General features: G+C 39.3%; 2 protein-coding genes and 2 long non-coding RNA genes across 19 annotated transcripts; 2 read left to right on the top strand and 2 right to left on the bottom strand.

Moving 5' to 3' along the window:
• Positions 1–93,832: 93,832 nt before the first annotated feature.
• Positions 93,833–184,324, bottom strand: GAD2 (glutamate decarboxylase 2). 2 transcript variants are annotated; one of them, XM_063727256.1, is made up of 17 exons: positions 183,756–184,324; positions 182,969–183,028; positions 182,647–182,796; positions 181,353–181,586; positions 176,669–176,759; positions 175,997–176,109; positions 170,882–170,997; positions 154,668–154,747; positions 129,115–129,169; positions 127,531–127,647; positions 124,571–124,635; positions 117,188–117,266; positions 111,938–112,087; positions 105,843–105,950; positions 105,424–105,513; positions 97,403–97,610; positions 93,833–94,357 (listed from the first exon to the last, which is right to left on the bottom strand). In XM_063727256.1, exons 1-16 carry the CDS (start codon positions 183,829–183,831, stop codon positions 97,437–97,439), a joined length of 1,758 nt encoding a protein of 585 aa, XP_063583326.1. In that variant the 5' UTR covers positions 183,832–184,324; the 3' UTR covers positions 93,833–94,357; positions 97,403–97,436. The 2 variants fall into 2 exon arrangements, with proteins under 2 accessions (XP_063583326.1, XP_024109480.1); XM_024253712.3 differs by lacking the exon at positions 93,833–94,357 and having other exon boundaries at positions 96,540–97,610; positions 183,756–183,881.
• On the top strand, positions 106,661–120,011 carry LOC129048195 (uncharacterized). Its single transcript, XR_008510351.1, has 3 exons — positions 106,661–107,002; positions 109,132–109,253; positions 117,020–120,011. It is a non-coding gene; the product is annotated as an uncharacterized LOC129048195 (long non-coding RNA).
• A 4,272-nt stretch (positions 184,325–188,596) lies between the features above and the next one.
• On the bottom strand, positions 188,597–459,971 carry MYO3A (myosin IIIA). Of its 15 annotated transcripts, none has more exons than XM_024253781.3 (34): positions 457,918–458,004; positions 441,480–441,664; positions 438,777–438,911; positions 396,338–396,442; positions 395,674–395,773; positions 379,287–379,363; positions 374,610–374,755; positions 372,169–372,234; positions 369,729–369,884; positions 324,796–324,895; positions 322,991–323,107; positions 321,665–321,769; positions 321,477–321,560; positions 315,367–315,569; positions 307,259–307,357; positions 307,056–307,170; positions 282,882–283,008; positions 278,076–278,286; positions 275,143–275,290; positions 260,007–260,160; positions 258,074–258,162; positions 255,764–255,893; positions 249,399–249,478; positions 248,508–248,585; positions 245,813–246,018; positions 237,069–237,180; positions 234,365–234,527; positions 232,701–232,824; positions 228,670–229,564; positions 226,375–226,519; positions 207,280–207,386; positions 199,311–199,351; positions 197,506–197,649; positions 188,597–188,815 (listed from the first exon to the last, which is right to left on the bottom strand). In XM_024253781.3, exons 2-34 carry the CDS (start codon positions 441,645–441,647, stop codon positions 188,683–188,685), a joined length of 4,863 nt encoding a protein of 1,620 aa, XP_024109549.2. In that variant the 5' UTR covers positions 441,648–441,664; positions 457,918–458,004; the 3' UTR covers positions 188,597–188,682. The 15 variants fall into 15 exon arrangements, 12 of the variants coding, with proteins under 12 accessions (XP_024109549.2, XP_054378078.1, XP_054378074.1 ...); XM_054522098.2 differs by lacking the exon at positions 188,597–188,815 and adding an exon at positions 195,126–196,530; XR_008510349.1 differs by lacking the exon at positions 207,280–207,386.
• Positions 391,793–512,474, top strand: LOC134762033 (uncharacterized). The gene is made up of 4 exons (XR_010141485.1): positions 391,793–391,997; positions 463,965–464,081; positions 503,337–503,451; positions 509,342–512,474. It is a non-coding gene; the product is annotated as an uncharacterized LOC134762033 (long non-coding RNA).
• The last annotated feature ends 64,242 nt before the right edge of the window (positions 512,475–576,716 follow it).

Genomic DNA, 576,716 nt, shown 5'->3' with positions numbered 1-576,716 from the left:
AAGGACTCTTGCCTTTTGCTGCTTACCTTTATCGTTTTCTTTGCATTTTTTCCTCCCTGCAAGTCAGTCTTCAGAAGCTAGTGTTTAGTATACAGGTGGTTATAATAATTGCCATGCTTTTTTCTTTCTATTGAATCTGCCCTATAGAATTCCATTGTTTCTTTAAAATTCATCAAACTTGCAAATTTGTCATAAGACTGGCTCTATGGAGAAAATGTAATAGCCAGCTTAGCTGTACATAGATCAGATTATTTGAAAGATGATGGTTACTTATTACTGATGTTTTCGCAGTAATGTGTGAGCATTCCTGTTTGCGTCTACAAACTCTGACTTTTTATTGTTATACTGATACTTAGGGAATCAGCAAAGCACCTTTTTCCCCCTAGCCTTTAAGTTAGATAATGAGCAAAAAAGGCAGACTTCATATCCACAGAATAATCAAAGGAGCTTTATATGCCAAACTGAAATGTTTGGTACCAAAGCCTAGTTAAAAAATTATTCCTGGTTTCACCCATGAATGTGGGGAAAAGAAAGAGAGATCAGACTGTTACTGTGTCTATGTAGAAAGAAGTAGACATAAGAGACTCCATTTTGTTCTGTACTAAGAAAAATTCTTCTGCCTTGAGATGCTGTTAATCTGTAACCCTACCTCCAACCCTGTGCCCGCAGAAACATGTGCTGTGTTGACTCAAGGTTTAATGGATTTAGGGCTACTCAGGATGTGCTTTGTTAAACAAGTGCTTGAAGGCAGTATGCTTGTTAAAAGTCATCACCACTCTCTAATCTCAAGTACCCAATACACTGTGGAAGGCCGCAGGGACCTCTGCCTAGGAAAACCAGGTATTGTCCAAAGTTTCTCCCCATGTGATAGCCTGAGATATGGCCTCATGGGAAGGGAAAGACCTGACCATCCCCCAGCCAGACACCCGTAAAGGGTCTGTGCTGAGGAGGATTAGGAAAAGAAGAAGGCCTCTTTTTTTTTATTATTATTATTTTACTTTAAGTTTTAGGGTATATGTGCACAATGTGCAGGTTAGTTACATATGTATACATGTGCCATGCTGGTGCCTTTTTGCAGTTGAGATAAGAGGAAGGCATCTGTCTCCTGCTCGTCACTGGGCAATGGAATGTCTCGGTGTAAAACCCAGTTGTATGTTTCATCTACTGAGATAGGAGAAAACTGCCTTATGGCTGGAGGTGAGACATGCTGGCGGCAATACTGCTCTTTAATGCACCGAGATGTTTATGTATGTGCACATCAAAGCACAGCACCTTTTTCTTAACCTTGTTTATGACACAGAGACATTTGTTCACATGTTTTCCTGCTGACCCTCTCCCCACTATTACCCTATTGTTCTGCCACATCCCCCTCTCTGAGATGGTAGAGATAATGATCAATAAATACTGAGGGAACTCAGAGACTGGTGCCAGCACAGGTCCTCCGTATGCGGAGCGCTGGTCCCCTGGGCCCACTTTTCTTTCTCTGTACTTTGTCTCTGTGTCTCTTTCTTTTCTCAGTCTCTCGTCCCACCCAATGAGAAACACTCACAAGTGTGGAGGGGCAGGCCACCCCTGCAATGAATAAGCGAAATATCAACACTGTGCTGTAACTCTGGACTGAACACTACAGACATATAAGAGAGGGCTTGTGTCCTGGATGTGGCTGTGAAATAAAGGCTTGAGTTGGAGCTGGAGGGTTGATAAGAAGTCAGTCTCTGATCTGTGATGCTGTGATTCTTAAGCCCGCTGCAGATGATGCTGTTGCCTCTGCGTGTGGCTTATTTTCAGCCACATTCAGTGGCAATGTGCCTGCCAGTCATGTTTGACATCAACTAGCACACTCAATCCATGAATACTAAAGTCACTAAAAAACTACACGTTTTGAAACATCAAAGATAGGAATATAGGATGTGCCTGAAGTAGTCTAGGGCATTTTCATTCAAAAGACATAATTATTGTCTTGAAACTGGCTATTTAAATTCTTACATTTAAATATTTCTTAGTGGTTTTAATGCAATGCCTCGTATTCATGTATTTAATCTTATAAAAGCCAGTTTGCCATCAAGCAGTTTCTGATTAAATATATTTCAATATTTCTAGCCTTTTAGTAATGAGAGGCATTTATTAGCGTTATAAACAGTAAATTATCTGTTGAAACATCAGGAATGCTAAGTTGTACATGTTATGCATTTAAGTGAGCTCAACCCCTATACATAAGAATTAAAGATATTCGAGGAATACATAATTTTTTTCTGAGACTTGTCATTCTTTCAAGCACACTTTAGGAATTGACTGGTATCTCAGTCAGCTTGGGCTGAATTTCTTGCAGTTCTGGAGGCTAGAAAGTTCAAGATCAAGGTTTCGGCTGATTTGGTTTATGGTGAGGGCTCTCTTCCTGGCTTGCTGGTGGCTGCCTTCTTACTGTGTCCCCACAGGGACTTTTCTCAGATGCATGAATCCTTGGAAAGGGAGGAAAGAGAGGAAGCTTTCAGGTGTCTCTTCTTCTAAGGACACTCATTCTATCAGATCAGAGCCCCACCCTTTTGACCTCATTTTACTTTAATTACCTCCTTAAAGTCCCTGTCTCCAAATATAGTCATACTAGGGGTTAGGGATTCAACATATACATTTTGGTGGACAAGAGGTGATAGATATTTAGTTAATAACACTTGGTAATCCACAGTTTTGCCTACAGAAGGCAAATTACCCTATATGACTGCTGTATGGAACTTTCATGTATGGTTGGGAACATTGACTTATGAGATAGTGTCATACTTGATGGTTGAATGATGGCAGAGACATACCACAAATTTATATGAAGTTGCTTTTATTTTTTAGCTATTTACACCAAATGCGATAATATCAATGCCATTCTTTCACTGCGCATGAGCTAATCAACTTTAAAAACAGTGCTATATCATTTCCTCTCATCACACTCCTAACAACCATTTATTCAACAGTTAGCATGTGCCAGGAATTGCCTGCAATTTTTATCTTCCTTATTTTAATCTGTATGATAACTGTGTTAGGTAGGTAGTATTTTGCCCTCTTTATGGTGGCCTAGAGAAGTCAATGATTTGGCAGACTCATGGTGCTTTTTCTGATAGAGGCCTGATTTGAACCCTGTTTGGCCATCTCAAAGTCTGTGCCCTTTTCTTAGTCTCATAGGGAAGTATTATATGTCTGGGAATGTAATGGAACAAAAGGAGGTACTACATTGAGATTCTCCTACTTTGGGATTCTGGGCTGTATAGCCTTGTTCCTATTAACTGGTCAGGAGAGCCATAAGACTGCTCTATTTAACAGATGCCCAACACTGTTACTCTAGAGAAATTTTAAAAATAAATTTTGCAAGGAGTCATCTTGAGAATTGTAGCCTGTGTACAACTTCAATGATAGCATCATGGTAATGAAGGTCAGGCTGTATTTCTGCAGAGCAATCTGGAGCTTAGTTTGAATGCCTTCATAACCACATTCACATTGACCTGAGAGTAAAATTTTGGTGCTTTATTTTTCACTTGAGTAGCCCAGGTTAATGGCTTCTTAATAATTATAGTCAGGTTTTTTGGTGTCTGGTGGTGCCTCAGGGCTACAGTGCTGTAGCATGGACATTCACATCAGGATTTACCAACAATTACATGTTGAGTAGAAAGTGTCAAATGAACAACATAAAAGCAAAAGGTCAGCAGGTGCCAGAACAAATGCTGGGTATTGAGCATGGATGTGGACTTCTGACATGATTTAAGGCAGCTTTAAGGAAGTAGCAAGATAAAAATAAATTAGAGAAGGATGAATAGAGTTCCATCCAGTTTGGGGCCGTGCCTATGCCAGACTGGTTCGCTATAAACTTGGCAGTTCTAACTGATGACAATGCAGAACTACTTCCTTAGTTTCCATTATAATTTGATCTTAATGGCCAGAGAAAGCTCTCCTTAGTCATTTTCTTCTGTATCATAGGCAAGTGCTCTCATTTCACCTGTAATTTGAAGACAGATTGTAACCTTTAGACTGAACGTGATAGAAAGTAGCTGCTAAAGGGACACATCTATTGCAAATACATGAAGCAGCTGATTCCAACTTTTGTTTTTTTTTTTTTCTTTTATTATTATGATTATTATTATTATTATACTTTAGGTTTTATGGTACATGTGCGCAATGTGCAGGTAAGTTACATATGTATACATGTGCCATGCTGGTGCGCTGCACCCACCAACTCGTCATCTAGCATTAGGTATATCTCCCAATGCTATCCCTCCCCCCCTCCCCCACCCCACAACAGTCCCCGAAGTGTGATGTTCCCCTTCCTGTGTCCATGTGTTCTCATTGTTCAATTCCCACCTATGAGTGAGAATATGCGGTGTTTGGTTTTTTGTTCTTGCGATAGTTTACTGAGAATGATGATTTCCAATTTCATCCATGTCCCTACAAAGGACATGAACTCATCATTTTTTATGGCTGCATAGTATTCCATGGTGTATATGCGCCACATTTTCTTAATCCACTCTATCATTGTTGGACATTTGGGTTGGTTCCAAGTCTTTGCTATTGTGAATAATGCTGCAATAAACATACATGTGCATGTGTCTTTATAGCAGCAGGATTTATAGTCCTTTGGGTATATACCCAGTAATGGGATGGCTGGGTCGAATGGAATTTCTAGTTCTAGATCCCTGAGGAATCGCCACACTGACTTCCACAAGGGTTGAACTAGTTTACAGTCCCACCAACAGTGTAAAAGTGTTCCTATTTCTCCACATCCTCTCCTGCACCTGTTGTTTCCTGACTTTTGAATGATTGCCATTCTAACTGGTGTGAGATGGTATCTCATTGTGGTTTTGATTTGCATTTCTCTGATGGCCAGTGATGGTGAGCATTTTTTCATGTGTTTTTTGGCTGCATAAATGTCTTCTTTTGAGAAGTGTCTGTTCATGTCCTTCGCCCACTTTTTGATGGGGTTGTTTGTTTTTTTCTTGTAAATTTGTTGGAGTTCATTGTAGATTCTGGATATTAGCCCTTTGTCAGATGAGTAGGTTGCGAAAATTTTCTCCCATTTTGTAGGTTGCCTGTTCACTCTGATGGTAGTTTCTTTTGCTGTGCAGAAGCTCTTGAGTTTAATTAGATCCCATTTGTCAATTTTGGCTTTTGTTGCCATTGCTTTTGGTGTTTTAGACATGAAGTCCTTGCCCATGCCTATGTCCTGAATGGTAATGCCTAGGTTTTCTTCTAGGGTTTTTATGGTTTTAGGTCTAACATTTAAGTCTTTAATCCATCTTGAATTGATTTTTGTATAAGGTGTAAGGAAGGGATCCAGTTTCAGCTTTCTACATATGGCTAGCCAGTTTTCCCAGCACCATTTATTAAATAGGGAATCCTTTCCCCATTTCTTGTTTTTGTCAGGTTTGTCAAAGATCAGATACTTGTAGATATGTGGCATTATTTCTGATGGCTCTGTTCTGTTCCATTGATCTATATCTCTGTTTTGGTACCAGTACCATGCTGTTTTGGTTACTGTAGCCTTGTAGTATAGTTTGAAGTCAGGTAGTGTGATGCCTCCACCTTTGTTCTTTTGGCTTAGGATTGACTTGGCGATGCGGGCTCTTTTTTGGTTCCATATGAACTTTAAAGTAGTTTTTTCCAATTCTGTGAAGAAAGTCCTTGGTAGCTTGATGGGGATGGCATTGAATCTGTAAATTACCTTGGGAAGGATGGCCATTTTCATGATATTGATTCTTCCTACCCATGAGCATGGAATGTTCTTCCATTTGTTTGTATCCTCTTTTATTTCCTTGAGCAGTGGTTTGTAGTTCTCCTTGAAGAGGTCTTTCACATCCCTTGTAAGTTGGATTCCTAGGTATTTTATTCTCTTTGAAGCAATTGTGAATGGGAGTTCACTCATGATTTGGCTCTCTGTTTGTCTGTTATTGATGTATAACAATGCTTGTGATTTTTGCACATTGATTTTGTATCCTGAGACTTTGCTGAAGTTGCTTATCAGCTTAAGGAGATTTTGGGCTGAGACAATGGGGTTTTCTAGATATACTATCATGTCATCTGCAAACAGGGACAATTTGACTTCCTCTTTTCCTAATTGAATACCCTTGATTTCCTTCTCCTGCCTAATTGCCCTGGCCAGAACTTCCAACACTATGTTGAATAGAAGTGGTGAGAGAGGGCATCCCTGTCTTGTGCCAGTTTTCAAAGGGAATGCTTCCAGTTTTTGCCCATTCAGTATGATATTGGCTGTGGGTTTGTCATAAATAGCTCTTATTATTTTGAGATACATCCCATCAATTCCTAATTTATTGAGAGTTTTTAGCATGAAGCGTTGTTGAATTTTGTCAAAGGCCTTTTCTGCATCTATTGAGATAATCATGTGGTTTTTGTCTTTGGTTCTGTTTATATGCTGGATTACATTTATTGATTTGCGTATATTCAACCAGCCTTGCATCCCAGGGATGAAGCCCACTTGATCATGGTGGATAAGCTTTTTGATGTGCTGCTGGATTCTGTTTGCCAGTATTTTCTTGAGGATTTTTGCATCAATGTTCATCAAGGACATTGGTCTAAAATTCTCTTTTTTTGTTGTGTCTCTGCCAGGCTTTGGTATCAGGATGATGCTGGCCTCATAAAATGAGTTAGGGAGGATTCCCTCTTTTTCTATTGATTGGAATAGTTTCAGAAGGAATGGTACCAGCTCCTCCTTGTACCTCTGGTAGAATTCGGCTGTGAACCCATCTGGTCCTGGACTTTTTTTGGTTGGTAAGCTATTGATTATTGCCACAATTTCAGCTCCTGTTATTGGTCTATTCAGAGATTCAACTTCTTCCTGGTTTAGTCTTGGGAGGGTGTATGTGTTGAGGAATTTATCCATTTCTTCTAGATTTTCTAGTTTATTTGCGTAGAGGTGTTTGTAATATTCTCTGATGGTAGTTTGTATTTCTGTGGGATCGGTGGTGATATCCCCTTTATCATTTTTTATTGCATCTATTTGATTCTTCTCTCTTTTTTTCTTTATTAATCTTGCTAGCGGTCTATCAATTTTGTTGATCCTTTCAAAAAACCAGCTCCTGGATTCATTTATTTTTTGAAGGGTTTTTTGTGTCTCTATTTCCTTCAGTTCTGCTCTGATTTTAGTTATTTCTTGCCTTCTGCTAGCTTTTGAATGTGTTTGCTCTTGCTTTTCTAGTTCTTTTAATTGTGATGTTAGGGTGTCAATTTTGGATCTTTCCTGCTTTCTCTTGTGGGCATTTAGTGCTATAAATTTCCCTCTACACACTGCTTTGAATGCATCCCAGAGATTCTGGTATGTTGTGTCTTGGTTCTCATTGGTTTCAAAGAACATCTTTATTTCTGCCTTCATTTCATTATGTACCCAGTAGTCATTCAGGAGCAGGTTGTTCAGTTTCCACGTAGTTGAGCGGTTTTGAGTGAGATTCTTAATCCTGAGTTCTAGCTTGATTGCACTGTGATCTGAGAGACAGTTTGTTACAATTTCTGTTCTTTTACATTTATTGAGGAGAGCTTTACTTCCAAGTATATGGTCAATTTTGGAATAGGTGTGGTGTGGTGCTGATAAAAATGTATATTCTGTTGATTTGGGGTGGAGAGTTCTGTAGATGTCTATTAGGTCCGCTTGGTGCAGAGCTGAGTTCAATTCCTGGGTATCCTTGTTGACTTTCTGTCTCGTTGATCTGTCTAATGCTGACAGTGGGGTGTTAAAGTCTCCCATTATTAATGTGTGGGAGTCTAAGTCTCTTTGTAGGTCACTCAGGACTTGCTTTATGAATCTGGGTGCTCCTGTATTGGGTGCATATATATTTAGGATAGTTAGCTCTTCTTGTTGAATTAATCCCTTTACCATTATGTAATGGCCTTCTTTGTCTCTTTTGATCTTTGTTGGTTTAAAGTCTGTTTTATCAGAGACTAGGATTGCAACCCCTGCCTTTTTTTGTTTTCCATTTGCTTGGTAGATCTTCCTCCATCCTTTTATTTTGAGCCTATGTGTGTTTCTGCACGTGAGATGGGTTTCCTGAATACAGCACACTGATGGGTCTTGAGTCTTTATCCAATTTGCCAGTCTGTGTCTTTTAATTGGAGCATTTAGTCCATTTACATTTAAAGTTAATATTGTTATGTGTGCATTTGATCCTGTCATTATGATGTTAGCTGGATATTTTGCTCGTTAGTTGATGCAGTCTCTTCCTAGTCTCGATGGTCTTTACATTTCGGTATGATTTTGCAGTGGCTGATACCGGTTGTGCCTTTCCATGTTTCGTGCTTCCTTCAGGAGCTCTTTTAGGGCAGGCCTGGTGGTGACAAAATCTCTCAGCATTTGCTTGTCTGTAAAGTATTTTATTTCTCCTTCACTTATGAAGCTTAGTTTGGCAGGATATGAAATTCTGGGTTGAAAATTCTTTTCTTTAAGAATGTTGAATATTGGCCCCCACTCTCTTCTGGCTTGTAGGGTTTCTGCCGAGAGAGCCGCTGTTAGTCTGATGGGCTTCCCTTTGATGGTAACCCGACCTTTCTCTCTGGCTGCCCTTAACATTTTTTCCTTCATTTCAACTTTGGTGAATCTGACAATTATGTGTCTTGGAGTTGCTCTTCTCGAGGAGTATCTTTGTGGCGTTCTCTGTATTTCCTGAATCTGAATGTTGGCCTGCCTTGCTAGATTGGGGAAGTTCTCCTGGATAATATCCTGCAGAGTGTTTTCCAACTTGTTTCCATTCTCCCCGTCACTTTCAGGTACACCAATCAGACGTAGATTTGGTCTTTTCACATAGTCCCATATTTCTTGGAGGCTTTGCTCGTTTCTTTTTATTCTTTTTTCTCTAAACTTCCCTTCTCGCTTCATTTCATTCATTTCATCTTCTAGGGCTGATACCCTTTCTTCCATTTGATCGCATCGGCTCCTGAGGCTTCTGCATTCTTCACGTAGTTCTCGAGCCTTGGTTTTCAGCTCCATCAGCTCCTTTAAGCACTTCTCTGTATTGGTTATTCTAGTTATACATTCTTCTAAATTTTTTTCAAAGTTTTCAACTTCTTTGCCTTTGGTTTGAATATCCTCCCGTAGCTCGGAGTAATTTGATCGTCTGAAGCCTTCTTTTCTCAGCTCGTCAAAGTCATTCTCCGTCCAGCTTTGTTCCGTTGCTGGTGAGGAACTGCGTTCCTTTGGAGGAGGAGAGGTACTCTGCTTTTTAGAGTTTCGAGTTTTTCTGCTCTGTTTTTTTCCCCATCTTTGTGGTTTTATCTACTTTTGGTCTTTGATGATGGTGATGTACAGATGGGTTTTTGGTGTGGCTGTCCTTTCTGTTAGTTTTCCTTCTAACAGACAGAACCCTCAGCTGCAGGTCTGTTGGAGTACCTGGCTGGCCGTGTGAGGTGTCCGTCTGCCCCTGCTGGGGGGTGTCTCCCAGTTAGGCTGCTTGGGGGTCAGGGGTCAGGGACCCACTTGAGGAGGCAGTCAGCCCGTTCTCAGATCTCCAGCTGTGTGCTGGGAGACCCACTGCTCTCCTCACAGCTGTCAGACAGGGACATTTAAGTCTGCAGAAGTTACTGCTGTCTTTTTGTTTGTCTGTGCCCTGCCCCCAGAGGTGGAGCCTACAGAGGCAGGCAGGCCTCCTTGAGCTGTGGTGGGCTCCACCCAGTTCAAGCTTCCAGGCTGCTTTGTTTACCTAAGCGAGCCTGGGCAATGGCGGGCGCCCCTCACCCAGCCTCGCTGCCGACTTGCTGTTTGATCTCAGACTGCTGTGCTGGCAATCAGCGAGACTCCGTGGGCGTAGGACCCTCTGAGCCAGGTGCGGGCTATACTCTCCTGGGGCACCGTTTCCTAAGCCCGTCGGAAAAGCACAGTATTCGGGTGGGAGTGGCCCGATTTTCCAGGTGCCGTCTGTCACCCCTGGAAGGGGAACTCCTTGACCCCTTGCGCTTCCCGAGTGAGGCAATGCCTCGCCCCTGCTTCGGCTGGCGCACGGTGCACTCACCCACTGACCTGCGCCCACTGTCTGGCACTCCCTAGTGAGATGAACATGGTACCCCAGATGGAAATGCAGAAATCACCCGTCTTCTGCGTCGCTCGCGCTGGGAGCTGTAGACCGGAGCTGTTCCTATTCGGCCATCTTGGCTCCTCCCTCCCCCATTTTTCCCAACTTTTGTTTTTGTGTTGGACACGTGTTTGCATTTGTTTCAAATGATAGCTGATTAAAATTTGAAAGTAAAGTATCATATAAAACTACAGTTTGCTCATTGAAATGATAACAATTCAGCAGTTTTAGAATTTCCCTTTATAATTTTCTTTTTACAATTGCTCACTAGATATTTTTATATTGTAATCCTATGGAAAATTTGTAAAAGTCGTTTAGACCACATTACAATGGTAGTTTAATGCACCTAAGTTTCTAAAAAATAATTGAACTCTGTTTTAGAGTAGTGCTGATATGATTAATTTAAAAAAATGTTGCATTAAAAGATGGTGAATCTTATATCTGTCAGGGTCCAGACAGGTAATGGAGATCACATCAGTAATAGAGATCACATCAGTAATATATACAAAGGACTATTTAAGAGAAAGATGATTAACTAGGGCTGAACGAGGTAGCTTGTGCCTGTAGTCTCATCTACTCGGGAGGCTTAAATGGGAGGATTGCTTGAACCCAGGAGTTTGAGGTTGTAGTGTGCTATGATTGTGCCACTGCATTTTAGCCTGGGCAATAGAGTGAGACCCCATCTCTTGAAAACAAATATTATTAACTAGGAATTACAAGTAGTAAAAGGGAAAAAGGAAAAATTCCAAACAACACAGCAATAGCAAAGATAGGGGACAGTTACTCCCTTTAGGGCTAAGGGAAAGAGAATCCAACGAAGGACAAACTTGGAAGCGGGATCCCCACCAGCTGCGGACCAGCTGTGGCCTAAGGCACTGGTAGCCTATGCCAATGAAGTTCCTGAGCTGTCTCTGACCAGAGCTGGTCTGCAGTAGGTGGGGAACCCTCTTCCAAGTTTGTAGAGTTTGGGGCTGGTGAGAAGGAAGTTGCCTGCCTAGGAGCCAGCCAAACTTGGAGGAAGGTGAACATCAGTAGGTCTCTCACATGCCACTAGCAGCCTTGCTTTAGGAAAGAGAAGAAAAACATACCAAAATCAGGAAGAATCTCCTCCATCTTGTGGCATCCCTTCCAGAGCCTATACAGAAAAGTTTCACTTTGTGGCAGCAAAGAAAAAAAAATGCTCTATCTCACAGAGCACTGCAAAGAAGGGTGGATGCTACAATAAGATACTACTTCACATGTACTAAGATGGTTGTTACTGTCCAAAAGATGTCAAAAAGACAGGTAACAAGTGTAGGTGAGAGTGTGGAGCAGTTGGTGCCCATACACTGCTTACAGGAAGGGAAAGTGGTGCAGCTGCTTTGGAAAATAATCTGGGAGGTCCTCAAATGGTTAAACATATAGTTAGCATATGATGCAACAGTTTCACTCCCAGGAATAAAAATAAAAACAAAAAGAGAAATGAAAACACACATCCACCTAAACACCTGTACAGAAATGTTCCCAGCAGCATTATTCGTAATAGCTACAAAGTAGAAACAACACAAATGTCCATCAACTGGTAGAATAAATATAATGGGGCATATCCATACAATGGAATGCTATTTGGCAATAAAAGAAATGAAGTACTGATATATGCTACAACATGGGTGAAAGTTGAAACCATGATGCCAAGTGCAAGAAGCCAGTCGCAAAAGACTAAATATTTTATGGTTCCATTTAGATGAAAGGTCCAGGATGAGCAAAACTATAGAGACAGAAAGTAGATTAGCAGTTGCTGAGGGCTGATGGGGAGGGGATGAAGAATTGAGAGGTGATTACTGAAAGGTATGGGGTTTCTTTTTGGGTTGACAGAAATGTTCTAAAGTTGATTGTGGTGATAATTGCCAACTCTGTATTAAAAACTATTAAATTGAAGATTTTAAGAGAGTGAATTGTACAGTACATGAATTACATCTCAATGCAGTGTTACAAAAATTTTTTAAATTAAAAAACGGTGGATTTGGAACTGAGAGGCAATAAATTGATAACTGGCAAAAATCTCAAAAAATGGACAATAATGTAGCAATTTTACTTTGTTAAATTTAAATACATTTTTTTTCTATGAAAGCTGATAAAATTATCTGAAGCCTAGAGATGTTAGGTGAGTTGCTCAGCATGTGGTTTTCCTGACTCCTAGTCTATTATTTGTTGTACAGGACAATACAATTTCAAGGGAGTCTCTAAGGAAAGCATTCTAACAACCTCTGTTCTTCCCAGAGAGACATTCTCTGAGAATGGTGTGGCAGAACTTACTTATTTCTGATTTAGAAGTGTTAAAAGGGCAAAGTATCGAGCAAGGTGAAAAATACAGGTCTGGATGTGAACATGACCTCAGGCCCAGTTAAGAAAAACAGTTGGTTGGAAAATATCTTACCAGTCTGAAGATGAAGGGGCAGCTGATGGGTTGTAGGAAGCATTTTGAATTAAATTACCAAGAAGTTTTTGAGTTTCGATAAATATAGACTTCTTTCTTAATACAAAAGAAACTCCATTGCTTACATGTACAACTCTTGCAATGCCTTACATTTTAAACTCCCAAGACATAAACCAGTACAGAAGTGATTCTGGATTAGACCTTGAATAGCTTTTCTGTCTTTGATAATTCACACCCCAAATTGTTTAGTTATAAATTTTATGTTTATCTGTAGATGATTTGTAATGGTCTTTCTCATTTTCATTTCTCTTCCAGCATTGTTTCTTCTGCTTCTATTTTGACAAAGCAGGACATGCAAACCATATGTCGCAATCCTTAGTAATATTACTCTAAACAGGTTGCTTCTAGTTGTATTTAAGAGAGGATTTTCTTCCTTGAACAATAGAAATACCTTAACTAACAAAGATTTTTGGTTATATTTTGAAGATTAACCTTTCTGAAAAGATCAGGAATATGGAAAATATTATTTTTCATTTTAAAGGAAGAAAATATAAATTTTGTACTAACTGAAGTAGAGATATACTTTAAAATAATTTTTATCTTTTTCAATATGGTGTCAAATAAACCGAAATTTTCAGTGTATCATCTAATGTTATTTTTAAAACCAATTATAATTTTTAGAGTTTGATCACCCTCCTGCAAGAAAACAACTTCATACCATATTAGTTAGGGATTCAAAAATATTAATAATCCCTAAATGCCTTCATCAAAAAGTTAAAAAATATCAAATTAACAATCTAACTTTTCACTTAATAGAACAATAAGAAAGAACAAACCAATCCCAAAGCTATCAGAAGAAAATAAATTACTAAAATTAGAGAACTAAATAAAATTCAGATGCAAAAATCCATAAAGAGCAATGAAACCAAGAGTTGGCTCTTTAAAACAACAAACAAGATTGATAGGCTGCTAGCTAAATTAACACAGAAAAAAGAAAATATCCAAATCAATACAATCAGAAATGACAAAGATGACATTACAACTGATACCACAGAGATACAAAAGATCCTCAGAGAATACTATGAACCACTCTATTTATACAAACTAGAAAGTCTAGAGGAAATAAATAAATTACTGGAAGCACACAATCTCCCAAGATTGAATCAGGAAGAGATTGAAACCCTGAATAGACCAATATCAAGCAATAAAATTGAATCACTAAAAAAAAAATAACTACCAACCAAATAAAACTCTGGACCAGATGGATTCACTGCTGAATTCTACCAGATGTATAAAGAACTGCCACCAATCCTATTGCGACTATTCCAAAAAAAATGAGGAGGAGGGACTACTTCCCAATTCATTCTATGAAGCCAGTATCAGCCTACTACAAAAATCTGGCATTGATTCAATGAAAGAAAACTTTAGGCCAATATCCCTGATTAACACAGACCCAAAAGTCTTCAACAAAATACTAGTAAACTGAATCCAACAGCACATCAAAACATTAATTCACATAACCAAGTGGGCTTTATTCCTGGAGTGCAAGGTTGGTTCACCATATGCAAGTCTGTAAATGTAATTAACCACATAAACAATTAAAAGTGAAAACCATTTCACTTTTACTTAAAATTTTTTCACTTTTTACATTAAATGTAATTAACCCATAAAAAATCAAAAATGAAAACCATATGATTATCTCAATAGATGCAGAAAAAGCTTTTGATTAAATCCAACATCACTTCATGATAAAACCTTCAACAGACTTGGCATCAAAGGAACATACCTCAAAATAATAAGAGCCATCTATGACAAACCCACAGCTAGCATCTTACAGAACAGGCAAAAGCCAGAACCATTCCCCTTGAGAACTGGAACAAGACAAGGATGTCCACTCTCATCACTCCTATACTATATCATTCAATATAGTATTGAAAGTCCTGGCCAGAGCAATCAGGCAAGAGAAAGAAATAAAAGGCATCCAACTAGGAAAAGAAGTCAAACTCTCTTCACTGACAACATGTTTCTATAATGGAAAGCCCGAAAGACTCTGCCAAAGGGCTAACAGAACTGATAAACGATTTTAGCAAGGTTTCAGGAGAAAAAAGTTAATATAGACAAATCAATAGTATTTCTATACACTAATAGTGCCCAGGCTGAGAGTCAAATCAAGAACACAATTCCATTTACAATGACCACAAATAAAATGAAATACTAAAAATACACCTAACAAAGGAGGTGAAAGATCTCTACAAAAACTACAAAACTCAGCTGAAATAAATCAGAAATAATACAAATAAATGGAAAGCCATTCCAGGCCTATGGATTGGAAGAATCAATATCATTAAAATGGCCATACTGCCCAAAGCAATTTACAAATTCAATGCTATTTCTGTCAAACTACCAATGTTATTCTTTGTAGAATTAGAGAAAAAATATTCTAAAATTTATATGAGACCAAAAAAGACACAAAACAGTCAAAGCAATCCTAAGCAAAAAGAACAAAGATGGAGGTATCATACTACCTGGCTTCAAACTGTACTATAAGGCCACAGTAACCCAAACAGCATGGTACTGGTACAAAAACAGGCACATAGACCAATGGAACAGAGTAGGAAACTGAGAAATAAGGCTTCACACCTATAATCATCAGATCTTTGACAAAGCTGACAGAAACAAGCAATGGGGAAAGGACTTCCTATTCAATAAATGGTGCTGGAATATCCGGCTAGTCATATGCAGAAGAATGAAATTAGACCCTTACTTTTCAGCATATATAAAAATTAACCAAGATATATTAAAGATTTAAAAGTAAGACCTTAAACTATACAAATCCTAGAAGACAACCTAGGAAACAGCCTTTTTGACATCAGCCTTGGCAAATGATTTTTGGCTAAGTCCCAAAAGCAATTGCAATGAAAACAAAAATTGACAAGTGGAACCTAATTAAACTAAAGAGCTTCTGCACAGCAAGAGAAACTATTAACAAAGTAAACAGACAACCCACAGAATGAAAGAAAATACTCACAAACTATGAATCTGACAAAGGTCTAATATCCAGAATCTGTAAGAAACTTAATCAAAGAATAACTTTACCTGTACTATTACATCATGAGTGGGAGATCAGCAGGTAGCAGAATAAAGATGCAGCTCCTGCTGATTTTCATTTTACCCACCTGAAAAGATTGGGTCCTGTTGCTCATATGAACCAGGGCAGCTGGAGCTTTCTTTCCCTTCCACATGCTTAATTCCTCCTCTAGGGATATGGCAGAACTTATAACTAACTGTAGAAGAAATATTTCATGCCCTTGGAAATCACCTGTGCAAGCTGTCCCCCTACTTCTATACACATGTCAAGTCCACACTATCAGAATTCTCTTACTTTCTGTGTTTCTGGTATTTCTGGGGAAGCACCTTTGAGTTTGCTTTTTCTTTTTTCTCTTTTTTTTTTTTTTTTTTGAGTCAGGGTTTTTGCTTTGTTGCCCAGGCTGGAGTGCAGTGATTTGATCATAGCTCACTGTAGCTCTCAACTCCTGGGCTCAAGCAATCCTCCTGCCTCCGCTTCCCTTACCATTATGCCCGGTTAAGTTTTAAAATATTCTGTAGAGACAGGGTCTTTCTATGTCCCCCACGTTGGAGTTTGCATTTTCAATAATCTCTTCAGATCATTCTGATGCAAAGCCATGGTGAGAATTGATGTCTGAAGGAGTAATAACAAATATATTATTTTTGCTTCCTTGCATAATTGTTCTATTTGTGTCTCTTTGGATTTTAGTCTTTTTTCTGAAATATATTTGTTAATTTATTGAGTGATTGATTCATTTATTAATTAATCTAAAATTTATTTAGCCTACTATGCCCCAGGAATTGTACTAAGTGAGGGTAAGGAGGAGGAACGATAAGGGAGATAAATAAGAAACAAATTTCAGCATAAAGTGAAAACGATAATACAGTTAGTCTCAGCAATGAGGAAGGGCACTTAATCTAAGACATAATCACACAGCATGACTAAAATATACATGAGGTGGAGAAGGCAGGAAAGTAAGCTGGCGCATGTGCCCCTGTCCTTGGTGCTGAACCATCCCTTCACCTTCTGTGGTAAGGAACTCTTCCTCAATACCTGGCTGCTGGTAATTTCTATATTACCACCACTAATTCTGAACCAGATGAGGAAAGGGCCAGAGGAAATGGAGGAACATAGATGTAAGCAGAATAAACAGACTGTTGGAGAAAAATCTGTTTAATTATTGACTCCGTGATGCTAGGAATTTGGGAGAGTAGTGAATGGGGATTTTGACTAAATAATGTGGAAGAAAGTTTTCTCGTTTGGAAAAGTAAGCTCTCCAGTACTTTCTATAATGCTATATTTACGACATTAGAGACTTTCAGGAAGTGCTAAAAATCTGAATTGACCCCTGAAATATACCTATTATTGGGGGAACAAGCCCCCAATATTTCAACATAGGTTATTTCTATTTTCCATAAGTGTCGGCCAGCAGAGAAATAAAGAGAAACAGTACAAAGAGAGGAATTTTACAGCTGGGCCACCAGGGGTGACATCACATATCAGTAAGACTGTGATGCCCACCTGAGTCTCAGACCAGCAAGTTTTTATTAAGGGTTTCAAAAGGGGAGGGGGTGTAAGAACAGGGAGTAGGTACAAAGATCACATGCTTCAAAGGGCAAAAAGCAGAACAAAGATCACATGCTTCTGAGGGAACAGGACACAGGGCAAAAGCAGAACAACTGATAAGGGTACAATAAAAATCACAAGGCAAAGGGCAAAAGCAGGACTACTGATAAGGGTCTATGTTCAGCGGTGCACTTATTGTCTTGATAAACATCTTAAACAACAGAAAACAGAGTTCAAAAGCAAAGAACTGGTCTGAGCACAAATTTTCCAGGGTGGAGTTTTCCCCACCTTAGTAAGCCTGAGGGTACTGCAGGAGACCAGGGCGTATCTCAGTCCTTATCTCAACCACGTAAGACAGGCATTCCCAGAGCGGCCATTTATAGACCTCCTGCCAGGAATGCATTCCTTTCCTAGGGTATTAATATTAATATTCCTTGCTAGGAAAAGAATTTAGTGATATCTCTCCTATTTGCACGTCCATTTATAGGCTCTCTGCAAGAAGAAAAATATGGCGCTTTTTGCGCGACCCTGCAGGCAGTCGGACCTTATGGTTGTCTTCCCTTGTTCCCTAAAAATTGCTGTTATTCTGTTCTTTTTCAAGGTGCACTGACTTCATAGTGTTCAAACACACATGTTTTACAATCAATTTGTACAGTTAACACCTCAGTGGTCCTGAGGTGACGTACATCCTCAGCTTACGAAGATAACAGGATTAAGAGATTAAAGTAAAGACAGGCATAAGAAATTATAAAAGTATTATTTGGGAACTGATAAATGTCCATGAACTGTTCACAATTTATGTTCCTCTGCCGCAGCTCCAGCCAGTCCCTCCATTTGGGGTCCCTGACTTCCCGCAACAACCTATAAATGAAGGGGGCCTGAGAGACGTTCCAAGGAGAGAAAATCTTATTCATAATAAAGTACTTGTTCAAGGATCTATACAGAGTTCAACATGGCAAGAACATAGAGTGTCATAGCAAGATAAAATGGTGAAAATGTAGCTAAGGAGTTAGATCACCATGAAGTATCTTGTATGTAGAATTTATAAGAAGATGCTGGCTGGCAAGGTCATTCTGATAAAAGTCTCAAACTAAATAGAGTCTAAAATTTTGGCTGTTCAGCAGTAAATGCGGGTAGAGGAGGAGAATAAGTTTCTGTTACGCATGTTGATTTCTGCCTAAAAGTATCTACACATATAGTCACATATATATGAGATACATAGGAATACACAGATATAGACAGATTTAAGAGCCAAATGGTTGCTAGCCACAGCTACTCCCAGTCACACATAGAAGGTGAGCTAGCATTGTGAGTGAGAAACAAGGTTGCTTAGTCCTCACTTTAATAATATTGGGTTTGATTATGTTATGAGTGTTTCTTCTCACAGAGTTAATGTTTAGCAAACCCAAACATCTTCTAGGGATCCTCTAGGTGTTGAAATATCAAACTAATTCTGTACTGATTCATTAAGAGCTGTTACACAGAGCTTCCAAGTGACTCCTGCTGGCATTTTGGCACTTCCTTGTCCAACCCAGGGCTTCTTCCTGGTCAGTGAATAAATGGGTCCTGCCCAGCCAATGAGGAACCTCCAGAACCGGGTCTGGCACATGTCCTTCTAGTTGGTTGATTATTGAGCCATTACTCTGGCACATGTCCTTCTAGTTGGTTGATTATTGAGCCATTACCGATGCGTTTGAACATCACCCCTGCCTACTCATGCTGTGACTTGTTGATTCCAGAGGGCACTGTGACATGTTCTCTTGGTAGGTCATCCACACTATTCTTATCTGAAAAAAAATGGTTTTCTGATTTTTGGTATGTCAATGGGTAAGTACATTACTAATGAAGTATCAATTAAATTTCTTCATGGTAACTTTGCATTTCTGCATTTTACCTCTTTTATAAATTGTCCTTAATCATTTAAATATTTTTATTTTTGTGTGTTTATAAGTTTTACCAATTGTACTTAAAATACAAGCAAGCTATCAGGGCTCGTGTCTATAATGCCAGGGCTTCAGGAGGCAGAGGTTGGAGGATTGATGGAGGCCAGGAGTTCTAGACTAGCCTGGGCAACATCGTGAGACCCCATCTCTACAATATAAAATAAAATAATTAACCAGGTGTGGTGGTGCATGACTGTAGTCTCAGCTACTCTGGAAGCTGAGGTGCAAGAATTGCTTGAACCCAGGAGTTTGAGGTTACAGTGAGCTATAATTATTGCAGCACCACACTCCAGCCTGGGTGACAGAGGGAGGCCAGGTCTCAAAACAAACAAACAAACAAACAATTAAGCTGTTTACAATCAGTATTTCTGTCCAGAACACATTGTTTTCATTTTAAATCTTATCTGATGGTGGTACTTTTTAGATTAATGTGTATTTTTAATAGCCACACTGTTTTTCTAGATAGAGTTTCCTGAATTTTGGCCTTGTTTGGAAAATGATTTAGATAACATCATATTATTTTATCCATAAGTATTTCAGTGAGTATTTCTACAAAGCAGTATGACTAAAATAGTCTTGTCACATCTGAAAGAAATAACAGTAATTTCTCTCTCTTTTTTTTTGAGACAGAATCTTGCTCTGTCACCCATGCTGGAGTGCAGTGGTGTGATTTCGGCTCACTGCAACCTCTGCCTCCTGAGTTCAAGAGTTTCTCCTGCCTCAGCCTCCTGAGTAGCTGGGATTACAGGCACACACCACCACGCACAGCTGATTTTTGTATTTTTAGTAGAGAGGGGGTTTCAACATGTTGGCCAGGCTGGTCTCGAACTCCTGTCCTCAGGTGATCCACCTGCCTCGGCCTCCCAAAGTGCTGGGATTACAGGGGTAAGCCACCACGCCCAGCCAATAATTTCTTAATACCATCAACTATTCAGTCAACATTTGGCTTTCCCTAATTGTCTCTTGGATGTTTTGCTAAATTCACATGTTGGTTTAGATCAGTTATTTTAGTATCATTATGAATAAATGGGTTTTTAAATATTGTTTATGTATTATTATCATTGAGATGGAGTCTCACTCTGTCGCCCAGGCTGGAGTGCAGTGGTGCAATCTCAGCTTATTGCAACCTCTGCCTCCAGGGTTCAAGTAATTCTCCTGCCTCAGCCTCCCAAGTAGCTGGGACTACAGGCATGTGCCACCACGTCTGGCTAATTTTTTGTATTTTTAGTAGAGACGGAGTTTCACTGTGTTAGCCAGAATGGTCTCTATCTCCTGACCTCGTGATCCATCTGCCTCAGCCTCTCAAAGTGCTGGGATTACAGGCGTGAGCCACCACGCCCAGCCTATGTATTATTATTTTTATTGCTGGTCAAATTGCTCCATCTTTGGCCAATGGGAGCCTCTTCAAGTTGTCTCATGAGTGATTTGATATATGGCCAAATCACTATATTCTAAAATCTCTCAAATAATTTCACTCCATGTGGTTAAGCCACCAATTTTATACACAAATGACCTCATTTTGCTTTTGAAATTTTAGGGCTGCTTTATTTTCCTTTTAATTTGTTTTAAAGTTATGTAAAATATTCACTTATTCCAAAGTAAAGTCCACAACACAGGATATGTTCAAGAAAGTGTAGTTCCTATTTCTGGTTTTTCCCTCCCACTGCAGAGAATCCTTTAATTTATTTTATGGTTTATCTTTTAAAAGTATAAGTGTGTATGTGAGTGAGAGTGTATGTACATATTTATTGATTTTTAGATTCTCCCTGATTAGACAAATACTCTACAGCTTGAATATCCCTTATCCAAAATGCTTGGGACCAGAAGTGTTTCAAATTTTGGATTTTTTCAGATTTTGGAATGTTTGCAGAATGCATACCAGTTGGGCATCCCTAATCCAAAAATTCAAAATCCTAAATGTTCCAATGAGCACTTCCTTTGAGTGTCATGCCAGCACTCCAAAAGTTAGATTTTGGAGCATTTTGAATTTTTAGATTAGGGATGCTCATCCTGTATATATTTTTCCTCATCTTACTTTTTTTCACTTAACATTATATTTTGATGATCACTTCACAGTAGTGTATAGAGGTAATCCCTATTTTTTTAAATAGCTGTGTCAGTTGTAATGGGAAATTTAACATATAATGTTTCTTACTTGGTAATAAACACATTTGCATTTAAATTCTATGGAATCAATTCTGTTTTCTGCAACTCTACCCGAATCAATAAAATACTCTAGAGGAAATCCCTCAAATGTACACCAATAAATATCAAAAGAATATTTGATAAAAGCATTGTTTGTAATGCAAAACCTAGAAACAACCTGAATATCTATCCATAGTAGAAAGGATAAATACATGCTGATATAATCATACAATAGAATACTGCGCGACAATGAAAACCAAGGGCTACAGTCATGTGCATTCAACATAAATGAATTTCATAAACATAATGTTAAGCCCAAAAAGGAAGCTTTGGGATATGCATGATATCATTTTTAAAGAGATAAAGCATGTGCAAAATGAAACTATATATTGTACAGGGATACAATGATAATGCTTTAAAAATAACTATAAGCGGCTGGTCATGGTGGCTCATGCCTGTAATCTCAGCACTTTGGGAGGCTGAGGCGGGCGGATCACGAGATCAGGAGATGGAGACCATCCTGGCTAACACAGTGAAACCCCGTCTCTACTAAAAATACAAAAAATTAGCCGGGCGCGGTGGCGGGCGCCTGTAGTCCCACCTACTTGGGAGGCTGAGGCAGGAGAATGGCGTGAACCCAGGAGGCGGAGTTTGCAGTGAGCTGAGATCGCGCCACTGCACTCCAGCCTGGGCGACAGAGCGAGACTCTATCTCAAAAAAAAAAAAAAAAAAAAAGGAAGGAAGAAAAAAAAAACTATAAGCAAAGAAATAATAAACACAAATTTTAAAATGATAAATTACCAGTGGTAGTGAAATGGATGAGCAGGAAGGGCAATGAGATTAGGAAGGAACCCACAGAGAGCTTCAAAAGAGGTAATGTTCATGTCTTAAGCTAAGCATGGGATGCATAAGTTATTTTTATTTTGACTTATGAGTCCTTTTGACTTATAAGTTCTTTTGACTTATAACTCATTCACATATGATAAACATTTTGCATTTATTCAATATTTACTATATTCTCTGAAGAATCATGCATCAAGTGGTAATGTTTAGACATCAAGAATATGCATCAATGGGCTAGGTGTGTTGTCTTATGCCTGGAATCCCAGCATTTTGGGAGGCCGACGTGGGTGGATCGCTGAGCGCAGGAGTTTGACAGCAGCCTGGGAAACATGGCAAGACCCCAACTCTACAAAAAATACAAAAATTACCTGGGCTTGGTGATGTGTATCTGTGGTCTCAACTACTCAAAGGCTGAGGTGGGAGAATTGCTTGAGCCTGGGAAGTTGAGGCTGCAGTGAGCTGTGATCATGCCACTGCACTCCAGCCTGGATGACAGAGTGAGATCCTGTCTCAAAAAAAAAAAAAAAAAGCATCCGTAAGATGAATGAAGTAACTAACTGACAATATTCTGTGAATGCTTATTTGTGGCTTAGAATAAAGATTGCAGAGCCAGAATCGTACATATAAAATGTGGACACTGTGCTCAGTGATTCCAAAGTGATGGTGACAACAATGATGTCAAAGGTACATGTTGATAATTTAAATACAAATTTAAATACAATTTTTTTTTGAGATGGAGTCTCCCTCTGTCACCCAGGCTAGAGTGCAGTGGTGCAATCTCAGCTCACTGCAGTCTCTGCCTCCTGGGTTCAGGCAATTCTCCTGCCTCAGCCTCCTGAGAAGCTGGGATTACAGGTGCCTGCCACCAAGCCCAGCTAATTTTTTTTTTGGTATTTTTAGTTGAGATGGGGTTTCACCGTGTCAGCCAGGCAGGTCTCAAACTCCTGACTTCAGTTGATCCGCCTGTCTCAGCCTCCCAAAGTGCTGGGATTACAGGCATGAGCCACCACCCCCGGCCTGAATACAATTTTTTAATGGAACATGAGAGTGGAAAAAAATCAACATTGTTAAATTAAAAGATGTTTTAATCGTATGTGACTTACGTATATATGTAACTAGGTTAAAAAATGAAATATGATTGGCAGGTAGACATTTGACTACTGCATACACATCCTTCAACATTTATGTATCCAAGTTGACCGAACATCTTTGTTAGAAAACCTCCTCTGCTGTAAGTATAGCATGGCACTGTGGTTACAAGAGGCTCATTCCTCCTCTCTTCCCTTTCTCCCTCCTCTTCCCACAGGGCAAAACTTTCTTTCTTGGTAGCTGCAGTTATTTCTAAATGCTGTCTCTTGTCACTTTATTATTCATCATCTAATGCTAACAAAGGACCACAGACTCCCAGTACTAACTAAATCCCAGGGCTAGAGTGTGGGTGTGAGTGATGGAGAAAGGGCTTCAAGATCCGTACATTTGTTGAGCCTACCTAAGTCTCCTGGAGGCCTTGCTCATTTGGCTTTTTAAAAGACTCCTTTCGGCCAGGCGCAGTGGCTCATGCCTGTAATCTCAGCACTTTAGGAGGCCGAGGTGGGCTGATCATGAGGTCAGGAGTTCTAGACCAACCTGGCCAACATGGTGAAACCCCGTCTCTACTAAAAATACAAAAATTAGCTGGGTGTGTTGGTGCGCACCTGTAATCTCAGCTACTGGGGAGGCTGAGGCAGGAGAATGGCTTGAACTCAGGAGGTGGAGGTTGCAGTGAGCCGAGATCATGCCACTGCACCCCTGCCTGGGTGACAGAGCAAGACTCTGTCTCAAAAAATTAAAAAATAAATAAAAATAAAAAACAAAAAAGACTCCTTTTGTCCTGAGTGACAAGAGAAGACAAGGAAAGGTTTTCTGAGCATAGCTTTCTATCATGTAAGTCACTGTAGTTCTTAGCTTCATGTGCCCAAAATTGGCTACTTCCCATCCTAGTGCTATTCATTTTCACAAGGCCTATTTTTAGAATACCTCGTTTTCCCAGCTCCCTTTTTACTTCCTCTTCTATTTTGGCATTTCATTTCTATGTTGACTTTCTTTTCTTTGTCTCCTATCCGCTGCTATGGTCCCTTTATACAGTCATCAATTTCCTTTTCCTTATTATCATTTTCTGTAAGCACTCAACTGATTTTTTTTGTATAGTCAAATATTGCTGTGAAGCCTCTAAATTACCCAGACAGGTCCTCAGGGTGGTCACAGATTTTCAATAAATTCTAGATAAGCATTTGTTGACAAGAAAAGATACAATACAAACAGCACTATTTTAACTACCTATTATGCCTGTGCTATTCAGGCACTGTATCCAGCACCTTCAACTTAGGAGGAAACTACATGATGATATAATGTACAACTCAGTTTTACCTTAAGAAATGAAGCTTTCCAAATTTCCACTTAGCCAAACCATCTCTTTCTTTCAAACGAGCAGAAAGACATACTGAAAATGCGTGCAATACAAAATATTGATACCCTTAGTCTCTTGGATTCATTGTTCCGTAGATTTCCAAAACCAGAGCTGATACTGACAGGTATATACTATGGCATCTGGTCTGATTGATTAGGCTACCATTCTGAGCAGCCTGTATCCCCACCCTACCAGACACTAAATATTTTGATTATCACTTCTGCCTATGATGCTATAAATTCTTTCCACACTGGATTTTATCTAGAAATGGAAATAATGTGGAACAGTCTAAGCATATTTTCAGTGGTAGGTAGTTATGAGGCTGAAACATTCCTCCCTCTGAAAAGCTGGTACCACCTTAGCGGAAGGGAGGGTCACAGCTACTCTCTGCTTCTTGAATTTCTTTATAAGGTCATTTCTCTTGACTGGCAAAATTTGGTGCAAAAACTACAGAATCATTTCCCGGTACATCTAAGAATGCTCATGCATATATTAGATACCTTAGAATAGCCTTGCCACAATGCCACTATAAATTTCACACTAAAACAAATTGCCATGAATCTTTTTCTCAAGGATTTTCAGAACTGAATTGTATACCTTAAAATGTTTCCATTTTAGAATGCTATATTTCAGCATGGAATTTCCATTTAAAAAGTTCTGCAAGCTTTGGAAAAATAGATGTAGCATTAGATGTATCAAGAGTAGCTCAGTTCCAAAAAGTAAATGTATAAAAGGAAAATAGTTTTCATAGCTGAGGAAGTAGATGTTACTAACGTGAATTTGGCGGTATGAAGTCAGGCTCCCTGCCTCCCTGCATGGATGTTTCCAGTATCGAGGGTCAGTGAGGTTTCCACGGACAATCAGAACAGAGATGTGTAAAGGCCCAGAGAACAACCTAGGTTGCTGGTGCAAGGTCATTTCATAGGAGGTTGCAGCAAACCTCATTTAATTCGAAACCAATGTGAATGTCTGGTATGTTCTCAATCGGTTTCCCAGAGAGAAGGCTCAAATATGGGGTCTATCTGACTCAAAGCCACAAACTTGGCAACGCTCATTGCCTGGCGAGTATTTAGGTTAAAGCTTTGGTTGTAACAGAAAAGCTGGTGAAGGGAAAAGAGGAAAAAAGCTGGGAAAAAAATAGAAAAGCATAAAATGCAAAGAAGAAACAGAAAAAACAAAATACAAACAAACAAACAAGCTAAAAAGCAGAACAAAAGAAGGAAGACCAGAAGACCGGAGGCCTCTTATATACTCCTCTGGAGTCAGGAACTAAACCAAGGGCTGAGCCTGCATGTGAAAGTAGCTTACAGGGTGGAAAATATGGGATCCAAAATCAGAGCATATTTAGACAGTCTTCCATGGAGTATTACTTCTCCTGAAAGTTGGGTATTGATCCTCATTGAAATGAATCCATTGGAAACTTTTTGTCACTAAGATGAGATTTAAAAATAGTTGTCTCTGACCATGTAAGTGTAGCAGTCATTAAGAGTAAATGCTTTATTGACTTAATTGTATACTTAAAAATTCATATTTTAAGAGATTTAGGACTGAGGCAGTAAATGTAGTATGAATATTTACAGTTGTGTGAAATTCTATGTAGAATTCACACTCCACTGGGTCCATGTCTTAAAGAAAAGTGGATTATATTTAGAATTCAGGCTGCAATGAAGTGGGTTATATTTATAATTCAGGCTGCGATGAGACTGAAGGTACAAGCTGAAACGAGCAAATTTTAAATCAGACCAATAGCCATATGTCAGGAAAGGCTATGCTTGTGTAATTAGAAGTTTTAAAGGAAGCAGAAGCTGATGACTATCTTCAAAGACCTTGAATTCAAATTGAACCAGCGGTTTAAGTCTCCTGAAAACCCCATATAAATGTTTACAAGTGTTTCAAATAGCAAGATAAAGAGAAACCATAGAGGATTTTTTATGACCTTTCATCTCATAAATTCTCTGAGGAATATTTCTCCTGGATAGATCTGTCTCACAGAGAGCTCATAAAAATGCAGAATGGTAAGAAATGTTTATTATTTCTCCAATTTTCAACATTGGTTATGGTGAGATTGGCCATTTTTTTTTTTGTCCATGTGTAGAGGCGTTTTCTGCTTCATCATACCAAATAGTTTTATCTTCTATATATTAGAGACTTGTTATTAGCTAAGGTCTTCCAGAAAGAGAAGATTGATGCTCATTGCTTTCAAGCTCATGCACTCCCACCTAAAGACAGGTGGCTGTCTGGGAGAGGGATTCTGTGAATCAGAAAAGTAGGGATAGAAAGACAGGAGAAATTCCTCATCACAAGACCTTCCCCTAAAACCACCTTGCTGAAGGACACAAGACACTTACTTTCTCAAAGCTCTCAACTCAGATGTGTTCACCAACTACTTGAAAATCTCTCTCATGTTTCCATTTTCTATCATCCTAAAGATAGATCTTATATCCCCAGAAGATCTTCCAGCCCCCATCCTTTTGAAAGAAACTTTTACACATAACAGAGCTCTTGGTTTAGGACACCTATTTTCCCTCCAAAAACCAGAACAATACATCCAAGAGCAAAGAACAACAATGTGCTTTTTTTTTTCATCTGAGAGAAAGGGCCCTTTTCTTTACCAATTAGACAATTGTTTCATCTCTGGGACTTCTTGGACTCATCTGTAGGATTCTAACACTCATTTCTCACCCCAGAAATATTCCCTTAGGCACACTCTGCTTCTTCTCAAATGTAAGTTCTTGTTAAAGCTTACAGAAGTCATAACTATAGGATCACTCTATATAAGAATACTCCAAACAGATTTTTCTCTGAGGATCATCAGATCATAAATCAACCAAATATTCTTTCATCAGATGAGAAGAATACAAAGTTGTATCCATATAAAGTATATATCCTTAAGCTAGATTTACCTATCCACTTCAGCCATTGATCTGTTGTAATCTGTTGCCTTGATGGAAGCACACGAAAAAAATCTGTCCACACATAGATACACAGTTGGCAATGGAAGAAGTATTTTTGTAGCATTTTCAGATGGTGAATCTTATGTCACTGAAGTTTTACCTCTGCTACATTAAATTCCATTGGTCTATTTTATACTTTGAATCATTTGGCTGTGTCTAATTTTGTAACAACCTGTATTGGTCATCTAGAAAATATTGATTTAATGAATTATGCAGATATTCTAAATAGGGACATATGATTATGTATTATAAAAACTTAATTTGTTAAAATCACCAGTGATATCATTTTAAAGGTCTTGAAAAGTTGTCAGGTTCAGGATGGTGGATACAAATTTTCTAAAATTATAATTTTTGCTTGAAAGCCTGAATTTTACATTTGGCAAAAAAAATACTGCCAGTTGTTTTCCTTGAATTGACAGATTCCTTTTATTCATGAGGAAGAAAAACTGCTTCATATCTGAGTGTGAATAACCATAGTTTTTTTTAGTTTTGTAAGACCCATCTGAGCACATCTAGACTCCTGACCCAAGGAAATGGTGAGGTAATAAATGTATGTTGTTTCAAATCACTAAGTGTGGGGCAATTCATTTCTCAGCAACAGATAATTGATACATAGATGTTACCTAATTTTTCTCCTTAGTGGTTCTACTGATTTATACTTCCAAAAGCAGTAAATTAGAGTTGATATTTTCAGACCTTTTAGATTTTGCCAATGTAATGGCTGTAAAATGGCATTATACTGTGCTTCTAATTTGCATTTTTTGGATTGCTAATGTATTTGACCATCTTTTTATGTCTTGGCCATTTTAGTTTCCACTTCTGTGAATTGTTTGCTTATATCCTTTGTCCAATTTTTATTGATCTTTAGGGGCTCTTTATTCTTCTATTTTGTCAGATATATGCATACATGTGTGTTGAAAATACTTTCTGTGGTGTGTGGCTTGTATACTCACATTTAAACATATTGATACATTTTATTTTTTAGAGCAGTTTTAGGTTGGCAGAAAATTGAGCAGAAAGTACAAAGAGTTCCCACATATCCCCTTTCACTCTTCATCTCCCTTAAAGTTCCCCCTGTTATTAGTATCTTGCATTACTGTAGTACATCTGTTACAATTAATGAACCAATATTGATACATTGGTATTATCTAAAGTCTATAGTTTACATCAGGATTCACTCTTTGCATTGTGCATTGCTATGGGTTCTAACAAATGTGTAATGTTAATATTCACCATTACAGTGTCATAAAAAGTAGTTTCACTGCCCTAAAAATCCCCTATGGTTCATCTATTCATTCCTCTCTTCTTCACCCTGAGCCCCCGGCAACCACTGATTTTTTTACTGTCTTTACAGTTTTACCTGTTCCAGAATGTCATATGCTTGAATCATACAGAATGTAGCCTTTTCAGACTAGCTTCTTTCACTTAGCAATACGCATGTAAGGTTTCTCATGTCTTTTCATGGCTTGGTGACTCATTTCTTTTTACTGCTGAATAATATTCTGTTGTTCTGTTGTGCCACAGTTTGTTTATTCATTCACCTACTGAAGGACAACTTGATTGCTTTTAAGTTTTGGCAATTATGAATAAAGCTGCTATAAACATCCATATGCAGGTTTTTGTGTAGATATAAGTTCCCATTTATTTGGGTAAATACCTAGGGGTGTGACTGCTGGATCCTATGCTAAGACTACGTTTAGCTTTGCAAGAAACTGCCAGTCTCCCAAAGTGGCTGTACCATTTTGCAATCCCACCAGCAAGGAGAGTAATATAGCTTTTCATATCGCTTTTGGTCAGTGTGTAATCAGTCTTGAAATCCAAACCAAATTTTGAGTGGGAGTCCATAGTACGTATTTACATATAATTAATCCTTGGGAACTGTTATACCAGAAGACATAATGGAATAGTCACATGCTTGTACTTAGATATAGAATCGCCGTCAATGGCAGCTATAGACTGATGGAGATAGACTACATATGAGCAAAGTTGCCATTGGTTATGTGGTTTCCTGAAATAGTGAACATTTTGGATAAATTTTCAAACACAAGAGCATAATTTATACTGTTCCAAGTATTCCTGGAAAATTCAATGCATATTAAAAGCCTGCAAAAATTATGTATGTCTCTATGTACAATAGAGTTAGCCTTTAATTTCAGGTAATTATATCCAGGTATTTTGCCTACATAAATGTCCAGAAGAACATTTAAAAATTGTGCTGTATTCTGTCATGCAGAAGGGTGCCATGCATTCTGGAATGTCTAGAATGTGACTGCTCGCTTTCAAAACCATGGCTAAACCTTAACTTCATGTAGTATGAGACTAGGGAATCCATCTTTCCCTGTAAAACTGCTAAGGAGGGCTTCTCTCTAGCACCAGGGCGAGGGCTGCAGAAGTTGGCCATTTGCCACCACTATCTTCTGGACTGTCCACAGGACAGCTGGGATGCACACAGCACCTCTCCTTGAAGTTTATGTTGGCTTCCTTGAGACCCCACCACAGCCACCATTCCCAGTGCGCACTGTGATATGTGAGTGGTGCCATGTGCCCAGGAGCTGAAAACTCTGCATTCAAGACAATCTGGCATTTTCTTTTCTTTTTTTCCTTTTTTCACTATGTACTAGACTTGTAATAACGTCGCATTTTCTATCACACTATCCCCAAATTCTCCCAGCCTCTGCCCATTGCCCAATTTCAAAGCCACTTCTACATTTTTAGGTATTTGTTACATCAGTCTTGGTACCAAAATCTTTATTAGTTTTTGCTATGGTTTGAAAGTCCCTTCCAAAATTCAGGTGTTGCCAATGTAATAGTATTAAGACATGGGATCTTTAAGAGGTGATTAGGTCATGAGGAGTCCTTTCTGATGAAGGGAATTAGGTGCCCTAATAAAAGGGTTTGATGGAGAGAGTTGATGCTTTTTGTCCCTCTAACTTCTGCCATGACAAGACACAAGCTCCTCCCCTCCACAGAATGCAGCATTCAGGGCACCATCCTGGAAGCTGAGACCAGACTCTCCCCAGACAATAAACCTGCTGGTGCTATGATCTTGGCCTCCCCAGCCTCCAACACTGTAAGGAATAAATTTCTCTCTTCATGAACTACCCAGGCTCCAGTATTCTATTATCATAGCACAAACTGTTGTACAAATTGCTGTTGCAACAAGTTACCACAAACTTAGTGGCTTAAAACAACACAAATTAGTTCTGGAGATCAGAAGTTCAAAATTGGTCCCACTGAGCTAGAGTCAAGGTGTGGGAAGAGCTGGCTCCTTCTGGAGTTTCTACGGGAGAATGTTTCCTTGCTTTTTCCAGCTCCTAGTGGCTGTTGCGTTCCTTGACTCATGACTCCTTCTTTTATCTTCAAATCTCCGTCTGATTCTGACCTTTCTTCTGCCTTATTTCAGAACCCTTGTGACGACATTGGGCCCATTCAGATAATCCAGGATAATCTTCCAAATTTACAGTCAGCTGATTAGAAACCTTAATTCTTCTTTGCCATGAAACCTAACATATTCACAGGTCCCCAGTAGCAGGATGTAGTCATCCTTGGGGACCATTATTATGCTTGCCACATTCTACCTCTTCATATTTATGAGATGATAGGAAATGTATAAGTTTTAACCCTAAATTTTCATGACCATTTTCATGGAGTGACTTCCCTGGGCACACCCTCAAGAGAGGTGTGGGGAGAAGGGAAGCTCAAAGATAAGCTGTCGTCAAGGAGACTACTGCCCCAGCACTGCCATCATCATGAAGGCTTGGGGCCAACCAGATTCCCAGTTCACATATGACTCCTGCAGACCAGCCTCGCATACACTGCCAAGGCATCTCTGCTGCAGTTAATCCACTGAGTTAAGACTGAGTCTGAGTCAGCCTCAGCTCCCTGTGCTCCTTCCCTAAGTTTCTTACGAATCAAAAGGGGACTCCTGGTCCTTTAATGAGGAGGGGTCAGCATCCCTGGAGGAAAACCAGAATGGATTTCTAGATCTCTGTCATTAATGGCAGTTGGGGGTGATGGTGGTATAATTTACATTTTTCTAAATTCCCAGGGCCAATCCGTTCCCAAATCTGATGGACACAGTTTCTCTCCAGATGTTATTGCATTCAATACATTCAGTCATGTTATAATCAAATTGTTGGCATAGGAACCAGGCCAATTTTTATAAATGATGCTTTGGTGTGTATTTATTCTGATCCACTGTGTATTGATTTTATGTTTTATGTCTTCAGAGGACAATCCCATTTGACTGCTTCTTATGCTGTTGATATACTGATGATAGGAGTGGCCAGCTGCTCGATCTTCTCAGTGGTATGCAGGGCATTCTTCTGAAATGCATCTTGACCTTTAATTAAAACAAGGTAGCCTCTGTTGGAAGCCGTCTTGGAAATCCTCTCCGACGTGGTACAGTTACAGATTAGGGTGTGTCTGCAGAACCATCCCAAGAACCGTATTAATTGCAACTCTGTCAAGGCACAGAATTCCATTTAGGTTGACTGAAAGCAAAAGTAAACAGGTAGCAGAAGTGAATTTACTGTGTGGGCACAAGGGGTCTCTTGTACCCCAGGATTAGAAGTGAAGTCAGACTTAGTAAGGAACTGGAGCTAGGAACTGTCAAGCTGTCTAGACTCTCTCTGTATAACCACTGCGTCCTCCTTTCTCTTTCAATAGTCTGACTTTTTCTCTTACTTCTTGAGTTCAAAAGGCAGAACAGGCCACCCTATCTTCTCCAATTATATCTCCCAATCCCAGCCATGTGGGATCTCTATCTCCTTCTCTTTCTGGCTCACTAATCACAAATTCTGGGGAGAAAAAAAATCTGATAAAGCCAGTTTCATTCTGATGCCAAGTTCTCATTCAAATAGCACTGCCAGGTACTGCACTAAGTGTCTATACATTTTACAAATTAGCTCTATGTCAGTTCAGAAAATGAAAACAGGATTGTGATTGAGTTGCAAATTATAGGCTATCTGTGTTCTTCATGTAGTTGTGTAGCGAAGGTCATGGAAATGACTTCATTTAATGTGGCAGACGAGCCTTTAGATACAACATAATTCAAATCACAGAGGCTATCTGATTGGGGTAGTTTTGTGATTTAAATAAGTCTAACAAAGCAGGAGCCAAGCTTGCAACAGTTTTGTTAGTTGTTAGAGGTATTTCACTGAGGGAAACATCAGCATAATCACTGAATTCATGCTGGGCTGACGAATAGCATTTTCTCTCTCTCTCTCTCTCTCTCTCTCTCTCTCTCTCTCTCTTTCATTTTCGGCCTCTTCTTCTCCCTCTTGTTACTCCACACTCTACGCAGCTATTTGATAAATCCTTACAGGTGCAGATGCCAGTGATGTTCTATATGACCTCTCTCAGAAAAAATGACACTTTCAAAGAGGTCCCCTGCGAAGCACAATGCTTAATCCGAAAGGGCAGCCCTCTAATGGTAAATTTACCTGCACCTTGGAAGGACACAGCAGAGGATGAAATATTTTGGAGTGTGATGGGCAGAAAATTCCATCCTAAAGCAGACTATGTAGGTGGGTGTCCAGTGGACAAGACAGAAGAGAATTTGAATATGTAACTGGAGATTTCAAAGCTGTTCTTTCAAAGATGATGCTTAAGTTTGGCAAGCGTCGAGTTCAAAACTCGGGAGTTCCTCCTTGTAAAACATACAGCTATATACTGTTAGCATTCAGTCTGATGAACCGTTAAATGTCCATGCACACCTCCATCTTACTCTCCTTTATTTATTTAAATTTCTAGCTCTGTGTAGTGAGAATGATCCAGCTGCCACAGGTAGAAAGAGATGCTTTATCTTTCCAACGATTAATAAAATCCCTATCTGCACTAAAGGAACCCCTGAACAAGGGATGTGTTCTGAATCTTCTGGAATGGTGAGAAGTGCAGAACTTCGTCATCACTGTGACTTGCAATGAAAGTTTGATAGTCAAATTGTCATATGCGTCCATGTGAAGAGACCACCAAACAGGCTTTGTGTAAGCAATAAAGCTTTTTAATCACCTGGGTGCAGGCAGGCTGAGTCCAAAAAGAGAGTCAGCAAGGAAGATAGGGGTGGGGCAATTTTATAGGATTTGGGTGGGTAGTGGAAAATTACAGTCAAAGGGGGTTTTTCTCTTGTGGGCAGGGGCGGGGGTCACAAGGTGCTCAGTTGGGGAGCTTCTGAGCCAGAAGAAGGAATTTCACAAGGTTAATCAATCAGTTAAGGTGGCGCAGGAACAAATCACAATGGTGGAATGTCATCAGTTAAGGCAGGAATCAGCCATTTTCACTTCTTTTGTGATTCTTCAGTTGCTTCAGGCCATCTGGATGTATACGTGCAGGTCACAGGGAATATGATGGCTTAGCTTGGGCTCAGAGGCCTGACACAAATCTCTGAATATTACTGGAAGCAGAATGCTGATTTTATCAAAATGAACAGGAATAGCACCTCATTCAAATGCAAATATACAACTTAATTTCAAATGAGTTTTTCTAAGTTGGGATATTTTCTGATCCTTTCTAAAAATGCTTCTCCTTAAAAAAGGCCACATCATTTCCCCCCAAAAAAGACAACACATTTTATTTCTTATTTCTGAATTGTTTTAAGGGAGTCATAAAATTTTCAAAGCTAAAAATCTATGCACATTTACTTTCATATTTTACCCCTGAGAAATTAAAACAATATGTCACTCCTGAATAACAATTAGTACTACCATCTGTTACTAAAGACAGATGTAGTCAATAACCTTGTGCTTTTTGGCTTCCTGATTTATAAAAACGTTTTTATTCTAAATCTAATTTTTTTTTGGAAGAGCGCTGAGCCTTCTGTGACTACTGTAGAAAGCCACATTTCTGTTTAAATTATAGTATTTCTACAAGTAATCTGATAAAAGAAAAGAACATGCCTATCAGATGATACTGAATTAGCTGAAATTTTAAAACTACCTTAGTTATAACAATCAGCCCTCCAAATCCACAGATTTCATGAAATACACATAGAAAATATTTGGGAAAGAAACCTAATAAGAATAACAATACAATAATTAAAAAAATAAAACAATACAATATAACAACTATTTATGCATCATTTACATTGTATTAAGTATTCTAAGGAATCTAGAGATTATTTAAAATATAAGAGAGGACCAGGCTTTGGTGGCTCATGCCTGTAATCACAGTGCTTTGGGAGGCCAAGATGGGAGGATTGCCGGGAGTTTGAGACCAGCCTAAGACACATAGCAAGAATGCTGTCTCTACAAAAAAAAATAATAATATATGGACGTGTGTAGGGGCTATATGCAAATACTACGCCATTTTACATAGGGACTTCAACATCTTTGGATTTTGGTATCTGAGAGGTCCTGGAACCAATTCCCTGCAGATATAGAGGGTGGATGGCACTGATTCTTTGTGATATTAGAACAAAATTTAAATACGAATTGAAAAATTAGAAATACGGTCACATAACAAAAAGGAGAGAATTTGGGATAGAAGAGCTAATCACTGATTTGATGCCTACACCTCCATCTCTGAGAGCCTGCTTGTCCCCCTCCCCCTGAGGAGGCTCTCCTCCTTTCTATGTGACATTGACCCTTGTCCAAGCTGATCGGAATGAAGGTGGTCACCTGACCCTCAAAGTGAGTCAACCAGAGTCTCTCTCATAGGAATCTGGAACTGCAGCATAAAGACTAAGGGAGGTTTGCTTTATGCTGTTAAAAAATATTACTGAGGCTGGGTGCAGTGGCTCACCCCTGTAATCCCAGCACTTTGGGAGGCAAAGGCAGGTGGATCACGAGGTCAGGAGTTCAAGAGCAGCATGGCCAACACAGTGAAACTGCATCTCTACTAAAAATACAAAAATTAGCCAGGTGTGGTGGCACACACCTATAATCCCAGCTACTTGGGAGGCTGAGGCAGGAGAATCGCTTGAACCCAGAAGGTGGAGGTTGCAGTGAGCCAAGGTCGCACCACTGCGCTCCAGCCTGGGTGACAGAGCGAGACTCCATCTCAAAAAATAAACAAACTGGCTGGGTGCAGTGGCTCATGCCTGTAATCCCAGCACTTTGGGAGGCCAAGGTGGGTGGATCACAAGGTAAGGAGATCAAGACCATCTGGCTAACATGGTGAAACCCCATCTCTACTAAAAATACAAAAAATTATCCAGGCATGGTGGCAGGTGCCCATAGTCCCAGCTACTTGGGAGGCTGAGGCGGGAGAATGGCATGAACCTGGGAGGCGGAGCTTGCAATGAGTCGAGATCAGGCCACTGCACTCCAGCCTGGGTAACAGAGTGAGACTCCATCTCAAAAACAAAACAAAAAAAAACTATATATATGTATGTGTATGTGTGTGTGTATATATAACTGAGACATGATGTCAGGAATAAAGGTGAGTTCCATGATAAGACAGAGCCACATGCAAGAAAGTTAAAGAAGAGCAGGAATTTAGAGGCTCACAGAAGTGAGTCTGATACACAGAAAGTAAAAGATGAGAGATCATCTCTCGAGCCATTTCATTCCTTCTCTCTGCCTTCAATCTTCCACCATTCATCAGTTACAAGGGACAGGGTTATGAGAGATGAGGCAGAGAGATACACTAGACTTGACTATAAAAGTGGACAAAAGCTAAATTTAGGATTTTGAATTTTATCGTCAGGGTCCTGGAAGATATAAATCCGAAGTGGCCTGAATAGATTTGTTCTTGAAAGTTCTCTCTGGGTGCAGAGTGGCAAATCTGTTGCAGTGAGTAGAGAGTGGATGCCTGTGGCTCTCAAAGCCCATGAGGGTTGAGAGGTGGGTAAAAGAGAGAGTAAATTCCCGCTAGCTTTTACTTCTGGTGTGCCTCAGCTTCCAGTGTCCTTTAAAAGAACCTCCCCTTTCCTTGAGATTTTTCTGTTCCTTTTTGTTCAGCAACGAAATAATCCAAATTTCTAAGCAGAACTCCTAGGTAAACATTTCCACATGGTGTCCACAGTCACCTTAAAGTCACCACAATGGAACTCCAAGCCACCTAGTTCCTCATCCTGTTCTTACTTCAATGAGTCTCATAAAACTGGGATGTACTCTTGGCTCCCTTGTCTCTTCAGCCCCCTACATCTAACTGGTCTCTATGTTCTACTGATTTTTCCTCCTAGTACATTTTAAGTCCGGGCTTCCTCTCCTTCCTCTATCCCTACTGCCCGCTGTTCTCACCCCAGCCTTTTCCATCCCTCTCCTGAACTGTTTGTTATTTCTGGTCTCCCCACCTCTCATCTCTTCCATCCCTCATATACATTTCCTATAGATGCCGGTATTGGGGGAACCCACCCCCAATATTTCGACGTAGGTTCTTTCTACTTTCCATAAGTGTCTGCCAGCTGAGAAATAAAGAGAAAGAGTATGAAGAGAGGAATTTTACAGCTGGGCCACCAGGGGTGACATCACATATAGGTAGGACCATGATGCCCACCTGAGCCTCAAACCAGCAAGTTTTTTATTAAGGGTTTCAAAAGGGGAAGGGGTATAAGAACAGAGAGTAGGTACAAAGATCACTTGCTTCAAAGGGCGAAAAACAGAACAAAGATCACATGCTTCTGAGGGAACAGGACAAAAGGCAAAAGCAGAACTACTGATAAGGGTACAACAAAGATCACAAGGCAAAGGGCAAAAGCAGAACTACTGATAAGGGTACAACAAAGATCACAAGGCAAAGGGCAAAAGCAGAACTGATAAGGGTCTATGTTCAGTGGTGCACTTATTGTCTTGATAAACATCTTAAACAACAGAAAACAGAGTTCAAGAGCAGAGAACCAGTCTGACCACAAATTTTCCAGGGCGGAGTTTTCCCCACCTTAGTAAGCCTGAGGGTACTGCAGGAGACCAGGGCGTATCTCAGTCCTTATCTCAACCACATGAGACAGACATTCCCAGAGCGGCAGTTTATAGACCTCCTGCCAGGAATGCATTCCTTTCCCAGGGTATTAATATTAATATTCCTTGCTAGGAAAATAATTTAGTGATATCTCTCCTACTTGCACATCCATTTATAGGCTCTCTGCAAGAAGAAAAATATGGCGCTTTTTGCCCGACCCTGCAGGCAGTCAGACCTTATGGTTGTCTTCCCTTGTTTCCTAAAAATCGCTGTTATTCTGTTCTTTTTCAAGGTGCACTGATTTCATAGTGTTCAAACACACATGTTTTACCATCAATTTGTACAGTTAACACAATTATCACAGTGGTCCTGAGGTGACGTACATCCTCAGCTTATGAAGATAACAGGATTAAGAGATTAAAGTAAAGACAGGCTTAAGAAATTATAAAAGTATTATTTGGGAACTGATATATGCCCATATTAAAATGAAATCTTCACAATTTATGTTCCTCTGCCGTGGCTCCAGCCGGTCCCTCCATTCAGAGTCCCTGACTTCCCACAACATGCCAGAAGGGACTTTTCAAAATGTAAATCCATCCATGTCACTCCCTGATGAAAAGAAAGCATGAAATAAAGCAAGCCTGGTTTCAAAGCTCTGCACCTTCTGGCCCTAATTTATTACTCAGACTTACATCCTGTCATTCTCCAAACCAAAACTTGCAAATCCATTAACTTTTCATTGGACTTGTATTCTGTTTTCTTGTCTCCCTTCCTTAATTCATTCTATATCCTTTACCATGAAGTATATTTCCTACCACACATCAACTTCTAGTCTCCTTCAAGTTCAGGAAGAAGAAAACTTTATTAGATCGTAGAGCATAGGGCAAGTGTGGGTATAGATGTCATCTGAGAATGTTGTTATTATTGCTAAAGTGCATCATTGTTGAGGATTTTATGTGAGATTTGGAAAAGTGGACAAAAGTCTAAAGGATATTAGAAAATTATTTTTAGGTTATCAGGTCCGCTATGGAGCTCTTGCAATTATATGAGACCTGGAGCCAGCTTCAAGAAGATCATGATCTGGCCAGTATGCAATGATTACTTTGTTCACTATAGTGTATTTTCCAATATAGTGTATTTTCTTGGAAACGACTCTGTTTATCTTTGATAGGTAGATGTACACACACCCCACACTGTTCTACAGGTTGCTGGCTTGAGACCCAGAGGCTTCTAGAAAACTAATCTTTATTCTGGTTCTCAGCACAGAGTCAGAAGTGAACTTGAAGCACTCTGGGAGAGCCTGGGGAGGAGGAAGATAGTGCATTGGTCTTTGAGGTTGTATTGTTGCCTGTATAACTATGATGAATGAGGTGCCCCAGCACAGGTGAGGTGATCTCTAACACACTCCAGATGAGGACTGCCTGGGAGGAGGGAGTTAGTCTTCTAGGGCCATCTGCAGTTGTACATCCGCTGGTCAGGATTTTTGGAGTCCAGAAGAGAGGCTTGCACCTCCAGCTGTCCTGGATAATATTGCCGATCTCTGCCATGTGTCATGACTTTACTCTGTGTCCTTTGTATGAATAACCTTTTTCACTTACCTAGGTCAATCTCTTCCCAAACTGTGGAGATCTGAGCCAATACGGACATGTGTCAACATGGTATCAGCTTTCTTTATTTATGTATTTGATCCCTTCAGGTTTTCTGAAAGCTATGCCTTTAAGAAGTGCTGAGCTCTGATGTTTTCCTAAGTGAATTCTTTCAAATGTTCAAGAAATTAAGATAATTATGATGCTTTTATAACTGTACCAGAGCACAGAGCATGAAAAGACTTTTATAAAACCAGCATATACATTTTGACAAAAATAGCGCAAAAAGAAAATTATAGACTTCTCTCGCATGAATATCTATGCAAAAATCCTAAATGACAAGGCAAATAGAATCCAACAATAAACTAAAAGAGTACACAAAGCCAAATGGGGTTATTCTGAGACTTTAAGAAAGGTTTAATATTAGGATATTTATTAATGTAACTCACCGTATATATAGGTCAAAAGATAAAAATATATAATCACATTGACAGGTATAGAAGAGGCATTTGATAAAAGTCAATGTTTATTCCTAACTTTAAAGAAGTCATAGTAAAATACGAATAGGTGAATACTCCTTTAATATGATAAAAGTACATCTTTCCAACCGAAGTGTAGGATTATACTTACGGCAAAATACTGGAAGCAGTCATATTAAAATCACAAATAAGGCTAAGATGCCACTATCACTACTACTATTTGACATTAATTTACAAAAGTTAATCTTTTCTTATATCAGCAGTAATTAGTGAGGAAATAAAATGAACAGATCAAGTCCTCTCACCACAAAGATGTTTGCAAATATCCCTACAGAGGGATTTAAAAGAAGACAAATAGTGAGGTATTCTCTACTCAGGGATAGGAAGGCTTATTGGACATATCAATTCTTCCTAAATCAATATGTGCATTCATTCATTCTTCTTTTTTTTTAGATGGAGTCTCGTTCTGTCACTCAGATTGCAGTGGCACAATCTCAGCTCACTGCAACCTCTGCTTCCTGGGTTCAAGCGATTCTCCTGCCTCAGCCTCCTGAGTAGCTGGGATTACAGGTGCCCACCATTACTCTTGGCTAATTTTTGTATTTTTAGTAGAGACGAGGTTTCACAATGTTGGCCAGGCTGGTCTCAAACTCCTGACCCCAAGTCATCCACCCGCCTCAGCCTCCCAAAGTACTGGGTTATAGCCACCACGCCCAGCCCAATGTGTACATTCTTTAGGATCCCCATGTAAAATTAGATTTGGGTTGGAATTTATCAAAAATAATTCCAAAGTTCATCTATAAAAATAAGTATGAAATAATATTAAGGAAAATTCATGGGGGAGGAGCGAAGATGGCCGAATAGGAACAGCTCCGGTCTACAGCTCCCAGCGTGAGTGACGCAGAAGACAGGTGATTTCTGCATTTCCATCTGAGGTACCGTGTTCATCTCACTAGGGAGTACCAGACAGTGGGCGCAGGTCAGTGGGTGAGGGCACCATGCGCCAGCCGAAGCAGGGGCGAGGCATTGCCTCACTCGGGAAGCGCAAGGGGTCAGGGAGTTCCCTTTCCAGGGGTGACAGACGGCACCTGGAAAATCGGGCCACTCCCACCCGAATACTGTGCTTTTCCGATGGGCTTAGGAAACAGTGCCCCAGGAGATTATAGCCCGCACCTGGCTCAGAGGGTCCTACGCCCACGGAGTCTCGCTGATTGCTAGCACAGCAGTCTGAGATCAAACAGCAAGTCGGCAGCGAGGCTGGGGGAGGGGCGCCCGCCATCGCCCAGGCTCCTTAGGTAAAAAAAGCAGCCGGGAAGCTTGAACTGGGTGGAGCCCACCACAGCTCAAGGAGGCCTGCCTGCCTCTGTAGGCTCCACCTCTGGGGGCAGGGCACAGACAAACAAAAAGACAGCAGTAACTTCTGCAGACTTAAATGTCCCTGTCTGACAGCTTTGAGGAGAGCAGTGGTTCTCCCAGCACGCAGCTGGAGATCTGAGAACGGGCTGACTGCCTCCTCAAGTGGGTCCCTGACCCCTGACCCCCGAGCAGCCTAACTGGGAGGCACCCCCCAGCAGGGGCAGACTGACACCTCACACGGCCGGCCAGGTACTCCAACAGACCTGCAGCTGAGGGTCCTGTCTGTTAGAAGGAAAACTAACAGAAAGGACATCCACACTAAAAACCCATCTGTACATCACCATCATCAAAGACCAAAAGTAGATAAAACCACAAAGATGGGGAAAAAACAGAGCAGAAAAACTCGAAACTCTAAAAACCAGAGTACCTCTCCTCCTCCAAAGGAACGCAGTTCCTCACCAGCAATGGAACAAAGCTGGACGGAGAATGACTTTGACGAGCTGAGAGAAGAAGGCTTCAGATGATCAAATTACTCCGAGCTATGGGAGGATATTCAAACCAAAGGCAAAGAAGTTGAAAACTTTGAAAAAAATTTAGAAGAATGTATAACTAGAATAACCAATACAGAGAAGTGCTTAAAGGAGCTGATGGAGCTGAAAACCAAGGCTCGAGAACTACGTGAAGAATGCAGAAGCCTCAGGAGCCGATGCGATCAAATGGAAGAAAGGGTATCAGCCCTGGAAGATGAAATGAATGAAATGAAGCGAGAAGGGAAGTTTAGAGAAAAAAGAATAAAAAGAAACGAGCAAAGCCTCCAAGAAATGTGGGACTATGTGAAGAGACCAAATCTACGTCTGATTGGTGTACCTGAAAGTGACGGGGAGAATGGAACCAAGTTGGAAAACACTCTGCAGGATATTATCCAGGAGAACTTCCCCAATCTAGCAAGGCAGGTCAACATTCAGATTCAGGAAATACAGAGAACGCCACAAAGATACTCCTCGAGAAGAGCAACTCCAAGACACATAATTGTCAGATTCACCAAAGTTGAAATGAAGGAAAAAATGTTAAGGGCAGCCAGAGAGAAAGGTCGGGTTACCATCAAAGGGAAGCCCATCAGACTAACAGCGGATCTCTCGGCAGAAACCCTACGAGCCAGAAGAGAGTGGGGGCCAATATTCAACATTCTTAAAGAAAAGAATTTTCAACCCAGAATTTCATATCCAGCCAAACTAAGCTTCATAAGTGAAGGAGAAATAAAATACTTTACAGACAAGCAAATGCTGAGAGATTTTGTCACCACCAGGCCTGCCCTAAAAGAACTCCTGAAGGAAGCGCTAAACATGGAAAGGCACAACCGGTACCAGCCAATGCAAAATCATGCCAAAATGTAAAGACCATCGAGACTGGGAAGAGACTGCATCAACTAATGAGCAAAATAACCAGCTAACATCATAATGACAGGATCAAATTCACACATAACAATATTAACTTTAAATGTAAATGGACTAAATGCTCCAATTAAAAGACACAGACTGGCAAATTGGATAAAGACTCAAGACCCATCAGTGTGCTGTATTCAGGAAACCCATCTCACATGCAGAGACACACATAGGCTCAAAATAAAAGGATGGAGGAAGATCTACCCAGCAAATGGAAAAGAAAAAAAGGCAGGGGTTGCAATCCTAGTCTCTGATAAAACAGACTTTAAACCAACAAAGATCAAAAGAGACAAAGAAGGCCATTACATAATGGTAAAGGGATTAATTCAACAAGAAGAGCTAACTATCCTAAATATATATGCACCCAATACAGGAGCACCCAGATTCATAAAGCAAGTCCTGAGTGACCTACAAAGAGACTTAGACTCCCACACATTAATAATGGGAGACTTTAACACCCCACTGTCAACATTAGACAGATCAACGAGACAGAAAGTCAACAAGGATACCCAGGAATTGAACTCAGCTCTGCACCAAGCGGACGTAATAGACATGTACAGAAGTCTCCACTCCAAATCAACAGAGTATACATTTTTTTCAGCACCACACCACACCTATTCCAAAATTGACCACATACTTGGAAGTAAAATTCTCCTCAATAAATGTAAAAGAACAGAAATTATAACAAACTATCTCTCAGATCACAGTGCAATGAAGCTAAAACTCAGGATAAAGAATCTCACTGAAAACCGCTCAACTACGTGGAAACTGAACAACCTGCTCCTGAATGACTACTGGGTACATAACGAAATGAAGGCAGAAAAAAAGATGTTCTTTGAAACCAACGAGAACCAAGACACAACATACCAGAATCTCTGGGATGCATTCAAAGCAGTGTGTAGAGGGAAATTTACAGTACTAAATGCCCACAAGAGAAAGCAGGAGAGATCCAAAATTGACACCCTAACATCACAATTAAAAGAACTAGAAAAGCAAGAGCAAACACATTCAAAAGCTAGCAGAAGGCAAGAAATAACTAAAATCAGAGCAGAACTGAAGGAAATAGAGACACAAAAAACCCTTCAAAAAATTAATGAATCCAGGAGCTGGTTTTTTGAAAGGATCAACAAAACTGATAGACCGCTAGCAAGATTAATAAAGAAAAAAAAGAAGAATCAAATAGATGCAATAAAAAATGATAAAGGGGATATCACCACCGATCCCACAGAAATACAAACTACCATCAGAGAATACTATAAACACCTCTATGCAAATAGACTAGAAAATCTAGAAGAAATGGATAAATTCCTCAACACATACACCCTCCCAAGACTAAACCAGGAAGAAGTTGAATCTCTGAATAGACCAATAACAGGAGCTGAAATTGTGGCAACAATCAATAGCTTACCAACCAAAAAAATTCCAGGATCAGTTGGGTTCACAGCCGAATTCTACCAGAGGTACAAGGAGGAACTGGTACCATTCCTTCTGAAACTATTCCAATCAACAGAAAAAGGGGGAATCCTCCCCTAACTCATTTTATGAGGCCAGCATCATCCTGATACCAAAGCCTGGCAGAGACACAACAAAAAAAGAGAATTTTAGACCAATATCCTTGATGAACATTGATGCAAAAATCCTCAATAAAATACTGGCAAACAGAATCCAGCAGCACATCAAAAAGCTTATCCACCATGATCAAGTGGGCTTCATCCCTGGGATGCAAGGCTGGTTCAATATACGCAAATCAATAAATGTAATCCAGCATATAAACAGAAGCAAAGACAAAAACCACATGATTATCTCAATAGATGCAGAAAAGGCCTTTGACAAAATTCAACAACCCTTCATGCTAAAAACTCTCAAGAAATTAGGTATTGATGGGACGTATCTCAAAATAATAAGAGCTATCTATGACAAACCCACAGCCAATATCATACTGAATGGGCAAAAACTGGAAGCATTCCCTTTGAAAACTGGCACAAGACAGGGATGCCCTCTCTCACTACTGCTATTCAACATAGTGTTGGAAGTTCCGGCCAGGGCAATTAGGCAGGAGAAGGAAATCAAGGGTATTCAATTAGGAAAAGAGGAATTCAAATTGTCCCTGTTTGCAGATTACATGATTGTATATCTAGAAAACCCCATCGTCTCAGCTCAAAATCTCCTTAAGCTGATAAGCAACTTCAGCAAAGTCTCAGGATACAAAATCAATGTACAAAAATCACAAGCATTCTTATACATCAATAACAGACAAACAGAGAGCCAAATCATGAGTGGACTCCCATTCACAATTGCTTCAAAGAGAATAAAATACCTAGGAATCCAACTTACAAGGGATGTGAAGGACCTCTTCAAGGAGAACTACAAACCACTGCTCAAAGAAATAAAAGAGGATACAAACAAATGGAAGAACATTCCATGCTCATGGGTAGGAAGAATCAATATCGTGAAAATGGCCATCCTTCCCAAGGTAATTTACAGATTCAATGCCATCCCCATCAAGCTACCAATGAGTTTCTTCACAGAATTGGAAAAAACTACTTTAAAGCTCATATGGAACCAAAAAAGAGCCCGCATCACCAAGTCAGTCCTGAGCCAAAAGAACAAAGCTGGAGGCATCACACTACCTGACTTCAAACTATACTACAAGGCTACAGTAACCAAAACAGCATGGTACTGGTACCAAAACAGAGACATAGATCAATGAAACAGAACAGAGCCATCAGAAATAATGCCACATATCTACAACTATCTGATCTTTGACAAACCTGAGAAAAACAAGCAATGGGGAAAGGATTCCCTATTTAATAAATGGTGCTGGGAAAACTGGCTAGCCATATGTAGAAAGCTGAAACTGGATCCCTTCCTTACACCTTATACAAAAATCAATTCAAGATGGATTAAAGATTTAAATGTTAGACCTAAAACCATAAAAACCCTAGAAGAAAACCTAGGCATTACCATTCAGGACATAGGCATGGGCAAGGACTTCATGTCTAAAACACCAAAAGCAATGGCAACAAAAGACAAAATTGACAAATGGAATCTAATTCAACTCAAGAGCTTCTGCACAGCAAAAGAAACTACCATCAGAGTGAACAGGCAACCTACAAAATGGGAGAAAATTTTCGCAACCTACTCATCTGACAAAGGGCTAATATCCAGAATCTACAATGAACTTCAACAAATTTACAAGAAAAAAACAAACAACCCCATCAAAAAGTGGGCAAAGGACATGAACAGACACTTATCAAAAGAAGACATTTATGCAGCCAAAAAACACATGAAAAAATGCTCACCATCACTGGCCATCAGAGAAATGCAAATCAAAACCACAATGAGATACCATCTCACACCAGTTAGAATGGCAATCATTAAAAACTCAGGAAACAACAGGTGCAGGAGAGGATGTGGAGAAATAGGAACACTTTTACACTGTTGGTGGGACTGTAAACTAGTTCAACCCTTGTGGAAGTCAGTGTGGCGATTCCTCAGGGATCTAGAACTAGAAATACCATTCGACCCAGCCATCCCATTACTGGGTATATACCCAAAGGACTATAAATCATGCTGCTATAAAGACATATGCACACGTATGTTTATTGCAGCATTATTCACAATAGCAAAGACTTGGAACCAACCCAAATGTCCAACAATGATAGACTGGATGAAGAAAATGTGGCACATATCCACCATGGAATACTATGCAGCCATAAAAAATGATGAGTTCATGTCCTTTGTAGGGACATGGACGAAATTGGAAATCATCATTCTCAGTAAACTATCGCAAGAACAAAAAACCAAACACCGCATATTCTCACTCATAGGTGGGAATTGAACAGTGAGAACACATGGACACAGGAAGGGGAACATCACACTTCGGGGACTGTTGTGGGGTGGGGGAAGGGGGGAGGGATAGCATTGGGAGATATACCTAATGCTAGATGACGAGTTAGTGGGTGCAGCGCACCAGCATGGCACATGTATACATATGTAACTTACCTGCACATTGCGCACATGTACCATAAAACCTAAAGTATAATAATAATAAAAAAAAAAGAAAGAAAGAAAAAAAGGAAAAAAAAAAAGAAAATTCAGAAAGAGAAGAGTCACAAGAGTAGAACAGTCTTATAATATTAGGCTGTGTTATGAGGCAGTTTTTTTTTGTTTTTTGTTTTTGAGATGGAGTCTTGCTCTGTCGCCCAGGCTGGAGTACAGTGGCGCGATCTTGGCTCACTGCAAGCTCCACCTCCCAGGTTCACGCCATTCTCCTGATGAGGCAGTTTAATGTAATGGCTAAGGGATAGTCACTAGGGCCAGACAATCTAGGTTCAGATCTTTACTATTCCACTTAATATGTGTGTACACTTAGGTAAATTGCTGAAATTCTCCATGCCTATGTTCTACTTGTAAAACATGTAAAATAGTGCCTGTATATAATAAGCATTCAACAAACCTTAACCATTGCCATTATAGAGTGACCTTAATTAATAACATAGGATATTTGCATTGTAATAGATGGTGTAATCAATGGAAAGGAATAGAGAATTCAGAAAAAAATGCAAGAACTAATAGGATTACAGTATATAAATAAAAGTAGCATTTCAAATCAGTAGGAAAGGTGAATTACTAATAATGTTGGATCAAGTGGTTAGCCATTAAACATGGATTCTTATATTACTTACATTGCATTTTATTAACACACATTATATTATAGCTCAGAACAATTTTTGGTTACAGCGAAGACTTAAATGTAAGAAATACAATCACAGAAGTACTAATAGAAAACATGAGTAAAAATCATTTTTATAATCTTGGGATATGCAAGATCTTTACAAGTAGGCATAAAACCAGAATCTATAAAGAAAATGCTAATAAATATGCTTGTGTGAAATGTTAAGCTTTTTGATGGTGAAAAGAAAACCAACAATCAAAATAAAAATAAAAGCAGCTGGGCGTGGCGGCTCACGCCTGTAATCCTAGGACTTTGGGAGGCTGAGGCAGGCAGATCACGAGGTCGAGAGATTGAGACCATCCTGGCCAACATGGTGAACCCCGTCTCTACTAAAATACAAAAATTAGCTGGGTGTGGTGGCACGCACCTGCAGTCCCAGCTGCTCGGGAGGCTGAGGCAGGAGAATCGCTTGAACCTGGGAGGCAGAGGTTGCTGTGAGCCGAGATTGTGCCACTGCACTCCAGTCTGGGCAACAGAGCGAGACTCCGTCTCAAAATACATACATACATACATACATACATACATACATACATGCATACATAAGTAATAAAAGCAAAAACAAAAAGTCCTCTGTAGCCACAAAAAAAGAGGACATTGACAAAACTTAAGATTGACTAAGTTTCTGGGCCTGAAAAAAGAAAAAAATAATTGTTTTTGTGCTAGGGAGGAAGGTGAAGAAAAGACAAATGTGGACAAAGAGGGAGGACAGGGCTGACCCTGGGCCGTGTCACTGTCTCCACTCCTCACGTAGCCCTAGCCAGGTGGCCCCGCTTTCCCCCAACCCTTTTCTGTTCTCCTCTCTCTTCTCTTCCCATCCTCCTTGTGGCAGAAGCAAGTTTTCCTCTTTTATTCCTGGGCATCAGTTTGGTCATCTTAGAATAGGACCTGACATAGAGAAGGTACTCAATAAACATTAGCCATAACAGCAATAATAATAATTTTAAAATTATCTGGTGTATTACTTCATCTCCTGCAAATACCCATGTGCTCAATGTCTCATCTCCCATCCCAAAAGGCCCTGCAAAAGGATTTTCTTTTTTAGTGTTCATTTTTTATCGATGTATCATAGTTGTACATATTTTTGGGGTACAAGTGATATTTTGGTACATGTATACAATGTGTAATGATAAAATCAGGGAAACTGAGATATTCATCGTCTCAATCTTTCTTCTTTATATTGAGAACATTACAATTCTCTTCAAGCTAGTTTGCAATATACAAAAAGAGTTTTCTTAAACAAATGCAGTTACCATCCTGAGAGGAATTATGGTGCCAGAGTTAACAGACAAATGCGTGTATGTCTATGTGACTCTCACATTCACACAAACACAATACTTAGAAATATAGCCTCACGCATTTGTATATTTCTCAGATTTTGCCCTGTGTTTGCCTCCATGTTCAATCACATATGCAAATGCAGAAACATACACATATACCTCAAATATGTTTACATATGTAAAATTTTTTGATGCCTCTATAAACCTGTATCTTTCTACATCTATATGTTTGTGAATGTATAGAAAGACTCCAGTGTGATAGAACCAAACCTCTTCACGGAGGTTATCTCTATGGAGTGGGGTTGTAAAAGGGCTTCCAGCTTGATTTTCATCTTTCTGCATTGGCTGGATTCTCCACATTTTATTATTTTGGCAAAAAAATAGACTTAAAAATAAAACAGAGTGTTGAAAGAAAGGACTATAAATGGTAAAATGAGGACTGAACATATTCACAGGTTTTAAATTTTCAGTAAAATACATGAAATGATTTTATTGCTACCATATGAATGCGGGATGGTTTCTGGAATCTTGGACTCTTTACTTAAAAACAAACCAACAAATAAAAGTTGCTGGTGACTCTCTCTCCTTAGCACAAGGGCACGTAATGGGTGGGCGTCACGTGGAGAAACACGCAGCCAGTGCCTCCATCTCTCAGGAGCCCATGATGGAACTGTGGATTATCCAGTCTCCTGACTTTCTTCTCCTTGCTCTTTTTAACATGTTTACTGTTTCTTCTTATTTTTAGGGGAAGGGGAATGAAAAGAGAATAAATGTAGAACTTAAAATTCTAAATGTCTCTCTCCCTCGTCCCTCCCTCCATCCTCCCTGTGTGTGTGTGTGTATGCGAGCGCGCGTGTATGTGTGTGTATTTTTCCTAATTTATATTGTTAGGTGTTTTTAGTGGAATCTCACAGAACCTATGAATACTGGCGAGCAATATAACACCCTGCATGTAGCATGTAGAGAGAGACTGTAGAGCATTTTATGTTTTGAAAGATATGTTAATTACGCCTTGCCCGCCTCGGTGATAGCATTCATCAGCATGCTGGCAGTGTGGCTCAGAATCCCGTCTCTTGATTTAAACATGCTCAGGTCCAAGCTCTGCTTGTGAAAGCAAGTTGAAGCGTCTAATTATACATGAAGAATCAATAAATTGCAAAAGAAAAGATTTGTCCCCCAAGAGCCACAATGGAGAATTAGAAATGGAAGATGAGAAAATGGCAAGAATATCAAATAATAATTTTCGGCATGTCCTGAGAAATTGAGGTGAAAGTCTATATGAGCCAGAAATTTACCACTGATGAGAGCACTCACAGAAGCCACTTGTTACTGAGGGAAGATGACCAGCTCTTCAAATAAAAATGTCATTGTGCTCCATGTTTCTGGCAGTGTAAAAGAAGCAGAAGAAAATAAAAATGAAAACTCAGAAAACATAGTTTTCCTTAGACCGGATGATTCCTGAAACAGCTAAGAGAATCCATTCTTTTTAAGTGAACATTGGAGGGAAATAATGAAAATGTAAATGCTGTCTGAATTAAAAGACACATGCAAAATTGGGGGAAAATCATGATTTCCTTGAAGAAAATACTGCTACTGCCTAGCACTGCCATGTTGACAGGTTGAAACTATACTGGTGACAGTAGGCATGTAGATGCCAGAACAGGTTCCCTGAGATAATAGTATTGGTACTGGCTTTCAGGCATTAACTAGGTACCAGATGTGAGCCCTAAAGATGCTGAGGAAAAGGAAAACTTCAGGTGGCTTCATCTTTCATTGAAGGGTGAATCTATATGGCACTACTGGGACTACTGCATGTGGTTGTTGAAGTTTTAGAAATTGATTATGGGGTGAAAGAATTGGGAAAGAAACCCAAATATTCAGGTGTCCAGTTCAATGTTGAGTTCATATGTCTCCCTCAAATTCCTTTCTTCCTTCCTTCCTTCCCTCCTTCCTTCCTCCCTCTCTCCCTCACTTCCTCCCTTCCTTTCTCCTTTCCCTCATCCCTTCCCTCCTTCCTTCCTTCCTCTCTTCCTTCCTCCCTCCCTCTACTCCTTCTCTTCTTCCTTTCCTTTCCTTTCTTCCTTCCTTCCTCTCTCTCTCTCTTGCTTCCTCCCTCCACTCCTCCCCTCCCTTCCTTCCTTCCCTTCCTTCCCTGTCTTCCTTCCTTCCCTTGTTCCTTCCTTCCATTCTCCTGTCCTCTCTACTTTCCCCTTTCCTTTCCTCCTTCCTTCCTCTCTCTCTTTCTCTCTTTCTTCCTCCCTCCACTCCTCCCCTCCCTTCCTTCCTTCCCTTCTTTCCCTGTCTTCCTTCCTTCTCTCCTTCCTTCCTTCTATTCTCCTGACCTCTCTACTTTCTCCTTTTCTTTCCTTTCCTGTCCTGTCCTTTCCTCTCTTTCTCTTTCTCTTTCTCTTTCTCTCTTTCTCTTTCTTTCTCAGTCTTGCTCTGTCACCCAGGCTGGAGTGCAGTAGTGAGTTCATAGTTCACTACAGCCTTGAACTCCTGGACTCAAGAGATCCTCCCACCTCAGCTTCCTAAAGTGAATGAATTATAAGTATGAGCCATTGTACCAGACCTCTCCCTCAAATTTCTGTTTGCTTTACGTGCCATCAGGTATTTGATGTTTCTCACTTTTTGTTATACTATTTACTAAGGTAGAGTAGTTCACAGCACTAATATATGAAGTATTGGTAGCCATGCTGGAAGACTCGAGGGAATAAATTGTAGTTGAAATTTTAAAAGCTCTGGTGAGAAGCTTTCTATGAGAAAAAAGATAGTGTTTTTCTCAAGTATCATGAGAAAAAGCTAATGAGGCTGTCTGAAATTTTCTTGTAGGATTTTTAAAACATGTCATAGAACATTCTGCATGGGAGGAAAGATGGAAATACAATTTTAGATGATGCAAGTCTCAAGTTATTAATAACAATTCTTAGAATGTTTCGGGAACATCTGGAATACTTGAGTTTTGCTTCACATGGAGTCATCCTGTCTTCCCAATGTGAGTCTCTCCATGTCACTCTTGGATACACAATCTTGGGCAAGGTCAGGAGGCAGTTCTTGTTTCAGTCAATATGTGCCATAGTTTCTCCATGGTTCTGAATCCAGCTAGTGTCTAAAAGGCCAGATTTGTCAAAAATGGGAGTCACAACAGGGTGGAGGTGGGGAGGGATGAAAGAGGTGACAGAAGAGAGTTGGAAGAGACATGTGTCACCATTACTGACTGTGAGTTGCCTTGCACATTGGTGGAGGTATGAGGCCTGTTCACTGTTGTAAACTGAGAGACATTTGTGGGGATGTAGATTCCTGACTGAGATTTCCCTTGAAATCCCGGAAAGAATTCTCTGTAAGTGGCACTGGAGAATTTGTGAGGGAATCCCACTGAGCAAGCAAAAGCTTGGAGCAGGGATCCTGGGTTTTCTTTTCTTTTACTTGAAAGATTTTTCTTATTTTTTTTTTTTTTTTTTTTTTTTTTAATTTTTTTTTTTTTTTTCTTTAACTGTATTAGATTGTTCTCATGTTGCTATAAAGAAATACCTGGCTGGGTGCAGTGGCTCACACCTGTAATCCCAGCATTTTGGGAGGCCAAGGAGGGTGGCTCACCTGAGTCAGGAGTTTGAGACTAGCCTGGGCAACATAGCAAAACCTCATCTCTACGAAAGTACAAAAATTAGCCAGGCGTGGTGGCACACACCTGTAATCCCAGCTCCTTCAGAGGCTGAGGTGGACAGATGGCTTCAGCACAGGAGACAGAGGTTGCAGTGAACTGAGATTGCACCACTGCACTCCAGCCTGGGTGACAGAGCCAGACCCTGTCTCAAAAAAAAAAAAAAAAAAAAAAAAAAATCCCAAAAAGAAATACCTGAGGCTAGGTAATTTACAAAGAAAAGAGGTTTAATCAGCCCACTGTTCTGTAGGCTGTATAGGAAGCAAGGTGCTGGACGTCTGCTCAGCTTCTGGTGAGACCTCAGGAAGCTTCCAATCATGGTGGAAGCCAAAGGGGGAGCTGAAGTATCATCATGCAAGAGTGAGAGCAGGAGAGAGAGTTGGGGGAGGAGATGTCACACACTTTTAAACAACCAGCCCTCATGAGAATTCACTCCGTATCATGAGGACAGCACCAAGCCATGAGAGATCTGCCCCCACGACCCAAACACCTCCCATCAGGCCCCACCTCCAACACTGGGGATTATAATTCAACATGAGATTTAGAGGGGACGACATCCAAACTCTATCACCAACCCTTGAGCTGTACATCTTGTATTCCTTTTTTTCTTTGTGCCTGTTTGGAATTTGATGAAATATGATGCAGCAGTAAAGCAGCTGGTAACTGTTGGCCACCGTTGGGAATATGCATTAATCAGGTAAGACAGCAATTAAGAGAAAAAAGTCATGTGAATATTATTTCGGAACCCATTAAAATTCAGAATGGCTCAAACTTGCTTAAGTAAACAATAGGAACTATTTGGGGCCAAATAATATGTTTTAAGAATTTTAAAAAATACTTTCAAAGAAGGAGATTGTAAACTTGAGAGAAAGCTTGCTGAGCTATGTCAAACACACTGTTCCAGGAAACCTGGGCCACCAGGCCTCTGAGGCAGTAAGTGTGTGAGGAGAGAAAATTTAGGGAGATAGCTAAGATGTTAAGTATTCTCCACATTTCTCAGGTGGAGAGTAGCAGACACAGGGCTATGTCCTCCATTAAGGGAGTTTCTGTCTGACATTTCTCCTGCAGGAATACTTTTGCCCAAGTTTCTTCTCTAAGTGTTTATTTTTCAAACTTTTATTTTAGGTTCAGGGGTACATGTGCAAGTTTATTATATAGGTAAATTTGTGTTATGGGGGTTTGTTGTACAGATTATTTCATCAGCCAGATACTTAGCCTAGTACCCAATAGTTATTTTTTCTGATTCTCTCCATCCTCCCGCCCTCCACCCTCAAGTAGGCAACAGTGTTTGTTGTTCCTCTCTTTGTGTCCCTGTGTTTGCATGATTTAGCTCCCACTTGTATGTGAGAACATGCAGTATTTGTTTTTCTTTTCCTACATTAGTTTGCTGAGGATAATCCTCTCTAGCTCCACTCATGTTCCTGCAAATGACATGATCTCATTCGTTTTTATGGCTGCACAGTATTCCATGGTGTTTGTGTACCACATTTTCTTTATCCAGTCTGCCGTTGATGGGCATTTAGGTTGATTCCATGTCTTTGCTGTTGTGAATCGTGTTGCAATCGACTTACATGTGCATGTGTCTTTTGGTACAATGATTTATATTCCTTTGGGTATATACCCAGTAATGGGATAGCAGGGTCAAATGGTAGTTCCATGTTTAGCTCTGGGAGGGTTCGTCATACTACTTTCCACAATAGTTTAACTGATTTACACTCCCACCAACAGTGTATAAGCATTCCCTTTTCTCTGCAACCTCACTAGCATCTGTTATTTTTTGACTCTTTAGTAATAGTCATTCTGACTGCTGTGATATGATGTCTCATTGTCATTTTGATTTGCATTTCTCTAATAATCAGTGATCTTGAGCTTTTTCTCACAGGCTTGTTGGCCACATGTATGTATTCTTTGGGAAAGTGTCTGTTTATATACTTTGCCCACTTTTTAATGGGGTTGTTTGCTTTTTCTTGTATATTTGTTTAAGTTTCTAATAGACGCTGAATATTAGACTTTTGTCAGATGTTTTCCACGTGTTTGATCCTAAGCTAGGAGTAAGTGCTGTGTTTACTTTCATCCTCTGTTGTAACAAGTTATAAAATATATTTTGTAGAGGTAATAGTTACCTATATGTGAGAAAAAATGTACGTATTTTAATACAGGTTTTCAGTTTGTGATTAAGCCTCCTTTAATCTAGAATGATTTTGAAATGGCATAATCGGTATAATATTAATATAGAAATTAAAAATAAATTATTTAGGCAGATAGTGAGGGTAAGGAAGTCCTCGGTAAGGTTTTCCTTTTAATGAAAAGCAGCCCCCAAATCATTTCTTTTCTAACAAAGAGCAGCCTTAAAAATCGAGCTGCAGACATAGGCAAGCAAACTGGAAGCTTGCAAGGGTGAATGACAGCAGCTTGGCCAACAGGAAAAGGCTACCTGGGGCCAAGTATGTTCAACATGGAGGCTCCATCTTCCCTTTTCTTTGTCAACCATGTGTGCAGTAAAGAAGCCGACATGGTGCTGGCCAGGTAAAGAGTCCATTTGCATAATAAAATATTAGGGTGGGGCAGCCAGCTTCTTCACATGCTATGTAAACGGCACACCTGGCCCAACCAATCTCTTGAGACCTATGTAAATGAGACACCACCTCCTCAAGCTTGGCTATAAAACCCCATGCATTTCACCACAGAACCAGAAGACCCACTCTGGCACCCCTCTGTCTGCAGGATAGAGAGCTATTCTATTTTTTCTTTCTTTTGCCTATTAAATCTCCACTCTTATACTCACTTCTTATGTATTTGTGTCCTCAATTCCCTTGGTGTGAGATGATGACCTTGGGTATTTACCCCAGATAATGACTCTGCTTCAAGAGTTTCCATAAAGGCAATACTTTTATAAGTATTGACACATTTTATTAAATGCAATATAATGCATCTACCAGTAATGTTTTATTTTGCTCAATATGTGGCTTAAAGACAGTTTTCCATTTTTCAGATCATTCATCAACATTTGAGGATCCAACTGTGCTAATGGTCACCTTTACTAACAGTAATGTACAGCATCAAATAAAATTCTTGTCCCTTATGAGTTTCTGAGTATTGTCTTCTGTGTAAACATTGGTTGGTTATTCTTATTTATTTCAATTATTTCAACTATTTTGTATTCATAAAATATTTATCAGCACCTACCATGTGTCAGGCACAATGTGGGTACATGAATATAAGAAAGCATAATCCCAGGCCTCAAAAAACTCACAGTCTGAGGAGGGAAACAGCCAAATACACAAATAAATTGCTCACATGCTTAGGTGTTTGCAACCATTCAGGCCTAGGCACAGAACAGGCCACATCCTGTACTAGTATACTCTGTGTAGTGCACTGGGGAGTCCAACATAGTTGGAGAGGCTGGAAGAGGAAGTGGTGGGTGACTTGGGGCTTGGAAAGGAGAAATTGTCAAGAGCTTAAGTTGGAGAGATAAGAAAGAACTGGATCATAAAGGGTTTGTATGTCATGCTCGGGAATTTGGACTTAGTATTGCAGATGTAAAAAGTTTTAAGGAGGGTAGTTATAGGACACTTTGGTGAGAGAGTGGGAGATGGCGTGAAAGGTGGAATGTTGGACCAGGAGATTAGCTCTTTGAAAGTATCATTATTCAGCCAGGTGCGGTGGCTCACACCTGTAATCCCAGCACTTTGGGAGGCCGAGGCGGGTTCATCACCTGAGGTCAGGAGTTCGAGACTGGCCTGGTCAACATGGTGAAACTCCATCTCTACTAAAAATACAAATAAAGAAATAAAAAAAACTAGCAGGGTGTGGTGGCGTGCACCTATAATCCCAGCTACTCGGTGGAATCGCTGGAACCAGGGAGGTGGAGATTGCAGTGAGCCGAGTTGGCACCACTACACTCCAGCCTAGGCCCTGTCTTAAAAAAAATAAAAATAAAATAAAGAATCATTATTCTTTTTTTTTCACATCTCACTTTATTGCACAGGCTGGTCTTGAACTCCTGGCCTCAAGTGATTCTCCCGCCTCAGCCTCCCAAAGTGCTGGGCTTACAGGCCGCTGTGAGCTAGACCAGTATCACTATTCTTGATGGTTAGAGAAGTGGGAACCAGTAAGAAACCTATTTTGATATGCATAAAAATACATACTCCATTGATATATTTATGAAAATTATATACAGTTTTGGAAAAGGGTATTTTAAAGGCTGCAGTGAAACTCTTAGGAGAAACTAGAAGTGAAACCTTTTAAAAGTACATTTTGAGTTCTTTCGTAGTAAAATGTATTACTCAGATTAATTATGTGTAAATTTGAATTTTTAATATTCATGGATTTCAATTTTCCTAAAGCAGGGTTTGGATGAGTAAAAGCAAAGTTGGAGCAATTCAGGCCTAGAAACTCCAAAGCAACTACCATTATATTCAATCACCATTCAAACAAGGCATGTGCTTAGAGGGTTTAAATGTGCTTGTTAAGAAACAAAAACAAAACTCTGGATTTAATATAATTTTTAAAAGATATGACTTTACAACTCCTTTTTTGGGAGAGGCATTTAAAAAATCTATTTCAAAAATATATAGGACAAAAAATGGGAGAATTTAAGCTTTCCACACTGATATGAAGAAGTATAAGGGTTAAGGTGATGTCACCAAAATGGCAGAGTAGAAGTAATCTGACTTCACTCTCCCATACAGAAAATGAAACAGAACTAGCCAGTGTAAAGATCATCACCACCAATATCCAAGAACTCAAAACCGAGGCTGTGACAATTCCTGGAGACACAAAGACGTGAAAAACTGCACGCAGAACATACGAGAAATTGATTTTTCTATCCATAATGGCCTTCCTTCAAACTGCGAGGCACTTCCTGGAAATGTCCCCCAGCACTCATGCTTTCAGCACCGGAAAAAGTGAGGTCAAGGTGGACAGCCATCTTCCCCAATATCTTGAATTCCTATGCAGGAAAGCTGTTCCTGTCTCAGCCCATGGGAAGCATCATGAATGTCTGCAGCCAGAAGGACCCTGAGGGCATCTGGGAGCTAGACAGAAGAGGTGGGGCAAGCAGCCCCAGTGCATACAACTTGGGAGCTGCTCTCCATCCCAGGCAAAGAGATGCCAAATCAGAGAGGCAGTTTGGCAGCACCATGCTGTAGGAGGTGCACTGCCTGGACCCTTGAGGGCACAAACCCCTAGCCAGCTTTCCTACCCAGCCAGGGAATCCCCTCTGGGACACCTCCCTTCCAAGATGGGCAGTGCTTTGAAAGGCTGCAAAAGCTGCAGCAAATCTGGTCTTAGGGCACCATCTAGTGCCAAAAAGGAGGTAGTGATCTAGTGCTAAGGGAATCAACAGGCAAACTTCACGGGTAACCTCTAAACACACATATGCTAGTAGGAGCAAAGTAACACAGACAGCAAAGACTGGAATAAATAACGAATCCTTCAATGCGAAGACATAGTTGTATGTTTATAAGAAACAACAGCAAATAGGGAACCATGACCTCCTTAAATGGACAGAGCAAGATTCCAGTACTGACCCTAATGAAATAGTGATATGTAAGTTCTCAGATCAAGAATCCAAAATAGCAGTTTTGAGGAAACTGCAAACTCCAAGATAACATATAAAAGCAATTCAGAAATTTATCAGAGAAATTTAACAAACAGATTGAAATAATTTTTTTAAAAATTAAACAAATTTTAGAACTGGGAAACACATTGGCTGAACTGAAAAATGCATCAGAAGGTCTCAACAGTAGAACTAATAAGGCAGAAGAAAGAAGTAGTGAGCTCAAAGACAGACTATGTGAAAATACATAGCCAGTGGAGAAAAAAAGAAAAAAAGAATAAAAGGAATAAAGAATGCCCATGAAATCTAGAAAATAACCCCAGAAGAGCAAATCTAAGTCATTTGCCTTGAAGAGGGAGTTGAGAAACAGCAAGCAGCAGAAAGCTTATTCAAGGAAATTAGAACTAAAAAAGAATGTTTTCCTACAATATATTTTATTGGAGAATACCCAAATAATGAAACATCCGTTGCTTAATTTAATATAACTTTAGATTCGAAAGTACGGCAAGTTTGTTTATGAGTATCCCATTACATTTATCTACTTATTTTAATCATTTACCTAGATTATTTATGAAAACTGCAATAGTCATCATTTAACGTTATGAAACCACAATTGCAAAATTGTAACTGAGACAGTGAAAACGACCTGACCTAACTGAGTTGCTTCTAGCCTCCAGGCTATTCTTGTTCATTAACTTAGTTTATAGTTTAGCTTTGAAACAAAGATAACAGTCCTTTCCCAGAACAAACTTCCTCATGTCTGTGGACTAGACTGCCTAAGGCCACAAGATTATAAGTTAGGATATTTTTACTAAAGAATTCAAGATTTAGCTATCTCCATTAAACCAATATTAATGTTTCATTTATTAAAAATTACACAAGCAAAGATCATTCTGTTTTGGGATAAATTATAGTTTTGTAGCTTCTATGCCAAATTTTGACACCTTATAGTATTTGGTAAAGATAAGTATGAAATTGTGTGATCAATAAATGCAAACAAAATGTATGTCGGCAACTCTTAAGACATCTCTAATATTACTTTGCCAATAATTTTTAAAGCTAGCTTGTTTATTAAAGATTTTATTTTAGTCACATAACTTGAAAAAGCATTTGACTAGTCTTTTTTTCTGTTAAAATATTTAAGCACTTTTCTTTTTCTTTGAGCCAATTAATTAGAACTCTTTTATATATTTTCAATAGTGAAACATGGTGTACACAAGACATAAATACATAGACATATTAGGCATGCCAATAGAAGTACATTTTATAGATTTGTAAGACCTCCTTTCTCCTATCTTTTAACTGAATCTTTGAGTTCCGGGCAGAGCCCACACTGAATCCTGGGTTTTCAAAAAGGTAGAAGTATTATGAGGTTAGACCATGTGATGCTTTTACAGTGCACTTAAAAAATTATTTTTCCAAACAAAGACATTTCTGAGTGTCTAAATTACACTTTCTCTTAAAAGCCCCAGAGTAGCTTCTGTTGAAATAGCTATTAATGAAGAAAACAGAATTCAGTTAACTGAGAAGAAAAAACTTTTGCTCAAAAAGACAAGGTCCTAGGAGAGAAATAAACAAAAACATGAAGGCCTTTTAAATACAAACATGCTCACATACATATACACATCTTGGATGTTAGCTTTCAATTAAGCTGACTCTCAACCATTGAGCTTCTAAAAAATATTTTTCCTTCCCAGAGGCCTCCCAGCAGGAATGGACCCAATACCTTCCATTTTCAAGTTTACATGATATCAAAGGAAATAAGACCAATACACAAATAAGTGGAGGCAAAGTTTGGACAACATAAGGGGGAGTGCACTGGGCAAAACAGACTCAAAACCAACTCAAAGCCTGATCTTAACCAAAATGCAAAGTGGGTGTATGAGCGAGCCCTATTTCTTCCCACGGTCGTACCGGACAAATGGCGTATCAACCCCAGATAGGAAAACAATAGGCTCCTGGCATACAATCTGGTTAACTCACCCTTTGAGCATGTCTGCTCTTGATCTCCGTTCTTCCCCAGTAGTGGAAGAGATGTGCACTTTTACCCACAGGACCCTTCAAAAGGGTTCCTGGGAAAATCTCACTGGCAGCTGCTGGGATCCTCCTGAACACTGTCTGGTCACAAGCCTCTGGCTGCTGAACACAGCACCGTCCCAGTCTCTCCTGGCTGGCATGCCAAATTCTGTTTCCAGGCCAGACTGAGGGTTAGGCTGCTATTTCTTGCGGCCCAATAACAAGATGCAGATGAACTGGGAAGGAAGAGAGTTTTTATTTCTGTAACCAGTTACAGGAAGAAGGCCTGGAAATTATCACCAGACAAACTCAAAATTAGAAAGTTTTCTAGAGCTTATATGTCTACGTGTAAGTGTGCATTCATCTAAAGACATAAGTGATTAACTTCTTTTAATCTACAATTAAGGTCTAGTCCTGAAGACCTTCGTCTGGAGCCTCAGTAAATTTACTTAAGCTAAATGGTTCCAGGTGCTCGGGTGATTACTCTTGTCTCCTGCTAAATCACGGAGGTCTGGGGATTTCCTTCAGACCCCCAGTAAACTTGTTTGTGGAAGCCTGGAGAGTTTCTTCAGACCCACAATGAAACTTGTTTAATCATGCTTTAAGGCCCAGAAAAAAGCCTAGGCAAAGCTCTTGGTGGGCTTTTGTTACATTCCAGCCTTTATATAAAGGCACTGGCTTTTTTAGCTTTCAGTATTTAACTTAACCACTCAGTCAGTAATGAAACTGTTGTTACAGAGGCTTGCATTAGTGAGACCTGGCCTGCCACACTACTGCTGCCTTCAGAGAGCTTACAGCCTAACACATTTGGTTTGCAGTGGGAGAGAACCCCTGCCCTAGTTTTCAGGCACTTGGTATTCAGTAGAGGTCTAAGTGCAGTGGTGGAAATTTTCTCAGTGCATGAAGCAGTTTTTATATTCCCAAAATTTCACTGCTATTTTTCTTGAAGCACATATTTTCCTCATACCTTTAAGATCCCAGGGCATACAGCAGTGATGGAAGCAGGTGAGGAATAAAAGATTGCTAGATAGAGATGGGCATTAGTAGCATTGTTGAAGGGAGGTATCAGGGAACCTGACTGCTTGGAATAAGAAAGAGAGATGATCACAATTTTGACAACCAGATTCTATATTCAGCTAGGAATAGAAAAACGTCCTAGGAAAGAATAAAATGGTCAAAACATCAAAATGCTTACAGAATTTCTGGCAAAACTTTGGTAACATTTTTTTCTCTTCTACATTCTTCCAGAAAATTCCATTGTAACTCACTGAGGTCACAGCATTCTGATAGCTGCCAAGCAGAGTCATGATTCTTTTGTAGTTGCTAATAAATCATTCACTTTGAAAATTTCCTTAGAGAAATGATTTAATTCTGTGGAACCAGTTTTTGAGCAGGGGCAATGAGCAATGATTGGGGTCAATTTTCCAGTTATTGAATTGCTCATTGGAGGCTCTGTCAAGGTCTGGTTTACCCAGAGCTATAATAGTTTAACTATCGTTGACCAGGAACATATTCAGTGGTTGAACTCTCCTGACTTGTGGTAGACAGCCCTAAATCAGATTTCAGACAGATGTTTTTTCATTGCACAAATGTTTTCATCACACAGATGTTTTTCATTGTAGGTGTGTGTGTTTTGGACTATTACAAAAGTCCAGAGTTAAATAGTCCCTGAAAAGAAGAGCATCTGCTGCTATAATGAATTTGCCAACACATTACATGTTGGCCAGGGTGAGAGAGAGAGAGAGAGAGGTGTGTTTTGAGGTGTTAAGGTTGTGGCAGGGCAGAGAACAGGGGAATCCGTGCCTTGAATATAGTGATGTATAGAATTTGTTACATAGTGTTATTGGACCTCAAAATACAAACCTCTGAGCCTCCCAGTAGGTATTTTAAGCACAATTGAGAACAAGCATAGGGCCCTACAAATAGCTGTGTAGGAGTGCACGGCACAACTTCAGAGGTCACGTTCACATAAACTGGGATGTGGATGGTGCCCCCTGGAATTATGCAAAACAGGAGCTCTGGTGTTTTTAAATTCTCGGTGCCTGAAGACCTGAGGTACACAGTAGGTCTTTGTTGAATCAGTTTTGTGTGGGCCTTTAAATTTCTCAACAATGTTGTCAACTCCTTTTTCTCCCAAACATTTGGCCCCTGGGAGGAGTTTCTGATACAGCTCATTGAGGCATTTTAATATATCTCTCTCAAGAATTGACATGCAAAGCAGAAAATATGTGGATATTTAGCATTCATTCCATAAACATCTATTAGATGCCTATCATGTTCCAGAAACTGTTTTCATGCTGAGGATTATAGCAGGGAAAAAATAAACAAAAACCTCTGCCATCGTGGAGTTCTATTTCAGTTAACAGACAGGATTCAAATAGCAAATTTTACAATTAGATTATTTCTACATGTGTACATATAAATCATACATATATAAAGCTTAGAAATTTTGGAGATATATAAAAAATGAGAATTTTATACATACATATATGTGTACGTATACATATATATGTGTGTATACATACCTACATATGCACACACATAGAAATTTATATCCAAATATGTGATATTGAATATTTACAAAAATTAATCATATATTGGCCAGACAGTAGATGTTGCTAAGTTGCATTATACAGGCCATATATATATATATATATATATATATATATATATATATATATGTGATGTAACTTGTTTTATTTTGTTTTTCAACTTTTATTTTAAGTTCTGGGGTACATGTGCAGGATGTGCAGGTTTGTTACATAGGTAAACGTGTGCCATGGTGGTTTGCTGCACAGATTAACCCATCACCTAGGTATTAAGCCCAGCCAACATCCATTAACTATTCTTCCTGATGCTCTCCCTCCCCTGGCCCCCCCCCACAACAGGCCCCAGTGTGTGTTGCTCCCCTCCCTGTGTCCACGTGTTCTCATAGTTCAGCTCCCACTTGTAAGTGACGACATGTGGTGTTTGGTTTTCTGTTCCTGTGTTAGTTTGCTGAGGATAACGGCTTCCATTTCCATTCATGTCCCTGCAAAAGATGTAATCTTGTTCCTTTTTATGGCTGCATGGTATTCCATGGTGTATGTACCACATTTTCTTTATCTAGTCTGTCACTGATGGGCATTCAGATTGATTCCATGTCTTTACTATTGTGAATAGTGCTGCAATGAATATACACATGCATGTATCTTTATAATAGGATGATTTATATTCCTTTATATTCCTCATATATCCAATACTGGGATTGCTGGGTCAAATGGTATTTCTGCTTCTAGATTTTTGAAAATTGCCACACTGTCTTCCACAATGGTTGAACTAATTGGCATTCCCTCCAACAGTGTAAAAGCATTCCTTTTTCCCCACAACCTTACCAGCATCTGTTGTTTCTTGACTCTTTAATGATTGTAATTCTGACTGTCATAAGATGGTATCTCATTGTGGTTTTGATTTACATTTCTCTACCGGTGATGACGAGCTTTTTTTCATATGTTTGTTGGCTGCATGAATGTCATCTTTTGAGAAGCGTCTGCTCGTGTCCTTTGCCTACTTTTTATTAGGATTGTTTGTGTTTTTTTTTTCTTGTAAATTTGTTTAAGTTCCTTGTAGACTCTGAATATTATACCTTTGCAAGATGGATAGATTGCAAAAATTTTCTCCCATTCTGCAGGTTGTCTGTTCACTCTGATAATAGTTTCTTTTGCTATGCAGAAGCTCTTTAGTTTAATTAGATCACATTTCTCAATTTTTGCTTTTGTTGTAATGGCTTTTGGCATTTTTGTCATGAAATCTTTGCCCATGCCTATGTCTCGAATGGTATTGTACAGGCTATATTTTTAACTATGTTTCACTACAACTAGAAAATAAAAACAAGAAAATTAAAAAAAAACTCATCTCATGAAAATTAAAAATACTGTTCTATATGTTTCATGTGTTATTGAGAAAATCAAAACCTAAATTATAGACAAGAAGTAAATAATGACAATTAAGAAATAAATGACAATGAATGTACTTAAATTAATACCTATGGCAAGAGGGAGAAGCAGTACTCAGAGGAATCTCTATCGACTTAAATGCATGTTCTAGGAAAAGAGAAAGATTCAGATCTGGAGCAGAGAGACCCATGAGAAGGTGATTGTTACCTGAGCTTTTCAGGTGAGTGTGTTAAGTGTTTGGATACGGGCTGTTTCGTAGGTAAAGCTGTTAAAATTGCTGACATACTGGGTGAGTTGGTGAGGAAGAGAGAGCAAATTAGCCATTGCTTGATAACATTTCAGTGAAATGTATTCCAGCTAATATGGCAACTAAATCAAACATTTATATTTTAAGCTCTTGCCTATCCTCATTGGAAAAGAAAGTTTCTATTTCCAATGGAAGGAATTTCAGGAATCAGCAAGAAAATGAGTAAAACTTTGGGGCTGGGTTGGGGAGGAGCAGAAACTCCCTGAGATAATTCCACACACTTTTAAGACCTATTGGGGAATCAACTGGACTGACTTCTTTTGGGATGGTCTTGGTGGCTGTGGAGGGAGGGAACAGGGGTAGGTGACGTGTGGGTATGGGTAGAGGAGGAAGGAGGCAAGTAGCAGAAGGGGTGGTGCACAGGCAGCCCTTCTGTATCCTCTACCACTGAATTAGGCACGTATCCAGCCCATGGCTATGTGAGACCTGGTGGCCATGAGCAGTTTCCTGCATGGGATCTTCCATGGGTTCTCCCTGGACAAGGAGCCCTTCTGGCCAAGGCCTTGCTGGAGGCTCCCTCCCTCCAGTTGCTTCCCTGCCTCTTGCTTCCTTGCCTGAATACACACTAGCCATCTGCTCTTCCAGGCCTCTCTCCTGTCCTTCCAAGCTTCACAGATTGTATCATCTGCTTTCTTGCAAGTCTGCATAATTTAGTCAGCATTTAAAAATGTTCTATGCTATAACCTCACTGACAACTGCAAGAAATGGCCTGGGAGGTTGTGGCACGGGATGCTAGTTTAGATGCCGCCACTCACTGGCTTGGCGACATTGTTTGCCTCCCTGTGCCTCAGTTTCTGCATATATCAATAATGGAGTTGAATGAGATGATGTCCTCTAGCTCCTTTGTTTGGAATCCCTAACAATATGTCAACTTGGAATACATATCTCATAAATAAGTGGTTTGTTAGAAAGCTTCCTATTTGTGAGTACTGTACGATGTTACTGTAACTCTTTTTAGCAAATTTGACTTATTTTGATAGCTATTTTCCTTAGTCTTAGTCTCCATTGACCATGGTTCATGATTTTCCAATTTAAAAGCCTAAGTGTAAAAATGGGAGAAAAATCACAAAACAGGTTTGGAAAAAAGAGTTTTGAAAGTAAGTTTATTTAAAGGAAGAATAAACACTTGGATTTTCATTGTTTAAGGGAGAACAATTCTGAAAATAACTATTCTTGTGCCATTTCTTTGTGTGTGTGTGTCAGCCAACAGGAGGTAAATATCATGTGCCATTTCTTAACTGTTTAGCACATAGATCAAATAAACCAGAGATCAATTAAACCTATAGACAGTATTTTTAAAAAACTCATGTCTGGAAAGTCTGTTAAATCAAGTTTATCCTAAAACTGCCTCCGTATATATTTTAAGTTCAGCCTAAAGGTTTCTCCGTACATCATGAACTATGATCTAAATGGAGTTATAAACAGACTGTAATCTATTCTGTGCTAATCACAAAGTTTTGGCCAATCAAAAGTGGCTAACTGTTCAAACTTCGTTCAAATAAGGCAAACGCTGAGCTGTAACCAATCCGGCTGTGTCTGTAACTCACTTCCATTTTCTGTACATCACTTCCCTTTTTCTGTCCATAAATCTTCTTCCACCATATGTCTCTGCTGGAGTCGCTGAGACTTCTCTGGCTTAGGAGGCTGCCTGATTTGCGAATTGTTCTTTGCTGAATTAAACTGCTTTAAATTTAATTCAGCTAAAGTTTTTTCTTTTAGCAAGTCCTTTTTATTTTTTTAAGAAAAAACCCAGCATATTTATATTCATCAGATGGTACCAAATGAGAAACAATTTGTACAATGTTTTTTATTTAGCCAACAAGACATCTTTTCTCTTGTTTTATCTTTAGGATGATGTTTATCCCAATCTTCAAATTATATCCTATCTCTTTATAAATTCCTCTATTCAGAACATGTTAAAAATGCACTTGATTTCATGACAGCCCATTAAAGAAGAAGCCTGCAATCTGGGTTTTCTTACTTAAGAGGTAAACAGTATACTTTTGAAAATTATATTGAATAAAATATATTTTGGAATTTCTTGTCACCATCTTTGAATATATATATATGTACACATATATGAACATATATAGTGGTTTCCACTTTCCCAAAAGAAATAGTAACTGGGAGCATGCTTTTGCTGAGTTCCTATTCTAGACTTGACACATCATCTTGAGTAAGTGACGTGGTTGTCCCACTCTCAGGTGGCTTCCATTCAATTTTGATGTCTGTCATCCATGTCTCTTAACTTTTCTTACATTCTTTTATCTTTTATCCTTCAAGGCCACTGGTTGGTTCTTTGTATCCACTTTGCTCTTTAATTTATTCTGGCGAATGCATTCCTGCAATTATGATATTTTTCGTGCCCTGCGTCACCAGTTGATCTCTTTTCTGTAACTTTTTCTTCTTGCTTCATGTTTTCAATACCTGTCTTTATCTCTTTGAGGATAGCTCTTGGCTTATTTTTAAGTCTTAGTCTGCCTGGGGTATTGATTTTTCATCTTCTAATATAGATTGTCCCATTTAATGTTTTTTTTTTTTTTCCCTAATGCCCATGCTCCCCAGTGTCTCATTAATTTTTCTTAGGAGTTTAAAGTCTCAACCAGCCACCTTGGTTTGTCAAGGGTCCCATAACCTGGGATCTCCTAGACTTACTCTTTTATATTAAATGAATGATAAACAGATACTTACATGAATAAAATATATGAATTAACTTTTAAAAAGCAATAAAATAAGGTCAAGGAAGTGTTGGTGATGATTCGGGAGGTGGGGGCAATCCCTGCACAGAGTTCAAATCTGTATCAATTTGTACTCTGCTTATCTGAGTACAAATTCATACAGACTTTCTATGGGAAAATTTGGCCATGTGTACTAAAAACTTTAAAGATGCACCTACTCTTTGATTAAAAATGTCTTCTTTGGCTTGGAGTGGTGCCTCCCATCTGTAATCCCAGCACTTTGGGAGGCCAAGGTGGGAGGATCACTTGAGCCCAGGAGTTCAAGACCAGCCTGGGCAACATAGGGAGATTCTCCATCTCTATAAATAATTTAAAAATTAGGCCGGGTGCAGTGGCTTACGCCTGTAATCCCACAACTTTGGGAGGCCGAGGCAGGTGGATCACCTGAGGTCAGCAGTTCGAGACCAACCTGGCCAACATGGTGAAACCCTGTTTCTACTAAAAATACAAAAATTAGCCAGACTTAGTGGCTGGCGCCTATAATCCCAGCTACTTGGGAGCTGAGGCAGGAGAATCATTTGAACCTGGGAGGCGGAGGTTGCGGTGAGCGGAGATCGCGCCATCGCACTCCAGCTGAGCAACAAGAAATCCTGTTTCAAAAAAAAAAAAAAAAAAATTGCTAGGCGTGGTGGCACGCATCTGTGGTTGCAGATACTCAGGAGGCTCAGGTGGGAGAATCACTTGAGCCTGGGAGGTTGAGGCTGCAGTGAGCTGTGTCAGTGCCACTGAACTCCAGCCTGGGTGGCAGAGTGAGACTCTGTCTCAAAAAAAAAAAAAAAAAAAGTCTGCTTCAAGAGTTCACATTAAAAAAGTAATTAGTCCAGTGTGTGAATGTGTGCAGGCAAGGATATTCATTGTAGTGTTCGTTTTCGTAGAGAAAGATTGCTCAAATGAATTTCAGAAGGGAATAGAGGAATCTGATTCATTGATTCTTCAATGAGCTCCCTCTCCTCTGTGTGTCCTTGGCCATTAAAACAATATATATATATGGTGGCTTTGAGAATGGAGGAGGTCTTTCTCTCTGAACTTGAGCTCCTTTGTAGTTTCAAATCAAAACTTATCCCAGGATCAAAAGTTCTAAACCTGTGATTCTATGACCCTCTGTGGTCTATAACTCAGCTTCTAGGACTCTGTGAAGTAGACACAGGATACATGTCTTCATTTTATTACCGATGTTTGGAAAATCATAAAATGAAAATCAAAAACTTGCTTTCATCTCAGCTACATGAAGAAAATTAATATCTGGTGCATTGAAATATTTTGTTTATATCCTTTCTCTTAGAGAGGGCCTCATAGCGCTAATGTCAATTTCAAAGGGGTTCGTGATTCAAAAACATCAGGAATTAATGCCATAGACCATCATGGCATGTCTAGTACTTACTGAATTCGTATATTACCAATTTAGCTATCTCTAGTGGAGACCCTTCAGGGCAATGTTAACATACCTTTTGATATGGAAAATTTTAAATATCTCTCAACAAATTGCTATGTTTGATCAGATTCGTTTACATTTTTGCTAATTGTATTCCTGTCATATTTTTTCTCTCTGGATTTGTCACTCAAAGTTTTAAGAGAACGCTTACTTTCTCCCTTTCTTTCAAATGTGAGATGATTGGTAGATTTTGTATCCATAGTCGTATGATCTGGACACCCTAGGGTTGAGGTGAATTCTGAGCCTAAGATTTATTTACATCTTTTCTGGTTTTCCACCTGCACTATATCCAAGCAAACCTTTCAGTTTCCCATATTTAATATACCTAGTGTTTAAGACATTTTCAAATAAGTTGGTATAAATACCCCTTTTGTTCCAACAACTCAAAAGGCACTCATTTTTGCCAGCAATCAATATTTCTAATCCGGTGAGTCCATATATGCCTTTAGAGTTCTCTTAGGTATTCTTTTTCTTTCTTTCTTTTTTTTTTTTTTTTTTTTTGAGATGGAGTCTTGCTCTGTCTCCCAGGCTGGAGTGCAGTGCCATGATCTCTGTTCACTGCAACCTCCGCCTCCTGGGTTCAAGGGATTCTCCTGCCTTGGCATCCCAAGTAGCTGGGATTACAGGCATGCGCCACCACACCCAGCTAATTTTTGTACTTTTAGTAGAGATGGGGTTTCACCACGTTGGCCAGGCTGCTTTTGAACTCCTGACCTCAAGTGATCTGCCCACCTGTTCCTCTCAAAGTGCTGAGATTACAGGTATGAGCTACCATGTCCAGTCTCCCTTAGTTATTCTTGAAATACAACATAGCCAAACTGTGTTTACTCAAACCTCTTTATTTTTCTTGTTGCTTCCTTTCCATTTAACATTTCTCCACAGAATCAAAGGGCAGTAGCTAGACAGGCACAAATGAAGCAGTGTAAGTAGTTGAAGATCTGCTGAATCATGAAAAGGCTAAAAGATCAGACTGTGCCTCCCTTGTCTGGAATTCATTCCAAGCTTGTGCATTATAGGAACACATCTTTTCCAGTCATTGCTTTTCTACCTGTGGAGATCTTATTGTCTACCTGACATATATATTTTAGTTTATCTTTGAGAATGCATCTCATTTCTTCAAAATCAGATTTACATTTTACTTAAAGAGCCTAAGGAAGAATTCAATTTAATTTGGAATAGTAAAATAATAATTGAAACATGTTTGATGGGATCACTTCAGGAATGGGGCTGGATACTTGCAGGACTATATTCCCAGGCTTAAGTTGGAATCTCCAATTAACTTACAGTTAGTTCTTGCAGTCATTGTACGAAAAAGATACTTGCACACAAATGTTTCTAGCAGCACAATTCACAATTGCAAAAATGTAGAACCAGCCCAAATGCCCATCAGTCAACGAGTGGTAAAGAAACTGTGATACACACACACATACACACACACACACACACACAATGGAATGGTACTCAGCCATAAAAAGGAATGAATTAATGGCATTCACAGCAACCTGGATGGAATTAGAGACTGTCATTCAAAGTGAAGTAACTCAGGAATGGAAAACCAAACATATGTTCTCACTCATAAGCAGGGGTTAAGGTATAAGGATGCAAAGGCATAAGCATGATAAAATGGGCTTTGGGAACTCAGGAAGAAATGGTGGAAAGGGGGTGAGGGATAAAAGTCTACAAATTGGGTTCAGTGTATACCGCTTGGGTGATGGGTGCACCGAAATCTCACAAATCACCACTAAAGGACTTTCTCATGTAACCAAATACCACCTGTTCCTCAACAACCTATGAAAATAAAAAATAAAAAACAAAAAACCTTACAGTTAGTTCTTGGAAGTAATCTAGTTACTGAAAGGCAGGATATTATCCATGTTAATTGCCTTGAAATAATGATGACTGTGATCTTATTGAATTTTATAGGTGAAAGGACAATTATTTTCAAATTTTTAATGTCTCTATATGTCTGATGGTGGGTGGAGAGAATGGAAGAATTTGTGGGGAGTAAATGTCTTGTCAATAGAGTGACTAAACCCTTTCACTGCATGTTTAGTAGACGCCTATTAACAAGACATTGGCCTCTTCTTTAGGGACCAATTACTCTCGTTCTCTTCATCTCCTTTTTTGTCCTCATCACAAGAAGCCCCAGACTCCCAGACCACCCCTCACCACACAGACTCTTACTCCCATAAGGCTCTGTGCATGCTCCAACCCCATCCATCTTCTACTCCTGAAGGCCTTCCACTGGGCGGTCTTCACCTCAATTCCCTACTTCCCCAGTCTCTTTTCTGAAAATGCACTTCTTGCATTAATTGAAACCTGGCTTTTCCTTGGCACTCTGCTTCTCTGAAATCTATCCAGTTGGTGGCTGGCTAGTTTTCACTCTCACAGACCTGGAACCACCAGGTTTGAAAGTAGGGTTACTCTCCTGGGCCCCTTCTGTTTCTAATTCCATCCTCCTCCTCTCCAATTCCCTGCAGACCCCTGTCTTTGAATCTCATGCCATTGGACCATGCAACCCACTGCCCTTCCTTTCTGCAGGCATCTATAGGCACTTTCAGATACTTACTCACTTTTTGTTGATTGTAACTTCTGGTTCATTGTCATCCCAACACAACTCCTGCTTTATTCTTGGTGATTTCAATAGCCACACGACTGGTTCTTCAGAAACCTACACTGAGGTTGTAGCTATGTGAGGTCTCAGCCTTATGGGGGAAGAGCCTCTGTTCAGTAGGCATGGAGCTTGGTCTTCTTTCTTCCAGGAAGCCATGAAACCAAAGCTCAGATTCACAAAGTTTGGCAAATAAACTCAAGGTGAAAGCTGGCTTAGTGCTAGGCTTATTTCTCTGGATTTCTGCCTTCATGAAGCTCCTGACCTGGAGTATTTTTTATTTATTGCCAGATCATTGATGTTTTCAAGAATATATTTAAATATATTATCTAACAATTTTAGCTGGTTTCAACCAGAAGGTAGGTATGGGAATCTAGTCCACAATATTACTTAAAAGGTTTCATTATATCTGTGATGATTTTTTTAAAACTGGCAAAATGTTTTACCATTTCATAGCATAGATTTACATTGATGATACAAACATTTTTCAAAAGACATTTTTTTTTTTTTTTGAGACAGAGTTTCCCTCTTGTTGCCCAGGCTGGAGTGCAATGGTGGGATCTTGGCTCACCACAACCTCCGCCTCCTGGGTTCAAGTGATTCTCCTACCTCAGCCTCCTGAGTAGCTGAGATTACAGGCATGTGCCACCATGTCCGGCTAATTTTTTGTATTTTTAGTAGAGACAGGGTTTCTCCATATTGGTCAGGCTGGTCTTGAACTCCTGACCTCAGATGATCTGCCTGCCTTGGCCTCCCAGAGTGCTGGGATTACAGGCGTGAGCCACTGCACCTGGCCCGAAGGCCTTTTTTGGCAGGGGGACTTGCTATGTTGCCCATGCTGGCCTTGAACTCCTGGGCTTAAGCAATCCTCCTGTCTCAGCCTCCTGAGTAGTTGGGACTACAGGCATGTGTCACTCAAAGATCTTTTATTATTTTTTTGTAATTACAGATTTTAAAAAATTTCAGTAGCTTTTGGGGTATAAGTGGTTTTGGGTTACACAGATGAATTATAAAGTGGTGAGATTTTAGTGCACACATCACCAGGGTAGTATATATTGTGCCCTGTATGTAGCTTTTTATCCCACACCCCCATCCCATTCTCTGTGATGATTTTTTTTTAACCTCCTCTTCTTTTCTGTTCTATTTTCTTGGACCTCTTGGCTTGATTCTATAATTTTTTCGAATTTTCTCTTGCATTTTCCATCTTATTTTCTATTTTTTCCTACTTTTAGAGATTTCCTCAACTCTTTATTGTTATCTATTGCTTTATTTTTAAATTTCAGCAACCATAATTATTTCCATATTAGTTTTTGTATCTTATAAATGAAATATAGTCTTGACACTCTCTAGTACAATGACTTCTTAAATTGCCTTAATGACACTCATGAGAGTTTTGTGTGTTCTTTTCTCACTCCTGAATTATCTGCTTCCTCTGGGGTCTGTTCTGTTGGTTCATCACCAAAAATCCCTGCACATTTGGTGTTTCTTGGTTGAGTGGTACTCCTTTTATTTGTCACTTTTGTTCACACAGCCATATGAAAGCTTAGGTCAATCTAGTAGCTGGTATGGGTTTCACTTGCACTTGGGATAAATGTTATCTCTGAAGAGCTCTCCCATAAATGGGAGGCTGAATGACGGTTCCGTGGGTGGGATGTATCGACTGCATATCCACCATAACCAAATGACCACAACTCTACTCACGGTGGTCATAGGTTGTTTAATTTCTTTAAAGGCTGTACTGTCCGTTTTTGCTTGGGCCTGGGCTGCTTTAGAGAGTCACTGGGTAGGTGTTTGCGGGGCAGTGAGGGGCAAGGGCCACCTGCACAGCTGCACAGGTGTTTGGATGATATGCACTCAATTAATTACCTGGATTGCTGATCCCTCCTCACTTCTGGTCCCCATACCTGCCAGGTCAGAGTTTAGATCTTGCTGAGCTTCTGCTAGGAAGACAGGCTGCTTCCTCTGCTCCACCTTCTCGCAGGCCAATTCGCACCGCTATTTTCTCTATGCGGTTTCAGTGTCTCTGTTTTTCTTCTTTCAGAAACATGTACATTCTGGTTCATTGGCAATACCCTTCCCTTGTTCTTAAGACTGTTGTGGGTTAATTCCTCAACTTTTCTCTACCTTCAATGGAATCTGGTTGAGAGGGAGCAGAAAAAAACATGTTTTCTGTCCACTTTCTCCTACTAGAACTTGAACAAGAAAGTTTTTTTGCCAGTTTAGAAAAGGAATAATATGATTTTCCTCTGTCTTCTTCCTGTCTTCCCTGTTTGGTGTAGGGTGTGGTGTTGCTGGTTAAATGCATACCCATAGGCTGAGGAATAAGGGGAGGAGTGCATGATGGAATGGAGGTGGCAAGGTCATTCTCTGGAGAGCAAAGACTCCTAGAACACTGGACCCGTGGCACATCCATGTCTGCCACTGCCACCCTGGTCCAAGATGCTGTCATGCTCATCTGGACCATCGTCATAGCCTCCCAGAGGGTACTGCTTCTACTCTAAACTCTCTCCAATCACTTCTCCACACTTTCATTATATCTTTGATGGTTTTTAAAAAATTGACAAGATGTTTTATCATTTCATAACATGGATTTACATTGATGATACAAATTATATTGATAATGTCCTTTCAATATGCAAATCCACCCCCTACTCTCATTTCTTTTAAGACAAAGACACAACCCCTTAAAAAACTCTCCAAAGCCGTGCAGGTCCTGTGCTCACCCCATCTCCAGCCCCACCTTGGCATAAGTTCCTCCTTGCTGTCTACTCCTTTATGAGGCCTGACGGCCAGGGGCCAAACCCTGCTCTGGCAGCCAGGACATAGCAATGAACACGATAGGCAAGACTATTGGTTTATTAATGATTAGACACCTACAAAACTCAAACATTGTAAATCATTTTTGCTAGAGCGGCTTCTATCCCCCACAGGTGTTTACATACACAATTCCCGTTCCGGGAACAGGTTTTCCCCATTTTACCTGAGTTACTCTTATCCTTCTCTCATAAGTTAATTTCTCAGGAAGAAAGGACGTCTTTATCATTGGCTCTTGTAATGTCACATACCTCTCTTTTCCTTCCTTCCTTCCTTCCTTCCTCCCTCCCTCCCTCCCTCCGTCCCTACCTTTCTCCCTTTTTCCCCTCCCTCCCTTCCTCCCTTCCTTCCTTCCTCCCTCCCTCCTTCCCTTTCTCCCTCTTTCCCTCCCTCCCTTCCTTCCTTCTTTCCTTCCTTCCTTCCTTATTTTTAATTGACACATAACGATTTTGCAAACTTATGGAGGGCAGTGTGATGTTTTAATATACGAATACATTGTGTGATGATCTAACCTAGGTAATTGGCACTTCCATCACCTCAAACATTTATCCATTCTTTGTGGTGAGAACATTCAAATTCCTCTCTTTCAGCTTTGTTGAAAATATATGACACATTAAAATTGCAATTTTACGTTTGTTTGTTTTATTGTCTTCTCTCCACTTAGGAATACCCCCATGACAACTGGAACTGTACCTCTTTTTACTTCCCATTATGTCTCAAGGGCCAGACATTGTGGGTACTGGATAAATATGTGTTGGCTAGATGAATGCTTGAGGGAGTGAATCACTTGCGGAGGGAGAAAGCGTGTGTGTGTTCGCACACATTAGGCAACTAGTGGCACCTATTGAGATGCCAGCCATGCCATGAACCATTGCCTTTTCCTGACGTTTGTCCCTGATCTATAGGCGTGGGGACTGGGAACCTTATTTATACTACATGATACTAGCATCTTGGAGATAGCCACCTTGACCAAGGGAGACACTTGTTCCCAAGCTCACCCAATCACGTTCTTCCTTAAGAGTAAGAAAAAGAGGCCGGAAATGGTGGCTCATGCCTGTAATCCCAGCACTTTGGGAGGCTGAGGTGGGCGGATCACCTGAGGTTGGGAGTTCGAGACCAGCCTGACCAACATGGAGAGACACCGTCTCTACTAAAAATACAAAATTAGCCAGGTGTGGTGGCACATGCCTGTAATCCCAGCTACTCGGGAGGCTGAGGCAGGAGAATCGCTTGAACCCAGGAGGTGGAGGTTGTGGTGAGCTGAGATCGTGCCATTGCACTCCAGCCTGGGCAACAAGAGGGAAACTCCGTCTCAAAAAAAAAAAAAAAAAAATCAAGAGACAGAGACTGGGAATTGGGAGCTGAGTCAAGTGATGGATGGTAGGGCTTCAGAGGGAACAAACATAAACTCTTGTGGCTAACGTCATCAAATCACCCTGATCCCTGCCCTTCTCAAGTTCTGAATGTTCCTGGGGTTGGATTCTATGTGCTATTCAAGTATTCTACCCAGTTTTCTTTCTTTAAGACAGTTCAAGTTGATTTTCATTACCTGCAACCAAAGAACCTTAACTAACTTAGTATCACTATTGCAACATTCCACGTCAGAAATTAGGACCATGACTAAGGTGAGTGGCAATAGTAATAGAGACAAAGTGAAGGATTTACAGAAGAACTGATACTGGTGACAAGCGGGGCAGGATTTCATGTAGTTATGTCTGAAATGGAAACAGATGATTTTTAATGTGCTCTGTGGGAAACTCATGAATTAGTTTATGTGACTGAACATTTATTGCCTCTAAATGAAATAGATCTAAGTGCATAAAACGATTTCTCTAGATTTTTACTTTCTTGCAGCATAATAAATTGAGCAAGGTTTTATCCTCCTTTGTTAAATGTATCTGAACATTTCTTACAGCTTGTAACACTTGAGGGTTCCTGAACCTATGGCTGCCCCTAAAACTGCACTTGTTCTAATCTTACCTGTTTGTAAGAAATCATAGTTTTTAGTTAAGTAAAATTTTCCATCACAGACTTCTCTTATGTGTGGTATTCTTTGTACAGAACCAGGGTTCCAGCCTTCAACGGCCAAGGGTCAAGCCTTCCAGTGTCAAGAAGAGGTGCTGGGGAAGTTCGCTCTGGCCCCAGGGGCCTCACCTAAGCAATCCGCACCCCAAATAAATGTGTACTTATTGCCTAACCTCAGACAGTCCCCTTCTTTTCTCATAGACGCTTCCAGGACAGTAACTATTTAGGTTTGATGTTTATTGACCCAGGAGTGGTGGCTCATGCCTGTCATCTGAGCACTTTAGGAGGCTGAGGCGGGAGAATCACTTGAGCCCAGGACTTTGAGACCAGCCTGGGCAACATACTGAGATCTTGTCTCTATAAAAAATTAGGAGGGTGGAGCCAAGATGGCCGAATAGGAACAGCTCGGGTCTACAGCTCCCAGCGTGAGCGATGCAGAAGACGGGTGATTTCTGCATTTCCATCTGAGGTACCGGGTTCATCTCACTAGGGAGTGCCAGACAGTGGGTGCAGCGCACCGTGCGCCAGCCGAAGCAGGGCGAGGCATTGCCTCACTCAGGAAGCGCAAGGGGTCAGGGAGTTCCCTTTCCTGGTCAAGGAAAGGGGTGACAAACGGCACCTGGAAAATCGGGCCACTCCCACCCGAATACTGCACTTTTCCGACGGGCTTAGGAAACGGCGCACCAGGAGATTATAGCCCGCACCTTGCTCGGAGGGTCCTTCGCCCACGGAGCCTCGCTGATTGCTAGCACAGCAGTCTGAGATCAAACTGCAAGGCGGCAGCCAGGCTGGGGGAGGGGCGCCCGCCATTGCCCAGGCTCGCTTAGGTAAACAAAGCAGCCAGGAAGCTCGAACTGGGTGGAGCCCACCACAGCTCAAGGAGGCCTGCCTGACTCTGTAGGCTCCACCTCTAGGGGCAGGGCACAGACAAACAAAAGACAGCAATAACTTCTGCAGACTTAAATGTCCCTGTCTGACAGCTTTGAGGAGAGCAGTGGTTCTCCCAGCACACAGCTGGAGATCTGAGAACGGGCAGACTGCCTCCTCAGGTGGGTCCCTGACCCCTGACCCCCGAGCAGCCTAACTGGGAGGCACCCCCCAGTAGGGGCAGGCTGACATCTCACACAGCCGGGTACTCCCCTGAGACAAAACTTCCAGAGGAACAATCAGACAGCAGCATTCACGGATCACAAAATTCCGTGGTTCTGCAGACACCGCTGCTGATACCCAGGCAAACAGGGTCTGGAGTGGACCTCTAGCAAACTCCAACAGACCTGCAGCTGAGGGTCCTGTCTGTTACAAGGAAAACTAACAAACAGAAAGGACATCCACACCAAAAACCCATCTGTACAACACCATCATCAAAGACCAAAAGTAGATAAAACCACAAAGATGGGGAAAAAACAGAGCAGAAAAACTGGAAACTCTAAAAAGCAGAGCACCTCTCCTCCTCCAAAAGAACGCAGTTCCTCACCAGCAACAGAACAAAGCTGGACGGAGAATGACTTTGACGAGTTGAGAGAAGAAGGCTTCAGATGATCAAACTACTCCGAGCTACAGGAGGAAATTCAAATCAAAGGCAAAGAAGTTGAAAACTTTGAAAAAACTTTAGACGAATGTATAACTAGAATAACCAATACAGAGAAGTGCTTAAAGGAGCTGATGGAGCTGAAAGCCAAGGCTTGAGAGCTACGTGAAGAATGCAGAAGCCTTAGGAGCTGATGTGATCAACTGGAAGAAAGGGTATCAGTGATGGAAGATGAAATGAATGAAATGAAGCGAGAAGGGAAGTTTAGAGAAAAAAGAATAAAAAGAAATGAACAAAGCCTCCAAGAAATATGGGACTATGTGAAAAGACCAAATCTGCATCTGATTGGTGTACCTGAAAGTGACGAGGAGAATGGAACCAAGTTGGAAAACACTTTGCAGGATATTATCCAGGAGAACGTCACCAATCTAGCAAGGCAGGCCAACATTCAGATTCAGGAAATACAGAGAACACCACAAAGATACTCCTCGAGAAGAGCAACTCCAAGACACACAACTGTCAGATTAATCAAAGTTGAAATGAAGGAAAAAATATTAAGGGTAGCCAGAGAGAAAGGTCAGGTTACCCACAAAGGGAAGCCCATCAGACTAACAGCAGATCTCTCGGCAGAAACTCTACAAGCCAGAAGAGAGTGGGGGCCAATATTCGACATTCTTAAAGAAAAGAATTTTCAACCCAGAATTTCATATCCAGCCAAACTAAGCTTCATAAGTGAAGGAGAAATAAAATACTTTACAGACAAGCAAATGCTGAGAGATTGTGTCACCACCAGGCCTGCCCTAAAAGAGCTCCTGAAGGAAGCGCTAAACATGGAAAGGCACAACCGGTACCAGCCAATGCAAAATCATGCCAAAATGTAAAGACCATTGAGACTAGAAAGAAACTGCATCAACTAACAAACAAAATAACCAGCTAACATCATAATGACAGGATCAAATTCACACATAACAATATTAACTTTAAATGTAAATGGACTAAATGCTCCAATTAAAAGACACAGACTGGCAAATTGGATAAAGAGTCAAGACCCATCAGTGTGCTGTATTCAGGAAATCCATCTCACGTGCAGAGACACACATAGGCTCAAAATAAAAGGATGGAGGAAGATCTACCAAGCAAATGGAAAACAAAAAAAGGCAGGGATTGCAATCCTAGTCTCTGATAAAACAGACTTTAAACCAACAAAGATCAAAAGAGACAAAGAAGGCCATTACATAATGGTAAAGGGATCAATTCAACAAGAAGAGCTAACTATCCTAAATATATATGCACCCAATACAGGAGCACCCAGATTCATAAAGCAAGTCCTGAGTGACCTACAAAGAGACTTAGACTCCCACACAATAATAATGAGAGACTTTAACACCCCACTGTCAACATTAGACAGATCAACGAGACAGAAAGTTAACAAGGATACCCAGGAATTGAACTCAGCTCTGCACCAAGCATACCTGATAGACATCTACAGAACTCTCCATCCCAAATCAACAGAATATACATTTTTCTCAGCACCACACCACACCTATTCCAAAATTGACCACATACTTGGAAGTAAAGCGCTCCTCAGCAAATGTAAAAGAACAGAAATTATAACAAACTGTCTCTCAGACCACAGTGCAATCAAACTAGAACTCAGGATTAAGAAACTCACTCAAAACCGCTCAACTACATGGAAACTGAACAATCTGCTCCTGAATGACTACTGGGTACATAATGAAATGAAGGCAGAAATAAAGATGTTCTTTGAAACCAACGAGAACCAAGACACAACATACCTGAATCTCTGGGACACGTTCAAAGCAGTGTGTAGAGGGAAATTTATAGCACTAAATGCCCACAAGAGAAAGCAGGAGAGATCCAAAATTGACACCCTAACATCACAATTAAAAGAACTAGAAAAGCAAAAGCAAACACATTCAAAAGCTAGCAGAAGGCAAGAAATAACTAAAACCAGAGCAGAATTGAAGGAAATAGAGACAAAAAAACCCTTCAAAAAATTAATGAATCCAGGAGCTGGTTTTTTGAAAGGATCAACAAAATTGATAGACCACTAGCAAGACAAAGAAAAAAAGAGAGAAGAATCAAATAGATGCAATAAAAAATGATAAAGGGGATATCACCACCGATCCCACAGAAATACAAACTACCATCAGAGAATACCACAAACACCTCTACGCAAATAAACTAGAAAATCTAGAAGAAATGGATAAATTCCTCGACACATACACTATCCCAAGACTAAACAAGGAAGAAGTTGAATCTCTGAATAGACCAATAACAGGAGCTGAAATTGTGGCAATAGTCAATAGCTTACCAACCAAAAAGAGTCCAGGACCAGATGGATTCACAGCCGAATTCTACCAGAGGTACAAGGAGGAACTGGTACCATTCCTTCTGAAACTATTCCAATCAATAGAAAAAGAGGGAATCCTTAACTCATTTTATGAGGCCAGCATCATCCTGATACCAAAGCCGGGCAGAGACACAACCGAAAAAGAGAATTTTAGACCAATATCCTTGAGGAACATTGATGCAAAAATCCTCAGTAAAATACTGGCAAACAGAATCCAGCAGCACATCAAAAAGCTTATCCACCATGATCAAGTGGGCTTCATTCCTGGGATGCAAGGCTGGTTCAATATACGCAAATCAATAAATGTAATCCAGCATATAAACAGAAGCAAAGACAAAAACCACATGATTATCTCAATAGATGCAGAAAAGGCCTTTGACAAAATTCAACAACCCTTCATGCTAAAAACTCTCAAGAAATTAGGTATTGATGGGACGTATCTCAAAATAATAAGAGCTATCTATGACAAACCCACAGCCAATATCATACTGAATGGGCAAAAACTGGAAGCATTCCCTTTGAAAACTGGCACAAGCCAGGGATGCCCTCTCTCACCACTCCTATTCAACATAGTGTTGGAAGTTCTGGCCAGGGCAATCAGGCAGGAGAAGGAAATAAAGGGTATTCAATTAGGAAAAGACGAAGTCAAATTGTCCCTGTTTGCAGACGACGTGATTGTATATCTAGAAAACCCCGTTGTCTCAGCCCAAAATCTCTTTAAGCTGATAAGCAACTTCAGCAAAGTCTCAGGATACAAAATCAATGTACAAAAATCACAAGCATTCTTATACACCAATAACAGATAAACAGAGAGCCAAATCATGAGTGAACTCCCATTCACAATTGCTTCAAAGAGAATAAAATACTTAGGAATCCAACTTACAAGGGACATGAAGGACCTCTTCAAGGAGAACTACAAACCACTGCTCAAGGAAATAAAAGAGGATACAAACAAATGGAAGAACATTCCATGCCCATGGGTAGGAAGAATCAATATCCTGAAAATGGCCATACTGCCCAAGGTAATTTATAGATTCAATGCCATCCCCATCAAGCTACCAATGACTTTCTTCATAGAATTGGAAAAAACTACTTTAAAGTTCATATGGAACCAAAAAAGAGCCCGCATTGCCAAGTCAATCCTAAGCCAAAAGAACAAAGCTGGAGGCCTCACGCTACCTGACTTCAAACTATACTACAAGGCTACAGTAACCAAAACAGCATGGTACTGGTATCAAAACAGAGACATAGATCAATGGAACAGAACAGAGCCCTCAGAAATAATGCCGCATATCTGCAACTATCTGTTCTTTGACAAACCTGAGAAAAACAAGCAATGGGGAAAGGATTCCCTATTTAATAAATGGTGCTGGGAAAACTGGCTAGCCATATGTAGAAAGCTGAAACTGGATCCCTTCCTTATACCTTATACAAAAATTAATTCAAGATGGATTAAAGACTTAAATGTTAGACCTAAAACCATAAAAACCCTAGGAGAAAACCTAGGCATTACCATTCAGGACATAGGCATGGGCAAGGACTTCATGTCTAAAACACCAAAAGCAATGGCAACAAAAGCCAAAATTGACAAATGGGATCTAATTAAACTCAAGAGCTTCTGCACAGCAAAGGAAACTACCATCAGAGTGAACAGGCAACCTACAAAATGGGAGAAAATTTTCGCAACCTACTCATCTGACAAAGGGCTAATATCCAGAATCTACAATGAACTTCAACAAATTTACAAGAAAAAACAAACAACCCCATCAAAAAGTGGGCAAAGGATATGAACAGACACTTCTCAAAAGAAGACATTTATGCTGCCAAAAGACACATGAAAAAATGCTCATCATCACTGGCCATCAGAGAAATGCAAATCAAAACCACAATGAGATACCATCTCACACCAGTTAGAATGGCAATCATTCAAAAGTCAGGAAACAACAGGTGCTGGAGAGGATGTGGAGAAATAGGAACACTTTTACACTGTTGGTGGGACTGTAAACTAGTTCAACCCTTGTGGAAGTCAGTGTGGCGATTCCTCAGGGATCTAGAACTAGAAATACCATTTGACCCAGCCATCCCATTACTGGGTATATACCCAAAGGACTATAAATCATGCTGCTATAAAGACATATGCACATGTATGTTTATTGCGGCACTTTTCACAACAGCGAAGACTTGGAACCAACCCAAATGTCCAACAATGATAGACTGGATGAAGAAAATGTGGCACATATCCATCATGGAATACTATGCAGCCATAAAAAATGAGGAGTTCATGTCCTTTGTAGGGACATGGATGAAATTGGAAATCATCATTCTCAGTAAACTATCGCAAGGACAAAAAACCAAACACCGCATGTTCTCACTCATAGATGGGAATTGAACAATGAGAACGCATGGACACAGGAAGGGGAACATCACACTCTGGGGACTGTTGTGGGGTGGGGGGAAGGGGGAGGGATAGCATTAGGAGATATACCTAATGCTAAATGACGAGTTAATGGGTGCAGCACACCAACATGGCCCATGTATACGTATGTAACTAACCTGCACATTGTGCACTTGTACCCTAAAACTTAAAGTATAATTAAAACAAAAATTAATAAAAAAAATTAGCCATGCATGGTGTTGCCTACCTATGTTCCGGCTACTCAAGAGGCTGAAGTGGGAGGATCACTTGAGTCTGGGAGATGGAGGCTGCAGTGAGCTGCAATGGCACCACCACACTCCAGGCTAGGCAACAGTGAGACCCTGTCTCAAAAAAAATTATTTATTTTTCCACACCCATCCCTCACTAGGTTTGAGTTTTTTTTTTTTTTTTAATGCCTGTTAGTCAACAAAATGCATTTAGTCCCTTATGACCACAGCATCCTGTCTGGCGAGGGGAGAACTGGCCTCTGATGACCCACTGGACTGTGAGCCACACTGTCTCCTGGAGCGCCACTCCTCGGGATGGACTCCTGCACCTTCCACTTGTGCTGCAGGAGACTTGGGAAACCTTTCTTTCTCTCAACCTTTTGGAAAACATCCTTCAAGACCCAGCCTTCTCTGTGCTCCCAAGGAGGCATCCTCACAGGACTACAGGGATGACTGCAACACTCTGTGTGAATTTACCTTCTCTGTCCTGCCGCACTGAGAGCTCCTTCAAGCCCAAGACTATGTAATCTCATTTTTGTCTCCCAGCAACAAACGCATTGCATAAATTCAGTGTTTATCCCGACTTACTCTTGCCCGACTCTTTTTTGTTTGTTTGTCTTGTTTTGTTTTTTGGAGACAGAGTCTCACTCTGTCCCCCAGGCAGAAGTGCAATGGCCCATTATCGGCTCACTGCAAACTCCACGTCCCGGGTTCAAGTGATTCTCCCGCCTCAGCCTCCCGAGTAGCTGGGATTACAGACGCCCACCCCACCATGCACGGCTAATTTTTGTATTTTTAGTAGAGACGGGGTTTTGCTATGTTGGCCAGGCTTGTCTCAAACTCCTGACCTTGGGTGATCCGCTCAAGCTCGGCCTCCAAAACAGCTGGGATTATAGGTGTGAGCCACCAGGCCTGGCCTTCTTGCCCTACTCTTTCAGGAGCTAGGCTGTGATTCTTGGAATGCAGAGGGAGTTTATTAAGCCTATTATCTATTTTATGTACCTATTCTTTAACATGGGAAGTTCGTGTATATGTTCTTAGGCAGCATGTGTCTCCCTGCACTCCTGAAGCAAATTGTGTTATTTACACTCAGAAAGAAATAATAACTGAGGCTTTTGTCGGTTTATTCTCTTCCCCGTTCTGTTTTTCCCTTGGTCGAGCACAGAGAGGACAAGATAATTACGGTTTCTGTGCCAGACAGAAGTTGAAGGAACATGGTCCCTCCTCGGGGGGGTCTTGGCTGCCAGGATCCTTGTGTGTTTCCCCTTAAAGGAGATCCAGGGAGAGCTGGGTGCGGTGGTTCATGCTGGTAACCCCAGCACTTTGGGAGGCGGTGGATCTCTTGAGCCCGAGAATCGAGACCAGCCTGGCCAACATGGTGAAACCCTGTCTCCACTAAAATTAAAAAAAAAAAATAGCTGGACATGGTGGCACACGCCTGTAGTCCCAACTACTCCGGAGGCTGAGGCACAAGAATTGCTTGAGCCCGGAAGGTGGAGGTTGCAGTGAGCTGAGATCACACCACTGCACTCCAGTCTGGGCAACAGAGTGAGAAAAAGAAAAAAAAAAAAAAAAGGAGAGCCAGGGAAAGCAGCCTCCTCTAGTCTGTGAGGAGGTGAATGAAGGCTGAATGCGCTTCCTCCTGGGCACTGGCTGCAGGGTGCCGGGCGTGGGAGACACAGCCTGGCTGATTCTGTTCCACGCATGGCAAGGCCTTCCATGACCCGACTGAGTCATCTGTTTGCACAGAGGCAGCTACAGTGGCCTTTGTCGCTCTGTCAACCTGGGGTCCTCTGTCTCAGGTGGCCACTGCTCTCCAGCTAATGGGTGATTATCTGGTCTGCCCCTTGTGGAGTCCTGTCTAAATGGAATCCAATAAAGTCCTTATAAATGAGTTTACTAGCATAAAACCTGCTCCCAATGTGCTCAAACCCATGACTCTTTCTGCAGAAGCACATTGACTCAGTTGATATTTTATTTAAACAAAGCCAAAGAAAAACCCCTTAGTTTCTACTAGGAGCTACCCAGGGCAGTGAACAATCACATTCACAGTGAATCTGTAGATCCGGTTGACTCACCAGCAACAACTCCATTAGAGGCGGCGATTCTAAGACCATAGGGAGGAAGAGTGATTGCAGGACAGAGGAGGGGAAAGAAGGGCAGTTTGCCAGGGCCAAGGCCCTTCCAGATATTTTCCATTAAATTCCTACAACCCTCTCCCATAAGTATCACTAAGCCAATTTTACAGGTGAGGAAAAGGCACTCAGAATTCATAAAGTGAAGGAACAATATATTATTGGGAAGTAGGGAATTTTGCCATTGGTCTAGGAAGTATTGAGGGGGTTTCTGGAATTTTGGAGTAGCTGCCTTAGATTCAGGGTGAAGGTAAGACAGAAAAATCAGTCCATGACTCTGCCATCCTTCAATGCCCTTATGGAATATTGCTATAAAGACGAGATTAATGGTGCCAATGGGTGGGGGTCCTTCATGCATTGAGTTTACTCATAGACTAAGTAATCTCATCATAATTTATGATAGGTCATTATGAACGAAACAGATAATCACTCAATGTGAGAATTTAATTTGCTACCCATGCGTAACTAACTATGGTTCATTCTCAATCTATATTTTACCTAGAATTCCATCATTCTTTTAAAAACGTAAAGTGAGAGGATGCTTTGTCTTTGCAGCTTTAACAAGCCCATACACACACACACACACACACACACACACAAATTGAAACACCTCTTTCTTTACATCTTGGCTGCTAAGTAATAATTGGAACATCTGCTCATTCCTGAAAATAAACTAGCCCGGCCCAGCCAGCCGTGCAGACGCACAATGAGAAATGTTTTTTCCCACTAGACTGTGTCTCCCTGGTACAGAGGGGTTGTGAACAATTTAAATGAAAGTGAATAGTAAAGAAAATCCCTATCCTTTACTATCGTAGTCGCTGCAATCTTAAAAGAGACAAACTGTACAGGAAATAAAGAGAAGGCAAAAGACAGGGCAGCAAGATTTCCTTTTGACTAAAATCTGAATTGAAAGAGACTCTGATTCTCTCTTATTTTTTTCACGCTTGTATAATTGAATTTTCTTGGAATTTACAAAGTTACTGTGTTTAAATAAATTGAAATCCCTCTTGAAAGTGATTTTCTTGCCAACTGTAATACGCTTTTAATTACTTTTCCACAGCCTAGAAACCTCTCTTCTGACACTTTGACAGGGAACACAAACTTTTTTTCCAAAAGCGGAGACAGGATTGCAGGTAAAGAAGTGGCTGTTCAGCTCCCAGGAGTTCATAGTTTATTTGTGTTTATCCTGCACAAGCTACAAAGCAAGGGCTAACTCGCAAGCAGGGCTGACCTCAACTCAGAACTTTTTATGATCCTTTGCTACGCGTGCGCGCGCACGCGCGCGTGTATGTGTGTGTGTTGTGTGTGTGTGTGTGTATGTGTTATTGAAAACTCCTGAATGGCTTTGGGGAGAATAAGTCACTTTTCCTTCTTACAGTGTGTCCTCAGTTGTTTTATTCAGCTAAGGCTGGTTTAACAAAACAACATAGACTGGAGGGCTTATAAAAGACAGGAATTTCTGTCTTTTTTATTATTATTATTATTATTATACTTTAGGTTTTATGGTACATGTGCGCAATGTGCAGGTAAGTTACATATGTATACATGTGCCATGCTGGTGCGCTGCACCCACTAACTCGTCATCAAAAGACAGGAATTTCTGTCTTTTTAAAAAAATTATTTTGTTTTTAGATAAGAGTCTCCTTCTGTTGCTCAGGCTGGAGTGCAGTGGCACACAAGCATAGTTTACTTCAACCTCAAACTCCAGGCCTAAAGTGGTCCTTGCGCCTCGGCCTCCTGAGTATCTGGGATTACAGATGTGCCCTCCCATACCTGGCTAATTTTTTCTAGAGGTAAGATCTTGCTATGCTGCCCAGGCTTGTCCTGAACTCTGGATCTCAAGCGATCCTCCCACCTTGGCCTCCCAAAGTACTGGGATTACAGGCATGAGCCACTGAGCCTAGTCCAGAAATTTATTTCCTACGGTTCTGGAGGCTGGAGATATGAGATCAGGGTGGCAGCACCGTTGTATTCTAGTTAATGCCCACTTTTAGGTTGGAGACTTCTCGTGGCATCCTTATACAGCAGAAGGGGTGAGGGAGCTCTCTGGGGCCTCTTTCATAAGGGCACTAATCCCCTTCGTGGGGCTCCACCCTCATGACCTAATCACCTCCCAAATCCTCCAGCTCCAAATACCATCCCACTGGGGATAGGTTTCCACATATGAAATTTGGGGGGACACAAACAATGGTGAGTTGGCACCAATGACTACTTCTCATTGTGTAAATAGAAGCCAGTAACCATTAGGCAAATGACCATGTTAGCAATTCTTATGAAGCCAGAACTTCTGTTCCATACCATTTTGCTCTAACTCTTTGATGCGTGCCTGTCTGAGGCAAGAATGCACCTGGGGAATGAGTAGCAGGTTATCATTCCAACTAAAATAACTGATTTCCTCTTGCTCTTCCTTCTTTCCCCAACTCTCCTGCCCAGCCCTATGGGTCTCTGTCCAGTCACTAATAAAGCTAGGACTAAGGATGTGATGGGGGCTGCCTCCATCACCTGCCTGCTGTCCTCAGGGATGCCTCATAAGTGGCTTTCTACAGGGTGACACTGCTGTTCATGATCCTTTATGTGGGAATTCATGATCTTCTCTGGGTGAGTTTAGGTAGCATGAAGGGCCTGCCTCTAAGCCCAGTTTCAAGTGATACCACCAAATAAAGATAAGATTAACACATGTTGCAGTCACTCTGTTCCAGGCGTCGTACTTTTTTCTCATTTGAATCTTCACCATCACCCTATGAAGTAAGTGTTATTTTTGTCCCTGTTTTACAGATGACAGAACTGAGGTTCAGAGAGGTTAACTGCTTTGCCCAGGGCCACAAAGCTAATAAATGGCAGAGCCAGCATCTGAGGCCAGGCAGTCTGACACCAGCTGCTGCTCCAGCATTCTCCGCGTGAGAGGAATGAAAACTTGAGAGCGCAGACCTGATCTCTCCTGGCCGGAATCTAGGTTTCCAAGATGCTTCAAACCCAGGCCTTTGGGATACCTCCTCCCATGAAATCATAGCACTCCTAGCTTTTTTTTTCTTTTTTTTTTTGAGACAGGGTCTCACTCTGTCCCCCAGGCTGGAGTACAGTGGTACAGTCTCAGCTTACTGCAACCTCCATCTCCCAGGGTTAAGCAATCTTCCCATCTCTCCTGAGTAGCTGGGACTACAGGGGTATGTCACCAAGCCTTGCTAATTTTTGTATACTTTTGGTAGAGACGGGGTTTCACCATGTTTCCGAGACTGGTCTCATATTCCTGGGCTCAAGTGATCCTCTCGCCTTGGCCTCCCAAAGTACTGGGATTACAGGCATGAGCCACTGCACCCGGCCACTCCTAATATTTACTAAGTCAGATTTGTATTTGCTTTGCTGTGGACATCCCTGGGAAGGAAGTTAATAGAACTCAATGCTTAGCAGGCATTAGGACAAGAAAAAAATTTTCTTCCTGAGAACACTTGTCTTTCAGAATTAACACCTGCGATTTGTTGTTTTATCATAAACACTGGGCAGGCCATTCAAATGCTGTTTGGGTTACCATGGTAATTAGAATCCCTCTACTATTATTACACATGAAAAAAATATCAGGCAAGGATGATGGGAGTAGGGGCATCTCTAAAAATCCCATATACATTGAATATTAATATTGTTTCTACAATGAAAACAAATCCCTTTCATTATTAAGTCTTAAAATACTCACATATGCATCTGATGTAGACATTTGGTAATTGCAGTTCATCAAAGGCCACAAGAAAATAAACTCTAATATCATTTTGGGATGAAGAAGATAAAACTGCAATAACAGCTTTGTTGCCCTCTCTTCATACTCATCTCCCTCCCCATCCTCTACTGCTGACTTCCCCTGGGAATTAACTGGGACAGCCAATATTTAAAAAGCACTGAGTTTAGAAAGTCATTTCAAATCAGAGCTTTCTTTGCATAAACAAGGCAGATGTTAAACCAGGTGCTTTCCCTAAAGGGACGTTTTGATCTGTTTCAGAGAATTGTTGGTTTCCATGCAGTGGCAGATGTTGTCAAATGTGTGAATTTGTTTGAATCATGGACCAGGAAACAAATGTGAAGTAGAAGAATTGCCACTCCCCTCATTGAAGCAGGGAACCATCTACATCGTGATACAGCCCCAGAACTCACTCTGATCTGAACCAAACAGAGTGAGGCAAAGATATTTTGGTATTTTACAGTCACAGTGTCTCATCCATCTATCGAAGACTAATTTTGAAGTTTTTTGTTTCTTTGAAATATCATGAAAGATCCTAGGTTCTGATATCATTAAATGGCTACCTGGGGAGGAAAAAGATGAAAATCTCATGATTTTGCATTGCCAGAATGAAGCCAAAGATAGCACCTGCCTGGGTAAATTGCAGTAAAATGCACACAAACAGGTAGGATTCCAACACTGAGAGGTTTTGGGATGTGTGTGAATTTGAAAATGAAAACACACTTGGCAGATCCTTAGCTTCTAGTAGCATGTAGATTACACCACAATCCACGGTCTTTAAAAGCTTTCAGTTTGACTTGTAAATATTCAAGTCAATTTGAATGACATTTATTAAGGGCTAATTACCCTGAAATGGGGTGGGGAGAATCTGCAAGATTTGATGAAATTGGTGGTTCTCAGATTTACAGTTTATATACCACTATAATTTTTAAGATGCAGGGGTTTAAAATGAAGCTTCTGACTCTTTTGTCAACTAAGATGTCATCACTATATTATCGTTTAAATGAAAGGATACATTATGAACAACAACAATTAAAAAATATAATGAGGACATAATCTGAGCTGAGACTGTCCTTGAAATTCAATAGCTTTAGCTTCGCAAAAACACTTCTTGGTTGTCCTGGGCTTCTCATTTGGCCACAGATTGGACCCATCTTCACTCTGCCTGGGTCCAAAGCCCAGGGTCTAGGAAACTCTGCATTAGATGACCTTTCAGGGTGTGAATGAAAAATAAAATTCTAAGCCCCCCAACCATCTGAATAGACCCCTGCCTCTCAGCAAAGGGCATTCCAAACTTAACCTCAAAAACTAGTTTGGGCCATGATGGGAAGGGAGGGTCGGACATGCCTCATTAAGCCCTCTTCCCATTTGGAATTACTGGTAGATCAGACTTTTTAGTCTGATAAGAAACATTTACAATCTAGTCTCTCTCTGAAGCCTGCTACCTGGAGGCTTCACCTACATGATAAAACCTTGGTCTCCACAAACCCTTGTCTTAACCCAGACATTCCTAAGTCTTTAGTCAATAACTTAACTCATTCAACCAACTCCCAATCAGAAAATCTCTGAATCTAACTATGGCTACCTGCTTCCAGTTGTCCCACCTTTCTGAACTGAACCATTGTGCATCTTATGTGTATTGATTGATATCTTATGTTTCCCTAAAATGTATAAAACCGAATTGTGGCCTGAACACTTTGGACACAGGTTCTCAGAATCTCCTCAGGGTTGTATCTCGGGCCATTGGTCCTTGTATTTGGCTCAGAATAAATCTCTTCAAATATTTTACAGAGTTTGACTCTTTTAGTCGACCAGGGTATTTCCAGCTGTCTAAGTCTGTGACTGGAAGGCATGTCTCTGCCCTCAAAGAAAAATGGAAAGACCAGATTTACAGATGGCAAACTGCTGGAGAACAATTCTAGGCAATACAGATGCCAGGAGTGACAGGATTAGACAGACTTGATGTTTCAAGCACAGTGTGTTTCGTTAAGGGTAAGTGAGGAAGGATTTATGGGAAAGGTAAAATGCAGTCAGATCTCTTAACTAGGTATTTTCTTCTTGGGAGAGATGTGGCAAATGTGAGCAGCCCCTTTAGACTGGGCTACTGGGAGGGGCCTCAGAGAGCCCAGGGCTGGAAGAAGGCCAGCAGCGCCCCTCAGTGGAGGAGAGTGCCAGGTCTCAAGTGAATATTTTCATTTAGTTGGTCTTTAGCTTATATCTATCCACCCTGTCTCTCTTCCCCTCTTGTCAAAAATTTTATACTGTCTTTCACACGCAACCGTCTGCTCTCCCCATGGCAAAAACTGTCCATTTGTGGAACCGTCCGATGGGTTCTTCCTGCTCACTACACATAAAAAAAAAATTCACTGAGACCACAGCATTGCAACAAAGAGTTTAATGGACACAAGCCCGGCCACACCACGTGGGAGACAGAGTTATTCCTCAAATCCATCTCCCTGAAAATTCAGAGGCTAGGGTTTTTCAAGGATAGTTTGGAGGGCCAGGGAGTCTGCTTCTAGGTGGGGCCGCAGGATGGCTCAGCAGGGTCAGGGTCGGCGGGTTCCGGTGGAGCCATGGGTTGTCAGAAACGCAAAAACCTGAAAAGATATCTCAAAAGGCCAGTCTCAGGTTCTGCAACAGTAATGTTATCCGCAGGAGTAATTGGAGGAGTTGCAAATCTTAGGACCTCTGGAATAATGACTGGTAATCCTTTATGTCTACACCTTAGCAGAATTCGGGGTCCTTTTGTCCTCCTAACGTGGTGGACTTTCATTAGCTTTACAAAGGCGGTTTGTTTTGGGGAGGGCTGTTATCATTTAAACTATAAATTTCTCCCAAAGTTTGTTGGTCCAAGCCCAGGAATGATGAAGGGCAGTTTGGAGATTACAGGCAAGATGAGGGTTGGTCAGATCAAATCTCTTTCGCTGTCATAATTTTCTCACTGTTACAATGTTTGCAAAGGCAGTTTCATTTGTAGTTACTTTACCATTTAAAAGCAATTTTTATTTTACATTTTCCTTAGCGATCACTGGTGAAACAATAGCTCGGGGGCTGGAAGAACAGGGAGCTGGATGAAGGGAGGGTGGGCAGGATGGGGAAGGGACATGGGGCTAGTCCCCAGAGCCTGCTCCCCTCCTCAGCTGCTCTGCTCCAGGCCTTTCCTCTCTCCCAACCCTCTCCATTTCATAGACATGGATGGTTATGCCTGTGAACCACCCACATCCTCACGGTGTGTTTTTATAGCATCAGTGTTTAATTTGGGGAAATGGAACCCTCTGGTTCTCTCTAAACGTGAGCTCTATTGATCTCTTGGTGTTTGCTCCTGTTCTGTGTCAATAATTGAAATAATTTATAATGTTATTATTGGACCACCAATTCCATTAAATTATAGTGGGTGTGTGTCCATGTGCACTTTTAACTATATACGTGTATATATATAATGTATATGTATATACATATATTCATGTATGTGTGTTTTGTTAAGCAAGTAAATTAAAAGAGTAAGACAGCTCTGATTGGCCCTGTTAATGGAAAACACATATGAAGCTTCAGACAAGAGTTGTCTGAGATGGCAAACACTGAGTTGAACTGAACATTGCCTTGGGTTTAAATTTAGAGAGAGGTGTGTTCACCTAATTGGAGTAGGCAGCAGTTCTTTTAGCCAGCAAATCTGAGCAATGTTAGCTGACTCTGTCGGTAATCTACATTGGACAAGCAGAAGATGGTGCCAAAGATGACATTTCCAGCCTGGACTTGTTAGGTGGGTGCCCAGTGACCACTAGTGATGGAGAGTTAGTAGTTGGGGAATTCAGAGGAGGGTATTTAAGGAGGTGACGTGAGCTGACTTACAGAACTCATCATCAGTACAAGCACAAGGTTTGTTGAGCACTTACTGGGTGTCAAGCACCATGCTAAGTGCTATGCATCCATGTTATTGAATCCACACAAAAACATCATGAAGAAGGCTGTGTTACAGGAAAGGGTCCTGATCCAGACCCCAAGAGAATGTTCTTGGATCTCACGCAAGAAAGAATTCAGAGTGAGTCCATAAAGTGAAAGCAAGTTTATTAAGAAAGTAGAGGAATAAAAGAATGGCTGCTCCATAGACAGTAGCCTATTTTTATGGTTATTTCTTGATGACATGATAAACAACGGGTGGATTATTCATGCCTCCCCTTTTTAGACCATATAGAGTAACTTCTTGACATTGCCGTGGCATTTGTAAACTGTCATGGTGCTGGTGGGAGTGTAGCAGTGAAGACGACCAGAGGTCACTTTCATCACCATCTTGGTTTTGGTGGATTTTGGCCGGCCTCTTTACTGCAAACTGTTTTATCAGCAAGGTCTTTATGACCTGTGTCTTGTCTTGACCTCCTCTCTCATCCTGTGACTTAGAATGGCTTAAGCATCTGGGAAAGCAGCCCAGTAGGTCTCAGCCTTATTTTCCCCAGCGCCTATTCAAGATGGAGTTGCTCTGATTCAAACAATTGCTCTGACAATTGCTGTTGTGAAACCAGGAAACAGAGTCAGGGAAGTCGGGTGATGTGCTCAGGTCTCACAGCTGGTCAGTGTGGGGCTGTGATTAGATCCCCAGTGATCCTGCTCCAGAGCCTGTACTCTTAGCACCCACAAGAGATGCTCTCCAAACCATGGAGAGGTGGAAAATTCTTCCTAGGCCAAGGGAATAACGTGAACAAAGGCAGGAATGTGCAGTGTCCTCTTTATCTGGCTATCTTCTACTGGTTCTCCTATAATCAATATTGAAATTAGCTAGAAACTCAGCCTCCTCTCCTTTTTGTCCTCCTGTATCCCATCTCTGTTTAAAATCGTATCTCTTTACTTCATCCAGAATTTTACCATTAGGGGCAACTCAAGCCTGTCGGGCAACTGTCACCCCACGAGGCACATCAGGCATATCTATTCCATCTGTTAAGTTCCTACGGTTTTCTAGCTTTTAACCTGAGCACACCTCTTAGCCTCTGCTCCTGAGAGCCTGGGAGCAAAGCCCCTGAACACAAGACCAGAACTTGCAACTCACAGAAGTCCAGAAATAGACTCAGCACACTGGAAAATACACACAGCATATGCACAGCGGGGCATATATGGCGTTGTACTGTGTGCCTGAATTGTAGATGTCTCTGCTGTCCTGAAACATGTAGCCTCACCAGATTTTCTGAGCCATAGGCCATGGGCTTTGCTATGAAATTAAGGGTTGGCAAAATGTGAACAGTAGTTGGATATTTGACATCGTTATGGTAAAATTACTATACTTTTGGCTGTGATAATGGTATTGAGGACTTTTTTTTTAAAGAGTCCAGGCTAGGCACGGTGGCTCACACCTGTAATCCCAGCGCTTTGGGAGGCCGAGGCGGGTGGATCACCTGAGGTCAGGAGTTCGAGGACAGCCTGGCCAACACGGTAAGACCCCGTCTCTACTAAAGATACAAAAAAACTAGCCGGGCATGGTGGTGGATGCCTGTAGTCCCAGCTATTCAGGAGGCTGAGGCAGGAGAATGGTGTGAACCCAGGAGGCGGAGCTTGCAGTGAGTGGAGATCGTACCACTGCACTCCAGCCTGGGTGACAGAGCAAGACTCTTGTCTCAAAAAAAAAAACAAAAATTAGCTGGGCATGGTTGTGCACACCTGTAATCCCAGCTCCTTGAGAGGCTGAGGCAGGAGAATCACTTGAACCTGGGAGGCAGAGGTTGCAGTGAGCCGAGATTATGCCACTGCACTCCCATCTGGGTGACAGAGTGACACTCTGGCTCAAAAAAAAAAAAAGATTCCTAATCTTTTAGAGGTTAATATAAAAATAATTTAGTGTTGGGGAGGGAGAGGGGTGGATGAAACAAGATTCAGGCTCAGAATCAGTAGATGTTGAATCTGGGTGAAGGCTATACAGGAGTTTATACTATCTTCTCTACCTTCTCATGTATGTGAAATTTTCCATAATAAAATATTTTTTACAAAAATATCAGATCTGATTGAAGGAGAAATCAGAGTGGGGCAAAGATATCCTTCAGAAGCTACAGTGTGGGCAGCTGCAGAAGAGCTTTTTTTCCCCCCACAAAAGACCCAAAGACACTTTAAGCTCCTTGACAAGTGAAAGGCCTTTGATTCTAGCAATTTGTTGAAAATCATCTCCATCATAAGACAAAGTCAGAACAATTATCCACAGCCTGAGATGTGTCCACATTTACACATTTATTTGGGTTTAGAGAGACAACACAGATAAAATACTTGGATCATACACAAGTTTATATTTGGTAGGAAGAACAGGTTGCCATATGTTTGTATATTTTATGTTTTTATTTTTTTCTGCCTTTAGTAATGGAGTAATGTTGGGGGAATGTTGATGTCATTCAGAAACACCAATTTGGGAACGGTAGTTTGGCACACCTAACTAATAAATACACAGTGTTTGCATTTAGCATTTGAGAACAGAAGAGCACGTGCAAAATGATACCCAGTTTGAGGTTCCTCGTCCTGCTACTATATTTACACCTGTGCCTTCTTTGTCCACATTCTGAAGAGTAGCAACTACTCCAGTGACCAGCAGAGCCAACACCTATGATTTTGGCAGCTGGTGACACTCCGTAATTGGTAACGTCTGTTCTCAGAGACAAAGTGGTGTTCACCTTGCATTTTGTGAAGTCGCACAATTCTCAAAGGAAGTTTCTCAGTAGGGGGCTTAGCTGAGGGCATGTTCTCTATTAGAGCCGATGTGGAGGGCGTATAGTTAGCAAAGAGAGAGAGAGAGAACAGGAACAGATGCAAATGTAGTTTTCATAATATCAAAGTTCAATACAGCTACCACACAGAAAAAGACATATCAATAATATATTGTACAAGCTTTTACAGAAACACATGTTGATTTGCAACACTGTACAGTTCAGATCTAAAGTGCACAACCCCAATCTGAGGTGACAAGACAGTATTATCCAGATAATAAAGGCAACACAGTCAGACAGAATTGATTTCCTTTTCTTTCCTCACATCCTGTGGTGGTATATGAAGTCCATACCATGTATAGTTTTCAGATAAAGACATATCACACTTGTTTGTTCAAGTATTTTAAATGATAAACACAATATTGCTGTATAAATGAAAATGGCCATGTCAGTTCTGATTAAAGCTAAAACCAAACTTTTCTAAGATTTGTAAAGAATGGGCCCACATAAAGATCATGGCATTGGGAATTTGGGCTAATATTAAAAATAATCTCCCTTCTTTCCTCCCTCCCTCCCTCCCTTCATTTCCTTCCTTCCTTCCTTCCTTCCTTCCTTCCTTCCTTCCTCCCTCCCTCCCTCACTCCTTCCCTTCCTCCCTCACTCTCTTCTGACCTGATTACACATCTCCTTTCAAGACGATTTATTAAACTACTGGGACCTACTAGGCTTTTATTTGCTTCCTTCTTTGGGCTACAGTTGGTAAGGATTTCCCTGCATAGGCCTGAGCACGACTCTCAGTCAATTTGAAGGAGTACTGGGAAGGGGTAGGGGAGTGGGGAAGAAGAGCTATTGTTGTTGCTAGAATTGTTTCGCTGGAATTTCATGTATAGGCACAAATTGTCCTTTAAAATTTTACCATCTCATTAACCTAAAAAGCAGCAGTTTGTAATCTAGGATCTGTAACCCAAAAGATAAAGCATCCTGGAGTACAGCAGGGTTGGTTCACCAGGGCATTGGGCCCCACTGTCTTCTCCAAGAAGGACAGCAGGTTGGATCAATTAGCATCTCTGTCTCTGAAGTGGAACCTTTGGGCCTGAGACTCTGGATAGTCGGGCAGCTATGTGCTTATTCTCAGCAGGCAGTTTTGAGAAAGGAAAGGGACGCTTGGCCATTAGACAAAGCCTAGAACGGAAGGTTATTCCTTCATGAAATTCTGTGGCACAGATGAAAGAGTTTACTTCTGATTGTCATAGTGAACCCATTTGCTTTCTAGACAGAAAGGGCCCAAAGCCATGTTCACAAGAAGTTATCACTGTTTTTGCATATAGCCTGGGAGAAATAATGTAGAGGGAAGCTTATGAAAATTTCAGATGGCTGGATCCTGTGGTTATATTATAGGGCATTTCTATATGTTATACTGTAGGGCATTTCTACCCGTTGAAGGGCAGGGTCTTCTCTCTTCCCTTGTATACCTGCAGTCTGAGTACTGAACTACCTGGTCCATTCGGAAATGGAGAATGTTCCTAAATTTGCATTTGTAGTCTGTATATCAATCTATTGTTCTCCTATCAGCACTTGGAATCTGACGATGTGTGACCCCATAAATATCTATGGAAGCTTTTGTTAGCTCATGTTTTTCTATCAGGTTCACAGGGAAAAAAGGATGTTTTAAAAATACTATTTTGAATTCTAAGGATCTTATTATTTCTGCATATTCTGGTCACTTTGGATCTCGATGGCAGATGGATAAAGGAAAATCTCAAGATAATGCCTCAAAATCTAGGGTAAGAGGCTCATTTCATGGAAGAAAAACAACCACCCATGGAATATAAAGTAATTATTTTGGGTCCCAGTGGTAGAGAGTCTAGTGGGAGAGACTTTGTGGGGAGGAATGGGGAGGGGATGGAAATGCGCAACTGGCCTGGAGGTAAATTTCTCCTTCCTGGACAGTGACAATATGGCGCCAGGATGATGTCATTATTGTCCCACAGAGATCTCTTCTCCCAAGGCCAACTTTAATTTTCTGGGCTCACCACATTCTGGGAGTGTGCTTCATTCCTCTTTGCTCAGGCTGATTAGGTTTTATTTTTATTTTCTCTAATTAATTCAAATGCCCTAATAAAAGAATACTATTTGGAAGATGCCTCAAGAACGAGCATCAACCTTCTGTTCAAAACAGGTCGAAATGGAAAGCAGAATAGAGACAATTACCCTAATTTAATCTGAGATGAAGCTTGGTTTGTCACACTTGCAGAGTGAGTCCGCTAAGAGTAAAATGGGTGGAAAACTTAAAGGGGAAGAGAATCTTATTGCCAATGGGATCAATTATTTTAAAGAACTTGCAGTATTCTTTTGTGTTTGTCTTGATATACTAACTTTAGAGATGTGATAAGCCATAACATGTATAGAAAGAAGGAATAATACCTTTTAAGAATTTCGTGGGTCAATGTTTCAAAATAACTTTGCTAAGTGTTTTATTGTGCCTCCATTAAGAGAAAGGAAAAAAAATCTGGCTTAGTTTTTATATCTGCCCCTGCAGTTTGTACAACCCATATAAAATAAAAATCTATATGTTACAAAATAGGATATCTTTTTTAATATATATATTTTCCTTTTGCAAAATTATATGTATTTAAATACATTTGAAATGTTGCTATAGGTAAATTAGAAATTTTTTTCTAATACTATGAAAAAGGCAAGAGTTTTTATTGTCAACATATATTTTATATTTACTTTGTCCTTTTCACTGCACCCCAAAGAACCTTTTATGATTCAGGGGCTATTTGGCACTATTCAGTCCTACTAGTCTGAAGTGAAAATAAAGTTTGCTTTGCACACTATATTAAAAGTAAGGGAAGTATTTATAACAATTTTAAGCTTTTCCTTATTGATTAGAACATAGCCTTTTGTCACGAATTCTTAGAGAGGTATTCTAAACTTAAGAAAGGACTTTTAAAAGGAGCGATGTCTTTTTTGTTTAATTTTTAAACTCTACTCTACTTTGACACCACAATATAGAAATAGATTTACTTTGGAACAAACTACAAATACATTCACACAGTTTGTGACAACTTAATTGTCTACCTAGAGAAGTGGAACAGCTTGGTGAGCAAGGTTATTATAAATCTTGTCCAAGGCGTTCTATTTCTTCAATCAGGAAGTCAATGTCTTGGTGAGTTGCCGCAGGGTTTGAGATGACCATGCGGAAGAAATTGACCTTGTCTCCCAAGGGTTGGTAGCTGACCATTGTGGTTCCATACTCCATCATTCTGGCTTTAATCACTGGAGCCACCTGTGGGACAGACCATATCAGCATGGTGACGTTTTCCTGGGACTCTCCCCTGAGTCAAAGAACCCAACAGAAAGCAGCGTCTTTAGTTTTTGGCTCAACAGTCAGAACTTTATTGTTTTCTCTTGAAAGAGTTACCTTCAAGTTTTCTTGGGATCAGAGAATTAGAACAGTCTAACACATTCAAGATCCTGCAAGTGATACGAGGAACAATAAGTGACAGACTATCAGGTGCCTGCCACCTTGTCCTTGACTTTCCAGTTAGTGTTTTGGGAGGACAGGATGAATCTAGTATTGGCCCCAGGCTAAATGGGTTAGCAAGACGTTTGGGGGTGTTTTCCCCCCACAGTAAATGTAAAAACATTGGAAATGAAACAGTTCAGAGGATTGTTACCAAAATGTAAGTTTCAGTATCAGGTAATATATGAAGATAAGCAGACTTTTGGCAACTTTCTTGAAACCCTAGAGCTTTCTAGTTTCTTTTCGTTCTCTTTTTGCAGTGCCTCACTTTATAAGATATTTTGAAAGATAATCCTTAATAATGATGATAATTAGCTGGGACAAAAAGCTGAACCCACAAGGACTTAACATATGTTGCGTATCACAGACAGGATAGCATACCACAGACAAGATTATACTCTATTTATGCCAGATTGTTGATTGTAGCCTCAGTAGTTCTCTATTGTATATGAAATTAAGTTTAAACTCTAGTTCAGTGCAAAGACCTTTCATCATCCATTTATGAGGCCTCATCTGCCATTGCTTGCCAAAATGAATCTTCAACTCTGACGACTCCTTTATTAAATATCTCTTGAATTTACCATATGTATTTTTATCCCTTCACACTTGTCATCAGTGTTACTATGTCATACTTGTTCTCTGTGCTTAGAATCCAACCCTTTTCTCTTCTGGTTCATATCCTACACACACTTCAAGATTCCACCACAGTCCTACAACTGCTATGAAGCCTTTCCTGACTTCTAGTGTCCATCAGTAGCTCTCTTCCTTTAAGCTGTAAACATATCATCCATGATCCTTCCCCATAGATTCTGACTATATGCTAATTTCCTACTATCCTCTTACTTTCGAGCAAATACATTTTCTTTCTCTACCTCAACTGTCAGGTCCTGGAGGGCAGACACAGTGTCTTCTACTGTTTTTGTTGTTGTTGTTTACAAGCACAGTTCTTGGTTCATGTTGGGGGATTCCTAAATTCTTATTGCTATAAAGAGTAGCATAATAGAAACAGCTATCTAGGAAGAAGCAAAAACTTAAATCATGTCTAACTGTACATACAATCTATCCACATATATTTACCACTGGAGTTTGTAAATATATAATATCTGATCTTCATTGCTGCCAATGGTAGACAGACATCAGAGAAACTTTTAGACTTATTTGAGTTTCATATGGTCAGAAACCCGGTTCAAAATGGAGACCATGCCTTCTATCACAGCTGGATTTATCTTAAATAGACAGTTCAATTCAAATGGAATGCTGTTATGAACATGTGACTTATAAATATCAACTCTTAAATAATCAATGGTTTATAATGAAGTTTTCATCTTCAAAGTATCCAATGCATAAAATCAGCAACGTTCCCATTGGGTCCAATCATTTGTTAGTTACCAAAGACAAGGTCAACAGGTAGACTTCACCTTCACTTCTCATTCCGAACCTAATTTCCTTATCTAAAAATGAATGTGGATGATGATTCCAGCATTGAGATCTTCTGACTCTAGATTGAGTTCTTATCTCCCTCTCCACCCCTTGTTCCATGGGGAGGAATGTTTCTCTTGGCCTGATCCTTCTTTCACCTAGAGCATTAAGACTGTATGCAGAGCACTGGACTCATCCCAGGGAATAAATAAGAATAAGAATTTAAATATCTCAAGTCTGAGATTAACTTCTGAAAATAGATCTACTAGCATATTCCAGCCAAAGGGGCATGAAATTTATCCTTTTTGTTGTGAGGCATGTCAAGTCAATGTGGTTCCTGCGAAGATAAATCTCAAATTAGAAAAGGAATTCCAAATCCACTTGGCTGCAGGAATTTAAGGACAAGTCACATAACTATTCCTTAGTTTTATTTGTATAATAAATCATGCTTGCCCTTTAGAACTGATAAAATAATGACAGAGCTTTACTCAGTAAATTAAAGTCTCATTTAGTTTTCATGGGCAATCCAAGCAAAAATACAGAAGAATGGCACTAATTATTAAGGACAATCATCTCTAGCTTTTCAGATGAATGCAAATCAAAGGTTAAAAGATTAATGCTAACAGCCACAAGCAAACAGATTTTGGCATAAAGTAAGATTGAATCCCCTCAGTTCCCGAAGCAAGCTGAATTGGCAGAAATCACAGCTGTCTAAATACATATGACTTTTGGTTGCTTCCAGAAAATGCTGATGAACTAAAATTAGCTGGAACATGAACATCTACTTCGTTGTATATTCACTCATTACAAGTTAAGAAGGAAAATAAGATTCGGACTATTCTGATGAAAATATGTGATCTGTGAGGCCAAAATAGACACTCCTATATCAACTAAGATGGGTCCAGGGTTCAGGGCCTGGCTGGAGGGCAAATTACTAAATTCCTAATGATTGAAATTCCCTAACAACAGGAGCTATGAGACCCCCTCCTTACCCTGATTTACTAACCAGACCACTATAACTCTGACTAGACAGAAGACTGACCTTACACACATTCTTTCCTGGTAAGCAATTGCAGGCCTTAAGCCAGTTTCAGCAGCTTATAGATGCGGTGCACAAACTGTATTTATGTCCTACAGTTCACCTTTTGACATGAAGAGCCAAATTTCACCTCATTCTAACACTAAAACCCTGCCCCGAAGTGAACATGGGATGTATGTTACATATATGTTTACTCATTCTGCATGTGCTCAGCTCCCCTCATAAATATGGATAGCTTCCCCCCAAAACCTACTGAATATGTATGACTCTACTTTGTGATACAGGTCCTGTGAGGCATAAAACCCAACCGTTCTTCCCCTCTTGGAAGAGAGGGCACCTTCCGCACATGCTGGAGGCTGTCTCTTCCCGGTTTGCAAACTGATATCATCAATAAAGTGCTCCTTTCTACTATTTAGCCATCCCTGTGCTCTTTTGGATGAAATACATAGAGATTTCACTTATTTCTAGGCTTTTGTACTTTTTGGTTGGATTCTTAGTTTTCCTAAAGAACGTGAGTTGAGAAAGAGTGGTTGCATGTTGAAGAATTCGCTAAAGGTATAGTCAACAAGAGCTCTTTGGGGTTGCCTTAAGAATTTTAGGGTATTGTCTTCTCTCTTGTGCCATTAGCTTTTTCAGTCCTTTAGAAAGCAATAACCAGGGGACTTTTCCATAATTGGAATCCACATTTGTCCCTTTCAAAGAGGGTGCATAGTAAAGCATTATGAAATAAAAGATATCACAGAAATGTATTTTTCACTATGTCTTAGAAAACCTCTTTGTTTTTACATTTTGGAAGACTGTGAGAAATTTTTGAAAAATGTAAAAGCAGAATAATTAAATGAGAAATTCTAAACTGTTGACTAGGCTTGGTGGCTCATGCCTGTAATCCCAGCACTTTGGGAGGCTGAAGTGAGTGGATCACTTGAGGTCAGGCATTCGAGACCAGCCTGGCCAACATGGTGAAACCCCGTCCCAACCCTGTCCTGACCAAAAAATATAAAAATTAGCTGGGTGTGGTGGTGTGTGCCTGTAATCCCAGCTACTTGGCATGCTGAGGTGGGAGAATCACTTGAACCTGAGAGGTGGAGGTTGCAGTGAGCCGAGATGGCACCACCATACTCCAGCCTGGGCAACAATGAGACCCTGTCTTAAAAAAAAAAAAAAAATTCTAAAATGCTAAAATTTCACCAATTAAATCCTCTATTGCACTTAATAACACAGACTTTCAAGGAGTCTGTGTTAAATATAAGACAAGGCTACTTCCTTACAAATTTAGTATTAAATCCACTGCTAACCTTTTAAAAGTCTTCCAATCAGTGTAGGAGTATAAAAGCTGACAGAACCAGATAATGATCAAGAATAACAAAAATTAAAATAAGAAGATAAAGAACCAGAAACACAAGGGGTGATCAATAGACCAGCCCTTTTGATTCTTGTTTGGTAAACATTGGCACAGCCCACTTGCTGCCCCTCCCTGGGTCCAAGGCATGTGTGTGGCGTCACATCCTCATAGTGCCCCAAGCATTCATCATCTGCACTGCCTCAGGGACAAAGCGCCATCTGCAAGATCATAGTCCTGACAGGGCAGCAGGAAGCACACTGACTGGATTCTCCTGTTTACCACCCTCACGAAGATATGACTGTACTTGCTTTATTAATAACTTCTGTTATCCAGATATTTGTCCCCAAACTAGTGCACTCTGGAAAAAGGCTTATGAGCCACTATTAGGTTTCCTAAATGTTGTTTCCCTTCCTTATTCTGGAATATGCCTAAGGTATTTGCTATAGACTGAATTTTTCTGTCCTCCCAAAATTTATATGTTGAAATCTTAACCCCCCAATGTGATGATATCAGGAGGTAGGGCCTTTGGTAGGTGATTAGTTCAGGAAGGCACAGTCTTAGAGACCCCAGAGAGCTCCCTTGACCTCTTTCTGCCATGTGAGGATACAGGGAGAAAAAGGCCGTTGATGAACCAGGAAGTAGGGGTTCCACCAGATACAGAATCTACTGGCACCTTGATCTTGGACTTCCCCGCCTCTAGAACAGTGAAAAATAAATTTCTGTGCTTATAAGCTACCCAGTCTATATTAGTCTGTTTTTGCAGCCCACCATACTAAGATACAATTTTAGCTCAACAAACGATTTTTGAGTTCCTATTGTGCACTACAGCTATGAATCAGGCAAGATGGTACAGAGTAATTATCTGCCTTGTCTTGTCCAGAATTTAACTTTGTTCTTTTGGTTCCCATAAACTGCACAGGAAACTCCGCATTTCCCCCCATTTTGAGTCTATATCGGCGTGGACCAAGAGAACTCTGTGCAGTGATGGAGATGTTCTATAACTGCACTGTCCCACAAAACAGCCATTGGGCACAAGTTGAGTGACTGAAATGTGGCTAGTGTGATTGAAGAACCAAATTTTCGTTTGAATTTAATTTTAATTGATTTAAATTTAAATATGAATAGCCACATGTAGCTATTACTACCACACTGGACAGCATAGATTATTTCACCTCAGTTCTCTTCCCTCTGGGACTGTGCGTCCATGTGTGTGTGTCTGTGTGTGTGTGTGTGTGTGCGTGTGTGTGTGTGTGTGCGTGTGTGTGTGTGCATGCATATGAATATTTTAGTGGTTCCTGGACATGACACTTTAAGGGCGTCACACTTAATACAGAACTTTCCAGAAACTCTGAAAAAATCATTGGCATACATGAACAAAAGTTAAACTTGATATTCATGTGGTTCTATTTTCATTTCCAAATCTGAATTGCTGAATTCTCTTGATTACAGTAATAAAAATGGAGAAAAATCAGGAAAATTCATTTTGCAATCCCTGGAGATTTTCATATTTGAATTGTCAACAGTATAAAAACGGTTTACTAATATTCTAATTGCCATCTCCAGGAAATAATCTCCATCCCCATTCTTCATTACAGCTCATATGAAGTGCTGAAGCCTAGGAGGCATTTGAAGAGTGACATTTAAACGGGGGAGCCTCCGAGTTGACTTTTGTTCAGAAAATGATGAAACAAAATGTTTTTATTCTGTATTCCCATCTTGCTCCATCCCTCAGCCCAGTGATAATGGACTGATTCAACAAATGAAATCAGCCAAACTAGTCCATGGATTCTCTTTCTGGCCAGTCAGTTCAATAAGGAAGTGAAAGGCAAAAAGAATGGAGGCATCTAATTTCTAACTGGTTAAATAAGTCATTGTTAAGAAATTTTACATTATGAAGGTATACCATAAAAATTCCAGGAAAAATAAGAATTTTTTCCTCTGAAATGACAGCAGACACCCGCACCCCCTATTCTCGTTGTTATTACCTGCACCGATCATCTTATCCAGTACTACCTCTTCTCATTCCCTCCCACTCTGTGGGCTTGATTTCCTGGAATGAACCAACTTCACAAAATCATCAGACACAACCACAGCCCCTTCCACCTCAGACACATGCACCACGGATCCTGGTTCTAGAAGCCTTCTTCCATTTTTTCCTCTAGATCAGGGGTTCTCTAGCTGAGGTGCACATTGGAATCATCTAGATAACTTTCAGAATCATTCCCAGGCCCATCCAAGCACAATCTGATTACATTTTCAGGGTGAGACCTGGTCACTAGTGTTTTTTATAAAGTTTCTGGATGATTCTAATGTATGGCCAGGATTGCGAATCACTACTCTAATTAGGAGGCTTGGTTTAAGGACCTCAGCCATGTGGAAGTTTTCTCCTGATGAGGAGTTTGATCTTGGGTTGCTTAAGGGCAGATGTTACACATACAAGCTTTAGTGAAGGTTTTATATCTACACAAAATCCTCTTCTTCATTTTACACAGAAGGAACTAAAGTGTTCCCAAAGGTCAGTGAGACAGCCCAAGCTCCTGAGCAGTGAGGGGACAGCCTGCGGGGCTCTTGGCAGTGACTGGAGGAGGTTCCCTCTTTTATGATCAGTGAAAAGAACCCCCAAACCAACCAAATCAACTCTGAGATCCAAGTCTACACAACCATCCCTAATTTCACATGGGGGACAGGTCCTGCATATACCCCACTTCGATGTGCACTGTAAACCCCATTTCACCCATGTATAAGTGCTGGGAGCAGGAGAGGATGAAAGATTAAGGGTGTCTTAGTGACCACAGTACAATTTAAAGCTCATGCCCTTAGGCTCTGGATGCAGACTTTCTGTGAGGTTTTGGGAGTTACATTTTCTCCCTGTGCGTCAGTTTCTCCACCAGCAAGATGGGTGGACAATCCTTCCCATGTCAGGTTGCTCTGAGGCTTTAAGTGACCTAACACCTGATATTGAGCTGGGACACAATACACACTCAAAACAGTGGCAGTTATTATTGCTCTTTGCCCTCCTACCTTCTAGGGGTCACCATAGCTCTAACGACATACCCAGGGTAGCCTTGACCTTGGCAGCTCAAGAGGGTCAGCAGCAGCATTGTTTGCTAACCATTTCTGGTACCTGAAGTCTCTTTTGTGCTTGTAACTGAGCACCAGTTTCACTTGGAACATCAATGAACTTCAGCAACGTCCTTGCTGCTTTGTGAATGCCAGCAAAGGTTATTGCCTGACAACTTCTTTTAAGACATCATAAACTCACTCTCAGAAAACAAGCAAATAGAGTTGTTAAAAGTCTGCATAGGCCGGGCACAGTGGCTCACACCTGTAACCTCAGCACTTTGGGAGGCCGAGGCGGGCAGATCACCTGAGGTCAGGAGTTCGAGACCAGCCTGGCCAACATATTGAAACCCCATCTCTACTAAAAATACAAAAATTAGCTGGGTGTGGTGGCGGGTGCCTGTATTCCCAGCTACTTGGGGGGCTAAGGCAGGAGAATTGCTTGAACCCGGGAGGTGGAGGACGCAGTGAGCTGAGATCACGCCACTGCACTGCAACCTGGAAGACAGAGTGAGACTCCATCTCAAAAAAAAAAAAAAAAAGAAAAATGTCTGCATATATCAGGCTCTATATGTCCTGGCTCTGTGGGAGTCCACAGACGGGAACAGGCCCATGTACGCAGGTAGGCTCTCTGCTAAGGCCACAGGCATATGTCATAAAGAAGATGTGCACATGAAAGGCTCAATACATGTATCAGAGGAGCTTGGAGCACTGACCTTCGAGAGGCGACTCATTCTCTCTTCATTGTCTTCCAGAGTACGCAAGCTCGGAGGAATGTACCAGAAGCAGACATTTGTGTGCTGAGGCTACAAAGAGGAAAGGAAGATTCACATTTGGCCCAGGCTGGCAATTTTGAAAATTCCAAGAACATTTCAAATCAATGTATTCAGCAGGTTCAGAACACAATTCCCACTTTTCAATCAGGAATTGCCATTGGAGGGCATGATTTTGACAACGTTATATGGACCACTTGGTGAGTTTGGTCTTTATTCCAGCTTGGAATAGCTACCCCATCATCCACTGCTCCCCTCTGTAATCGTCCCACTTACCTGGACAGCACCTCATTTACATCATATCAGTGATGAGGGTTGGAATTGACTAAACTTTCTGGGATTGTAGAAATCCAAATACATACCTTCCCGTCAAACACCATCTCATATCCTTCTCGGTTTTTTATGATGTTGTATAAATACTCTGCCAACTCCAAACATTTATCAACATGCGCTTCAAACCCGGTAGTCCCCTAGATAAGAGAAGGACACAGCTCATTAAGCAGGCTAAGAGTGCGGAGGAAGCGATTTCCCTGGAGACTGATGGTCATCGTGCCGTCTCCGTCTTAGCCCCGTCTGGCACTTTCTCGACACAAGGCTGTTTCCAAAGGCTTTTTCAGCGCTATTTTCTCTTCAATGCTCTCCCCGTCAGGTGCTTTTGTTCCCTTTCATTACTGCTTTCTACACAGGACTCCTTTTCTTCTAGAGCCTCCATTCCCCAGGCAATTAGTTTGACTACTCAAGAGGAAAATGTGCCTCTGCTATTCATAGGAGTAATCATGGAAGTCATTAATAACAGGAGGGCTGAGCTACTCTTTTCCTGCAGATAAAAAGCATCACCAGAGACCCCCCAGAATGCCTGCTTAGTTCTCCTCCAACGTGTACATTTTCCATTCCCAGAGCCCATCTTTGTCTGCCAGTGTACCTGATACAGAACAAATTGGGTAGGTGCTCACTGACTTCATTGAACAAATGGATGCAGGAATTTTAGGGAGCACCCAGATGCTTTGTTAGCCTGTCGAGCTCTGTAGGGTTCTCCTTTGGGGGCAGACAAATGACTCACATGTCTGTAATGGGTGAACATTATCACTGATTTCTTTTAGTTTCTGGCTCTGGAAGCCCTGAATCCAGACTTGGGAAAACCAACACAACAGTCTTGGACTGGAGCTGTTTAACTGACATCAGAACACACAAGAGAGTTACTTTTCAAAATGGCTTTCCTCTTATCTCCTTGGGTGTTTACTGGGTGCTGATGGAGAAAGCTTAGAGAAAAAGCTAGTGTTCATCTCAGAAGCACTTCGAACCTGCCTACAAGTAACTTTGCCAGCAGGGAACCTAGAGAAAGCAATTGTAATAGAGATGAGATGGGCCCACTTGCCTGTTTCATACAAGATCACATCATCTCAGCTAAGGGGGCCCAACATAGCCCAGTGACTTGTGACATCTGAAGCAGGTTTAAGAACAAGCTGCCCTGAAGATATCAAATGGGTTCAGAAATTCACTTTTTTGGAGACTGCTGCCCCAGGTGATTGGCTTAAGGAGGTTGATGGGTTCCTGATGCCTCCCCATGAAGAGCTTGGGCTGATGCCTGATGCTTGGCCAGCACCCATACCAGGAGCTCTGTGCATCTATGGGTGCTAAGGAGATTATAATTGGTTTGGAATGACCTGACAGTTTGGGTTCACTTGGGATGGACTGTAGGTAGAAGTGAGGGAAGCTAATTGCTCTTCTCCAACCTGGATCCTTTGGACTAGTCTGGAGTTGGGTTTAAACTTTTGCATATCTGATCTAGGATATGGCATGACCAGCCTGCCTCCCACCCTGTCCAGCTGAATGGCTTTGGCTAATATCTCTGATCAGATGGGAATGATGATGCCTCTCTGATTTCCCATGAAGAAGAGTTTGCACTGCAACAGCAATGGGATTACTAAAGACCTCTGGTTCCCCTAGTCTGGGACCTTGCTATGGGGATGATCATGGGCCATGTGACTGCCCCTTTAGTTGGGGGCTAAAGACATACATGGGGAATGACACAGAAAACTCTAGTGTGCCCTGGGTACCTCCCGTTCATATTGAATATTTACGGGATTAAGATCCATATTTTATTTTCAAGGTTTTGAAGGCTTTTAGGAGATTCTTCAAAATTCTTTCATTCATTAAATACTTCAGCAACCTCACCATCCAAGTGTTCAGCTGCTGCCTCTATGCGGTCTTGGAGTTTGACATCTCGAGAGCTGGTCATGATCATTCTCCACTTCTTGAAATGCTTTTATAAACATTCACAGACCCCAGAGACAGTGCTTTTGAAATAACTACCGAATCCCTTGCTGTTATCTCAATTTTTGCTGCTACCACCCTAGTTCAGGCTCTGTTACTTTTCACCTGGAACGTAGCTCCCAAGTCGCCCTTCAGTCAATTAGACTCTCCCTTACTCTCATAATATGCACTGAACTCCTGCTCAACCACTCCACGGAATGGCCTTCTCACAGCACTGCTGGGTGAAATCCTACTTCTTCTACCTATCCTGTTCAAGTCCTATCTCAAAGGTCATCTCTCTGTGAATCATCTCAATTCTTAAACTAGGAATGAGCTCTCCATCCTTTAAATTCCCCAGATGTTTCTGGATTTCTTTTGTGATCAGTCCTAATCTGTCTTTTATGATGGATTTCTGTGCATTTATCTTATCTTGTCTGGAAAATGAGAGTCTCTTTATCCCATTCAGTACTAGACATGATAAGAGATGCTGAATATCTACTTGTTAAAATAAATTAATATTTTAGAGAGAAAGTAAACATTCAGTCATTTTCAGCAAAGGATGCCAGATGTCCATTTCCCTTTAGTATTTTTTTCCTGGTATTTTTTTTCCACAGCCATTTGCCAGTCCCTCTGTTATCCGCATTTTTAATTAGAAAAGCTAATCATAAAAAAACCACAAGGAAAACTGACGATTTGTATGACTACATACAAACACAGAGATTTGCTATGAAACCTTGGTTGTTATAAATGAAGCCATTCCTGTAGGCCTAAAAAGGGAATGTGAGAGAATCGCTTGAACCCGGGAGATGGAGGCTGCAGTGAGCTGAGATGGCGCCACTGCATTCCAGCCTGGGCAACACAGCAAGACTCCATTTCAAAAAAAAGAAAAAAAAAAGGTGGGGGGGGGAGATGTAATTTTAAGTTTATGTACTTATTTTTGTTAGCTACTGAGTTTTAGCCACTGTAGGAAGCTGTCAACATTGGGAAATAATCATTAGGTCCTAGGATTATTTAATAAAATGCAGACAAAATGAAAGGCCAACTCCATAAGAAGAGAGTCGACGGTAGGCACTGGGCCTTTGCTGATGATAATAAACATCCATATCTTAACCAGCTAGTATGCCTCTTAGCAACCTAAATCAGGGGTCTTATTTTTTGCATAAATTTGTTCTAATCAACTTAATTTGGACTTAATATGATGGCTGTCATCAGTGCTTTTAGCTCCGTTAGTCATTAGCAGATTAGTTCAAAGAATAATTTATACTTATGCTATTTTTCAGGGGGTTTATCTTAGGAGAAAATGTGGAAAACACCGAATTCTCCAGGCATGTCTGATAACAGAGGGTTTAGTGAATTAATGCTATGTTCTTCCTCCTTCTCCTCCTTACTCTTCTCCAGATTGTTTCCTCATTCCTGTGGGGAGGCAAGATTCAACATCATAGCCAACTCTTCCATGGCTCTTCTTGCGGGAAGAGGATGACTTCTTCCTTGGCCAGTGTGGCTAAAGAGAGAGCTTTGCTGTGAGAGTACAATTTTCCTCACCTTTGTTCTAGATTGTGGGACTTAGCTTATTACTTTAATAATGATTATCATTTCATTTTTCAAAAAAAAAAAAACTCACAAAGGTTTAGATTGAAAAACAAAATGGAAGTTTTTGCAGCTTAGATGTCTAGATACTTGAGGTGTTTCCACAGGGAAGTAAAATAATAAGTAACGCAGTGGCTGTGATTTGCTCTTTTCATCCCCTTCCCTGGTGCCTACGTGGGGCCCTTGCCTTTATTTTGGGCTTCATCTGGTCCTGCTGTTCGATTCACATCTGATGCCCTCCATATTATTTCTCTAAGAACCTGCACTGCCCCTGCTGGAGAGGAGGCTTCAGATGGAAAGGGAGCAGCAGAAACTGATGAACCATGAGAGAAACGTTTTCCTACAAATATCGCTGATGATCATTATCATAATAAAAACACCACAGAGGAAAAAAGACACAAAGAATGATACTTGAAGTAAGAGAGAACTTGGCACAATATTCAGAGATCAAGGTTTCCTCAGCTTGCTACCTGATATTTACATTCATCATTTTGTAATTCCCACCAATCAATGAAACGAAAACCCTGCTCATTTTAAAGCTGCTTGGAGGTACATCAATACTTTACATTCTTGATTGCTTTGGGTTTTTCTTCCAAATGAAAGTGTCATTGCTAGCAGAATGAGTCTCCCATTGGGTGGCCGGGACCAGATACCTGTCCTTGTTGGGCTGTCAATTTTCAAAAGAGGAAGGGGGCCCGTCACCCCACCGTTACCAGGCAACACAGTGGAGCTTCACTTCATGTAAAGCTCCTGATATTTAGCTTCTTGTAGCTGCCTAATACTTAGCAACATGTAAAAAAAGTTCAGCTGGAGTAAACAGTATTAAGGAGGCTTCCCTGAAGGATGTACAGTCCAGCCATCCTTGGAAACCACCCAAGAGTTATTTCTTCTTTAAGCAAGACCATCTTTCTGTTTAAACTGCATCTTTTTGCCAGAATGGACTTAAAGGAGATTCCATAAAACATTTGTGGGTCACATTGCTTCACTTGAAAACTCTCTCTTTTTCTTGTTAAGAACCCCATCATCTAAACTGCTTAAAGTAATTTAGGTTAATTTTAAAAAATTATAAACAAAAGCATAAGGAATGCATTGCTGTGGACATGGTTCCTACCTTTTTACACAGACTTGTGGAAGAACCCATTCACTGGTCTTATCCTGGTATACTTCACTCCTGCTGACCAAGTTATTTGCTTTTTCTTACGGGACTGAGCATGTTACCTCTTTAAGTAGGCTATTTACACACCTTAGAGCCAAATGTATATCCTCTCCACCAAGCATAAAGGACCTCATGGTATCCCAGATTTCCCTTGTGAACGTCGTTAGAATCAAAATGGAGTCACTAAGGCTAAGAAAGTCCTGATAGATAGAGCCAGGGAAAACCATGAAAAGAGGGTTCTCATGCCTTGTATACCAGATAACAAAAACTGTCACAGAAGACTGCAAAAATTACAACCTTGCTCAAAGGCCACCACAACCTTACATACAAAAAAATACTTCTGCAAGGACATCTGCCTAGCAATTGCCTATACAGCCTCGGACTGGCATCACCCTTGTTATTGATCTTTGTAGCCAAGGATATTTACCTCAAAACAATTATGTAATCTTCCTAATTTCTTCCTTTAAAAACTTTTGTCTTCCTTTACCTCCTTTGAATGTGCATAGAGTTTACTATGGCATATGTATTCCTATTACAATGCTTTATTTCCAAATCAGCTTCTTTTCTCTTAGAGAGACTCTCTCTGTTATTAAGGTTGACACCTTTAATCGCTCCCTTTCTCACTTTCTTATGTCAGGTATCCTCGAACTCTCTTTTTGCATTGGAGTTTCTATAGTATATACAGCTGGCTCTGTCTATTTATCTCCTGCAGGAGATAAATGAAGGCGGATAGGCAGGCACTAATTTGTGACCTTTTAAGTTAAGAATCTGGTCCAAATTAAAAAATAAAATCTTTGACCTATCCAGCCTGCTTACATTTAAACATAAATGTAGACTCCTGGAAAGCTACAATTAAGTCCAAGCAAGTCCTGCACACTGTTAGTGAGTGAGTTTTCCTTGCTGAAAAAAGGAGGGATCACCTACAGTTAAATTCAGAGGGAAACACAGAATCTACATAAAAGGAGGTGATTAGGTATTTCGGGAGATTAGGGGGAAAAAAAAGCTTTGTAACTAGAGGTTATCCCTTGAAACGTCAAAAAATAAGCTATCATGGTGGGCTTTTTACTTTTTCTGTTTTGTTCTCCAAACCTATACTTTCGGATTATATTCACCTACCCAGGTGATCAATCACTGGGTAAAAACCAAGTTAGCAGACAAAAACCAACAACAATAACAATAAACACCTGTTAAAATTCAAGGTGTTCTGCTATATAAAGCAAAATGGATTTGTTTTCTAGATGAGTGAGCATTTGAATCAATCTGGCTAGAAAAGAAACAAACAATGGATTTGACTATATTTTTCCTCATGTCAAATGAAGGTATTTAGAGGCAAGTTTAAAGAAAGCAAATCTTGGGTAAGGAAATTTCAATTCGGAAATCACTTTTTTGACATTTCATAATGGGGTCACCAGATAAAGGTTCTGTTTTTAGTTGACATTTAGCTGGTCCATACACACTCACCTTTGCTCTCCACATCAGCCATAGTTTAAAAACATCAACATGGCGTCCGCACTGTAAGGCCTTGTCTCCAGTGTCATAGGACAGGTCATAATGTTTATCTTGCTGAAAGAGGTAGGAGGCATGCATTTGGTTGCAATTCTGCATCAATCCCTAAAAGAGAGAAGAGAAAATTTAGGAAATTCTACTGACTACTTATTAGATTTATATTGGTAAGAATTAATAAGAAAAAAATAAAAGTAAGAGACATTGCATCTCTTAGAGAAAGAAAACAGTAGGAATCAATTTTAAAAAAAAGAATGGGGCCAATTCTGGACAGGAGTATCTAGGTTGTTGTAATGATCAACTCTGTGGGATCAATGGCTCAGGGTCAAATGTCACGGAGGTTAGCAAGGACACATTTATACTTTTACTCTCCCTTTTAAGAGAAGGCATTTATAAAAATCAACTGATAAATAAAAATCACAACCAGAGCATACATTTATATTTAAATGGTCCCCTTCTTTGGGAGAACATCCTACTATTCTGGTTTTCTCATGATTAAAATATTTTGGAAACTCCTTGGTTTTGTGAAATATTCTTAGTGTGGTTCTTCTAGTATTTCCATCCATATCTAGTTCAAGTACTTAAGACAGCTCATTGCTATCATTTTTATATGCTAAAATCTAAAAAAAAAAAAAAACACACATTGCAATTTTGAGGTGAGTTTAAATAACCAATCTTTCAAATGTCATGTTCCTCTCTCAAGAGTGGTCAGAGCTTCAGTCCTGCATTCACATACTCAGTTCCTTGAGATAGTTAAGTGGAAAGTTTCATCGTCAATGGCCGTTCATTTGCCCTAGCACTGTAACCTTACTATGGAAATGGGTGGCAAAGTGATTGAATTATTCCATAGAATAGTGACTGAATCATGTTTTCTGACTAAAATAGTATCACCAGTCTCTTCACTAAAAACTCCGTGTTTCAGTTTGTCACGAAACACTGGAAGCCTTTGACTATTTTGTTCTCTTCTGTCTAATTGTGATTTTACAAAAGCTTTGGTATTTGGTTTTGTTTCTTTTGTGACTCATCACAAAAGAAGACAAGACTAAAGTGTCATCACTTAGTTGAAGTTAGAAGTGAGAACACTTCTGAAAACTGTCCACACTAAAACACAATGCAATGCAACTACAATTTTAGTTTGGTTTTGAAAGATGGAGTGCTGAAATAGTAGACAACAGAACTGGACTCTACCTTGTAGTTTAGGCTTCACATATATCGGAATCCATTCATTATTTTTCAGAATAAGAAAAATTAAATACGATGTATTTGTATTAGATCAGTAGAAATATACTGAACTTGAAAAAGAAAATTCACTTGAAGACCAATAAGGTGAAAATTCGCAACACTCGCTTTTATTTGGTTTCATGGTCACAGAAACTTTGTACCATTATTCCTCAGACCACGCAAGCTCACACCTTGGTGCCATCAATGCTAAGGAAGACCACCTCAGAGAGTGTGGAATGCTGAATGGATCAGACCTATTCCTACTGTGATAGAGGAAAACAACTCAAAAAACACATGAGCCCTAAAAAAGCTGGATGGCCGGGTGCGGTGGCTCACACCTGTAATCCCAGCACTTTGGGAGGCCGAGGAGGGCAGATCACGAGGTCAGGAGATCGAAACCATCCTGGCTAACACAGTGAAACCCCATCTCTACTAAAAATACAAAAAATTAGCCGGGCGTGGTGGTGGGTGCCTGTAGTTCCAGGTACTGGGGAGGCTGAGGCAGGAGAATCGCTTGAACCCAGGAGGTGGAGGTTGCAGTGAGCCAAGATCACATCACTGCACTTCAGCCTGGGCGACAGAAAGAGAGATCCTATCTCAAAAAAAAAAAAAAAAAAAAAAAAAAGCTGAACAGCTGCAGTCTCATTATTGTACAACATGACAAGCAAAAGTGATGCTGTTTTCCCTACAGAAGGCCTTAGTGAGATGATGTCCTAGTTCTGAGCCATGAAAAAGTTAGAGACCATCCTGTCCCAAACTATTTAAAACACATTAAAACACATTAATAGTCGCTATACATAAAGAGATTCCTGTACTCAAATAAATTTAGGAAACTCGATATCATCTAGTCTTTCTTTTTAGGTACTGCAATACGTATCAGCATATTAAGGGCCCCAATAAGCCCTGAAATAACGTAAGTTGTTTTTAACTCTAAACCAATATATCCCAGCCTTTTTAAAACTGAGAACTCTCTTATTGGGGAACACTTATTACCATCTTATGGAACAGCACTATTCCTCGGATGCCAATAAACAAATGCTGTCAGAGCATCATAAACTCTTGGATTTGTAAGGGAATTTACTCTATTCCTCCTCAATAAAGGAAACATTTCTACACCCTTACTAATAAGTGGCTGTATTTAATCTCCTCTTATTTAATCTCTCTATTTAATCTCCTGCCCTTATTAACTTATTTCTATTGTTGGACAGCTTAATTTTTAGAAGTGTTCGTTTTATTGAACCCAAGTCAGACGTTCCAATTTTGCCGTCAAATCTCTACCACCCGGTGTTACTAAACCAGCTGCCCAAAGCCTCAACGAAAACCCCAGTCTCTTCCATTTGAGAGTCCTTTAAATGGTGAAGGCTGCCATCCTCCTCTCAGCCCTTTTCTTTTCTTTTCCTCCCTAGACTAAACATCCTTAGTTATTTCAATCATCCCTCTTACCCGTTTACCAACTGGTCCCCACAGTTTGCGCTCTAGCCTGATGGAACCCCATGGACAATTTGGTACCAAGCTAAGCAGAGCACGGCAGGTGTGGTTTAACTAGAGGAGGGTGGGAGACCACCACCTTCTCATGCTGAAATTCCACTTCCTGTATCTAATGCCACACAAAATACCTAATGTATTTTGTGTGGCATTTTTCTCGACTTGTTGTTGACGCTGTAGAGCTGACATCCTTTGCCTTTTTCACAAGTCCAACAATTTAGCTGTAGAAACAAGCCGTCCTTGTCCAATCAAAATACAATCACGGTATACATGGACCTAAGAGCACAGCCTTACAACGATCGCCAATAACAATGTCCCTTTTTGGATGTGGCTTACTGCTCCAGTCTGTAAAAATCATCTTGTATTGTGATTCCATCCCTACACACATTTACTCTACCTCCCAGTCTCCTCTCATCTGAAACATTAATAAGCTTCTATGTTTTACTCAAACAGTCCATGATTATTTTGAATGGTAGAGGTTAGGTACCAAGCCATAGGCTCTATCCTGGGTAACATCAAATTGCCAGTCAGTAGGTCCTTCGAAGGCAGTCATCTAATCAGTTCCAAATCTTTCTATTTTCCTCCGGCTCACATTTCCCTTTTGGTCTATAAGGACATGATGGGAGCCACTGTCAAAACCTCTGACTGAAATCTAAATAACAAAAATTTATTTTCTCCTTTGAAGTAATTATAGTTGAGGTTTGCATGAGCTAGGGCAGATGATAATACATTGGACTATATTTTTAACTGATGAAAAACCAGTCCAAAAGGATATTTTCCAATGCATTCATCTCATTTTGAGGGGAAGTTTCTCTCTTCAATCCTGTGTCCAAGACACAGAAGGCATGCTGTGTAAATTTGCAGTTGACAACAGGACGTATTAACAGAAGTAATAACACTCTTTGACCCAGCACTCCCACTTTGAGGAGTCTACTTTGAGAAAATCATCAGGAATGTGATCAAAGATATACGTTTAAAGATTCTATCAAGTCACTCTGTAAAATATTGGTTAATATTTTAACCATAGAGATATGATTCATTGAATTATGTGATAGAATAATACGAGGCCGTTAAAAATCAGGTTTTGGAAGATCATGCTCACAATATAATGTAAAATATAAAGAAGAATCAATATGTATATATGAGGTAGATGAGGTAGATGACAGCAATTTTATTATAAATATATATTTATATATACATTTTAAATATATTTATTTCTAGAAAAACTTGTGGGAGAAAATATTAAAAACGGTAATAATGGTTATTTATCCCTAAGTTATAAAAATTTGAGGTGACTCTAAATTTATTTATATTTTCTGTTCTGCCTCAACTTTCTAAAATAATGTGTTAACTGTATAATTAGGAAAAAAGCAAAATATTTTTAAGTAAATGAAGATAGATATTTAGCTAGGCATGGTGGCTCATGCCTGTGATCCCAGCACTTTGAAAGGCTGAGGTGGGCGGATCACTTGAGGCCAGGAGCTCTTGACCAGCCTGGCCAACATGGCAAAACCCTGTCTCTACTAAAATCATAAAAATTAGCCAGGTGTGGTGGCGGGTGCCTATAGTCCCAGCTATTTGCGAGGCTAAGGCATGAGAATCGCTTGAACCCAGGAGGCAGAGATTGCAGTGAGCCAAGATTGTACCTTCACACTCTAGCCTGGGTGACAGAATGAGACTCTGTCTCAAAAAAAAAAAAAAAGTAAATGAAGATCAACATTTAAAAATTCTTTTAATCTGGGGTTGCTTTATTAATGCTAAGAAGATAAAATTTAATGGGGATCATCTGAAGCTCCTTATCTGGATTTCATCAACAAAATAAATGTGGGAGTGAGGAACTATGGGTCCGGCTTGGTGTCATGGAAGAGAGATGCAGCGGCCTTGACCAACAGTGCTCACCTACTGAGAATGGTCCTAGGCCTGGTCAACAGAACCATCTTGAATGAAAGTGCTCATTGATGCTGCTTCTCTTTTCTGGTTAATAAGGATGCAGCTTCCTTACACTCTGAACATGGCTTTAAATATTAAATAGATAGACTGCAATCATGAGAGATAGAACACGCACACATACATATACATGTTATGTACCTGGATCCTAACACTACCCTTCATCGTATATCATATATATTTCTTATATAGGAAAAATGATCTCCTCTCAGATTCCAGAAAAAAAAACCTGGAAATTTAATTTTTTGAGAGAGTGACATAGAGGGTCTCTGGATTGGAGGAATGCAGGAACAGTTGAGGAAAGGGGTATCATACTGAAAACATGGAGATTAGGTCAAAGTTTATGTTCTGTAAGTTGAGGTCCTCTTATCCTTTCTTCCCTGTTAGGCACCAGACCTTCACCCTGCAGACAGGAATCTAGAAAGAGCTCTCTGGGGAATGTGAGTAGCACTGTAGAGAAGACCCGGTGATCTTGACATTTCCAGAGAAAGTCAACCGCATAAAGACAGTCAAAGCTCACGCACGGACTGGGACACAGAGTCAGGAGAGACATACCTCTTCTCTAACCAGGAGAGCAGAGCACTGCAAAGGGACTCCCATCATCTTGTGTGGATTCCACGTCACAGAGTTGGCCCTAAAATAAAGAAATCACGTAAGCGGGTGGCACTCCACCCTGACAGGCTCAGGGCATGCGCAACTGAGCTTCAGTTTCTTGGTACTGTTTCTCAGACTCCAGATTGACACTAAATGTATTTATTTATTTTAATTTAAAAATTAAATAGATTGAGGGGGTACAAGTGTAGATTTATTACATGCATATAGTGCGTAGTGGTGAAGTCTGGCCTTTTGGTGTACCCAGTACCCAAATAGTGACCACTGTACCCAACCCGTAATTTTTCAACCCTCACCCCCATCCCATGCTCCCACGACACTGTATTTAGTAAACACAAAGTAGACTCTTAAACATGTGTGAAAGAAAAATATCTTGGACGCCCAAAATCACTAAGCTAAAGGGAAAAGTCAAGCTGGGAATGGCTTATGGGAAACCTGCCTCCCATCCTATTCAGTTACCCCTCTGCTCACTGAGATAAATGCATAACTGATTGCCTCCTTTGGAAAGGCTAATCAGAAACTCAAAAGAATGCAACCATTTCTCTCTTATCTACCTATGACCTGGAAGCCCCCTCCCCACTTCGAGTTGTCCTGCGTTTCCAGACCAAACCAGTGTTCATCTTACATATGTTGATCAATCTAATGTCTTACATCTCTCTAAAATGCATAGAACCAAACTGTGCTCTGACCACCTTGGGCACATGTTGTCAGGACCACCTGAGGCCATGTCACAGGCGTGCGTCCTCAACCATAGCCAAATAAACTTTCAAAATTAACTGAGACCTGTCTCAGTTTTTTGGAGTTCACACTGCAACTTTTCTTTGTCCACAGAAATAGCAGGTGAGGGCATGGATCTCCATGTGGTGTGCCCCAGCTCTAGTGGCAGCATGCACACTGCCTCCACAGTGGTCTCAGAGCACAGCTTAGAGTGACTGGGATCATCCATTCCAGGGTCTCTCCTTTGGCCATTGGCCAGAGCACCTGGCCAGTGAGGGCAGCTGCCTCCTGTGCCTCTACGGTTCTTGCTATTGCAGTGGCCTGGAGCTCCAAGGGAGGGCTCATTCCACTGCTTAACTCGATTTTTCCTTTCTAATCAATTGATGTCCAAATTTCTCAGATGCGTCCTTTTGTAGTAGCTTCTGGCGAGGCCCCTGCTTCCATCTGTTTCCTAATCCAGAGTTATTTTCTTTCCAGACTGCAGGTGAGATGTGCTGTGGCTCCCACAGCAGGGGAGAGTTCCATCTTTTTTTGCCTCACACCTTGGGGAAATTTGATGCTCTCTAATCAGTAACAGTGGCTCACATAACAGCGATTCCCTGCTCAGGGATTTACATTATTTCAAAAGTCTGAGCTGTAGTCCTGGTTCAAATTCCTTTAATAATAATAATTACTATTTTAATCTGGATTCAGCAATTGTGTCGTAACTGACTTGGTCTCCATTTCATCCTTCACTTGGCACCAGAATTATTTTCTATCTCTGTTTATGGCCCTCTCCTTCTCCAAAATCACTGACAGTTTTCTTTTGCCTCCAGCCCAAATTCCAAATACAGGGTACGGCTCCTGCAGCCCCTGGGGCGAGCCCCAGCTACGCCTTAGGTCTTGCATCTCTTCGCTTGTCTTTATCCATTTCATCATGCCAGATTATCTTTTGTTCTCAAAGAATTCTATTCTCATCCTCCTGGGTCTCATCATGCTATTTCCTCTTCCTGGAACACCATCTCCCTTTGCTTCACTTTGTTAAATCTTGCTTATTTTTTAAGGCCCCAGATTCTTTCAGTATGATACTTCTGCGACTTCTCTCCCTCACTTCCACGGTGCTCCTCTTTGGATTCTGGGAAAAGCAACTGCTCCCACTGTAAATGTCATGGCTCACTTCACACATTTACGGGGTAAGGTGAGCCTCTGCGCCTGTCTCCGGAGAGACTGAGGCGTCCTGGCAGTGGAGTTTCATGAGTGACATAAAGGAGGAAGGAAAGTATTACAGTAGAATAACCCGTGGCAGCTGCCTCCAGAGAGCCACGGATTGCTGCCCCGTCTGGCCGTACAATGGACGTGGGCTCACCCACCACGTCTCGGGTGTGACGGCCTTGGGAAAAAATGAGAAGCTGGGAAAGACCCCATTCATTCATTTGATGAAGGGCAGGTGTCAGCCAGACAGAGCGCTCACTGGCCTGGGGATCTTATCTGAGTCAACGAATAGTCTAGCTCAGCTTCTGGTCTTTCTCTGGCTCTGACACTGGTTGTCAGATACATTTATGACTGGAATTGAGGAACTAGAAGCAAAGGCAGTTCATGGTCAGATAACTACCCCTGGAGACTAAAGGACTTAATGAGTAATAACAGCATTGAGGCATTGAAAATTTCCCTCCAAAAAAATACCTCCTTGCTCTGTAGAATGACCCTGGAGTCAGGACCCAGGGTCCTGACATTAATGTAAAGCAGACATTAATAGTTAAGGGGGAAGCCCTCAGGAGCCAGATAGTATGGGTTTGCGTTCAGGTTTCCTCACTTCCTAGCTGTGTGACTTTGAGCAAGTTACTTAACCTCTCTGTGCCTAGATTTCCTCATCGAGAAAAGGAGAATAATAATAAATATTTAGGTGAAGTGCTTAGAACCGTGCTTAGCATGCAGTGAGCATTAAATAAGGTGGGCTTTTGCTACGGATTTCATCTCTGTCATTTGTGAGCTTGGTGACATGGTATATGTACATACACATGGCCATTCTATACATTCCATCACGTTCTATGGCTAGATGTCTAACTCTGATAAACTCAGCTTTGTCAATAAAAATGCCTGATGGGAGAGGAAAACAGCTGTCTTCCATGTCTGACTGTGGTGTTTATCTCTATGTGGGGGCCTGTTTGTCTTTTTAGAAGAGAAGCTGCCAAGGCCCACAACTACCTGTCACTGAATTCTCTGTCCCACCTCTCTCTCAGAGGCATAAAGATGGCAAAAAGCCCTGCAGATTGATTTGATGACGTGGACTTGATTTCAGAAATGTTGGCAATTTATTAAAAAAAAAAAAAAAAAAAACAGCCTCAGGTTCATTTCAAAATGTTTTGCTGTGGGATTCGGTCATGTGGCTTCTGCAGTTTGTGTAAGTTGGAGAGAACTGAATCCTGCAGGGCTGTTGTAAGACATCTCCCTGTGCTCTTATTTGTGCCTCAAATCCATAGGCCCCACTCGCCACTGCTCAACCTTCTAGATTGATTCTTTCTCCTCTATATTCTGTGTTCCTGGCACCATTTTCCTTCCAGGCCTCCAGCCTCCAAACCTCACGGTTGTCCTTGGTTTCACCTTTTTCTTCCCCGTCTTGATAACCACCCCTTACAGTTCTCTCCCCCGCCTCCTAGGTCCATCCACTTACTTCCTTCTCTGCTACTACAGCTTAGGTCACACTCAGCTTCTCTCCTGTCCTGCACCTGGACGTTCCTAAGAGCTTAATAGCTTTTAGTCTGTCCCTGGCTCCCATCTCCTCTCTAATGCAGAGTTAATGCCAGAACACAGGTGAGATCACATTGCACCTCTGCTCAAAGCCCACTACAGCTCCTGCAGCAAAGGTTTTCCATGGGTTTTGTCGCCCCGAGGAATCTAATGCTCTTCACGCATAATGGCAGCCACACAGCAGTGACTCCCAGCTCAGGGATCTATGTTTCGTGGAAAGAACCCCCACAGATTCTGACCTGGCTCTGCGGGCGGGCCCTGGGCTGGCCAAGACTTCTGCACTTTCCACCCATGACCTGGCCACTGCTGTTAAACCATGTCATCCTCCAACCAAACTTGTTTGAACTTTCTCCAAGACATTGTGCACTTTCACACTTGTGTGTCTCTTCAGCCTGAATGCCCTTTTCCATTTCTGTCCAATGAAGTACGCTGTATGCTATGATGCTCAGCTTCAATGTTGCCCTGCTTGGCGAAACCTCCCTGTAATCACAGAAGGAAACATTCCTTTCTCTGTGCTCCCCAATCAGCTCCCATGTCTGTCTCTCCAGCCTTTACTTCCTTGCCTTGAATTTTAATCCACTGTTCATTGACAATCTTCCCCACTAGATTCTAAACTCCTTGAAGATAGGCTTTATATCATACTCGTCTTTGCGCCCATGCAGTGCGTTGTGCTGTGGCTTGCCTATGACAGAGGTTCAGCAATGATTGAATTAAATCCTGAACACCTGGCTCTCAGGGCGGGCGTGAGAGCAACTGGTGATGCAGCAGAAACTGTAGCAGCACCTTCAGCTGGGACTTAAAGCCTTGAGAGTGGAACACATCAGAGGATGATTACGGTAAGCAGCAGCCTGTGGGCCAGAGGGACTAAAGATGAGTCAGTATGATGCACAGAGGCTGGCGCGGTGGCTCACGCCTGTAATACTAGCATTTGGGGAGGCCGAGGCAAGCAGATCACTTGAGGTCAGGAGTTCAAGACCAGCCTGGCCAACATGGTGAAACCCCATCTCTACTAAAAATACAAACAAACAAACAAATTGGCCAGGCATGGTGGCGCGTACCTGTAACCCCAGCTACTCAGGAGGTTGAGGCAGGAGAATTGCTTGAACCTGGGAGGCAGAGGTTGCAGTGAGGCAAGATTGCGCTGCCACACTCCAGCCTGGGTGACAGAGTGAGACTCCATCTCAAAAATAAATAAATAAAAATAAAAATAAATAAAAATACAATGCACAGAGTCATGCTCTGGAGTCTCAGGGCTTATGGCACGCCCTCTCAGCGGCACCATCTCTAGACATTTTGACAGTGCTAGCAAGGAAGAGAGCTGTTTTCTGAGAATTTGGTTGGTTCTCAAAGGGGATGCCAGACAGGGCTCCAGGTGTTTGTGCCATTTTATTTATTTATTTATTTTTATTATTATTATTTTTTTAGAGATGGGGGTCTCACTCTGTTGCCCAGGCTGCAGTGCAGTGGTGCCTTCATAGCTCACTGTAGTCTTGAATTCCTGGGCTCCAGTGATCGTCCTGCCTCACTCAGTCTCCTGAATAGCTAGGACCACAGCCATGTGTGCCACCATGCCTGGTTAATTAAAAAAAAAAAATTCTTTTTGTAGAGATGGAGTCTCACTCTGTTACTGGCCTCAATGATCCTTCCATCTCTGCCTCCCAAAGTCCTGGGATTACGAGTACCGTGCCCGGCCCCCTTGTGACATTTTGTATGCGAATGGCATTCAGGATCCTCTGTGACTACGAAAGAGCCTCTGGATTTGGGGACAAGAATTGACTATGGATTTCCTCTACTTTTAGGGTGAGTTATAAACTTTGGTTTGTGGAGCTTGGAAAAATGTCATTCCCTAAGTGAGACGCATTTCTTTCCTAAACTTGTGGCCATACACATTATGTGGTTTCCACTGGTCTTCCAACTATATTTACTTAGAAAGTACGCCTTTTGCTAATAAGTCAGTGAGAGAGGGGTATCCTCGGGTAAATGGGTGGCTAAAGGGGATTCTGCTCAGAGTGGAACACCAGCAGTCCCCTCAGTTTTAGGACTTCATATATGGTTATTCCATTTGAAAAGTTTAGTTACAGTACAGTTTCAAGAATTGTGGCAATAAGAGGGAACTCTGTGTTCCCTGATGAACGTTCTAAGCTTTGCTCTCAAAGAATAGTCTTTGGTACAGAATCGTGTGGGTGTTTATTTTTCTAAGGCTCAGGGTAGGTAATTTAGTGAGTTTTTAAGTGGCGGATGTGCAAGGACTTTCAGCACTTACAGTCGCAGGTGGCATCAAAGGTAAAGTAACAGACTTTTTGTGCCAGTCAGAAACTCACAGAAGAGAAAGTACTGTATATAGGCCACCTCTCTTGAAAGCACATGAACTTAATTATTGTTCTGATCATGCGAGCAGGCACCTTCCAAGTTGTTCTTTCTCTCTCTTTTATTGTCTCTCCCTGTTTACTTCATTGCCTCTTCCTTAAGCTTCTGCTTTCTTGCAGATCTTCAAGATGGAAAGGGATTAGGCCTGGGAGAAGCTCCAAGGGTCCAAGAGCAGAGGCCTGGCACTGGCTGACTCTGGGAGGGAGACACGCCTGCCCTCATCTACCGGCATCTAAATGGGGCCCTGCAATCAGAGCTTGGGTGGCTCCAGGTGCCTTAACACCGCTGTGCCCAAGCCAGGCTCTGACCCCAGCCATCAGACTCAGGGACAGTGACCCTTCTGACATGGGCCTTAGCTGGTGTATCCCAACTCTTTTTTGCCTTCTTTCCATTAATTCGGCGGGATGCTCTTGACTCCAGCCCAGTAACCATACCCCTCTCTTTCCACACTCACAGGTTCTCTGTGCATTTTGGGCCTGGGTGTCACATCGCACCCTCTGCACAGCCAGTCTGGCCTGGGCCTCCCACATGCCCAGGGCTCACAAGTGCCTCTGTGCTCCATCAGTGTCTCTCCTTGTCCTGGAACAGAAACTGTGCCAAGATGTCTAGTGGCAGAGCCAGTGTGACGCTTTCGCTGGGCAGCATCTGGCAACTTGGCAGGGGATGGTGGGCATTTGGCAGCCTCTGATGAATCCAGGCTTTCTTGGTCACTTGGAGTGCCAGAGCTTACCACTGTGTCTGACCTGCCATGTTGTGATGAGAGAACTGGGCTCCCCTTGCGTGTGGTTCAGAACCAGAGCCTGTATTTTGCATTCTGTTTTTCTCTTTTCTTTGGACCTGAATGTGCTTTATGCTAATCGGATATCACTGCCTTTGTGTTTTTCAGCTTTTCTCAACAGTCTTCTGCGTAGGCTCTAAATAAAAGGTGCTTTGCAGCATCAGTCGGAGCTGTGTCAGAGAAAGGTTATTACGGGAATGAAACCATGAGATGAGGCTTTTGCTAGTATGTTTCACTTTAAGTGAACTGGCCATCTTAGACCCCAAACCCAAACTTTCAACATTGATAAGTTACAAGGTGCTTATTTGCTTTGCAAAATTATTTGTGTGTGTGTTTTTTTAAAGCAGTGGATATTATCCTTTTATGAAACATGAAAGCTATAAATCTTCTCCCTAGAAAAACGTGGGCTGCCTGTAGGTTTTAAACAATTTTTGTGGTTGGTTCAGAGATCCCAGGAATAGACCCTAGATAGGAATCTCTATGTCTGAAAGACATTCTACCTGGGTCGCTTGATGTGTATTCTGATTTTTCTGTTGTTTACACATAATATTTACATATTTGATTTTTCTGTTGTTTACCCATATTCATGAGTGTAATACCACATAAGGCAAGGAACACAAGCACTGAATAGAGTGAGCTCACTCAGTATTCCAAGAGTTCCTGGAAATTGACTGTAATTTGTGTTTCACAGTTAGCTTTTAACACTTTATGTTGTTAATAAGAAAAATGCAACATACCTCTCCACGCCACTCAGTTTCCACTTGTGTTTTCGGGACATCAGTAATCCCCCACCCCAAGCTGCCTGAAAAAAGATCATACAAGGAAAATGGTAGCAGTTTGTCATTGCCTATATTTCTATAGTCTGGTGTCTTCCAGACTAACGAGAGTCTCCTAGGGTGAAAATGATCTTGACCCCAGGCCACTTAGGAAGTTGACCACCTTCTTCTGGCACTAACCTTCAGAGTTTACACTGAAGGGCCATTCTAAGGTCTCAGATTCCATCCCACATTTATATGGGTGTAAGGAGCCACCTTGGAGGCATAGCTCCTGGTCCGCAGGAGAGGGAGAAACACCCTCTCCCAAACCTATCACCAGCACTGTTAGTCCTCGTGAAGTCACGTTCTCAGAATGAGAAACCTTGTGGTCCCCACAGTGTAAGGCAGAGAAGATGGGCCTGAGGGCCATTAAACAGCTTCCAAGTTGCAGGGAAAACTCCTTTGACAAGTCTAAATGATTCCAGAAATAGGCAGTGGCTTCATAACTCTATTTCACTGATGTGTGATTTTGGATAATTTCTGTGTCCAAAATTCACAAGCAGGAAAGATTCATACCAGTTAATTAGCTGAGCAATTAGAATACATATCTTAACAATTTGTACTTGATCAAGGTTGAAGATTTGAATTGGTGTAGTAATCTCCTTTAAAAACAGAATGCCAAGGTGGAGATTCATTTGGAAATATTAATTTTCTTTCCTCTGTGTGTACAAATAATTCTAGGATAATTTTAAATGGATTATAAAATTCTTTAATGATATAATTGCTTCCCCCCACCTTTTGTTGTAAGTTCAGTCCTTTTTTTTTTGTTTTGTTTTATTTTTGAGACAGTTTCACCCTTGTTGCCCAGGCTGGAGTGCAATGGTGCCATCTTGGCTCACTGCAACCTCTGCCTCCTGGGTTCAAGCGATTCTCCTGCCTCTGCCTCCCAGGTAGCTGGGATTACAGGCACCCACCACCATGCCTGGCTAATTTTTGTATTTTTCGTAGAGATGAGGTTTCACCATGCTGGCCAGGCTGGTCTCGAGCTTCTGACTTCAGGTGATCCACCTGCCTCGGCCTCCCAAAGTGCTGGGATTACAGGCGTGAGACACTGCGCCTGGCCCAGTTGTTTTGCACTTTAAAAAATAATCTGATTTTCCAAACATATACTATTTTAAGATTCTTTCTACTTTATAGAATGTATGAATGTTAAAGCTAATAAGAGTAAGTGGTAAACTTGGTATGTTTCAAAGAAAAGCTAATAAAACTGGTTAAAAGATTCCCTAGTTCTAATTTAAGTAGGAGGCCCAGAGGAACAACCCATAGCTTCTGCTGGCTCAGGACACACAGACATTCTCATTTTTGAAGTTGCCAGGTAATCCTCTTCCTGAATCAGCCAGCAAGGTCTACCAGGGTTTCCAGTCCTGAGGCCCAGGTCACTAATGATATCAGATGGTTCAGTCTTTTTTCAGTGTTCTCATGTGTAAAATGAAAGGGGCTCTGGTAGCCTAATGAACGACTCACACTGTGAATCAGGGAGGATAAAGAACATTGGTGATTGCTCTGCAGGAATACTCTGGAATAATGGAAATGCACCTAGCTAAGCCTGTGGAAATTTTCTGCTCCTAAAGAAAAGAGCATTAATGAGGCCAGGCATGGCGGTTCATGCCTGTAATCCCAGCACTTTGGGAGGCCAAGGCAGGTGGATCACCTGAGGTCAGGAGTTCGAGAGCAGCCTGGCCAATATGGAGAAACCCTGTCTCTACTAAAAATGCAAAAAGTAGCTGGGCATGGGTGCACACGCCTGTAATCCCAGCTACTCAGGAAGCTGAAAGAGGAGAATTGCTTGAATCCTGGAGGTGGAGGTTGCAGTGAGCTGAGATCATGCGACTGCACTCCAGCCTGGGCAACAGAGCAAGACTCTGTCTCAAAAAGAAAAAAAAAAAGAGCATTAATTTGGCCTGAATAATTATTATAAAGCCAAAATGATCTAAGCTCGGGCTAGATCATTGTTATAGCCCTGGCTTAGACCCAGTGCTGGCCCGTGACAACATAAGGATCTTGCACTCGAATGAACATCAACTTATGCGTTCCTTCGCTGAGAAAGTCTTGCAATGAAAAAATTATCAGCTGAGCCAAGCATTGCGCTTAGTTTGTGATGTTTTGTGATTAGCGATGGTTTGTGATTGATGATGGTTTGGCACAAACTCTTTATCTCATACGGATCATTAACAGTTTGCAGGTGGTAGCTAATCTTCAAACCACACTTTTAGTAGTACATCTAAACTTAAATCCCTTCAGTCCTTCTAAAACTTAACACATTTCTTTTCATTGGAAAATGTTCTGGAGGGAACACCTTCATTATTTTTTAGTGTGACAAGGCCTGAAGTCAAAACGTTTCAAATATAATCTATCTTCTTAGCTGACCAAGCTACGAAATTGGAACTTTGGTGGTCCTTATTTCCCAGGAAGTTGTCAAGGCTATTTTCCTCTCTAAATATAGGAATATCTAACTTGAGCTTCAGTTTTGTTTTTTTTTTAATTCTCTGGGTTTCCTACATAAATGCAACTCCTTTTTACTCTTCTGACCATTCTGGTAAGTGAGGAAGAGCAGGACTGTGTGCATAGGTTGTATTCCTCCATGGATGCAATGGCTCAATTAATTGAGAACAAAGTGGTCAGCTTGGGTACTGATCATAGAAATACAAATATTACCATGTTGGGGACATTAAGGTATAATCAGCCTCGGGATGCTTCTGGTGCATGGTGTGTACTGTGTGAGTTGTGTGCTAATTTGCTTCAGCCATCTTTAAAAGCTTTAATATCACCACTCTGAAAATAAGCTTATCAAGTTAAAAAAAGAGAAAACAAATTTCCTTTGTGTGTCCCAAATGAAAAACGTGCAAGGACATTTTCGTGGCCAGTCCCTAAGGGATACTTACATCCACATGCATCCAGATCTTATACTTTTTGCAAATGTCAGCGACCGCTAAGAGGGGGTCAAATGCTCCATACACGGTGGTCCCAGCTGTGGCACTCACGAGGAAAGGAACAAACCCCTATGCGAACAAGAAAGCCCCAAATCATGGAAAACAGAGTCAAGGGTTCTTTTAAAAAGCTGATTCGAAGCAATGGAAATTCTCTCCCTAACAGACACGTCTGAATTTGGGGAAGCAGCAGCAGCAGAGTTATTGACACCTTGGGGTCTGGGACAAATTGATGTTCACTCTCTGGAATCCGAGTTCTCTAGGCTATGCTGTTGGACCTGACTGTGTCTTATAAGAACAGACATTCCGATTCTAAGAGGCTGTAGCGAACCCAGAGGCTGTCAGGGACGTCCCCGAGACATGTAGATATTCCCGGTAGACTTTCTCGCCCTTTTAACTCCCTTTGCTCACTTTCAAGTGTTCCTTATTCACAACGAGGCCTCCAAACTTCATAAATCCCCTAGAGTGAGTAGGCAGGAGAATGAAGAGAAGTAGCTCTGATCAGCCCATTATTCCTATTTGGAAAATGCCCAGATAATTTATTTCACGTTTCAGCATGGAGCGGCTAAAATAATACGCCATGACTTTTATCCGTCTAACTAGTCCTCAGTCTCTCTGGCCGTGGCTAAATGAAAACTGATTGAAGTAACAGGCTGGAAGAAGGCAGGAGAATGCCACAAACAGGATCGCCATAGTCCCTCATTCCACAAGGACTCTGTCCTGTCTATAGAACGTGATGTTATGGTGTCAGTCTTTAGGTGGCAGCAAAGGTTTAATCTTGTAGTTGATGTTACTAGAAGCAGTTCTAGTACTTGCACAAGAATGAGGGAAACCTTCTCCTGCTGCCTGCCACTTAGTAAAACAAAACCAAACGAAAAAGCGCATATGAACGTAAATAATTATTTCTGAGTTCCTAATGATAAAATGCATGTGTATGTTATTAAATCAGAAACTGTAGGTTATATCTACCAAATGGTAAACAGAATTCTAGAAACAAATTCTCTGATTTGTGAGCCATCCCAGGTTGTAAATGACTTTCTAGAGCTTTGGGAATCTTGGGCAGGCATTCAGAACTTGTTACTTCTGAAAAGAGTTCTAAATTGCTTCCTGCAAAATAAGACGTCTGGAGAGCCAATGCTAACAGCACACACCTACACGGGAAAAACTGGCCCCTTCTGAAGAACCGCACCAGGGTCCCTCACATACTGCATTAGCATTCTGCTATTTCCCCGCCTCTGAAAATACTCTTTCAAATGTGTGGGTGTTTCATGCCAACCCTCGGTACCTAGGAAGACAAATGCTTTGGAAACTCTCACTATATCTCTGTATATAATATTTATTCAGCAATTTAAACTTTTCTAAAGCAGAGCCTATAACCCAGAGAAATAAATGGTGACTGGATGCAGAATTCTATATTCTCATTAAACCTGGGAGATTGAGGCTTGGATCCTCTTTTTAAAATAAAACCAAAACACACTTCGTTCTCCACTGGATGGAAATAGAAATATGGGCTGGATAAAACTCCCGAAAGAAACTTACTTTCTGTTTGGCTTCAAGAATCCTTCTTTCAAGATCAGAAGGGATCATTTTCCCTCTGGAAGGAAAAAGAAATATAGATTTGCTTTGAATAATTTGCTTCATCATCTTTACAACGTAAGTGGCCGCAGTAGGGTAAAGTCCAACCCCAAACTGTTGATAACAATACTCGGTGAAAACAACTCCTTGACTGCTTCCAGGAAGGATGCATTTACTTGCCTGGATGAGGCATGACTATCATTTCTGGCACGTTTTGCAGACTTGTGACCGTATTGCGTTGTTCCCTGTAGAATGATTACCATGACCCTCTGCTGTGCACAGAAGCTTCTTATTAACTCATCCTCTTAATTCAGTTAAAACAAGCCTGATTTGGAACAAAACGTTTGGCAATGAAAGGAGAGTTCAGAAAAACCTTTTTATTCCAAACCTTTGAATAAACCGACCTGCAATTTCACATACCAATGAAACAGCAGGAAGAGAAAATCCATTCTGAAACATCTGGATGAAAATACTAAGTGAAAAAGCTACCTAATGACACTCCAAGTGCTAAAAGCGTAAAGAAGGCCAAAAATTAATGGGCTCAAGTTTCAAACATCCTTTCAACCCTAAAAATGCTTCTTTCCTAAAATAAAAACACAGATACTGCTTTGCTTAATATTATAATAATCATGGTACGGGAGACAGAGAAACTTTATTTTTTTTTTTGAGACAGAGTCTGGCTCTGTTGCCCAGGCTGGAGTGCAGTGGCACAATCTCGACTCACTGCAAGCTCCGCCTCATGGGTTCACGCCATTCTCCTGCCTCAGCCTCCAGAGTAGCTGGGACTACAGGCGCCCGCCACCACGCCCGGCTAATTTTTTGTATTTTTTTAGTAGAGACGGGGTTTCACTGTGTTAGCCAGGATGGTCTTGATCTCCTGACCTCGTGATCTGCCCACCTTGGCCTCCCAAAGTGCTGGGATTACAGGCGTGAGCCACCGCGCCGGGCCCAGAGAAACATTCTTTAAGTCAAAATAGCTCTCTGGAGGTTGCTAACATGGCCAACTTTGCATCACAGTCATTGATCTAAGTTTTTAAAAGACTTTTTGGAAAACGAACTGATGGTAGAGGTGATTATCACAATCAATGGTTGTGGGATACTATTGGCATACAGTGAGCAGTGAGTGGGGTTTTTGCTATTTGTCACTGACTCCATAGTACCTTTGTGGCTCTCCCTGTGAGTCTAGACATACGGCAAGCATTGGACTTCATTACAGCTTCTAGGGCTATCTTGCTTAGGCTTTTACATATTTAAATAAGTTAATTTATTACAAATTACTTCTATCACATTTCTTCATTTAAAAAAATAATTTGAGCATTATATAGTGAGAAGTTACATTTTTGACCCTTTTTTTTCAGGCCAATAAAGGAGGTGTGACAAAATAATTGGAATATATAAAGCAGACATGAAACCTCAAAGCACTGGGAATCACTGAATCAGGTGAAGCTGTTTCCCAAAGAAAGACAATTACCTGGGCAATGGTAATGGACAATTTACCAGTGATTAGTTTGTCAGGCTGGAATGGAAAAAAGGGCATTACAGGTACATTTGATGCAGAGACTATGGGCTTAGATTAGAGCAGCCTACCTTTGGGGAACTTCTGTGAGACTGAGGGGAAGGAGGGAGGGTGGTGTGGTTGAGGAAAGGACATAGCTTCTCACTCCTTATAATTCTTCCCACATTTCATAGCTTTGCCTGGGGGCATCCCTTAAAGCAGTAATTTTCAACCTGATCAGATCAGGCTGTGCTAAAGCACCTTGCTCCAGCCCTGATGTAAATAAAAAGTTCAAATTTCTGAGACAGTGTGGGTATTATCTTTATCTTTTACATAAAGTTTAAAGCACATTAAAATTGCCATAGTATTTTTGCAGGTAAACAAGAAAATTGAGAGTGAGAACTCTTAGAATTTTTTTTTGCAAATCTTGAATTTTACCCAAGTTTACCACAAGCTAAACACCTTTGCCTGGGAGAATTTTGGGTAGACTAGCTTGACAATCATTATTTGCTCATCAAATCATATCATACTTAACTTTTTTAAAGTATAAGGCAGTAAGATGGCACTGAGGAGTCAGAGATGAGGGTGCATTCAAATTGGAAGGGGCTCCAAGACATTCCTGATTCTAGTCGAACTTTCTCATTTTTCAAATAAGGCAACAGCCTGAGAGGAGAAATGACTGCCCAAGATCAAATACTGGTAAAAAGTCCAGAGAGTAACTAGAAATATAATCTAAGCTTCCAGAACAAACTCAAAGGTGCCAAACATATAGGAAACCTGTTTGGAAAGGTTTGATTATTTTAAGATAAGATAAATCTTTTAAGATCACATCTGACTTTCATGAACCAGAGGTGTCATCCAAACCTGCCGGGAAAACAGTAATGAACATATAGTCTGTTTCTTTCCTGTATCAGCGAACTTTGCGCAGGAGGAGGGAGTAGGCTTGTCAAACCATCAACTCCAAGTGTTCACCTCTGGCAGATTGGAAAGAAATGGGGGTGGCTCTAGTTTTTCCTGGGCACTCTGCCTTCCAAACCTATATTTGTTTTGTCTGCTTAGGACCCAGAGCCTGACATATGGCAGGTGGTAGATAAACATTTGTTGGAGGAATATGGCTAGAAGGGAAAGTTTAACCCAAGACTATTAATATGTTTAACTTAATGTCTGACCAGATAGTGAATATGGAGGCCTTGGGGGAGGAAACTTACCATCTTTTTCTCTATCTTAGAATTGGCCGGATTACCTTAGAACGCTGGTTCTTAAAATTTAGTGAACATAATAATCACCCAAGTCCTGGTTTAAAATACATGGCCCCATTCTTAGGGATTTTGATTCAGTAGTTCAGCATAGGGCCCAGGAATTAATTCATCCCACAAATATTTATTGAGCACTTGCTATGTGCCAAGCAGTGTTGCAGGAACTGGGGTAAACAAGACAGCTTCTACTCTCCAGGGCTTCCATGCTATCAAGGAAGACAAATAATAAACTGATAAATAGACAAATATGCACAAGAATTTGCATGTTCATCAGTCACCCTGGTGATTCTGATGCACGTAGACCTGGGTCCATATGTTAAGAAAAGCTGCTTGGGACATTTTAGCCTGGGAGGTATTTAAATAACTGTGTAACACACTAAGTACTTTTCATATGTGCCATGGTTTGGAGCCTTCAAGGCTGCAGGGCAGTGAGCAGAAGGCGCTCCAGATGTAGCCTTGTCCATCCCCTGCCTGCCCATATGTTGCGGGGACAGAGATGACTGGGTGACAACCAGCAGATTGTCCTCTGCAGATTAGAAGCTGTTGGATCAGTCCTGGCCTTTCTGCACAAGCATCGCCTGGTGCCTGGGAGGCTTTGGATGGCGACTGTTCCATACCCTTTGTGTGGTCTAAAAGTATGTCTATAACATAAGCGTATATCCTTAATAATTACACATCCAGCCTTTAAGCTTACAATTAAGTAGCCACTGATGCTTTATAACACTGCTGTCAGTTAGTTGTTAGTGTTTAGGAAGGGACTGCTATTGAAGTCTGGGCCATTGAAACAGACTGCTGCTTTGGACAAGGTGTTTTGCATTGAGATGCTTGGTTAGCAGTAGCCTTTACGAAGTCGTATGATGCTGGCCAGGCACGGTGGCTGTGGCGCCTGTAATCCCAGTAATTTGGGAGGCCGAGGCGGGCGGATCACGAGGTCAAGATATTGAGACCATCCTGGCCTTAGTAGAGACAAGTGAAACCTCGTCTCTACTAAAGATATAAAAATTAGCTGGGCATGGTGGTGCACGCCTATAGTCCCAGCTACTTCGGGTGGGTGAGGCAGGAGAATTGCTTGAACCCGGGAGGCGGAGGTTGCAGTGAGCCGAGATTGTGCCACTGCACTCCAGCCTGGCGACAGAGCAAGACTCCATCTAAAAAAAAAAAAAGTCGTATGATGCTATAGGGTCAGATAACTCCCTTAAGTTGACTGGGAAAAGTCCCAGGAAGAACGACAGGTAGAACCACCAGCAGGAAAGATCTTCTCTTTGTGGGAAGAAGCAAAAAGACACAGAATGTACCTTGGACCATGGTCCCAGTTTCATGCCTAATTCCCCATAGCTCCAAAGGGAAGAACTGATTATCTTACCAAAGAAAGCAGGTTACTGGAGAGTCTGTATTTCTAGGCAGGCTTGCAGATGGTCACATATGGGGTGCTTGAGTCACTAGTTGACCCCATTCATTGGCCCTGCTGAAACTAGAGATACTACCAGCCTTTCCTAAGTGAGTATGGCTTAGCTCTATTCCTAAAAACATGAGTGCAAAGAAGAAAGTATGTGTACATCCTTCCTGTTAGAAATTGACTAAGGTTACATAATAGCAACACTGTCAGCAGCGATGATAAATGACCAGTTTTAGAAGCAGTAACTGTGCAATCCCTGCTCCTCCTCCCGACCCTACAAGAGAGTTATTTTGCACTTACAGTGCAGATTAGGAAACCGAGGTTCAGAGAGGCAGTTGACTATGGTTAAAAGCTTGAAATCTGGGCCGGGAGCGGTGGCTCCACGCCTATAATCCCAGCACTTTGGGAGGCCGAGGCCGGCGGATCACCAGGCCAGGAGATCGAGACCATCCTGGCTAACACAGTGAAACCCCGTCTCTACTAAAAAAATACAAAAAATCAGCCGGGCGTGGTGGTGAGCACCTGTAGTCCCAGCTACTCTGGAGGCTGAGGCAGGAGAATGGTGTGAACACAGAGGCGGAGCTTGCAGTGAGCAGAGATCGTGCCACTGCACTCCAGCCTGGGCGAGAGAGCGAGACTCCATCTCAAAAAAAATAAAAAAGCTTGAAATCTGGAGATGTAATAGTGGATTCCTGCCACAGATCATATATGCTAACTGTGTGTACTTGAAGTTTAAGTTCTTCTTTTTACTCATTTATAAGATAACAGTATTTGTCTCAGAGGATTTGTATGAGGGTTAAATAAGATAGTAAGTATAAACAATATTAAGCAAACTCTGCCTAACATTTGGTAACCACTCAATGTGTGTTTGACAGTCTAACGTCGTTACATTGTTATTAGCAGTAGTATTGTTATTGTTGTTATTAGCATTATGTGACTTGCAGAATGTCACACAGCTAGCAGGAGGCAGATTTCAAATCTAGAGCTGTCTGATAACAAAACCTAGATTCTTGGCACTGTACAACTACCCCGACTTAACAAAAAACTTTTCAGGTTGACTTCTAGGATTGTAATGACATACGCAAAATGTCCATGTGGTTTTCTGGAAGCCCCCTGGATTGAGTGGTCCAGTGACCCCAATTACTGTTATCAGCACTGGCTAGTAAATAATAAAAGCATGTAACCTCATCCTAAAACATATTTGAGGATGTTGTTCTACCTAGTGTAGCATCCAAACGCAATAGCAGTAACAAAAACTGCTATATATTTGCTTTTTAACTAGTCAGTGCTAGGCAAAACTATCCTATCAAGGTAGCAAGGAGAGCTAATGGATGCAGGTGAATTTTCAAATTGCACAGACTGTGTAGTGACTAGAGAAATTGCATAGACTGACTTGGGGAAAAAATTGTTAGAGATGAATTGCAGAGGAGCAGTAAAAGTTACCAGAGATTTCTCCTGGGGAAAAGAGCTCCCCGTGTCTTTACATAGCTGATACCAACATGGGTAGCCTGTCTTAGGAAAGGCCCCTAAGATATATAAACTAACAAAAGTTAAAACTGACCATTTAAGAAGTACTTGTATTACAAAACCAAGCCCTTTGCAAAGAATTTTACCATAATTATAAACAGTGAACTTCCTATTCGCTATAAATAGTGAATCCAAATACATAGTTGGATTTGGAAAAAGAACTTTAACTATAATGATTAATTATATTTTTCTCTTTTAGGATTTGTTTTCCAATGTGCACAATTGAATCACTTAGCATTATTGTCAGGTTATAAGAGAAGGATATTTTGGGTGATTTTTTGTGTATAATTCCGGTAATATTTATTCTTTCCATTGACTTTCGCCAAAAGCATTTACTTACCACACATACTATGACTATACAATAATGCAAGTGATATGCAACTGAGACTCCAATCATGATATGGTAAGGAGATATTTTCTCTTGTATATGAAACCTCCTTACTGCTGCCCTTGAAGGGCAGTATCAGAGCTGACAAGGAGGTATATGGTGAGGGAAACTGTATGGGCAAGAAGGTGTGCTGACCACCTCACGTTACTCCTCCTTCTCCCCAAACTACCGTCCCTCTTCCCTAAATGTATCTGTAGAGAGGAAAAAAAAAGGATTATGATAAAAGGTTCAAGTTACCATGTAAGAAAACATGCTTGGCTACTCTAAATCAATAACTTTGGAGTCCAAGAGGAAATCAAGATGGCAATTACAGAACATTAAAAATTAATGACATGAAAATAAAACTTACAAAAACATGAGAAGCATCCTAAATCATTCTCAGAGGAAAATGTATAGCTCTGAGTGCTTCTGAAATTAAATAACAGAGAATAAAAAGAACTAAATTAATTAATCCAAAAAGCTAGGGAAACAACAACAGTGTAGGCAGAAACAAGGAAATTTTTTTTAGTGAATTAGAAAACTTAATTAAAAGTAAACAATAAATTCAAAAGATGGGACATTGAAAATATCAATAGATACACAAATATCTGATTAGTCCAATAAATAAAAGAGAGAAAACATAACATTTGAAATGAAAGAGATGTTATGAATAAAGATATTTTAATATTTGAAAGCATTCTATGTAAAGCTTTATAATAATCTTAAAGTTTTTGAGAAAATAATTTTTCCCTGGGAAAGGTAAATTACAAGAATTGATTCAATAATATATGGAAAAGTCGAAAAAAAAACTAATAACCAGGAAATAAGTGGGAGAAAAGTTGCCAAGAATCTGCCCCCACCTCAAAATGCCAGGCCCGGGTAGTAAATTTTAACAAGTTTACTAATAACATATAATACTCTTTAAACTCTTATAAAGAAGACAATGGAAAGCTGCAGAATGAATTTTCTGAAGCTAGATAATTCTGAAAGCAAAACATGTCAGAGATAGCTTAGAGAAACCTATAGATACATCTTACAAATATAGCTATAATAATCCTAAATATAATATTAGAAATTATAATCCTGAAGGAAATTCAAGATTAGCATTGCATCAAGTAGGATTTGTTGCAAGAATGCAAAGGTGTGTACTACTAAGAAATCCTTTTAGCACAACTCATCTTATCTATAGATCAGTTAGAAAATCATCTCAGTGTCATCTCAATTGATGTCTAAAGGCATTTTATGAAAGTCAACATCCATTCCAGAAGAGAAGGAAGCGGATGAGGAGAAGGAGGAAGAGAAGAGGGTGGGAAGAGAAGAGAAGAAACAAAAGAATTCTTGATAAATTAAGAAGACACTTTCTTAACATGATAAAAAACATCTACTTCAAATCAAGTGTCAACATCGTATCTAAATGCAAAAGCCTAAATACATTTCCATTAAATTTGGGACAAGAACATTCTTCTTAAAGAGATAGAAAATTCTAACTGACCAATAATGAATAAGGGAATTGCATCAGAAACAAAAATCTCCCATCAAAGAAAAGCCCAGGACCTAATAGCTTCACCTGGATAGTTCTATCACACATTTAACGAAGGATTAATAATAATCCTTCTCAACTTTTTCCATGTAGTTGAAAATGAAAAAATCCTTCCAAACTCATTTTACAAGGCCAACCTTATCCTGATACCAAAGCTAGTCAAGGACGCACAAGAAAAGAATATTACAGACCAATATCCCTGATGAACATAGATGCAAAAATCCTCAAAAAATACTAGCCAACTGAATTCAACAGCCCTTTAAAAAGATCATATACCATGATGAAGGAGGATTATCCCTGGGATGCAAGGATGGTTCAACATATGCAAACCAATAAATGTAATATACTACATTAACAGAATGAAGGATTAAAAACCATATTACCATCTCGATAGATACAGAAAAAGCACTTGAAAATTTCAACATCTTTTCATGGCTAACAACTCTCAGCAAATTAGATCCAGAAGAAATGTACATCAACACAATAAAGGCCACATATGACAAGCCCACAGCTAAATTATACCCAACAGTGAAAGTTGAAAGCATTTCCTTCAAGATCAGGAGCAAGATAAGGATGCTCACTCTAACTTAGTATTGGAAGTCCTAGCCAGAGCAATTGGGCAAAAAAAAAAAAAAAAAAAAAAAAGAAAAGAAAAGAAAAGAAAAAAAAGGCATCCAAATAAGAAAAGAATAAGTTAAATTGTTTCTAGATGACGTGATCTTATACAGAGAAAACCTAAAAGCTTCACCAGAAAGCTGTCAGAACTATAAATGAATTCAGTAAAATTGCAAGATATGAAAATTAACACATAAAAGCCAGTTGTGCTACCATACATTAGAAAAGAAACTATCCAGAAAAGAAATCAAGAAAACAATTCCATTTACATGGCATCAAAAAGAAAAAAATATTTAGAAGTAAATTTAACCAAAAGGGTGAGAGATCTACAGTGAGACTATAAAACACTGATGAAAGAAATTGAAGAAACATACAAATAAATGAAAGATATCCTATGTTCATAAATTGGAAGAGTCAATATTGTCAAAATGTCCATACTACCCAAAGCCATCTACAGATTCAATTGAAATACCTGTCAAAATTTCAATGGCATTTTTCACAGAAATAGAAAAAACAATCTCAAAAATTCATATGGAAACACAAACAACCATGAAGAGCTAAAGTAATCTTGAGCAAGGAGAACAAAGCTGGAGACATAATGCTTCCTGATCTCAAATTATATTACAAAGCTATGTAATAGAAACAGTATGCACTGGAATTAAAACAGATACATAGACCAATGGAACAAAGAGAAAACCCAGAAATAAACCTAGGCACAAGTGGTCAACTAATCATCAGCAAAGGTGCCATATATACACAGTGGGGAAAGGACAATCTTTTTGATAAATAGTGCCAGGAGAATTGGATATACACATGCAAAAAATTAAAATTAGATCCTTACATTACACCATACACAAAAATCAACTCAAAATGGATTGAAGACTTACCTAAGACCTGAAACTGTAACTAGAAGAAAACATAGGGGAAAATTTCCATGACATTGGTCTTGGCAATGACTTTTTGGATGTGATACCAAAAGCAGAGGCAATAAAAGCAAAAATAAACAAGTGTGACTATACAAAACTAAAGTTTCTGCCCAGTAAAAGAAACAATTGACAAAATGAAAAGGCATCCCATGGAATGGGAGTAAATATTTGCAACCTTATATCAGATAAAAGGTTAGTATCCAAAATATATAAGGACCTCATACAACTCAACAGCTAAAACTCCCAAATAAGCTAACTTAAAAATGGACAAAGGATCTGAATAGACCTGTTTCCAAGAAGACATACAAATGGTCAACACGTATATAAAAAGGTGCTAATCACTAATCATGACTAATTTTCAGGGAAATGCAAATCAAAACCACAATGAGATATCATCTCACATTTGTTAGGATGGCTATTATTTTGATAACAAAAAGTCAAAAGATAACAAGTGCTGGAGATGATACAGAGAAAAGAGAACCCTTATACATTGGTTAGCCTTTATAGAAAACAGCATGAAAGTTCCTCAAAAAATAATAAAAAAAAAATAGAACTACCATATGGTCCAGAAATCCCAGTTCTGGGTATGTACCCAAAGGAAATAATCACTGTCTCAAAGAAATAACCACACTTCCATGTTCACTGCAGCATTACTCACAATAGCCAAGATTTAGAAACAACCTAAGTGTCCGTCAACAGGTAAATGGATAAAGAAAAAATATGGTAAACATATACAATGGAGTATTATTCAGTTTTGAAAAAGAAGGAAAACCTGTCATGTGACAACATGGATGAAACTGGAGGACATCATGCTAAGTAAAATAAGCCAGACACAGAAAGACAAATAGTGCATGATGTCATTTATATACACAGAATCTAGAAAAGTCAAACTCATACAAATAGTAGATGGGTGATTAACAGAGGTTGAGGGTATTGGAACACCATTTGGCCAAAAAGAAAGAAAGGAAGGAAGGAAGGAAGAAAGAAATGAAGGAAAGAAGGAGGGAAGGAAGAAGAAAATATTACATACTTCCCAAACGCCATAGACCAAAATAAATTTCAGTTAAATCAACTACTTAAATAATAACACAAAGTTTCTAGGGGAAAACAAATGAATATTAACATGTTCTAAGAATGGAAAACATTTTCTAAAGACACTAAAGGTAAAACATGAGTAATTAATGATCACTCTGACTACCAAAAACTGAAACGTTTTAAAAAATACAACAGATGAAATAAAAAAGCAGATGATACATTTTAGAAAACATTTGCAACATACATGACAAAAGAGAGCTTTGTTTTCTTTTTCTTTTTGAACTATAAATAACTGATAAGTATAAAGTACTCAACTTTGCAAGGATAAATGCTTGAGGGGATGGATACCCTATTCTCCATTATGTGCTTACTTCACGCTGCATGCCTGTGTCTGTCAAAACATCTCATGTACCCCATAAATATACACACCAACTATGACCTACAAAAATAAAATAAATACTCAGCTTTGCTAATTATCAAAATGTAAATGAAAACATGAATAATAAAAAAGCTCCATCCATCAGATTGACACACATCACTTAAGGTTTTAATTCCTAGCCTGAGTGAGGACATAGTGGGTAGGCACCCCTTTATAGTACTGGGGAAGTGTAAACTGGCTGAGTCTTTTCTGAAGGCAACATGACAGCAAGTATCATAACTCAGCATAGACACAGTCTTGGGCTCAGAAATTCTACATCTGGAAAGTTTTTTTGTTTTCTTGAGATGGAATCTTGCTCTGTCGCCCACGCTGGAGTGCAGTGGTACGATCTTGGCTCACTGCAACCTTCGCCTCCGGGGTTCAAGTGATTCTCCTGCCTCAGCCTCCCGAGTAGCTGGGAATACAGCCATGTGCCACCACACCCAGCTAATTTTTTATTTTTAGTAGAGACGGGGTTTCACCATGTTGGTCAGGCTGGTCTCGAACTCCTGACCTCAGGTGATCTGCCCACCTCGGCCCTCCAAAGCGCTGGGATTACAGGGGTGAGCCATGCACCCAGCCAGAAGTTATTTTAAGAAAATAATACAAGGATATGTGCAAATATTTACCCGCAATAATGTTTATAATAGCATTTTTTTAATAGTAAAAGTTTAAAGCAACTTAATGTTTAACAACAGATTTGTTAAGTAATATAAATTCTAAACAGTAGATTATTAAATAGTGAATGAGAATTGTATTGAAGAATTTCTAAGGCATGCAAGTTGTCCATAATATTTGTTATGTAAAAAACAAATTTCTAATCAGTAAATACTTACTTACAGTGTCTTTTATGTTAAGTAAATACTTACATGTCTTTTATGTTAAAATATATGTAAATATATTTTAAACTACATGCCATCAAATATTATGACAGATTATATCTAGGTTCTTTTATTTGCTTATTTTTCTACAATGAATATGTGTGGCTTCTGGAATAGGAGAATTACGTTGTCATTCTTATTTTTAAAAAGCAGCCATCTCTTATATAACACAATATAAATTAACTCAAAATACATCAGAGATCTAAATGTAAGAACTAAAAGTATAAAACTCTTAGAAGAAAACATAGGACAAAACATTCATAACACTGGATTTGGCAATGATTTCTTGGACATCACACCAAAGGTTCAGGCAACAAAAGAAAAAAATAGAAAAATTTGACTTCATGAGCATTAGAAACTTGTACAACAAAAGATACTATCAACAGAGTAAGAAGGAAACTCACAGAATGGGAGAAAATATTTGCAAATTATATATCTGATAAAGGATTAATATCCAGAATAAAGAAGTCCTAAAACTCAACAACAACAATAACAAAACCAATCCAAAAGACCTGAGTAAGCATTTCTCCAAAGAAAGTATACAAATGTCCACTAAGCACATGAAAAAAAAATCCTCAACACCACTAATCATCAGGGAAATGCAAATGAAAACCATAATGAAATACCACTGCATACCTATAAGGATGGCTGCTATGAAAAACAAGCAAACAAACCAAAAACCCAAAAAATAACAAGTGTTGGTGAGGATGTGGAGAAATTGGAACCCTGTGCACTGCTGGCAGGAATGTAAAATGATATAACAGTTGCTGAAAAAGTATGATGGTTCCTCAAAAAATTAAAGATAGAATTACCATGTGATCCAGCAATTCAACTGTTAGATATCTACTCCAAAGTAATTGAAAGCAGAGTCTTGAAGATGTAATTTTTCACCCCATATTCATTGCAACATTATTCCTATTAGTCAATGGTGGAAGTAAGGCTAGGCATGGTGGCTCACACCTGTAATCCCAGCACTTTGGGAGGCTGAGGTGGGTGGATCACCTGAGGTCAGGAGTTTGAGACCAGCCTGACCAATATGGTGAAACCCTGTCTCTACCAAAAATGCAAAAATTAGCTAGGCATGGTGGCGTGCACCTGTAGTCCCAGCTAAGTACTTGGGAGGCTGAGGCAGGAAATTCGCTTGAACCTGGAAGGCAGAAGTTGCACTGAGCCAAGATTGTGCCATTGCACTCCAGCCTCGGTGACAGAGTGAGACTCCGTCTCATAGAAAAAAAAAAAATTGGTGGAAGCAACCCAAGTAAGTATGCATAAATGGATGAATGGATAAACAAAATGTGATCTACACATACGATGGAATATTATTCAGCCTTAAAAAGGAAGGAAATTCTAACACATGCTACAACACGGATGAACCTTGAGGACATTGTGAAATAGACAAGTTACAAAAAGTCGAATCCTGTATGATTCCATTCATGTGAGTGAGGTACCCGTAGTAGTAAAATTCGTAGAGACAGTGGAGTGAGCGTTTCCTGGGGATAGTGGGGAGGGGGTGGTAGGGAGTTAGTGTTAAATGAACATGGAATTTCAGTTTTGCAATGTGAGAAGAGTTCTGGAGATGAATATTGATGATGGTTGCACAACAATATGTGTATTTCACACCACTGAAATGCACACTTAAAAATGGCTCAGATCGGACATTTTATGTTATGTGTATTTTATCACAATAAAAAAAGGGGCTCTGTTTAAACTAGTGAACACTAAGGGTTCTCTTCTGGGTCCACACCCTGACTCTTCACTTACAAGCCATGTGACGTTGGACATATCCCCTGTGAGGGGCTATGAAAGAAAACTTGCCATACTGTTTAAAACTGTTGTGTGTAAACTATGTTAGCACCAGAGAAATGTGAAAGAATATACTATTTTGTGTCTCTAATTAAATGAATTAATTAGGTCAATTTTGTAAAGTGGCTAGAGCTGTGCCTAGCACGTCAGAAACTCTCAATCAGTGTCAGCTGTTATTATAGTCCTTCCTGAGATAGGGCAGAATGAAGTACACACAGGACTGGCATCTCTGAGTTCTCTGCGTCTATACCCACAGGAAATACGCCACTCAGAGGGCTTCCCACAGCCCTGCTCAGGAATAATTGATTCAGTGTCTCTGTGAAGTCTATCCCACTACAATGCGCTGAACAGCTTCCCAAGGACCCGAAAGAGTTAATTAGCATCCCTAACGACCTTCAGGCACTGGCTACAATTCAGCTAATTTAATAAAAGAATATAATGACCCTAGGTTATTTATACTTTCAATTGTTTAAATCAATTGTATGATAAAGTGTGGTACTAAAAAGCACAGGGAAGTGTAGTCTAACTGTAATTTATAAAGCTGAAGTGATACGTTTAAAAGAAAGGCTAAAATGTATATAAATGCACTAGTAGCTAATTTGTGGTATAAAAGCATTAATCAAAATGGCTAACAGAATTCTTGTGTTACATGGGAGCTAGGAAAGCCAATGACTCTTGTAGTCCTATGCCACTAGGTATCATGCGTCTTGGTCAGATTTATTTTCTGTATGGTTTTACAACAAATTACGAGTAATTTAGATAATGTAAGGGGTACCCTGAAGGGAGGAGAAAGAAGAGAAATGGAAGAGAGCAGGGAGAATGAGTGGAAGAAGGTGCTAGAGCATATTAATTTGTTTGTTCTTTTCTTGAGACGGAGTCTCGCTCTGTCTCCCAGGCTGGAGTGCAGTGGTGCGATCTCGGCTCACTGCAACCTTGGCCTCCCGCGTTCAAGCGATTTTCCTGCCTCAGCCTCCCAAGTAGCTGGGATTACAGGTTCAAGCGATTTTCCTGCCTCAGCCTCCCAAGTAGCTGGGATTACAGGCGCTCGCCACCACGGCTGGCTAATTTTTGTATTTTTGGTAGAGACGGGGTTTCACCACGTTGGTTAGGCTGGTCTCGAACTCCTGACCTCAGGTGATATGCCCGCCTCAGCCTCCCAAAGTGCTGCATTACAGACATGAGCCACCGCACCCAGCCGAGCATATTAATTTCTAAAAATACTTGTGAGTCCATACTGATAATAAATGAGAGAGAGCAAGAGAGAGAGGGGGAGAGAGAGAACAAAAAGACAAAATCTCTTCCCTACAGTGGAATGAAAGGACTAATAAATACAGAAGAAATGACGGAGTTAGAAAATTACTGTTCTGCAACCATCACAACAATAATTCAGGGAAAAATCATCAGTAGATGCTAAACTAGTGGGTGAACATTTCAGAAGCAATGGGGTATTTATGCTGACACAAAGCATCCCCTGCAAGATACTTATTAACTGCAAAGGAGAAAATAGTCATTTCATAGTGGAGTGACCTGGCAGACACTGCCTTCACCAAAAAATCAAAGTTGATATTACTGATAATGCGACCAACCTCCAGATGAGATGCACTCAAGAAAGCCAAGCTTCACCTCCAGAAAGTCCTGAGCCAAATGCATCACTTGAATCTAATCATGGGAATCCAAATCACCTGCAATCCAAATCACCAGACGAATCCAAATCACCTGCACACTAAATGGTCTCTACTCATAAAAAACATCAATGTCATGAGAGACAAAGGAAGGCGGAGGAAACGTCAGATTAAAGGGGACCAAAGAGACATGACAACTAAATGGCATGTGTGATCCCGGACTGGGAAAAATAGCTATAATGGATACTATTGGGACAACTGAAGAAACAAATAAGGTATGTACATTTAATAACAGTATTCTATCTATGTCACATTTCCTGATTTTCATAATTGGCCTGCGATTGTGTAAGTGAATCTCCTTGTTTTTAGGAAACATACATTGAGATATTAAGGGGTAAAACAGCGTGATGTCTGCAAGGAGCTTGCAAATGGTTCTCTCTCTCTCTCTCTATATATATATATATAATATGTATATATACATACATATATAATATAATTAATATATACAATATTACACTCAATATGTAATATTGGATTTTATATACAGTATATATTGAGAGAAAGAGAAAGCAAATGTGTCAGACTATAACTGGTGAATCTGAGTGTAAGGTATATGAGCATTCTTTTTACTATTCTTGCAATTTTCCTTTAAATTTGAAATTATTTTAATAATACAATGTAAAAAAAAAGTTGGATGAGCTAAGGTCTGAGCAACTTTCCAACTCTAAGGGTGTCTGATTTGAAAGTCATTAGCAGTTTGTCAACATAGGCTAAGCCCAGGCTGGCCCCTCTCCGCCTTCCTCCCCATTCCTCCTCAGTCCTCCTTGCATCTGCCATTACACATCACTCTCCCATTGCTTTCTCCTGTTTCCTTCCAATTTTAGGATTTGAAATAATTTCAGAGTTTGTGTGAGCCTCTCAGGGAAAGAGTCTACACAATTTTAGTCAAAAGACTAGGAAACTCAACAAGGAAAATTAAACCTTTGCGATTTTTTCTTTCCTTCTTTCCTTCCTTCCTTCCTCCTTTCCTTCCTCTTCCCCCATCCCCTCTCCTTTTCCTTCCTTCCTCCCTCCCTTCCTTCTTTTCTTCTTTCTTTCCTTCCATAATTCACATTTCCTCTCTAGCGGGTCCTCCACCTCATAGCGAAATGGGCAGTAAGCCCCTCTCCTTTAAACAACAAAGCCAAAAGCCACCCTGGATTCATAGCTCCCCTCCAGCTTCAGCCCTGCCTCTTCCCCTTCACAGCTCCACCTCCTGGACCTTGCCTGTATTAGTTCTCCCTTTTCTCATCTACCACTCACCCCAACCCACTGCAAATTGCCTTCTGCCCTCACCACTCCACTGAAACTGCCCTTGCCAAACTCATCAGCCACCTCCTTAGAAGTCACGCTGATGGGCAGTTGTTGGCCCTCATTTCACCTGTTGTAGCATTTGATTCAGCTGACCACTCCTTTCTCTGGAAACACTCTCATGGCCCTCGTGGCCCCAGTTTCTGTTTCTCTGACAACTCTGGCCGCTCCTCCTCAATCTCCTTTGTAGGCTGCTCTTACTCTGCCTGTCCCTGAAGTGTGGATGCTCCTGAGAATTCCTTCCCAGGCCGCCTTCTGCACGGCCTCCCTAGTGTACCTCCTGAGCTCCAGGCCCATACTTCCACCTGCCTACCAGACACTCTCACTTGGGTGTCTCATAACCTCGTCAAACTCAGTATCTCCAAATCTGAATGGTTCACCTCAGACAGGGTCCCTTATCTCAGAGAATAGCACCGCCTGGACTTAGCTGGCAAGCCAGGAACCTGGCATTCATCCTTGCCTCCTGTCTCAACCTGCACACCAATCAGCCAACACTTCCTGTTCATTCCAGCACTCCCTGTCCCTTGCTCTGCATCTGGTCGGCCTGCTATTCATCATCTCCCATTCATATGACTACAACATCTACCAACTTCCAGTCTCTCATCCCACCCACTCTGCATTTAAAATAATCTTTCTAACACAAAAATATGCTGTTGTTCCCCTGCTCAAAAACCCTTCAGTGATGTCCCATGTCTTTTAATCAGAAGTCCAAACAGCTTAACATGGCTCATAAGGCCCACATGACAAGGACATTCTGACCAAGTCCTCTCTTCTTTTCAGTTCCTTGAACAAGCCAGGTTCTCTCTCACATCCATGGTTTACAATAGGGGTCCCCAATCCCCTGGCCACAGACCAGTACTAATGGTGACCTGTTAGGAACCGGTCACACAGCAGGAGGTGAGCCCTGAGCCAGCACTCCCGCCTGAGCCCCGCCTCCTGTCAGATCAGCAGTGGCATTAGATTCTCATAGGAGCAAGAACCTTCCTGTGAACTGTGGATGTGAGGGATCTAGGTTGTGTGCTTCTAGGCGGGCAGATCACCTGAGGTCAGGAGTTCAACATGGTGAAACCCCATCTCCACTAAAAATACAAAAATTAGCCAGGCATGGTGGCATAAGCCTGTAAACCCAGCTACCCAGGAGGCTGAGGCAGGAGAATCACTGGAACCAGGGAGGCAGAGGCTGCAGTGAGCTGAGATGGCGCCAGGACACTCCAGCCTGGAGACAGAGTGAGGCTCCGTCTCAAAAATAAATAAATAAATAAATAAATAAATAGAAAAGAAAAAGAATCTAACTAATGCCTGATGATGATCTGAGGTGGAACAGTTTCATCCTGAAACCATCTGCCACCCCTGCCCCTCACAGCCCTGTCCGTGGAAAAATTGTCTTCCATGAGACCGGTCCCTGGTGCCAAAAAGGTTGGGGACCTGGTTTAGAATGTGCTGTGATGTCTGCCTGGGACATTTTTGCCTCTTCTCTTTATCTGGTTGACTCCCATAATCCTTCCCCTAGTTGCAGAACTGGATGTGAATCAATAATAGCCAGTACTTTCTCTATCATGGTGCTTCCCTTCCTGTGCTCATCTCACGCTAGACTGGACTACATCCACTATGTCTGCCATTGTGTTCCAGTCAAGGCCACTGCCTGCAGCCAAAAGATGGAGCTCACAGGAGCTCACTTACATCATATAGGAACTCCCCATTCTTCCAAATTATCATCCATACAATAGAAATTTTCTCTCCTCTTCCCTTGACTGGATATTTGGGAAATATCTTTTTGCTCAGTGGCCCAAGCAAATTCTGAAATATTGCTCTGTTTTCTTTCACAAAGGTTTATTTTCCTCTCCATATTAATGCACTTTTCTTTTCTATTCTTAGCTACAGCTACACATCATGAATCTAGATTCCACTAATTCAAATTTTGCAAATATGAATGACACGAATTAAAATTCATCAACCTCATCACTGAATATTCAACTTTTTGTTAACAAGGAAAGGAAACCTCAAGCTATAACTTATAAAATCATGTATTCACCTAACACATTTTCCTCTTTCGAATTTAATAAGTAATTTTTACAAAATAGAATATTCCTGTTTAGTTATAATGCTTCACATCAAAATGAAAGCCACAGGAACTGAAGTTTTACATTACCTTATCTTATTCCATTTTTTAAGTATATTTAATACAATTAAAATGCTTTTTAATTTTCAACTCTAAAAGAACCTAGTCCAAACAAATAAAGATTTACTATAACTTTGTTTTTTTTGTTTTAACTGAGAACCGTGTTTCACTTTGAACTGTCACCCAAAGTTAGCCCCTGTGACTGCTAATTAAGAAGGGGATGGCCAGGCACGGTGGCTCATGCCTGTAACCCCAGCACTTTGAGAGGTCAAGACGGGTGGCTCACCTGAGGTCGGGAGTCCGAGAGCAGCCTGACCAGCATGGAGAAACCCCATATCTACTAAAAATACAAAATTAGCTGGGTGTGGTTGTGCATGCCTGTAATCCCAGCTACTTGGGAGGCTGAGACAGGAGAATCGCTTGAACCCCAGAGGCAGAGGTTGCAGTGAGCCAAGGTTGCGCCATTGCACTCCAGCAGCCTGGGCAACAAGAGCAAGACTCCGTCTCAAAAAAAAAGAAGGGTACAAGGTCGGGCATGGTGGCTCATGCCTGTAATCCTAGAACTTTGGGAGGCCAAGGCAGGTGGATCACCTGAGGTCAGGAGTTCAAGACCAGCCTGGCCAACACGGTGACATGGTGAGATCCTGTCTCTACTAAAAATACAAAAATTAGCTGGGCTTGGTGGCACACACCTGTAATTTCAGCTACTTGGGAGGCTGAGGCAGGAGACGCTCTTGAACCTGGGAGGCAGAGGTTGCAGTGAGCTGAGATTGTGCCACTGCATTCCAGCCTGGGTGACAGAGTGAGACCTTGTCTCAAAAAAAAAAAGAAAAAAAAATGTACCTCGCAGGATCTTCCTCCACATGCAGCACTGGGTTTATTGCTAGAAAGACACAGACTATTCTCTTTCACTGGGACATTTCTTCTCAGTTGTGAACCTTCAACTGTCTGCAGAACATAATAAAACCCATCACCCAGCCACTGATAGACTAATGTGTGGTAGGAAAGGATAACTGCAAAAAATGAAAGCCATAGAGGGCAGGTCCAGGCTTGTGTTTTGGGAAGGCTGAATGAACTTTACAAAGCGCATTACGGGAAACAAGCATGAAGGCTCTCACCTTGTCAGCCTTACATGGTGTTCTGAACTGTACATCTGACTTTTACAAGGACGTGCTAATACAAATAAAATGGCTGCCGAGAATGTTTTAATTGATTCTGACCCCAATGGTGGCTACAAATGACTGTCCACACCTTTCTCCTTGGCTTCTGAACCCAAACACTTCAATGTCACTTAAACCATTAGGGCCAGGCTCTCAGTCTTAAACTCATGTCATACAGATGATGTGAATTATCAATATAGAGTCAAAGATGCCATGTAACTAATAGCATAGTTAAAATTTTTTTCCAACATACTCTCATACAATGCTGCTAGGAGAACAAATTGATGAAATCTTTTGCAAAGTTAATCTGATGCATCCATTCCCTTAAAAACATTCATATGATTTCATTTAGTAAGAATACAAAGAAATTGTCCTAAATGGAGAAGCTATGGACACATAAGGACGTTCACTGAAGGATACAAAAGTTATTCATAACAGTAACATGAGAAATAGAAAAATGTATAGCAGGGGACTGATATTTTGGACTTATCTCATTGTCAGATTGTTTTCAGCATTTTACATTTGTCAACACATTGAATCTTCATAACAACCCTATGAAGCAGGTGCCATTACTTTTTTGTTTTTTCAGATAAAGAAACTGAGGCACAGAGAGGCATTTGCCCAGGCTAGTGCTGGAGCTGAGATTGGAATTTAAATAATTCAGCTCCAAAGCCAGCTCTCTAAATGTACCGTAATGCTTTCTGACATATTCACATCTAAAATGTTATACAGTTAAGTATGTTTGTGTTTGTAATCATGTGGAAAAATACTCATGTTATCATGTCTAATTAGAAAAAGAAAGATGAGGCTGGGCATGGTGGCTCATGCCTGTAATCCCAGCACTTTGGGAGGCCGAGGTGGACGGATCACGAGATCAGGAGATCAAGACCATCCTGGCTAACACAGTGAAACCCCATCTCTACTAAAAAATACAAAAAAAACCCAAAAAAACAAAAAACACACACACACAAAAAAACGCCGGGCATGGTGGTGGACACCTGTAGTCCCAGCTACTCGGGAGGCTGAGGCAGGAGAATGGCGTGAACCCAGGAGGCGGAGCTTGCAGTGAGCCGAGATCGCGCCACTGCACTCCAGCCTCGGTGACAGAGCAAGACTCCGTCTCAAAAAAAAAAGGAAAAAAACCCAACAAATTTCTGTGCTTAGAAAAAGAGCTTCAAAGGTTTAGACACCAATGTGGTATTAGCGATGATCTTTGTACAGTGGAACTATGATTTTTCTCTGTTATTTTCTTTTTTTTTTTTAAGTAAGCATATATTGCTTTTTAAATGGTAAATATGGTCATTTATTTCTTTTAAAGCTCTCACTGTGTTTCTGGCTCCCACTCACATTGCCCTCACCATCTCTCCTCCTTGCTTTACTTTGTATTTTCCGTCACAAACTTTTTTCTCCTAGGCCTTATTTTTTCCCACCTTTTATTTCTTACCCTGTTTGCTCTTTCCCACTTCCTTCTTTCTTACTCCTGCCTCTCCTGACCCCTCCTCCTTCCCTCATCCCACAAAGCTTATGAGCAGAAAGGGAGAAAGCCCCCAGCCCTAGCTGCCCAGTGGCCCATTTCCCTCTGTCTCTCCCAAGGGGTGTATGTGAGTAGACAGGGGTACTAGAGAGTGAGCCATTTTCTGAAAAAAGCATACTTTTTAGTATTGTATTTCAGTTGTTCTAATGACTTCTAAAATTGTTGAAATAAGCTGGGTGTGATGACTCATCTCAGCTACTTGGGAGAGTGAGATGAGAGGATTGTTTAAGGCTAGGAGTTCAAGACCATCTTGGTCAACGTAGTGAGACTCCATCTCTAAAACGAACAAAAATGAGCTGGGTGTCGTAGTGTAGGCCTGTAGTCCCATCTACTAAGGAGGCTGAGAGGGGAGAATTGCTTGAGCCTAGGAATTCCAGGCTGGAATAAGCTACTGCACTCCAGCCTGGGTAAAGAGCAAGACTTCATGTCTTAAAAAAAAAAAAAAAAAAAAATTGTTGAAATAAATATCTTTGACTTTCACATTTGAGGCCCCCTGGCCAGTCACTGATCGTAGGTCCCGCCGGCTCTCCAGCATCCCCCTCCTGCCTCCTTCTCCGCCCTCCTGGTGGTGCATGGCAAACCCCTCCTGCCTCTGTCCTGGCAGCCCTGTCCATGGTCCCTTTCCCCACCACTCCTCTGTTTTCCCTTCTTGATCTTCCTTCTTCTAGGCCTGAACTTCTCTTGTGTGCAGAGTGTTGCCTTTAGATGGGCAGATGTCCTCAGGCAGGCCCCTTGTTCCCATGATGACCCGCCTAGTGGGCCTGGTGGACTCATCCAAGACCACTTCTGTGGTCACACTTGATTTTCACAGGAGTAGGAGCAGTGATACCGATGCTTTGAAGAGGAGAGTCAAGAGCCCCTACTGCTCTGCCAGTCACCTCTCAGCCCCCTGGGTTTCACTGGAGAACGCCAGCTACCGAGGCTAGCGAGGAAGACTGCCTAGGCCAGTGGGCCACAGCCCTGTAGGTGATTCTTCCCTCAACTCCAGGCTCCTCACCCATAACAGATCAACTACAGATTAAGAAAGTTTTAAAGTCATCTAACATTTATTCTTCACATTTTTAAAAGCCAGTTTTCTCTTCAAATCTCAGTTCTTAAGTACCTGCTAGTGAGGAACACTGGTAGCCTTAAAAACATGAGGCAGCTCCCAGCACTTTGAGAGGCTGAGGCGGGCGGATCACCTGAGGTCAGGAGTTCGAGACCAGCCTGACCAATATGATGAAACCCTGTCTCTACTAAAAACACAAAAACTAGCCAGGCGTGTTGCCTGTGCCTGTAGTCCCAGCTACTCGGGAGGCTGAAGCACAAGAATCGCTTGAACCCGGGAGGCAGTGGTTGCAGTGAGCCGAGATAGCACCACTGCACTCCAGCCTGGGCGACAGAGCGAGACTCCATCCCCCCGCCCTCCAAAAAAAAAGAGGCAATTTCTTTTCCAAAATGTGTTTGCCTCACTCCTGTCCTTTTATCCTTAATGCCTGTCTGATTGCTAGGGCCTCCCACTGGCCTTCCTGGAGATCCTCTTGCCTATCTTGCCTCCTGAAGGGTGGTTTCACTCATGTTCTTTAATGAAAATTCTTTCCAGTTACCTCGTTTCCAGACCTAACCAGCTTAAATTCTAACTTTAGCTCTCCTTGCCCCAAAAGAAAAAATAACACCATTTTTTTTTTCTGATTGCAAAGCTATGTTCTCTGCCAGCAATCAAACAAAAGCAGGCAATATAAAAAGGTGTAAACAAGAAAGTGGTAAGCTTCTTTAACCTCATCACCTAGAGCTGAGTGGGGCAGGGAGCCCTTTTAGTGGTCTTCAGGCAATACTTCTAAGTGTGAAAATAAAGGGAAATGAGTTCCTTCAAGGGAAATTCCGGGCACTAGTGAGACCTGAGAAGTAAACGATCAGCTTCTGAGGAAGTTAGGACCATAGGATATTTGATTCCCTATAGAAATTAAAGGTAACATCTTAACATACATCCTTGGGCTGTTTTTCACAAACCAGGACTCCAGGACTCCCACCAAATGGATTGGCTGGTACGTAAACCTCAGGTGAGGGGAAACTGAGGTCTGAACTCTGACCGCCTTTCTTTGCTCTAAATTTCTTCCTGAAGGGCCTGGAGGGAGGCGCACCCCTGGGCCAGAGCTAGCATTCTTTTCTGCTGACCTCAAAATTTTAAGCAAAGCTGCTCTTCCTTAACCCACTGCAAATCAGAAAACCTTTGAATTCGCCTATGTCCTGTAAGTCCCGCTTCAAGATATCCCACCCTTTCGGGCCAAACTGATGTGTAACCACCATGTATTGATTTGCAATTTGCCTGTAACTTCTGCTTTCCTGAAATTATCCCTGCCTTTAAAAACCCCTACCTGCAAGCCATCAAAGAGGTTGAGTCTTAAGCATGAGCTGCTCAATTCACCTTGCTTGGTGCCCTGCAAATAAATGTCCTCCTTTCTCCTGCTGCAAACCTCTGTGTGGATGTTTGGCCTCACTGCTGCTGGTGAGTGAACCTCAGTTTGGTTCGCTAACAGAGGTAAACATGGCTTATTTTTAGAGCTTTCTTTCTTTCTTTTTTTCTTTTCCTTTTTTTGAGATGGAGTCTTGCTTTGTCGCCTAGGCTGGAGTGCAGTGGCATGATCTCGGCTCACTGCAACCTCTGCCTACTGGGTTCAAGCGATTCTCCTGTGTCAGCCTCCTGAGTAGCTGGGACCACAGTCGCACATCACCACCTCCGGCTAATTTTTGTATTTTTAGTAGAGACAGGGTTTCACCATGTTGGCCAGGCTGGTCTTGAACTCCTGACCTCAGGTTATCCACCCGCCTCGGCCTCCCAAAGTGCTGGGATTACAGACGTGAGCCACTGCCCCCAGCCGGATTTTTAGAGCTTTCTGAATTCCACGTGAGCCACCGTATTTGCCATGGCTGCCCCTCCCCCATGCCTCTGCTAAGGCTTGGCTTCTGGACCCCATGAGGTGCTCATTCCTCCTCCTGTGGCTTTGTCAGAGGCATGTGAACATGAGTAACTCCATCTTGAATAGGAGCTGGGGAAAATGAGGCTGAGAACTATCGGGTTGCATTCCCAGACGGTTAAGGCATTCTAAGTCACAAGATGAGATAGGAGGTCAGCACAAGATACAGGTCATAAAGACCTTGCCAAAACCCACCAAAACCAAGATGGCCACGAGAGTGACCTCTGGTCATCCTCCTCACTGCTACACTCTCACCAGCACCATGACAGTTTACAAATGTCATGGCAATGTCAGGAAGTTACTCTATATGGTCTAAAAGGGGGAGGCATGAATAATCCACCCCTTGTTAAGCATATAATCAAGAAATAACCATAAACATGGGCAACCAGCAGCCTCCGGGCTGCTTTGTCTATGGAGTAGCCATTCTTTTATTCCTTTACTTTCCTAATAAACTTGGTTTCGTTTCACTCTATGGACTCACCCTGAATTCCTTCTTGCGCGAGATCTAAGAATCCTCTCTTGGGATGTGGATCAGGACCCCTTTCGTTTAACAGCTTTGCTGCTGGTATTCAATCTTCTGTACCTGCCCTTGCCCTTCCCTCCACTTGTCCAACTCACTCCTAATTTTAAAAATCCAGCTCAATTCCTGCCTGTTGCATGAAGCTTTCTAGGTCTTCTCAAAGTTCAAATGTGTACTTCGTGCCATGCAGTTCAACCCTGTAACTATCTCCTTCTGACGACACTGCCTCTTCCCACCTAGCTCACATCCTGGCAGGGAACCAGGATCACGTATTGTGCTTTTCTAGAGCCTAGTGACATGGTGGGCAATCAGTACACATCTGACTAATAAATACAAATAAATAAATAAATGGCCAATTGAGTGGCTTCCTTTAAATTTAATGAAAATTCTTAATGAAACTTTAGAAACTGAATCTAATTTTTAGTAGGTTTCAGGCCTATAGGCCAGTGATACTTTACGTGAACATTCTAAAATCTCCCCCACAAAGCACTGCATTGAATCCCAGAGTCCCTGTGAAGTTCAGGTGTCAATTAAGACAGGGATTTTCCCTGAGTCCTCTGGTTCCAGTTGTTGGGTTGCTGGTGCTTTATTTAGTTCCTGCTCCCTATACTGTCTCCCCTCCTATAATCACCCCATCAAGCTTACACAATCTATGGTGCCCAAAGTGATGACACCTCCATAAATCAGTGCTCAAAGTGCCTGCTGTTGCTAACGTGCCCAGGTGATGAAAGTCTTTCTGCACTTTCTTGGTGTAGAATATTTTGATTGATTTAACAAAGGTTTTGATTCAGGCAAGGGCTGTGGAAGGCTCCATGGCATCAAGGAACCACACTAAGCAATAGAAGCAGGAGCCCATGTTAAAAAGAAACAAAGGCTGCAGAGACTGGGAGGGAGGTGGACTTGCTGCCCCATGGTCCTCTCCTATTTTCAGACCAAAAGGCACTACTTGTGTGGAATTTGCAAATTGCTAACCAACAAGAGTTGCCGATGCGTGCTCACCTCTCATCACATTTAATCAGAATCACGCTGTCTGTTCCAATCCCTAAGGCTGCAGCTCCCTTCTTGAGAGAAAAATGACTCTGTAAAAAAATATATATATATTTGCAATTAGTTCCATATAAAGACAAGATCCATTCCACTGGCTGTTTGTCTTCTGTTTTCCTTTTTTCCTTTCATTTCTAGTCTGTTCCTCCAAAGCCTGGGCTGCTGAGAGAAGATGGCATCCTTCACTTGTGCTTTTTTAAAAATTGTGGTGAAACAGCTGGGCGTGGTGGCTCATGCCTGTAATCCCAGCACTTTGGGAGGCCGAAGCAGGCAGATCACAAGGTCAGGAGTTTGAGACCAGCCTGGCCAACATAGTGAAACCCACTCTCTATTGAAAATACAAAAAAAAAAAATAGCCAGGTGTGGTGGCGGGCGCCTGTAATTCCAGCTACTCGGGAGGCTCAGGCAGGAGAATTGCTTGAACTTGGGAGGCGGAGGTTGCAGTGAGCCAAGATTGCGCCATTGCACTCCAACCTGGGAGACAAGAGTGAAACTCCGTCTCAAAAAAAAAAAAAAAAAAAAAAAAATTGTGGTGAAACAATATAACTTAAACGCCATCTTAACCGTTTTTGTTTATTTTTTATTTTTATTTTAAGTTCCACAGTACATGCGGGATGTGCAGGTTTGTTACATAGGTAAACGTGTGCCATGGTGGTTTGCTGTACCTATCAACCCATCACCTAGGTATTAAGCCCAGCATGCATTAGCTATTTTTCCTAATGCTCTCCCTCCCCCCACACCCCCAACCCCAGCCCCGACAGGCACCACTGTGCGTTATTAACTTTTTTTTTTTTTTGAGACAGAGTTTTGCTCTTGTCACCCAGGCTGGCGTGCAATGGCGCAATCTCAGCTCACTGCAACCCCTGCCTCCCGGGTTCCAGTGATTCTCCTGCCTCAGCCTCCCAAATAGCTGGGATTACAGGTGCCCACCACCATGCCTAGCTAGTTTTTGGTATTTTTAGTAGAGACAGGGTTTCACCATGTCAGCCAGGCTGGTCTCAAACTCCTGACCTCAGGTGATCCACCTGCCTCGACCTCCCAAAGTGCTAGGATTACAGGCATGAGCCACTGCGCCCAGCCTTATTAACCATTTTTAGTGTACATTTCAGTGGCTTCAAGTATATTCACAGTGTTGTGCAAACCATCACCTCCATCCATCTTCAGAACTCTTTTCATCTTGCAAAACTAAAATTCCATGCCCATTAAACAACTCCTCATTCTCCCCACCCCCAACCCCTGAAAACCACCATTCCATTTTCTGTCTCAGAATTTAACTACTCTAAGTACCTCACATAAGTGGAACATACAGTATTTGGCTTTTTGTGACTGGTTTATTTAACTTAGTATAATGTCCTCAAGGTTCATCCATGTTGTAGCATGTGTGAGAATTTCCTTCCTTTTTAAGGCTGAATGACATTCTATTATATGTACATACCACATTTTGTTTAGCTATTCATCCATTTATACAAACAGGTTGCTTCTACCTTTTGGCTATTGTGAATAATGCTACTGTGACATATGGGGGTACAACTGCCTCTTCAAGACTCTGCTTTCAATTGCTTTGAGTAGATACCTAGAAGTGGAATTACTAGATCATACAGCACTTCTATTTTTAACTTTTGGAAGAACATCCATACAGTGTTCCATCGTGGTGGTACCATTTTACATTCCCACTCTCAGTGGACGAGGTTTCCAATTTCTCCACATCCTCAACAACAATCATAATTTTCTGTTTTCGATAATAGTCATCCTAATGAATGAGAGATAGCAACTCATTATGCTTCGGATTTGCATTTCCCTAACGATCAGTGATGTTGAACATCTTGTGCTTAGCATCATGTGCTTAGTGGCCATTTGTGCATCTTCTCTGGAGAAATGTCTATTCAAGTTCTTTGCCCATTTTGAATAGAGTCATTTATTTAGTTTTTGTTCTTGTTGGGATTTTTGAGGGATGCTAGAAAGATGCTGGAAATTGTAAATGGATCCAATAACCCAACACACAGTAACTCAAAGCCAATTTTACATACAAGGCTTAAGAATACATCAACCACCTCCAGCAGCTATGTATTGTATGGCTCCCAGGCTTATATGTTACCAAGAAGTTACACTCAGTTTCTGCCAGGTTCAGTGAAACTGAGTACACCCAGGTAAGAGGACAAGTGACCCTAAATCTAGCACTCTTTATTCCAGTTGCTGAAGGGGCTATTTGTTGCACAGGCAACTGCCAAGCCTGAGTCAGGCTTTAAAAAAGAGGCATCAATTACTGGCTGGGGCAGAATGACTTGTCTGCGTGTACAGAACAGGCCACACTGCCAAGCCACCGCCGAAGTCTTTGTGCCTTTGGTTATTGATTCCGGGTAGGATTGTGTGTCTCAATGGTTGTAATCACTGTGCCATTTGGAGAGCTGAGAAAGGCTAACCTAAGCCCAGCTGTACTGCATCTGCCCATCAGCCTCTTACTATTAACTACACATCATTAAGCTGTCCAAAAGAAGAGCTGCTTCCTCAATTTACATCTCCAAAGGGCTGCTGACTGGAATTTTAAGTTAGGGATCCTAAGAGGGTCCTCTCTCTTCAAATGCCCACTTTTGTACTCTTCTGAATTCTCAAACACACAGCACAGGAACTCTTAACACATATATTTTTAGAGGGTATGTCTAATCACCGAGAAGAAATCACATTTATAATAGCAGCAAATAATGATGACCAGTCAAAGAGACCTGGAGCTGTGGAGTTTGACAAGCCCAGTGCAGCTAGAAGCAATGAGAAAGGGCATTTTACAACCTCAGAATGACAAAGTGGACAGTCATTACCATGATATCTGGGAACTAGAGGAGAAAGCTTAATTAGGTCAAGGTTTGTAAAGATGTATGACCTCCCCCACCAAAAAAAAGGGGGAGGGTTCTTTTTTGTGCATTTAGCAGAGCCCTGGGCGACCCCGAAGAGAAGGAGCTCAGAGGCAAGCTAAGTCTCTTACAGCCAGGAGGGAAGGGAACAGCCAGCTGCCCCGACTAAGTAAGTGCAAGCCACTCAAATTACGCCCCTCTGTGAATGAGCTCTTAAGCACTAAACTGTAAAAAGGCGAACTGGGGATAAGTAAGAGATCTGGTGCACCTGGTCAATGGGAGGACGTATTTTTGTCTAGTCTTTAATGAGAAAGAATAGGGGTTCTTAAATGAGGAGCAATTACCCAGGATAATTGATCACGGTACCAAATGCTGTAGATTTAAAAAAAAACACATGCCCAAATAGAAAGCTTAAAGACAGGGAACAAAGGTGAGATGAGGCATGAAAAAGAAAATTAGGTAGCAAACATCGAGTCTGTTTATATTTTGAGGAAAGGGAGCAGAGAAATAGCTTAACATTATTCACAAATAGAAAGGAATCCATGGAGAGGAAGAAAACTTGAGAGGAAAGAGCATCTATCTAATGAGGGAGAAACAGTGAAGATAGCTTAAATGGCATGTCTCTGGGCCGGCGAGACCACATGTGGACAGTCATCTTTATTCTTTAGCACCACTTTGAATGGAACTACTTGTTGATGAACCAGAGGAAAACAGTGTCTGAAGAACAACCACCTGGATGCCGAGAAGACTGGAAAGCAGGTGTTTAGAGAGAACCTAGAGGGTTCTCTGGAAACAAATATAAAAATTGAACCAGTGGCAGGGCACGGTGGCTCACGCCTGTAATCCCAGCACTTTGGGAGGCCAAGGCAGGCAGATCACGAGGTCAGGAGATTGAGACCATCCTGGCTAACACGGTGAAACCCCGTCTCTACTAAAAATACAAAAAAATTAGCCAGGCGTGGTGGCGGGTGCCTGTAGTCCCAGCTACTCCGGAGGCTGAGGCAGAAGAATGGCATGAACCCGGGAGGCGGAGCTTGGCTTGCGGTGAGCCAAGATTGCGCCACTGCACTCCAGCCTGGGCAACAGTGAGATTCTGTCTCAAAAAAAAAAAAAATTGAACCAGTGATTCAACAGTATCGCAAGGCCAACAAGAATTGAGGGGAGATGTTTTACCATCTGAGTTGGGCAACTACATCTGTCAGCAGCACATACTAGCAGACCACCCAGAGGAGTGAGGACACAAACTTCACCTCAGAAGATAACAACCTATTATCATCCAAGGGCCAAAAGGCCCTCTTCCCCTCAACGCAAGGAAGCTATTTATAGAGTTTTCCAAAATACCTCAATACACTTCAATTTTTTGTACTTCCACCTAAAAATACATGTGTGTGCACACTTATGCACATGCATACACGTACACACAGAGGAAACCTGGAGAAAAAGGTAACGTGTTGGGGAAAGTTTTGTTAGAAAAATCAGATCCGTTTTTGAAATAAAAGACTCAGTTCTAAAAAAAAATGAGCAGAGGGCATTAGGGATATGTGACGTGGGTGGCCTTCAGGTGAAGGGCTGTGCCAAGCCTGGGATCAGGGGATAGGCTGCTCTGGAGCCCATCAAGCTGGAGAGGGCAGCGTCCCATTCCACCTGGCCCTAGACTGGAGGGTGTGGCATGAGCTCCTTCACGCTTCAATGGCTTCAGAAGACAAAATTCTGAACAAAAATTGGAAGCCACAAAAATTCAAATTTGTCCCAAAATAATCAAGACTCTTGTAATAATCAGTTGTTCATCAATAAAATGGCTGGGGAATGAGCTAATGAGAATACTCTCATCCCCTCCCTGGATTTAGGAAAAATTACAGTAAAGCCTTGATAATAAAATTTAGTGCTTATTTAGGATTAAATCATATTTATATTTAAGGACAATAGATATTAAAGCCCATATAATTTTTATTTTCTACTAAATGAAAAAGTCAAGATTGATGGAAGAATAATTTCTCTCTCTCTCTCTCATTTTTTTTTTCTTTTTTGAGATGGAGTCTCACTCTGTCGCCCAGGCTGGAGTGCAGTGATGTGATCTTAGCTCACTGCAAGCTCCGCCTCCCAGGTTCACGCCATTCTCCTGCCTCAGCCTCTGGAGTAGCTGGGACTAGAGGCGCCCGCTACCACACCTGGCTAATTTTTTGTCTTCGTATTTTTAGCAGGGATGGGGTTTCACCGTGTTAGCCAGAATGGTCTCAATCTCCCAACCTCGTGATCTGCCCACCCCACCTCGGCCTCCCAAAGTGCTGGGATTACAGGCGTGAGCCACCGTACCCATCCACTTTTTTTTTTTTTGAGAAGGAGTCTGGCTCTGTTGCCCAGGCTGGAGTGCAGTGGCTCAATCTTAGCTCACTGCAACCTCCGCCTCCTGGGTTTAAGTGATTCTCCTGGCTCAGCCTCCTGAGTAGCTGGGATTACAGGCACCTACCACCATGCCTGGCTAATTTTCATATTTTTAGTACAGATGGGGTTTTGCTGTGTTGGCCAGGCTGGTCTTGAACTCCTGACCTCAAGTGATTCGCCCACCTCAGCCTCCCAAGGAAGAGTAATTTCTCTATTGAAAAAAATATGTAGGTAAACCAGACACAGGTTACATGATTCAGCTTATTCTTAAAACATGCACAAATAAATAAAGGATTTTATAACTATAAAATATTTGTAATTAAAAAAATAAGCAAGCTTTCTAGGTTTGAGTGAGATGAGAATATCCAGCTAAGAGTGAGTGAGAAGGAACATATCAGGCTGGAGAGGGCAGCGCCCATCCCTCCTAGCCCTAGACTGGAGGGTGCAGCATGAGCTCCTTCACTCTTTAATGGGGACAGTAAATCTAATCCCTTTAGAGATGGTGGGAGAATAAGGTGAGTGGTAGAAAGCTCTGAGACAAACTAGTTTAGAATCTTGGCATGCCGGTTTCTCTTCCTCTATTAGAATAAGGACAAGACATCTGGAAAGCTGTATCAATTATTTCAAGCCATTGCTGATTTCATCCAAATATTTAACTGAGACTGAGATTCGACTGCCTAACAGATCACAGGATTTCAGGGACAAGCCTCTGCTGGGCTTGGAGGACACAGATTATTAAGACAGTCCTCAGTGACTGGCTATCTCCCCTACCTCATCTTCTGTCTTTGTTCCCCTCGCTCTGTCTACCTGGTGCGTTGGCCTTCCTGGTCTTCTGTGAGCTTGCTAAACTTGTTCTCGCTTCTGAGTCTTTGCACTTGCAGTTCATTTTCCTGCAAAACCTTCCTTCAAATACTTACATGGTTCCCTCCCTCATTCAGTGTAGGTCTCTGCTCACATATCACCTCCACACAGACATTTTTATGACCATCCTGTAAAGTAGCTGACTACCACCTAATCTCATCACCACATGACACTATTTCTAATACTAGTTCACTGTGTGTCCACTACGAGAACACAGCAGGCTGCATAAGGGCGAAGACTTTGTCATAGCGTGTAGTTGACAAAATATTTGTTGAATTTGTTGACCACATACTCAGATAACAAGTCCAGGGAAATGTCACTATTTATTGCCATAACTATCTGGCCACAAATCCCAATGTTGAAGTGTGGCTCTGGTGGACTCCGTGGACCCCAATGCCTCGAATCTAAAGCCTATTCTAAAAGCAAGACCAGGGGTCTTCTTGGCACCTGCCCCAGAAGGTCTAAGGTGGGGTCCTGCCCAAGCTGGAGGCAGCTGTGTGTCCTCCTAACCAGGTCAGCTGCTAGAGGGAAGAAAGAAGCAACACAGAGACCTCAAATAACGAGAAAGGACACACTGGCTGGGAAATCTTAGCTCTTAACTCTTCTGACATCCTATCAAGCATTCTACCTTCCAGCTCTGAGATCCATCAATTGATTAATTGTGCTCAGGCTTGATTCTTTTGTTCCAACACCCTTTGTGGGTGGAATCAGTGGGTGTGTGGGGAATGGGAATCATTATATATTATCCCCAACAAGTAGATCTTGAAGCCCAGCCTATCAATGAGCTGGAATCTGCCTATTTGACCCTTCCTCATGCTTCCTGACCGCCCCCCCACCATCCCCCAGGCCAATCCCTCAGCAGTTGCAGTTCTGACCGTATCCTCCTCCTTCATACCCTTCTGACACCTCCATTCGCTTGCTCCTATACAGTACACCCTAAGATTTGAGGGAAATGATAGCCACAGCTTCCTTAGAAAGACTGGTCGCCTCCGTCCTTACTTCTGCTCGCCAACTGGCCCGAAAGAACATTCTCTTGCTAAAGCATCGGATTTACAAAGAAGCTTGTGCTCTGGGAGACCACCTCACTGGTTTCTAATTGTGATGATCTGGAGGGGAGGGGACCACCCAGACACATTTTTAGAGACTCTGTGTGATTCGCAGGTGATGTGGATCTGTACACAGGCACGTCTGTGAAGCTGCTATCTTATTAGTCACACTCAGTTCTGACTAGTAGATCAAGGTGGCCCCATTGTGAGCTTGTACCCTAAATAAGTGTCAAATGAAAGGAATGATGTGTACCAGGTTCAGTTTAACATGAAAAGAGATCCAAGAATGATCTTCAGTGACAAATGTGAACATCAGTACTGAGTATGTCTTCAGTCATTTTGATCACTCTGTGGACAACAATTATTTCTATGATTTGTGGATCATGAAGAGTGAATGAAAGTGTGTAATTGAAAGAGGTGATGTGAGGCACAATGATGAGGGTTTGACACCTGCTTCTATTTAGGCAAATTACTTTCTCATGCTGAGCCATGATTTGCTCAAGTGCAATGACGACATCCTCTCTTGGCAGAATTGATGTGAGAAGTGTAGCTGTGGCATGTGAGGTGCCTTACATATCATTTTTTGGGCTATCCCCAAAAAGGGTAGCCCTTCCTATCCTCCCATCCTCCTACCTAATGTGATACTGTCCTCAGGTCTCCCTCCTTACCTTGAGTGGCATTTTGCAATCTTCAAACAAAATTCATATCAATCGCTTTCTTTTCTTTTGTGTGTGTGTGTGTGTGTGTGTGTGTGTGTGTGTGTGTGAGGTGGAGTCTCACCCTGTCACCCTGAAGTGCAGTGGTACAATCTCAGCTCACTGCAATCTTTGCTTCCCAGGTTCAAGCGATTCTCCTGCCTCAGCCTCCCAAGTAGATGGGATTACAGGCACCACCATTACGCCCTGCAAATTTTTGTATTTTTAGTAGAGGTGGGGGGTCTCACCATTTTGGCCAGGCTGGTCTCGAACTCCTGACCTCAGGTGATCCACCTGCTTCGGCCTCCCAAAGTGCCTGGATTACAGGCATGAACCACCAAGCCCGGCTAATTCACTTTACTTCTTAAAATAAATATATGTATGTAGGGAAATCTCAAAATTATACAAGTAGCAGTCTAGGATCTAGACTCTCCCAAGGCTGTGGATCCTTGAGTGTTGCTCTGGCACTTTGGGAGGAAGGACACATCCCTCTTAAGGAAGTCACTGGCCCCAACTCTGCTCTCCCTGCTCCCTCTGTCTCACCTCCTGGCTGGGCTCAGCTCCTTCTAACAACAGTGTCATCTGTGAGGGGCTCACCGAGAGCCATGTGCAGTGCACTGCCCTTCCCAGGTATCATCTTGCTTCATCCTCTCCACAACTACAGAAGCTGGGTATCATCATCCCCATTTTACAGATGAGGAGGAGACGAAGGGTCATGCCTTGGGAGGTGGCAGAGCAAGGCCTGTCACCATTTCATCAATTCCAAAGCTCACAGGCTTTATCACTAACCTGGAGAACAATAAGTCTGTTCAGCCACTTTTGACCTGGCACTGGGAACAAGGGAGCATCCGTCACCTGGCGTGGATGGGATCTCAGGAGCCCCTTCCCATCCCTTTCTTCCCCAGAACAAAGGACACTCGCTGAGAGCAGGCACTGGGTGTGTTCTGCCCACTGCTCTCTCCCCCATGCCAGAAGCAGTGCCTGGCACCTGCAGCACCAAAGGAAGGATGGAATAAAGGAAGCATCTCTCTGCACAGTGGCTGTGTCTCAGCACCTCACGCCTTTGCCTCTCTGAGTGCGATGGGAATATCCCCAGGAGAGGTAATGGGGAGGTCTTACCTATCGCTTACATCTCAGCATGGCTTTTGGGTTCTTTCCTGAGAGGAGGTTTGGATGGACTGGGTAGAGGAGAAAATAACATGGGAGTGATGAGGGCCCTGAGGTGAGAAGGAGGTAGGAATGCAGCACCGGAGCAGGGGTGCTGAAGGTAAATAGATTTAGCCCACAATTTCACTCACTGTCAGTTCTGACTAAGGGGGAGCAATACATTTTGTGGAAGTCATCTGTTTCCACATTGCCCAAACAGCCCTGTTTCCAAACAGGTCACTGTTTAAAAGAATTTTTTAAAGGAGATCTATTTTTGAAACTAAAAACCTCCCCAATAATGATATGTGAAAGTCATCTTTCTGGCCGGGCGCAGTGGCTCACGCCTGTAATTCCAGCACTTTGAGAGGCCAAGGCAGGCGGGTCACCTGAGGTCAGAAGTTCGAGCCCAGCCTGGCCAACATGGTGAAACCCCGTCTCTACTAAAAATACAAAACTTAGCCGGGTGTGGTGGTGGGCGCCTGTAATCCCAGCTACTCAGGAGACTGAGGCAGGACCATTGCTTGATCCCAGGAGGCGGAAGTTGCAGTGAGCTGAGATTGCGTCATTGTACTCCAGCCTGGATGACAAGAGTGAGACTCCATCTCAAAAAAAAAAAAAAAGAAAAAAGAAAAGAAAGTCATCTTTCTGAAGATGTGGTGGCTCAAGCCTGTAGGCCCAGCTACTCAGGAGGCGAGGCAGGAGGATTGTTTGAGCCCAGGAGTTTGAAGCTTCAGTGAGCCATGATTGTGCCACTGTACTCCAGCGTGGGTAACAGGGTGAAATCCTGTCTCTAAAATAAAATAATAAACTAAAATAGAGCAATTTTGAGAATTACCTCCCCACAGAAGTGGGTCGAAGTCACAAGGGGCCTCAGCAGAACATTGGCAACTGGTTCCGGGGGATGTGGGTGTGGGCCAGGCTTGGCATGTGAAGAGTTGAGTGAATTAGTTATGGCGATTTGCCTAAAGATCCACTGTCTGTTATGATTATGAAGAATATGTTTCCTAGATGAGGTTATGCTGTTTCGTGGAAGCTATTTCTGGAAGAGCTTGTGCCACACAAGAAATAAGAGGAATTTGGAATTGAGCTCATGGTTTAGGCTTTCAAAGGATTCAGAGCTGGAGATGTGAATTATTGAGCTGGGATCTTAGCTTCCCTCTAAACCTACTTTCAAGAGAGAACCTAAAACTCATCAAGTTAATTTTTGCCAAGGCTTTGTATGACTGAAGATTTGGGGAACGGGGTGAGATTCCAGCAAAGGATGTGTTGAACCAAAGGATCTTTAAGATCACTTTCATTTCTGAGATTTTATGATTCTATATTTTAGAGAAAAGTAATCTTGGAACCCTTAAACGCTTGCCACAGAAAGACTAGTTGTTTAATTTAGTCTTATTCAAGTTTTACAAGAAAACAGTTGATTCAAACAACCAGAAAAATTTAATAGGTTGCCCTCCTCATCAGATAAGTAAAGCTCTAGTCTGTGTTGGTGGCCAGAAAAGAAGTGGGTAGCTTTGGTGGGGTGCAACAGAGATAGAGAGAAGGGTCATTTGAAAACAAAATGACTCTTCCCTTCATGAATATGTGAACGTTTCTGGTTGGATGCAGAAGGCCACAGAGTCTCCCAATGTCATTCCCATCCTTATGGCTCTAAACACGCCAAGTTACAAACTCAGTGCTCAGATTGGAAGAAGGGATAGTAATGTGACCTGGTTCAGTAGATCAGGAAATTAGCACGAGAATAACCAACGTGGGGCCAGGCGCGGTGGCTCACGCCTGTAATCCCAGAACTTTGGAAGGCCAAGGCAGGTGGATCACCTGAGGTCAGGAGTTCGAGACCAGCCTGGCCAACATAGTGAAACCCTGTCTCTACTAAAAATACAAAAAATTAGCCAGGTGTGGTGGCATGCACCTGTATTCCCAGCTACTCAGGAGGCTGAGGCAGAAGAATCGCTTGAACCAGGGAGGCAGAGATTGCAGTGAGCTGAGATGGCGCCACTGCACTCTAGCCTGGGTAACAGAGAGAGACTCCATCTCAAAAAAATAAATAAATAAATAAAATAACCAACATGGGGAAAATGGGATTTAAGAAAGGATGCTACAAGTGAATTTAGAGCAGCTAGCCAGAGAGAGGCATTCAGGACATCCAACCCAGTAGTTGAAAGAGCAGTGTTGGGCTGGCCACTATGCTAATCTCTTCAGTGATGGTGTCTAATTGAAACCTCCCAACAGTCTTAAGAGAGGAGCATTAATATGACTTTCCTTTCCCAGATCAGAAAACTGAGGCATAGCGAGATTAAGTAACTTGTCCAGTGTCACACAGCTAGTACATGATAAAACCAAATATTTCAACCTGTGTTTGTCTGATTCCAGAGCCTATCCTTAGATGACACATCAAAGGAATGAATTTTCAATTCAATAAAATACACTGAATGCAAAAAAAGTTTATAAAGAGCAGTGTTGGTATTATTGAGAAATTATTGAGGCTTTGAATCTGGCTCTGCCATTGCACTGGCTGTGACACCATGGGCAAAGTATCCCCCACCTCTGGGGCTTGGTGTCTTCATCTGTAAAACAAGGTGGGATTTTTTTTTTTTTTTTTTGTCTTTTTTTTTTTGACAGAGTCTCACTCACTCTGTTGCCCAGACTGGAGTGCAGTGGTGCGATCTTGGCTTACTGCAACCTCTGCCTCCCGAGTTCCAGTGATTCTCCTGCCTCAGCCTCCCGAGTAGCTGGGATTACAGGCGCCAACCAACATACCTGGCTAATTTTTGTATTTTCAGTAGAGACGGGGTCTCACCATGTTGGCCAGGCTGGTCTCAAACTCCTGACCTCAAGTAATCCTCCTGCCTCGGCCTCCCAAAGTGCTGGGATTACAGGCGTGAGCCACTGCACCCGGCTGAGGTTGTTGTTTTTTAAAGTTGGTTGATATTTATGCAGAGCTCTCTGTATCCCAGGCACTGAGGCACAAGTTCTATAAGGCTCTCATTTGATTTTTTAGGAGTCTTGGGCCTTGGAAACCTCTCAAAATGTGTGAAGAGAGAACACCCGAAGCAGCGTCTGTCTTCACCGACGGCCTCCCTCTCCTCACTGAGTCAACACAGCAGCCCCTCCACTATCCTTTCTCCCTGCCAGCCAAGCAATTGAGGAAAGAAGCCTCCATGCCAAGACTGATGCTGTCTAGCTGGAGAAAAGGCATTTGAGAAATGACTTGGTAATTTTCTTTTTTCTGCCTCTGGAGATCTATTTCTGGAGCTGGTGGAGACAGTGTGATTGTAAAATCTGAAAAGACCAAGAAAATATGTGGCCTGGCCTGAAGCCAGAAGGAAGCTACATTAAATGATGAATAGAAAATAATGTCTGAGGTCTACAGCCCAGAAGGAACTAGCGATGGGGATCGTGTTACCTCTTAACCTGCAGCTTCAAAGGCAGGACTCACTTTTAAGAGCTCACCTGTCCAGGATGGTTAGGGTCAAGTGTTCAAGAAGATGCAGGATGGCTTTAAATGAGCTCCGAAAATCCCCTCCAGCCCAACCCTATGAGATGATGAGAATATTTTTTGGTAGAAAGAGAGAGTCACAAATTAGCATCAATTTCACATTAAGAAAACAGCTCCTGGTGGAAACTTGATCAGGGAAGGTATAAGATGTTAAGTCAATTGATGAGCTGCTGTATACAAAGCTCTGTTGCTGAATCTTTTAATCTGGTTTCTACAGTGGTAGTCGGTGCATGGAGCTCACTGGTCTTGGACCCAGTAAACCCAGTTTGATCTTGGCTCCACCTACCTAGCTAATTTCAGCCTCCTTATTTGTAAAATGCTGATAACAATCTCTGTTCTACTTGTCCCATAAGGTTGCTGTGAAACTCAAAGTTCCATATCTTGAAAGTGTTTTGGAAACTGTCAAATAGTAGTCAGATATAAAGTGTTATATATTAGAAAAACTATTTGTCAAAAATGATAAGGCAATGATAACCCAAATGATAGGCCAAAGTTAGAACCTATTGGTATTTTAGGAGAGCTTCATAATTCAAATGATCCTTCACAACTGTTTGCATAGATAGAGACACAAGAAGGAGAAGGGAGAGTCAAATGGTTGTTATATGGCCGAATTGTGTTTCTTTCTCAGAAATGAAGAAGTAGTCTGGGCGTGGTGGCTCACTCCTGTAATCCCCACACTTTGGGAGGTGAAGGCAGATGGATCACCTGAGGTCAGAAGTTTAAGACTAGCGTGGCCAACGTGGTGAAACCCTGTCTCTACTAAAAATACAAAAATTAGCCAGGTGTGGTGGCACGTGCCTGTAGTCCCAGCTACTCTACTCCAGAGGCTGAGGCAGGAGGAATCTCTTGAACCCCAGAGACAGAGGTTGCAGTGAGCGGAGCCACTGCACCACTGCACTCCAGAGATCACGCCACGGCACTCCAGCCTGGGTGACAGGGCTAGACTCTGACTCAAAAAAAAAACAAACAAAAAAAAAACAAAAAAAAACTAGACTGAGTTTACAGTATCAGGAAAAGAAGGTAGAGCAAAATTGTTATTTTTAGATCCTCAGACCACATGGCCTGATCAAGTCTCAGTCAATTTACATAAAGCATGAGGCTGAGAAGCTCATGCCCAAACCAGAGATGCCTGGCAGAGAGCACAGAGTGGCTTGCTGCTGGACCAAACTCATTTTACCTTGTGGACGCAGCTTGGAAGCCAAAAGAAAAAGATGCTCAATAAAAGATCATCTGGACTTTTTGAGGCTGAGAATGTAGTAACATGTAACTATTTAGGGGTCCAAACCCATTTCAGGAAAATAGTAATTGAGGAGAAAAATAGATCACGTTTTTCTATCCTTGGAGAAGCTGAGAAAAGAAAGTTATCTCCTGGTGGGGTACTAGGTAGGGTGGGCTGAATAACAGATACTCCCTGCCACAAAAATCACATCCTCATCGTCAACACTGTGAATATGTTACTTTACATGGTAAAAGGGACTTTGCAGATGTGATTAGGTTAAGGTTGAGATGGGGGATTACCCTGGATTATCTGAGTAGATCCAAAAGAGAGAGGCAGGAGAGCCACAAGTGGAAAGAGATGTGGTGGTAGAAGTAGAGATGAGAGAGAGAAAGAGAGAGATCCAAAGATGCTATGCTGCTGGTTCTGAAGATGAACCAAAAAATGTAGGTGGCCCCTAGAAGCTGGAAACAGCAATGAAACAGATTCTTCCAGAGAGCCTCCAGAAAGAATGCAGCTCTGCTTTTCCCATTTTAGATTTCTGACCCCCAGAACTATAAGATAATACATTCATATTGTTGTAAGCCACAAAGTTTGTGATCATTTGTTCCAGCAGCAACAGAAAGGTAAAATACTAAGTAATTTTAGGCTGTGTGGTTTTTGCCCAATGTGACCCCTATACGTTGAAGAAGGACATTTCACAAAATAATAAAACCCCAAAAGATGACTGAAAACAGGATGCTTTGATAATTTGTTAACATGGAATTGCTAGTTTCCTTTAATTCCACAGCTACTGCTGTGGTAATGAACTGTATCCACTGATTTCCAATCTGTTTCCTTGTCATGGACACCTACAGACACACACAGAGACAGATACACACACATAGACACACATACTTCACTTAAAATAGGAAATAGAAAAATTTCATGGTGGATCTGGATCTGAGACCCACCACGGTTCCCTGCATCTCCTGAGTGACATTTCCTTCCAGGAGCCCTGAGTCTCCCTCTAGGCCCTTCCTCCCTCCCTGTCTCCTAGTTCCCTGGCTATCAGAGGGCTTCCTGATTGTGTCTGAGGCAGCTGTATTCCAGAGCCCAGGCTACTGTGAGGCACAGATCACGAAGGAACAGTCTTATGGGTTTTTTTTGTGTGTGTTTTTTTTTTTTTGAGAATGGAGTGAGGCTCTGTTGCCCAAGCTGGAGCACAGTGACGCGATCTCTTCCCACTGCAACCTCCGCCTCCTTGGTTCAAGTGATTCTCCTACCTCATCCTCCTGAGTAGCTGGGATTACAGGTGCCTACCACCTTGCCTGGCTAATTTTTTTGTATTTTTAGTAGAGATGAGGTTTCACCATGTTGGTCAGGCTGGTCTTGAACTCCTGACCTCAAATGATCTACCTGCCTCAGCCTCCCAAAGTGCTGGCTGGGATTACAGGCATGAGCCACCATGCCTGGTCCGGTGCTATTTCTTTATGGTAACAAAACCTCTGGTCAAATCAGCCAAAGATGAATGTTAAATGGTTCAGGCTGGGTATGATAGTGGCTCATGCCTGTAATCTCAGCATTTTGGGAGGCCAAGGTGGGAGGATCACTTGAGGCCAGGAATTTGAGACCAGCCTAGCCAACATTGCAAGACCGTGTCTCTATAAAAAATAGAAAAATTAGTCAGCCATGGTGATACATATCTGGAGTCCCAGCTATCCAGGAGGCTGATGTGGGAGGACTGCTTGAACCTAGGAAGTTGAGGCTGAGGCTGCAGTGAGCTGTGATTGCACCACTGCACTACAGTCTGGGTGACATAGCAAGACTGTCTCAAAAAAACAAACAAACAAACAAAAAGGCTCAAGGCACCATGAGGGCAGAATATCTATCAGATCAGTGGGCTGAGTTTTTAAACAGAAAAACTGTATCAAAGGCTCCTCTGGAGTTTTGCTTACATGGGCCTAGCATCAATGGTCCAAATGAGCTCACAGTCCCTCCGCCTTCCCTCCTCCTCCCCTTCCCTTAATATGCAACTTGATTGCACAGAAGCGAAGGGTAGGAACTAGAGCTAAAAATATTTTCCTTTTTTTTTAATTTATTTTTTTTTAGACAGGGTCTTGCTCTTTCATCCAGGCTGGAGTGCAGTGGTGCAATCACGGCTCACTGCAGTCTTGACCTCCCGAGCTCAAGTAATTCTGCTACCTCAGCATCCTGGGATCATAGATTTGTGCTACCACATCCAGCTAATTTTTTTTAATTTTCTGTGAAGATGGGGTTTCACTATATTGCCCAGGCTGCACCTTTATCTTTGAGGGTTTTCCTGAATTTCAAAGAGTCAAGGCGGACACCCCATAGTACCACTCAGCTTTCTCCCCCATTCTCTCCCAAGGTGTCTTCCAGAAAGAGGGCCTCTGGGGAAAATGCATTTCCAGCCATCATTCCTTCAACTCCGGCTTTATGGAACATAACCTTAAACTTGGAAGGAACAGAAACACATACATGCTCAGACGTGAAGGCAATGAGCCTGGGAACAGCAGCCATTCCTTTCTCCTTGACTTCCGGGAACATCTTAAAGCGTGCGATCATCATGGCATACATGTTAGATATGGCGCCGCCTAAAGTGCACAGCAACACACAGTTACTTTATTTATTATCAACCTCATTTCACATGCAAGCAACATTCCTTATTTCCACTGACCTGAGTCCTCCTTTGACTCAGAAGAAAACCCTATTGACTATCTTTAAACTGAATCCTCAGACTCAAAGGCGCTACCCCAGAGGGCACATTGGGACAGGACAGGTGCCACCGCCACACCCCATCTCAGTCACTAAGGGGAACTACAGTGGATTCTACTCTTGCTGGAAGCCCTTTGAAGAGGTTTTTAATTCAAAAGCAAAAGGTTTGCCTCCATCCCAGCTTGTGAGCGTGGTTATTCTGCATTAGGTGTGTACAATTCTGGTTATATCTGGATGGAGAAACCTTTTTTTTTTTTTTTTTTCATTTCAACTCATTCAGTGCCTTGCACTTGGATTAAGATAAATCAGCTGTTACTGGTGTAAGCTGTTAATCAACTTTTTTTTTTTTCTTGAGAAAAGGTCTCACTCTGTCGCCCAGGCTGGAGTGCAGTGGCAGGATCTCCGCTCACTGCCACCTCCATCCCCCGGGTTCAAGCGATTCTCCTGCCCCAACCTCCCAAGAAGCTGGGACCACAGGCATGCGCCACCACGCCCGGCTAATTTTTTTGTGTATTTTTAGTAGAGACGGGGTTTCACCACGTTGGCCAGGCTGGTCTCAAACTCCTGACCTCAAATGATCCACCCGCCTCGGCCTCCCAAAGTGCTGGGATTACAGGTGTGAGCCACCACGTCTGGCCTAATCAACAATTTTTACTGAGCAGCAGTCCCCAACCTTTTTGGCAGCAGTGACGCGTTTCGTGGAAGACAATTTTTCCACATACAGAAGGTCGGGGGCTGGTGGGGGTGGGATGTAGAATGCTTTTGGGATGAAACTGTTCCACCTCACATCATTAGGCATTAATTGGATTCTGGTAAGGAGCATGCAACCTAGATCCCTCGAATGCACAGTTCACAATAGGGTTCACGCTCCTATGAGAATCTCATGCGGCTGCTGATGTGACAGAAGGCAGAGCTAAGGCTGGTAATGCTCGCTTGCCCCTTGCTCACCTCCTGCTCTGTGGCCCCGTTCCTAATAGACCGCAGACCTGTACTGATCCACCACCAGGGGGTTGGGGACCCCTGTTATAAAGAAGAAACCTCCAAGTCCATCTCATCATACTCATCTGTTCATTCTCTCTAAACTAGTTCTTCCCTCTCAAAGACATTGAAATAGAATTGTATTAGCTAACAAAACTTATTTCATAAGTATAGAAAAACATACAACTAAGAGAATTTTCAGTCCATATTGTGTTACTTTTTCTGTGTCATCCAAAGGTTGTCAGGGATTCCATGCCATAAGATTTGTGTCTTATAAGTAGACTCTCACTTGACAAGCAAAGAAAACCCAGGGCTGTTGGGAAGTTTAGGATGTTTGCAATTCAGGAAAGACAGATTGTTATGAATGCAAATTAATATGCTGGGATGGAAGACATGAGGCCATGGGGCAGAGTGAAGGTACTGCCTCTACCTCCTGACCAAGGGGAACACCCCAAGCCCTGCCGTCACGTGAGTGTTGTGAGTTACTCTCCTTCCTGGTGGCTGAGGAGCAGGAGGGCTCCATGTCAAGCTGAATGGCCCAGGCAGGGGTATGACCTTTGCCTCTTAAGCCCTGGGCTCTGACTCAAGCAAGCCGCCTGGCACAGAGCACTCATCACCCAGATCCATGCCTCTGTCCTCAGTCAAAATCTGGGCGATTCCTTCCTTTCTGGACTCTAGAGACACAGGACAGGTAGAATCCAGGTCATGCCTGCTCTGAGCAGACACCCGGTCTGAAAGGCTGACTGTAGGATGCTGGAAGCAGGGTCTGCTTCGAAAGGAAATTCCATCCTAGCTCATATTTTTGGCACTTACTGACATTTTGGGCAACATAACCGGTGAGGGCTGACCTGGGCATTGTAAAGTGTTGAGCAGCATCCTTGGTTTCTACCCACCAGATGCCTATAGCACCCTCTCCCCCAGACAATCAAAAGTATCTATAGATATTGCCAAATGTCCCTCGTGGAGAGCAAAATGATCTTGTTTGAGAATTTAGTTGCTCTTAAAGAGGCTGGAGAAGGAAGAAGGGGAGAAGAGAAAGGGGAAGACGTACCCAAAGAAAGTGCTCTTCACATGCATTTCTTCTGAAGCTTCCAGCCCTTCCCTCCCACACCTCACTCTGCAACTCAGCTGTCCTCTGGCTAAAGGCTCAGCAGCCCTGAGTGAGAGAAAGAGGCTTCTGGGCCTCCAGACAGAGAAGACCGTTTTGTGTAACAGAGGCATGAGGACAAATGCGTGAGCCCTACCTGCTCTTATTACCTACGAATCCTCTAAGAAAGGATGTAAAAGCAAGTGCTACTTTGGGAGACTGAGGTGGGCAGATCACCTGAGGTCAGGAATTGAAGACCAGCCTGGCCAACATGGTGAAACCCCATCTCTACTAAACATACAAAAATTGGCTGGGCATGGTGGTGCATGCCTGTAATCCCAGCTACTCTAGAGGCTAAGGCATAAGAATTGCTTGAACCCAGGAGATGGAGGTTGCAGTGAGCTGAGATCGTGCCACTGCACTCCAGCCTGGGTGACAGAGTGAGACTCTGTCTCAAAATAATAAAAAATAAAATACATAAATAAAAGCAAGTGCTGAAACATTATGAAAACCCTGTTAGCTAGGAAAAGGTCGGTGACTAAGCCAAGCTTTCTTTCCTAGCCCCTCTTTAGTCTTTGTGCTTTGTGACCTGCTGAGCTGTAAGGAATGCTCTGTATTTCTCTGGTTCCCAGTGTAGGTGACATCACAAAAGCAGATTTCTTCTAGGAGTCCTAAAGTACTTTCCATGAAGCATGAAAGCTTTGGATATTATCGATGGAGGTATGACACAGTATGTTTTAAGTCACAGACCTAACTCTTCACATTGATTCCCAGGGAATGAGACTTTTAGGTCCCAGATGCATAAGATGTGTGGCTTTCTCTATCCCCACCCCTTAAATTGTAAGACCCTTTACTGCAGGAGCAAGGCTGGTTGCTCCCGGGAATAGCATCCATAGCCAGTAAGGATGCGATAAGCCATTTATCCTCTGTGATGTCTTGTAGAAAGTAGAGCAGAAACAGGTTGCAATGACCTTTTCTGCTGTCTCCTCCCAGCTTTGCAATGTCTGCACTGCACTGTAGTTTGACATCTATGGCTTGCATCTTGGGGTAAGAGCAAATGGGTCTTTAGGCTCCAAGGAAGCCTATAATTCCCATGCTCAAGCTGAAGTCTTCTCCACGTCAAAATCCCCCATCATCAATGAGGATGGAGGGTAAGCTCTAAGCCTAGCAGAACTGCCAAAGAGAATTGTCTCTCTGGGTGTATGTTTTCTGCGGCATGTAGGTTTTTCAGACCAGCCAGGTAAATCAGGCCTAGCTCTTAGTCAAATTAGTCAAATTTTCAGGGTCAACGGGTACAGCTGTCCTCTCCCTACTCCTGGGAACCATTAAAACTTATGCACGGGAATAAATTCAGCATAAAATAAATGCAAATAAAAGAAAAAAATAGAGCCAAGCATGTTCTTGCTTCATCTCAGGGACAGATCAATCCTATAACCAACCACACAAGGGTGGGAAGAAGAAAGGTAGAAATGAGGTGGATCTCTGTACCCCACCTCATTCCTTATGAAAAATGTTTTCAAAGCATCAGGCAATGATGACAAAGCTCCTTCAACAGGGATGGTTTTCCAAAGGAAAACTAAGTACTAAGTGCCATAAAAAATAAAGGCTAGCTTAAAATTCATCACAGCTGGTGTTCAATGACTTTTTAAAAGGCTAATTTTCCCTTCCATTTAACTAACACCTTTTCCTTCAGCACCTGAAAAATTGTGCTATATATTTAAACACATCAAATAAAATAGCTGACCAGAGCTTGCAGGCAAACATGCTTAACTTAAGCCCTGGCCTTGGGGTCACTCTTGCTTACTTATCATTTCTTCTTTCCGCTTTTTCTTTTCTCCCCTATCCCGCCTCATCATTTGCTTGTCTTTGTAGATTTACTGAAGAGAGATCACAACCACTTGGCCTTTGCTCTGTCTGACACAACGACAGGTGTTGCTCTGGCCTCTCTCTCAGGTGGGTCCTGTCTCAGTGGACTAATGACACCCGCTGCTGCCACTGATGAGCTGATGGTCTGCACAATGGGTTTCTTATCCATGGGTCAGTGACTCTCTTTCCATTGCCTTCCTAACTTCTATTTCTTTTCTGCATCAAACCAAGGTCACACACAGAACCGTAAACCAAGGGCACAGCTTTTTGTTTCAGGTTGATTCTCTTGGCTGGAAGAGGTCTAAATAATGGAGCTTAGAATGCAATGGCTGGTGATAAAAAGGCAGGCTGGAAAAGACTGAATGGCATGATAAAGAAGAGAAGGGATGAGAAAGTTCGTGAAGAAATCATCACCATTGCTCTAAGAAATTTTCCCCCAAGGCGTTCTCCGTCCTCCTTGAAATTAGTGTAAATCCACTTTGGTGCTTGTTATTTCAAAGACAGAGTGGTCCATATGCTCTACTGAGTAGATATACCTTGCTAGGCACGCTTGAACAGCAAATGCTTTATTAAATGAGGCCACCAATTTCCTTTCACTAATTCTAGGAAGAGCATCAGAGAGTCAATTTCCTGATTAGGAATCTTGATTCCTTTGTTCCACATTATCCATACATCCTGCTTGTAGGATCACAGTAGAAGCACTGGGTAAGTACCATCTCTGATTATGCTCGCTTTGCACACAAACAACTGATGTTCAAGCATGGGTTACTTAGCTTGGAGGCATGTTCAATGGTCATGTGCACTTAATCACATTCATTCTTTTGATCAACACACAGTCTATTTAACCTAAGCAGAGGCATAGGCTAGATATTTAATCTTCCCTAGGTTTACAACAAGGCATTACATATTAGAAGAGAAAACAGAAAGAAAGTTGAAATATCATGTACCGGGAGAAAATATCCCATCGCCAGAGCCCCCTGGCCAGCCAATGATTTCTCTCATTTTCTTTAGTGTGACATATTCCAAAAGCACAAATACTGGAGCAATTTCATAGGTGAACCTGAAATGTAGTAATGGCCACATTTTACCTCTGTAACTCAAATAAATAATTTACAATCATTACAATAGCTACAGAACTATTCCCTTTTTCAAAACATACATTTACAAGTGTTATGATTATAACATTAAGCAGAGAGAAAATTATTTCAAAAAGGCCTTCCAAAATGTTTGTTTATTTTTTCTATATCTCTACAGTCAAGAGCTCCAATTACTGACATAATGCACGAGGGGAATTTATTGTATTAAATAAATAAAAAATATTGCAGAGTAACATGATTTAAAATATAATATCTGGTCCCATTTGTCTGTGACATTATGTACAATAATAAATCAAACATGTCAGAAAAAAGTCTCTTTTGTGTTTTGAAAACTTTGTAGAGTTTGATTACATGGAAGATGTATCAGGACTACCTTCTGTTACATTACACTCGCACTTCAGAAGTTTGTATCACTATTTTAGTGGCTACTTAATAAAAACAGATTTTCACATAAGACGTAAAGACTATGGAATGTCACTAATAATTATCCTAAATTACATAAAAACACATTTGGCTACTTACATGTTAGTATTTGCTGTTGATGTCAGCCAGTCTGCTGCTAATCCAACCATATCCAATCCAGTGGAAAGTTGATTGAAGTATCTAGGATGCCCTGAATAAAATGGAATACCGGAATCAGGATTGCCTCCAATGAAAATAAATGCCTCTCAAACACATGATTTCTCTAGCTAAAGGACCTTGAAAAATCTGTCAGTAACAGGAAATCCATAAGTAGAAATCCAACATGTACACACGTGTGTATGCACAAGAACACACACACACATGCACATACACACACACCATAAAAGTGTTTCCTCTAACCACGAAGAATACTTTAGGTTTTGATATTTCTTAAAACATACCCCACAAATTTTCCTTTAATCGTACCCTATAAATATAACAAATATGGTTTGCAATCTGCTTTTCTATTTTCAATATTTTCGCAGGCTAAAATGCTACTGCAACCCACAGCCATTCAGACAGGTTACTTCTTTATACTCATGCTGCTAGAAGTCCTTTTTTGTTGTAGTCGTTCTGAGAATCAGTCATACCATGACATCCGCCAAGCATGCCAACATTCATAATAATATCAGTGACAAATGGCTGATGATTACAAAAGACAGGGCAAAAATGAGAAAATAGGACACTCTGCTGAGTGATTTGCCCTGGATTCAAAAGGTGATGATTGTCTAAAGACGGCATGGACAAAGCTGATTCTTGTCAATTCTTCTTTGTTAATTATAAACAACAGAGCTCCTCCATAGTTGTGATTTAAAATAAGGCCACATACCGTCAACATCACTTTTATCAACAAGATACATAAACATATATTCAATGGACTGATTAGTCCATCGCAAGCCTTATCTAATTAACTTCTAGATTCCTCTAAAACTCTCTAAATGGATTGACATCCACATTCTCCTGAGGCTATTATTTAAAATGTGATTATAAATATGTCATTAGCATTCAGTTTTCTCCTCTTGCTCCACAAAAGCCTGTCATTGATAGGTCTGTGATTTGCACAGCAGCAAAAATTTTAGAAGATGGGCCATTATGGAAATAGTATCTGATAAAAAAAGTATCTTCCACATCCTGGACATCTGTCTGAAGCCTGGGATGTGATCATCTCTCATCTCCAGCACAGGCAAAACAAGATAAAGGAAGGCAATGGGGAAGAGCAGCGACAAAAGTCAATGGCTAGCTTATCTCCTGCACTGGAGTGTTCTCTTATCAGCCTCAGGCATGTGGCCAAGAGTTAGACACTGGGAAAAGATAGAAGCTGGGAGGGAGCACATTTTAGCGGGATCAGGACTTATGCATCTATTGTGCATTCTCCAGCATTGTTTTATGTCCTCGTGGCATCGTGTGGTACCCCTCTATCTCTGATGCTGACCCCCTCAGTTTACCCATCCACGAAGGGTGAGAAGGCTTTTTTGCTGCTGTGGCCACTGACGTCTGGAGCAACCCTTCACTCCTCTCTGCCTCATTGACTCCCCCATTTCATTATGCTCGCAGCTGAAATCACAGCCGTTTCCTCCCTCCCGATGCGTCTTCATTTCTCTTTCCCTAACCCTTTTTTTTTTCAAGTGAGGAAATTAATAAGGATTATAATTCATATTCATTTTCTGGATGAATGTGGTGTCTATGATTAGACAGTATTTAACTCTAGGGAAACTTGGGAACGAAAACCTCTGCATAAGATGGAGAGAGATTGTGAGGGGTGTGTTGTGCCTCTGGATATCAGAAGGCCAATTCACCCTGATGATAACTTTCCATAAACAGTGAAAACAGGTTTGATGCTTTCATTGCTAGGTTTCCCTTCCTCCCTATATATATTTTGACCTTGCTCTGCCATTTCACCTGAATCTCTCCTGCCTCAAAAATTTCACTTACTGATCATGATGGGAAAATAGGGAGGGAGATGGTTTGACAGGTCAGATCAACAGGCTCTCTTGATTTCTGGCAGAAGTATTCCCCTAATGACATTTGCTCTCGTCCTGTGGCCCCTACAGGCGGCTTCCCAGGGCTGCCTAGCAAATCAAGGCAGGGCTCTCTCCAAGGAATTGTGAGACCTGCCCCCATCGGTCAGGTGTCCCTGCAGCCCTTGGCCTCCTGCTGCTGTCGCCACCCTGCCAGGCCCTGTGATGGGAGCAGAGCGCACTGCGTCAGGCATCGGGTGGCCACACAGCCTGTGCAGCCAGGAAGATGGCGAGCTTGAGATGTGAGAACCGGCTGCTCAGACTCAGGGATGCTCCCTGCAGACTAGCAAATGAGCCCAGAAGGATGCGCAGACTCTGCAGAACAACCAGCCTCAGGCAACTCTGACCCTGGTGCTCACGATCAGTTGGGAAGAGGCCAAAAGTCGGTCCAAACTGCTCTTTATGTCCTGGCAACACTCACACTAGGGCTGCCTCATCTACTGACGCTTAATTCCCTTTGTCTGATGGTTTGGTAAAAGATTCAGGACCACATTTAAGTCCTACTCTTCCCCAGCCAGCACCACCACCACTAGCACCAAATCTAATGATCTCTGCAAATGCAAATTATTCTGGAATTCTATCATTCTCTGCTCAGTTTTCCGTGTTCCAACATTTCCTTTTACAGAGGTAATTTTAACAATCCATGAAGACATCATTTTCCCACTGCCGTTCACTCCTCTCTAAGCTTGGAGCCCAAGTGGAAATCAGATTAAGGTCTCTTAGTAGAAACAAGATGATAATATGCATTTTATAAAATAATCTCTTGAGGAGTATTAAAATGTCCGGTAGTAGCAAGGGTGGTAACTAATTTGACATACCCTAAATAGCGCTAGATGACAAGTATGACAGTTATAGCACAGAAATCTATAAAGTTGTCAGCTGAATAGAGAAAATGACTTCTGTTAATTTTTTGAAATGCTATTTGAAGGAAAAGGCCAGCAGACTAAATATGTTATGAAAACTATTGAGAGATTGAATTGATATGCCTTGCTTAGAAATCCAACTTAATCCATCACATTTTTATCTGAACTTTAAATAAAATGCATTACAGTGACACCTAACAGTTTCACAAGCATTATGGCAAAATGTAAGTATTGAATTAGCCCATCTTTTCCTGGCACTAAATGCAACGTTGATAGACAGAAATATAACTTTCATTGACTTACAGTTCCCATTATCTTAACTCTGTAGACTGCATTTCAGGCACCACTAGCTTTCAAGAATGAAGACACAAAACATTTCCATAGGTTCTTTTTGGTTTGGTAGCAATACAAACAATAGGTAGCAATTTACTATTAACGTATCTAAATATAAGGTATGGGGAATGGGTCAAAAAATGAATTAAAAGCATCACTCAGGATTGCACTATGAATGCAGGAAAAGCTGAGGAGGGGTAGGAAAATTTTTAATGCCTGGTATAAACATCACGTGGGTTCTTCATGAATGTTAATTGAGGATGATGTCTAATACACCTTCAAAACTCCTATTCCATAGCCTGACTTTGATAGAAATCTATGTCCCAAGGCTTTTCGTATGCCTACCTTTCTTCTCTGTTGGTACAAACAATGTGAACAAAAAGAATAAAAGAACTAAACTTCTCACAGCAAACATTTTAAGAATGTTTCTTATTGATTAGCATAATACTAATTCATCAGCAAAAAATTTGCAATCTAAAAAGATGACGTTTCTATGGTGATGAATGTTCATGTCATATTTCACATTTTTTATTTGCTAGCAAATCTTTTAAAGGCTAAACATCAATTTAGATCCACAAAGTCCTCCCCACCCCTGGAAATTCATTCATACTTATTTTTGTTGCCTTAATGAAGTGTCAGCCATCGTGTATCAAGATGATTAGAGACAATGTAAAAAGCGAGGATAATCAAGACCTGGGCAGATGAATAGCTGACTTTGTGTAGATAACATGAAAGCTCGGAATGCACCCAAATAAATGTTATAAATGAAGCTGTAACATGGATGGAATATAAAGAATCCTGTGAAAAGCCAAGAGACCACAAAAGTACATTTAAAAAAATTTCCCCCTAAGGATATCTGATTTGCCTCTCCCCCCCTTTTTTCTTTATCTCACATATACAGTGGCTGGGAGGAACACACATCCTTATATAACATGGCTGAATTGCTAAGCTAGTCTGTATCATGTCTGCTTGTGTGTTGTGCACATTTCCTTAAAAACAAGTGAAAATCTGAATTCAAATCTGAAATGTTGGCCATTTGACACAATGTGAAAACATCCCTCCCACTCAGTGATTAATAGGGTGGTGAGTCCTGTTTCTGACCAGTTTTATGCCAAAGAAAATACCAGCACAGCACTGGTATTCGGGCTTTTGTTTGGATCATGCATTTTTGGAGCTTTTATTTCCATATTCTCTTTCTCCACTTTGAGTTCTTTCTGTTGGTCTCTGCTGATGAATATTTGCTTCTACACCAGTGGTTTAACCTCTGTGTCCAAATACATGCAACGTAAAATCTGATGATTTACACTTAAATCATGTTTCTGACATTATCAACTTCAGAAGCATGAACAATAACAGTGGAAGGTGCTTTGGATTAGAATCATTCTAATAATGACTATTTTTTACATGATGAAAATAACTTTGCAATTTTGAAAATATCAGTAACTCCATCAAACAAAACATTTTATAGAAAAAAATAAAATAAAAATTGTAAACGAATAAAGAGCTTTATTATTTTCGATGAGACAATACCTGTTTTAATTGCATATTTTAGAGTTGTTTGGCAATGCATCAAAATTTCCTCCAAATTTTGTGGTTGGTCTGCCAATTCCCAATTATATTCTTGGAGAAGCTCATTAGGGTAATGGAAATCAATCACTTTGGTTGATCTATCGAAACTTTTCACCACATACTGAAGTAAAATGTTCATAACATCTTGCAGAAACGCCAAAGTGGGCCTTTCTCCATCACACGCCGGCAGCAGGTCTAAAGAATGGAATTAAAATGCCACATTTTAATTTTACTTTGAAAATATTCAAGGCAAGATCTTGATGAGGCAATAACATTTCTTTGAATTGAGAGATTTCATGTTAAATAAAGCTTTTGGAAACGCAGAACATTTTTCTTTAAAAGGGAGACATTTTTCAAAGGTGAAGGGAATGAATGAGATAAATTACGATTTCTCTTCTTCCCCAAATTAATTACTGCATTTCAATTCATAACTTATATTGTTTGCTTTCTTTTTTTGAAGAGCGTGTAGCTCCGTTTATCTACTTCACAGGAGTTCGTCCTAAACGTGTTTCTCAGTAAACCATCTTACATGTTTACGGAAATATTTCACGTCAGAAGTGTTTGTCTCGAATGCCTTCGGGTAAACCAAAGTGGAACAGGTGCGTTAAGATCTCTGGTCTGATAGGAAGGCCCGCTATTTCTAAAGTCGGTGTGTGTGTGTGTGTGTGTGTGTGTGAGAGAGAGAGAGAGAGAGCGAGAGAGAGAGAGCGTATGCATGTGTGTCTGCATGTGTGTGCGCGCGCGTACATTTGGGAGACGGTGTGTAAGTGCACGGGGGTAAAACTTGGCGCGCGGGTTTCAAGTGAATGGAATCGTTCTCTTGTGCGATTGCAGCTACAAATCACTCTCGTGATCTAAAGACCTAAAAAAAAAAATGCAATTCTGAATTCTCGGGCACGGTATTTGGAAACCGAGTCCCACCCGAGGCCCCAGCGGCCTAGGGAAGCCAGCCGTCATCGATTCAGTGCGCGCACGAGCGCCTGGATCATCGGCCACCCGCCACCCCAAGGGCCGCGCTGCGGGAAGAGCGCCACGGTCCTCAGAGCCCTCTTGGAGCTCCGAGGCCAGGTTCGGGGGCTTGGACCCAGCGGGCAGGTCCCGCATTTCTGGCTTTTATCTGAAGATTCTGGCAGGTCCCGCCTCCGCCGCCACCTCGACACCCCGTCCGGCTCTCAGCGCGGGACCCGCACCGGCCGCGGTGGGCGGGGCAGAGAGAGGGGCAGGGGCGCCCTTGGGCTCCCCGCGGAGTCTTTACCTGTTGCATGGAGAAACGCGTAGTTGACATCCGCTTTGGGGCAGCTGCAGGGCTTCTGGTCGCAGGTGCAGGCGGCCTTCCGGGGGGCGGCCCGCGGGGGTTGGCTCCCGCTGCTCTCCGCCGGCTTCTCGGCGTCTCCATAGAGCAGGGCTGGGTAAGGACACCGAACGCGGGCCTCGTCAATCCTCTGCCGGGCCCGGTTCCCTCGCTCCCGCCTACCCGCAGCCAGGAAACCCCGACTCCGCTGACGCGGATGCGGAGGTGAGAAGACGGCTTGGACCCCGCGGGCCGACCTTGCCCGCCCCGGTCCCTGGGCACTCACCGCACAGTTTGTTTCCGATGCCGCCCGTGAACTTCTGAGCCACTTGGCACCAGGCTCGCGCTGCAAGGAAGAACAGGCAGGCAGACAGCAAGGCAGAAAGAGAACAGACGGACGTGTGAAATTTCGTTCTATGTGAAAATAAATCAGTCCGGGTTCCTAGAAAGGGCCGCCTTCCTCCTGGGGGCCGCTCAGAACTCGGTGAGGCCGGCAGGTGCGGGAGGCAAGCGGGAGGCTGGCGGCCCGGGCCCAGCCCTCATTTCCTTTATCTGTTTCCCAAGAAGAAGCCCACACCGCTGCCCTTCCAGGTGCCAATCGGCTCAGGCAAACTCCTCTCCCTGCCTAGCTTGGACGAGTTTTCCTAAACACTGAAGCTATCCATTTTTTCGCAGGCTGTCTTTCTAGACCAAGAAATCTCTCACTTTCCCCCCCCCTTTTTTTTTTACTATCTTCACGGTCACTCTGTCCCTCCCCAGGGTCCAGACACCCGGATCTTAGCAGCGCCCCAGGACCACGGAATTCCATGTCCCCGAGACACCGCAGTCTTTGGGGGGCTCTTCCAATCTTCTGTGGAAGGGGCCCGAGACTATTTGGGCGTCTTCCCAGGGAACAAGAGGCTGTAGAGGTCTTGAGCTCTTGGGCCGTCAAGGACTTAGCCCAAAAGCAGGGAGAAGCGCCCGAAGAAGTTTCCTGTTGCAGGTGGAAAAACCTCCTTCGTCTTCTCCGTAGCTCCGCAAACCCCAGACCACCGCAAAACTCGCCCGCCGCAGGTCCCCGTTCTCCTTCCTACCTGTGCCGGGATTCTCGGAATCCCCAGAGCCATCTTCCGACCCGAAGGACCAAAAGCCAGAGCCCGGAGATGCCATCGGCTTTGGAGACTGGAGCAGGTCGCCTGCGAGTGCGAGCTGCGCGCGAGCTGCCTTGGGCTTGGCCCTGCGCGCGCGTGCGTGCCCGTGTGGCGGGAGGAGGGCACCGTGCGGGGACCGGCGGGGCCGAGCGGCGAGGGCGGGTGTCACGCAGGAACAGAAAACGTCCGTGTCTGACCGTGCGTGTGTGTATGCGAGCTGGAGACAGGGTTTAGGGACGTGGCAACCCTTTGGAAGCCGGGGAGCCTTAAAAGAGACGGAGACTACCTAAGGGTCCTCGGAGCCCGGACTCAGGAAACCGCGGAGAGCACCAGAGCATTTGAGGGAAAGTGAGCCCAGTGGGGATGAATGAGGGGGCGGCGGAGGAAAAAAACACGAGAGAGGGAGGGAGCTGAGTCGTGAGGATGCGAGGCAGCCCGTGCACGCCAGCTGGAGTCAGAGTGAGGGGGTGGGAGGCGTGCCAGCGCGTCCTCGGGCAAGCCAGAGGCGGGAAGTGCGGGCGGCAGCTGTCCCGGGTGCTGCCACGGACGCTGCGCGCCAGCGTCAGCGAGGGGCAGGCTGGGGAGACCTCGGCGAGGCGGGAAGCGTGGCCCAGAGGAGTTTTCTGTGTGCATCAATTGGGGTGTTGTTTGAGGTCTGGCTCCAGCTGAGGGGAAGGAAGCGGGGTTCCCGCGCCGTTTTCCTCCAAGCAGGTGCTGAGGTCGCTGCGACCTCGAGAGCTCGCGCCCCGGGCCGGCATCAGGCGCGGTTCACGAGCCTGGGGAGGGGACGGCGGGGGAAGGACTCCTACCCGCTGATGGGCTCATTTCAGCGCCTTAGTAGAACCTGACGCCTGCCTGCTGAACCGCGCCGTACCCGGGGTCGCACCGTTCCTGCGCAGCCAAGGGCTAGATCGCGGGACCCACAGTCCAGGCTCTGAGTGACGGCTGGGGAGAATGACTGCTGATTGAGGCAATTAAAATCCACGCTGGAGTCTACTGAGGACCTCGGGCTGGGGAAAAAAAATAAAACGAATGGAAACTTCTTGGAAGAGAATGAGACAGAGCGGCCAGAGTCGGCAGGATTGATGGCGGGTGGGGGATGGAATCAGGGCATTTGGTGACCTTGGCCCGTGGAGGCGTGGAAGGGCCCGCTGCTTGCGTGTAAGGGGGATCTGTGTGCGCCTGGGAGGGGAGAACAGGGTTTCCAACTAAGCAATCTCGGCTTTACAAATCCTAGTAGGAAAGAAGGCACCGCCTGCAGGGCCTTCGTTTTAAGGGGCTTCAAACCAATGGCCCCCCCCCCGCCCCCACAGAATCTTCGCGGTAGCGGGTGACCCGGAAGCTCGAGATTGGTTCTCTCTGAGGCGTATTAGGAAGGGTTTTCTCTTTTTCTAATAAAGAAAGGAGGAGAAAGTCAGAATCTTTGTGATGATTTTCCTTTCTACAAAAAGCTATTACAGACAGGGAGGACGCCCTGAGGATTGGGAGCCCTTTGACAGTTTGCGCTGCATTCTCCTGGCAGTGGAGATCAACTTCAAGTGCACCTCGCAGCTCCGGGGCTCTGGGGGAGACGGAGGGAGGGAGAGAGGGGAAAGGGCTGAGGTCGGCTTCCCGAGGCGGCTGCCTTCCCCGCGTCTGGCCAGAGCGCCTGTCATTTCCATTGTGTTCACAAGCCGTTTTATTTCTCTGACCTCCTGAACCAGCCACCAAAGCTGCTAACAAAGCAGAGACCCGGGGATCCCGTCTGGGCGAGCACCCCTCGACCCTGGCTTAGAAGGGACATTCTGGGGCCCATGCTGGACGCATACAGGCCCAAGTCCTGTGTGCTCGAGCACAACTGTCCCTGGTCAATCCTCTCCACAAAGCGCTGTCTTTTTCTCGCGTGCCTGAGTCCAGGGGTTCCCTGAGGAGTCATGGGATCCACACTATGGCAGCTGGGCCCAGGCGCCAGGGTGAGAGCAGGGAACCAGTCGGGCGTTGATAGCGTCTTGCCGAAGGCTGGCACTGAGCGTGCTAGGTGAAGTCTGGACCAGGCTGTGGGAGCCCGGGTGGTCGAAAACTCAGGGCTCAGTTTGGCTCCTCTTTCTTGTTCTCCTGGCTCTGATACTCCAGGTCACCACGATAACAACTCCGGAAACTTAAAGACTTGTGGTTCAGCCATCTGCACTTCAGGCATGGCAGCTCCGCAGCTCTCTCCAGCCTGGCAGAAGCTAGTTCTTTGTTGAAATCCATATCAAATCCTGCAAAGGTTTTGCTTCAAGCCAGCAGTCTAGGGTTGCAGAACTTTTCTACTACGGATGAGTGGTTGAAAACATAAAGGTTCTTAAAAGCACGCGTTTAAATCACACAAAACCCCCAAAGAAGAAACGGATTAAAACACCTGAATTTAACTGATTTTTTTTTCTTTTTGGTAAAGCAATGGCTTCAAGTGCTACCGTTTAAACTCCATTAAATCCCACAGCTCTGGAGTACTTTGGATCTAATGGTGATATTTACATTTTTTATTTAAACACACCCTACTTCAGATGCAGACGGGGATCTGATTTGTCTTTCCTGAAGGCTGTCCCTCCCTAGACGGTAATTTGCTTTGTAATGACTTTCATTTCACTAAAGAGCCCATTCCCCCTCTCCGGGGCTTGGGGTTGGAGATAACAAAAGAGCTCTGGGAGGTAATAATTACAGTCATTAGTTCACAAAGGAGGCAGCCAGTGAATGGGAAGGGAAGGCGGCCGCTTTGGAAGGCCCTTCCTCAGATGAGGGGAGAGAGACCCAATCCTCCAACTTGTAGGGACAGTTTCCTTAGGTGTCTGGTTTACCAACATATGGGTCTCAGGCTCACCCAAAGAAGAGTGTCTGGCACACATTTTCCTGTGTCCTTCCCAAGCTTAAATGTCAAAGGACAGAGAAAGAAGGGAAGAGGAAAGAAAAAGAGGAAACGACCACGGAAGAACACAAAAATACTGCAACCAAGCATTCACCAAGCCTGTGCCATTCTCTTTTCTATTCTCACTTAAAACACTGGTGCAGGGAAAATTTAGTGAGGGAGTCTGTTGCCTCCCTCCATAAATTCTCCCTACACCAACAGAAGTAATAGAAGGGGCTGAGTGCCAGGGCTGTTGTCTTCAGGGGCCACCCGAGAAGGAAGCCTAGATTGAAGGGTGGCCAGGCAAAAAAGCTGAGCTTAGCTTACTGCCCCTTACCCCTGGTGCCTGCTCCGCCCTCCCCACAAACCCAGGCCTTCTGGAGGCAAGTGGACAGGCAGCTAGAGGTGGAAGGGGGCCAGGCCACTTTGGGCTTTAGACACCCCTGCCCCTCCCAGCCCCTCTCTCTGGTGACCTGCTGTGCTGGTTTCCTTGGTACTGGGCTGTACTGGGCTGCTCAGTGCATTCGCACAGCTGAGGGTCACTCCTTACTTTCAGTCGCAACCCCAGCAAGGCTGTGCCGCTAGCCCAGGGAAAAAGAAGGCCTGGAGGGCACTTGGACTGCCCTGCTATAGCTGCAGGTTTCCCCTTGGCCACATTGCATCTGTAAAATGAAGAGATTACACGAGTTGGCTCTGGGGACCTTTTGGTGCCAACTCTTTGAGTTGGCGAGATTACCATGCCCTGTGGACCAGCAGCGCAACAAACGTTCTGAGCCCCCTGCACGTGCCCTCACTCACTCCTCGAATATTTCCCCAGAGTCTTTTGACTCTGGCTTGTGGGTGCAGGAGCCAAGGGCACCCACACAAGGGGTGAGCCCCATCGTGGTCAGAACCCTTCTTCTGATTCCATGCAACGACCTCATCACCTGTCCTCACCCTCTCCAGGTTGCTTAGATGGGAATGTCAGTTTCATAAAACAGCTTAAACCGGGTTTTAGAATAAGGTGCAGTCAATCCAGGAATGCAAACTTCTGTCCACCCACTAGCCTCCCCCATTTTAAATACACACAAAGTCGGAGTAGCAAAGATGGCCCCAAATCTGTAGACCGGGAGAACCTGAAATCTGACACTTCCACCCAGTGGGGGCACTAGCATCTTTATAGATGGGGCCGAAGACAGTCACACAGATTGGGAAGGCATCGTGCAGGCGAGCACGTGTGGTGTGTTGGGGATTTAGACATTGGAGGCCTCTGCGTTTGTGTGGCAAGGGGTTTTAGCTTAGATTGTGTTTGTCTGAAGTGGCTGGGTGGTGCTGGGAGTTCGCTGATGAAGGCACCTCAACGCCCCTCCTTGGGCACCGTCACCAGCATAGCCTTATAGCAGAAGCCCCTCAGAAGCCCCAGAGGGGAAAATGAGGGATCAGTCACGCAAACCACGGGTTTTCCAAGGCACTTCCTTTATTTAGTAACCTTAATAACCAAAGGAAGAGAAAGAGCAAGTTTGAGATGAAATACATCTTCGAAATTCTCCCTACCCCTACCGGGCTTTTTTCTCTAAGATTCAACCGCTAGCACGTCTTCTGTTGGCCAAGAAAAGCCGTTTCCAATAATAATAATAAAAAATCTGTGAATTCAGTCACCGCAAATGAGAGTGGGGTTGGCGAGATCCCAGGCGCAATGGGGTCCACAGGAGTCACAAAAAAAAGAACAAAGAGAGAGATTAGGGGAACAAGGACAGGGTTGCCCCAACCGGCGGGCTGGTGAGAAAGGAGGGTGCGGGAGTTCGGAGAGAAGGCGTCGGGGGAGGTTTCCAGAGGGCTTCCAGGTCTCTTCTTTCGGAGCACGAAGGCCGGCCCGGCACTTGAGGGCCGAGCGCAGCAGGCAGCCTCTGCGGATATCAGGGCCGCAGCTTCAGTGCCTGCTGGTGCCAGCCCCAGAGTACCTGCTTGGTCCCTGCTGCCCCGCAGGCTCGAGCGCCTTCCGACGGCGGTGTCTGCCTCGTTGCGCGGTTAGGACTGCTGGACGAGGCGCCGGCGCTGAGAGGTTTTGCGCAGGAGCCTCCTAAAGTCGTAGGGGTTGGCTGCTGGCCCTCTCTCCTCCTCCTTCTCCTCCTCCTTCTCGGGGCTCTCCGCCGCCCAGCACCTGCAAGCGAAACCCAGGGCCCAAGTGTCAACCGCACCACAGTGAGCAGCGCGTCCCCACCTACCCCAAGTTAGGCGGGTCCTCTTCCTCCCACGTTCTGCCAACCGCAGACATTTAGGGCAGGCACAATCGAAATGACTGGATAATGGCCAAACGTATCTGCGATAATTCTCAGCAGGTTTTAAAAACTCCTCTAAGCTGAGGAGCAGAGGGGCTGGTGGAGCCTGGTGATGGTGTTTAGATACGTGCTAAGTTAAGCTTCAGAAGGTGCAGTTTGGAAAGATGAGTTTGGATTGCAATAATTCACAACCAATAAACAAATATTTATTTTAATACCTTAATTTTAACACACTTTGGTCAAACAGAAAAAACTCAAAGTGCCCAAATAGACACTCAATACTTTGCATTTTAAAACTGCTCAGATGTTTCTTTAAAAAATGCTCACTCAAAATCTGACCAACTGCTCTGTTAGTGACACCAAGAGCTATGGGCCTTGTTGGCTTTTTCAGTGTTTCAATGTTTTCAATGAGGCTGCTGGGCTAAGTTTCTGAATCCATTGCTGGGAACCCCTGCCAATGTTTACCTTTAGATTCTGCAGCTTGTCTGGGAAGTGGGGTATTCCCTAAAAATGCAGCTACATAGATTCATTCACTCCCCATTCATTCACTCATTCATTCACTGAGCACCTGCTAAGTACCAGCCACCAGTGTAGGTGATAGGTGAGCAGGAATCCTTGCTGTCATGGAGTTTATAGTCTAGTGCAGGAGACCCACAGACAACTTGAAAACACCAGGGGGTGAGAGGTGCTACACAGAAAAGTCAAGCTGGGTAATGGGGAAAGAGTGGTGTGTGTGTGTGTGTGTGCATGTGTGTGTGTACAGGCAATTTCATACAGGGTGGTTGGAAAGGCCTCTCTGATAAGGTGACATATGAGGAGAGACCTGAAGGAAGAGAGTGAGCCATGCAGATCTCATGGGGAAGGACAGTAATTCCAGGATGATAGATCAAGCAATGTAAAGGCCGCAAGACTAGAGTGTACATCATGTTCAAGGAACAGCAAGGAGACCACTGTGGCTTGAAAAGAGTAAGCAAGAGGGGGAAATAGCAAGAGATGAGAGAAGGAGGAATGAGGATAGAGTGTTCAGATAATTTAGTGCTCATATAATTTGAGACCACGTCAAGGACTTGACTTTTCCTTACAGTGAGAGAAACATTGAAGGGTTCTGTGCAGAGCAATCACTCATAACGGGATCTGTCTGCCAGGATGAAAGTAGGAAGGCCTGTTAAGAGATTCTGCAGTAATCCAAGCAAGACTGATAGTGGCTTACACTAGGCTTGTGGAGGAGGAGGTGAGAACTGGCCAGATTCTGGTCATACTTAGAAGTAGAACTGAAAGGGTTGGCTCACTGATGGATTAAATGTGGGGTGTGAAAGAGAAGAACCAAGAATGTCCCCAAGGCTTTTGGCTTAAACAACTGGAAGGATGGAACTGTCATTTAATGAGATGGGGAAGGCTGCAGCGAAGCATAATTTCTGCAGTGGGATAAACATTTTAGTTTTGGTTATGCTAAGTTTGAGATATTTATTAGATATTCAAGAGGATATCAAATATATAAGTCATGGCAAGGCTAGATATTTCAGTTCATGAATTTTAAGTACAAAGACAATTCCTTCCCTTCCTTCCTTCCTTCCCTTCCTCCCTCCCTCCCTTCTCTCTCTTTCTCTCTTTTTTTCCTCTCTCTTTCTCTCTTTCTCACTCTGTCACCCAGTCTAAAGTGCAGTGGTACAATAACAGCCTCACTGCAGCCTCAACCTCCAAAGCTCAACTGATCCTCCAGCCTCAGCTTCCTGAGTAGCTGGGACTACAGGCATGAGCCACTACGCCTGGCTCCTTTTTTTTATTTTTATGTTTTTGTAAAGACAGGATCCCACTAATGTTACCCAGGCTGGTCTTGAACTCCTGAGCTCAAGTGATCCTCCTGCCTTAGCCTTCCAAAGTGCTGGGATTACAGGCATGACCCACAGTGCCGGGCCAGGAATTTTAAGTACTCAGACAATATTTAAGGTCATGAGAGTGCATGTTGATAAAGCAAAGGTCTGGGACACTCCATTATTGAGAGATCAGTGAAATGAGAAAAGTCAGCAGGGAGAATGAGAAAGAGCAGCCAGTAAAGCAAGAGGCAAACCAAGAGAAGTGCTGTCCTGAAGGCCAATGAATGAAGTACTTAAAGAAAAAATGAGTAATATAGGTGTTAAATCACAGAGCATGGCAAAATGGAAGTCACTGTTGACCTTGGCAGAGGCAATTTCAGTGTCGTGCTGGGAGAGGAAACCTGAGTGAAGTGGCTCAAGAGAATAGGAAGAAAGAATGTGCAGGAGGTAGTATCATTACTCTTTCATGTATTATTCATTTACTATACTGAAGAGCAGAAAAAGTGGGTGGTTGTAGGGGGGGATTGGGTCAAGGATATTTTTTATGATGGATCTGAATGCATCATGTTCACTAATTGCCAGAAATGATTTCATAAAGAGAACAAACATTCAAGGTGCAGAAGAAAGAGGGGACAATTGCAGGACAATGCCCTTGAGTCAATGATAGCACTTGGATTTAGTGCACAAAGGGAAGGTTTCACTTTAGCTAGGAGGGTGGAAAGGTCATCAATAGAATCCTGAGGTAAGTAGACGGGTAAGTGGTAGGACGACTGATAGATTCAGCATGTGTCTGTTATCTGCTACTGTTATAAAAGAAGGTTGTCAGCTGAGAGCCAGGAAGTTTGGAGGGTTTGAGGAGAGAGGACCGGGAAAGTGGCATAAGGAATTTTTAGGGAAATGTAATATTGCAAAGTAACTAAGGGCCTGCCTAAGGAGTGGCCATAATTTTAAGTGGGATTAAATTGTTTTGATTTCACTCAGCATTGGAGTTTGCCAGTTGAATATAATTGAAGGAGAGAGGGCAAGGCCATTGGAAGTCTATGCAAATGAATGAAAATAATGGTGAAAGGAGAGGTCTAGAACGTAGCCTGCGATGGAATATGCCTCTATTCTGGTCCGTTCTGAATAGGGAATTAAAAGGAAAAGAAAAAGAAAAAAACCTTTGGCAAGGTCTTTCAGGGCATCCTGAGCTCAGTGGATACTTGACAGGGAAGGTCAAGTAGCATCATGATGGGTATTGAAGGAGCAGATCATCCTCTTCTGAGTTACTGACTTGAATTTTCATACCTATTCAGCTTATTTCTGTTTTAAGAATATTAAATATCAACTATCTGCCGGGTATATCACAAACATTATTTCTAATTCTAAGGACAACACTGCAAGGCCTTAGATTCCTGTTATTCTTAATTTGCAGATGAGAAAACAGACTGATCCTAGTTGCCATGGCTAGTAAGAAGTGGAGTGCAGATTCAAACCCAGGTCTATAGAGCTCAAATCTTAGGCTTTCCTCCTTGTATCCTTTTGCCTCTTTTTTTGTTGATGCTTCTTTCGCAATTCTCCTGTCTCTTAACTGAGGCACTTGTGTTCCATCCTATTTTCCCCTTTTTATCCTCCATTGATCATCTTGCCATAATTAAAACCTGCTTATGCCCTAAACACCCCACATCTCTCACCACTGCCCAGCAGAGACCCCACTAGGTCCCATGTTCAGAGGAGACAAGCAGATGTCAGCCTCTTGTTGTCCTCTTTTCCTCTAGTGCCATTCTCTAATCACTGATTGCCTGCCACCAGATTTTATTCATTTAAAGTCCAGGAGAACAATGAACTATCAAAAAAAAAAAAAAAAAAAAGAAAGAAAACAATCTCACTTACAGTAGCTACAAAAAATACTTAGGAATAAATTTAACCAAGGAGGTAAAAGATCTATACACTGAAAAGTATAAAACATTGATGAACGAAATTGCAGATGACACAAATAAATGGAAAGATATTCCGTGTTCATGGATCAGAATAATTAATATTGGTAAAACGCTCATACTACCCAAAGCAATCTACAGATTCAATGGAATCTCTATCAAAATTCCAATGACATCTTCACAAATATAGGAAAAACAATCTGAAAATTTGTATAGAACCATAGAAGACCCCAAATAGTCAAAGCTATCTTGAGCAAAAAGAAGAAAGCTGGGAGACATCACACTATCTGATTTCAAACTATATTAAAAAGCTATTGTAAGTAAAACAGCATGGTACTGGCATAAGAACAGATGCATAGACCAACAGAATAGAGAGCCCAGAAATAAATCCAACATTTACAGTCATTTGATTTTCAACAAAGATGCCAAAAACACACAATGGGGAAAGGACAGTCTCTTCAATAAATGGTGCTGGAAAAACCACATGTCCACATGCAGAAGAATGAAAGTAGATTGTTATCTCACTTACAAAAAGCAATCTCACATACAAAAATCAATTCCAAATGGATTAAAGACTCAAACATTAGACATGAAACTGCAAAACTAGAAGAAAATATAGGGGCTAGCTCATGTGATGCTGCCTAGAAAGAGAAAATAAAAGAAAGAAATTATAAGGGAAAAGCTCCATGACATTGGTTTGGGCAATGATTGTGATCTCAAAAGCACTGGCAACAAAAGCAAAAAATAGACAAATGGGATTACATCAAACTAAAAAGCTTCTGCACAGCAGAGGAAACATTCAACAGAATGAAGGAACAATCATTTAAATGGGAGAAAATATTTGCAAACTATACATCTAATAAGTGGTTAATATTCAAAATATAAAAGGAACTGATAAAACTTAGAAAAAAAAAAAACCCAAACAGAAAACAACCTTCAAATAACTCAATTAAATAATTAATTGGGCAAAAGACCCAAATAAACATTTCTCAAAAGAAGACTGAGAAATGGTCAACATGTATATGAAAAAATGTTCAATATCACTAATCATTGGGGAAATGCAAATTACAAACACAATGAGATCTCACACCTGTTAGGATGGCTACTATAAAAAAGATGAAAGGTTACAAATGTTCGCAAAGGTGAGGAGAAAAGGGAAACTCTTGCACATCGTTGGTGGGAATGTCAATTAGTACAGCCATTACAGAAAACCGTATGGCAGTTCCTCAAAAAATTAAAAACAGGCTGTGCACGGTGGCTCACGCCTGTAATCCTAGCACTTTGGGAGGCCAAGGTGGGCGGATCACCCGAGGTCAGGAGTTTGAGACCAGCCTGGCCAACATGGTGAAACCCCATCTCTACTAAAATTACAAAAATTAGATGGGTGTGGTGGCAGGCACCTGTAATCCCAGGTATTTGGGAGGCTGAGGCAGAAGAATCACTTGAACCTGGGAGGCGGAGGTTGCAGTGAGCCGAGATTGTGCCATTGAACTCCAGCCTGGGTGACAGAGCGAGACTGTGTCTCAAAAATAAATAAATAAATAATACAATAAAATAAAATAAATATGATCCTACTTCTGAGCATATATCCAAAGGTAATGAAATCAGTATGTAAAAAAGATATCTGGGCTGGGCACTGTGGCTCACGTCTGTAATCTTAGCACTGTGGGAGGCCGAGGTGGATGGATCACTTGAGGCCAGAAGTTCAAGACCAGCCTGGCCAACATGGTGAAACCCCGTCTCTACCAAAAATATAAAAATTAGCCAGGCATAGTGGCACACACCTGTAATCCCAGCTACTCTGGAGGCTGAGGCAGGAGAATCGCCTGAACCTAGGAGGCAGAGGTTGCAGTGAGCCGAGATCGTGCCACTGCACTCCAGCTTGGATGACAGAGCGAGACTCACTCAAAAAAAAAAAAAAAAAATCTGCACTCAGATGTTCATTGCAGCATTATTCACAAGAGCCAAGATATGGAATCAACTTAAGAGTCCATCAATGGATGAATGGATAATGAACATGTGGTATACGTACACAATGGAATACCCTTCTGCCTTAAAAAAGAAAGAAATCCGGCTTGGCGTGGTGGCTCATGCCTGTAATTCCAGCATTTTGGGAGGCCGAGGAGGGCAGATCACAAGGTCAGAAGATTGAGACCATCCTGGCTAACACAGTGAAACCCTGTCTCTACTAAAAATACAAAAAAATATTAGCCGGGTGTGGTGGCGGTTGCCTGTACTCCCAGCTATTCGGGAGGCTGAGGCAGGAGAATGGCATGAACCCAGGAGGCGGAGCTTGCAGTAAGCCGAGATCATGCCACTGCATTCCAGCCTGGGCGATCTCAAAAAAAAAAAAAAAAAAAGAAAAGAAATCCTGCCATTTGTAACAACACGAATGAACCTGGAGGACAGAATGCTAAGTGAAAGAAGTCAGGTGCAGAAAGACAAATATAGCGTGATCTCACTTATACGTGGAAGTCAAAAAAAAAAAGAAAAAAAGACAAGCACACAGAGCAGTGAGTAGAATAGTAGTTACCAGGGCACTGGTCGTGGGACTGGGGAGAGATCAGTCAAAGGATACAAAATGTCAGTTAGACAGGAGGAATAAATTCAAGAGATCTACTGTACAACATGGTGACTATAGTTAATAGAAATGTATTGTGTACTTGAAAACTGCTGAGGGTAGATTTTAAGTGTTTTCACCATACAAAAGGTAGCTAAGTGAAGTAATTCATATGTTAATTAGCATGATCAAGCCATTCCACAATGTACATGTATCTTAAAACATCATGTCCTATACCACAAGTTTATACACGTTTTGTCAATTAAAAAAATCACAAGGCACTCAGTTCACCATTGCTGTTGTCTCTTACTCCCAGACTTACACCCTCTTGGGCAATGCCAATACTTGGTGCGTGTATGTACACAAAAAGACATTCTTTGTGCATTAATATCTTCTGACACGTAGCTTAGTCTCAAATTTCTCCAATTGTTTCAATAGCACTATTTCGCTGTTTGGTTTTTGTTTTCTATTTTAAATTCAGGATACTGTCAAGGCTGTTTTGTCTCTGTAACCTTCCTTAGTTTAGAAAAAAAAACCTTATCTGAGTTACCTTGTTCAGCTTTGTTATATGAGTATACTTTTCCTCTAGCATCAAGCTCTTGGATGTAAGGATCACATCTTACGCACTATTCTATCCACCCCTTCTTCAAACGCCCAGCATGATCTTTTGCATAGGATGGAAATACTGAGTAATGGTTAAGGCCATCAGCTCTGAACTTAGAAATTCTGGCTCCATGAACTTATCATCTAGGTGACTCTTTGCAGTCACTAAACTTTGTAGACTTAGCCTCCTCATCTATAAAATGGGGCAATAATAGTAACTGCCTCGTGCGGCTGCTGTGAGGATTAAATGAGACAATGGCATAGTGCCTAGCACAATGTAGGCAGTCAACAATACTAGCTGCTAGCATTTATTCCAGTGGATACTAAATAACACCCATAGACATCACTTAATCTACATCAGGAGTATTTCAGGGATAGAACACTTTCATAGCAGATGTGTATCTGCCAGTGGGGGGAAGGGGAAGGATACATTGGAGAAGGGGCAGGGTGAGCTTTTAAAATGGGAAGCAGGTAAGTCAGTGAAAAGCAAATGGGCAGGGAGTGAACATCGGGGATTTTAGTTCACTAACTCAATGTGTGACCTTGGGCAAATCACTTAATCTTTCTGGCATTTGGTGTTCTTCTGTACAGAGCTCTGTGATTAGACTAGAACATCTCTAAGCTCCAACATGTTACTGATCCCAAGATGGAAGAGCACATCTTCTTTTGGAGGCAAAGGGCAAATATCATAGTTCAGATGGATTCTGGAAAAGCAAATAAAGATGATAATAGCCACCACTGATAGAACACGTTTCCTATGCCTCTCCTAAGTACCCTATTGCTACATTTAGTCTCTACAACAACATGGTGAGGCAGTTATTAGTAAATTCTTTTGCAGATATGGAAATGAAGCTTCAACAGGTCAACTATCATGAGCAAGGTCACTCAACAACTAAGCAGCAGGATCAGGATCCAAACCTAAGACCATGTGACTCTAAAACTTTTCTTCACCACCATGTCACGCTGTAAAATGGGTGAGGGTTCTGAGGACCCTAGACTCACAGGATATTCGTTTAGAATTTTGGATGAACAGCTTTTTGTCTTCCGTCATTACTCCAATTTTTCATATGCCATGTTTGTTTTATTATGTATCCAGATCTCAAAACGCCACAGATATTTTGGGAGAAAAGACAAAAAAATTCCTAAAGTATGAAATAAGCTACAAGATAATTTACTTAATGTCAGAAAGTTGGTGGCAAGGTGAGAATTCAAGTCCAAAATATGCATTTTTCTATGAATCTTTCTCTCAAATGTTTTTGGGTCTGACATCATTGATTCTGAGAAATTAACAAGCATAATTAAGAAACCAATGAGTAATTAAAATTACTTTGATTAAGCTTGAATATAGATTTTGGATATGATATATTGCTTACAATTAGATGACCATATAATAATTTATCATCCAAAATGAAGTACTTTTATTAAATAACAGGAGTTTTTGTTAATAATTACACCAAGAAAACAGATATAAACTCAGTTTTTGCTAGGAAAACTGAGGTGTCTGATTACTCTACCATAACACTGTACATGACATTACTTTTAAACACCATATCACTCAAAAGATGCAATATTCATTAAGAGTGCTTTCTCATTCATCTATATATAAAGTGAAATATCTTAAAAAATGAAATTGTGAGTATAAAACTGCAAATGCTGTACTTTAAAGTTTAGCTTTTTACCTTTCATTAGCCTTAATACATTGATTCTGGAGTTCTTGCTGTGGTCTTCGTTCTCTTAAACTAGGGCTATGTTCCTTTGGTCCAGAACGACTGGGCAAAAATTCCTTATAATAGAAATCTTCCAAATCTAATAATTTTCCCTGACTGTAAATGAACACACAAACACACCATTGCATCAATCTAATTTTCTACTCACTTAAACTTACAGGATACTTTTTTTCTTTAAAAGTATTTACTATAATTTAGAGTAACATACACATGTCAATACAAATGGGAGGTCTTGAAATGTGGGAAAAACAGTATATCCCATAAGTAAAAAAGAAAAACCTTCATGTCTTACCTTGAACAGAACATTAGCTGTGGGAGCACATTTTCCTGGTTCTATTGCACTGAACTTGGCACCAAACTAGTGGTTACTAGAATAGCCAGTGATTGCAGTGTTTCAGTTTGGCCAGTCCAGATCAGCAGTCGCTACTGACCTTTAGGCCATTATCAGAAAAGCTCACCTTTGTGTACTAATACTCAGCATTTTCAAATTTTATAAGCCCTCAGTACATTGATACACATATGATCTTAACTTACCTCCTTCATGAATAACATTCTGTCCTCCCTCTACTCTTTGTTCTTTAGTGGATTAATTTCTGTGCTAGATTTTAACACCCACACATGACATACACATAAGGGTGCATCCTTGCCCATGTTAATTCTTGGTTCTACTCAGGGCACGGTCTGGTTCCTATGGCTCTCTGGGACTTCCTAAGAGATAAACAGGTAGGTCTGGAAAACCTCCAGGTGTTACAGTGCTTCCAGGAAAACACACTTTTCAAATTACAGATACTAATCTAAAAAGGACTTTCAGGATGTCACTGATTCAGAAACGAAGAACTGTGTTCACTCATGCTTAATAGAAACGCTCTTGTTTGTTCTTAGCACTCACTGTCTGGAAATTGGTTGACATTAACATTGATTAAAACAGTGATATAATATTAAAAGAGTAAAATATCAGTGGGAAATATAAGAAAAGGAGAATAATGTGAATTTAAGTGTGCTATACTTGCAAGTAACATAAACCTTATCCTTTTAACAAATCTATAAAAATTACAAGCAGCAAGATTTAGCATGTGTAGAAGGAGAAAAAGCAAAAAGGAGTTTGGGGAAAGAAAATTTATGAATACAGGGTGTTCAAATTGCCCAAGCAAAACCATTCCATGGAACAAGAAAAGCAAATTACCTACTGGGAGGGTACGATTCATTTAAAACATATTCAAGTTCTTAGTGCTATGCTGGCTCAATAGATTTCCAGTGGGCAGGATCTTATAAATTATACATAAATCACATATTTGTAACATAAATGTATCGAGTGCACATTACTTTCCAAATCTATCCACATAAAATAGGTGATTTTTTTTTTTTTTTTTTTTTGAGATGGAGTCTCGCTCAGTCGACTGCTCAGGCTGGAGTGCAGTGGTGCGATCTCAGCTCACTGCAAGCTTCGTCTCCCGGGTTCACGCCATTCTCCTGCCTCAGCCTCCTGAGTAGTTGGGACTACAGGCGCCCGCCACTACGCCCGGCTAATTTTTTTTTTTGTATTTTTAGTAGAGACGGGGTTTCACTGTGTTAGCCAGGATGGTCTTGATCTCCTGACCTGGTGAGCCACCCGTCTCAGTCTCCCAAAGTGCTGGGATTACAGGCGTGAGCCACCACGCCCGGCCTAAAATAGGTGATTTTAAATCATAATTTGAACACATGGATTTTTATTTTTGTTTGAATAAGATGACTGATTGAAATCGAGAATTAATAATTACCTGTCTTTCCTTGGTCTTCGTTTTTCTTCTTGGATTGACTTCTAAAGGAAAGAAGAATTCAAAAGATCTATATAATATTATGATCTTAATATAATTGATATATTACTATAATCTTAATATGTAAATACACTTACTCTTAAAAGACTAAGTTAGAAATAAGCAAGTGGATACAATATTTTAAAAATTTAAAGAAATATAATTTACTCAAGTTTTATTAATTATAAATTTCTGGTTATTTTTGCCACACCCAAACTGAAATGAATCTTTGCATTCCATATGAAAAATGTATTTCCCACACAGTGACCAATATAAACAAGGCTACATAAGATCTATTTACTACAAACGGGAGCAAACTGTAAAATTTCTGGGAAGCCCATTTCTCTATACAAATGCAGTTGCGATGGAAGCAGGTTAATTAAGCTGCTTTGAATGTCTTGCTTCTTTGTCTGCAGGTAAAACAGATGGGTGAATATGGAGGGCAGGTGCAACAGTCCGCAAAAAGAATGAAATTGTGACTTCATAAACCTATAGGAGCCCATTTATGACATAAACGTAGCAGCACAGATGATATATGTTTTCATTTGCACAATGTTTTCATAGTTGAGAACTTTATGTATCAAGGTCAGAACAAATTAAGATATGCAAGTATGGAAATAATTAGATATATTTTAACTGATACTTCAATTTGAACACTAACAAAATGGTCCTTTGAATATAAGTTTCACCTTATATACAAACCAGTATTATCTTTTGCACTGTAGAATTAGTAATGCGTTTTTGTGTGTGTGCTAATTCAATATATTTGAGCTCATATATTTACATGTTGCCACAGCATATTTGTCTTTTAGGCTGAGAAAACAGACACCATATTCACCTTGAACAAACTGAAGATATTATAACTGTGGAAACCCTATAGCAGGTATCAAGTTGGCTGGTACCATAAAAGTGTTGTATAACAAAAATGGCAGTTAATAATGGTTTATAAATACTGAGGGTTTTCCCCAGTATTCTTAGAGACACAGTAAGTCATGTTTTTTTCAGCATTTATCATTTGTTGTGCTCTAAAATAGTAGATGAGTGAAACAGTTCATGGTTTCTTTTATTCTTATTGGTTGGCATTTTAACGTGTGGATGAGGTAGAAGTGAGTGCTTCCTTGCATCATGTCTGAGAGGAGACCATTCAGGAAATAATGTAAGGGCAGGATATCAATTACATTCCTGTTCTCCCGTTTCCTGTCACTTCACATTCTTGAGCCAATGCCCTAGGCTAAGAGGCGCTTACAAATAATTACATTGCCCGCATAGGAACAGTGGCCACTAGCAGTTCAGTTAATGATCTCTGGGACTGGGGTGCTGTTTGTTGTGGTGGTTGTTTCTGTTTTAACATTACTTCAGTAGTAGTTTCCTACAGAAGTCCTGCCTCTCTCATCCATTACCTGAAAAAAAGTCCCTTTTGTTCTAGGTAACAATTGCCTATAGTTCAAAGTTATGCTTAAGTGATGGCACTACGTTGAGTGACAGAGATGCCCTTTATATAACTAAGAATCAAATAATGTTCTGCCCTTGAATTCTCAGGCTGGTGAAGATCCTATTTATACTAGATCAGCACTTCCTTCTGGGACATGGTGTATATAAGTTGGTTCTCAGTTATGCGAATTCCTAGAAGAGGACGTATTGTCCAGACATCTTTCACTCTTGTCTGTGTTAGAATATTCTTTTTTCTTTTCTTTCTTTTTGAGACAGGGTCTCGCTCTGTGACTCAGGCTGGAGTGCAGCGGTGCAATCTCGGCTCACTGCAACTTCTGCCTCCTGGGCTCAAGTGATCCTCCCACCTTAGCCATCCTTGTAGCTGGGACTATAGTCATGACCCATCATGCCCAGGTAATTTTTGTAGTTTTTGTGGAGACAAGGTTTCGCTATGTTCCCCAGGCTGGTCTCGAACTCTCAAGCTCAAGCAATCCACCTACCTCGGCCTCTCCAAGTGCTCGGATTACAGGTGTGAGCTGCCACATGTGGCCTTGTGTTAGAATATTCTCATGAAATGTAATTCAGTAATATATTTTTCCAAAAATTATTTAAGATGGCTCATAATATAAGTCATTATACAATTAAAATAATAAAGTAAAAATTGTAAATGAGAAACAAAGGAGGCAAAGGAAGTAGGTGCATTAAGATGGAGGCTTACATTTATCTCTTAGTTTCCTAACAGCTGGGGCTAAAAGGGGAGCACGATGCATTAACCTCTACCCTTTGTCATGAAAAGGGAAGCATATCACTCCTCAAAGGTGAGGATTTTATAAGAAATTTATTACACGGACTTTATAATGGGGACATTTTTGCTAAGATGTACAATGTTTTCAATTATAGTTTTGAAATTACAAATTAAAAACTTGAAATTTGAAATGAAAATAGAGAAGCAAATGTCCCATGGCAGTTTCTTGTAGAACCAGAGTAGAGAAAAGAAAGAAAGAGGAGACAAACATGACTCACGTAGATTTTCTGGCTTGGGTGTTTCTTGAGGAGGCCTTTAAAGAATAGTGTCTTAGCTCTGAAGACTTTGAAGAACCTGTTCCTTAATCAGGCACACTGCACTCCCCCCTCCAGCCCCACCCGACATAAAGAGATATGTTTTATGACAAAACGTTAAAATTCATATCCATTACATCATGGTGAGCACAATCTTACTTTCCTTTTGGTAATACACTACCAATTTCTTTATTTAGATGGATGAAGGAGCTAAAACGTTGAAGTTAGGAAGAAAAAGACTTTGGAGTGGCCAAACTAACTACTGCTGTAGTTTAGGGAAAGTACTGGAAAGAATAATAAAATTGGAAGGGATCTCTGATAAGATTGTGTTCGATTACTCATTTTTTTTGAGGAAACTTGGCCCTGAGTCATTTTTGCTGATGCTGCACAACTTTGAGAGTTAGCCCAGGCAGTACAACAGGCCATGCGCACTCCGCTAATGCTCTCCTCCACAGGCACGCTTCTGCGGCTTGGCTCACTCTTATTTTGGACACAGCAGCAGCATTTCCTAGACGTAAGAGATAAAGAGCATCAAGTCATAGGAAAGAGGCAACACTGATGTTAAGGCTGCCAGAATCGCCACTGTAAGAAGTGACATCCAAGGAGAAATATATATATATATATATATATAAACAGCAAAACAACTGAAAGCAGAGATGTTTGTGTTAGGCAAATGTAAAGGAAATAATTTTCTACAACTCAACAGCCCGAAAGTACTGTCCTACAGTGGTCTATTATTTAACAGTCTTCTAGTTACGATGTTAGCAGCACAGTGTTCTGAGGACTATGGCTGTAAAAGCGAGCATAGGCCCTGCCTCCATAGAGCTTCTAGTTTAGAGGGGGAAGTCACACAGGAGACAAGTAGACAAATAAATATTCATAAATGCACTGAAGAAGGCTGGGTGTGGTGGCTCACCCCTGTAATTCCAGCACTTTGGGAGGCCAAGGCGGGCAGATCACCTGAGGTCAGGAGTTCGAGACCAGCCTGGCCAACATGGTAAAATCCTGGCTTTACTAAAAATACAAAAAATTTAGGTGGGTGAGGCAGTGGGTGCCTGTAATCCCAGCTACTTGAGAGGCTAAGGCAGGAGAATCGCTTGAACCCGGTAGGTGGAGGTTGCAGTGAGCTGAGATCGGGCCACCGCATTCCAGCCAGGGCAACAAAGTGAGACTCTGTCTCAAAAACACCACCATCAACAACAACAAAAAACGCAAAATGCACTGGAGAAAAATGAAGCAGGCCTGGGACACACAGAGAGACTGGGTGCTGCCTTAGCCATGGCAGTCAGGGATCCTCTCTGGTAAGTATAGATCCAAATGAAACCAACCCAGTAGTCCCATAGACTGTTCTTTTTGATAAACATAGAAACTAACCCTTCTGTTCTTAAAATTTGAAACTTTTGTTTTATCTGAGTTGCTTCCTCAGGAAATAATCTTCAGGCCCCTCAAAAAAAAGGACTGAAACTCACCACAACACTGCACTCATTCACCATGATTGCTTCCTTGCCCCTCCCTAGTTCTTGTTTTCTTAAACATTGTTACATTTCCTCTCTGCTATATAAATCCCTGGCCTTAATCTGTAAGGGAGATGGATTTGAGACTGAGCTCGCATCTCCTGGGCTACAACACCTGATTAAGGCCTTCTTCCTTGGTAATACTCGGTTCAGTGATTGGCTTTCTGTGTGGTGTGCAGCCGGACCTCAACCAAATCCCTGGTGTTTCAGTAACAAGAATCAAGTACAAACATTTTGAATAGTGCTACAATAAAAGTTCACAGTACTGTATTGTATATTTCAAAATAACTAAAACAGTGGAATTGGGATGTTCCTAACACAAAGAAATAAATGCTTGAGATGATGGATGCTCCAGTTACCTGATTTGATCATTACACATTGTATGCTTGTGTTGAAATATCACATGTATTCCATAAACATGTACAACTAGTATGTATCCATAAAAATGAAAAAAAACATTAAAAAAAGTAAAAAAAAAATTCATTCACTGAAGTGACCCTGGATCATCAAGAAAGGGTTTAAAATATGCAGTATAATATATTTTAGAAAGACTTTCATGAAAACCCTTTAAAATTACAGAAAGTGTTTGGTGGTTAAAGGGAGTGGGACCTCATTACAGTCACACTTTTCACTATGTGTAATGCCTCAAATCCTGGGAAGGGCCAGATAAATATGAACACATGGTATATTTTCACTTGTAATAATATACTCCTTTTCCGTGTTTTTTCATTGAAGTCATAGATTTCAAACTCAGAGTTATAAAAAAGGATCCTATTCCCTAATGCCTTAGGATGTATGGAAATATAGTCACTTAAAAATAATAGTGCAATGACAAAGTAAGCTTCTTGGGGATGGAACTCATTTATGAGGCTCAGAATTTGCTCCGCAGTTCTCACTGGTTGTTAGTAATAACATTTCACTTCAGTTCAGGTCTTTTACAATTTCTCATACTGGGAATACTATCTGCTGTTGAAGTCATCACAATCACTTGTCATTTCAGTTGCACTTAATAAACAGCATTGAGTATCACTGACTACTTAAACTCAGGGTTAATAGGGAATGTTTGGTAATTTCTAATCTTGTTTCTGCTGTTCTATTTAACTGCATAAACAAATGTCAGAATATTTGCTGCTTTTTAAATTATTTGAGAGCACAGAAAAAAATCAATTTCATTTCTTAATCGGCTTCCTATATAAAGTGACTGTCAAACGCAGGTATCTGGAATTTTAGATTTTTCTCAATTTACTCCTATTTGTTTTTCATTGTTTTATTTCATTGCTCTCATTTGTACAACACATATTTATTGCATGCCTGCTATGTGTCAGGTTGAATAAAACAGGCAGACTCCTTGACCTTGTGGAAGCCACATCAATCCCTCTTTAGCATGATAACGTGTCATAAAAAGGAAGTACGTTCTTCCGGAGGATATAGGAAGAGCTCTCTTGGGATTTGGGAGTGACAAGGTTTCCTGAAGAAAAAGAGATCTAGGCTGAAGGTGTTTTGACCATGAAAGACAAGAAGAGGAAGAGGATGTGTGTTTTAGGCTGAAAAAAGGGCATATCCAAGGACAAATGTTCGTGGACAATTTGAAGAGGAGAATGCAGGTTACTGGGAAGGAAGTGCTGGAGTGGAGAGTTTGGAGGGGTGAATGAATGAATATCAAGCACAGAGGCTGGAAAGGTGAGCAGGGCCCAGATTCTGACAGGCCTTCATACCTTAGGACAGTGGGAAGTAACAGAAAAGCTCCATCAATGGGAGGATAGTATAATTGGATATTAATTTTAGAAATACAACTCAGGCTACAGTGTGGAAAATATGTTAATTAGAAGGGGAAAAACAAGACCAAGGGACCAGTAAGAGGAGTGACTCAGAACTATTGACAAGACATGCTGGCCTGGAAGAGGGTATTAGCACAGAGCATAGAGAGAAACAGAAACTCAAGAAATATTTGGATTTAGATTTTTGAATATGGAAGATGAGAACGAGGGAGAAGTCAAGGTAATAGTCAGATTACTGGCTTGTAAAATTAGTTGACTATTCACAAAAGACCACATATTGTGTGATTCTATTTATAGGAAATGTCCAGAATAGGCAAATCTACAGAAACACAACTAGATTGGTGATCGCCTAGGGTTTGGGGCACGGGGTGGGGAGTGGGAAATGACTTCTAATGGGTTTCTTTTTAAGGTGATGAAAATGTTGTAAAATTGATTGTGATTATTGTACTAAAAACCATTTAATATATATTAAGGTGGGTGAATTGTATGGCATGCGATTTATATCTCAACAAAGCTGTAAGTGTGCGCACCCATGTATGGATGTGTATGTGTGTGTATATATCTCTATATATGTATACATGGATGCTTGTGTGTATCTATGTAGAATATGTAAAATAAACATTAGATAGTTTGATATTTGAGTCTGGAGCTACAAAGGGATCCAAGCCAGTGATCAAGATTCAGAAATCAGCAGTCACTGAGGTTGTAGTAGTTAATGGGATTGTCTAAAGGAAATGAGAGGGGAGGAGAATGGGTTTCCACAGACAACCCTCTGTGGAAACTGAAAAGAAATCACTAGAGAGAAGGGAAAGAACTAGAGAAGACTGGCTAACTTGGAGGTCAAGTGTGAGCTTCATTTTCTGCCTGCGAGGTGGGAAACTTATTTCCAACTGATTCTCTGGGTTTCGACACGTCCTCTGGGTTCTCCAGGGCATAGGGGAGTGCTGCTCTCTCACTGTGGCAGTGGAGAGTGGAAGAGTGAATAAATATTGCAAATGGAGGGACCAGCCAGAGGGTGCAAAGGCCTCGGGAGCATGAGGGAATGCAGCTCACCAGCAGAGTTTCAAGCAGTTCACTATGGCTCGAGGACAAGAAGAGGGCAAGAAAAGAGGCTGAAAAGCAGTCGCGGGTCCCACAAAGAAGGCCTTGGAAGGAATCAGGACTTCATCCTGAAGGAGTTGCTGAGCCATTAAAAGAACAATTAAGGGAGGAGCATGCTCAAAGGTATGGTTTAGAGACATTTTCAGATGCAGGCTGGAGAGGATGCAATTAGGCAGTTACGTGGGACCTGAAATATTCCACAGTGGGAAATGATTAATAGTCTGAAATATGGTAATTGCTGTGAGGTTAGAGGGGGGAAATGAGTTGGAGTGAGCTTTTGCAGGTAGAAGCCACAGTTAGAGCCACTGATGGATCACACGTATGAGAGAGAGGACAAAATCCAGAATGACTCCCAGGTTCTTGGTTTATGAGACCATGTGGATGACAGTGGCATTCATGGAGAACAGGAACATGAGAAGAAGGCCAGGCTATCAGGGGTGACGCCAATGAGTCCTCATGCTGTTAGTAAGCAGGAGCTGTGTGGTCAGAAGACCTCAATAAAATGAATGGCCTGGCAGCTAAGGCATGCTTATCTGTGTCTCAGAATCCTAATCTGAGAGATATGGATAATACATTCAGGGATATTTCCAGGATTAGCTATCACAGTGTATGTGAACAAGCCTTATTCTAGGCCTGGAATTTAAAAGATGCTTAATAAACGTCTGTTTCTCCTTTTCTTTCCTTTTCTTCTAGTTTCACCATAACCCACCCATTTACACCAGGGCCCCTCTCTGGAGAGCTCCTGCTATGATGGGTTTCTCTTTCTGAGTTGATATTTTCATATCAGCTCATATTAATGGAACAGCAGAGAAAGCTGCAAGGAGGACGTGGTAGGTACTACCATGGGAGAGGCTTGAATGTGAGGAAGAAGGGCTGGAGGAGATCAAAGTGCCCAGATCCCCAGCCAGGGGAGGGCAGTGAAGAGGAGACCAAGGGCATCTCTGTCCTGCCAGGCCTTCCTTTGTGCCTGAACTAATCTAGCCACAGTTTTCACACTGGCCATTAGTAGATGTGATGGCTCCCATCTGATAGTAAGAGTGAGCCACTTACATGTAGTAGATAATAGTATGTGGAGTCTTCAGGGTTATTTAATGTTTTGGGTTTCCGGGGTCGTCTTGGGGGTCTCAATATTTTTGGCTCCTCTCCTTTAGAGATACCTATAAGAAAGGTGATCATAAACAAGTATTCAATTACAAAGACTATTATCAAGTGATGTTTTCCTTTTGGGATAAGTAAGAAATTATGTACATATGACTGAGGCTAAGGCTGGAGAAAAAGGAAATACGTTTGCTGCATAACCAACCCTTATCCTATTCCTCACCACGTGCTTTCCTCTAGTTGTCTGGTGGTCTAGGACTTTGAGAGCTAAGGGGAAGAAAACAAGAGGAAGAAAAAGAAAACCAATGCAGCCGGGTTCAGTGGTTCACGCCTGTTATCCCAGCACTTTGGGAGGCCGAGGCAGGCAGATCACTTGAGGTCAGGAGTTCGAGACCAGCCTGGCCAACATGATGAAACCCCGTCTCTACTAAAAATACAAAAAAATTAGTCAGGCGTGGTGGTGGGCACCTGTAATCCCAGCTACTTGGGAGGCTGAGGCAGGAGAATCGCTTGAACCTGGGAGGCAGAGGTTGCAATGAGTCGAGACCATGCCATTGCACTCCAGCCTGGGTGACAAGAACAAAACTCTGTCTCAAGAAAAAAAAAAAAAGGAAAGGAAGGAAGGAAGGGAGGAAGGAAGGAAGGAAGGAAGGAGAAAGAATGCATAGTTTGTCACGTGGAATTGAGTAGAGCAGTTCAGAGGATGGATGAGGTCAGGAGTCAAAGCTGCCAGAAAAAAAACTTAAAAAGGAATGTTATGCTCACAGAACCTCTTCTGTCCCTTCCCTCCCCCTTGTACCAGCCTCAGACAGTGACCCGTCTATCCAAGCACTGCACGATCTTCATTTTTAAGTACTGCCTCATATGTTATGGCCCCAAATGAAGAGACAGCTCATTTGCAGAGTTGACTCTTTCTCAAAAGCCTAATCTATTCTTTCTCCAAAATTTAGAAGCTCAAACCAATAGCTGTTTTAGATATGACATTAAAAGAGTGACCAAGAAAGAATAAATTTTTTTGTCTTTTCCTACTCTTTCTGTTAATATAGCCAAGATCTCAAACCTGGAGCAACACTGTCAGAGCCTCTGGTGATCTGTACACTTGGATGTTCATGTTCATTAGAAGTGGCTTTATATTTACAGAGCTAATAGACCTCATTACATATTTCTATTTTTTCATGATTCTTGACCACCCCATCCACCGACTCTGTTTGTGCAAGAATGTCTGCTCAACAGATAGATCAGGATAAAAGTGTGAGTTGGGTATGGTACTTATTGGAAAGCTTCATTCAATACACCTGAGCACATATTTCTAGGTAGGACTTTAAAAGCAGTAATAGCTCATTCTTGCATACAGTAAAGGGGCAGTGATGATTCCTAATCCCCAGATGTTGAAATACACAGAGAAACAGACCTGTCCCAACCTAGACTAATCAAATAAATGAATATTTATATTTATTATATGTAAACAACTGTGACTGGCAAGTGTAAATCAGCTTCAACCGAGGGTGAAAGACTCATAGACGTCTAACCTTCTAGCTCCCTGACCAGCCCACTAGGTAAAGATACTGATCACAGCAGCATTCATATTCTGACATTATCCAGCTCATTCATTCCAAAAGGTATGGGAAATTTCTGGGTGACAAAGGAGATCAACTAATTGGGAGTACTTCACAGAGGTGTAGTGCATGGAACAATGCTCCTCAGAGAAACCTCAACAATCATACATTACTGTCTTTTTTGAATAAAACAAAAAGAGATCTTTGTCAATAAGACCATGTTAGTACAGATTAGTAATAAACAAAAGTGAAAGCACTTGTCCAACCCATCCCTGGAGGTTCATCTCCCATTCCCTCTCTCCCTTTTTCAAGGAATAGATGGAGGAGGTGGAGGGAGTCCAAATATCTGAGCCATTTCTGGATCCATCTTAGACTGTCACAGGCACGAGGAAAGATGGTAAGGCCTGAATTCTTGCCACCATCATAAATAGTGGTCTTTTATTTTTTTCCTTCTCATTATCCTCTCTCCCAGTGCTGATTATTAAATAGCTTCTATTGGCTCTTGAAAAGTTTTATCATTTCAAAATGCATTTGTCATATCCATTTATATTACTCATTTGAATCTGAATGGCAAGAAACATAAAAATATGGTATAAGTTATTAGATATTCTTAATATTTTTAGAAACACGAATGTGGTATGTGACTAAATTTTAACTTGGCTTTAATATTATTTAAAATCTGAATTAAAATATCAGAACATTACTATCATAATACAAATTAATTAAAATGAAGACGGCCAAGAAGCTGAATAATTGCCAAGAGAGTGAAAAACAAAAAAAGGTTCCGGGAATAAAGGCATTATTGATCTTGTGTTCATTTTTTCATCCAATATTCCCCCATTCAATCTGATTTCTCTATTGAAAATGCTTTCTATTAGGTTGGTGCAAAGGGAATTGTGGTTTTTGACATTACTTTTAATGGCAAAAACCGCAATTCCCTTTCCACCAACCTAATAGAAGGTGAAGGGTGCATTTCACCAACAAATCCAAAGGTCCTTTATCTGTCCCTGTTGTCTCTGACCCTTCTTCGTTAAGCATTATTAAACACTCCTTGTCTTCATGACTCAGGATAAAGTTTCTGAAGGTAGATGCCTTATCTTATTTTTCTTTGTATTCCCAGTACTTATAGAAATACTTGACACATAGTAAGTGCTTAAAATGACTAAGTGATCTTCTCCTTGCCTCCTGGATTGAATCATCCTCTCCTCAGGTCCTGGCAATTTCTGGTGTTCCTAATGCACACCTCAGGTTTGACCCTCCCATCCCACAGGAACTCCTGCCCTAATTTCCTACTCCTTACTGAATACTTCTCTCTCAGACTCAAATGAACCCGCAGTCATCATTCTTCTCCATCTAAGATTCCGTACAGTACAACCTCAATGGCAGCATTATTTCTGCTTCCCAGGTTGAAAACACTAATAACACCTTTGTCGTGTGCCTCTTCTTCATTTCCTACAGACAAGCAATCATTAACTTCTGTCCATTGTTTTGACATATCCTTTGAAATATCTAAGATTCATCCACCACCTAGTCTCATTTGCCATTGCAATCACTCTGGATGAAACGACTCATTTAATAACTGTGGTAGAGTCTTAATATGGTTTCTATGCTTTATCTCACAAATGAAAACCAGATATTTTCCTTTCTTTTTCTTTTCCTTTTTTTTTTTTTTTGGAGATGGAGTCTTGCGTCTTGCTCTGTCTCCCAGGCTGGAGTGCAATGGTGCAATCTTGGCTCACTGCAACCTCTGCCTCCCTGGTTCAAGCTATTCTCCTGCCTCAGCCTCCCAAGGAGCTGGGATTACAGGTGCTTGCCACTGTGCCCAGATAACTTTTATATTTTTAGTAGAGATGGGGTTTCAGCATGTTAGCCAGCCTGGTCTTGAACTCTTGACCTCCGGTGATCTGCTCACCTCAGCCTCCCAAAGTGCTGGGATTACAGGCGTGAGCCACCACACCTGGCCCAGATTTTCCTTTCTTAAATATCACTTTAATTGTGAAATTTCAAGTTTCAAAAATTTATGATGATGCCTCTTTTTTCCTTCTTCATCAAGTTAAACTTCTGACTCCAGGTTATTTACAATCTTAGCAATTTCAATTTTATCTCCCATTTCCCCCCAAATGGACTTTCTCCTCTTGTCAGTCCAGTTATCTCACTGAAGCCCTGATAGATGATGTTTATAGCTGTAACTTTGCTTTTTCTCACCTTCTCATAGAAAAGCTTTTCATAGCCTCACTGAAATCTTAAGTTTGTTCAGTGTCCACCTTCAATCCTATCTCTTTCATGAAGCTTTCACTGACTCCCCAGTGATCTCTCTTTCATTGAGCATAAATGGTACTTGCTAGTTGCACAAGCCATTTTAAACCTGTTACAGGCTGAATTGTGTCACCTCAAAATTCACATGTTGAAATCTTAACTTCCAGTAGCTCAGAATGTGACTGTATTTGGAGATAGGGTCTTTAGCGAGGTAATTAGGCTAAAATGATGTCATTAAAGTGGGTCCTAATCTAATGTGACTGCTGTCCTTAAAAGAACAGATTAAGACAGACACATACATTGAATCTATAAATTACCTTGGGCAGTATGGCCATTTTCACGATATTGATTCTTCCTACCCATGAGCATGGAATGTTCTTCCATTTGTTTGTATCCTCTTTTATTTCATTGAGCAGTGGTTTGTTTATAGATTCAATGCCATCCCCATCAAGCTACCAATGACTTTCTTCACAGAATTGAAAAAAACTACTTTAAAGTTCATATGGAACCAAAAAAGAGCCCACACTGCCAAGTCAATCCTAAGCCAAAAGAACAAAGCTGGAGGCATCACGCTACCTGACTTCAAACTATACTACAAGGCTACAGTAACCAAAACAGCATGGTACTGGTACCAAAACAGAGATACAGACCAATGGAACAGAACAGAGCCCTCAGAAATAATGCCACTTATCTACAACTATCTGATCTTTGACAAACCGACAAAAACAAGAAATGGGGAAAGGATTCCCTATTTAATAAATGGTGCTGGGAAAACTGGCTAGCCATATGTAGAAAGCTGAAACTGGATCCCTTCTTTACACAAAAATTAATACAAGATGGATTAAAGATTTAAATGTTAGACCTAAAACCATAAAAACCATAGAAGAAAACCTAGGCAATACCATTCAGGACATAGGCATGGGCAAGGAATTCATGACTAAAACACCAAAAACAATGGCAACAAAAGCCAAAATTGACAAATGGGATCTAATTAAACTAAAGAGCTTCTGCACAGCAAAAGAAACTAACATCAGAGTGAACAGGCAACCTACAGAATGGGAGAAAATTTTTGCAATCTACTCATCTGACAAAGGGCTAATATCCGGAATCTACAATGAACTCAAACAAATTTACAAGAAAAAAACAAACAACCCCATCAAAAAGTGGGCAAAGGATATGAACAGACACTTCTCAAAAGAAGACATTTATGCAGCCAAAAAACACATGAAAAAATGCTCATCATCACTGGCCATCAGAGAAATGCAAATCAAAACCACAATGAGATACCATCTCACACCAGTTAGAATGGCGATCATTAAAAAGTCAGGAAACAACAGGTGCTGGAGAGGATGTGGAAAAATAGGAACACTTTTACACTGTTGGTGGGACTGTAAACTAGTTCAACCATTGTGGAAGTCAGTGTGGCGATTCCTCAGGGATCTAGAACCAGAAATACCATTTGACCCAGCCATCCCATTACTGGGTATATACCCAAAGGATTATAAATCATGCTGCTATAAAGACACATGCACACGTATGTTTATTGTGGCACTATTCACAATAGCAAAGACTTGGAGCCAACCCAAATGTCCAACAATGATAGACTGGACTAAGAAAATGTGGCACATATACACCATGGAATACTATGCAGCCATAAAAAATGATGAACTCATATCCTTTGTAGGGACATGGATGAAGCTGGAAACCATCATTCTCAGTGAACTATTGCAAGGACAAAAAACCAAACACTGCATGTTCTCACTCATAGGTGAGAATTGAATAATGAGAACGCATGGACACAGGAAGGGGAACATCACACACGGGTGCCTGTTGTGGCATGGGGGGAGCGGGGAGGGATAGCATTAGGAGACATACCTAATGTTAAATGACGAGTTAATGGGTGCAGCACACCAACATGGCACATGTATATATATGTAACAAACCTGCATGTTGTGCACATGTACCCTAAAACTTAAAGTATAATAATAATTAAAAAAAACACACACACACACACACACAAATAGGAGACCATGAGAAGATGACCATCTAAAGGCAAGGAAAAAGGCCTCAGAGGAAAACCTTGCTGACACCTTGATGTTGAACTTCTAGCCTCCAGAACTGTGAGAAAGTAAGTTTCTGCTGTTTAAATCACTCAGTCTATGGCACTTTGTTATGGCAGCCCTGGAAAACTAATATAGAACCTAATCCCATAGTCTTGCCACTTACTATTTTTCGCTGTGATTTTTTTTTTTTAAATAGTGGAACTAGAAGTCTCTAGATGGTGGGGATCATGACTTAGGTTTTGATTCATTGGTAATCTACATGTGGTAGTGTTTGGAGATGCAAAGATTGTGATTTCATTTCAGCTTAGAGATGTAGTGCTAAGTGAATAGTAGATATTCATATACTTCTGTGAACTGGATCACTATTGCCATCACATATAAAAATAAATTTCTCATGCTTTAAAGATAAATGTAAATAAAATAAAAAAGCTCTTGGAAGAAAATCTGGGATAATTCATGAACAATCTAGGGGTGTGAATATTTTTATCAAGATTCAGAAGTCATAAAAAAGATAGACATATTTGCCTATTAAATATAGGCAAAAACCTTTATTTGGCAACAAAGTCAAAAGACAGATGATAGACTTGAAGGCTATATTTACAACACAGATATAAATAAAGGGTTCATATTTTTAATATGCAAAGAGTGCTAACAAATGACTACCAAAAATATAGACCAACAGAAAAGTGAGCAAAAGATTTAAGTAGAAAATTCAAGATGCACAAATCCAAAAAGCAAATAAGCATGGGAAGGCACCTGAATTTACTAGCAGATAAGGGAATATAAATTAAAACAAGATGCCATTTTACTCCAGACACATTAGCAAAGATTAAAAAGAAGAATATTGGCTGGGCGTGGTGGCTCACACCTGTAATCCCAGCACTTTGGGAGGCCGAGGTGGGCGGATCACGAGGTCAGGAGATCAAGACCATCCTGGCTAACACGGTGAAACACCATCTCTACTAAAAATACAAAAAATTAGCCGGGCATGGCGGCAGGTGCCTGTAGTCCCAGCTACTCGGGAGGCTGAGGCAGGAGAATAGTGTGAACCCGGGAGGAAGAGCTTGCAGTGAGCTGACATCACGCCAATGCACTCCAGCCTGGGTGACACAGCAAGACTCCATCTATAAAAAAAAAAAAAAAAAAAAAAAAAAAAAAAAAAAAAAAAAGAAGGATATCACTGATGGACAGGATGTCAGGACAAGTGTATGCTCCCAAATTGTTGAAAGAAATGTTAATTGTTAGAGCCTTTTAGGAAAGCAGTCTATTAAAATCAAAAACATCTTGTAACTCAGTAACTTCATCACTGGGGATTTGTCCCGTTATATTAAAATTCCAGTATACAAGTACATTTTCAATGATATTTACTGCAACATTTTTCATGGTATCAAAAAATGGAAACAGAGAATATCTAACAACAGGGAAAAGGTTATATAATTATTGTGATTCACAAATAAAGGATTATGCAGCCACTGAAAAGAATAAATTACAGCTATACTAGCTGATGTGCAGGGATTCCTGCAAAGGTATTGAGAAAAGCAAGTTGCTTAAGTGTTTATATTATGATCATATTATGATCCTATTTATATAAAACAATGATGAAAATCTGTTATGTATATACACCTACAGTATGCACATCTGCAAAAAATATGAAAAATTACGTTCTATAATACTAGTTCCTTTGGTTGGGGGTGAGTAATGTGGGTTAAGAAAAGGAACAGAGGGGAGGAAACAGAAAAAAAAGAGAAAAAGAAAACAAAACACTATATTAAATAATAATCCTGGAATGGGCTGTGTGCAGTGGCTCACACCTGTAATCCTAGCATTTTGGGAGGCTGAGGCGGGTGGATTACCTGAGGCCAGGAGTTCGAGACCAGTCTGGCCAACATGGTGAAACTCCATCTCTACTAAAAATACAAAATTTAGCCGGGCATGGTGGCACACGCCTGTAATCTCAGCTACTAGGGAGGCTGAGGCAGAAGGATCACTTGAACCTGGGGGGCAGAGGTTGCAGTGACCTGAGATTGCGCCACTGCACTCCCGTCTGGGTACCAGAGCAAGGCTCCATCTCAAAAAAAAAAAAAAAAAAAAAAAAGAATCCTGGAATGTATGGTATGGTAGCATTGATGTAAAATCATAAATATGCATGTTAGTGTATCATGGACATCTAAAAATCAAAATGCATTGAATTTTCAGAATTTCTGAAAATCTAATCTGCTTTAGTGTTAGCTTCTTGACATTTTTTCTTCATCAGGATAATCTAAAGCCAGAGGGCTGACTAGTCTTAAGGGGTGTCTCACTTAAGATATTGCAACGCAAGGTGGCCAGCCAGTGAATGAAAATTATGATGAATGTATTGCATTCAACAGACTATGATTGCTCCGCTTAAATTCCTTTAGACTATTTTTTTAAAGAGCAAATTCCCCATAAGCTTATCAGCATACAAATATTTCAGAGAGGCATACATTTATTTGGCCTCTAATGGATCTGTGAATTTTTTGCTCCTTTGGGAGAATATAAATACTCTCTCTACTAACGTCATCCTAACCCCTTAATTACAAAAGTGACATAAACATTTATAATCACAAATTATCAGCAGCATATCAATGTGGGCACTAGCATAATAAGGTTTGTGGCTATATGGGGGTTGTGTGTGGTAAATATTAGCTTGTAAAGGTTATTGCTGTATTCAATAGCCAGAAGGTAAGATATTTATTTATATTGCAGTTGTGGTAATAATGTCATTAAGTGTTTGGTTTGTCAGAAATGCACTTTTTTTTGGATAATGAATCACCTAACATTCCCACTTTTTTGCATTCAGAAGAAAGAAGATAGATTTAAAACTCATTGCCAGGGAAAATTGATTTAGAAAATTAAATTTCAGTATTATTCTCATTTTAATGATAATTACACTGTTTTACTTACGTATACATGCAGAGTATAATTTGCAGAAGTATCACATGTCTAAATCAAATATTAGCATAACAGAAATGCACTTGTTACTGTAATTTTTTTCCTTAATAAATCGATTTTTCGGTTTTTGTAAATTTCCATTTCCTCCTAAGGGTCTATGACCTTCAAGCAATAGAGTGATCTATGGGAAATCTTAGGAGAGGAATTTTCATTGCTGCATGTTAAAGGCAGACTCACTCTAGTCATGGTTGCAACCTGCCTTCTGGAAGCTGCCGTTTCCACCAGTCACCTCATCTGCCCTTGGCCAGGCTGGCTGTTTTGGCACTGGTTCTAGACTTAAAGAGAGCTGCACACAGTTCTAAGCTTATGGACAGGACAGTTCCAAAGGAGTCCTCTCTGCCTTGCACGGCCTCCTTCCTTTAGCACGGACAGACATGTTCAATTCTCTCTCTCTCTCTCTTTTTATTAAGAGATGGGGTCTTGTGATGTTGCCCAGGCTGGTCTCGAATTCCTGGGCTCTAACCCCCTCACCTCAGCCTTCCGAGTAGCTGGGATTACAGGCCTGAGCCTTCGTACCCTTAATTCTCATGCTTGCCCTGGATTTGACCTCTTGCGTCTACTCTGGGATATCTTTGTTCTCTTGAGTTTATTTGAGGTGAAAAGCTAAGGGTAAGTGCTTGCCCTGCTCTGAGTGTCCTTAGAACTTAGGGGATGTGTTACTATTTAGGGGATCTGACTCGCAGTCTTCTCTGACCTTCTCAAGAGGCAACTGCCACCCCCAGCCCCATTCTGAACTGCACAACCACTCTCGTGGCCTTTCTTTTCCTGTCAACTGAATGCCGATGCCCCACGGCCAGCTTCCACCCCTACCTATCCTATAGCTTTTGGCCGCTCTCTGATTTGGGTACTTTGAACTAATACTCAGATCCTTGAAAACGAAACTTTTAGTTTTATTTATTTTTTATTTATTATTATTATTATTTTTGAGACGAAGTCTCACTCTGTCGCCCAGGCTGGAGTGCAGTGGCGCAATCTCGGCTTACTGCAAGCTCCGCCTCCCGGGTTCACGCCATTCTCCTGCCTCAGCCTCCTGAATAGCTGGGACTGTAGGCGCCCGCCACCACGCCCGGCTAATTTTTTGTATTTTTAGTAGAGACGGGTTTCACCTTGTTAGCCAGGATAGTCTTGATCTCCTGACCTCGTGATCCGCCCGTCTCCGCCTCCCAAAGTGCTGGGATTACAGGTGTGAGCCACCACGCCCGGCCGAAACTTTTAGTTTTTTAACAATACTGGTAAGTTCAGGTAAGGTTCCTGCCCCACGTCTCTCCTAGTTGTGGCAGAAGCAGGAGGATAAAGCAGCCTGTGTGGGTGATGAGACCCACAGATACACCCTCTGGACTGTCGCTTGTCTCTTGCACATTATCGCTACATCTCGGCACTCTGCTTCTGTCATTTTCCTTGGGCTGTCATCTCGCATGGATTACAGTCCTCAAAAGCCAGTTCATTTTGTTCTAGTCCAAGGAATTAGATTACACACACACATGCCCGGTCATCTCGCTTACATGTGAGCAGTCATCAAAACAGGGCGCCACAACAGAAGCACATGCGAATGCACATGGTGATACCAAGGGTGTTTGAGAGTAGGTCATTGTTGGGGAGAGTGAGCTGTTATGCGGAACACTGTGAGCATGTCTTCTGTGTATGACTGCCCACCAACTATGGATACAGCCAAACAACTAAAATACGTGTTTATTTGCTTGGAGAATAAGGAAGACTCAGAGGTGGCATCCAATTACATCTTGGCTATTTTTAAAAATGATGTGGGTATTCATTTATTTAAAAAATTTATATACATAGCCTGAGGTGAAAACTTAGAATAATTTTTCCCAGAGAGCCAAACTTTAAAAAATTATTTATTGACTGTTCTTAGTCATTTTCTTAGATTGGCCTGTTAAAAATACAGAATTGAAGAACATTCTCTGACTTTAAACACACAACATTTGTTTTTTTCTTTCCCTCCGCTCATACTTTATAGCACATAAATAAAAGGGTTTTTGATTCCTATCAAGATGAGCTGAAATATACCAGTATTTTAAAAAAGTGATCATTCTTTGTTAGAGCACATCTGATCACAAGCTGGCTGGAGGAGTATCAAAGAAACTTTTAGTGGCTTGAGACAGCATGGCAGCAAAGGTGACAGATCTGGAGATGACACTCTAGTCTTACCACATGTGGCTGTGGAAGTCCTCTACCAGGTTGCAATAATATTATTCAGATTCTTAATTTTATATAGAAGTGAAGTTAGCAAGGGATGGAAAGTATCCGCTGTACTGGAGATGACCATCTTGTTCTCACTAACTAGTCACTCAACTCTTCTAGAACCCTAGACTTAGGGGCTCTTGTTGTTAATGAACCACCTCAAGTATGTGAAGATTAAGCTGACTTATTTACAGTATTACAATTCCAATTCTGCAATATTTTTTTCAGTGGTTAGATTAGCTAGCAGTTTGCTAAGGCTATTCTTTGAAAAATGAATTTAAAGGGCTGTTAATATTCCATATATGAATGTGTCATTACTTATTAATCATTCTATTGTTCAATTTTTTTTCTTACCATATACACAATTTTTTTTTTCAGCTCTGATTGTTTCCTTAGGCTATGCTCTCATAAGTGAGTTTACTGGGTCAATGATATAAACTAATTCAGTGGGGTTTTTTTTTTTTTTGGACATATTGCCAAGTCACTTTTCAAAATGTTGACGCTGCCATCTTACCATATGTTTGGGAATAATTACATTAGCACTTGTCATTACTGTTAAAATATTTTTTCATACTTGCAATCTTGATGAGTAAAGAATAGTAATGTGTTTGACTTTTAATTTTTTTTACTCCTAGAGTGGTCATATATATGCTTATTTTCCGTCTGCATTTCTTCTTTTGTAAATAAATTAATGGCTTGTGCCATTTTTCCATTGAGAGTGCTATTTTTCCGAATGATTTATAAAGAGCTCTTTCTATGCTAAACAGTTTAACTCTTTTTACATTTGTTCCAAATATTTTGTCTTCAGCTCTTTAACTTTTAATGATGCTTTGGAATTTCTAGAAGGTTTTAACATTCATGTAATCCAAATTTATCACAGTTTTTCTTTGTAATTCCTTTTATTACTTCTTATGGTTTGTCCTTTCTAAGCAGAGATTGTGAAATGCTCAGTTCATAGCATCTGGCTTCATTTGGTTTGTTTATTTCTTACATTTAAATGGTCAGTGCATCTGGAAAATATCTGGGCATTCAGCAGAAGACAAGAATATTTTATTTCCTCATCCCAAATCAGAGACATTTTAAGCATTATCCATCCATTTCTTTTCTGTTTGTATGTATCTTTTTGTAAATGACAGGTTTTTATAAATACTCAGGCCAATTTTAGGGCTTTTCTGTTTCATTAATCTGTGATTGATTTTTGTAAAGGAGACATGATTTTAATTATTATAGCATTATTCATTTTACTATCTAATAAGTAAGTCCTCATTTATAGTTGTTCTTTTTTTTCTCTGAAATTTACAAATGATCCTTAGGGATATTTTCTTAAGTTCCAAAGAAAAGCTCATAGAGATTTTGAATGCAATTTTTTTAAACATAGAAAGTAATTTTAGAATGGTCATGTTTACAGTATTTTATCTTTCAATTCAGAAACACAATGTATCATTCCATTATGCATCTCTTCTTTTTTGTCTCTTTGAGGTTTGGTTGCTAGCTTTATTTCAAGGTATTGATTTTTTTGTTGTTGTTATTATTTCCAATGGGCTCTTTTTCTTTTAGAAATTTTTATAGGAAAGAATATCTATCTATATAACTATACATCCTTATTGAATTCTATTCCTAGCATCAATCATTGCATTTTTAATGTTGTCTGCTAATAGTCCTACAATCCCATCTGTTCCCTTTTGATAGTTATGCTTTTTGAAAAAGCTTCTCTTTGCTGTCTTATTGCATTAACTGGAAATTTCCCAATAACATAAAAATGTGGTGTTACTAGTATCTTTATCTTCATCCTCCTTTTTAATGAAACTGCTTCCAGTGTTTTATAGTTAATTATGAGGTAGATGATTGAATTAAGAAACGTATTCTTCATATTGTTAAAGAATATCCTTCTGCTTTTGGTTTAGTAAGAGTTCTACATTTCATCAGTACAGAGTGTTGGATTTTACTGAAAACTGTTTCAGCATTTATCAAGATAGTTTTTTTGATCTTTTGATATGTTATATTAATATGTATTATGTGGACAGTCTTTTAATGTACTATTGCATTCCATTAGCTAGTATTAAATACTGTACTCAGGAGTTTTATCTCTAAATTAATAATTGAGGCCAGGCGCAGTGGCTCACACTTGTAATCCCAGCACTTTGGGAGGCTGAGGCGGGTGGATCACCTGAGGTCAAGAGTTCAAGACCAGCCTGGCCAACATGGTGAAACCCCATCTCTACTAAAAATACAAAAAAGTAGCCAGGCGTGGTGCCGCACATTTGTAGTCCCGGCTACTCGGGAGGCTGAGGCATGAGAATAACTTGAACCCAGCAGGCAGAGGTGGCAGTGAGCCGAGGTCGTGCCACTGCACTCCAGCCTGGGTGACAGAGTGAGACTCTGTCTCAAAAATTAATTAATTAATAATTGAGATTGAACAATAGCTTTTAAAAAATGTTATTGTTAGACTTTTGTTCTAGGATAGATGAACATCATAAAATAGGTAACTTCGTATATTTTTCTTTCTTTTTTTTTCTCAAACAAATCACATACAATGAGATTTATCTGTTCCATGAATGTTTGAATGTGTTTGCATAAAACACTGTGAGTTCTTGGAACCTTTGTTGGAGGTAATTCTTTGAACAGCCACATCATCATACAGTAAGTTCTCACTTGACAATGTCGATGGGTTCTTAGAAACTGCAACTTTAAGCGAAATGACCAATTTTACAATAGACTGATATAAACAAGAGTTAACTTCTTATGGTATATTTCTGGTCACAAAAACATTACCAAACTTCTCAACAGAGACCAACACTGAAATAAATGTGAACTATGAATACATTTAAGAAAAATTAGGTCAGGTGCAGTGGCTCACGCCTGTAATCCCAGCACTTTGGGAGGTAAAGGTGGGCAGATCACTTAACGTCAGGAGTTTGAGATCATCCCGGCCAACATGGTGAAACCCAGTCTCTAATAAAAAAAATACAAAAATTAGCTGGGCATGGTGGTGGTCGCCTGTAATCCCAGCTACTGGGGAGGCTGAGGCAGGAGAATCACTTGAACCCAGGAGGCGGAGGTTCCAGCAAGCTGAGAACGCGCCATTGCACTCCAGCCTGGACAACAAGAGTGAAACTCCGTCTCAAAAAAAAAAAAAAATTAGGCTGGGCACGGTGTAATCCCAGCACTTTGGGAGGCCAAGGTGGGTGGATCAAAGGTCAGGAGATTGAGACCATCCTGGCTAACACAGTGAAACCCCGTCTCTACTAAAAATACAAAAAATTAGCCGGGCGTGGTGGCTGGTGCCTGGAGCCCCAGCTACTTGGGAGGCTGAGGCAGGAGAATTGTGAGAACCTGGGAGGCGGAGCTTGCAGTGAGCCAAGATCGCGCCACTGCACTACAGCCTGGGTGACAGAGCAAGACTCTGTCTCAAAAATAAATAAATAAATAAATATTTAAAGCAGAAGGCAAGCAGAGTTATTAGCTGTATTAAAGCTGAAGTGTTCAGTCAATATAATTCCTACTGTCTTCAGACTGAGTTCCCTTTTGAAAACAGATGAATAATCATTTTATGTATATTTTCTTCAGGAAAATCAGAAGATTTAGATGTTATGAAATCCCACACCTGGGTAAAGTTGTCCCTTGTTGTTGTTCTTTTTCTTCTTCTTGTTTTTTTTTTTTTTTTTTTGAGACGGAGTCTCGCTCTGTCACCCAGGCTGGAGTGCAGTGGCACAATTTCGGCTCACTGCAACTTCCACCTCCCGGGTTCAAGTAATTCTACTTGCCTCAGCCTCCAGAGTAGCTGGGATTACAGGCACCTGCCACCAGGCCCAGCTAATTTTTGTATTTAGTAGAGAAGGGGTTTCACCATATTGGTCAGGCTGGTCTTGAACTCCTGACCTCAGGTGATCCACCTGCCTCAGCCTCCCAATGTGCTGGGATTATACAGGCATGAGCCACCTGAGGTCAGAAGTTTGAGACCAGCCTGGCCAACATGGTGAAACCCCCCCTCTACTAAAAGACAAAAACTAGCTGGGCATGGTGGTACATGCCTGTAATCCCAGCTACTTGAGAGGTTGAGGCAGGAGAATTGCTTGAACCCGGGAGGCAGAGGTTGTGGAGGCTGTGGTGAGCCCAGATCGCGCCACTGCATTCCAGCCTGGGAGACAGAGCGAAATTCTGTCTCAAAAAAAAAAAAAAAGAAAGAAAGAAAGGAAAGAAAGGAAAGAAGGAAGGAAGGAAGGAAAGGAAGAGAAAGAAAGGAAGGAAGGAAGGAAGGAAGGTAGGTTAAGAAAGACAAGTAAGAAAATTTTTTACTCAATTGTTCCAGTTCAGAGTCATGGATGGCCGGAGCGTCTACCGGAAATTCAGGGTGCAAGGCTGGACAAGATGCCATTCCATTGCGGGCACACTCAGACACACACACTCTCTCTCTCTCACTGGGACCATGTAGACACACCAGTTCACCTAATGTGCACATCTTTGGGATGTGGAAAGAAACTGGTTCTATTGCAGGGATTAAATATTAGCTAAGTAATATCTGGCCCAATTGTCTGTTTTAGTTTTTTGAACTATATTTTACAATGAGCTTTTATAAGCTATTCAAGGATTTTTTTAAAGAAAATATAAATTGTTAACATATGTGAACACAAATTATATCCACAAACACTGGGATGAATCTGTCCCCAAAGTACCCCAGTGATGATGTGCATTCACCCTTTCCGTCTGTCTCTATTCTAATATTTAAATAAGATCTGAAGAATTCAGTAAGTAATTGTTAATGAATAGGAAATTTAACAAATGTTTTCTGGTTCCCTTTTGACTTGTTCTGTCTGAATCCTTCTGCACACAATCCTCTTAGGACCCTCCTCCCTTGGCTTCAGAGGGTCTAGGCTCCCTGGTTGCCCTCCCCATCTCTGGTTGCTCCTCTTTCCTGGTTCCTCTCTACCCGACCTGCACATGTGCAGACTCTCACACTAGGCTGTCTTCTCTTCTCAGTGTAGGTAAATTTCCTGGAGCTTCTCTTGTCCTCCATGGCTTCAGTTACCCCGTATGTGTCCAACTGCCTACTGAGAGGTTGTCCCCAATTCATCAAAGGCTTCTCATACTTAACACAGCCCAAATTGAATGCATACTCCTGCTCTTTATCTAATCTTTCCCATCTCAGGTAATGACATACCACCATCCACCATGATACTAGCTGATCATGTTAGAGACCTGGGCATGCCCCCTTTCCTGTGCAATCAATTATCAAATCCTTTGTAATCTATAAACTAACCATTGCTTTAAACTGCCTTCTTAGCCACTACCTCATCCTAGCTACCATCATCTCTTGCTGGCCTTCCCCTTTTCTCTTCGTGGCTCTCAAGTTCTATTCTTACAGTGTAATCAGATTTTCAAAACATTTTTTACAATGTACAACAATTCAGATATACAAAAACATTAATATACTTAAAACTAAATTTAATTTATCATAGTGCTAATTTCTACTTTCTAGCTAGAATCTAGCTAGAATTTTTAACAAATTCTAGCTAAATTCTACATTCTTCATGTCTTCTGAGTAGATCTAGTCATTTTAGGTTAGGGTCAGAAACCTAAAATGACTAAATAGACACTAAGAACATTGATGGCTTACATTCAGCCTTCCCTTTTCCTGCCTGTCCTGCCACATGTAAGTTGGGGATTGGCGTAGGGGACTTTCACAGCTTCATGGCATTAGTGGGGAGCGGCCATCTGGTCTGCAGCCATTTTTGGCTGGTCACGGGCATCTGCTGAATAACTTGCCCTGTCTGGTATCTGGTCACTGGACTGTATCTCCCACTGTCCCCCTTCCTCTTGGGTTCTGGATTGTCAGATCCACACAGATACTCCTGTGTCATTAGGCCACATCAGGCCCTCTCTCAGGCACTTTCTCTGCTACTCTTTAGGACATGGGACAATTCAGATGTTTGCCAATTTAGCCTTAAACAAGTGTAGTATAATATGAAACTTCTCCATGTGTGCAGAGAACAAAAAAAGATTCTCCCTCTAAACCCAACGGGCTAAAGAAATATTTCTGAGCTACAATCCTCTTCATGTAAGCTAAGAATTGATTTCTAATATTCTTCTTAAGTCCACAAAAAAATGAAAGATTCAAGAATAAGGTGAACTCGGCCAGGCACAGTGACTCACCTGTAATCCCAGTACTTTGGGAGGCAGAGGCGAGCGGATCACCTGAGGTCAGAGTTCGAGACCAGCCTGCCCAACATGGCGAAACCTCATCTCTACTAAAAATACAGAAAAATTAGCCAGGTGTGGTGGCGCGTGCCTGTACTCCCAGCTACTCGGGATGCTGAGGCAGGAGAATCGCTTGAATCTGGGAGGCGGAGGTTGCAGTGAGCTGAGATTGTGCCACTGCACTCCAGCCTGGGCAACAGAGCGAGACTCTGTCTCAACGAAAAAAAAAAAAAGAATAAGGTGAACTAATTTGACTTTCTCATAAAATTCTGCTGCTTCTCAGGCTTGTTTAAAGTCCCTGAGATGTTCAAAAGTGAAAATCTTGGTGGCAACCTCTACTTCCTCCCAGGACACTGCCTCCCATTTGTACCTCTCCTTTCCAGCAGCGGCCTGGGGTGAGCTGCCTGGCTTCCTTGCTTCCCCACACCACCTGCTCCTCTCTGCCCCACACTCACCAGTGCTGCCACTTCTGTGACCATGAGAGAACCTGAAGCCCTGGCCTTCCCTCAGCTCCTACCCTGCCAGCATGCCCCCTGGGCACAGGCCATTGCAGCAGCCAAATGAATGGGCCCCTGGGCTCTGACTTGCTAGTCTCTCTTCTTCACAGCAGGAGGCTCTCAGCCAGGGCCAGAGAGCAGGAGAGCAGCAGGAATGAAGGGCACCAAAGAGCCATTTGTGGTCAGCTTGACTGCAATTCTTGACTTGAAAACGATGTGGCAGAATAATTGGTGAAAACATTAAGGTATTTCCCCTTCCTCTCATATCAGGCAAATAGCCAAGTGCATCTTAGTATATTTCTGCCTCAGAGATTTTTTCACGGAAGAAATTAGAAGTTGCATGAGGTCAGTGGCTCCTCCTGTCTTTGGTAACAGCCAAACTCATTGCAGAGATGATGTCAGGGATCCCTGAATGGGGCAGTGAGATTGCGGAGGGCCTCCAAGAAAGCAAGGGAAAATAAATGCAGATTCTTCTGGGCAGAGGTCAGCAGGGTTCAAAGTCGTGGGACTCCTGAACTTTACCATGACAGCTCCTGGGGGAGGTCATAAGACTGCAGAGAGAATGGCTACCTGGAGTGGGCATGGATAATATGAGGCTCCAGACCCCCACGGTCTAGGTGCCACCTGCAGGGTGTGGGAGCAGCCAGACCTCCCAACTTGAAGGGCTCGTGGAGGCCAGCTGGAGCCATGAGTGTCCCAACAGTAACTTCATGGGCAAATGACCAGAGACTTCATGGGCAAAAGACCAGGGTGTACCTGATCTTTTGGTGGTGTGCAAGGCCATAAAACCTTTGCACAGCTCTGGGGAGAGGGAGGTCTGAAAATTATTGAGATTGAATTCCTCACCAGTTTAGTATAATAGGTTGACTAGAAAAAAGTTCAATAACAATATTTCTTGTATAATGGGGTTTTGCACCTTCCACACTCTATACTCAAGGTTGCAGATGTTGACAAAGGAAATAGAAATATTTCTATTTCTATTTTTGCTCTCTCTTATCAAATCTGCCTCCTGCCAGCTCCCCTCTCTATACTACTCCTTTTTATTCCCTTCTGGTGACATACGCCAAGTTCTAGTTAAAATGAAAAAAGGAAAACATACTAAATGGAGGGGAATTAAGTCAGAGAAGATAGAAAGTGGGTAGAACATCCTAAAAAAAGTGTATCTCCATATAAGAAATGAAATAAAGGTTCTCCTAAGACAGGACACAGGCTCCTCAAATCTGCCATATAATAACGGTGGGAAACTAATAAACAAAGTATCTGGCATTTCCTTCCCATTCAGGAAGTTCTAACTCTACTGATTTTTACCTGAGAGGCACTGCTGAGAAGAAACTCGTCTATTAATTGGCTTATGGTGCGAGACACCCAGATAAAGTGGCTTCAGTTGCTGCGACAAAATCATTTCATTCAATTTTTTCTGCAGAATGAAATATTCTTCAGATAACTTTGATATCTAAAAAGAAGGTCATGTGTCAGGTTAAATCAAGGAAAAGAATACAGAGAGTTCTGCAGGCACCGGGGGCTGGGAAACGCCTTACCAGCACTCTTGGGGACTCTCATGTTCCTCTCCAGGGCCCATCCTGTCCCTTGCACCAAGGTCTGATAAAATTCTCACCTGACAACCTTCCCCCCTTGTGCTCTGAATACTTGCCATCTCACATTTTTCTTTAAAACTGCCAAGCACGTCATGCTACATGCAGAATTCTGTTCTGATCAACTCCTTCCCAGGTTTCTGAGATCTGGCTTCCAGCCTTGCCACTCTGCTGTGTTTGCCTTTCTGCTTCTGTCCTGAGGACCCCTCTGCTGCCTTTGATTGTGTAAACCTCCTTCTTTTTCTTTCCAGTCTTTTTTTTTTTTTGAGACGGAGCCTCGCTCTGTCGCCCAGGCTGGAGTGCAGTGGTGCGATCTCCGCTCACTGCAAGCTCCGCCTCCCGGGTTCACGCCATTCTCCTGCCTCAGCCTCCAGAGTAGCTGGGACTACAGGTGCCTGCCACCACGCCTGGCTGATTTTTTGTATGTTTAGTAGAGACGGGGTTTCACCATGTTAGCCAGGATGGTCTCGATCTCCTGACCTCATGATCCGCCCTCCTCAGCCTACCAAAGTGCTGGGATTACAGGCATGAGCCACCGCGCCCGGCCTTCTTTCCAGTCTTTTACCCTGATTTCAGGGCTGCTCTATTCTGGTTTCTCTTTCCATTCTGCCCCTCCCCTCCCCCGCCCCGCCTCTGTCGTGTCTGCATCCTGGCTCTGAGAACACGGCTGTCCTGCTGGGTTGAGTGTGAGGCTCCTGCTGGGACAGCCTCTAGCTTTGTTCCATGGAGCAGTGAATTTACTCCATGGCATTACTGGCCAGCTCCGAGTGGATGCCTTGGTAATTCTACATCTCATGTCTCCACGGCATAGCAAGTCTGAGTTCTAATCCCTGATTTGGTCTTTGGAGTGAGAAGAACTGTATGTTCGTTAAACTCACTATTTCCACATGCTTAAGAAGAGTAGGAAGGGGATGGGTAAATTAAAAAATGGCAGATCTCTACTGACAGCTAGAAGTTGGAGATGTTTGGGCCACACTTCTCGCACTAAGGAAGGGTCCAAGTGCAGTTATCGTGTTTCTCATAGGCTCAGCCACTGTCAAATACAAAAAGGGGAGTTTAGGGACTCAGGAATATTAGATAGTCCTTGGAACTAACCCATTATGATATTTCTTTTATTACTTCATACACCATTGATTACCCTGGAAATTCACGTATTTTAGAGATCTAGTTAAAACTCTTCATTTCACACTGGAGAAAATAACAGTGCTAACACATAAAGTGATTTTATGAAGGTCAAATGCCTAGAAAGAGAAAGGAGGAACTGGAATTGGTATTTACAGAAGCTGGTTCTTGCGATCTTTCCATAGCACCAATTTATAAGAGATAAATTATATGTATCAGAGATAAATTGTATGTATCAGAGACAAATTGCATGTATACCCATGAGAAGCCCTAAAACCTGTTGCTTCCTATGTTCCTCTCTAGAAACAGCTGAAACACACCTATGATTGGCATGAGATATTCTCCAGGAGGGAACTTTTCTCTGCGTTTTTTCTTTGTGATTCCTTATTTTCCATGACTGTTCATTCACTGTCATGATGTGACATGCAGACTTTCATCTTCACTGTATATGCTTCGGTGTGGCTACCTATCAAACTCTGATACCTAATTATGTCTTCTCAAATTTGTGAAAGGGAGAAAGCATAAACTTTGGAGGATTTAGAAAACTTAAAACGACCTTTTTTTTTTTAAGCTATAATTAAAGATCTCACAGATACATCAAACTTTTCACTGTCGAGCCTCAGCATTTTAGTAAGCTGTATAAACCAATCTCTAGTATCACGACTACATGAGGTTTCTATCATATTTTATACTATTGTTACAATGGTAAATTGGGTTAAAAGTTCCTGGTTATTTGAATAGCACAATCCCTGAGACATTTTATTAAAAACGTTTGCGGGCCCATCAACGCAGATAAAACAATCTACCAGTTATTAATTATGTGTTTAATTCAGTTATTGTATAGTTCCCAGGGACTTTTATTAGTAAATAAATTCATTTATTCACATACCTGTTTTGAAAAAATTGCCAAATCACATGCTTCTCTTTCTGAAGTTGCTTTCGAGTCTTTGTTATCCTTCTTCTTGATGTTATTGATTTCTTCATGTTTTGTGGGATAGGAATACAAATTATGAGTGTTTCTTGCTACTTCTGTTGGTGGTGTGACAATCCTCTGATGCTTAAAAGAAGACATCTTGTCCTTCCTCAACTGCTGCCTTCTCTTGTAACCCTGGTATTTGCTCTGAATGAATACCGCTGCTTTACCTTCTTCCTCCTGGGCCCGTGTCACTGGTTCAACTTGCCTCTCTTTGACTGTCTCATGCCTCAGACGGCCTCCACCTCCCTCCTGGCTGCATATCGGTGCACTCTGGGTAACTACAGATGTCTTCTTTTCTTTTTCTGTGCTGTTTGCATTTTCATAAATTGACCTTTGGCTAAGTGTAGGTTGCAAAGTTTTTTTAAAGGAAGTCTCATTTTCAGCTAACCAAGGCACTGGGTAGCTTGGCCTTTCTGATATGGCCTTCCTTTCTAGATATGCTGTTTTTGACTCTTCACAATTCCTCTCCTCTGTGTACCTCTGACAGTAACTCTGGATCATAGCTTCCTCTTCCTCCACTTTCCTTAGCTTGCTGTTCTCTTCCAGGTCTTTGACAGACTTCTGTTTGGGGCTTACTTCTGGCCCTACAAGGTAGAATTCTTGCTTAACCTCTTCCTCATACACATTATTCATTTTTTTTGGAGTCTGATACACTCTGTTGTTACTCTCCACAGCATTGGTGGTTTCCTCTTCAGGTTTAAAAGTGGAAGTCTTCACTACAGATACACTTCCTTTATTATTTGGAGCTGAAATGAATCTTTCATTAGCAGAGACTGCATTTTCTGCTTGTTTCTTCACGAAAGATTCCCTGTGTAAAATATATTATCTTTGAATATACAGTACTAAACTGGAGCTTATTACTTCTTTTGGCAATAGCTATATGCTAGATACTGGTGGGAGAAAGGCAAAAGGAACAAAGAAAGCTCAAAATTAAAATGTCTCAAGTCACATTAATCAAGTGCTTTCCAGAATGTTCTCTCTGGTGACAACTGTGATAACTACTCAAATAATGAGAAAACCAGATTCAACTCAGAGTGAGAAATATCCTAGCATATGAAGAACCATCTTTTCATTTAATGAGATATCAACATTCTAGGAACTTAATCCTTTCAAAATATATCCTTTTCAAAACAAAGTACCATTAGTAGTGAGATGCTGTGAAAAATATACCTAAGTTTGATACCAGTAAGCAGGGTATGTTCACTTGGCTGACATACTATACTTTAATAAGCACTAAGTTTACTGATCAGAGGAAGTATCTTATAAAATTAAAGGAAAAGCAATGTCCTCGCTACAGTTCATGATCATGTAATACGGTGGCCAAAATTTCACAGTTGCTACTTTGCTAATATCCTTCCAAAATGATTTCCCCTTCGCTTGAAGATAAGGTTTTCTCTGGATCTTTTTTTTTTTTTTTTCTAGCCAAGGGCAAAACCCTTACAAGAGCAATACAGCCAAGAAAAAAGTTAAGATGGAATAAAAATGTCATACCATGACACCTTGATATGCTAACACCTCTCGTTGCTACTTGGAGGGCTTTTGCACCAAACTTTTCATCTTAGCCCAGAAACCCATGTGAGAGTTTAGGTCTTCTGTGATCTGTTTGTGAAGTCGGACTCTTCTTTGAGTCAAATCTGGAAAAAGCTACCGGGATTCCATTTTTCTAATTCTGTTAGCCACTTCCTAGGACTAGAATTACTGTGGTATCCCCAGGCTAGTACAGGAGGCATAGCAGAATCCTGCTAGGATCAGTCAAAAAACTAGGTAGGGTACCAGATGCCCATGATTTTGATGAATCGCTACACTAGTATTTTGAATTCCTCCATAATACTGACCTCTCTGAGAATGCTTACATTTATTTAAAATACAACTAATAAGAGAAGATAAGCGTGCAGTCCGTAACTGATTACATTCCGAAAAATCCATTTATAAGTTAGTTTTGATCCTTTAAATGCATTTCACTGGTGAAGACTTGTACACACTGCTGAAATTCCCACATCAGTTATATGTCTGGGCTCAGGCGACTCTACTCTGTGTTGCGGCTGGCTGGGGACCATGTGCAATGATGGGTGCTTCTGAGGATCGACCCTTCAGAGCTCCAGCACGGGGAGGACTGGCGATCTCTTCTGACATCTGCTGGAGAGCCCTGCTGGCCTGGGCCTTTCTCCAGCTCCCCGCTGTGGTATTCTAGGTCACAGCTCAGGGGCTCTGACAGGGAATGGTTAAGTGAAAACAAGCGCTTCAGGTAGCTGAGGGAAAAGGAAAGTCGGAAGTGGCGGAGGGAGGGAGTGCTGGCCCGCAGATCTCTGGCAGTGGTCAGGCCCACCTGCCTCTCCCTTCCCTAACTTTCCTCTCTACAAGCTTCCCTTGACTTTCTGCCTGTACTTCTTTCATGTCTGACTTTGTCATCCACCTCCCATGAGAGTTAGCCCAATCAATGTCAAATTCTCCATCCCAGACCACAGTGATAGCTTCTTACTCACACTCATGTGCCCTGAAGTGGATCTTGTGTGCAGTAGATTCTTAATAAGTATCTGCTACATTGAAAGCTAATCCCTGGTATCTTCAGAAGAAAGGTGGTAGCAAATGGGTATGTAATTGAACATCACACTTCCTTATTAGATGTGATATCTACAAGCAGCAATTTCTAGAAGTAGTACAATTAGTCCATCTTTCTTCAACTTGCAGCCAGTTTATATTTCTCTCAGCCTCCAGACTGAAGTACAGAAGTCACAGGTATCATCCAGCCTCCTGCTCCTGAGGCAGGCCTGTGATGTTTGGAAGTTTGCTGGACTGTTTTACAGCCAGTAACAAAGAGAAACAAATCATTTGGATCCTCACAAGCAAAGACAAAGAACATATATATAGGTCTCAGAATACACAAAAACTGAAAACACCAAATGTCTCTAAACTTCAGATAAACATTCTTGTTTTTCAAATAAGGAAATGAGGTTGGCCTGAGGGATTCAGGGAGTGTGTGGGTGAAGGTGAGGGGAAGAGGTGGCAGAGACGTCATCTATGAGATCATCTGTGAGACCACTATTGGCAGGAGAGAAGAATAGCGGTGGGTGAAGAGAACGTTAGATGTGAGTGTGTGTGGAAAAAAGGAAGCCAGGAAGCCACCTCTTCTTCTATTTCATTCCTTTACCCTTTCTATGGCCAGTTTTGATGTTAAAAACAAGGGGACTAGGGTTGGGGCTGGAATGATCTTTATCTCCCTGGATGACCATGTACTGAGTTTGATAAATTCAAGTTTCACCACTTGGGCAAAATGTAGCTATTTTTCCCTTTCCCTAATCACTACCAACCAAGGCAGGGTTCCCTCCTCCTTGCCCCCAGTGTACCCTTTCCCTATTTTTATAGCAGAGTTAACACATTTTACAAGAGGGATGTGTTTGTCTGTCCTGTTTTTTCTGTAATACTGTGAGAAATTTGAGGATAAGGATTTTGCTTCATGTATCTATGTGTCCCCACCGCCCAGCATAAAGCCTGCTGAATAAGTGAATAAGTGGTTTGCTAACATGCACTTGCAAGTACAGACATGAGGGCTCAGAAGAAAAAAGGGCAGCTGGTGATTATGACATAGGGGCCAATAGCATATTGGCTATTAAAGCCACTGGAATGAATGAGAGGGCCCAGGGACACATTTAGATATGGATGAGGATTTAAATGTGGGGATTGGAGGACATATTAGCAAAGGACACTCAGAATTAGGAGTAGAATTATAGAAAGCAATCTGGTAGAAGCCAAAGAAGAAAAATTTTGAGAAATAACTCCAAAATAGGATAGAGAACACAAAAGTAGCCTCTGGGTGTTCACTGACATTTGATGTGTCAGTATCAGGAACCTGACTAGTACAAGAAAGGCTGTGAACATTATTCTATGACCTTACAGATCTGAAAAACCTATATGTTACAACGGTATAAGAATGAACATCATTATACCTTGTATTTTCAAAGTTTTTCTTGTAGTCGAATTCCTGATCAGAAGTCTGAATGGTTGTTACTGCTGTGTTTTTCACGTTAACAATTTCTTTTCTTTGTTTCCTGACAAGGTGTCCTCTTGCAGCTGAAACATACAAAGCCCATAGTAGTGTTAATCATAAACAAATAAAAGAAATTTACTTCAAAGAGTAGAAATGGTGGCTTTGACCATTGATGTCAAAGAGGAAAATAAAATTAAAATGCCAAATAGAACAGGTTCACTTAAAAATGTGATTCATTAACAAGATTCTTCTATATGGCAAGCTATAGCAATAATAACTAAAGTAACTTTCATACTAAGAAGAGTACTAAAATGAAATCAAAATGATAGAGATGAGCAAAGTTGATGACAAGGTGTGCTCATTTGCTTAAAATTTGGTAATAATCATTTTCATTTTTTTGCTATGTGTTTCATATATTTTGGCCAGATACATTTCAGATGATCAGATTATATATTTGAGAATTCAGATTAATTCTTTTTAAGTTTTAGAAAGTTAATACAGAGCAAATATATATTCTGTAACATTGCCTATGTCAGGGCAGCGCCCAATAATCAATGACTATTTCTTCAGAAAAACAGAATATTTTTACTAAGTTGGGTGAGTAAAGCACTGTAAATAACTTCACATCACATTGCTATGTTTCACTGCCAAAGGCTCTATGAAGAACCTTTTTATCAGAGCTTTATAAATTTTGAAATTGTGGATAAAGGATTAAAGCCCAAATTACTGAGTTTGCATTTTGATTTCTCAGTGAGAAGTTAAGGGCTTAAAATACAAAAAGAGATGAGGATGACTCATTGCTGATTGACAGAACGGGGATTGGAATGTTAATCTTTTGAATGTCAGTCAGCTCCTCTGCCCACGATATTAGTGTTCTTCAGAATGCAGGCTGCAAATCATTAGTGGATCACAAAATTGATGTAGTAGGCCAAATCTAGCATCTAAAAATGAAATGGAATAGACTAGAATTAAAAATATCAGAACACAGTGCTTGTAGTGTGTGTGTGTATCAGGTTAAAAAGCAAAATACATTTTTTTCTCTAAGTGTCCAGTCAAAAAAATTTGAAAGAGAGCATACTAGGCTGTGACAAGCTCTATCTAAATTTCATTCTTATGGAAAAATAGAAAGCAAAATCCAAAGTCTATTAATACAGCTTAATAAAAGTTTGTGAAGTAAAGTATGGTTATAAATATTATTTCCCTACAGTTAATAGAAATAAATGGATGCCCTTTAACAAAATAAGATTTAAGTTGTCAAAAATTATGGCAAGTGTAACCTTTGGAATAAAGTAGAAAAAATTCTTATTGTCCAATGAGCTATAATAATATGATTCTTGAGATCTATAATTAATCATTTGCTATGTCTTCCACAATAGGTCAATTGTGTTTCATTAATTCTTGACAGAAAAGTTAAAAATTAAATTATTTAAGACAAAACATTTATCCAAATATTAAAAGTGTCAATCACTAAAACAATTTGACTTAGATTTAATATAGCGAAAGTATCAAGGCAACACAGTCTGGAATTAAACACAAAAGCTACATAAGAATTGGAGGTTTGCCTGTAAGAAGTATTGTAACATTTGATTTTATGACCATATCTAAATATGTCAAAGAGATTACCTGACTGTATTATTATAGCACTTTCTTTCCTTTTCTCCTGTATTTTTTGATATCTTCTTGAACACAAGAATGCTCTGACACAAGCTTGAATCAAAATAAGCTTGTCAATAGCTTCCTTTCGCATTAGATTTAATTGTTCCACGTGATAATACTTAAGGAACACCTGAAAAATTAGAATACAAAGAACCATAGCACACAGATGTGAAAAGTTATGTGCTGTGCTTTGAAGAATAGAACACATTCTAAATTGCTTGAGATTTTGGAAATCACTGTCTTTTGCTTCTTTGCCCTAGATGTCACTATGACAGTACAGATTTTTATGCTTGAAGAAAACATTTCTTTGAGAAGAAATGCAGAAGGTGACAACCATGGTGTTTATTTACAACAGGTAACTAGGTTTTGTTGGATGAGACAATAAGAGTGGAGGATGTTGAGCTCTTTTAGCAAAGTTTCTAGCATTGTATATTCTGGGCTAAGCTAATTTTTATGCTTTTTATTTTTTAAAGGCAACTATATTTCCCAAATTAAAAAAATCTGAAGAAATCTTATTATAAAGTAGAGGACGGAATTATAGCTCCATTAGTTAATTCATCTAATGTTTATTAATGTTATTGAGACCTGTTACAGGTATGTATCTGCTGGGGATACAGAGATGAACAAGGCAGGTTGCTGTCCTTTGGGGCTCATAGTGTTGTCAGTGAAGAGAATACGGCAGAGAGAGGGCCCCAGGCAGATTTCATTAACGTTCTCACTGGACCCAAAGGCTGCCATGGAGAAAGGAGGGCTGACTTTTGATTATTCTAAAATCAACATCAATTGGAGCAAGAGAGGAGCCCGAAGGCTTTGCGTGTTCTCATCTAACATTTCTCTCCCCTCCTCCAAGGAAATGAAAAGCTTGCTTTTTGTTTGTTTGTTTTCCTTTTAATGGCTAAATTTCCTAATAAAAGTCATCTCAAAGAGTTTATTGAATCCTTCAAGAAAGTCACTTAAATTCAAATTTAATGGCTGAGTCATGAGACCTGATAACCCTGACTGTAGAATTCTCTCAGTGTTCCATTACTTAAAAGCTTGGCACCATGGGTAAACACGTTTGTGTTACAGGTTTGATTTAATTCAGTTTTAATTTCTACAGGACTCTAGATGTTAATACATTTAGTCCATTCTGCTGTTGACAATTCATTTAAAATTCAATCTGTTTAAAAAGGTCATCATTTCTTTTTGCATGACATTAGAAATGTTCCTATATTAATACTTTCTATCCATGTTAATGACTTGGAAAAGGTGAAGTGGAAAAATACAAATAGCTTTAAAATGCTACTTAAATATCATGCAGAACTATAACTGCAAAAGGCCTTTTTACAAGTTAAAACTCCATTTGAAGTTAGGCATGTGTTTCAGACCATGAATCATGAGATTTTAGCCTGATGAAATTGATCATTTTGAAATTTATCATCTAGGAGAAAATGGTGTGAATAAAATACTCATTTTTAATGCCCAAAATATCCCCTTACTAAACACTAAAGTAAATATGCATTACTGAATACACAGGACACTCAGTTTAAAGTGGCTTTTTTTTTTTTTAAATCTCTTAAATTGTTACAGGGCTAATTTCTCATCCAAACATTATTAAAGTTCTCTCCCACATCTCCTACACCCAAGACACAAATATTATAAATTGCTTTGCAAATATGGGAGTTTGTTTTGGTTTACTTCTGTGGTGTGGCTGATAGTAGGTATTCTTGAGTGGTCAATCTGTGAGTATCTCTTGGCTTTAGCTTGGCTCTTTTCCTCATCCTCCCCCTGTGATACATTTCATACCCCCTTAAGATATATTCAGTGCACAATGGAACCCTGTTTATTTCCTGATCCCTGTCTCGTAATGCTATGAGAATACCTGAGAAGACCAATACATCCTTTCTCCAAACAGTGACCTGTCTTTCTTCCATATTCAAGATTGGTTATGCTTTTTACTTTGTTCTCTAAGGGATTAAATAAGCTAAGATCTCACAGGTTCTACAAGCTAATATATAAACACATCAATGTCTAATACACATAGCGAGTCTAGTAATACTGGTGAATATTTTACTCCAGAAAAATTTCAAGTTTATGATAGAAGCAGGTCTGAGAATTAAGAAAAAAAGGAAAACACGAATCTTATTTGGATCATTATAATTCTCTACAGCTTTTTAACTATATTTAGTAGTGATAAACTAGAGAATATATATCTGTTTTCAATACCATCTGAAGTAAAGTACAATCATTACGGTTTATCCTTTTTTGATAAATCTTCAAGATAAATTTTTCTTGCATTTCTTTTTTTAAATTTCAACGTAAACTTTTCTTTAGAGTCAGGGTCTTAAGTTGCATAGGCTGGAGTGCAGTGGTGTGATCATAGCTACTGCAGCCTTGAACTCCTGGGCTCAAGCCATTCTCCCACCTCAGCCTTCCAAAGTGTTGGGATTACAGGTGTCTGCTACCTTGCCCAGCCTTTTGTATTTCTTAGAAGAAATCTTTATGAAGAGCAAAAGCCTTTAATGTTAATGAAAAAGAAAATCTTTATGAGTTTATAACTTTACTTCCTCTATTGTAAGCTACAGATTCTATAACATAAAAAAACCATACTTTCAAACATTGTAAAATGTTATAATTCTCAGTGAATCCAGCATAATTATTTATTTTCCTGAAAATTACATGAAAACATTACTTTTGTTTTTCCAAGAGCCCAGTTATCGAGACCAGCTTTTTCCAAAATGGTGGCACAGGTGTCAGGGCTCATGGGGGGCTCCTCGCTCGATTTGTAGCAGAGAAGGTAGTACCTTGGAATGGAAAAAATGGCTGGTTAGTATTGCATAAAGTGCCAACATCTCTGTAGCTTGGTGGTTCCCCAACAACTTAGTGCAGGGGCTGAGGAAGAGATGCCCAGACTTGATGCGGAGAAATCCTTGAGGCATCCTCAGAACAACTTTGGAGTAGACCAAATTCCAAACTGATGCAAACCCAGTCCAGTCTGTATAAATTTGAGCATTGTGTTTTCACCTTTGTGATCACCTTTCAAAACTTAACACTGTATTCCCCTGACAAGAACTCCATCAGTCAAAAAAATTAGCAGTTTTGTTTTTGTTTTTTCGCTACCTTTCTCTGGACACTAAAAAGTGCAGGACTGCAGTGGCAGGAAGCAGAAGGAATTATTTTTCACATTCCAGTGTTAACAAAACTCCGGAAGCTGATCTTCAAACTGGGTGATGGAGCTTAATTCCAGTGAAACTTCCCATCACTGTATACATGCCTTCCATCATTGTTTTTCCTTGAGGGACACTATGTCTCCTGCTAGAGTTTTGCTCTATTGGTTTCATCTATCCATAATCGAGGGGAGGAAAGAGGAAGGGCTAATGCAGGAAAGAACTGAAAGCAGGTCCTCAGGTTAAATCACAAGGCTTATTGGGGAAGGGGATGAATTAAGGAAAGAAAAACTGCTTTACACTGGTCAATAATCTTGTGCAAAAAGACAGATTTCCAGAATTTTTAATACTCTACTATTTTTAATTTATTGGTGCAAGATTAGCCTGAAAGTCCAGTGCAACAAAGCAGCAAATTTTGGTAGGTTTTGAATTTCAAAAGAGAGGCCCTGATATGTAGACGGCTGAGGTGGCGCGGTGACATGCAGAGCAGAGTTTTACCCTTGACTCATTATCTGTATATACTTGGACATATCACAATTAAGTATCAATTCCTCATCTAAAATTGAGTCCGGAGATAAACCTCTAAAATGAACACATTTCAACTTTGCTAAGTTTCACCTCATTAAATCTGCAATGAAGTAGCTTCTGTTAGGCTCCGTGGAGAAGAATCCTGGCCTAGAATGGTATAGAATGAAGTGACCATAACTTTTGTTATTTGCGCAAATAACCCCAGGGAGTGCCTATTAGCCACTAGGCCTGATCACTTCAGGACTAACTCACACATGTACGCTTGGTGACCCAATAGCGGCGACTCTGCATTCACAGCCTGTCCACCAACTCCTGGCTTTCCTTCCTTCCAGAACCAGAGCCAGGATCTCACAGTTCATCACAGGAGCCACCCTTAGGCAGCCCCCACACCTTTCCCACTCTCATTCCTTTGTCATGCACTCTCTGCAAACATGCATGCCTGGACCCGCCAATCATCTGCATCTCTGTCCTCATGCCGGGCTTCAGAGCACAGCCAGAGAAAATCTTCACAGTTGGCTCCCTGTGGATGTGTGGATTCCTGACTCAGCCAGGCTCCCAAGAAAGCTCTGGATCCTGACCAGTGTCCAGGGCCACTTTCCTCTCTTCTTTTTCACAAAAGCGACTTAATTCCATCCTGCTTTCTCCAAGTCTCCCAGCTGCCCCTGCCCTCCGTACCTCTCTCAGCAGATGAGCTTCTCCACTATATCACTAGAAGCCACTAGACACACAATTCATAGGCTTCTTCCCAAAATACAAATTCATTTGTCCACTATCGATTTTCCCTCCTCCTTCAAAGGAGATTTTCATCCTCTGCCTGTGTTCTAGAGGTCATCTCCTCCTCCTCTTCTGTGTATTTTCAGTCTCATTTCTCTCTTCTGGCTCCCTCCATTTACAAAATGGATGTTTGTTTGTTGTTAAAAAGCAAACACCTTAAGCTTTGCTCATCTGGTTTCTCCCACTAGCTTTGCTGATAAGTTGAAAGACTGTTTAAAATAATCGTCTTCACTTCCCATCACTCTTCAGCTCCGAGACTCTCATTTAATAACATAGCAACAAGGACTCTTATTTACTCATATAGGATCCAGGAGTGGTGAAATCTAACAGGTCCTTTTCCATCCTAATTGTGTTTTTTCTGCAGCACCTGCTGTTACTCGCTGTTCTCTCTGTCTTGCTGTCTCCAAGGCTTCCACCTAATGTCCCCTGCCTCTCCTCCTCCCTCTGTCTCCCTGCGTGCCCCATATTTAACGATTTAATGACTTGTTGCTTAAATGCTAGTGTTCTACAATGTTCTATTTTTTTCTAAGCTCTGTCCACAGGCATCTCGTCTATATGCTTGGCTCCACCTATTCCTGTATGTGGTGATTCCTAAGTCTACACCATCAACCCTAACTGTTGATATCAACTCTAAACACATTATTTATGACTTCCTACTCTACATGCCCACCTCGTTATTGCACAGACACTTTAAACTCAGCAACATTCAACAGTTTTTCCTTACTCTGCCATTTCCTGTCTCTATGAATGATATCACCACTTTTTAAAAGGTACTTGAGCTAGAAATCTGTGTGCCAGCCTACTCTTCCCTATTCTTCACTCTATGGATCTAACAAGCTTAAAGTCTCTCTGGAATCCATGTGTTTCTTGCTATGGCTCCTGCCATTACCTTAATTAAATACCTCGTCCGTTCTCATCTAGACTTCTGCAATTGCCTCCCAACTAGTTACTTCCACTGTCACTCCCCTGCCCTGCCCCAGCCACCATCCACAGCTCTATCTGAATTATCTTTTTCTAAATGAAAATCTGATCATGTCCTTTCCTGACTCGAAAAGTCTCTATGGATGTCCCAAGTTCTAAACTGGGATGGCAAAATCAGGTGCTTTCAAAGTCTAGGCAGATACCATAAATATGCGAGCCTGGGAGCAGTGGGAATGTAGGAGAGGAAAAGGTTACACCTGCCAAAAAGCATTGTCTTTAAATTGTTTGCCACATATGATGACTAGCATGCAAGCTCCCTTCTGCCCTATATCCCTGTCTGCCTTTCCAGCCTCCTCTTTGCTATTTTCCATGGCACTCCGAGCTCGTCATGAAAGTTACTTAAAATTGTGCCGGACGGCCATGTTTGCTCATGCTTCTATGCCTTCATATGTGTTACTCACTATGCTTGCGTGCCCTTTCATCCCACTCCTGGTTTCCTTAAGGAAGACCTACTTTTTCAACATTCTAAAAACTCTCCTCGATGTATCTTCAATTAACAGATTAACTGGAGTAATGAAATTGTCTTTTCTTGTGTGAAACACACCGACTGAGGTCCACTGCACACTTAAGGCTCAAGGCTGGCAGTACTCACTAGTGTGCTCATGTGTGTGTGTGTTTGCTCTCACTGGATGAGCTGTGTTTGCTCCCAAACCTGTTTATGCCAGTTGTATTTGGTGTGACATTATTCAAATAAATATCAGATTGAAATCTAAGTGAGGAAAGCCAGAGGATGGTTTCTATAAAACTGCATCAAATGCTTTGGTAAGACTTTATAAAGAAGTCTTGTAAAAAACCATGAAATTAAACATGGATGAAGCAATTACAAAGCATTGAGGAAAATCATAAGAATCAAGAAATATTCAGTCCTGTGGCTGTTTCACAAGTATCTTTAATATCTTGCTTCACTCTAAGAAATGTTAACTGGAAATCATAAATGACAGATTACAGATAGTTTATGCAAGAAAGAGCCAATAAACTATAATTAATAGATGTGCACTCAAAGAAAAAAATTAAGCCTTTATCAAAAGGTTAAAAAACAAACTTACATTGATGTTGTAAGTAAAAATATTTTTGGTGTGTTTTATGTATTACTTTTATTATTCTCTGCTTTATCAGAATTTCTAATACAATCTAAACCATCCTTCCTTTATGCTCTCAGAGTATGTTTTTTATACTTTCATTAAAAATACCCGGTCCTCTTTCATTAATTTGAAAAATATTTGAGCACCTACTATTTATTTGCCAGGAACCCTTCTAGGTGCTTCAGACACAATAGTGAACACAGGATACCGACACCCTTGCTGCCTGCAGCTGACTTTACATTGTATGATAATGCAGATTTTTAAAGCCCTGTTTCTATAATGAGTCTGTGAGTTTCTTAATGTCAGGGGCTCATACATTAATCTTTGGACCTTTAATCTTTCAATTAAGATTTGAACTTATTTTTAGTTCAAGAACTGGAACACAGTGGGTCCCTCAACTAAACGTTTGCTGAATGTATAATGTGCTGTTGCTGGGACTTGTGGAAATAAATACTTAGGTAAGCCACACGTGCTTATGGAGGGCATCCTCTAGGCCACTATAGGTCATAGGTAATTTTGGGAGCTTGAGACTGAGGCAAAAATAATAATAAAAATAATTATAGCTAATATGTATTGATGACACCTGGTTCTATCAATAAAATCCATATATATTATTTCACCTAATACTTATAAACACATATATGACGTAGATATTGTTATTATCATCCCTATATGCAGCCAAGGGACATTGAAGCTTGAAGCTTATAGAACTCAAGTACCTTTGAATAAGGCCACAGATTTAGTAAGTGGCAGAGTTGGGATTCAAACCTGGGTTTGCTGACTTCAAACAATGGTACTTATCTACTCCACCATACTACTGCCTTCAGTAAGTTCTAGTTGTATTAGAGCTCTGGTAGCCAAACCATTATGTACAGGTGCTTAGTGGGAAAATGGAACCAAGTTAAGTGGCTGGCTCGTTAGCGTAAGGGTTCCTTTGAAATAGCTGCAGTAAAAACCCAGTGTCTTCTGCAAAGTTCATGTTGTATATTTTTCCTTAAGATTGTTTCTTTGTTATAGAACAGAAGAATTTATCTACAACAGAACAAAGGGTCTGGGGAATTTTGCATCCTATGCAGAGGGTTAGCAGTTCTATTTACACCCCCATAGAACCTCTGAAAATTGTTCTGCCTTCCTAAGAGTCTATGCCAATTTGGATGACAACTTCCAAATTAGTGACACAGAAAAGGTTTAGCCTTTTATTTCTGGAACTTCCTGTATTCAGAACAGCTATTCACATGTTCTCTATACACTTAGTTTTATCCCCTTCTCTTTATTTATTGTGTAGTAATTTGCTATTCTGTAATAGCACAATAATTATAAATATATTTAAGAATTTATTCTCATTTCTGACATTTGAACTACAATATCATTAAGCAAATAGGTTTTATTCTCATTATGCGCTACATTGTAAAACTATGGTTATTTTTCAAGCTATAAGATTAGGCTGGTATTCAAGGCTTTCTCTTCATAATTTTAACCCAATTGTTTTTTCATATTATCTTCTGTCACTTCACCAATGCAGTGCCCACTCTACCAACCCAATCCAATCCAAGTCCCGCTAGCTTTTGGCACACCAACCTGTACACCAAAAAAACTCCTGTTGTCTCCACAAGCTGTACCCACCTTCAAGTCCCAGTTTGAGTCTTTCTTCTTATTTTTTTATTTTTCATTTTTTTTAGAGATAGGGTCTTGCTCTGTCATCCAGGCTGGAGTGCAGTGGTATGAACATAGCCTCCTGTAACCTTGAACTCCTGGGCTCAAGTGATCCTCCTGCCTCAGACTCCTGAGTAGCTAAGACTACAAGCATGAGCCACCACACCCAGCTAATTAAAAAAAAATTGTTTTTAGACATGGGGTCTTGCTACATTGCCCAGGCTGGTCTCAACCTCCTGGCCTCAAATGATCCTTCTGCATTAGCTGAATGCCTCTTCTTGATATCCTCTCTCATCAGCCTTCCTGGAGATGCTCTTCCTTCCCTTGAACTCTTACACTGTGTATATCATTCTCTTGGACCTTGGCACTTATTACTTCACATTGCTTGTTAACTTTCCATGTCTGTGTCTCTGGTGATTCTAACTGGACTGTCCAATATTGAAGATCAAGCCACTTCTAAAATTCGGTGTCTCCCACAGTGCTTAGCATGGTGCCTTATACATTAAAAAATCACTGAAATTTAAGAGTACTTATATTAATATTACACTCATAATATCTATACTACTATTTAGGCAAGTTAAAGATCTCATTTTTTTTTTCTAAAACATAAAGTGCGTGATAATAAGGTCAAATTTTAATCTTAATTTGAAATTTGAAACTCCTTTGTATCTAGTATTTTTGGTTTACCTGCTTTCATGAGCAGGATGGAGAATTTACCTATTAGCCAATAAAAAAAATTCCATTTTTTTATTTCTTAGTTTTGGTTATAAAACTGTGTCTGATCTGTAGGAAGTAAAGTCGATGATTAGCTGCTAACTAGATTTCTGGACTCTAAACTTGAGGTTTTAGTTTGTCTTAAACTACTATAAGGATTGGCCAATACAAAAGTCATATGTTTATGTAATTTTGATCTCCATCATGAAAAAGGTAGTAGACTTTTCTTGATTTCAAAGCATTCCAAATAAATAATCCCAGGTCTCTAACGAAAACCAAAATCAGCCGGGCGCAGTGGCTCACGCCTGTAATCTCAGCACTTTGGGAGGCCGAGGCTGGCAGATCACGAGGTCAGGAGATCGAGACCATCCTGGCTAACACGGTGAAACCCCGTCTCTACTAAAAATACAAAAAATTAGCCGGGCGTGGTGGCGGGCGCCTGTAGTCCCAGCTACTTGGGAGGCTGAGGCAGGAGAATGGCGTGAACCCGGGAAGCGGAGCTGGCAGTGAGCCGAGATCTCGCCACTGCATTCTAGCCGACAGAGGGAGACTCCGTCTAAAAAAAAAAAAAAAAGAAAAGAAAAACTAAATCAAGAACTACCACAAATTTAATGAACACACAAAAATTAGCAGAAATAGGCCAGGCACGGTGGCTCACGCCTGGAATCCCAGCACTTTGGGAGGCCGAGGCGGGCAGATCACGAGGTCAGGAGATGGAGGCCCTCCTGGCTGACACGGTGAAACCCCGTCTCTACTAAAAGTACAAAAAATTAGCCGGGCATGGTGGCGAGTGCCTGTAGTTCCAGCTACTCAGGAGGCTGAGGCAGGAGAATGGTGTGAACCCAGGAGGTGGAGCTTGCAGTGAGCCGAGATCCGGCCACTGCACTCCGGGTGCCTGTATTCCCAGCTAGTCGGGAGGCTAAGGCAGAAGAATGGCATGAGCCACGGAAGCAGAGCTTGCAGTGAGCTGAGATCGCGCCACTGCACTCCAGCCTGGGCAAACAGTGCAAGACTCTGTCTCAAAAAAAAAAAAAAAAAAAAATTAGCAGAAATAATCAGAATTCTCATCACATTTAGAAAGAGTCTTGGTTACTCCAAGTGAAAGAATGGCTGATAAAATGCATAAAGTTTTCAGAGGAGGGGAGGAAAATTAGAAATCAAGTTTGATATGCAATCACAAAACAAGGTTTTGTTTTTTTCTTAATAGTAATTTATATACTTTGAAAAAGGGTGAAGAATATTACAAATGGGACTTTCTCAAATAGTGGGTTTCACCTGAAAATTTTAATAGACTTCATCGTTAAAAATGGAAATTTCATTATGTTTAATGACCAATAGAAATTATAGAACTGAAAAAATATAAAAAATACGGGCATTTAAAATATTAAATATATAAGATATTGAACCTTCCTATTACTAATAATGTATTACTCAATAAAATATATTTAGTATATAGCTTAATTTATTTTATGTTAATCTCAAATATTAAAAGGATCTCCTTGGCCGGGCGTGGTGGCTCACGCCTGTAATCCTTGCACTTTGGGAGGCCAAGATGGGCGGATCACAAGGTCAGAAGATCGAGACCATCCTGGCTAACATGGTGAAACCCCATCTCTACTAAAAATACAAAAAAAAATTAGCTGGGTGTGGTGGCGGGCGCCTGTACTCCCAGCTAGTCGGGAGGCTAAGGCAGGAGAATGGCATGAGCCCGGGAAGCAGAGCTTGCAGTGAGCTGAGATCGCGCCACTGCACTCCAGCCTGGGCCACAGAGCTAGACTCCGTCTCAGAACAAAAAAAAAAAAAAAAAAATTCCTTATACCAATTGATTCCTTTAAAAAAATTTATGTTAGCTTTTTAAATTGACAAATAAACCTAATTGTTTCATCTTCCAAATCACCGTTAGAGACAGTATCTCATTTGATCATTATAAGGATCCTGTCAGGTAGTTATAGCAGATTTGGTAGGCGAGTAAAGTGAGGTTAGGGTTATAGGCCAGGGTTTCTCAACCTCAGCACTGCTGAGATTTGGGGCTGGATAATTCTTTGTTGTGGGGAGGCTATCCTGTAAATTGTAGAATGGCTGTTTAACAGCATTCCCAGGCCTCTACCCACTAGAGGTCAGTAGCATCCCCCCACGCCCCTCCACCACACAGGATGTGACAACCAGAAATGTCCCCAGACATTGCCAAGTGTCTTTCGAGGGGCAAAATCTCTCCCAGCTGAGAATCAGTGGTATAGGCCCACAGTCACATAGCAAGTAGCTGAGCTAGGGCGAGAGCCCAGATTCTCCAACTCCCCAGTTACAGAAGCTCACGCCTCTGGATCATGCTGCCTATACCACATAGTACCACCCATCTGTCCAGAGTCTTTCAGCCTCAGTTAATAGCTATCTTCTTTTTTCAACACATAATCATTTGCATGAACAAAATGCCTCCCTCCTAGACCTCTAAATATTTTTTCATATTATGTTTCTTATAATTCTTCTGAATGATTTTTATATAAACTGCACAATAGAAACTGAAAAAGAAATCCACATACCGCTTTATAAAGTTAGCAAAAAGTATCCGATGAGAGAATCCTAGCCTTCGAATTCTTGCTGTTTCCAGAATTCCTGTGTACCGAAGCTGTAGCAGAACTTTCTCTTTGTCATATTTTCTTGCCTGACGCTCATTATTTGGTTTGATGCAACGGACAAAATGAGGTTGACCCACCACCATTTTAGACAACAAATCCATCAGGGAATACTATAATACGCAACAAAAATAAATTTCCCAATGTAGCATACAAAAACGTATGAGCTTGCAGGCCTTTCTTTTTACTACAAGAATAACATTCAAAAAATTAATGTTATAAATGCTCCCATTAGTCACAGTAAATGGAGGAAAATCTGTTTTAATGAACATTTTATTTATAGTATAGTTCTAAAAATACAGATTTACTTATAAAAATGTAGAGGCAATAACTAGAAATTTAGCTATTAAAAGTTTGCTTATAAACCATTAAGGCAACTTTAATTAACAGATAAAATTATTTTTGATGTAGTTTGTAAGCAATTATATACTTAGGCTAACTTACCAAATTATAATATTATACAATCTTGCTAATCCTGCTTATATATTAATTTCCTTGTCCAACTCTCTCTTTATAGACAGTAAAAAAGGGAATACTTTACAACAGACACTGGAGCTTATTGGAGGGTGGAGAGTAGGAGGAGGGAGAGGATCAGGAGACATAACTAACGGGTACTGGGCTTAATACCCGCGTGATGAAATAATCTGTTCAACAAACCTCCATGACACAGCTTCACCTATATAACCAAACTGCACATTTACCCCTGAACTTAAAATACAAAAAAAAAAAAAAAAAAGGGAACACCTTAATCCCTGTTAGGATCATCTCTTAGTTTAAAATAAGGGCAGAAAAGTTAATAGCGTTTAATATGTAAGAAGTAGATACAAGCAAAGTGAAATCCAATTAAATATTTTCATCAGTTCTAATTTGATCATTTTCTTATTTATTTTTGGATAATTTAAAAAATTCAAGTAGATATGAAACTGTGTTCTATAGCAATACCTTATTAAAACAGTAGCCAATTACTAGACAAGTAATTGTAACATATCAGGATAATCAACTAAAAGTGGAATCCCAGAAAGCGAGTATCTCAAAGACCAGGATCACATTTATTGGCGAGGTAATGTATGGACACAAATAGCAATTGACGGCTGGATCCCATTTAGTGTTGGAAATGTAAGAGCTTACAGTCATAAAGCCAGTGCAAAACAAATGCTGAAATTGGCAACCGACAAAGCTCTGAATCTGCATGGCTTCCTCTTGGGCACTGAGGCTCAGATGTGATCTTTGCAACAGCTGGGCCTGTCACTTTGGAGCCTTTTTCATTATATTTATCTGTAAGTCATCATTCCTTTACTCATGCGCACATTTGCCAGGTACTGGTGGTACAGGAGTGACACTCTGAGCAGGAGCTTCCTGCAATTTAGGCGCTGGTTTTTCTGAGGGACTAAAGCATAGTGTTACACCATGTTCAGTCTTCTCTGCAGAATGAAAAATAGCTTTAAAAACACACTTCATGTTAGGTGGAATTATCTTCTATCATTTCTCACTTCAGCCTGAAGATAAAAAAGATTTCATGAACTAATCTGGTTTGAACATACATACAGTGTTTGATGCCATCAACAGTGGTATGATAATGGTCTTGGGAAACTCACTTAAAAAAAGGAAACAACCTGGCTGTAAATACGTTCAGTGATTCACCTGTGCTGCATTTCTGATGTAAAGTGAAATGTATCAGCAGCAAACATCGGGTATTAAGCATATAAATGTACTAGGCACTACTCAAAGATGATTAAGTACACACTATCTTCTATGAGCTTAAGACTTAAAAAATATTTAGTAAAGGTACTCATATTTTTTAAAGAATTTTATGTTTCTGCTAGAGAGATGGATACATTCACTGAACGCTTACAGTAAATTTAATCTAATTTCCTCCACCTCCTCCACATTAAATTATATAAGTAATAACTCCAAGTTTTAGTGGTATTTTCTTCATTTTCATTGGATGGTTAATAGGTTTTTATTAGAATAGGTAAACAAGAACTGGAACCAATAAGGGAAGGGTTACCCAGAGCACAGAGCAAAAAAAAAGTACTTGGTTTTTTTCTTTTATCCTATATTGCCCAAGGAAGGAGGGTCGCCTTGATCCTACACTAAGCACACTCTCTTAAGCATGTTACCGCATCTTCCTGATGACTCGTCTCCTCGCCCCATTCCTACACGGGCTCCATTTTCCTTTTGAGGTTTTTAGCTCTGTACAGGCAGGGTGATATGAAATGGAGATGGATGCTCAGCCTTGCCCTATCTGTCTACTGTAAAATCATTCAGGATGGGGAAGGAGAATTGGTAGTTATCATAGCATTGAAGTAAAAATCCTTTTAGGTTTTATTCTAGTGGAAATGCATTCTGTTCTATGGACAAATTTTAATCAAGGTATAGACTTTCATTAAGATTGACCTGGGATACAATAATTTCACAGGTAGAATGTAAAAATAAACCAATCCGCAGATTTTGAAGGTAGATGCTAACATATCCTGTATCTAACAATAGTAAATGGAATACAATAAACATTCTCTTCGCTAGTGTTACTGGCTTTTGATCTGTAACTCATTTAGACTAAATAGCACCCCTAAGCACAATACATCATAGTTTAATATCTTACTCTAAAATATGATGCAACTGTTTGTGTTTTCATGTTGGTTGTCTCTCTGGCACGACGTGTGGCTTCTCCATTGTCACCCTAAAGAGACCAAGGAAGACAGTGATGCTTTGGTATCTATTGTACTTTATTATCTACAGAGAGCATGTGGCATTTTCCTTCAGGCTATCTTAGTTTATGCATTCAAATATGTAAAACAGCAAAATGTTGATATTCTTCCTTTAGGTAATTGTTTTGTCAGTCTCATTGGAATTTTAATTGGTCTTATGTAGAATGTGAATATCTCTCACCTTCACTAGCACATTTTTAGTTGGTCTTAGTGTAACATTTAAAATTAGCTAAAAAAGGGCTGGGCATGGTGGCTGATGCCTGTAATCCCAGCATTTTGGGAGGCCGAGGCAGGCTGATCATTTGAGGTCAGGAGTTCACGACCAGCCTGGCCAACATGGTGAAATCCCGTCTCTACTAAAAATAGAAAAATTAGCCGGATGTGGGTGGGTGCCTGTAATCCCAGCTAATCAGGAGGCTGAGGCAGGAGAATCACTTGAGCCTGGGAGGCAGAGGTTGCAGTGAGCTGAGATCATGCCACTGCACTCCAGCCTGGGTAACAGAGTGAGACTCCAGTCTCAAAAACAAACAAACAAACAAAAACAAAAACTGCCCCCAAAAACTAGCTAAAAAAGAAGAGTTGGAAATATTAATATATCAGAAATGCATGATTATTTTAGCCCATAGCAGTAACAAGAACATAACATAAATATCTGTTCAACAGAAAAGCAAGATCAAAGAGAGAAAAACTAAGAAAAAACTGTTGACTTTGAGAAGCATACAAATATTGCCATCGTACCGGTTACATTCTTAGACTCACTGCCAAGAAAAAAAGCATTTTCTTACCTTTGCCAGGTTGATTAATTTTTCTGAAGTCCTCATTTGATAGTTTATAACATTTTTAGTTTTAGAATGTGGCAGATTACCTATGAGAATGTAGAAAAATGTTATATATCTTTTAGAATCCTTAATGGCTAGATGATTTTTCCCACTTACTTAAATGTTAAAACAAGCATTGTTAATCCTGCAATATTCATAATCATATGTTTGGTTAACTATTTATGGAGGAACTTAGGAATAAAAAAAATTATGTAAAAATGTACAACAAATTTTAAATTCAGAAAAAAACCCTTGAGCTTGGAAAACAGAAAAGGCCGAGATGTTGGGTTTCCTTTGAATTGCTAGAAGACTTGAGATGATTATGATTGAGGGAGCAGTTTGCTTCTTATTTTTCTGTGTGATAAATGGCATCTGAGATTTTCTTTAACACAGGCTAAGCTTTACAATTGGCCTGAAAAATCATATGAATCATTAATTTGCATGAGGTGGTTATAAGCAAATCAACTATGGTTGGAGGCAATGGCCTTTTTCAATCTAACTTTCAGAAACGTGCTTCATTCCAAGGACTACACAAATGCACACAACCCAAAGCAGTGAAAAAATTATGGCCTGAGAAGCCAGAAAGACTTGGCTTTGAATCCCAGGTATAGTACTTAAACTGTGTTGCCTTTGGGTCATTTACTTAGTCTCTGATCTGCACCCAGAATCCATAAAATGGGAATAATGGTGATTTCCTCACAGAGTTTTGATGAAATGCAATAATATGTCTGGCACATGGAAGGCCCCTGAAATGCAGTTCACTTTCACAGCTCTCACCCCACCACGCACAAGGAACCAACCAACCCACAATCAAAGAGTTTATTATCCTAATAGTAATGTGCAAAATATCTTCAAAATGCAGTATCAATTCAGAAAGATCATTTCTTGTCTCTCTCCTTCTTTCAGGTGATAAGTAGAGGCTGAATGTTTTCGTCAAATCTTTCCTATTCTTTATGGTTGCAAAAGGCTGGCCTAAGATGGTGCAGGATGGAATCGTGTTGGGAATGTGCCTGGCAGGGCCTCTGCTCTGCTTCCTCCCCTCCGTCCAAACTCCAGGGGAGGGGCTGAGACGGGTGTGTGCCACAGTTTCCATGCTAGGCTTGCCCTGCACACTGCCCTATTCACTTTTCAAAATGTGAAACTTACTGACTACAGCAGAGTGGACAGAGACAGTAACAGATGATCTTTAGAGTGGCAGTTTCAGGAATTTTGCTTAAATTTATTTATGTAGATCAATGGGAACTAAAATTAGCATAGACCTTAATTTCTGAAAATATATCCATTTTGGTTTTTATAGTTCACCTAATGAACAAACTTGTGATAAACCCAACTAAAGACGTGAGCTGCAAGTAACTGTGGTGCACTTTCCCCTAAAAAATGGCTGAACTATATGTCATATGTGAAGTCATATATACAAAGGGCCATGGTTATTTTAGAATCTTGAAGACAGCATAATATAGAATTGAAGAACTCTAACTCTAACATTTTCCATTGGGAAACCTTGGGAAAGCTGCTCAACACTTTCAAGCCTTAATGTCTTATTTGTAAAAAAGTAGTGCTTCCTTATTGTGTTGTTATTAGGAGTAATTGAAGGTGCTTAGCATGGTGCCTAGCACATAATAGATAACAAAGTTGTCTATGATTATTATTACATGTTTGCACATCTGGGTGAATATAAAATCCATATGTCTTTGCTATCTCTGAGGTTCTGAGTTTATTGAAACATACTTGACTATTAAGTTCTTCTCTTCTCCCTGGCCAACCAGACACTGTTCTGCTGATAGCCAAGCAACACAACATAGTATTTAGAGCCTGGCTGCATATCTTATAAGGGTGAAAAACATGGAATTAGATGGATAGATGCTGTTGGTGTATATGGAAAGGGATGGCAATTGTTAAAGTCAAAAGTAATGACTTTGCTTCTGGGTCAGATAAAGTAACACCGACTAGATTAACCTTCGCACCTCAAACAACTAAAAAGACATACAAAATGAAAAACAGGTTTCATACATTGTGCGTCAAGCAGTGTAAGGACATTGATCCTTAAGAGAGGGAAGACAAATGAGGTGAGCCCTCTGATTGTGCCAGCTTTCTGCCTGGCGAAGTGTCAGCCTGAAATGCAGGGAGTGAGGGAACTCAAGTAAAGCCTGGGAAAATAAGCCAATATAACCAATAGAAAACAAGTGGCAAGATGATAAGAGTCAAATCCAACCATATCATTAATCACATTAAATGTAAATCGTCTAATCATCTCAATTGAAAGGCAGAGATTGTCAGACTGGATTAAAAAAAAACAAGACCCAACTATGTGCTGTTTAGAAAAACCCTACTTTGAATATAAAGAAAAAAAAATAAGTTGAAATTAAGAGTATGGAAAAAGATATGCCATTCACTCACTAATCATAAGAAAGCTGGAGTCTCTATATTAACATCAGGCAAAGCAGATTTCAGAACAAACAATACTGCCAAGGATGAAAAGGGTCATTACATAATAACAAAGGAGTCTATCCATCAAGAAGACATAACAATTTTAAATGTTTATTTACCTAATAATATAGCTTAAGAATACATGAGCAAAAACTGAGAAAAAAGAGAGACAAATTGACAGCTATAGCCAAATATTTAAAAATCCCTCTCTCAGTAATTGATAGAACCAGGAGAGAGAAAAACAGTAAGAATATAGAAGACGTGACCAATACTCTCAGTCAAGTGGACCTAACTGATATTTACGGAACATTTCATCCAACAACCAGCAGAATAAACAATATTTTCAAGTGCAAATGAAAATAAGACAGATAATATTATGGGTCTTAAAACATATCTCAATAAAGTTAAATAGATTAAATAATACAAAGTATGCTCTCTGAACACTATGAAGTTAAATTAGAAGTCCATAAATCATATTTGAAAAATCTCACCATATTTGGAAATCTTATAAACTCTTATAAATAACCCATATAAGTGCTGATATTAGAAGAATGTCTTCTTAAATCAAGGATCTAAGTTTTACCTTAGAAATTAAAAAAAGGAAACAAAATAAAACACAAAGTAAGCAGAAAAAGAAAACAACAAAGATAAATGAGAAAGAAAAAGAGAATGAAATAGAAACAAAACCAATAAAAAAATCAATGAAACCATTTGAGAAGATCAATAAAATTAATACATGTCTAGGAAATCTATCAAGAATAAAATGAGAGAAGACACAAATTACCAATGTCACTTATGAGAGAGCTGACATAACTTCAGGATCTACAGATACTAAAAGGATAGTAAGAAAATGTTGTAATCAACTGTGTCAATAAATTTGACTATGTAGATGAAATAAATTTCTTAAAAAACACAAGCTACTAAAGCTCACTCAAAAATTAGATAACTCAAATAGCTTTATATTTATTAAACAAATTGAATTTGTAGTTGAAAATCTCACAAAAGATCCTTCAGGCCCGGTTGGCTTCACTGGTGAATTCTACAAGGCAACTTAGGAAGAAATAATACTCATTCTACTATTCCTGAAAATTGAAGAAAAGGCAATACTACTCAATTTATTCTATGAGGCCAGCATTACTGTGATTCCAAAGTCACAAAATAAAGCATAAGAAAACTATAGCACAATATTCCTCATAAACATAGATGCAAACATTCTTAAAATATGTTTGCAAACTAAATTCAGCAATATATAAAAAGTACAGTGCATCATGACCATTTGAGGTTTTTCCCAGGAATGATTAAAAAATTAGTCACTCACCATTTAACAGATGCAGCATTGTTCATAAAAGCCAAGATATGATCAACCTAGGTGTTCATCAATGGATGACTGGATAAAGAAAACGTGGTGTCTACACACACACACACACACACACACACACACACACACACGAATCTATTCAACATGGTTGAACTTGAAGGACACTATAAGTGAAATTAGCCAGTCACAAAAAGACAAATACTGGATGGAATTTGTGGAATCTAAAAAAGTTGATTTCATAGAGCTAGAGAGTGGAATGGTTACTAGTAGTTGGGGTAATTGCAGTGAGAAGAGGTGGGTTAGGGAGATGTTGGTCAAAGGATAAAGTGTCAGCTAGATAGGATGCATAAGTTCATAGCGGTATATTATATACTTGAAAATTGCTAAGATAGTAGATTTTAAGTGTTCTCACCACAAATAATTATATACAGTAATGTACATGTTAATTAGCTGGATTTCATTATTCTACAACGTACATATACTTCCAAATGTCATTTGTATACAATAAACACAATTTTAGCTGTCAATTTAAAAAAATAACCAAAAAAAGGGTAATCTATTCAATACACATGGAAAAAGCATTTAACAAAATACAATATGCATGCCTGATAAAAACTCAGGAAATTGGCCAGGCGCGGTGGCTCACACCTGTAATCCCAGCACCTCAGGAGGCCGAGGCAGGTGGATCACCTGAGGTCAGGAGCTTGATACCAGCTTGGCCAACATGGTGAAACCCCGTCTCTACTAAAAATACAAAAATTAGCTGGGCGTGGTGGTGCACGCCTGTAATCCCAGCTACTCGGGAGGGTAGAGTAGGAGAATCCCTTGAACTTGGGAGGCAGATGTTTCAGTGAGCCGAGGTTGTGCCACTGCACTCTAGCCTGGGCAACAGTGTGAGACTCTGTCTCAAAAAAACACAAAAAACAAAAACAAAAACAAAAAAAACCAACAACAACAAAAAAACATTCAGGAAATTAGGAATTTAAAAAAAAGTAACTTCTCCCCCGATAAACAGCATCTATGAAAAAATCTACAGTTAACATTATACTCAGTGGTGAAAGACTAAAAGACTAACTACTCTTTCCCTAAGATCAGGAAAAAGGCAAGAATGTTCACTCTTGCAACCCGTCCTGTGTTCAACACTGGAGATTGCATTGTGATTCTAGCCAGTGCAACCAAGAAAAAAGAAGTCAAAAGGAAACATTGGAAAAGAAGAGGCAAAACTCTTTCTTCACAAACGACATGATCATCTGTGAAGAAAATCCTCTGGAATTAACACAAAAAAGCTACTCTGATAAATGAGCTTAGCAAGGTTGCAAGGCAAAAAATCAGTATACAAAAATCAATTAGACTTCATATACTGGCAAAAACCAGAATTTCAGTTAAAAATTACCATTTATAATCACATAAAAATGTGATACACTAGCAGATAATTTGACAAAGGATGTGCAAAACTTGTACACCGAAAACTACAAAATGTTGCTGAGAGAAATTAAGGGAGACTTAAATAAATGGAGAGCTATACTGTGCTGATTGGAAGATTTAATATTGGGAAGATACCAATTCTCCCATTATTGATCTATAGTTTCAGTGCATTCCAATCAAAACCCAACCAGGATTTTTGGTAGAAATTGACAAGCTCATTCTAAAATGTATATGGAAAAGCAAACAAATTATAATTACCTAAACAAGCCTGAATAAGAACAAAGTTAGGTTAACTTGTACTGCCTGATTTCAGCACTTTATAGAAAGCTACAGTAGTCAAGAAGTGTGCATTAGCCTAAAGGTAGATAAATATCAATGACACGCAATAGAGTCCAGAAATAGACCTATTTATTAGTCAATTGATTTTTCAAGGAGTGTCAAAGCAATTCAATGGGGAAAGGACAATCTCTTCAACAAATGGTGATAGAACAGGGAGATTTGGAGGGAAGGATTATAAAGGGTCATGAGAAACATCATTTGTGAGTGATGAGTATGTTCACTATTAATCATGGTGATAGTTTTACAGGTGCTTATATATGTCAAAAACTCATCAAATTTTACTGTTTAAATATGTGCTGTTTCTTGTATTTCAGTTATACTTCAATAAAACTATGAAAAAAGAAATGCAGAGAACAATTTTAAACTCCAGTAAAGAAAAACAAACTATATTTTTTCTACTTACAGCAAATGCAAGGATGTATTATGGTTGGGTGGAACAAAGACACGTCCATTTTTAATTAATAAGAGAGCCCACCAAACTTTTGGAACCTCAAAGAATCATCCAAAGGCTGCCCACTCCTGATTTGCGCAGGTAATTCTGAACTCTGGAGGTCAGTATACTCTTTTAGTGAGTAGCTAGGATACCACCATATTTTCTGTGTGACTGCTGCAAACACTTACCTTTAATGAAAAACTAGCTTATTTACATTCATTTTTATATGTTCTTCAGATGATCTGGGGCAGACGATATTAACAAATGAATATTTAGTGAGCCGAAAACAAACTCACATGAAAAATTAAGGATGAAATTCATGAAAAGCACAGAGATAGAAACTATTTGATTGGGCTTGAGAAAACTTCCAGGTAAGGAAAATTGTCTTACCTGTTTTGGTCAGAGGGTGGTTGACTAGTTGCCTAATTACACTGTTGTCGGATGACCTCAAAAGTAGCACAATATCAGTTGGAAGAGTGTCTCTGTTTTTGGCTAAGAATCCACTTGCATTATAGAGGACCTGTTGATACAGTACGCTATAATTATCACAATCAATGTCATTGTCATCCTGCTGCTCCTCACCACCATCATCATCAACAACAGATACTCATTATGAGCTTACTCTATGTTCAGCAACAGGGATACAAGCATTTACTAAGGTAGCCCCTTATTATCTGTGTCTCACTGATTTTATTTGGGTTGAAATGACCAAAGAGGTTTGATTCCTCTTATTTATTATGTTAGGAATTTGGTATGTTTCTTTTCTCTATTTGGAGGGATGGAGCAGCATAAAGGAAGCATAGTGAGCCACAAAGGCATTCCTATTTCCATGATAATTGATCCACCTGTGTTGAATTGGCCATGATAGATTTATATCTCAGTAGTAGTGTGATTTAAATACACTGTGGCTTTTTGTGTTTCTGGCACTTCTAAATAATGTTATTACTTAAAAAAAAGTTTAGAGATGAGGTCTTGCTCTGTTACCCAGGGTGGTCTTGAACTCCTGAGCTCCAGTGATCCTCCTACCCCGGCCTCCCAAAGTGCTAGGATTACAGGCGTGAGCCACCATGCCTGGCCAATTTTATGACTTTTTAAAGATCAATGTAATCCAAAGATTTTTGTGGAATGATCCAATATAGTATTTGTTATGGGTCAAATTGTGTTCTTCCAAAATTCAGATTTTGAAGATGTAAACTTTCACTGTGACTATATTTGGAGACAGGGCCTTTATGGAGGTAATTAATGTTAAATAAGGTATAAGAGTAAGACCCTACACCAATAAGACTTGTGTTCTTATAAGAGCAGGAAGAGGAACCAGGGATATCTCTCCCCACTCCCTATGCTCACATAGCAAAGGCCATGTGGGGACACCTCGAGAAGGTAGCCATCTTCAAGCCAGGAAGAAAGGCCTCCCAGATGCTAACCCCACTTGGAGCACTTTGATCTGTCAGCCTCCAAAACTGTCAAAAAAATAAATTTCTGTTGTTTAAGTCATGCAGCCTGTGATATTTTTGTTATGGCAGCCCGAGCAGACTAATAGATTGTTAAAATCTAATTGTTAAAAACAACTAGATAAAATGATCATAGGCAATTCTTTTTTATCTTTGAGACTGAGTCTCACTCTGTCGCCCAGACTGGAGTGCAGTGGTGCGATCTCGGCTTACTGCAACCTTCGCCTCCCAGGTTCAAGCAATTCCCCAGACTCAACCTCCCAAGTAGCTGGGACTACAGGTGCACGCAATTCTTAATGGATGTTTAAAACAGGCTTTATTTGGAAAATGATATGCTAAGAATCATTAGGCTATAACTGTAATGATTTAAGGTATACTTTTAAAATGATGAAAGTCTGTGGAATGTTGACAGGCATATGGAGGTTGCCAAACAGACTAGAATGCTTTAAGTTCTGTGTAATTTTGTTTTTATGTATTTTTCATTTGATACATTCTTTCTTGATCTGAATATCCTCTTTGTCCTCCTATATTTATGACATCATTGTGAAGGAATGACCTGTCGTTCTCTGCAGAAGGAAGGAAAGAGAGCATCCTCTGGGTCTAGGACAACATATCTGAGGTTTTCTCTGCTGTGGGAATGTGTTTCTGTCAATGTAGAGACATTTCTTCCTCTAACTGCACCATAATCCATTCATCTGGCTTAGCTCAGTTATCTGACTATACCTCCAGCCTGGCACCTTCTCTTCTTGAAAGGGAGGAGGGACAAAGAGTGCAGTAGAGAGAGAATCATCTAAAGTCTGAAAAAGGCAGTTTATACCAAAGGTCCTCAGGCATTGTTACAAGAAGGAAACAAATAGGTAACCATTGCCAGCTAATCTCACCCAAGGATTCTTTCAGTTTTGTGTCTTTTCTTTAATGTTTTTTCTTAGTTACTTAAAAACAATTCCTCTGGAAAAACTATAACCTTATGATTGTTAAACTAAGAGAAAGACTTTTCTTTTAACCTCTTCAGCATAGATGCTAGAAGCGCATGCCCTGCAGTGGGTCTGGCCTCCATAGTGAGTGGCTGGCAAAGGATGGGATGGATTACAGGACATCAGAAGGCATAATTAGGGCCAGTGGGGGCGGAAACAGACAGCTATGACATTATCATTATCTATAAACATTTTGGGCCATAATTTTCATGTCCATCCTATTATTCATTAAAAGGCTAAGGAGAAACTCAGTCATAATTCTTAAGAGTTCTTACCTTTCCTGCATAATGGTGAATTCCAAAACTAAGTTCCATTCTTTTGGGTCTCCAGAAGTACTGTGATTTCAGGTTACCTTCAAATTTTTCTGTAGAAATATACTGAACTCAAATATCAAGCATGTATGAGATCCTCAAAAAATACTGTGAAAATTATTTACCATAAAAAGGACAATGTGCAGTGAACAAAGAGAAAATTTTACATAGCTAATATACGCAGATTTGGAATAGAATTATACATGGTAAAGTAAAACTCAAGATCATTAATTTCCACCATTACATTATGATTTAGGGCATCAGTCCTCAAGCCATGTCATGCATCAGAGTCACCTCAAGGGTTTTTTTTTTTTTTGAGACGGAGTTTCACTCTGGTTGCCCAGGCTGGAGTGCAATGGTGCGATCTCGGCTCACTGCAACCTCCACCTCCTGGATTCAAGCGATTCTCCTGCCTCAGCCTCCCAAGTAGCTGGGATTACAGGTGCCCACCACCATGGCTGGCTAATTTTTTATATTTTTAAAGTAGAGACAGGGTTTTGCCATGTTGGCCAGGCTGGTCTCGAACTCCTGACCTCAGATGACCCACCTGCGTCGGCCTCCCAAAGTGCTGGGATTACAGGTGTGGGCCACTGCACCTGGCTGAGGGTCTATAACACAGGTTGCTGGGCCTTAACTGCAGAGCTTCTGACTCAGTAGGTTTGGGGTGGGATCCAAGAATTCGCATTTCTAACAAGTTCTCAGGTGATGCTGATGTTCCTGGGCGGGGGACCACATTTTGAGAACCACTGGTACAGAGGAAGTAAACTACTTGAGACTGACCAAAGAGGTTTGTAAAACACAGTTTGATGTCAAGCCATGAGCCTAAAAATCTGGTGGTTTTGCTCTCTTTTCTACTTGTAGAGCTATAACTTATTATTGATTACATGAGAAATAAAACATGATCTTAAAGGCAGCTGAATTTCTATAATAATTTTACCACCTTCAGATAACTTGTTCTAGAAGGATCATTTGATCTAAAAATCAACGACTGCTATGAAATGATTTTCCCCACCACTTTTGGGGTCAGTTTATTTTCCATCTAGTATTGTCCAATTCGAGGAGAGATTAAGCCAATCAGTGAGTCAGAAAGAAGGAACATCACAGACCTAATGGTAAGAAAGAGGCTCTGCATGTCACACAAAGTAAATGACAGAATGATGTGAATCCATGTTTTCTGCAAGTATTTCTCATACAGAATAAATACCTCCTATCATCAGGGAATACAATGTTCCGCGTTTAAAAACATTTTTTTTTTCAGATATCCGAAAAATCTTAAGTTTTTTTTCTTTTTTAATTTAAGGAGTAAGACATTTTCATTTTAACCAGTTTGAATGGTGATTTTTTAAAATGTATTATACACATCTCTGCTTTCTCAAACACAAAAAATGAATACATTTAATTTTACTTTAATGACTTAGGATTATTATCATGAACATTTATTAATGTACTGTAACTCAGAGGTTATTAAGGTATTTGAAGCGATTTGCCTCTATTAAATAAATGAGTAGAACATAACATCACAGATTAATTTATTTCCTACCTGTTAACTATCGCTTTTCAATTCTAGAGCTGTCCTTCTGCCCTGCTCACCAATTTCTAATTTGGGGCTGGAAAATTTCTAAGGTCATTTATAACCTGTGATTCTATGATTGAGCTTCACCACAAAATAAGGAGAAGTCCAATATTTAAACTTGCTTAATTTATCACCAAATATTTTACCCTATCATAAACATGTGCTGGTCCAGGTATTAAATCCAAAGGCTCTTCTTTAAAGTCAAATATGCAGGCTTTGTGACAGCTATTTTCTCCCAGATAATTTAAAGCCATTTAAAAAATCATTCAGAATGACATGACTCTATTCATAAAACCATGCAGACACACTGGACTGAAAACTCACCTACAAGAGTCTGGTCAGTGGCCTTGGGAAATCTACTTTCTTCATCAAGTAGGGAAAGTAAACCCATTGGCTTTTGCAGAAACATATCTAAGAGGGGCCTGTTATCCTCATATTCAATAACTCTAGCATCCACATCTTCATTTAGGTATTCATTCTATAATAAAGACAAAACCACTTAAAACTGTGAATAATATATAGCTTGATAGTAATTACCTAAAATTTTACTTTACACATATTAAAATAAATTGCTCCCTTTGACCTTGCTTTTTTTTTTTGATGGAGACTCGCTCTGTCGTCCAGGCTGGAGTGTATTGGTGCAATCTAGGCTCACTGCAACCTCTACCTCCCAGGTTCAAGCAATTCTCCTGCCTCAGCTTCCCGAGTAGCTGGGATTACAGGTACACACCACCACGCCCGGCTAATTTTTGTATTTTTAGTAGAGATGGGGTTTCACCATGTTGGCCAGGCTGGTCTCAAACTCCTGACCTCAAGTGATCCTCGCGCCTCAACCTCCCAAAGTGCTGGGATTACAGGCATGAGCCACCGTGCCCGGCCTGACCTTGCTCTTAAAATGAGAGTATCATTTTATCTTTCTCTCCACAGAGCTGCTTGTTCCTTAAAATCTGAACCAATTATACTCAGGGTAGTAATAAAAGAAGCTCTAGTCTCCATACTAGAATTATGGACATCCTCAGTTTTCAAGATGTAGGAAAATATGTTGTTCATGAGAAGTAACAAAATTATGTTCCAGACTTTACAGAATATTTAACTAGATACATCTTAGAGGTATACTTTCCCCACTGAATCTCTCAAGCACATGTATATAACTTTTCAATCACAATTCCAGACATTTACATAGTTACAAGACAGCAGAGGGTTATAGAAACAACCAGTGGATTTAGAACCAAGGACACATAGGTTCATCTCTGGGCTCTGCCACTTGCCTAGTCACAAAATCCTTTGGAATTTCCTTACTCTATAAATGTCTATTTTCTAATCTATTAAATGGGGGTAACAAACCCCATTTCACAAAGTAAAAACATATAGCATATTAATAATAATTTGCTGTTGAGTATAGTGTAATATAAGATGTGTAAAATAGAAACAGTGAACCACAGATAATTACCGTAGGGTTAAGGTACCAGCACAGCATAGGTACCTATGATCTACTTTACAAAAGGGACATGAAGGCTTGTGCCCAGTTGGTTTCTATGACTCTGCCTTCACACTGTCCCCAGCCCAGTGCTGAAGTCTGTCAGACAGAGTACATGCGTGACCTCTGAACTATGACATGCAGCCATGCTTGCATGTGGGGGAGGCACTGCTTCTCAGGTGATAAGCAACCATTCCTGGGTAAGTGTATGAATCAATCACTGACTCGAGTGGAACACTCTGTGACATTCCCATGTTTAAATTACAGACCATTTTCATTGTTATTTTAATATATTATTTAATTAATTGAATACTGAAGGCACTATAGTGGATGACAGAGAAGTTTAAAACAAGCTCCTGGCCCTCCACAGAGTTCAAATATAATTTGAAATAACGCAAGGTAACATACGATGGATAGTTATGATGTATAATGTACTACAATAGCAAAGAGAAAGAAAAATTTCTGGGAACATCTGCAATGTAGCCAGTGGCAAGTAGGACATTTTGATAAGCCAGAGCTTTTAATCACTATGGTGGGGCCTTATGAAACTGAAATTTCATTTCAAAGTTGTCACCAGGAAAAATAACGTATATTTTTAAATAAAATGAAATCTAATGCATAAAAATGAGAAGAATAGATGGTCTAAAAGTGGAGAACCTCAAAGGCATTTAGCTTATCCAGTATAAGAAAATGAAAACGATGACTTGAAGTTTCACAGCTTTTGTATTTGAAGGTAACCTTGGGAGAAGTGAGTAGACCTAGAATTATTTTACTGTTAAACACATCATGCTCACAGCATATTACAGTTTAAACGGCAACTGCAAAGTTCAAAACAACTTTTGTCTGTTTTATATAGAAAGTACATGAGGTTAGGGTCTAAACTAATGCATTTGTCATTTCTATTTGCCTGTGTCAAAATCCACTGACTGTTTTTGCGGCGGGTCACACAGAGCAGAGATGAGTGGCGTGGAAAACAATGGGCTCCCCTTCAAGACACTTCTTAGTATTAGAGACTTCAGGCAATCCAAGGAAGAAAAAAAACGCTATTACTCAGAATTTACAAAATACTTACAGCAAAATTATAATGCCTAAAATAATTATGTATTATATAGCAGTTATGATCCCAAAATGCTTAGTTGTTTTCAAGCATATGGAGAAACAAAGCTCCTATTTCTTCAGAAAGTCCTCTGCTCTGCCCTGTACATTAAAAATATATTTAGGTACCAGCACAGTGGCACATGCTTATAATCCCAGCACTTTGAGAGGCTGAGGCGGGCGGATCACGAGGTCAGGAGATCGAGACCATCCTAGCTAACAGAGTGAAACCCCGTCTCTACTAAAAATACATGAAATTAGCTGGGCGTGGTGGTGGGCGCCTGGAGCCCCAGCTACTTAGGAGGCTGAGGCAGGAGAATGGTGTGAACCTGGGAGGCAGAGGCTGTAGTGAGCCGAGATCGCGCCACTGCACTCCAGCCTGGGCAACAGAGCGAGACTCCATCTCAAAAAACAAAAAGCAAACAAACAAACAAACAAACAAACAAATATACATTTAAAGCAGAAGGTGAGAAGAGTTACTAACTGTATTAAAGCTGAAGTGTTTAGCTAATGTAATTCCTACTCTCTTCAGACTGTCTGAGTTCCCTTTTGAAAATAGATAAATAATCATTTTATATATATTTTCTTCAGGAAAATCATTAGATTTAGATGTTAGGAAATCCCACACCTGGGTAAAGTTGTGCCTTGTTTTTTTTCTTTTCTTTTTTTTTTTTTTTTTTTTTGAGACAGCGTCTCGCTCTGTCACCCAGGCTGGAGTACCGTGGCGTGGTATTGGCTCACTGCAACTTCCACCTCCCGGGTTCAAGTAATTCTACCTGCTTCAGCCTCCCGAGTAGCTGGGATTACAGGCACCTGCCATCATGCCCAGCTAATTTTTGTATTTTTAGTAGAGACGGGGTTTCACCATATTGACCAGGCTGGTCTTGAACTCCTGACCTCAGGTGATCCACCTGCCTCAGCCTCCCAAAGTTCTGGGATTACAGGCATGAGCCACCATGCCCAGCCTCTCCCTTGTTTTTCATTGAATTTTGAGTCTGAGTCATGAAGCAGGACAGTGGCAGGAAAGCCCATAGAAGCTTGGCCTAAACAACAAGCTTAAATATTTAGGGCCAAAGGGCCATTCCAGGAGAGAAGGAGAGATTCAAGATGATTACATTGAGCCCTCAGACTTGCACAGCAGCATGGAAGGGTGGTCACCATGGGCTGAGAGAGGCTGCAAGCGTCCACATGGCTTGTAAATCAGGTGCAAATTTAAGCACAGATTTCTCAGCACAGATGAGTAATACAATGAAGGTTCACTTTCATCATTCAGGTCTCACCTCCTCAGAGAGACCTTCCTTCATCTTCCTAATTCAGCAATTTCCCTTCCTTAACTGGTCACTCTCCGTGCACTCTACCATGCTCTGGGGTACCGTTTGTGCATCAAGCTTTTCTGTATTTTCTATTTCATCTTAAAACTGATTAGATGATCACATGGTATGAACATTTTACAGGCTCTTGAAACGTGTTTGTAGATTGATTTTTTTTTTTTTTTTAGACAGTCTGTTGCCCAGGCTGGTGTGCAGCAGCATGATCTCAGCTCCCTGCAACCTCTGCCTCCTGGGTTCAAGTGATTATCCTGCCTCGGCCTCTGGAATAGCTGGGATTACAGGCGTGCCTGGCTAATTTTTGTATTTTTAGTAGAGTTGGGTTTTGCCATGTTGGCCAGGCTGGTCTGAAACTCCTGACCTCAAATGATTCCCCCACCACACCTCAACCTTGGCCTCCCAAAGTGCTGGGATTAAAGGCATGAGCCATCGTGCCTGGCCACAGATTAATTTTTGAAAGCTTGCAGAAACTGCACTCTAATAATAAACACTTCTAACTTGCTGCATCCTCACCAGCAATGAATATTTTCATTAAAATATTTTCAATCCTTTGGGAGGCTGAGGCGGGCAGATCACCTGAGGTCAGGAGTTCAAGAACAGCCTGACCAACATGGAGAAACCCCATCTCTACTAAAAATACAAAATCAGCTGAGTGTGGTGGCTCATACCTGTAATCCCAGCTACTTGGGAGGCTGAGACAAGAAAATCACTTGAACCTGGGAGGTGGAGGTTGTGGTGAGCCGAGATCATGCCATTCATTGCACTCCAGCCTGGGCAACAAGAATGAAACTCCATCTCAAAAAATATATATATTTTTAATCTATTTTTGATGGGGGAAATGGTAGCCTATTGCTGTATTTGCATTTCTTTGATTATGTATTTACTTAAGAGGATAGATTTTGGGGGAAATAAAGTAGATACATGCTTAGCACATACTACATACTTAATGTCTGTCAGCTATTATTAGGAGTATTATTGTTTTGAAACCAGATAATAAGAAACATGACATGTTTTGGACTCAGAGGCTTCCTTACAGCATCAGTTGTTGTGATGTTGCTGACGATTTGTGAAGCTAGCAATCAGACAGAGTTAAATGAAGGGAAAGGCTCTGGGACTTTCTTGAAAACATCCTTGGTGTCAGGTTGATGTTTGCTCCCTGGTCTCTTTCCTATTTTCTTCTGTGTGTCCTCTTGGTCGTGTGACAACATTCCACAGGAATCCATTCATGAAGCTGGCGTTTGAGTGACTTTCCTGGGGAAATCATCCTCTTGAGTGTTGATCTCAGTGGACTGACTTGACAAGGGCAGTCACAACATCAGCTATGGTTTCTGAAGCCCTCGCCCGCAGGTCTAGACCCCTTCCTTGTCAGCTTGCTCACACTGCTTCTATTGCTCTTGCATTGCCTCTCTGTGGCATACGAAGTAAGACTTTTCTCGCCTTTCAATAATATGAGTCATTTTGAAGAAAAATGTAAGCCCCAAGCTTGGAAATTTTTCCTTCTATCACCATGATGATATTATTATAACATAATCTTATCAGAAGGTTCTTGAGATATGACAAGCTACAGTCTTCAAGTGTTCCTTAGAATTTGACTTTTAACAGAATTCTAGAACATTGTTAGAAGTCAGATTTCTAATAATAAAAAATACAGTTGGAAAACCTAAATGAGGTACCATTCATTGGGAAGATGGACTAGAATAATGGTGAACTATCGGGGGAACCTGCCTCCAATATTTCAACGTAGGTTCTTTCTACTTTCCATAAGTGTTGGCTGGCTGAGAAATAAAGATAAACAGTACAGAAAGAGGAATTTTACAGCTGGGCCGCTGGGGGTGACCTCACATATTGGTAGGACTGTGATGCCCACCTGAGCCTTAAAGCCAGCATATTTTATTAAGGATTTCAAAAGGGGAGGGGGTGCAAGAACAGGGAGTAGGTCACAAAGATCACATGCTTCAAAGGGCAAAAAGGAGAACAAAGATCACATGCTTCTGAGGAAACAGGACAAGGGCAAAATCAGAAACTCCTGATAAGGGTCCAACAAAGATCACAAGTCAAAGGGGTAAAAGCAGAATTACTGATAAGGGTCTATGTTCAGCAGTGCATGTATTGTCTTGATAAACATCTTAAACAACAGAAAACAGGGTTTGAGAGCAGAGAACCAGTCTGACCTCAAATTTACCAGGGAGGGGTTTTTCCCCACCCTAGTAAGCCTGAGGGTACTGCAGGAGACCAGGGCATATCTCAGTCCTTATCTCAACCACATAGGACAGACATTCCCAGAGCAGCTGTTTATAGACCTCCCCCCAGGAATGAATTCCTTTCCCAGAGTATTAATCCTTGCTAGGAAAAGAATTTAGCGATATCTTCCTTATTTGCACATCCATTTATAGGCTCTCTGCAAGAAGAAAAATATGGTTCTTTTTGCCCGACCCTGCAGGCAGTCAGACCTTATGGTTGTCTTCCCTTGTTCCCTAAAATCGCTGTTATTCTGTTCTTTTTCATGGTGCACTGATTTCACATTGTTCAAACACACGTTTTACAATCAACTTGTACAGTCAACACAATTATCACAGTGGTCCTGAGGTGACATACATCCTCAGCTTACAAAGATAACAAGATTAAGAGATTAAAGTAAGACAGGCGTAAGAAATTATAAAAGTATTATTTGGGAACTAGTAAATGTCCATGAAATCTTCACAATTTATGTTCCTCTGATGCGGCTCCAGCTGGTCCCTCCATTCGGGGTCCCTGACTTCCCACAGCAGTGAACTATTTCAAATCTTTGTTTCCTTAGTTGAAGTTCTGAAATTACCCATGTCTGGAATAATTTAAAATATAGAATAACCTATATTTCTAGTTCACAAATAACTTTAGCACTCAGAAATGAATATTTATTGCCCTTCCATGTACTACCTAAATCTTTAAGAATCAACAATAAGTTTATTTTTTATATAGTCTCATCACCTACATTAGTACACACCAGACCAATCAACCTGTACTTACTGTGTGGGTCTGTTTTTTTTTTTTTGAGATGGAGTCTTGCTCCATGGCCCAGGCTGGAGTGCAGTGGCACAAACTCTGCTCACTGCAAACTCTGCCTCCTGGGTTCAAGCAATTCTCATGCCTCAGCCTCCTGAGTAGGTGGGTACAGGTGCTTGCCACCATGCCCCACTAATTTTTGTTAGAGATGGAGTTTCACCATGTTGGCCAGGCTGGTCTCAAACTCCCAGCCTCAAGTGATCCCACCGACCTTGGCCTCCCAAAGTGCTGGCATTACAGGCGTGAGCCATCATGCCCGGCCAATCTGTACTTAGTGTGTTTTTCTTACCACCAATCCAGATAGCAATAGATGAACACTGCCTAAGTAGGCTGACTACATCCTCAAGTAAAGAATAGACAGGTTCTAGAACAGTATTCTCCCCACTCCCCCTGACACACCACCTCATCATTTTACTATAGGAAAACACTTTCTACTACCTTCTGATAGTTTTATCCAAGCCCAAAGTTTTAAAAAGATTCTTCCAAAGTCACCAATTGAAGTGATTTGAGGACTTTGGCTCGTGACATCTTTCTTTTATAAAAGGCTGGTATATGCAGTGACAGGGAACACTTAGTTCTTTCACAGAACTTACACCTGGGGAACAATGTCATAGCCTTCTCTGATAGGCAAGCTCATCATTTGACACTGCTCCACAGTTGTGGATATTTCAGAATGGGGAAATGTTAATAGCTGGTATATATGACCCTCAATATTCTCCTGTGTTTCTTGTTTTCAAGTCATAAATGAGTATCTCTTATTTTTATAAGTTTAGTCCACTTTTTTATGGTCCTACCCATTTCAGGTCACAGGAGGAAGAATGAGATTTATATCATGAGATGGTACTGGCAATTCACCTGGGTTTGTGATGCTGTCTTTGTACAGATCACTGCAGAGGATGTGATATACTCAAATTCCAGAAATGTTCGAGGAGTGCCTACTCTGTGTGTGGTTAGGGGTAGGCGGGGCTGGGGAAGGTAGAATTTAAAGATCAGAAAGATAGAGTTTCTGTTCCTTTTTTTTTTTTTTTTTTTTTGAGATAGAGTTTTGCTCTTTCACCCAGGCTGGAGTGAAGTGGACCCAATCTTGGCTCACTGCAACCTCTGGCCCCCGGGTTCAAGCGATTCTCCTGCCTCAGCCTCCCGAGTAGCTGGGATTCTAGACACCCACCACCATGCCTGGCTAATTTTTGTATTTTTAGTAGAGATGAGGTGTTGCCATGTTGGCCAGGCTGGTCTCAAACTCCTGACCTCAGGTGATTCAGCCTCTCAAAGTGCTGGGAACACAAGTGTGAGCCACTGCGCCTGGTCGAGTTTCTGTTCTCTAGGACATGGCAAAGATGCTCTCTGCCTTTCCATTCCAACCCTAAAATCACGTCTGAGATTTCTTTGCTTGTGGCTGTATTCTCCTTTTCAGTTGTTCCACCTTCTAGTTCTAGTTCCTTCCTGTGAGGGGTCTCCAGCTGTCCCAATCCTTGCCAGCCTCTGCTGCCAGCCTCAGTGCTCCCTGGGATTTCCTGCCTTCTTCTATCCTGCCTTATGTTGATTCTCCTTGGCTTTTCATGTTAAGACTGACCTATGCTTCTTTTCTTTCCTTCTTTCTAATCCAATAGAAATAATCTAATAATTAATTAATAATTTATATTTATGATTTAATAATAACCTAATAATTAGTAATCTAATAGATTATTCTAATAAAGTAATATCCTATGAAGAAGAAAAAGGTGCTCTTATCTATTTAGAAAGGAAGAAAAGAAGGAAAGAGCACCTTTTTCTTCTGCACAGGAGATTACTTTACTAGATCCCTGGTCCTTGCTTACTTGTTTGTTCATGAGAAAAACCATGGATAGCTGCCAGAAGCCCCTTACTCTGGTCCTGGTTTCATTTCACTGTCCTATAACCTTGGGCAAATCACAGTCGAGGAGAGGGAGTCATTTTAATCAATGAAATATAGATAATCTATTTAGGTTTCTTCTAGTTCTAATATTTCAGAACGCACAACTGCTTGGATATGTTATGAAACTCAATGAATAAATGTGGTTAAAACTGTGGCCAGAACGTTTGCAAGAGGAAAGAAGCTACAAAGACACATATAGTCCCTGAAGTCTGTATTTTAGTAAAATAACTCTTACTCATCCCTGCTCAAATGAGTGTGCCTGTTCATGAAAACATTGCCCAGGGTAGAGAGAAACCATTGAGAAGAAGTTGCTTATTCTAACCATTGACAAAAATCCTCCTTTATCAAACAGAAAGATTTTAAAGGTTGAAAATCTAAGATTTCTGTAATGGTGCTACCAGAACTCAGGATGACCTGAGTATGTTTTATGTTTATTACAGTGAAAAAAAAACTTTTGCCACTTTTCATTTTGAAACAATTTAAAACTTACAGAAAATTTCAAGAATAGTACAAAGAACTCCCGTGTACCCTTTACATGGTGTTTATTCCACAATTGTTAATGCTTCATCATGATGATTTTTCATTCTCTCTTTCTATATACACATATTTTTAATAATACTTTAATGAAATAACTTTTTTAAATTCTAAAAAATGGTGATAATACATGTCCTGTAAAAATGTGAACTCTTGTTATGAAATAAGATTTATGATTTGAAATCTGTTTCTTCCTGTATTTTCTATTTGAAGCTGATATTGATGATCCTGTTAGTTTTTATGTTAATGTTAATAGCAAGTCACAGAGAATGCTGGCCATCATTAACTTGAGACGACACAAGTCATTAATTCAGAATTTGACAAATAACCTAATGAGAAAGTATTTTGGATAATTCCTAATAAAATATTCATGTTTTATTTTACATACATTTTATTAAAATTTGAAGAGATGAGTTTTAGAATATTTCTCCCTACAGCAGCTTCCTTATTCAGAAAAAAATATATATACTAATGCATGCTAAAATGAAAATTCCAATTTAGTCACTTTTTGTATATGATACCTGTTTCTCAAAACTAAGAGACATAAAGGATTTTACAAATTTATATTCTATTAATAGGTATCAGCTTAGAATAAGGAGGCATTTGGATTAGAAATTCAGAAATACGGTGTTCTATATATAGGATCTCTTTCACCTTAAACTATTTTTCCATTACTGTCATGTTTAAATCTTTACCAAAAAATTGTATTTTGGTTTGTCAATAGTATGCTCTAACCTCACATGTAGAAAACGACAGTACTATCATATGGATCTAGACTTCTAACTATGTATTTCACTGAAAATTACTTTTTATCAAAACTTCTAAAAATTTAGCCAGGTATGGTGGTACACGCCAGTGGCCCCAATTACTCAGGAGGCCGAGGTAGGAGGATGACTTGAAGTCAGAAGTTGGATGCTACAGTGAGTCTTGATTGTGCCACTGCACTCTAGTTTGGGCAGCAGGACAAGACTCCAACTCAGAAAAGAAAAAACATCTTTTAAATTTAAGAATATCATTAAATTATCAAAATAAGTACCACAAATCCCCACATCACATTAAGGATGTCGACCAAGCTTCACCAATGAAAGAGAAACAGACTAAGTGTGCTACGCAGCTGCTTAGCAGGGATGAAGAACACAGAGCCTGAGAGGCCATCTGCAAAGCCAGAGGGAGAGAAAAGCAACAGGTCCACAGCCCGGAGCTGCTGCAAGGGCCCCAAAACACCTCCAACCACCCAACCACGTGGACATCAGCTGCCATCTTCAGTGTGTGAAACATTTAAGGAATATTTAATAACCTAACACTTGGTCAAGCACTTAAAAAGGAAGATTTGTTGTATTAAGGGCTTCTCAAATGCATTTGCCTGCTTTGACACTTAAAGGAAATGCTTATCACTTGGAGAGCTAAAATGGGACAAATGTTACATTGTCTGGAGAGCTAAAATGGGACAAATGTATACATTTGCACACATATGACTTAATAGGGAAGAAAGTTGAACTTAAAATAATAATTCACACTTTTGAGCAAAACAATGTGAAGACACTGATAAGGGGGTTATTTTTAATTGTCCACACATTTTTAAAAATCAGATGACTGGTTTTTACTTTATAATGTAAAAAGTTTTGAAAATGTAGGTATTTTACATTAAGTGAATTTTATTCTTTGTAATTGCCACAAATTATGTGTTGGAGCCCACATTTAAAATATCAAACACTGTAAACTTTAGAATGTGAACAGCTGGAGATGAGAGTCATACACATTACTTTCTGCAACAGAAGCTAGAGCCATAACTGCAGTTATTGTTTCCATTATGTGCTGTAAATAGTAATAGTTTCCTGCTTCTAAAATGACTTCTGACATTCAGTTCTAAACCCGTGGGTGCATGTCTAAATGATGCCTGTAAAAGCTCATCCTTCTACAGAAATAAATAGTAATAGCTCATTAAAAAAAAAACAACTTTAGTTCAGTTAATAGTCAGATGTGCTGCTCTAATGGATGAAGAAAGCTTATCCAAAATACAAATAGGCACATATAAATAAGCGGAGTGAATCTTCAGGATTCTAGATCAATACTCTGTAGCATCATACACATGTTCCAGGTGCTCACTGGCCCTTAAGAACAATGGCATTTGTTCCAATTCAAAGTCACGCCCAGGATTGACCAGTCCTTGGTGTGTGCTCCCCTTGATTTGAAGTGTAAATTTCTAGGGAGCACGGATCATTTCTTTTGTATGTTCTATACCACAATGATGATACCACAGTGCAAAATGAAGACAAAGGACAAAAACCACCACTACAGCAGCAGCATGAGAACACTTTTGACAAGGTATGTATATTTCTCATGTGGGATTCTAATATGAGATAGGTGATTCCAGAGAACTTCAGTCGTTATATCACAGTTTGATTACTGTTAAGCTCCCTTTCCAATGGAAGAAAACCACAAAACAAACAAACAAAACCAAAACCTTGGCTACATATTTATCGTGGAAATTCAGCATAAGGGCTATTGTGAAAAAAACGCTTCCCTTCTTGGAAATGGGATAACTGCCATTTGAGCCGCAAACTAAAAGCCTCTCAGAAAATGGAAGTTGACAGTGTATGACACAATAATGGTGTACGAATATAATAGCGAAGGCTGAAATATGAATACTATATTTGTGGAATTGATACAATTGAGAGTAAATATGTACTTTTTGGCTGCAACTCATTTAGAAGAGTTTGAGTCTTAAATTTTAAAATAATTACAACTATACTTCTTGGCTGATCATCTTCTATTTGCAGGGTGGGGACACAGATTACCATCTAATTTTCAAACTATTTTTTTGAGATACAAATAGTATCTTTAGATTTTATTAAAATAAATGTACATAAAATTATTCTCCCAGTGCCAGGAAACTGTAAAAGCTTCAAATACTATAAAATATCAAACTCCAGGAAAATTTTAGGAGCTACATATTTTACACATAGAAAAATAATGCTTCTATACACAAGCTCTCTTAACATTCTAAATATCTAGATAATAAGGAAAATAAAGGGATACAAATTGGATGCTCCAGGTTGTTATTAAGAGATTTTGAGGCATATAGTAACTGTCCATGGGAAAGCAGGTTATAAGAGAAAGGAGGTATAGCTGCCAGTGAGTGGATAATAGAGATTTCTGGATTTAGGAAAATGTTTCAAAGGTAATGCAAACAGTTGGAAACAATTCCAAGAAACATAAAACTATCTACTCTGCATGCTATAGATTGGGTCACCATCATAAATTCTTTCAAGAAAAATGTTTTACTGTAGTTTATTGATCTTTTTTTAATGGAAGGCAATGGGAAAATGATGTTATGATATTCAAAATACCACTGTAAACAGCTTTGCTGGAGTGTCCCACTGTCTTTACAAATACACTGAAATTGGACTAAATAGGAAAATACTTTCAGCAGACTGTTATTTATGTTCCAGTGTTGTACAACTGTCAATAAAAATAATGTTTATTGGTTTAAGCAGGAACAGAAGTGTTTCATCTGTAAAGGTGCTGCCCAAGGCTTGTGCCGAGATCTGGCCGGGTCATTTGTAAGTCTCATGAAAGTGAGAACACTATTTCTTTTCTGAAGTAATAGGCAATAATGGCTCTATTAAACTAAGGAGCTCTCAGTTAGGTCAAATCTGTAATTATATTCGACCAAAAAATGTAGACCAAGACTTTAATTCAAGATTTAATAGCAGTTTCTCATTTACAGAAATTAGTTTAAGTGTGCTATTTGTCTATGATAGCTAATACATACAGTTAGTTAGCTTTTCTCAGTTACATTTTCAGCATTCACCTGGGAGTTAGAAAGAAAAAACAAGTACACTCACATGTTAAAATCAAGAGAGTCATTGACTAATTCTGTATCTTCTGGATAACACATGCATCAATCTGATCATACTCAACTGCCAATGTCTTGTTCAGAAGATTATGAAGCAGAAATTCCTAGGTAGTTGCTCTAGGAAGGCACCTGAAAGGACTGGAAATTGTTTTAATTCCTCAAAGTGCTTTGTATAATCCTGGATTCTAGTTGAATGTTTTATTTTGTTGGGGGAAATTTTGAGTTGTTTTATTTCAAAATCCTCTCAAGGGTATCTTAAAGGGCTTTATAGAATAATTTTTGTAACAAGCCCTTAGACAAAAAAATTAAGAGCATTGGGATCATGAATGAAATTCAAGGCTAGCAATCAAAGCAACTTGTAGGCCAGGATTGGTGGCTCACGCCTGTAATCCCAAAATTTTGCAAGGCCGAGACAAGCAGATTGCTTGAGCCTGAGCCCAGGATTTCAAGACCACCCTGGCCAAAATGGTGAAACCCCGTCTCCATGAAAAAATGCAAAAATTTGCTAGGTGTGGTGGTGCATGCCTGTGGTCCCAGCTACTTGGGAGGCTGAGGCAGGAGGATTGCTTGAGCCTGGGAGGCGCAGGCTGCAGTCAGCCAACGCCGCCCCACTGCACTACAGCCTGGGTGACAGAGTGAGACTCTGTTTCAAAAAAAAAGCAATTTGTAAACTAACATTTTATAAAAAGTGAAGAGCAATAATTATTGAAATATCTGTACCTTGGTTAAGGCTAAAACCAGAGTCTACCCAACCACCAAAAGAACAACAGAGATCTACCAATGCAAGTCAGTAATTCATCAGATGAGCAATGCATGGGGATGCACCTGGTCCCATAAAGTTAGCAATTCTGATAGATCATATCAAAAAGTTCAAACCAAAAATTTTTTACTTGTTTTGGTCTCTGGTTCAAATGGATACTGTGAGTATTGTGAAGCATTAAAGCAAGGCAACGTTACTTATTGAACACTTGCTACATGTCAGCCTCTAAAAAGACAAAAAGAATTAAGACATGATATATGATTTAAAGGAGATGCCTAGTGAGAAAGACAAAAATGAACTAATGACTGATGAGATGAGGAAGGGCCATTCCAGGGGAGTTGGGGAGGTCACAGCCAGATAAGCCTCAATGTATCAGATGGGGAAAGAAGAAAGGCAATGCAGTGAGTGCTGAACATGCTTTCAAGGAGCTTGGCTGTGAGGGGAAAAGAGAGGACCGTGCTACAGAGATAAGCAGAGTGGAAAAGTGCTTTGTTTTTTATTCTGTTTGCTTTTAAGATTTTAAAGATATTTCTTCACATATCTAGGCTATGGGAGGGCACCGACGGAGAAGAGCAGAGGAGACAAGAAGAGGAAGAGAGGGAGAGGGAATGAATATTTGATGGAACATTCTGGGATAGATGAAAGAGAGCTGAACAACTAGATAAGGTCTTAAATTTATGTCTTCTTTTGGCTTAAGAAATGTCAAAATCGAAATGTTTTGTGACCACTGTTTTCAAGATATAATTCCAAAATAAACTGTTAAGAAGCCTAAATATTTTGAATAAAATGAAGTTCATGTACCTCTAATTTAAATGCAAAACAATATAATATTATTTGAAGAAGACAAAAGACATACTGGATGATATTAAATATGACTCCTTTAGATTTAATAAAATAATTTAAATATTCTTAGTATTACAGTACATCAAATGTGATTTAAGTCTGATTTTTCTCTAAGGAGGAATATTTTTTAAAGCTGATTCATAAATTACACATTGTACCCTGACAAAATGATCATTTTATGGCATTTGCATCAAACCCATTATCTTATGTTCTGTTGCCTAGCTACTGGAATTCTGAAATTTAATGGCTTTTAGATGGATATTGAAATTTCAAAAGGAATTTCAGCTATGTAGTCTACAGAAAGAAAAACTGTTGGACACATCTGTCTACTTAAATTTTCAAAGGAAATTTCTTTGTTCACAAAGGCTCAGAATTCTAAGTTTTGGAGAAGAGTGTACCGATTTTCAATGGAGGACATTTAACATCACATATCAAGTCATACTAAATTCACACCAGTTTTTTTGTTTTTGTTTGTTTTTACTATGGACGTGGAGATAATAAAAATCTTTTCTTTGTCTTTCTAAAATGTTTAAGGCTTTAAATCTATGGTTAAGGTCCTGCTTCGTTTGTACAAGTCTGCCTATAATACATGCATGCATGCATATTTATAGTAAGTACTCAGACTTACCTGTTCCCATGCAAACACATGTTGATTATAATAATACTGAATTTGTTCATTTGCAATGTTAATGCACAGCTGCTCGAAGGAATTTTTTTTGAAATTTTCAAAGCCAAATATATCAAGAATGCCAATGCTCAGCTCATCACCATCCCCACTAGAAGAATTGAAGAGGCATTATTTTGAGTTATTTCCTGAAGAGGTAATGTAAAACAGGGAATCTTAGAGTTAACCATTTGTGACTGAGCTAAGAAACTACTATAAGAACATACACTTAGAGTGAAACTTTCTTAACTGAAATAGTTTCTCTCTGTAGCACATAAAGATAATGGCGGATATTGATTTTTATATGAAAATGGAACAATATTTTCTTTGAACTATAGAAACCACTCCGATACTCTTATATACTGAAACAAAAGAAACTTTTTCTTCTCCTAAGAACAAAGTCACAGGCTTGAGTGAGTCAGGAATTACAAGAACAACTTGGGTAGCAATTAGAACACAGCAAAAATATATTCAATAAAAACTCTCCCAGGAAAGCAAAAATTCTGTTAAAAAGTATATAGTCTTTCATTTTAGGAGAACAATTTTGAAAATCTTACTAAAAAGATCTTAATTATTTTAAAGAATTGTTATTTGTTTTTGGATCATTTGCTTATAATTTTTAAATATAGAACAAATGGAAATCTGGAGAAAGACACAAATATACATAGGGATTTATTTTTACATTTAAATACTTTAAAATACAATTAAATTTTATTTTACAATTAAGTATTTCAAATACTTTTTTTTTTTTACTATTGGTCAAAAGGTTTACTCCTCCCCAAAGAAATATATACATTGTAGAGTTATTTTGATGTGAATTATAAAAAGAAAGTACAAAAGCTTCTCTTTGTGTTCATCATTTAGATGTTCCAGGGTTACACTTAGTATTATGTAAGGAAATGATTTGGAAATGACAGTCAGCAACTGCACACTGTGAGCTGAAGGATCCGCTCTACATTTGGAGGAAGCAACGGAATTCAAAATCCAGGCTGTAGAATACTTTAAATATGTGCTGCGATGAACAAAAGGAAAGCTATTTCAGTATTTCTGAAAGTTCTTATTTTGAATAATAATTCTGTATTATTGTATGAGGCAAGATGTCTAGTTAAAACTTCTGCTGGTTTAGTCAAGATTATTATTCTTTTATAATCTCTTTGCCCCACAGGATCCCACAGAGATAAATATTTAACTCGTTGCTAAAAAAAGTGTTAGAAGCAGGAGGGACCTTACAAATAATCTAGTTCAGAGATTCTTAAAGTAAGATCTATTAATGGCTTTCCAGAGGACTGGAATCATAAGCATGCAATATTTTCATGGGCATATAGAAATATATCTATTTTTTATTTTTAAGTGAAGGAAATAGGCAGTTTTCAAGACGTTCTTAAAAGGCTCCAAGATACACCCCAACAACTAAGACCACTGACTTGTCATTCAATGCCCCTGTTTAACAGTTGAGGAGGGAAAGACCCAGACAAATGCAGTAAGTTGCCCAGTGTCCCATAACGAGTTAGTGGCAAAGCCCAGCATACAACATATGCTGTTTAAAATCTTAGTGTAAACTTAACAAAGTTGAACTAAATTATTTCAATTGGTCTCCCTTTAGTTTTTAGACTTTCTGTAAAAAATTTTAAAATCTAAGATTTGGATGGTTTTCATTAGTGAACGGAAAGGAAAGTTGCCATTTAGTATATTTAGTATATGTACATTTAGTACATAGGCTACAGTGGATATAGTAGATCCCCCTTCTGGGTAGGTATCATTTAGTGCCAAACATGCAGATGATAATTAACAAAATGAGGCCAAATCTCTAAATATCTTGCCATCTTGCCTACATTTTCTGGAATATACAGATAATAAAAATCCCTGAATATTTTCCATTTTCATATGAATACTTGACACAATATAGATGACCGTACCAGAACATACAACCATTTTGACCATTACATTATAATGGGAAAATGGTATAGATAGTACCCAGGAAGTACAGAAGCAATTTTGAGAGACACAAAGTTAAGAACATGGAGAAATAATGGATAAGCTCTTAGACAGTTTGACTATACATAGTATAATGGTGCGGTATGTATTTTAGTGAAAAAAATAATAATGAATTGCATACTTGAAATGTGTATAAATGGTCTTTTATGTTTAGTAAGCAAGTGTGAATGAGGTGATCTTATGGTAGGCATCCATCTTGCTTTTCCACATGCAAAATTCTAAAGATTATATCATTTATCACAGAACAAAGCTTTAGATGTAAGGACTTGTGTCCGTGTATAAGCCCTGCCTATAGAGAGCACTAAGTCAGTGGTGGCTGTAATTATCTTTAAGAAGGCAGGATCTAGACTTACAGTCAGATAACAATGCTTACATCATGGCTCTGCCATTTACTATTACCTACATTTATCTAGTGCATTTCAGAACCAAATTTCATTGGAGTTACAGTGAGGTTGTAATGGCGTTACAGTGAGAATTAAAATATGAAAATAAAGTTTTCCTTTACCTTCAAAGTTTAATTTAAACCTTCAAAATAAAAACAAAGGACTACTGAGCTGACATTTTATACAAGCATAAAATGGTATATGCTTCATTGTACAACTTCTAATTAAAAAAACCTATTCGTTCATAGTAAGATATCACATTTTAAGAATTCACTTTCTATTGTGTTATTCATGTTGCTACAGGTTTTATGTTGCAGCAACTTAAAAATTTTATAGTTAAGTGGCATTATGAGGTGGAACTATTAGGAAGTGAAGCTTATCTACTAAATTATCATTTTAATAATTTAATTATATCAATTATAGAAACATCTTGAAAGAGATCTATACAAAACAATCAATTAAGAAATAGACTTACATCACCTGACATTTGGGAAAAAATGTTTCTGTAAAAATTTTTACCTTGGTGATGAGTCATGCTTCAACAAACTGTTAATGCAATTGACTATCCAACTAAAGAGACGTCCATATAAAGTTTTAGCCATGGCATCCCTGACATCAGTAGCTTTTTCTACAGTATTGGGTCGTATAATTGTTTCTCCTCTAGTGACCACACAGTGGGAGGTGAGAGCTTCTTGTAGCTCATCTGCCTGAATGCAAAGCAAAGAAGCACCTGAAAAACAAACAGATGCATTGTTAGAAGAAATTATGGCAATGTGGTCACTCCCCAAAAATGAAAATATCTTAATCTGCCTTCTTCAAATGACATGAATTAAATGTGTGGAGATTATGTAATGTAAAAATACGATACTATTCAACATGAGTCCTATGTCTCTTCTTGATCATTTTTCTCAACTTTTCTCAGCTGGTTAAACTTAGGCTACTGCATATTATAACACAACCCAAATCACACTGGCTGGCAGAGTAATATAGCTGCACAAGCAAGTGGTTGTTTATGTGATGTCAAACATAGTTTCACTAAATTATGCTAAATAATTTTAAAACATAATGAATAGATTTGGCATAATTTGGATACCATTATTATATACACATTTTCAAAATGTAGAAATTAACTGGAAGGTTACTTAGTCTTCAGGGGTATACCTCAATAAATGTATTTCAAGTACCTTCTGCAATACACAGCCAAAACAGCATAAACTTATCGTGACATTCATGTACTTATACTTGACATTCATGTACATATCATCCTACTTTTTAGTTTCATACTTCAATTATTAAATTTTGTTAAAACTGGATGCTTGAACAAACATTTATTTGGCATTTAATGTTGATTACATTTCGTGGGGAATTTAAAATTAATAACACTTTAACTCAGTGAACAAAACTCATTTTTGAATATAATAAACATCTTTAACCAAAACTATTACATGACAGATTGGCTAATTTTTCAAATCTGTTGTTCTCCTTTTAAAATATTTTGAACATTTTAAATTTACTTTCAGCACTTGTGACAAAATGTTTCTTGGTTATGTGGCTAAGATTGTTAAACCCAATATTTTTTCATATTGTGGAAGTACTATAGGCTCATTGCAGAAATTTTACCTTCTAAGTTAACATTCTGCATTTCTTTCCTTCTAGGCATATTTACTACCATTAGTCTGCACAAACATTTTATCTCATATAACATCTTATGCATTTCTCATTTTGTTCAATATTGTCTGTAAATATGCTTTAATTTGCTGCATAATATTCTGACAAATATGATAATATATCAATAATTTTTTAAAAATGCCAGGATAAATATTTTAAGCATAAGTCTGTGTTCGTATTTTGTACTATTTTCTTAGCATAGGTTGCCTAAATTCAGCAATTTTTCAAAATATGTAAATATGTAAAAGTTGTTTTTTTTTTTTTTTTTTGAGACAAATTCTCGCTCTGTCATCCAAGCTGGTGTGCTACAGCACAATTATAGCTCACTGCAGCCTCAACCTCCTGGGCTCCAGAGATCCTCCTACCTCAGCCTCCCATGCAGCTGGGACCACAGGCATGTGACAACCTGCCTGGCTAATTATTATTATTTGGTAGAGATACTGTTTCACCATGTTGCCCAGGCTGGCCTCGAACTCCTGGGATCAAGAAAGTTTTTTTTGTTTGTTTGTTTGTTTTAGATGGAGTCTTGCTCTGTCACCCAGGCTGGAGTGCAGTGGCACGATCTCGGCTCCACGGGAGGCAAGCTCCGCCTCCTGGGTTCATGCCATTCTCTTGCCTCAGCCTCCCAAGTAGCTGGGACTACAGGTGCCTGCCACCACGCCTGGCTATTTTTTTATATTTTCAGTAGAGACGGGGTTTCACTGTGTTAGTCAGGATGGTTTTGATCTACTGACCTCGTGATCTGCCCGTCTTGGCCTCCCAAAGTGCTGGGATTACAGGTGTGAGCCACCGGGCCTGGCTGAAAGTTTTTCGATATTTACTATTTAACTGCTCTTCAAAAACTCTGAACCAATTACACTCCTCAGCCAAATAAAACACCAATAATTTCAATTCAATTTCATGGACATCAGGGACTATCATTTTTCTAAAATAGCCAATTTGATCGGAGAAAATGTTTTCTATTTATTTGTAATTGAGTCCTAGTGAAGCTGAATACTTTTTTCTTTCATATTTTTATTGGTAACTTGTGTTTCTTAGTTTGAAAATTGCAATATTTTCATTGATATGTTCATTTTTTCCTGATCAATTTATATGAGCCTCTTCATAGCTTAAAGAAATGCTTTGATATATATGTTGCAAATATTTTCCCTCAGTTTCATTTGTACTACAATTTTATTTATGTTTTCTTTTTTTAGTATAAAAGTTTTAATTTTTATGTAGTCAAATATCCATTTTTTAAAGAAAATAATTTGTGCTTTTGATTTTCTACACATAAACTTCAAGGCCTTTCTCCCCTCAATATTATATAAATCAATTCCAGTCTCTCTTATGACTTTTTTGTATTTAAATTTATGTATGTTTGGAATTCATTCTGACATACAGTATATGAGAATGATTCAAATTCCTCCTCCCCAAAATGGTTAGCCAGTTCCCTACAATACTGATTCCCTAGTGATTTGTAATGCTGTTTTTGGTAATATACTTTGGATCTGTTTCTGAACAGTGTCTCCCACTGATCTGTATGTCTATTTCTGTTCCTACATTGTTTATTTATTTGACATACATTTATTGTCTACTACATGCTAGGCATTTTACCTGGGGATATATTGCTAAGTACAATAATTTCCAAAACAAAGCACTAGTCTTGATTATCTTTATCCAGCAAGAATGGGAAGCCAATAAGAAATTTAAGCAGGAAGAGAAAAGGAGGAGTAGGAGGAGCAGAAGGAGAAGGAGGGGGAGAGGAAGGTGATGGAGAGGGAAAGGGGGAGACTGAGAGAGCCCACTGATACATGGGTTATGTGGTTTCTGAAAGAATTGTGGAGAATGACCTGGAAAAGATCAATTCTTGATGTGAAATGAACAACTGGGAGGTCACTTAGTTCAGGTGAGAGGTGATGTTGTTTTTGATGAGAATGGTGACAATGATGATAAAGAGAAGTGGTCAGATTTGAGAGATATTTATGGGACAAAATGGTCAGAACTGGTGCTTAATTGAAACAAGGCTCTTGTAAAACCATATGGAAATGCAGCCTTGGTTTGGACATAATTCCTTATAACTTTCAATTAGAAATCATTTTAATGTAAATTAATAAAGTTTCTACTTTCCATGAGTGGTTATTCCAGAAAGTATGTTAATTTTAATGATATTCATATTAATATCAACATTTTGTAACCGATATGACTGTCTTCTGTTATGCAGAAATAGGTTCTCAATCATCAAAATCATTTTTTAGTATGGTTGTTTCTAGGTATACTCTTATCTACAACCTATCTCTATTGCAACTCATTCCATTGGCTGCTGCTAGCTCTTCTGAATATGATCAGATGTGAGATTTACATCTTATCAACGGAGTTGTAGGATTATTCCTTCTACTTCTGATAAGTTAATACATGCCAATTAAAAATTTTTATATATGGAAAATTAGAACATGTTTCCTCGAGGTTTCCAGGCACATGCCGATCACTACATGCCAATTCCATACACTTGTGCTACTGTATTATCACACTGGCTCCAGAGACACAGTGGGATAGCATTTATAGGGATGCTGGGGACAGGTCCAGACCAGGATAATCTGGCACTTAGCCCCCTAAAACTACCCCATCTCACTCTGTTCCTAAGCATACATCAGGAAAAAGTATATAAATAAAAATTTGTATCATGATTCTCCATTTTTTGTGTGTGTGTGTGTGTATGTGTGTGTTTTGAGACAGCGTCTTGCTCCGTCGTCCACGCTGGAGTGCAGTGGCACGATCTCGGCTCACTGCAACCTCTGCCTCCTGGGTTCAAGCGATTCTCCTGCCTCAGCCTCCTCGAGTAGCTGAGACTACAGGCGTGTGCCACCACGCTTGGCTAATTTTTGTATTTTTAGTAGAGACAGGATTTCACCATGTTGGCCAAACTGGTCTCAAACTCCTGACCTCAGGTGATCCACCAGCTTCGGCCTCCCAAAGTACTGGGATTAGAGGTGTGAGCTTTTGGACCAGGAGTGATTCTCCATTTGTTATTATTAATGAAACAGCAAATATGCAATTATGAAAGCATGTGCCAATATTAAAAATAAAATAACAGGGCATACTAGGCAATAATAAATAGAAAAAAGCTGTGCTGTTGAAGATATTAATGGAAAACCTTAAACTACTGGAAATAATTTATCAAACTCTACTATTAAGAAAAACTTGATTTGAAGCAAATACTATGACATGCTTCTCTTGTGTAGAAATGATCGCAAAATTAATCAACCCAGGATGAATGGGTGTAAAATCCATCTAGTATGAAAACATACAGGTCTTTATTACTTATAAAATGGTATAGATGCTAAATCTATAAAACAATAACATAATTCTTTTTCAGATCAGTTTACTGAATTTTAACTATATTATCTGTGCTTTTATATCGAAATGTAAATAGCTCCCAAAATAGTCGTAAAAGCCTAGTCTTTAGAAACGTGTTCTACAGTAATCAGTTAATTTGTAAGCATGAAGATGTTTTAAGTAGTGGACTTTTAAATTTTAATTTTACACACATTAAATCTGAGTATTCTTTTAAGGATTCTAGGTTAGCACAATTGCTTGAAATGATCCTTATGTGATACTTATGGTATGTCATAAGACTTTGAAAGATTTCAGTTTTGAATACAAGATAATAAAACTTACAGTTCTCCAGGGCTGTATGATTAGAAATGTGGCTCTTGTCAATCTGGTGTTCAGTTGCCACAGAAGAAAGTTCAATGTTGCCAACATTCAAGATTGCAGCGAGTATGCTGTATATACTACCAAGTTGCTGAAACACACCACAGAAACATTGGCATCATTCTTCCCTTGAGTACAGCCAACCAGTGACTATGGCTGGGGACAGACTGGAAGAGAACCCTCAGGCCCTATTATATCTATCCACAGACTATGATGACGCCACACTGAGATCCAAGTAGGCTCAGCCTCATTCATTATTTTAACCTCAGAGGTTAGCATAGTGCCTGTTACCCAGTAAGTGCTTAAAAATATTTTATAAATGCAAATATGAATAAAAAAATAAAAATGAGAAGCTGTTCTCAGATGAAGTAGAAATGCCTCATTCATTAGGCCATAGATAAATCTATCCATGCAGAATTTAATTTCAGAACTTAGTGTGGTTGTTACCATATGGATTTTCCTTGAGGCCATCTTAAAAGTGAGGCTATATGTATGAATAAAGGAGAGCTAAGAAAGAAAAATCAAAAGATCCCAGGACCAAAATCAAAGAATATGTGTCGTTTAAATGTGAGCATAAGTTTTTTTTTCTTTTTTGAGACAAAGACTCACTGTTGCCCAGGCTGGAGTGCAGTGGCACTATCTCAGCTCACTGCTGCCTCTGCCTCCTGGGTTCAAGTGATCCACCCACCTACGCCTCCTGTGTAGATGTACAGTTGCATGCCACCATGCCCAGCTAAATTTTTTTTTTTTGGTATTTTATAGAGACAGGGTCTCGCCATGTTGCCCAGGCTGGTCTCGAACTCCTGGGCTCAAGCGATCTGCCCACCTTGGCCTCTGAAAGTGCTGGGATTATTGGTGTAAACCACTGTGCCAGGCCACATAAGAATTTCAGATGACAGCGTAGAGTTTATAGTAGTTATTACTTCTTTAACATACATTCCTAATTAAGGTACATCAAATTACATTCAGAAACACATAACACACACATATATCAATCTTTCTGGAGACACTGGAGGCATTTATCAAGGAGTCTATGGTAATTCTAGCTCTTCAACTATGTTCATGGTGCAGTGAAGTACAGGAAAGAGGCAACATTCTTTACTATTTTTGCAAGTTGCTGCATCTATTCCAGCCCAGCTCCTACACTTAACAAAGGTGATTATTCCATTCACTCCCATATTCCAAGTCCAGATAAAAGGTGGATATGAAAAAACATCTTCAAGGCATGCATTTACTCATACATAATATATATATATATATGTAATAAATATATAAACAACAAATTTATTTGTTGAATGAATATATATGTGGGATATCTATTCATTGATCTAATAAAAACATATTTTATGCCAGGCACTGTTCTAGTCACAGGTAATTCAGTAGCAGATAAGCTAAAGATCCTGGTTTCCTTGGGGTGTTCAGGCCGTGGGGAGGCAGACAGTAGGAAAATAAGCAAATAAATAACAATGATATGTTCAGAAAAAAAAATTACAAGGGCTACGAAGAAAATAGAGCCAAGAGGTGCTAACTTAATACAGAGGAGAGTTCCTGGGAAAGGATGGGCAGGCTTTTTCAGTTAGGAGGTGAGGGAAGGCTGCCCTTGGAGGGGGCCATCAGGAAGTTGCGGCCTGAATGACAGGAAGGCACCAGACATGAACTATTTATTCTAGGCAGACGACAGCAAAGGCAAAAACCTTCCTAGAGGAAAGAAGGAAGATACACGAGGGCTGGAAGAGGGTGAGGATGAGGAGGAAAGGTGCAGTAAGAACTCAGAGAGGTGAGCCTAGGCAAGACCACCCAGGCTCCCTGGGCCAACAGAAAGAACTTGGAGCTGGGCACCGTGGCTCACACCTGTAATCCCAGCACTTTGGGAGGCTGAGGCGGGCGGATCACTTGAGGTCAGGAGCTTGAGACCAGCCTGGCCAACATAGTGAAACTCCGTATGTACTAAAAATACAAAAATTAGCGGGGCGTGGTGGTGTGCACCTGTAATCCCAGCTACTCGGGAGGCTGGGGCAGGAGAATCACTTGAACCCAGGAGGCGGAGGCTTCAGTGAGCCGAGATCGTGCCACTGCACTCCAACCTGGGTGACAGAGTGACACTGGGCCACAAAAAAAAAAAAAAAAAAAAAAAAAAAAAAAAAGCTTTGATTTATGTGCTAATTGCCAGAGAAAGCTACCAGAGATCTCAGAGTGGGAAGCAACATTATTTTTGTGTTTTAAATGGATGAGTCTAGTTATCCTCTGAAACTGAGTGGATTGGGGAAAGATGGAAAACTCAGGAGGCTACTGCAATGGTCTAGGTGAGAGATAACAGTGGCTTGGATATAATAGTAAATGGTAGAGATGGAAAGAAGTAAATGGATGTAGGGTGTATTTCAGAAGTGTAACAATACATATGCTGATATATTAGATGTAGATCATCTTTCTAAGGAAACTCTGGTAAGGAATTAGCATTTGTAATATGCATAACTTGCAATGAAGGAACCAGCATGGGCTTTCATGGCTTTCAGGTGGAAAAATTCATACAGCATCTGACATTGTGCTGTATTTTTCTTGAGGAAACTATAGGCCTTAGGAAAAAAAAAAACAACCCTATTAAAAAGTGGGCAAAGGATATAAACAGACACTTCTCAAAAGAAGACATACATACAGCCAACAATCACATGAAAAAAGCTCAATGTCACTGATCATTAGAGAAATGCAAATCAAAACCATAATCAAATACCATCTCACACCAGTAAGAATGGTTATTATTAAAAAGTCAAAAAATAACAGATGCTGGCGAGGTTGCGGAGAAAAAGGAACGCTTCTACACTGTTGGTGGGAGTCTGAATTAGTTCAACCATTGTTGAAGACAGTGTGGCAATTCCTCAAAGACCTAAAGACAGAAATACTATTCGACCCAGCAATTCCATTACTGGGTATATACCCAAAGGAATATAAATTTTTCTATTATAAAGATACATGTATGCATATGTTCATTGCAGCACTATTCACAACAGCAAAGACACGGAATCAACCTAAATGCCCATCAATGATACACTGGGTAAAGAAAATGTGAGACATATACACCATGGAATACTATGTAGCCACAGAAAAGAATGAGATCATGTCCTTTGCAGGGACATGGATGGACTGGAGGCCATTATCCTTAGCAAAACAGTGCAGGGACAGAAAACCAAATACTGCATATTCTCACTTATAAGTGGGAGCTAAATGATGAGAACACAGGGACACATAGAGGAGAACAACACACACTGGGGCCTACTGGAGGTTGGACGGTAGGAGACGTGGCACAGGGTAGGAGGAGGGAGAGGATCAAGAAAAATAACTAATGGGTACTAGGCTTAATACCTGGGTGATGAAATAATCTGTACAACAAACCCCCACGACACACATTTCCCTATATTAATAAACCTGCACATGTACTCTGAACTTAAATAACAGTTTTTTAAATGCGTTTTTTTACCCTCAATAAGGATGTTACCAATATAATGAGTATAAAACTGGTCTATGAACTTGGAAGTATATAAAACGATGCAGAATTCCATCATAAAGTTTAAGGGATTGGTTGAATCCAGTAAAATAGTGAAGAGGCTTGGCTGTATATAGAGTTGCATCTCCAAATCCTACCTACCCAAACCTACAGAAAAATTCTTCAGAGAGGTTGTAATGAAAATTGAGTAGGAGTAACACCTGAAATATGCCCAGGGGAATGTATGATACACCAGGTATCAAAACTAAATATCAGCTGAAAGGTACATCTTGGGGTTCCCCATCTGGATCTGATGAGAATAGACCCAGATCTACGGCTTGGATTAAATGACCTTAAAATAGTCGTTCTCAATTGTGGGGAAAGGAGTAACAACTCTGCCCTCACAGGACATTTGGCAATGTTTGGAGACATTTTTAGTTGTTACAAATGGGGTTGGAGTGCTACTGGCATCTACGGAGTAGGGATCAAGGGTGCTGCTAAACATCCTACCTCACATAGGAGAAACCCCACAAGAATTACCTCACCCCAAATGTAAATAGTACTGAGGTTGAGAAACCTTGTCCCAGTACTGAGGTTGAGAAAAATGCAGGATCTAGATTTTGGAGAAAGTCTCAAAATGCTTTGTCCCCAAAGAATAGTCCTGAACTTTTAGTCTCAGCTCATAATCCCAGGAAAATATAAAAATAAGAATAGAGGTATTGAAGTAAAATGACATCTGTAGCATCTGTTGTGGGTTGAATTGTGTCCCCCTCAGATTCATATGTTGAAGTCCTAAGTCCCAGTACTCAGAACATGGTCTTATTTGGAAATAGGCTCATTGCAAATGTAAATAGTTAAGATAAGGTCATACTGGAGTAGGGTGGATTCCTAATCTACTATACTGGTGTCTGTTTAAAAGAATACCATGTGAAAAGACAGACACACACAAGGAGAACACCAGGTGAAGACAAATTTAGGTGGAGATGGGGTGATGGACCTGCAGTACAAGAATACCAGTCATTACTGGGGAACCACCAGAAACTCGGAGCGGAGCATAGAACAGATTCTGCCTCACAACCCTCAGGAGAAACAAACCCTGTCCACATCCTAATCTCAGACTTTGAGCCTCCTGTGCTATCAACAACAAATTTCTGTGGTTTAAGCTACAAAGTATGTGGTAGTTTGTTATGGCAGCCCTAGCAAACTTTTTTTTTAACAAAAAAAAAAAAATGCTTTTTTTTTTGTTAAATTTATGTGTAAGATATGTAATCTTGAAATAATCAGTGTGTTTATTCTTAAATATCTAAAACTATTAATATGTGAGACACAGTAAAGATCATATTAGTGACATAGTAAATCATCTGACAATTAGTCTTGTGACTTAAATTTAAACACTTTTTTGATATTACACTTATGACTTTAATTTGAAAAGCAGAACATATTTTGATTGTAAACTCCATTCAAATGTAAAAGAACTTGATTTACTACATTAATAATTTTGAATTATTAGATCTTCTTATGCACTAGTAACTTTAAGTGCATAAGAAGATGTGGTAAATTATTAGAAAGTATAGAAAGCACTTATCAGTCCTTGTAAACCTGCCCTGTCCATCATTTGGAGCATTCAAAAGACTGAGATGTACTAAATTTTTATATAAGTTCAAGTGTTTAAGAGAATTTAGTTATGTTTGTTTAGGGCAATGTAAAGTTACGTTTATGAGTTAAATGAATAAAGAACAACTCACTGAGATTTTTTTTCTATTCTTATACAAAAAACTGTTGGATTCACAAATTGAATAAAATGATGAGGGAGCAGAACTTAAAAGCTTAAGAAAAAATCTAGATATAGGTACATGGTTTCAAAATCATTAATACATACACTGAATTAATTAAATATAAGCAACTGTAAATTGTCCTTTCTGAGCACAAGCATGCCTTCTTCGGATATTAAAAACAACTAACAGGTGAACTGCCTGCATTTAGTTGCATATTTATCCGTCAAGGTGAGGGTCATACCTAGACTCAAAAGCATGATTAGTGCATAGCTTGCCTCTGGCGTGATCCTCTTCTTGACCAGTCTCCTTGCCTCTGGTCTTGCCACTCACCGATCCGTCTTCCACACGGCTGTCAGAGTGACTTTTCTAGCAGGCAAATCACATCATCATATGTCTCCAGTTAAAATCCTTCAATGGCCCCTATTCCCCTAGCAATAAACCTCCAGCTTCCTACCAAGGCATGAGAAGGAAGGTGCCGCATCTTCTTGTGCTTGACTGCCTGTCCATTGTCATTTCCAGCTAGTTTTCTTTGACATATTTCAGCCAGTCAAACTCCTCATAGGTTCCCAAGCATTCCATGTTATTTTGTTAATTTCATGTCTCAGTTCTGGCTTATGCTGTTCTTTTTTCCCATTCTGGGGTGTTCATTTTTCCACCCCAGACTTCATGTTTCCATGAAATTCTCTGCTGTCATAGAGTTGACTACATTTTATTGAAATGATGCCTAGTGTTTCTATCAGATTATAAACTTACTGAGGACAAAGACTGTGACTAATTCATATCTCTAACTTTTAGCACAGGGCCTGGTACACAGGTAGTACTCAATAAATGCTTGTCAAACTGTTTTCTTTTGTTTCAATCAAGTGACAGTACAATTTCCCTCACTTTCAAAACAGAATCTCTCTTATTTATTTTACATCTCTTAATCTGTGCCTCATTGTTTCTACTTATCTTTCTGAGAATTTTTTTATAAATCTAAATGTCCTCTTCTTTTGATGTCAAACTTTGCATCCTCAGTGAGTGGTTAGAGTTTATGAGAACAAAAAGATCTCACTAAGCCAAGCTGTTTTTTTTCCAAAAGCCAATTAACTTCTCTAAATGGCAGAGCTCTGTGGTTGGGAAATATATGATTTCCTTTTCAGTGATTTTGTTCTGGGAATGGAAGCAACAGTCCATGCAGGGTAGACTGAGTTTGGTGCACAGAGCTGTTTTGGCAACATGTGCTAAGTCCTTTCTTAGGGCCTCAACCTATACCTGATGCCTAACTGATACCCATGTGAGAGAGGACTGGGAGAGAGGACAGTGACCAGACCTCAAAGTAGGTGGGGGTCATCATGGACCAGGACAAAGTGGCCCATCCCTGGCAGATCTGGCACAATCCAGTCTAATCCTTGGAAAGCCAGTGTTGATGCTCCTGCTGAGAAAGGACAGGGAGGCAGGCTGGGGTGGAGGAGGGTTGGGGAGGAGGGAACCCAGGATGGGATGTTACTGCAACTCACATACCAGGCAGATAAGAACTGATTGAATACAAGGAGATGCTCTGCAATCAGCATTTGCAGCTGTTGGTATGTGAGATATTAATATGTTCTCTATTCTTAGGTTCAATTCTGCAGACACTTAAAGCAATAAAACAGCATAAGCAATCTGCAAAGACTAGAAGGAAATTAAATGCCCCTCAATTTTAGTCATGGAATCATAGATCGAGTTGGAAGTGACTCAGAAATTAATTATCCCTTTCCCCTCCTTTTACTGCTAAATAAGCTTAGATCAGAAAGTTTAGTTATTGGACACACAGCCAGAAATAAGCAGTGTCAAGGACTTTAGCCTAGGGATCTTGACTCCCTAGCACAGAATTATTTTTATTTTACCAACTACCTCCTTGGCCTTGTCATTTAGTTCAAGTCATCAATGTTAGCCAAATCATGGCATTCTGGAATTGTAACTTGTTTTATGTTTTTTGATTGAAAAAAATAACTTGGTATCAAATTATTATTTTTAAGTAATTACAAATGACAAACCAAATGGAATATACACACTCTTTCCATTCTGATCAAAACCGGTTTTTTTTTTTTTTGAAACATAGTCTTGCTCTGTTGCCAGGCTGGAGGGCAGTGGCACAATCTCGGCTCACTGCAACCTCCACCTCCTGCGTTCAAGCAATTTTCCTGCCGATTACACGTGCACGCTACCACATCTGGCTAATTTTTTGTATTTTAAAAGAGACGGGGTTTCACTGTTTGCCCAGGCTGGTCTCAAACTCCTGAGCTCAGGCAATCCGCCCGCCTCAGTCTCCCAAAGTGCTAGGATTACAGGCATGAGCCACCACACCTGGCCTAAAACCAATTTTTAAAAATGAAGTGAGTATTTCATGGAAATTCAATACTTTTTGTGATGCTTTAAAATATTTAATTTCCTTCACAAATATTATTTGATCTTCCCTAAAGACATAACTAATAATCCAAAGAAAACATGCTAGCATGTGATTTTTAGACTACCATAAGAAACGAAAGCACAGTTAAAACAGAAAAAAGGCATTCTCATCTTAGACATAAGACATAAATTTGTGCAAAAAACCCCCACAAAAATTCCCATTATATGTTAAAAGTTGTTTCTAAATGAGACAAACTACTCATTGAATCATCAAACTACTATGAATCATCAAACTACCAATCATTTATTTTAAAACTATGGCAGGGAAATGGCTTAGGAAATCACATGGTTTAACGGTTTCAGAGATTTCCAATTGGTGTTATTTTTAGAGAATATCTGATTTTGATTTGCCTGTCATTCCTTTGGATTGTGCTGAATCACAAATCCACATGTGAACTGTAAACTCTGAGAGTATTTAAAGGGACACATACACTTGGGGTGCTGTCCACACCAATGAGAGAGAGAGAGAGAGCAGGAGAGACAGTGAGAAAAAGAGAGACTGTATTGGAGAGTCACTCAAATTGTGCTGCAGTAAACTGTGAAGGCCGCATGCTGTGCTTAGAGGATGTCAGAATCATGCCACTTCTCTTGATATTAAAGTTGCCTTTTACTATCAAAATAGATTAGAAGCAGCTATTGACAAAGAACATATCCAAGAAAGCCAATAAGATAGCGTAAAAAATCAATATTGGGGATAAAAAGGAAGTAAATGCTCACGCGGTTTATTTCTACCAAATCCAAACTGGGACAGTTTCTGCTGTTAGATGGGAGGCCACCACACCCTCGGAGAATCACCTTGAACTGGACTAAAAGTCTTCCCAAAATATCTAGCAGTGGTTGTGCTTCAGATCCAAAAACAGATGTTACATTTTCCTTTATCCTAAGCTATATGTTTAGATGTTCAATAAGCATTGAATATGTTTAAATTTGGAATATACAGTTTGAAATAAATAAATTATATTTGTCAATAGATGCTAGCTACAAAACTGGTTTCATTTTAATGTTAGTAAACATTAGTGTTACTAAACCAAGCAAAAGAAAGTAGTTGAGCCAAATATAAGTGAAACACTGCCTCGAATGAGTGGGACTTTGAAGTAAACAAACCAATTAAAAATGAATCCTTGCTTCTAATATAGCAAACTCTGGAAAAGTGAATGTGTAAGAAGCAGATCAACTCTGAAGACAAAAGGCAGGGAAAAGAGCTATGAAGAGGCCCAGCCCCTGGTCACAAATAGGCACTGCCTTGCTTGTTGTACATCTTCCAGTTAGAAGGATGCCCTGAGCTTCTATTGGCTGCTCCTGTTTTCCCCTAACCAGGCATCGAACAGAGCCAGGCCACAGTTCACAAGGAGCATCTACCACTAGCAACACTGATCTCATGATCAAGGACTGAAGAAAAGAATGACTGCCGCTTTTTTCTTTATTGACTGAATCCCAAATAAATTGGCCCTGCTTTAACAGCCAGGACACCAACTGCTTGAATCAGCTTGTCTTCATAGGCACAAACTGTGGGAAGGGTGAGGACCAGATTAGGGAGGGCTGAGGGAGGGGAAATGATGCAGTGGAAGGGGAGGGGCCAGATTTGAAACTGAATGTTGGCAGTGGGGAAAGATGCACCTGGAAGTGGTCGTGCCTAGGAAAGGGCAGGGGTAGGGTTAGAACTATGTTTAGGCTGACTAACAAGAGAAAAACACTCAAGTGGTCATTTATGATGCCTGGGACATCAGAATTAGAGCATAAGAATGAGACTATATTTAGAACAGCGTGGCATGTGGAGTCTCCTTGGAGTGTGCCCCTAGCTCATCTGTAGTCTTTGGGTGGGGACCACATATCACCTGGAATATGGCTGAAACTCATGCTTTCTGAGTCAGGGAGTTCCTCTCCCAGAGTTGAAGTCATTACGAACCCATTAATTTCTCTAGCATTAAAAATATCACCAGGCACAGCGTCTCATGCCTGTAATTCCAGCTACTTGGGAGGCTGAGGCAGGAGGATCACTTAAGGCCAGGAGTTTGAGGCCAGCCTGGGCAACACAGTGAGATGCATCTCTACAAAAAAATGTTTTAAAAAGTTAGCTGGGCACGGTTGTAATCGCCTATAGTCCCAGCTGATCAGGAGGTTGAGGTGGGAGGACAGATTGAGCTCAGGAGTTGGAAACTACAGTGAGCTGTACTACTGCACTCCAGCCTGGGCAACAGAGAAAGATCCCATCTCTTAAAAAAAAAAAAAAGAAAGAAAGAAAACCCAAAAAACGATTTTCCAGAAATATATCAGGGTCATCTCTGACTCCAGGTCCTACAGTTCAGACTTTGTTTCCAAAAGACAATCAGGTAAGGTCAATGGAACAAATTTCAGGATGATAGGATGTCTACCACGCAGACCTCATGGCATGTACAAGGGTATGAACACTCTATCCTTTACATGAGGTATCCATGATAAGTTCTAAATGCTTAGTGATCTCTCAGTTGTTCAACTCCTACTCACTCCTCATCATTTTTTCAACTCTCAGACAAAAGGTGCTATGGTGAAGCCAACGTTCCTGTCCTTATATATCAGTCCAGACATCCTGCCAACATTTGCTTTTTCATTTTTTTTGGAGGGAGGGAGATGGGGGCATGAGATTCACATACTGGCCACTTAAGAACCAGGTACTGTCTCACTGTAACAAATTACAGCTGAGGGCAAAGTGTGAAAGCTTCTCCAAAAGCCCTCAGAGAAAATGCATTAAACAATGGATTTTTGTTCCATTTTATAGCCTAAAAACCATCTAATGCATCGAGAGAGAAGGGGCCCATTCACCTCCTTTCTAACCTAGAGACCACAGAACCACTGAGTTCCCAAATTATAGCTGCAGTGTAGTATAGAGTGGACAGCCTGCCGTCAACCCAAAGTTCCAGGTAGGGTCCATGAATCAATGGAGAGAAAGCATCATTCAGAAATGAAGATGGTCAACTTGGAGTCTCTACTTTTAAGCCAAAAAGTCATTTAACCTCAGCTCACGACTTTTTGCGAGTAAAGTGTCTTCCTAAGGATGCATTCAATCTTGGCTTGCCATTGAGTCTAGAGTACAAATTTCTTGTTGTCCTTATAATTCATAATGTTCTGGTAAAATCAGAACTCTTTGGGGGAACTCATTGCAATAACTCCCCCTCTGGTCCCAAGAGGAGGTGTTAATAATTCTTGATTGGTGCTGGAAATAGCCTTCCAGATTCCCTCTGGCTCCTCAAACTCTCTTTCACCTATGTTTCCCGACAACCAATTAATTCCTCTAGAAACAGAGTAGCAATGTTTATTCAGAATTCAATGAGAGATTCTAAATTCTGGACCTGTAAAAGTAGCCAGGAAAGAGTCTCTTCATCAACTCTGAATTTCTCTTGGTTAAGAAGAAAACCCATACTAGAAAAGTTTACTTTAAAAGTTGGAATGTTTCACAACAACCATTGTTTGACTACAACACACCAGATTATAGTAGTCCCCTCTAATCCAAGGGGGATACCTCCCAAGACCTCCAGTGGATTCCCGAAATCACAGATAGAACTGAACTCTCTATATATGTACTATGTATTTTTGAACTGATAACCAACAGGGTTACTAAGTGGCTAAGGGGCAGGTAGCCTATACAGCATGGGCATGCTAGACAAAGAGAAGATTCATTTACCAGGATGGAAGGAGTGAGATTTCATCATGCTACTCAGCACGGCATGCTATTTAAAATTATTTCTAGAATTTTCTGTTTAATATTTTCAAACTGCAGTTGACTACAGGTAACTAGGACTGCAGAAAGTGAAACTGCAGATAAGAGGGTAGTACTGTACTCTAAAAATTCATTGTTACAGATACTGTCTGATTTGTCAGTTAAGTCTAACAAAGTTCCTTTCATAGTAATTTTTATTTCTCATTTCTTAAGTTACAGTGGGCAACTTGTCAAATCATTATTCTACATTTTCCATTCTTACATGGATTGTACAAAACAAAATATCTCTTTCAAGAAGTCCTTATTAAATAAGATAGTGCTAAACTAAATAATTGGAATTCCATTTGAATCTATGCATTCTTGTTCTATCAAATAACTGTCTGGAAAATCTCTGGGTTATAAAGTTAGCTTTGGGGAGATGGATCAGTGAAGATTTCTAAGATCTTGATGGACAAAGATGGCACTGGATTTACCTAAACCTCCTTTGTAAGGCAGGGCCCTAATTTCCAACCAAAATAAAATCCATTTACTCTGCTTCTTCTCCAACCTCACCCAGTTGGTAAAGATCACACTTCATCTTCTAGGGGCAAGGTCTTGAAAACATCCCCCAGTCCTCACCTCCTGTAAGCCTGCAGCAAGGATACTCAAGATAGAGCCAAAAGCTTTCAAAGAGAAGGCAAGACTGAGAGACTCCTGTCTTCAGAGCTGCCAACAGCAGAAGTTCCCTATTTAGAGAATATGCCAAAAGCATTTACATCTTTACAAATATTACTTTTGGCAAGCAGATGGATCATGAAACTAAAGTTATTGCTGATAGTCTTTCCATTTTAGAAGGGAGTCAACAGTGCCTTAAAAACAGACTACAAAATCATTAGATTCAATAATTTCATAGCATACAATTTGAATAATTTTTATAAACTTTCAAGTCTATTAGCATTTCTACACTTTATATATTGCTGATTAAATTTTCTAATTTTTTTCAGAAGAATTGAAGAATTAGTTTTTTGTTTGTTTGTTTTAGCTTCAGCTCTTAGTAGAGATCTGATAACCCAAGGGATCTTGGTAAACTTCTTAAGCAGACACGTTGACTATTTAAAGCTGCAGAGTGTCATTTATGAAAATGAAATCAAACTTCAACAAATTGCAGAAAGAGTTCATCTAAAAGGCTGATTCACATTCAGAGTAAAATCTTCTTTTATCACACACTCTGAATCAATGTAGCAAACAATAAACTGTTACTAGCGGAAGTCTGAAAGCTTCTCTAAAAGCCTCAGGAGTCCCTATTAAACATGATACTTTGTTACAAAAATTAAAAAATACAACCTATGGGACAGAAGGAAGTGTTTATTACTTGGGGATAAATTTCTAGCCTTAAATGCTTTCATTATTCAATAACAAATGTAAAGAAATAGAGAAACCAAGTATTCTCTTAAAAAAAAAAAAAGAACAGAAGAAACAAATGAATAAATTAATAAAAATATAAAAATCAAATTAAAACCAATAATACAGACAATGAAAACATTTATCGGATGGGTAAATGCATCCAATAGCTGTTGTGGTTTTGCCTTTCTCTTTTTTTTAAGATTCGAAACCCCCTTGTAAACCCAATTAAAGATAAAAGAGAGTAAGGGCAAAAATGAGAATTTCTCATTGGAATGAGAAAGGAAACAAAGCCAGAGATATGAGATTAATTTAAAGTATTATAAGAAAATTCAGCAAGAAAATCTATGGCATAAGATTTCATGATAATTTCTTAGCAAAATACAAATAACCCCAAAGAGAAAAACAAATTCAAAAAGATAATTATCATAGAAGAATCAGAAAGGTAATTAAAGACTCAATATCAAAAAGGCCCAAGGGTCAGACACAGTTGAGTTTTACCCTAATCTTTTTTTTTTTTTTCTTTTGAGATGGAGTTTCACTCTTTTTGCCCAGGCTGGACTACAATGGCACGATCTTGGCTCATTGCAATCTCTGCTTCCCGGGTTCAAGCAATTCTCCTGCCTCAGACTCCCAAGTAGCTGGGATTACAGGCGCTTGCCACCACGCCTGGCTAATTTTTTGTATTTTTAGTAGAGACGGGGTTTCACCATGTTAGCCAGGATGGCCTCGATCTCCTGACCTCGTGATCCGCCTGCCTCGGCCTCCCAAAGTGCTGAGATTACAGGCATGAGCCACCGCGCCCAGCCCCTAATCTTTATTTAAGGTTTTAAAAGACATTGTCCCCAATCTTCTCTAATGATAAGAATTACTTGCTGTGCTGTAATGGCAAAGAATACTAGATCTCTCTCAGAAATTTCTATACGGTAGGTCTGGTTAAGACTCACGTATTATGTGTCGAGGTGCTTCTTATCTTCAGAGAACATTGGGAATTGATTTTAACTCACATAGGCCAAAGGAAAAAAGAAAACATCTCACTGGCATAACTTTAGTAATCAAATCTGATATAAAAGAAAACAAAAAAATAGATACATTTCATTGCTAAAAATATATATGCAAAAATTCTAAATAAAACATTAGCTCATAGATACAGAAATTTATCAAAAAGGTAATATAGATGGACTCTGTTGGGTTTATTCCAGAAATGTAAGGATATTTAAATATTAAGAAATCTATCAACATATTAAGGAGACATCATCAAACTGCCATAGGAAAAAATATGATTATATCAATAGCTGCTGAAAAAAAATTTGGTAAAATTCAGCAGAATTCCTAATAGCAACCCTAAATAAAACAGCAATAAAAGGAAATTAATTATGATAAATATTCTTTTCCAAAAAATAGCAAAACACTAAAACCATTTAAAATCAGAAACTAGACTCAGAGGCCAACAATAATTATTATTACTTAATATTGACTTAGACTAGTCTTAGATGATCAAAGTAAAAAAAGAAAAAGAAATGACTGACATAACATGAAAGAGGTAAAACTCTTCTTTTTGCTAATGGCATGATTATATATCTCAAAAATTCTACCACTGGAAAATTCATTTCCCTTATAATAAAAACCTTAACATAGTTATTAATAATTTTAAAAATAAGACACAAGTTCTAGATGAATATAACTATAGATTATTATTAAAAACTCAAAACAGCATCTAAACAAACATAAAGTCATATGACAAAAAGTACATAAGTCACTTCATAATTTGGGATGAGACGACATATCATGAAAATGACAGTGCTCCAAAAATTAATATAGAAATTCAATATAATTCTAATTAAAAGTCCAACTGGGGTTGTTGGAATTGAATACATTGATCTTACAGTTTGTATGGACAAGCAATGCTAAACAATAGTTAAGGAAAGTATGGAAAAGAAGAAAGTGAGAGCAGGAATAGCCTTACTAGAAAAACACAGAATCAAACCACTGTAATCAAGTCAACAGAATACTGATATAGAAATAGAAAACATAGATTGATGGCTAAAATAGAGGCATCAAAAACAGATTACATGTCATATAAGGCCTTAATATAGGATAAGTCAATTCTGGCTCTCCATCTGGAATAAAAGAAAAGTGGTGTGCCATCTGGTGCCATAAAATAAATTTCAAATGGATTAAAGATAAATTTATTTTTTACACTTTCAAGAAAATCTAGGAGACTACACGTACAACCTAGAGTTAGGGGAAAACTTTTTAACCAAAAGTAGAGACCTAGATACTATGAACAAAAAGGTAAATTTGTTTGAATAAACAAAAATTTAAAACTTCATTATGGTAAACAATATGATAAAAAGTAAGTCACAGACAAATTATACAATTTATACAAGTATAAAGAAACAGACAATTTATACAAGTATAAAGAAACATTTATAACACAAATGATAGAAACATATAATGTCTATAATATTAAATGAGCCCTTACAAATTGACATAAAGCATATAAATAATTCAATAAAAGGGGCAACATATAGAAATATACAATTCATAAGAGTAAATCTAAGCAGCTGGCAAACAAATGGAAAGATGTTCAAATATATTATTTGTCAAGGATATGCAAATTTAAAACGAAATGTTACTTTCACCTACCAGACTAGGAAATATTTAAAAAGCCACAACACATTGCTGGCAGGAATGAGTGGGGGAAGGGTATTAATATGTATTGTTGGTGGAAATGTGAAGTGCTACAGAACTATTGGAAGGCAATTTTGCAAGTTCTATTCAAATTTAAAAAATATATACCTTTTAACCCAGAAAATTCCACTACTAGGAACCTATTCCATAGAAAGAAATGAACCAGTCAATAAGGACATACTGCAGCTTTGCTCATGGTGGCAAAGATCTGGAAACATTCATAGTTATATGCCCAGTCATGGCTGAATGGCTGAATAAATTATGGTAGTACACACCGTGGAACATTATACTACCTTTAAAAGAGGTGATTCAGTGATACATTAGGTGATTTGAAGGGATTTTCACAGGTATTGCTGAGTAAGAAAAATCAGATGTAGAAAAGTGTGTGCAATATAATCCCATATTAATAAAACAATGATCATCTCACCATATATATGCATGTGTACACATTTGCATGGGTGTGTGTGTGTGTGTATCTATAAACAAGACTCTAGGACTAGGTAAACAAATATGGAATATTGGACTGTGTATACATCCATTAACTATGGGAGGAGAAAGACAGCAGATGTAGATTTAAGGAGGTAAGATGAGGAAGAGAGAGCTGAACAACAAAAAATTGTTTTTAAGGTGCTAGAAATTGACAAGCTGATCCTCCAAATTTATATTAAAGTTTAAGGGACTGACCCTGAAAAGCCAAAAAAAATTTAAAAAAAAGAACTAAGTTGTAGGAGGATTTATACTTCCCAATCTCAACACTTATTACATGGCTATGATACTCATGCGTGATGCTGGTATAAGCATAAATATGTAAATCAATGAGATAGAATTGACAGTCCAGAAATAAACCTATATATTTGTGGTTAATTGATATTTGATCAACAACAATGGGGAAAGAATAATCTTTCCAACAATGGTGCTGGTATACTGAATGTCCAGAAGCAAAGGAATGAAGTTGGTTCCCTACCTCACAACATGCACAAAAATTAACTCAAAATGGAACAATGACCTAAATGTAAGAGCTAAAACTATACAACTATAAGAAGAAAGCTTAGGCATAAATCTTTGTGACCTTGGATTAGGCAATGGTTTTCTATATAACACTAAAATCACAAGCAATAAAAGAAAAAATAGATAAACTGAACTTCATACAATTTAAAAACTTTTATGCTTCAAAGGACACCATCAAGAAAGGGAAAATATAAAAAATAGGAGAATTTTTTTTTTTTTGCAAATCAGATATCTGATAAGGGACTAGGGCCTAGAATACAAAAAATTTCTACAACTCAATAATAAAAAGACAATAACCGAATTAGAAAATATGCAAAGGATCTGAACACACATTTATCCAAAAAAGAGCCACAGATGACCAATAAGTACATGAAAAATAAGTTCGGCATTATAAGTTATTAGGTAAATTCAACCAAACCCTCATGTGATACCAATTCACATTCACTAGAATCAGTATAATCAAAATGACAGATAACAATAAGTGTTGACAAAGATATGGAGAAATTGGAACCTTCATACAATGCTGGTGGGAATGTAAAATGGTGCAGCGATTTTGGAGAACAGTCGAACAATTTAGTGAAAAGGTTAAACACAGAGTTACCCTATTCAGCATTTGCACTGCTGGGTATTATCAAAGATAAATGAATACTTATGTCCACACAAAAAGTTGTACAGGAATGTTCACAGCAGCACTATTCATAATAGACAAAAAGCAAAAACAACACAAATGTTGCCCATCAACTAATGAATGGGCAAATAACATGAAGTATACCCATAAATTGAAATATTACTTAACAATAAAAAAATGAACTACCGACTCTAAGATGGCCAAATAGGAACAGCTCCAGTCTATAGCTCACAGCATGAGCGACACAGAAGACGGGTGATTTCTGCACTTCCAGTTGAGGTACCAGGTTCATCTCACTGGGGCTTGTCAGACAGTGGGTTCAGCCCACAGAGTGTGAGCTGAAGCAGGGCAGGGCATTATCTCACTTGGGAAGCACAAGGGGTTGGGGAATTCCCTTCCAAGCCAAGGGAAGCTGTGACAGATGGTACCTGGAAAATTGGGACACTCTCACCCTAATACTGTGCTTTTCCAATGGTCTTAGCAAACAGCACACAGGAGATAATATCCCGCGCCTGGTCCGGAGGGTCCCACGCCCACAGAGCCTCACTCACTGCCAGCACAGCAGTCTGAGATTGAACTGCAAGGCGGCAGCGAGGCTGGGGGAGGGGCGTCCACCATTGCTGAAGTTTGAGTAGGTAAACAAAACAGCCAGGAAGCTCGAAGTGGGTGGAGCCCACCGCAGCTCAAGGAGGCCTGCCTGCCTCTGTAGACTCCATCTCTGGGGGCAGGGCATAGCTGAACAAAAGGCAGCAGAAACTTCTGCAGGCTTAAACGTCCCTGTCTGACAGCTTTGAAGAGAGTAGTGGTTCTCCCAGCAGAGTCTGAGATCTGAGAATGGATAGACTACCTCCTAAAGTGGGTCCCTGACCCCTGAGTAGCCTAACTGGGAGACACCTCCCAGTAGGGGCTGACTGACACCTCATACAGCCAGGTGCCCCTCTGAGACGAAGCTTCCAGAGAAAGGATCAGGCAGCAATATTTGCCATTCTGCAATATTTGCAGTTCTGCAGCCAGCACTGGTGATACCCAGGCAAACAGGGTCTGAAGTGGACCTCCAGCAGACTCCAACAGATCTGCAGCTGAGGGTCCTGACTGATAGAAGGAAAGCTAACGAACAGAAAGGACATCCACACCAAAACCCCATCTGTACATCACCATCATTAAAGACCAAAGGTACATAAAACCACAAAGATGGGGAGAAACCAGAACAGAAAAGCTGAAAATTCTAAAAATCAGAGTGCCTCTTCTCCTCCAAAGGAACACAGCTCCTCACCAGCAATGGAACAAAGCTGGACGGAGAATGACTTTGACAAATTGAGAGAAGAAGGCTTCAGACAATCGGTAATAACAGACTTCTCCGAGCTAAAGGAGGATGTTCGAACTGCAAAGAAGCTAAAAACCTTGAAAAAAGATTAGACGAATGGCTAACTAGAATAAACAGCATAGAGAAGACCTTAAACGACCTGATGGAGCTGAAAACCACGGCACGAGAACTTCATGACACGTGCACAAGCTTCAGTAGCTGATTAATCAAGTGGAAGAAAGAGTATCAGTGATTGAAGATGAAATTAATGAAATGAAGCGAGAAGAGAAGTTTAGAGAAAAAAGAGTAAAAAGAAATGAACAAAGCCTCCAAGAAATATGGGACAATGTGAAAAGACCAAATCTACGTCTGATTGGTGTACCTGAAAGTGACGGGGAGAATGGAACCAAGTTGGAAAACACTCTGCAGGATATTATCCAGGAGAACTTCCCCAATCTAGCAAGGCAGGCCAACATTCAAATTCAGGAAATACAGAGAATGCCACAAAGATACTCCTCAAGAAGAGCAACTCCAAGACACATAATTGTCAGATTCACCAAGGTTGAAATGAAGGAAAAAATATTAAGGGCAGCCAGAGAGAAAGGTCAGTTTACCCACAAAGGGAAGCCCATCAGACTAACAGCTGATCTCCAGGCAGAAACTCTACAAGCCAGAAAAGAGTGGGGGCCAATATTCAACATTCTTAAAGAAAAGAATTTTCAAACCAGAATTTCATATCCAGCCAAACTAAGCTTCATAAGTGAAGGAGAAATAAAATCCTTTACAGACAAGCAAATGCTGAGAGATTTTGTTACCACCAGGCCTGCCTTACAAGAGCTCCTGAAGGAAGCACTAAACATGGAAAGGAACAATCGGTACCAGCCACTGCAAAAACATGCCAAATTGTAAAGACCATCGAGGCTAGGAAGAAACTGCATCAACCAACGAGCAAAATAACCAGCTAACATCGTAATGACAGGATCAAATTCACACATAACAATATTAACCTTAAATGTAAATGGGCTAAATGCTCCAATTAAAAGACACAGACTGGCAAATTGGATAAAGAGTCAAGACCCATCAGTGTGCTGTATTCAGGAGACCCATCTCACATGCACATAGGCTCAAAATAAGGGGTTGGGGGAAGATTTACCAAGCAAACGGAAAACAAAATAAAGCAGGGGTTGCAATCCGAGTCTCTGATAAAACAGACTTTAAACCAACAAAGATCAAAAGAGGCAAGGCCATTACATAATGGTAAAGGAATCAATTCAATAAGAAGAGCTAACTGTCCTAAATATATATGCACCCAATACAGGAGCACCCAGATTCATAAAGCAAGTCTTTAGAGACCTACAAAGAGACTTAGACTCCCACACAATAATAATGGGAGACTTTAACACCCCACTGTCAATATTAGACAGATCAATGAGACAGAAAGTTAAAAAGGATATCCAGGAATTGAATTCAGCTCTGCACCAAGCAGACCTAATAGACATCTACAGAACTCTCCACCCCAAATCAACAGAATATACATTCTTCTCAGCACCACATCGCACTTATTCCAAAATCAACCACATAGTTGTAAGTAAAGCACTCCTTAGGAAATGTAAAAGAACAGAAATTATAACAAACTCTCTCTCAGACCACAGTGCAATCATACTAGAACTCAGGATTAAGAAACTCACCCAAAACTGCTCAACTACATGGAAACTGAACAATATGCTCCTGAATGACTACTGGGTATGTAATGAAATGAAGGCAGAAATAAAGATGTTCTTTGAAACCAACAAGAACAAAGACACAACATACCAGAATCTCTGGGACACACTTAAAGCAGTGTGTAGTGGGAAATTTATAGCACTACATGCCCACAAGAGAAAGCAGGAAAGGTCTAAAATTGACACCCTAACTCACAATTAAAAGAACTAGAGAAGCAAGAGCAAACACATTCAAAAGCTAGTAGAAGACAAGAAATAACTAAGATCAGAGCAGAACTGAAGGAGATAGAGACACAAAAAACCTTTCAAAAATCAATTAATCTAGGAGCTGGCTTTTTGAAAAGATCAACAAAATTGATAGACTGCTAGCAACACTAATGAAGAAAAGAGAGAAGAATCAAATAGACGCAATAAAAATGATAAAGGGGATATCACCATCAATCCCACAGAAATACAAACTACCATCAGAGATAACTATAAACACTTCTACACAAATAAACTAGAAAATCTAGAAGAAATGGATAAATTCCTCCACACATACACCCTCCCAAGACTAAACCAGGAAGAAGTTGAATCCCTGAATAGACCTATAACAGTCTCTGAAATTGAGGCAATAATTAATAGCTTACCAACCAAAAAAAGTACAGGACCAGATGGATTCACAGCCGAATTCACCAGAGGTACAAAGAGAAACTGGTACTGTTCCTTCTGAAACTATTCCAATCAACAGAAAAAGAGAGAATCCTCCCTAACTCATTTTATGAGGCCAGCATCAGCCTGAAACCAAAGCCTGGGAGAGATACAACAAAAAAAGAGAATTTTAGACCAATATCCCTGATGAACATCGATGTGAAAATTCTCAATAAAATACTGGCAAACTGAATCCAGCAGCACATCAAAAACCGTATCAACCACAATCAAGTTGGCTTCATCCCTGGGATGCAAGGCTGGTTCAACATATGCAAATCAATATATGTAATCCATCATGTAAACAGAACTAAAGACAAAAACCACATGATTATCTCAACAGATGCAGAAAAGGCCTTCGAAAAAATTCAAGAGCACTTCAGGCTAAAAACTCTCAATAAACTAGGTACTGATGGGACGTATCTCAAAATAATAACAGCTATTTATGACAAACTTACAGCCAATATCATACTGAATGGCCAATAACTGGAAGCAATCCCTTTAAAAACTGGCACAAGACAGGGATGCCATCTCTCACCACTCCTATTCAACATAGTGTTGGAAGTTCAGGCCAGGGCAATCAGGCAGGAGAAAGAAATAAAAGGTATTCAATTAGGAAAAGAGGAAGTCAAATTATCTCTGTTTGCAGATTACATGACTGTATATTTAGAAAACTCCATCAGCTCAGCCCAAAATCTCCTTAAGCTGATAAGCAGCTTCTGCAAAGTCTCAGGATACAAAATCAATGTGCAAAAATCACAAGCATTCCTATACACCAATAACAGACAAACAGAGAGCCAAATCATGAGTGAACTCCCATTCACAATTGCTTCAAAGAGAATAAAATACCTAGGAATCCAACTTACAAGGGACGTGAAGGACCTCTTCAAGGAGAAATACAAACCACTGCTCAACGAAATAAAAGATGACACAAATAAATGGAAGAATATTCCATGCTCGTGGATAGGAGGAATCAATATTGTGAAAATAGCCATACTGCTCAAGGTAATTTATAGATTCAATGCCATCCCCATCAAACTACCAATGACTTTCTTCACAGAATTGGAAAAAACTACTTTAAAGTTCATATGGAACCAAAAAAGAGCCCACATTGCCAAGACAATTCTAAGCCAAAAGAACAAAGCTGGAGGCATCACGCTACCTGACTTCAAACTATACTACAAGGCTACAGTAACCAAAACAGCATGGTACTGGTACCAACACAGAGATTTAGACCAATGGAACAGAACAGAGCCCTCAGAAATAATACCACACCTCTACAATCATCTGATCTTTGACAAACCTGACAAAAACAAGAAACGGGGAAAGGATTCCCTATTTAATAAATGGTGCTGGGAAAACTGGCTAGCCATATGTAGAAAGCTGAAACTGGATCCCTTCCTTATACCTTATACAAAAATTAATTCAAGATGGATTAAAGACTTAAATGTTAGACCTAAAACCATAAAAACCCTTGAAGAAAACCTAGGAAATACCATTCAGGACATAGGCATGGGCAAGGAATTCATGACTAAAACACCAAAAGCAATGGCAACGAAAGCCAAAATTGACAAATGGGATCTAATTAAACTAAAGAGCTTCTGCACAGCAAAAGAAACTACCATCAGAATGAACAGGCAACCTACAGAATGGGAGGAAATTTTTACAATCTACCCATCTGACAAAGGGCTTATATCCAGAATCTACAAATAGCTTAAACAAATCAAATTTACAAGAAAAAATCAAAGAACCCCATCAAAAAGTGGGTGAAGGATATGAACAGACAATTCTCAAAAGAAGACATTTATGCAGCCAACAGACACATGAAAAAATGCTCATCATCACTGGCCATCAGAGAAATGCAAATCGAAACCACAATCAGATACCATCTCACACCAGTTAGAATGATGATCATTAAAAAGTCAGGAAACAAGTGCTGGAGAGGATGTGGAGAAATAGGAACACTTTTACACTGTTGGTGGGACTGTAAACTAGTTGAACCATTGTGGAAGATAGTGTGGTGATTCCTCAAGGATCTAGAACTAGAAATACCATTTGACCCAGCAATCCCATTACTGGGTATATACCCAAAGGATTATAAATCATGCTGCCATAAAGACAGATGCACTCATATGTTTACTGCGGCACTATTCACAATAGCAAAGACTTGCAACCAACCCAACTGTCAATCAACGATAGACTGGATTAAGAAAATGTGGCACATATACACCATGGAATATTATGCAGCCATAAAAAAGGATGAGTTCATGTCCTTTGTCGGTACATGGATGAAGCTGGAAACCATCATTCTCAGCAAACTATCGCAAGGACAGAAAACCAAACACCGCATGTTCTCACTCATAGGTGGGAATTGAACAATGAGAACACTTGGACACAGGAAGGGTAACATCACACACTGGGGCCTGTCATGGGGTGGGGGGAGGCAGGAGGGATAGCATTAGGAGATATACCCAATGTAAATGATGAGTTAATGGGTGCAGCACACCAACGTGGCACATGTATACATAGATAACAAACCTGCACGTTGTGCACATGCACCCTAGAACTTAAAGTATAATTAAAATAAATAAATAAATAAAACGTTTAAGAACTTTTTTTTAAAAAAAGAAGTACTGATACATGCTACAAAAATGGATGAACCTTGCAAACATGCTAAGTGAGAGAAACCTGTCACAACAGATCACATATTATATGATCCCACGTATGTAAAGTGTCCAGAAAAAGCAGATTTATAGTGATAGAAAGTAGGGATGAAGTCAGAATTGCATCAGAAATATGCTAATTGCTACCATATTTCTTTTTGGGATGAAAAATTTATAATATGAAAATATTATAAAAATGATTATTGTCATGAATACATATCTCTATGAATATACTAAAGGTCACGGAAATATACACTTTAAATAGATGAATTGTATGGAAATTATATCTTAATAAAGTTGTTATTAAAAAGATTGCACTAAAAAGAACATGCAATTGATGCATTTATGTAAAATTATATATATATATTTATATATATTATATATTTCCCATATATGTATATGGGAAATGTAAATATAAGTAAAATAAAAGATTAAGAAAGAAACTAAATTCAATTATATCTCAAGGCCACTATTTCTTCACTTACAAAGTAAATATTATATCTCCAGTTATTTCATAAAGCTGTTTCAATCTATGTAAAGCACTTATGCTGGTATATATTAATCACTCAATAAATGCTCTTAACATTAGTGATGATAAAAAGATAGTTTCTTTTTCTCATTATTATTATACTTTAAGTTTTACTTTCTAAAGAGGTTCAAGTGTCTTTTATACTTACCTCCATTGTAAAACCTATGACTTTGAAACATTGCTCAATTAATTCATACTGGGATTTATAGAAACTATTATTCATGATGTCTTGCACTGTTCTGAGGTGGTCATTTTGTAGGTACCTGAAAAAAATATAAAAGGAAGGATAAAAGTCTAAAATTAAGTGAAAAGTGAAAGTATTATTGATGAAAGTATAACCTGGTAGATTACCTGGGAGGCTTATTTTCAGGCAGTTTGTAATGGGCTAGTTTCTTCTTTTCAGCCAAACCAGCATAAATGTAGTAAAAAATATGAAAATTTTTTTCTCCACTGGAAAAAAAGATATTTTCAGTACGGTAGTTGGTAAGAATATTTACTGTTCAAGTTACTTGAAAATATAATTATTTGAACAATGACTGTGAGTGCCGATATGGGCTTTTCTGAATACTGCATTTTGGCTTTCTGTGGTCGTTATTGCTGTCATTATTTTCAACAACCACTGTCATTAAATTCCAGAAATTATCTTAATCACTTCATAGGAATCATTCAGTATACATTTGTGAGTGACTTCCAGGCACTGTTCCAGGCGCTGCGGATATAGCAGGAGCAAAACTGTCAAAAATCCCTAACTTCTTGGAGTTTACATGCTAGTGGAGCAGACAGAAAAAGAATAATGTATACAGCCATGGCAATGGTTATAAGTTCTATATTATCTCATTAACCCACCATAAGCCCCTGAGGTGGTCATGTGTTTCCTATTTTATGTAGAAGGAAACTGAAGATTACAGCTGCCAATCTCCCCCAAAGCCACAGAGTTGATGATTAATATGGATTTGAATCAGGTCTATTTGATTCCAAAGCCCATGCCTTTAACCACCTTTTAATATTGTCTCTCTGAGGCTCAGTTTTCTCACTTGTATGAGGAATCTCTTTCTTATAAGTCTCAAATCCCATGATTCTGCAGTTCTAAGTAGTATAAATAGCATTTTCCAGATGCTGCAATAATGCCATTAAGGGAATATGAATTACAACAAGGTAAGTTTCCACTTCAGGATGTTCCACAACGTAATTTCTTGGACCTTAGAGTCCCCTCTCCTCCTTCCCCATGTCTTCCTTCTGCTCTAGTGGGCTCCAGGGAAAGATCACTTTCAGGCTCTCTGCTGAAACAGCAGAGGATGAACCTCCTGCTCTATAGCTTCCCCATCTCTACTGCCCTGCTTTACTTCCACTCTTGATGAGCCTAGTGGTCAGCTGGGACACCCTGGGGTTTGCATCTCTCTGTGGCATTCCCCTTCTCATCCTCCCACTAGATCCTCCTCCTGTTTTAGGATGGTCCTCAATCTTCACTTGACTGTTCACTCCATTATCACCAGGCTCACAGGCTGGGGTTGGGGCAGGGTAGGATTCTTTTTACAGTGGTTGAATTAATTATAATGTCTCAACCAGAAGGCCTTGCTGTCTTCACCTTTTTCTACTGTTACTTCTCTTTCCATTGGTATAAAACTCTCATCCCACCACAAAGCTTTGGATGTCACCATAGGGGTTGGGGCAAGAGACACTAAATTGTTGTGGATACTCCCCTTCCTGCCACTCTTGGCAGTGGCCTGAACTGTGCTCTGGGTCCTCAACTCATCACACCCAAACTTCAGGAGCAGCTTGCATCCCCTCTCGCCCTGCTCCTTTCCTTCACCTCCTCCACAGCCTGTATCAGCAAACTTAGGGGGACAATGAAATACTTTCAGAAAAGGAATTATTATTATTAAGCTTATTTTTAGTAGAACAGAGGAGCCTTTGAATTCTTTTCCATATGAAGTACATGGAACAGAAAAAAGCCCACTTCATGATATGCATAATTACACACAAATTATTTTACTTAAAAGGTAAGAAAGGACTTAAAAACATTCCAGGGTCTTCTCCCCCTGTATATTATGCAGTATAATCTCAGTGTAGATGGAAATTTACTGTTGCTCTCTTTAGAAATTATTCATTCTTGCCAGGCACGGTGGCTCATGCCTGGAATCCCAGCACTTTGGGAGGCCGAGGCCGGCGGATCACGAGGTCAGGAGATCAAGACCATCCTGGCTAACACGGTGAAACCCTGTCTCTACTAAAAATACAAAAAATTAGCCTAGTGTGGCGGTGGGTGCCTGTAGTCCCAGCTGCTGGGGAGGCTGAGGCAGGAGAATGGCGTGAACCCGGGAGGCGGAGCTTGCAGTGAGCCGAAATCATGCCACTGCACTCCAGCCTGGGCAACAGAGTGAGACTCCATCTCAAAAAAAAAAAAAGAAAGAAATTATTCATTCTTTCAGCATGTAGAAGTTTTCCTCAGAATCAACAGTAACTCAAATATATCCATATGTATTTACTCTTCCAATAATGCAGTGGAGTTTTAGAACAACTGTGGCTTTATTTTATAATCTCTAGTTTTGATCCAAGGTTCTGCCAAAAGCCATTACAAGAATAATTTTTTACAGAAGCTCAATAAGGACTCCAACACATCAGTCATGTAGGTTTAAAATAACATTAAAGGTTTGATACTTGTGACACACTAGTAACTATTGAAGGTACTCTGTTTGGTCTTTCTTGAAAGTTAACAAATTGAAATACTTAATATGAAAGGGTAGAGTTTGATAAGGTGAATAATGCAGATCTCTGTTCTTCCCTGTTAGTATTTCAAAAGGAAGGAAGACATTTTCCAAAGAGAAAAGTAACAATGCTATTGGTTAGTATGCATTCTGCACTGAAACTCTCCCCTGAGTGAACGGAGAGTCGGGGGGTCTTATATAACTAGAGAAGGATAGTTCCATTCCAAAAGAAAGGGGCTATGGGAAAAGAAACAGATTTGAGATGTGTATTCAGTTGAATTTGAGATGGTAGCAGGATACGTAGGTAGATGGAAATTTTTAAAAAATGTAAACGTTTTTCAGTTTTAAGAGAGGGGGAGAGGTATGTCTTTGGGTGCCAATCATGTAGAGCTCTCTGTTGAGGCCATAATGTCAGAAGAATTTGTGAAGTGAGAGAGTGTAGAGAAAAAAAGAGAAAAGCTGCAGGGACAAATCTTTGGTAAATATACAGTGTGAGACTGGATGGATGAATCTAAAACAGAATAAAAATTCAGGGAGGTAGGAGAGGAATCAGGAGAATCTAGTCATGGGGCAAAGAAAAGTGAAGGTTTCAAGAAAAGGGGTGGTCCAGAGGCTGGGTCCCTTCCTTCAGAACCCATCCTATTCTGTTACTTGTTGCCGTCACCAGTGATAATGCAAGAAACACCAACATTGCGTATGAGTGAAGTTAGAACAAAACTGAAAGTTTCCTTTAGTTCTTGTCTTTTCTCACCAGAGAATAATAAAAACTTCTCTACGACTGGCACAGCATATAATTGTTTGCTTTCTTCTAATGAAGCACACTGATTGTGCACTTCACTAATGTACAATGTATCAGTTAAGTGCTAACAATGTGATTGTTAACATTAATACAGTGCAATTGTGAACGTTAACACTGTACTACATTGTTCATAATGTACACTAATTGTACATTGTATCAATTAAGTGTTAACAATCATGATTACATTTGTATCAGTTAAGTGTTAACATTTGTGATTGTTAACAATGTACATTAGTTGTACATTGTATCCGTTAAGTGTTAAAATTAGACACACAATATTAAAGGATTTCTCTTCATCAGTTTAGATTTATTGAGAATTATAATTTGAAAAGACCTGGAGATACTATTGGGAATATACTGCCTTCAGCGGACAATCAGAAAGTTAAAGAAACAGGAAACGAACACACCTCCAAAGCTTACCCAGGGTCCCTAACCATATCAAGCTGTGCTTAAGAACACAGAGCACTACAGTATCCCACACTTGCTAATGTTTCCAGGGGTTCCCAGGTCAGGACCGCCTGGTGACAGACATAGGGTCGTGCAAGTTACCAAATATCATTTCTCTGATTGTGGCCTCATTCCTACTTGTGGATCTTCTAACACTTCTTCAGAGTGAGTTCTACTCAGCTGCTTGCAGGAAGGCCCTCAGGGCTGTCTCATATGTGTGTTCACCTGCTTTGCACCCTGGGGATTACCTGTGCAGCCAAGGCCTCTGACAGCCTCAAACGGTGGCAAAGTACTCACAAGGGTATAGTTTAACTCACCTGTGACACCTTTGAATCTTCAACGAAGTGGCCAACAATCAGACTTAGAAAACTAATAATGAAGGTTTGCATTTTTTTTTTTTTTTTTTTGAGATGGAGTCTCACTGTCGCCCAGGCTGGAGTGCAGTGGCGCGATCTTGGCTCACTGCAAGCTCCGCCTCCCAGGTTCACGCCATTCTCCTGTCTCAGCCTCTGGAGTAGCTGGGTCTACAGGCGCCTGCCACCACACCCAGCTAATTTTTTGTATTGTTAGTAGAGACGGGGTTTCACCGTGTAGCCAGGATGGTCTTGATCTCCTGACCTCATGATCTGCCCGCCTCAGCCTCCCAAAGTGCTGGGATTACAGGCGTGAGCCACCGCACCTGGCCGAAGCTTTGCATTCTTAAGGCACTACAAGGTATTCATAAAGCAACACTTTTAATTTTTCCTTTTTAATCACAGCTCCCTCCTTGTAAACTCTCTCCTCCTGGATATGCAGTCTCCTCAGGCCCCTCCTCTTGCCACCTACCTGCTCAATCTTAGCAGATGAACTCATTTCCTATTTCATGAGAGACTAGAAACCAATGAGTGATCAGCACGTTTTATATCATACTGTGAGCTGTGTTACCACAGGAATCCTGCCTTACTTGGCTTTATGTCTCCTGTGCCTAGCACACAGTTGGCACTCAATAAATATGTGTCAAATAGACGGATGGCTGGATGGATGGCTGGATGGATGGATGGATGAATGGTGGGTTTGGGAGTCAGACAGAAGGACGAGGCTTCAAACTCCAACTTAGTCATTGCCAGCTTTTTGACATTAAGCAACTTATTAAAATTCTCTTAGTTTCTCACTTGTAAAAGAGAAAATGACATCCTGTCACATGACTGGAAGAATTAAAAGAGATAATGGCTGTAAGGTGCTTAGTGCAGTGCCTGACATAGAGTAATTGCTCCATAAATACATTTCTCTTTCTCCACAATGGACAGCACTATGTCTGCCACTTATTTATGTCTCCTATAGAGTCCTGTTAAGTGCTGGGGACATGAGAGAAATGCAATCAATGCTTGCTGAACTAAACTGTAGTAACAGGAGGAAACTGCAGTGGAAATAGCTATAATTTGTATTTATGAGAATTATCTAGCATTGCCTTCAACAGGTTCATTTTATTCTTGAAATTAAGTAGCCTCTTTTAAAATTTTCTCCTTGAAAACTATCTATGTTTAGAAAAGGATTTAAGTCACAAGTTATAAGATAGTACCATCATCATTAGAAAGGTAATCTAAAAAAAATGTGGTCAGAGATTGAGCTGGGATGACATCGTCATAGGCAAAAAGCAAAGAAAAGAACAAAATGTCTCAAAGGACGAGTTCATTAAAAAAAGACACTCGTCTGCTCTGATTCTTCCCTGCTCCTCAAATCATTCTACACTCTTCTTTGTCTTGCTCTGGGACCCCAAAGGCCAATCCCTACAGCCTGCAATCCCTGGGCTCCCTTGCTCTCTGGCTTCCATATGGGTTCAGCCAATAGGAAGCACAGGCAGGAAACAGGCGGAGGGAGGAGAGAGAGGCTGGCATGTTATCCCCTTGCTCTCTCCCTGACCGGCTGCATCCCATTAGGGCCATAGCTCCAGACAGGCAGCCCCTGACCCACAGCTGCAGCTGGCACCAGGCACTTGTGCTGCCCCTCCCTCCGCCTGCAGACAGGAAGGCAGCCATGGCTCCTCACCCCTGTTAGTCCATGGGCTTCTCACCATTCATTCTTGGCTCTTCAATGCCCATGTGACCTCTGTAAACAGTTTTCTCAGTCAAAACCCTGAAGCTTGTTCTTTCTGTTCAGTACCCTGATTGATAACAGTGCAATTAAATTTATAATTTGTAAATGTACCTATTAAGAATTCTTCCATCAATCACATGTTTGATATTTTCATACTCATAGGTCACTCAAAGCTCCTCTGGAACTTAAAAATGCAATTAAATTAGGTGAAAGAAAAAACAGATACAAAAATGGAAAAAGTGTTATAAATTAAAGACAGCTGTGCTCAAATTATAACTGAGTTATATTTCCACTTGATTGTGAATTTGGAATTTGGAATACTTTTCCCCAATAAGCAAAGTTGTAAAATTAGAATAGTTCCTTAGAGTGAAAAAAACTACTTAATTCATAGCATGCCTTAAATATAATCCTGACTGTGCCATTTCTTAGAATGCATCCTACAATATTTCAGTAAGCATTAAATGATACTATTTCTATGGTTACAAGCCCAGGGCCTCATTGTGTAACTCCAGAGGGTTCTGTTCATGTGCTCTTCTATATGAACTGAGTTTCTGCCCTCAACTCCATAGAATACACTGTGAATTATATCCCTTGACATTGTGCAACATGGTGGTGCCATCTACCAATTAGTTACTCTTAAGTAGTTCTTCCTGAAGGGCCTGAAGGAGAGGCTTACACAATTATGAGAGCAGAACAAATGGTTTCGAGAACTAGCTAAGTTTCCACATCTGCTAAGATCCCGAGGTCCTTCTAGTTATGGGCGGCAATGGCACTGACACACATGTCCACTGAGTTTTGGGCACTGGACACCTATCAATAAATAGTATCTGCCATTTATTGAACATCTTCAATATCCCAGGTACTGTGCTATATGTTATTTCTAATCAACTATTAACACTACTATTACTACTAATGGCTTAAACTTATGGGGTTCTTAATATATGCCATTCATTGTGCTATATACTATATGTACCTTGTCTTAATTGATAGGTAGGTACTAATGCTATTTCATTTTAAAGACGAAAAACAGAGGTGCAGAGAGGTTAAGTAAACTGTTTCAAATCATACATACAATGAATTACAGAGCCAAGATCCTGTAAGAATCTTTAAGGTTTAAATATCTTACCCAAAGTGGATTAAAATGGTGTGGTACCACAGTTGAAAGCCATATGTGTTTAATAATCATTCCTTCCTTCCATTTTTTTTTTTTTTTTTTTTTTTTTTTTTTTTTGAGATGGAGTCTTGCTCTGTCACCCCAGCTGGAGTGCAGTGGCGTGAGCTTGGTTCACCGCCAGCTCCACCTCCCAGGTTCACGCCATTCTCCTGCCTCAGCCTCCCGAGTAGCTGGGGCTACAAGCACCCACCACCACGCCCGACTAATTTTTTGTATTTTTAGTAGAGACGGGGTTTCACCATGTTAGCCAGGATGATCTCGATCTCCTGACCTCGTGATTCACCCACCTTGGCCTCCCAAAATGCTGGGATTACAGGCGTCAGCCACCACGCCCAGCCTCCTTCCATATTTTTAATTGAAGACCAAAGGGTAATTTTCCATATTGGGGCTAGTGCTCAGGAGCTGGACTCCAGGCAACTTCTATTCATGACTTACTCATGAATTGAATGACACCAAGCTTGAAGGAACTTACATTAAATAATAATGTACTAATATAAAACAAGAGCTTATTATGTTACTGTGAATTAACATGACATATTACTACAATAATGTAGAGTATGTTTAGCATAAAACATAAGAAAAATGAAAGATTCTAACTTGCCATGCTTTTAAACAAAATAATGTAACTACCAGCGTACAAATCCAATGTGTAACGATAGTTTCCTCATTAGAATAACAAAGATGTTTTGTGAGACAGGAGAGAAACTTTGTCATTAAGCTACAAACCCGCAAAAGGAATTCATTCAACTTAATATCAAAGCATTATGAAGCGTATTGATGGCTTAAATCAGCCAGCAATAAAAGGTCAATATGATAAAGCTCCTTCTTGAATCTTTTATTTGGTCCCTTGTATATAAACATAGGAAGAATAGAATTAATACAAAGGTCTATTTATATATGCTAGCATTTAAAACAGAAAAGGACTCAGTTATTTCTAATTAAATTTCACATTAATTTTGTATAGATAAATATATTCTGTGCTATGTCAGAATGGTCTGTAATTTACGCTGTTAGTACCTCTATGATGGGCTTAGGTTTTCTATCTGGCAGCATAAATTTTAGGTTATAAATTAATTCCTCTATTGGATGTAACATATATTTGAGAATAAGACAGTGCTGATGGATCTCTTCATTCTCAATAGTAAGTGCTTTGCATATAGTAAGTGATAAAATTTTATTGAATGAGAAAGACATTTTACTATTAAAGTATTATGTTTGCTTCTGCTTCCTCCAAAATAGGAGAGATTTGAAATAAACTTACACAGCTTGGTGGATAACTCGGGATTTCTCCAGGAGATATTCAGAAATCTGTGCTCCCACTACCGCTCCTGAAGAGGTGAATTTCATTTCTAAGTATTTTCCAAATCTGCTAGAATTGTCATTTATAATAGTGCAGGCATTGCCAAAGGCTTCTACCAAATTGTTCACTTGTAAAATCTTCTCTTGCAAGGTTCTGTTATTAGCCTAAATAGAAAATATTAAGATATTCTTAAAAACATAAAAAATTAATTTGGTATATAATGAAATGTCTCTTCTTTGGTAAGCAATTTATGTAGACATAAACATACAAAAGCATGTTCCTGATATATTGGCAGATGTTACATCCTGGTCTATTTTCCCCCTCCCATATGTGGATTCACTCACTTGTTTTCTTAAAAAGGGACAAGGAGATATTCTATACTTTTCTATTCAAGCGCAGTTCTGTTCAGTGCCTGATTTACAAACATAATTTATAAACAGCCTAGGCACATTGAAGTACACCTGTCATTCTGTTATTCCTCCTCTACCTGCCTGGGCCCCCATCCAAATAGTCCCCAAAGCCAGAACCACTTTACTTGCTTCCACAGAAGCTGCTAACCCTGAAACTAAGAGAGGAAAGATAACTCATTAATTCAGAAGCAGAGAGAAGGGACTAATTGTGAAAACTGAGAACAGCTTGGAAGTATGAATGGGAGGAGTGGAAACCAGGTCAAGGTTAGCAGGCTTACATGGCTCTACCTCTATTCCTTCCCCATCTCTTATGCTCCTCTCCTCAAAGAAGTATGTTCCATTTTTCTTCTTTGCCATTTAGTTGAAATTCTACTGAGTAGAAATTTATTTGGGTTAATAGCCAATCACTTTTACAAAGGCATTCCAACCTCTGCCCCCAGAGGTTTAGGGAGGTATTAGTTATTCAAAACTTGGCAGAAGTTAGCTTAAGGAGATTATTTTCAGTGTAATACCTACCTTAATACTTTACCAAGATCAACTATGTTAGAGTTACTGCAAAGTTTCTATGTTGAGGGAGAGCAGTGGTAGCTATTTCTGGAATACAGGCTACGTTAGAATTTAAGTGGGTTGGAGGGGGCATTCACAATGAAGTTTTGAGGCTGTGTAAGAACTTTGGGTATCTTATAAAAGAGGCGATAAGGGGTGAGAGAAGAGTGTAGTAATTTGGGGGTTGTACTTGGCTCTTTAAAATGCTTTGGCCTGGCCTTGCATCCATGAAAAAGGTGAGATAACATCTTCATTGGCATATATTGAATAGCAGTGACCTGCTAAGTAAGATTTGGAAGACTGCATATTTCAAAGGTAAGCTCTATCCACCAAACACCTCGTTTTTGCATCTGGTAAATCCTTATCAAGGACATAAGTAAAAACAAGATAAGATGTAATAAGTGTAAGAATCTGAAAATATATATATACCTATCCCCAATTAACATTAATCTAAAACAAGACAAAGAGATTAGATTAAGAAGTTTGCTGACATCTACAGAACCACACTCACACACAATTAATTTATCATTGATGAGAACCTCTATCAGCCCGCAGATCAGGACAGAATAGCAAAGACCCGTGAGTAAATTCATTTAGGTGTTCAGCTCCTCTACACCAGGATAATATGCTATGCCTCACTGCCCCCTCACCTCACATTGAATCTTATCTCACTGTTGTTAAAACCTTTTAGAATGATACTTCTAGAAGTAAGGAGAGGGTGCCTCATGGGCAAGGGGGAGGAAAAGGCTGAGATGAGACAGCTGGGGTAGCGCCACCTTTTTTTTACGTCTCTCCTGGCTCTTCCACTCCCGAGAGGGTCACAAGTCAATTAGTTTTTGACAGGAAAATGGAATTCTTCCTACTCATCATTTTGAAAATGAAGTAGGAAGGACATCAAGATGGTTGGCCAGAAGCTCCTAGTGCTCTCCCTCTGACACGGTTTCGCTCTGTGTCCCCACCCAAACCTCATGTCAAATTGTAATCCTCATGTGTCAGGGGAGGGGGCCTGGTGAGAGGTGATTCGATCATGGGGGCAGATTTCCCTCTCACTGTTCCTGTGATAACGACTGAGTTCTCATGAGACCTGATGGTTTAAAAGTGGCATTTCCCCCTTTGCTGCCTCTTTCTCTCTCCTGCTTTGCTGCGCTTGCTTGCCCTTCACCTTCTGCCCACGATTGTAAGTTTTTTTGAGGTGTTCCCAGCCATGTGGAACTGTGAGTCAATTATACCTCTTTTCTTTATAAATTACCCAGTCTCAGGTAGTTCTTTATAGCGTGTGAGAATGGGCTAACACAGCTTCAAGCCCCCCCACCTGCAAATGAGTAAACAAGTACATTTAAACCAAAATAACTAAAGGAGCACACTGGAGAACAGCAAAAAAGCAGCCAGCAGAAATCCTGTAGAGCTCGGAAACCCAGAATGGCCATGTAGAGAAGGAAAAGAAACACCTTACCTTTACCACCTCATGCCCCAAGCAAGTGGGGATCAGCTCACAACCAGGAAGGAAGGACAGCTCCCTGCAAGGAAAAGGTAAGCAAGATACCCCAGCAACCTCTGTCACTACTGTGGACACTTGCAGTCATTGCGACTGGAGAACCCTGCAGTCTGCACAGGCTCTGAGCCTGGCTGAGGGAGTTCCCTTGCACCAGAGCTGAGGCAGCACCCTGCCCTCAGAGGGCCTCAGGCCTCCTGAACACTGAAGTAGTTGCTGCCACCACACATCACAGGTGAGGTGGCACCTTGCACCCTGGGCCTCCAAGCCTCTGGCACACCTAAGCAGGAGCACCTCCTAGCACCACAGATGATCAAATATGTGGAAATTCAACAAGGTACTCCTGAACAACCAATTGGTCAAAGAAGAAAGTAAAAGGGAAAGTAAAAAATACCTTGAGACAAACAACAAGGAAAACACAACATAACAAGCCTATGGAATTAGCAAAAGCAATTCTAAGAGAGAAGTTTTTAGCAATAAATTCCTACCTTAAAAAAGAAGAAAGCTCCAAAATAAATGGTCTAACATTAGGCCTCAAGGAACTAAAAAATAAAGAAAAAGCTAAAGCCAAAATTCGCAGAAGAAAGGAAAAAAAATCAAAATCTGAGCAAAAATAAATCAGAGAAAGAAAAAACTATAAAAAGAATCAATAAAACTACGAGTTTCGTTTTTGAAAAAAATAAGATTGACAAACCCTTAGCTAGTCTAAGAAAGTAAGAGATGACTAAGATAAGTAAAATAAAAAATGAAAGTAGAGAAATTACAACGATGTATCAGAAATAAAAAGGATCATAGGGACTATTATGAACAATTATCTACAAACAATTTGGGTAGCCTGGAAGTAGATAAATTCTTAGAAAAATACAACCTACCAAAATTGAGTCAGGAAGAATTAGAAAGCCTGAACAGACCAAAAACAAATAAAGAAATTGAAGAAGTAATCAAAACCTCCCAACAAAGAAAAGCCTAGGATAAGGTGGCTTCACAGCTGAATTCCACCAAACGTTTGAAGAAAATCAATACCAATACTTCTTAAACTCTTCTAAAAAGTAGAGCTAGGCCAGGCACAGTGTGGCTAATGTCTGTAATTCCAGCATTTTGAGAGGCCAAGGTGGGAGGACAGCTTGAAGCCAGGAGTTTGAGACCAGCCTGGGCAACAAAGTGAGACCTCATCTGTACAACAAATTATAAAATTAGCCAGGTGCAGTGGCACATGCCTGTAGTCCCAGCTACTTGGAAGGCTGAAGCAGGAGGGTCACTTGAGCCCAGGAGTTCAGACACTACAGTGAGCTGTGATTATGCCACTGTACTCCAGCCTGGGTGACAGAGTGAGACTCTGTCTCTAAGAAAAACAAATAAATAAATAATAAAAAAATAGAGCTAGAGGGAATACTTTCAACTACATTTTATGAGGCCAGCATTATGTTACTACCTAACCCAGATAACAGCATCACAAGAAAAGAAAACCACAGGCCAATTTCTCTGATGAACACTGATGCAAAAATCCTCAATAAAATATTAGCAAACCAAATCCAATAACACATTTAAAAGATTATACATCATGTCCAAGCAAAATCTATCCCTGGCATGCAAGTCTAGCTTAACATATGCAAATCAAACAATATGATTCAACATATTAACAGAATCAAAGATAAAAACCACATAATCATCTCAACTGATGCAGAAAAAGTATCTGACAAAGTCCAACACGGCTACTTTTTTTAATTTTAAAAGTGGAAGCTGTATTCAATTTTTCCTATGAGATTACAAAAAGAGAAGCATTTACTAAGGTATAACTCATAAGAGGCCTTTCTATAGCTATTTATCTTTCTATTGACAGAATGTCCCAGATTCTTACGAACTACCTAGAAATTGCTGGTGTTGCTGTGATTTCCATTAAGTAGCAGTATTCTGCAGGAAGAAAAAGGACATTTTGGAAGGAATGAAGTATTCTTTGGCATCACCATTTTCATTCCCAAAGAATACAGGAACTACCTACAATTACATACTCTTCTGCTTGTTACTGGTCTGTTCAGAGTATTTAATTCTTCCTCATTTAAGCTACGAGGGTTGTATTTTTCCAGGAATTTATTCATCTCTTCTAGGTTTTCTAGTTTATGTGTGTAAAGGTGCTCATAGTAGCCTTGAGTATTGTTAGATTAACAAACACTAGCCATTTTAGCCATTTTAATAGTTTTGTAATGGTGTTTTCTTGTGGTTTTAACTTGCATTCCCAAATGATACTGATGTTCAGCAACTTTTCATTTGTTTACGTACCATACATATCATCTTTGGTGAAGTGACTGTTCAAACATTATGTTTGTTTTTAAATTGTCATTTCATTTCTTATTCATTTTTATGAGTTTTTTTCATATACAAGTCCTTTATTAGTTGTGTGTCTTGCAAATATTTTCTCTGAGTCTGTGGGTCGTGTTTTCATTTTTGTAAGTGTCCTCAGAGAACAGACATTCTTAATTTTGACAAAATCAAATTTTTCCATTTATAAATTATGCATTTTGTGTTGAATCTAAGAACTCTTCACCTAACTCAACATCACAAAGAACTTTTCCTATGTTTTCTTGTAGAAATTTTATGGCTTTTGGTTTTATGTTTAGATCTATGATCCATTTTGAGTTAAAAATTTGTATAACATGTGAGTATAGATTGGTGTTCTTTTTTTTGTATGGGCCTATCCAATTATTTCAACACCATTTGTTGAAAAGACCACCTTTCTTAATTAACGAATTTTACAATGTTGTCAAAAATCAATAAACCATATATGAGTAGCCTTTCTATTTTGTTCAGTCATTCTGTATGCCATCCTTTCTTTAATGACACACTGTCTTGACTATTGCAGCTTTACAGCAAGCCTGGAAATAAGGTTGTATGAATCCTCCAACTTTGTTCTTTCTCAAGATTGTTTGGTTATCCTAGTTCCTTTGCCCTTCAATATATATTTTTGAGTCACCTTGTCAATTCCTATCAAAAAAAAAGTCCTGTTTGGATTTTTATTGTAATTGCATTATATCTATAGGTCAATTTGTGGAAGACTGACATCTTAATAATATGGAGTCACTTAATCCATGATCATGACATATCTCTTCGTTTATTTAGGTCTTTTATTTCTTTTAACTCTTTTAGTTTTCAGCAAACAAATCTTGCATATATATTATAATATTTAGATCTACATAGTTCATGTTTTTTTGATTTTATTGTTAATGGCACTTTTAAGATTCAATTTGTAATTGACCATTGCTAGTATATACATATAGTATGTAAATACAATTGATTTTTGTATGTTGACTCTCTTTTTTAACCTGCTAGCAACAAAAGGAGAAAAAGTAAAGAAAGCATTCAATAAATGCACTGGGACTAAAAACAATGAAAATCACATTTATAAGCCTTGCCTAATAAGTGTGATAAAAGTTAGAAAATCCTCAAAACAGAGTACATGCTTTTCATATTGCTCACTATTTTACACTCTCAAAGGGTAACAACTGTATTTTAAAATTTCTGTACATTATTAAATGTGAGATACTAGAGAATATTAATCTAATCAGTTATATTAAGTTCTGAAATTCAACAAACATTTCTGATGGGATGGAGAAAAAAATAAATTATACCTTTCCAAGCACTGTCAGCTGCTGAACTAAAAGATGAGCATTTTCAGTCTTTCCAGCACCACTTTCTCCAGAAATAACAATGCACTATACACAGAAAAGAAAACTGTGAGAAGATCGTTATCCTCAAAATTTAGGTGACATTTAAGTAACTACACGGTAAATTTCTAAGAATGGGAGACTCTTCTTACCTGATCTGAATTATATGTTATCATAGATTGATATCCTAAGTCAGCCATTGCAAAAATGTGAGGAGGACTGGCAGTTCTGTTTGATCCAATATATAGTTTGGAATGCTAAAGGTTAAAAAGAATACATTTTGTAGGACTTTTTGTTTTTATTTAAGTCCTGAATTATTTACAAATATAGCTCCAATTTTTAAAGCAAAGTATAAATAAAAACACCATTTCATTCCACCAAAACATTATTACATACATGTTACACACATATTGCACATATGTCTAAATGTATAACTATGTAAAATAAGAGCCTGACACAAAACAGCCCAGAAATATGATATGACATAAAGTAAAAGATTCTGCATTCCACTTCCAAAGCAGAAGGTAAGGTTTCAAAATTCCATTATGTATTTAAATGAAAGCATACATTAAAAATAAGATGATCGGGTTTCAGTTTGTTAGCTGCTCCTTGGACATAATAATGTCTCACATATGAGGACTACTTTTTTCCTTTCACATCACTTAACATACATTCTCTCATTTGATTTGTCCAAGATCACACAGTGAATTGATAGCAGGATTGCACTAAAACCCATATCTCCTGAAACATAGGTCAAGGCTCATAAATTTACTGTTAGTTCTGTAAATTTTAGGATGGCAAAAGATGACAGAGATATGTACTTTTCACACAGAAAAACAACTATTAGGAACAGTATTAAATAAGTTTCTGGAGTACGCAAATAGCCAGAAGAGAATGAGTCCAATTAAAAATGAAAAACAACCTTGTTTAATTCCAGAATAGTATTCTATATTTAAGCCACTAGTGGTTGAATAATTGATAATTATATATTAATATTCATAAAACACATGTGTGATATTAATGAAGCCAATAATACATCAAAAGGAATTTTTAACTCATAGTGACAATTTTTATAGCCATTAAGTATGTATTATCTACATATACAATGTAATTATACTTTTGATGCTCCCATACTGAGTTCAGCGGCAGACATACATTAAGTATATACCTTTTTAAGCAGACTTAAGTATATGCTTTTAAAGGCATCTGTTTAGTGATACAATATTTAATGTAGAACCGTTACCAATAACTGAATGTAATTAACACTCTGGCACACACATTTGGAGAAAGGAAGACCACAAACTGCACCCAGATTGACTCCATCTTCTATTTTTCCTAGTTCTATGTTTTAACAAAAATTATGTAACTGTTTATTCAAAATATTGCATAAAATTTTCTGGCATTCATTTAAATTAATTTAAGTACCTGAATGTATAATTATGTGTATGAAGTAACAGAATGCACCCCATATGACATACCTTTGTGGAGTAAAGACCCAGACTCTGAAAAGGGTTAAGAGCAATGAGTATGTCTCCCACATAGATATAGATCTGATCTCTGGAATAACACTTCTCAAGTTGCTCTGAGACTGTATTCTGCAATAAAATAAAATAATTTCTCCTTCTTAAAAATTATTTGTGGTCAACTACAATTTAAAAAGTAAACAATAATAAACAGAACATCTGGAATCTGGACGAAGGATTAGAAAAATAGACACATTGATAGTAAAAAATATATAACATCAGGTCTGCAACTACTCATTCACTTGACAGCCATTTTCTTTGGTTTTGAGAGCCACAGAGGATGTCACTGTTACCTGCATTTTCCAAAGGACATATTATATGTCACAGGAATTTTAAATATATAATGCTTTCAAGAAAAGAAGTAATAGCAGTAAGTGATGTAAAGATTAAAAACGAAGTAAAGAGAAAAGGGAAGGGAAGATAAAGTGAACATGATTTAATTCCAAATCAAGGTGATCCAGTGGCTTTATGGAATGTCCTAGTCCTTTTATTTTTTTCAGACTTTTGGCTTTATGAAGTACTATGAAAAATTTTAAAACGTAATTTTCATACTTGATAAGTCATTTGAGTAAATGAATTGATTTTGATAATGTCGGAAACCACCATTTACAGTACATGACACAAGAGAGGAGCAAAAGATCTTAGGTCCAAAAAGAAACTAAAAATAAAATATAGACAACAGAAACAAACCCACCATTTAATATATTAATATATTGGTCAACAACATGATTAGTGAAAACTTCTTTGCAACAAGCCTAGGAATTCACATTATTAAAAAATTTTATATGTAAGAATTCAGAAAGGTGCTGCAATCTCTGACTTGCCAACATGATTTGATTTCAAGATGTTTGATGTTCTTGAGATTATTTTGAGGAAGTACTTGAGTTGTTTATGCAACCCTAAATTTACCAAATGACTACCTCTATTCAGAACTTACCTCTTGATTGGTACATTTCTGAGTCAAATGCTCAGGCATGTACCAGCAGTGTAAAAAAAATTAAAAGGTGTTCATCAGGCAGGACAGAAGTCCTGACCTGCTAAAAAGAGGGCATTTATTTCTCTAATGATCTGACGACGTGGAATAAAGAAGGGTGAGGGGAAAGGAGGCTGAGACTAGAATTTCATAGCTTGGATCTGTACCTTCACAAAAAATGTTTGAAATACTTCTGAGATAATTAGAATAAGGAGTTCCAAGCAGAATTCAATACCCCTGAAAGATAAGCTGTGTGAAACAAGGGTTTTGTGATCCCATGAGGAAGAACACTGACCATGGTAACAGACAGGCTGTTGAGGTATCCCAGAGTTTCTGGGTACAGCCACTGAGAGCTGAAACAGGAGAGGACAAAGCGGGAGGCCACCACATGGTGGTTACAGTAGGCTGACTGCTCTTTGAATACAATAAATCATATCTTTGAGACTCCCACAAATAATGAAAAAGAAGGAAGATCTGTGGCCTAACAACTTACACTGCGAGGACCTCACCCCTGTCAGTTGAGCATCAGACAAAAATGAACACTAGGCTGGAAAGATCTGGAAATTTGAGTTATATAGATTAAAACTGAAGATAAGAGAAATAATAGGAAGCTAAGAGACAAAGAAAGCATGAGACTTACAGATGGGAGACATGGGCAGAGTGAGTGTTAAGATTCTTAATAACCATCATAAGCTATATATTCCTTCCCCTTCTACCAATACCCGTGTCTTCTATAAATTAACAAAACATCTGGAATGTCTAAGTTTAATTAAACCAAAATTCTTACCTCATCCAAAACTTCTAGGGTTGCTAAATCATCCACATCCTTCAGATTGGATATTAGAGATCGGTTGAAGTTTCCTTTCTTGGTGTGAATACGTTCATGTCTGTGGAGAAAAACGCTTTCTGATTTAAGAACTGATTACTGATCATAGTGGAAAAAAGTTTTAGATACATATGAAACTGAAAATCCTCTAGGAATCTGTTTATTAAATTCAATGATAACATACCAGAAAATATCCTAATATATTTGATCTTTACTGTTTGTTTACTCCTCTCCATTGGAAAAATGCAAATTACAGAATTTACTTCATGGATGATCAAGAGTACATAATTTCCTTCAAGAACTATCTTTACATAATTTGTTTTAAAGCTTCCTCTAAATTTCTGTGTGATTGAATCTGTTACAAGGTGATGAGGCTGCAGGGTTTGAATTCATTACATTCTTAATTTTGTTGGAGGTAGTGTTAGGTCATTGGTGATCAAGGTATGGTCATTTTTAATTACTATTCAGCAAAATTTAACAGGAATACAAAATAAATCACATTATAAATTTTCAAAAGGTTAGGTGTGTGTAAAAACAGATTTCATGTACCAAAAAGTTTATTTTCAAAGTAAAACATTTCAACAACTTTCAAAAACAGCATAAAGATCTTGATTTAACACAAAGGAGAAGTTGCTGAGATAAACACAATGGTTTATTTAAACTTTTCTGGACATCCATTTTATTCTGGGGATAATTGTATTTCTGGTATTTATTTTTGGACATACTTTTAAGTATCTGGATTTGCCCCTTGGTAAAAGGGGAAGGAATATGTAGATTACAAGGGTTATTAAGAATCTTAACACTCACTCAGAAAACTGTAATGGTTTCTTATTGCTTAGAAATTTAAGCCTATTAATAGACTGCCCGTTCCCCTATCTAAGCCCACTGCTCCTTTTGTACACTATAATAGCTTCTGTCCTCTCTCATTTAGGGAAGGACATCATTCCCACTGCTTTTTCTCTCATTCCTACATCATTGAATTTTCTCTGTTATATCACCCATCCCACAAACAACAACAAACTGCCCTCCCCTGACTTCCAGTTTCCTCCATCTGCTGTTCTATTTCTTTGCTTTATAGTAAAAATCCTCAAAAGAATTATGCATACTTTTTTTTTTTTTTTTTTTTTTTTTTTTTTTTTTTGGAGATGGAGTCTCGCTCTGTCACCCAGGCTGGAATGCTGTGGCGCGATCTCAGCTCACTGCAACCTCTGCCTCCCAGGTTCATGTGATTCTCCTGCATCAGCTTCCTGAGTGGCTGGGATTACAGGCGTGGCCACCATGCTCAGCTAATTTTTTTGCATTTTTAATAGAGACAGGGTTTCACCATGTGGGCCAGGCTGGTCTCGAACTTCTGACCTCAAGTGATCTGCCCACTTTGGCCTCCCAGTGTGCTTGGATTATAGGCGTGCGCCACCATGCTCGGCGTATACTTAGTTTTTTCAGGCTTTCATCTTGACACTCTATGGAAGCAGCTTTTGTTAAGGACTCTATTGACCTTTACATTGCTAAATCCAATGGTCAATTTTAAGTCCTCATTTTACCTAATCGACCAGCAGCATTTAACAAAGGCGTTCTTGAATACCTTTGCCTTGGTTTCCTGTAAGTCTCTCTTGATTCTCTTCCTTAACTCACTGGTATCTCTGTCTGAGTATCTTTTTCTGTTTTTTCCTTATCTTTCTGCTACATTTTTGGGGTCTCCCAAGTTTCAGTTCTTGAAGATATCTTCTTCTCTACATTCACTTCCTTATATCATAGCCTTACACACCACTCATTCACTGATAACTACTACTCCAGACTTCTGCATCTAAATGCTTATTTGATATTTCACTTGGAGAGACAGACACATCCCAAACCACACTCCTAAATACTCTGTCTCCAAACCTACTCCTTCCCGTGATTCTTTATCTCAGTCAATGGTGACTCCTTTCTTCTGATTGTTCAGGATGTTAGAGACATCCTTGGCTTTTCTGTTTCTCACACCTCTCATGCAATCTGTATACAAATTCCATCAGCTCTATCATCAAATTCTATCTAGGGCTAGACATTTCTCCCCACCATCCCCCCACTATATTTCTTCTCACTGCTGCAACAGCCTCCCAAGAGGTTTCCCTGCTGCCATCTTTACCTTCTGACACTCTTCTCCACACTGCAGCCAGCGTGATCTTTAAAAAAATATGTCAGATCATGTCACTACTCTGCTCAAAGTTCCTGATCTTCCCATTATTACTCAAAGGAATATCCAATGCCTTACCATGGCCTACAAGGCCCATACAATTTGTGCATCTGTGCCTCCCTCAATACCCCTATTATTTCTCTAACATCATCTGTTTCTAATATCCCTCCTACTCAATTCTTTCCAACCTCATTGGCTTCCTTGCTGTTTCTTGAACACATTAAGCATGCTTCTACCTCACAGCTTTGGTATTTGCTGTTCCCTCTGAGTGGAATGCCATTTTCTTTGATATCTGTAAAGCTCTTTCTTGCTTCCTATGGGCCTCTTTCAATATTACATTAATCAGAGTCTTTTCCTGGTGAGCCCTTGTCAATTAGTGGCTTCTCTCCAGATCTCTCATCACCCTTTTCCTGCTCTATTTTTAGCCATTGCCTTCTCCCCCAATTTTCCTTGTCACCTCTCATATTCTACCTTGTCCTCTGTCTTCTATTAGATTGTAATTAATATAATGCCAATCTAGATTTTATTGTACTAGTAAGACAGAGTACCTGTATTGTTCACTGCTGTGTCCCCAGCAGCTGTGACAGGGCCTGGCATGCAGTAGGCACTCAATAAATATTTGTTCAATGACTAATTACATGAAACTCATTCAAGGCCTTCCATAACATTACACAATCTGTCTTTCCAGTGTATTTGCCAGAAAATACATTTTTACACTTTAGCTTAACTGGACTTGTTTCTGTTTCTTAAACTATACATCCCTGTGCTTTCTTCACCTGTCATTTTGTTTTTGTTGTTTCCTCCTCAGCCCAATCTATATGATAAAACTTTATTCACTTTTCACAATCCACCTTAAATGTCACCTCTTTTACACTCCTCAGCACAATTCTACACGTCCTTTAGGACAGATATCTTAGTTAAATGTCATTTCAGTCATTCATTTGTGTGCTGGCCTTATACCCTTTATTAGATTGTAAATTTCCTAGGATAGGAATATCTTTTCAACATATGGTGCTGGAACGATTGGGCATTCACACGCAAAAAAAAGTGACTCAAGACACTGACCTTTCAGCTTTTACAAATATTAACTCAAAATAAATCACATATCTAAATGTAAAATGTAAAACTATAAAACTCCAGAAGATAACATAGGAAAAAATCTAGATACCTTTGGGTTTGGAAATAAGTTTTTATATGCAACACCAAAAATGCCATCCATGAAATAAAAAATTGATAAATTGGGCTTCACTAAAATTACAAGCATCTGCACTGTGCAAGTTTATTTTAATAAAAAATGAAAACAAAAAATTCTCTCCAATCACACTTCTTTGGACTGTGTCACTTTCCTGCCAGGACACTGACTACTAGATCCAGCCAGCCATTGACTTCTCTTCAGCTCCAATGTTGCAGATTTCTGGTCACAGAACTCACACGTGAAAGATTAGAGTTTTCCCTCCACTGGACCCTCAAGTTACTCATTAATTATTTACCCCTCCGCAGGAGACTTCCTAGCTCATTTTAGATAGCAGTCGTCCAAAAATGTCTACATTTCAAGCTTCCAGTATCATTTTCCCTCTTCTTCAATGGAAGCTAATACAAATTCACTCAAGTTCCTTCCCTTTTATCTCAAAATGTTAGTATATTTTCATCTATCTTCTCCTCATACTCCCTCACCCCCATACACACTTTTTCACTTTGCAGGGTGGAAGTGCCACCTTTCTTTTCCAGGGTTAACCCGCCCCACTTGTCTTTCGATTTTCTTTCCTGTGTAGCTTGCTGTATCATGCCATCAGAAGCTTCCTTTCCACAGACCCATATTCTCAGTTGATCATGTCTTCTATCATCCTAAGGTGTACAATCCTCAATTTGCTGCTTTCTTGTTAAGAAAATAAAAACCAAGCCACAGACTGGGAGAAACTATTTGCAAGTCATGTTTCTGATATTTAAAAAAACGTATCTAATGACAGAAATAGTGTCTTATACCTATTTGCAACTCTTAATTAGATTCCTCCATAATTTTTTTTTTTTGAGACGGCATCTCACTCTGTCGCCAGGCCAGAGTGCAGTGGTGTGATCTCAGCTCACTGCAACCTCCGCCTCCTGGGTTCAAGCAATTCTCCTGCCTCAGCCTCCTGAGTAGCTGAGACTACAGGCGCGCTACCATATCCAGCTAATTTTTGTACTTTTAGTAGAGATGGGGTTTCACCATGTTAGCCAGGATGGTCTCGATCTCCTGACCTCCTGATCCACCCGCCTCAGCCTCCCAAAATGCTGGGATTACAAGATTCCTCCATAATTTTTATACCACTTAAAAAAATTATACACTTGTGTGGATAATTTAGTTAATATTTGAAGTCCTTACTAGAATATAAGCATCAAGATCTGCAAAACTATGCCTTTAGCTTCTTGTTGTATCCCATGAATAAGGAGATTGTTTAGAATAGTGTAGTTTCTCGATAAACTTTAGTTGAATGACTAAGTGACTGTATATCCCCCCACAACTTCTGGTATGGAATTTGCACATAGTTGGTCTCCACATTTGCTGAATTGAACAAGTATCATCTTATTTACTCCCCTATTTTCAAAGAGATTCTTATAAGTATAAACATTTTTGATATATTCTTTTTAAGACAAAAGAGGAAGAAATCCAATTATCCATTTAATTGAAGGGCCCTGAATTTTCTGTCTGTTTTTATGGACCCATTTGGCTGCTACAGACTGTTACTGGAGAACGATAGGGAGTGGATGGTGAGGAGCAGAGGGATCAATACTTGGCTGGTTGGTGCCCTCACTCTTCCACTCTTGTGAATTCATCCTCTATGATGTTTTTGGTATTAGCTGTCAAAAGCTTAGAAAAGATTTGGTCATTGTGATGATTAAAACAACCTCAGATGGCTCCCTATCTTCTATGGTACAACTTAAAAATTTCTTGGCATGGATTTCATGGACCTTCACAATCTTGCCTTAAACAACCTTTCCAGCATTATTCTCCATCAGCTCTGTACAGAAGGGCTCTCAATATACCAAGCATTTTCAAGACTCTGTACTTTGTTCATTCCATTTCTCTACCTGGAATTATTTTCCTTCCGTGCTCGGCAAAATTCTACGTATCCTTCAAAGTTAGGCTTAAATTACCCTCTCTGCGAAGACACTGCAGGTCTTTCCAGAGAGAATACACCACTAGTGGAGAAGTTCTCACATTTAATGAAGTCTATACATGTTCATTGTTCCTGCTATACCTTGAGAAAGTTGTGTGTAGAAATCAAGTGTTATTCATCCTTTTATGTCTTGATACAAAGATGCAAAAAACAAGGTGTCAGCCGGGCGTGGTGGCTCACACCTGTAATCCCAGCAGTTTGGGAGGCTGAGGCAGGCAGATCATGAGGTCAGGAGATCGAGACCATCCTGGCTAACACAGCGAAACCCCGTCTCTACTAAAAATGCAAAAAATTAGCTGGGCGCGGTGGTGGGCACCTGTAGTCCCAGCTACTCGGGAGGCTGAGGCAGGAGAATAGCGTGAACCCAGGAGGCAGAGCTTGCAGTGAGCTGAGATTGCACCCCTGCACTCCAGCCGGGGTGACAGAGCGAGACTCTGTCTCAAAAAAAATAAAATAAAATAAAAAATAAAAATAAAAAGGTGTCTTGAATCTTCATTACCTTAATTCAATATCCATGGTTGCCTGAAACCAACTGAATGTTTGAGGTTTGGATAGAAAATAGCTTTAAATCATTTTTCTTTGTATAACATTGGGCATTTCTTAAAATGAGTAAGTCCATCTACCTTTTCACAAGAACATCTAAGTGTTTCCATAATTTTTATACATCAGTGAATATCTAATCAATCATGACTGCTTATTTTTCTGGTTAACTTTCATGTTTCCAGTATTAAATAAGTTTTGAAATATGCATACAATGATTTGTCAGATTTAGCTACATGCCAAGTGCCATATATTAGAATTGTAAGGAAAACATATTTTGATAGTTAAAATAACAAATTTATGGAAAGTGATAGCTGTGAATTTTGGAAGGGCATTGGCTTTAGAATATTCTCGTATCACTGTCTTTTGTTTATTTGTTTGAGATGGAGTCTCACTCTGTCACCCAGGTTGGAGTGCAGTGGCGAGATCTCCGTTCACTGCAACCTCTGCCTTCCGGGTTCAAGCGATTCTCCTGCCTCAGCCTCCCAAGTAGCTGGGATTACAGGCATGTGCCACCATACTCGGCTAATTTTTTGCATTTTTAGTAGAGATGGGGTTTCTCTATGTTGGTTAGGTTGGTCTGGAACTCCTGACTTCAGGTGATCCGCCTGCCTCGGCCTCCCAAAGTGCTGGGATTACAGGCGTGAGCCACCGCGCCCAGCGTAAGTTTTGTATTTTTAGTAGAGATGAGGTTTCACCACTTTGGTCAGGCTGGTCTCAAACTCCTGACCTCAAGGGATCCGTCCTCCTCGGCCTCCCAAAGTGTCATTGTTGTTTTAATAAAAATCTAAGTATGCAGTTCAATCCAACTCATATTTATTGAGACCCTGCCACGTGCAAGCATTTTTCCAAGTGTTGTGGAGTTATTGTATGTGGAAAAAAATCCAGGTTGTACAATCAATGAGTTTCAAACTAGTGGGAGATGTAAACACAAATATTTTTAAAAAACACAAAGTATATGGCAAATGCCAAAATTAAAGTAATATATAAAGTGGAAATAGCAAGGAGGGAAAATTAATTCCATTTTGGAAAAGTGGGTACAGTTCTTAGCAGATTTAGCATTTAATTTTGGTCTTTAAGTAGAAGTAGGATTCCAGTAACCTAAGGAAGAGTGTTTGTATGTAGGGGTGGTGACTGATGGGTGAAATAAATTAATATAATTCATCACATCAATAGGCTAAAAAAGAAAAATGACATGATCATATCAATAGATGCAGAGAAAGCATCTGACAAAATTCAACCTCTTTTCATGATAAAAACTCCCAGTAAATGAGCCACAGAAGGGAGCTTCCTTAACTTCATAAACAACATGTAAAATAGCCTACAGTTACAATACACAATGATGAGAAATTAGAAGCTTTCCTGCTAAGATCAGAAACAAAGCAAGGATGTTCTCTCTCTACACTCCTTTTCATTATCATAGTGGAAGTCATAGCTAATTCAATAAGACCAAAAAATGACTTAAAAGGTATACTGATAGAGAAGAAAGAAATAAAACTATCTTTGTTCTCAGATGACATAATTGTTTATGTTGAAAATCTGAAAGAGTCAGCATAAAAACCTCCTGGAATGAATAAGCAATTACAACAAGGTTTTAGGACACAAGATTAATATAAAAAAGCCACTGCTTTCCTATATACCAGAAATGAATAAGTGAAAATGGAAATTAAAAACACAATACCATTTACATTAGCACCCCCCAATGAAATACTTAAGTGTAAATCTAACAAAATACATACAAGAAAATTACAAAACTCTGATAAAATAAAACAAGAACTAAGTAAATGGAAAGATATTCTATGTTCGTGGATAGGAAGACTCAATATTATCAAGATGTCAGGTCTTTTCAACCTGCTTTACAGATTCAATGCAATCCCAAGCAAAATCCAAACAAATTATTTTGTGGATATTGGCAAACTAATTCTAAAGTTTATATGGAAAGTCAAAAGATCCAGAATAGGCAACCAATATTGAAGGAGAAAAAGCTGGAGGACTGACACTGTGCAATTTCAAGACTTCCTATAAAGCTACAGTAATCATTCATTGCTGGTGGGAATGAAAAATGGTACAGCCAGTTTGGAAGACAGTTTGACAGTTTCTTATAAAATGAAACATACTCTTGCCATACAATTCAGCTACTGTGCTCCTTTCTACCCAAATGAGTAGAAAACCACACAAAAACCTGTACATCGATATTTATAGCAGCTTTTTTCATAATTGCCAAAACTGGAAGCAACGAAGATGTCCTTCAGGAAGAAATAGTAAATACATTCTGGTACATTCAGACAATAGTGTATTTTCAGTGCTAAAAGGCAATGAGCTATCAAGCCATGAAAAAACCATGGAAGAAATACAAATGCATATTGCTAAGTGAAAGAACTTAATCTGAAAAAACTACATATTATATGAGTCCAACTTTATTACATTCTGGAAAAGGCAAAACTATGGAGATGGTAAAAAGATCAGTAATTGACAGCAAATTAGAGGACACAGAGAGATGAATAGGCAGAGAACAGAGCATTTTTAGGTCAATGAAACTATTCTGTACAATGCTACAATTGTAGATACTTATCATTATACATTTGCGAAAAGCTATTGAATGTACACCAATAGTGAATCTTAATGTCAACTGTAGACTCTGGATGATAGTGATGTGTCAATGTAAGTTCACTAATTGTAACAAAAGTACCACTGTGGTGTGGGATGTTGACAGTGGAGACGGCTGTGCCTACATGGGAGAAGGGGACACATGGGTGTCCCTATGCCTTCCTCTCAATTTTGTTATGAACTTTAAACTGCTCTTAAAAATAAAGTTGATTTTAACAAAAAGTAAAAACAAAAACTCTCTTCAATCACACTTCTTTGGACTGTGCTATTTTTGCTTCCAGGGCACTGACTAATAGATCCAATTAGCCATTGACTTCTCTTCAGCTCCAGTGTTGCTTATTTGTGGTCACAAAACTCACGCCTGAAAGATTTTAGTTTTCCCTCCACTGGACCTTGAAGTCTACTCATTAATTATTTTACCCATCCAGGGGGTGACTTCCTAGCTCATTTTACATAGCAGTTGTGCAAAAATGTCTACCTTTCAAGCTTCCAATATCTATTTTCCTTTTTCTTCAATGGAAACTAACACAAACTCACTCAGGTTCCTTCCCTTCTATCTCAAAATGATAGTATATTTTCATGTATCTCCTCTTCACATCCCTCCCAACTTCTCTGTGACTTCCAGGGTGGAAGCATCGCCTTTCTTTTCCAGGGTTAATCCTACTAATTTGTCTATTGATTCTTTATCCTGTGTAACTTGCTCTATCACCCTATCAGAAGCTTCCTTTCCACTGGGTCCATATTCTCAGTTGATCAAGTCTTCTACCATCCTAAGTTGTCCTTTCCTCAATTTGCTGCATTTTTCTCAAACTTTAACAATCTCCTTGTCAACTTTTCAAAGGACAGTCTTAATTCACAGAACCCTTCCTTATTTACGTTCACTCCTTAACTCACTAAACTCTGGCATCAGCACTGTTATCAGCCTCTTGAAAGTAAAATGACCTTCTTATGGTCCTATTCAGTTGCCCTCTTTAGATTTCATTCTATTCAGTTCTTCTGTGTCCTTTAACTTTATTGATCTACTGTCTTGAAATTCTCTCCTCTGTAGCTTTCAGGCATCTTTTTTTCCTCCTGTCCTTCTTACTGTGCCTCACCTCAATTGTCTCTACCTCAGTCAATGACACCATCATCTCCTTTATGGATATGGAGAAAATGGAGTTTTGAGAAATTTTAAAGAGATTAAAATGGTATAATTTGGTGATGCAGTGGATATAAGAGTTGAAAAAGATGGAGATTTCTGGTGTGTACAATTAAATAGATGATGGTTATCTGTGAATGGAGATAAATACTAGAGGAGTTTCAGATTTTGTGAAGGAAGATAGTGCTTTGTTTCTGGGCATTTGGAACTTGAACACATTTAGGACATCTGTATTTCTCAGTAATAATGCCCTCCCCGACCTAGTTTCCTCAGCCTCCAACACTAAAGCTCTCTACATTCTGTTTATAGCAGATCATCACTGTCTCTGGGATACATGCCCTGCCATTATCCATTTACATGTGCTATAGATATGTTTGGTATCTTTTTAAAATATTTATCCTCATTGGCATTCTCTGAGAATCTTGGTTCTGTGGTTTAGTATTTGACGTTAACTTTGGAAAATTCTCAGTCATTGTTGCTTAACATATTTGTTTCTTCCTCTCTTCTCTTGGTATTTCCATTATGTATATATCATACTTTTTTTAGTTATTCCACAATTCTTAGATCTTCTATTCCAGTTTTTCAATCTTTTTTCTCATTGCCTTTCCATTTCAGACATTTCTATTGATACATCTCAGAGATTCTTTCTTCCACTGAGTCCAGTCTACTAATGAGCCCATTAAGGTTGTTCTTCATTTATGTTACAGTGCTTTTGATTTCTAACATTTCAAATTCCTTCTCAGAATTCCCATCTCTCTACTTACATTGCCCATCTGTCCTTGCATGTCGTCTACTTCATCTACTAGAGCCTTTATCATATTAATTGTGGACTTACAAAAAATTCCTGGTGTGATAATTCAACATACCTGCCATATCTAAGCCTGGTTCTGATGCTTGCTCTGTTTCTTCAAACTGTGATTTTTGCCTGTTAGTATGCCTTGTAATTTGTTTTTGATAGCCAAGACTGGGTAAAAGTAACTCCAATAAATAGGCGTTTATTAATGTGTTGGTAACATGCTACAGGCATAAGGGAGGGGAAGCATTCTATAGTTATATGATTAGGTTTCAACCTTTTAATGACAGTGACTTTCAACTGTGATCTTCACAAGTACCTCAGTCTCCTCCTTCTCTACTCCCCTCCTATTCCTCAGGAAGGACAAGAGGAGGGTAAACCATGTTAAAAGGAACAGAATGCTCTGGCATATTTTTAAATGGCACTTTTTCCTCTCTCCCTGATGTAAACACGAAGGGATTTTTCTCTGAAATTTACTGTGAGAACCTGACTGATCTGGAGGTAAAACCCACAAAAGTATGGAGGCCACCTGTGACTGGAATCTCCTACAGTTTTTAACTGTCAGACTGAGCCTCCAGCAATTCATCGATTACAGTTCAAATTTTCCCACCCCACTAATTGCTCCCTTGGATGTCTCTGCTTGCATGTTTCTGCTCCAATAAGCTGATATTTTCTGTATTTTCCTACCTGTGGGGAGTGGTTTACCCTGTAACCTTACTTCTCTGATGGATCCAATTAAGAGTTGTTGGCAGGGCGCGGTGGCTCATGCCTGTAATCCCAGTACTTTGGGAGGCCGAGGTGGGTGGATCACGAGGTCAGGAGATCGAGACCACGGTGAAACCCCATCTCTACTAAAAATACAAAAAAAAATTAGCTGGGCGTGGTGGCGGGCGCCTGTAGTCCCAGCTACTCGGAAGGCTGAGGCAGGAGAATGGCGTGAATTCGGGAGGCGGAGGTTACAGTGAGCCGAGATCGCGCCACTGCACTCCAGCCTGGGCGACAGAGCAAGACTCCGTCTTAAAAAAAAAAAAAAAAAAAAAAAAAAAGAGTTGTTGATTTTTCAGTTTGTTCAGCTTTTCACTGGTTGTTAGGATGGAGTGACAACTTCTAACCTCCTTACATGCTGGAGCAGAAACTGGATAAAGAGCCTGTCTTTACGAAGGTGTGGGCACTGATAAAGGAAACAGACAAGAGCTAGTGAAGATCCCTCTACGGCAACTTTCACAACCCTCAGCCAGAAGCTGCAAGTGGAAGAAGTGGTTTCCAAAAGCCAAGAGAGAGCTGTAGCTCTAGGGTTAGCACTACTGGATAGAAGCTGCTGCCTTAGGTAGATCTTGGCCATTGTCACTTCCAATCTGCAGGTGCCTGATTGGTGCAGTACACCAGGGTCAGCTTTCCAGGGCACACAGCAGAGTGAAGAAGCAGGAAGTAGACCTATGTATTAGTTTCCCATTCTGCTGTAACAAGTTTATCACAAATCCTGTGGCATAAAACAATGAGTATTTATTCTCTCACAGTTCTGCAGGCCAGAAATCCAAAATCAGTTTCATCTGGAAATTCACCGTGTCATCAGCAGGGCTGGTTCCTTCTGGAGACTCTAGGGGAGAATCATTGCTTTGCCTTTTCCAGTTTCTGGAGGCTGTAGGCATTCTTTGGTCATGGCTGCATCAATTTAACAGCTGCTTCCATACTCATTTTGTTTTCTCCCTCACTAACCTTCTTGCCTCTGTCTTATAAGGACTCATGATTATATTTAGGGCATGGCCACTAATCCCAGATAATTTCCCCTTCTCCAGATCCTTGACTTAATCACATCTGCATGGTTCCTTTTGCCAGGCAAAGTAATATTCACAGATTCCAGGGACTGGACCTAGGTATCTTAGAGGGTCGTTACTCAGCCTACCAAAATCTAGAAAGGCAAATGGAAAATGTACAGAATACAGAAATATTGGCAGGAAGGTAAGAAAACCTGGACCATATGTAAAAACAATTTAGAAAGTTTTCTGTGAACTGCTGATTGAATACATGGGTGAAAAGGTGGGATTTCTTCATTAAACGATATTGTGCTCTCCATCTAAATCCTAGAGTATTTAATAAAATCACAAATGTCTACTTCTAAAGCAAAACTTCCATTGCTACTACCCTGATCTTTAAGCCACCATTGTTTCCGACCTTGATTACCGCAAATAGTGAGAATGATCTTTTTAAAACATAACTCAAAAATGTCACCCATCTGGTCAGTACCCTCCCATGTCACTCAAAGTAAGGTCTCTTATAATCTGTCCCACACCCACCCCATTGCTTCTCCCACCATATCTCCTAACACTGTGTCCTTGCTTACTCCTCGCTAGCTTTCTCAATCCCTCTTGGCCGAGCCTCTAACACCTGGCTCACTCCTGCCTCAAAGGCTGACTCTTCTCTCTGCCCAAAGAGCCACAAGCCTAAAGTACTTCTCTTGATTGCGAGGTCTGGGATAACCACCATTTTCAACATTGTAATCCCACCCTCCAACCCTGAGGACTTCCAGTCCCTCTTATATTGCTCTATTCTTCTTTCATTTCTTTTTTCTTTCTTTTTTTTTTTTGAGACGGAGTCTCACACTGTTGCCCTGGCTGGAGTGCAATGGCGTGATCTCAGCTCACTGCAACCGCCACCTCCCAGGTTCACGCGATTCTCCTGCCTCAGCCTCCTGAGTACTTGGAATTACAGGTGCACACCACCACACTTGGCTAATTTTTCGTATTTTTAGTAGAGACGGGGTTTCACTATGTTGACCAGACTGGTCTCGAACTCCTGACCTCGTGATCCGCCCTCCACGGCCTCCCAAAGTGCTGGGATTACAGGGGTGAGCCACCGTGCCTGGCTGCTCTATTTTTCTTTAGCATGCATCACCATGTGATATACTACATTGCTCACTAAACCTTTTATATGTATTGTCTGGGTCTTCCAATAAGTATGTAAGCTCCATGAAAACAGGTTTTGTTTTGTTTTATCACTGACTGACATATCCCGTACTCCTAGATCAGATTCTCACAAATGATGGATGCTCAAAATATATTTGAGTGAATAGTTTGCTTTTACTAAATGTTCATCTACTGTGAAACCAAAGAAAACGTATTTTTTTTACACTCTAGTTATAAACAATTTAAATGTTCTGAGACAACGAATATATGTACTTTTCAATGTATATGTGTATATACACACATACATATATATATTAAATATACATTTCAATATAATTTTATACTTTTAATATTTGCCTTTTGCCTTCATTTTATAGAACTGATTTCCATTCTTGTTACTTTTCCACTCTTTCCATTCTTGTTACTTGTTTCAATGTTTTCTTTCTGTAAGACTTGGAAAAAGCAAAGTCGGAATCCTTCTATAAGAATTTTGTCCTGTTGTGAAAAGTACAACTTGTTAACCAGATTATATTTTTCTTTTACTCTGTAATACTGGAGAGACAGAGTTTCAGACTATAAATATTTTCTTTCAGTGTTGTCAAAGGTCACAGATACCCTTAGGGGTGGTTAATATAGCTTTATTTGTATTTCTGCTCTACACATTGAAAAAAAAACAACTATTGCTGCCTGATGTTAAATGTTTATCCTTACTATTTAGTTGTACTGTTGTAATGAAACAGCTTTATTTGCTTTTACTTTGCTTTAAAATACTCTTGTAAATATCAAGCTGTATCACCTAAGGCGATTAAGGAACCACTGGGGTAGAATAGCAATCTTTTGTTAAACATAAATCTAAGCAATGGTTTTGTATTCATTTCCTTATCCATCTTTAAATTCCAGTAACATGAACAACCAACGTTGTCTACCAGCATTGGTAGTACTGACGGGAGTACAGGCTCTCCCTGGTGTGCCCTAGAAGACTAGATTTTATTTATCTGCAGTTTGACCTCTTTGACCTGGTGTGTAGTTTTGAAATGATGGTGGAGAAGGAAGCACACACCAGCCTGGTGAGCCATAGCACTAGATCAGCTCTCAATACCTGGAGTGACAGATATCATAGTGACCAAGCCCCCAGTAAGTCTTAATTGCCCTCTTCATTCCTGGAGACTTTCTTCTTTCACATTTACTTCTTTAAAGATGTACTTTAATCTGGGCTGCACAGATAAGTATATATTCATAAAATTTGTAGCAATGTTGGAAAGAAGGATGGGATTGGAAAAGTGATACATGAAAGTAGATGAAAATCTGTACATGTTTAGCTATGTACTTGTGTACCCACACCCTTAATTTACTCTAAATCTCTGTAAGAGCAGTGTCCCTACTTTTTTCTAGGTGGACACTAAAGCATATGAAATAAATGAAATCCAAGAGATTTTATACATAGTTTGCATATTCCTATGTGATACTCTATATACCTTATAATGTTATTGCACATTTAAAATCAGTTCTTGCTTTTTCTTTTCTCTAATGCTTCTTGCTCATTCATTACCATAATGAAGATTTCTTACTCCAGGGCACATTTTATGTAAAGGATCAGATAAATATTTTCAGCTTTGCAGCCCACACAACCTGTGTTACAACTACTCAACCCTGTCATTGTGGCATGAAAACAGCTATAGTCAACACATAAATGGATAAGCATAGCTGTGTTCTAATAAAATTTCATTCACAAAAATAGGTGGCAAGCCTGATTTGACTTATGAGTCATAACTGCTGACCTTGTAATAGGCAAAAAATCTGGAGAAAAGAGGAGTCTGAAGTGGGGGATGGCAAGCCACTATCAATCATCTGTGGTTCACAAGATAATTTTAAATATATATTTATATATAATATATAATGTTTTATATATTTATATTAATATATAAAATAATATTATATATAGTATATAATATATATGTATTAAAGATCAATGCATACTTTATGACTGGGAGAGTGAAACTATTTTAAAAAACTAAACAATAAAATGTCCAGTATATTAAAAATTTACAAGCCAGTAGCAAAGATTAGTATTTTTCTATATGCTCACCCAAATAGATGTCTCCTTTAATGCAACTGATGTGTATAGAAATCAATTTTTAAAGCATTGTCTTTTCCCCAATCATTTAGACTTCTGTTTCAGAAAAGTATTAAATTCTTTCTAATCTCCAATTTTTAGTGGCTTCTGGCATTATAAGTTTTTCTGACCACCATCCTTCATGTATCTGATACAGTGGTAAAGAATATTACGTGATGTTTAAGGGTCTTATTAAGTTTTTCATGAATGCTCCACTTATTTGCTTATATATAAATAGAATATCTCTAGAAATATATGCAAGAAATTGGGTACACTGGTTGCCTCTGTGGAGGGACATTGATGGGAAGACTTTTTCACTGACTACAGCTGTGCACTATTTTAATATGCACGGATTACATATGCAAACAACAGAAGAAAAGATATGCTACACTCTGGTATAAATTTTGATTTACAACTAAGGAACAACCTAAAGAAGTGATGTGTGATCCTTTATTTATGAGTTGGACAACAGGCACAATCCTACCTGTTAAGAAGAGTAACTTCGTTAAGTCTGTTAGCAAATTTTAAGCAACATCTACCATATGGAAATCCCTTTTGGGTGGCTCTGGGCTGGGTGAAAGGATTTGTCTGCTTTTAAAAAGGAATCAGATGTCTGCAGGATAAAGAAAAAAAATGTCATACTGGGAAATTTTGTGTGTTTACGCTGTAAATGTGGCTTCTCTCTACTCTGTATTACTTTAGATGGAGCGACCTGAGTTTTAGATGTTGAAATAAATCTGATATCTGTGTTGGCAAGACTATTTGATGGTTATTCTCCATCTGCAGAATTCCTAACATCTTTCTTCACTCCACGCTTAGCTTAGAGACAAGTAAAAGCATAGACACAAGTAAAAAAACAGCAAAGAAACACAGTTTCTGTAAGTAGAATTTTGTTGCAAAGATGGAGTGGCACAGTCCCTTTAACATACAGAGCTGTATTACCAGAACCGCTGCAAGTTTCTGTGGGACAAACACCATTACAGGAAAATAATTTGGTTAATGGCTAGGAAGGTTGATGGTGTTTACCTTTTCCAAGAATCATTAAATGGCATCATGGGTCACTGGTGAGTGTATGATTGTTTTTAATACATTGATTTTTTCCAAGTATAAAAATAATGGCCAGGTGCGGTGGCTCACACCTGTAATCCCAGCACTTTGGGAGGCCATAAATATATTTGTACAAAAATATTTTTCCTCTTCCTTGGCAAAAGAACAAAATCTGTTGGGTCAAAGGATATAAATTTTTGTAATATTTTATCTAATTATAAAAGTAATGCATGTTCATTATGGAGAACCTAGAAAAAAAGACTAAAAAAACATTTCTCTTACAGTCCTCTGTACCAGAACTCTCAACTGATGACCATAACTCACACTTCACTGAGCAATTATAAACAAGTAGAAAGAATTTCAACTGCGTGCAGTGGCTCATGGCTGTAATCCCAGCACTTTGGGAGGCTGAGGTGGGTGGATCACGAGGTCAGGAGATCGAGACCATCCTAGCTAACATGGTGAAACCCCATCTCTACTAAAAATACAAAAATAAGCTGGGCGTGGTGGTGGGCGTCTGTAGTCCCAGCTACTCGGGAGGCCGAGGCAGGAGAATTGCTTGAACACAGGAGGCGAAGGCAGTGAGCCAAGATTGTGCCACTGTACTCCAGCCTGGGTGATAGAGCAAGACTCCGTCTCAAAAAAAAAACAAAACAAAAGAAAGAAAGAAAGAATTTCCTCTTTGCATCGCTCTGCCTCCTTTCTGGTTCCAATGGAGAAGAAACTGTCTCTACTTTGAGCAAAGGCTAACTTTTCTGCTGTGCACTTGCTGTTTCCAGGATCCACTATTATAATGATCCCCTCTCAAATGTATCATCAACCTCCTCCTTCCATCAGCATACAACCTGTGCTCTAATATCTCCCATCTTTAAAATTATCTCCTTGGATCCCCTATCCTTTCCAGCTATTGCCCTATTTCTCATCCCTTCATAGCTGAGCTTCCTAAAAGAGGAGTTCATATTCCCTATTTCTCCTTCCTCACCTTGTCTCTCTCCTCCATCTCTCCAGGCTAGGACTGCCCTTCACCCTACTCTACAGAGGTGGCTCTTGTCAAGGTCATTAAATAACTCTGTGGGGTTGGAAGATGAAATGAATGAAATGAAGCAGGAAGGCAAGTTTAGAGAAAAAAGAAGAAAAAGAAACAAGCAAAGCCTCCAAGAAATATGGGAATATGTGAAAAGACCAAATCTACGTCTGATTGGTATACCTGAAAGTGACGGGGAGAATGGAACCAAGTTGGAAAACACTCTGCAGGATATTATCCAGGAGAACTTCCCCAATCTAGCAAGGCAGGCCAACATTCAGATTCAGGAAATACAGAGAATGCCACAAAGATACTCCTCGAGAAGAGCAACTCCAAGACACATAATTGTCAGATTCACCAAAGTTGAAATGAAGGAAAAAATGTTAAGGGCAGCCAGAGAGAAAGGTCGGGTTACCCTCAAAGGGAAGCCCATCAGACTAACAGCAGATCTCTCAGCAGAAACTCTACGAGCCAGAAGAGAGTGGGGGCCAATAATCAACATTCTTAAAGAAAAGAATTTTCAACCCAGAATTTCATATCCAGCCAAACTAAGCTTCATAAGTGAAGGAGAAATAAAATCCTTTACAGACAAGCAAATGCTGAGAGATTTTGTCACCACCAGGCCTGCCCTAAAAGAGCTCCTGAAGGAAGCACTAAACATGGAAAGGAACAACCGGTACCAGCCGCTGCAAAATCATGCCAAAATGTAAAGACCATTGAGACTAGGAAGAGACTGCATCAACTAACGAGCAAAATAACCAGCTAACATCATAAAGACAGGATCAAATTCACACATAACAAGATTAACTTTCAATGTAAATGGACTAAATGCTCCAATTAAAAGACACAGACTGGCAAATTGGATAAAGAGTCAAGACCCATCAGTGCGCTGTATTCAGGAAACCCATCTCATGTGCAGAGACACACATAGGCTCAAATAAAAGGATGGAGGAAGATCTGCCAAGCAAATGGAAAACAAAAAAAGGCAGGGGTTGCAATCCTAGTCTGATAAAACAGACTTTCAACCAACAAAGATCAAAAGAGACAAAGAAGGCCATTACATAATGGTAAAGGGATCAATTCAACAAGAAGAGCTAACTATCCTAAATATATATGCACCCAATACAGGAGCACCCAGATTCATAAAGCAAGTCCTGAGTGATCTACAAAGAGACTTAGACTCCCACACAATAATAATGGGAGACTTTAACACCCCACTGTCAACATTAGACAGATCAACGAGACAGAAAGTTAACAAGGATACCCAGGAATTGAACTCAGCTCTGCACCAAGCAGACCTAATAGACATCTACAGAACTCTCCACCCAAAATCAACAGAATATACATTTTTTTCAGCACCACACCACACCTATTCCAAAACTGACCACATACTTGGAAGTAAAGCTCTCCTCAGCAAATGTAAAAGAACAGAAATTATAACAAACTATCTCTCAGATCACAGTGCAATCAAGCTAGAACTCAGGATTAAGAATCTCACTCAAAACTGCTCAACTACATGGAAACTGAACAACCTGCTCCTGAATGACTACTGGGTACATAACGAAATGAAGGCAGAAATAAAGATGTCCTTTGAAACCAACGAGAACCAAGACACAACATACCAGAATCTCTGGGATGCATTCACAGCAGTATGTAGAGGGAAATTTATAGCACTAAATGCCCACAAGAGAATGCAGGAGAGATCCAAAATTGACACCCTAACATCACAATTAAAAGAACTAGAAAAGCAAGAGCAAACACATTCAAAAGCTAGCAGAAGGCAAGAAATAACTAAAATCAGAGCAGAACTGAAGGAAGTAGAGACACAAAAAACCCTTCAAAAAATTAATGAATCCAGGAGCTGGTTTTTTGAAAAGATCAACAAAATTGATAGACCGCTAGCAAGACTAATAAAGAAAAAAAGAGAGAAGAATCAAATAGATGCAATAAAAAATGATAAAGAGGATATCACCATTGATCCCACAGAAATACAAACTACCATCAGAGAATACAACAAACACCTCTACGCAAATAAACTAGAAAATCTAGAAGAAACGGATAAATTCCTCGACACATACACTCTCCCAAGACTAAACCAGGAGGAAGTTGAATCTCTGAATAGACCAATAACAGGATCTGAAATTGTGGCAATAATAAATAGCTTACTAACCAAAAAGAGTCCAGGACCAGATGGATTCACAGCTGAATTCTACCGGAGGTACAAGGATGAACTGGTACCATTCTTTCTGAAACTATTCCAATCAATAGAAAAAGAGGGAATCCCCCCTAACTCATTTTATGAGGCCAGCATCATCCTGATACCAAAGCTGGGCAGAGACACAATCAAAAAAGAGAATTTTAGACCAATATCCTTGATGAACATTGATGGAAAAATCTTCAATAAAATACTGGCAAACAGAATCCAGCAGCACATCAAAAAGCTTATCCACCATGATCAAGTGGGCTCCATCCCTGGGACGCAAGGCTGGTTCAATATACGCAAATCAATAAATGTAATCCAGCATATAAACAGAAGCAAAGACAAAAACCACATGATTATCTCAATAGATGCAGAAAAGGCCTTTGACAAAATTCAACAACCCTTCATGCTAAAAACTCTCAAGAAATTAGGTATTGATGGGACGTATCTCAAAATAATAAGAGCTATCTATGACAAACCCACAGCCAATATCATATTGAATGGGCAAAAACTGGAAGCATTCCCTTTGAAAACTGGCACAAGACAGGGATGCCCTCTCTCACCACTCCTATTCAACATAGTGTTGGAAGTTCTGGCCAGGGCAATTAGACAGGAGAAGGAAATAATGGGTATTCAATTAGAAAAAGAGGAAGTCAAATTGTCCCTGTTTGCAGATGACATGATTGTATATCTAGAAAACTCCATTGTGTCAGCCCAAAATCTCCTTAAGCTGATAAGCAACTTGAGCAAAGTCTCAGGATACAAAATCAATGTACAAAAATCACAAGCATTCTTATACACCAACAACAGACAAACAGAGAGCCAAATCATGAGTGAACTCCCATTCACAATTGCTTCAAAGAGAATAAAATACCTAGGAATCCAACTTACAAGGGATGTGAAGGACCTCTTCAAGGAGAACAACAAACCACTGCTCAAGGAAATAAAAGAGGATACAAACAAATGGAAGAACATTCCATGCTCATGGGTAGGAAGAATCAATATCATGAAAATGACCATACTGCCCAAGGTAATTTACAGATTCAATGCCACCCCCATCAAGCTACCAACGACTTTCTTCACAGAATTGGAAAAATCTACTTTAAAGCTCATATGGAACCAAAAAAGAGCCTGCATCGCCAAGTCAATCCTAAGCCAAAAGAACAAAGCTGGAGGCATCACACTACCTGACTTCAAACTATACTACAAGGCTACAGTAACCAAAACAGCATGGTACTGGTACCAAAACAGAGATATAGATAAATGGAACAGAACAGAGCCCTCAGAAATAACGCCACATATCTACAACTATATGATCTTTGACAAACCTGAGAAAAACAAGCAATGGGGAAAGGATTCCCTATTCAATAAATGGTGCTGGGAAAACTGGCTAGCCATATGTAGAAAGCTGAAACTGGATCCCTTCCTTACACCCTATACAAAAATCAATTCAAGATGGATTAAAGACTTAAATGTCAGACCTAAAACCATAAAAACCCTAGAAGAAAACCTAGGCATTACCATTCAGGAGATAGGCATGGGCAAGGACTTCATGTCTAAAACACCAAAAGCAATGGCAACAAAAGACAAAATTGACAAATGGGATCTAATTAAACTAAAGAGCTTCTGCACAGCAAAAGAAACTACCATCAGAGTGAACAGGCAACCTACAAAATGGGAGAAAATTTTCGCAACCTACTCATCTGACAAAGGGCTAATATCCAGAATCTACAATGAACTCAAACAAATTTACAAGAAAAAAACAAACAACCCCATCAAAAAGTGGGCGAAGGACATGAACAGACACTTCTCAAAAGAAGACATTTATACAGCCAAAAAACACATGAAAAAATGCTCACCATCACTGGCCATCAGAGAAATGCAAATCAAAACCACAATGAGATACCATCTCACACCAGTTAGAATGACGATCATTAAAAAGTCAGGAAACAAAAGGTGCTGGAGAGGATGTGGAGAAATAGGAACACTTTTACACTGTTGGTGGGACTGTAAACTAGTTCAACCCTTGTGGAAGTCAGTGTGGCAATTCCTCAGGGATCTAGAACTAGAAATACCATTTGACCCAGCAATCCCATTACTGGGTATATACCCAAAGGACTATAAATCATGCTGCTATAAAGACACATGCACACGTATGTTTATTGCGGCATTATTCACAATAGCAAAGACTTGGAACCAACCCAAACGTGCCACAATGATAGACTGGATTAAGAAAATGTGGCACATATACACCATGGAATACTATGCAGCCATAAAAAAATGATGAGTTCATGTCCTTTGTAGGGACATGGACGAAATTGGAAATCATCATTCTCAGTAAACTATCGCAAGAACAAAAAACCAAACACCTCATATTCTCACTCATAGGTGGGAATTGAACAATGAGAACACATAGACACCGGAAGGGGAACATCACACTCTGGGGACTGTTGTGGGGTGGGGGGAGGGGGGAGGGATAGCATTGGGAGATATACCTAATGCTAGATGACGAGTTAGTGGGTGTAGCGCACCAGCATGGCACATGTATACATATGTAACTAACCTGCACATTGCGCACATGTACCCTAAAACCTAAAGTATAATAATAATAAATAAATTAAATAAATAAATAAATAAATAACTCTGTGGGGCCAAATTCAATGTTACACTATTTTCTTGAATGTTCAGCACTACTTGGCAGAGTTGACTATTCTCTCCAAAACACTCAGGATATGTGGCTTGCAACAGACCACATTCTCTGCTCTTCCTCCCTTGAGGGCTACACTCCCTTAATCGCCTATTGTGGCTCCTCTGCTAATGACTAAATGTTGCTGTTTCCCAGAGCTCTGTCCTGGGCCTCTTTCACTTTTCTTTCTTAACACTCACATTCAGTGACCTCATCCAATGCCGTGGCATTGAATACTTCTTTAAGCAAACAACTCAAAGCATTATCTCCAACATGGATTTCTCCCCTGAAGTCCAGACTACTATATCCAACTGCCTTCTTGATAATTCTACTTTGATATTTAAATGGCATATCAAATTTAGCATGACCACCCTCAAACCTTTATGAATAAATATAAGAGAATTACACTATCATTCATGGACAGGGAACAACATCTATACTTTAGTCTGGGCTGCCCAGGTGATGCCAGGCTTTATATACACAGACCACACACACACACGCACACACACACACACACGTATATATGTATGTATATAATCTACAGCACAAGTTCCCCTTGTGGGAATAGACATGAAATAATAATATTCCATTTCAATTTCTAGTTCCAAGACTGGCATTGTCACAGTTAGGTATTTACTTATTTCCTTTCTTTTTGCTAAAACATTGGGAATTTTGACTTCAGATTTTTCACTTAAAAAATAAAAAACAAGCTGTATTTATATAAATGTATACACCTAACTGCAAAGTAAATCAGAATCTTCAAAAACTACAAATTCTGTTAAATATAATACTTTTTTTCAGAGATTAGAAAAGTAAATGGGAAAGCAAACAAAATTAGGGCAGCTGAACAGCCAGAGATAAAGCTCTATGTTCCTGGCAGTAAGGAATGAGGGGCATGTCAGTTTTAATTCTACTCAAAGACTAAATTATTCTGACCTAAAACTACACTACTGTCCTTAAAAAATATTTGTCCCCCTTCTCTGTCATTGCTAAAGTTATATCTACTCTAAAGCACAATTTTCCAGTAAGGTACTGTCAATAGATTTATTACTAAGGCCTTTGATATAATGACAAAAACGTATTTAGAGTATTAAAAATGTGAAGGTGCCCAGGGAAAACAGTTGCTCTGCACTCCATTCAACCCATGCATTTTGTTTCACTGCAAAAAAAAAGAATAAAAATTTTATCATCCATACTCAGTGTCCTGCCTCCTATGGGGCAGAACTCAACAGTAAATGTAAGTCTATGCAAATGTGTCTTTTCTTTTTTTTTTTTATTTTTTTATTGAGATGGAGTCTGGCTCTGTCACCCAGCCTGGAGTGCAGTGGTGCAATCTTGGCTCACTGCAAGCTCCGCCTCCCGGGTTCATGCCATTCTCTTGCCTCAGCCTCCCGGGTAGCCGGGACTACAGGCGCCTGCCACCACGCCCGGCTAATTTTTTTTGTAGACGGGCTTTCACCGTGTTAGCCAGGATGGTCTCGATCTTTTGACCTCGTGATCCACCTGCCTCAGCCTCCCAAAGTGCTGGGATTACAGGTGTGAGCCACTGTGCCCGGCCGGAAATGTGTCTTTTCTTATGACACCAACAGTAAAAATGGATTCAGTCAAATCCTAGGCATTGCTAATTTGAAGGAAAAAACAGAAAAACTTAGTATTGCAATATTTATTGAAATTCACAATGTATGTTAAAGCTCTTGATAATCTTTTAGGTTATATGTGCCTTTTTTTCTCTCTCTACAATAATTTTTTTCAGGCCAAAAGATGTATACTCAGAATTTTTCAGGAAATTTTGTTATTTTTAGTAAAATGTGTTTTATTTCTTTGTATTTAAGTACACATATTTGTTGGATTCATCTTATTTTGTCCCATGAAATCAAATGTAATAGTTTTCAGAAATCTCTTTAAACAAAATAATTATAAAGTTACAAGAAAATGTACAAATATTTTTGAAACAAGTAAACAATTGAGTCCATTTAATGAAGCTAAAAACAGGTAATGCTATCAGTAAAATAATTAATTATTTCTAGAACATCATTGGAAACATTTACATTACAGGAATTTGGGAATCTTATCTAAACTTTCAGAATTCGTAAAGTGATCCGAATAGCTGATAAAATTTAAGTGTTCCTATCTGTATTGAGCATATTTTAATACTAACTACTAAGGAAAAATAATATTTCATTGAATGATGCTAAAGGTACCAAAGAAACAACTAATAAATGATTCCACGTGAACTTTAGAGAATCATGTTACGATCTCATCCTTGTATATATTTACTGAATGTATTTATATGTGAATGCAATCTTATATGAAAATACTTGGGGTTTACAAAATTTTTCAGGCTAAATCAGAATCCAGATTACAAACAATGAACCAGGGATAGCTTTTAACTCTACTGGGTTCTCTATTTGTGTACATAGCTAATATCACAGATGGTAATCTATTTTGGGTTGTAAAGCAAATGTATTCAGAATTTTCTCAGGCTCCTGATCCACATGTCCACATTGCACAACTCCAGGGGGGCACCATTAATGTTCTATTTATGTGCTCCAGGGTGAAGGCACTAACGTGGAATATGATATGAATAGAGCCTCCTGGAGTTGTACAACATGGGCCACCTGTGTTGAAAATACAGTTTTTCCTCTGCTCTCACACCACAATTAACACAGAAGACTTCTGTGGCCAGATGTGTGTAGTTTTTTCTCAACGCATCAAGCAAGCAATCAGTTTTGCAGCAGACACCAATAGACCAATAGGTGTCCTCCAACCCAGTTCAATTCTGTCACTATCTACCTGGAGATAGTATCAGATTACACAGGTTGACGGCTCAGTTCTACTAGACTGTTCCCCACTTCCAACATTAATAGCAAGCCGCAGATTGTTGTACCTGTGCTTCTGACCAACGCTATAAATCAGGGTTCCCATGACCGTCTCCTTGGGTTTGATTAAGTTGCTAGAGTGCCTCGCTTCCTTACACTTACTGGTTTATTATAAAGAATATTACAAAGGACACAGATAAAGAGATGTGTAGGGCAAGGCATGTGGGAAGGAGCTTCCATGATCGTGTGTCACCCTCCACATGAATGAGTTCTTATTCACCTTCCTGCAAGAGCTCAGCTAGCCAGAAGTTCTCTGTACCCTGTCCTCTTGGGCCTTTTATGGAGACTTTACTGGATAGGCACAAATGAAGCATGGACAACCTTGTAGAAATGAGATTGGATGAAGAGTGGGTCTTATGATCTGCAATCAGAGAAGGTAGGTCAGATAATTTCTTTATGGGCAGCCCCAAGACAGAAAGGTGGGTAAAGGTTTTACTTTCGGTCTCTGTGGCCTGCTTGGGGAGCAAAAGGAGCAGATGAAAGGAGGACCGGGGAAGGTCAGAAAATGAGATTCTATTTCCTGAGGACTGCTTCTGAGACCTAAAGCACCCCAACACTATAACAAAAGTCCGTCTGTCACCTTTATCACACTGAAGCTGTTCCAAAGCTGCTACAGGAACCAAGGACAAAAAGCCACATACTTCAACAAAAGATACACTTATTGTTTTAGTCATTCAGGAAATACAAAGACTATGGAAGTTATGGACCAGGAACTGTGCTATGTGTGCATGTTTTCATATATACATAATGAACATTATCTATCTATCTATCTATCTGTCTAATGCCACCCATACAACTTAGGGGTACAATAAGTGTCATAACACTAGTAATCAAATTTTGCAGGCTGATTGTTATCACATGCTAATGTGGGACTTCTGTCACTTTACAAAGTCCCCATAAGTATGTCTCACAAGTGCTCATGGACAAGTCTGCTTCAGCCAGACACCACTGGTACTCAGTCCTCACTTAGCTGGACATTGGTCTCCTTCCCACTTTGCTGGGCAGATGGTGGCTGGCACCCTGTTAGTCACTCTGGGTTTCTTGCTGCTCCTGAGCATATGAAGTCCTTGCTGGCCAGGCTCAGCATTGCTCAGCCAGAAAAGCAGTGTCTCCAGTTGCTCTGCCAGGGATTTTGTTCCTCTGCTGCTGATGCTCTGGGTGGATACACTGCTGCTGTGCTGGACAGCCTGCACACCAGGCATGCCATGCCCTTCTGCAGCTCCATTCACCCAGGAGTCAAATAGATGTATCTGTTTGTTACGTGTTATATTCTGTTTTATGTGCTAATTGACATGGAAAAGCACTGCTGCTTGTACCCTCCTTTTACAGGTTGAGTGAAACAGCTCTTTCAGTTCTTTCAGTTTTTACTTGTAGCTCCATCCTTCCTTAGGACACAGATATGTACCCCATTGGTTGGGCTAGGCTTGAGATGGCTTTTGTTAAGAGCCAATGTGTATATTCAGAGCTCTGACTCCCTCCAATCACTAAGTCTTTGCTACTGGGTCAAATTAGTGCTCTTATCCCTAGCACTAGTTATATACAAAGACCATGTTATCCTTGGCAAAATGACTCCTGCAAGGCCAACCCATCTTATCACTGCAGAAAGCAAAACTAGGCTGAACTCAGCTGACACTCCCCCAAAGAAGGAGTATTTAAACCAGCCCTAGCCAGGGTGAATCGCCCATCCCAGAGGTTAGAATTTGAGATTTGGCAAGCCTTGCCAGCATGGGCTAAAGTGCTCTGGGGTGCTAAATAAACTTGAAAGGCAGCCTAGGCCACAAAGACTGCAACTCACAGGTAAGTCCTACTGCTGAACTGGGCTCAGAGCCAGTGGGCTAAGGGAGTGTTCGCTCCACCCCTTCTCCAATGACAGGCTGCACAGCTCACAGCTCCAAAACAGAACCTTTCTTTCCACTTGAGAAGAGGAAAGTTAAGAGTAAAGAGGACTTTGTTTTGCATCTTGAATACCAGCTCAGCCATAGTAGGATAGGGCAGCAATCAGAGTCATGAGGCCCCCTTTCAAGACCCTAGTTCCCAGATGACATGTCTAGACTCAACCTGGGCCAGAAGAGATGCTGCTGACTTAAAGGGAAGAACCAAGACCTGGCAGGACCCATCACCTGCTGACTAAAGAGTTCTTGGGCCCTGAATGACCAGCAGTGATACCCAGATAGTACACCATGGGCCTTGGGTGAGACTCAGACTTGCTGCCTTCAAGTGAGAATCAGCACATTCCCAGCTGTGATGGCTATGGGCAGAAGAGTCCTTCTTGAGAAAAGCAGAGGGAAAAGTAAAGGGGACTCTGTCTTGCATCTTAGGTACCAGCTTTGCCACAGAGGCATACAGCATTAAGTGGGCTCTTGGGGTCCCCATTCCAGGTCTTGAGTCTGGGACAGTATTTATGAACGTGCCCTGGGCTAGAAAGGAGCCCGCTGCCCTAAAGGCCGAGTCACAGGCCAGGCAGCATTCACCATGAGCTGAATGAAGAGCACTTGTGCCTTAAGTGAACATTACTGGTGGCGGTACTCCCTAAGGGCCTGTGGTGGTGATGACCATGGGGTGAAGCTCCTCTGCCTGTGGAAAGGGGAGGTAAGAGTGGGAAAGACTGTGTCTCATGGCTTGAGGGCCAGCTCACCCACACTGCAATAGAACACCAGGTAAGTTTCTAAGGTTCTTGACTCCAGTCCCTGGATCCTTGATGACATCTCTGGACCTACCCAGGGCCTGAGGGAACTCACTGTCCTGAAGTAAGGACATAATCCAGGCTGGCTTTGCCACCTGCTGATTGTAGAACTCCAGAGCCTTGAGCAAACATAGGCAGTAGCCAGGTAGTGGTTACAGTGGGCATGGGGCAAGACACAGTGCTATGCTGCCTTCAGGTCTGACTCAGTGCAGTCCCAGTAGCCACCAGGGTGCTTGTGTCATTCCATCCGTAGATCCAGCTCAGAACAGAGAGAGAGAGAGAAAGAGAAAGAGAGACTCTGTTTGGCAGTAAGTACAGGAAGAGAACAAAAGTCTCTGCTTGGCAATCCAGGAAATTATTCAAGATCTTATCCAAGTACTTCTATGAGTCTGCAAGAAGCACAGAATCATTGGGCTGAGGATGTCCCCTAATACATATATGGCTTAGATCACAACAGCCAAGTCCTTTCAAATACCTGGAAAGCCTTCCCAAGAAAGATAGGTACAAACAAGTCCAGACTGCAAACACTACCAGAAATAGCTAACTCTTCAATGCCCAAACATAGATGAATGTCCACAAGCATCAGAACTATCCAGGGAAACATGACCTCACCAAATAAACTAAGTAAATCACCAGGGACCAATCCTGGAGAAAGAGAGGTATGTGACTTTTTAGACAAAGAATTCAAAATAGCTGTTTTGAGGAAACTCAAAGAAATTCAAGATAACACAGAGAAGAAATTCAGAATTCTATCAGATAAATTTAACTAAGATATTGAAATAATTAAACATAATCAAACAGAAATTCTGGGGTTGAAAAATGCAATTGACATACAGAAGAATGCATGAGATTTAACAGCAGATTTGACTAAGCAGAAGAAAGAATTAGTGAGTTTGAGGGCAGGCTATTTGAAAATGCAATCAGAAGAGACAAAGGAAAAAAGAATAAAAAACAATAAAGCACTACTACAGGATCTAGAAAATACCCTCAAAATGGAAAAATGTAAAACTTATTGGCTAAAAAGAGGAAGTAGAGAAAGAGGGGTAGAAAGTTTATTGAAAGGGATAATTCCTCAAACCTAGAAAAAGATATCAATGGCCAAGAAGAAGGTTATAGAAAGCCAAGCAGATTTAATCTGAAGACCACCACCACAAGGTATTTAATAATCAAACTCCCAAAGGTTAAAGAAAGGATCCTGAAAGTAGTGAGACAAAAGAAATAAATTACATACAAGGGTGCTCCAATACATTTGGCAGCTGAATTTTTAGTGGAAACCTTACAGGCCAGGAGAGAGTGGCAAGACATATTTAAAGTGCTGATGGAGAAAATATTTTACCCTAGAATAGTATATCTGGCAAAAATAAACTTTAAACATGAAGGAGAAATAAAGACTTTCCCACACAAACAAAAGTTAGGGATTTTATCAAGAATAAACCTGTCCTACAAGAAATGCTAATGGGAATACTCCAATTAGGTAGAAAAGTGTTTTAATGAGCAATAAGAAATCATTTTAAGATGCCAAATTTACTAGTAATAGTAAGTACAAGGAAAAACACAGAATATTATGATACTGTAACTATGGTAAATTACAGAAGACTAAAAGATGAACCAATCAAAAACAGTAACTACAATCACGTTTCAAGACATAGACAGTACAATAAGATATGGACAGAAACAACAAAAAGTTAAAAAGCAGAAGAATGAAGTTAAGGTGTAGAGTTTTATTAGTTTTCATTTTGCTTGTTTGTTTGTTTATGCAAACATTGTTAAGCTGTTATCAGCTTACAATAATGGGTTATAAATAGTATGTGCAAGCCACGTGGTGACCTCAAATCAGAAAACATATAGCGGTTATACAAAAAATAAGAAAGAAATTAAATCATACCACCAGAGAAAATTACCTTCACTAAAAGGAAGAGAAGAAGGAAGAAGAGAAGGAAGAGAAGACCACAAAACAACTAGAAAACAAGTAACAATATGGCAGGAGTAATTCCTTACTTATCAATAATAATATTGAAAGTACGTGGACTAAACTCTCCAATCAAAAGACATACAGTGGCTGAATGGATAAAAACAACAACAACAACAAAAACCCAAACTAAAACCAAATGATCTGTTGCTTACAAGAAACACACTTCATCTAAAAAGACACACATAGACTGAAAATAAAGGAATGGAAAGAGGTATTCTATGCCAACGGGAACCAAAAACAGCAGGAGTCACTATACTTATACTAGACAAAATAGATTTCAAGACAAAAACTATAAGAAGAGACAAAAAAGGTCACTATGTAATGATAAAGAGGTGAATTCAGCAGGAGGATATAACAATTGTAAATATATATGCACCTGACACTGGAGCACCCAGATATATAAAGCAAATATTAGAGCTAAATAGTGAGATAAACCCCAATAAAATAACAGCTGGAGACTTAAATACTTCACCTTCAGCATTGAATAAGTCTTCCAGAAAGAAAATCAGCAAAGAAACATCAGATTTAATCTGCATTATAAATGAAATAGACCTAATACATATTTATAGAACATTCATCCAATGGCTACAGAATACACATTTTTCTCCTCAGCACAGGGGTAAGTCTCAAAGATATATGATATGTTAGGTCACAAAACAAGTCTTAAAATATTTTTTAAATGGAAATAATATCAAGCATCTTCTCTGACTATGATGAAACAAAACTAGAAATCAATAACAATAGCAATTTTGGAAACTATACAAACACACAGAAATGAACACTTTTCCCGTTTACCCCAAGAATACTTGCTGGTGGTGCTTGTGGCTGCAGTGTTTACCCTGAGATAACTTTGCCATGAAGTATTTTGCCTTTATTATTATTTTTGCATCTCTCTGGTATATTAACTTTGGAAACAAATATAATATTCTACTTATAGCATTCTGGTTTTGGTAGTGGTACTTTCATTTACAAAATATAGTAATTCTCAATTGTTGAAAATGTCAAATCCTAGAAAACGTAGCATCCCTCCAAGTGATGTTAACATCGTTCTTGAACAATCGTTGGCTGAAGATTCATTTGATGAATCTGATTTCTCCAAAATAGACAATTCTGATGATTTAGACTATTCTAATGTTAGTTCTGTTTTGAAATAACTCCAAGAAGAGTTCTTATATTTTATTTTCACATTGAAAATCAGTCAGATTTGCTGCAGTCTCAAAAAACATGTTTATGTAAAATTAAATGAGCAATGGCAGCAAGCTGCACTTAAAAAAAAAAACAGGAAAAGCGTTAAACAATATGATACTAAACACTCAATGGGTCAATGAAGACGTTAAGAAGGAAATTGAAAAAATTCTTGAAATAAAAATTATAATGAAAGCACAACATACCAAAACCTATGGAATACAGTGACAGCAGTAATGGGAGGGAAATTTATAGCTCTCAGTGCTTACATCAAAAATAAAAAAAAAACTTCAAATAAACAACCTAATGATGTATGCAAGAGCTAGAAAAGCAAGAGCAATCTAAACTCAAGATTAGTAAAAGAAAAGAAATAATAAAGATCAGAGCAGAAATAAATGAATTTGAAATGAAGAAAACAATACAAAAGATCAATGAAACAAAAAGTTGATTTTTTAAAGATAAAGAAAATTGACAAACCTTTAGCCAGACTAAGAAAAATGAGAGAAGACCCAATTAAGTAAAATCAGAATTGAAAAAGGATACATTACAGCTGTATCCTTTGATACAGTTTGAATTTCTGTATTCAAAGGATCTTTGGTAGTAATTCAAAGGATCTTTGGTAGCTAATATGAGCAAATACACATCAATAAATTGAAAAATTTAGAATAAATAAATAAATTCCCAGACACATACAACCTACCAAGATTGAACCATAAAGAGATCCAAAACCTGAACTGACCAATATGAAGTAATGAGATCAAAGCCATAATAAAAAGTCTCCCAGCAAAGAAAATCCTGGGACCCAATGGCTTCACTGCTGACTCCTACCAAACATTTAAAGAACTAATGCCAATCCTCTTCAAACTATTCTGAAAAGTAAAAGAGAAAGAAAAGCCTATAGGGCAATATCACAAATGAATCTTGATGAAAAAATTCTCAACAAAATACTACCAAATCAAATTCAACTACACATTTTATAATCCCAACACTTTGGGAGGCCGAGACAGGCGGATGACCTGAGGTCGGGAATTCGAGACTAGCCTGACCAACATGGAGAAACCCTGTCTCTACTAAAAATACAAAAAATAAAATAAAATAGCCGGGCCTGGTGGCGCCCGCCTGTAATCCCAGCTGCTTGGGAGGCTGAGGCAGGAGAATCGCTTGAACCCAGGAGGCGGAGGTTGCAGTGAGCCGAGATCGCGCCATTGCACTCCAGCCTGGGCAACAAGAGCGAAACTCCGTCTCAAAACAAACAAACAAACAAACAAACAAAAACTCATTCATTATGACCAAGTGGGATTTATTCCAGGGATGTAAGGATGGTTCATCATATGCAAATCAATCAATGTGATACATTATATCAACAGAATGAAGGACAAAAACCATGTGAAAAATTAAGCATCAATTGAAATGACAAAAACCCTAAAAAACTGGATTTTGAAGAAACATACCTTAACAAAATAAAAGGAACATATGTCAGATCCATAACTAGTATCATATGGAATGAGGAAAAATTTAAAGCCTTTCCTCTAAGATTGGGAATATGAAAAAGATGCCTACTGTTATTCAACATAGTACTGAAAGTCCTAGGTAGGGCCATCAGACAAGAGAAAGAAATAAAGGGAGTCCACATTGAAAAGGAAGAAGTCATATTATCCTTGTTTGCAGAGGATATGATGGTATACTTGAAAAAACCTAAACAACTCCACAAGAAAACTAGTAGAACTGATAAATCAATAAAGAGTGCAAGATCAACGTACAAAAGTCAGTAGCCTTTCTATATGCCAACAACAAACAATCTGCAAAAGAAATCAAGAAAGTAACACCATTTACAATAGCCACAAATAAAATAAAATGCCTAGGAATTAACCAAAGAAGTGATAGATCTCTACAATGAAAACTATATAATTGATGCAAGAAATTGAAGGGGACACCAAAAAATGGAAAGATATTCCATGTTTATGGATTGGAAGAATCAATATTGTTAAAATGCCCACACTACCCAAAGCAATCTACAGATTTAATTGCAATCCCTATCAAAATGTCAATGATATTCTTCACAGAAATTGAAAAAACACTGCTAAAATTTATATGGAACCACAAAAGACCCAGAATAGCCAAAGCCATCATAAGCAAAAAAGAACAAAACTGAAGGAATCACATTACTTGACTTCAAATTATACTACAGAGGCATAGTAACCCAAAGAGCAGGGCACTAGCATAAAAACAGACACATGGACCAATGAGACAGAATAGAGAACCCAGCGATAAGTCCATAAATCTGCAGTGAGCTCTTTTTTCACAAAGGTGCTGATATGGCTCTGTGCCCCCACCCAAATCTCATGTTGAATTATAATTCCTAATGTTGGGGGGAGGGACCCTGTGGGAGGTGATTGAATCATGGGGGTGGACTTCCTCCTTGCTGTTGTCATGAGATCTGATTGTTTGAAAGTGTGTAGAATTTCCCCCTTGACTCTCTCACTCCTGACACCATGTGAAGATGTGCTTGCTTCCCTTTCGCCCTTCCACCATGATTGTAAGTTTCCTGAGGTCTCCCCAATCATGCTTCCTATACAGCCTGAGGAACAGTGAGTCAATTAAACCTCTTTACTTCATAAATTACCCAGTCTCAGGTAGTTCTTTAGAGCAGTGTGAGAATGGTCTAATACAGGTGCCAAGACCATACAGTGGGGAAAAGACAGTCTCTTCAATAAATGGTGTTGGGAAAACTGGGTATACATATGCAAAGGAATGAAACTAGATCCCTATCTCTCACCATATATTAAAATAGATTTGGAAGTATCTATTAAAAATTTAGAACAAAATTTCAAAACCTTTATCTCAAAAAATCTTCCATGTTAATTGGTTCTCCAATTTTTTTCTCACAGTAAGTAATAAATAGCTAAATGCACTATTAATTGTGTCTATTGAACATATAAAGCCAAATCAAGGCATTCTATTTCAGATCTCAACCCAAACTCTTCAATTCAAAATAATATATTGAGCACTTACTACATGCAAAGTACTAGACTCAGCACTGGAGACACAGATGATTAAGATTTGTAAAATACAGATGCATCTAACTATCCACAAAATGCTGGTGACTGCTAACGTTGTGCAGGTGCTTCATGCTTTCTATTTCATTTAATTTATTCTCTCACCTTTACCAGATAGGTGTTATTGGTGTCCTCATTTTATAAATAGGTTGTAACTGTGTCTAAGAGAGGTTCAGTAACTTGTACAGAGTCACAAAATTAGTTCATGGCAAGACTAATAGACAGCAGGATTGGGACTCTATCCCAGGTGTGTCTAACTGAAGAACAAAGTGATGTATGACCACAGAGGAAAGGAAGTGTAAATACATACTTGTAACTTCTGGGAAAGGTGTCTCAAAGGTGCCAACAGTTGGAGACTGGTTTTAAGTATATTCCCAAGAACGGAATGAAGGTGGGTGAGATTTCAAGGAGATAACACTCCATGAGCCAAAATGGAGAGGAATGAAGATGCATAGCAGGTTCATCAACCAGCAAGTGGCCCCAGAGGCTACAGTGTGGGTGGATCCACAGGGAGAGATGAGCAAGTTGGTCCTTTTAGGAACACTTACTGTCATCAGCAACTCGTGATGGGAGCCACTGGCGACTTGTCATTTTAAGCCTAAATGAAACTAAAGACTGAAAAGTAGATCACGTAGAGCACACAAAATAACAGGCTAAAAAAAGTCTGAGAGTGCAGTACAACTTACAGTATTAATTACTAGAGAAAATGGTCCAGGCCTTTTTTTTCACTGAATGCAGAGTTTTGTTGGCCCCTGCTGAGAGCTTGGCTACTAATAACATAGGCAAACCCCTAAACTCATCATAGGTGTGAGAGACTCTTTCCAAAAGAAATGAAAAGATCACTATGTTGATGATTGTCAACACCCATATCAATGTGTCATTAAACCTAGTTCCTAAATTATTATTTCCCAAACATTTCAAGGATAAGTTAGATACCCATCTTAAACTTAGTTGTTCCCACACTCTGTATCCTTAATTTAATTAAAAAATAGTCTTAGGGGCCCGCGCGCAGTGGCTCACGCCTGTAATCCTAGCACTTTGGGAGGCCGAGGCACGCAGATCACAAGGTCTGGAAATTTAGACCATTCTGGCTAACACAGTGAAACCCCATCTCTACTAAAAAAAATACAAAAAAATTAGCCGGGCGTGGTGGTGGGCGCCTATAGTCCCAGCTACTTGGGAGGCTGAGGCAGGAGAATGGTGTGAACCCAGGAGGCGGAACTTGCAGTGAGCCAAGATGGCGCCACTGCACTCCAGCCTGGGCGACAGCGGGAGTCTCAAAAAAAAAAAAAAAAGTCTTAGGGAAAACATGAACAAAGATTCCTTGACCACTGAATATTCTACTTAGTAATGCAAACTCTAATTGCAGTATACCAAAGAAATAAAATAAAATTTAAGTGTAAATGCCCATTGTGAGTAAACCATACGAAGTAGCTCAAACCATCAGTTTTGTGACCGCCAACTTCTAACACTAGTGAGGAAAAGAGAAACTAGTAAAAGAGCTAGTCTGAAAAATCATTATACTTGAGTTACAGCTTTGTGCTGGTCATTAACTGGCTATCATCTCAGAAGGCAGGATTCAATTTCTCTGGGATTTAGTTTCCTGATCTCTAAAATAAGGATCCACATTCAAAGTTCCTTTCCAGCAATAATAATCTATGATTGTATAATTACTTGGCGGGGGGCGGGGGGGGGAAGTGGTATGATAAAGACAGGAACTGAACTAGGTATTTAGCACAAGTAGGCAGACTGCATGATGGTTCTTTACGCTGTTTCATTTTGAAGCAACAATGTAACTTATTCTCAGAACTATTTACAACTTTTTTCTAGTATCAGCAACTGCTTCTTCTTATTTACTTGAATTCCTTTATTTAGTGCTACCTAGGAGCAGAGGTACTTACAATGGCCTTCTCCAGGGAATAATTATTCAATTGCCTATTCCTTTTAAAATTCCTGGAGACCACGTTAAAAAGCCATTTAGTTTTTATTCTGGGAGCTTTTCTAGAAGAGGAAGTACTGAAGACTGACATAAGGAAATATTTAAGACAGGAAAGAGTAAGTTATTATTTCTTTTCCAAATTTCCTGGTCCTAGAAGGATCCTTGCTGTATTCCCCAGCTTTATCTGTTTCTTCCTGAGTTGTCCTTCTTGGATGGACACAGCTACCAGTATATTCCTTTATGAGACCTTTCCTTATAGCACTGACAGGGACAATTCCTTTACTTTTTATTTTAGCCAAGATAAGATGGGAATCTTCTAAAATAAAATCTTACTTAGAATATAAGCACAAATGATGTGTGTGCACACACACATGCTCCATTTAAAAAAAAACACAAAAACACAGAAACAAATAAATTTCCACATATATTAAATATACCAATATTAAATATATACCAATATTAAATATATATCAATATATTAAATATATAAATATCCAGACACTAGCCTGTCTTGCCTATTACAGCTTATTAAATACATAATTTTGAAGCAAATTCATCATCCTTTCAACACTGAAGATTCAACATCAGCCTTTGTTAGTATTATTAATATAATTATCTTTATGTCAACTGTAGCTCCTTTTCTATTTTTTTTCTAGACTAGCGACTAGATCTGGTCATAGCAAATGGCCATGTATTTTAATGATGGAGCTATCATTATCCAGTTTCTTGATTCATGATAGATTCCTATCTGAATAAAAGCGAACTCTAGGTTATCTTGTTTTCAGAACGGTGCTCTCCTGTTTCCAATTTTAATTTGAGACACAGTCTTTACTTCATCTATGGAGCCATTAGAATCGACTTACACTGAACTAGGTGCAGAGAAATACTCCTGTCTGGGTACCTAGCTTTAGTGGGCTGCTGTAGACAGTGGCGTTGCCATCCTGGCAGTCCAAGGCAGGGGCTGGGATTCAAGTGTCTGTAATAAGGGCTGGGCACCCACTCTTGTGTAATGGAAGATGGCAAAAGGACAAGACCCAGTTAAGCACATTTAGAGATAGATGATAATTAAACATAGTTGGGACCAACTCCCGCTACCTTCAAAAAAATACCATATTTTAAAGTTAAAAAGAAACGTATGAGAAAATGGTCATACTGGGAACAAGCAAAATGAATCCAAAATTATTGCTGTAGTCTGTCTTGGTGTACCCATAATTTACCCTTTAGAACCAACAAAAGGCTGGTGCACAGTAGGACACAGGTGACTTAAGAGCTGGCGATGGGGTACTCCCCACTGTGGGCTATCATGGACACAGATCAAACCTCTCAGTCTGACTTTCAGTGCTCTCAGTGGCCTGGTCTCTGTATACCTCTCCAAACCTGTTTCTGGGTTTTCCCCTTACAGCTTGATTAAATGCTTGCCTTTCTGTCAGCTTATCTCCTTGATTTTATGATTTTGCTCAGGCTGTTTCTCCTGCTATAATGTTCATCTTGTGGTAACTCTATCTTCACATGATTCAGTCCAGTTTATCCCTCGTGGTGCTGATTCAAAGGCCACCTCCTGGATAAGCCCTCCTGTTCCTGCTAGTGGAAATGGGATTGAAACTTTGTATAATGGTTATTTATGTGCTTGTCTTACCCTGTTTACCAAAAAGTTAGCCCCAGAGCACAGCCTCTATAAAGGATTCAGCTGTCAGACCTCTGTGTAGAACTTTTATCCAGACCTTTATACAATGGCCTCAACAAATGTTGAGAAAACATGGATGTCATCTCGATCCGCGATTTCTAGGGTAGCAAAGATTATAGCACAATTGATGTTGAGTGGGATCGTAAGAAATTTAGTCCTGGTTTGGACTAAAAACGAAAAGTAGGAGAGATGAATAGGCTAAGATAATCCCTGGATTTCTGGTTGGCATAATGAGATAAGTGGTGGTGTCATTAATAAGAAAGGGAACAGCCGGGTGCGGTGGCTCATGCCTGTAATCCCAGCACTTTGGGAGGCCGAAGTGGGTGGACCACGAGGTCAGGAGTTTCAGACCAGCCTGGCAAAGATGGTGAAACCCCATCTCTACTAAAAAAACAAAATACAAAAATTAGCCGGGCACAGTGGTGGGCGCCTGTAATCACAGCTACTCGGGAGGCTGAGGCAGGAGAATCACTTGAACCCAGGAGGTGGAGGTTGCAGCGAGCCGAGATCATGCCACTGCACTCTAGCCTGGGTGACAGAACAAGACCCTGTCTCAAAAAAATAAACAAAATAAAATAAAATAAGGGAACAAAGAACACAGATGGAATACCATAAGTTTAATTTTGGACATGTTGAGTTTGAAGTATCTTTCAGTCATGTGGAGATGGGAATGGAAAACATAGTTGTTAGAAAAGCAGTGGGGATAGCATTTTTAAAGTCTTATGTGTTAAGGAAAAGCGTACGTGTTCCAAAGGGTGAATAATTCTCATCATGACATAGTCGGAGCCATTAAAGAAAAATTATCTTGCCCAGAAAATAGAACATAAAACGGAGTCATGCATTGTGCCACATGGAAGGAACCCTATTATTACTTCCTATTGATTTTTTTTGTTTTCTCTTTGCATTGTTCTGTTTTGTAAAATAAAAATCCTATTTGAGCGAATTTACATTACATAAAGTCCCACACCTAATAAGGAATTGACAGCTTGGGCTGTGTGTGTGTGTGTGTTTTTTTTTTTTTTTTTTTGAGATGGAGTCTCACACTGTCACCCGGGCTGGAGTGCAATGGCATAATCTAGGCTCACTGCAACCTCCGGCTCCCTGGTTCAAGCGATTCTCCTGCCTCAGCCTCGCGAGTAGCTGGAATTGGAGGCGCCTGCCACCACACCTGGCTAATTTTTTGTATTTTTAGTAGAGACGGGGTTTCACTATGTTGGCCAGGCTGGTCTCAAATTCCTGACCTCGTGATCCACCCGCCTCGGCCTCCCAAAGTGCTGGGATTACAGGCGTGAGCCACCGCACCTGGCTGGTACTTTTAACACTGATTGGATGGTCAATTTTTAGTTTGTCTTTCTTTTGTTAATCCTTCCACATATGTCTCAAATATGCCTTATATTCTGGCCTGAAAACCAAAGATGCTGGGACAAGTGGACTAGTTGCAACAGCACCACAAATACAGCCAGTATTTTTGGTCTAAGAAACCAAAATTAATAAGAAAAAGGAGTTACTAAATCCTTTCTATTTCTATGAAATTATATGCAAAATATAACAATCTATAAATATCAAAGGTAATTGCCACTAGCATATTGAGAGCATCAAGTAAAATATTAAAGTTATTTTGCATTGTATATAAAACACAAAAGAAATTTAAGATGTTAACATGTTAATAATATGACTTTCAAAAAAAGAAAGTTTTAATTTGGACTTTGTTATTTAAGTAGATGCTGGGTTAGATATTTTCTTTATTTATGAGGAATGACAATCATAGCTTAAATAATTTTTTAGGCAAATGTTCAAGATATATAAAATAAAGAATTGTAGGAAGTGTTAAATATTCCATATGGGAGGTAGATGTGGTGGCTTGTGCCTGTAAGCTCAGCTACTCAGGAGGCTGATGCAGGAGGATCACTTGAGCCCAGAATTTTGAGGCCAGCCTGAGCAACAGTGAGACCCTGTCTCTAAAATAAAATGTAATAGAATAAAAAATATTCCATATAATGGCTATCCATCTGTTGCTTCAGCAGCTCAAAAATACCCTTCTGCTGTGGGGAAGAAATTTCAAAATGGTTAGCAGGTAGGACTCTGCCTTTCACATTGAAGCTGGAAGTGAGCTGAGACCAAGTGTCTCTCACCACCTACTTTCACCTACAGTATGGGCCTGTGACCTATGCATGGGCGATCAAATGGTACAGTATGGAACTTAGAACCTCAAGGAAGCAACATAAAGCTCAAAGTCGGTTTACAAATATTTTGAGTGGGTTGTAGCATTCAAGAAACTAGTGTCACTGCAGGCAATGTTAGAGAAAAGTGGGTGGTTTTCAGTGGCAGCCTTTTAGCTGGTGATTCTTGAGGAAGGACAGTTCAAGCCTCCTGCTTTCATGACTAAACCTGGCTCTCTCCCATCCTCTTCGTTCTCTGAGCCATCCAATATTGCCCACTAAACTGCTTTACTTTTTAAGTGGGCTTGTGTTGTTTTACTCAAGAATTCTGAATAGCACATTTCAGTTACAAATGACTTTTATCTATTCCCATTAAATCAGATAGTCAACTGTTTAAAAATACTGGATTCATAAGAAAAATTTTCTTTTAAAATATTTTATAACTAGAGCTTCTCCCAATTTAGTCTGCCTTCTAACATTGTCAGTTTTAACTCGTGTGAAAAATGCTTTCCCGTTTTTCGAGGAGTGTATTACAACATGGTCTTAATTCTTCAGAATAGTTGAGTAAGTTAGAAAAGTGATGTGTTTTATACTCAGGTCTTGACTTAAAATAGAAAGTTCTCATATCCATTCCACAGTATCTCCCAACACTCCACCTCTCCCCAACAAGGAAGTTTATAAAGTATTCAGTTTGTATTCAATTTATATTAGGACCATTTTCTTTAAAGCTGAATCTTTAATTTTTAAAAAATTATCCTGCCAAGCACATACCTTCAGTTCTAAAGGATATCATGTACAAAAAGAAAAATGTCAGCTTTGAGTTAGCTATGTTGATTTAATACAATCAGATTTTTTTATCCATTTTACCAACATCAGAAACTGTGACAAATCAAGTTATTTTTCATGATCTTCAAGAAGACAGCTTTTGTTTAATGTGTTGCCAGTAGCATAACCAAGCCTCTTTTCTTTTGCCTGAGTATGTCTCACACTTTGGGACTAGTGTGAATATGAATGCTGAGGGCAGGATAATCTTCCCTCCTCCTTTGAACTAAGATCCATGGTCAAGAGAGTGTTGCGGGTAAACATTCAAGTTCAACTCCCACCTCTTCCAAACATACGTTTATAAAAAATAAAATATTTCTTACATGTTAAAAAATAAAATAAAAAAGACAAAGATATTTTCTAAAACAAGATGAGCATTAGAGAGGACCTAACAGAGCAAACAAAAACACCAGGTAAGAGGGCAGAAACTATAGGCTGATTCAAAGTCTGGCACCAAAAACGGGAAAAAGAGGCCTGGAGAGTAAAGGAACTAAAACACACATTCACAATGAAGGCCTTGACCGAGATGTGGTGGGAAGAACGGGGCTGAGTGTGGGGTCCCTTGCCCGGGAAAAAGATTGAAAAAACTCTGCCGCTTCTTCCTTTTATATGGAGCCAGGTGCTTGAGATGGCAGGATGGAGAGACATAAGATCTACTTCCCACTGGCTCAGCAACTAGATCTGCAATTTCCTTCAAATCACAATGGGCCCTGGGGAATCCTGAAACCAGATAACGGCAAAGGCAATACCCTCCAAATAGAATGCAGAAGGAAAGAAAAACCAAAATAAAAAACCTCCCACTCAAGATGAGAAGGCAAACTAAAATTCTGAACCCTAGACTAAGGAAACCAAATATTAAATAAACAAATGAACTCAATAATCAGGACAATTCACCTGTGTTGAAATGCAAATCTGAGAGTTACTGTTAAAAAGTATGTTTAAGATCAAAGAGAAAAAAAGTGGAATTACATTCCCCCAAAAGAAAAAATGAATAGCCAGATATAAAAAGTCAGATATGAAAAGAGTGGCTAACAAAAAACCACTCACCAAGTAAGAAATTATATAAATGAAAACTATAGATGTTGATGTATAATAGATATCAGCATGAAAAAAATATTGGTATATAAGATATCTAGACTAGGCCCAGTTCTATGAGAAAATTAGTGAATTGGGAAACAATTTTGAAGAATTCATTCAGAATATAGCAGAGATTGATAAATGGGTGACAAACATGACAGAGAAATTGCAAGACATGTGAGGTAAAATAGGAGGTTCCAACATTCATGTCTCAGGAATAAAAAGTGAAAAGAATGAGAGAGGATCAATATTTAAAAGAACAACTGAAAAATTTCCATAACTGAGTACATCATGAATTCTCATACTGAAAGCATATTCTGAATTTTTAACAGGATAAACAAGACTACATCTTGTGTCTCAGAATCAGAAAGTGTTGAGCATAACACTGTGCCCAATAATCACTGAAACTTACAGGACAAGCATGACAATCTAAATACTGTGTAGTGCAACCATTCTTACAACGTTTGAACATTGGGAGACAATTATTCATAGGTCTCTCAAATTTCTGCATGTCTTATATTAGCTTTTGTTCCAGACTATATTTTCAGTAATGTTTGTATAGCAAACAGCCTTGGAAATTAAAAATACCAGGACAGATGGAAGTTTTATCTGGTGTCCAGGATGGTAAAGATAATGTTTCTTCCAAGGCAAAATTTGGGCAAGCATGCAAGCAGCCCCTTTAAAAGATTGGAGTTTCCCAAGTTCAGGATTTCCCAGTTATGAGGCAAGCCAAGTGTGGACACAACATCCACCTATTCCACATTTCCCCTAGGACTCTAGGGGGCAAGGAGAACCAGTGTGAACATAAACTCATGCTGTCAGCTTGGCAATGAGTAGTAAAGTCCTTTGTCTCTCATCCACGAATCTTGTGTCTTCTACCAGCATTCATGAAACCGGCAGGCCAAATTGTGAGCTTGCAGGTAGGGTAATATCTCAGATCCTTCACAGTTCTTGGCATTGAACATCCTACACAATGTGAATACACTTCAATTTCTGTTTATTTTGATTATTTGTTGTCTGTTTCGGGAAGAATTAGGTTGCAGCAGATTATGAAACTACATTTACACAAAGATAAAAAGATGGGCATGGATGTCCCATGATTATCTCCTCATTATAAACTACATATCTGCTTCTTTCTTTTGTCACTTAATTCTTCCTCATTAAAGGTATATCAGGTCTGTCTCTGCAGCAAGGCTGTAAACTCAAACAGGCAAGGACTATTATCTCCCAAGATCATCCACAATCATTAGTCCATTTACTCCTGTGAATTAAAGCTTGGGCTTTAAGATCAGAATTTGAATCCTTGCTAAGTCATTTATTTCCTGCGCAGCCTTGTGCAAGTTAATTAACCTCTGCAAACTTCAGTTCTTTTCAGCTGTGAAAATGGGTTATCATAAAATATTTTCCTCAGACTTGTTGTAAAATCACATGAGATAACATAATAAAGTCCTAACACAAAATCTGGCATATAGTAGGCATTAAACAAATGGGAATTAAACGTGTACATTCACAACAGGAATTCAAATAAGTAAAGTCCTATTCACTTCTTCCAACTCCCTAAATAGTGATATGTTTCTGGGATGAAACAAATAGGATTCTCAAGAATAAAGTGAAATTATAAATTTAACTTTAAAAATTATTTGACTTAATAGTACCATCTATAGGAATTTATCTTAAGAAAATAGTAAGAGATTAATGTACAACTCTGTTCATTACACAGTTACTTGAGAGAGTAAAAACAATTAGTAACTACCAAAATGTATGGAATTATTTAAATTAATCATTAAATTGTCAGGCAAGGGAATGCTATCTAGCCATTAAAATTTTGTGTTAGAAGAATGTTTAATTATATGGATATTCACAATTCAGTGAAAGAAGACAGTCTCTGGGACACATACAATACTATTCCAATTTTGTTTTAAAAATGTTTAAAAATGTCTGACTGGGCACAGTGGCTCATGCCTGTAATCCCAGCCTTTTGGGAGGCTGAGGCAGGTGGATCACTTGAGTTCAGGAGTTCAAGACCAGCCTGGGCAACATGGCAAAACCCCGTCTATACGAAAAATACAAAAATCAGCCAGGCATGGTGGTGCGTGCCTATAGTCCCAGCTACTTCAGGGTCTGAAGAAGGAGGATCACTTGAACCCAGGAGGTCGAGGCTACAGTGATCAGAGATGGCACCACTGCACTCCAGCCTGGGAGACAAAGTGAGACCCTGTCTCAAAAAAAAAAAAAAAAGTATATCCAACAAGAAGAAGATATTAAAAGGTTACAGATTAAAATGTTATACTTGATTAATTTTCCATTGTATATTTCTCTGTGACTTTTAAATTTCCTAAAACAAACTTATATACTATTTAAAATCCCAATAGGATGTAGAAAGATATTTAAAATGATCTTTAAATATAATTTAACCAGGGAAAATGAACAAACAATAGTGTCAAAAGGTCTTTCAAGTTTTATATGTTTTTTTAAATCCCAAATCTAAGATATCTTACTTTATAGAAAAGCAGAAAACACAAGAAAACATATACCAATACAAAAATGATCTTTTGAAGTTTACATTCTTTGTTCTTACAAAGTTGTTTAAAAAGTGCCTCCTGTCACGCCTGTAATGCCAGTACTTTGGGAAGCCGAGGTGGGCGGATCACAAGGTCAGGAGATCGAGACCATCCTGGCTACACAGTGAAACCCCGTCTCTACTAAAAACACAAAAAATTAGCCAGGCATGGTGGCAGGGGCCTGTAATCCCAGCTACTTGGGAGGCTGAGGCAGGAGAATCGCTTGAACCCGGGAGGTGGAGGTTGCAGTGAGCCGAGATCGCGCCTCTGCACTCCAGCCTGGGCGACAGAGCAAGACTCTGTTTCAAAAAAAAAAAGAAAGTGTTGCCTATAATTTTACCAATATTGAGATGCAATTCAACAGGTGACATTCACTCTACATGTAAGTCCCCATTACCTCCAAATTTTATTCACCTTAAAAACTAATACATTGTTAAACTATTCAAAATCTTTCAATAATCTCTGGATTTTGGAATCAAGATATTATTTGATTACCTGGCTTTTTCTGTGCCTCCCATGCATTGATGGATGCCAATGAATTCCATTAGTTGTTTTTGTAACATCACATCTTTGCCCTCAATTTGAGTAATGAATTTATGCTGTAAAAGATCTGACACTGTTGGACGCTTTTCATAATCTTTAGTTAAGCACCTGCACTGGCAAAAAAGAACATGCAATTATTAGATAAGTTAGAGTTTTGAAACTATTATTCATATTCCTAAAAATTAATCTAACACACGAGAGCGATGCTCCTCATAAATGCTCAGCCCAAGCTTAAAATATATTAATTGCAATTTTTTAATCTCTCAAAAATAGCAAACTACAATATGATGAAACAAATGTTTGTGAAAGTGCACACATCTGTGAGTGATTAAGCTGCAGTGATACCAACTTTCAACTAAATACCACTTCTGTCGTCTCCCAGTAAGGATTATTGCATAGTGATAATTAAAATGTCTCCACTGCAAAGTCTCCTTTACAAGTCAGTAGCTGCAGATAAATGACAATGAAGTTATTATAGTTTTAATGCTTATCTAAAATTAAAACAAACAATGCAGTTTCCCTTCACAAATGCTTTTAAAGGCTTCTCAATTGATCTGTTTCTATGTGATAAAACTGCTAACCCATTTGAGAAGGCCACTCAGCTAAGGATGTTTAAATTCCATGTCAATATGTATTTTTTGAGGTCATACAGCAGATGTACTAATGCCTGTTGTACCTCTTGATAGGTTCAACCAGAGCATATTCATGAGAAAGGATAGGACTAGTGAGAGCACCTGAAACAACAGCACAGGAGCAGCATTTGAACAAATGTAGAATGTTTAACCAGCTGTGACCGCTGACTTTGAATATTTAAAAGAAGGATTCAAGTAGTTTTCAGTGGTCGCAACGGGTAAAAGACCTAGAATTGGTTGGTGAAATCAAGAGAGAAACAGCTTTCAGATCAGTCTAAGGAAGAACTTTTCAAGAGTGAGGCTTATCAAAGTAGAATGAGCTGCATTGGGAAATACTATTTTGATTGGAGATATTTAAGTGTTGATTGGACAGCCACTGAGTGCACATGTCTGAGAAGAATTTAACCTCTGGATATAAACTTGGGCTGTACAACTTTCCAAGACCCCTTTAACCCTGCAATTCACAGAGTCTACGATTATGAGAAAACTGGGCTGCCATTTGGGGATATTAAAAAAAAAGAAAAAAGCATAAAAAGATGAAACTGATGCCTTGGCTTGAGCAGTGCCATTTCTAATTGGTATTATGATAATTAGGCAATTTATTTCATTGAGCTTAACCAAAAATATATTTCCCCAGAATGCTAAAATACGCTGAGGAATAAGAATGCCAATGTCTAAAAAATAAGAACAAGTACTCTTAGTTTTCCCTTAGTTTAACAGAATGCATGAATTTCTGACATCTGTAGTAATTGTATCTATGTATTCAGAAGAGGCACATATGAAATTATTTTATTCATGTAAAACTTTATCAAATCTTTAATGTGTACTAGGCGCTCTGCTAGACACTGGAGTTACTCCGCTAGACACTGGAGTTACAGTGACAAGTAAGGCACATTCAGTGCCCTAGAGTTGCTTACTGTCTAGTTATAGAGAAAGATGTCAAAACAGGTAAGCTAAATACAATTGGCAATGTTACTAGAGGAAGACAAACCAAATCAATAGCAACCAGGACAGAATACTAACTGCGTGGCAGAAACCAGGAAATGTTTCTCAGAGGGGAAACTGCAAGAAATACGTCAGAGACAAAGTTCCATTGAGGATCTGTGTGGAAGCATCTACAGCTCCATAAGCAAAGGAGAAATATGATCCTTTTCAGACAAGCAAATGCTAAGGGAATTCATTACAACCAGGCCTGCCTTATAACAGGTCCTGAAGGGAGTGCTAAATATGGAAAGGAAAGACCATTACTGGCCACTACAAAAAAGCACTTAGGTACATAGACCAGTGACACCATAAGCAGCCACACAAACAAGTCTGTATAACAACCAGCTAACAACATGATGACAGGAGCAAATCCACACATGCCAATACTAACATTGAATGTAAACAGGCTAAATGCCCCAATTAAAAGGCACAGAGGATAAAGTTGGATAAAGAAACGCAACCTAATGGTATGCTAAGAGACCCATCTCATATGAAATGACACCCATAGGCAAAACACAGGTGAACAGAAGAACACGTCCATTGATTATAAAAGGTCCACAGAAGCATAGCTATTGATAAGTGAATAAACATGACCCTAAGGCCATTATCTGAGCAATGATAAATTCACCCAACTTTTAAAAGACACTATAGATGCTTCCTTTGAAGAAAATAATAGAAATCTCTGGGGCTGTTTAACAGATAAGAAGAAAGAGGAGGAGATTTAGTTATAGCAGGAGGGAATATCTTTGGTTTTTTAAAAGGCTGTTTTTACTCACTTGCTTATGAAGTCATTGAATTCTGCTGACCATAGCTCAGGCTGCCTTAGTTTTGGGGGTGGATTCCTAGAAAAATAAGAATCAATGTTGGATTCCGTATATTGGTCAGTCAGTGTAAAATGAGAGGCAGAGCCAGACAGACTAATGCAACCATAGGTTCTGCCAGTTGTAATCAAGGATTCCATCTTCTTCCAATTCCAAGACACATAAATCGTTACTCATCTTTCTTTATACAAAATGACACGGTCTTTGTTTCTCTGAAAGCACTTAACATATGACCCGATTTTTCCAACTGTTAATTTTTTTTCTTTTGAAGAGTCTTCTTGCTTTTACCTAGCTCTAGGGCGAAACATCAATACTTAACAGAATAGAAACAATAGATGCTGGGGAAAGGTATTTTTTTCCTATGAGTCCCAATGAAGTCTCTGAGGAACATCCAGGGAACACAGAAGTGGCCTGTTTGGAATATGGAGGAAAGAGTGCCAGGGAGTCGCACGGTAGAATGCCCTTATGAGTTGTTGTTCTGTTGTTACTGGACACACGGCAGGAAACATGTTACAAAGTGTCAAGGAACTGAAAAATACTATTAGCGATAAAGCTGTGAATACAACTTTAACAATTTTATTAATTCCTTTCCGTTTAAGCTGAACAAATATATTTTTTGGCACATTCGTTGAATACAAAGGAACATCACTTGAAAATGAGGCTGATCTAACTGTAATCAAGCAACACTGATCAACCATGATAGTCGAATTTGCTGAAGTGCTGCTTTATGTTAATTCTAACAGCTCTTTGTTTTCATTAGTGAAATGGAAATACTTTGTCTTCAGTTCTGCATTACTCCTTAAATAGCTTATAATGAAATTAATGTACAGTTTGTACAGGCTCATTAAAGAAAAGTGCAGCTACTCATCTACCCTAGATCAGGACTAAGCTCATTTCACAATCCTTAGGACAATTTGAAGATTGCTAATTTGCACATTAAAAGAAGTAATTCTTTTCTCCAGAAATGTTGTTTTGTTTCTTATTCTCCTGAAAATTTCCTTTTATGAGATTTATTGGCTTGCTTTGAATAACAAAGTTTGGATTATTTCAGAACACTCAGAACTGGGTAGCTTTTCAGATTCCCTTTTTCTCCATATTACCGTAGTCAGTATTCTTGGAATTCCACTGCTGGTAGACATAATTAAGAAATAACTAAGATGATGCAGTTTCTAGAATTACTTTGCACATTGCCTGTTACCTAGGTACAATATCTATCAACAGTGTCATCCTTCCTTCATGTGGCATTATCGCCAAGAGTAATAACATCAGACTAAATATGATGGTTTAATCCACAATTAAAACAGCTAAGGCAGTACAGAAGTTCACCTTACATACTGAATGACAATAGGAGTTAGAAACTACAGATTTTTTCCCTGCTTTCTTCAAAATTAATGAAATGTCTTGGATTTAGTATAGTATAGAGGTTTTCCATTCTTTTCTGTAATGTTGTTTCTCCATTTAACAAAATAAGCAGTATGTAAAGGATGATATATAAGCAAGGCATTATAATCTGGAACATATAGATAGGACAAGAAATTCAAAGGCAAAATTAAAAATGAATTCAAATGTTTTGGTCTTATAATAATTTAGTTAGATGCCGAATATTCTAATGTTTTGGACCCCTGTCACCACAGGCTCTGGGTGTGCACTGCATTATAATTAAGGTGAAATCCTTAAAAAGATATTTAAAAATAACACCTTTAATAAATATAGGCAGTCTTTTCACATTAGTTATCTGAAACATCAAGGAACTAACCGCCACTCATAGAAAATAGTGTTTAAAGAAATTAGTTTATAGGATAGTAGGGGAAAATCTGTTGATACACACATGAAGGAGTGGGGGCTACATAAATAGTCAAGTGCTTTCATGGCACCAAAAGAGGTTATTCTTCTAAATTTATTGTTTTATATTAACATATTCAAAATATTAACATGTTTAAAATCATTATTTTCTGGATAAATTTTATACATAATTTTCTTAATAATATTATTTTAAAGTTCTGAACGAAGGGAAATCTTAGCAAGTAGTGAAAAATTACTAGATTGGTAGGTAAAGCAAAGCAAAACACTTGCACAGGCTATGGACTCTGATGCCTCACTGACTCATTGGGGAAGGGATAAAGAATGGGAGGAACTGCTATTTTCTGAAATCAAATCCTAGCAAAAGACAGAAAGACACACTGATTATCAAGAGAAAGCTCTTATACTTAGACCAAGGAAATGCAACTACTGAACAAACACAATGTCTCAGAAGAAGCAGAATAATATTCCAGGATCTTCTGCTCCCAACTTGTTGGAATATATCTGAACATCTCCATGAAGAGCATGATGAACACTTGGTGGCTGGAGGAAGTAAATCGGGCTGCAGATACTGGACCCAATGTTAGTCATCTGACCTTGGTATTTTGAAGAGTGCTCTCATGGGATGAAGGTCAGCTAGTGGAGGATCTCCATCACCCAGCTCAATGGCTGTGATACCCAGGGACCAAGTGTCACATCTGGCATCATAAGTGGTATCCAATTGCTGTTCACACGCAATCACCTAGTAGAAAACCACACCATCAAAAGGTGAAATTTGTGACCTTAACAAGCATGTAATAAAATACTTAGAACAAAGCATTAAGTATTTAAACTGGTGAAGTTTGATAGCTATAAGTAAAGACGAAGGCAGTAACTTAGGAGGAGAATAAAAGATCAAATTATTATTGGTAGTAGTATTTTTGTTCTGGGAACAGATAATACCTTAGGAGGTTTACAAATATAAGGGAAGAAGCCTATGAAAAATATTTTTGAAAATATGGAACAAAAAGAGGAAAGAAATCGTGTCCCAAATGGAAAGGGATGGGATCAAATGTACAGCTAAATATTGGGCAGGGGTAGTCACTCAATAAATATCTATTGAGGGAATGGGCAAAGATGAAGGCTATGTTTTTGAAGAATTAAAAGTGGAGGAAATAAAGGTAAATATGCTTGAGGGCTCTCTAGTTAGATGGCCTTGATCTCTACTGGCAACTAGAAGGCAAGGCTACCTAAGGAAGGAATAAGACAAGTTTGGAGGAATGCAAAAGCTTTAAGCCACTAATAAAAGAAAACTGAATAAAAATAAACCTTGATGTAGTTTTACCAACAGCCTATCTGAGGCCACCCTAAATTGTGAAACTGCAACCAGGTTTTAAAACATGTCAGTAATCGAAAGATGTAATTGAGAGACAAGGAAAAAAGAGGAATTTGTTTTTGTAATTTTATAAGATTGTATTAGATAGAGAAATTATTGCATTGATTACTTCCCAATTTAGTTCTAAATGTGTAAGTACAAATGTAGATTGATTGTGAATGGTAATTATTAACATCAATAAACACAAAAAGGAAATTCAACTTTACATTTTAAGAACCATTTTTTTGCATTTTTAAAATTTTATGTTTTGTGCATGCCAACCCACAAGAAAAATAAAAAATAATTTTGGAATGATGGCAGATTAGAATTGTGTCATTTAAATACAGTACTGTAAAATGATATATAAAGTGAAAAATCTAAGGCCCTTTTAGGAACGATATCTCACCTTCTGACTTCACTTAACATCAGGCTTAACACATTTAAAAAATCCATGTGTGGGCACACTAGAATTCAGTTGGTAACATTTACACACATGTCATCCAGGAAAGGTGACTCCTTCATAAATAAATCTTTATTAATACCTGACACTAATGGCAATGACAGGAAACAGTTTAGTTATAAGCATATCAGTGTGATTAAAACAGTAAAAAGAAGGCAATGATAAACACAACATATTGGGCAACAGACACTCTTGAGAGGAGGCAAGGAGTTGGAATAAAGGAAGAGATAGAGGCCAATGCATGCTATTGGTAATATTCTGGTTCTGGCGTGGGTGGCGAGTTTATGGGCAAATAAGAAGACCATTAACCAATTCATTTCTAAGTACCTGAAGGACAATAATAAATGCATACATAAATAAATTATGCATGTGCATATATGTGCATATATATAGATGTCTATATACAAAGAAAGAGAGAGAGAATAGTTTCTCAACTTAGTATGATGGGACATCATCATACACAGTGCTTCTTAACCTTTTCTATGAAAGTATTTTTAATATCACATGAGAATGAACTGCTGAAATCAGAGAGCACAGCCTGAAGTACTGAGGGAAACAGTAAAGTCCTAAGTTTTACATTAAAAATTCATGTGACAAATATTCATAGCAATATTGCTCATAGTAACAAAAAGTGATAAACACCCAAATGTTCATCAGCTGACAAATGGATAAACATGATGTGGTCTATACATACAATGGAATATTATTCACTCTAAAAATGAGTGATGCATTAATACATGCTTCTACATGGATGAACCCTGAAAACATTACACTAGGTAAAAGAAGCCAGACACAGGACCATATATTGTATGATTCAATTTATTTAAAATATCCAGGCCGGGCACAGTGGCTCATGTTTGTAATCCCAGCACTTTGGGAGGCCAAGACGGGCGGATCACAAGGTCAGTAGATCGAGACCATCCTGGCTAACACGGTGAAACCCCGTCTCTACTAAAAACATAAAAAATTAGCCAGGCGTGGTGGCAGGCACCTGTAGTCCCAGCTACTCGGGAGGCTGAGGCAGGAGAATGGTGTAAATCCAGGAAGCGGAGCTTGCAGTGAGCCGAGATTGTGCCACTGCACTCCAGCCTGGGGGACAGAGCGAGACTCCGTCTCAGAAAAAAAAAAAAATAATAAATAAATAAATAAATAAGTTAAATATCCAGAAAAGGCCAGTCCACAGAGACAGAAAATAGATTAATGGTTGCCTAGAGTAGGGGAGTTTAGGCAAAGATGAGGAGTGAATGTTAATGACGACTAGGTTTCTTTGAGGGGGAGCAAAAACGTTTGTGATGATTGTGATGATGATTGCACAACCCTGTGAATATACATTAAAAATCAGAATATTATATGTGTTAAATGACCTAATTCTATAGTTATACCTTTATAAAGCTGTTAAAAATTCAAAAATGCATTCATATGAATTTCTCATTCTGTTGTCTAATATAACTGTTGGCTAGACTGTAAAAATAATGTCTTTTGTCCCATCATTTTTTTCCTAAGGAAAATTATTTTTCAGGATAATACATTATTTTATGAATTTACATGTATGGTCAGAGGATATCTACCCATATAGGCTCAGGTGAATTTATGTCCCAGTTTGCCTTGGACATTCTTGTTTAATGCTTATAGTCCTAGAATCATAATAAATATCACCCCCTTTCACTCTCCAAGGTGTCCTGGTTTGTATGATAAGTTGTACGGTCACCTACTACAGTCGCTAATTCCCTTGTTACCTTCATCCTGGCAGAGGATGTCTTTATGGAACCAGCAAATGCTACTTTTGATATAGAATTTAATTTAAACATGCCAAATCAAGAATTTCACTTTTCAAGTGATAATTGATTTGAACAACCTTGCCTCCTGGGCTCTAAAAACACTGAAATACTTCTATGCCATTATGGTGAATATATTTATATTTGTTCACCTTATTGCTTTCTAATTCTTAGAAATTTGCTATTAATACCATAGAGTGGTAGATATGGAATATCTTGATTAACTCGAAAACTGATTATTTAAAATATGTTCTTCAAGGTTAGAAAATACTTATTACAGACAGATGAATATAATATGAACAAAATCTCAAACATGTATTTCCATGACAGCTTGAAAAAAACTGTAGCGAACCTTTTTTCATATTTATTATATCCATTAGTTTGCTAAGCCAGAAAGAACTTTCAAGCCCTACTGTGCTACTATAGGTTTATTAATAATAAAACTGACATCAGAAAAATGACTGTCTAGTAATTGCATATTAATAAGCATTTTTACTAAATGGAAATTTAAATATTGAATAATGGCTTGTTATAATAAATAAACATACAAAACCCATAAAGCTAGGATATTAATTATATAATAATATTATATGTAATATTATTTATTATTATATTATTAATATATGCAAACAAAATGCAATATTTGGTATAACTAGGTTTTTATTAACTTCTCATTTTTGTAATTTTTTTGTAAGTTTTAAAAACACTAGTAATATATCAGAACAAACTCTAAAGAAACTCTCCTTGGAGATTCTCTTATTCAATTTTTGTTTTTGCTTATATGACTATACTTTATATTTTTATTCTAAGATATGCTCCCTGTTAAAAAAAATTTTTTAATCCATTGTGGATTTTTCTAAGTTTCTTAAAATACTTCATCCTCTGCCCATATTTTGTACTAAGTTTACATTTTAACTTGTTTTGCAAGTAATAATTAAACACATACCAGCATTTAATCCTCAAATTTAACTATAAGATTTGAAAATATTAATATAGTATATTAATTACTTCTCCTCCCTTCACTCCCTAGAAAACTGGAGATAAATAGCAGCGCTTTCCCCAACAGTTGTAGAGAGAGTCTTCCAAAATAAGGGTCCATTATAAGTGATAAACATAATTAAAAAGATTAAAATCATTAATAGTGATGGGGGGAGAAGATGACTCTTGAAAACTTTTTCCCTCAACTATTTTAGCAGTTTATCTGCAACTTCCCAAAGGTAATGATGTAAAGAATTTATTAAAGCTGAGCATAGCCCCCAGGCAGAGTAACTCAACACAGGAACCTGCCATATGGGTTAATGGACCTGAATCTTATCTCACAAAGGCTAGGGGTTCTGATAATATTATATTTCTATTATAATTTTAAAAGATAATATAAATATCATTAGTACAGATACACGCTAAACACCTAAATTTAATGAAAAATCAAACCTGGAAGTAGTTTCTCTTTACATCATCTGGTTTACTCATTCCCTCTTTCATTGATTCATGTGTTCATTCACAGCCCATTTATTGACCACCTCCCAGGTGCCTCCTCACACATGCAAAATTCTCACATGAAAATAACACAACTGAGAGTTTCTTCTGTTATATTCCAAAATGCTTACGGAGATAGAGTACACATAAAAAGGAAAGTCAGACAGAATCAGCTATTACGTTTGTCTCCCTCAAAACTCTATCTGACCTCAGGAGCCATCCAAAACGGTGTTCCTACGGATGTGTTCCGACGGTGCCGGGTACTGGTGAGCTGTGCAGACACACCTAGAGGAAGAGACAAGATGTACTTTTTTGCATTAATTACTCATATAAAGAGCTTTCAATTGCTATAATCTTTCTTGCAAACTAATATTAAAATTCTATTTCCTCAAACCTGCCAGTGGACCTAATGTCACATTAAAGGATCCTAAATCAGGATTTCTGCAGAGCCAAAAACCAGAATGGTCCTCCTATTTTCTCTTTCTCAACTCCAAATCCTGCTCCTTCCTAAAGCCCCATTTCAAGTCTTAACTCCCCCATGCTGGCTTTTAATCTGCTCCAATTATACTGATCCCTATTTCTTTCTATCTTCTACATTGTAAACGATTTTACATGTTTTGGCATGTAATTGTTATTTGAATGGCGTGCTTCCTCCCTGCCCTCTTCCTGTCCCTGCCCACTAACAAATTCCAGTGAGTTTGAGAAAGTCCTATATGGTGTTATGCACATAGTAGGTGACTTGTGAATCTTCATAAAATTATTTTCCATCTACAAACCCTGGGCAAATCACACCTTATCTGACTGGAAGTTTCAAATTAACTATATCTATTTAAACCAACATCATTAACAGAATGAGTTCTCTTCCTTTAGAGAGATTACAGACTGCAGAGCAACAATAAAGAGGTATAATCAAATATTTCAGTCATGTCATTCCATTAATTCCACCTTGTTAGATACACTCATAACTGACCTTCAAGAGAATTAGGAGTACAGTTTCTTTTCTCGATTTTCACACTCCTGCTCCTCACACAAGGGGTCCTGGTTATCTGACTGTACGGAGCTCCTACCCTTCACCTTGCTCTGGACTTGATGGGTTAAACCCAAATCATGGGCTTTTACTACCTGATTTCCCTGCTTTGAAAAGTGCCTCCCCAAAGTCACATTAATTTTAGGCTTTGGTTGCTTATCTTATAAGCCAAGTAGAGGAAAGGTACTAACGGAGATTTAAAATGGAGATACGTTTTACTTCTCCAAGACGGCATTTGACTTTTACCATGAAATTCAAAGGCCATATGCAACCAAATGGGTGTTTCAGTATTGGAAATACACTTGGGCAGAAGAGTGAGGAGTGTAACATTAAAAACAGGACACATGCCCAACTATGAACAAGTGACAGAGGAAGGAATTTACTAAATTTCATGTTTTTTGAGTGCTATGCAATGCCTGTTAAACTTCAAGATCATTAAACTAACACAAAACTAGCTTCACAGCTAGAAGATAACTTAATGGTCATAAATTCTAACTTGCTCATTTTCAGGTTAGTAAACTTAAGCTGAAAAGAAAAGTCACTCTCCTGAGGACAAATGACATTTTTACTTAGTGTAAATTCCCACAAGAAAAATAGCTAAGATAGAAAAATGCAAAATTCTATTAAAATCATTGACATAAATTACTTTTAAAGGCAACAGGGATCCAAAGTATGGGTTCAGGAGTCCTAGGAAGTAAAGAAGATTAGGAAAATCCTCTTGTCTAGAGAGTAACTAAAGGAATAAGTCACCAAGATAAACAGTTACATAATCATCTCAAGAGAGAAGCTGCTGATGGGTGGAAAATTCCAGGCAGAATGTTGGTATAATGAGAAGATACGGAAAGGAAAAAGAGGTCAAAAAGGACCAAGGCTGAACAGAAAACAGGCTAATAGAAAGAGCAATAATCTATTAAAAGTCAAAGCCACAGGAACATTATAGAGGTTTAGGTTTATGTTAATGCTTCTTCAGTCTTTGCTTTGCTAGGGAATTTTCAGGCTATTTTAGTTCTGTCCAACAAGGCTTCCTAGGCTATTCCATGGCTGTACAGCAACTCCATTCCCTATCGCATAAGTGCTATTTCTAGGGATAGAAACATGCAGGCTTTATTCTTGTAGTCAAGAAAACTCTTAGGGTCTTAGAAAGACAGCAGAAACATCAAATATGTGTTTTCTATTGTGGCTCAAATAGACCAGACAACTTCTGGGAACTCAATTTGCTATAACCCTTGACATCTCAATAGAGCAGAGAGAAAAGCATAGTTTTTGTCTTTGTTAATAACAAAATACTGTAGTAATGAGAACTGAAACTATAAAAATATAGAATTTTGTCAACATAAAGGGGTATAAATTGTATTATACCATCTAACATTATTATTTTGTTGATGAGGTTAAGACACTGTGATAGTTAATTTTATGTGTCAACTTGGGAGGGCCATGGCTATTTCAGGTCATCCAACAATGCTTCCTAGACTGTTCCATGGCTGTACAGCAACCCCATTTCCTATTGCATAAGTCAAATAGTATTTGGTAAGACTATATTCTGGATATTTCTGTGAAGGTATTTTTGAAATCAGATTAATATTTTGAAATCAGATTAATATTTAAATTGGTGGATTTTTTTAAAGTTAAATAAGACTTTTATATTGACCTGCAGTAACAAGCAAAAGTTTTGCTCTCCCATTTCTGAAAGTTATATGAAGTTTAAAACCTAGTTCTACAGTTGACATTTTTAAAAGGCCTAAGACTTCCACATTGGTTAGACAACTCTTTGCTTAAAATAGTTTTTATTCATTTTTTTATTTCAATAACTTTTAATGTATATGTGTTTATTTGTTACATGAATGAATTATATAGTGGTAAATTTTGAGATTTTAGTGCACCCATTACCCTAGTGGTATATGCTGTACCTAAGGTGTAGTTTTTTTTATCCCTAGCCCCACTCCTGCTCACTCTCTTCTGAGTCTCTAAAGTCCATTATATCACTCTGTATGCCTTTGTATACCCACAGCTTAGCTCCCACTTATAAGTGATAATATATGGTTTTTGGTCCTCCACTCCTGTGATACTTCACTTAGCATAATGGCCTCCAGCTCCATCCAAGTTATTACAAAAGACATTATTTTATCCCTTTTAATGGCTGAGTAGTATTCCATGGTGTATACATGCAACATTTTCTTTACACATTCATTAGTTGATGGGCACTTAGGTTGGTCCCACATCTTTGAAATTGTGAATAGTGCTGCTATAAACAAACAAGTACAAGTGTCTTTTTCATATAATGACTTCTTTTCCTTTGGGTAGATATCCAGTAGTGGGATTGCTGGATCAAATGGTAAATCTACTTGTATTAATAGCTCTTTAAGGAATCTCCATACTATTTTCCATAGAGGTTGTACTAATTTACATTTTCACCAGCAGTGTATAAGTATTCCATTTTCCTCATATCCCTGCCAACATCTATTGTATTCAGACTTTTTAGTAATGGCCATTCTTGCAGGATTATGGTAGTATATCTCATTGTGGTTTTAATTTGCATTTCCCTGATGATTAATGATGTTGAACAGTTTTTCATATGTTTGTTGGTCTTCATATATTTTCTTTTGAGAAATGTCTATTCATGTCCTTTGCCCACTTTTTAATGGAATTATTTTTTTTGTTGGTGATTCGTTTGAGTTCCTTGTAGATTCTGGATATTAATCCTTTGTTGGATGCATAGATTCCAAATATTGTCTCCCATTCTTTGGTTTGTCTGTTTATTCCATTGATTATTTATTCTGCTGTGCAGAAGATTTTTAGTTAATTAGGTCCCATTTATTTATCTTTGTTTTTGTTGCATTTGCTTTTGGGGTCTTAGTCATGAATTCTTTGCCTAGGCCGATGTCTAGAAAAGTTTTTCTAATGTTGTCTCCTAGAATTTTTAATAGGTTCAGGTGTTATATTTAAGTCTTTGATCCATTGTGAGTTGCTTTTTGTATAAGGTGAGAGATAGAGTTCCAGTTTCATTCTTCTACATGTGGCTTGCCAGTTTTGCCAGCACCATTTATTAAATAGGGTATCTATTTCCTAATTTATGTTTTTGTATGCTTTGTCAAAGATCAGTTGGCTGTACGTATTTGGCTTTATTTCTGGGTTCTCTATCCTGTTCCATTGGTCTATGTGCCTACTTTTATACCTGTACCATGCTGTTTTTGTAATTACAGCCTTGTAGTATAATTTGAAGTCCAGTAATGTGAAGCCTCCTGATTTGTTTTTTGTTTTTGTTCAGTTATTTTGTATTGTTTTGTTTTTTGCTTAGGATTGCTTTGGCTATTTGGGCTCTTTTGGGTTCCATATTAATTTTAGAATCATTTTTTCTAATTCTGTGAAAAATAATATTGGTATTTTGATGGGAATGGCATTGAATCTGCAGATTGCTTCAGGCAGTATGGTCATTCTCATAATATTGATTCTTCCAATCCATGAGCATGGGATACATTTCCATTTGTTTGTGTCACCTATGATTTCTTTTGGCAGTGTTTTGTAGTTCTCCTTGTAGAGATCTTTCACCTGTTCAGTTAAGTATATTCCTGAGTATTTTGTTTGCAGCTATTGTAAATGGATTGAGTCCTCGATTTGATTCTCAGCTTGGTCATTTTGGGGTATAGCAGGGCTACTGATTTGTGTGCATTGATTTTGTAACCTAAGACTTGACTGAATTAGTTTATCAAATCTAAGAGTTTTTTGGAGGAGTCTTTAGGATTTTCTAGGTATACAATCATATCATTTGCAAACAGCCAGGTTTGACTTCCTCTTTTCCAATTTGGATGCCCTTTATTTCTTCTCTTGCTTAATTGCTGTGTACTTCAAGAACTATGTTGAATAGGGGTGGTGAAAGTGGGCCTACTTGTCTTGTTCCTGTTCAGGGGGAAAGCTTTCAAGTTTTCCCCGTTCAGTATGATGGTGGCTGTGTGTTTTCATAGACGGCTTTTATTATTTTGAGATAAGTGCTTTCCATGCCTAGTTTGTTGAGAGTTTTTATCATAAAGGGATGATGGATTCTGTTAAACCCTTTTTCTGCATCTATTGAGATCATCATATGGTTTTGGGTTTTAATTCTATTTATGTGATTCATTACAGTTATTGACTTGTATATGTTAAACTATCCCTGCATCCCTGGGATGAAAATCACTTGCTTATGATGAATTATCTTCTTGATGTGCTGTTGGATTCAGTTAGCTAGTATTTGGTTGAGGATTTCTGCATCAATGTTCATCAGGGAAATTGGTCTGTAGTTGTGTCCTTTCCAGCTTTTGGTATCAGGGTGATACTAGCTTCATAGAATGATTTAGGGAGGAATCCTTCTTTCTCAGTCTTTTGGAATAGTTTCAGTGGGATTGGTATCCATTCTTCTTTGAATGTCTGATAGAATTCAGTGAATAGGTCTGGTCCTGGACTTTTTTTGTTGACAGTTTTTAAATTACTAGTTCAATCTTGCTGTTTGTTATTGGTTTAAGGTTTCCATTTCTTCCTGATTCAATCTAGGAGGGTTGTATGCTTATAGGAATGTGTCCATTTCCTCTGCATTTTCTAGTTTGTTGAAATGGTTTTTATTTAAATAATGTAAACTAAGTATATAAATCATAATTTTTTTCTTTTTTTTTTTAAATTTTTTTAGACATGGTCTCACTTCCATCGCCCAGGCTAGAATGCAGTGGTGCAATCACAGCTCACTGCAACCTCAATTTCCTGGGTTCAGGTGATTCTTCCATCTCAGTCTCCCAAGTAGTTGGCACTACAGGCGCACACTACCACACCCGGCTGACTTTTATTTTGTATTTTTAGTAGAAACAGGGTTTCATCATGTTGCCCAGGCTGGTCTTGAACTCTTTGGCTCAAGCGATTCACATACATCTGCCTCCCAAAGTGCTGGCATTACAAGTGTGAGCCACTACCCTGGGCCAGGAATAATCATCTTTAATACGTAAATAGACCCGTGAGCCAGGGAGGCAGAGGTTGCAGTGAGCCGAAAGACTGCGCCACTGCTCTCCAACTTGGGTGACAGAGTGAGATGCTGTCTCAAAAACAAAAACAAAAACAATCCACAAAGTAAACAGAATGCTATATTTGACAATCTTATTTAATTAAATAGTATTTAACAAATATATGCAAAACTCTTCAGTTAGTATATTTCAAAACCATTGTAAATCTCTAGCAAATGGAATATTAAAGTGTGCCCTTCAGCAAGTCATTTTGCTTCTGTAGGCTCTTGTTTTCTCATTGTTTAATTTAGGGGATTGGAATAAATAAGTGATTCTTTATTACTTTTGGATTAAAAACTACTTAGTGAATCTTGGCGGGGTGCGGTGGCTAATGCCTGTAATCCCAGCACTTTGGGAGGCCGAGGCGGGTGGATCGCAAGGTCAGGAGTTCGAGACCAGCCTGGCCAATAGGGTGAAACCCCGTCTCTACTAAAAATACAAAAATCAGCTGGGCGTGAGGGTGTGTACCTGTAGTCCCAACTATTTGGGAGGCTGAGGCAGAAGAATCACTTGAATCCAGGAGGTGGAGGTTGCAGTGAGCCGAAATCGTGCCTCTGCGCTCTAGCCTGGGCAAGAGAGCAAGACTCCATTAAAAAAAAAAAAAAAAAAAAAAAAAAACTACTTAGTCTGTCTCATGGATGCTATATACTTTCACATCAAGAAATTCATATTCAGACATTTTGCATATAACAAGGATAAAAAATCTTTTGATGTTCCTGTACTTAATATACCAAATGATATTTAAGCTTCTTTCTAGCTTTAACATTCAATGAGTCTCTACTGCAACTCAAGGTAACTGGCTCACTCCTACCACCTTTCCAATCAATATTCATGTGATTTCTCTTGGAAGTCCATCCTCTCTCCAGTCTTCCTGGATCTAGATCTTTTCCTTTCTTTAAGACTTAGTTCATATCTTATAATAAAGATAATTATATGGCTTTCTTTAAAGATCTCAACATTACACTGTTTGCTGCATTCTTCTTGGCTTTGGACATATGAACTATGCACCTAGCTCTGTCTGCATCATCCAGGATACATGTGTACATATGTCCCGTACTGGACCTTAGCTGTAGAGAGTATATAGCATACTTCTCATTCACGGTACACTATCATCACTGATACCTTGTCTTATTTTTCCATTTCCTTTTTGCCCCATTTACCTCCTCCATTGTCCTCTCTCCTGCCCACCAAAATTTCTATTAAAGTTCTTCAGAGATTAAAATTTTAGAGCTGCAGACTAAGATATTTTAGTTCTAGTCCCAAACACTTGTTTTACAATGAGAAGAACTGAGAAGCAAAGAAGTCATTCTTAAAAATATAAGTAAAGTCCTCTTGGTTCACCTGAAGTTATCACATCATAGAGAAGCACACTTGGTAGCTCTTATTAAAATTTCTACAGCTGTGTTGAGGTCAGACAAGGGAGGTTAAGGCTTCTGTTTTTGAGTGAACTTGAGGGCAACATAAAAACTCCAGAGTTTGCTCTGCACACCTGCACCTGAGGAGTAGGGAGAAGAGACTGTTTCTCCAATGAGAGAGTAGGAGGCAGCAAGCAGTCTCAGCTCTTGCCTTTCACTTACCTGTCCCAGTTCCAGTCCCCTTGGGCCTGCTCTCTCATTTGTGAGACTGCCTTTTGTATTTGGCCTTTTTTGTTGGAGCTAGTTGGGGCATCTAGTCCTTACAACTGAAAGACCGTTGACTAAAACATACACCAGTTTCTACAATGTTAAATAGCTTAATTCGACTTTGAAAAATAGTCAGTTTTGGAACTCTTGAGCCCACAGGTTCTGCTTGAATCATAAAGCTCTAAAATAAAGAGTCTTCTTATTCATGGTTCAACTTTACATAATAATTATAAAGACCTTGCCTTTCAAATAAGGTAAAAGTCACGTCCTCAAAGTACAAAAATGTATTCTGGATGAGTAATATATTAATGTTTTATATAGTTATGAGCATTCGAAAACTCTGCCAGCTTTTAAAATGGTTTTCCCTCTCGTTCTTTTTTCAGTGTATTATTTCACTCTACAAAGCACTAGCTCTCAAATTTTCAAGATTCATAACATTCAACTAATATGTATTACATATATACATATATATACACATATACACATAATTTCAACCTTAGAGAAAAGTTGGCAAGAAAACTACAAAGTACTTTTTTTCCTGAACCATCTGAGAATAAGGTGGGCTACATGATGCCCCTTCACTCCTATATATTTGTTTGTAATTGCCACAAACAAGGATATTCCCCTTATACAACCTTCAAAATCAGGAATTTTAATGCTGATACATTTCTATCATCTCTCCTCTACAGAGCCCATTCAAATTTTATCAACTGTCCTTTAAAACAAAATGATCTAATCCGGGATTATGTGGTGCTTTTAGTTGTCAAGTTTCTAATCTCCTTCAATCTGGAGGAGTTCCTCAATTTTTTCTTGAATTTCATGAACTTAACATTTTTTTTTTTAAGATTTCAGGCCAGTTGTTCTATAGACTGTTCCTGATTTTGGGTTTGTTGTATATTCCCTCACGATTTTATTTTTGGCAGGAACATCACAGAAGTGATGCTGAGGTCTTCTCATTGCATCCTCTCAGGTGCTGTGTGGTTTCCATTCATCTTATTACTAGTTATGTTTGCTTTGAGCACTTGATTAATGGTTGTGTCTGCCAGTCTTCTCCCCTGTAATCTTTCCCTCTTTCTTTTGTAATTAATTAGTATTTTGTGGAGAGAGACTTCGAAACAATTAAGCTACCCTATTTCTAATCAAAACTTAACCCACTAGTTTTAGCAGCCATTGAAATTTTTGGATGAATTAATTATTACATAGATAGTTACCAAATGATGAATTTTAAAATTACACGATTTCTTCTATCTTTACTCATCAGCATTCTTCTGTAAGGAAAAGCTTTTGCTTCTCCCCATTCATTTAATTATGTATGTATTTATGGCAGTATGGATTAATGGAATTTTTATTGCATTCAGTGAATTACTATCATTACCAGCAATATTAGTATTTTGGTGCTCAAACTGTCCCAGATCTAGAGAGTAAGAATTGCTTCAAGTTGGCTTCTGTTTGCTTCTGACATGTCTCTATCATTATTTGAGTATTTCCTTACTTGGAGGGCACAGTAAGTTCCAGGGTCATCTCATAGAGCCCTAAAATCAGCCTTTCTCCAAGAATCCTTGATTCCTTTTAGTTGAGAATTACATTTAAAAACCAAAAGCTAGGTGCTAGATGTGCTCTCTTAATGCACCCTGTTAGCGGAATTAGCTAGGTAATATGTACACACACATACACACACACTCACATGCATTCACATTATATTTATTTTTGTATCTGTTTATATATATTAAAACGGTGAGTTCACATTGATACCTCCAATTCCAATCCAACATCACCATAATTCTTTAACAGTAAGAAACCTGCCGCCCATTGTCCTCAGTATATCTCCTGATTGTATCAGGCCTCCTTTAGGTAACTGGTCTCTTCTCTCCACCCTGATCCCTATGCAGATGCCTTTCTCATCTACAGGAAGTTCGTCCCCATACAGGGTCATCCCCATCACCCTACATGGATGTGCTTCTCATCCCACTTGGGGACCCAACACTCCCTGCCAGCAGATACCCTCCTTACCCCTCTCAGGCTCCAAACTGCCTACTGAGCTGCACCTGGACTCCCATGCTTGCTTGTCCCACCTAATGGCTTTGTTCTAAATTATTCAGAAAGAAAGGAAGGATTGAAGGGCACTCCATAATTTTTAAGTTCGGGTGTACTACCCCACTTGGTGCTAGAAAGTGGGTTATTAATAAACAAATCACAACTTCTCTTTGACCTACATTATGCATTGGGGATTTGGTCTAAAATTGGGCATGTGGGTAATAAGAGATTTAAAACCATAAAATATTCTTTCATAAGAATGAGGTCTAAATAAATCACAAAAAGTACATTCTGTACTTTTGTATTGAAATGTTAAGTATCCTATTAGAAATGAAGTTCCCCAGAGAGAAATCCGCAGAAATGAGAACTGAGGGCTGTCCTTTAAATTTAGTCTCTTTCATTTTCTATTCAAGATAAGGATTGTTTTTTTCAGACATTAGTTCACTTGCCTGAAGGGATCTATCTCCTGGGAAGTCATATTATTGATTGATTGATCATATACCAGTAATGGCTAATACATTTCATTAATAATATTTATAACCTCACTTGTCATTTTGCTCTCTGAGGTATCTGGTGATTTTTTGTAAAAGTATACCCCACTTAATAAAAAACCAAAAGGTTTTCTTAAAGGCCGTATTCATAACGAGCATTAGCAAACTGAATCTTACTTTTAGTGTAATTAGGTAGCTTCATATTTAAAGTAATACTGAATTTATTCTAGCAGAGCGTTACTGTTTTCTTTTTTGGAAACATAAAGAGGCACCTCTTTTGGAAACTCAGATTTTCATTATTTAGCAACTATTTATTAAGCACCTACTATGTGTATAGCACTGAGCTATAGGCGAAGTAGGAATATTATCTCATAATAATGGTAACAGTTTAGATTTTCTGAATTATGAAGTATCAGCAATTATACTAAGTAGTTTGCCTCTGGCATCCCATTTACTCTTCACAGCAACCAATCTTAGGAGGTAGAGACTTTTTCACACTTGTAGATGCGCAGGTTGATGCCCTTGCAGATTCTGTGTGACTTTCTCATTGTCAATAATTATATGGCAAGCCTTCCCTCTCCTTCATTCATTCATCAAGTACTTTCAAAATGTTAGCACTGTACCTGGTTCTAGGGACAAAGTGACAAAGTGATAGACCAGACAGAGAAATCTATAGCTTAGCAGAGAAAGTACTCAAATAAAATATGATTACAATGAAGTCTGACAACTGGTTGGCTAAATGAAGTACAGGGTGTTGGGGAAAACTCGGGGCAAACAGAAGTTAGCTAGGTGCTGTTAGATATGAATTCTAAATTTCTTTTCAAAGAATCAATATGTCAGTATGTTCAATTCTTTGCCTTCTACTTTTAAACTTAACTTCCTCATAAAGCAACCTTTTTCAATTACCTCCTCCACCCTGACTCATTTCAGTCACCTGCTCCACCCTGACTCATTCTGATTACCTGCTCCACCCTGACTCATTCCGATTACCTGCTCCACCCTGACTCATTCCGATTATCTGCTCGGTCATAACCATTTTTCCCACCAAACCACTCACCCCATCACTCTCTTTAATTTAGCGAATCAGAATTAGTTTAGCCTGTGCGGTCTAACCCTAGCCAATAGGGGAACGACACAGCAGCAGGGGCCACTTGCATCAGGGATAAGAACCCCTTCCCCTCCCTTGTGCAGGTGTGCGCTCACCATTGCTCCATCTGTAGGGGTGCATCCTTCTATAGAAGTAACTTGCCTTGCTGAGAATTAAAAAGAAAATTTTATATTCAAATTATATTCGAGTGCTATTTCTTTTGTGGTACCGAAACTTTATATATAACAGTGCAGAGGAGAGGGAAGGTTTCTATGCAGGGAAAGTATCATGTTTGTAACTGGTCAAAATTCAGAATCTACTCTTAGATACACAGAGAAATTGCAATTTCTTCGTTTTGACTATAACTATTATGGCTTTTCCCCAAGCTCATGCCCACTGGCTGGAAGAAAAATAAAGCTCAGTTAAATTCAATAAATCTGTAAGTCCTTTTAGATAGGGTTCAGTCTCTCTTGGATAAAAGTGTTTTCTCCATTTCTCAGATGGCATCCCCCCTCAGAAAGGGTCTCACTCTGTCACCCAGGCTAGAATGCAGTGGTGCAGTCACAGCTCACTGCAGCCTCGAACTCCTGGGCCCAGGCGATCCTCCCACCTCAGCCTCCTGAATAGCTGGGGTTACAGGTACATGTGACCATGCTTGACTAATTTTTTAAAATAAGTTTTTGTAGAGACAGGGTCTTGCTATATTGCCCAGTCTGGCCTCCAACTCCTGGGCTCAAGTAATCCTCCTGCCTCATCCTTTCAAAGTGCTGGGATTATAGGCATGAACCACCATGCCTGCCCCTCCTCCTTCTTTTAAGACCTTGTGTCAGGGAGAAAAGAGAGGGCATGTGTGGGCATGGTGGCTGTCTAGTTTAAGGGGCCATATGCTTTTGTCTGCCTAGCTACTAGGTGCCCTACTGGGCTCCCAGGCCATAGTCTGCCTCCAGGGAGCTTGTGGTCTCTTCCTCCCATGCAGAGAGCGCTTCCTGTGGCTCCTCCTGCAGATTAAGTCTGTTTGCTCCAGTTGGAGCTGAGAACACTCTGAGGTCTGGCTGTGACTCCCATTTAGACACAGCAGAGCTGGCCCAGGGGATCTGCCCAATGCCTCACTGTACACCTTCCTTATCTTCTGAAAAACCCCCTCTAGAAACTCTCCAGCCAGATTATCAATTACTTTCAGGTTTCTGGAAACTAAAGCTAAGGGTTTGGGGAAGCTAACTTGAATCTTTCCACTATCTGATCATTCTGCCCCTGCAGGTTAGCAATGATGTGGCTCACCCCAGACAGGAATGCTGCAGATTCTGAGTGGCTTCCTCAGGAATGTCGAGTGAGACTGGTAGGAAGTGTGAGGGTGACATCATTTGGTTCTGTGTCCCCACCCAAATGTCATATCAAATTGTAATTTGGAGGAGGGACCTGGTGGGAGGTGATTGGTTCATGGGGGCAGATTTCCCCTTGCTGTTCTCATGATAGTGAGTTCTCACGAAATGTGCTTGTTTAAAAGTGTGTAGCCCTTCCCCCATCACTCTCTCTCTCCTGCCACCATGGTAAGATGTGCCGACTTTGCCTTTGCCCTCCTGCCATGATTGTAAGTTTCCTGAAGCCTCTCCAGCCATGCCTCATGCACAGCCTGTGGAACTGTGAGTAAATTAAATCTCTTTTCTTTATAAGTTACCCAGTCTCAGGTAGTTCTTTATAGCAGTGTGAAAATGGGCTAATACAGAAGGTAAGAGCTCCTTCCTGCCCTCATTATTATCTTTTTAAAAGCTCATCTCCTATACTCCAGCCTGGGCGACAGAGGGAAACTCTGTTTCAAAAAAAAAAAAAAAAAAAAGCTCATCTCACTACCCTGCTTCACCCTGTTTGATCTTTCCACAATGACCCTAGAATTGGAAAAGGTTTCTCCCTTCTTTCTATCCTGTCTTATAAAAAAAAAAACCCTGTGGTGTATCCCTGAAAACTTTCTCTCCAAATGCTAAAGAGAAGGTAAAGCAATTTAGACAGATTTTCCTCAGGAGATAGGCTTTCCTCAGGAGATAGCCTTGCTATAAATTCCTATTTTTGAATGCTAAAAACTGAATGTTACCTCAATCGTTTTTTTTGCAATTTGCATTTCTTCTAGAATAAATGTTCATATTTTCCCACTGCCAAACAGAGTGATGCCTCAGGCACACTGGGGTGAAGATCATGTTATCAGGCAGGAAAAAAAGAAAAAGCACGTCAATAAATTTCGAAGTATTTTCCAAGTTACAAGTGTAAGAGCTCTGACTGGGAAAGATTATGGCGCATTTACGGTAGTGAAAGGTGTGGACCTGGCTAATAGGTAATAGGAAGAGAGGGTACCTGATTAGCACCAAGAGATATAAAGAAGTTATTACTCATTCGTTGCTTACTCTGTTCCAGCACGGAGGATCATAAGGAAAAGCCTTCCCCAAGGGATGGAGATACTGAACAAGGTAGTGGCAGGATCAGATGTGTTTTTTGAAAGGATCCCTTTGGCTGCAGTGTGGAGAAAGGACTGGAAGGAAGGGAAGGAGATTAGGATGCAGGGAGTTCAGTAAAGTATAACTGCAGGAGCCCAGGCAAGAGATGAGGGCTAGAACTAGGGCAGGAGCAGTAAAGATGGAATTTGGGGATATCTAACAGAGAGACAAGTTTTGTGTCTAAGTTGTATAAGTGGGAGGTGAAAACAAGGGAAGACTCGAGGATGAGCTTAAGATTTTCATTTTGAGCAATGAGTAGATGTGGGCGACTTTCTAAGACAAGAAACTCTTTATATGTAGCAGATTTCTAGACAGATGAGGTGGTGCAGCTCCATTTTGGACATTCTGAGTATGAGGTGCCTGACAGCCATCTAAGATCTTCAGTACCCAATAATGAGATGATAGTATAATTATGAAGTGACAGATTCAAATAAAATTGATTCTAAAACCCTTTACTCCCAGCTGTAGCTTTCTCTGAAAATTTGATATAAAAATAAAATGAGGACATTGATTTTCAGTTTGATTCTGCAGGTTGTGGTTTACCACATCTTGTTCTTTCTGCCCTCAAGAAGTTTCAGTATAAATGTACACCCCTACCATCCTCAGCTTTTAATTCGTACAACAACCTACTAATCACCATAGGCAAACTGAATCCATGTCCTCTTACTGTGGAGAATAGAAATATTATAAGCACTATCTTACACATAATTAATAATATTTTGGTGTCAGACACTAGGAATGCATTTCATAAGCAACTGGCCCTCTTTTCTAATTATTGCCGAAAATCTATAAATCAAATAATGTAAGACCAAAGCTCTCATTTTGTTAACTACTCAAATTTATGATGTTTTAAAAAGATATATCATGTAAGGGCCAGGCACAGTAGCTCACGCCTGTAATCCCAGCACTTTGCGAGGCCGAGGCGGGTGGCTCACGAGGTCAGGAGATCGAGACCATCCTGGCTAATATGGTGAAACCCCGTCTCTACTAAAAAACACAAAAAATTAGCCAGGCGTGGTGGTAGGCGCCTGTAGTCCCAGCTACTAGGTAGGCTGAGGCAGGAGAATGGTGTGAACCCAGGAGGCAGAGCTTGCAGTGAGCCGAGAGCTTGCAGTGAGCCGAGATCGTGCCACTGCACTCCAGCCTGGGTGACAGAGTGAGACTCCATCTCAAAAAACAAAACAAAACAAAACAAAACAAAAATATATAAAAGGCTGCCTTATTTGTTATCTAAGTATATGTTTTTAATCTAGTTTATTTTGGAGGAAATCATAGGAATTTACATTTCTCAAAGCTTCTGGTTTACCAAATTTTTCTTTAATAGCTAAAAAGTTGTTTATTGATACTTGTTTTAACAATTTTCAATCTATGCTATACTTACTGTATCTATTTTTTAGAGGAAGGGAATTGTGAGATCCCAAGTTAAATAGCAAGTTCTCCATTTGAGTCTGTCTTACAGGGTAGCCAAAATTATTTTCTGGAGAGAATAATGGCCCCTCCTGTGGAGCAGTGAAGAATGATTTGTTGTAATTTCAAGCAGAATCCCTTATTAGTACACTAACCCAGACAGATTGCTCAAGGCTCTGAATTCAACCAGAAACACAGACTAGCTGCACCCCAGTTATTAATCAGGAATTCACAAATTCACTGCTGCTCAGTAGTTTTTAAATGCACAGGTGAGAAAAACAAAGCATATGCACATGCATGTTTGAGGATACACTATTCATCCATTCCTCTCTAGATGCTCTGAAATTCATTCCTGGGCTAAGCCAAAATACTTGGATATTAAATAAATTTTAAAAATTAACCCATTAACTTGCTGAGCTTTAGTTTCCAAAATGCAAAATGAAAGAAGACTCATTCATTCAACTAACACTCAGTGGACTTCTATACTCAAAGCATTAGGTCTACGAAATAGACTAAGACACAGTCCCACTTCTCAAAGACTCTGTCTGTCCACCTATATTTCTAAGTATCTTTATCTATAAAGACCAAATGTATAATTATAATTCTACATGACAAATGCCAACATGGAAGTATACACAGGTTACAGAAGCACAAGGAGGGATACCTTACCCAACTACAGTGCAAAAGGGAAGGAGAATAATGACTGAAGGATACTGGGACATCTTCAGGATTACTGTCACCCATTCTCACAAGAAAGTTTAGTAAATATGGAAATTTATTATCTCACATAACAAAAGGTCCAGAGATAAGGCAGGCTCCAAAGTTGGTTGACTTAGTGCCTCAATTATGTTATCAAACACCCCCATTCTTCCCCTCTCTCAGCTCTGCCTTTCTCAGAGTTGGCTCTCTGCTCAGGACAGAGCATCTTAGTCACAGGTAACTGTAGCAGTTTCCGGCATCACTGTATGACATGCAAGGGTCCTGAGGAAGAAAGAGACCATCTTTTCCTGTTTCTCCTTAGGAGGGAGGAAATACTCCCAGATGATAATGAAAATTTCCCCTCACGTCTCAAAATCCTGGATTTGGATATATGTCCATTTGCAAAGCAATCACTAGTAGGAGCCATGAGATTATCATTATAGGCTTACAGTAATCATTTGAGATGCTGTCTGTTTTAGAGGATCAACTACGTATGTTACTACACTGGTGTGATATGAGCACAAACTAGCTGACTTGAAAGAAGTTACCCTTTCTTCTGGGAATCTCTCATTTGCCAAATTATCTCTGCACTTCTTACCTCAATAAGATACTACTGATTTTTCCTCTATTTCCAATACCTAGAAAGGAAGGCCATTCAAAAAAGATCAAATCATATCATACTAGCTCATTAGGGAGTTAAAACTCATGCATTTTAAACAAAACTTACCAAAATCTACTAGTTTCACTCCACCTTCGGTGGTCAATAGAATGTTATTTCCTTTCACATCTCTGTGGATAGTTTTGTTGTTATGCAAATGTTGAAGTCCCTAGAAGATGAGAAATATATAATGACTCTTAACAAAAGCATCGAACAACAAAAATTTTCAGATGGTGTACCTGTACAAAATCAATAGGAAACACATAATAAAATCAACATTCAGACACTCAAATGTTTCACATTGAGTTAGTCACATCAAAGAACATCATTTCCACTTTGAATTATATAAAAATTCACAGAATTAAAGCATGCTCCTTAGTTCTTAGCAAATATCATATTACAAATGTGTGAGTTTCAATGGAAGAAAATATTTCATATACCTATTTAAGATAATGGCCAAAAAACCCTATTATTAGTTTTCTAACTTCATCACTATCACAGTCTCAGAAATACACTTAAGAGGTCAGAATTCAGGATCCTGTTGGTCCAATGGAAGTAAATTTGTAGTGGAAAAAAAGAATTAGCTATGCTGAACATGTCAGATTTTGCATATATTCTTGCATCAGTAAATACTAATGTAGTATCACCAGTGACATTTTTCTAAAAATAGGATCTACATTTTTTAAATGGAACTGCTTCATAATTAATGCACAAACAATTTAAATTGCCTTACCATTAGTGCTTCATGTAAAATATAGGCAATTAGAGGCTCACTCATTCTTTCACCCCTCTTCAGAAATCCTTTCACAAGGTCAGTCACTGATCCTCCACTGCAGAGCTAAACAAGAATATTTTAAGATTGCTATTAAAATACATGTGACATTTTATGTTCTTTCTAGAAAAGGTCTTCCAAGACATTTTTAAAAGTGTTCCAATGTTCTCTTTCAAATGATTAATGCCATTATCTTTATGGTTTCATAAATAAAATGAATATATAAACTTATACTTGTGTAAAATTAATTCCTAGAACACAATTTTCACATGAATTAATTTTTAGAAGATAATTTGGAGAAGCATGAGCTTGATTTTCAAATGCAAGGACAAGAATTATGGGGAGGGGCGCCCGCAATTGCTGAGGCTTGAGTAGGTAAACAAAGCGGCCAGGAAGCTGGAACTGGGTGGAAACCACCGCAGCTCAAGGAGGCCTGCCTGCCTCTGTAGACTCCACCTCTTGGGGCAGGGCATAGCCAAACAAAAGGCAGCAGAATCCTCTGCAGACTTAAATGTCCCTGTCTGACAGCTTAGAGAGTAGTGGTCCCCCCAGTATGGAGTTTGAGATCTGAGAACGGACAGACTGCCTCCTCAAGTGAGTCCCTGACCCCCGAGTAGCCTATCTGGGAGGCACCCTCCAGTAGAGGCAGACTGACACCTCACAGGGCCGGGTACCCCTCTGAGACGAAACCTCCAGAGGAACGATCAGACAGCAACATTTGCTGTTCAGCAATATTCGCTCTTCAGCAATATTCGCTGTTCTGCAGCCTCCGCTGCTGATACCCAGCCAAACAGGGTCTGGAGTGGACCTCCAGCAACCTCCAACAGACCTGCAGCTGAGGGTCCTGATTGTTAAAAGGAAAACTAACAAACAGAAAGGACATCCACACCAAAACCCCATCTGTACGTCACCATCATCAAAGACCAAAGGTAGATAAAACCACAAAGATGGGGAACAACCAGAACAGAAAAACTGAATATTCTAAAAATCACAGGGCCTCTCATCCTCCAAAGGAATGCAGCTCCTCACCAGCAACGGAACAAAGCTGGACGGAGAATGACTCTGACGAGTTGAGAGAAGAAGGCTACAGATGATCAAACTTCTCTAAGCTAAAGGAAGAAGTTCGAACCCATCACAAAGAAGTTAAAAACCTTGAAAAAAGATTAGACGAATGGCTAACTAGAATAACCAATGCAGAGAAGTCCTTAAAGGACCTGATGGAGCTGAAAACCATGGCACGAGAACTACGTGACAAATGCACAAGCTTCAGCAGCTGATTCGATCAACTGGAAGAAAGGGTATCAGTGATTGAAGATCAAATGAATGAAATGAAGCGACAAGAAAAGTTTAGAGAAAAAAGAATAAAAAGAAACGAACAAAGCCTCCAAGAAATATGGGACTGTGTGAAAAGGCCAAATCTACGTCTGATTGGTGTACCTGAAAGTGACGGGGAGAATGGAACCAAGTTGGAAAACACTGTGCAGGATATTATTCAGGAGAACTTCCCCAACCTAGCAAGGCAGGCCAACATTCAGATTCAGGAAATACAGAGAATGCCACAAAGATACTCCTCAAGAAGAGCAACTCCAAGACACATAATTGTTAGTTTCACCAAAGTTGAAATGAAGGAAATAATGTTAAGGGCAGCCAGAGAGAAAGGTCAGGTTACCCACAAAGGGAAGCCCATCAGACTAACAGCTGATCTCTCAGCAGAAACTCTACAAGCCAGAAAAGAGTGGGGGCCAATATTCAACATTCTTAAAGAAAGGAATTTTCAACCCAGAATTTCATATCCAGCCAAACTAAGCTTCATAAGTGAAGGAGAAATAAAATCCTTTACAGACAAGCAAATGCTGAGAGATTTTGTTACCACCAGGCCTGTCCTACAAGAGCTCCTGAAAGAAGCACTAAACATGGAAAGGAACAACCGGTACCAGCCACTGCAAAAACATGCCAAACTGTAAAGACCATCGAGGCTAGGAAGAAACTGCATCAATTAACAAGCAAAATAACCAGCTAACATCATAATGACAGGATCAAATTCACACATAACAATATTAACTTTAACTGTAAATGGACTAAATGTTCCAATTAAAAGACATAGACTGGCAAACTGGATAAAGAGTCAAGACCCATCAGTGTGCTGTATTCAGGAAATCCATCTCACGTGCAGAGACACACATAGGCTCAAAATAAAAGGATGGAGGAAGATCTACCAAGCAAATGGAAAACAAAAAAAGGCAGGGGTTGCAATCCTAGTCTCTGATAAAACAGACTTTAAACCAACAAAGATCAAAAGAGACAAAGAAGGCCATTACATAATGGTAAAGGGATCAATTCAACAAGAAGAGCTAACTATCCTAAATATATATGCACCCAATACAGGAGCACCCAGATTCATAAAGCAAGTCCTGAGTGACCTACAAAGAGACTTAGACTCCCACACAATAATAATGGGAGACTTTAACACCCCACTGTCAACATTAGACAGATCAACGAGACAGAAAGTTAACAAGGATACCCAGGAATTGAACTCAGCTCTGCACCAAGCGGACCTAACAGACATCTACAGAACTCTCCACCCCAAATCAACAGAATATACATTTTTTTCAGCACCACACCACACTTATTACAAAATAGACCACATAGTTGGAAGTAAAGCTCTCCTCAGCAAATGTAAAAGAACAGAAATTATAACAAGCTGTCTGTCAGACCACAGTGCAATCAAACTAGAACTCAGGATTAAGAAACTCACTCAAAACCGCTCAGCTACATGGAAACTGAACAACCTGCTCCTGAATGACTACTGGGTACATAACGAAATGAAGGCAGTAATAAAGATGTCCTTTGAAACCAACAAGAACAAAGACACAACATACCAGAAACTCTGGGACACATTCAAAGCAGTGTGTAGAGGGAAATTTATAGCACTAAATGCCCACAAGAGAAAGCAGGAGAGATCCAAAATTGACACCCTAACATCACAATTAAAAGAACTAGAAAAGCAAGAGCAAACACATTCAAAAGCTAGCAGAAGGCAAGAAATAACTAAAATCAGAGCAGAACTGAAGGAAATAGAGACACAAAAAACCCTTTCAAAAATTAATGAATCCAGGAGCTGGTTTTTTGAAAGGATCAACAAAATTGATAGACCGCTAGCAAGACTAATAAAGAAGAAAAGAGAGAAGAATCAAATAGACGCAATCAAAAATGATAAAGGGGATATCACCACCGATCCCACAGAAATACAAACTACCATCAGAGAATACTATAAACACCTCTACGCAAATAAACTAGAAAATCTAGAAGAAATGGATAAATTCCTCGACACATACACTCTCCCAAGACTAAACCAGGAAGAAGCTGAATCTCTGAATAGACCAATAACAGGCTCTGAAATTGTGGCAATAATCAATAGCTTACTAACCAAAAAGAGTCCAGGACCAGATGGATTCACAGCCGAATTCTACCAGAGGTACAAGGAGGAACTGGTACCATTCCTTCTGAAACTATTCCAATCAATAGAAAAAGAGGGAATCCTCCCTAACTCATTTTATGAGGCCAGCATCATCCTGATACCAAAGCTGGGCAGAGACACAACCAAAAAAGAGAATTTTAGAACAATATCCTTGATGAACATCGATGCAAAAATCCTGGCAAACCGAATCCAGCAGCACATCAGAAAGCTTATCCACCATGATCAAGTGGGCTTCATCCCTGGGATGCAAGGCTGGTTCAACATATGCAAATCCATAAACGTAATCCAGCATATAAACAGAACCAAAGACAAAAACCACATGATTATCTCAATAGATGTAGAAAAGGCCTTTGACAAAATTCAACAACGCTTCATGCTAAAACCTCTCAATAAATTAGGTATTGATGGGATGTATCTCAAAATAATAAGAGCTATCTATGACAAACCCACAGCCAATATCATACTGAATGGGCAAAAACTGGAAGCATTCCATTTGAAAACTGGCACAAGACAGGGATGCCCTCTCTCACCACTCCTATTCAACATAGTGTTGGAAATTCTGGCCAGGGCAATCAGGCAGGAGAAAGAAATAAAGGGTATTCAATTAGGAAAAGAGGAATTCAAATTGTCCCTGTTTGCAGACGACATGATTGTGTATCTAGAAAACCCCATTGTCTCAGCCCAAAATCTCCTTAAGCTGATAAGCAACTTCAGCAAAGTCTCAGGATACAAAATCAATGTACAAAAATCACAAGCAATCCTATACGCCAATAACAGACAAACAGAGAGCCAAATCATGAGTGGACTCCCATTCACAATTGCTTCAAAGAGAATAAAATACCTAGGAATCCAACTTACAAGGGACGTGAAGGACCTCTTCAAGGAGAACTACAAACCACTGCTCAAGGAAATAAAAGAGGATACAAACAAATGGAAGAACATTCCATGCTCATGGGTAGGAAGAATCAATATCGTGAAAATGGCCATCCTGCCCAAGGTAATTTATAGATTCAATGCCATCCCCATCAAGCTACCAATGACTTTCTTCACAGAATTGGAAAAAACTACTTTAAAGTTCATATGGAACCAAAAAAGAGCCCACATTGCCAAGTCAATCCTAAGCCAAAAGAACAAAGGTGGAGGTATCACGCTACCTGACTTCAAACTATACTACAAGGCTACAGTAACCAAAACAGCATGGTACTGGTACCAAAACAGAGATATAGACCAATGGAACAGAACAGAGCCCTCAGAAATAACGCTGCCTATCTACAACTATCTGATCTTTGACAAACCTCAGAAAAACAAGCAATGGGGAAAGGATTCTCTATTTAATAAATGGTGCTGGGAAAACTGGCTAGTCATATGTAGAAAGCTGAAACTGGATCCCTTCCTTACACCTTATACAAAAATTAATTCAAGATGGATTAATTCAAAAATTAATTCAAGATGGACTTAAGCATTAGACCGAAAACCATAAAAACCCTAGAAGAAAACCTAGGTATTACCATTCAGGATATAGGCATGGGCAAGGACTTCATGTCTAAAACACCAAAAGCAATGGCAACAAAAGCCAAAATTGACAAATGGGATCTAATTAAACTCAAGAGCTTCTGCACAGCAAAAGAAACTACCAACAGAGTGAACAGGCAACCTCCAAAATGGGAGAAAATTTTCGCAACCTACTCATCTGACAAAGGGCTAATATCCAGAATCTACAATGAACTCAAACAAATTTACAAGAAAAAAACAAACATCAAAAAGTGGGCAAAGGACATGAACAGACACTTCTCAAAAGAAGACATTTATGCAGCCAAAAAACACATGAAAAAATGCTCACCATCACTGGCCATCAGAGAAATGCAAATCAAAACCACAGTGAGATACCATCTCACACCAGTTAGAATGGCAATCAAAAAGTCAGGAAACAACAGGTGCTGGAGAGGATGTGAAGAAATAGGAACACTCCTACACTGTTGGTGGGACTGTAAACTAGTTCAACCATTGTGGCAGTCAGTGTGGCGATTCCTCAGGGATCTAGAACTAGAAATACCATTTGACCCAGCCATCCCATTACTGGGTATATACCCAAAGGACTATAAATCATGCTGCTATAAAGACACATGCACACATATGTTTATTGCAGCACAATTCACAATAGCGAAGACTTGGAACCAACTCAAATGTCCAACAATGATAGACTGGATTAAGAAAATGTGGCACATATCCACCATGGAATACTATGCAGCCATAAAAAATGATGAGTTCATGTCCTTTGTAGGGACATGGATGAAATTGGAAATCATCATTCTCAGTAAACTATTGCAAGAACAAAAAACCAAACACCGCATATTCTCACTCATAGGTGGAAACTGAACAATGAGAACACATGGACCCAGGAAGGGGAGCATCACACTCTGGGGACTGTTGTGGGGTGGGGGGAGTGGGGAGGGATAGCTTTAGGAGATTCACCTAATGCTAAATGACGAGATAATGGGTGCAGCACACCAACATGGCACATGTATACATATGTAACTAACCTGCACATTGTGCACATGTACCCTAAAACTTAAAGTATAATAATAATAAAATAAAATAAAATAAAACAAAAAAAAGAATTATGATTCTACAAATTATTCTCAAATTTTAGGATCTAGGGCTTAAAAGCATTATTGATTTATGATAGTTTAATCAATAGTGCAACAGATTATGTCACCTCAAAACACAGTTATATACTATTTTATATGTAGATTAAGTTAAAAATTTGAAACAATTTCAGGATACATTATTATTACAGTAAGTATTACAAATAATATCTTAGAAAATTACCTAGAATATCATGTACCCATACGTACTTTAGCATCCTCCTTCCCCTCCCCACACCCAAAACAGGGAGAATATATATAGAAAAACAGGAGGAAGGAACATGGTAGGGGAGTTTTCCATATCTGGGTTCTCCAAAGTTAGGTAATATTAAATCCCACAGAAAACTTTCAAAAGAGCTGTATGTTTGCAGAACAGAGAAACACTGATATTAGCAGCAAATATTAATTAAAAAGGGAAGATAACTAGATAAATGTCCCTGGAACAAGAGAACGTCCCAATGAAGCACTGAACCCACAAATCCTTGATCCTCCAATCCCTAATACTTCAGCCTTTGCCGTCAGCCTTGTCACACGTCCCACCGCTCCTTTCTGTCTGTGGTTTCCCTGCCCATCACCCTGACATATGGGGCCTCCTCCTTTCCCACCTGCTTGGGAACTAAAGAAACCACCCTTTCCCTGACTGTCTTCTAACCCAAGTCAGAAGGTGAAAGCAAATTGAAAAACTGAATAAATTTTCTCATGCAATTTTTCTAATGTGGTGATTAGATTTTACTGGATGCCTGGACACTTATAGTACATTTTGGATTAGATAATAATAGTTAAGATGAATTGCATACTTACTTTGTGCCAGGCACATTTCTAATCAGTTTACATGATTATCTCTAAACCTCACCACTGTCTGAAGGAGGTAGTATCATCTTCATATTAAACATGAAAAAACTGAAGCACGTTTATACTTGGTGTTTTTCTTCATTCAAAGAAAACTTCTTTCAGGTTACACAGGAGTATGTGCAGCCTAGCATTCCAAGACTTGCATTTTTCTTCTGTATCAGGAAGGGTAACATCCTTTTAGCTGCATAAACAAAAGAGTGTTGCTGCCCTGGAAGCCGAATAAAAGGTCAGACTGGCTCCACTGTGGCCTAGTGCTACTGGCTCACAAAAGTACTCACAATTGATTGAAAGGAAATTGTATCTTTTAAATTGCAAGCTGCTTATTAAAAAAAAAAAAAAAAAAAAAAAAGCCAAAAAACTCAGTTTGGCTGGGTGCAGTGGCTCACATCTGTAATCCAGCCCTTTAGCAGGCCAAGGCGAAAGGATCACTTGAGGCTAGGAGTTAGAGACCAGCCTAGGTAACACAGCAAGACCCCTGCCTCTAAAAAAATTTTTTATAAAAATTAGCCAGGCATATTGGCACATAGCTGAAGTTCAGCTATTTGGTAGGCTGAGGCAGGATTGCACGAGCCCATGAGTTCGAGGCTGCAGTGAGCTACTGCACTCCAGCCTAGGCAACAGAGTGAAACACTGTCTCTAAAAAAAAGTTAAAAAAAAAAAGTTAAAAGGGCTGTGTTTTAAACTTCTAAAAGCACTGTAGGGAGACTAAATTTATCTTCCTATTTCTCCAGTGTGGCCTCTATTTGGCTGTACTTTCTGCAATTGACTATTATGTTAATACAAGAGTAAATATTTGGCTTCTTTGCACATTCTTTTTCTAAATGCTTTTAATGGGTTTTTAAATTCCTTTTTTTTAATGCTGAGTATTCTACTGAATGGATGAACCACTGTTTATTCATTTATAAAACTGAAAGGCATTTTAATTGTTTTTGGCAATTATAAGTAAAACTGCTATGAACATTCATGTACAGATTTTGATGTGAATATAAGTTTTCATTTCCCTTGGGTAAGTACAAAGAGAGGAAACTGCTGAATCCTAAGGGTTGTATATTTAACTGTCTCTGCATCAGCCAGACTGTTTCCCATGATGGCTATGGCTATACCATCTGCAGCCCCTCTAGCAGTGTATGAGAGTTCTAGTTGTTCCATATCTTCATCAGCACTTGACATTGTGAGGTGTTTTGTTAAAGCCATTCTATTTTTTTATTTATTTTATTTTTATTTAAATTTTTTAAAATTTCAATAGGTTTTTAGGGAACAGGTAGTGTTTGGTCACAAGAATAAGTTCTTTAGTGGTAACTTCTGAGATTTTGGTGCACCCATCACCCGAGCTGTGTACGCTGTACCCAGTGTGCTGTCTTTTATCCCTCACCACCGACCCACACTTTCCCCCAAGTCCCCAATGTCCAGTGTATCATTCTTATGCCTTTGTGTCCTCATAGCTTAGCTCCCACAAATGAGTGAGAACATATGATGTTTGGTTTTCCATTCCTGAGTTACTTCACTTAGAATAATGTAGAATAATGGTCTCCAATTCCATCCAGGTTGCTGTGAATGCCATTATTTCATTCCCTTTTATGGCTGAGTAGTATTCGATCATATATATATACATATATACATATAGATATATATGTGTGTGTGTGTATATATATATATATACACACACACACACACATATATATCACATTTTCTTTAACCACCTGTTCATTGATGGGCATTTGGGCTGGTTGCATGTTTTTGCAATTGCAAATTTTGCTGCTATGAACATGTGTGTACAAATATCTTTTTCATATAGTGATTTCTTTTTCTCTGGGTAGATACCTAGTAGTGGGATTGCTGGATCAAATGGTAGAGTTACTTTTAGTTCTTTAAGGAATCTCCACACTGTTTTCCATAGTGGTTCCATAGTGGTGTTGATGGGAGTGTAAAAATATTCCCTTTTCCATGCTTCCATGCGAACATCTATTATTTTTTGATTTTTTGATTATGGCCATTCTTGAAGGAGTGAGGTGGTTTCGCGTTGTGGTTTTGATTTGCATTTCTCTGATAATTAATGACGTTGAGCATTTTTTCATATGCTTGTTGGCCATTTGTATATCTTCTTTTGAGAATTGTCTACTCATGTCTTTAGCCCACTTTTTGATGGGATTTTTTTTTTCTTGCTGATTTGTTTGAGTTCTTTGTAGATCCTGAATATTAGTTCTTTGTCAGATATATAGATTTTGAAGATGTTCTCTCACTCTGTGGATTGTCTGTTAACTCTACTGATTATTTCTTTTGCTGTGCTTAAAGCTTTTTAGTTTAATTAAGTTCCATCTATTTATCTTTGTTTTTGTTGCATTTGCTTCTGGGTTCTTGGTCATGAAGTCTTTGCCTAAGCCAATGTCTAAAAGGGTTTTTCCCATATTATTTTCTAGAATCTTTATAGATTCACGTCTTAGATTTAAGTCTTTGATCCATCTTGAGTTGATTTTTGTGGAAGGTAAGAGATGAGAATCCAGTTTCATTCTTCCATATGTGGCTTGCCAATCATGCCAGCACCATTTGTTGAATAGAGTATCCTTTCCCCACTTTATGTTTTTGTTTGCTTTGTTGAAGATCAATTGGCTGTAAGTATTTGGCTTTATTTCTAGGTTCTCTATTCTGTTCCATTGGTCTATGTGCCTGTTTTTATATCAGTACCATGCTGTTTTGGTGACTATGGCCTATGGTGTAGTTTGAAGTTGGATAATGTGATGCCTCCAGATTTATTCTTTTTGCTTAGTCTTGCTTTTGGCTATTTGGGCTCTTTTTTGGTTCCATATGAATTTCATGATCGTTTTTTCTAGTTCTGTGAACAATTATGGTGGTATTTTGATGGAAATTGCATTGAATTTGTAGATTGCTTTTGGCAGTATGGTCATTTTCACAATATTGATTCTACATATCCATGAGCATCGGTTGTGTTTCCATTTTTTTTGTGTCATCTGTGATTTCTTTCAGCACTGTTTTGTAGTTTTCCTTGTAAGAGGTCTTTCACATCCTTGGTTGGATATATTCCTAAATAGTTTATTTATTTATTTTTGCAGCTGTTGTGAAAGAGGTTGAGTTCTTGATTTGATTCTCCGCTTAGTTGGTGTTGGCATATAGCAGAGCCACTGATTTGTGTACATCAGTTTTGTTTTCTGAAACTTTGCTGAATTCATTTACCAGTTCTAGGAGCTTTTCAGATGAGTCTTTAGGGTTTTCTAAGTATAAGATCATATCATCAGCAAAGAGTGACAGTTTGACTTTCTCTTTACTGATTTGGATGTTCTTTATTTCTTTCTCTTCACTGATTGCTTTGGCAAGGAGTTCGAGTATTATGTTGAATAGAAGTGGTGAAAGTGGGCATCCTTGTCTTGCTTCAGTTCTCAGGGGGAATGCTTTCAACTTTTCCCTCATCAGTATAATGTTGGCTGTGGGTTTGTTGTAGATGGTTTTTATTACCTTAAGGTATTTCCTTTCTATGTCAATTTTCCTGAGGGCTTTAATCATAAAGCGATGCTGGATTTTGTCAAATGCTTTTTCTGCATCTATTGAGATAATCATGTAATTATTATTTTAATTCTGTTTATGTAGGGTGTCACATTTATTGACTTACATATGTTCAACTATCCCTGGATCCCTGGTATAAAACCCACTTGATCATGGTGAATTACTGTTTTGATATGCTGTTGGATTCAGTTTGCTAGTATTTTGTTGAGGACTTTTGCATCTATGTGCATCAGGGATATGCAGTTTTCTTCTGGTCTGCAGTTTCCTTTTTTTGTTATGTCCTACCCTGGTTTTGGTATTAGGGTGATACTGGCTTCATAGAATGATTTAGGGAGAATTCCCTCTTTCTCTGTCTTTAGGAATAGTATCAATAGGATTGGTACCAATTCTTCTTTGAATGTCTGATAGAATTCAGCTGTGAATCTGTCTGATCCTGGACTTTTTTTGGTTGGCAACTTTTTTATTACCATTTCAATCTTGCTGCTTGTTATTGGTCTGTTCAGAGATTCTATATCTTCCTGGTTTATTCTAGGAGGGTTACGTATTTCCAGGAATTTATCCATCTCCTCTAGATTTTCTGGTTTATGTGCTCAAAGGTGTTCATAGTATCTTTGAATAATCTTTTGTACTTCTCTGGTATCAGTGGTAATATCTCCCATTTCGTTTTCAACTAAGCTTATTTGGATCTTCTGTCTTGTTTTCTTGGTTAATCTTTGTCTAACCAGCTTTTTATTTCATTTATCTGTTGTGGTTTTTTTTGTTTGTTTGTTTCAATTCCATTTAGTTCTATTCTGATCTTCATTATTGCTTTCGTTCTGCTGGGTTTGGGTTTGGATTGTTTTTGCTTCTCCAGTTCTGTGAGGTGTGACTTTAGATTGTATATATTTATGCTCTTTCAGAATTTCCTTTTTTTTTTTTTTTTGAGACAGAGTCTTGCTTTGTCACCCACACTGGAGTGCAGTGGCGTGATCTCAGCTCAGGGCAACCTCTGCCTCTGGGGTTCAAGCAATTCTCCTGCCTCAGCCTCCCGAGTAGCTGGGACTACAGGCACAAACCGCCATGCCTGGCTAATTTTTTGAACTTTAGTAGAAATGTGGTTTTACTGTGTTGCCCAGGCTGGCTGCAAACTCCTGAGCTCAGGCTATCTGCCTGCCTCAGCCTCCCAAAGTGCTGGGATTACAGGCATGAGCCAGCAAGTCCAGCCTCAGACTTTTTGATGTAGTACAGATTTAATGCTATGAACTTTTCTCTTGGCACTGCTTTTGCTGTATCCCAGAGTTTTTGGTAGGTTGTACCACTATTATTGTTCAGTTCAAAGAATTTTTTAATTTCCATCTTGATTTCATTGTTGACCAATGATCATTTAGGAGCAGGTTATTTAATTTCCATGTATTTGCATGATTTTGAGGGTTCCTTTTGGAGTTGATTTCCAATTTTATTCCACTGTGGTCTTGATATGGCTTTGATGACTGGAGGAACACCAGGGTTTTTGGTTTTGTGCTGACAGGACACAGACACATGTGGAGGGGTTTTAAGGGGCGAAAAGTTTAATGGGCAAGAAAGAAGAGAACAGCTTCCCTGTACAGAGACGAGGGAGGGGGGCTTGGAACAAAAAGAAACCCCGTGTGTGGCAGAAAGGTAGTTTATTATATCGGGAGGCTGGAGGAGGTGGTTTCTGGTTTGCATAGGGCCCAGGGGATTGGTTTGACCAGGTGTGTTATTTCTGTAGCCTGCAAAAAACCTGGCCCCTTTACCTTAAGTTTATGTGAGTTCTTATGTGTTAGGTGAGTCTTCTGAAGACAGCAGAAACTTGGTTGGTAAATTCTTATCCATTCTGTCATTCTGTATCATTTAAGTGGAGTATTTAGGCCATTTATATTCAATGCTAGTATTGAGATGTGAGGTACTATTCTATTCATTGTGCTATTTGTTGTCTGAATACCTTGATTCTTTTTCATTGTGTTATTGTTATATAGGTGCTGTGAGATTTATGTTTTAAGGAGATTCTATTTTGTTGTATTTGGAGGATTTGTTTCAAGATTTAGAGCTCCTTTTACCAGTTCTTGTAGTGCTGGCTTGGTAGTGGTGAACTTTCTCAGTATTTGTTTGTCTAGAAAAGACATTCTTCCCTTCATTTATGAAGCTTAGTTTCTCTGGATACAAAATTCTGGGCTGATAACTGTTTTGTTTAAGGAAGTTGAAAATTGGACCTCAATCCCTTCGAGTTTGTAGGGTTTCTGCTGAGAAATCTGCTGTTAATCTGATAGGTTTTCTTTTATAGGTTACCTGATGCTTTTGCCTCACAGCTCTTAAGATTCTTTCCTTTGTCTTGACTTTAGATAACCTGATGACTATATGCCTAGGCAATGATCTTTTGCGATGAATTTCCCAGGTGTTCTTTGAGCTTGTTGTATTTGGATGTATTTGCTAGATCTCTAGCAAGGCTGGGGAAGTTTTCCTCAATTATTCCCTCAAATATGTTTTCCAAACTTTTAGATTTCTCTTCTTCCTCAGGAGCACCAATTATTCTTAGGTTTGGATATTTAACATAGTCCCAAATTTCTTGGAGGCTTTATTCACTTTTCAAAATTCATTTTTCTGGCTGGGCACAGTGGCTCACACCTGTAATCCCAGCACTTTGGGAGGCCGAGGCGGGTGGACCACGAGGTCAGGAGATCGAGACCATCCTGGCTAACACGGTGAAACCCCGTCTCTACTAAAAATACAAAAAAAATTAGCCGGGCATGGTGGCAGGCGCCTGTAATCCCAGCTACTCAGGAGGCTGAGACAGGAGAATGGCATGAACCCGGGAGGCGGAGCTTGCAGTGAGCCGAGATCGCACCACTGTACTTCAGCCTGGGTGAGAGAGTGGGACTCCGTCTCAAAAAAAAAAAAAAAAAAAAAAAAAAAAAAAAATCATTTTTCTTTGTCTTTGATTGATTAATTAAAAAGCCTTGTTTTGAAGCTCTGAAGTTCTTTCTTCTGCTTGTTCAATTCTATTGCTGAGACTTTCAAGTGAATTTTGCATTTCTCTAATTGTGTCCTTGATTTCCAGAAGTTGTGATTGTTTTTTATTTATGCTATTTAATATTTCACTGAAGAATTTTCCTTTCATATCCTGTATCATGTTTTTAATTTCTTTAAGTTGGACTTCACCTATCTCTGGTGCCTCCTTGACTAGCTTAAAATTCGACCTTCTGAATTCTTTTTCTGGCAATTCAGAGATTTCATCTTGGTTTGGGTTCATTGCTGGTGTGCTGGTATGATCTTTTGGAGGTGTTAAAAAATCTTGTTTTGTCATATTACTAGAATTATTTTTCTGGTTCCTTCTCATTTGGGTAGACTATGTCAGAGGGAAGATCAGGGATTTAGGGGCTGCTATTCAGATTTTTTTGTCCCACAGGGTGCTCCCTTGATATGGTGTTCTCTCCATTTCACTAGGAATGGGGTTTTTTAATATCCAAATTGTAGTTATTGGTTTTGTTCTTCTGTTTCCAGCCACCCGGCAGAGCTACCAGGCTCTGGGTTAGTACTGGGGAGTGTCTGCAAAGAGTTCTGTAATGTGATCCGTCTTCAGGTCTTGCAGCTGTGTATACCTGCACTGGTGGAGGTAGCAGGGGAGTAAAGTGGGCTTAGTGAAGGTCTTTGGTTGTGTTTTTGTTTAGTGCACTGGTTTTGTGTTGGTTGGCCTCCAGCCAGGAGGTGGTGCTTTCAATAGCGTATCAGCTGCAGTCCTATAGAGAGCATGCAAACTTGCCCAAGGGACACCTGGATAGGTATTCAGGTTTCTCAGGTGGTGAGCAGGGCCATAGAGCTTCCAAGAGTTTTTGTCTTCCAAGACCTTCATCTTTGGCTACCAGAGTGGGCAGAGAAAGACCACCAGGTGGGGGCAGGGATAGGTGTGTCTGAGCTCAGCTTCTCCTTGGGTGGGGCTCGCTGTGGCTGCTGTGGGGGATGACGGTGTAGTTCCCAGTCCAGTGGAGTTATATTCCCAGGGAGATTATGTCTGCCTCTCCTGAGTCACACAGGTCACCAGCAAAGTGGGGGTAAGCTGGCATGCACAGGCCTCACCCAGCTCCCACACAGCCTGCAGTCCTAAAGGCCAGTCTCACTCCCACCGTGCCCCACCAACAGCACCCAGTCTATTTCCAGGCAGCTGGTAACCAGGGCTGACAGCTTGCCCCAGACTACGAGCCTCCCCATTGAGAAAGCAAGCAGACTCACAGTTTTTTGGCATCTCAGGGGACCTGAAGAGGTGATCCAGTTCCTTCAAAATGTCTCAGATTTCCTGGTATGTTCCTGTGGTAGGTAGTTCTTGGAGTAAAAGTTCATGATGTGAGTCTTTACGCGCTGCTCTGTCTGTCTTGAGTAGGAGCTGCAAGTTAGTCTTGCCTCCTATCCACCATCTTAATCCTGTTAAAGCCATTCTAAATAGTAGTAGTATCTCATTGTGATTTTAGAGTAGATTTTCCTAATGACTAAGAACATTGACCATCTTTTCATGTACTTATTTGCCATCCATATATTTTCTCTGGTGAAACATCCAATTTTTTGTTCATTTTTTCACTGCTTATTTGCTTTCTTATTGTTGAGTTTTGAGAGCTCTTTATATATTCTGGATATAAGCCCTTTATCATAATAGATGTTTTGGAAGTATTTCCTTCAACCCTGTGGCTTACCCTTTTATTTTAAGTGTCTTTTGAAGAGCAGAAGCTCTAAATTGATCATTTAAAACAAATTTATAAAATGTGCCTTTTTGTATCTAAAATTTTTTTTTCCTAATTCAAAGTCACAAATTTTTTCTCCTATAATTTCCTTAGGAACTTTATAGTTTTCAGTTTTACATACAGGTAGGTCTGTGATCCATTTCGACTTAATTTTTCTATATAGTGTGATGTATGGTATGGTTGGTATATGGATGTCAAATTATTACAGTACACTTTTCTATTAGTGGTAAGTGTCCAAGAAACAGGAGATACAACTCTGAATTGTGTTTAAAATCTAGTTGCAAACACCAAGAATGGGGAAACGTTAAATGCATATTGCTGAATGAAAGAAGGCAATCTGAAAAGGCTACATACTGTGTGATTCCAATTATATAACACTCTGGAAAAGGCAAAAGTGGAGATAATGAAAAGATCAGTAATTGCTAGGGATTCAGGGGAGAGGGAGGGATGAATAGGTACAACACAGACAATTTTTAGGGCAGTGAATCTACTCTATGTGATACTGTAATGATTGATACAGATCATCATACAGTTGTCAAAATCCATAAAATGTATAACAGTAGGAAACCCTAATGTAAACTATGGATTTTGGTTAATAATAGTATATCATCCTTGGCTCAGTTGTAACAAATGTACCACACTAGTGCAAGATGAAGCTTTTATAGCTCTTTACTTTCTGCTTAATTTTTCTGCAAAACTAAAACTGCTCAAAAAATAAAGCCTATCAATTTGTTTTAAAAATATAGTTGCTAACACCAAGAATACACAAAAAGGACCTGAAATAATTTGAAGCACACAAAATTAATCCTAGTTCAATATAAATGAAGTCCCCCTAGAATGTCTTCTCCAGAATGAAATCATTCTACTCATGACTGAATTTTATATCCAATACCTTTTTACACAAGTGAGGTATTGACACATTTATATATAAATGTTTTCATGATGTAATACTTTTGATTAAGAAAATGGACTTTAGAAGAATCATAATTTATTCCTTTAAAATCAACAAGTATTTATTGAATTGTTACTATATGCAAAACACTGAGTAGGTGCTCAAGTGCATCAAAGATGACTAGGACTGCTTTTTCTCAAGAGGCTTAAAATATAATCAAAATAGTGACGGTTTTTTGTTGTTCTTGTGGTTTGTTTGTTTTGCCTGGAGAGATTTTATAACCATTATGTGGGGTTTTTTGCTTTTTTTTTTTCCAGAAGGAGTCTCACTCTGTTGCCCAGGCTGGAGTGCAGTGGCACTATCTCGGCTCACTGAAAGCTCTGCCTCCCAGGTTCATGCCATTCTTCTACCTCAGCCTCCCGAGTAGCTGGGACTACAGGCGCCAGCCACCACACCCGGCTAATTTTTTGTATTTTTTAATTACAAAATATTTTTTGTAATTAAAATATTATTACAAAATTTCACCGTGTTAGCCAGGATGGTCTCGATCTCCTGACCTCGTGATCCACCTGACTTGGCCTCCCAAAGTGTTGGGATTACAGGCATGAGCCACTGCGCCCAGCTTTTCCTTGTTTTTTGTTTGTTTGTTTTGCCTGGGGGAGATTTTATAACCAGCGGACACTTCACAATGTTTGAAAATATGTTTTATTGTCAAGGCTGTGAAACTGCTATTGGCATCTAGAGGCCAGGAATGCTGTTAAACATACAGCAGTGCACAGGAAAGGCCCCCACAACAATTATCCAAGCCAAAATGTCAACAGTGCCAAGGTTGAAAAAGCCCCTCATTAGAGGGAAAACACACAATTACCTAGATTATATGTCAGGTCTTGAATTATAGTTATGTGGTAAAAGAATTATGTGCAAAGTACTATAGAATTTCACAGAGAGACTGGTAACATTGAGTTAGAAGGGAAAAAATAAAAGGTTTTAAAGAGAATATTAAATCTGCTGTCATATATGTTGACAATGGTTTTCTACAGACTGTTTTGGTATGTTTACTTTGGTTATGATGTCTTCTGGAACACAGAAGTACACTTGGGAGGGTGGGGTGGGTGATTCAAATTTAGCAACTTTTTCTGTATGTTCACTGTTTTCTTTTCTTTTCTTTTTTTCTTTTTTTTTTTTTTTTTTTTTTTGGTAATACAAGAAAAGCTTTTCTCCAAACTAAGATAATATTTTGTGACCCTGGTAAGATGGTGATTAAATCATTTTCTTACTACAACTACTTAAGCTTACTAGATTTTTAAAAACAAGTATGTATATTAAAATCAAAGCAGGAAATTTTTAATAGTTAAAAAAGAAACAATGCTCTTCACTCTAATAACTGCAAACACTGTACTGTAATTCTGTAGAAGCCACTGAGTTGGCTTGTAGTGCAGGAGATACACCCTCACAATTGATTGTACACTAAAATGCAGTGAGTTGCTCTCTTCAGAAAGAAAGACCAGTTAAAATCACACTAGAATGTGAGGTCAAAGACATGAATACCAATTCTCTAAGAACTCCAAAATGATTTCATAATCCTCTATTTTACAGATCTAAGCAAACAATATGGAAAAAAATTACAATCAAACATTTCCAGACAATGAAGTAGTAGACGAGAGGCAATAATAATAGTCTGCACATACGAAAAATATGACCCACAATTACCACTAGCAACAATAGTACCATATCAAAGGGAGAAAATACACAATCTTTCTGAAAATATAAATATAGATATCTAAAGCATATAAACAAATTCTCCCCATGAAATTTGTTTTGTGGCTTGAATTTTACCTGAAAATTCCCCTAAAATGTTATTAGTTATCTGAGCAATTCAACTAAGATAGTAATTTCCTACATAGGATCTATAATTCTATATTCTGTAATATTCTTATATTCTCATTTATATTAGCTAAGTATTTTATAGAAATAATAAAGTACAATTTTAGGTGGTATATGACTTCATTTGATATGGTTTGGCTGTTTCCCCATCCAAATCTCATCTTCAATTCCCATGTGTTATGGGAGAGACCTGGTGGGAGGTAATTGAATCATGAGGGCAGGTCTTTCCTGTGCTGTTCTCCTGATAATGAATAAGTCTCATGATATTTGATGGTTATAAAAAGGGGAGTTTCCCTGCACAAGCGCTCCTCTCTTTGCCTACTGCCATCCACATAAGATGTGACTTGCTCCTCCTTGCCTTCTGCCATGATTGTGAGGCTTCCTCAGCCACGTGTAAGTACAATTAAACCTCATTCTTTTATAAATTGCCCAGTCTTGGGTATGTCTTTATCAGCAGTGTGAAAACGGATTAATACATCATTCCTATTCCAAATAAACAGCCACTTAATTTTTCAAGACAAACGTCACTTAAATAAAAACAAAATCATTCTCTAAGTTTAACATATGAAAGGAATAGAATAAATTATTAAAACAAGATATTCAAATTTTACTTATAAATTACACAGTATATTTGAAAATATAAAAAGCCTTATTTCCTTTATGTCTTCTACTATATCATTTGCTATACAGGTTATAAAAAAAATTCACATTAGAAGCCAGAGATTTGGGAGTAAATAACAAAAAAACTATATACAATTGCAAAGAGATAGCAAAATTGATAACAGAAACAGAACCTCCCCACTTCTGTCTCCCCAAAATACTGAGACTCTTCTATGTGATACTTTTGGATATTTCTATCTGGAAGTGGAAGTGAGATAGTGGACAAAGAGAAAGGAGAAATGCCTTTCTCTTTTGTGCATCTATTTTGTAAAGAACACATACCTAAGGTTTGTTAACGTCTAGTATTCATGGCTCAGTAAGTTAGTTAATATAAATCTAGACTCTTGCTCTTCAAAGTCACAAAATTCTCATTTTATATAATATGAAATACACAAGTTTTATTCATTCATTCATTTTATTTAAGTTACACTGAGAAAAAATACACCCCACTTATTTTAATTTTTAAGAGATTAGGGACAGAAAATCACAAATGACAAAATTTTTAAAATCAAATATTTTCTCAGTCATTTTGCTTTGAATGTATATCAGTTTATCTGCTTGACTATGGCTGTATCTGCTGTTAGGGAAACCACTAGGTGAGGCTCACATGAACCTAGCCAGGAGAAACTGAAGTTCTTAATAATCCCCTCCCCTTGAACCCCGCCCAACCCCTCCTGTACCTGTTTCATACAAGGAATTTATTTCTGTGTTACCAAAGTAGGATCAGTGGTTTAGTTTTCAGAAGAGAAAAAGTTTTCTGAATGAAACATCAAGAGTTTGATTAAAATGGAAAAGAAATTGGAGGAGGAAGTGAACAGACAAACATGGTAATTATTAAACAGACTGTTGATAACTAAATATCAATACACCACAAATTACTTGTGCCTGCAAATCTTCCTAAAGAACCTCCAGATATGAACATACCATCAACTCTCTAATTCTTCGTTTAGAATTAGTGAAATTTCAAATATGGTCTTTTGTGAAATATGCTTTTCTTCAACAAGCATAAAATGTCCTTCTTACATAAAGAAAAGTAACAAGATAATATTCAAACTGAAATATGAGTTTTTAAAAATAAATATGAAGAATTAAAATATCTTAAATGAAAAGCAAATACTGTATAATTAGGCAACAGATAATAAAAAATAAAAATGATCTTGTTTCCCTTTAAAAATAACTGCATCCAGGTGAATGAATTATGTCGTATTTAGCCTGTGCAATTTTTAAATCACCAAGATAGACTAAAAAGGAGATTTTATAATAGTAGACTGAAAAATAATTATGTATAGCTTTGCAACACAATGCTAAAGTAGACCTTAGTGTTCTTTAATCAAACAAAATTGAAGTACAATTTTCCTAAACCAGAGCTACACTAATTAAATAACAGAGCAGCACTGAAAATGAATTCTCTACCCTAGCTGTAGTCGAACATTACAAAACGAAACTAAACCAAAAGGTATAATATTATATAAACAGTTCACTGCAGCTAACTTCCAAAGACAGCCTTTGTTAAGTTCTCTGAATGTATTCTGTCTTTAGGAGGGGACATGAGATTTTTACTCAAATTTCTGAAAAATGATTGCTAATTTCTATAGTTGGCATTATTGGCTTTGTTGTTTTTCAATTGTTTTTTGTTTATTCTAAGAATGTTTTAAGGCCATTAGCTTAGTCTGACTATATTCTGTGTGAGGCTACAAAAGCAGAAACTGTGATTTTCTAATATTCATTCCTGTTTTCACTTTGCTCATTATAAAAGTGCTATCAATATTCATGCTTGAGTCTTTTGGAAACACTAATCTTTAGCAAATGCCTACAAGTGAAACTTCCGGATCATGTGGTAGGCGTATATGTCACATTATAAGACACTGCTGTATGTTTCCAAAGTAACTGAACTGTTTTAGACTGCCATAAGCAGTGTATAAGAGTTCAGTTGGCTCCGCCACCTCACCAATACTCAATACTATCAGTGTTTTAATTTTAGCCATTTTAGCAAATGTCTAATTGCATTTCATTGTGGTTTTAATTTAAATTTCCCCAAAGACTAAAAATTTTGAACATATTTTATGTATATGGTTTTGTACAATGTCCAAAGTTCTTGCTTACTACTTTTAAATTGGGTGGGTGCACTTTGTTAGATAAAATTCCCACTATTCCTAGTGTGCTGACTGTGTTTATCACATATGGGTATTGAATTTTGGCATGTCTTTCATGACTTTTTTCCACTTTGATTCTGTTAATGCAATTGTGGTGCAGAGAATTTTTAATGTTTTAACAAATGCATTTTAATGTTTTAACGAACTTGCACTCACTCCTGAAATAAACTCCATTCAGTCATGATGTATTAATATTTTTATATATTGCTAGATTTTATTTGTTAATACTCTGTGAAGTACTTTACATCTGGGTTCATGTGGAATGTCAGACTCATATGTCTTTGTCTTCTTTCAACATTGTTGAGAAATAAAAGTTAAATCCTAAGCATTCCAGACAACTCAACAGACCCTCTCTTGGTCAAGTAGACCCTAGAGAAACCTTAAAAACTGAGTCCCCAGCCATGATGGGATAAGTTGGACACGTGTTGTTACACCCTCTTCTTTGATAACTGCCGTTACGCTTTCTTTCCTAAAGATTAAACAGAAAGTAGCCCTTTTGAGATACTTGCTCCATTATTTTATTCAACCAACTGCTTAATGCTACCCCTCACTTTTGTGGTTTCAACACAGCAGCTAACTAGCATTCCTTTCTGATAAGAGACTGCCTGACCCTGGAGTGGTTCTGGCCGGTCTTCTGAGGCTGCATGCACTGAGGGCCTTCCTGTCCTCTGCTTCACCTTTTCAAGTATAGGACCTAATTGTAGTACATTTAAATGCTACATTTCAATCCCAAAGCAAACACAGAATGCATATTACATACATGATAACCTACTATGCATGCACATGCCTCCCCTTCATGAATATGTATACTTAGCCAACTCATTCAGCATAAATTCCTGTCTTATCCTTCCCTCCCTCAAAGTGCCTGCTTTTCAGAGGCCACACTTCCCAGCCTATAGATGGCTAGTTTGCAGACTGCAACCCTTCATAAGAAATAAACCTCTCTTTTCCAAATTTATGAATCTTCCAATTCTTCAGTTGACAGTATAATGCTGGCCTCATAAAATGAGGCAATAAGACTGATTATTTCTTTCTTAAATATTTTCTAGGACTCTTGTTTCCAGAATGGTGGTGTGATGAACTCATCAATTAATTCTCCAGTGAAGCAACCATAACTACTAAAAATTGGAAAAATAAAGAGCCATTTTAAGTTTTTGGAAATTGTCATAAGGGCATACAGTAAACAAAGAAACATTCAAGATCATAACACAATCTCGGTTAGAACAGTAGGAGTCTGTGGCACTTGAGCCATCCTCTCCCTCAAACATCCCCAGCCAGTTCAGTGTGAAGCAAGGTGTCACTCTAAGAGATGTGGGCCCCTGTCTCTGCTGCCAGCTCCTGAACAGTGGCTCAGAGAGTTTGCCCAGAGGGAGAGGCAGGTCATAAGAACAAAGAACTCCAAAGCTCTCCCCAGTGGTTCTGACTGTATTTGGGAGACAGTGTGGGAAAATTAAAGCCTAAGAGTACTCTTGAAAAGAGTGAGATTTTGATAGTTACACTGAGGCTGATAACTCCATGAGAGCAACAAGCTAACCACACACTGGACAGCTTAGCAAATAGAATTTTTTTTTTTTAATTTATACCTTTTGAAAAAAAATTTCACTTTAAGTTCCAGGATACATGTGCAGAATGTGCAGGTTTGTTACATAGGTATACATGTACCATGGTGGTTTGCCTCACCTGTCAACCTGTCATGCAGGTTTTAAGCCCTGCATGCATTAGGTATTTGTCCTAATGCTCTCCCTCCCTTCACCCCCCACCCCCCAATAGGCCCTGGTGTGTGTTGTTCCCCTCCCAATGTCCATTTGTTCTCACTGTTCGACTCCCACTTATGAGTGAGAACACGTGGTATTTGGTTTTCTGTTCCTGTGTTAGTTTGCTGAGGATGATAGCTTCCAGTGTCATCCATGTTCCTGCAAAGGAAATGATCTCATTCCTTTTTTATGGCTGCATAGTATTCCATGGTGTATATGTACCACATTTTCTTTATCCAGTCTATCATTGATGAGCATTTGGGTTGGTTCCACGTCTTTGCTATTGTAAATAGTGCTGCAATAAACATATGTGTGCATGTGTCTTTATGGTAGAATGATTTATAATCCTTTGGGTATATACCCAGTAATGGGATTGCTGGGTCAAATGGTATTTCTGGTTCTAGATCCTTGAGAAATTGCCACACTGTCTTCCACAATGGTTGAACTAATTTACATTCCCACCAACAGTGTAAAAGCATTCCTATTTCTCCACAGCCTCGCCAGCATCTATTGTTTCTTGACTTTTTAATAACTGTCATTCTGACTGGTATGAGATGGTATCTCATTATGATTTTGATTTGCATTTCTCTAATGATCAGAGATGTTGAGCTTTTTTCACGTTTGTTGGCCACATAAATGTCTTCTTTTCAGAAGTGTCTGTTCATATCCTTTGCCCACATTTTGATGTTTTTTCTTGTTTCTTCCTTGTAAATTTGTTTAAGTTTCTTGTAGATTCTGGATATTAGTCCTTTGTTGGATGCGTAGATTGCAAAAATTTTTTCCCATTCTGTAGGGTGTCTGTTCACTCTGATGATAGTTTCTTTTGCTGTACAGAAGCTCTTTAGTTGAATTAGATCCCATTTGTTGATTTGGGATATTGTTGCAATTGCTTTTGGTGTTTTCATCATGAAATCTTTGCCCATGTCTATGTCCTGAATGGTATTGCCTAGGTTTTCTTTGAGGGTTTTTATGGTTTTTGGTTTTACATTTAGGTCGTTAATCCATCTTGCATTAATTTTTGTATAAGGTGTAAGGAAGGGGTCCAGTTTCAGTTTTCTGCATATGGCTAGCCAGTAGTCCCAGCACCATTTATTAAATAGGGAATCCTTTCCCCATTGCTTGTTTTTGTCAGGTTTGTCAAATATCAGATGGTTGTACATGTGTGGTGTTATTTCTTAGGTGTCTGTTCTGTTCCATTGATCTATATGTCTGTTTTGGTACCCGTACCATGCTGTTTTGGTTACTGTAAATTCAACATCCCCTCATGTTAAAAACTCTCTATAAACTAGATGTTGATGGAATACATATCAAAATAATGAGAGCCATTTATGACAAACCCATATCCAACATCATACTGAATGAGCAAAAAGGAAGCATTCCCTATAAAAACCAGCACATCATGAGGATGCCCTCTCTCACCATTCCTTTTCAAAATAGTATTGGAAGTTCTGGCCAGGGCAATCAGGCAAGAGAAAGAAATAAAGTGTATTTGAATAGGAAGAGAGAAAGTCAAATTGTCTCTGTTTGCAGATGACATGATTCTATATTTAGAAAACCCCATCACCTTGGCCCAAAAACTCCTTAAGCTGATAAACAACTTCAGCAAAGTTTTAGGATACAAAATCAATGTGCAAAACTCACAAGCATTCCTATACGCCAACAATAGACAAGCAGAGTGGCAAATCATGAATGAATTCCCATTCACGATTGCTACAAAAAGAATAAAATGCCTAGCAATAGAGCTAACAACGATGTGAAGGAACTCTTCAAGGAGAACTATAAACCACTGCTCAAGGAAATAAGAGAGGACCTAAACAAATGGAAAACTATTCCATCCTCATGGATGGAAAGAATCAATATCATGAAAATGGCCATACTGCCCAAAATAATTTCTATATTCAATGCTATTCCCATTAAACTACCATTGACGATCTTCACAGAATTAGCAAATAGAATTTTTAAAAAGGAACAGCTAAGAAGAACTCTCCTGGAATCAAAATGAACCTCAAAGCTAGCCACAAAAAGTACTCCTGTAAGGAGGCTGCAACTTAATTGAATCAGATTGTGAAACAATGCATGCCCCAGGACACTGCTGGAAACAACAGAGGAATCAGCTGACAATTAGTGGAGCCTAATAACTGGGGGTGGCACCAACAGAGGCAGACAGCTTAATAGAAAGACCAGGGAATGAAACAGTCATAGAAAAGCCCTGTTAAAACCACTGTCATTCCAGGGTGATTGTGCATATGCCCTAAGCTGTGCTTGCTGAAGAGTGACATCAAAGGCTTCATAGATGGGGAAAATAGATTTTACTAAAATATTCCAGCCAAGTCACTAAACAAACAGGCAAACAACAAGTTCCCCACCCAGGGGACTTAGTACAAAGACTTCTTATAATAATTTAAGCAAATTTTCTGAAATGTCCAGTTTTCAACAACAATAAAAAATAAGACATGCAAAGAAACAGGAAAATATCATCCGTACACATGAAAAAAAGAAGGGCTTGTGAGCAGGCCCAGTCATTGGACTTAGTGGACAAATATTCCAAAGCAAAGATATAAATATGTTTAAAGAACTAGAGGAAATCATGCTTAAAGTAGCAAAGAAAGGTTTGATGGTAATGTCTCATCAAATATGGAATATCAATAAAGAGAACACTCATCATTCATAAAAAAAGAACCAAGTGAAAACTATAGATTTAAAAAGTACTGTAATGGAAACGAAAATTTCACTACAGGGACTCACATATTTGAATTGGGATTATGAAATATGAAAAAAAGAAGAAGGAATGAGGGTAAATGAACAGTCTCAGAGAAATATAAGCATACATGTAATGACAGTATGAGAAGACAAGAGAGAGAACAAGCAGCAGAAGAAAAATCTTTGAAGAAGTAATGGCTGATAATTTTCAAATTTAATGAGAAGCATTCAGGTAGCTCAATGAACTCAAATAAGATAAATGCATGTAGTCCCAGCTACTCGGGAGGCTGAGGCAGGAAAATTGCTTGAACCCGGGAGGCGGAGGTTGCAGTGAGCTGAGACTGCGCCACTGCACTCTAGCCTGGGTGACAGAGTGAGACTCTGTCTCCAAACAAACACACAAACAAAAAAAGATAAATGCAAAGAGGTCCAAGCCAGTCACATAATAGTAAAAAGGTTGAAAGCCTATAATAAAAGGAAAATCTTGAAATTAACAGAAGAAAAATGAATTGTCACACATTAGGGAACTAATAATGTTAACAACTGACTTCTCATCAGAAACTACGTAGGCCAGAAGGCAGAGAGATGACATATTCAAGGTGCTAAAGGAAAAAATACCTCACTAAGACTATCATACTCAGCAAAACTCTCTCAAAAATAAAGGAAATGAAGACATTGCCAGGTAAACAAAATTGACAGAACTCATTGTTAGCAGAACCAACTTATTAGAAATACTAAAGGAAATTTTTTAGAATGAAAGTAAGTGATCTCAGTGCTCTGGATCTACACAAGAAAACAAAGAGCACTAGTAATGATAATTATTTTATTAGAGAAAAATGAAGATATACTGTAAATGCGTATTTCTTCCTTTTTCTCTTAACTTATTTAAAAAGCAATTGTATAAAACACTACGCATATAATTGTATTGTTGGGCCTACAATATACAGAAATGTGACATATTTAACAATTGCATAAGAGAGGTGGGTTGGAGCAAAGCTGTACTGAAATAATCACACCAGGCAGGAACTCAAATTCACAGGAACAAACTAAAAGAACTGGAAACATTAAATAAGAAAGATAACAAACTATAATTAAATACTTGTTCTTCTTTCTTCTGCTTTTCTTTAAAATATAAAAAAAAAAAATGCACTGTTGTACTATTTACTGATATAATATGTATAACAATACAGCATGAAAATGAAAAGGGAATAGAGCTAGAGAAATAATATTTCTATATCTCTGCAGAATTAAGTTAGTATAAATATTTGACAGAATTCACCAATGAAGTCATTGGGCTTGGTATTTTCTTTGTGGAAAGGGTTTTAATTATTAAATTTCTTTTATTAATATAAACTATTTGTATTTTCTATTTCTTCTCATATCAGTTATACAACTCATGTCTTTCCAGAAAGACCCAAGACACTAAATTACCAAACTTATCAATATAAAGTTGTTCATAATATTTCATTAATATCATTTGAATGTCCATAAGTTCAATAATTTTCCCCATTTGATACTTAATATAAATAATATGTATTTTCTTACTTTTCTCTGGATCTGTCTAAAGAGATCAATTTTATTTACTTTGTTAAGAGACAACTCTTCCTTTCATTCTATTATTTTTGTTTATTTTTTATTAAAGTGATTTCTACTATTATCTTTATTACTTCTTTCATTTAGGTTATATTGGATTTAATTTGCTTCAATTTTATTAACTTCTTAAGGCAAAAATCTATATAATAGATATTAAATCTTTTTTTTCTAACATACATTACAGGGAGGTGCAAATGCCCTTCTAGGCACTGCTTAAATGCATTCTACACATTTGATAAGTTGTATTTCCATTATTCCAATCAAAATATTTTCACATTTTTCTTTTGATTTCCTCTCTGATCTAAAGTCTGTTTTTGAGGTGTGTGATCTAATTCCCAGGTATCTGATAGTTTTTCTTGTATTTTTATTTTATAGATTTTAATTTAATTCCATTATGGTCAGATAATACTCTTTTACAATTTTGACTCTTTAAAACTTGTTGGTATTTGTCTTATGGTCCAGAATATTTAAATTTTATGTATCCTCAAATAATTTTCTACTTGTTTTATAAATTACTGAGGAAATGATTTTGAAATTTCAATATTGAGGATATGACTATTTCTTTTTTCATTTCTCTTAGTTTTTGACACATATAATTTTAAAGCTTTGTTATTAAGCACACACAAACTAAAGTTTTCTCTTCTTGATGAATTGAACTTTTTGTCATTATGAAATGTCATCTGTCTCTGATTATACTGCTTGTCTGGAAGTTACATTGCCTTATATTAAAATAGCCATTCCAACTATTGAAATGAATAAAATGAATGTTTTCATTGTACAGCTTTTCCATCTCTTTACTTTCAATCTATCTGCATGTTTCTATTCAAAGTGTGTTTATAGTTGGGTATTACAATCCAGTCTCATAATTTCTCCCTTTAAATTGTATAGTCTAAATCATATATACTTAATGTAACTATAAATATAACTGGGTTTAAATTTACCATATTGCTCTATTTGTTTCTATTTGTCTCTTCTTTATTCTCTTTTCCTACTTTCTTTGGGTTGAATATTTTTAGAATTCCATTTTGTCCTCCACTAGCTTATTAGCTATACTTCATTTTATTTTTTACCAGTTGCTTTAGGGTTTACAACATGCATCGTTAACTTATCACTATCTACCTTAAAATAACATACCACTTCACATATAAGACACTTTAATTGTATACACTAGTCCCCCATTATCCATGGATTATATGTTCCAAGACCTTCAGTGGATACCCAAAACCACAGATAGTACTGCACCCTACATATACTATGCTTTTTGCTATACATATATCCTATGATCAAGTTTAACTTATAAACTAGGTACAGTAAGAGATGATAACTACTAGTAAAATGGAACAATTATAACAACATTCCAGCAACACTACTCCTGCATTCTGGGGCCTTTTTTTTTTTTTTTTTTTTAGAGATGGAGTCTTGCTGTGTCACCCAGGCTGGCTGGAGTGCAGTGGCACAATCTCGGCTCACTGCAAGCTCCACCTCCCGGGTTCACGCCATTCTCCTGCCTCAGTCTCCCGAGTAGCTGGAACTACAGGTGCATGCCACCTCACCCGGCTAATTTTTTGTATTTTTAGTAGAGACAGGGTTTCACCGTATTAGCCAGGATGGTCTCAATCTCCTGACCTCATCATCCGCCCACCTCGGCCTCCCAAAGTGCTGGGATTACAGGTGTGAGCCACCACGCCTGGCCTGGGGCCATTATTAAGTAAAATAAGGGTTACTTGAACATGAGCACTGCAATACTATGACAATCTGATAACCCAGATGGCTACTAAGTCACTAATGGGCAGGTAGCATATACAACACAGATATGCTGTACAAGAAGATAATTCACATCCTGGGTGGGATGAAGCAGGACCACATGAGATTTCATCATGCTACTCAGAAAGGCACACAACTGAAAACGTGAATTGTTTATTTCTGGAATTTCCCATTTAATATTTTCAAACAGTGGTTGACCACAGGTGACTGAAATTGTGAAAAGCAAAACCTTGGATAAGGGTAAACTGCTTGTACTTCCAATTTTCCTCCTCTGTCCCTTTGCTATTTATATTCGTTATAACTTCACAATATAGAGTTATAATTGTAGTTCTAAAAAGCGTTTTTTCTTTCAAAGACACAAAAAGTATAAAATCAAATGTTTCATATCTGCCCTATATTTACCACTGATGGTGATTTTTATTCCTTTCTGTAGGTGTGACTTTTCACCTGGAATCATTTTCCTTCAGCCCGAAAAATGTTCTTTGACACTTTTTTATAGTGCAGGTCTCTGGCAGTAAATTCTTCATTTTTTCATTTGACATAAATGTCTGTTTTTATTTTGTCTTTATTTATGAATAACATTTTCACTGAATACAGAATTCAAAATTGAAAGGACTTTTCTTTCAGTCCTTCAAAGATGTCATTCCATTGCATTTGATGACAAACCAGTGGCCATTCTTATCTATGACCCCTAAATGTAATGTGTCTTTTTTCTCTTGCTGCTTCTATAATCCTTCTCATTAGTTTTCAGCATTTGGATCATGACATACCTCAGTGTGACTTTCTTTCTCATACTTGAGTGATTTTTGACCTTCTTCAGCTTCTTAGTGCTCAGCAAATTTAGAAAAATTTCAGCCATTATTTAAATATGATATCCTCCACCCCCTACACCCGCCATTCTCAGGCTGCAATGACACATAGGTTAGACTACTAGGTAATGTCTCATAGGTCACAGAGACTTTTCTCTCCAGACTTATTTTGACAACTATGCTTCAGTTTGAACAGCTTAAATTTTCCTGCCTTCAAGTTTACTGATCTTTTCTCCCATATGCCTAATGTGCTGTTAAACCTGATTCTTATGAATTTGTCATCATATATATTGTATTTTTAAGTTTTAGAAGTTCTATTCAGTTCTTATTTCTATATTCCATTTCTTTCAACATTATGTTCATGTTTTTCTTTAAATCGTTGAACATATTTATAACTATTTTAAAGTACGAACCAGCTAATTTCAACATCTGTTACTTCTGGGTCTGACTCTATTGACTGATTTTTCTTCTGATAATGGGCTGCATATTGCTGAATCTTCACATATCTAGTGATCTAATATTGGAGCTGGATATTCTTAGTGTTACATTATTGAATTGTAGATTTTGCTGTCTTCTATTAATAAATGTTGAATTTTGCTCTGGTAGGCAGTTAATTACTTGTGGATCAACTTGAACTTTTCAGGTAGCTCTTATTCTAGGGCTAGTTTAGTCCCTCCTCTAATGTATAACCTTTTTGGAGGGTCTCTATTAAATATCTCAGGTGTTCAGTGAAGTTTCCCCATTTTGGTTGGTAGTAACTCAAGCACCTCTCAATCCTGCACTAACTCCAGTAGTTGTGTGGATTACAGCCCTACAGCCCTTCTTTCTCTGGTAATTATTCTTTGCCCAACTGCCTGAAGTCACACTCTACATATATCTACCTGGGTTTTCAGTTAAATATTTTTATGTACTTATTTAGATTGTGTAGATAATCTTTATGTAGATTTTCAGAGCTTTTTTCTGCATAACTTCCTCTTCTCTGCACAGTCCAGTCACTCTGCCTTTCCAATTTCTTCAGTTCAGCAAGAGTTGCTTTGATCTCCTTGGGAACAGCTTCCTTCCGCCTGTGCTCTGGAAACTGCCTCTAAGAATAATGATGAGGTAATTGTAGTGTTCGCCTCATTTATTTCCTTTTATCAATGTCCAGTCCTAAGTCTCTTTTCCAATTTTTAGAAAGTGTTGTGTTTTTAAAAATATGTTTTGTCCAGCTTTCTCGTTGTTTATGGTACAACAGCATGTCAATACCTGGTCTGTCATGCCAGAAGCAGAAGCCCCAGAATGTTTTTATGTATACTATAATTTGAGAACCTCTGATAGAGTTTCCTGGACTTTCCTTTCGTAAGAATCACCTTTGTGCTTGTTTAGAAAACCACAGTTTCCAAGACACCATTCTTGCAGTTTTTGCTGCAAGGGGTTCAAGATACTGAGATTCCTTTCATAAAAGTAGTTTGAAGGCTATTTCAAAGAATAAAGGCACTAAAACTGGTCAGTTTTTTTGTTTGTTTTCAGGTAGCAGATTAAAATGCTGCCTCCTCGCATAGTACTTCTTTGACTACTCTTTTCATAAAAGGTTTTCTCTTTCCTATTCTATCAATGTCCCCTTTTATATTCTTCATAGCACTAATAAACACAAATAACCACTTTTAAATTTAGCTTTAAATTGTCTTTCTCCACCACTAGACAGCAAGCTCCATGATGGCAGAGTGTCTTGTTCTCTATTGAATATCGAGAACGTACCAAAATGGCTGGTGCAGAGTAACAGATTACTATTTATAGAATAAATAAATTACTAGATGAATAAACTTGAGTTCTGTAAACTTACGCACACACGTAATAAAGTGACAGAGGTCATCTTTTCACATGCTATGGAAGGTACCTCTTCAAAGTTTATCGTGGCTTCAGGGTTTAGAAACCAGGGAGCAGGGGCAAGATGGCAGAATAAAAAGTTCCACCCATTATCCCAGTCCCACCCCCTCGCAAGGACACCAAGTTAATAACTATGTACACAGAAAGAAAAACCTTCTTAAGAACTGAAAATCTGGTGAGCACCCATAGTATCTGGTTTTAACTTCATATTGCTGAAAGAGGCACTGAAGAGAGAGAGAGAGAGAAAAAAAAAACAGTTCTGAATCACCTATACCACCCCTTCCCTACCCTGGCAGCCAATGGGTGGTGCCCAGAGCTTCTCTGGGTGCTGCAGGAGGGAGAACACAGCAATTGTGAGGCATTGAACTCAGTATTGTCCTGTTAGAGCAGAAAGGAAAAGTAGGGCAAGCTCAACTGACGCCCAACCACAGAGGGAGCATTTAAACTCAGCCTAGGCAGAGGGGAACTACCAATTCCAGCAGTCTGAACTTGAGTGCCTGCAAACCTCGCTACAGAGGTTTGCAGGTTTGCACTCTACGTATTCAAGTAAACTTGAAAAGCAATCTAGGCCATGAGGACTACAAATCATAGGCAAGTCCTAGTGCTGCACTAGGGCCCAGAGACAGTGGGCTTGGGGATCACGCAATGAACTGAGACACCAGCTGGGGCAGCCAAGGGAGTGCTGGCATCACGTCCCTTAGCCCCAGGCTGCACAGCTCAAGGCTCCAAAAGAAACCCCTCCCTTCCCCCTGAGGAGAGGAGAAGGAAGAGTGGCAAGGACTTTGTCTTGAATCTTGGATACCAGCTCAGCCACAGCAGGATAGGGCACCAGTCAGAATCATGAGGCCCCCATTCCAGGCCCTAGCTCCCAGACGACATTTCTAAACACACTCTAGGCCAGAAGGGAACCTGCCACCATGAAGTAAAAGACCCAGTGCAAAAGAAAATATCCTCAAAGGGCAAATCTAAGAGTTACTGGCCTTAAAGAGGAGGTAGAGAGAGACAGGTGTAGAATGTTTATTCAAAGGAATAGTAACAGAGAACTTCCTAAACCTAGAGAAAGATACCAATATCCAAGTGCAAGAAGTTTATAGAACACCAAGCAGATTTAACCCAAAGAAGACTACCTCAAGGCATTCAATAATCAAACTTCCAAAGGTCAGGGATAAATAAAGGATCCTAAAAGCAGCAAGAGAAAAGAAATAAATAGCATACAACGAGGTTCAATACTTCTGGCAGCAACTTTTCAGTGGAAACCTTACGGGCCAGGAGAGAGTGGCATGACATATTTAAAGTGCTGAAGGAAGAAAAAAAACAACTTTTACCCTGGAATAATATATCCAGTGAAAATATCCTTCACACATGAAGAAGAAATAGAGACTTTGCCAGACAAACAAAAGTTGAAGGATTTCATCAATACCAACCCCGTCCTACAAGAAATGGAGTTCTTCAGTCAGAAAGAAAACAAAATTAATAAGGAATAAATAATCACCTGATGGTACAAAACCTACAGGTAATAGTAGTACACAGAGAAACACAGAATATTATAACACTGTAACTGTGGTGTATAAACTACTCTTATCCTATGTAGAAAGACCAAATGATGAACCAATCAAAAATAATAACTACAGCTTTTCAAGACATAGTATAATAAGATATAAATAGAAACAACAAAAAGTTAAAAATCAGGGGACAAAGCTAAGCTAAGATGAGTTTTTATTAGTTTTCTTTTTGTTTGTATATGCAAAGTGTGATATGTTCATCTTAATTTCTATGAAATATATTAATGTACCAAATTCTGGATTCCAATAAAATACTAATAAAATATTAATAAAAACTGGGACTACCACCTAATAGACATTTTCTAATGTGTGCTTTTGTAGTGTGTAAAATTTTCACATTCCTTTTCCAATGTGTAAACTAGAAGTATTTTAAAGGTATTATTGGTGTATAATATAATTGGCTCTTTCAGGTATACAGTTTGATGTATTTTAGTAATCATATAGAATCATGTAACCACTAAATCAAAATATAGAACACTTACTTCACCCTAAAATGCTTTAAAACTCTAGGGGGAACACTATAGCACACTAGTAATGCAACCAACAATAAATCTATGATAACAGAGAAAATAACTTACCAGAAGAAATGCTTTAATGTGTACAATAAAAATCTATGAATTTATTAAATAGCAAGACATCACTGGTCACCTCATATTTTCTTACCTCTGGAGTAACACTATGAACGTGCATGCCTATTCAAAGAAGTTGCTTTTTCCAGCACTGAAGTACAATTAGGAAAGAAAGAGATGTAAGAGTTATATATATTATGTATATATTTCCTAAGTTAGAAGAGTATAAAGAAGTACATTTAGGCTATTTTTCTATCCTGCCCTTTAAACAAACAAACAAAAAATGAAACAACTCTAGGCAATTGGCTGTCTGTTCTATTGCAAGTACACCAAATAATAACCTTTTACATGAGAGCTGGGAATGGTGGTTCCAGCCTTAAGAACACAAAAGGAACCACACTGTGAGTCTGCTACTCCACTGCAATTGTGAACTGCCAAAGGGAAGAAGGAACAATTCTGTGCTATCTAACGAACTCAGCAGCTCAGTTTCTCACTCCTGCCCTGTTTCTCCTGACCCCTCACAAATATACAAGTCCGCAAAGGCTTTATATTCCCTTCTGTGTACATGTTATCTCCAGGGCAGTAGCATTAAAGGGTGAATAGCTGAACAAACAGAAAGCTCACATTCATTGTAACTTATCTTCTTTCTATCATCCCATGTTTCCTTTCCTCAAGGCAGGCCTGATATTACTAACTCGATGTAAGTACAAAAACAGAACAACCAATAATGCATGACACATGAAAGTAGTATTTATGTCTATAAAAACCACTCTGATGACCGAAAATGTGCATTTGAGAGGCTTTATGACTATTTACTGAATTTTCGTGCTTTGAAATACCACCTGTAATTGGCAGTCTTTAGTCTCCTGAAAAGGATATAATTTCAAAGAGAAAAATTGCTGTAATTGGGGAGCAATGAGAAAAAGCAATGTCACTATTATGAATGAACAAATCAGGACCAATTCAAATGAATAATAGAATGTAGTCTGTAGCACCACTGTGAAAGGAACAATTATAGCTAAGATTGGATTATGAGGGAAAGGGTCTTTTAACAGAAAGATGTCCTAACTCTGAATTTTGGATTCATTATGGCTGAAGGCACACTAAGCAAACAGCTCCTGAGGGAGAAGCCCAGATTTCCTTACCTACTTAAAATGTGGTTGTTCATCCAACCAAGAAGGGGAAAATTACAATTAAATCTCAGTTCTCCCCTTTGTGTCCATCAATAGCAAATGCCTTATATGAGACTGATTGAACTCAGTTTTGATTCTGTTTTATGGTCTCCCGGTTCAGGTAGGAAGCATTTGAAGAATCCTACCCCAGTCCTCATCTTCCCAGCTCCCCTCCACCCTTGATACTGATCCCCAACAGTAGATATCAGGGGTAAAAGGCAGTACAAAGTCAAAAGAGGTATTTACATCTCACTAAACAAGTCAGTCAAGAGATGTGATAGCAACAGGCAGAAAGGAATATATATAAGGTATTTCAAAATGAGGCATAGGTAGAAACAAACAGAAAACATTGGTTCTCCCTTTATGTCTACATCATTAGGAAAACCTAAAATACTGAATGACAACAAAAGTCCCCATAGATGTTCTATAAAAAACTAAATCAGTTTCCACAGCATAAAACTTCATTCAAGTGTATAACTGGAAATTCAGAGGGCCAGCAACTAGTGCCCTTTTACTAACCTGGGTACCATTTAGATTCTCAAAATAAACATGCAGAGAATTAAGATGAAAATAACTCCTAAACAGAGTCCTTATATATCATTCATGCTCAAAAACTTATAAAATAACAAAATGAGGGTAAAATAAAGAAAAGAGAAAAATCATATCAGAAAGCAAAAGAAACAATTTTAAAATTGTAACTAGAGAAAACAGACTGCCCAGCAAGATCTGGCACATCGTTATTCTTAGGATTTCAATTCTGGATTGAAATATAAGTAAAGTGATTTTTCATTGTGAAAAGCATCTCACAGGAGTTTCTCTAGGCTTGTATGGCCATCCACACACACCAGGCTTAGAATGAGGACAGTAACTCATTGCTCTGGTACATCCCCTCCAGTACTCACCTTCTGTATGTAGATTCACATTAAAAGCCTAGCACTGTTAACATGATTCTCTGGGTAACATTACAGCCACTGCCCCCTTTTGGTACCATCATGCAAAATAATTTAACTGGACTTTATTACAGTAAGAGGTATAATTAGCAGTCATGTTGTACTACAAAGCATTGACGCCACAAGCCAATTTTCTGAAAGTGCCTCTAAAGCAGCATCTGCACCATTCATGTTTATAAATCAGGTAATTGTACATCTAGCCACTTATGTGTATATGTGATTAGTCTAATTTACATATGCAAATCAATTATCTTATATACAGTTTGCCAACTTCTTGCTTTCCTTAGCCTTTTCTTTCCCCCCACTTTGTAAATTCAAGTAGATCAGATTTTGGAAATAACATTTTATTAAACTAAATTTATTCTTTTTTTCCAAAGCCATTTAGAGATATTTCCAATATCTCCATCAGATAATAAATTATAAGGACAAAATTCAAATAAATTGTAGCGACTCTACTGATTCATTATATCTGGATGTTGATTTACTTATAAGATATTCCCAAACATTTTAATCAATCCAACTCATTTTTATCAATCTGCTCTCTCAAAAAAACATTTAACTAATAGCAGGAGTTTCCAACTGTCTCCTAATTCCAGGTGAGAAATGCCAAGATATTAGAATAGGGATTTAATAGGCATAATAACAATGAATGATCTCATTCAATATTTTTAAGCTCTAGGAAAAGATTTACACCTTATTTTGTTGTCCATTTAGGCCAATATTAGACAGAATACCTGAATCTCCACTTAAACGCACATCTGCCAATGATTCTATACATGGAAGAAAAATTAAAAATTCATTATTGAAAATGTTTTGAAGGATACAAACAAAAATTATATTCAAGATTACATCAAGGATTTTGTGCAGCAGTACTTCTCAAATCTGCAAACACAAACAAGAATTAAACTCTAAAGTTATCCATTAATGTAAGGCAAAATGGTTTAGGTTCATAATTTATATTATATTATTTGGTAACTAAGTTTAGATGAGTAAAAGTTTAGCTTTGCTTTTATATGTAATTTTGCTAAGAATACAAACCTATCTTAAACTAGAGAAATAAAAAATGCAGTTGACCCTTAAACAACAAGGGTTTGAACTGTGTGGGTCCACTTATATGTTAATTTTCTTCCTGTGCCAACCCTGAGACAGCAAGACCATCCTCTAATTTTCTCCCACCTATGCCACTCCTGAGACAGCAAGATCATCCTCTCCTTTTCTTCCTCCTCCTCAGACTATTCAATGTGAAGATGATGAGGACAAAGACCTTCATGATGATCCACTTCCACTTAATGAACAGTAAAAATATTTGCTCTTCCTCTTGATTTTCTTAATAACATTTTCTTTTCTATAGCTCATTTTATTGTAAGAATGCAGTATATAATACATATGACATAAAAATATGCATTAATTGACTGTTTATGTTATCAGTAAGGCTTCTGGTCAACAGTAGGCTATTAGTAGTTAAGTTTTAGGGGAGTCAAAATTTATACTTCGATTTTTCAGTGCAGGAGATTGTCATCCCTAACAATAAAAGTTGGGGTCAACTGTAATATTGAAATCATAGATAAATTGTCTTTTTTTAAAGGACACACATGGCCATTTAATTTTGTAAAATAATATACAGCATCAGATGATGAAAGATTTTTGAAAATACTATTATACATTTTGAAAGTCTCCAGAGTATAAAGTTGGCAACTGAAATATATAAATTTATTTCCTCTTACTCATGAATCTCCATTAAAACACTAGTAAAGGAATAAAAAATTATAATCACAAAGAAAAAGAGGACAGAAAAAAGAACAGCACAGAGCAAAAAAATTCAATAAATTTTGCAATATGGAAAGCAGATAAGCAAGCAGTAACTGATTTAGCAATGCAGAGGAAGCCACAAACTAAGATCCTTTGTGTGGTTCTTTTGCGGTCACCTGAACAGATTAACCCAGAGAGTGCTAGGGAATAGTAGAGGTGGAGAAGCAGTTGAGAGGAGCAGGGCAGAAAGCAAGGGGTCATTTGGAAGTCTTTAATCAAAAGACTCGAAACCCTCTTATCACATATACAAAATATCAACATTCAGAAGCCTGCCTGAGCAGTACACACACACACACACACACACACACACACCCAGGTTAAGAGACACGAAATTTTGTTCCCTGCTGACACTGAACTGGAGGGATTCAAGATTTGGTGACATTAGCAAAATGGGTAATCTGGGAGAGGCACAAATTACTACATAATGTGCCAAACACAGAAAGAAACTTGGAAAGAGGAGGCCAAGGGATCCAGGAACCAGTGGTTCCATCAAAGTGGGCAGCAGGGAGATATCAAAGAGGTCAGACACATGGCAGGTCTCCAAACAAGACTGGGAAGATGAAGAGCTCCAAAAGTGTAATGAACAATATTGCCAAAATTAAGAACATGGATTACTAAATGAGGCAGTGTAGAAGCTCAGCCATATTTCTAGTTACAGCAATCACAACACATCAAAAGTGTGGACCTGCTCAGGAGAAGGTGGCACCACTAAACTGGAGCTATGTTTTTATTGCTTTATCTCATAAACCCTTTGAAACTATCTGTTTTTTATTACTCAAGTGAATGTATTTACTTTGAAAAACATAACAATGATTAAAACTATCTGAAGTTACATTAAGTAAGAATATAGGATAATTTCATAAGTAATACTGTCAACAAATTTAAACATACAAAAAACATACACTCCTATTCAACATAGTATTGCAAGTCCTAGCCAGAGTAATCAGGCAAGAGAAAGAAATAAAGGGCATCCAAATAGGAAGACAGGAAGGCAAACAATCCCTGTTTGCAGAAGACATGATTCTATATCTAAAAAACTCCATGGTCTTGGCCCCAAAACTCCTTAAGCTGATAAACAACTTCAGCAAGATCTCAAGATACAAAATCAATGTACAAAAATCACTAGCATTCCTATACACCAAAAACAGTCAAACTGAGAGCCAGATAAAAAACAATCCCATTCAAAATTGCCACAAAATGAATAAAATACGTAGGAATACAGTTAACCAGGGAGGTGAAAGATCTCCACAATGAAAACTGCGAAACACTACTCAAAGAAATCATATGACACAAACAAATGGAAAACATTCCATGCTCATGGATAGGAAGAATCAATATCATTTAAATGGCCATACTTCCCCAAAGCAATTTATAGATTCAATGCTATTCTTATCAAACTACCAATGACATTCTTCACAGAACTAGAAAAAAACTATTTTAAAATTCATGTGGAACCAAAAAGGAACCTGAATAGCCAAGGCAATCCTAAGCAAAAAAACAAAGCTGGAGGCATTACACTACCCAACTTCAAACTATACTACAGGGCTACAGTAAACAAAACAGCATGGTACTGGTACAAAAACAGATACATAGACTAATGGAACAGAACAGGGAGCCCAGAAATAAGTCCATACACTTAAAACTATCTGATCTTTGACAAAGCCGACAAAAACAACCAATGGGGAAAGGATTCCCTATTCAATAAATGGTGCTGGGATAACTGGCTAGCCATATGCAGAAGATTGAAACTGAACCCCTTCCTTACACTATATACAAATATCAACTTAAGATAGGTTAAAGACTTAACTGTAAAACCCAAAACTATAAAAACCTTGGAAGACAACCTAGGCAATACCATCCATTCTGGACATAGGAACCAGCAAAGATTTCATGATGAAGACTCCAAAAGCAATACCAACAAAAGCAAAACTTGACCAATGAAATCTTATTAAACTAAAGAGCTTCTGCATAGCAAAAGAAACCATCAACAGAGTAAACAGCCTACAGAATAGGAGAAAATGTTTACAAACGATGCATCTGACAAAGGTCTAATAACCAGCATCTGTAAGGAACTTATATTTAGAAGGAAAAAACAAACAACCCCATTAAAAGTGGGCAAAGAACATGAACAGATACTTTTCAAAAGAAGATATACATGTAGCCAATAGCATATGAAAAAAGCTCAACATCACTGATCATTAGAGAAATGAAAATCAAAACACAATGAGATACCGTCTCACACCAGTCAGAATAGCTATTTTTAAAAAGTCAAAAATAACAGATATTGGTGAGGTTTCAGAGAAAAGAGAATGCTTATATGCTGCTGGTGAGAGTGTAAATTAGTTTAGCCATTGTGGAAAACAGGGTGATGATTCCTCAAAGAACTAAAAACAGAACTACCATTCAACCCAGCTATCTATTGCATTACTAGGTATATACCCAAAGGAATAGAAATTGTTCTACCACAAAGACACAGGCACATGTATGTTCATTGCGGCACTATTCACAAAAGCAAAAACATGAAATCAACCTACATGCCTGTATTAGTCCATTTTCACACTGCTGATAAAGACACACCCGAGACTGGACAATTTACAAAAGAAAGGTTTAATGGACTTATGGTTCCACATGCCTGGGGAGGCCTCACAATCATGGTGGAAGGCAATGCAGAGCAAGTCACATCTTACATGGATGTCAGCAGGCAAGGAGAGAGCTTGTGCAGGGAAATTTTTCCCTTATAAAACCATCGGATCTCATGAGACTTATTCACTATCATGAGAATATCATAGGAAAGACCTGCCCCTATGATTCAGTTACCTCCCACTGGGTCCCTTCTGCAACACATGGGAATTCAAGATAAGGTTTGGGTGGGGACACAGCCGAACCATATCAATGCCCATCAGTGGCAGACTCAATAAAGAAAATGTGGTACATATACACTGTGAAATACTGTGCAGCCATAAAAAAGACTGAGATCATGTCCTTTGCAGGAACATGATTGGAGCCAGAGGCCATTATCCTTAGCAAACTAATGCAGGAACAGAAAACCAAATGTAACATGTTCTCACCTATAAGTGGAGCTAAATCAGGAGAACACATAGACACATAGAGAGAAACAACAGATACCTGACAGTGGAGGGTGGGAAGATGGTGAGGATCAGGAAAAATAACGAATGGGAACTAGGCTTAACACCTTGGTGATGAAATAATCTGTACAACAAACCCTTGTGACACAAGTTTACCTATATAACAAACCTGAAAATGTACTCCTGAACTTAAAATTTTTTAAAAGGAAAAAAAAAGAAAAAAACATACAAAAATGAAGCAAATATGTTAAATATTAAGAATTTTTTTATAGGTTCAAATATTTTCTACAATGGTTATCTATTATTTGTAGAATCATTTAAAAACCATAATGGAGGCCAGGCGCAGTGTCTCACACCTGTAATCCCAGCACTTTGGGAGGTCGAGACAGGTGGATCACTTGAGATTAGGAGTTTGAGACCAGCCTGGCCAACACAGTGAAACACCGTCTCTACTAAAAATACAAAAAAAAAAGTTTAGCTGGGCATGGTGGCATGTGACTGTAATCCCAGCTACTCATGAGGCTGAGGCTTGAGAATTGCTTGAACTCAGGAGTCGGTTGCAGTGAGTTGAGATTGTGCCACTCCACTCCAGCCTGGGCAACACAGCAAGACTCCATCTCAAAAACAAAAAACCATAATAGAAAAATATGAATATAAAGTCTTAATATAATTTATATATGATTATTGTGCCTATTACACTTTGGCTGTGTCCCCTCCAAAATTCATGTGTTGAAACTTAATGGTGAATGTGATATTATTAAGAGGTGGGACCTTTAAGAGGTAATTAGGCCATGAAGGCTTCTTCTTCGTGAATGGGGCTTTAAGATCCTTATTAAAAAGAGGCTTCACACAGTGTTGGGCTCTCTTGCCTTCTGCCTTCTGCCATGTGAGAACACAGCGTTTCTTCTCTCCAGAGCATGTAGCAACAAGGTGCCATCTTGGAAGTGAACAGGCCTCACCAGACAAGTGAACCAGCTGGTTCCTGGATCTTGGACTTCCAGCCTCCAAAACTGTGAGGAATAATTTTCTATTCTTTATGAATTGCCCAGTGTGTGGATTTTTGTTACAGCAGCACAAACAGACTAAGACAATGCCACTTCAGGAAAAGCAATGGAACATTCAAAAAGAAATAAAATACTCAAACGCTAATAAAACAATGATGAACACAATAAATATATGCTGTTATAGTTGTCAAAGGTATCTACTGTCCCTGAATTTGATAAAAGCAATTTAAAAAAATTCTAAAAGATTTTATTAGAAATAACGTTTACCGCACTTGAATAACGTTCAGTGAAAATCAGAAAAATGGAATTATTCTGGGACTGACAGTCACCTTAGCGCAGGACCTGCTAGTACTCCTGCCTTAGAGAGGATTGCTTAAGTGTAAGAAAAACTACTCTCAGGATTGGAAAGGGCAGACTCTACAGCTTTCCTTTAGCAACTTATTCAGTATCAACACCATTTTAAGTAAGTTTTCTTCCCTGTAAATATAAATACCTGGTTCTCTAGCTCAAGTCATTAGCATCCAATAAAGACAGAAAAAGAAAATCATAGCTCACTATTTTTGTCTAATGAAGCCTCAACTTAACATTAATTTTCTCTTATATCCTAGCACCTGGCACAGAGGCTTATCACATGTTAAAGAAACAAAATACAGATGAATAAATAAATATTATAATGAAATCCCTTTTAATTTTTCTGTGGGAAAAATAATCTCAGTTTCTTTAGTCTTTTATTGTGGAGTCATTTCCTTTTAATATTTACTAGTCTTTGTGGCTTTCCTTCAATTTTTTGACGTTTCTTAAGATGGCAAGGCCAAAACTAAGCACAACATTCATGGCTGGTCAGGAGCTTACCAGAATTGTTTTTATGATGTCAATGTTACATAAATAGTATAATAAGTCATTTCAGAACCACATTCTAAGTTTCCACCCATACAAATAATGCTGAAACACTTACCTCAAGAACCAACCACAGCTTGTCTCCATTTACTTTATCTTTCTTAAAGTATATCCCATAGAATCTGACCACATTAGGGTGGTCAGAAAGTGCTTTCAAGATGTTATATTCTGCTTCAATCTCTTCATCAATATCCTAGTTTCAAAAAGTCATAAGAATAGAACTGTGAGAAAAACATGAGTAATGTCAAAGAAACAGATCATAGAATACCAAATACAGAATCTCACTATGTCAAGGTCATAATGGTTTTTACTGTGCTTAATATTACGTATTGTAATTTCTCATTACATTATTTAAGGGGAGAGATTATGAGTTTCATGCTAATCAAGTGACTCTCAAGTTATTCAAATTTTAAAGTGGATAAATAAAATGTTATTTATTTTATTATAAGTAAACATCTATGGAGAGCTACTCCAGATGATTTTGCTTTTTTGTATTATTAACTTTGTTACAAGGGCAAAGCCATTGACCTGAAATAATAAATTTTAGGACTGGAAATCTGGTTCATTTTGTTTCTTTGGAAAACAGGATATTTAGAAGCTACCCAAAAATCAGTCATACAAACAATAAATTCCCACTTTTCCAAAAAACTCAAATAGAGTTAAGTTATAAAAGATTGCACAAAACCTTTAATGATCTAAGGGTCCATTCACCAAAAGAAGAACAGGTTGCTATCTTATCAATCAGAATGAAAGATGGCCACTTAGTCATATTTCTAGAAAATCACATATATATGAAACAATTCACAGAGTAATAAATAAGAGAAAGCCTTATTAATACTGCTTTTACAGTGACATTTAATGCCTATGTTGTTTTATTATAGAATCATGGAATCATAGAGGTAGAAATTTAAATCTGAGCTCTAATTTTAAAGGCATAAAGTTAAGCCCTGAGAAGTTGAAGTCAGAGCTGGTTAGTGTAAAATCCAGATATAGACTCCAAGCCTGGCTACCTTCTCATCTTACTCATTCAACTCCTCTCTTGAAAAGAAAATGACTGATTAAAAATATGTAATAGTAAGACTCTTTTAATTTAAAATAAGCAAATCTTTGCAAGATGTTTGGATGCATTTAAATTTATTTAAGATTATAATCTCTTGGTTATAAATCTTTTTTATTTGACTTGTGACATAATGAAGAGTAAATAAATAATTCTTAGAAAAATACGTATGTACTGTCACAACAATGAAAGCAAAAGGATAAATTAAGTATAATAGTTATGAAATCAATATTTCATTAAATTGTACTAAATATGATTTATAAGGTTTGTAGGTATACCATATATAAGTAAATTATGAAAGAATAGTGGTTACATAGATTATAAGCCATTTGTTCTCCATTAAGAAGGAAGGGAAAGAGATACACTATGGGGCCAGACAATGGTATTGGGGTGAATTTCTTTCTCTTGCTGCCACATACCTGAATCCCTAATGCAAAGGCCACAGGAAAGAGAGGTATAGTCACTTTGGTAGAACTTAACTTGTACCTCTGTTCCTTCAGTTTAAATGCTTAGAAGTTTCCAAGAGAATGTGAAGACATTCAGCAACAGTTAAGCCTGGGCATACTGAGTCTCATTTTTTTCCTCTAGTGTATTTAATTTATTGCTTTAAAATAAACCTCCCCTACCTTTCTCCTCTGCTCAAAATAATATGGAAGAGTGTAGTTATAATGGGTTTAGCAGAAATAAACTATCAAAAAAAAAAAAAAAAAGAAACAGCAACCCTAAGACGAACAAATGGAGACTCAGAGACCTTTTGCAGCATCTCACAGTTAGTAGGTGAGTGTAACAAGGACCTAGGACTCTGATGTCATTACATCATTTTCATCATGCCATGCTCCCATCATGTGTGCAAGAGTCTCTTAATTGGAGCAGATGCTTTCAATAGATGTTTGGGGAGCATCTGATTACTGAGCTCATTCTGGCTCTCCCATGTGCTATGGGAGAGAAATGTGTCTCCCAACAACCTGAAGATATTCTGAAACTGCCAGCTCTCATTACCAGAAAATAGAATCTCAGTAGTCTCATGCTCTTAACAACAGAGAAAAGGTTTGGCAGTTTTGCTTATCACAACTGCTACTTAAAAAAAAAAAAAAAAGTAAATGGGCCCCCATTGTGGCCTCCTTTTAGTAAGCAGAGACTAGCAGAGCTGAACATGAAATTTAATTCTTCACAATAAGGAACTTTGCCCTGATTATAAATCCACACCATGTCTGCTTTGGAAACATTTAAGCAAACCCGAAAATTAATTTTCTTTCTCTGAAATAAATTTAATTTTAAAAAGTCTTCTTTAGTTTGGCCTAAGAGAAATACTTCCTGAAGCCTAAATAAACACAGGACGAAAAGAAGATATGGTTAAGATGCCATTTTAGGATTACTTCTAGACCCCTGAGTTTGTTGCATCTTTACAATTTTTCATGTCTAAAATAACATTGAGTCAACTTCAATAATATTGTCGGTTGAGAGCTGCATTTTTGTGTGCTTATGCATTTATTCATCAAATGCTTATCGTGCCTTATTACATATATTAAGCACAGAAACTTGGAAAAGCAAATAAGTAGACTTTTCTTTTACATTTATCTTCAAATTGTAACCTGTTTTAGACTGCTATTGTGATGAATAAATCAAGATAAAATACTTACAGTCTTTTTAAGTGTTTCATACAGATAAAAATAAAGCTAATTAGAAGGAAAAAATATGACTTACGTGAATTGGATCAAGAATTTTGACTGCTGCTTTTTGGCCATTTTTCTTATTCAATACTTTAAAAACTTTCCCGTAAGTTCCTTTGCCAATTGTCTCAGTGATTTCCCATGTATCAGAAGGATCAGGAAAATTATCAAAGATGATTGTTTTTCCAATTAATGGAAACATCTCAAAGGTTTAAATACCTGGAGATAAGAAGTACAGTTTCATCTACATTTGATTGAGGATATCAAATGGCACACACAAACCCATGGGAAATTAGCGAATATTTTCACTGATATGATAGAAAATATTCAACAGTAACCAAACATATTTCAGAGTCACAGGAAATTTGAATTTCATTATCATTTGCAAACATTAATATGAATTTAATAATGCTTTGTAAGCAGGGCTTTATTTCTATGTCCAATCTAGTCTCTTATTAATTGCTGTTAATTCTTTTTAGATTAAAATAAGAGACATTTATATAATTTTGACTTTCTTCTTTATACTCAGGTATCACAACAAATCAAATAATTTTAGAATGAACCTTAGAGAAGATAAAATTCAACTTCCTCACTTAAGCAGATCTTGCATTTTATAAGTGATCATGTTTTATGTCACTTCTCTATGCAAAACTCAATAATGGGTCCTCTACATGGCTTTTAGGGTGAAATTTCCTTAACATAATCTACCAAATTCTTTAAAATATGGCCTTTGCTTAATGTTCTAGCCTCTTCTCTCATACTCTATGATTCAGCTATTTATACCTCAAGGCATTTCTTTCTTGAGGACCTTAATATACACTATTCCTGACCCCCTCTGCCTGTGGCTTCTTTGCTAAATTGCAAAACCTACTTATCTTTCAGATCTTAGCTTAGATACCACTTCATACAAGTGTGACTACTCTCCACCCCATCTGGGTCGCATGCCCCACCTTGGTACTCCAGCAGCACTCTGCGCTGCTGTTATCTGACATCATTACTGTATGCCCAGCAACTGCACAGGGCTGAAATGATTGATTAATTAATTAAAGAATATGGCCAATGAGGTCATTTATTGACATCATTATCAATATTATCAATAATATTGCTATCCTATATCATCACAGGTACCGTTATTGTGATTATAAATCAGATAGCATTTATATATCTGATATCATTACTGTATGTCCAACACCTGGCATACTGCTGAAATAATTAATTGATTTGTCAATTAATTAAAAGAATAGGTCAATGAGATCAAGTGACTTTATAAAGGACATTTTACGTTTTCTTCCAAGTAATGCTCTTTTCTATATTCTCCCTATATGATATCATTTCTATAAAACTACAAAAAAGGGTGAGAATAATAAAAGAAAAGAAAGTGTTCTTAGCACTTCTGGTAGCCCTCACATTATTTCAATTATCTATACAAACCACACTCTTTTCAATATATATTAATATTCCATATTAGCCCATGAAATTCACTTGTCTGGCCACACTCACAACTTTCACCTTTATTCATATCACCAATCCACTGATCTTCAACTTTCTTTAAGCCCATCAACCCTCTTAATTTTTCACTACCTACTCATTTCTCCTTCCTCAGGATAGACTCTAAGCCTTGTATTATTGTGACGTCTTTAGAAAGGCCCTAAACACTCTTATTCCTCCCTTTTTCCATCATATTCTCCTGGAGGGTGAAAACAACTCTCGTTAAATACTACATCTTCTTCACATCTGTGCCCATAACTGAGAAAACCATACAACCACGTTGACTAGTTTCACTTAAAATTCAGGATAACACACTGACAAGTAGACTCTCTACTCTGCCCAGCAACCCTGCTGCACTTCTGTTGTTTGTATATTCCCTGTTTTCTGGAGTTACTATTTCAAAGTGATATCTTTCCTCAGATTTGTCTCTCCACAAATTGTTCCCTCTTTGCTGTTTACCTTCTCCTACCAAACTTTACAAGTGATGCCTGTACTTCATAATTAATTGAAAAAATGGAAGGAACAATAAATCCTTAATATTCTGACCTCAAAAGCTACAAACCAATGTGCATCAAACATAGTAAGTTCATTGCTAGCCGGGGTAACTGCTGTTTGTCCTCAAATAGCCTTTTCCTTTGGTTCCTTCTTGTCCTGTAGATCTCAGTTCAAATGTCAATTTCTTAGACAGGCCCTCCCTGACCAACCTTTATGAAGTTAGCCTTCTCCATTTATCCTGTTATTCTTTGATTAGAATGTAAGCTACATGAGGGTATGGGCTTTGTTACTTTATGACTGTATCCACAATTCCCAAAACAATGCCTAGCACATGGTAGGCAATCAATAAATATTGACTAAATGGGCAAATGTTTATTTGTTCGTTGTTAATTCTGACAGCAGAGACCTAATCTATTTTGTTCACTTCCAAATCTAATAATAGATTTGGCCTAACTCTGTACCTAGAAAATATGGTAAATGTTAAATATATAGCTGTTGAATAAATAAATGAATAGGGTTCTTCGAAAAATACTTTTTTTAAGTTAGGAAGAGAAATAAGGTTTAGGGAGAACTGAAAAGAATATGAAAATCCAAAACACAATAGAGAGCATATTCTGATTCATTATACTTAAGGGCACATTATCTAGTAAATGGCTATGAATGCATGCTAAAAATTGTATTACTATATAAAAACACACTTCTGAATAGTTCTTAGAACACTTAATCCTTATGAAATTCATGTCTTTGATCCAAAATGCAAAGAGGTAATCAGTAATAATCATCCTCTTTAACAATTTCATAATCAGTGACAAAATCACTACTTCTTACATCTACTTGAGTCATGCAAATAAGCATTTATGCCATCTCTATAACATAAACGTTAGACCAAAAAACCACATTAAATCTTGTTAAAGGTCTGAAATAGGAGTTGTCAACCAAGAGAAACATTCATTACATGGAATACTGCCTTTCAAGCAGTAATGTTATTGAACACAGTCTTCATTTCTGATATATTAACTCTTAGGAGTTAACTGTTGGTTTTTCAATACACAGACATAAGAATTCAATGAAAAAATGACTGAACAACAAATATGTGCAAAGTATTTTTATGAGTTTTGGAAATACAAAGATAGAAAACTCATGGATAGATTAACACACATGTAACTATAACATATTATAAAAAATGATAAATAATAAGAATATGCATAAAGTGCTATAATAGCCCAGGTGAAAAGCAATTTATTCTGAACTGATCAGGAAAAGATTCAGAAAAAATTCTGAAGCGGTCAAGAAAAGATTTGAGCTGAACACTAAAAATAAGCAGGAATTTGTTTAAAATGCAATTTTTTCTTTAACGGTTCTCAATCAGACAAATATTTAAAGCAGTGTATCAATATAGTGTAAAACATTATAAAACAATAATCACAAAATGACAAAAAAAGAGGCATTTTGGAAACAGAATACACCTAGTCATGTTCCATATAAAGCAAATGAACAAAACTCCCAACACATAGGTAAAATGAAGCCATTTAAAATGACTGCTTCAAAATAATACATTAAATAATTTCAAGAATTAGGCTAGAATCAAGTCTCCTGACTGCTAAACTATACTTTTTCCATACAAAGCTGTTTATTCTTTCAGAATGAAATAGAATGTCACAGCTAGTAAACAACTAATTACTTAATAACTATGGTAAATTGCATTTGACATAAAAATGAATGTTCATATATTTTCCCTAATCCTTTAGCATGCAAAGAATGAAAAGTAATTCTCTAGCCTATAAAATTAAAACACATAAATAAGTTCTTAGTTATATGATCATATAAGCCAAATAATTATTTTCAACATATATATTTAACATATTTTGATATGTGTATTTACCATAATTCTGAAAAGGTACTAGCAAAGCTACATTTTTAAAATGAATACTCATCTTTTTGAATAGATTTGTTATATATTGAGCTTTTGGGTTTTTTTTAAGATAGAAAAATTGATCATAATACAATGAAAAATGTATCTTCAGGATCTTCAGATTCATCTCAACAATTATCCTGCTTGTTTTTGTAAACATGCACCTAATTCTTCTTTAATAAAATAACCAAACTGGCTTCATGCTCATTCTAAAACATAGCAGGGCTGGTTTCCCATTGGGTTATCTGTGTTCCCTCTGCCTAGAATGCTCTTTCTCCAGATATTGACATGGTTCACACCCTCACTTCGTTCAAGTCTTACATCAGCCATCACCTCCCCAATAAGTCCCACCCTGATCATCTTACTTAAAATCCCAATCTGACTTTCTGCATCCCATCTTGCCTCCCAACTCCTTGTCTCACTTACGCTGCTCTATTTTGATAACACTTACCACTTCCTAACACTCTACATAATTTCCTATAATTATGTTTTATTTGTTTTTACCACTACCAGAATGTAAGCCCCTTGAGGCCTGAAATGTTTGTCCTGTTTTTTCACTGACGTACTTCAAAGACTTTAAAACCATGCCTGACACATAGTAGATAGTCCATAAATATTTGGTGAATATTAAATAGAAATGAATATAAAAGAGTACATAGAAAAATTTCAAATGATTTCAACAATCCATTTTATCAAATATTTTCTAAAGAAATAATATCATCTTTGCCGGGCACAGTGGCTCACGCCTGTAATCCCAACACTTTGGGAGGTAGAGGTGGGTGGATCACCTGAGGTCGGGAGTTCGAGACCAGCCTGACGAACATGGAGAAACCCTGTCTCTACTAAAAATACAAAATTAGCCCGGCATGGTGGTGCATCCCTGTAATCCCAGCTACTCAGCAGGCTGAGGCAGGAGAATTGCTTGAACCCGGGAGGCGGAGGTTGCAGTGAGCCAAGGTCATGCCATTGCACTCCAGCCTGGGTACCAAGAGCAAAACTCTGCCTCAAAAAAAAAAAAGAAAAAAGAAAAAGAAAAGAAATAATACCATCTTATGCAATTTTTTTCAGAGAATAGAGATAGAGGGAACATGTGAAAGTATCTATAATAAGACAGACTGTACAAAATCAGATAAATTTATTAAACAAAACCAAATGGAAATTCTGGATATAAAAAATAAAATCACTGAATTGAAAATCTTACTAAAGGAGTTCAAGAGCAGACTTGAATAGGCAGAAGAAAATGTCAGTGAACTTGAAGACAAATTTCTTGTAATTATCATCTGAAGGGCAAAAAGAAAAAAGAATGAAGGAAGATAAATAGAGCCTAAGGGACATATAGAACACCACCACCAAGACCAATATATACATTATGAGAGTTCAAGATGGAAAAGAGAAACAGAAAGGGGAAGAGAGCTTATCTGAAGAAATAATGGCCAAAAACCTCACAAATTTAAGGAAAGACATGCATCTAGAAATCCAAGAGGCTCACTGAATTGCAAGGCAAATCTTTTTTTTTTTTTTTTTTTTTTTGTGAGACAGAGTCTCACTCTGTTGCCTAGGCTGGAGTGCAGTGGTGTGATCTCGGCTCACTGCAAGCTCCACCTCCCAGGTTCATGCCATTCTCCTGCCTCAGCCTCCCAGGTAGCTGGGATTACAGGTGCCTGCTACCATGCTAATTTTTTGTATTTTTAGTAGAGACGGGGTTTCACCATGTTAGCCAGCATGGTCTCGATCTCCTGACCTCGTGATCCACCCGCCTTGGCCTCCCACAGTGCTGGGATTACAGGTGTGAGCCACCACACCTGGCCTGCAAGGCAGATCTAAAGAAACCCATGCCAAGACATTATAATCAAGCTGTGAAAAGATAAAGACAAAAAAAAATGGAAACTTAAAAGCAGCAAGAGAAAAGCAATTTATCACACACAAGGGACTCTCAAGATTATCAGTAAATTTCTCAGCAGAAATCTTGCAAGCTAGAAGGCAGAGGGATAATATATTTAAAGTGCTGAAAGATAAAAACCTGTGAACTGAGAATTCTATATCTGGAAAACTATCCTTCAAAAATGAGAAAAAAAATTAATTTTTGTTCCCAGATAAACAAAAATGGATGGAGTTCATTACCACTCCATCTGCCCTACAAGAAATGCTAAATGGAGCCCTTTAGGTTGAAATGAATGGATGCTAGACAATATCTTGAAGTCTTATGAAAATGTAAAGTTCTCCAGTAAAAGTAATTACATGGAAAATTATAAAACCCAGTAGTATTGTAATTTTAGTTAATGGCATTTTTTATCTTAAATTTCAAACACAAATACATAAAAATACTTATAAATCTATGTTAAGTGAGGATACAATATATAAAATGTAATTTGTGACATCAATAACATAAAGTGTGGGGGCAGGGCTGTAAAGCAGTAGAATTTTTATAAGCAATCGAGTTAAGTTGGTATCAATTTAAAATAAGTTGCTATAAGTTCAGGATGTTATATATAATTTCCATGGCACCCACAAAGAAAATAAGAAAAGAATCAAAACATGTCATTACAAAATATACACTAAATACAAGGGAGATAGTATTAGAGGAAATGAGTAACAAAAACGTTATAACATCGAAAAACAACCAAAAAATGATAATGGTAAGTTCTTCTCTATTAGTGTTTTAAATGTAAATGGATTAAACTCTCCAATCAAAAACAGATTGGCAGAATGAATTTTATAAAGAAACACACCTGATGCAACTATATGCTATCTACAAAAGACTTCAAGCCATAAACTTTTACAAGAGACGAAGAAGAAAACGGGAAAATGATAAAATGGTCAATTTGCCAAGTAGACATAACAATTATACACATATATGTACCAAAATTTAGAGCTCCAAAATTTATGAACAAACATTGACAGAACTAAAGGGGAAAACAGACAGCTCTACAATAATAGTAGAAGATTTCAATATCCACAATAATGGATAGAACAATGAGACAGAAAATCAGAAATAAAGGACATGATCAACACTATAGACCAATTGGATCTAACAGACATATACAGAATACTGCACCCAACAATGACAGAATACACATTTTTCTCAAGTGCACAGGAACATTCTTCAGGATAGACTATGTGTTTGACTGCATTACAAGCCTTAATGAATTTAAAGGGACTGAAAACATGCTAAACATCCTTTATGATCAAAATGTAATGAAACTAGAAGACTGGAAAATCCACAAATATGTAGTCATTAAGCAGTACACTATTAAACAACAAATAAGTTATAGAAGAAATTACAAGAGAAAACTGAAAATATCTTGAATCAAATGAAAATAAAAATACAACGTAGCAAAACTTACAGAATCCAGAGAAAGTACTGCTAAGAGATAAATTTGTCACTCTAAAAGCTTAAATTTAAAAAGGAAGAAAAATATGAAATCAGTGACGTAACTTTACACTTTAAGGAACAAGAATAAGAGGAGCAAACTGAACCTAAAGGTGACCAAAAAAAAGTAGGAAATAATGAAGATGCAGCAAAGATAAATAAAATAGAGAACAAAAATGTAGAGAAAATCAACAAAACCATGAGTTGATTCTTCAAAACCTTTAAAACCTTCAAGCAGATTTACTAGGAGAGAGGACATAAATAACTAAAGCAAGACACCAAAGAGGGAAAATTATTATCAATTTCAGAGAAAAAAGTGATTATAAGAGAGTACTGTTAACATTTGTATGCCAACAAATTGGATAAACTAGATGAAATGGACAAATTCCTAGAAACACACAATTCACCAAGACTGAATCATGATGAAGTAGAAAATCTGAATAGAGGTATCACTTATAAAAGAGATTGAATTAGTAATCAAAAGCTTCTCTACCACAATAACAACAAAATCTCAGGACCAGATCACTTCACTGGTGAATTCTACCAAATACTTAAAGAATAATTAACGACAATTCTTCTCAAACTCTTCCAAAAATATTAAAAAGAGGGAACACTTCCTAACTCATACTATGAGGCCAGCATTATCCTGACACCAAAAGCAGACAATGGCACTACAAGAGAATAAAACTGGAGATGAATATCTCTGTGAAGATTGATGCAAAAATCCTCAACAAAATACAGGCAAACTAACTTCAACAGCATATTAAAAGGATCATACACCATGACCAATGGAGATTTATCTCTGGAACACAAAAATGATTCAACATATGAAAATCAATCAATGTAATATGCCATATTAACAGAAGAAAGAGGAAAAAACACATGATCATTTAAGTTGATGCAGCAAAAGCATTTGACAAAATTCAACACCCTTTCAAAATAAAAACACTCAACAAACTAAGAATAGAAAAAAACTACCTTGACATAATAACCATTTATAAAAAGCCTATAGCTAACATTATATTCAATGGTGCAAGACTAAAAGCTTCTTTCCTAAGATCAGGAACAAGACAAAAATGTCCACTTTTACCATTTCTATTCAACATAGTACTGGAAATCCCAGTCAGAGCAATCAGGCAAGAAACATAAATAAAAGCATTCAGACTGGAAAGAAAGAATTGAAATTATTTCGCAGAATATTTGATCTTATATATACCAAATCCTAAAGAATCACACACACACACACAAATTTGAGAACTAATGAATTCAGCAAAGCTGCAGGATACAAAATCAACATGCAAAAATCTGTTGTTTTTCTGTACACTAACAATGAACAACCAGAAGAAGAAATTAGGAAAACAATTTCATCTACAATAGAATCAAAAAGAATAAAATACTTAGGAATAAACTTAACCAAGGAGATGAAAGACTTGTGTATTGAAAACTACAAACATTGCTGAAAGAAATTAAAGAACACACAAATAAATGGAAAGATATCTGTGATCATGGATTGGAAGATTTAATATCGGTTAAATGTCAATATTTCCCAAAGTGATCTGTAAATTGAATGCAATTGTTATCAAAATCCCAATGATGATTTTTGCAGAAATAGAAATAAATACATCCTAAAACTCATATGGAATCTCAAAGGATCTCCAGTAATCTTGTAAAGAAGAACAAAGTTGGAGGTTTTATACTTCCTGATTTCAAAACTTACTACAATACTACAGTAATCAAATCATTGTGGTACTGGTACATATAGACAAATAGAGTGAAATAGCCCAGAAATATAGTCAAATGATTTCCAACAATAGGGAAAAAACAGTCTTGTTAACAAGTGGTGGTGGGAAAACTGGATATCCACATGCAAAAGAACGTTACTGTTAGATCATATACAAAAATTAACTCAAAATAGATCAAAGACTTAAACATAGGAGCTAAAATAATAAAACACTTAGAAGAAACCATAAGGGAAAAGCTTCATGAAAATGGATTTGGCAATGATTTCTTGGATATGACACCAAAAGCACAAGTAGAAGAGAAAAAATACATAAATTGGGCTTGGTAAGAACCAAAACTTTTGGATATCAAGGGACGTACAAAACATCAACAACAGAGTGAAAAGACAATCTTCACAATGAGAAAAAACACTTGCAAATCATATATCTGATAAAGGGTTAACATACAGAATATATAAATAACTCTACAACTAAAAAAAAAACAACCCAATTAAAAAATGAGCAAAGGATTTGACTAGAAGTTTCTCCAAATAATATATACAAATGGTCAATGAGCATATGAAATGATGTATAACATCCTAATAATTAGGAAAATGCAAATCAAAAAGTCATAATGCGATACCACTTCATGCTCATTAGAAGTTATTATTTAGAAAAAAGAAACCCAGAAAGCAATTTCAGTGTTGTTAATGTTGTAGAGAAATTGGAACTCTTGTGCATTGCTAGCAGGAATATATTGCAGCTGCTGTGGAAAATAGTACAGCAGTTCTTCACAAAAGTAAATATAGACTTACCATAGGATAAAAATTTCACCTCTTAAATATAAGCCAAATAATTCAATCAAAGGCTCAAAGAGATATTTGTATACCCATGTTAATGGCAGTACTATTCACAATAGCCAAAGACAGAAACAACCTACGTGTCCACTGACAGATGGATAACAAAATGCTGTATACACCTACAGATTATTAATTGGCTGGGCACGGTGGCTCATGCCTGTAATCCCAGCACTTTTGGAGGCTGAGGCAGGCAGATCACTTGAGGTTGGGAGTTCAAGACCGGCCTGGCCAACATGGCAAAACCCCATCTCTAACAAAAATATAAAAATCAGCCAGGTGTGATGGCATATGCCTGTAGTCCCAGGTACTCGGGAGGCTGAGGCAGAGGCATCACTTGAACCCAGGAGGCAGAGATTGCAGTGACCTGAAATTGTGCCACTGCATTACAGCCTGTGCGACAGAGAGAGACTCCATCTAAAAAAAAAAGAAAAAGAAAAAAAGAAAAAAGAAAGAAAGAAAAGAAAAGAAATATTATTCAGCCTTAAAAAGAAGGGAAACTTGACACGTACTACAACATGGATGAGATGGATAAGCCTAGAAGACGTTATGTTGAGAAAAATAAGCCAGTAGCAAAGGGAAATATTATATGATTCCACTCATATGAGGTGTCTAGAATAGTCAAATTCAAAGACAAAAAGTAGAATTGTGGTTGCTAGCAGCTGGGGTAAGAGAGAACAGGAATTTTGTTGAATCCAGAGTTTCAGTTTGGGAAAATAAAAAATTTCTGGAGATGGATGGTGTTAATGGTTGGGCAACAATGTGACTGTACTTAATACCACTCAACTGCACATTTAAAAATAGTTTAAAAGGTAAATTTTATGTAATGTATGTTTTACCACAGCAATATAATTACCCAGAATGTAATACAGGGGGTCAAAATAATAGAAAAATGTGAAAAACAAGTTAAAAGATATGGAGAGGAGAATGGGATGACCAGGTTGCTCTCAGATCCATGCATGATCATCCATCTCCTGAATCTTGGGGACTGACATCTCAAAACCGTATTTCCTACACTCCTTGTCCAGCTGGCTTCCTGCCCTGAGAAATTCTGCCAGTGAGTCCTAAGTAGGGAGAAAGGAGAAATCAAAATATTTTTCCTCTGCTTTCTTTGTTTTCTATGGTGATGTCTCCATCAGTTGCTGTGGCTCTCTATGGTCCCTGTTCCGGTAGGACAGAAACCGTCTGGGTTCTAGATAGCCTCAGATTCTGGGTTCTGCTAAGACTACCTCCTGCAGCCTGAGAAGTGACAACAGTTTTTTGCTACTGTTAACTTTTAAATTGCCTCACTATCCCCTATTTGGCTTTCAGATATGACAAACATTTGTCACTAATTCTCCATATTAAATTCCTTCTGTTGAACTATATGGCATTAACTCTGTTTTCTTGACTGATTCAGCCTAATACAAATCTAATCAGAATTTGAGAAGAAAATAAGAGAATGGAGAAAAGGCAATCAATAATGACTGAGAGGTTTCCAAAATAGTTGAAGGGTAGAACACTCCAATTCAGGAAAATTCAAATAACATAAATAAAAAGAAACCCACACTTATATATACCACAATGAAACTATACAGCATCATCAAAGACAATTAGAAGCTCTTAAAGTCAACCAGATAGAAAAGAGTTATTACATACAGAGGAAAATAATTGGAATGATTGCTGGTTTTTCAAAAGAAGACAGTAGCATAATATATTCAAAACACTGAAAGAAAATAATTGTTAATCTGAAATTAACAGAAGTACCCATAAAAGTATCTTTCAAGATGAAAGGCAAAATGAAGGTATTTTTCAGAAAAAAAAAGTTTAACACCAATGACCCCTGAGAAAGAGCACTTCTAAAGGATATGTTTCAAGAATGACAATGATCCCGCAAGAAAGGTCTAAATTACCAAAAACAGCAAAGAAACTGTATGTTATATCGAAACTAACACTAATTGTAGGATATAATAATGGGCTATGTTGGACAAGATTGAACAGTAATAATCAAAAGTGGAAATGTGATAGGATTTAAAATGTTCTAAGTTCCTCATATAGTTCAGGAAGCAGTTAGAAATAACTTTAGACGTTAAAAGAAAAATATACATGTCAAATACTTGTAACAGTAGAATCTCAAATTACCACGTATAGTCTTCAAAATATTAGCGGAAAAAAAAACCTGACTTTACAAAAGTCATTCAATTAAAAAATTCAAGAAAGGAGAATAAAGGAAACATAGAAAAAGCAGTAGAAATAGAAAGCATAAAATAGCAAGCGGAAATCATTATAATATACCAGTAACCACAATTATTATAACTAGACTACACTCACCAGTGAAAAGACAGAAATTGGTAGCTACAGGCTGTTTGAAAGACACCCACCTAAAACCTAAACAGAGAGAAAAGAATGGAAGTACAATAATGGTACCACGTAATCCTCAATAAAACAAAGTGATGTGGCTACCTCAATATCAGGCAAAATATATTTTAAAGCAAAAATATTTATTAGAGGCATGATGGCCACTACACAGTAATCGAAAACTTAATTCATCAAGAAAATACAAAAACTCAAAACAGAACCCCAAAACATGTCAAATAAAGGCTGAAAGAAATAAAGAAATAAATTCACAATTTTAATGGGAGATTTTAACATACCTTCTCAGTAATTTTTTGATTAACTAAACAAAAAAAGTTTGTAAGGATAAATAAAATTTGAACAACATAATTAACAAGGAGAATTTAATGGATATGCAGAATACATATGAAATCCTACACACGAAAAGGAATAGATACGCTCTCTGAGCACATATGATTGCAATGCAGTTAAGTAAGAAATTAACTACTGCAAACTACATTGTTAAAAAAAAAAAAACTATACAATTGCATACCTTAAAAAGGCACTAAACAATTTAAAAGCCAAAGAGTAAACATAATGAACATTTTAAAATAGACTTAGAACTGAATAATAATGAAAAATTTACTCAACAAAATGTATGACCAGCAACTAAAGTAGTGCACAGAGGAAAATATATAGCCTCAAATTTTACATTAGAAAGGAAGAAAAGCTAAAATTATATAAAACCAATGACAGTAGAAAAAGAGAAGGGTATAAATTAAAGAAAAAATTACAGGAAAAAAAGACAGATTAGGGGATTCATAAATATAATAGTTCTTTAAAGATAATTTTTTTTAAATAGGGAGATCCTTGTCAAGATTGATCAAGAAAAAACTAGCAAGAAAGAAGGTAGAGATGTGCAACATTAAGGATGAAAAGACTAACAAACTAGAGCAGAGACTAAAAAGATAATTTTATATTAATAAATCTAAACCCAGATTAGATGGACAATTTCCTAGAAATATTACAGAAGGAAAAAATAGAAAGATAAAAGCTATTTTTCCTGAAATGACTGCATTCATGGGCCTTCATATTTTTAACTCCAAACACTTAATTCTTTACTCATATAACCTCTAAGGAGAGTACATAAGTTAAACAAAAAAATCATTCTCTCCAAGTTCTGTATCTCATAATACTTCATATGAAATGACCAAATCTATTGGTGGAAGAGGCTAGAAACCCACCTTAGTAATAACTGCTTCATAAGTGAACACGGGCACATTTTCTTTTCTAATATAATGCAAATATCAATAAATTTAATCATTAACTTTCCAAAATACATGCAGAAAGCAGGACTTTTTAATGAAAATACAAACTGCCTCATTGATACAGAACATGCTAAGAAGGCAGCAGATGGCTTTACTCAAAACCAAGCAATATTTGAATATCACAAGTCTCACTTTTATACACATTCATCATGTATATTCTGTAGAATATTATTCACAGGTCCTTCCCTTTATGGACCCACTTCTGTCAAGCTGCTTACACTGCATCACATAAGGATTACATCAGATTCAAAAGAAGTTTGCTGCATATGATGGAAGAAACACACTGGAGTTTCAGCTGGTCAGCTGTAGAATTTTGTCTCTCTCCACAGAGTAGCCAGGATGATCTCAACATAGAAATCAGATCATCTTATTTTCCTGCTAAAAACCCCTCAAAATCCACATTCTTTACCAAGTTCTCCAGACCCTGAATGATCTGGCCATTTCTGACTTTCCTGTGTTCTCACCACTCTCAGTGACTTCAGCCTCAATTGCCTTCCGATGAGACTTACAACATTGTTAAACCCTTTTCTGCCCCAGGACCTGTTGTCTTTATCTAGATGTTTTCCCCTAGCCTCTATCAGACTGGTTTGAACGTCTCTCATACACAGTCACATATCAGCAGGACCATACACAGTTACTACACCCGTAAATGCAATATGCCTGATTTTAATTTATTCTATAGATTATTCTCCTGGGATGACTACGAAAATAATAAAACAAAGCCCTCCTGGTTCAAAGAAACCTACAAAAAATTAAATTTGCCGTGTAAAACACTAGTCTGAATCGCCAAACAAGTTTTGGGTGTCTCCTTTCTTACAGAACATTAAAACACAGGAATTGGTCTAGCTTAACTGGTCACAGAAATCTGGTCTAGCTTAATTACAGACCACATGAACTGGACACACATTCTTTCCAGCTTTCCAATAACAGTAAAGTATAGTTTAAAACAGACCTTGTCCAGTTATATGCATGCTCTGTTTTGAGTGAGCCATAACCAATGTTTTGTTCCCTTCAATTTGCTTAAAAATGTTTTGCAAAGAGGAAATACAAAATCTACTTAAATACTTTTGTACATGTATTCAGGTCTCCACCATTCATTTTCTCCCCTTGTAATTATGGGGATAAAAGTACTTGCTTAAAATAAATGCTAGAACCAAAAGAAAGGCTATAATTTCCTTTAAAAAATTTTCCATCTTTAAAAGGTGGTATTAGTGAGCCCCCAAAAAACTTTAAGTCACCAGATCATTATTTTAAGTTTTAGTATAAACCTACAAGTCAATGTCCACAGCTGTAAAATGGGATAATAATGCATGTCTGAACAAATTCTCAGAGTTTGCATCACCTGAGTTTTATGAGGAACTGCTTTGTAAATTGCAATACAGGATTATTCTCCTTTTCAAAGGATGACAGTTAAGCTATTGTGTGAGCCACATAATTAATTGTTCAAGTTAGTAAGGGATATTTCCAGAGTCCGAAATCACAAACTCAAATGTCTGAAGGAGTGAGGGAGGTAAAATACATGAGTGAAGCAGGTCTTGATGAAATAAAGGCAGAGGATGGCAGCAATGTGGCAAAGTGGAGAATGTATACCCCACCCAAGGTGGGCAACTCATCCTGGCTTCTGCCATGAGCAGTTGCAAGAGCTGTCTTGCCTGGTCCTCCATTTTTTTCAGGAGAAGCCAGGACTCCAGGAACTTACACAAAATTTACTAATTTGAAAATACTGGTAAGTAAATCAATTATTTTAAAGCACTGAGCTGACCCAAAGAAACATTTCTAAAGGCCAATTTCAGGCTTGAAACTATCAGCATACTACTTCTATATGAGGTTCTGCATTTTTTATCAAGAAATGATCTATAAATATAAACATATCGACATTGTCTAATCACCCTCAGATATCATGAAACATGGATATTAACAGTGGCTATTTTTTTTAACTGCTTACCATATTCCAGGTACCTACTGTGCTTAAAGTTTTACATGCAGTATGTCACTTAATTATCAGGAGAAGCCCTTTAGAAAAGCATCACTGTAACCCATATTTTCAGAAGAGAAAACTGAAGATTAGAAAGTTTTTAAGCTCATAATGTTTAAGTTCATGGTAGAAATTAAGTGTCCAATGATAGATGATTTTAGTTCAAAAGAGTAATGCTTCCCAACTTGAGGTTCCTAACTTCCAGTGTGTCGCCAAAGTAGTAAGCGATCATCTGTGTATCAACTTGAAAGCTTATCAGAAATCTCCTATTTACCCTCTAATGAATAACTGAGTTTGTTTATTACTAGGGGAAGTGAGTTTGTTTGTTAGGTACAATCATTGAAATTATCAATACCCAGACAAAACTAATGAAAGGATCCTTGTTTGTAAAAAGAAAAAGAAAACACAGCTGGAAATAACACTGCAGAAATTATTTACATAATAAACATTTTACAAACTTTATATGATTTATATAAAAGAACTATACATTCTAAAGGGTATTTCAGCCTCCAAATATTTATTTATCAAAACCACTTGTAGGAAATAATGGACCTTCAAATATTTTGGATTTGACAGAGAAAGTTATTCTTCAAAGAATATATGCAAAAAAAATTAGGCTATAAAGATGCAGTCGAAAAAGGACAAGATGATGCTATCAAATTATGTGACATGACCAAATTTTAATATATGTATATATGCACATATATACTAAGTTGATATTAAAGATTACAAAATTGAATCTTTTAGTTTGCATTTTCGTCCTCAAATAATAATTTTAAAGGACTAAGACAAATGAATGTAATTTTTCACATGCTAGACATCCCATCAATATATTCATAAAGCCCATGTTATCTTTGAATGCTTATGCATCTGTAAATTTTCCCATTTTAAAATAATTATCTTTTATAATGTAATAAAAATCAATATGGCACGAATAACATGCACCCCATTTATCTGTCAAAACTTGGCACTTAGGTTCTGGCAAATCCAGAACACTTGTCAATTTTATCACCTACCGTTAGCAAAGCTTGAAAATAACGCATAATAATGCTCAGACGCCAAGACTTTGAATACTGTGTCCAGGCTGCACTGGGGCCCTGGGCCTGTAACCCAAAACAAAAAGATCATGGCTTTATGGGAGTAAACATTCAGGATCTGGGGGAAATAATCAGAAGTTGAACTTAGAAATTTCTAGGTAGAAGGGCAAGACAAATAGTTTATTCCTCAGTAACTAAGTTTTCGCACTTTTACACAATGAACAAGGAACTCAAAGCCCCTCATTTCATATGCTGGCATTAAACAACCCTCAAGCTACCAGATCCGTGTGAATTATAAAAATGCTTAAGAGGCTTTAAGTGCACCTGTACAATTAGTTAATTCACCAATAAAACTAGAAACAACCAGAAATGAAGATTCTTTGAGTTTTCAAAAACGCTTAATGTGTAGGGTTCAGTGGCATTACAACAGTTATTTCAAGGCTTATGGCCAATTTCCATTCTAACAATAATAATTAAAAATTTTTTCTGGAAGGGGGATAGTAGCAAGGTGCGAATTAGCAACTACTTGGAGAACAGAACAGAGCTGTTGGTGAGCAGAGTTGAAAGGACATCCTTTCCTGGTAGGTTTCTCTATTTCTCAATAATGATCATACTTTTCTTGTCTGCTCTTTCTCCTTAAAAGGAAAACTCCTTTACGGATGCATTTGGGGTTGCAGGGAGCCCAGCTCCACCGACCTGCTTGTTCCGAGAAATCACCCGGAACGCAGTTCCCTCAGGGACGGGCCGACCCAGCGCCACCTGTGGGCGGCGCCGCCAAGCCCGCGAGCGCCACAGGTCTCCGAGGCGACACCCGCCAGACTCGGCGCCTCCTCCCTCCAGTACCCCTGCAGGGCCCCCTCAGCTCTCGCCCCTCGTTACTCTTCGAGGTCCTCCCCTTACGTTTCTTTCCCAAGTTCACCCCTCAAGATCTTCCTTCACCCCTCACGCCACCCTTCCCGTTCCCTCCTCCTGTTTCCCCCTCACGTTCACCCCTCCCGTTCCCTCCTCAAGTTCATTCCTCACGTTCCCTCCTCGAGATCCCCCCTCACTATCCCCTCGCGTTCCCTCCTCGGGTTCACCCACAAGATCTTCCCTCAAGTCCACCCCTCACGTTCACCCTTTCCGTTCCCTCCTCCTGGCTCCCCCTCGAGTTCATCCCCCGCCCCCGTTTCCCCCTCAAGTTCATCCCTCTCTTTTTCCCCTCGAGCTCTCCCAGCTCGTTCAAGCCTCACATTCCCCCTCTCGGTTTCCCGCTCCACTTCCCCCCTCAGTCCCCTCTCTCACCCCAGGCCCCGACACACACACAGGTCCTCCGGGTCTGACCTGGGCGGGCGGGCGGGCGGGCGTTCGCGGCAGCCTCGCGCTCAGGGAGCCCCGGGCCCGCCCTACAAGCCCTGGGGTCCAAGGAAGCGGGGCCGTCTCCAGCGCCGCGCGGGCCCCGCCACCCACCGCCGCCGCCCCACGCCAGTCCCCGGCGCTGCCCCGACACGTACCTGGGCGGGAAGCCGGGCGCCTCCTTAGTTCTTCACGGGGGCGCTGGCTACGGGCGCTCCCTCGAGGGGCGGGCAGGGGCAGCCGAGCCGAGGAGGAATTGGGCTGCCTGCAGGGGGCGGGCCGAAGGTCGGCGGGAGGATCTGACCGGAGCCAACCGGCCCGAAGGCGCCCCTTATGCCGGCTCGCGGGGAATATTCTTCCTCTCGCCGCGCTCTCCACCTCCCGCAGGTGGAAGCCGCGCCATCCGCGCCATCCAGATCCTCGCAGGGCACTTGGCTAGCTGCCAAGGGGCTTCCCGGGACTCCGGCCGCGCCTCTTTGGCCCGGAGCCCGGCGAGAAGGGAGTGGGGCCCCTGGATCCTGGAGCCCTCACGGACTGGCCCAGTGCCTGGAGCAAATTCTGCTTCCGGCCCCACGTAGTATCTTCCTCCCAGGAAATTCCCCACACTACGAGGGTCTCGGACCCGGAGAATGTAATGGGTTTCAGGTCCAAGAGGGATAGTGAGTGGCTAATGAGATCGCTCCCAGGGTCCAGTTCCCTTTTGGAGACTGCTAAGGAGGTTGGGGCTGGGGCTGAAGTCAAAGGCAGGAATTTCTACCCTCAGGAGGCAGCCTGTTAGTCACCAACCCTCTACTTGGTCCTTTGCAATCCTTTCCAGACCTTCTGTGGTCTCCTGTCACACAGGGCTCACTTGGGGAGACCCTGATGGCCAGATTCTCTTGAACAGTCTCTAGGGACATTTTGGGTATTGCTATACCTTCATCCATTGAACAGGTGAGAACTACAACCAAAACATCCTTTGATTCTGTTAATTATCTCAATGGGTCTGTCGTTCATATTATCTAAATGAGAATTATAGAAGAGACCAAAGAGAGGTCATCTAATCCTAATCAATGCATATCTTAAAGAAAAAATGTGATTTTAAAAATCTATTTCAAAAAGTCATTCAGTATATTCAAGACCCTTCCTCTTAAAGTAGCTTTAAAATTTAGAAACTGGGCCGGGCGCAGTGGCTCACGCCTGTAATCCCAGCACTTTGGGAGGCCGAGGCGGCCGGATCATGAGGTCAGGAGATCGAGACCATCCTGGCTAACACAATGAAACCCCGTCTCTACTAAAAAACACAAAAAAATTAGCCAGGCATGGTGGCAGGCCCCTGTAGTCCCAGCTACTTGGGAGGCTGAGGCAGGTGAATGGCGTGAACCCGGGAGGCAGAGCTTGCAGTGAGCCGAGATCACGTCACTGCACTCCAGCCTGGGCGATAGAGCAAGACTCCGTCTCAAAAAAAAAAAAAAAAAAAAAAAAAAAAAAAAAAAAAAATTAGAAATTGAACAGTGGACTTTTAATAGGGATTATATTGAATCAATACCCTAACATATATGAACAGCTTCAAATCAAGAAGTTATTTCATCAAAAACAGATCACAGCAAATATATTATTCAACATAATTATGGCCATTTGGACATACCTGGGAGATTTTAAGAATTAGAGCAACTGAGTGCTCACATGCAAAATAAAGTCACAATCTCAACAGAGACAAACAACACCCAATTAAAGTACAATAGAAAAATAGATCCCATTCACAATAGAAACATGAAAGAACATGAAATAACTAAGAATGATAAAAAATGAGAAATATAGGAGAAAAGTGGGAAAAATTTTAAAAATGCAGGATTGTTGAGAGACTATTTATAATTGGAAAGACACTGGAATCCTAAGTGAGAAGACAAGATGTTAAACACATAATTACTACCTCCCAAATTAAGAGACAAATATATTCTAGAATTCATATGAAAACTACAGAAGCTAGAAGAGCTAAGTCCAGTGGTTCTCAGAGTGTGGTCTAGGGGAAATTTGTTGGGGGTCGGGGGGCGGTCTCTGAAACCATTTCAGGAGGTTCACAGGACCAAAATTACTGTAATAATAAGACTTTTTTCCACTCCTTTTTCTCTCCCATTTTTTAAATGAATTTATGATGAAGTTTTCCAGTGGCTCCATAATATGTGATATCACAACAGATTGAATGCAGAAACAGGTAACGTCTTCTGTTATGCCAGACGTTAAAGAAATGTGCAAGAATATAAAATAATGCCATTCTTACCATTAAACTTTTTTGGTTTTGGAAAATACAGGTATTTTTCACTTAAAAATATGCTATTCATGTTAACATGTAATGAGCTTACTATGAAATATATTTTTTAAATTTCTCAGTTTTAATTGCTATAAATAAAAGTTCTTTGGAGTCCTCAAAACTTTTTAAGAGTGTAAATAAAGGAAGGTTCTAAGACCAAAAAATTGAGAACCTTTTTTTTTTTCTTTGAGACGGAGTCTCACTCTGTTGCCAGTCTGGAGTGCAGTAACGTGATCTCGGCTCACTGCAAACTCTGCCTCCCAGGTTCAAATGATTCTCCTGCCTCAGCCTCCCAAGTAGCTGGGACTACAGGCACCGCCACCATGCCCAGCTAATTTTTGTATTTTTAGTATAGATGGAGTTTCACCATGTTGGGCAGGATGGTCTCGATCTCCTGACCTTGTGATCCACCCACCTCAGCCTCCCAAAGTGCTGGGATTACTGGTGTGAGCCACTGTCTCCAGCCCTGAGAACCTTTTGATAAGACAATGAAAAAAGAAACATGTAATTAAGCTATAATAATGAAAAGAATGGCATTAACACGAAATAGAATAGTGTGTCCAATCCAACCAGCCTAAGACCATCAAGGACAAAACCTGCAGTTCCACAAAGTCAGGTTCATTGACTCAATGTTACAGTGGAGATATTGCAAACTAGAGGAACCATGAAGTGGAGTTTTGATAAGCTCAAAGCAAAGCAGAGCTGGGAGTCAACATGAGGTTTGGGCTGTGACCAAGGGTTCTGTTTCCTTGGATAAATGTGGAATGCTGTCTTGGGAAACTCCTTATCTGAAGCTCTGTACTTGAGTTGTAAATCAGGGCCATGTCTCTGTTGTCAAAGTGAGTTAGATCCTACAAGCAATTATGGGAGGTTTCATTTTTAGTGACATAATTTCAAAACTCAAATTTTCTGATAGTCTATGAGCATAGGAAGCAAGATTTTCTAATGAGTTAGAAAGAAGTAGTCACTCAAAAAAGGGGACTGTTGTTGACATTTCACAGCACAGCCTGCCCTTGGAAGAAGCATGGTGTCCTGTTCATCTTACACCTGGCAATATCAACCTTTTTTTTTTTTTTTAAGTTTTTGTTTTTCCTTATGTTGCTTAGGCTGGTCTCAAACTCCTGGGTGCAAGAGATCCTCTCATCTCAACCTTCTGAGTATCTGGGACTACAGGTGCATGCCACAGTCCAGCCTCATTCCAGTTTTAACCCACCCATCTAGTTCTTGGCAAAAAGACTCAGAGAAAGCAGAACTGGGCCGAGCAAGGTGGCTCATGCCTGTAATCCCAGCTACTCAGGAGGCTGGGGAGGTGGAGCAATCTCAGTGAGCGAAGATGGCGCTTCTGCACTGGATGACAAAGCGAGACTCCATCTCAAAAAAGAAAAAAAGAGAGAGAGAGAGAAATGAATGCACTTGCCAGGAGGAGCAAACTTCCACCTTGTAGACTAATGGTGTCTCATCAGTGAGCCCAGCACAAGTGACCCAGTGATCTGGGAGATCAATTAAGGGAAGAATGATTGCTCATTCCTGCTTTCTGAGCTTCAGAAAACCTACCTTGTGATATTTGTACATCAACTGCAGCCCAATCAAATTAGTTCTCAAATTTAGTCTTATCTCTCTATTCTGCTGATACTGCCTTATTTAGGCCTTTGCCATCCTAGAGTATTCCAGATTTTCCTGATTTTTCTACTGCCTTGCCCTCTCCACTTTATAGTAAGTCCAATCAAATGTATTACTCAAGCCCCTTGTAGGAAGACTCCATGCATTTATAATTATGCCTAGGTGGTGACCCTCTCAGGCAAGAAAACAGAGTAAATCGCCTGTGGGTCTAAAAGTTCTCTCTTTTAAAAGTGCAAATTTTCTTTTAGTGCATTATTTCATTTTATATGCATAATGTCCCTCTTTAATGGAAATACCTGTAAGGTAGATGTCTCTATTTACTAATAAGGAAACTGAAGTGAGGAATCAATGATTTCTCAAAGGCCATCATCTTAGTAATCACCTCTTTATCACAATAAATTCCAAAAGTTACCACCTCTGTAAATGCTCAAATTAGAGTTTGATTCCCACAGAGGTATCAAGGATGAAAACATGATGCTTCAAATGATCTGAACCCCGTTGAACTAGCTTCCCAGTGATGGGCCAAGAATGGGCTTCGGCCTTCCTGTGTCCTAAGGACTTTCTTAGGACCTTTCTCTCTTCTCTGTATCCACACTGAATTCCCACTCCCTTTTATACTTACTGAACCATTATAATCTTAGTTGTGATCTGCTTGACTGTTCTTTTCCTAGGAAAATGCATTTGCCAGAGTTAGTATGATGGATATAGTAGACCACTTTTAAGGAATCCATCCCTCCATTTCTTATTCATTACTCAATTAATATTTACTGGGTACTTCTAGGTGCTGCAACGGTTCTAGGCATTGAATTTGAAACCCGTCTTTGCCACATATAACTACAAAATGTTTGGAAAATTGCCTTCTGTATGTGCTGATACTCCAAGATGGAAGATTACCAATGTAAGTGATATTCAGTTAAAACCTACACATTCTTTCACTACTAACCTTATCTAAATCATCTGATCATTTGCATTATTGACTTTTTAGAACACATGGCTCAGGTGTTTTCTTGATTATTATCTTGGGCACTTTTAGCTGGTTGTGCCTTTATTGTCAGTTTTGCGGCTAATCAGGACCTCGAAACATTTACATATACATATTAGTCATTTAAGTACATGAAAATGATCATCTTATATCTATTCAGGCAGGAGTCCAAGATTTGACTTACATAGTTATTAGTAAAATATTCCACATTTTAAGATCTTATTGGTGGCCTCTACTTGATGTTTCTCTATTAATTTTGAACTTTTGTCATTGTTTTGCCATTATGTTACTGTGTGGGAGGGAGGAATTGTATAATTTCACTATATAATTTAACTGAAATGTGCACTTTTGTCAAGTGTATGCAAACTGTTTCATATAGCACCTACTGCATAGGCTTTATTTTCCTACTGATCTGCACATTTCGGGCAGTGCTGCAATGAATAGAATGGAAGAATAGGTCTCATTTGCTGTATAGTGAATTTGTGTTTTTGCTATTTATTTCTTACCTTGACCTAAATTCATTTATTATCAGATACTTACATTGAATCTCATGATTGACACAATAACATTTCAAATAATTGTTATTAGAATGTAAATATTTGGTTTGGATTCTTAACTGGAAATAAAGCTGCAGATTAAAAGTAGTTTCATTCTAAAAGGTGTGTTTTCCAAGAAAACTTAATGAAGACCATAAATAAGACAAGTTTATAATCCACACATTTTGGATTATAAACTTTTTGGATTATAAATAGAGAGAAGGGGCAAGCATTGAGAAAACAAAGTAGGGTGTAAAACCTCTTTAAGGCTGGGAGCAGTGTCTCACGCCAGTAATCCCAGCACTTTGGGAGGCTGAGATAGGCGGATTGTTTGAGCTCAGAAGTTTGAGACCAGCCTGGGCAACACGGCAAAACCCTATCTCTAGCAAAAAATACAAAAAATTAGCCAGGCATGGTGGTGCATGCCTGTAGTCCCAGCTACTCAGGAGGCTGAGGTGGAAGGATGGCTTGAGCCTGGGAGTTGCAGTGAGCAAAGATCATGCCACTGCACTCCAGTCTTGGTGACAGAGTGAGACTTTTATCTAAAAAACAAAAACAAAAAAAAAAACCTCTTTAAAAAGTAAAGTGGATGTGGACCAGGTGCGGTCGCTCACACCTGTAATCCCAGCACTTTGGGAGGCTGAGGCGGGAGGATCACGAGGTCAGGAGTTCGAGATCAGCCTGACCAACATGGTGAAACCCCGTCTCTACTAAAAATACAAAAATTAGCTGGGTGTGGTGGCACACACCTGTAATCCCAGCTACTTGGGAGGCTGGGGCAGGAGAATCGCTTGAACCCAGGAGGCAAAGGTTGCAGTGAGCCGAGACTGTGCCATTGCACTCCAGCCTGGGCGACAGAGCGAGACTTAGTCTCAGAAAAAAAAAAAAAAGTAAGGTGGATATGTGCAGTGGCTTAGGCCAGCCAGCCTGCAGGACCACCTTTGGGAGGCCAGAGCAGGAAGATCCCTTGAGGCCAGGAGTTTGAGACCAGCCTGGGCAACATAGTGAGACCTCATCTCTACAATAAAAAAATTTTTAAATAAAGATAAAAAGAAGTAAAGGTAGGTATTTGACATCTCTTCTTCAAAATATTTACAGCTAACATGGCTTTTTAAAAATCTGATCTTTACTGTAAGTTTTTCTTATTTTTGTTTGTTTTTCAGCCCTCTTTGTATTGCAGCAATACTAGCAGTCTATCTTTATACTCCTGCATTTTCCTTTGTGGAGTATATTGGGTTGGAGGCTAGAAGGCATGATGGGAATGAAAGCTTATTTGAACATCATTTACTCCAACTCCCTGTTTTATGAAGTAGGACATTTGGGGTTAATTCACTTGCCTAAGGTCATATGTCAAGGTAGTGGCACAGCCAAGGTCTCAAAGAGAGCCCTGGCTTTTCTTTGTGCACGTGCTCTTGCCCAGACATTCCACTCACATTCTGATTAATATTAGGGTATTAGGGCTTGGGCTACTGGAAACTCAGTTGGGAAGGTAACTGTGATGGTCCTACAAATAGATACAATTTGCGACAGTGTCTATTGTTAAGCTTATACTCATGGACCGCAACTCAGTTTCTGCAGGGAACAAAGACAGATACCCTTATACCAATGGTGTAGAATCCTGCTTGTAAAGGATCAGTACCTAGAAAGAGAATTAAGAAAATAAGTCATTTCTTATTTTGTTCATTCAAAAATATGGCTCAAGAGCTTCTTGTAGGCTAGGTGTTCTAAGTGTAAGGAATATGACAACCCAAAAAATTGTCAAAAATCTCTGCCTTTAAGCAAAATAAATCAGCAAATAAGTAAAATATACTGCATTTTATTTTTATTTAATTAATTTATTTTTTGTGACAGAGTCTTGCTTTGTCACCCAGGCTGGAGTGCAGTGGCAAGATCTTGGCTCACTACAACCTCCGCCTCCTGGATTCAAGCAATTCTCCTGCCTCAGCCTCTCGAGTAGCTGGGACTACAGGTGCACACTACCATACCCAGCTAATTTCTTTTTGTATTTTTAGTAGAGACAGGGTTTCACCATGTTGGCCAGGCTGGTCTCTAACTCCTGACCTCAAGCGATCCGCCTGCCTCGGCCTCTGAAGGTGCTGGGATTACAGGCATGAGCCACCACACCCGGCAAACATACTGTATTTTAGATGTTGATAAATGTGAAAATAAATAGAACAGCGAAAGGGGATAAATAGTGGGTGAAGGGGTGGAGGCTGCAATTTTCAGCAGGACTGGGAGGGCAGGGTCCACGGCAAAGGTGACAGTTGGGCCCTAGAGGAATTAGAGTGTGGGGCGAGGCTGGGGGATGGAACCTGTGGAGCACAGAGGCTACTTTGAAACCATGGATGTGCAGCGTGTCATGGAGGAGGAGTGTCTCCTCTGAAGCACCGTGATCTCCAGGGATTCCTTCCTTACTCCCTCTTTGCTCCAGCCAGTGGAAGTATGGCTGGTGTGAGAGTTTACCTTCTGACCGGAACTGTCTCAAGAATTTAGGAATTTAAAATGTTGCAAGTGCTTGTAATAAGTAGAAGAGGAATAGAAGGAAGGAATTAAGAGCTGGAAGCTCCCTGATGGGGATTCTGAGCTTGTATAACACAATTAACATTGTTCCCATTGAGGATATTCTTCATTTATCAGCATCATGCAGAATGTCAACACTCAGGAATTGAATTGTGAATTTAATTAAGTAGTGATTTGGGTGTTCCTAGGTAGATATACTCACAATATGGTAGAGTTGGAAAAATGATGGAGATAAAAACAATTTTGGAGGGAAGTGACCTGAAAATACAGAGCAAAGTTCTTGTTTTCCATTTAGTTACCAGGTATTTTGTAAACCTTATGCACGACCTTTGTATTTACAGAACCAACGAAGCATCCATTAACTTTGAATGATCAGATGCTAGGGTGTGAGGAATTTTCAGGCCAAAATGCACTGGGTTATTGTCTCCTATTGACATTGTGATATTACAGATAACCTCTAGGAGATCCTGAACATATTCAGGCAAAAACAGGCAAACAAACATTCAGGATGTCACCAGTGTGGAAAACCCCTAGGACGTAAGTGTGGCAGGGAATCAGTCTGAGAAAGAGGGTAACTATTTTGGTTATAAAAGTGCTGAGAATGTATGAGACTACTTCAAAACTACTCTCTATGCTACAAAAGCCAACAAGTTTAGTTATGCAGTTCCTTTTGTGTCATTATATTTCAACAGAGTTTATTTAGTTTTGTTTCTTTTTCACCTATGAAATGTGTATTAGTCAGGATTCTCCAGAGAAACAGAACCAATAGAATATATGTAGATATATAAAAAGGGATTTGTTATAAGTAATTAGATCATGCAATTCTGGAGGCTGAAAAGTCCCACCATCTGCCGTGGAAAACTGGTGGTATAGTTTCAGTCTAAGCCCAAAGGCCTGAGAACCAGGAGAGCCCGTGGTGTAAGTCCTGACTTCTGAGACCCAAGAACCAGGAGCTATGATGTCCAGTGTCCCAGGGCAGGAGAACATGCATGTCCCAGATCAACATGAGAGAGACAATTCACCTTTCCTCTTTGTTCTCTGTAGGCCTTCAATAGATTGGATAGTGCCCACCCACATTGCTGAGGGCAGTCTCTTTATTCAGTCTACTGATTCGAATGTTAATTTCTTCCACAGACATTCTCACAAACACACCCAGGAATAATGTTTTACCAGCTACCTGGGTATCCGTTTAGCCCAGTCAAATTGACACATGAAACTAACCATCACAAAACTCAACTCTTATTTTAAGATAGCAGCTTTAAAAAAATTTACTATACACATTTAATTAAATTTATTTTCAGTTTACCTCTCAGTTGTACTACTTACTAGCTGTGTTACAATGAGTACAACATTGTTTCTGCACCTTGATTTAGTTCTCTAGAAAATGGTGAGTACTAATATTGTCTACATCACAGAATTATTTTGAGGATTAAATAAAATTAACATTATAAGGGCTCAGGACATTACATGGCATATAATACATAATTATTATATATTAGCTATAATTATTACTGTTGTGTCATCATTATTATAATTACCATCATTTTCTCACAGAAGCATTTCAGGGCTGTTATTACAAAACTCTTTCCCTTGTGTTTCCAATATGCCAACTATTTCAATCAAGAAAATTAATAGTCTATGAAAAGAGAGTGGCCTTTGTCATCACTATGATTAATTCTATTAAATGTATTAAAAGTAATGGCAAAAACCCCAATTACTTTTGCACCATCATAAAATCACTAGGTGCATGAATTTTGCATAATTCTTTTAATTTCTCAGAACCTCGATGTTTCTCATTTGTTCAACAAGGTAGATATTATTAATCCCTTCAAAGAGATGTGAAGAACAAAGTCAGAAACGTTAAGGACGGTAAACAATATCACATTTAAGGGCTTGGCACTTCGTTGACTCAATAAATAGTAACTACTACTTTGAGCTATTATTCCCTTTCATGAAAATCCTCATACTAAAACTATGTGCTTCTTCCAACAGAGACAGCCAAAATTAAGACTGATGGAGAAATTTCCCCCAGCAATACCACTTAAAAATATAGATTTTTTACTTTAATTGCCTGGTATTAAGTTTTCTGCAGGAATACAAATAAAATTGCGTGTATGGTTTCAGAGAACCTACTATTTTTTGCTAACCATATTCTTTCCTTGAATGAAGATTCTGAATTATATAAATGAATCCTGTCTTCCTGACGTAGATGATTAAATGTAGCAAAATAGCTACACACAGCAACTGCCTGGCTCCTTTTCAACACTAACACACCTAGGGGTCTGGTTCTGTCACTGGGGAGTGCCACAGACTCAAGTTCTACCAGAGCAGGATGCAGTGTTGTCACTCAGGAACTTGGGCTGAGCCAGCTCTATCACATTTCCTATGATCAATCTCATCAACCCTGAAAGGCAGGCTGGTGCCCCTAAAGAACAGCCCCAGATTTCAAACCTGATCCATCGCTTCTAATGAGGAATCATAGGAACAACTAAAGGTGGATCATATAATAAATGAAAAAAATCTATTTGACAAAATAATTGCATTTTCCCTTGGCAATTCATTACTGCTAAAACTTCCTTCTTTGACAGAAACTTCCATAATACAGTACATTGGGGGCAGGAGGAGGAAGAAGAGGAAAAAAGGAGGGAAAAATCAACAGAGAAAATAATTATTGCATATCTCACTCCAAAGCAAACTTCCTTCAACACCAAAGGAAGGATATCAAGGAATTACATAAAGGTCATTTAATGACCATGAAATATAATTTTTAGAGCAACATGATTCAGGGTGAACTTGTGACTAGCAATATAATTAGCCTTCCCTATGGTTACAATAGTTAATTAATAGGCCAAGAGTTCTGAACATGTGCATTCGTGGAAGAATTTTGTTCCCTTTGATTTAAGCAAATACCAATAAAACTCCCAATTTGCATTCTTTTTGAGGGTTCATGGGGCTGAAAAGAAGGCATAGCTTTGTCTTCCTCATTGCAAACTAACTTCTGATTTCAAAATTTTGCAAAAGTCTTTGCCATGTAATGAATTCATTTGATGCTGAAGCATCCAGTGATGGGATGATGCAAGTTGTATTGGTGGCATTAAATTATACATTCACCTAAAGCTGAGGTAAAGTAACCCCACAGAGTTTGTTAAAATATTTACATTGCCAATTAGTGTAATGGGGGCACTAGATTCTGTACAAGATAGCTTTGTTTGAAAAGCAGGAAAACCAGTTAAGTAATAAAAAGAAAAAAAAAAAAGAACAAAATACATCTTTGTAAAGAGGTTAGAAAATGTTTTCAGAGTCACCAACTCATTTCTTTTTCCCCCAAACCCACCAGGAATTTACATCTTTGAGCATTTGGTCTATGATGCTTATAAACAAATACAGGGGCATCTTTCAGGCAAAGCAAATCATAGCAAATAATTTTAGCTCCTTGTTGTAGGGGCTTTTGCCATTGTTGGTAGTAGGCAGAGTCCAGATTGGATGGGTGATAGGTGGGAGGATAAATATTGAGAATGATTGCTTCCTGTGGTGCCAAAGAGAAGCTGAAGCTGAAATGTACATCTGTATGCTGCAAGGTTGCCATGTCCTCCCTCATCATCTTCAAGAAAAAGAGTGGAACTACCCTAGTCCCTTCCATATACATTTGTCCTTCTGAAATTTTTTTATTGTGACAGTCAAGATACAACTAATTGTCATTTCAATGAGTTTATCTGAAAAAAGAAACAAGCATATTGAACACTAACCCTGTACCATATGTCTACTAGGCCCTTTGCATACATCATTTAACTTAATCCTCACAAGAACCCTACTGGAGGCTGGGTGCAGTGGTTCATACCTGTAATCCCAGCACTTTGGGAGGCTGAGGTAGGAGAATTATTTGAGGTCAGGAGTTTGAGACCAGCCTCGGCAACATAGAGAAAATAGAGAGATCCTATCTTTACAAAAGCAAAAAAAAAAAACAAACAAAACTTAGTAGGGTGTGGTGGCACACACCTGTAGTCCCAGCTCCTTAGGAGGTTGAGGCAGGAGGATCACTTGAGCCCAGGAATTTGAGGCTGCAGTGAGCTAAGGATTGGACAACAGGGCAAGATCCGGTTTTTTTTTTTTTTTTTTTTTTTGAGACGGAGTCTTGCTCTCTTGCCTAAGCTGGAGTGCAGTGGCGCAATCTCGGCTCACTGCAAACTCCGCCTCCCGGGTTCACACCATTCTCCTGCCTCAGCCTCCCGAGTAGCTGGGACTACAGGCACCTGCCACCATGCCTGGCTAATTTTTGTATTTTTTTTTAGTAGAGATGGGGTTTCACTTTGTTAGCCAGGATGGTCTCGATCTCCTGACTTCGTGATCCGCCCACCTCAGCCTCCTAAAGTGCTGGGATTACAGGCGTGAGCCACCGCTCCTGGCGGAGACCTGGTCTTAAAAAAACAAACAAAAAAAAGGCTAGAAAAAAATTTGCATTTCCATTTTACAGATAACTAAAGTAAGGCTAAGAGGGGTTAAGTAACTAACTCAAGGTAGCACTGTTTATAAGAGGTGGACCCAAGCAGTGAGAAGCAATTTTTATGCAATTATACTTTATAGAGCATGGCATGTGTAGAAGACTTGCCTTATTATAAAAGTTGCCTAAAATAATACATTCTAATCACATGACTTTGGTGTTTAGATACTTTGTTTACAGACGGATAAGAAAAGGAGTACCTTGATATGCCAGCTTGGTTGATTGTCTTTTAAAGACGTGGTAAAATACGTATAACATAAAATTTACCATCTCAACTATTTGTAAGTTTACAGTTTAGTGTTATTAAGTACATTCATATTGTGCTACCATCACCACCATCCATCCATAGAACTCTTTTCATTTTTGCAAAACTGAAACTCTGTACTCATTAAACACTAACTCCCATTCCATTCTACCCTCGAGCCCCTAGCAACCACCATTCTACTTTCTGTCTGTATGAATTTTACTGCTCTAACCTTATATTAGTGGAATCACACTGTATTTGTGGTTTTTTGACTGGCTTATTTCATTTAGCATAATGTCCTCAAGGTTCATCAATGTTGTAGCATTTGCCAGAATTTCCCTCCTTTTTAAGGCTGAGTAATATTCCATTGTAGGTATGCATTCAAACACAAATTCACATTTTGTATGTGTATTCATTTGTCAATGGACACATGGGTTGCTTTTTTCACCGTTTGGCTGTTGTGATCAATGCTGCTGTGAGCCTGGGTGTACCAATATCTCTTCGAGTCCCTGCTTTCAGTCCTTTTTGATATGTTCCCAGGAGTGGAATTGCTGGAGCAAATGGTAATTCTATTTTTAATATTTTGGGGAACCACCACAATATTTTCCACAGTGGCTGCATCACTTCACATTCCCACCAATAGTGCACAAGTGTTCCAATTGCTCTACATTCTCACCAACACTTGTTATTTTTTGATTTATATTTTGTTTGCTTGTTTTTATAGTAGTCACCTTAAGGACGTGGGGTTGCTTGTCTTTTTTTTTTTTTTTTTTTTTTTTTTTTTTGACTGAGTCTTGCTCTGTCACGCAGGTTGGAGTGCAGTGGCATGATCTTGGCTCACTGCAACATCTGCCTCCCGGGTTCAAGCGATTCTCCTGCCTCAGCCTCCCGAGTAGCTGGGACTATGGGTGCATGCCACCATGCCTGGCTAATTTTTTGTGTTTTTAGTAGAGAAGGGGTTTCACCGTGTTAGCCAGGATGGCCTTGATCTCCTGACCTCGTGATCCACCCATCTCGGCCTCCCAAAGTGCTGGGATTACAGGTGTGAGCCACTGCGCCCAGCCGGTTTTCTTTTAATGCACAGGTTTGCTTCTGCATAAAAAGGTAGGAAACTTTGTAGATATCGAAAAATATCTTCCAATTTACTTATCACTGAACCCGAAATTCTCTGCGATGTGTGAGTCATTAAAGGCCCTCAAGAGAATGCAGATTAATTATTAATTATTCATAGCATTTGTATAATTCTTTTCACGTATGTTTAATCCTTACAACGTCTCTTTGAGGTCAATATTATTATCCGCATGTTAGACAGAAGGAAACTGATGTCTGTCTTATTCATGAACTAAAAGATTCAAACCTAGATCCCCTGGCTCTAAATTCTGGATTGTTCCACACCTAGGGGATGAAGGCAGTTGGGAAGGGTGTTAAAAGAAGAAGCTATTATCACTGGTAAAAATTATTGGATTGTAGGTAGTTGGAGTTTGAGGTTACAGTGAGCTGTGGTAGCTATGGTAGTGCCACTGCACTCCAGCCTGGGTGAAAGAGTGAGACCCTGTCTCTAAAAATAAAACATAAATTTATTGGATTGATAGAAGAGAGCAGATCCTGAGGGAATGGGAGGCATGATTATTGCTAATTGAAAACTTTTCCAAATACCTTGCCCTGATGATTTGCAATACAATCACATTGGTAATTGTTGTCAGTCTCTATAAAGACTGAATGAAAAAAAGACAAAAAAGTGAAGCCTTTAGTAATATCTGACATTCTAGTAATGTGATTTTTAAAAATACCTTCAAAGCTAGTATTTTGAGATTCTCTATCTAGGAAGAAATGAAATGACCAGAAATAATCACCCCAGTCATTTGCTTATTATCTGATCAGTTGACTGTAAGAGAACTTAAATATTGACAACCATTTAGTAACCCAACAATTCTGTTAATAAAATAATTTGGAAGAATGGAATAGTCATACGTTAAATAATTCAGACATGAGACTAAACTAGAAACATGAATAAACAGAAAAATATAAGAAAGAGTATGGAAATAAGTTTTGGAATGATATAACACAACCAGACATCTCTAATAAAATTTTCTTCATGTACCTTACCCATTTCAAAACATTTCTTAGTTGACGTGGTAGAAGTACAAGTGGTGACTATAATTCATACATTCAACATGACTTCTAAATAAAAGTTTAAAACCAGATAAACTACCAAGATAATGCTCTATCTGTAGGAATAGCACATTAGCCATTATAGTTTGTTAGAAAAAATATTGCGAATGAGATATTACACAACATCAAGAATGGAGCCTAATTTAAAAGTCTTCAAATTAGGGCCGGGCACAGTAGCTCACACCTGTAATCCTAGCACTTTGGGTGGCCGAGGCATGTGGATTATCTGAGGTCAGGAGTCTGAGACCAGCCTGGCCAACATGGTGAAACCCCATCTCTACTAAAAATACAAAAAAAAAAAAAAATTAGCGCAAAGGCTGCAGTGAGCCGAGATCACACCACTGCACTCCAGCCTGGGCGACAGCGAGACTCCATCTCAAAATACATAAATTAATTAATTAATTAATTAAATAAACATCTTCAAATTAAAAAGAGATAGTATTGCTTTTGATGAGTGTGATATGGAAGATTATTTCCATGGTTCATTATACTCATCTGGAGAAGTTATCTAAGCAAATGTTACCTGACTCTGGCTCATAGAGGGAAACCCAATTCCTGGACAGTCCCGGAAATTCAGATACAAACTCTGCCCACCCCCACTAAGGGATTGACTCTGGTTAATGGTGACCCTGGAGAGTCTGACAACTCTAAAAGTGATCCTTGATCACACAGATCCTAAAAGGACCAAATTTGGTTAAAGTGCTTCTGAAATGCAGGTCCCGAAAAGCCTCAGAATACAAGAACAGGAATGTTTTCTTGCTGTTCTCACTAAATATCTCCAAAATTACACATACACACATACATACACAGAAATATAGGCAATCCAGAAGATTTTATTTATAAAATGAATTTCATTGTGTGTATGTATATATATAGAGAGAGAGGTATATATAGGTGTATATATATGTATATATAGGTATATGTACCTCTATGTATCTATATATACATACTGAGATGATTCCTATTTCACTCAAGGTCACAGATATTTTTAGAATAAATGAGTGATCAAGGACACAGATTAGCCAAGGAAGACTTTCAAACAGTCTGATGATAAAGGAAATAAGTGAGGCCAGGTGTGGTGGCTCACGCTTGTAATCCCAGCACTTTGGGAGGCCTAGGTGGGTGGATCACCTGAGGCCAGGAGTTCAATACCAGCCTGCCTAACATGACGAAACCCCATCTCTACTAAAAAATACAAAAATTAGCCGGGTGTGGTGGCACGCACCTGCAATTCCAGCTACTCGAGAAGCTGAGGCAGGAAGAATGGTTTGAACCCAGGAGGCGGAGGTTGCAGTGAGCCGAGATTGCACCACTGCACTCCAGCCTGGGCAATAGAGGGAGACTCTGTCTCGAAAAAGAAAAAAAAAAAGTGAGAGGTAGCAACATCAGAAAGGATTTTTTGGTGGGTCTTGTAGATATTAGAGCAAGAGAAATGCATCTAGAAGAGAAGCAACTGCAGATTAAGTACCAATCTATCTTTGAAAAAAATAGTGTATATTAAGCACACATATTATGCCCTGTGTTACTAGTTTTTCATGTTTTTTTAGAACAACACATGAGGCACATGAACTTTCTTACTTTCTTCACTGGTACCTTTCAAACAGCTCTAGTCCCATTGACTTAGAATTTTACTTTTGTTTGTGTGTCTCCTCAAAGGCAGAGTCCATCATTTATTCATTTTTGTGTCCTTGGTGCTTTAATACAGGATAGAAGTTCTGATTGGTGAATGAATAAGTGACTGGATAAAGAGAAAGGGGGAAGAGGAAGAACCAATGGAGCGAATCCAGGGGAAGGCAAACGGGGCAAGCTCATGAACACACAGGCTCTGATAGCCTGGAAAGGTAGTATTCATCTTCAGTGACACAGACATAAGACCTAGAGAGTAAATATATGGGAAAACTTTGAAATGGGGAGATGAGCATTAAGTGAAGGCAGGCCAGTGCAGCACAGTACCTTTCAGTATGGTAAGTGGGTACACACTGAGAGACTGTGTATATGTGCATAGATGTGGGCAGGGCCAGGGTCTCCTGGCAAAGAGGAGTTTGTAACAAGCGAAGAGTGAAGACAATGTGGCTGCCCATGAAGAAAGTGTGATGGGTGGTAACCGGAGTAAGCTCAATCACTGGGGCTCAAATCTTTTCTCCCACTATAATTGGCTATTCAAGAATTGGAATAGAAATGCCATAATGAGGATATTACACGTGATTAGAAATTGGCAAAGTGAAAAGTGCAGACGCCAAGGAAGGGACCAAGTAGAGGTTGGAGATGAGTGTACTGGGGAATGGCAGGCTGTGGAGTCCAGTCTGGGGAGATGGGGGGCCAAAACATCAACCAACATGAACCCAGATTTCCTTCCATCCTTTCTAATTTGGTTCTTTTGTGTGTGTGTGTGTGTGATTGGCCAGTGCTAGAAACACTCAGGTGTGTGCTCTTTCCTAAAAGCAGCCAGATCCGCTTTCATATCCTAGCTGATTCATTTCCAGATGGTGTTTTATCCTAAGCAGTCAACATTCATTGCAGAAACGGCTATCCTTAACCCAAACCACAGGCTATGCAGGGGCAGAACAAATCTAGCAGCAGGAGGGAGGCTGACTCCCAGGATGTGTGTGTGGCCAAGCACTATCCCTTCATCAAATCACTGCCATCTGGCTCTCAAGATTGATCTGTGGTCCCCAGGTTTCCTTAGCAATAGGAAAAACCAACAGCGAGGAAATTTCTGGTCTCCGTTCTGGAGTGAAGTACACAGAAAAACATAACAAATATAAAGTTCAACTAAATCCACTCAGTGAAAATTATTATAGTTCCCACTAGAGACTGTGAACCGCCCACTTACAATACCAATACATCCATGGAGAAGGCACTGCAGATCGTGACCAGCCAGCACGAGTGGCTCACATATATTGACATTAATATGCAATAAATATTTGTGTTGTAAGAATTAAAGAAAAAAGAGAGAAACACAAAAAACAGCTCAACAGTCAAAGACTGTTGGAGAATAAATGTGAGAGGGGCTTCTGGCCAGTTTCAGTTAGGTGCGCTGTCTCTTACAGACTAAGAGTAGTTAAGGGTTTTAGGGTGAGAGAGCTCATCACAGGCTGTGTGGAGGAGAAATTTATTTCGGGGTTAGAATGCCTCTGTTTGGAGGGGAGGTTATCTTGGGGCTGACATCTCTCTGGTCAGAAGGGAGGTTATCTCGGGGCTGGCATGTCTCTGGTCGGGGAGGGGTTTATCTTAGGGCTGGAATGTTTCTGGTTGGAGATGTCATTTGTGGTTTATGGTCATGCTGACCTTAACCATTAGGCTGATGCCCTTTGGATTTAGGTGGTTTTTGATCAAGGGTAATTTTAAAATGGCGTCGCTTGTCCAAGGTGGTGATGCTCCTGTCCTGTTATGCCTGAGGTGACATATTATTTCTTCCACTTCTGTGATTAAAAAAAAAAAAAACTGTCTTCCAGGTTCTTAAACACTTTGCACATTTAATATCTGACATCTGAGTCTTTCTGGAAGTAAATATAAGAAACTACTGCACTTGACACCTTGATCCGGGATACTATAGCCTACTTTTTTCTAAACCATTTATCTTTTCTTTCTTTCTTTTTTTTTTTTTTTTTGTAAGGCAGGGCCTTGCTCTGTTGCCTAGGCTGGAGGGCAGTAGCAGGATCATAGCTCACTGCAGACTCGACCTCCCAGGCTCAAGCGATCCTCCCACCTCAGCCTCCCTAGTAGCTGGGACTACAGGTGCATGCAAAACCATGTTTGTGCTGTCAGTTGCCTGACTCAAAGACACTTGATACCACTGCTAGCAATGCATGAGCAACTAAGCAAAGCAAAATGCATCTGATCAGAGGCCATTTTCCATTAGCAATTCACCTTGCACAACTCTCAATGTCTCATTTTCTTTTCCCTTTTCTTTAGGTTTTATTCATATTTTTCTTTAAAATGTTTTGGCACCTTAGTAACCCCATAATTGTTCTCAATCAGCATATATTTATTTATCTCTTATTAATATGATTCATATGTCTTCAGCACTGTGTTAGGTTCTGTGATGAACAGAAAAGAAGTAAATGAAATGGCTCTTGTCTTCAAGCAGTTAATATTTATCTGTTATATTTTGAAGAGCATGATAGAAGAACTTAATAACTGCCATTTACAGTGATTTACAGTTAAGTGCTTTCTTGTACATTTTTTTTCCTTCTAACAGTCTTATGGGGAGCTCTTGATACAACCAAGTTTCAAATGCAGTTGTTTGGATTCTAAATCCTTTAATCTTTTTAGTACACCACAGATAAATTGGGAAAAAATTCATGCAATTTCCAGACTCAGGATTCACTCTGGATTTAGCACTTATTGTTGATCATGGGTACAGAAATTCAGTTTCTTTGTTTGAAAAATGAAAAGAATAAATCCAGTCCTAACTTTTTTTTTTTGCAGGAGATTTGTGAAGACCCAGTAAAAGAGCATTTATAAAACCAGTCTGAAAGTCACAATATAAACAGGAAACATCATTATATACCATGGTTTTCTTATTTTATATAGAGGGGACACTGAATGTTTGTTTACATACCAAGAAATAAAACGGAAGCTTGGCAGATACTCTCCCCAAGAGACTTCTGCATAATTTCCTTGTTTTTTGCTTCTGGAATAGAAGGGCACAACATTTTCTTCTCCAAGACCTCATACTTATACCAGAAATAGGAGACTTGCTTGGTGGCAGGTATGGTTGCTTCCTGCTAATATGCCATTAGCGCAAAAGACATTGCATAACACATATGTGCACATCCCTGACATACAGTGTCAAGGATATTCAGGAAGAAAAGTATATTTAAGTGCTGCATTCTCGTTATTATTGAGTGAAGAATAGACTTTTAGCTCAATTCTTAGTTTTTTTGAGTGACAGGTTTGTAAGTCACACGCTTACCAAATTGAAAGGAAGGGGAGTTATTTTTAAACTACAGTAGTAAGATATTCTGAAGCCACTGTTGGGCTCTATAATTCTTGCAAAGTATTTCATTTAAAACATTTTCTTTTCAAAAGGCTGATTTTCTGAAAATACAATTACCCATAAGTACAGGAATGCATCAGTTTATTGTGCTTTGCTTTTCTGTAGTTTGCAGAGGTTGCATTTATTACAAATTGAAGGTTTGTGCCAACCCAGTGTCAAGCAAGTCTATTGGCACCATATTTTCAACAGCATGTGCTCACATCTTGTCTCTGTGTCACGTTTTGGTAATTCTCACAATATTTCAAGCTTTTTCATTATTATTTTGCCTTTATGGTCATGTATAATCAGTTCCCTTTGATGTTACTGTTGTAGTTGTTTTGGGGTTTGCCCATATAAGACAGCAAACTTAATCAATAAATGTTGTGTGTGTTCTGACTGCTCCACCAACCAGCCGTTCTCCCATCTTTCTCCCTCTCATTGGGTTTCCTTATTTTCTGAGACAAAACAACACTGGCAGTTTGCTGCTTATGTCTGCTCCCTGTGCCCAGGGTTGAGCCACCTACAGAGAGGACTGGAGCAGGAATTTTAAGCAATTATAATCTAAGTCCAATTAGCTATAAACTAAATTTATTTGTATTATTTTACTTTATTTTATTTATATATGTATATTATTTTATTTATATATACATATGTTACATATTTACACGTGTGTTATATATATTTACATATATGTATATATAAAGTAAAATAATATACATATGCAAATATGTAAATGTATATATAAATATGTAAATATGTGTGTACATGTATTTATACATATATATGTGCGTGTGTGTGTGTGTATGTATACACACACACACATATATATATATATCTTAGGCTAAAGCAATCCTTCCACTTCAACTTCCCAAAGTTCTGGGATTACAGGTGTGAGTCACTGTGTCTGAATTTTCTTTTTACATGAAGTCCCAATTACAGTTTTATTTATCAGTTAGCAGCTTGTTTTTGTCATTTACCGAAAAGTTTTGCTCCTAATTTTAAGTGAAATAAACCTGAAAGTCTTTGTTATAAACTATTTATCCTCCATTATGGTCTTTCATTACCATGTGCCAAGCAGCATCCTAGGAATTTTACATGAATAGACATCTTGAAATAATATTTAAAGCTCAGAGAGATTATGCAATTTGCAGAGAGTTGAGCACAGATTCAAACCCAGGACTTGTTTAACCATTTTACCAGGCCTCCTCTCAATGTTAAGGGTAATAGACCAATGCTCTCTTATATGCTGTCTTCTACAGCCTCTGCTGTTTAAATACATTTACATCCTACTATAACTTTAGTTTTTGTTGTAAAAAGAAGATTGTGCTACCTGTTTTTAGAAACATGCTGCCACTGTTTAGAATGTTGGGAAACTTTGCTACACTGCCAGACTTAAATTCCTTTGATGCCCAGGAAGATTTGCTTTTACAAAGCTTCCACTATCAGCCTCTGTCATGCATCAAAGATTCATCATGACCTTTGACATCTAGCTAGTAGATTGGACATCTAGCTTGGAAATGGGCTGGCCATCCACTACAAAGCTTGGTTCTGCAGCCTTCCCAGAAACAGGAAATGGGGGTCCCCTCTTGCACTGTCGCTAGTTCCTCTGCTAGGAAACATCTCATGAGTAGAATCACAGCAGGGAGCCTGCTCTGGAACTGCAGCATCAGCCATAGCACAGCAGGCTGTGATGGAAAGACATGGTAGTTGGAAATGATGTGATCCTTGTCCCATATAAAATGGGAGGGCAGATTATGTGGACAAGAATTTAGAACATATTCAGTTTAAATGAAACCATAATTGACATGGGCTACTGAAAAATATAATGTACTTGTACAATTTATTTTTGGAGGAATCTGTAAAAATTGCACACACACACACTCTCATGCAGCGATTTCTTTTCAAAGTGCTCTAGCAACAATAATTGCAAATGGAGGCTGGGCATGGTGGCTTATGCCTGTAATCCCAGCACTTTGGGAAGCCGAGGTGGTTGGATCACTTGAGGTTAGGAGTTCAAGACCAGCCTGGCCAACATGGCAAAACCCCGTCTCTACTAAAAATACAAAAACTAGCCGGGCATGGTGACGCACTCCTGCAGTCCCAGCTACTCAGGAGGCTGAGGCAGGAGAATCGCTTGAACATAGGACGGGAAGGTTGCAGTGAGCCAAGATTGCACCACTGCACTCCAGCCTGGATGACAGAGTGAGACTCTGTCTGAAAAAAAAAAAAAGAAAAGAATTGCAAATGGAAGAATGAGAATTTAAAAGTGAGGTATGTGGCTGGACATTGTAGCTTGTCTGTAGTCCCAGCTCAAGAGGCTGAGGAAGAAGAATCCCTTGAGCCCAGAGTTCAAGGCTGCAGTGAGCTGTGATTGCACCACTGCACTCCAGCCTTGGTGACAGAGTGAAACTCCATCTCTTAAATAAATAAATAAATAAATAAATAAATAAATATATAAAGTTATGGAAGTGAGCTTAGAATAACCACAGAGATAGAATGTAGACAGTTTGAATGAGTGAGAATTTTTTTCTTGTTCATTTTATTGTTTTCAGCCATCAGTATGTTATTTGCACTCATGTGTGAAGACTTGCACACAGTATTTCTTGGGTGCAGACTTTGAAGCTGGAGGTAGATGTTCTGCAGAGTGCACAGGCGAGCCTCTTTCCCCAGAGCTTTACTGGGTTTGCATTTTTCTATGTCCTCTAGCTCTATCTTTAGCTCTCATGTTTAACTTTGATCTCAGGAAGGGCTCAATACTCAGGGTTATTAGTATACTGCAGAGAAAAACCTCCAAAGAATCCCAGATTGGGATTCTGTCAAAGAATCCTTGGGCAGCAGCTCCTGGGTCTGTCCCCTGAGCATTCTCCAACACCACGTCACATGCACATCTGGATGGGATGACAGCACAGTGAAAAATCAAGGGCCATTGTTTTACATTGATGGAATCAACTCTTTTCTACCTCTCTTGCTTTCCACTTTTGCTAAATCTTTATGAAAGCTATATTTACGTATCATTTTCCATATGGAAAAATTAGCCAACAAACAAACAAAAACTTCATTACACGTTAGCTCTAAACTCTTGTTTTAATAGCAGCAGCATTTCACATTTACATACCAGTAAAAAATAGAAAACATCATTATCTCAAGGAATATTGTATTGAACAAAGTCGTTTCTGGTCAGCAGATGATCCCAAGTTACATATTTGAGGGATTCAGTGATGACAAATGCTTGAACAATCCTGTACAACATTACTGTCTGTATTAGTCTGTTCTCACACTGCTAATAAAGACATACCCAAGACTGGATAATTTATAAGGAAAAAGAGGTTTAATGGACTCACAGTTCCACATGGCTGGGGAGGCTTCACAATCATGGCAGAAGGCGAAGGAGGAGCAAAGGTACATCTTACATGGCAGCAGGCAAGAAAGTGTGTGCAGGGTAACTCCCATTTATAAAACCATCAGATCTCATGAGACTTATTCGCTATCACAAAAATAGCATGGGAAAAACTCATGATTCAATTACCTCCCATCAGGTCCCTTCCACGATATGTGGGGATTATAGGAGCTAAAATTTCAAGACGATATTTGGGTAGGGACGCAGCCAAATCATATCGTTCCAACCCTGGCCCCTCCCAAACCTCATATCCTCACATTTCAAAACCAATCATGCCTTCCCAACAGTCCCCCAAAGTCTTAACTCATTTCAGCATTAACTCAAAAGTCCACAGTCCTAAGTCACATCTGAGACAAGGCAAGACCTTTCCATCTACGGGCCTGTAAAATCAAAACCAAGTTAGTTACTTCCTAGATACAATGAGGATACAGGAATATATCTGTTCCAAATCGGAGAATCTGACCAAAATGAGGCAGCTACAAGCCCCATGCAAGTCCTAAATCCGGCAGTGCAGTCAAATCATGAAGCCCCAAAATAATATCCTTTGACTTCATGTCTCACATCCAGGTCATGCTGATGTAAGAGGTGGGTTCCCATGGTCTTGGGCAGCCCTGCCCCTGTGGCCTTGCAGGGTACAGCCCCCACTCCTGGCTGCTTTCATGGGCTGGTGTTGAGTGTCTGTGGCTTTTCCATGTGCATAGTGCAAGCTGTCAGTGGATCTACCATTCTGGGGTCTGGAGGATGGTGGCTCTTTTCTCACAGCTCCACTAGGCAGTGCCCCAGTGATGACTCTGTGTGGGGGCTCCCACCCCACATTTCCTTTCTGCTCTTCCCTAGCAGAGGTTCTCTGTGAGGACTTTGCCCCTGCAGCACACTTCTGCCTGGACATCCAGGCATTTCCATATCATCTGAAATCTAGGCAGAGGTTCCCAAACCTCAATTCTTGACTTCTGTGCACCCACAGGCCCAGCACCATGTGTAAGCTGCAAAGGCTTAGGGCTCGCACCCTATGAAGCAATGGCCTGAGCTGTATGTTGGCCACTTTTAGCCATGGCTGCAGTGGCTGGGACACAGGGCACCAAGTCCTAAGGCTGCATACAGCAGGGAGGCCCTGGCCCAAGTAACCATTTTTTCCTCCTAGGCCTATGAACCTGTGATGAAAGGAGATGCTGTGAAGGTCTGTGACATGTCCTGAAGACATTTCTCTCATTGTCTTGGTGATTAACATTCTGCAGCTTGTTACTTATGCAAATTTCTGCAGCCTGCTTGAATTTTTCCCAGAAAATGGGGTTTTCTTTTCTATCACATCATCAGGCTGCCAATTTTCCAAACTTTTGTGCTCTGCTTCCTCTTCAATGCTTTGCTGCTTAGAAATCTCTTCTGTTGGGTACCCTAAATCATCTCTCTCAAGTTCAAAGTTCCACAGATCTCTGGGGCAAAGGTAAAATGCCACTAGTCTCTTTGCATAGCAAGAGTAACCTTTACTGCCATTTCCAACAGGTTCCTCATCTCCATCTGAGACTTCCTCAACCTGGACTTTATTGTCCATATCACTATCAGCATTTTGGTCAAAGCCATTCAACAAGTCTCCAGGAATTCCAAACTTTCCTACATCTTCCTGTCTTCTGAGTTCTCCAAGTCTCTAGGAAGTTCCAAACTTTCCCACATCTTCCTGTCTTCTTCTGAGCCTTCCAAACTGTTCTAATCTTTGCCCTTACACAGTTCCAAAGCTGCTTCCATGTTTTTGGGTATCCTTATAGCAGCACACCATTCTACCAGTACGAATTTACTGTATTAGTCCATTCTCACACTGCTAATAAAGACATACCTGAGACTAGGTAGTTTATAAAGAAAAAGAGGTTTAATGGACTCACAGTTAGTTCTACATGGCTGGGGAGGCCTCCCAATCATGGCAGAAGGTGAAGGAGGAGCAAAGGTACATCTTGCATGGGAGCAGACAAGAGAGTATATGTAGCGAAACTGCCCTTTCTAAAACTATCAGATCTCATGAGACTTACTCAATATCATGAGAACAGCACAGGAAAAACTCACCCCCATGATTCAATTACCTCCCACCAGGTCCCTCCCATGACACATGGGGATTATGGTAGCTACAATTCAAGATGAAATTTGGGTGGGAACACAGCCAAACCATATCACTGTCTCTCCAGTCCAAAATATAATGTCATCATATATGTCATTTTAAAAAATCCATTTCCACATCAAATTAGACATGGGATTTTTTAAACTAAAATATCCATGAGTGTTTATCTTTCATTTGGACTCCACCCAAAAAGAAACTATTATTATTACTGAAAAAGCTCTCAAACTCCTCCCATGATCAAGGGAGGAGGTGCACTGAGTAAATTCAGGAGCCAGCCAGAACGGAGTGCTGATCTTCCAACAAAGACTAGGCTGACAGGAAATCTACAAAGACAAAGATCTTAGGTGACAGATTTTGGATGTATCGTCATCACTCTCTAGTAAACAAGCGTAAACCTAAAATAAAATTCTAAGCCCCCTCAACAGAATAAATGGGCCCCCTCTTGACCAAGAGGACCCCAAAGAAACCTGAAAAACTAGTTCAGGCCATGACAGGAAGGAGGAGCTAAACATGCCTCATTCTGGCCTCTGCCCTTTGGAGTTCAGGAACAACTGACCAGCATTAGAATCAAAACAGAGATCTTAAGACTAACAAAACAGACTTTTTCTAACAATAGGATACCAAATTCCAATCTGACTCTGGTATAGCATCATGTGACAGATAGCAGGCAAAATATTTACCCTCAAAATGTATTTCTTTGACATATTTTGAAAGGGCCCTGCAAAAACATCTCTTATGGGGGAAATTTCTGTTCTGTAGAGAATATCCTTTCCTTACTAGGTCTTTTCTGGGGAGTCTGAAATTTTTTAGAGTCTGATAAGAGATATTTCCCATCTATTTTCCCTGAAGCCTGCTACCTAGAGTCTTCCACAGTCCCCCTTATCTAAATTACTCAAGCCTTTTTTTTTTTTCCAAATTCAACTCTTTAGGCAGAGCTTACCTCTTTTGACCAATTGCCAATTAGGAAATCTTTGAATCTACCTATGACCTGAAAGATGCTCCCTACCTCCCTTCAAGATGTCCTGCCCTTCTGGGCTGAACCAATGTATAACTTCCGTGTATTGATTTATGTCTTTGCCTGTAACTTCTGTCTCCCTAAAATGTATGAAACCATGCTGTAACTCAACCAACTTAGACACATGCTCTCAGGACCTCCTCAGGCTGTGCCATGGGCCATGGCCCTTAACCTTGGGAAAATAGATCTCTAAATTGATTTAGACCTGTCTCAGATACTTTTTGGTTTACACAAGTAAGGGCACTAGAACCATCTGTGATAATAAGTCAAAGATTGAATATCTTAACTCAGACCAGACAATAGGGACAAGAGAAAAGTAGAATATCCAGAGAAAATAAAGACAGCATTTGAACTTCTCCCTCAGGAAGCAATGGTATCGTCTCTACTTTTTGTCTATAACTCCCACCCTATAAACACACTTAAGGGAAGCCGTGGAGACAGTTACTGGAGGCAGGAAGTCCCTGGCTCATCCTAGAAGTGACTATTTACCTCTCCCGGGCATATTTGGAAAGCCAGCAGGATAGCTTACCAGAAGCCTCTTTGCATGAGGCACTGAGGAATATGCTAGGAGAGAGCTTCCCCTAAGGGAAAAATGAGTCATGACAAGCTTGACCCAGAAACAAAGCCTTAGTCATCACTATGGAGCACAGAGCAGAACCTGTCACTCAAATGTGTCCCTGCACCTTGACTGAGTCCAAGGACAGGAGAGGGGGCTGTACGTGAAGCAATTAAACAGCTGTCATACCAGAAGCTGAGCATTTCCATAAGGGCAGCACAGATTTGATGCTCTTTAACTGTACTTGCATGAGACTGAGGTGCCTGTTGTGCCACAGGAAACACTATACAGTCCAGGCCTCTTGAGAGCTCCTGAGTGTCTGTGGTGGTGCAGGAACAAGATGGCAGAAGAATGATGGTGCCATGAGACAATCATCAGGGATGATTTGATCGGCAGTGTGCCTGGGAAGACAGAATGTAGGCCCCAAAGTGTCACATAAAGCATTCCTGGGGGATAATGAGAATTGTCACTTACAATGATGTTCTTTTCTGAAAAATATATATATATTTATATATTTATTTACATATTATTTATAAAATCTATCTATCTATCTATCTATCTATCTATCTATCTATCTATCTTCCAGAGGGTCAGGAAGGGACAAGACATTTGTGTAGAATTGAAAGACAGTAAGGAACAGAGAAAGGAAGCAGATGGTAGTTTCAGTTTCAAGATGGGTCGGGGGTCAGCAGGACATTGTGCCATTATCATTTCAAACCTTTCAAATCTATATATTTACTAATTTTTTTCTTTCCCTTAATTAAATTTGGTCAATACATTATAGTCAGATGCCTTAAATCTAGGAAGCACCAGGCTGTCCAATAAGATGTATTTGCTAAATTTTTAGGTAGGGGATTAGAATAAAATCAATATTATGATTCCCCAGTTAGTAACTTGGGCCCTCTAAGCTGTGTGCAGCTCTTGAAATTTCCAGTCCATTTCCTCTTTCAGGAAGAGCTAGATTAGTAGAAACTTGGCCAGGATTGCTTCCTGGGGCTTGGGGTGCAGGATACAACAGCAACAGCATAAAAGCAGAGGCAGGCGTGTACAGGAATACAAGGTGTGACTGGAGGAAACACTCTAAAACCAAATGATCAATTCACAGTAACCTCACCAAGCAGAAATAAAGGATGGGTCAGAGAAACCAGGTCAAGGTGCAAAGAAGTCAGAAAGCCTAGAGACTTTCTGGAGCCCCTCTATGGGGGCTTTTAGGTGTGCTCAGGGCATTTAAAGGAAATGAAACAAAATCCACAGGTCTTATGATTCCATGTTGCATTACTTCCCGGAGGTTGCCATAACAAAGTACCACAGACTGCGTGGCTTAAACAACAGAAATTTATTTTCTCACAGCGCTGGAAGATTGAAGCCTGAGATCAGGGTGTTTGGCAAGGTTGGTTTCTTCTAAGGCCTCTCTCTTTGGCTTCTAGATGGCTGTCTTTTCCCTTATGTGTCTTCACATGGTCTTCCCTTTGTGTGTGGCTGTGTCCCAATCTCCTCTTTTTATAAGCACACAATTTGTATTGGATTAGGGCCCACATCTATGACCTCCTTTTAACTTTACCTCTTTAAAGATCCTATTTCCAAATACAATCCCATTCTGAAGTTAGGATGGCAACATTTGATTTTGGGGGTTGGGGCCCAATTCAGCTCATAACACATGTTTTTAAAATACAGTTGTCTCACCTTATCCATGGAGGATACATTCCAAGACCCCCAGTGAATGCCTGAAACCACAGATAGTACTGAACCCTATATATACTGTGATTTTTCCTATATATGCATACCTATGATAAAGTTTAATGTATAAATTAGGCACAGTAAGAGACAAACAACAATAACTACTAATAAAATAGAACAATTTTAGCAACATACTGTAACAAAAGTCAAGTGCGTGTGATCTCTGTCTCGCTCTCAACGTATCTTACTATATGTAGTACTCTTGCACTGAAGTTGACCATGGGGAAGCTTTGGAGCGCAAAACCACAGTCGAGAAGGCAACTGTAATTATATCAAAGTATGTATCTATGATTAGTCTCTTCCTAATTAATTAGAATGAAGTGGTCCATCTTACCTTTTTATCTGTACTGGGAAGAAGCCATGGAGTGTAGAAAGGAGATGGATGATAGTTTCGGTTTCAAGATGGGTCAGCAGGAGACTATGCCATCAACATATTCAAAACTGCCACCTATGATTAGGGGAGAGCTGGACAGCAGACTCCCTTATTCACCCTTTCCCCAAAGGACTCCTTTCAAGCCAAGGAAAAGGGGAATGGTAGAAAAAAAGTGGCACCAAATCACTTTAATCAATGTCTTAAGAAGGAGACTGTGTTAGTCTGTTTTCATGCTGCTGATAAAGACATACCTGAGACTGTATAATTTATAAAGAAAAAGAGGTTTAATGGACTCACAGTTCCCCATGGCTGGGGAGGCCTCAAAATCAAGAGCAAAGGACATCTTACATGGCAACAGGCAAGAGAGAAATGAGAGCCAACAGAAAGGGGAAACCCCTTATAAAACCATCAGATCTTGTGAGACTTATTCACTACCACGAGAGAACAGTATGGGGAAAACCACCCCCATGATTCAATTATCTCCCACTGGGTCCCTCCCATAATACATAGGAATTATGGGAACTACAATTCAAGATGAGATTTGCATGGGGACACAGCCAGACCATATTAGAGACATTATCTTTTCCACCTTAAGATGGAGATCTGGCTGCAGGAATATTACTGGGAGTGATCTTGGGAACAACATCTGTAGGGAAGTAAAGAAATTAGGATTGGATAGAGGCAGTAGCCGAACTCAATGCAGTCAATGTAAATGCAACATAGGCCTTAATTGTCCAACAGATCTCCGGAGCTGGAATGGCCCTTTGGATTTGTGCTGTCACCTTATGCAAGAGGCTGGATTTCCTCCACCCCCAACACGCCCAGGGCAGCTCTTGAATAAGGACCATCCCCTGAGATGGGACAAGACCTTAGCTCTCTTCAACAGCACTCTAGCTGCTGGGGGGTGAGGGCCTCAGTTCCAAAGAGGGGGATCTGAGAGATACAGCATGGCATTCACTGCAGTCAACTTCTAATCTAAATTATACAGAAAAAAAGCAGCTGGGGCCCATGAGAAGTCAGGCCCTCAGATGACAATTACATGCTTGAAATTAATCTTTGCCCATGATCAATAAGAAATAAGTCCTATGAAACATGCTGCTGTAATGTTGGTTTCAAACCACTGTATCCTCTAAAATAGGAGAAAGACTTTTAAAAAGTGACTCATGTGATCCATTGGCCCTGAAAGTGTCAATTAACTGCAATGAGCAAAATTCCTGAATTTACATTTGCCTCTTTCACATGACCTCTTTCTAGGCAACAGATAATTCTTCAACAATTGATCCATAAAAGATCAAATACTTCTAACCCTTTAAGCATACATATAAACATATAAAAATGTGTTGTCTTTTTTCATCTCTGACTTTTCAGTAATGAGTGAAAATAAATTATTATATATCTAGGGCATTTTAACGATGGAAATTTGCAAAGTTGTTTTATTCAATTCCCCAATTTCTTACATCAAATATTTACTGAACGTCTTCTCTATGCCCAGTACAGTACATCGTATTGAGCACTGCAAGTGAAAAAATGGAAAAGACAGATATGGCCCCAGCCTTCAAGTTATTTACAACCTTTGGGAGAGACAGACACACGAAAAAATGAAAAACTAATAAAATACAAGTTATTTTATGTGCTATTAAGACACAATGTGGATCTAGAGAATGACTGAGGTGAGGAGGTCATCTGCTTCAGTTGGTGTACTGGGAAGGCCTCTCTGAGCAATTGACCTTGAAATTCTGGCTTGAAGGTCAGAAAGGAATCAGACATTTATGCAAAAATGGAAGAGTGTTCCAGGCAGAGAGAACAATTTGTGCACAGGCTGTGAGGTGGAAAGGAGCTTGGTTTGTTCAAGGGACTGAAATATAATCAGGGAGGGTGTAGGAGGTAGTGTTAGGGAGTATTGGGAACCCAATTGTGCAAGGGTTTGGAGGCCCTGGAAAGGTGTTTGCATCTTACTTGAAGTACAATGAGAAGTCACTGAAGGGTTTCCAGTTGGGAAGAGAGATGTGATCTAATTTCTATTTTAAGAAGAAAGTTCTGGTTTTGTGTGGTTAGAGGGGACTCTGAATGAAAGCAGAGAGAAGATTTAGGAAGACGAAGCTAAATAAAAATATAAAATCCAGGGAGAGATGATGATGAGATTATAATAACTGAAATTAGATAGACAGTGGCCAGCCAGTAAGGGAAAGGGAAATATTTACATTGACTCTGAAATATTTGGCTTGAGCAACTGGGTGGATGGTATTCCATTTATGGAGATGGGGAAGACTGGGCATAGAATAAAAGGTTTGAGTAGCAGGATTGAGAGGGTGAATCAGGCATATATTTTTCTGATTCTTTCTCTTCCTCTTTTCTCTTACCGTCTCCATCTGTATGCCTATACTTTCACAACAGGTAGACGTGAATTATATGTAACACAACAAATGTATTCATAATATAAAAACAATAATGACAATGATAATCTTATCAAGCGTTTTCCACATAGACCAGAGACTAGGCTAGTTGCTGTAATACATTATTTCTTTTCATTTTCACTATAATCCCAAGGGCCTATTCCCTCTTTTCTATGAGGAAACCAAAGCCTCCAGAGTTTAAGTCACTTGCACAAAGTCACATTACTTATCTGCCTGGCTATTGTCAGGCCTCTGAGCCCAAGCTAAGCCATCACATCCACTGTGACCTGCACGTACACATCCAGATGGCCAGTTCCTGCCTTAACTGATGACATTCCACCACAAACGAAGTGAAAATGGCCTGTTCCTGCCTTAACTGATGTCATTATCTTGTGAAATTCCTTCTCCTGGCTCATCCTGGCTCAAAAGCTCCCCTACTGAGCATCTTGTGACCCCCACTCCTGCCCGCCAGGGAACAACCCCCCTTTGACTATAATTTTCCTTTACCTACCCAAATCTTATAAAATAGACCCACCCCTATCTCCCTTCGCTGACTCTCTTTTTGGACTCACCCTGCCCGCACCCAGGTGATTAAAAACTTTATTGCTCACACAAAGCCTGTTTAGTGGTCTCTTCACACGGACACGAGTGAAAGGTATCATCTATCTGCTGAGATCTGAATGAAGGCAGCCTGACTCCAAAGTTGACACAGTTTCTGTACATACTGAATTTAAGCCTTTTGAGATGTTAAATATTTTTACTGTTTTTATGACACTTTCAAGTATTTCTCTGGAAAGAAACATTTCCTTCACATCGCCATATGGCAGTTTCAGTTCATACTTCCTTACCACCTGTCGCAGGACTAGATTAGTCTACAAATACTGTATTTTGTATCAACAGAAGCCTCCTAGCTGATTTCAAATATGCTGAAGCTGAGCCTAGAATAGAGCATGATGAATTGTCAACTCCATGGTGTATGATGTTGTTCTAGAGGATTTCTATATGCAGTTTCTACTAATGAAAAACGCAGTTAGATGAATTTTTTTTTCTAATTGTGAACAGATCGTTTTTATTCAAGAATATCAATGATTCTATTTCTGCCAGGAAACTGAATATTTGGATTTGTGAATTACTGACCCTTCTTTATTGCACTCTGAGCCCTGCAATCTGCCCTTGGCTAGATTGAGTAAGGAAGGGAGTGGGTAAGGAAGGGGGTTTCTTGTGGGTAAAGTACAGGTAGTGGATAAGGGAAGGGTTCTTTTGTGGGTGAGTGAGGAAGGGATAAGGAAGATGATGGGGACCAGCTTCCAGTAGAACTGGTCTGTACACCTCGGGTTGCCCAGGTTTCCCTGCACCAGCAGAGGTGTGGCCCAAGCAGGGCATGGGTTTCCAGGTGCCAGCTACTATCTCTGGGGGCTCCATGCACCATCTCTGAGCTTCACACCAAACTGCAAAGGAAGAAACTGAGGCCAACAGCCAGAGTCTGTGCTCTCACCTCTCCATCGCACTGGTGCTCACCTTTAGGGTACTCCAGGGTTAAAGCTACATTTCAGCAAAGCCACAGAGATCAGGTGCAGAGTCACAGCTGAGGGTCTGTCCCTTGGGCAAAATAGTTGGTTTTCAGTCTTACTCTAATGCTTTCTTTACCATGATGATTTCTATCATATATCCAGCAATGTTTCACTTCCTTGGCGACGTCCTCTGCAGGGGTGAAGGGAAAGTGTCCCCTTTGCTCTTGGAAGGTTTGCTGAAAAATCAACTAACAAGAAGATTAATAGGAGAAAAGGCATGCAGATTTATTACTACTATGTGCACAGGGAGAATCACAGAGTGACTGCCTAATGTCCCAATGGGATATAGCCTCTTACATACCCTACTTCTTAGGGAAAAGTGTGGATCATTTTATGGAGATAGTAAATAATTTTTAGGGGAATTCAGTGGGCTTGAAGAGCATACAATGGTTTAGGGCAAAGTCTGTTGGGCCCTCAGAGTGGATAAAGGTTATGACAAAAATTTGTCCAGGTTTGTTGTCGGACTTTAGTCTTCCTTCCCGTGATAAGGGTTCAGCTAATGAAAACTTAAGAGAAAGGACCAGAGGTTATTGTTTACTTCTCTGTTAGATTTAGATTTTAGGTAGATAAGACAACTTTATCTGTGCTTTGGGATAGGGAGAGGATTTGGGGGTGTGGGGGTTGAGATGGATTGTTCTCCATTGTTCTTGGTGGGTCTGTCTGATCTTTAATTCAAAACACTCAATATACCATATACCATATTTTCAGGTGAAGTTCCTTGTGCTTTTTCATTCTTTAATCAACAGTTTTTTCTTATTCCTCTTCCCATCACTTTATATTAATTGCTATTGCAATTTCAATGTTTTGTTTATAAATGAATGGTCATTACAGGAAATTGAGACATAATGCCAAAATAAAAATGAAAATAAATCGCCTATATTCACACTACCAAGATATAACCTTGGTTGAAGTGCATATTTCCTTTCAGGTTGTAAAAGTATTTTCAGAATCACATTAATTTTGTAAATACTATTTTACTTTACTCTCATTTTAAAACAATAGAACACCAAGAGAATCTTCCCATGTTGTTACCTATTTGTCAAACAAAAACACTTAAAAATATTTATAATGTTCTAGGATATGGCTATGGCATAATAATTTCCCTATTGCTTGACATTTAAAATTGTACAAGGGAAGATTAAACTGTGGTAACAGATATACCAAAAATATATTATGATACAAACACAATATTTAGATGTACCTAACTAGCAAAAGGGAAAAGAGAATTTGGAACAGATACACTTGTTCTTTGGTTAATGTTATTATTATTTTGAAACAATGTCAAACTTATAAAGAATTGCAAGAATGTTTTTATTCATGAAACATTTGAGACTAAGCTGCCTACAGGAGGCCTCACCACCTCTGAATGCTTTAGTGCATTTCCTATAAACAAAGATATTCTTCTATATAATTACAATACCACCATGGAAAATTGGTGGAAATTAACATTGCTACATCATCGTCATCTAATCTTCGGACCCCATTCCAGTTTCACCAATAGTCCCAACAATATATTTTAGTAAAATGATTAATTGAGAATCACATTACACATTATTGTCACGTCTCTTTGGTTTCCACAAATCTAGAACAGTTCCTCAGTATTTCCTTGATTTTCACAGCCTTGGTACTTTTGAAGATTACACATCAATTATTTTTTGGGATGTCCTTCATGAGTTTCTTTGAGGTTTCCTCATGATTAAATTCAGGTTATGCACCTTTGTCAGGGATATCACAGAGGGGAGGCTCTAGTCTTCTTATCACCTCTTACCAGGCAGAACACTACCTAGATTTGTCCTATTACTAGTGATTGGCACATTAAACATTTGATTAAGGTGGTATCTGTCAGGATCCTTCACTGTAAAGTTTATCTTTTCCCTTTTGTCTTTAGTGAGTATAGTATTGAGATGGAGGAGTGATCCCTCTCAGGGGCATGCCAGCCCAATGCCCCATCCCCCACAAGCATGGAAAGAAAGGGAAATCTTGAGTTATTTCAAAGGAAATTCCAGGCACCTAGCTAGCCTGGAGAAGTAAATGAGCAACTTGATAAGCAAATGAGCAACTTGATAAGCAAGAAGGTAATAGTAGCTTAAAACAACAGACAAGGAAGTTAGAGTCACAAGATGTTTGGTTTCCTATAGGAACAAAAGATAACAGCTTAACATATGTCTCCGAGTTGTTTTTCAGAAACCCCAATTCCCATGAGATGGAAAACGTCATCCACTGGCACATAGAGGGAACCGAGGATTGAACTGTGACCACCATTCTTTCTTCTAAATTTCTTCCTGAGGGGCCTGGAGGGGGTAAAACCCATGGGCCACAGCTAACATTATTTTCTGCTGACCTGAAATTTTAGACGAATCTTTGTGTCCTTAACCAATCACAAATCAGAAAATCTTTGAATCCACCCACGACCTGCAGGCCCCCGCTTCAAAATGTCCGTTTTGTTTTTTTTTTTTTTTTTTTTTTTTAAGTCGAATCAATATATACCCTCCATGTACAGATTTATGAGTTTGCCTGGAACCTCTGACTCACTGCCTTTAAAAACCTTTACATGTAATTCATTGGGGAGTTCAGGTCTTAATCATGAGCGCCCTGCAATAAATGCCTCACTTTTCTCTTGCTGCAAATCCTGATATCAGCGTTTGGCTTTGTTTCATTGGGTGGGCAGACCTAAGTTTGGTTCAGTAACGGTGTTTTGAAGGGAAGGATTTTGAAACTGTGTTATCCTACTGAAGCAGCATCATTTGTCCTTATCTGGGGTAAATACCCCAGGTTTATCATCTCAGGCCAGGGAAATCGAGGACTCAGACACACAAGAAGTGAGTTTAAGAGTGGAGCCACTGCACTCCAGCCTGGGCAACAGAGCAAGATTCCATCTCAGAAAAAAAAAAAAAAAAAAAAAAAAAAGAAAAAGAAAAAGAGTAGAGGTTTAATAACTGAAAGAAAAACAGAATCGCTTCGGGGAGAGGGAAGGGTGGAGGTTTTATAGACTAGCTTGAGGAGGCTGTGTCTGATTTATACAGGGTCCAAAGATTGGGTGGACCAGATGTGCCATTTACATAGCACGTGAAGAAGCTGGCCACCCTACCCTAATCTTTTATTTTGCAGATCAGTTTTCTACCTGGCCAGGGCCATGTTGTCTGTTCCTTATTGTACACGTGGTTGACGAAAGAAAGGGAAGATGGAGCCGCCATGTTACACATGCCTGGCCCCCAGGTAGCCTTTCCCTGTTCGCACAGCTGCCAGCATTCACCTGTGCAAGCTTCCAGCTTGCTTATCTATGCTTGCAGCACTATTTTGCAGGCTGCTTTTTTTGTTAGAAAAGAAATGATTTGGAGGCTGCTTTTTATTAAAAGGAAAGCATTACTGAGGACTCTCTTACCCTCACTATCTGCCTAAATAATTTCTTTTTAACTCCTATATCATTACATTATCCTACTTTGCCTCAAAATTTCAATTATTCATTATTAATTTATATCAGTATAGACTCATGGATACCTAATTGATTCGATAGGGTATAATCTATTATTATCATTTATATTTATGTTCAGATAATCCCAGACTTGGCCAGTGGAAGTTCCTATATCATTTGGACGTATCTTTATATTCTTTAAGCTCTTATTTTCTGGCACAATGAGACGTTCTAGACCCATCTTGTACTTTCTTACCCCAGCCCTGGAATCTGCCGTTTTTCCAGAGTCCTAGTTTCTTTTAGTGGATACTGGTTTATGTAAACCTGTCATCATTTAAACATTTATAGTGTCTTCCATTATGTTTATATCAGAAAGTCCTTGCCCCACTAAACTAATTATTTATTTCACGTTTTCTTCTAGTTTTCTATCGGCTTCCTTTATTATGTTTAGTTCCTCATTTGGAATTTAATTGGGGCATGTTATAAGCTGAAACTCTTGTTTATTGTTTCGAGTAATTAGCCAATTTCTCATATAATTTATGAAATAAGTGCATCCCTTCCCTACGTATATTCCATTTTCAAATAAATTTCAGGGCTGTTCATTCTGTTTGCTGATTACTTTGCCACAGCTATCCAGTTTTCATTATTGTAGCATTCTATTACATCATAATGTCTGTTAAGGTAATTTCCCAACACAAAAAATCTTACATGTCAATGGACTAGTATTTTCTGCTCCCAGAACACTTGGAAGCATGGTCCAATGACCCAGGAAACTATTTGGAGTTTGAGGATTTTGTGTCATTTCCCAAATGTTGTTACATATGAATCTATTTCTTTTACATGCCCTGGATTTTTAAGAGGGAAGAATATATGTTGTACGCATTATACTGACAGGATACAGACATATTGGTGGCTTCTTACTGATGGGACAGTTCATCAGAGCATCTGCAGGGATAGTGTAACTAACCAGGAAGGTAGATTTTGATCCTTCCATACAAAGAGAAAAAAACTTAAGCTCGCTCAGTTGTATTTCAACAACTTTCTTACCCCCTTCTTTTGTTTCCTAATTATCAGGTGTCATTTGCGCAGAACAATTTGCACTTCAAAGCAAAGCTAGGGAACCACCCCAGACAGCGTAGAAGTTAAAATCTAAATTAACCAGAGAATCAAACCACAAAAACATGAAAACAAAGCATTAGAAAATAAACAGGTTTTCATTTTCATACTATAAAATCCAGAAAATTTATTTCATTGTATCCTAATCTGGTTATCACTGTGCCTCATTTATTCCTTCTGGTGACTGAGATAACTGTGCTCATTTGGAGGAGTGATGTTTTAGTTGGGTATAGGGTAGGCAGCAAGAAGGCAGCAAAGCAACTCTACACCTTTGTCGTTATTGGTATTCCACAGGCAGGGCTGCTAGTGTGTCCTTAATTTCTTGCTTCACTGATTTATAAATGGTAACTGTATAGCTGGGAATGAACACAGTGGTAGACTAAGGAGGGAAAAAAAGCCCCTAATCTCTTAAATGGCAAGCAGGCAAGTGTCCAGACGGCAATTGTTATCTGAAACAGCAGAGTGACAATGGAAACATTGATGTTGCATGATAACGAGTCACAAAGCTAGATGAGGCTACTAGGTCATTGGTGCTTAAATGTTTCATATTGTTTTCAAAGGTGCAACTTTTATTACTCAATTCTGCAATGGCACTGTTTGCACAGAAAATACTAAATGGCTTTTAAATACTATTACATTAAGCATGACCAAATAGAAAAGGCCTTAAAGAGAAACAGTGACATCAATATTTCAGATAGAAAGAGATCTTCCTAGGTGTCTGCATATTCACATTACACAACTAAGTCTATTTTCTCTCTTTGTTTAAAAAATAGTCACATTTATATAGCACTTAGGGCTGATAGAAGCTTTCATATATATTACCTGTTTTTTTAAACACACACACATTTATTGAGGCCTTGTTCAGCACCACACACCGTACGGAGAACACATAAGCATTATCTCATCAAATCCTTACAAGAGCTCCACAGGGTGACTGTCAGGTTAGCCTTTTTACATAGATGGAAGAACAGAGGTTAAAGAGCTTAGGTAATTTCCCCATGGTTACTCTCCGCTTCTAGTGAGTGCTAAGAAAAGAGACAGCTCTTCCTTCTGCATTTGGTTATCCTGGCACAACATCTGGGTATTTCTAAGGATACTTTGGGAGCGTTTCTTGATAAGCTGATTTTTCCAGTATTAGATATCCTTTTGTGTCTCCTTCTGTATTTTTCCTCCCCATCTTCCAGTCTCTTATGGAAACAACCACAAAGGGAAGGTTAGTTAGAATACACAGAGGGAGTACCCGTTATCTCAATCAATTGAAAGGTTGAGAAGATGAGACAAAATTCAGACTATCGGGGTCTGACAAAGTATCTAAAACACCTTAGATTCTGAGGGATGCAGACTAACGAAGTTCTCCTCTAATAGCATTGGGGTGTAAAGTCATACATCTTGCTTTTGCTAGGTAAAATAAGAAAATTCATTCTTTTAAACAATTAATTGATTAATTAATTGTGACACAGTCTGCTCTGTCGCCCAGGCTGGAGTGCAGGGGCGCAATATCGGCTCACTGCAACCTCTGCCTTCTGGGTTCAAGAGATTCTCGTGCTTCAGTCTCCCAAGTAGTTGGGATTACAGGTATGCACCACCATGCCTGGCTAATTTTTATGTTTTTAATAGAAACAGGATTTTACCATGTTGGCCATGGTGGTCTCGAATTCCTGGCCTCAGGTGATACACCCACCTCAGCCTCCCAAAGTGCTGGGATTACAGGTGTGAGCCACCGCGCCTGGCCAGGAATTTCATTCTACCTTTCACACCAGGAATTTAAGAAAGGAAAAGTCGTTTTATTCCTCCTCTTGATCTGGAGTCCTTAAAGCTCAGGCCTGAGTTTGAATCTTGAATCCTGGATACAGCCTTTATAGAGATGGGACTTAGGGAAGTTACTTACCTTTCCTGAATTTAAAGTTTCTTGGTGTTACATTGGGGATCTAATGACAGTGATTTCTTTATGGTGTTGTAACAAGAACTAAACTAGATTGTATCCAGGCACAGAATAGACACAGGTAATTTTAGCTATTGTTTTTATTTAAAGAGAAGGATTGTGATATTTTTAAGTGATTCTTATTTTCAGATACCAGATGCTGCTACCAACTTTGGTTTTTACCCTGCATGACCTCTCCTTCCTCACCACTACCACATGGGCAGCCCTAGACATGGACACAGACTGACGATCATTCCCGGGAGAGCTCTGAGACCCTTCTTGCATTGTATGCAGCTTGGCTGTGTACAAAGTGGTTCTCCGGGGCTCACAACAGCCTCTCTCTCCCTTGCTTCTGGCTCCTGGCCTGTATGTTTGTTTAGTGGACAATTCTTGGATGTTTCAAATTCTCCTTGAATTTACCATCATAAATCCATCTCAGCACATTTTTCCTCTTCCTGCAAATTGTCCTACTTCCTGATTTTCCTATCCTCATTCTCTCTAACCTTTAGAATACTTTTTATTTATTTTTTTAGAGAGATGAGGTGTCGCTATATTGCCTAGGCTAGTTTTGAACTCCTGGCCTCAAGCGGACTTCCTGCCTCAGCCCTCTGAGTAGCTGAGATTACAGATAGGTGTACTTCAGAATTATTTCAATTCCCTCCTTTTGCTTAAATATGACAGTTACCAAAACAGAAGTGTTAGCTCTGTTGATGGTAGCCTCACCTGGTACCTCTATTTTCAACGCTTTGTAAAGTTTATACTTACTTGTAGGTTTGTTTGTTTGTTTGTTAAATCACTACTGTTGTAGTGTAGGAATGTTCTTTCCCTGTAAGGCTATGAGCCCCATGAAGTCTGGGTCATATCTGGTTTCTCAGTGACAGTATCCCTAGTACCTATTACAATCTCTTGTAATGACTGGCACCCAGCAAATACTGGTTGACTATTGATCTGTTCTGTGTGATGCTTTCTTTTTGCTCCACTTCTATCTCACTGTTGCCAATGACACCTTCCCTAGTGAAAACATCAATGCCTCTCACTTGGATTTTGAAAGACCTTTTACTGTAAGAATATTTGGGCCATCAGATACAGACTGAATCCTGGTTCTGCCACTTACCAGCTATGTAATCTTGGGAAATTTTTTGAGCCTCAATATTTCCATTTCTAAAGTAAAAATGATAAAACGCACCAATAGGATTGGAGGGTTACATGAATTAGTCGATTTAAAGTGCTTTGGACGTGCCTAGCACATAGTAAATTCTCAAGGCATGTTGGCTAGAGGGAAATACACAACGAGGAACATAAAAGACAACTTTGTCCCTGATTTGTAACATGTATTAGATTACCTGCTCTGGAACTCTATTCCTTTTAAATCTCCTTTAAATCTAAATGTCTGAATTTTATTCCCTCAGGCCTTTACTCTCTCTGTTTGAAACTAATGGCTAATCTGGTAAACTAATATATGTTAATGACTGATCTCTTAGGGGCTTAGTATGTCACCTCTCTGGTAGCATATTTCACATGAACAGATCCTCTAAAAGACTCCTTAAAAGTTATTCTAAAGATAAGACATTTGAGCACATGGCAGGAAGGCTGGTGGTTTCATCTCCTGCCAGGGTTCCCATGCAGTATCGTCTTTTTCTTCCCATAGCTCTGCTTCTAGACTCCTTCCATTGGGCTCAGCTTCATAAAAGCCTAAAAGGTCAAATCAACCTTTACAGGGGATGGAAAGAGGAGTTCTTGCCTTACACTCTGAGACCCTGAATGGATCCTTCTGTGGCTGGTTCAATTCAAATCTGAGGTTTTCTGCCTTGTCCGTGTTGTAGTACCATTGTCCTTCTAGATATATGGAATGCATTCCTCTTTCTAGTCTTGTTTCAAGAGACTGGCTCTCTTGCTCTGAATCCTAGAGTCCTTGCCGGTTTCTTGCTGTGACAGATTTTCCTGCATGCAAGCTCTCTCTGCTTACCTGATCCTAAATAGCATCCACTTTGGAATTACATGGGCTTCTTTTCTGTTAGCTGTGTAGACTCCCCCTTCCCTGCCACAGGGTGACTTATGTCTGTTTTCCTAGGCTCTGGATTCTCAGCTCTCTCTCTTGACTGACATCCCTCCTAGAACCTGTATCTGCAGCGTTTGTCCAATCCAGGAAATTATGTCTAGAAAACAGCACCTTCCAGCCTGCCTTCTTCACCCAGTGGAATTAACTGATCTCTCTTAGGTGTGATCCCAAGATAAGAGAGATGGAGAAGAGATATTGTGCAAGCCAGTCTTTTTGCTGCTGATCGAATCGTTCTATGTACAGTTATTTCTTCTACATGAGAGCTAACATCTTCAATTCCTTGAGCTAGGCATAACTAGAGAGGTGGTTAAAAGCACTTTGAGTGGTCAACAAAACACAAACAAAAACAAAAGCACAACCACAAAAGAATTCTGTATGAAACATTATAATTTACCCTAAATTACCATAATTGTATTTATTATTAAAATATCTTTAATATGATTATAAAAGTTACTGCAGTTGATACAGACAGGAAGCAAGGAAATACTAGGTAGAAGAGGGTGGTTGCCTGGCAAATAACCCATCCTCAAGCCTGGAAACCTGCAGCCCTAAATGGGAACAGGCATTCCTGTTTTTGAACCCAAATTTTGCCTTTTTGGCCCGCCATACCCCTGTACCCTGTACTCACATAAACCCCAAACAACAGGCTCCACCAGCAGATGAAGAGACAAGCAGATGAGCAAAAGAGCAGAGGAACAGAAAAGTGGCATGGCAGAGCAGGAGAGAAGAGGAGCATCTGAACATTGAGAGGAGTTCAGCTGAGGATGGTTGTAGAGGAGTTTGGCTGTGGGATGGTCAAACTCCAGGGGAAGAGCATCTTCCCACTCCATCCCCTTTCCAGGTCCCCATCCATCCCACCAAAGCCACCTCCACCACTCAGTAAAATCCCTGCATTCACCATCCTTCAAGTCCATATGTGACCTGATTTTTCCTGGATGGCAGACAAGGACCCGAGTACCAAGAGGGCACTGAACTGGTTAACACTTAAAGTTTGCAGATGGCAGAGCTAAAGGAGCACAGTAACACATCCACTGGGGCTTTGGGAGTCACAGATACCCATCGCTAGATGCTACCATGGTGCTGGAGCCCAAAAGTGTGCACCTCGGCTCCTGCATCTGCCCGTCTGCCTGCTCCCCCTCTTGTAAGGAGTTTGAGAGTGTGGTGGTCAAACAGATGAGCCACACCCTATTGCGTGTTCTGTGATGGAGGTCAGGGAACTCTCCCATTTCACAGTCTATCTGGCATGAAGTAGTTTTATTTACAACAGGATCTGTGAATCCTAGTCACATGGCATTCCTCTTCAGGCCTATTATAAAATTATCTGTAAAGCTCTCAAAAATAGTAACCTATTCCTTAATGTTAAAAAGCAAATATTTAATAGCACATTTATTATGAGATGTGATATATTTACACAATCGTAACTTTAAAGTGATAAATAATAATAATTTTCAAAAGACTGTGAACTATTGGAGTTTGTTTATGGAAGACTGCTGTCTTTTATAGCAGAGGATTAATGACTTATAGATCATCTGTCACATTTAGGAGGTATCTGGAATTCTTCAGGAATTTTTCTACTGACTCAGTATGACACCTGGGACAAGGGAAATGAGTTGCATGAGGCCTCAGTTGCTTCAGATGATTGACAGGAAGGATTTCAGAACTGTATCATAAGAAGCGGAAACCTAAGCAGAATGTCACAGTGTCCCTGAGTTGAGTTGTCAGAGATTGGAGCATGTGGAGGTTGAAAAGGCTAGAATTTTCCAGAAAAGGTCCTGGAGAAGAGGGAGCTACCCAGAAAAAAAGAAAAAAAAAAAAAAAGCCCTTTAGGATGAAATTTCCAGGGAGTTGTAAACTGAACGTTTCCAAGCAGCTGAGTCCTGACTAGCCAAGGTGAGAATGCTCATTGTTGAACACACAGAGTACGCAAAGGGCCATACTTTAGTAAGAGGACAAACTAGCTCTAGAGCAAAGGCTATTCTAGACCTGCCTCAATAATCTTTCTTTACGCTTAGATTCTGATTTTGATCAGAGTGGCAATATACTCAGTCACAGATCTATGTTTTTTTCTTTTTTCTTTCCTTTTTTTTTTTTTTTTTGGAGATGAGTCTCACCCTGTCATCCAGACTGGGGTGCAGTGGCGTGATCTCATCTTACTGCAACCTCTATCTCCTGAGTTCAAGTGATTCTCCTGCCCCAGCCTCATGAGTAGCTGGGATTACAGGTCCATGCCACCATGCCTGGCAAAGTTTTTTGTATCTTTAGTAGAGACAGGGTTTCACCATGTTGGCCAGGCTGGCCTTGAACACCTGACCTCATGATCCACCCGCCTCGGCCTCCCAAAGTGCTGGGATTACAGGCATGAGCCATCGCGCCGGGCCTTTTTTTTTTTTTTTTTTAATCAGCTTTCTTTGCTACTCAGTTTGTTCATACAAAAGTTTTAGGTAACTGCAGTGTCTAAAATCACTGTAAGGGGTTTCTGAAAAAGTTCTTTAAAGGGGAGTAACTCACCTGGCTTATATCTTTTTCTCATTTGCTCTTCTTCTTGTTGCTTACTGGAATCCAAAAGTGATGTTGGATCAAGTGCAGCCCTCTTGTCACCATGATGTAATAAGCTTGATAATTAAGGCACTCACTGAGGATGACTAAGAAGAAATTCAAGAGGAAATCATTGTCTCTTGAAGGTATTGTAGAACCACTGTACTGGTCCTTAACTGCCTACTTTTAGGTTTCTTGTTAAGTAAATTGTTGAGAAAAGCTAGTCTCACACTCCTGGCCTCAAGTGATCCTTCAGCCTCAGCCTCCCAAAGTGCTGGGATTTCAGGTGTTAGACACTGCACCTGGCCTCAAGGTGTTTTTTAATTCTGAAGAAATAATCTTATGTAAATTTTCATTATAATCCCCTTAATTTAGAGAGCTAGAGGCTAATGTAGGCTTCAGAACCAGACTACCTGGATTTGAATCCTGATTATACCAGTAGTAGTTGTATAACTTTGAGCAAGTATGAATGTCTCTGTGCATTAGTTTCTCGTTAGTAAAATGGAGATAACTGTAAAATAGAGTCACTGTGAAGATTAAATGATTTAACATCTACAAAGTATTTAAAACAGAACCAAGCACATAGAAAGTGATTAGGAAGTGTTAGCTATTACTATCATCATTATTATTATTATTTTGAGATGGAGTCTCACTCTGTTGCCCACATTGGAGTGCGGTGGCACGATCTCAGCTCACTGCAAGCTCCACCTCCAGGGTTCACGCTGTTATTATTTTAAATAGATACATTTGAAAAGTATTGACTCTCATATTGAGCCTTATTATCCACAAACAAATATGCTTTTTCTAATATTTAAATTTTCTTTTACAAGACTGAAGTTTTTAAACATTTTCTTTCTTAAAGACTTAAAAGTTTCCTTTTTTTACACACTCTCCCATTTAAATGCAAATGATTATATTTCAATAAAAATACGTTTGTTCTTTCTATCTACAAATCAAATACTTTCTGGACATAAAAAGATAGCAGTGTATGTTGACAAATTGAATAATTATGTTATCCCACTTCAATACACATTTAAAACATAATTATATATTGAGGTAAAAGAGAACATGATAAATCAGTAATCAACATTTTAGTTTTGGCAGTTTGAGATATTTTTAGCAATCTCAGTGATTTATATTTTCAAATGATTTTGTTGCATAGCACTTTTTAAGCACAAAGTATTATTTTCTGGAAAGAAATGTAATGAAGAAAAACGGTGAATTTTATTAAACTTGGTTACATCGGCTGCTTTTGTCTAATAAACAAACATAATCCAAATGGAAACATGTATGTATGCCAAGGGAAAGATACTGTTAATAAAGATTGCATCCAAATGTCAAAACCATGTAGAATTTGTAGTTTTGTAAATGTGCTCCAAAATCCAAATGTCATAAACCTTCGAGTGACCTTTGTGTTCCAAGCCATAACTAAATGGCCAAATCTGGCTTGTGTTACCATGGAGACACACTCTGATGGAAAGACCTGTGATAAGGTTGAGCAGCATGAATGATTAGGGGGCAGTGTTGTGATAAATAAGGATTCGCCTCAGCGTAGCACTCCCTGCACGAGATTAAGGGTGTGTGTGCTGCGTAGATAGCATTGTTTAAGAAAATACTTGATAGCAGCTAATATCTATAAGTAATGAGCAAAGAAGAAATATTCTAAAATTTTAATATTCTTCCTGGGGTTCTTCATGTGAAAATGCCGGGGGAGGGGGTGACAAAGATGTCAATTCAATTTAAGGACAAAAGTTAATCACCAGCGTAATTTATTTTATTATGCTTCACTATGCTTCTCAACAAATATTTGATGTTATAAAAAATACTACATAATACAATAAATAAACAATGATCATAGAACTGTTCAGTCCAAGCACACTATATAGAAGAATTTTCTGTGATTGATAGGAGCTGGTCATAAATTGAAATTAATTCAATTTTAGTCACAAATGTTTCGCCTGATATAAGGACGGCATTGTTATGTGCAATGGGAATCCAAAGAGAGGAAAGATAACATACTCTGTTCTCAAGAGGTAATAAGTTCACAAATATTTAATTCTTTTTTTTTTTTTTTGAGATGGGGTCTCACTTTGTCACTCAGGCTGGAGTGCAGTGCTGTGATCTTGGCTCACTGCAACCTCCACCTCCCAGGTTCAAGCGATCCTCCAACCTCAACCTCCTGAGTAGCTGATGCTACAGGTGCACACCACCACAGCCAGCTAATTTTTTTGTATTTTAGTTAGAGATGGGGTTTTGCCATGTTTGCTGGGCTTGTCTTGAACTGCTGAGCTCAAGTGATTCTCTCGCCTTGGCCTCCCAAAGTGTTGGGATTACAGGTGTGAGCGCCTGTGCCTGGCCCGCAAATATTAAATTCTTATTTATGCTACAACTTGCTCATAACAGAGATTCAAATTTAGGACCATAAGAATTGAGTGGAGGAAAATATTAACATTTAAATGTGAGGAAAAGGTAAATCTTCAAGGAACAGAAAGCCCTTAAGATAAACAAAGAATAATACAAGAAATATGTAGCAAGAGTCTCACTAGAATAAGGAAGGCTTGGAGGAAGAAAAGCAAAGCGTATGTGCCCATAGGGTCATTATTAGATAAATGTGGCTGGTACAGAGTAAAAGAGAACATAGAGGGAAATAAGAATGGGTCAAAATGACAGTCTAAGTACATATGCTTCCATCACCACAATTATCCCATGAAAACATTATGTTAGAACAAAGCAAAAAAAAAATCCGTAATCATATGGGAAAACAAAAGTCTAATCAATGCATCAGAAATTTTGAAGAATCTTTGATATAAAATCAATCAGGAGCAGCTCTATGGAGAAAAGTAACTGGAGGAAATCTTAGCTCATTAAACATGCTGTCCAGCCAGGATATGTTCCAGGGAGCTCCAGCCCCAGAGACAAAAAACCCAAGGAACAGGAGAGAGCATTATGGCAGTCTTCAGGATAATTATTGGACAATTGCATCTTGAACTGCAAGATGAATGGGTTTCTACAACTCAACACAGACAACAGAGCCATTTGCTCACAACCTGTGGGGGCTGAGCTCCAAGTACAGGTAGGGCCTTAGAAAGATACCAACATAGGGCAGAGACAGGCAGCCTAAAGAAGCTACACCTGGAGGGAGGCAAAAGTGTGCAAACGTTCTTGCCCTGTATGTTGAGATCACAATAATACTGTAAATTTTGAAGATAAAATGTATGTTAGAAAAGTATGTATGCTAGGAAGCTAAAGATTCATCTTAGCGTACATCTTTTTTGGTCACGAAGGTAAGGATTTAGAATGAACAACTTCCCAACAGAAGAAAAATAAATTGAACAAACAATGATCCATCAATGTAGCAAAAGGCAGAAAAGGAAACAAAAAGGAAACCAGAAAATATGGAAGAAGAAAACACACAATAAAATGACTTTAATATGTCTAAACATATCAGTAATAACAGTAGCATTAATTGATTGATAAGCTTTGCTAATAAAACACAGAGGTATTCCGGTATGTAAGTAGAGTCTAGCTATAGGTTTCATTCAAGAGACACACCAGAAAATGTGACCAAAAATATACAATGAAAAGGGGTGGATAAAATATATCAGATAAACAATAACAAAAAGAAAGGCAAAAGTAGCAATAATAACACTGTACCAGACATAATTCAATGTAAAATATATTATATGGGACAAACATTGATTTCTTTAATGGTGGAAAGCCAGTCAAGAATATATCCACTATAAATATGTAACTAACAACACATAAATAAGGCAAAAATTAATATAAAAAATAGACACATCCACAATTATGCTGGGAAACTTATGACATGTTTCAAGAAATGACAAAATAAAGAAAAGAAAAATGAAATAAGACCGTAGAGAACTTGAGTAACACAATTAACAAGATTTATCTCTTAGATCTAAATAGAATTTTAAACCAATATATAAGAAATATTTTTTCAGACACATAGAACATTAAAAAACAAAGTGAAATAGGCCACACATAAAATTGCAGTAAGTTCCTAAAAATATATTTCCTACAGACTCATAATAGACTAAAATTCAATGCTATTAATAACAAAAAGATAATTAGGCAAGAGGATATGCACAAGAGGAAAAGATGAGAATTTTTAATGGCTGAAGAATAAATAAGGATGAAAAAATACATATCAACCCTTGAGATAATAAGAACAAAAGAAAATTTAGTGAACACAGAACAAATATAAATCAGTACATTTATTCAATTAAAAAATACAACATTTTGTAAAGCCTAATAAAATAGTCATAACTGATATACTTGATCAAGAATAAAAGAGGTAGTAAACAACCTAGTTCATTGCAGTTTTGGTAGAATGTGCCCAAGAGTTCTTATCATAAAAATATGGAAAACATCTCTATAATGGTAATGATTCCCCAGAGAAATGAAACTAACAGGATATATATAGTACTGAGATGGAATTGATTCATGAGACTGTGGAGGCTTGGCAAAACCAAAGTATGCAGTGTAGGCTGGCAGGGAAGAGTTTCTTTGGTATGAGTCCAAAAGAAGTCTGCTGACAGCCTTTCTTCTTCTTGGGGAGGTCAGTCTTTTACTATTAAATTTACTATTAAAGCTTCCAACTGATTGGATGGGGCCCACCCACATTATGGATGATAATCAGATTTACTCAGTGAACTGATTTAAATATTAGTTTCATCTTAAAAATACCTCCACAAACATCTAGAATAATGTTTGATCAAATATCTGATTATCTTGACCTACCTAAATTGACACATAAAATAACCCATCACAAATTTACCCTGTGTCAACTTGGCACCCATACACAGCTCCTTAAACCACACTTACTTTCCAAATAAAGACAATAACAAGGTCATGCTTCCACCTAAAATGATGCAACTGTGTACAACTGAAAATGCACTGACCCCTTCCCCAGAAGAGGATGCAAAATCCTTGGGTCATGTTTACTCTTCTCCTTGATATCCTTTGTTATCTCCTTGACAACAAATAGTATGATGTAAAGTTAGCATTTTAATGCTATGAAATCAAGTCAACAAATCTTATATTGCATAAGAAGAGAATAAGAAAAGGAAGAAAACAGGCCAGGCATGGTGGCTCAAGCCTGTAATCCCAGCACTTTGGGAGGCCGAGGAGAGCAGATCACGAGGTCAGGAGATCGAAACCATCCTACCTAACATGGTGAAACCCCGTCTCTACTAAAAATACAAAAAATTAGCCGAGTGTGGTGGCGGGCACCTGTAGTCCCAGCTACTCAGGAGGCTGAGGCAGGAGAATGGCATGAACCTGGGAGGCACAGCTTGCAGTGAGCAGAGATCACGCCATTGCACTCCAGACTGGGCGACAGAGCAAGACTCCATCTCAAAAAAAACAGAAAAGGAAGAAAACAGATATTTGCAAACACACACATACAAGCACACACACAGAGTCACAAACACATTCATAACAAAATAAGGAAGAAATATTCTTGACAATTATAATGCTCATTTCTGTAACCAGTCATGTTTATGTAGCTTGTACCTTCTTCTACTACCCATTCTGTATTCCCTTTGCCGTTAGCTGTGCATTTGTTTTACCTGGTGGGGTAACCCGGGTCTTCATTCCTGAAGGATCTGGGCCATTAATAGCCCTGCCTGGATGGGGTTGTGGCTTTCCAATAACTTTAATAACAGAGCTTGGTAATATTAAAAGATATGTTAAGCAGTCTCCTGTATTCCAGACATATTCTTCCTTACCTCTATTGTGGAGTAGCTGTCCAATTTCCCCTTGTAGTCTGGATCAATCAACCCAGCCAGCACAGTAACTTCTTTGCTTGCCTGTAGATTCAGATGCATCAGGTGACAGTCTTAACTTGCAGTTCAGTATAATCATTGTTGTGTCTCCTGGTGGAACCATTCCTTCCTTTGGAACAAAGACTTTTAGGACAACAGAACATGAGTCTTTGGGAAAAGAAAGGAAACATTTTGCTGGTAAGTTGCTAGAGATAATTGTAAGTGATGCCCCTTTCATTTCCATCCCTAGACTCCTGGACCTGTGAATCTTGGTTATGGGAGGGAAAGCATCACATATTGGACTTTGATGAAAAGAATGTACAGCCTTCCAGAGGAGGCAATACCTTTCCCCAGCCCTGCAAGGTATTGCTACCCATCTGGAACTGTGATGGAGTCTTCAAAATGCCATTGCATTGTTCTACCAAGTCAGCGGCTTCAGGATGATGGGTAATATAGTAAGACCAGTAAAATCCATGACCAAGGGCCCATTGCTGCACTTCTTTCACTCTGAAGTGAGTTCTTGTTCAGAAGCAATGCTGTGCAGAATATCACAATGGTGGATAGACATTCTGTGAGCTCACAGGTGGTAGTTTGGCAGAAGCACTACATATAGGAAATGCAAATTTGTATCCAAAGCAAGTGTCTGTTCCATTGATAACAAAATGCTGTCCCTTCCATGAGGAAAATGGTCCATTATAATCAACTTTCCACCCATCCGACTGATCACTCTGGAAATGCTGCCATATTGGTGACTTAAGTGTTGATCTCTGCCACAGGCAGATTGGGTACTCAGCAACTGTAGCCAGATCAACCTTGGTGAGTGGAAGTCCATGCTGCTGAGTCCATGCATCCTCCATCTCTGACCCCATCCCTGGCACCTCCATCCCTGGCACCATGGCCACTTTGTCCATGAGCCTAATGGGTGATGATAGGGGTGACTGGGGAAAGAAACTGGCTGGTGTCTACAGAATAGGTCATCCTATCCAGTTGATTATTTACCTCCTCCTCTGCTGAGGTCAGGCTTTTTGAGCATTCACATGGGACAGAAATACCTTATGTATTTGTCTGTTCTGAGAGGTTTATCCTCTGACCTCTTCCTATGACTTCCTTGTTACCAATTTTTTAATAATAATCCTTTCAATTCCCTAATTATCCTGCCTAACTATTGGCCACAGTCTGTGAATTGGTATATAATCTCACATTTGGTAATTTCTCCTTCTAAGCAAATTGAACAACAGGTGCACTGCTCAGAATTGTCCCCACTGGGTGGATTTCCCTTCACCCTTTCCTTCACGAATGTCCTAGAGAGGGGCTACAGTGCTGCAGCTGTCCACTTCCTGGAAGTATCTGTATATCATGAAAAACCATTTTAAAATTAGGCCTGATATCTTTCATGTTTTGTCAACTGATTGCAGGGAATTCTTCATGAGGCCATAGACACTGGCTGGGAGAGAAGTTGGGTAGCGAGAGTGAAGACTGTGGACGTTCGTGCCACTTTTTCATGTCATTTTTCCACATGCCTTCAGGTCCTGATGAAGCCCAATCTTGAATATAACACCACTCCCGTTTGATTATGGAATGTGGCTGTGCATGCCCAACCTTATAGCATGTAAGAGACACACCTGAAAATAGGACCCCAAAAGATAAAGAGATGGATAAAATATATCAGTTGAGTCTGACAAAAAGAAAGGCAATTGTAGCAATAACACCAGAAAACATAAAATTCAATGTCGAATATATTATATGGGACACAAATTTAGGTTTCCCAATTCAGTGACAGTAGCTCCCACTATAAGTTCTTGCCTAGTGAGACAGGGACCCCAGAACTCTTCCAGGTTGGTAGGGCTCTCCTCACACATTTATTTCCCACAGATATGGAAAAAAGTGTTCCAGGGTGGATGAGCAGATCTGAAATGATAAATTCACTCCAACTTTTCTTTCTCCATAAGCTTGTCAATCCCTTCCTCTAGAGTAACCAGGGTAGTTCTGGCATTTCAAATTCGTTTACTGTGCATAACCTTTTGGTCCGTGTTTCAGCCATCCAAGCAAACAAATGAGCTTCTTCTGACTCCCCAGGCTGCAACATTAAATCAAGAATCTCTGCTTAGTGGTCCCATATCAATCAATTTGGCCTGATCCAATCTTATATTCTTCCACCATTATCCCACATCCTTAACGGCCATTCCTACACATATTTCCCAGATTTGGCTGTATAAATTGGAAAAATCAAGTAGTCCTTTTGGAGTATAGTATACCTCTTCATGGGTCACATCTTGTGCCTTACCTTCAGGGGCCTGCTAGGACTTAAGTCTAGTATAAGTCCAGAAGCAAAGAGGAATGGTGGGATTGTGGATTTGTAGGGAAAAGAAAGAGAGATCAGTCTGTTACTGTGTCTATGTAGAAAGGGAAGACATAAGAGACTCCATTTTGAAAAAGACCTGCACTTTAAACAATTGCTTTGCTGAGATGTTGTTAATTTGTAGCTTTGCCCCAGCCACTTTGACCCAATCACTTTGATCCAACCTGGAGCTCACAAAAACATGTGTTGTATGAAATCAAGGTTCAAGGGATCTAGGGCTGTGCAGGACGTGCCTTGTTAACAAAACGTTTACAAGCAGTATATTTGGTAAAAGTCATCGCTATTCTCTAGTCTCAATAAACCAGGGGCACAATGCACTGCGGAAAGCCACAGGGACCTCTGCCCTTGAAAGCTGGGTATTGTCCAAGGTTTCTCCCCATGTGATAGTCTGAAATATGGCCTCGTGGGATGAGAAAGACCTGACCGTCCCCCAGCCCGACACCCGTAAAGGGTCTGTGCTGAGGTGGATTAGTAAAAGAGGAAAGCCTGTTGCAGTTGAGATAGAGGAAGGCCACTGTCTCCTGCCTGCCCCTGGGAACTAAATGCCTCGGTATAAAATCTGATTGTACATTTGTTCAATTCTGAGATAGGAGAAAAACTGCCCTATGGTGGGAGGCGAGACATGTTTACAGCAATGCTGCCTTGTTATTCTTTACTCCGCTGAGATGTTTGGGTGGAGAGAAACATAAATCTCACCTACGTGCACATCCAGGCATAGTACCTTCCCTTAAACTTAATTATGACATAGATTCTATTGCTCACATGTTTGTTGCTGACCTTCTCATTATCACCCTGCCCTCCTACTACATTCCTTTTTGCTAAAATAATGAAAATAATAATCAATAAAAGCTGAGGGAACTCAGAGACTGGTGCCGGTGCAGGTCCTTGGTAAGCTGAGCACTGGTCCCCTGGGCCCACTGTTGTTTCTCTATACTTTGTCTCTGTGTCTTATTTCTTTTCTCAGTCTCTCGTCCCACCCTACTAGAAATACCCGCAGGTGTGGAGGGGCAGGCCACTCCTTCATGTATTAGTTTGTTCTCACACTGCTATAAAGATACTACCTGAGACAGGGTAATTTATGGAAGGAAAGAGGTTTAGTTGACTCATAGTTCTGCATGGCTGGAGGGGCTTTAGGAAACTTACAATCATGCCAGAAGGTGAAAGGGAAGCAAGGTCCGTCTTCACAAGGTGACAGGAGAGAGAGAGAGTGCAGGGAAACTGCCACTTTAAAACCATCAGATCTCGTGAGCACTCCCTCACTGTCACGAGAATAGTATGGGGGAAACTGCCCCCATGAGCCAATCACCTCCCACCAGGTCCCTCCCTTGACACATGCGGATTACAATTCGAGGTGAGATTTGGGTGGGAACACAGAGCCAAACCATATCAGGCTTGGCCATAAGAAGAATCAGCAGGGTCTTGAAAGATTGCCTCTAGGGAGGCCATTGTAGTTTCAAAACACACAATGAAACAAACAAATAATGATTGCAGAAAGGTCAAATATATCCTACTATAGTCAATAGAATGTATACAGCAATGAGAATGGATAAACCGTTGCTACATGCATCAGCATGGATGAATTGCCCAGGCATAATATTAAGCAAAAGGTGAGACATGAAAGAGTATATGCTTTTATGATTCCTTTTTATAAAATTTAAAATAGGCAAAACAAGTGCATAGTCACAGAATTCAAGAGAGTGCATCCCTTTGGGGTGGGGAAGTTCCTGGGAAAGGGTGGCGAAGGAGCCTTCTGGGGTACTGGTCTTCTGTTTCTTGATCTCCATGGCAGCCACATGGTTATGTTCACTTTGTAAACATTTATTGGCCTAGCATGGTGGAACACACCTGTAATCCCACCACTTTGGGAGGCTGAGGCGGGTGGATCATTTGAGGTCAAGAGTTTGAGACCAGCCAGGCCAACATGGTGAAACCCCATCTCTACTAAAAATACAAAAAAAAAAAAGGCCAGGTGCAGTGGCTCACGCCTGTAATCCCAGTACTTTGGGAGGCCGAGGAGGACGAGGATGGATCACCTGAGGTTGGGAGTTTGAGACCGGACTGACCAACATGGAGAAACCCCGTCTCTACTAAAAATACAAAATTAGCCAGGCGTGGTGGCGCATGCCTGTAATCCCAGGCTACTTGTGAGGCTGAGGCAGGAGAAGCACTTGAACCCGGGAGGCAGAGGTTGCGGTGAGCCAAGATTGTGCCATTGCTCTCCAGCCGGGGCAACAAGAGCGAAACTCAGTCTCAAAAAAAAAAAAAAAAAAAAAAGCCGGGTGTGGTGGCAGGCATTTGTAATCTCAGCTACTCTAGAGACTGAGGCAGGATTATCACTTGAACCTGGGAGGCAGAGGTTGCAGTGAGCCAAGATAGCACCACTGTACCTTAGCCTGGGTGACAGAGTGAGACTCCATCTCCAAAAAAATAATAATAATTATTGAGCTGTATGTTGGTGGTTTGTGCATTTGCATGTATATATGTTGTCTTAGTCCATTTTCTGTTGCTTACAACAAAACACATGATACTGGGTAAGTTATAAAGAAATTTATTTCTTACAGTTATGGAAGCTGATAATTCCCAGGTGACAGAGCCACTTCTAGTGAGAGCATTCTTGCTGCTGGGAACTGTGTGTAGAGTCCTGAGGCTGTACAGGGTGTCACATAGAGACAGGGCTGAACATGCTCACGTGCTAGCTCAGGTCTTTCTTATAAAGCTATGGATCCCGCTCTCATGATAACCCATTGATGCATTAATCTGTGAATGAATTAATCCATTCATGAGGGCAGATCCAATCACTTCTTAAAGGCCCCACCTCTCAAAACTACCACATTAGGGATTAAGTTTCAACATGAGTTTTGAAGACATTCAAACCATAACATATGCTCTGCAACAAATTGCTTTAAAAAAGTGAGTGGCTATTGAGGAAGTGAAGGTAATTAGCCGCTATAGACCGAATATTTGTGTCCCTCCCAAAATACATATGTGAAAACATGAACCGTAATGTGATGGTCTTTGGAGGCAGGGCCTTTGGTGATTAAGTCACGTGGGCAGAGCCTTCGTAAATAGGATTAGTGCCCTTATTAAAAAAGACTTCCTCACCCCTTCTGCCATGTGAGGACACAGTGAAAAGACAACTGTCTTTGAATCAGGAAGCAGGCCACCAACAGAAATGGAATCTGCCAGCATATTTATCTTGGTTTCCCAGCCTCTAGAACCAGAAGAAATAAATGTCTGCTGTTTAAGCCACCCAGTCCATGGTATTTTGTTATAGCAGCCCAAATGGAATAAGGCAGTAGCTTCTTTCGTATTAATGTTTCAAGTCATGTAGCAGCTACAGAAAGGAGAAAAAGATCAGTAAACAGAAGCACTGAAATGAAAGAAGGGAACTGTTTCAGCATAGGAAAGACTGGAGCCAATTTGCAGACAAAGGGGAAAGAGAAAGTTTGAGGCTGTCTAGAGCCAGCTAGAAAAAAAGGAATCAGGAACACAGTGGAATTATCCTTGGAAGAGATGAGCAAAGAATAAAAAAAGTTGAGGGTTTAGGAAAAATTTGAAATGGAGATTTTATATGAAAGAGCCTCTATCTGCTCTGTGTGTTATTGGACCAAACTTGGGTCTGCCTGCGCAGTGCAGCAAAGCCAAACGCTGACATCTGGATTTGCAGCAGGAAAAAGTGAGGCATTTGTTGCAGGGCACCATGCAAGGGGAATCGAGTAGCTCATGGTTAAGACCCGACCTCCCTGACGGCTGACAGGTAAGGCTTTATAAAGCAGAGGTTAGGGTTACCCATGGATGTGATTTCCTCCAGGACCCCCAGGAAGAAATTTAGAACACAGAACGGTCAGAGTTCAGTCCTCAGTTTCCCCTTATGAGGTCTACGTACCAGCCGATCCATTTGGTGGGGGTCCGGGTTTCTGAAAAACAACTCAGGGACATATCTTAAGATGTCATTTTGAGTTTCTATAGAGAACCAAAACATCTCATGAGTCTCACTTCCTTGGCTGTTGTTTTAAGCTACTATTACCTTCTCGATTATCAAGTTGTTCATTTACTTCTCATGGCTAGCTAGGTGCCTGATATTTTTCCTTGAAGGAACATAAGATTTTCCTGTATTTCCATTCTTGATCAGGGGGTTGGGGGTGCAGCAGTCCCCTAAGAGAGATTCCTGCTTTATCTCACAAGCAGAAGGCTAACGGTGTTGGTAGAGCTGTTTCTATCTTATTATTGGAGGAAAGCACGTTCTTTGATGAAACTAAAAGTCTAGATGAGATCGTTTAAGTCATGGTGAGTGTTCCTTAATGATCACATGCCTACTTTAAATAAAAACCTGTTCTGAAACATGTTTAAAATGACAAACTCATATTTTACATAAAAACTGGGAAGGGAACATGGAGTGACTGCTATTACAACTAGCTATATGAGAAAGGCCTGCACTATTGCCTTTCTGATACGGGTTGTATCAGTACAAACAATCAGTAGACTTTATATGAAAAATTATCCAACAGATGAAGCTTGAAAAGTAAATGAACGCTCATAGTTTTGCACTTGTAAATGCTGAGATGCTGAGAGGTTACAATGCCCTCATAGCATCCGGGGCAGAGCTCAGTAAGTGATGAATGAAATAGTTAAAATTCATATGCTATGAGAAATCAAAAATAGTTGCTCCTGACACTCTTCAGAATTGTACACATAAGCAAGGGCTACCAGACACACATTTGCACATTTATTAGTTCAGTCATTTTTTCATTCACGTGTATATCAAGTTACTCAGCAAACACTTAATTGGAAAAATTATCCTTGGTTGGACAGCCAGTGATGAATATGATGTAGTTCCTGTCCTTGAGGAGTTTATGGCTTAGGACAGGAAGTGAATGTAAATAACTGTCATCTATTTATTTTATTAATTAATTTATTATTATTATTTTGAGACAGGGTTCCACTCTGTCGCCCAGGCTGGAGTACAGTGGCACGATCATGACTCACTGCAGCCTCAATCTTCTGGGCTCAGGTAATCCTCCTGCCTCAGCTTCCCAAGGAGCTGGGACCACAGGTGTGTACCACCACACCTGGCTAATTTTTAAATTATTTGTGTAGGTTCTCCCTATATTGCTCAGGCTGGTCTCAAATTCCTGGGCTTAAGTGATCTCCAGTCTTGGCCTCTCAAAATGCTGGGATTACAGGGGTGAACCACCATGCCTGGCCTAAATGACTGTAATCTAAAGTGATATAGAATTGTGCCCCAAGTGTTAATCACGAGCTAAAGTAGTAGCAAGTGTGAAATTTCTATGTTAACAATATGCTGCCTTAATATTCCTGGACAGAGAGGGCCTTTATAAAGCAGAGCAGTCCTATAAACAAAGGATTTTCTTAGAAACTGCCAATTAGAGCTTCAGCTCCTTATTTCCCACTAAATGATCTGGAATAAAGACACTTAACTGGCCACATCTCATTTCCACATCTATAATTTGAAGATGATAATTCCTCTCCCATCAGCTTGTCACGAAGAAGACTCAATGAGATACTGCAGACGTGACCCAAATGTCCCAGGCCTGTGACTACAGAATAAGGTCACATTCACTTTCATATTCCCATCACATGACCCTGGATCTCCAAAGACCCCCCCAAAACAGCAAGTCCCATATCTCAGGACCGAATCCCCAGGCACTTTACTCTGGAATGGCCAGGAATTCTGGGTACTTTCTTAACCATAAGTGTCAGCTTTGTGACTCTAACCTCTCTGTTGAGTTCGAAGAAAGTCTCTGGGCAAGACAGAAGCTTAGCGATATTTTCCCAATATCCCAGAAAGAGCTAGATGCCCTTTTCCCCACTCTTGTTAATGGGAAGATTGAGGTTCTAGCAAGTTGGCTGCTTGCTCAGGATTACATGCCTAGATTTTGTGTATTGGGTTATAAAATCCCAAGCCCAGGCTGCTTCCCATCATGATAAAATAAGGCAAATAGATAACAAAAAAGGAAAAAGAGGTTTTAAGGGTTTGGGGTAGGGTGATGGTGATGAGTATTTTTCATTTGTTTTGTTTTCTTTAATCAATATGCACAACATACATGTAATAACCTTTCCGTAATCCAGGAACATAAAACAAGAATGGAATATGAATTCATTGACACTGTATATTCAAACTCCCTCATTTAATACTGCCATTGCTTGTGGAACATGAAAATGAAAAGTAGCAAATATACATTTTTTGGAAGTATAAATCATTATCTCAATATCATATTTCATTTCTTTTTGGTGTGATTTTGGTAAATACATAGTGCTTTACTTGTTTCTCTATCAACCAGATTATATGTTCTGGGTTTGTGTTACGCAGGAGTGAAACAAGCAGAAACCAAAAAAACCCAACCGTTTCATCCAGTATTAATTTTAACCCCATTTGTCTTTCCTGAAAATGTGTCAGTGCCGTTTTTTTGCTTCTACTCTCTTCTAACCCTATATTGTCTCCAGGGTCTCTCAGCCTAGTTAAATTGCTGGATATAGAGAAAATGTTTTTCTTCTGTTTCTGTGCACTCCATAGGGGCCAGTATAAATCAAAGGGTTGATATTTAGTTTTTAGTTAAAATACACTTAGAATTTAATTGACATGTACTATTAATAATTATGAACTACCATTAGTTCTCTCAAGCTCCTGTATCCTTTTCCTCTAATTCTCAGCAAATGACCTTGTTCTCCTCTTTCCTGAAAAAATGAAGATGTCATGAGTGGGGATTTTCTCCTTCCACTGGCCTCTCTACAAATCCCTCCTGACTCTCACCTTAGCTCTTTCACTCTTGACTCTATTTACTCGACGCCCGTCTGGACCAAAGCTCATCACTCCAGCTATTCCTTGGCTAATATCACTTCATATGTGATACTCAGTTTCCTCTGATCTCTCCCCTTTTGCGGAGATGCCTCAAAGGCAGGGGAGGGAATTCATTGTTCAGTGAGCTCTGATCCCACCTACTAAAATATACCCAAATATGTTTTCAGATAAGACCTTCATGGGGTGAGATGTATCCCTCTAAACCCTGAAGGCTTCCAAGTATCTCAGAATCAGTCTCATTGGCATTCCTGTTTTCATTCTTGTCTTTCACAACAAAACCAACTGTCATCCTGAGAATACCGACATGGACAGCAGCTCCTTCCTCTGGTTCACCCTAAATCCTAAATGCCACACGGATTTCCTGTTCTCAGCTTCATGTCTTCAGATGTGAGCAGAGTGCTGGGCTCTCCTGCCTTCTGGTTCTCACTGAACTTTGCTCTTCCTCTTCCAATTCCTCAGTGCACTCATTTCCATTTGGCTGCTGGACTCACCCTTCCTCCAGCCAACGCTGCTCTCTGGCCTGGTCAGGACTTAACTGCCAATACCTCTCCCTCTCCCAGAACTGCATCCCCCTTTCTTCAGGGATCTGCCTCTCATTCCTAGTATTGTATGGCTTATCCTTTGTTAAAAATAACTGGGTTTTCCAGGAGGCAGAGGTTGCAGTGAGCCGAGATCATGCCACTGCACTCCAGCGTCGGTGATGGAGCCAGACCCTCTCTCCAAAACAATAAATAAATAAATAAATAAATAAATACTAGGGTTTTCATGCAATTTCTGCTAATTGTCAGAGTTAGGACAAAGGAATGAGATATCCAGAGGAGGTGTGGACGAGAGGGAAGGCAGAGGGAGAAAGAATGCAGAGAGGACTAAAAGTGAGGTCCGAGAAGTCTGTCATTAGAATAAGGAGGAATTCAGTTTTCTAGTTCCTCAGTGAAATGAAGGATTGTAAACTATCAAAACTGGATGAATTGGCCGAGCATGGTGGCTCATGCCTATTATCCTAGCACTTTGGGAGGCCAAGACAGGCAGATCACCTGAGGTCAGCAGTTTGAGACCAGCCTGGCCAACACGGTGAAACCCGTCTCTACTAAAAATACAAAAAATTAGGGGGGTATGGAGAAGCATCCCTGTAATCCCAGCTTCTCGGGAGCCTGAGGCAGGAGAATCGCTTGAAACCGGGAGGCAAAAGTTGCAGTGAGCTGTGATCATGCCATTGCACTTCAGCCTGGGCAACAGAGACTCCATCTCAAAAACAAACAAACAAAACAACAACGACAACAACAAAAAACAGAGTGAATTACCATATGACATAGATTCCTTTAACTTTACTTAATAATATATATGTAATTCAAAATGATACAAGTTAACATAAAAAAGCTCAAAATTTAACTGTAAAAACTTAACTAAATTTGAAATGCATGAAATTACATGTTACCATGGGACCCAAGGGAGTACACATTAACTATTGCATTTTGATCAGTTTTGACCGCCATCCCTGGTTCAGACAAGGTATCATAATAAGGCAGTTGTGGAATTTAATCCTTTGAGCAGAGCTGCTTGTTCCTCTAAAGAGAGAGTGATAAAAAAGGTTCTTCCCCTCTCAGAATGATTTTGAGACCCAGGGCAGAAACTAAAGGGAGAATGTGTTCCCCACTTCCCCAATCTAATCAGTGCATGCTCCAAGAAATGAATGAAAACATAAAAGATTTATAGCAAAGAGCATCAAGGATCAAGCCAAGACTCCACAAAAATTAAGTGTAAAGAATCAAGGATTTCATGGAATTTTATATTTCCCTTTGTGTTCACTCTGGAGATAAGAGTGGTTTAGGTTGTTATTGGAATTGTTGACATTTCAGTGATCATTTTCTAGAAAAATAACTTTTTCTGAAAGGCACAGTCTATAGCACAGCAGTCCTCAACCTTTTTGGCACCAGGGACTGGGTTCATGGAAGACAATTTTTCCAGACAAGAGTGGGTGGTGGGGGGATGGTTTGGGGATGATTGAAGTGCATTACATTTATTGTACACTTTATTTCTATTATTATTACGTTGTAGCATATAATACAATAATTATATAATTCACTGTAATGTAGAATCAGTGGGAACCCTGAACTTGTTTTCCTGCAACTAGACTATCCCATCTGGGGGTGATAGGGTCGTGACAGATCATCAGGCATTAGATTCTCTTAAAGATTGTGCAAACTAAATTCCTTGCACACATGGTTCTCAACAGGGTTCACGCTCCTATGAGACGATAATGCTGCTGCTGATCTGACAGGAGGTAGGGCTCAGGTGATAATGTGAGTGATGGGAAGCATCTGTAAATACAGATGAAGCTTTGCTCACTTGCCCACCCTAACCTCCTGCTGTGCAGCCTGGTTCCTAATAGGCCACGGATCAGAACGGATCTGCGGCCTGGGGGTTGGGGAGCCCTGCTACAGCAGACACTTAAAATAGAAACTTTTCTTCATATATATCTATATATCTCTATTATTGGCTCTGGCTCATATTCTTCTGTATTTATTTATTTTAGACACAGGGTCTCACTGTTGTCTGGGCTGGAGTGCAGTGGTGTGATCATGGCTCACTGCAACCTTGAGCTCCTCAGCTCAAGGGACCCTTATGCTTCAGCCTCCTGAGTAGCCAAGACTATAGGCATGAGCCTCCAAGCCTGGTCTACATATTCTAACTGGTTTAAAAAAAATGTTGCACTTAACTAGTTACTTTGAAATGACAGTTTACAATAATGGAATTTAATTTGGCATACAGTTATTTTAGCAGATACTGAGATAATATATGACCTGGGCGATGTCCCTAAAACTAAATATTCCTTCAGAGCAGTTAACTATTCTATTGAAAAGACTAATTTTTAAAAACGAAACTTGTGGCTAAGCAACACAAGGATTTAAACTCTATTGACTGTCTTAGTGTAAATTTTCACTTGCTCTTCATGTGGAATCACGAGAGTTTATCAGATGGAGCTGAGATAGAAATAACGGCTCATGTGGGAGGCTGAGGCTGCCAGTCAAAGGGCTCACTATTGACTCACCCCCACTGGGGGACTGGGATGCCAGGACCTTCCACAATTTGATTGTTCACTGGATTCTAATACCAAACCCAAGTCCACTCTGCCCACCTTGGGGATCTCATTATTAGAACAATCTATCAGCTGCCTCACTTTGCCAACATTAACTAGAAATGTGATTTCAATTCTGTATATCAGAAATGCAATTAAAATACATTGATTTTATTAATGAGTTTCATATTTGACAAAAGATTTGTTGGAAAACAGATTTTTTTGAGACATTTCAAGGACTTTTCATAAGATATAAGACTTCCCCCAAATCTTTGAGATGTGTATTTTATCCCCATTTTACCGTTGAGGAATTTAAAACTCGGGATATGATGATAGTTTGTATCTAACTCCAGATTTATTTATTTATTTATTTATTTATTTTTGAGATGGAGTCTCGCTCTGTCGCCCAGGCTGGAGTGCAGTGGCGAGATCTCGGCTCACTGCAAGCTCCGCCTCCCGGGTTCACGCCATTCTCCTGCCTCCGCCCCCCGAGTAGCTGGGACTACAGGCGCCTGTCACCACGCCCAGCTAATTTTTTGTATTTTTAGTAGAGACAGGGTTTCATCGTGTTAGCCAGGATGGTCTCGATCTCCTGACCTCGTGATCTGCCCACCTTGGCCTCCCAAAGTGCTGGGATTACAGGCGTGAGCCACCCCACCCGGCCAACTCCAGATTTATTTCACTCCAAAGTTTGTGTTCTTTCGTTTATCCTTACTTTTCCTCAAAAGAAAGAAGGCTAAAACTATTGACTAAAAGAATGTTTGGAGATTAACAAATGCATTTCAACCCTGTATCCAATTCCTGTTACTGTTACCAAAGATCTGAACAACCACAGAAACAGCTTATAACCTACCAAAACTCCAGAAGCAGTAAGTAGCATTAACCTCAAACAGGGAATCTGAACAACAAAATTCCTCTATAAAATATTTAATGGCATTTAACTTATCATATGAGTAGTAATTCTCCTGAGAATAAAGCTGTTGTCTTGGATGAATATCATACAGGATTTAACTTATTATATAAGTAGTAATTCTCATGAGAATAAAGCTGTTGTCTTAGATGAATATCATACAGGAGGTTGCTTATGAAACTGACACCTGGAATCCACTCCCACACTTACCCATGTTGTTCCCTTTTATGTTGATGTTATAGCCAGTTAAAAACATAATTCTATCTGGACAGGTAGATATGGTTAATAACTAAGGTATTGTTAGCCATTAACATTTTGTTTCAAATTAGATAACCAGATTAACAAACTGGCCACTTAATAAGCCCCTCCTAGGAAGTAGAAGCTAGGACATTTTAATTTTGAGGAAAGAGTTCAGAAAATTAGCAGAAAACATTGAACAAGTTTGGGTGGAATTCTGCATTGAAAAATAATTCCTGATGTGAAGAAAGACTCCATAAACCTCCATTAAGATGCTCTTCAATTCTAACATTTTATAATAAAATAATGTTACAGACAGGTGAACATTTTTATAACCTCATTTTTCTTAGGGTCAATTTTGCATAAAAAGAAAGTCAATCAATACCAGTTTCTGAAATTTCGAATATAGGAAATCATGCAAACAATAACTCCCACCATAATCCCTTGACAATATCTCTTCTCAGTGTACCCAAGAGGGCCAAAGGGTACCCTGACTGTCGAGCACACTAAGCTCCACGCGCCCTCTAGTGCATCCCTCTGGAAATGCAGCCACTAGTCCTAAGCTTAGGTATTTTCTCTGTGAAGAAAAGAATTTCCAGAGCAGCTGTGCTTAAAATCTGTTTATCCTGCATAGCCAACTCACACTGAGGTGTTTCTCCAGGGTTCATATAAATTCGTTAAGCTAACTTATTTATTTCCCATCTATTCTCAAAGGTGACTTACAAGAACTCATAAAATATGACAAAATTGAAAACATTAGGCTGCGTTGGATGAGACAAGGTAACAAGGGTGAGGCAAAGTGATCAAGAAATTAAATCAAAATACATGTAAAATAACAACTGACCATCCTCCTGTCGATGATATATTTAGCTGTATATTAATCAGGATGCACCAGGTTCTACTGTGGTAAAGACAGCTCCCAAATCTCAGGAGTTTTTGACAACAATGCTTTAATTTCTCTTTTGTTACAGATCTCAGGCTTCTTTTTAGTTTCTAAGCGAATGGAGCAGCCATTGTCACTCACATTGCCTGCCACCATGGCAGAGGGGAAGAGCTTTGAAAAATCTTGCATTAGCAATTAAGTGCTCTGATCACGTTGATTCTACTCACTCTCATTGGCCAGAACTCGCCTCATGTCTCTACCCACAAGAGAGGGGAAAAGTCAGGTCTTCCATGTGTAAGGAGAGGAGGCAGAAATTTGTGGACAGCTGAAAGCCCACTACAGCATTCCCAGGCAGGGTCAAAAAGGAAACCAGAACAGATCTGACTCAGAGTGTTCATGAAATTAAAAGCAAATACAACAGCTCAGTAAAATTACAAGTCTTTTTGATTCTAGGGTCAGACAAGAATTTCTCCAGGATTCCTCATAGGACAAGGTATAACATAAATCATGTCATCATAATGCATTTGTGGCCTTTTCTTATAAGGCTCTTGTATAGGTTTATGACATTACAATAATCTACAGTTTGTCTAAACAAACTCTGGAAGAGTCGAATTATAGGTATCTTCCTCTTTGCTAAACTTCTGCATCAGGGACATATGTAAACATTCCACCTTGCACACTGTGTTTAGTTCTTTGAAGGGCAGTGAACACTAGGTTGTGTTCTCGAGGAAGCTTCTGGACAAGAGCTAATTCTTTGCTTATAGGTGAGAACCAACTCACCTTCCTTCTCCCTTCGCTTCCCTTCCCTATCCTTCCCTTCCTTTCCCTTCTCTTCCCTTCTTTTTCCTTTTGTTTCCTTTCCTTTCTCTCCTCTCTTCTTCTCTTCTCTTCTCTTCTTTTTTCTTTTTCTTCACAGGGTCTTGTTCTGTCTGCCAGGCTGAAGTGTGCCATCGTAGCTCACTGCAAGCAACGTCAAACTCCTAAGCTCACGTGAACCTCTCACCTCAGCCTCCCAAGTAGTTAGGACTACAGGCTTATGCCTGGCTAATTTTTTAATTCTTTTTTTTTGTAAAGACTGGGTCTCACTATGTTGCCCAGGCTGTTCTCAAGCAATCCTCCCTCCTTGGCCTTCCAAAGCGCTGGGATTACAGGCATGACCCACTGCATCTGGTTCCAAATTATCTTTCTTAATCATTATCAACTAAGGGTTGGTTAAGGTCCAAATATGGAAACTGAGGAGCCAAGAGGGGCTCCTTTGTAACCAGAATCCATGCTAGTGTTCTGAGGTGAGCTGAGAGAGGAACCAAAATTTGGGCCAAGATCCTTTCCAGACAGTTCTGAATTTTTCTAATTGTACAGGTAAGTGGTCGATTAATAGATTTTCCATGGTTCTATTTCATTGCCAGGGGCAAAATAGTTTTAGCCTGAAATTTGTAAGACAAGGCATAGCTAGACCTTCATTTCAGCCACCTTAAACTACCATCCGAATGCCCAGGTTTGAACAATTCTACTTCTAGAAGAATCCACAATAAAACAAATGTTTGAGATACCTTTCCATCCTGAAAATTTATAATAAAACAATGTCACAAATTTTATAATAAAATAATATTATTTTATTAATAATTTTGCCTAGGAATTCTATGTATTACCAATTTAAAAGCTGGAGACTTGTCTTCTAAAACAATAAATAATAAGAATAATAATAAACTTTGATTGACTGTTTGCTGTGTCCAAGCAGTGTGGTAAGTAAGCACTTCAAATGTAGTATCTCATTTAATTTTACAGGCAAAATCTGTTATTACTCTTAATCTACAGATGAGGTAGAGTGAGGTCATATAATTTGTCTAAGGTCAAACAGGCTAACAAATGATAGAGCTAAGGGTTTTGACAGGACATCTAAATCTAGAACACATGTGCTTAGCAACTACATTTTCACCTTTCATGAATAATATCTTTATTTTTAGGAAAATATAGCTATGGTTCTTATGCAGAGAGATAATTTACTAGCAGGGTCAGTACTTGTCAGCTTTAGATAGTAAAAGCATCAACGGCATATGGAGGCAAACTGGTTTTCCTACTTTTGGTACACCAACTGCACCCAAAATTGGTTGTTGATTGACTACTAGAAAACAATTTTTTTTGTTTTGTTTTGTTTTTTAACAGGACTCAGCAAAACTGTGTTTTCCTTTGCAGGAAGATTTATTTTTATTTTTATTTTTTTTTCAATTTTTATTTTATGTTCCGGGGCACATGTGCAGGAGGTGCAGGTTTGTTACATAGGTAAACGTGTGCCATGGTGGTTTGCATTTTTTTAGGTACAATGTCTTGCTCTGTTGCCCAGGCTGGAGTGCAGTGGTGTGCTTATGGTTCACTGTAGCCTCGACCCCCCTGGGCTTAGGTGATCCTCCTGCCTCAGCCTCCCAAGTTACTGGACTACAGGCAAGTGCTACCATGCCCAGCTATTTTTTTAAATTTTAATTTTTGTAGATATGGGCATCTTGCCATGTTGCCCAGGTTGGTCTTGAACTCCAGGCCTCAAGCAATCCTCCCGTCTCAGCCTCCCAAAGTGCTGGGATTACAGCCATAAGCCACTGTGCCCGGCCTACAGGAAATTTTAACTACTGTCAGAAAGCCACTCCCACTGTCTCTTGTTCATATTAATATGGTTTAGTTCTCCATGAGCACCAAAACCCAAGGATCTATAACATTCTCCTACAACTTAGTCCCAAACCAACTTTTGTTCTGGAATTGAAGGCAAAAAAAAAAAAAAATTCCTATTTAGTGTTGCAGACTTTGACCTACACCTGATGGCTTAAACAGCTGTCCACACTGCACTTTGTTCAGGAAACTAGCTTAAAGTAGCTCATTTTCAAAAACTTATCCTGGGTAAAGGGCACAACATCAAGTGGCAGTACTGCTGAGTTGTCATTGTCATCATCCACACAGGCAACCCAAAGTCCCTTTGTCTGAAATGTTCTGGTTCTCTTGAAAGAGGTCATTCCTAATGTGTGAAGTACTTTTGAAGGATGATCTTCCATGCTAGTCATTGTGTTTTGATACTTATTGATTGAGAAAATATGTGATGACAAATACTACTGTAAATTCAGCCTCATCTTTGAGTGCATTTATATAACTCTACTAGTAATCACATCCCTACCTATATATATTTTATGTATATTGGTACATACATATACAGCATTTATTCAGTCTATAAACAAAGTTTAACCCATATACGAATTCACAGATGCCTTATAATAGCTCCAAGACATCCAGGACTTATTACAAATAAGTTGAATATACCTATTTTCTACTTTCATAAACTCTCTAAAGCTACCAACAGTTCTCTTCACACCCCAACCCCTCCATCCCCACCCCACTGGAACTCCATGAGAATTTTATAACTTTGAAGCCAAAACAAAATCTGAAGTAGATAGAACCTACCTTAAAACTTACATGCAAGCTGGACACTGTGGTGCATGCCTGTAATCCCAGTTACTTGGGAGGCTGAGGCAGGAGGATCACTTGAGGCCAAGAGTTTGAGGCTGCAATAAACTATGTCATAGCACTGCACTGTAGCCTGGCAGCAACATAGTGAGATCCCATCTCTAAACAATAGTGAGATCCCATCTCTAAACAATAACAATGACAACAACAAAATACTGCATGTATATGGCTGAAATGCTTAGGGGTGAAATGTACTGATGTGTACTTCAGAAAATGAAATGGATAGAAAAGTGGATAGATGAAAACATAATAAAGCAATCTGGCAAAATGTTAACAATTATCGAATCTAGGTTGGTTGGATATATGCGTGTGTATTAGTCTGTTCTCATGCTGCTAATAAAGACATACCCAACACTGGGTAATTTATAAAGGAAAGAGGTTTAATGGACTCACCGTTCCATGTGGCTAGGGAGGCCTCACCATCATGGTGGAAAGTAAGGAGGAGCAAAACCACATCTTACATGTTGGCAGGCAAGAGAGAGCTTGTGCAGGGAAACTCCCATTTATAAAGCCATCTTGTGAGACTATCAGACCATCAGACTACCATGAGAATGGTATGGTGGAAACCGTCCCCATGATTCACTTATCTCCACCTGGCCTCATCCTTGACACATGGGGATTATTACAATTCAAGGTGAGATTTGGGTGGGGACACAGCCAAACCATATCAGTGCTCTTACTGTAAAATTCTTTCAATTTTTCTCTATATTTGAACATTCACATAAAAAGGGAGAAATAAATTCATGATTCTCATAATTATTTGATACATAGAGACTATATGTATAATATTTGGATGCAATTATCATACAAATTTACAACATAAAATTCTAGTCAATTAATTAATTTATATTTATTTATTTATTTTATTTTATTTTTAAACAGAGTCTTGCTCTGTCTCCCAGGCTGTAGGGGAATGGTGCGATCTTGGCTCACTGCAACCTCTGCCTCCCAGGTTCAAGTGATTCTCCTGCCTCAGCCTCGGAGTACCTGGGATTACAGGCACCGGCCACCACACCCGGCTAATTTTTGCATTTTTAGTAGAGGCGGGGTTTCACCATGCTGGCCAGGCCGGTCTTGAATTCCTGACCTCAAGTGATCCACCTGCCTCAGCCTCCCAAAGTGTTGGGATTACAGACATGAACCACTGCACCCGGCCTAGTTAATTTTCAGTATTAAAATCAGCTCCTTTCACATTAGGGAAACACTCTTCTCATGTCTCTTGGCCTTTTTCCCTCTCCTGACACTAATCCCTAGTTGGAAAAACCTGCAGAACATCTGCCATAGGCTAGGACCTCAAGAATGGGAGGGAGGAGAAGAGTCGTCTCTGAGCTGGTCTCTGGGCAGAGCTGTGCTGTAGGGCTGGCCCCAAAAGAGGTAGACAGAAATCCAAATTACGGGTTTTGTTTGTTTGTTTGTTTTTTGTTTTTGAGACGGAGTCTCACTCTATCACCCAGGCTGGAGTGCAGTGGCGCGATGTCGGCTCACTGCAAGCTCCGTCTCCTGGGTTCACGCCATTCTCCTGCCTCAGCCTCCTGAGTAGCTGGGAATACAGGCACCCGCCACCACGGCTGGCTATTTTTTTTGTATTTTTAGTAGAGACAGGGTTTCACCATGTTAGCCAGGATGATCTCGATTTCCTGACCTCGTGATCTGCCAGCCTTGGCCTCCCAAAGTGCTGGGATTACAGGCGTGAGCCACCGCGCCCGGCCCCAAATTACAGTTTTAAAGGGAGAATGACATCTAGGTCTGATGTGGGCTGTTGCTGGCATTCCGCAAGGTGCTAGGCTTAATAAGGCATCAAGAGCAAGTCCAGATCTTAAAAATTAGGGAGATTGGAACCTCCAATGCCCTATTAAACTTGCTTTCATTCACTTAAAGACTGGGAAGGGCTGAACCCCTCGGTTGAAGGTTCTTGGTACCTGGAGCTGAGCAGGATAAAATAGAGAATATCCTGGCACCCCAGGCAGGAAACACTTCAGGGGCCACCCGAGGGCCTCTGTTGACACGGGTTCTGGGCATCCAAGGGAGTTAAGGGGAGCTACCTTAGAGATAGGGCCTCCTTAGTTCATTAGTGTCTCTCAGAACAACCTTTAGGAGTTTGTTCCACTTTTTATTATAAAAGGAATTAGGCTTCTCTTCAAACATTTTCTTAAATATTTAATGGACTTTTTGGAGCTCCAAATTTCCATTGAGGCCTGAGGTTGGGAAGAGGATGCTACAAGTTTATGATCTTAAACTCCACTTTGATATAGTGCTGTGCAAGATCGAAACCTGAGAATTTTATTGCCTTTCTGCAAAAGGGAGGGGTACTGTCAATAAGGACACTTATGCCAAATATATTATCCTGTGACAGTTTAATAGGAATGAGTTCCTGCGCTTATGTCGTTAGGCAAGGACTTGAGTGTGGACTTAATTTTTCTGCCTTCCTTCTCTCTCAACTAACCACGTGCTCACAAAATCAAATACATGTGATCCACATTCGTGTTGTTCACTTATGATCAATGGCAATTTATCAAGGGAATTCTGAATATATAGGTGAATAAACAGAGAATCCAGTTTTCCCCAAATGATCACTGGTGTGAATGGTTATCCAACTTTAGCTGATGTTTGTTGTCATAAATCCTCAGCATATAATCCCATCCATAGATCTGCCAGAACAAAAGTGCACTGGGAATTATAATCACATACATGAAAGATTTTCTAGCATATAAAGAAGAGTGACTTTATGGTCCTATTCACCTGTATTCTATACTCTGATGTTAGAGCCACCTAGAAATATCCTATCTTTGAGGTTATCAGACGCCTGTATTTTGCCTCAGCATTTAGTCATCCGTAAACACAATTTGTTACTGTATGTACCATTTGGTTATAAAGATCAGCACTGAATTTCATAGTGATGTATTGATGACAGGACAAGTCACTTCATTGTTCAGGATGTTAGGGATTTCCAGTGGAGAGATATGTCCGTGTCCTAACTCCAGAGCCTGCGAACATGACCACATATGGAAAAAGGGTCTCTGTAGATGCAACTAAATTAAGGATCTTGATAGGAAATCACCCTGTATTATCAGGGAGGGCTCTAAATCCTTCAGTCCAATCAATTGACACCTAATATTAACCATCACATTAGATAATAGAATAGAGGAGCAAAGGAAGAGCAAAAGTATAAAATACATTGGGGGAATATATATATACCCAAATCATTTTAGTCACGAATATCAAATGCTGCTACCATGATTTTTACCATTTATGCTTCCAGCATTTTATATGGTACAAAACAAAGTAAAACAACACAAAACAATACATGTAAAGTAAATCAAAACTAATAGTGTAATGACTTCAACTCGGAGGATTACAAAACGCTTTGTTAAAATATATATATTTCAGGGTCTCACTTGTCACCCAAACTGGAATGCACACGATCTCAGCTCCCTGCAACCTTGATCTCCTGGGCTCAGGTAATCCTCCCACCTCAGCCTCCCAGGTAGCTGGGACTGCAGGTGCGCATTAGCACACCCAGCTAATTTTTTGTTTTGTTCTGTAGAGATAGGGTTTCACCATGTTGCCCAGGTTGGCCTTGAATTTCTGGGCTTAAGCCATCTGCCAGGCTGGTCTTGAACTTCTGGGCTCAAGTGATCGGCCTGCCTTGGCCTTCAGAACTGCTGGGATTACAGGTGTGAGCCACTGCAACTGGCCTAAAAATATATATCATTTGGTCAACAAAGGGTTCAACCTAGAATAAGGGCCCAACCAAAAATGGAAATCTTTTTATTTGGAAAAGAGAAAAATGAATTTCAACATAAGTGAATTTAGTTATATGTAAGATTAAAATATCAACGATAATTTCTTACTCATTTTAGTGTAAGTTGCCTCAAATCCTCGGTGGAATAAAACTGATATATAGCATTCAATCAATCCATCAAGATAAAACAAAAGGTAAAATTTCAACTGTGTCATGCATGCTTCTATTTCTAAAATCTTATTTTCCATTTTTTAATTTTCTCAATACTGTTGCAGTATTTTTAAATGTTTACCAAAACTTTGTCTTTAGATTTTCAAAGCTGAATTTATCCTCACCTCCTGCCCACTAATTTACTCATTTGTTTATTTCCTACTCCCTGTCAACGGCACCATCATTTTCTGCATTACAAAAGCTTCATTTTTTGAGTCATCGTTGACTCATTCTTCTTATCTTTTGATTTTAGTCACCATGAAATCCTATATAATTGTTTTGCAAGATATCTCTGGATTGCATCCATTTGCTTATAATTGCATAACCTCACCGCCTTGTCCTCATGTAGCCTAAATACTCCTTGTGTGCCTGAATCTCTGTGCTATGTCAGTTCAGAAAAATAAAAAATAAAATTGATTACAACTCAAGACTTTACTCAGTCTCTCAAGAACTTTGCAGTCTAAGTAGCTAAGAGCCAAGGTCTGAAGCCAGATTGCCTGAGTTAAAAATGGACTCTGACAATTCCTAGTAGTGCCTCAGTTACTTCATCTGTGAAATGGGAGTAATAATGGTACTCTAAACATCATAGGATTATTGTGACAACAAAATGACTTAACACATGTACAGCATTTATAACAATGCCTGGTATGTGAAAAGCTATTATTATTATTAGTTTTCTTATTGTTAAAAACCCTTATTAGTCTTTGTCACTATCAAAGGGGATAGCAATTGTTTTCCCTAATTTATTTCTCATCTCCACTCTCTACTGCCCACCCAAATACTCCTCCAGAAGCCAGCCTACACTGCTCCCAATGTCTCTGGCAATTTTTTCAACTTGGTGGATCCTTTTCTTGTCTTTTCCCAAGGCAAGATTCGCTAGCCCATCTCTGATTCTTTCAGGTTTTTCAAACTTTCTACCAAAAGGAAGATAGCGAAACCAGTATACCAGGCACAGGTGATAAAGGATGCATCCATTACAGAGAATTTCAAAAACATCAGTGGAACTGATAAAAAGTCTGTTTGACTCTAATCTTTACCATATGCTGGCAATTATTGAAAATATCTGTAAAAGTCAAGGCACAGTGGCATGTGCCTGTAGGCTCAGCTGCTCAAGAAGCTGAGGCAGCAAGAGGATTGCACCCAGGAGTTCGAATCCATTCTGGGCAACATAGTAAGACCTGGTCTCTCAAAAAAAAAAAAAAAAAAAAAGCAATAAGTGATAAACTGCTCTTTTGCTCTTCCCTCCTTCCATCCAAATATTTTATTGGTCTAATTTCTGTAGTTGCTGTTGAGTTTTAACAGCATATACATATATAAAAAATGTACGCATATATACATATTTACATGAATATATGTAAAAGCTTTATATTATTTCATTTTTATTACTTATCCTCTAGTCAACATTAGGTTCTACTTGTAAATTAATTCTGAGAGCTCCCAGTTAACACAGTTGGCCCTGACACATGTGAACTAAAATTCCCATATTGTTTTGACAATAAGTTTATGAGTGTTTAGAGCCATTCCAGCAGGTTCAAGCACAATCTCTGTCCAACTCTTGTGGTATTGCATATTCTTGCACTCAGACAGTAGTTTTAAAATAAACAGTGATATCACAGTGACTGTAAAGACAAAGAAACTGAACTTAAATTTCTTCAATTTTGGCATTCTATGTGACCAATCAGTTTTACTCTGAGTTTAAAGTTTAAAACAGCCAAAGAGTGTAAAATTGAAATGTATGATTTACTGAATTCAAATAGCCTGAAAACTTCTTTTTAAATTGTTTTTTCAAATCTAAGGAATGCATCAAGAAAATAATGATTAATACTGATAATTGCATGATTATTACTGAAAATAATTATTTCATACACATCAGGGGCTGTTAAAAATGACTTGTCTTTGCATATCAAATATCCTCATAGTAGCTTTCTTTCAGTATCCCTGGTCTGCATGACACAAGACACAAAGCCGGATTGTTCTGACTTGGCATCCTTCTCAGAAAAGGGTTTGTGAAGTCTGGGAAAACTCATATGCATTAGTAACTCTTGTACAGTTCACAGATTACTGAATTGGCCTTTTAGATAACCTTACTGCACCAGGTTGTGACTCTCTGTTAAACTTTGCTTTCAAACTCTATCTCCTTTGCTCAATCCCACATCAGCACAACAAATCTAAACTTCTCTGCCTGGTTCTCAAAGTCTCCCACAGTGACTCTGTTCCCATTTCACCATTCATGTGTACCTATTGCTAGCTCCCATTTCACGGAAAATGTAAGAATTACAATTTACCATCTATGCAGCCTCATGGTTTGAACAAACAACAATGATAGTAATTATACTGAATCAATTACTGAACATTGTGATGATCTGCTATTATCCATCATTGATAGTGGTTCGCAAGAAGAATGTAAGCTTCTATTGGATGAGGAGGGGATTATAGAAATGTTGCATATTCACCACAATGCTTAATCTGGGGCCAAGGACAGGTTATTCATTGAAGTTACTCTTTCAGTCCCTCATATGGTTTGGCTGTGTCCCCACCCAAATCTTGTCTTGAATTACAGCTCCCACAATTCCCATGTGTTGTGGGATGGACCTGGTGGGAGGTAATTGAATCATGGGGTCAGGTCTTTCCCATGCTATTCTCATGATAGTGAATACATCTCATGAGATCTGATGGTTTTATAAAGGGGAGTTCCTCTACACACGCTCTCTTGCCTGCTGCCATGTAAGATGTGCCTTGGCTCCTCCTTCACCTTCCGCCATGACTGTGAGGCCTCCCCTGCCATGTAGAACTAACTGCGAGTCCATTAAACCTCTTTCCTTTATAAATTATGCAGTCTCAGGTATACCTTTATTAGAAGCATGAGAACAGACTAATACAGTCCCTAAAGTGTTGTGAAATGCCGTCTGAACTTGCCCTGTCCTCTACATTTTCACTTGAGGGTGTGCTTTAGTCAGTGAGCTAAAACTCTACTCTCCCCACACCGTGTTCCCATTGTTATATTATTCCACTGCTGAAACAAGTAATGTGATTTCACCCTTAAAGAAAAGAAGTGTGTTAAGGGAGAATGTTCCATGTGTCATGTTCACATCAATTTTAATTTCTGACTCTACCTCAGTTGTTCAGCACATGTTTTCCTTTCCTCTGGTTTGGATCATGTCTTTTTTGTGTAGCTGTTGTTTTTCTTGCATCCTATTTTATTTTCCACTTTTCAATTCTTCTTATATGCCTATACCATATCAACATGATCCATTCACTTAATCTTATTTACTTCAGTAAGTCTACTTCCTCCTTGGAAACATTCCTTCTGTAGCCCTCAAACTTTCTGTTTCCATGGAATGAGTTGCTCTCTAGAACTCTGACAGCCATCTTTTATTTTTTTTCTATTTTTTTTTATTGAGACGAAGTCTTGCTCTGTTGCCCAGGCTGGAATGCAGTGCTGTGATCTTGGCTCACTGCAACTTCTGCCTCCTAGGTTCAAGTGATTGTCGTGCCTCAGCCTCCAGAGTAGCTGGGATTACAGGCATGTGCTACCATGCCTGGTTAATTTTTGCATTTTTAGTAGAGACAGGGTTTCACCATGTTGCCCAGGCTGGTCTCAAACTCCTGACCTCAAGTGATCTTCCTGTCTCAGGCTCCCAAAGTGCTGGGATTATAGAAGTGAGCCACTGTGGCTGGCAGCCATCATTTTATAAGTGTGCTTTTTAGTTTTAAAAATCACTGAAATCATTTTGTTAAAGTAATATTTGATATGAGGCTTAAGAAAAATAGCATAAACATTTATAATGATAATTTTAAAAAATAGTGTCCTGTGCCATCTTTCCCCAACCTCATTATTATACTCCCCAGAAGCAATTCTTTTATTATTTTAGCTATCCCTTTTGATAGTTACCCTCAATATCCTAAATACTTTCTTAATTTATTCATTTGAGGCATTATTTCCTTTCATGAAGGAAATTTTGTAATGACACATCTAGGGCTGGACATCCTTTTATTACCTACAATGAATACTCCCTCTATTCTTTCAGTCTGAAAGTTTATGTCCTTCATTTGGGGAAATTTTCTTCAATTATTTCTTTGATTATTTTTCTTTGTTTTTTGAGATAGGGTCTCACTCTTGTCGCCCAGGCTGGAGTACAATGGAGGGATCTTGGCTCACTGCAACCTCTGCCTCCTGGGTTCAAGTGATTCTCCTGCCTCAGCCTTTGAGTAGCTGGGATTACAGGCACCTGTCCCTACATCTGGCTAATTTTTGTAGGGGAATAGAGATGAGGTTTCACCATGTTGGCCAGGCTGGTCTTGAACTCCTGATCTCAGGTGATCTGCCCGCTTTGGCCTCCCAAAGTGCTGGGATTACAGGCATGAGCCACTGTACCCAGCAGTCATCATTTTATAAACTTTTATTTAGTTTAAAAAATCACTGAAATCATTTTGTTAAAGTAATATTTGATATGAGGCTTAAGAAAAATAGCATAAATATTTATAATGATAATTTTAAGAAACAGTGTCACCATGTTGGCCAGGCTGGTCTCAAACTCCTGACCTCAGGTGATCTGCCTGCCTTGGCCTCCCAAAGTGATGGGATTACAGGCATGAGCCACCACGCCTGGCCTCTTTGATTATTTTTTTAAATTTTTGTTCTTTTCTCTCTTTTCGAAATACCTATTAGAGAGATGTTGAACTTTCTGGATTGAGTATCTTTGCCTCTTTTTTCCCCTCTTACATTATCCATCTTTTGTCTTTTTAGGATATTTTCTTAACTTTGTCTGCTTTTTATTTGAAAACGTATAATGTGATCTTCTCAAAAAGTTCTGAGGGTTATCAAATAGAGATTTTAAAAGTTCAAATGCTTCTATCTCTTTCCTCACTGACCATTTTTTCTCTCATTCTGCAATTTCTTTAAGATTGGTCTTTTTCCTTTATGTTGAAAAGTCTTACCAAGTATCTGCTGATATTAAAGAACAAGGCATTGAAAAGCTGAATGAGAATTCTGCATGTTGGTGATGGTGAAGCCTTCTGTGGACTGATGAGTATCATTTCTAATGGCTGCTTACCTGAGTTAGGGACCCATGTGACCTCTGACCTCCTGCATGGAGGCAGACACTTAGTTGCCTGTGTCCTCCTCGCACAGACAGTTGGGGAATAAAGTCTTCTACCCACACATTTGCTGTTCCCCTGTTTCCAGCCCCATGTTTGACTCTTCTCCATTAGTCTCCTGGGATCAGACTCCCAGTCTAATTCCATAACCTCTTCAGGGAGGGGCAGGTGCCTTGGCTTCATTGTTTGGCTTTATTGTTTCCCATGTGCCCTGGAAGGCATCCCTTGTCCTGTAATTTCTTCTGCCCTGCTACATCAGTTTTACTTTCTTCATCAATTTTCTTCTGCCAGTAATATTTTAAATCTATGACCTATTGATAATCTCTTACCTATTCTCATCATAATTGTGAGTTTGTACATTTAAAATATCTGCACTTACATTTTAATTGATCCTGGCAGGAAGAAGAGGTATACAATAGGCATCTTTAGCCCAAAGTCTTATAATTTATTTTCATTGGTATTCCTGGGTACAGTGGAGGTGAACTTTTTCAAAGTTGACCTGTCAGAAAATGTCTGTATTTGGCCCTCTCACTTGGTTGCAAGTGATTCATAATCACTTTCACTCAGAAGACTGGAGGCATTCTCCATCGTCCTCCAGCCCCGTTCTTGGTAATGAGAATTATGAGGTCAGATGATGCTTGTTTCTGGCTGAGATTTCTTTATTTTATTCTGAAACTTTTAGCAATTTCTTATCCAGGATGATTCTGAGTATAGGTATTTAAAAAAAAAAAACTCTACTCAGCATTTGGTGAGACTTTTCAACCTGAAAATATGTGTCTTTCTTCAAATCTAAAAATTTTTTACTATATATTTATTTTCTTTCATCCAGTTTTTAATGTTTTCCCTGAAATTTAATAAATCTACATAAAAAATTTACATAAAAAATTTTAAAAATCAGTAGAATCTAGATGAAAGAAATAACTAATTGGCAAATTTATTTGGAAAAAAAATTCCAATGGCAATAACCTATAAAATGCTTAGAAACAAACCTAAGAAGAAATGAGCAGAATTACTTGAAGAAAAATATGATTTTAGGAAGAATATTTTAAAAACCACTCAACTATGTCCTTAAATGGGAAGACTCATTATTGTAAAGACATTTACACTAATTTAACAATAAATTTAATACATTCCTTAAGTTTTTTCTTCTTTTGCATATTATCAGTCATCTGAAATTGTATTTACATAAGGACAGCCAAGTTTAACAAAGGTTATCTTGATATAACAGCTAGAAACTCTTTTTAAAGCTCTAGTGTAGTAAAAATATATAAAAAGTTCCATAGAATACAATCATGAGTCAAAAAATAGACTGAAATATACCTGTGATATAGTTCAATTTATTTATTTTTACTTTGTTGTCTGTGCTTTTGCATCATATCCAAAAAGTCTTTGCAGGCTTCTCTGTCTATAGAGTGACCATTCTTTATTCCTTTACTTAATAAACTTGCTTTCACTTAACAAAAAAGTCATTGCAAACCCAACTTTAAAAAAAAGTCACTGCAAACCCAACTTCATAAACTTTTATCCTATGTTTTCTTCTAAGAGTATATAGTTTTAGCTCTTGTATATGTTTTTGACTTATTTTGAGTTAATTTTTGTATATAGTGTAAGGTAAGGGTCCAATTTCATTCTCTTACATGTGAATATCTGGTTTTCCTAGCACTATTTGTTTAAAACACTCCCCTTTCCCCCATTTAATAGTATTAGTACCCTGGTCAAAAATCATTTGACCATATATGTGAAGGTTGGCTTCTGAGCTTTTTATTCTATTCTTTTGGTCTACATGTCTTCCTTTACACTAGTATGACACTGCTTTGATTACTGTAGCATTGTAATACGTTTTGAAACCAGGAGTTTGAGATCTCAGACAACATTTTTTCAAGGATATTTTGGCTATTTAGGATCTTCTGAGATTCCATATACACTTTAAAATGGATTTTTTCGTTTCTGCAAAAAATGCAATTCGTATTGTGATAGTGATTACATTAAATTGGTAGATTACTTTGGGTAGTATTGACAGCTTAATATTAAGCCTACAGCCCATAAGCACAGAATATCTTCCCATTTATTTGTGTCTTCTTTAATTTCTTTCAGTAATGTTTGGTCTCAAACTCCTGAACTCAAGTGATTCTCTTGCCGTGGACTCCCAAAGTGCTGGGATTACACGTATACACCACCATGCTTGGCCTCAGCAATGTTTAGTAGTTTTCAGTGTACAAGTCTTTTTTTCTCCTTGGTTAAGTTTATTCCTAGTATTTCATTATATCTAACACTATTGTAAATTGAATTATTTTCTTAATTTCCTTTTCAAATTTTTTCACCGTTAATGTATAGAAATGTAACCAGTTTGCAAGTAGAGTTTGTATACTGTACTGACGTTATTTATTCGTTCAAACAGTTTCTTTTTTGGTGGAATTTTTAGGGTTTCCTACATGTGAGATCATGTCAGCTTTGAACGGAGATAATTTTACTTCATTTTCAATTTTTATGACTTTCATCTCTTTTTCTTGTCTAATTGCTCTGGGTAGGACTTCCAGTATCATATTAAATAGAAGTGGCAGGTAGACATCCTTGTTTTACACCTAATCTTAAAGGAAAAGCCTTGTCTTTCGCTGTTGTATATGACGTTAGATGTGGGCTTTTCATATCTGGCCTTCTATAGCTAATTTGTTTAGTGTTTTTGTCATAAAAGAGTGTTGAATTTCATCAGATGCTTTTCTGTATCTATTGAAATAATCATGTGATTTTTATCCTTTCTCTTTTTAAAGTGCTGTATTATACTGATTGCTTTTCATATATTGAACTCGTATTTCAAGAATAAATCCCACTTGGTCATGGTGTATAATCCTTTCAATATGCTGTTGATTTTGGTTTGGTAGTATTTTGTTGAAAATTTCTGTGTCAATATTTATAAAGAATATTGGTCTGTAGTTTTCTTTTCTTGCAATGCCTTTCTCTAGCTTTGGTGTCAGGGTAATGCTGGTTTCGTAGAATACAATTGGAAATGTTTCCCCGTTTTTCATTTTTTTTGGAAGAGATTAAAGAGGATTGTTGTTAATTCTTTATATTTTCCATAGACTTCACCAATGAAGCCATCTGGTCCTGAGCTTTTCTTTGTTGGGAGGTTTTTGATTGCTGATTCAATCTCCTAGCTAATTATACGTCTGCTCAGATTTTCTGTTTGTTTATGATTCAGTCTTGGTTGGTTGTGTGTTTCTAGGAATAGCCATTTCATTTAGGTTATCCCTGTGCAACAATTTTCAACCTTACAATATTAAAACACCAAATACATTTACAAACGAATAGCCATTTTTTTAAAATAGAAGGGTAAAGTTAAGATGTTTGGTAACATCCATTCTGGCAAGAAACTAAGAAAATAGGAAATATTTTGCACAATTGCTAGGGTGTCAGTACAATAACAGAGTATTTTGTCTATGGAATACGAAATGCTCACAATCACGGATTCATCCATTAGAACTAGCACATACTCTACAAGATATACTAACGGAAGTGTGCATTGTTAAATGTACAAGAAAGAAAGTTGCAGCATGGTATGTAAAAGGTAAAAATCAGAAAACATCTAAAATGCCATTGTCAAGAAAAAAGTTTCAATTCTGCGTTGTTTTAAAAATGCTTATGTTACAGTTCTTGTTTATTTTTAATTGAATTATAATAGGATGTTTTGAACTTATAGCTCCTATTTCGTATACAAAATCGCCTCCAATTGATATCTGTATAATATTTCTTCCTATATTTATTAGATCATCAATTCATTTATTCATGTTCCCTTCCACAAACATTTATTGAGCATCTTCTAGAGGCCAAGTACTGTGTATATTAGATATAGAATAGTGCGTGAAAGGAAGCCCTAGATATCATTTATTTCTTCACTTATTTAAGTCTTCCTTAAGGTCTTGAAATACAATTTTATCATTTCTTTTGTTTATTTGCTTTTTGTTTTCCTTATTTCATTTTCTTTTCTTCACACTGGTTTGAAAGAGATATATTCTTTGAGTGACTATCCTTGGAATTTTAGCCTTCGTATTTACCAAAGACTGATGTATTCAGTATCTCGTCTCATATAACGTAAGTGCTCTTGGAATGCTATAACTTCAACCATATTCCTCCCAGTTAATATTTGTGGTTGTTCTGTATCTTATCTCTATCTTGTTTTAAGTATATGTAACCCTGCAGATTAGGTTATTATTGTTGTCTTATCATTCCAGTGTTTGTTTAGATTTATCTACATACATACCTCAAAATATATCCTATTTAAATTATTTGGGGTATATATAGTTTGGAAACTCTGTTTCCATTTATCTTTTTTTTTTTTTTTTCCTGAGACAGAGTCAGACTCTGTCTCCCAGGCCGAAGTGCAGAGGCACGATCTCAACTCACTGCAACCTCCACCTCCCTGGTTCAGGCAATTCCTCTGCCTCAGCCTCCCAAGTAGCTGGGATTACAGGCACATGCCACCATACCTGACTAATTTTTTTGCATTTTTAGTAGAGACCAGGTCTCACCATGTTGATCAGGCTGGTTTCGAACTCCTGACCTCGTGATCCACCCACCTTGGCCTCCCAAAGTGCTGGGATTACAGTGCAGGCATGACCCACTGCAGCCGGCCTGTTTCTATTTATCTTAAAAATATTTTTATTTTAACTTTGTTGTTAAAAAGATATTTTTATGGAGAATACAATTCTTGATTAATTGTTTTCTGTTTGGTTTGGTTTGGTGTGGTAAGTAATTTGAGGATAATTTTTATTTGCTGAATTCTGCCATCCAGTGTTGCTTTGGAGAAGTCGGCTATCAATCTAATTTTTGTATTACCTTGAAGTTGATGTTTTTACTCCGTGATCCCTTTATGATGTTTCTCTGTCTTTGGTGTTTAGCAGTACCATTATAATGATTCTTCCCGAATCTATATATTGATATTTTCCCTCAGTTCTGAAGCATTTATGCAGACAAGAATATTATTAGTTTGAATCTATATCTTTGCACTACATAGCTATTATATTCTTTCTGTTCATTTTCACTCTTGTCTTTTTCCTATCCCTTTTGAACAAACTGTCAAAGTTTGTACTGTATTATTGATGAAAATTCCTCTTTAAATGTTCTATTTTCACTTTTACACAGTTGGTGAGACTGTAAACTAGTTCAAACATTGGGGAAGACAGTGTGGCGATTCCTCAAGGATCTAGAACTAGAAATACTGTTTGACCCAGCCATCCCATTACTGGGTATATACCCAAAGGATTATAAATCATGCTGCTATAAAGACACATGAATACATATGTTTATTGCGTCACTATTCACAATAGCAAAGACTTGGAACCAACCCAAATGTCCATCAATGATAGACTGGATTAAGAAAATCTGGCACATATACACCATGGAATACTATGCAGCCATGAAAAAGGATGAGTTAATGTCTTTTGTAGGGACATGGATGAAGCTGGAAACCATCATTCTCAGCAAACTATCACAAGTACAGAAAACAAAACACCGCATGTTCCCACTCATAGATGGGAATTGAACAATGAGAACACTTGGACACAGGAAGGGGAACATCACACAATGGGGCCTGTCGTGGGGTGGGGTGGGGGGAGGGATAGCATTAGCAGATATACCTAATGTAAATGACGAGTTAATGGGTGCAGCACACCAACATGGCACATGTATACATATGTAACAAACCTGCACGTTGTGCACATGTACCCTAGAACTTAAAGTATAATAAAAAAAGAAAATGTAACATAAAACACTTAAAAAATAAAAATGGCAATATACCTAAAAAGATAAAATAAATGTTCTGTTTTAAAATTTAAATGTGGCCAGGTGCAGTGACTCATGCCTGTAATCTCAGCCCTTTAGAAGGTGGAGGCAGGGAGGTCTCCTGGGCCCAGGAGGTTGAGGCTGCAGTGAGCAGAGATTGCACCACTGCACTCCAGCCTGGACAACAGAGCAAGACCCTGCCTCATAACAACAACAACAACAACAACAACAATGATAGCATTAAAATTCAAATGTAAAATTCTATTCCCTAACCTATTTTTCTTTTTCATTTATTTTTATTTTTATTTTAATATTTATTTATTTACTTATTTTTGAAATGGGAACCTGCTCTATTGCCCAGGCTGGAGTGCAGTGGTGGGATCTTGGCTCACTGCAACCTCCCCCTCCCAAGTTCAAGAGATTCTGGTGCCTCAGCCTCTCCAGTTGCTGGGATTACAGGCTTGTGCCACCACACCTGGCTAATTTTTTTTGTATTTTTAGTAGAGATGGGGTTTTGTCATGTTGTCCATGGCTGGTCTCGAACTCCTGACCTTAGGTGATCCGCCCACCTCGGCCTCCCAAAGTGCCGGGATTACAGGCGTAAGCCACCATGCCTGGCTTCATTTATTTTTTAAACTTCAGACTGCTCTCTTTTTATCTCCACTTTGGTCTTAGCCACTCTGTCTTCCAGTTTCTTGTTCATGTTTCCTCTTCTGAAAACTTTTTGAGAAGAGCAAGATCTGATTTCTAAAGTTTTCTGTAGAACTATTATAGAGAAATGCTTTGTCTCCGAGTTTTCTTCATAATCATAATTCATGATGTATATTAGCTGAGGATTTGCCAAAGGGGGACAACAGAAAGGAGGAGAGTGTTCTAAACATCTCTTTTTGTATATATGAGTGTTGACTGGTTCCTGTTTTTAGCTGGAGATCTGATACACAAGCTTATGTGATTAGGAAACATTCCTTCAATACTTGCTAAACTTCTCCAAAGAGATTCTGCTTTGCCCATTATACTCTAACACGACTAGAGTAAGATACAGCCTATATTTTTTTTCTTGGCTTAGGTATGGGCTCTGAAAGCCTTTCCCCATAAGTGACCCCACTGCCAGGGCCCCTGCTGTCTCTGCTCATCAGCAATGTTTCTTTGTTGGTTACTATGCATTTCATAGCATACTATGCTTTCCACTAAGAAGTTAATAAAAGGAATTGAAGGGGTTATAGTGCAGAAGCAAGGTGCAGCTTTAAAAACACCTAGTTAAAAACAATCCCTGTATCGTTGAGGATTGCTATGCCAACTGTACATCCTTCTATCCCTACATTGGAGATAACAGGGAGTTAATTTAAGACTTGCCTTCTTTAATGCCGTCTGTTATATTCCGCTTCTGAAGGCAGAATGCATGATGTTAAGGAACACATTTCTCTTTTATCCTCCATAATTTGCATTTAATGGGAATATCTCCAAGTGTGTTATTAGTTTTAGTTTTAAATGGTATAATTGGGTTTTGTGATTATTTGGCTGTTGACATAGTGCTTTTCATGGGAAATTGGGAGAAGTCTCTGCTGGTATTCTGAACTGAAAGCCAGTAGTCCTATATTTGCATGTTTCCCTATATTAGCTTCCTTCTTGATTTTAAGGACTTTTGTATCATTTATGTAACACAGACCACCTCTTTTTAATATTGCTGATTTTCTTCATTTCATAAAATTGATCTATTCAGAAAAGAAAAAAGTTCCCATGATTTCTACTTCTATTTTCCCTTAGAGGAGTCTGGTTATTTTATGAAACTATATGAGCTAGACTCTAAAAGAGTTGTCTAATTGGCTGACTAGTAAGACGATGGATCAATTGCCTATATCTCTGTTTTGTGGGATTGGAGAATTAAATGTTCTGAATCTATAGCAGCTACATTACTCATACTATGACTTCCTTGGTAATCTCAGCCACCTTCCATCTGGTTTTCTGACTTCATAAACATATTAAAATAGAATATTTCCCAACGTTTTATCATGAAAATGTAAAAAAAAAAAAAACCTCTAGAAAAGTTGAAAGGCTATTACAACAAACATCCATCTATCCCTAACCTAGCTTTACCAGTTATTAACATACCCTCTGTGGGTGTGTGTGTCACTGTTGCTTTGTTTTTGCAGAACCATTTCAAAGAAGCATATGAGTTGTACACTTCATGACACTACTTTTAAATGTTTTAGAATGTATCTACCCAAAGCAAGCTTATTCTCAAATAGAACCACAATAACATTATTATAATAAAACATTTAGTCACTTTGATACAATAATATGTGATAATTTTATTTGATATACAGTCCCAAGTCAAATTTATACAATTGTCCCAATAATATACTTTATAGTTATTTTTTTTCCAATCAGGATCTCTTCAAGATCAGCTATTGCAGTTAGTTGTTTTTTCTTTTCTTTTCTTTTCTCTTCTCTTCTCTTCTGTTCTTTTCTTTTCTTTTCTTTTCTTTCTTTATTTTTTCAGACAGGGTCTCACTCCGTCACCCAGGCTAGAATGCAATGGTGCTATCTCGGCTCACTGCAACCTCTTCCTCCCAGGTTCAAACAATTCTCATGCCTCAGCCTCCTGAGTAGCTAGGTCTACAACCATGTGCCCGACTAATTTTTTATTTTTAGTAGAGACAGAGTTTTGCCGTGTTGGCTAGACTGGTCTCAAACTCCTGGGCTCAGATGATCTGCTAATCTTGGTTTCCCAAAATTCTGGGACTACAGGTGTGAGCCACTGGGCCCGGCCAGTTGTTATTTTTCTTTACTTTCTTTTAATCTAGAATAGTCTCTCTGCTGTTATATTTCAAATCCAGACAGTAGTGCAGCTGTAGACAGAATTATGTTTTAGGTTTATATAAAACTTAAATTTATCTGACTTGGAAGATTAATAAAATGATTTATTTTTGAATTGGTTATGTTCCCGTAAAAAATTAATTATCCATTTGTTAATCTGCAAAGGATCTCTTAATGGCTAACATCATGTCTTTATTCTATTAATATAAATTAAACAAATTATACTCATTATAAACATTTACAGCTTACAAATTGTTGTTTAAATTATAAAGACTATAATCATAATAAGGCTCATTTTACCCGTCACTAAGATGCATAAATATAATGCCTTTCATCACTAACCATTCCATCCTTCTGTCCATATTTGACACTCATTCTACTATTTCTTCTCATCATTTTACCTCTAATTATATCTCTTTTCTCCTCATCATTTTTAGTATCTGTTACTTTCCCTCCCTGTTTTCTCTGTTCCTTATCCCCCTCTCCTGTAATACCATTTTCCATAGCAGGAACAAGTAATTTATCCTTGTTAAAAGCGTTTTGTGTGTTGGGCATGGTGGCTCGCACCTGTAATCCCAGCACTTTGTGAGGACGAGGCGGGCAGGTCATGAGGTCATGAGATCAAGACCATCCTGGCCAACATAGTGAAACCCCGTCTCTACTAAAATAACAAAAAATTAGCCAGGCGCGGTGGCGGACGCCTGTAGTCCCAGCTACTCATGAGGCTGAGGCAGGGGACTCTCTTGAACCCGGGAGCTGGAGGTTGCAGTGAGCCGAGATTGTGCCACTGCACTCCAGCCTGGGCGACAGAGCAAGACTCCGTCTCTCAAAAAAAAAAAAAAAATTTGTGGTATGGAATAAACATCCAACCGTTTAGTTAAATCAACTAACATTAATTATTGTTTCTACCAAATGTTGGGTGACTTTTAAGGTTAATCTCAGCATAAAAAGGAAACAAATGAAATAAAAGCAACCTCAGAAAGTGAATACCGTGGAGAAGTGACTGTGAAGAAGTCCGTGATCTTGCCCATGTTTACACAGCTGCTCAGTGGTGAATCTGGGAAGTGAATGCTAGCAGTTGCAGCCAGAGTCCCTGACCCCAATCACTCTACTGCCTCCCCAAGGCAGATACCGGAGAGCATTTGAGTTTGTGATTCCTATCTTGTCTTTCAGGATGCGCTCTGTGGTCCTTGATCTCCCTTTTGGTAGAAAGCTTTCCAATAGCTTTCCTTGGGCCTTATCTCTTCACCCCTCTCTGATGGCATGTTGGCTCTTTGCATCCCCTGGATGCCTCCTGGGATCCACCTCTCTTTGTCTTCTGCAGGGAAGTAGGTAGAGTAATTGTGGTTATGGGCTGTGGCCACTTAGCTCCATTCAGTCCAGCTTCTTCTGTTTGGGGATAGGGGAAGGAGGCTTCTCATCACACAGGTTGAAGATGGTGAGAGAAATAGTCCTTTACTGTGCAGGGATGTGCATCTACTCTGCCGAGATGAACATGTTTCTCTGCTCTGGATTCATTTCCAAAAGGCCCCTCTCAGTTGTCTTTGACTTAGTACCTGTCAGACCCCAAAAGGGGATGAAGGTGGGATAGAAAACACTATAGCAAAAGTTACTCAATTAGCTGAGCTCCTTTACTGCTCTAGGCCTGAGACAGCACCCGCCTAAAATAAGGATACTAATGCCAACCTTGCATTCTCTAGTAAGTACAGAATTCCCCCCTAATCTGTAGTGTTGCTTTCTGGGGTTTTTGTTACCTGTAGTGAACAGAGGTCCAAAAATATTTCAGAAAATAAACAATTCATAAGTTTAAGTTGTGTGCCATTCTGAGTAGTGTGATGAAATCTCCTGCTGTCCTGCTCCATCCTGCCTGAACTGCGAAGCATCCCTTTGTCCAGAGAATCCTGTATGTGCTACTCACTCTTTAGTCACTTAGGAGCCGTCTTGGTTATCAGATTGAAAAAACAGCGTATTCAGGGTTAGGTACTGTGAAAGGAAATTATTGTGGGCCCTCAAAATCACTGAGCTAAAGGGAAAATTCAAGCTGGGAGCTGCTCAGGGCAAATCTGCTTCCCATTTTATTCAAAGTCGTCCCTCTGCTTACTCAGATAGATGCATATTCTGATTGCCTCCTTTGAAAAGGCTTATCCAAAACTCAAAAGAATGCAACCACTTGTCTCTCACCTGTCTCTGACCTGGAAGCCCTCTCCCTGCTTCACGTTGTCCCCGCCTTTCTGGAAGGAACCAATGTACTTCTTACACATATTGATTGATGCCTCATGTCTCCCTGAAATGTATAAAACCAAGCTGTTCCCCGACCACCTTGGGCACATGTCATCAGGACCTCCTGAAGCTGTGACACAGGAGCACAGACAACCTTGGCAAAAAAACCTCCTAAAATGATTGAAGCTTGTCTCATCATTTTTCTCGATTAACAATACTATCTGTAGGTGGAACTACTGTATTTGATAAAATTAATCACATGAAACACTGAGGAGATAAACTAGTAAAAAAAAAAAGCAAACTCTTCAACAGTGGTAGCTATTCTTATTTATCTTGACAAAGAATCTTATGTGAATTGAAGCAATTTTCTCGGAGACTCTGACAGTGTTTCTGTGTAGTTATTAGTATTCACAGGATCCTGATAAATGTTTATTTCACTGAGACCTCATATACATAGAAGATTGTCATAAATAATCCTGGTATACGGATGTGATGCTTTTGATGTGTTTTGCTGTGTTGCTTTGTTATGTTGCCTTTCGGGGGAGTGGTAACTTACTGCAGGATATATTATTATAATTTTGCTTAAATATAATTGCATAGTTTCTCAGAAAATTACATGTGACAAATAGCAGTAACATGTGACTTGATTTAGAGGAGTGACTATATTTTTCATCAATTTTCAAGAAATAGACATGGCAGGTTTTGATTACCCACATGTTGAGGTTTCCATTTTGGTCTTGAAAGTCATTACAAATATGACTCACCTGGACAATTTAGAAAACAAAAGCCAGAATTTACCTTAAAGCAGGATTTTTCAACCTCCCCACTACTGACATTTGGGGCTGCATAATTCTTTGTTGTGGGGACAAGGACAGTCCTGCACATTGTCGGTTGCTTAACGGCATCTTGATATCTACCCCCTAGATGCTTATAGCATCCTCTCAATGGTGACAACCAAAAATGTTTCTAGACATTGCCAGATGTCTCCTGGGAGTGATGATGGTGCAAAATCACTCTAGTTGAAAAATCATAGCCTTCAGCTCACATTATATTTAATTTTCCTGAGTAAGTCTTCAAATAATTGAGAAAACAATTTCCAGTAGGAAAAAAGATAAAAAGAAGAAAGAGGCTTCAGATAATCCATTCCTATTGATTTTGCATTCAGGCCATTTTTTTTGGTCAAGATATTTTCCTAAAAGAGAAAAGAATCCACCCACTATTCTCACAAATGCACTTTCAACTCCTTCCTGCTTGACAGATCATTCCCAGGCAAAGCAAAGAGCTCCTGATGGCTGTAATTTATTTCAGCATCCAATGCACCAATTTCCTCCTCACATCTTGAGCTATTGTTCTTCCTCCAGTATCATGTGATAACATTTACCTCCCACCACTTCACAGAGACTATTTCTCTCAGACACTATAAAGTTAAGGAATCAGTATTATGCAATTAAATGGTCCTTTTAAAGACTTTACAAAGCTCCATGGATTCATTTAAATAGTGACTCATCACATTATCCTTCTCAGAAGCAAAACCCACTTTCCATTCCCCCATTTATGGCCTCCCTACATCGTGTGCTTGAGGTTTAAAATGTTAAGAGTCTGCTAAGACACAAACTCAACATATTTTTAAACTAGCACAGTGTGAAATACAAGGGGTCATGAAGATACCAGAACTTGCAACCGATCTTTCCTGGTGAAAAATTTGCTTTGTTTTACAAAGCAATTTCTTGCATTTTCTCTTTTTATTATCCCAATAACCCTTATAACCATGCATCAAACTGCCACTCCTATTTGAATAAAGCCCCTGTCAATCTGGTAAATGACTAAAACACATAATTTTTCAGGGTGTAAGGAAACAATAGATTTGATCTCACAAGATAGTGTCTGGGATGAATGGATCAAATTCCCCCCTCTGCCTCTTCCCATCCCAGCCTTTGATGTCTACTCTCCATGAGAGACTGAGAGAGATGGTGAGGTTTGGGGTTTATTTGTTTGGAAGACGTAAAATGTCGGTAAAGGCTGTCTTCAGATACAAGAATCTGATGATCATTTCTGACTGTGCTGGGGAACATAGAGAAACTCTAGCAGGGAGGAGTTTGGAAGCAGTTTCTGTTCCTCCCTGACTACCCCATGGCTCTGGTCCTAGATGGGAGAAGAATGATGTCAGTCTGTCTGACAATCTAATTGTCTCTGAAAGGGCCAAGGTGTGGTATCCAAATTCCACACACTGTCATCTTACCAGGTCTGGCTCAAATGGCCCCTTTTCAGACAACTGTCCCTGTTCCATCACTTAATCAATCACAGTCCAGTCTTTTCCAAGGGAGCCCCTCTGAAGTCTCTTATCCCTTTATACCAGTGTTGCATTTACTTAGGTACGAGCCTTTGATCTTGTTTTAGATGGTGTGGTCCTTCAGAGCAGGGCTATATGGTTGTTTGTCTGTAGGCATCCAGTTCTGAGCTACAGCATGTGTCTTCCCTGAATAAAAAGAGGAGAGAAAACCTGTGCCTGATGTCCACACAGCATGACCTTCACTTCAGGGCATCCCTAAAATTTGAGTCCTCACACCCCCAATCCTAAACAAAAACACTCTGCACAGTAGTGATAAATATCTTCGCTTCTTTGCTTCTCTTTATATATAGTGTTTGCATCAGCAAATGTTGTTCAAGCAATAGTTATAATTACACTCATCAGTGCAGGAAATCTGAATCCACCAATAGATTTCTCTTTTCCTCTCCCTGTCTTTCTTCCCCCTTTCCCTTGTGACATGGTTTGGCTGTGTCCCCACCCAAATCTCCCCTTGAATTGCAATAATCCCCATATATCAATGGTGGGAACAGGTGGAGATAACTGAATCATGGGGTGGGTCTTTCCTGTACTGTTCTCATGATAGTGACTACGTCTCATGAGATCTGATGGTTTTATAAATGGGAGTTCCCCTACACAAGCTCTCTTGCCTGCTGCCATGTAAGACATGCCTTTGCTTTTCCTTTGCTTTCTGTCATGATTGTTAGGCCTCCCCAGCCATGTGGAACTGTGAGTCCATTAGACCTCTTTCCTTTATAAGTTACCCAGTCTAGGGTATGTATTTATTAGCAGACTGAGAACAGACTAATACACCTTCCTTCCTTCCTTCCATCCTCCCTCCTTCCCACTCTCCCTTTCTTCCTCCCTCCCTTTTATCCTCCCTTTTCCCCTCCCTCCCTCCTTCCCTCCCTCCCTCCCTCCCTCCCTCCCTCCCTTCCTTCCTTCCTTCCTTCCTTCCTTCCTTTCCTTCTTTCCTTCCTTCCTTTCCTTCCTTTCCTTCCTTCTTTCCTTCCTCCCATCAATACATATTTTAGCATCTACTCTGTGGCATTTTCTCTTCCAGGCACTGGGATTCATTGGTGAATAAGATCAAGTCCTTATCCTCATTGAACTTACATCTTAGTGTAAATCTCACACTTATCCTGAAGGTCTCAAAAGTGATTTGGCCACCTTCTTCCACCCAGGTTCAGTTGTTGGAGGCCTGACAAGTGGAGAGCAGAGCCTACCATCACAGCAGCATGGGGTGCCTTGGGTCCCTTCCACGAAGGATCCATGAGCATCACACTCCTGGTTTCTGCCCAGGCCAGTACCCCTCATTCCTCATCACCTTAGGGAACTGGAGACAAGGAAACAGCCTCTCACAGGATGATGAAGCCTCCTGGAATAGCTTACTTTGCTTACAAAGTGATTTCTTGCATTTCTTCTTTTTCATTATTCCAGTAACCATAAGAAAGATGCATCAAATTGCCATCCTTATTTGGAAAAAGTTCCCTTCAATTTGATAAATGGTCAAAACACAGCATTTTCAGGCCATAAGGAAATCACAAGGTATTAGTTTGGTGCAAAAGTAACTGTGGTTTTTGCTATTACTTTAAAAAAAATGCACTGGGCGCAGTGGCTCATGCCTGTAATCCCAGCACTTTGGGAGGCTGAGGCAGGCGGATCACCTGAGGTCAGGTTCGAGACTAGACTGGCCAACATGGTGAAACCCCGTCTCTACTAAAAATATAAACATTAGCTGGGCGTGGTGGCACACACCTATAATCTCAGCTACTCAGGAGGCTGAGACAGGAGAATTGCTTGAACTCAGGAAGCAGAGGTTGCAGTGAGCCGAGATCCCGCCACTGCACTCCAGCCTGGTGACAGAGTGAGACTGGGTCTCAAAAAAAAAAAAAAAAAGACAAAAACCACAATTATTTTCACGCCAATGTAGTACTTGCTGATTTGCTATCTGACATGAATCTTTACTGATACTATGAAAAGCTGTTGCTTTAAGAAAGGATGCCCAGGAAAACTCTTTATACCCAACATAGAAATAAGGGCTTGTAGAACCCTGACATGGAGGGATTTTTTTTAAAAGGAATTTCCTAATAAGAACTTCTAGTCTATCAATAGAAATGTCAATTGTTGCATATGTAATGTCTCACTTACATTGGGACTTTCCACTAGGAGCAAAATTATTTCTATTTTGTGAGCAGAAAAAACAACAAACAAACTGGCTTCTTTGAAACCCAGGGAAGAGAAACGTGACAAGATACAGGTAGAATGATTGCATGTCATTAGAAGGAAAGAGAATGGGTTTCTGCAAAGGCATATTTGATTTTCTGTTTGAGAAACAAATTCTCCCAAATAAGAGGTATTTTTTGAATTATTGAGAAATGTATTTCAATTGGACATATTGTTCCTTCTCAGTGACAGCTTGTCCTTTATAACGATGTTATATGATAAAACTCTGGTGAAAGAATTGGCTTTTGTGCCCCATTTAAACTAATTTTATCAAGCATGCGTAAGGAACCAATATTATAAATCAACGCACTAAACATACTCATGTCACTCATCATATTTTCTTAACAGTTTTCCAGGCTATTGTCCTTATTTCCTTTCTGGGAAACCTATTTAGTTTCTGTTTGTGTATGTTCGTTTTTGTTGTATGTCCCAGAAGAGCATTTCTACGGTCACTACATCAAGAGAAACTTACTCCAGCGGACCAAGTGAAGTCACTGTTCACATCTGTTGTTTCAAAGCAGTGTTTAACGCTACAGTCGCCACCAGCCACTTTCTCTGTTGGCTACACACTTACGCAAATGCTTTGTGAATACATGTTACCACGTATCCAAAATATAGAAAAGTCCAGGATTTGGGGTACAGTTTCCAACATGAGGCATTATCATTCTGTGTCAAATTTGCCAATTTGCCAGGCACGCTGGGACACTGCTAATGGTTGGTCAGAACTGTGCTTCTCAAACCACCTGAAGAATAACTAACAACAAAATTCGATTCCATCATTGGCTAATATTTTACAAATTAGAATAAATCATGAATTACTAGAAAAAGCATTTTTAAAAAATCAAAGGTATACACAATAAAATACCATTTAAAAAAATTATTAGAGTCTAGCTGGGCATGGTGATGTGTGCTTGTAATCCCAGCTACTTGGGAGGTTGAGGAAGGAGGATCTCTTGAGCCCAGAAGATTAAGGCTGCAGTGAGCCATGATTGCGCCAGTGCACTCCAGTCTGAGAGACAGAACAAGAATGTAAATATGATTCAATAGACATAAAGTTGTGTAGGAGAAAGAAAAAGTAATACCTTTTCCTCAACCATTGCAAGTTTCATGGCCGAAATCCCTGTAACAAAAGACAGACTAACAGGAGAAAAGCATAACCAAATTTATTTACCACAAGTTTTATGTAATATGAGAGCCTTCAAGATGAAGACCCAAGGACCCAGGGAAAACTGTATTTTTATAGTTAAATTTGATGAACAGGGATCAGTCATGCAGAAGTATGATTAGACGAAAAGGAGATACGACCTGATGGCAGTAAACTGGTGGTAACTTAACAAAGTCTATTTTTTCAGATTTTTCTGGGCTTTTCTATGTAACATTCCTTTCATCGGGGTATAGGGCAGGACACGTGTCACATGAGAGTCTTCAAGAGAGAAGGTCAGAGAGAACTTTCTGCTTCCGTGGTTTTTTCAATTTCTTTCAGCTCAAAATACTCAGCATGCAAAGATGCCACATTTTATGGTAGTATTTCCTGCAGGCCATCAATTGCTTTCAAGTTTCTAAATGCTTACTTTCAGTTTCTAATCCTACCTTGTAGGGAGCACACATGGAGTAACAATGCCTTAGCAAGTACCTGGCTAGAGGTAAGCAGGTCAAACTGAAACAAATTAACAAGAGGTAGATGTAGCAAATCTTGAGGGCTCAGCTCTATTCAGCCAACAGAAATACTACTAACAGAACAGCCTTCGTGGCCTCCGTACTAGGGTAATGTAAACCAAAATGTATCTGAGACAGGTCTCAATCAATTTTGAAGTTTATTTTGCCGAGGTTAAGGACATCTCTGGAAGAAAATAATAGGGAATCACAGAAACAGTCTGTGATCTGTGTCTTTCTCCAAAGAAGAGTTTGAGGGCATCAATATTTAAAGAGGAAAAGTGGGCTGGAGGGGAAAGAAGATGGGTATAGTCATTCATATGTAACAGAAGAAAAGAAGCAGGGAGGGGAAGAATCAATGACACTTTCATCTGTGGCTCAGAACGGACACTTTACATAATATAAGGGGAGCATAGAGTAGCTACCTGTGGAGATATTTAACCTATTTTTTTTTTTTTGAAACAGGGTCTTGCTCTGTTGCCCAGGCTGTATTGCAGTGGCATGATCATGACTCACTGCAGCCTCAACCTCCTGGACTCAACCTCCTGGTCTTCCTGAATAGCTGGAACCACAGGCATGTACCCACATGCCCAGCTAATTTTTGTATTTTTTGTAGAGACAGGGTTTTGCCATGTTGCCCAGGCTGGTCTTGAACTCCTGAGCTCAAGTGATCCTGCCTTCTCGGCCTCCCAAAGTGCTGGGATTATAGGCGTAAGCCACTGCACCCAGCCTTTAACCTTTCATCTGTAGCTGCCTGATTAGCAACAAAAGGAAAGGCCGTGTCTTGCATGATTCAGCTTTTGACTTAATTTTTTCCTTTTGGCTCAGTGAATTGGGGTGCCAAGTTTTATTTTCCTTTCACTGTATGTAATGGCCAAGAAAGTTTACCATGGGATGGCATAAGGACCTGTAATTTTATCATTTAGCTGTTGCTCTGTGTATTTATATCTTTATTTTTCTACATACTTATATTTTCTTTTAGCACAATGTGGTAGACTTGAAATCAGACCACTAGTTTGGTTCACTGGAGAGACTCCCCAGATTTCTGCTTAGGAGCTAGAACTGCAAAATTGTATCACTCTTAGAATATCACCCAAACTTCCCAACCACTAGCATCTCTGACACAAAGCATTTCAAAGAAATAACACGTCTATGCTTATATTTTAGTTGTACGCTACAAATAGTAGATGAATCCCTGGCTAAAACAACTTTTCTATCATGTGCTGCATTCAATCCTGAAATATCTGCAAGAAATCCAAGATGAGCAATCATTTGCCAAACTGGGATTTGGTTGGCGAAATCAAAAGCCAGGGTGGGAATGAGGTGGGAGTGAGAGGTATTTGTTAGAAACAGAACACAACACATATTTGGGGGTAAACAAAAAGGGAACTGTAAAGATAAAGAAGATTTATAGAAGGCCAGGAGATGAATAGCCAATAATTTTTCCTTGGATAAGCCTTTATTACTCAAGGCAGTGTGCATTATAAAATATGAGAAACTGAGAAAGAAGAGGAGTCAAAGGCAAACTCATGCAGATCATTAATCATTGATAAAGAAGAGAGACAAGACCCATGCGAAGGCTCAGAGTAATGGCCTTGAGGATTCTTTATCACAAAAGCCGGGGTAGATTGTAAATATGAGACAGAGTAAGAACACGAAAATCACTGAAGTCTGTCTGAGAAAATCTAAGCAATGTACATGCAATCCTGTTTTCAGTGAACACCGAGCGGGCCGTGGGAAGAGAAATCCAAAAGCAGCCTCATTTGTTCCTATGTCAAGTTGAGAATGAGTTGGATTGATTTAGGAGATGAGAATGCTGAGGATTCGACAAGCCATAATTATGGATGCTCAGGTTTTTACAGTGACTTTTTCATTTCATGGAAATATAACCTTAAAGTTGCATAATCTGCAGTTTAAAAATACTGAAACAGCTTGGTGAGTGGGAAAGGGATCTGACCTTTACTTTAGGAGACCTGGTTGCAAGTCCTTCAGTAACTGCCCATCTGACATTGAGCAGGTCTCCAAACCTCTTCTTGACTCAATTTCATTGTCTGAGATATGGAAATAAGTATTTCTGCAGAGGCCAGGCACTGTGGCTCATGCCTGTAATACACGCACTTTGGGAGGCTGAGGTGGGAGAATCGCTTGAGCTCATGAGTTTAAGACCAGCCTAGGCAACATGGCAAAACCCCGTTCCTACAAAAAATATGAAAAATTAGCCAGGTGTGGTGGTGCGTGCCTGTGGTCCCAGCTACTCGGGAGGCTGAGGCATGAGAATCACTTGAGCCCAGGAGGTGGAGGTTGCAGTGAGCTGAGATCATGCCACTGCATTCCAACCTGGGTGACAAAGCAAGACTGTCTCAAAATAAAATGAAATAAAATAAAATCTGCAGGGTTTGATTGATTGACCAGGTTGCTGAGTGAAAAAAAGGAAAATGACTGAGATGTATAAAATCTGGGAAATACAATTATACACTTAAAAATAGCTTCACTTAGCTTGGTCTTGATTCTAGAAAGGAAGGAGCTTCATTCTTAGTATGTAAATAAATTTAAGATATGTATTTATTTCTATATTTAACTTATTCCAGGTATTTTTAGGTAACTATGTAGGCTGTATTAAGTTCATGTCAATGACTTATGGGATAGACTTTTCTTTCCTATAGTGTAATGTTGAAGAACTAAAAACTAAAATATGGTGTATTTCGGTTTTTATTGTTGTCTTTGCTGTTGCTATTTTATTATTTTATCCTCTTCTTCAACATCAAATGTTTCTTAATGGAGGTGAACTAGAATCGAACAACTAATCTGGACATTCGTTATATCTCTATTGCTTATTGTGTGGTGTTTTCAAATCAATTCCTTGTGGCTTAGGGTAGAAAACTGACCGAACCCCAAGGTGACTCTACTGCTTTGGGGGTATCCAGAGCTTTTGATGGGTCAGGAGGGGAAAGGGCGTTGTCATCTGACTGTGGGGTCCAGAACTCCCATTTGTTCTTTGCAACTGTAGGCTGATACTCAGGGGAGCTGTAAGAATAAGCTCAACCCCTCGGAGTCCATGCCCCTGAGCCCAGCCTACTGGTCAGCAGCCAGTCTCATTTTCCCAAAACCCGCCTGTATGTAAATGTCCACAGCTAGTCAGCTACATAGGAGCAGCTGTTAACCTTGAAATGCTTTAATTGTAGGGGCCCTATTTCCATTAACATGTGTTCCTTTGTCTTCATCTCTCCACTAATGGCATACAAATTAGCACAATTTATGCATTACTTGGGAAATCCTATAATGGTGCCCAGTGCATTTTAGGAATAAGGATCTCCCAGGATACTATTGTACACATTCTAGAAGGAGGGAACAGCCTCCAGGGAGCATTTTTCATTTCCCAAAGACACATTTTATCTGATTTAAATGAATTCATATTGCTTTTCAGTATTTTTTATTATACTTTAAGTTCTAGGGTACATGTGCACAACGTGCAGTTTTGCTGCATAGGTGTACATGTGCCATGTTGGTTTGCTGCACCCATTAACTCGTCATTTACATGATACAATGGTACAAAGAGGAGCTGGTACCATTCCTTGCTTTTCAATATTTAAAGGGAGGCAAGGGGAATAAAATTTGAGCTTCTGAATTCCAAGTAGTTTTTGGTGAAAAGGCCAAATTCTAAACTTTGCTGCTTAATCTCTACACTATTACTATAGGAGGTCAGCAGACCTAAAGATGTCAATTGAGCTTAATCTCTCAACTCTGAAGATATAATGCTGAAAGAATGCAGCTTTTAAATATTCCTGTCTTGAAGCATACAGCTTGATGGACTGGACAAGAGGTATGAAGGGTCCTTAAAGTGCCCAAAATAAATAGAAAAAAAATACATTCCAAAAATGAGTTTTTAAAACATTCATTGCAAGGTGCCTATGATCATAAAAGGCATAGATAGCTACTTATCCATTTAAAACTTGTAAAAGCGGATGTAATCTTGCTAACAGTTTTTTGTGTGTTTGTTTCTTATTTGTATAATTTTTTATTATACTTTAAGTTCTGGGATACATGTGCAGAATGTGCAGGTTTGTTACATAGGTATACACATGCCATGGTGGTTTGCTGCACCCATCAACCCGTCACCTACATTAGGTATTTCTCCTAATGCTATCCCTCCCCTAGCCCGCCACCCCCTGACAGGGCCTGGTGTGTGGGTGTGTGATGTTCCCCTCCCTGTGTCCATGTGTTCTCATTGTTCAATTCCCACTTATGAGTGAGAACATGGGTGTTTGGTTTTCTGTTCCTGTGTTAGTTTGCTGAGAATGATAGTTTCCAGCTTCATCCATGTCCCTGCAAAGGACATGAATTCATCCTTTTTTATGGCTGCATAGTATTCCATGGTGTATATGTGCCACATTTTCTTTATCCAGTCTATCACTGATGGGCATTTAAGTTGGTTTCAAGTCTTTGCTATTGTGAACAGTGCCACAATAAACATATGTGTGCATGGTCTTCATAGTAGAATGATTTATAATCCTTTGGATATATACCCAGCAATGGGATTGCTGGGTCAAATGGTATTTCTGGTTCTAGATCCTTGAGGAATCACCACACTGTCTTCCACAATGGTTGAACTAATTTACACTCCAACCAAGAGTGTAAAAGCTTTCCTGTTTCTCCATATCCTCTCCAGCATCTGTTGTTTCCTGACTTTTTAATGATTGCCATTCTAACTGGTGTGAGATGGTATCTCATTGTGGTTTTGATTTGCATTTCTCTACTGACCAGTGATGATGAGCTTTTTTTCATATGTTTGTTGGCCGCATAAATGTCTTCTTTGGAGAAGCTTCTGCTCATATCCATCGCCCACTTTTTGATGGGGTTGTTTTTTTCTTGTAAATTTGTTTAAGTTCTTTGTAGATTCTGGATATTAGCCCTTTGTCAGATGGATGGATTGCAAAAATTTTCTCCCATTGCTCACAGTTTTTTTAAAATTCAGTATTTCCCTCGTTTCTTCACTTTTACTGTTATGTAAAAGACTTGATCAATGTTTAGCTAGAATGTATGTAAATGACAGAGAATTTCAGAAATTTGACCATCAGAAAACATTTACATATATCACACTAAATATTAAACAAAGTATAGTAGTTCAATATAAAGTGCAGAAGAGATTAAGGATGTTATAATTAAACATGAGCTGATTAATAGGAATTTCAATTCACGTAACTTAGAGAAAAACGTGGCTGTTTCAATAAATGAAACTAAAATTTCTCCTGGATCCCAGAATTCAAATTGTATTTATAAATACATCATGTATTCAGCTACTATTTGTTTAAATGAACTTGTTGGGCTAGCCTGGGAAATGTTATCATTTTTACTATTTTGTATAGAGAAAATATTTTCTAATTTAAGTTGGAGCTATCTGTGCAGTGGTTTCTCTACAGTTGTACATAAAATAAAATGTTTTTACTATAAAATGAGCTAATATACAAAAAAAGATGAGCTGAGTAACATGAAGCATAAATAGATTACAAAAAAAACATTTCACGGGGTTGCTATGAGCATCCAATGAGGTCATATATAAAGTGTTTTCAATAGTGATTGTCCATAGTGAGCTTTCAGTGGAGATTTACTATGACTACTGCTGCTATTACTAATGCTTTCTTTATTAGTTTTCATAGACTTTTTCCAGAGAAAAATACACATACGTTCCAAACTTGTACATCTTCATCCGGAGAAATATTATTGAGACTCTCTGAAGACAGAATTTCCAGTAATTGGGCCATGGATTTAGTTGTGTACTGTTACAAAAATTGTAAAATTTGGAAAATGTCAGAGACACTTCTTAAATTTTTTAGAAGTATTCCTCCTGTGCAGTAGCTTTTGAAGAAGCATTTAAAAATTAGGGGAGCAAAATTCTAGCCCCACTTGGGGTGAGAGAGTGGGAAGAAGGGACAATGATGAAGAAATGCTGGTTAATACCCAAATGATTGTTGAATGTACTGTGAGTGTTTTACCAGCCTATTTTAGAGGGAAGTGCTTTTCTTTTTCTTTCTTTCCCTTCCTTCCTTCCTTCCTTCCTTCGTTCCTTCGTTCCTTCCTTCCTTCCTTCCTCCTTTCCTTTCTCCCTTTCTCTCTTTCTCTTTCTCTTTTTTTTCTCAGACGGCGTTTCACCTGTCGTCAGGCTAGAGTGCAGTAGTGCAATCTCAGCTCACTGCAACCTCCGCCTGCTGGGTTCAAGTGACTCTCCTGCCTCAGCCTCCTGAGTAATTGAGACTAAAATCATGTGCCACCACGCCCAGCAAATTTTTGTATTTTTAGTAGAGACTGGGTTTCACCATGTTGGCCAGGATGTTCTTGATCTCTTGACCTCATGATCTGCCCTCCTCAGCCTCCCAAAGTGCTGGGATTACAGGCGTGAGCCACCAAGCCGGGCCGGGGAAGTGCTTTTCTAACCAAAGATATACCCAGTATCTTGTTACCACTATTGGGGTGATTCACTTTCTGCAGCTTCCTTCATATTCTTCTTTCCTCATCTGTTGGATTTAAGGGACTTAAAGCTGCTAGAAACGTAATTAGCTCAAAAGTGATAACATATGTGTGGCCAACATTTGAGCATATTTGCTGAGCTAAGTGCATAAGCAGGGCAGGTTATTTAATTTGAGTAGCTTATCAGTTTCATTTAGAGTGACTGGAGAGTCGCTACAGCCCATTATTTAAAAAGTATATTTCTTTTACCACTTTTATATTTTCGGATGAGAGACAGGCCCATGAGGAAGACTACAGACAATTAAAAAAATTCTAATGTACACAGCATTTCATGGCTCTTTGACAGAATTAATGAGAAAAGTATAATCTTGATAAATTTATAATAAAATAAATTTACTTGTTTAGATCATAATTTGCACAGATTAAGCCAAAGGTAGTCTAACATAGTATCTTCCTCTTTGACTTTAGAACATATACACATACCAAAATCCTCAAAATAAAAAGTTAATTTAGTATTCCTGGTGATGATAGAAATATACCACCTAATTTTTAAAAATGCCTCTTCTTATACATACTATTGGAGAAACACAGGGCTACATCCATCTCCATAGAGCCATTTGCCTGAAGCCTGCAGCTTGAGGGACCCCACATTTTGGCCATTCTTCTGTTGCCTGGTTGTGGCAAGGGGAACAAGAGAAACCTCAACATAAACTTTGATCAAAATTGATATTGATCATTCCCTGGTACTAGATCAATTTAAGAATGAGGGATAAATCCACTTATGAAGGTTTTGGAATACCTGACTCCTTCTCTACACTTCAAAATTCAGTACATATATAAAAGGATGGATCGGGTGAGTCCAAAGGCAAAATTACGAATTGTGAATAGCGGTTAAGTACCCTAGCTTTCTCCTCTCCCCAGTTTATGCCACTGTATTTTGTACTATCAATGATTATTTATAAGTAGACAAAGTTCTGAATTAGATAGAAACTGTTGTCCCAATGAATGTGATACTATTGGTACCACATTTGTTTAAATATCAATTTTAAATGGAAGGATTTTATGATATTAAGTGACTTACCACGTGATTTCTCATTTATCAGTAAAAGTTTACAAGTTCTGGGATGAGCTCTGCAAATAAATTTAATCAGATATATTCCTTGTTCTTTAGCAATTTGTAGTTGGTAACTGACATAGCCATCTACAACAAATCAAAGTGTAATTTTTCACCAAAGGGGAAATAAAGTTTGCCTTTATGATCATATGATTTCATTCATAGGTGTATCATGAAGCACACAGGATTTGGGCATTTGAACCACACTTCCTTCTTCATTGATCTGGAATCCTAGCATCAACCATTCCCATACTTGCTATATTCTATACTCAGTTACACTTTTAATCCCAACTTTGTTGATCAAATATTCAGTGTAATGTGCATCACCATAATCTGAGACTATATAAATTTATGTTCAAATTTCAGTCTAAAATGACTCCCTCCTTGTAGGTATAGTAGCTAATGCCTCCTCTGACTCCTGTACCTTCTGCTCTGGGCTGAGGGATGAGGGAAACAGCATCTTTCTTTTTCACATTAGCTGGGTGACCGAAGAGTTAAGAATCTGTCACTCTTTTTATCAATCTTTACTATAATAAGCCATCATTAAAAAGTCCTTTTTCCCCTCCAACAATATCAGATATTTCACTTGGGAGACAGTGGAGTTAAACTAAAGTTCAAAGCACACATATCATACTTTCCACCCAAACTTAAACTTGATTCTATTTAGTTCTTGTTCTGTTAATGATGTTAAATCCCCATCCACCCATTACATATTCATTATATTATGCTTACCTTCTTATTATTCCAAGGAGTCCCCAAGTCTTTCAGACTCTTCCTATAGGAATATTTCTGGCATTGATTGTGTTCTCTTCATTCCTGCTGGTTTAACCCTAGTGCGAGTCTTCATTGCATAGACAATTTACTTTTCTGGATGGTATGATCTTTGGAGTCTTAGGTTATACTTTGTACTTGTTTATATCTCCCAGCATGTAGGATGGTATCTGCTATGGAAGACCTTCAAAATGTTTCTTAGAGGGTTTTTATTTATTCTGCATCATCACAAACAACTGTGCAAAAATGTCTTGACTCTCAAATCCAAATGTCCTTCTATGTCTTTTAAAGCATCCATTAAGATTCCTGAGTTAATATTGTCAGTTTGCTAAAAAATAGATGCATACATATTACAAATCCCTGATTTATGAGTTGTTTGGTTATACACTTACTGGTAACTGACACTGAAATGGGCATAGTACAATACTAGAACAACTACATTTTAGAAAAATGGGAGCTGTTAGTTTAAACTAATGAAAGAGAGTGGCATATTTTGGTCTTGGTTAATAATGTCCCCAGATTTATCCCTCAGCTGTTCAGATGCCAAAAGCTAGCACCAGTCAAGCATAATAGTGCCAGATGTATGTACTTTTTCATCTGAAATGAGGGCGTAAACAATTTGCCCAAGCCCTTTGGCTAGTTGACATGGCATATCTGTGGGGAAGTCAGAGTCCCAGATTCGTGTGTGAACAGGTTCCCTTTGTGCATTCATGGGTAAGTCACAGCCGATGAGCTACCATGAAGGGCTACTCTTTCTTTGAGGGCATTCCCTTTGGTTTCATATGATCTTTAAAAATTTCAAGCTGCTTATTGACAGAATCAGTTTTAATCTATTACTCATTTACACTGCTCACATAAGTCAAATAATAGTTCTCACTGATATTGACACACTGGATGTTTGTTAGACAGAAGAGCTTTGATGGAAAAAGGAAAACAGATTTCACATAATAGAAACAGCTAAAATAGAAAATTAAAGGAAATAAAACAAAGTGATCTTTAATCATCTCTCTTCTATGAATCTTGGCATAAGTTTAAGAACACTAGTGATATTATTTTCATATATGTATACAGTTTTCATTTATAAAAGACATTATGAACACACACACACACACACACACACACACACGCACACACACACACTCCAGAAGCCTTCAGGCCTAGCTTTTAATGAGATAACTAGATTCTATTGAAAGGAGTCCAAAGTTAAATAGCCACATAATGATTTCTGCTGCATGGCGAATGGTATTATATAAAGGGGAAGGGATGTTCACAAACATGGTATTATAATAATATCTAAATGTTTTCTATCTAAGGCACTGGCTGATTTTAACTACTTGGTATATGGTCAGTCAGAAGAATAAAACCCCTCTCCTATTTTGTTTCTTGTCTCTCTTCAAATAAGAGTGATTGAGTTTACCAAATTTCATAAAAGATTTCCTGATGAAATTAAAATTGTATTCATGCTAGTCACTGTATTAGTGAAAATTGGTATATATTTCCATTTAGTCATTGCTTTCGTGATGTAGGTACATATGTTGAACTATTATTTTTATCATTCCTATACCTCTGTCTTTAAAGATGGGATTCTTCCCTCTCTGGGTCAGTCTGGTTTGATCCGATAGCCTGCAATGTAATAGTCCTCTTTTGGGACTGTTTATTCTCCCTACTCACTAGACTCCCACTTGTCTTGAGTGGACACTTAGAAACTTCTAGAGCATTCGTGAAAGTCAAGTGCATTAGTTAGGATAATTATACCCAATAAATGAGATTTTAATACTCTTGGGATCTACTGCATTATTAAAAATGGTCCTGATAAGACTGGAGATAGTGCTAAGGGCACTATTTAAGCAGTGAGATATGATGTTTGTGGTTATTCAAAACTGGAGAATATTAGTTTGAAGTTTAGTGCCTCAGTGGTACAAAACAGCCAAGGTAAGCTGCTTGATGTGATTTAATATTTCATTTTTAACCCCATGAATCTTTGTGATGGAAAATGAGACAGCATTAATCTGGTGAGCTTTAATGACATGGATTTTAGTGAATATCTGAGGGTGAAAATGAAAAATAAATGACCAGTCATAGAGACTCCACCCAGCTACAGAAAGAGAGCATAATAGACATCTACAGAGCTCTCCACCCCAATCAACAGAATATACATTCTTCTCAGCACCACATTGCACTTATTCTAAAATCGACCACATAATTGTAAGTAAAACACTCCTGTGGTTCACGCCCGTAATCCCAGCACTTTGGGAGGCCAAGGTGGGCAGATCACCTGAGGTCAGGGGTTTGAGACCAGCCTGGCCAACATGGTGAAACCCCGACTCTATTAGAAATACAAAAGTTATTTTTCTGGGTGTGGTCATGTGTGCCTGTAATCCCTAGTACTTGGGAGACTGAGGCAGGAGAAGCACTTGAACCCGGGAGGCAGAGGTTGCAGTGAGCCGAGATCACGCCATTGCCCTCCATCCTGGGTGACAGAGCAAGACTCCATCTTAAATAAATAAATAAATAAAAGAATTTATGCCATAAAGCTATATATCACTTTTGAAAGTTGTGTTTCTCACTCGTTTTTAAATTATTATTTTTTTTGTTTGTTAATAAGAACACTTAACATAAAGTCTATCTTTTTTTTTTTTTTTTTTTGAGATGGAGTCTCACTCTGTCGCCAAGGCTGGAGTGCCGTGGGGCGATCTTGGCTAACTGCAAGCTCCACCTCCCGGGTTCAAGCGATTCTGCTGCCTCAGTCTCCCAAGTAGCTGGGATTACACGCGCCCGCCACCATGCCTGGCTAATTTTTATATTTCTAGTAGAGACACGGTTTCACCATGTTGGCCAGGCTGGTCTTGAACTCTCGATCTCATGATCTACCCTGTGACATCCCAAAGTGCTGGAATTACAGGAGTGAGCCACCGCGCCCAGCCAAAATCCACCTTTATGGGAAAGTTTTAGATATACAATACAGTATTATCAACTATCAGCACTATGTTGTGCAGTAAATCTCTAGGACTTATTCACCTTGTGTAACCAAAGATTATTCCCTTTGACTAATATCCCCCTGTGTCCTCCTTGTTCTCCTGCCTGGCAACCATTATTCCACTCTTTAATTCTGCCTGTTTGACCACTTCAGATTCATCCTATAAGTGGTAGGATGTGGTATATTTTTTTCTGTTTCTGACTTATTTCACTTAGCATAATATTTTCCAAGTTCACTCATATTGTCACAAATGGCATGATTTTTTTTAAGGCTAAGTAATATTCCATCATTTTTATTTTTATTGTTTTGAGACGGAATCTCGCTCTGTCGCCCAGGCTGGAGTGCAGTAGCGTGATCTCGGCTCACTGCAACCTCCGTCTCCTGGGTTCAAGCAATTCTCTTGCCTCAGCCTCCTGAATAGCTGGGACTACAGGCGCCCGCCACCACGCCCGGCTAATTTTTTGTATTTTTAGTAGAGACAGGGTTTCACCGTATTAGCCAGGAAGTTCTCAATCTCCTGACCTCATGATCCGCCCGCCTCGGCCTCCCAAAGTGCTGGGATTACAGACGTGAGCCACCGCGCCGGGCCCGGTGTTCTCTTTTCTTTACATCTTTGCCAACATTTATCTTTCATCCTTTTGGTAATAACCATCTGAAAAGTTGTGAGTTGATATCTCATTGCGGTCTTGACTTGCATTTTCCGGATTATCAGTGATTCTGAGCACCTTTTCCTATACCTGTTGGCCATTTGTATGCCTTATCTGGAGAAATGTCTATTCAGGTCCTTCGCCCACTTGTGAATTGGTTTTCTTGTTATTGAGTTGTAGGAGTTCTTTATATAGTTTAGATATTAACCCTTTATTAGGTATATGACTTGCAAATATTTTCTCTTGTTCCATAGATTTCTTTTGTGTTTTGTTGACTGTTTCTTTTGCTGTGCAGAAACTTTTTAGTTTGATGTAATCCCACTTGTTTACTTTGGTTTTTGTGGCCTGTATTTTGGTGTCACAGCCAAGAAATCATTCTCAAGGTCAAAAGTTTTTCATTATGTTTGCTTCTAGGTGTTTTATAGTTTCAGCCCTTACATTTGGGTCTTTAATGTATTTTTTATTTGATTTTTGCATATGTTATAAAATAAGGCTCCAATTTCATTCTTTTGTATATATTCAGTTTCCCCAATACCATTTATTGAAGTGACTAGCCTTTTCCGATTGTATATTTTTGGCACCCTTATTGAAGATTAGTTGACTGTGTGCACACGGGTCTATTTGTGGGCTATTCTGTTTCATTGGTCTATATGTCTGTTTTTATGCCAATATGACACTGTTTTGATTATTGTAGCACAGTGATGAGTTTCAAAATTAGGAAGTGTGATGCCTCCAGCTTTGTTTTTCTTGCTCAATAGAAGTGTCTCTTATAAATAGCCTAGAGTTAGATTATTTTTATCCAGACTGATAATCTTTGATTTTTAATAAAATAACTTGGTCCATTTGTATTAGTTATAATTATTTGATATATTTGAATGTATTTCTTCTCTTTTCCTTTGTGCTTTTGATTTCTTCTGCTTTTCTGTTTACTTCCTTTTTTCTGGTCTTGACACCCATCCCTCTGCTTTAAAAAAATAAAAAGATTTTATTGTTATTTCATTTACTCCCTTGTTTTCCTTTACTAGTTTGCAAATTATGAAATCTTTTTCTCTTCTCCTAGTTGTTATCGTAGAAATTGTAAAATGCACCCGTAATCAATAACTTTTTCTTAACCTTCTCTGAGCCATACAGACTTCATAATGTATTAATATCTATTAGCCTACTTTTATATTATATGTCTTAAAGTATCTTAATTTTATCTTTTTAAAACAAATCATGTCTTGTTTTATAGTCAATATGTACTCATTTGTTTACCATTTTCTTTTCTTCTATTTTTTGTACCTTCATCCTGGCTCCTCCTTCTTCCTAAAGTACATCATGAATTCTTCTGTAGCCTTCTGCTGTTGCTGCTCAGCCAAGAGCAGAACAACTTTTCCTTTCCTCTCACCTTCCAGTCTTTCACCAGTACCTTCTTTTGGTGGAACCCAATCATAGACCAACTGGCAAGATAATCTGAGAAATGTGATTTTCAGGACAATACCTCCAGGCAAGACAGAGGAGAACACAGTGAGTTGGGAGCAGGGATGAGCGCTATCAGACTGTAACTGGCCTAGTAATGTGCACTCAGGTCACAAGCCCAGATGAAGGCTGAATTTTAAGTAATTTCACCTGCTCCTTCTACCCAGCTACTATAAGACAGGCAAGTTTCCTTCCTGACTTCTTTGAGGAGTATTTTCCCTCCTAATTCATGTTCTTTCTGCTAGCCCTTTAGTACTTGAGATTTATTTTTCAAACAGCATTGGCAATGGCCTCTACTCTTGCACCCATGTGGTTACTTAGTTATCAGAGATGAAGTCCTGGGTCGCTAGGTCTGGATACAATATTGCTTACCGTGTTAATCAATATATGTTAGGTTTTGTGCAGTAACAATGATTTTTAAATCTCAGTAGCTCACAGCTGAGCTTTATTTCTCACTCACAGTGCACGCGAATCTTTAGGAGGCTGAGAGCTCTGTTCCATACTGCCTGAGAAATGCCAGGGCATGGAGACTCCACTTCTGATGCATCTCTGGTTTATTGTAGAGCGACGGAAACTTGGTTAATCAGCCTCGCTCCTTAAAGGCCTCTGTCTTGAAATGATACACATCACTTTGGCTCAAATTTCTTAGCCAAAGAAAGGTACAGGAAAGTGAAATCCTACCAAGTGTCAGGAAGAAGAACACTAAATATAATTGAAGAGCACTAAGGACTATTCCACTTACATTTACTTCTAAAAACCTGTAGGTATCTATAGGATGTCTTCCAGTCATGTTTGTCGGGCATTCTAAGTGCAAGTTTGAAGCTCAGAAGAAATATCTAGGCTTAAGACATAGAATCGAGGTCTACAGGAACAGATGAGATCACCTAGACAGGGGTTACAGGTCTGCACTGTCCAACACAGGAGCCATTAACATGCGGCTATTGAGCACATGAAGTAAGAGGAGTCTAAATTAAGATGCGCTGCAAGTGTAAAATATGTACTAGATTTTGAAGACAGTATGAAAAAATAATGTAAAATATTTAAATTATATTAATGAAATGTTGAAATGACAACATTTTGAATATATTTGTTACAAAAATATATTATTAAAATTAATTTACCCTGTATCTGTCTGCTTCTTTTCAACATGGCTACTAGAATATTTAAAATTACATGTACAGCTTGCATTGTATTTTTACTGGACACTACTATTAGAGAATGAGAAGAAATAGGGTCTATGATAAAGCATTTAGAAACACAGGACCAAGTTTCCAAGAGCAATTAAAGAGCTGCTTCAAACAGAAGTGATCAGTTTTGCAAACTGCTAATCTGGTTGCTTTGATCTTATTTGTTGTCAGAGCTGAAGGGACTGTCTTATAGTGGTATTGCCTAAAACTATCCACTGGTACCATATTGACCAATTTTTCATGCACGGAAAATAGAGACATGTCATGAGTTATTAAAAGACTAACATTTTGTTTTCTTTATTTATTATGGATTGTATTGCTTGTAACTCCTTTTAGTTAACATACTTCTTGCTTAAGACCAATGTCCTAAGTGTAGGAACCAAATTGAACTCACAAATCAAGAACTACTTTAAATAGCATTCCTTGTTCTTATTGTATTTCATGCTAATTAGACATAAAAGGATAATGTAGTTGATATAGGTCATTGCAACCATTTCTATTTTTTATGACTTTAAACAACTATGAGGGAAGTAATTCAGCAAACTTTTAATAATTTTTTCACTTGTCATTAATTAATCTACAGATTTATTGCAAGTATTGTGGCAGTTAATACAAAATATTTTATTTATATCAATATACTTATTAACATATAACATATTAATACATTATAAATACTTATTCACTTACATATAATTAATGCAAATATTTTATTATATAATCATGCTAATTAATATAGCAATATATTAATTAATATTAACTAATATTAAATGCTTTAATATTAAATATTTATGTATATTAACATTTAGTATTGAGTAATTTAAATATTAGACATAGATTATTTAAACATTTTATGTGAATGAATTAGCAATATTTTATTACCCTTAGTCAAACCATTATAAAAACACTGGGTTTTCTGCAGGCAAGGGTACTCTTAGATGGGCCAATGACAATTTATGGTCCTCTAGCCACTTCCTTTGCTGAAGGATTGGTGGTGGTAGAAGAAATTGTTCTTAGTGGTCGGTCCCATAACCCAAGTGCTCTTCCTGGGGAATTTGGAAGCCCTAGTCCCCCCCCATACCTAAGAGTCTTAAAAACCGTCTCAGAGGCTGGGCGCGGTGGCTCACGTCTGTAATTCCAACATTTTAGGAGGCTGAGGTGGGTGGATCACCTGAAGTCAGGAGTTTGAGACCAGCCTGGCCAACATGCGGAAACCCTGACTCTACTAAAAATACAAAGATTAGCCAGGAGTGGTGGTGGACACCTGTCATCCAAGCTACTCTGGAGGCTGAGGCAGGAGACTCGCTTGAACCCTGGAGGCAGAGGTTGCCGTGAGCCGAGATCATACCACTGCACTCCAGCCTGGGCAACAGAGTGAGTGAGACTCTCTCTTAAAAAAAAAAAAGAGTCTCAGATGAAAGACATTATCTTTTCTTTTCAGGTTTCTCCTCCATTGTTCTTCCCAACAGTAGAAAAGAGGAAAGAAAGCACAAACATTTATTTTCATTCTTATCTAGGAGAAAGCTAAACATTATCTGCTCATACCATTTAGTAATCAAAGGTGACAGAAGATGCTTCTTTTAATAAAAGAGGCAGCTGTGAAACTGCCAATCTGAAGGGGTTTTTAAGACACCAGAAAGGCAGTGCGGTAAACAGCTGGACAGGGCGACTGAGGGAACTAGTGGAGGTGAGATTATCAGCCAAATTTAGAAGTTAGAAAACCAGGAATGATGTTCATTAGCAGCCATGTGGATGGAAATGATGCTACGTGCACTCAGCACTGAATGGAGGGGTAGCACCGGGGCACAGTAACAAACTCCATCCTGCCACAGACAGTCACAGATCGGAAGTCCTGAGGGCTTCTTTTAGCTTGATGAGATGGAGTTTCTAATACCTTCTTCCAGGAGAATGGCTGTTTTGATGTGAGCATATAAGGAGAGTCATCGTTAGCCGTGTTTGGGATGACTGAAAAAATGCCAAAGTGGGGATTCGGGCACAGAGGGTGCTGGCCTGCCATTAAAGGTGATGCAGAAGTGGATGGGAGTACAAGGAGGGCACAGCCTGGCCCTGACAGATTCTGATCTAGGCAGAGTAGCCTCCTGGTTTCTTTGGACACTTCAGGTGTGCTCCTGCTTCAGGGCCTCAGCACTTCTTTCTTCTGCGTGGCATGCTTGATGCAAGATCTATTCAGACCGCCTTCAATGCCGTAATGCAATTCTGATGTCCACCATCCAGGGTTAGTGTACACTACACAGGTTTAAGGACACAATCTCCAACAAGACTGTCTTCACTTCCTATGCCAGCTGCAAATTCAGGGGTCTCCAGGCTACCCTCACTTCTGACCGACTGGCTACAAACTCAGGAATTCCTATGACCCCTTCAGATACAACTTGCCAGAATGACTCACCGAATTCAGAAGCATACTATACTTATAACTACAGGCTTATTTTGAAGGGCACAAATCGGAACCAACCAAATGAAGAGATATGCAGGGCAAGGACTGGGAGTGTCCCAAACACAGAGCTTCCTTGCTGTCTCCCTGTGGAATTATGATGCATTGCCTTACTGGCACACGGATGTGCTTACCAGCCAGGAGGTTCACCTGAACCTTGATGTCCAGAGTTTATTCTTATTTTTAATTTTTTTTTCAGAGATGAGGTCTCACTCTGTTGCCCAGGCTGAGGTGCAGTGGTGCAATCACAGCTCACTGTAGCCTCGAACTCCTGGGCTCAAGTGATCCTCCTGCTTCTGCCTCTGGAGTAGCGAGGACTACAGCTGTGCACCACCATGCCCAGCTAATTATCATTATTTTTAAAGATGTGGTCTCGCTGTGTTGTCTAGGCTGGTCTCGACCTCCTGGCCTCAAGTGATCCTCTCTCCTTGGCCTCCCAAAGTGCTGGGATTACAGGAATGAGCCACCATGCCCAGTGATGGGCAAACCCAGAGTTTTTATTGGCATTATGTAGGCATAATTGATTGAATCACTTGAAACATGATTGATTCCACCTCCAGCCCCCTCTCCTCCCTGGAGGTTGAGAGGTTGGGCTGATTTTGTGTGGATCAAAGCCCCAATCCTCCAATCACATGGTTGGTCTTTCTAGCATGGCCAACCTCCACCAGAATCATCTCATTAGCATAAACTCAGGTATGGTTCAAAAGTCTCATGAACAGAAAAGACAGTCCCATAACACAGGAAATTCTAATTAACTTCTCAGGATCCAGGGACAAAGACCACATTCTTTATTATATAACAAGCTATCTTCTGATCTTTGGTGATTGTTCTGCTACAGCAAAGTGTTATCTGAGCATCCCCATTTGGTATAGCATTTATATAACAGATACAGCAATAGTATCAGCATAAATACACCTAACATTTGGAGGAGCCAGTGTAGGGTAGGGACAGGAGATTTAACTCAATTTCCCAACACATTTAACCACTCCTATCAGTATTATAATCTTACCAACAATGCCAGTGTCAGATCATATTAGAGTGTAGGAGATGTAACCTGAAAAATAAAAGTTCAAAGATATTTGAACATTACTAGAATCCCATTCAGTCATTATAACTAGCCTGGTCCATTGTCATATTGTATGCCAAAATATCTTGCAGGGTGAGCCCACTAAAGTGTGCAGGCTTCCATTTAGTCTTTGCAAGTTCCACAAGCAGGTGTGGTTTCAGAAATACACGACTTCATCCATTCAGGAATCTGGTATAACAGAGCTAAGAGACAACGTCATCACTTGCTCTAAGCCTATTGGATTATCTTATTGCATAATCCATTTATTTATTTCTTTACACTTTGCCATTCATTGTCTCTTCTTTTTCTCCATTTATACCCAAACTTTTCTACCTTTGAATGGGATGTTAGGTTCAGCCACTGTTCTGGTTTAGATTGCAGGCTTTGCAGGCAGGAATAATAGTCTAGCAAGTGTCTCCCCCTCACTCCATCTTATTCATATAGCATAGGGTTACTTAGGCACATAACTAGTGAACTATTTCTACTACTAAGCAATATAGTAGCATACATTATTAATCTCATTTGTTCCAGATGGGGTGAAGGCATAACCTACCCTATCAGGCCCTTAGGAAATCTGGCATAAAGGTTTCAAAGCATAGTTACGGTTTCTTGCTTAGGAATCATCCTTGCTTTCTTCACTTGTAATTGCAGCGCTGGTCCTGGGACCACTGCATTAGGAAAGAAAAAGAAAATTGAGGACTGGGCACGGTGGCTCACACCTGTAATCCCAGCACTTTGGGAGGCTGAGGCAGGCAGATCACGAGGTCAGGAGATGGAGACCATCCTGGCTAACACGGTGAAACCCCGTCTCTACTAAAAATCCAAAAAATTAGCCAGGCTTGGTGGTTTGCACCTGTAGTCCCAGCTACTCGGGAGGCTGAGGCAGGAGAATGGCGTGAACCCGGGAGGTGGAGCTTGCAGTGAGTCGAGATCGCGCCACTGCACTCCAGCCTGGGCGACAGAGCGAGACTCCGTCAAAAAAAAAAAAAAAAAAAAAAAAAGAAAGTTGAGGTGATATGGAAAAGAAAGAAAAAATTATAGTCATAGCAGCGTCTTCTTCTCATGGGAATGAATAACTGCATAGTCATACAAGCAACAACCTCTCCTGCCCTTTTTTCCCAGATCCACCAGAAAACCAGGAATCTGTCTAATATGGACTTTCCCTTGGACCTCCCCAAGTTGAGTGTAAGCACACACTCATGAAAGAGTGTAAGCTTCATGCCTATCTCTCTCTCTTTTTTAGACAACCAGTGTTGTAATTGCTCATTTCAATTCTTTACCAAACCTTTATTCTGAAGAAGTCTAAGGAAGTATTACTCTGTAGTGAAGACTGATGCAGTATTTTTTGCTCCAGTTCTTTTATAGCACTCTGAGGATTCCCTTCTACCACCAGGTATGCAAAGCCTGGTTTAGAGTAAGTGTGTGTTCCTATCAGGACCCACTAGTAGTGTCCTGGGGCTACCGACCTCACTCCAATTTGGCTGCTCTGTGTAGGACCTTCCCCCAGAAAATCTGCCCAAAGCCATTTGCAGGCTCTGTCTCTTTTACTGGCAGACAGAACAGCTCTTAATTTGTGCCTCAGGTAGTTCAAGAGGAATATGTATAGATTCAATCCATCTCTGCATTGCTGCAGCCCCTCAATATCCATTCATTTCATGGAACCAGGTGGCTACTTCGAGTGAGTATATCAGGAAATCCACTTGCACGCTCAAATTACTTCTGATTTGTGAAGAGGGTTCTTCTGATGGGCTTTGGCATATCCTACTTAAATGCACCCTTCAAACTCCCATGGTGATTCCATAGGGCTGTTTCCTATACAGGCATCCCTGAATAGACCAGTTTTGTATTGCCCTTCTCTCTAACCATGTGGTTAGGCCATTGGCCACTGCCCATGAATTGGTCAAAACCCAAACATAGAGGCAAACATCATGCAATTCAGCTGATTTAAGTTTACCTTCATTGATCAGAATGTCAGCCTTCTAAACAGGATGCTCTTTGATCACCTTGGAACTGCCATCCATAAACCAAGCAGCTCTTTTTTGGTCAATCAAAAGCTGTTTATAGGGCACTGTTCAAGTGACAAAAGAATGTATCAGCTCTTGAAGTCGTTCCATAGTTGGCCCTAGGAGAAAAGATTCTACTTGTCTGTAAATATGCTGGCTAACTCTGTCCTTTCTCACTGTAATATCCCTGCACAAATCATAAGAGAACTGTTCTGGCCTCTTATCTCACCATTAAAGCATTATCTGACATCATCCAAGACATGAGTATTTCAGGTTTCAAGATTATTTTGTTTCTCAGTCAGAGGAGCAGTTTCAGCTAATGTCTTACATCAAGCTAGTAATTGCTACCCTACATGCATGAACTCCCCATCTCTCTTTCTTATTTTATTTTTCTCTTCATAGCACTTATTACTATCTAATATATTATATCTCTTATTGATTCATCTCATATTTGTTAATCTCCTCTCCACCTTGCACCAGAACGTAAGCTTCACAAGTGGTGGGATTTGTATGTGGTTTTCATTTCGTTATCCCCATTTTCTAAAATCATGCCTGGCACATAACAGATCTTCAGAAACATTTGTTAAATGAAAAAGTGAATGAATTAACAAGTAGACAAATCAACATTAGCCCAGAAATAAATCTCAGAATATAAAAATAGTGTGTGATAAAGGTGATACCATAAATCAATGAATAACAAAAGGAATAGTCAATAAATGCTGTTGAGTAAGCTGTTCAGTCATACTTTAGATTAGACACTCTTTTCTCATCTTACACTAAAAAGATCCAGATGTATTTAAGAGATAAATATAGAATAAAATAACATAAGGCTCAAACTCTTTTAGATATTGGTGTATGGAGAAACTTTCTAAGTATAAAACAATTAGAGAAGTCACAAAGGACAAACGTATTAAAACTAATAACATGAAGTATAAAATCATGCCTATAGAAATTAGTAAAAAGTAAAAGGCAAATGTCAAATGAGAGTAAAATAATTGCAGTAACTATGACCAGCCAAAGAATAATATTCTTACTAGAAAGTGCCTTAGGGTAAGAACAACACAATCAGATGGCAAAAAATGAACAGTTATGACCAGACGATTCACAAAGGGGAAGATGTGCAAATAATAAATAATGTTACAAGGACTATTCAGCTCTGCCAATAATACATGAAATGAGTATTTAAGTGCCAGTTAGAAATCATTTTTAAAAAGTCAAACAGCAAAAATGTTAACATGATGCTATTCATTGCTAGTGAAGATGGGGTGATGGAGCACTCATAAACTGTTGGTGGGAGTGGAAATTATTATAACATCCCCATAAATGAATAAAGCAAGATCATACACATGACTATAACAAGAGTCTCCACAATATTCTTTATTTTGACACTTTAATACCATTTCTTATAATTTTTATTAAGGAATGAATTAGGGATGTGACCAGATATTTATTAACAAGGATGTTCACTAAAAGCATTTGTTTACAGTAAGTAAAAATCCGAGAATTAAAAATTTTTAAAAATGGATAATCATTAAATTATGGCACAACGAAACATTGGAATATTATACAGCCATTAAAAATATATCTTAGAAAAAGATTAATAACTTGAGTAAATGCTTACACTATTAAGAAGAAAACTGGATAGCAATCACGTATATAGTAATTGTTCATTGTGTTTGTGTATGTGTGGATAAAATTTTAAAGAAAATACACCATGTGTTAGCAGTAGTGATTTCTGAGTGATGTGATAGTAGATAATCATTTTTAGAGGTGGTGTCTTGCTCTGTTGTCCAGGCTGGTCTTGAACTCCTGAGCTCAAGTCTAGGAACATCCTGAGCACTTGGGACTACAGTGTGCATCACTGCGCCCAGCTCGTAGGTAGTTTTTAATGTTTATTTTTGACTTTTTAACCATTTTCCAAATATTCTATCAAAGGTGCTTAAATAGACAAAAACAATAAAAGTAACAAAAATGTCACATGTCCTTACTTGTATGTGGGAGCTAAGAAAGTTGATCTCATGGAGATAGAGAATAGAAGGATAGTCATCAGATGCTAGAAATGTGATGAGCATGAAGAGAGGTTGGTTAGGTTGATTAATGGGTACAAACATACAGTTAGAACGAGTAAGTTCTAGTGTTTGATTGCACACTAGGATGACTACAGCCAACAACGGTATATTGTGAATTTCAAAAAAGCTAGAAAAGAAGATTTGAAATATCCCCAACAAAAAGAAATAATAAATGTTCTGGGTGATGGATATCATAATACCACCTAAATACCTTGATTTGATCATCACACATTCCATGCATGTATCCAAATATCACATGTGCCCCAAAAATATGCACAAAAATTACATGTCAATAAAAATTTTTAAAAATTAATGAAAATAGTCTCAAAGACATTGCAAAAACTGTCCCAAGCGGAAGAGCAAACAATTTTCACCATCCTATATTTCGTTGGGAAAGGTCACTTTCAGGTGTACGCACTTGACAGTTACATGTACCAACTGGCCTTTATCACAACAGAAAATCCTTCAATTTATATTTCACAAATAAACCTGAACTTATGGTGCATTCTATGTGATTTCATCAAAAGTGCTAGAAAGACTGCAGATCTCAAAATGAATGGGTTGTGTGTGCTGTTAAAAGACTCTACACTCTCTCAAGGGAAATCTTGATTGGAAGAGTTGTGTGATCTTAGCACTCGAAGGGCATGAGCCACTGCGATGAGAAGTGCATGTTCTGCAAAGCCTGAGGAGTTCTCAGCTGGCATGATGGGCCGAGGGGGAGGAAATCCTATTTTCTCGAATAAGTCAGGGATACACACCATATTGCCAAATCTAACAATAACAGCATGGTAGCCTTATGAATGTAATAGTAACAACTAAAGCCAAGGGCAGCCTCTATTCCTAACAGATTAACATACTTTCCTGAAGTAACAATACCAGGACTGCAGGGTCTTTTATACGTGTTATCTTGCTTAATCTCTCGTAAGACTCTACAATACAAGGTCATCTGAGGATGAAGTAATGGAGACATGGCTCTAGATCTTTAAAAAAAAAATCCAATTCAGATAAAGTGTCATGGAGCCCCATTTTTTTGTAATAAAATTCATAGGAAGGAAACTGACATGTATACACACATGCCATATGCCAAGGTTAGGACTGAGTATTCTATCATGTAGATATCAATCAACTCTTTTAAATTTAATGTATGTAATTCATTTCAGAAGAACTTTTGTTTGCCAATGGGAACTTTATAATTTATCATTAAAAAAACATTTTAATGCTAATATAGGTGAGTTGGGAGACAGTTTGTGAACCATTCCCAAACTAGCATGGCTGACTAATCAGGTATATAATCACTCTTCATAACATGTAGTCACAGGAAACATTACAAACCAAAAGTAGCAAAATTAAAATGCAGTATCATAAAATCCAACCAAATTTAATTCTCAGATAGTAAATGATGAAAATTACCACTCAATCAGCACAGACATATAATTCATGTTGAACTTTTCTCCCTCATCTCCAACATGATATTCTGGTAGAATGATATCTAGAAAATTTGAATATCAAAATTATTGTGTGCATTCATTGTACATAAAATGCATCAAGAAGTAAATAGCATAACTGGGGTCTGATAATACCAGAAATA

Source organism: Pongo abelii, chromosome 8 (assembly GCF_028885655.2).
Source record: "Pongo abelii isolate AG06213 chromosome 8, NHGRI_mPonAbe1-v2.0_pri, whole genome shotgun sequence".
Taxonomy (NCBI): Eukaryota; Metazoa; Chordata; class Mammalia; order Primates; family Hominidae; genus Pongo; species Pongo abelii.
This window is presented reverse-complemented; position numbering and strand designations above follow the sequence as displayed.

Bases quoted from the DNA above. Each gene is read 5' to 3' on its own strand.
- MYO3A (XM_024253781.3), bottom strand. From the start codon at position 441,647: ATGTTTCCATTAATTGGAAAAACAATCATCTTTGATAATTTTCCTGAT. The intron at 321,770-322,990 runs GTATGTCATATG...TTTAACCTTTAG, and splicing joins TGGGTCTTTACTCCACAAAG to CATTCCAAACTATATATTGG. The intron at 199,352-207,279 runs GTAAGTGGCTCA...TCTTTCCTTTAG, and splicing joins CATACTATTATCTACTACAT to AAGTCAATCCAAGAAGAAAA.
- GAD2 (XM_063727256.1), bottom strand. From the start codon at position 183,831: ATGGCATCTCCGGGCTCTGGCTTTTGGTCCTTCGGGTCGGAAGATGGC. The intron at 105,514-105,842 runs GTATGTATTTGG...TCCTCTTTGTAG, and splicing joins AGATGGTGTTTGACGGGAAG to CCTCAGCACACAAATGTCTG. The intron at 97,611-105,423 runs GTCAGTGCTCCA...TCTGTCCCACAG, and splicing joins GAATGAGTCGCCTCTCGAAG to GTGGCTCCAGTGATTAAAGC.